The sequence below is a fragment of the Hypanus sabinus genome, chromosome 3, assembly GCF_030144855.1.
Source record: "Hypanus sabinus isolate sHypSab1 chromosome 3, sHypSab1.hap1, whole genome shotgun sequence".
In the NCBI taxonomy this organism is placed as follows: Eukaryota; Metazoa; Chordata; class Chondrichthyes; order Myliobatiformes; family Dasyatidae; genus Hypanus; species Hypanus sabinus.
In genome coordinates this window covers 1,944,205-2,520,920 of record NC_082708.1, presented here as the reverse complement: position 1 = coordinate 2,520,920, position 576,716 = coordinate 1,944,205, and the positions used below count along the sequence as shown (strand labels likewise).

The window sequence follows — 576,716 nt, the reverse complement described above, 5'->3', positions numbered from 1 at the left end:
CCCCCTGCTGACAGCTCCTGTGGCTCCTCCTACAGGCCCCTGTGGACACGCCCCCTGCTGACTGCTCCTGTGGCTCCTCCCACAGACCCCTGTGGACACGCCCCCTGCTGACTGCTCCTGTGGTTCCTCCCACAGACCCCTGTGGACACGCCCCCTGCTGACTGCTCCTGTGGCTCCTCCCACAGACCCCTGTGGACACGCCCCCTGCTGACTGCTCCTGTGGCTCCTCCCACAGACCCCTGTGGACACGCCCCCTGCTGACTGCTCCTGTGGCTCCTCCCACAGACCCCTGTGGACACGCCCCCTGCTGACTGCTCCTTTGGCTCCTCCCACAGACCCCGGTATAAAGGTGATCTGAGGCCAGACGCATTCTTCACCTGGTCCATGGCATTGGGGGTGTTACCTTGCAATGGTGGGCCTCTTGAGAGACTTATCACTGATAGCACCATCAAAGTGTCCTCTTTTTTATTCTTTCCTAACCAATTCAAATATTGCATTCCAGTGTCATTAGCTGTCAGTTATCTGATTGACCTTTAACACCTTTTATTGGTTCTGCTCCAGGCCAGCATCCATTTATTGCCCCCTTCTCAGCAAGTGACAGTCTGTAATTTATGGCTCTTTGTTCTCTTCAAGTAACCAAATCAAATCACTCCAGGCAGGCACCAACACTAACATTCAGAAACCTGTATGTTATGTTATATCAAAGAACACCTCACAAATAATGTATTAAATTATTAATTTAATAACTTATTTGGAAATTATCTCTAGTCCTGCAGACTACCTGCATTGTGTTTAAAACACAGAAAGCAAAGCAACTTCGTCTCACAAAATGGAGGGTGTAAAGCAGTTCTATAAAATGGTAGCATCCATCTCCATGGCAGGAACAAAGACAATTGCTCTGTCTTTTTTCACTGTCCTTGACCCAGCTGAGTTCAACATTTCCTTCCATATTTTAAATCTTCCCTGTTCAACAATCCAAATCAGAATCAGGTTTTATATCAAAGTTTCAAATGTCAAGTTTAATGTCAGAGAAACGTATACAATACAGTATACATCCTGAAATGCTTTTTCTTCACAAAACATCCACGGGAACAGAGAATTGGCCCAAAGAATGAACGACAGTTAAACGTGAGAACCCCAAATCCCTCCCAGCTTCCCCCTCCCACGTGTAAGCGGCAGCAAGCAACTATCCCCCCCCCCACCAGCAAAAATAAATGCGCATCAGTACTATCACTGAGCCCAAGCTGGCATATGTTGTGAACTGTGTTGTTTTGTAGCAGTAGTGACATAAAAAACTATAAATTACAATAAGAAATAAATACAAAAAGAGAGGGGAAAGAGTTTTAAAAGATAGTGAGGTAGTGTTAATGGGTTCATTGACAATTCAGAAATCTGATGTGCAGGAGAAGAAGCTGTTCCTGAAATGTTGAGCGTTTGCCCTTTCAGCTGCTGAACCTCCTCTCTGATGGTAGCAATGAGAAAAGGGTATGTCCTGGGTGATGGGGATCCTTAATGACTGATGCCAGCTTTTTGAGGTATTGCCTTTTGAAGGTGCCCTCGATAGTGGAGAGGCTAGTTCCCATGATAGAGCTGGCTGAGTTTAGAACTTTCTGAAGTTGTTTCCGATCCTGTGCTGTGGTCTATCCATTTCAAATGACAATGAGGTAGGTCAGTTAGAATGCTCCCCACCATACATCTGCAGAAATTCTGAGTCTTTGATGACACCAATTCCCCTCAAATCCTGATGAAGTATCACTGCTGTCATCGTAATTGTATCACTTTTTCGGACCCAGGATAGATCTTCCAAGATGTTGACACCCTTTCACTTCTGATCCCTCCATGAGGACTTCTGTGTTACCTTGACTTCCACTTCATGAAGTCAACGCCTACTGACGTTGAGTGCAAGGCTGTCATTGCAAACCACTCAGCCAGCTGATCTATCTCACTCCATACACCTCCTCATCACCATCTGAAATTCTGCCAACGAAAGCTGTGTCATTCGCAAATTGAGCTCTGCCTAGCTAATTAGTTGTGGGTGTAGAGAGAGTAGAGCAGTGGGATAAGCACACACCCTTGAGGTGCGCCAGTGTTGATCGTCAGTGAGAAGGAGATGTTATTTCCAATCCTTGGTGACGAGGTCAAGGATCCGGAGGGAGGTACAGAGGCCCAGGATTTGCAGCAGGTTGATGAGTACTGAGGGTATCATTGTGTTGAATGCTGCCCCCTAGACATAAAGACCATAACGCTATAAGACATAGGAGCAGAATTAGGCCATTCTGTCATGGCTGATCCCAGATCCCACTCAACCCCATACACTTACCTTCTTGCTACATCCTTTGATGTGCTGACTGATCGGGACACGATCAAATTCCACTTTAAATAATGTGACCTCCACCACAGTCTCTGGCAGAGCATTCTACAGATTCACTACACTCTGGCTAAAACAAATCCTCCTTATCTCTGTTCTAAAGAGTTGCCCCTCAATTTTGAGGCCGTGCCCTCTAGTTCTGGTCACCCCCACCATAGGAATCATCCTCTCCACATCCACCCTATCTAGTTCTTTCAACATTCAATAGGTTTCAATGAGATCCCACAACATTCTTCTAAATTCCAATTATAAGCCCAAAGCTGCTGAATGCTATTCATATATTAACCACTTCATTCCCAGAATCATCCTTGTGAACCTAGCTAATGATAGAGATCTAGAAGATTATAAGGCTAACAGGAAGGAGCTTAAGAATGAAATTAGGAGAGCCAGAAGGGGCCATGAGAAGGCTTGGCAGGCAGGATTAAGGAAAACCCCAAGGCATTCTACAAGTATGTGAAGAGCAAGAGGATAAGATGTGAGAGAATGGGACCAATCAAGTGTGACAGTGAAAAAGTGAGTATGGAACTGGAGGAGATAGCAGAGGTATTTAATGAGTACTTTACTTCAGTATTCACTACAGAAAAGGACCTTGGCATTTGCAGGGATGACTTACAGCAGACTGAAAAGCTTGAGCATGTAGATATGAAGAAAGAGGATGTGCTGGAGCTTTTGGAAAGCATCAAATTGGATAAAATCACTGGGACCAGAAGTGATGTACCCCAGGCTACTGTGGGAGGGGAGGGAAGAGATTGCTGTGACTCTGGCGATGATCTTTGCATCATCATTGGGGACGGGAGAGGTTCCAGAGGATTGGAGGGCTGCGGATGTTTTTCCATTATTCAAGAAAGGGAGTAGAGATAACCCAGGACATTATACACCAGTGAATGAGGAAGTGGAGGGATGGGTTAGTAAGTTTGCTGATGACACAAAGGTTGGGAGTGTTGTGGATAGTGTGGAGGGCTGTCAGAGGTTACAGCAGGACATTGATAGGATGCAAAACTGGGCTGACAAGTGGCAGATGGAGTTCAACCCAGATAAGTGTGAGATGGTTCATTTTGGTAAGTCAAATATGATGACAGAATATAGTATTAATGGTAAGACTCTTGGCAGTGTGGAGGGTCAGAGGGATCTTGGGGTTCGAGTCCATAGGACACTCAAAGCAGCTACACAGGTTGACTCTGTGGTTAAGAAGGCATATGGTGTGTTGGCCTTCATCAATTGTGAGATTGGATTTAGGAGCCGAGAGGTAATGTTGCAGCTATATACATGGGACCCTGGTCAGACCCCTACGAGGAATACTGTGCTCAGTTCTGGTCACCTCACTATATGAAGGATGTGAAAACCATAGTAAAGGTGCAGAGGAGATTTACAAGGATGTGATTAGGGAGCATGCCTTATGAGAATAGGTTGAGTGAACTCGGCCTTTTTTCCTTGAAGCGACAGGGGATGAGAGGTGCCCTGATAGAGGTGTATAAGATGATGAGAGGCATTGATCGTGTGGATAGTCAGAAGCTTTTTCCCAGGGCTGAAATGGCTAACACAAGAGGGCACAGTTTTAAGGTGCTTGGAAGTAGATACAGATGAGATATCAGGGGTAAGTTTTTTTATGCAGAGAGTGGTGAGTGTGTGGAATGGATTGTTGGCGATGGTGGTGGAGGTGGATACGATAGGGTCTTTTAAGAGACTCTTGGACAGGTACATGGAGCTCAGAAATATAGAGGGCTACGGGTAACCCTAGGTAATTTCTCAGGTAAGGACATGTTTGGCACAGCTTTGTGGGCCGAAGGGCTTGGATGGTGCTGCAGGATTTCTATGTTTAATAACGGACTCCAACACTTACCCACCACTGAGGTTAGGCTAACTGGCTCCATTTTCCTTTTATTTTTGCCTTCCTCCCTTCTGAAAGACAATTGCAATCTTCCAGTCCTCTGGGGACATGCCAGAATCAAGTGATTCTTGAAGATCATGACCAATGCATCTGTGATCTCTTCAGCAACCTCTCTCAGGACTCTGGGATGTAACCAACTGGTCGAGGTGAGTTATCCACCTCAAGACCTTTGAGCTCCTAGCACCTTTTCATTTGTAATCGCAATGGCACTCACAGACCTCTGGCACACTGCTAGTGTCTTCCGCAGTGAAGACAGATGCAAAATACCCATTAAGTTTATCTGCCTTTTACTCTTTAACTGAAAAAAATTTAGTATCCTGCTTTATATTATTGGCTAGTTTGCCCTCATATTTCATCTTTTCCCTTGTAGCTATTTTAGTCACCTCTTGTTGGATTTTAAAAGCTTCCCAATCATCTAACTTCCTGCTCACTTTTGCTACCTTGTAAGCCCTTTCTTTGGCTTTTATGCAATACTTTGTCAGCCACGGTTGCCTACCCCTGCCATTTGAGAACAACTTCTTCTGTGGGACATATCTATCCTGTGCCCTGTGAACTATTCCCAGAAACTACAGCCATCTCTGCTCTACCATCATCCCCTCAGTATCCTCCTCCAATCTACCTGGGCAAGCTCCTCTCACATGCCTCTATAATGACCCTTATTCCATTATGATACTGATATATGTGACATGCTTCTCCCTCTAAAATTACAGTATGAATTGAATTGTATTATGATCACTGACTCTATGCTTCTTTTCGTTAAGCCCCCTAATAAGATCTGGGTTATTACACAACACCCAATCTAAAAGACTCAAGCACAAGCTGCTCTAAAAAGTCATCTCTTAGGCATTCAACAAATTCCCTCTCTTGCAATCCGACACCCACCTGATTTTCCCAATCCCCTTGCATATTGAAGTCCCCCATTACAATTGTGTCACACCCCTATTACATGCCTTTTCCAGGTCCCTTTGCAATCTCAATCCAACATCTTTGCTATTATTTGGAGGCCTATTTCAGTATGACCTATATATAAAATGGTTTATTTTATCCTTACAATTTCATAACTCCACCCACATAGATTCAACACTCTCTGACCCCAGTTTTACCTATCGCCTGGTGATTCTCTGTCCCTTCTCCCCAGCTTTCAAAGTCCTGCTGAAGGGCTTCAGCCCTAAACATGGACTGTATTTCTTTCCATTGATGCTGAGTTCCTCCAGCATTTGGTGAGTGTTGCTCAGATTACCAGCATCGCAGATTTTCTCTTGTTTATGGGCTAAAAGAAGGCATGAAGTTGCCCTAGCAGACACGGTGAAGAATCCTAAGGGATGCTACAGATATATTAAGAGCAAAAGGAATGCAAGGGACAAATTCAGTGCTCTGGAAGATCAGAGTACTTTACTTTATTGTCACCAAACAATTGATACTAGAGCGTACAATCATCACAGCAATATTTGATTCTGCACTTCGTGCTCCCTGAAGTACAAATCAAATAAAAATTTAAATTATAAATCATAATTAGAAAATAGAAAAGAGAAAGTAAGGTAATACAAGTCAGGTCTGGATATTTGGAAGGTACGGCCCAGATCTGGGTCAGGATCCGTTCAGCAGTCTTATCACAGTTGGAAAGAAGCTGTTCCCAAATCTGGCCGTACGAATCAAGCTCCTGAACCTTCTCCCGGAGGGAAGTGGGACAAAAAGTGTGTTGGCTGGGTGGGTCGTGTCCTTGATTATCCTGGCAGCACTGCTCCGACAGCGTGCGGTGTAAAGTGAGTCCAAGGGTGGAAGATTGGTTGGCGTGATGTGCTGGGCTGTGTTCACTATCTTCTGTAGCTTCTTCCGGTCTTGGACAGGACAACTTCCATACCAGGTTGTGATGCACCCTAGAAGAATGCTTTCTATGGTGCATCTATAAAAATTAGTGAGGGTTTTAGGGGACAGGTCAAATTTCTTCAGCCTTCTCAGGAAGTAAGGGTGCTGGTGGGCCTTCTTGGCAGTGGACTCTCCTTGATTAGACCAAGTCAGGTCATTTGTGATATTCACACCAAGGAACTTAAAGCTTTTGACCTGTTCCACCTGCGCACCACCGATGTAGATGGGGGTTGTACGTTCCGCTACTCTTTCTGAAGTCAACAACCAATTCCTTCGTCTTTCTGACGTTGAGGGAGAAGTTATTGTCTTCGCACCATGCCACCAGGTTCTTAATTTCCTCTCTGTACTCAGACTCATCATTACCCACGATACGGCCTACAATTGTGGTGTCATCAGCAAACTTATGTATTGAGTTTGATGGAAACTTGGCTACACAATCATAGGTGTACTGTGAGTACAGCAGGGGGCTGAGTACACAGCCTTGTGGGGCACCGGTGCTCAGAGTGATTGTAGAGGAGAGCTTGTCCCCTATTTTTACAGCCTGAGTCCTGTCTGTGAGGAAGTTGAAGATCCAGTTGCAGATCTGAGTGCTAAGACCCAGGTTCTGGAGCTTAGGAATCAGTTTATTTGGAATCATGGTATTAAAGGCAGCGCTGTAGTCAATGAAAAGGAGCCTTACATATGTGTCTTAATTCTCCAGGTGTTCTAAGGAGGAATGTAGTGCCAAGGTTGACCGGTAGGTTATGGTTGATGTGTGACATAACCAATCGCTCAAAGCACTTCATAGCAATTGAGGTTAGAGCCACAGGTCGGTAGTCACTCAGGCATGCCACCTTGCTTTTCCTTGGCACCGGGATTATCATTGCCTTCTTAAAACATGAGGGGATCTTAGACTGAAGCAGGGAGCAGTTGAAGATGTCAGCAAACACTCCAGCTAGCTCGCTAGCTATAATTCGATAATATAGTAGTAATCTATCTGTGGAGTCAAAGGAGATGGGGGATACCGTAAATGGATTTTTTGCACCTGTGTTTACTCAGGAGTCTACAAAGAAGTGAGATTATGGACCCTATACAGATTACAGAGGTGGTGTCTGCTGTCTTGGGTAGATAAATGAAGGCCTTTGCACGATACACCTTCTTAACCAACTCGTACTCGCAACATTGAGAGGCCCCAACCACCCTTGGGGAGGTGAAACACATGATAATAGGCAGGAGTTCTGGGTTAAAATGGACAGGCCCTCGTCCCAGTGGCTGCGGTGCTGCAGTGTTTGGGAAGTGGCAAAGGAGCAGGCCCTTCAGCCCACAATATTGAGCAGAACCAATTAAATTAATAATCAAAGGGTCAATTAAATTAATTCCTTGTGACTACACAATGTCCATATCTTCCCATTTTCCTCACATTTATGTACCTATGTAACCATCCCTTAAAAGTCTCTAATGTTTCTGTCTCTACCCCCACCCCAAGCACCCACCACTGTGTAAAAATCCTTGCCTTTCACATCTCCTTTGAAATTACCCCCCTCTCTTTAAATGTATTAGAATTTCAACCCTGGGGAAAAGATACTGTCTGTCTACACTATCTATGCCTCTCATAATCTTCTAAACTCTATCAGATCTCCCCTCAGCCTCCCCTGCTCCAGAGAAAAAACCCGAGTTTGTCCAACCCTTCTTTGTAGCACATGCCGTCTAATCCAGGCAGGATCCCGGTGAACCTCTCCTGCAGCCTCTCCAAAGCCTTCACATCCTTCCTCTAATGGGGCAGCCAAAACTGCAGATGTGGCCTCACTAAAATTTTATAAAGCTGCAACGTAACTTCCTAACTTTTGAACTTAATTCTTCAACTAATAAAGGGCAAGCATGCCAGATGATTTCTTAACTACTCTGTCAAGTGTGTAGCCACGTTCAGGGAGTTATGAATTTTGACCCCAAGATCCCTCTTCTCATCAACACTGTTAAGGGTCTTGCTCTTACTGACAGTGTTGTAATACACAAATGCACAATACGATCTGGAAATCTATCCTCTTTAATGCAAAATCGCGTTATATTTTTGATAAAACAGCAGTGATACAATAAGAAATTGGAAATAAAAGTGGTTTATAAATTAGATAAATGATCAGCAAGCTCCATTTGAGGACAGCGGTGAGTTCAGAACAACGGGTAAGAGAAGTCAGAGCAAGGGACAGGGATATAGGCATGAGGTCTCCAGATCCCACTCAAGGCACAGGGGCTGTGGGGACAAACACCACAGTGATCATCAGTGGGAGGGGCAACAGTCTGGCCCCATCCAATGGAGAGAGTCGGCCCTTCACCTGGGACACCAAACTTCTCTCCTGGAACTTTGGGGTTGGGGCCAGATCAGGAGAATGACCTTCGCCCCTGGAACTCTAGGGTCAGGTCGGGAGAATGCTAGGAACTTGGAGTGGGCAAAAAAGCCAAATACCCCCCCACAAAACACTGACAGGCACCCAGTGGTGATGGGCACCAGCCAAATGTGGGGCCTGCAGTAGGCACTGAATTACACTGCCAGAGAGTGGCATGGGATACACTGCAGTGAATAGCATTAGGTGTAGCTTTGTGAGGCACTGGACAAACTGCCACTGAATAGCACTGGGTGTGGGTCTGGGGAGGCACTGGAAACACTGCCACTGAATAGCACTGGGTGTGGGTCTGGGGAGGCACTGGAAACACTGCCACTGAATAGCACTGGGTGTGGGTCTGGGGAGGCACTGGAAACACTGCCACTGAATAGCACTGGGTGTGGGTCTGGGGAGGCACTGGAAACACTGCCACTGAATAGCACTGGGTGTGGGTCTGGGGAGGCACTGGAAACACTGCCACTGAATAGCACTGGGTGTGGGTCGGGGGGGATACTGGAAACGCTGCCAGTGAATAGCACCAATATGGAGCCAATGGTAGGCACTGAATTACACTGCCAGTGAATTGCACTGGATGCGGGGACAAAGGTAGGCACTGAATGAAGGGGCAGAGGTAGGCACTGGATACTTTGCCAGTGATTAGCACTGAATGTGGGTTCCAGAGACACTGGAAACACTACAGTGAATAGCACTGGCTGTGAGGTTGGGGAGGCACTAAGTGCACTGCAGGTAAATGGTACTAGGTGTGGATTTGGGGAGCCACTGGATATATTGCCAAAGAATGGCATCAGATGTAGGGAAGGCTCTGGGTACACTGCCAGTGACACGAGCCCCTGATGGCAACGAGCTGCCCTCTCTGACTCCTGCTGAAGGGGTTGATCATTGCAAGGAAGGGCACCGAGGGCATATCTGTGCCACCACCAGCAGTGAGGCAATGGAGTAAGGCAACCATGCTCTGGTCTACTGGGCCAGTGGAATAGGACACTTGGCTGATTCTCCACCAATTCCACTCGCTGTGACCCAGGGAAGGGGTCACTGGACCAAGATGGGGAGCAGGAGCCTTGGCTGAAGCCCCCCAGGGGTCAGTGAGACTCACAGTGACCAGGCCGATGAATCTGACGGCTGGGCTGCTGACATTCAGAGTGGACTGCTCTCCGTGGGAGGTGACGTGACAGCCCTAGGGTGGGGGAAGTCAGCTGCAGTGATGGGAAGCGGGCAACACCCCCTCGGTAAACACAGAGCCTGATGGGGCAGCCACAGGGGCAGCATAAGGGTTCTGGGGCCGTAAGGAGGAGGGGAATAGAAAGGGGGGGGGGGGCTTCCTTGATGGCATCCCTTCACTACTTCTCCTGCATCTTCTCCATGATGGGTACAATCATGTCAAACTTGGGTCTCTTGGCCGGGTCCTCGTTCATACAGATCTTCATCAGCTTGCAGACATGGGGGGAGATCCCCGGCGGAATGGTGGGCCGCAGCCCTTCCAGTGCCACCTGTTGATGGCAACACAGTTACACTGGATCCACCCTACCAGCAGGGGCAGCTCTGACTAGTAACCCCCTCCCTCAATGCCACCACTCCCACAGTGTGACCCTCCCTCAGTACCACCCCTCCCAGTGTGATCCTCCCTCAGTACCACCCCTCCCACAGTGTGACCCTCCCTCAGTACCACCTCTCCCAGTGTGACCTTCCCTCAGTACCACCCCTCCCAGTGTGACCCTCCCTCAATATCACCCCTCCCACAGTGTGACCCTCCCTCAGTACCACCCCTCTCACAGTGTGACCCTCCCTCAGTACCTCCCCTCCCACGGTGTGACCCTCCCTCAGTACCACCCCTCCCAGTGTGACCCTCCCTCAGTACCTCCCCTCCCACAGTGTGACCCTCCCTCAGTACCTCCCCTCCCACAGTGTGACCCCCCTCAGTACCACCCCTCCCACAGTGTGACCCTCCCTCAGTACCACCCCTCCCACAGTGTGACCCTCCCTCAGTACCACCCCTCCCAGTGTGACCCTCCCTCAGTACCTCCCCTCCCAGTGTGACCCTCCCTCAGTACCACCCCTCCCAGTGTGACCCTCCCTCAGTACCACCCCTCCCACATGGAGTCTGCCCATGGGGTGGACGTCTCCCACACCACTGCTGCCCACTTCACCTTCATCCCAATCTCCATGTTGGAGAGATCAGCGAAGGGCACCTCACGGGTGACCAGCTCCCACAGGAGAATGGCAAAGCTCCACATGTCTGCCGACCTCCGGTTAATCTCATCTGGCTTCTTCTGAAGGGCTATGTGCGGAGAAGATAGGGTTAGGCAGCACGGGAAGTCAGGGATAGACAGGGCAGAAACAATTCTGTGTACATGACAGGAGGGCTAGGCAAGATGGAAAAGGCCGCGGATAGGAATGGGGCAGACCTACCCAATCTTCACAACACTAACGATGGGATAGAGGGACGGGGTATCTCATCTCCCGAGGCGCACGACACGCTCATCGTAGGCTACTCTAATGTTGGTTAGCACACTGCTTTACATTGCCAGCAATCCGGGCACAATTCCCACCGCCATTTGTAAGGAATTTGCACGTTGTCTGTGACTGCGTGGGTTTCCTCTGGGTGCTCCGATTTCCTCCCACATTCGAAAGATGTACCAGTTAGAGGGCTGATGGGTCATTGGGTAACTGGGCAGCGTGGGCCTGTTACTGTGTGCAACATCGAAAGGTGGAATGACCACCTCAGCAGCAACGCTGGCATCTTCTGTTTCCCCTCTGCCCAGCGCACTGGTGCAGCTCGTAGTGCCACTGTCACACAGCTTCAGAGATCCAGGTTCAACCCACAGCTTGGGCACTGTCTGTGTGGAGTTTGCACACTCTCCCTGTGAACATGTGAGCTTCCCCAGGTGCTACAGCTTTCTCCCACATCCCAACGACATGCAGCTCAGCGGCCGCTGTAAATTATCCCAGTGTGTGGTTGAGAAGTGGAATCTGGGACCAGATGTGGGGAGAAGGAAGTGGGTGCAGTGTTGATGGTCAGCATAGACTCAATTGGCCAAAGGGCCTGTTTTGACATTCACTTCTCAAGATCGTTTCCATAAGATCTGACCCCCCTCTCACAGCCTCTCCATCTCTCTGACCCTGCCTCTTCATTTCTTCCTCTCTAGTTGTGTCCTCAGCCAGATCTACAAGAGTGACGCCACAGCCCCCACACTAACCCTGTCAGACATCAACCCCCACCCTGCCCCACCCTCAATGTCTTTCCCACAACTCCCAGTCTGACAACAGGGCCTCAATCTGGGACATTAACTGTGCTTTACTCTCCTCACATGCTGCTTGACCTTGCACACATTTCATGGACTGACAGGAGTATAAATCCCATCAGTTTATTTTTTTGTAACGTGACTATGTTTACTGTATCTTACGTGTCATTTCTGCCTTGTGCTGTGTGTGACTGTTGGTACTGTGTTTTGCACCTTGGCCCTGGAGTAATGCTGTTTTATTTGGCTGAATTTCTGGGTATTCATGTATGGCTGAATGAGAACTAAACTTGAACCTGAACTCCTCAGTTGCAGCACCCTGGGGTGCCAGCCGAATCAGTCAATACATTTGTGACGAGGTAAATGCAAACAGGCTTTTTCCACTGAGGTTGGGTGAAACTAGAACTAGAGGTCATGGGTTAAAGGTGAAATGTTCAAGGGGAACATGAGAGTGGCAAAAGTGTGGAACAAGCTGTCAATGGAAGTGGTGAATGTGGATTCAGTTTCAACTTTTAAAGAGAAATTTGGACAGGTACATATATGGGAAATGAGTGGAGGCCTATTGCCCATGTGCAAGTCAATGGGACACAGCAACATAACAGTTCAGCATGGACTAACTGGGCTAAAAGTCCTGTTTAAGTGCTGTAGCATTCAATGACATTACATTCAATCACTTCCTTATCTCCAGCTGTTACTTTGATCACCACTCCACACTTGAGGTGTGGCTGTTCCCCAGCTGGACACAGCAGGAAACACTGCGGCCGATTCTCACCTTCTGGAGCAACCCACGCAGGAGCGTACATCCGGCCAGGACACTGAAAGGAGAACTTGACATCGGCCATGCTGATCCTGGCAGTCATATCCTCGTCGATCTGTGAGTGGGAAACAGAGAGTCAAACCTGTAACACAGGGCAGAGCGGGGTGGGGGAAGAGACCTGTCCCACATTCCGGGCTGCCCTCTTTCAGAGAAAGCAGCCAGGAGGGGGGAAGGCAGCCCCCAGTGATCCCATTCCTCTTTAGTTGAGCCACACAGTGAGCTCTTCAACAACATGAGCGTCCTCTCCAATTTACCAGCAGTCAAGGCACGCACCCCTGGGTCTGAGCTGTGGACATACCCCACCTGCCCCTTCCCCCAGTCCCCCTTTCACACCCATTACCTAACACTCCTGTTCCCTCGCATTCCCTACCCTATTCTCTCTGGACCCCACACCTCCCCTCCCAAAGAACCAATGGCATTGTGGGGAGGGGTGGGTGACATCATCCCCACCCACTAATACCTTTTCACCTGGCCAAGAAAGAGCCCGCGTAAACCATGGTGGGGAGTCTTCCCTTTAAAATTTATCTCCTCGCCCTCCCAGTCCCCAAGGAGCTGCTACAAACCACACCAATCCCTGTTCCCCACCCTCCCTGTCCCCACAGAGCTGATACAAACCACTCCAATCCCTGTTCCCCACCCTCCCTGTCCCCACAGAGCTGATACAAACCACTCCAATCCCTGTTCCCCACCCTCCCTGTCCCCACAGAGCTGATACAAACCACTCCAATCCCTGTTCCCCACCCTCCCTGTCCCCACAGAGCTGATACAAACCACTCCAATCCCTGTTCCCCACCCTCCCTGTCCCCACAGAGCTGCTACAAACCACTACAATCCCTGTTCCCCACCCTCCCTGTCCCCACAGAGCTGATACAAACCACTCCAATCCCTGTTCCCAACCCTCCCTGTCCCCACAGAGCTGATACAAACCACTCCAATCCCTGTTCCCCACTCTCCCAGTCCCCACAGAGCTGATACAAACCACTCCAATCCCTGTTCCCCACCCTCCCTGTCCCCACAGAGCTGATACAAACCACTCCAATCCCTGTTCCCAACCCTCCCTGTCCCCACAGAGCTGATACAAACCATCCCAACCCTCCCTGTCCCCACAGAGCTGATACAAACCACTCCAATCCCTGTTCCCCACCCTCCCTGTCCCCACAGAGCTGATACAAACCACTCCAATCCCTGTTCCCAACCCTCCCTGTCCCCACAGAGCTGATACAAACCATCCCAACCCTCCCTGTCCCCACAGAGCTGATACAAACCACTCCAATCCCTGTTCCCCACCCTCCCTGTCCCCACAGAGCTGATACAAACCACTCCAATCCCTGTTCCCCACCCTCCCAGTCCCCACAGAGCTGATACAAACCACTCCAATCCCTGTTCCCCACCCTCCCTGTCCCCACAGAGCTGATACAAACCACTCCAATCCCTGTTCCCAACCCTCCCTGTCCCCACAGAGCTGATACAAACCATCCCAACCCTCCCTGTCCCCACAGAGCTGATACAAACCACTCCAATCCCTGTTCCCCACCCTCCCTGTCCCCACAGAGCTGATACAAACCACTCCAATCCCTGTTCCCCACCCTCCCTGTCCCCACAGAGCTGATACAAACCACTCCAATCCCTGTTCCCCACCCTCCCTGTCCCCACAGAGCTGCTACAAACCACTACAATCCCTGTTCCCCACCCTCCCTGTCCCCACAGAGCTGATACAAACCACTCCAATCCCTGTTCCCAACCCTCCCTGTCCCCACAGAGCTGATACAAACCACTCCAATCCCTGTTCCCCACTCTCCCAGTCCCCACAGAGCTGATACAAACCACTCCAATCCCTGTTCCCCACCCTCCCAGTCCCCACAGAGCTGATACAAACCACTCCAATCCCTGTTCCCCACCCTCCCTGTCCCCACAGAGCTGATACAAACCACTCCAATCCCTGTTCCCCACCCTCCCTGTCCCCACAGAGCTGATACAAACCACTCCAATCCCTGTTCCCAACCCTCCCTGTCCCCACAGAGCTGATACAAACCACTCCAATCCCTGTTCCCCACCCTCCCAGTCCCCACAGAGCTGATACAAACCACTCCAATCCCTGTTCCCCACCCTCCCTGTCCCCACAGAGCTGATACAAACCACTCCAATCCCTGTTCCCAACCCTCCCTGTCCCCACAGAGCTGATACAAACCATCCCAACCCTCCCTGTCCCCACAGAGCTGATACAAACCACTCCAATCCCTGTTCCCCACCCTCCCTGTCCCCACAGAGCTGCTACAAACCACTACAATCCCTGTTCCCCACCCTCCCTGTCCCCACAGAGCTGATACAAACCACTCCAATCCCTGTTCCCCACCCTCCCAGTCCCCACAGAGCTGATACAAACCACTCCAATCCCTGTTCCCCACCCTCCCTGTCCCCACAGAGCTGATACAAACCACTCCAATCCCTGTTCCCCACCCTCCCTTTCCCCACAGAGCTGATACAAACCACTCCAATCCCTGTTCCCCACCCTCCCAGTCCCCACAGAGCTGATACAAACCACTCCAATCCCTGTTCCCCACCCTCCCTGTCCCCACAGAGCTGATACAAACCACTCCAATCCCTGTTCCCCACCCTCCCTTTCCCCACAGAGCTGATACAAACCACTCCAATCCCTGTTCCCCACCCTCCCTGTCCCCACAGAGCTGATACAAACCACTCCAATCCCTGTTCCCCACCCTCCCAGTCCCCACAGAGCAGCTACAAACCACTACAATCCCTGTTCCCCACCCTCCCTGTCCCCACAGAGCTGATACAAACCACTCCAATCCCTGTTCCCCACCCTCCCAGTCCCCACAGAGCTGATACAAACCACTCCAATCCCTGTTCCCCACCCTCCCAGTCCCCACAGAGCTGATACAAACCACTCCAATCCCTGTTCCCCACCCTCCCAGTCCCCACAGAGCTTATACAAACCACTCCAATCCCTGTTCCCCACCCTCCCAGTCCCCACAGAGCTGATACAAACCACTCCAATCCCTGTTCCCCACCCTCCCTGTCCCCACAGAGCTGATACAAGCCACTCCAATCCCTGTTCCCCACCCTCCCTGTCCCCACAGAGCTGATACAAACCATCCCAACCCTCCCTGTCCCCACAGAGCTGATACAAACCACTCCAATCCCTGTTCCCCACCCTCCCTGTCCCCACAGAGCTGATACAAACCACTCCAATCCCTGTTCCCAACCCTCCCAGTCCCCACAGAGCTGATACAAACCACTCCAATCCCTGTTCCCCACCCTCCCTGTCCCCACAGAGCTGATACAAACCACTCCAATCCCTGTTCCCCACCCTCCCTGTCCCCACAGAGCTGATACAAACCATCCCAACCCTCCCTGTCCCCACAGAGCTGATACAAACCACTCCAATCCCTGTTCCCCACCCTCCCTGTCCCCACAGAGCTGATACAAACCACTCCAATCCCTGTTCCCCACCCTCCCTGTCCCCACAGAGCTGATACAAACCACTCCAATCCCTGTTCCCCACCCTCCCTGTCCCCACAGAGCTGATACAAACCACTCCAATCCCTGTTCCCCACCCTCCCTGTCCCCACAGAGCTGATACAAACCACTCCAATCCCTGTTCCCCACCCTCCCTGTCCCCACAGAGCTGATACAAACCACTCCAATCCCTGTTCCCCACCCTCCCTGTCCCCACAGAGCTGATACAAACCACTCCAATCCCTGTTCCCCACCCTCCCTGTCCCCACAGTGCTGATACAAACCACTCCAATCCCTGTTCCCCACCCTCCCTGTCCCCACAGAGCTGATACAAACCACTACAATCCCTGTTCCTCACCCTCCCTGCCCCACAGTGCTGATTCAAACCATCCCAACCCTCCCAGTCCCCTGGTCCTGGACTCCTCCACTATAGGAAACAACTTCTCCACATCCACACTATCTAGGCCTTTCAATATTCCATAGGTTTCAGTGAGATCCATCCTCACTCTCCTAAACTCCAGCAGGTAAAGGCCCAAAGCCATCAAAGTCTCCTTATCAATTATCCCTTTCATTCCTGAAGTAATTTTGCTGAACTGCCTTTGGAGCCCTCTCCAATGCCAGCACATCGTTTCTTAGATAAGGGACCCAAAACTGCCCATGGCTGCAACTGCAATAACCAGACACTCCAGCCCCATCCAGGGGCCCATTCATTGACAGAGCAGTGGGGTCAGGAGGGGTGTCTCACCATGATGCTCTTGCTATTGACATACTGCCGTGGTATAAGGGGCTCGAGAGTGTGCAGGAAGGCCAGGCCGCGGGCAATGTCCAGGGCAAACTTCACCGCCTGGCTCTGATCCACCACAAAATCTGTAACGGGGAGAGTGAGAGTGCAGAGGAGTCAGGGGTTTCAAATTTCAAGTTTAAGTTCCATTATCATTCAACCACACATAAATATAGCAGAGTTATTCCAGGGACAAGGTGCAAAGCACATTCCCAACACGTAGCATGTAGCACAAATAGCAAATATTTTTACAATTTCAGAAAAACAATCACAAAGACAAAAATAATAATAATAATAACCTAATTTACTGATGAGAACAGAGACAACCAAATTATACTTTGTCACATCTGCTACACGTGGCAGATTTGAAATTACAAGCTCCTTCATCAGCAAAGATAACACAATTCATTCAAACAGAACTATTTTCTAAAAATATAAACAAGAACTTTGGACCGGATAAGTGCGGAATATTAAACATAAGGAAAGGTGCAATAGAGCTGGTGGAATACCCATACAAGTATCTGGGATACCAACAAACAAAGAAAACAGATCATAGTGCGATAAAGGGAAAACTTTGAACAGAATTCACTTCAAGACTTCCAAAACTCTGGCAAACAGAGCTCAACAGTGACAATATAACAAAAGCAATAAACCCTTTTGCTATACTCATATTAGTGTATTCTTTTGGCAAAATAGCTTAGTCCACAGCAAATCCGGAAAAGTTACAAACAAAAATAAGAACTGAAATGAGAAATTTTATTAGGAAACATGATGTACACTCAAACACACTTAGAGTAACACTACCTAAGGAATTACAGGCCAGAAGAAATTGACACAACAACCAGATAAATCTTCATCAACGAAAACAGGTTTACAGATGTGACTTCTTATCAGAATTGAAATACTCTCATGGAGTGCTGAATTCTAAGTGAGGGCACAACACAGAAAAATAAATAAATACACTCCTCCCTCAGTCAGGCCCAGACGAACTCACACTCCTCCCTCAGTGAGACCCAGAGGAACTCACACTCCTCCCTCAGTGAGACCCAGATGAACTCACACTCCTCTCTCAGCCAGGCCCAGACGAACACACACTCCTCCCTCAGCCAGGCCCAGACGACCTCACACTCCTCCCTCAGCCAGGCCCAGATGAACACACACTCCTCCCTCAGCCAGGCCCAGACGAACACACACTCCTCCCTCAGCCAGGCCCAGACGAACACACACTCCTCCCTCAGCCAGGCCCAGACGAACACACACTCCTCCCTCAGTGAGACCCAGATGAACACACACTCCTCCCTCAGCCAGGCCCAGACGACCTCACACTCCTCCCTCAGCCAGGCCCAGACGAACACACACTCCTCCCTCAGCCAGGCCCAGACGAACACACACTCCTCCCTCAGCCAGGCCCAGACGAACACACACTTCTCCCTCAGCCAGGCCCAGACGAACACACACTCCTCCCTCAGTGAGACCCAGATGAACACACACTCCTCCCTCAGCCAGGCCCAGACGACCTCACACTCCTCCCTCAACCAGGCCCAAACGAACACACACTCCTCCCTCAGCCAGGCCCAGACGAACACACACTCCTCCCTCAGCCAGGCCCAGACGAACACACACTCCTCCCTCAGTGAGACCCAGATGAACACACACTCCTCCCTCAGCCAGGCCCAGACGACCTCACACTCCTCCCTCAACCAGGCCCAAACGAACACACACTCCTCCCTCAGCCAGGCCCAGACGAACACACACTCCTCCCTCAGCCAGGCCCAGATGAACACACACTTCTCCCTCAGCCAGGCCCAGACGAACACATACTCCTCCCTCAGTGAGACCCAGATGAACACATACTCCTCCCTCAGTGAGACCCAGATGAACACACACTCCTCCCTCAGTGAGACCTAGATGAACGCACACACACTTCTCCCTCAGCAAGGGCAACATACTGAGGCAGTTGTGTGTGAACAGACCCTCAGATGTTAAAGAGGATCGGCATCCTCATCCCCACACCTGCACTCACTTGTTCCCTCATGCAGAACGTTGTAGAGAGATCCGTAAGGCATCCAGTGTGTGATGATAATGGGGTGGGGAGCAGGAGGCGACTGACAGGCGCCCAGCACCGGCAGCACATTAGGATGGGAGAATATTCTGTGGGTCAGAGTGAAATCAGAGATAGTTAGCAAATGATTCCACGTATGGACAGTGTGACCCAAACAGGGCTGAACGCTCTCACATACTTGCCTCACCCTCTGTCCAGCCCACACCCCCATCCACCCATTTCACCTCCCTCCGTTCCTCCCCCCTACATCTTCTGCCCTATTCTCAACAGCCCCTGTTCGAACACTAACACGTCCCAGCTCACACCCCCATCCACCCTCCCTCCACTCCTTCCCCTATGGTCCCTGCCCTATTTCAACAGCCCCCACCTGAACACTAACACCTCCCACCATCTTACCCCCCCACCACACCCTCATCTCATTCTCCCTCTGCTCCTCCACACCACACCCCCCAGCCCACACACCCATCTCCTTCCCTCTGCTCCTCCCACAGTCCCAGCCCTATGTTCAACAATCCCCACCCGAACACTACACTCCCACAATTGCCCGACTCCATCACTCTCCCAACACCCACATTCCCCTTCACCCAACTACCACCCTACTCACCCTGGCACTGCTACTACACCCACACAAACCCCCCCACTGCCGCCACCTGAGTTTGGGGTTTTCCTCGTTGAAGTCCCTGCTCTTGCGTGTGGTCCAATCTCGCACCTTCAACACCTTGACCACAATGTCATTACCTTGCCAGCGGCCCTTCCAGAGCTGGGGACACAAAGAGACCTCCTTATCAATGGACCATTCGCTGCTCACTCTGCAACGGCTCCTCATACTGGGCCTGCAGTGGACCCAGTGACACGCTGCACACACTCATCCTGCAGCCATATAACCATATAACAATTACAGCACGGAAACAGGCCATCTCTGCCCTTCTAGTCCGTGTCGAACGTTTACCCTCACCTAGTCCCACTGACCCGCATTCAACCCATAACCCTCCATTCCTTTCCTGTCCATATACCTATCTAATTTTACTTTAAATGACAATACCAAACCTGCCTCTGCTACTTCTACTGGAGGCTCATTCCACACAGAGGCCACTCTCTGAGTAAAGAAACTCCCCCTCGTGTTACCCTTAAACTTTTGCCCCCTAATTCTCAACTCATGTCCTCTTGTTTGAATCTCCCCTACTCTCAATGGAAAAAGCCTATCCACGTCAACTCTATCTTACACCTCACACTTATCAGCATTAAACTCCATCTGCCATCATTCAGCCCACTCTTCTAACTGGCCTAAATCTCTCTGCAAGCTTTGAAAACCTACTTCATTGTCTACAACACCACCTACCTTAGTATCATCTGCATACTTACTAATCCAATTTACCACCCCATCATCCAGATCATTAATGTATATGACAAACAACATTGGACCCAGTACAGATCCCTGAGGCACACCACTAGTCACCGGCCTCCAACATGACGAACAGTTATCCACCACTACTCTCTGGCATCTCCCATCCAGCCACTGTTGAATCCATTTTACTACTTCAATATTAATACCTAACGATTGAACCTTCCTAACTAACCTTCCATGCGGAACCTTGTCAAAGGCCTTACTGAAGTCCATATAGACACCATCCACTGCTTCAGCCTCATCAACTTTCCTCGTATTATAGTTGCCGCTTATAACTAATGAATTTCTCCACACACCACAGGGTATTCCATCATCCAACATTTTACCCGAGTCAACAGCAGTAGCTCTATCATCGGGGGTATTGGGGTTAACTGGAACACGAGGATATCGGGGTTGTTGGAACGTGAGGAAAGATGTTACCTCCCCTGAGTGGTTCTCGTTGAGTTTATGATTCAGGGTGAGCTGTTTGTAGTCAATGCCAGCATGTTTGTTCAGTGTTCCATTTCCTGCAAACAGTACAACAGGTACATGGTCACTGTCTTCGCTGCGGTGTCGCCGGATCAAATCACACCCCAGAGACTGACCTACACCACCAACTGACCCACTCATGTGTTGTAACCCACAGTGACACCGCCAACCAGAGCAACAAGACTTGTCCACACCCTGCAGACACTTACCACCACCCCAGTCTGACCTATGGACTGACCCACACCTGTGGTGAAACCCAGTGTAACCAGTCCGACACACACCCACCAACCAACACTCAGTGTAATCCCAGTGTACTACATCTACCCACACCGCCAACCCAGAAGTCCACCAGTGCCCGATGAACTGTTCCACACCACTAACTGATCTGACCCACTCCCTGTGAAATGAATCACACCACCAACTGACCCACAACTCGCTGACAGAACCACCCCTGGGATGTAATAAATGGACATACCTGCAAGCAGACTGATCCGCACCCCACAGATTGATCCACACCTACCATGTCATTTGCAGACCAACCCACACTCCACAGACTGACTCAACACCAAAAGACCAACCAACAGCCACTGACTAAGACCTACTGTGTAACTCACAGAATGACCCACACAAACGGGCACTCAGGGGTAGAACAGGGAGTAGAGGACTCAGCCCAATACATCATGGACACATCTGTCCCCACCATTGGTAATACCTACAGTACGTGAAGCACAGCCTCAAGAAGGCAACATCCATCATCAAAGTTCCCCACCATCTTCTCTCAGCTCCCATCGGGCAGGAGGTAGAGAAACCTGAAGTCCTACACAACCACATTCAGGAATAAATGGAGTCATAAATAAGTACAGCACAGGGAAAGGCCCTTCAGCCCATCTAGTCCATGCCAAAACCTTCCTAATGACCCGCACTGGGACCATAGCTCTCCATATCTCTACTATCCATGTACCTATCCAAACTTCTCAAAAAAATTGAAATTGAGCTCACACGGACCACTTGTTCTGGCAGCTCATTATCCACTGTCATGACTCTCTGAGTGAACAGGTTTCCCTTAAACTTTTCACCTTTCACCCTCAAGCCAGGACTTCAGGTTGTAGTCCCGCCAACCTCAGTGGGGAAAGCCTGCTTAGATTTACCCTGTCTGTACCCCTCATAATTTTGTACACCTCTGTCAAATCTCCTCAATCTTCTACGTTCTAAATAATATAATCCTAACTTATTCAATCTTTCCTTATAACTCAGGTCCCCCAGACCCAACAACATCCTTGCAAATTTTCTTTGGAGTTTTTCAACCTGGTTTACAACTTTCCTGTAAGTAGATGATCAAAGCTGCACACAGTACTCCAAATTAGACCCCACCGAAGGCTTATACATTTTCAACTTAACATCCCATTTTCTATACTCAATGCATTATGAAGGCCAATATGCCAAAAGCTTTCTTTACGACCCTATCCAACTATGATGCCACTTTCAACAAAAGATGTACCTGTATTCCCTGATCCCTTTATTCTACCACACTCCTCAGTACCTTACCATCTACCTTATCAGATCATTTCTGATACCATCAAAATTGCCTTTTGCCAATTTAGAATTTCAGCTCTTGGATCAGACCTATCTCGTTTCAAATATACTTTGAAATTAATGGGACCGTGGTCTCTATACAGTTCCCTTACACAAACTAAGGTCAACTGCCCTGACTCATTCCCTAATAGCAGATCTAATATTGCACGTTCTCTGGCTGGGACAGTACTGATGAAGGAAACCTTCCTGAATAATTTTTAACAAACTCTATCCAATCTGGTCCTTTTACAGTACAGAAATTACGGTCAAGATGTGGAAAGTTAAAATCACCTACTATAAAAACCTCATGTTTCTGCAACAGTCTGTGATTTCTTTACAATTTGGTCTCCAAATCCCTATGTCCTTCGGGTGTTCTGTAATTATAGCCCCATTAACATGGTCACACCGTCCTTATTTCTCAGTTCCACCCATAACACCTCACTAGTTGAGTTCTCCAATCTGTTCTGACAGAGTACTGCCATGATGTTTTCCCTGACTAGTAACACCACCCCTGCTCCTTTCATCCCTCCTGCTCTGTCACGGCTAACAGAACATAACCCCAGAATATTGAGCTGCCAGTCCGGCCCCTCCTGCAACCAAGTCTTACTAATAGCTACTATGTCATAATTCCAGGTGTTGATCCATACCCTGAGCTCATCTGCCTTTCCTACAATACTTCTTGCATTGAAATATATGCAGCTCAGGATACTAGTCACTCATACCATGCTCAATCTTTTGATTCCTGACTGAGATCTTATCAAAATCTGCCTCCACAACCTCTCCACTAACTGTTCTGGCACTCTGATTCCCATCCCTCTGCAACTCGAGTTTAAACCCCATCACGCAGCATTAACAAACCTTCCCATTGGCCTATTAGTCCCTCTCCAGTTCAGGCGCAAACCATTCCTTCTGTACAGGTCCCACATTCCCTGGAAGAGAGCCCAATGATACAAAAATTTTATGCCCTCCCTCCCATACCAACACCTTAACCACATGCTAAACTGTATACTCTTCCTAGCTCTGGCCTCACTAGCACATGTCCTGAGATCACAACCGTGGAGGTCCTGCCCTTTAACTTAGCATTTAACTCCCTCTGCAGAACCTCATCACTCGTCCTACCGACATGCACCATGACTTCTGGCAGTTCCAACATAAGAATGCTGAGGACTCGTATGTCCCAGGCATTGGCACCTGGGAAGCAACATGCCATATGGGAATCTTGTTCTCACCCAAGAATCCCCTGTCCATTCCCCTAACTAACAAAATTCCTATCACCACAGTATGCCTCTCCTCCCTTCCCTTGAGTAACAGAGCCAGACTCACTGCCAGAGACCCGACCACTGTGACTTTCCCCTGCTAAGTCACACCACCCCTCCCCCATAGTATCCAAAGTCATACATATATTGTTGAGGCGATGGCCACAGGGTGGCTCCTGAACCCTTTCCCCCTCCTATCACCCAGTTTGCTCTGTCCTGCAGGTTAAGTATGAACACAGGTTACTGGACACTCACTTGGTCGAGTACGAGTTGTCCCTTTCCAAAAGGTGTCCTTATAGGGAACTTTAGTTAGACTCTGGCCTAGCTTTTCTGCACGTTCTGTGGGGGAAAGAAGGGAGAGTTAGAGCTGTGTGATGGAGAGACAGAAAGAGGGAGGGCTAGAGATGTGGGGGAGGAGGAGGGGCAGACAGAGAAAGGGAGAAAAAGAGAGAGTTAGAGTTGTGAGAGAATGAGGCAGGCAAAGAGAGACAGACAGACAGACAAAGGGAGGTTTAGAGTTGAGAGGCAAAGACAGACAGAGAGACAAAGAGACCGAGACAGAGACACAGACATAGAGATTGAGCAGAGTATACTGTGAGTGGGGTTGTATAAAGACGACGAAAATTAAGGATTAGCTTTATTTGTCACATGTACATCAAAACATTCCGAGAAATGCATCATTTATGTCGAATCAAATCAGCGAGGATTATGTTGGGCAACCCACAAATGTCGGCATGCCACAGAATATCCGCAAGTTACTAACCCTAACCTGTACGTCCATGGAACATGAGGAAAAAAACGGAGCATCTGGAGGAAGCCAGCACAGTCACTGGGAGGACGAACAAACTCCTTACAGACAGTGGTGAGAACTGAACTCCGACCAGTGACTGAGGAAGGATAGGTTGGCATTGGACAGGGTTCACAGGAGGTTCATGATAGTGATCTCAGGAATGAAAAGATTAATGAAAGGGTTTATATCTTGTCTTGTATTGGCTAGAGTTCAGAAGAGAAAAGGGAAATCTGATTGAACCTATCAAAGATTGAAAGACCTAGATGGAGTGGATGTGGAGAGGGTGTTTCCTGCAGCAGAAATCCTGGATCAGAAGTTCCGTGTAAGTAGTGGAATTCTTTTGTTTCCCGCTGATAGAGATTCTGGCTCTCAGTTCACAAAGCTTGTTATCCAGGGACTGAGCATTAGCCAGGAGTATGCTAGGGAGTGGCGGGCACTGATCTTCTTCCCAGGTGGTGGTGTAGGAGACGAGTCCCCCATGGATCGTGCAAGCAGGGGTTCCCAGCGTAGGAAAAGCGGCACATAGTGGATAATTGCCATCTTTCCAATGTCCAGAAGGGTCGGTCTATTGTATCTGATGTCACTATCTGCTATTATGGGAATCATATACAGGCCTTCAAATAGTAGCCAAGATGTGGGGTTGAGATTGCAAAGGAAGCTGGAAAAGACATGTAATAAGGGTGATGTCACAATTGTAATGGACTTCTGTATGCAAGGGGATTGGGAAAATCATGTTGGTGTCGGATCACAAGAGAGGGAGTTTGTTGAGTGCCTATGAGATGGCTTTATGAGCAGCTGGTGCTTGATTCTACTAGGGGAAAGGTTATCTTAGATTGGGAGTTGTGCAATAACCCAGATCTTATTAGGGAGCTTAACGTAAAGGAACCCTTAGGAGGCAGTAGTCATATGATTGAATACATACTGCAATTTGAGTGGGAGAAGTACAAGTCACATGCATCTTTATTGCAAGGGAATAAAGGGGACCGTTGAGGCATGAGAGAGGAGCCCGCCCAGGTGGATCGGAGGAGGATACTGGTGGGGATGACAGCAGAGTAGTGATGGCTGAAGTTTCTGGGAATAGTTCACAAGGTGCAGGATAGTTATATTCCACAAAAGAAAAAGTTTTCTAATGGCAACTGTGGCTGATAAGTGAAGTTCAGGACTGCATAAAAAAGAGTATATAAGGTAGCAAAACTGAGTGGGAAGCTGGATGATTGGGAAGCTTTTAAAATCTACAAAAGGCAAATAAAAAAAACAATAAGAAGGGAAGAGATGAAATATGAGGGCAAACTAACCAATATGATAAAGCAGGATACTATAAGTTTTTTAGTTATTTAAAGAGTAAAAGGGAGGTGAGAGTTGATATGGGACCACTGGAAAATGAAGCTGGTGAGGTAGAGATGGGGACAAAGACATGAAGAAGACCTTAATGAGTACCTTGCATCTAACTTCACTGTGGAAGACTGACACTAGGATCAGCAGTGTGCCAGACGTCCTTCAATGTCAGGACTGAGTACTGTTGCTACTACAAAGGAAGTAGTGCTAGGCAAACTGAAAAGTCTGAAGGTGGGTAAGTCAACTGGACCAGATGGACTACACCCCAGAGTCCTGAGAGAGGTTGCTGAAGAGATAACAGATGCATTGGTTATAATCTTTCAAGAATCACTTGACTCTGGCATGGTCCCAGAAGACTGGAAAATTGCAAATGTCACTCCACTCTTTAAGAAATTGAGGAAGGCAAAAGAAATTATAGGTCAGTTAGTCTAACCTCAGTGGTTTGGAAAGTGTTGGAGTCTATTATTAAGAACGAGGTTTGGGGTCTTTGGTGATTAATGTTAAATTAAGTCAAAGTCAGCATGGTTTCTGTAAAGAGAAATCTTGCCTGACAAATCTGTTAGAGTTCTTTGAGGAAGTTACAAACAGGGTGGCAAAGGAGAGGCAGGTGATGTAACTTACTTGGATTTTAAGAAGGCATTTGATAAGGTGCCACACATGAGGCTGCTTAACAAGAGAAAATCCTTTGGCGTTACAGGAAAGATACCGGCATGGATAGAGAAATGGTTGACAGACAGGAGGCAGCGAGTGGGAATAAAAGGGGGCCTTTTTTTGATTGCTTGCCAGTGACAAGTGATGTTCCTCAGGGGTCAGTATCGGGACTGCTACTTTTCACCTTGTTAGTCAATGATTTACATATTGGAGTTGATGGCTTGTGGCAAAGTTTGCAGATGATACGAAGATAGGTGGAGGGGTAGGTAGTGCTGAGGAAGCAGTGCGATTGCAGTAAGACTTAGACAGATTGGAAGAATGGGCAAAAATGTGGTAGATGGAGTACAGTGTTAGAAAATGTATGATAATGCATTTGGTAAAAGGAACAATAGTGCAGAGTATTATCTAAATGGGGAGAAGATTCAAACATCAGAGATGCAGAGGGACTTAGGAGTCCTTGTGCAAGACTCCTAGTAGGTTAATTTACAGGCTGTGTCTGTCGTAAAGAAGGCAAATACAATGTTTGCATTTATTTCAAGGGAAATAGAATATAAAAGCAAGGAGATAATGCTGAGCCTTTTTAAGACACTAGTCAGGCCACACTTGGGAGTATTGTCAACAGTTTTGAATCCCATATCTCAAAAAGGACGATCCCACTTGGTGGCGCAATAATATCAGTGCTGGACTCCGGGGCGAAGGTTCCTGAGTTCGAATCCATGTCAGGTTGAGCGTCGAGCTGGCAACTCAGCCTCGTAAAAACAAGAATAGCTCGCTACGGAAACACCGTCATGACGGTGCCCCAATAACTCCACTGCTGAGTTAAGGGCCATTCTTCTTCTTCTTCTTCTCAAAAAGGATGTGTTGTCATTGGAGAGAGTCCAGAGGAGGTTCACGAGGATGATTCTGGGAATAAAGAGGTTTACATATGAGGAGCACTTGGCAGCTTTTGGCCTGTACTCACTGGAATTTAGAAGAATGCTAGAGGATTTCAATTAAATCTACTGAATGTTGAAAGGACTAGATAAGGTGGATGTGAAGAGGATGTTTCCTATGGTGGGTGTATCCAGAACTCGAGGGCACAGCCTCAAAATTGAGGAGCAACCCTTTAGAACAGAAGTTAGGAAGAATTCTTTTAGCCAGAGAGTAGTAAATCTGTGGAATGCTCTGCCACAGACTGCTGTGGAGACCAACACTACGAGTATACTTAAGTGAAAATTGACAATTTTCTGATTGGTCAGGGCATCAAAGGTTATGGCAAGAAGACAGGTGTATGGGGTTGAGTGGGGTCTGGGATCAGCCACAATGGAATGGTAGAGCAGACTAAATAAGCCAAATTGCCTAATTTTGCTCATATGTCTTATGGACGAGAATATAAAAGCACGGATATAATGTGGAGACTTTATAAAGCACTGGTGAGCAGTTTTGGGCTCCTTAGAAAGGATGTGCTGAAACTGGAGAGGGTTCAAAGGAGGTTAACGAAAATGATTCCAGGATTGTATGACTTGTCATATGAAGAGTGTTTCATGGCTCTGGGCCTGTATTTGCTGGAATTTGGATTGATGAGGGGTGAAATGATTAAAACCAATCATAGAAACATAGAAAATAGGTGCAGGAGTAGGCCATTTGGCCCTTCAAGCCTGCACCGCCATTCAGTATGATCATGGCTGATCATCCAACTCAGAACCCTGTACCTGCTTTCTCTCCATACCCCCTGATCCCTTTAGCCACAAGGGCCATACCTAACTTCCTCTTAAATATAGCCAATGAACTGGCCTCAACTGTTTCCTGCGGCAGAGAGTTCCACAGATTCACCACTCTGTGTGAAGAAGTTTTTCCTCATCTTGGTCCTAAAAGGCTTCCCTTTTATCCTTAAACTATGGCCCCTCGTTCTGGACTTCCCCAACATCGGAAACAATCTTCCTGCATCTAGCCTGTCCAATCCCTTTAGAATTTTATACGTTTCAATAAGATCCCCCCTCAATCTTCTAAATTCCAGTGAGTATAAGCCTAGTCGATCCAGTCTTTCTTCATATGAAAGTCCTGCCATCCCAGGAATCAATCTGGTGAACCTTCTCTGTACTCCCTCTATGGCAAGAATGTCTTTCCTCAGATTAGGGGACCAAAACTGCACACAATATTCTAGGTGCGGTCTCACCAAGGCCTTGTACAACTGCAGTCGAACCTCCCTGCTCCTGTACTCAAATCCTTTTGCTATGAATGCCAACATACCATTTGCCTTTTTCACTGCCTGCCGTACCTGCATGCCCACCTTCAATGACTGGTGTACAATGACACCCAGGTCTCGTTGCATCTCCCCTTTTCCTAATCGGCCACCATTCAGATAATAATCTGTTTTCCTGTTCTTGCAACCAAAGTGGATAACCTCACGTTTATCCACATTAAATTGCATCTGCCATGAATTTGCCCACTCACCTAACCTATCCAAGTCACCCTGCATCCTCTTAGCAACCTCCTCACAGCTAACACCGCCGCCCAGCTTCGTGTCATCCGCAAACTTGGAGATGCTGCATTTAATTCCCTCGTCTCAATCATTAATATATATTGTAAACAACTGGGGTCCCAGCACTGAGCCTTGCGGTACCCCACTAGTCACTGCCTGCCATTCTGAAAAGGTCCTGTTTACTCCCACTCTTTGCTTCCTGTCTGCCAACTAATTCTCTATCCACATCAATACCATACCCCCAATACCATGTGCTTTAAGTTTGCACACTAATCTCCTGTGTGGGACCTTGTCAAAAGCCTTTTGAAAATCTAAATATACCACATCCACTGGCTCTCCCCTATCCACTCTACTAGTTACATCTTCAAAAAATTCTATAAGATTCGTCAGACATGATTTTCCTTTCACAAATCCATGCTGACTTTGTCCGATGATTTCACCTCTTTCCAAATGTGCTGTTATCACATCTTTAATAACCGACTCTAGCATTTCCCCACCACCGATGTCAGACCAACCGGTCTATAATTCCCTGGTTTCTCTCTCCCTCCTTTTTTAAAAAGTGGGGTTACATTAGCCACCCTCCAATCCTCAGGAACTAATCCAGAATCTAAAGAGTTTTGAAAAATTATCACTAATGCATCCACTATTTCTTGGGCTACTTCCTTAAGCACTCTGGGATGCAGACCATCTGGCCCTGGAGATTTATCTGCCTTTAATCCCTTCAATTTACCTAACACCACTTCCCTGCTAACATGTATTTCCCTCAGTTCCTCCATCTCACTAGACCCTCGGTCCCTTATTATTTCCGGAAGATTATTTATGTCCTTCTTAGTGAAGACAGAACCAAAGTAGTTATTCAATTGTTCTGCCATGTCTTTGTTCCCTATGATCAATTCACCTGTTTCTGACTGTAAAGGACCTACATTTGTCTTGACTAATCTTTTTCTTTTCACATATCTATAAAAGCTTTTACAGTCAGTTTTTATGTTCCCTGACAGCTTTCTCTCATAATCTTTTTTCCCTTTCATAATTAAGCCCTCAGTCCTCCTCTGCTGGTCTCTGAATTTCTCCCAGTCCTCAGGTGTGCCGCTTTTTTTGTGCTAGTTTATATGTTTCTTCATTGGACTTGATACTATCCCTAATTTCCCTTGTCAGCCATGTGTGCACTACCTTCCCTGGTTTATTCTTTTGCCAAACTGGGATGAACAATGGTTGTAGTTCATCCATGTGATCTTTAAATGCTTGCCATTGCAGATCCACCGTCAACCCTTGAAGTATCATTTGCCAGTCTATCTTAGCTAATTCACGTCTCATACCTTCAAAGTTACCCTTCTTTAAGTTCAGAACCTTTGTTTCTGAAATAACTATGTCACTCTCCATCTTAATGAAGAATTCCACCATATTATGGTCACTCTTACCCAAGGGACCTCGCACGACAAGATTGCTAACTAACCCTTCCTCATTGCTCAATACACAATCTAGAATGGCCTGCTCTCCAGTTGGTTCCTCGACATGTTGGTTCAGAAAACCATCCTGCATACATTCCAAGAAATCCTCTTCCTCTGCACCCTTACCAATTTGGTTCACCCAATCTATATGTAGATTGAAGTCACCTATTATAACTACTGTTCCTTTTTTGCACGCATTTCTAATTTCCTGTTTAATGCCATCCCCAACCTCACTACTACTGTTAGGTGGCCTGTACACAACTCCCACCAACTATCGAATGGTGAAAGGCCTTGATAGAGTAGATGTGGAGAAGGTGCTTCCTTTGGTGGGAGAGTCTAAGATGGAAGACACAGCCTCAGAATAGATGTGTGTTCTTTTAGGACAGAGAAGAGGAGGAATTTCTTTCGCCAGATAGTGGTGAATCTGCTGAATTTTTTGTTACAGGCAGCTGTGGAGGCAATGCAAAGGCATGCACGCTGAGTGATACAGGTGTCCAGAATACATACATGAAAGAAAACACGTGTTATAGGAGAAACATAGGCTGTGAGTTGTTGCGACCAGCATGCACATACCCTTCAGCAGCTCACGCAGATGTGCCTTCCCCTTGTCCAGGGGCGTCTCTCCATACTTACTGCAGATGCTGACGAGAGCCCCATTGCTCACCAGGTCCTGACAAAGAGAACATTCATAATGAGTGGTGCTATGGTCACAACAGTGTCACTGGCTCACATGTCACGCCAGTCTTTTTATCCCAGTCAAAACTCATTTTCCAGGGACCAGTTCTCAGCGAAGGTTGAAAAGGACTTTATTCCCTGGAATGTAGGAGAATGGGGTGTACAGAGTGTCTTGATAAGAGTTACTGTGGATTACAGTTAATTGGAACACATGGGATCAGTACACTTGGTCCAAATAAGCAGCTGCCCCAATTAGCAGAAGTTTCATGGAAACAGTTAAAAGTGAATAATGAAGACCAACTGCCATTTAACTGAGTAACAAATTATATATTTAAATTAAATTCACCAGAGGGAGGTGATGGACAGGCAAGGAGATAAGGTGAGAGAGGGAAAAGGGGAAGGGCAATGGTGAAGAAGATGGGAGAGGCATTATCTGTCAGTGCTTGGCAAAGCAGTCTCCTGATCTACATCGGATGTCACCAATATACAGGAGGCCACCCCAGCAGCACCAGAATGCCACACCTGCCCCTACACCTTCTCCCTCACTACCATTCAGGGCCCTAAACAGCACTTCCAGGTGAGGTGACACTTCACCTGTCAGTCTGCTGGGGTCATACGAGGGGTGATTGATAAATTTGTGGCCTAAGGCAGAAGGAGGCAATTTTAGAAAACCCAGCACATTTATCTTTCAACATAGTCCCCTCCTACTTTTACCCACTTAGTCCAGCGGCCATGGAGCATACGGATCTTGGATCTCCAGAAAGTGTCCACAGCAGGGGTAGAAGGATATCTTTCCAGATGTTCCAGAGTTTGGTAGTGCTTGTACGTGCCATTGTTAGCCTTCGCCTTATTTCCTTGCTGCATTCGTTTGTGTTATTTAGTTCTGCACCAAGGTATATAAAGGAGGACACTTGTTCAATCCTGTTCGTTTCCAAGTAGATGTCAGCTTGAATTGCAGTTTTGCTTATCACCATAACTTTGGTCTTTTTGCCATTTATCAGCAATCCAAGTTCAGCAGAGACTTTTGCAGCATTGTTGAGTAGTGCTTGTAGGTCTTCTGTTGTGGCTAGCAGGGCTGTGTCATCGGCGCATCTCAAGTTACCGATGGTTCTTCCTCCTATTTCAATGCCAGTGTTGTCTGGAATTGCCAGTCTCATGATCATCTCAGTGTAGATGTTAGAAAGGGGTGGAGAAAGGATGCAGCCTTGGCAGACTCCTCTCCCACTGCAGAATGATTCAGTCTCATCAGATGTGGTCCGAAGGCTGGAGGATTGCACAGCGTACAGTGTTTCTAGAGGAACCACTAGGTGTGGTGCCACGCCCAGCTGAATCATTGTCGTCCACAGTTTTGGAGCATTGGACACAGCCAAATGCCTTTGAGTAGTCTGTGAAGCAGATGTACAGGGGGGTATTGACCTCTCTCGTTTTCTCCATTATTAGGTGCATGTTGAAGAGCTGGTCCCTGGTGCCTCGGCCATTCCTGAAGCCAGCCTGTTCGAGTGCAATTTCTCTATCTACGTAGTTCTTTAGTCTCTCCGAGATGATCATGGGTAGAACCTTGCTGGTGTGTGATATCTATACGATTGTTCTGTAATTACTGCACTGCAGGAGGTCCCCTTTCTTGGGAATTGGAATGTAGACAGATTTGCACCAGTCTGTTGGCCATTTGCCAGTCTTCCAGATGGCATAGAAATTGCGGGGCAAGATGTGGGCCATTGAGGAGCCTGTTGCTTTCAGTAGTTCAGTAGTAGTATGTTGTCTGGACCAGGTGCTTTACTCTTTTTAATCTCCTCATTTGCTCTTTCTACTTCTGACAGGAGTGGCTCAGGTTCATGTTCTAGTGTTGTCCAGTCAATGGCTTTGTCACTGTTTTCATTCTCGTGATCTTCATAGAGTTTCTTGATGTACTCACATTTCCCTCCTTTCCCTCACATCTGCATCTTCTGCCAGAATTTTTCCTTTGTCATTTTTGATTGCACCAACTCTTGGTGTGAGGGTGCTGTTAAGTTCTTTTACTGCAGCATCAAGTATCTTGCTGTGGTCTTTGTCGGCCTCATTTTCCATGTTGGAGCTGATGCGTTGTAGGTATGCCTCTTTGTCAAGCCTGCATTGTTGTTGTACTTCACGCTTCAGCTCCCTGTATTCCTTACTTGTTCCTTTCTGACCTTTCACCAATCTCTTCTTTTCTAATGCATACAGTGTTTCGTTTGTGATCCATTCTGTGCCTTTGTGCTTGCGCCACTTTGGAATGTGTTTCTCTGCTGCTCTTGTCAATGCATCTCTTGTTGCGTTCCAAAGTTCTTCTGGTTCGACCTCTTCTTGTAAGTTCAGCAGGGCTTCAAAACTGCTGCCAACCTCTATGCTGGGAGAGTTTGGTATGTCTGAGAGATCGTATCTCACTGGTGGTTAACCCTAGGTAATTTCCAAAGCAAGTACATGTCTGGCACAGCATTGTGGGGTGAAGGGCCTATATTGTGCTGTAGGTTTTCTATGTTTCTCCAGTCAGACTCTCCCTTCTCCAGCCTAGTATCTCTTTCACTAATCAACTTCCAAGCTCTTTACTGCATCTCTCCCCCTTCAGGTTTCACCCATCACCTTGTGCTTCTCTCCCCTCCCCCCACCTTTTAAATCTACTCCTCGGCAAAAGCCTCCTCAGTCCTGCTGAAGGGTCTTGGCCTGAAATGTCGACTGTACTTTTTTCTATAGACGCTGCCTGGCCTGCTGCGTTCCTCCAGCATTTTGTGTGTTGCTTGGATTTCCAGCATCTGCAGATTTTCTCTTGTTTGTGCTTGAATTGCCTTACTGCTTTTTTCTTACTAAATATCAGTGACAAAAATCAGATTTTTGAACACAAATACATGAAACTGACACTATTTAAAAACCATTTGCCTCCAAGCAAACCATAGTATCTAATGGCCACACAAGCGCAGGTGAATGATGCAAGTTAGAAACTATTCAGTAACAGTCTCCTGCCCCAGTCAAGTGGCATAGTGTCCCAAGTAAACAGAGGGAATCCTGACTATTTTCTCAATTAGTTTTTATTCTTTAAGAGTTGTCCCAAATTAACCCTAACCCACTAAAACAGAATTATGAGGGGCATCAAATGGTAAACGAAAGCAGGTTTTTTCCCACTGTTCGGCGAGACTAGAACTAGAGGTCAAGGGTGAAAGGTGAAATGTGAAATGTTTAAGGGGAACATGAGGGCGATGATATGAACTGCCAGTGGAAGAGGTGGGTGTGGGTTCAATTTCAGCATTTAAGAGAAGTTTGGATAAGTACAAGGAAGGCTATGGACTGGGTGCAGGTTGATTGGATAATATTTCGGCACAGACAAGATGTGCTGCAGGGACCGTTTCCTTGCTGTAGGACTGTATTACTGTGCCAGTTGGTCTGAGATGTCTCCACTCAGAGGACAGCCAGCAGCGGGGAGGGAGGAATGGGGCGGAGAGTGGTGTTAAGGAAGGTATGGGGTGGGGAACATAACGAGCAGAACCGTCTCTCACCTCTGCCACTTCGTCATGGCCCCAGAAGCAGGCATAGTGCAATGGTGTGTTCCCGTGTTCATTCACGGCACACACATCTGCTTTACACTGGATCAGCTGTGAACACAAACACACACGGTGAGAAACACGGTAGATTTGTGCTAAGCTCTCGATACTCTGACCCAGGAGAGGGAAGACACTGAGAACAATATGGTCTGTCCCCAGCAATGCCACCCACTCATCGTCAGCCATGCATCCAACACAAGTCTGTAGCACATTAAATGTCAGTCACATGCACGATGTCTGCAACATGTCCAACGTCAGTCGCATGCCCGATGTCTGCAGCACACCCAGTGTCAGTTGCACTCGCAATGTCTGCAGCACGCCCAACGTCAAATGCATGCCCGATGTCTGCAGCACGCCCAACGTCAGTCGCATGCCCGATGTCTGTGGCACGCCCAACGTCAGTCGCATGCCTGATGTCTGTGGCACGCCCAACGTCAGTCGCATGCCTGATGTCTGTGGCACGCCCAACGTCAGTCGCATGCCCGATGTCTGTGGCACGCCCAACGTCAGTCGCATGCCTGATGTCTGTGGCACGCCCAACGTCAGTTGTACGTTCGTCACCAGCGGCTTGTTTCGTCAGCCTGCCCACATCACACACACACAAACTTCCGTCCAACATTCCTGCAGCCTGGAGCTGACACTGTGAACAGGGAGCGGGAGTAATCGGGTGGATCTTTGCCTTTCTTTAACAAAACTGCAATTTATTCACAAACACAAAATCAGGGATTTACAAGAGTGTGAACACTTACAAGTTAAAATATGATTACTGCTCTTGAAAAAAACAATGAATTCCCTGGGGACACACAATTCCTGGAAATGACCCATTATACCCACAGAGAACATGTTTGCTCTCAAGGACACCCAAATATGAACGGAACCCCGCAAGAGTGGCAGTCGGCCCAGGCTGACCTTGCTGTACGACATGCACACCCGTCCACCCTCAATATCCACAAATCCATTACCTTGGTCCAAATAAACTCAAAGCCTCATTCTCCATGTCATCCGTCGTGGGAAACCCCAGAGATTCACCCCACCCCTGCCAGGGTTATTTTAATTATATTTTACTTATTTAGAGATACAGTGCAGGTTAGGCCCTTCTCGTCCAACAAGCTACACTGTCCAGGAACCCACCGATCTAACCGCAGCTTAATCGTAAGACAACCCTACAGGGACAAGGTCCAGCACCTGGCCACATGGTGTGCCAATAAAAACCTGGCCCTTAACACCCAGAAGACCAAGGAGATCGTTGTGGACTTCAGGCATGCTAGGAGCCACACTCACATCCCCATCAACATCAACGAAGCTGTAGTGGAGCATGTATCAAACTTCAAATTTCCTGGTGTCTACATTTCCGAGGATCTCACCTGGTCCCTGAACTCCTCCATCCTGATCAAAAAGGCACAACAGCGCCTTTATTTCCTGCGGAGCATCAAGAAAGCTCACCTCTGTCCCAGGATGCTGACGGACTTTTACCGCTGTACCAGTGAGAGCACATTCACCAACTACATCTCAGTGTAGTATGGCAATTGTCCCATATCGGACCGCAAAGCACTCCAGTGGGTGGTGAAAACTGCCCAGAGGATCATAGGCACCCAATTGCCCACCATTGAGAACATCTACCATAAACTCTGCCTGGGCAGGGTGAAAAGCATTATCAAGGATGCATCTCACCCTAACCATGGACTTTTTACTCTCCTCCCATCCGGTAGGCACTACAGGAGCCTCCGCTCCCGCACCAGCAGGCACAGGAAGAGCTTCTTCCCTGAGGCTGTGACCCTGCTGAACCTGACATCACAGCGCTAAGCAGCACTGTACCCATATTGGACTTTTATTTTTGTATGCTGTAGCACTTACTTTTTATTTGCAGTTATTGTGTAAATAATACTATTCTTTTGCACTTCTGGTTAGATGCTAATTGCATTTCATTGACTTTGTATCTGTACTCGGCACAATGACAATAAAGTTGAATCTAATCTAATCTAATGATCATTAACCTCCTAGCCAATCTGTCTTTGGGCTGTGGGAGGAAATTGGAACGTCCAGAGGAAGCTCACACATTCCACAGGGAGACTCCTTTCAGGTGATGCCGGAATTGAATTCTGAATGAGAGAACGCACTCTCAGACTGCTCATGGTTTGTTTTAAACCCACAACTTAAGTAACTGTCTGCTCTCTCCTTTCTCAGGCAGGGGGACTGGTCTGTGCACACACTCCTGGCGTGTCCTCATCAAGACCAGAAGACAATAGGACACAGGAGCACAATTAGGCCATTCAGCCCACTGTGTCTGCTCCACCATTCTATCATGTTTGATTTATTATCCCTCTCAACCCCATTCTCCTGCTTTCTCCCCATAACATTTGACACCTTGACTAATCAAGAACTTATCATCCTCCACTTTAAATATATCCAACTACTTGACCTCCACAGCCATCGGTGGCAATCAATTTCAGATTCACCACCTTCTTACTGAAGAAATTCCTCCTCATCTCTGTTCTAAATGTATGTTCTTGTAATCTGGTCCTAGACTCCACCACTATAGAAAAGTTCTCAACACATCCACTCCAGCTAAGCCTTTCAATATTTGATAGACTTTTTCCCCCTCATTCTACTAAACTCCTGAGAGTACAGGCCCAGAGCACCAGACAGGTCAAGACACCACACAGTTGCAAACCAGTTAGAAATATAGAAAACCTACAGCACAATACAGGCCCTTCAGCCCACAAGGTTGTGCTGAACACGTCCCTACCCTAGAAATTACTAGGCTTACCCATAGCCCTCTATTTTACTAACCTCCATGTACCTATCCAAAAGTCTCTTAAAAGACCCTCCACCGCCATTGCCCACAGCCCATTCCACAAACTCACCACCCTCTGAGTGAAAACTTACCCCTGATATCTCCTCTATACCTACTCCCCAGCACCTCAGACCAGTGTGTTCTTGTGGCAACCATTTCAACCCTGGGAAAAAGCCTCCGACTATCCACACGATCAATGCTTCTCATCGTCTTATACACCTCTAACAGGTCACCTCTCATCTTCTGTTGCTCCAAGGAGAAAAGGCCAAGTTCACTCAACCTATTCGCATAAGACATATTCCGCAATCCAGGCAACATCCTTGTAAATCTCCTCTGCACCTTTTCTATGGCTTCCACATCCTTCCTGTAGTGAGGCAACCAGAACTGAGCACAGTACTCCAAGTGGGGTCTGACCAGGGTCCTATATAGCTGCAACATTACCTCTCAGCTCCTAAAATTCAATTCCATGATTGATGAAGGCCAATACACCATACGCCTTCTTAACCACAGAGTCAACCTGCGCAGCTGCTTTGAGCGTCCAATGAACTCAGACCCCAAGATCCCTCTGATCTTTCACACTGTCAAGAGACTTAACATTAATACTATATTCTGCCATCATATTTGACCTTCTAAAATGAACCACCTCACACTTATCTGGGTTGAACTCCATCTGTCACTTCTCAGCCCAGTTTTGCATCCTATCAATGTCCCACTGTAACCTCTGACAGCCCTCCACACTATCCACAACACCTCCAACCTTTGTGTCATCAGCAAACTTACTAACCCATCCCTCCACTTCCTCATCCAGGTCATTTATAAAATTCACGAAGAGTAAGAGTCCCAGAACAGATCCCTGAGGCACACCACTGGTCACCGAACTCCATGCAGAATATGACCTGTCTCCAACCACTCACTGCTTTCTGTGGGCAAACCAGTTCTGGATCCACAAAGCAATGTCCCCTTGGATCCCATGCCTCCTTAATTTGTCAATAAGTCTTGCATGGGGTACCTTGTCAAATGCCTTGCTGAAATCCATATATACTACATCAACTGCTCTACCTTCATCACAGCCTTAAAAGATTCAATCAGGTTAGTAAGGCATGACCTGCCTTTGACAAGGCCATGCTGACTATTCCTAATCATGTTAATCCTCTCCAAATGTTCATAAATCCTGCCTCTCAGGATCTTCTCCAACAATTTACCAACCACTGAAGTAATACTCACTATATAATCAAATGGCAGGTGGAGTTCAATCTGGATAAGTGTGAGGTGATGCATTTTGGAAGGACAAACCAGAAGACTGAGTACAGGATTAATGGTCAATTACTTAAGAGTGTGGATGAACAAAGGGACCTTGGGGTTCAAATCCATACATCCCTCAAGGTCGCTGCACAGGTTGATAGGGTAGTTAAGAAGGCCTATGGGATGCTGGGCTTCATTAACAGGGGATTGAGTTCAAGAGTAGAGAGGTCATGTTGTAACTATAAATCTCTGGTGAGACCGCACTTAGAGTATTGTGGTCAGTTCTGGTCATCTCATTATAGGAAGGATGTGGAAGCTATGGAGAGGCTGCAGAGGAGATTTACCAGGATGTTGCCTGGATTGGAGAACAAGTCATATGAAGCAAGGTCAGCAGAGCTGGGACTTTTCTCTTTGGAGCGTAGAAGAATGAGAGGGGACTTGATAGAGGTCTACAAGATTATGAGAGGCATAGATAGGGTGAATAGTCAGTACCTGTTTCCCAGGGCACAAATAGCAAACACCAGAGGGCATATGTACAAAATTAAGGGAGGAAAGTTTAGGGGAGACATCAGGGGTAAATTTTTTTACACAGAGGGTTGTGAGTGCCTAGAATGACTTGTCAGAGATGGTGGTGGAGGCTAAAACATTAGGGGTATTTAAGAGCCTCTTGGACAGGCACATGGATGAAAGAAAAATGGAGGGTTATGTGGTAGTGTGGGTTTAGTACTTTTTTTAGGGATTATATGGGTCAGCACAACATGGAGGGCTGAAGGGCCTGTACTGTGCTGTAGTGTTCTATGGTTCTATAATATCCTGGGCTATTTCTAGTCCCTTTTTTGAATAATGGAACAACTTCTGCAATCCTCCAGTCCTCCAGAACCTCTCCCATCCCCATTGATGATGCAAAGATCATTGCCAGAGGCTCAGCAATCTCCTCCCTTGCCTCCCACAGTAGCCTGGGGTATATCTTGTACAGTCCCAGTGAGTTATCCAACTTGCCATTTTCCAAAATCTCCAGCACTTCCTCTTTCTTAATGTCTATATGCTCAAGCTTTTCAGTCTGCTGTAGTCATGCCTACAATCGCCAAGGTCCTTTTCTGTACCGAATACTGGAGCAAAGCATTCATTAAGTACCTCCACTATCTCCTCCAGTTCAATACACACTTTTCCACTGTCACACTTGATTGGTCCTATTCTCACACTTGCCCAACACCCAAAACCCTGGCTCACACCTTCTGTTTGAGACCCTGACTCATACCAGTTCTCTGAGACCCGGTGTCTGACCCTTACCTTCTGAACGATATCACGGTGGCCGTGACTGGCAGCTAGGTGCAAGGGGGTGTCATCGCCCCTGTTCATTACATTGATACGAGCTCCTCGCATGATCAACATGTCAACGACGTTGGATCGGCCTTCACGACACGCCCAGTGTAGGGGGCTGAATCCATGGTCATCCCTGCCAAATCACAAGGCTTTATTTATTACTTATTCACAGTAACACGTCTTTTCAGCCCAACGAGCCAACACCACCCCACTACACGCATGTGACCTCTAACCCGCCATCTCTGGAATGTGGGAACCTGGAGGAAACCCATGCATTCCACAGGGAGAACGTACAACTTCCTTACAGACACTGATCCAGGGTCACTGGCACTGTAACAGCTTTATACTACCAAGTCAGCTCAAAGGTGCCAGGCAGACTGATCCACCATCACACACACAAATGCACTCATTCATTCACACGCATGCACGAATGCACTCATTCATTCATTCACACACACGTATGCACACACATACGCAGGCCCTCAGATACACGCCAGACATATTTATGATGAGCCTAGGTGGATCAGAGAGATGTGTTTAAAGTGCACGGTGCTGCAGAACTCTCTGGTGGAATGACATGCATAGGGCAGGGTGTTTAATATTCATCCAGTAAGAGTATCTGTAAGACACAGGAGCAGAATTAGGCCATTCAGCCCATTGAGTGTACTCTGCCTTCATGGCTGATTTACTATCCCTCTCAACCCCATTCTTCTGCCTTCTCCTCATAACCTTTGACACACTGACTAATCAAGAACCTATCAACCTCGACTTTAAATATACCCAATGACTTGGTCTCCACAGCCGTCTGCAGCAATGAATTCCACAGATTCATCACCGTCTGGCTAAAGCATGGGGTCCTAACCTGGGGTCCATGAACCACTTGGTTAATGGTCAGGGTCCATGGCATAAAAAACGTCGGGAACCACTGGGCTAAAGAAATTCCTCCTCACCTCTGTTCTAAATGGACATCCTCTATGCTGAGGCTGTGCCCTCTAGTTCTAGATTCACCTACTATAGGAAACATTCTCTCTCTGTTCACTCTAATTTTCAGTATTTAATAGTTTCTGTGGAAAAGGGACATCAACTTCAAACACAGCAACACACAAAAATTGCTGGAGGAACTCAGCACACCAGGCAGTATCTATGGAAAAAACATAGAAACACAGAAAATAGGTGCAGGAGTAGGCCCTTCAGCCCTTCAAGCCTGCACCACCATTCAGTATGATCATGGCTGATCATCCAACTCAGAACCCTGTACCTGCTTTCTCTCCATACCCCCGATCCCTTTAGCCACAAGGGCCATACCTAACTTCCTCTTAAACATAGCCAGTGAACCGGCCTCAGCTGTTTCCTGTGGCAGAGAATTCCACAGATTCACCACTCTCTGTGTGAAGAAGTTTTTCCTCATCTCGGTCCTAAAAGGCTTCCCTTTTATCCTTAAACTGTGACCCCTCGTTCTGGACTTCCCCAACATCGGAAACAATCTTCCTGCATCCAGCCTGTCCAATCCCTTTAGAATTTTATACGTTTCAATAAGATCCCCCCTCAATCTTCTAAATTCCAGTGAGTATAAGCCTAGTCGATCCAGTCTTTCTTCATATGAAAGTCCTGCCATCCCAGGAATCAATCTGGGGAACCTTCTCTGTACTCCCTCTATGGCAAGAATGTCTTTCCTCAGATTAGGGGACCAAAACTGCACACAATGTTCTAGATGTGGTCTCACCAAGGCCTTGTACAACTGCAGTAGAACCTCCCTGCTCCTGTACTCAAATCCTTTTGCTATGAATGCCAACATACCATTTGCCTTTTTCACCCCCTGCTGTACCTGCATGCCCACCTTCAATGACTGGTGTACAATGACACCCAGGTCTCGTTGCATCTCCCCTTTTCCTAATCGGCCACCGTTCAGATAATAATGTTTTCCTGTTCTTGCAACCAAAGTGGATAACTTCACATTTATCCACATTAAATTGCATCTGCCATGAATTTGCCCACTCACCTAACCTATCCAAGTCACCCTGCATCCTCTTAGCATCCTCCTCACAGCTAACACCGCCACCCAGCTTCGTGTCATCCGCAAACTTGGAGCTGCTGCATTTAATTCCCTCATCTAAATCATTAATATATAATGTAAACAACTGGGGTCCCAGCACTGAGCCTTGCGGTACCCCACTAGTCACTGCCTGCCATTCTGAAAAGGTCCTGTTTACTCCCACTCTTTGCTTCCTGTCTGCCAACTAATTCTCTATCCACATCAATACCATACCCCCAATACCGTGTGCTTTAAGTTTGCACACTAATCTCCTGTGTGGGACCTTGTCAAAAGCCTTTTGAAAATCTAAATATACCACATCCACTGGCTCTCCCCTATCCACTCTACTAGTTACATCTTCACAAAATTCTATAAGATTCGTCAGACATGATTTTCCTTTCACAAATCCATGCTGACTTTGTCCGATGATTTCACCTCTTTCCAAATGTGCTGTTATCACATCTTTGATAACCGACTCTAGCATTTCCCCACCACCGATGTCAGACCAACCGGTCTATAATTCCCCGGTTTCTCTCTCCCTCCTTTTTAAAAAGTGGGGTTACATTAGCCACCCTCCAATCCTCAGGAACTAATCCAGAATCTAAGGAGGTTTGAAAAATTATCACTAATGCATCCACTATTTCTTGGGCTACTTCCTTAAGCACTCTGGGATGTAGACCATTTGGCCCTGGGGATTTATCTGCCTTTAATCCCTTCAATTTACCTAACACCACTTCCCTGCTAACATGTATTTCCCTCAGTTCCTCCATCTCACTAGACCCTCGGTCCCTTATTATTTCCGGAAGATTATTTATGTCCTTCTTAGTGAAGACAGAACCAAAGTAGTTATTCAATTGTTCTGCCATGTCTTTGTTCCCTATGATCAATTCACCTGTTTCTGACTGTAAAGGACCTACATTTGTCTTGACTAATCTTTTTCTTTTCACATATCTATAAAAGCTTTTACAGTCAGTTTTTATGTTCCCTGACAGCTTTCTCTCATAATCTTTTTTCCCTTTCATAATTAAGCCCTCAGTCCTCCTCTGCTGGTCTCTGAATTTCTCCCAGTCCTCAGGTGTGCCGCTTTTTTTGTGCTAGTTTATATGTTTCTTCATTGGACTTGATACTATCCCTAATTTCCCTTGTCAGCCATGTGTGCACTACCTTCCCTGGTTTATTCTTTTGCCAAACTGGGATGAACAATGGTTGTAGTTCATCCATGTGATCTTTAAATGCTTGCCATTGCAGATCCACCGTCAACCCTTGAAGTATCATTTGCCAGTCTATCTTAGCTAATTCACGTCTCATACCTTCAAAGTTACCCTTCTTTAAGTTCAGAACCTTTGTTTCTGAAATAACTATGTCACTCTCCATCTTAATGAAGAATTCCACCATATTATGGTCACTCTTACCCAAGGGACCTCGCACGACAAGATTGCTAACTAACCCTTCCTCATTGCTCAATACACAATCTAGAATGGCCTGCTCTCCAGTTGGTTCCTCGACATGTTGGTTCAGAAAACCATCCTGCATACATTCCAAGAAATCCTCTTCCTCTGCACCCTTACCAATTTGGTTCACCCAATCTATATGTAGATTGAAGTCACCTATTATAACTACTGTTCCTTTTTTGCACGCATTTCTAATTTCCTGTTTAATGCCATCCCCAACCTCACTACTACTGTTAGGTGGCCTGTACACAACTCCCACCAGCGTTTTCTGCCCCTTAGTGTTATGCAGCTCTACCCATATCAATTCCACATCCTCCAGGCTAATGTCCTTCCTTTCTATTGCATTAATCTCCTCTCTAACTAGCAATGCTACCCCACCTCCTTTTCTTTCCTGTCTATCCCTCCTGAATATTGAATATCCCTGGATGTTGAGCTCCCATCCTTGGTCACCCTGGAACCATGTCTCTGTGATCCCAACTATATCATATTCATTAATAACCATCTGCACATTCAATTCATCCACCTTGTTACGAATGCTCCTCGCATTGACACACAAAGCCTTCAGGCTTGTTTTTACAACACTCTTAGCCCTTATACAATTATGTTGAAAAGTGGCCCTTTTTGCTTTTTGCCCTGGATTTGCCTGCCTGCCACTTTTACTTTTCACCTTACTACATTTTGCTTCTACCCTCATTTTACACCCCTCTGTCTCTCTGCACTTGTTCCCATCCCCCTGCCACATTAGTTTAAAGCCTCCTGAACAGCAGTAGCAAACACTCCCCCTTAGACATGGGTTCCAGTCCAGCCCAGGTGCAGACCGTCCTGTTTATACCGATCCCACCTCCCCCAGAACTGGTTCCAATGCCCCAGAAATTTGAATCCCTCCCCCTTGCACCATTTTTCAAGCCACGTATTCATCTGAAATATCCTCCTATTTCTACTCTGACTAGCACGTGGCACTGGTAGTAATCCAGAGATTATTACCTTTGTGGTCCTACTTTTTAGTTTATCTCCCAACTCCCTAAATTCACCTTGTAGGACCTCATCCTGTTTTTTACCTATATCGTTGGTACCTATGTGCACCACGACCACTGGCTGTTCACCCTCCCATTCCAGAATGTCCTGCAGCCGCTCAGAGACATCCTTGACCCTTGCACCAGGGAGGCAACATACCATCCTGGAGTCTCGTTTGCGGCCGCAGAAACGGCTATCTGTTCCCCTTACAATCGAGTTCCCTATCACCATAGCTCTCCCACTCCTTTTCCTTCCCTCCTGTGCCGCAGAGCCACCCATGGTGCAATGGAATCAGCTGCTGCTGCCTTCCCCTGATGAGACATCTCCCCCAACAGTATCCAAAACAGTACATCTGTTTCGGAGGGAGATGACCTCAGGGGACTCCTGCACTACCTGCCTACTGCTACGCTGTCTAGTGGCCACCCCTTCCCTTTCTGCCTGTGTAGCCTTTACCTGCGGTGTGGCCAACTCACAACTTTCTCAGCATCGTGGATGCTCCAGTATGAATCCAATCACAGCTTCAGACACTCAATGCGGTCTGCCAGAAGCTGCAATTGGACACACTTCCTGCACACATAGTCGTCAGGGACACTGGAAGTATCCCTGATTTCCCACATGCTGCAGGGTGAACAAACCACGGGGCCGATCTCAGCTGCCATGAACTTCCCAATACTTGCTTCAACTTTTGAAACTTTCTCCTTTGAAAGGAACTTACCCGGCCTTACCTCACTTGGAGTGAAGCTCGTCCTCAGCCTCTCGAGTCTAAGCCTCAAATCTCCACTCCTTCACTGGCCGCTTTCCACAGGCCACTTGAGCTACCCCTCTATCTATTTGTTTGAGTGTTTCAAACTGCTTGGTTACCTGACCTCAATTGCCCAATCAGCTGCTTTCTGCTGAGTCTGAGCTATTCAAATCTTGACTGCACAGTCCAACTGCCAAAACTGCCAGAATCTCTTGAGTCAAAGCCTCAAATCTCCACTCCTTCACTGGCTGCTTTCCATAGCATATCGTATCTCAACTTTGCCCACCTCCAAAAGGAGGAGGGTTGGGCATAGGGCTAGTAACCCATCCCATAAAATCTCAGTGCTGCCAAAATGCCTGCAGAAGCTCCAAAGCCCTCATCCCTGGGAAAGGGAGGACCTTCACACAGAAGTGAAAGACTGGCCCAGGATAAGAGGACACTACCGACTTGTCTTGGCAGGGGTGATGGCATTAAGTAAGCAAGCATAATGCAGTTTCCTGACCACAGGATAAAACACGGCCCTGGCTCAGAGAGAAACTTGCAAAGTAGCAACTGTGTTCCCAAAGGCAGTGGCACATTGGAAGTCATCTTCAACATCATACTTCCCAAGGTATCCAACATCGACTGGCTCACAGAGGGGAGTATTACTAGAGGTGTCTAATGGCTTGTCAAAGTGAAGGGCTCAAAGGATCCATGACGAAGAATCTGATTCCTTACAGATACGAGCAGAATTAGGCCATTCAGTCCACGGAGTCTTGTTCTGCCCTTTGGACAATCGATATATGTCTTTACTATGTGATTAAGTACATTTAGCTTTTATTTTGAAATTAACAGTTTCAGATCTGTATTAGGTCACTTCCAGTCAGGACGTAGTAAACAGTAAAGCACGCTGGCAGGCAGTAGGTCAGAGGTGTATGTTAGGAGCTAAAGAAGTTTCCATCTGAAGCCACCCAGTTGTTTCCCCAGCAGAAGCACTGCATCTAAGTTGATGCTGTACTATTTAGAAGTTAACCTAGAGGTATCAATAAGATCTTGCCGAAAGAGAATGTTATTTTAGAGTTTATTAGACACTAACCTAGATGCTAAAGGTTTATGCATACTATTTGCCTGTAGTATTTACTTGTCAGAATCCTATAATATTTACCTGCAGGAAACTTAACTAAGTTCTCCCTGATCTATATATATTTACTTGTGTGAAAAGAGCAATGCATTAATTGCACGGCATTTTGTTTTGCTTTTAGTTTCACTCTTTATTCACTGTGTCATGCCATTGAGGCTGCAATAAACCCAAGGAGCTCAGAGGCTGCACCCTGACTCTCATGTCATTGTTGAATTTTACAACACTTTACAGCAGCGATGGCAGTACAATGAAAATGCAGAGTGCTTCAACAACCTCCTTGCATCTAAAAACTGCATTTTGGATCAGAAACAAGGTGATACAGCTTCCATATCCAGATTAGGAGCTTCCATACCTCAGACTCACTTACTTGTGCACAGCAAGAGTCCGCACCAGGGAACATGCGTTTCGTTTGCTGAGGAGGAGGCAAAGCTTGAAATGGAGAAAGTAAAACTAGAGGCCGAACAAAGTGCACTTACCCTTCACCAAAAAGCAGCTGCAACCATATTACGGGTTGAGGTTTTTGAGGTAGCCGAGGGAGCCATGAAGTCAAAAAGGACCAGCAAAGCGCAGTGTCTGGAAAGGACACTGGGGAGCGTACAGGCAAACACGTGAAAGCACAGCTTGAACTTCATGAATCACAGAACCAAACAGCTTTTCCTGTCGCATCCCTAACTTCAGTGTTTTCCAATGGCAGCATTATTACATGACCATCTCCTTCGGAAGATCAACCCAACAGAAACAGTAAGCCACTTGTTGCTGACAATGCATTTATCAATACCTTCGCACTCCCAAAAGATTCCAATACAAAGGGAGAATGAGCTGCAGACGGACGCTAAGACAGCTTGCCAACACCGCAGCTCACAACTGAATGCTACAGTCCAATTGTTTATTCCCCAATACAAGGCAGCTTCCACCAGCCCAGCACGTGCAACAGAATACCTTGTATGATATTTGGCTCCCCATGACTTAGTGAGCATAAGCCTTTACCAGTATGATGATAAACCTCAGAGCTAAAGAGCGTGGCAGTCATCATTCAACAATGCCACTACGGACCTTGGCCTTACAGCAACAGAAGTGCTGGATCTACTGACAAAGTGGCTCAGCAAAGAATCCAATGAGCATGTCAAGAGGATGCACTCAGCAGCCCTGTTACCATTCGAGAGAAGGCTGGGGAATGGCTCCAGGACTATTACACCAGCCAGAAATTATTAAGGAGACTGAATTTAAGAAATTGAGAGATCTCTGCCAAGGACCACGTCAAGTTAAGGGAAGTAGAAGACCCTCTCATGGAACTTCAATGTGCTAAGGAAGAGGGATACTGACTAAGTTTGACCTATCTGGACACTGCCCGCTTCGTCAGCTACATCATGGAGTTACTCCCCCATTGACTCCAGAAAAAGTGGATATCCATTGGCTCAAGGATCAAGAAAGTGAATCGTGGCCATTTTCCTCCATTCAGTTACTTCACCAGGTTCAACTGTCATGAAGCTCGCAAAGGAAATAATCCCAGCTGCACCATTCCGAGTAGCAGCAGCGTACCTGGGAATTAGACAGATGGAAATCTCTGCAGGTGATCTCTGTAAAAAAGGGCGATGAGCCAGAGAAGAACTGTCCCATTTATAACAAGCCGCACCCACTCAGGAAATGCACGGGCTTTAGACTCTCAATAAAAGAAAGGCTTTTCTCAACGAGAATGGAAGTTGCTTTGTGCTGAGCCTCAGTGACTCACTTGGCAAAGAAACTGCAGAGAAGTGCACTGAGGGTGACAGTACTCCACATGCAACCACGCCCGGCACCTCAACCCCTCAGGCTTTCTATATCTTCATCAGATAATGACAGGGAGGAAGAAGGAAACCCTCCTATCAAAGCTGCTGTTAACTCCCAAGGAACTGCGGTTTGTGGTCTGGAGCAGGTAGCTAGGCCTTGTTCAGAGATCTGCCTTTTTATAGCGTCTCCTCAAGACCAGTGCGAAAGAGCTGTCAGCATGTACAGCATGTCATACTCAACGACCAAAGTAATCACTCTTTTGAATCACTCAATGTTAAAGTCAGACTTTCTCTTCCGCTGCTAATTGAATGCAACAAGATAATTAATGGTCACTCTGAAATACCAACACCGGATGCACATCTGAAAAGTGCAACACACATTCCGGCACCCGACCCCAGTGCAGAGATCCTGCATAAAGTCAGGCAGCAGGTCAATAGACCGCACGACGTCCCTTGCACAGAGGCCAGATCTGGGCTGAGTGCTGGTGGGCAATGTGTGTTTGGGAAATGCACATAAGCCAAGTGTAGGCACATCTAAGACGAGTGTTCTGGAAAATGTCCATCCTTCTATCTTCACTTCCTGTAATAACTTCATGTGGCCGAGGAAGAAAGTCAGTCACAGCGAGGAATGACGCAATAGCCCGTCCAAGCTCAGCAGGGTAACAGAAGAGATACTTGGACAAACCATGTTTAACCAGACAAAGCCTGACAACAAACCTGCCCCATCCTGAAAACAGTGTACAAGGAAGTCTATAGGGATGAAACAAATTGTTTGTTGCTCCTCTCCCCTTTAGAGTTCCCCATCAATACCTGCCCAACAATCGCAAACAGGCCCTGACCCATCTCACCTCCCTACAGCAAACTCTGAAAAGAAAGACAGATGACAGAGCAGTTTCTTGGTAAGATTTTTGAGTACGACCATGCTGAGGTAGCACCAGTGCTGAGAGAGAATGAGGAATGCTGAAACCAACCAATTTTTGGAGTCAATCATTCTCAAAAGCCTGGTCAGGTCTAAGTAGTATCTGACTCCAACAGTGGCATATCTCTCAACAACGTGCTCCTTACAGGCTCAGACTTTAATAACTCCCTTCTGGGGGTTTTCATCCGTTTTTGGGAGGAACAGGTTGCTATCCTTGCAGACATAGCACAAACGTTCCATTGTCTTCTCATCCAAGATGACCACAAGAATTACCTCAGGTTTCTGTGCTACAGGGACAAAGATGTAACCAACAGTGTCATCGACTTTAGAATGAAGGTCCACGTTTTTGCAAACAGAGACTTGCCAGCTGTTGCCATCTACGGGCTAAAAAGAGCCCACTATCCTGCCTTCTCCTTATAATCTTTGATGCTCTAACTAAGAGCCTATTAACCTCTGCCTTAAATATACAAAATTACTTGACCTCCACAGCTGCCTGTGACAATGAATTCCACAAATTCATCATCCTTTGGCTAAAGAAATTCCTCTTCATCTCTGTTCTAAATGATGGCCTTTTATTGTGAGCCTGTACCTCTGGTCCTAGACTCTCCCACTATTGGAAACATCTTTTATCCACATCCACTTTTTTGAGGTCGTTCAATATTCGGTATATTTCAATGAATTCCACCCCCCCCCCCCCCCAACTCTTCTGAATTCCAGTGAATACAGGCCCACAGCCTTCTATAATAACCCTTCCAGAGATCAGCAGAGATCAGAGCCTGGAAACCAGCAGGAAACATTCCACCATCAAGGACATACAGTTGCAAGAAAAAGTTTGCGAACCCATCGTAATTACCTGGTTTTCTGCATTAATTACTCTTAAAATGTAGTCTGATCTTCATCTAAGTGGTTTCTATTACTCAGACCATATTTTATCAGTAATTAATGCAGAAAATCAAGTAACTTCAAGGGGTTCACAAACTTTTTTTGACAACTTTATATACAGAAAGGGGCCAGTAACATTATGAAGGATCCCACCCACCCTGCCCATGGACTTTGTCCCACTCCCATCATGGAAGAGGCTACCTAACATCCACGCCAAGACCACTAGCCAGTTACTTACCATCAGGAGTGCTCAAAGACAATATGTGTCTTCAATTCTTGCAGGAGAGCATCCTAAGGATTTTTGGAGATATATGAAATCCAGATGGACAGACAACACTGTTGCTTAAGGAGAACAACTGTCTGATCACTGAGGACCAGAAGCAAGCAGAAGCTCTTGCAAACCAATTTCAAAATGTCTTTACCCGGGAAGATACGGAACCTCCATCTCTTCCTGATCTACCGCCCAGTCCGTATATTGATATGCCTCCTATTGAAATTGAGGTTGAAGGTGTCAAAAAGTTACTGCTCAACATCAATATGACAAAAGCTATCGGGCCAGACCAGATCCAGAATCAAGCCCTCAACATCGCAGCTGACAAACTAGCTCCTGTTCTGCAGTTTATCTTCCAGCAGTCGCTCGACTCAGGTGATCTTCCTCTGGACTGGAGAAAGGCAAACATCACCACTCTCTTTAAAAAGGGTTCAACCACCAACCCAGCAAGTTATCGTCCTGTTTCATTAACAAGCACTTGGAGCAGTCTGATGAGGCACCTTAGCAAACATAACATTCTTGCTGACAACCAGCATGCTCTTAGGAAGCATAGATCATGTGAGTCTCAGCTTATCCTGACAACAAATGAGCTGGCTAAAAACTTTGATAACAACGTCACCACTGATTTAGTAGTGCTCGACTTCTCTAAAGCATTCGATGTCATTCCCCACCAAAGATTACTTAGGAAGCTCGACTACTATGGTGTTTGCTTTAATACTAAAAGATGGATTTCCAGTTTCTTGACAAAACGTCTTCAGCGTGTGTGCATGAATAGAAAAAGCTCTGAATGGCATCCAGTATTAAGTGGTACACCCCAGGGCACAGTGCTGGGCCACATTTGTTTTTACTTTACATTAATGACATCCACGAAAAAAATCACGAGTACCACCAGACTTTTAGCTGCTGACTGTTTGATATACCATCTAATTAAGTCAGCTGATGATGAAGATGCTCTTCAAAAAGATGTTGATAGTATGGTTGAGTGGTCACAACAATAGGGCATAGTTCAATCCTTCCGATGTGAAACCATGCATGTCACCAGGAAGAGAAAACCAGGTAAAACATCGTATAAAATCCTGGGTGTCACCCAAGTATCTTGGTCTCAAAATAATGCTATCTGAATGCTAACACTGCATTTGCCTTCCTCACCACCAACTCAACCTGCAAGTTAACCTTTAGGGTGTTCTGCACAAGGACTCCCTCGTTCCTTTGCACCTCAGATTTTTGGATTTTCTCCCCATTTAGAAAATATTCCATACATCTAGTTCTACTATCAAAGTGCATGACCATGCATTTTCCAACATTGTATTTCATTTGCCACTTCCTTGCCTATTCTCCTAATCTGTCTAAGTCCTTCTGCATCCTACCTGTTTCCTCAACACTACCTGCCCCTCCACCAATCTTCGTATCACCTGCAAACTTGGCAACAAAGTCACCTATTCCATCATCTGTATCATTTATACAGGCAGTCCCCGGGCTATGAACAAGTTCCGTTCCTGAGTCCGTCTTTAAGTCGGATTTGTACGTAAGTTGGAACAAGTACATCCGATATAATTTAGCGTCAGTTAGTCAAACGTTTGTCTTAGTATATAGTATATATTTTACCTTTCTATGCATATAAAACACTTAAGTAAAGTATGTATTCCAATAATTAAACCACTGCGTTGCTTAGTAATAATTGTAGCTTTCATCAGGGCAGGGCCTTTCACATGCTCCATTATTCTCACTTTATCCTTTAAAATTGTTCTGATCGTTGACTGACTGTAGCCTAACGCTTTTCTAATAACCGATGGCATTTCACCTCTTTCCAAATGCTTTGTTATTTCCACTATTTTCAATTGCGATCACTTCCCGTCCCGAGCTCCACCAGCTCCCGAGGTCTGCTGGGTCCTAAGGAATTCCCTGAATTCCCCAGGTCCAAAAGTCCATCACACTGAGACAGGTTAAATAGGACAAGTGGCAGCTGTGCTGGGTTTGGGTATTTGATCCTCCACAATATTCAGTGTGGGAATTTAAACTAGAGGTGGCAGTGCTTTTTTTTACGAGGTCGAGTTGCGAGCTCGACATCAACCCGGCATGGATGGTACAGGAGTCACTGGATCGACATCAACCCAGCACGGGAGCAGTCTGTCATTGGATCGAACTCGGGAACTTCCATTCTCCAGCCCGGTGCTGATCTCACTGCGCCACCAGCCGACCAGAATGGAGGGGCGGGGGTCAGGGTGAATCTTGCTAAGAAAAATTTAAGCCAAATACAAAGTTACACACTTAACACAGTGTCAACAGCAAGGACTTAAAATGGCAGATGGCGTCACGATCCGACTTAAAATGGCGGACGGCGTTCTCCTTCCTCAGTTTGTAAGTATGAGTTGTCCGTAAGTTGTACATTCGTAACTCAGGGACTACCCGTATACAGCACAAAAAGAAGTGGTCCCAACACTGACCCCTACGAAACACCACTAGTCACTGGCAGCCAACGAGACAAGGATCCTTTCATTCCCACTCGCTGCTTTTTCCAATCAGCCAATGCTCTAAGCATGTTAGTAACTTTCCTGTAATTCCATGGGCTCTTAACTTGATAAGCAGCCTCATGTGTGGCGCCTTGTCAAAGGGCTTCTGAAGTCCAAATATACAATGTCATCTATATCCCCTTATCTATCTACTTGTAATCTCCTCAAAGAATTCCAACAGGTTCGTCGGGCAGGATTTTCCCTGAAGGAAACCATGCTGACTTTGTCCTATCTTGTCCTGTGTCACCAAGTACTCCATCACCTCATCCTTAACAATTGACTCCGACATCTTCCCAACCACTGAGGTCAGGCTAACTTGTCTATAGTTTCCTTTCTGCTGCCTTCCTCCTTTCTTAAAAGAGTGGAGTGACATTTGCAATTTTCCAGTCCTCTGGGACCATGCCAGAATCTAATGATTTTTGAAAGATCATTCCTAATGCCACTACAATCTCTAACGCTATCTCTTTCAGAACCCTAGGGTGGAGTTCATCTGGTCCGGATGATTTAGCTTTTTGAGCACCTTCTCCCTTGTAATAGTAAACTGCACCCACTTCTCTTCCTTCACACATTACAACATCTGGCACATTACCAGTATCTTCCACAGTGAAGACTGATGCAAAATACTCATTTAGTTCATCTGCCATCTCTTTGTTCCCCATTATTATTTCTCCCACCTCATTTTCTTGCAGGCCTATATCCACTTTCATCTCCCTTTTATTTTTTACATATTTGAAAAAGCTTTTACTATCCACTGATATTATTTGCTAGCTTGCTTTCATATTTCATCTTTTCCCTTCTAATGATTCTTACAGTTGCTCCCTGTAGGTTTTTAAAAACTTCCCAATCCTTTATCTTCCCACTAATTTTTGCTTTTTGTAGGCCCTTTCTTTTATTTTTACATTAGGCTTGACTGCCCTTGTCAGCCATGGTGTACTATTTTACCGTTTGAGTATTTCTTCATTTCTGGAATACACATGTCCTGCACCTTCCTCATTTTTCCCTGAAACGCAGGCCATTGCTGCTCTGCTGAATTCCCTGCCAACAGCTCCTTCCAATTTACTTTGGCCAGCTCCTCTCTCATACCACTGTAATTTCCCTTACTCCACTGAAATACTGCTACATCAGACTTTACTTTCTCCTTACCAAATTTCAAGTTGAAGTCAATCATATTGTGATCACTGGCTCTTAAGGTCCTTTTACCTTAAGCTCCCTAAATGCTTCCAGTTCAGTACATAACACCCAATCCAGTATTGCTGATCCCCTAGTAGGCTCAATGACAAACTGCTCTAAGAAATTATCTCTTAGGCATTCAACAAACTCACTCTCTTGAGATCCATTAGTTAAAGTAAAAGTTAAAGTCTGTCCCGAGCCTTATAGGCTCATCAGGCCGGTGTTTATGCCAGTTTCCGTGGTGTGAAGCGGCTGAGAGTACAAGCCCCCCCCGGGAGAGGATGCCAGTCTATCACGAGGTTAGCCCCCAGCATTTCTGCTGGATGGACTGGAACAATGTGTGGTTAAGTGCTTCGCTCAAGAACACAACACACTGTCTCGTCTGGAGCTCGAACTCACGACCTTCTGATCGCTAGTCCAACGCCTTAACCACTTGGCCACGCACCACTGAGATCCATTACCGACCTGGTATTCCAAACTGATCTGCATGCTAAAATCTCCCATGACTACCGTAACATTACTCTTTTGATTCAACTTTTCTATTTCCTGTTGTAATCTGTGATCCACCTCCTAGCCACTGTTGGGAGGCCTGGATATAACTGCCATCAGGGTCCTTTTACCCTTGCAATATCTTAACTCAACCCACAAGAATTCAACATCTTCTGATTCTATGTTACATCTTTCTACTGATTTGATGCCATTCTTTACCAGCAGACCCACACCTCCCCCTCTGACTACCTTCCTGTCCCTCAGATATAATGTGTAACCTTGGACCTTCTGCTCCCAACTACAACCATCCCTTACTAGCTTTAAACTCCTCCTTCACGCTCACAGGTAGTGAATGAACGAGACGCGAGGCGAACAATGCTCAAGCGAGTAATACTTTTAATCATCCCTAGATTACAGTACTTATAATACCTAATACAATGGAAATGCTGTGTAAGTAGTTGTTACACTGTATTGTTTAGGGAATAAGGACTCTTTGGAGGAGGCTCAATAATATTAAAGTCGGGATCTGTGGAGGTTGAGGGCTGAGGACATCTTCGGCAAGCGACATGCCACTTTTCAAAAGTTCTAAGATTTCTACTTTCTCGGCGAGAGATAGCACTTTACGCTCCCCTTAGCCTTTGAGGAATTGCTTTGACCACTTAACTGCTTTTTAGGAGCCATTTTTTCACAGAAGCGAAGTAATGACCAAACGAGGCGCAAGGTGAACAATGCTCAAACAACGAGTGCTGGAGAGAGAACTTCCGGGTTTTCCTGATCCGCAGTTGGTTGAATCCACACATGCAGAACCCGTGGATGAGGAGGGCCGACTGTACTCAGCTTCTCCGCCACTTCAACTTAGCTGGCTATTGGTAGAGAGGGTGGAGTGGGTGTGTAGGCAAGGGATAAGGGAAGAGACAGGTTTTAGGGGAGGAGGGTGAGGACACCAGCATCTTTATCACAGGTGTCAGTGGCCCATATCAGAGGATATTGTTGAAGATGATTACAGGAAAGTATAGGAAGGATGTCAGAGGAAGATTTTGTTTAAACAGAGTGGTGAGTGCACGGAACACACTGCCTGGGGTGGTGGCAGAGGCAAATACATTAGAGGCATTTAAAAAACTCTTAGGGACATGAATGAAAGAAAAATGGCAGGCGATGTAGGAGGGAAGGGTTAGATCGATCTCAGAGTAGGTTAAATTGTTGGCACAACACCGTGGGCCGAAGGGGTATGCTCTTTTTATATTGTAATTAACTTTTTATGTCTTTTCACTATAATGCTGCCGCAAAACAACAGCTTTTACATCTGTTACATAAAGTGATACGGATTCATCACCCTAATCTTGTCACTCTCCCCCCTCGGAGATCACGTCACGGAAAACAGAGATCGGAGCATTCACATCGTTCACCCTAATCTCGTCACTTTCCCCGTGTCACAGAAAGGCACTCTCCCCCCTCGGAGATCACATCACTGACTCTCCCCCCTCGGAGATCACATCACTGACTCTCCCCCCTCGGAGATCACATCACTGACTCTCCCCCCTCGGAGATCACATCACTGACTCTCTCCCCTCGGAGATCACATCACTGACTCTCCCCCCCCCCTCGGAGATCACATCACTGACTCTCCCCCCCCCTCGGAGATCACATCACTGACTCTCCCCCCTCGGAGATCACATCACTGACTCTCCCCCCTCGGAGATCACATCACTGACTCTCTCCCCTCGGAGATCACATCACTGACTCTCCCCCCTCGGAGATCACATCACTGACTCTCCCCCCTCGGAGATCACATCACTGACTCTCCCCCCTCGGAGATCACGTCACTGACTCTCCCCCCTCGGAGATCACGTCACGGAAAACAGAGATCGGAGCATTCACATCGTTCACCCTAATCTCGTCACTTTCCCTGTGTCACAGGAAGGCACTCTCCCCCCTCGGAGATCACATCACTGACTCTCCCCCCTCGGAGATCACATCACTGACTCTCCCCCCCCCTCGGAGATCACATCACTGACTCTCCCCCCTCGGAGATCACATCACTGACTCTCCCCCCCCCTCGGAGATCACATCACTGACTCTCCCCCCCCCTCGGAGATCACATCACTGACTCTCCCCCCTCGGAGATCACATCACTGACTCTCCCCCCTCGGAGATCACATCACTGACTCTCCCCCCCCCCCTCGGAGATCACATCACTGACTCTCCCCCCCCCTCGGAGATCACATCACTGACTCTCCCCTCGGAGATCACATCACTGACTCTCCCCCCTCGGAGATCACATCACTGACTCTCCCCCCTCGGAGATCACATCACTGACTTTCCCCCCCCCTCGGAGATCACATCACTGACTCCCCCCCCCCCCTCGGAGATCACATCACTGACTCTCCCCCCCCCTCGGAGATCACATCACTGACTCTCTCCCCTCGGAGATCACGTCACAGAAAGGCACTCTCCCCCCTCGGAGATCACATCACTGACTCTCCCCCCTCGGAGATCACATCACTGACTCTCCCCCCTCGGAGATCACATCACTGACTCTCTCCCCTCGGAGATCACATCACTGACTCTCCCCCCTCGGAGATCACAACACTGACTCTCCCCCCTCGGAGATCACGTCACTGACTCTCCCCCCTCGGAGATCACGTCACTGACTCTCCCCCCTCGGAGATCACATCACTGACTCTCCCCCCTCGGAGATCACGTCACTGACTCTCCCCCCTCGGAGATCACGTCACTGACTCTCCCCCCTCGGAGATCACATCACTGACTCTCCCCCCTCGGAGATCACATCACTGACTCTCTCCCCTCGGAGATCACATCACTGACTCTCTCCCCTCGGAGATCACATCACTGACTCTCCCCCCTCGGAGATCACATCACTGACTCTCTCCCCTCGGAGATCACATCACTGACTCTCCCCCCTCGGAGATCGCATCACTGACTCTCCCCCCTCGGAGATCGCGTCACTGACTCTCTCCCTTCGGAGATCACATCACTGACTCTCCCCCCTCGGAGATCACGTCACGGAAAACAGAGATCGGAGCATTCACATCGTTCACCCTAATCTCGTCACTTTCCCCGTGTCACAGAAAGGCACTCTCCCCCCTCGGAGATCACATCACTGACTCTCCCCCCTCGGAGATCACATCACTGACTCTCCCCCCCCCTCAGAGATCACATCACTGACTCTCCCCCCCCCTCGGAGATCACATCACTGACTCTCCCCCCCCCTCAGAGATCACATCACTGACTCTCCACCCCCCTTGGAGATCACATCACTGACTCTCTCCCCTCGGAGATCACATCACTGACTCTCCCCCCTCGGAGATCACATCACTGACTCTCTCCCCTCGGAGATCACATCACTGACTCTCTCCCCTCGGAGATCACATCACTGACTCTCCCCCCTCGGAGATCACATCACTGACTCTCCCCCCTCGGAGATCGCGTCACTGACTCTCCACCCCCCTTGGAGATCACATCACTGACTCTCTCCCCTCGGAGATCACATCACTGACTCTCCACCCCCCTTGGAGATCACATCACTGACTCTCTCCCCTCGGAGATCACATCACTGACTCTCCCCCCTCGGAGATCACATCACTGACTCTCTCCCCTCGGAGATCACATCACTGACTCTCCCCCCTCGGAGATCACGTCACGGAAAACAGAGATCGGAGCATTCACATCGTTCACCCTAATCTCGTCACTTTCCCCGTGTCACAGAAAGGCACTCTCCCCCCTCGGAGATCACATCACTGACTCTCCCCCCTCGGAGATCACATCACTGACTCTCCCCCCTCGGAGATCACATCACTGACTCTCCCCCCTCAGAGATCACATCACTGACTCTCCCCCCTCGGAGATCACGTCACAGAAAGGCACTCTCCCCCCTCGGAGATCACATCACTGACTCTCCCCCCTCGGAGATCACATCACTGACTCTCCCCCCTCGGAGATCACATCACTGACTCTCCCCCCTCGGAGATCACATCACTGACTTTCCCCCCCCCTCGGAGATCACATCACTGACTCTCCCCCCCCCTCGGAGATCACGTCACTGACTCTCCCCCCTCGGAGATCACATCACTGACTCTCCCCCCTCGGAGATCACATCACTGACTCTCCCCCCTCGGAGATCACGTCACTGACTCTCCCCCCTCGGAGATCACATCACTGACTCTACCCCCTCGGAGATCACATCACTGACTCTCTCCTCTCGGAGATCACGTCACTGACTCTCTCCCTTCGGAGATCACATCACTGACTCTCCCCCCTCGGAGATCACATCACTGACTCTCTCCTCTCGGAGATCACGTCACTGACTCTCTCCCTTCGGAGATCACATCACTGACTCTCCCCCCTCGGAGATCACATCACAGAAAGGCACTCTCCCCCCTCGGAGATCACATCACTGACTCTCCCCCCTCGGAGATCACATCACTGACTCTCCCCCCTTGGAGATCACATCACTGACTCTCCCCCCTTGGAGATCACATCACTGACTCTCCCCCCTCAGAGATCACATCACTGACTCTCCCCCCCTCGGAGATCATGTCACAGAAAGGCACTCTCCCCCCTCGGAGATCACATCACTGACTCTCCCCCCTCGGAGATCACATCACTGACTCTCCCCCCTCGGAGATCACATCACTGACTCTCCCCCCTCGGAGATCACATCACTGACTCTCCCCCCCTCGGAGATCACATCACTGACTCTCCCCCCTTGGAGATCACATCACTGACTCTCCCCCCTCAGAGATCACATCACTGACTCTCCCCCCCTCGGAGATCATGTCACAGAAAGGCACTCTCCCCCCTCGGAGATCACATCACTGACTCTCCCCCCTCGGAGATCACATCACTGACTCTCCCCCCTCGGAGATCACATCACTGACTCTCCCCCCTCGGAGATCACATCACTGACTCTCCCCCCTCAGAGATCACATCACTGACTCTCCCCCCCTCGGAGATCATGTCACAGAAAGGCACTCTCCCCCCTCGGAGATCACATCACTGACTCTCCCCCCTCGGAGATCACGTCACTGACTCTCTCCCCTCGGAGATCACGTCACTGACTCTCCCCCCTCGGAGATCGCGTCACTGACTCTCCCCCCTCGGAGATCGCGTCACTGACTCTCCCCCCTCGGAGATCGCGTCACTGACTCTCCCCCCTCGGAGATCGCGTCACTGACTCTCCCCCCTCGGAGATCGCGTCACTGACTCTCCCCCCTCGGAGATCGCGTCACTGACTCTCCCCCCTCGGAGATCGCGTCACTGACTCTCCCCCCTCGGAGATCGCGTCACTGACTCTCCCCCCTCGGAGATCGCGTCACTGACTCTCCCCCCTCGGAGATCGCGTCACTGACTCTCTCCCTTCGGAGATCACATCACTGACTCTCCCCCCTCGGAGATCGCATCACTGACTCTCCCCCCTCGGAGATCACATCACTGACTCTCCCCCCTCGGAGATCACATCACTGACTCTCCCCCTTCAGAGATCGCGTCACTGACTCTCCCCCCTCGGAGATCACATCACAGAAAGGCACTCTCCCCCCTCGGAGATCACATCACTGACTCTCCCCCCTCGGAGATCACATCACTGACTCTCCCCCTTCAGAGATCGCATCACTGACTCTCCCCCCTCGGAGATCACATCACAGAAAGGCACTCTCCCCCCTCGGAGATCACATCACTGACTCTCCCCCCTCGGAGATCACGTCACTGACTCTCCCCCCTCGGAGATCACGTCACTGACTCTCCCCCCTCGGAGATCGCGTCACTGACTCTCCCCCCTCGGAGATCGCGTCACTGACTCTCCCCCCTCGGAGATCGCGTCACTGACTCTCCCCCCTCGGAGATCGCGTCACTGACTCTCCCCCCTCGGAGATCGCGTCACTGACTCTCCCCCCTCGGAGATCGCGTCACTGACTCTCCCCCCTCGGAGATCGCGTCACTGACTCTCCCCCCTCGGAGATCGCGTCACTGACTCTCCCCCCTCGGAGATCGCGTCACTGACTCTCCCCCCTCGGAGATCGCGTCACTGACTCTCCCCCCTCGGAGATCGCGTCACTGACTCTCCCCCCTCGGAGATCGCGTCACTGACTCTCCCCCCTCGGAGATCGCGTCACTGACTCTCCCCCCTCGGAGATCGCGTCACTGACTCTCCCCCCTCGGAGATCGCGTCACTGACTCTCCCCCCTCGGAGATCGCGTCACTGACTCTCCCCCCTCGGAGATCGCGTCACTGACTCTCCCCCCTCGGAGATCGCGTCACTGACTCTCCCCCCTCGGAGATCGCGTCACTGACTCTCCCCCCTCGGAGATCGCGTCACTGACTCTCCCCCCTCGGAGATCGCGTCACTGACTCTCCCCCCTCGGAGATCACGTCACTGACTCTCCCCCTTCAGAGATCGCGTCACTGACTCTCCCCCCTCGGAGATCACGTCACTGACTCTCCCCCCTCGGAGATCACGTCACTGACTCTCCCCCTTCAGAGATCGCATCACTGACTCTCCCCCCTCGGAGATCACGTCACTGACTCTCCCCCCTCGGAGATCACGTCACTGACTCTCCCCCCTCGGAGATCACGTCACTGAAAGACAGAGAATGGGGCACTCGGATCTATCACTCTCATTTCGTCACTTTGCCACTCGGAGATCATGTCATGGGGAGTACAGGAGTGGCTCCAGGGAGAGGCAGCCAGATACACAGAGAATTTTTTGCACTTCCAGCAAATCCAACACCAAACTCAGGCAATGGAATTTCGCAGCAGCAGTCCATCTATAGAAGGGAAAATCCCACACTCTGTCACAGAGAGAGGGGCAGGCAATGAGGAGGGTAGGGACCGAGGGGCTGATCGACTGGCTTGCCTGCAGTATACATGTGCATGATGCTATACACAGGTACCTGCACAGTCACATACCCAAAGCTGCACACAGGGATAGGTACGTACACAACACAGGCCCAAGGTCACTGGATACTGGTCACCAGAACTGTGAGATCAGAGCGTGCCAGAGTGTCTGTGCAATGGCTCCTTGTTTAGCAAGCAATATAGATAGACACCCCTTTTCCAGTACCAACTGGTCACAGCCAGAATAAGAGTCGGATATTTTTGTGCCAGTTAAGTTTAGACTTATTTTTGATGGATTTGCAATGGAGGAGAGAGACTGGCTAGGGTTTCAGTAGTGGTGTGTGGTCTCTGACTTGGAATGGAGGCATGCCTGGAGTGGAAGGGACACAGGTATTATCGAGATGAGCTCTGTTTGTCACATGTACATCAAACATACAGTGAACACAAGCGATTCTGCAGATGCCAGGAATCCAAAGCACACAAAATGCTGGAGGAACTCAGCAAGTCAGGCAGCGTCTATGGAAACAAATAAACAGATCCATAGGTTTTGGGCTGAAACTCTTCATCAGTCAACACACAGTAAAATGTTCCCATGTTACTTCACTCCTGATGAAGGGTTTTGGCCCGAAACGTCGTCACTACCTCCTCCCATAGATGCTGTCTGGCCTGCTGAGTTCTGCCAGCATTTTGTGTTTTTACACAGTAAAATGCATCATTTTGTGTCAGTGATCAACGACATGGGGGCAGCCCACAAATGTCACCACGCTTCGGGGGCCAATACAACATGCCCATAATTCACTAAACCTAACCTGTGCATCTTTGGAACATGGGAGAAAACCTGAGCACCCAGAGGAAAAACCCACACAGTCATGTGAAGAACATATTAACTCCTTACAGTCAGCTGCAGGAATTGAATCCAGATTGCCAGTGTTGCAAAGCGTTACACTGTTAGGTCAGGTGGCAGTTGCGTGCAGAAGCGTCACCATGCTTCTGGCATGAATACATCATACACATCAGTCCATAGCCAGTCCCAAGATGGACGGACGGGGCCTTAGAATGATGAACAGTTGGAAGCTACCAGTGAAGGGCAGAAAGGAAGGGCAAATTTCTGGCTGGACAGGGATCAGTGCTAAGTCTCTAATGACTTGTAAGAAAATGTAGGTGGGTGCATCAGTACATTTGTGGATGACACACAGATTTGTGGGACTATGGACAGTGTCAAGGGCTTTCAAAGAATTTAGCAGAATATAGATCAGATACTGATATGGGCGGAGAAGAGGTAGACAGGGATTAATTTAGACAAATGTGAGGTGTTTCACTTCGGGGTTTGCATACAAAATCCTGAAGCAACTCAGCAGGTCAGGCAGCATCCATGAGGGAAATAAATGTAGAGTTATAGAGTCACAGGACACTACAACCATAAACATGCCCTTTGGCCCATTAAGTCTGTACCAATCCATCAACCTGCACCATAGACCCCCCCATACTCTTACCATCTATGTACCTATCCAAACCTCTATTATATGTTGATATCGAACCTGCATCCACCACGTTCTACACTCTCACCACCCTGAATGAAGTTCCCCCCCATGTTCCCCTTAAACATTTCACCTTTCACCCTTAACCCATGACTCCTAGTTCCACCCAATCTCAATGGGAAAAAGCCTCCTTATATTTACCCTATTTTTACCCCTCATCATTTTGTATATGCTATCAAATTTCTTCTTAACCTTTCCTCAATTTATTGAATAAAGTCCTAACCTATTCAATCTTTCCCCATATCTCAGGTCCTCCAGACCCAGCAACATCCTTGTAAATTTTCTCTGTACTCCTTCAATCTTACTTACATCCTTCCTGTAGGTAGGTGACCAAAACTGCACACAATACTCCAAATTAGGCCTCACCAACATCTTACACAACTTCAACATAACATCTCATCTCCTGTACTCAATACTTTATGAAGCTGACAAAAATTCTTTTTACGACCCTGTCCGCATCTGTTGTTGTTCAGGGTCCAAGTCCATAGCTCTCTGAAAGTGACTGCGCATGTAGATAGAATGGTATAGAATGCATATCGCACACTTGCTTTAATCACTCTGGATATAGTATATGACTCAGCAAGTTATGTTGAAGCTGTACGGAACTTTTGTCAGACTGCACTTGGGAGTACTGTGTGTAGCTCTGGTTGCTCCATTACAGAAACAATGTGGAGGATTTGGAGAAGTTGCAGAAGAGGTTTACCAGGATATTGTCTGGATTAGAGGGCATGTGCTGTAACAAGAGGTTGGACAAACTTGGGTTGGTTTTCTCTGGAGCAGAAGGGGCTGAGGGGAAGTCTGATAGAAGTTTATGAGAGGCAAAGATAGAGTAGACAGGCGGTATCTTTTTCCAAGGTAGAAATGCCAAATATCAGAGTACATACAATAAAGATGAGAGGGGAAGAGTTTAAGGGGGAGGTTCTGGAGAATGTTTTTATTATTTTACAGAGAATATGGGTTCCTGTAACAGCTGCCGGGGTGCTGGTGGAAACTGATATGATGGAGACATGTAACAGTCTGACAGACACATGGATGTGCAGGGAATGGGGAGATATGGATCATGTTCAGGGAGAGGTTGAGTTTAACTTGACACTGGGTCCAACACAAGACATTGTGGGCCGAACCCCCTGTTCCTGTGCTGCACTGTTTTGTGTCTGTGGAGCTGGTCTGTGGTTACCTTTAGGAGCTGATTACTGACTTCAGGAGGAGGAAACCAGAGGTCCATGAGCCAGTCCCCATTGGACAATCAGAGATGGAGAGGATCACCAACTTTAAATTCCTCAGTGTTATTATTTCAGAGGATCTGTTAGGGACCCCACACATAATTGCCTTATCTCTTTAGAGGTTTGTGAAGATTCAACATGACATCCACAATTTGACAAACTTCTATAGATGTGTAGTGGAGAGTATATGGACTGGCTGCATCACGACCTGGTACAGAAATGCCAATGCCCTTGAATGGAAAGTCCGACAAAAAGTAGTGAATATGGCCCAGTGCGTCATGGGTAGTCCTCCCTGCCTTTGAGCACACCAACATGAAGCGCTGTCGCAGGGAAGCGGTATTCATCATCAGGGACCCCCAGCACCCCAGGGTATGCTCTCTTTTCATTGCTACCATTGGAAAGAAGGGATAGAAGCCTCAGGACCTCCACCACTAGGATAAGGAACAGTTATTACCCCTCAACCATCAGGTTCTTGAATTTCCCATAAACTATGGACTCACTTTGAAGGTCTCTTCTACTCATGCTGGCGATATTTATTACTGATTTTTTTTTATATTTGCACAGTTTGTTGTCTTTTGCACACTGATTGAATGCCCAAGTTGGTGTGATCTTCACTGATTGTATTATTGTTTATGATCCTATTCTGGACTTACTGTGAATGCCCACAAGAAGATGAATCTCAGTCTTGTATAAATTGACACATAATAAATTTACCTTGAACTTTGAGATAACCACATCAACACCCGGCGCTCTGGTTGCATCCGGTAATCAACACTCAACAAAGTCACATCACCTATATGTTGCACACCCTGACAAGGCTTTCAGAAATAGGAGCAGAATTAGACCAGTTGGCTCACTGAATCTACTCCATCATTCTGTCATGGCTGATTTATTATCATTTATGGCTGATCAAGAGCCTATCAACCTCCTCTTTAAATACACTCAGTGACTCGGCCTCCAGAGCCTTCGGGGGCAATCAATTCCACAAATTCACCACGCTCGGGCTAAAGACATTTTTCCTTGTCACTGTTCTAAATGGACATCCCTCCACTGAGTAAAGCTTCAGAAGCTAAGATCAAATGAAGCACATAAGTAGTATAAAGAAGTCAAAATAAATTAAAGAAGGAAATTAAGAAAGCGAGGAGGAGCCAAGAAAAGTCCCTGGCTAGTAGGATTAAGGTGAATCCCAAGGCATTCTATACGTACAAGAGCAAGAAGATAACTAGAAAGAAGATGGGACCACTCAAGGATAAAGTGGGGGGGGGGGGGGGGAAGAAGAACATTTGCTTGGATGCAGAGAACGTGAGTGAGGTACTTACTGAGTACTTTGCTTCAGTATTTACCAAGGAAAAGGATATGGAGGACCAGGAGATCAGTGCTGAGTGTATAAATACATTAGGGCATTTGGATATCAAGGAGGAGGAGGTGTTGGGTCTCCTAATGAGTTCTAAGGCGGGTAAGTCCCCAGGGCCTAATGGTTATTGGAGGAGACTAGAGATAAAATTGCTGGGACCTTGACCAGTATCATTGTGTTTTCTCTAGCCACAGGCGAGGTCCCGGAGGATTGGCGAGTGGCTAATGTTCTAGCTCTATTTAAGAAGGGAACAAAGGATAATCTTGGAACTGTAGACCAGTGAGTCTCATATCAGTTGCAGTGAAATTCCTGGAGAAAATTCTTAGTGATAGGATATATGAGCATTTAGAAACCCATGGGCTAATTAGGGAGAACCAGCATGGCTTTGTGCGGGGCAGGTCGTACCTTACCAACCTGATCGAGTTTTTTGACAAGGAGACAAAAGAGATTGATGAGGGGAGGGCGATGCTTGTTGTCTACATGGATTTTGGTAAGGCATTTGACAAAGTCTGTCATAGGAGGCTAATCTAGAAGATTGAGATGCATGGCATCTGCAGCAAATTGGCTGTTTGGATCCAGAATTGGCTTGCGTGTAGGCAGATGGTAGTGGTTGAAGGGACTTATTTGAGGTAGAGATCTGTAATTAGTGGAGTTCTGCAGGAATCTGTGCCGGGACCTCAGCTGTTTGTGATGTATATAAATGACCTGGATGAAAATGTAGATGGGTGGGTTAGTAAGTTTGCAGATAATTCCAAGATTGGTGGAGTTGTGGATCGTGTAGAAGACTGGCAGAGAATACTAAAGGACATAGATCAGTTGCAGATATGGTCAGAGAAATAGCAGATGGAATTTAACCCAGATAAATGTGAGGTAATACACCTTGGTAGGGCAAATGCAAGGAGGCATCACTCTGTTAAGCGCAAGGTCCTCAACAGTGTTACTGAGCAGAGAGATCTTGGGATCCAAGTTCATAGCTTCTTGAACGTGGCTACACAGGTTGATAAGGTGGTTGAGAAGGCTTAAGGAATGCTTGTTTTTATTAGTTGAGGCACTGAGTTCAAAAGTAAAGAGGTTATATTGCAACGTTATAAAACTCTGGTTAGACTACATCTGGAGTATTGCGTACAGTTTTGATCACCCCATTCTAGAAAGAATGTTGAGGCTTTGGAGAGGGTGCAGAAGAGGTTTACCAGGATCCTGCCTGGTTTTGAGGGCACGTATTATCATGAGTGGCTGGATAAACATGGGTTGTTTTCTCTGGACTATTGGAAGCTGAGGAAAAATCGGATAGAGGTTGACAAGATTATGAGAGGCAGAGACAGAGTGGACAGAAAGTACCTGTTGAAATATCTAATACCAGAAGGCATGCATTGAAGGTGAGAAGGGGTAGGTTCAAAGGGGATGTGAGGGTAAGTATTTAACTCAGGGTTGTGGATGCCTGGTATGGTGGCAGAGGCAAAGACATTAGAGGCTTTTAACAGATGTTTCGATAAGCACGTGAATATAAGGAAGATGGAGGGATATGGACATGGACGGTGGGTTCAGTGTTTGGATGTTTTTGATTTGCTTTTTAGCCGGTTCAGCAGAACATTGTGGGCTGAATGGCCTGTTCCTGTGTTGTACATTTCTATCTTCTATTCTGAGGCTATGCCCTCTGGTCCTAGACTCCCCCACTATAGGAAACATCCTCTCCACATCCACTCTATCTGTGTCCTCTGGTCCTAGACTCCCCCACTATAGGAAACATCCTCTCCACATCCACTCTATCTGTGCCCTCTGGTCCTAGACTCCCCCACTATCGGAAACATCCTTTCCACATCCACTCTATCTGTGCCCTCTGGTCCTAGACTCCCCCACTACAGGAAACATCCTCTCCACATCCACTCTATCTGTGTCCTCTGGTCCTAGACTCCCCCACTATAGGAAACATCCTCTCCACATCCACTCTATCTGTGTCCTCTGGTCCTAGACTCCCCCACTATAGGAAACATCCTCTCCACATCCACTCTATCTGTGTCCTCTGGTCCTAGACTCCCCCACTATAGGAAACATCCTCTCCACATCCACTCTATGTTCAATATTCAAACAAGAGTGAATCTGCAGATGCTGGAATCCAAGCAACACACAAAATGCTGGAGGAACCCAGCAGGCCAGGCAGCCTCTATTGAAAAAAGTACAGTCAATTTTTCAGGCAGAGACCCTTCAGCAGGAATATTCAATATTCAATAGGATTCAATGAGATCTCCCTTCTTTCTTCTAAACTTCAGCAAGTACAGGGCCAGGGCCATCAAAGCTTCTCATACATCAACCCTTTCATTCCCAGAATAATTTTTGTGAACCTCCTTTGAACCCTCTCCAATGCCAGCACATCCTTTCTTAGATAAGGAGCCCAAAACTACTCCAATACTCAATGCAGTCTGACCAATGCCTTATAAAGCCTCAGCATTACATCCTTGTTTTTATATTCTAGTCCTCTCGACATGAATGCTAACAATGCAATTGCCTTTCTCACCATAGACTCAATCTGCAAGTTAACCTTTAGGGAATCCTCTACCAAGAATCCCAAGTCCCTTTACACTGGGAGGTTTAAACTAGATTTGCAGGGTGAGGGGAACCAGACTGTTAGAGCAAATGGTGAAGTGGAGGAGAATAAAGGTCAAGCAAGAACTGCTTGTGTGGACAGAAATCAAAAGTTTGTATGTGATAGAAATGCTCTCAGGTGCCAAACTGAAGAGACTGGGGAAGAGGCATCTGGCTGTCAAATAGAGAAAGATAGGAGACAGAGCGTGAGGGAGGACAGGCAGGTGATAGGGAAGGGACGCACTCAGACCGAAGGTTTGAGATGTATCTATTTTAATGCAAGGTGTGTGGTGAACAAAGTGGATGAGCTTAGAGCGTGGATCAGTACTTGGAGCTATGACATGGTGGCCATTACAGAGACCTGGATGGCTCAGGGACAGGAATGGTTACTTCAAGTGCCGGGTTTTAGATGTTTCAGAAAGGACAGGGAGGGAGGCAAAAGAGATGGGGGTGTGGCACTGCTGATCAGAGATAGTGTCATGACTGCAGTAAAGGTGAACATCATGGAGGGATTGTCTACGGAGTCTCTGTGGGTGGAGGAATTACAGAAGAAATATGGCAAATGTTCAGGAGATATTTGTGTGGAATTCTGCATAGGTATGTTCCAATGAGACAGGGAAGTTATGGTAGGGTGCAGGAACTGTGGTGTACAAAAGGCTGTAATAAATCTGGTCAAGAAGAAAAGAAAAGCTTACAAAAGGTTCAGAGAGCTAGGTAATGTTAGAGATCCAGAAGATTATAAGGCTAACAGGAAGGAGCTTAAGAAGGAAATTATGAGAGCCAGAAGGTGCCATGCGAGGGCCTTAGTGGGCAGTATTAAAGAAAACCCCAAGGCATTCTACAACTATGTGAAGAGCAGGAGGATAAGACGTGAATGAATAGGACCTATCAAATGTGACAGTGGGAAAGTGTGTATGGAACCAGAGGAAATAGCAGAAGTACTTAGTGAATACTTCAGTATTCACTATGGAAAAGGATCTTGGTGATAATAGTGATGACTTGCAGCAGACTGAAAAGTCTGAGCATGTAGATATTAAGATAGAGGATGTGCTGGAGCTTTTGGAAAGCATCAAGTTGGATAAGTCACGGGGACTGGATGAGATGTACCCCAGGCTACTGTGGGAGGAGATTGCTGAGCCTCTGATAATGATCTTTGCATCATCAATGAGGACAGGAGGACTGGAGGGTTGTGAATGTTGTTCCCTTATTCAAGAAAGGGAGTAGAGGCAGACCAGGAAATTATAGGCCAGTGAGTCTTATCTGTGCAGATTGATGGCCAGCTAAGGACTCGACAGATATTGAAAATTCAGCCCTGTGGTCAATGGGTGTTGACCTTTGCTGAGGTGAGGTGGGATGGGTCAGGGAGTGTGAGGTGCAGATAGGGGCAGAGGGAAGGGAGAAGGGCTGCTCGTTCTCTACAGTGCATTACATTCCTGCAGGACAGATGTTTTTCCTGCTCAGCACCTCTCTCAGTGCATGGCCCACAGTTAACTCAGGCAGTCAGTTCTCCAAACATCCTTAAATGGCAAAGATCGTGGACGGTCGATGGAGAATTAGCAGGAAACTAGCCAAAAGCTTTCTCCCAGAGTAAATAGTGTAACTGCACGAACACTGTAATCTGCACATCTCACTGAAATTAACAAGCAGTTTCAAAGATTGATGACACATCCTCCCACCATTGACAGGACAGAACACAGTATTCAGTTAGATTGACACAGCACACTGAGGGCACATCAGCAGCAATGGGAATAGGAGTAGCATGTTTGGCCCATCTAGTCTGTTCTACCAAAAGCACAACTCCTGCTCTTCACTATCAATTCCTTAAAGCTTTTTTGGCCAGTGGATCCTTTTCTACCTTTTCCACTGCCCCCATCTCCCCGCCTACTTCCTTGGCAAGGACTCTCCAGCCCACGCCGATAACCCCCTCCCATCTTCAACCCTTCCCTTTGCCCTGGACACCCCACTCTGGACTTCTGCCTGCTCTGGATCTTTTCCTTTCTAACCACCACTGAATGAGACATCAGCCGTCTCAACTTTACTACTCCTCTCTCCAATTCAAACTTCACTCCTTCCAAACGCATTACTCTACACTCTCTCTGCACTAATCCTATCCTTGTCCTCATCTATCACCCCAGTGGCCTTTGCGCCCAACACATAATTTTCTGTAACTTCTGCCGTCTCCAATGGGATCCCACTACCAAGCACATCTTTCCCTCCCCCCACTCTCTGTAGGGATCACTCCCTACCAGACTCCCTTTTCCATTCATCCCTCCCCATTGATCTCCCTCCTAGTACTTGCCCTTCTCGTACTCCAACCTGATGGCATGAACATTGATTTCTCAATCTTCCAGTAATGCCCCCCCCACCCTCCTTCACCATACCCCATCTCCTTTTCTCTCTTTCACCTTATCTCCCCATCACCTCCCTCAGGTGCTCCATTACCTTCCCTTTCTTCCATAGTCTTCTACCCTCTCTGATCAGATTCCCAGCTCTGTACTTCACCCCTACCGCTTTAACCCATCACCTCCCACCCTGTACTTCTTCCTCCCCTCCCCAACCTTGCTCTAACTTCTCATTTTTCCCCACACATCGACTATATTCTTTTCCATAGATGCTGGCCTGGCTTGCTGAGTTCCTCCAGCATTTTGTGTGTGTTTCCAGAAGACATAGGAGCACAATAAGGCCATTCAGCCCATCAGGTCTGCTTCAACTTTCAATCATGGCTGTTTTATTATACCTCTCAATCTATTCTCCTGCCTTCTCCCTGTCTTGCTGCCTTGACTAACCAAGGACCGATCAACCTCCACTATATACGAGAAAACAATTTTCACCCAAATACCAAAATATACAAACCCACCACCTCTACCACCAGAAAGGACACGAGCCACAAAAAAAAATGAGGAACACCACCATCTTGAAATTATCTAAGCCACACATCATCCTGAGTCGGAAATATAGAACATTAAACGGTACAGGCCCTTCGGCCCACAAACCGTTAAACCTGCTCTAAAAATAACCCAACCCTTCCCTCCCACATAGCTCTCCAATTTTCTTTCAACCATGTATCTATCTAAGAGTTTCTTAAATGTTCCTGATGTATCTGCCTCTACCAACACCCCTGACAGTGTGTTCCACATACCCACCACTCTGTGTAAAAAAAACCTACCTCTGACATTCCCTCCAGTCACCTTAAAATAATACCCCTGATATTAACCATTTTCCATCCTGGGAGAAAGTCTCTGGGTGTTCCTTCATCATTGCTCGGACAAAGCCCTGGCACTCCATTCCTACAGCACTGTGGGTATTCCCACACCTCAGGGACTGTAGCAATTCATAAAAGCAGCTCACCCCCACCAAGGGCAACTAGGGAGGGGCATAAAAACTGGCTCAGCCTATTAAGTCCACATCCTTGAATGAATAAAGAAAAAAAAACCTCAATTCTTTGAACATTCAGAAACATACTACTGAAATGAATTCAACAACACTCTACTCAGGCCTGCAGGGCACTGATTCTAAAGATTCACCACCTCGATTGAAGAGATTTCTGCTCAAGCTGACACAGCACAGATTCTAGGCTCTTCAGCCCAATGGAACATCCACTGAGTTAGTTATGTCATACTTAAAACTAATTTCAAACTATTTAAAAAGCTAATCCATCATGAGCATTGCAATTGTAGTGTTCTGGTATGCTGCAGATTTTTTTTAAGAAACTGAAAGCTAATTTTCCAATACCATCTTTCAAAAAAAAGGCATTATTAGACAGAAATTATGGCATTACTGTTCAACCCCAGCAGTCAAGAAGCAACTCCTGGTCTTCTCCACTCCACAGAATGGAAGTTCAATCTCTCTGATGCAGCAAGTCCACCATCTCATGAACCTTCACCACACTCCCTCGATGGGAAGGATACTCTGCTCTAACTCAGGAGACCAGATCTGTCCAAGGCTTCCCAGATGTGGCCTCACGAGAGGAGATCTCATTGAAACCTATCGAATATTGAAAGGCCTAAATGGAGTTCGGGGTAGAGATATGTCTCTACCTCAAGAGGTGGAAGGCACTCCTCACCTCCGCTAGCCTGCAGGTCACACTTGGGCAAAGTGCAGCACCTGCTCATCCCTGATTAGGGTTACATGAAGTCATGGGAACAGGTCATATGAGATGGTGGATTTCACAAGTCCTAGTTATGTGACCACTGTCGCCAGGCTGACAATCTCTGAAGAGAGCATTAATAATAGGTAGGGTCACCTGTCTTGTAAAGACTCTGCCCAGAAGAAGGCAATGGCAAACCACTTCTGTGGAAAAATTTGCAAGAACATGGTTATGTGAAGACCATGATCACTTACGTCAATGATGATGATGAGATGTAGTGGATGTGGAAAGGATATTTCCTACAGACAATAGACATTAGGTGCAGGAGTAGGCCATTCGGCCCTTCAAGCCAGCACCGCCATTCACTGTGATCATGGCTGATCATACACAATCAGTAACCCATTCCTGACCTCTCCCCATATCCCTTGACCCCACTATCTATAAGAGCTCTATCTAACTCTCTCTTGAAAGCATCCAGAGACTTGGCCTCCACTGCCTTCTGGGGCAGAGCATTCCACATATCCACCACGCTCTGGGTGAAAAAGTTTTTCCGCATCTCTGTTCTGAACGGCCTACCCCTTATTCTTAAACTGTGGCCTCTAGTTCTGGACTCACCCATCATCTGGAACATGTTTCCTGCCTCCAGCATGTCCAATCCCTTAATAATCTATAGTGGGGGAGTCTAGGACCAGAGGGCACTGACTCAGAATAGAGGGACATCCATTTAGAACAGAGATGAGGAGGAATTTCTTTAGCCAGAGGGTGACAAATCTGTGGAATTCACAGCCACAGACAGCTGTGGAGGCCAAATCATTGGGTACATTTAAAGCAGAGGTTGACTGGTTCTTGATTAGTCAGGGTGTTTAAAGACCAACTGCACAGGCTGATGGCGGTATGGTAGCATAGTGATTAGAGCATCACTTTAGAGCACCAACTGTAAGACGGGAGTTCAATTCCCACAAATTGCTGTCTGTGAGGAGTTTGCATGTTCTTCCCTGTGACTATGTGTCCTAAAGACTTACAGGACACTATGTGTCCCCTCCAGTGCCCCCAAAGACTTACAGATCAGGTCATTAAGTCGTAGGGTGACAATCTTACCAACACCCAAACAGAGCAGAGTGAGTTACCAGAATGACGATCACCCATTGCCACTCACATCTACTATGATGAAGTGATTTGAGAGGTTGCTCATGGCCAGAATCTACTCCTGCCTAAGCAAGGACCTGACCAGCTGTAATTTGCCTATCGCCACAATAGATCTAGTGGATACGATTTTACTGGCTCTCCAGTTGACCTTGGATCCCCTGGATGGTTCTAATACCTACATCTGGCTGTTGTATTTTGACTACAACTCAGCTTTCAAGAATATCATACCCTCAGGATTAATCAAACCCTTGTCTTCCGTATCCCCCTCTGCAACTGGATTCCTGACTTCCTCACTGGGAAATGACTGTCTGTGTGGATCAGAAATAAGACCTCCGCCTTGCTGCCAATCAACACCAGTGCACTTCAGGATGTGTACTTAGCCCACTGCTCTATTCTCTCTACACCATGACTGTATAGCTAGGCACAATGCAAATGCCATCTATAAATTTGTCCATGGCACAATTACTGCTAGCAGAATTTCAGAAGGTGATGAGGAGGTGTGTAGAAGAGAGATTGATCAGCTGGTTGAGTGGTGTTGCAACAACAACATTGCACTCATAGTTAATAAGACCAAGGAATTAATTATGGATTTCAGGAAGGGGAGGTTAAGGAAACATACAACATCCTCATCAAAGGGCCAGCAGTGGAAAGGGTGAACAGTTTCAAGTTCCCGGGTGGCAACATCTCTGAGGATCTACCCTGGGCCCAACATTTTGATGCAATTAGAAATAAAGCACAACAGTGGCTATAATTCATTTGGAATTTAAGGAGGCTTGTTATGTCATCAAGACTCGCAAATTTCTACAAATGTACCGTGGTATGCATTGTGACTGGTTGCATCACTGTCTGGTATTGGGGGGGACACTGTACAGAATCAGAAAAAGCTGCAGAAAGTGGCAAACTCAGTCAGCTCCATCATGGACACTGGCCTCCTCAGCATCAAGGACATCTTCAAAAGATGGTGCATCAAAAAGGCAGCACCCATCATTAAGGACCCCATCACATGTCCTCTTCTCTTTGCTACTAGCAAGGAGGAAGTACAGGAGTCTCAGCATTTCAGCAATAGCTTCCTCCTCTGGGCCACAAGATTTCGGAATGGACAACGAACATGAACTCACTGTGCTGCTGCCGGTGACGTGCCAGTGATATTAAGCTGGGTAATTCTGACACTGGCACAGAAGCACAGCAACACTTGCGGGCTGCCCCCAGCACATCTTTGGTCTCTATTGGTCACATTTCACTGTATGTTTCGATGTTTCACTGTGTACGTGACAAATAAAGCTGATTACAATCTCTACTTTGAGACTCTTCCTGGGATACTGTGGATCTGAAATCCCTACAGGAGACCAGAAAAACTCATAATGATGGGAGTGTGCCCAAGGCTCAGCAGAGTGAATTCTGGAAGGGTTAACTGCCCAGTTAAGAAGAACGAGAGATGATGTTACTGTACAATGTTCATGCAGGAACTGTAGGGGGGAGATGCAGAGATGGCCTTTTTCCTGTCCGGATGCTGGAGGGGAGGGTATCCAAAATAACCGAGGTGGCCAATTAGGACAGAGGGGGAAAAATTTCTCCATCCCTGGCACCTTTGGGATTCTCTCTCCAGAGTTGTGAGAAAGACTCAAAGATACTTTGATACAGGATTAGTGCAGGAAATTATCACTGAGGTGGACCAACCACAATCTTATTGAAAGGTAGAGCAGAAACAAGGGGCCAAATGGCCTCCTCTGCTCCTGTTTCTTATAACCTGAGGCTCTCCCAGTGCTGGGACCACTTATTTTCACATTAGTCGTCAATGATACAGATAACAGAATTGATGGCTTTGCGGCCGATATGAAGGCAGGTGGAGAAGCAGGTAGTGTTGAGGAAGCGGGGAGTACATAGATGGTCTTAGACAGATGAGGAGAATGGCCAAAGAGGTGACAGATGGAGTACAGTGTCAGGAAGTGTATGCTCATGTACTTAGGTAGAAGAAATAAAGACATAAGCTATTTTTTAAATAGACAGAAAATTCAAAACTCTGAGGTGCAAAGAGACTTGGGAGTCTTCATGCAGGAGTCCTAAAAGGTTAAAGTCATTGATAAGGAAGGCAAATGCAATATTAGCATTCACTTTGAGAGGACTAGAATATAAATACAAGGATGTAATGCTGAAGCTTTATAAGGCAATGGTCAGACTGCAGTTGGGAGTACTGTGAGCAGTTTTGGGCCCCTTATTTAAGATGTGCTGACATTGAAGAAGATTCAAAGGACGTTCACTGGAATATTTTTGGGAATGAAAGGGTTAACGTATGAGGAGCGTTTGATGGCTTTGGGCTTATACTCAATGGAGTTTAGAAGAATGAGAGGTGGATTTCATTGAAACCCACCAAATACTAAAAGGGTTTAAATAGTGTTCATGTAGAGGATGTTCTCCATCGTGGGCGAGTCTAGGACCAGAGGGCAGAATGGAGGGACGCCCATTTAGAACAGAAATGAGAAGGATTTTCTTTAGCAGAGGGGGTGAATCTGTGGAATTTATTGCTGTGGACAGCTGTAGGAGACAAGTCATTGAGTAAATTTAAAGTGGAGGTTGACGTTTAGTCAGTGCGTCTAAGTTTATGGGGAGAAGGCAGCAGAATGGGGCTGACAGTGATAATAAGTCAGCCATGACGGAATGGGAGAACAGAACTCGATGGGCCAGATGGTCTAATTCTGCTCCTATGTCTTATAGTTTTATGCAAAGTACAGTCGGGGCAGAGTTTAGAGCGAAGGTTGCTCCGTACTGCTTCATCTCTAATTCTGGGGGTGGCTCAAGGGCTCTCCACATTTAAAAGTAATTAAGTACACTTTGAATGCTAGAGTCTGTGAAAAGGAAGTTAATTGTCCTGTGAATTAAATTGTGTGCCTTGAGACCCAGCAAATATAAAGTCCTTTTCCCTCAAAGCCAGTCTAACAGTCGAACAGATCCCAAGTGTACGCCACAGGAAGCTGATCGCAGGAATGCAGGCAGGAACTCTACAGCAACTGGCAGAACGCCAAATTCTAAATGTTAAACAAAATGACAGACTGCCTGAAGTATGCAGAACCGAGTCTGAGGGAGTTCGATGTAAATTCAGAACAAGTGCAGAGTGAATTTAGAGCCAGTCCAATAGAGAGAGCAGAGAATTCTGAGTGAGTCTGAGAGAGAACGGAGTAAATATGGAGTGAATCTGAGACCAAGCAGAGTGAACGTAGAACACAGAAATCTACAGCACATTGCAGGCCCTTCTGCCCACAATATTGTGCCAACCATGTAATCTGCTCTAGAAACTGCCTGGAATTTCCCTTCTGCATAGCTCTATTTTTCTAAACTCCATGTACCTATCTAAGAGTCTCTTAAAAGACCCTATTGTATCTGCCTCCACCATCATCACTGGCAGTGCACCCACCACTCACTGTGTGAAAAACTTACCCTGACATCTCCTCTGTACCTACTTCAGAGAGAGCACCTTAAAACTGTACCTTCTCATGTTAGCCATTTCAGCCCTGGGAAAAAGCCTCTGGCTATCCACACGATCAATGCCTCTCAGCATCTTAAACACTTCGATCAGGTCACCTCTCATCCTCCGTCGCTCCAAGGAGAAAAGGTCAAGTTCACTCAACCTATTCTCATTAGGTACGCCCTCCAATCCAGGCAACATCCTTGTAAATCTCCTCTACACTCTTTCTACAGTGTCCATATCCTTCCTGTAGTGAGGTGACCAGACTGAACATAGTACTCTAGTGGGGTCTAAAAACGAACCACCTCACACTTATCTGGGTTGAACTCCATCTGCCACTTCTCAGCCCAATTCTGCATCCTATCGAATGTCCTGCTGTAACCTCTGACAGCCCTCCACACTATCCCTAACTTTTGTGTCAACAGCAAACTTACTAACCCACCCCTCTACTTCCTCATCCAGGTCATTTATAAAAATCACAAAGGAGAAGGGTTCCAGAACAGATCCTTGCAGAACACCACTGGCCACTGACCCTCCATGTAGAATACAAACCACCTTAAACCACCCTTTGCCTTCTGTGGTCAAGCCAATTCTGGATCCACAAAGCAAGAATGAGCCTTGCATGGGGAACCTTTTCAGATGCCTTACTGAAATCCATATACACTACATCCACTACTCTACCTTCATCAACGCGTTTTTGTTACATCCTCAGAGTTCCATCAGGCTCGCTTATGTACATATAGGGTCAGGAAGCATTCCTGGACACACCTAACAAACTCCATACCATCTAAATCCCTTGCTTTAAGGAGATGCCAGTCCATATTAGGAAAGTTAAAATCACCCATCACAACGTCCCTATTATTACTGCACTGTAATCTGCCTCCTTATCTGCTGCTCGATGTCTGTTACTATTGGGGGGCGGGGTCTATAAAAAACACCCAGTAGTTATTACCTCCTTCCTGTTTCTGACTTCCACCCACATGGACTCAGTAGACAATCCCTCATGACTTCTTCCTTTTCTGCAGCCGTGATACTATCCCTGATTAACAATGCCACTCTCCCACCTCTTTGGCCTCCCTCCCTGTCCTTTCTGAAACACCTAAAGCCCAGCATATTCAGCAGCCATTCCTGCCCCTGGGACGTCCAAGTCTCTGGAATGGCCTCACCGTCATAGTTCCACGTATTGATTCACACACTAAGTTCATCTGCCTTGTTTATGATATGCCTTGCATTAAAATAGACACATCTCAAACCATCAGGCTGAGTGAATCTTTAACATCTGCCAACCCTTCCTCACAAACTCTCTACAAGCTATCTCTACTTGTACACCAACTACCCCATCCTCTGCCTCTTCACTTCAGTTCCCACCCTCTGCAAATCTCATTTAAACCCTCCCAATCAGCATTACCGAACTTCCCTCCCAGGATACTGATTCCCCCCCAGTTGAGGTGCAACCCATCCCAATTGTACAGGTCACCACCTCCCCAGAAAAGGTTCCACTGATCCAAGAACTTGAAACCCTGCCCCCTGCACCATCTGCTCAGTCACTCATTCACCTGCACTGTCTTCCTGCTCGTGGCACCAGAGTAATCCGGAGATTACCACCTTGGAGGTCCTGCTCTTCAGCCTCCTTCCCAACTCCCTGAACCTCACGCGCAGCACATCTACCCCTCTCCTGCCTATGTCATGTACCACGACCTCGGGCTGCTCACCCTCCCCTTCAACAATGTTCTGCAACCACTCAGAGACATCCTGGACCCTGGCACCCGGGAGGCTTCACGCTATCCTGGCGTCTCTTTTACAGCCACAGAATTTCCTGTCTGTCCCCCTAACTATCGAGTCCCCCATGACTATTGCTCCGCCTGACTTCACCCGACCCTTCTGAGGCTCAGAGCCCACCACAGTGCTACGGGTCTGGCTGCTGCTGCCTTGTCCAGATAGGTCACCCCCTCAGCAATAGCCAAAGGAGATACCTGTTGCTGAGGGGAATGGCCACAGGGGGCGCTGCACTGACTTCTTTCATGGAAATGGAGCAGGGAGGTCACAGGACAAAAGACATTAGCCGAGTCTCAGGCAGAACCCTCAGCACAGCTCCAGTGAGCACACTCTAGGATGGATGTGACAGCATGTGGAGGGTGCAGAGGAGAAGACAATTGCAAGTGGCAGAAGTGCTACACCTGCCATTCAATTTCTCCCTCACCTCCATTTAAAGCCCCAAACAGGTGAGGCAACACTTCACCTATAGATCTGTTGGAATTGTCTACTGTATCCGGTGCCTCCACTACATTGGCGAGACGTCGCAATTTGGGGCCCTCTTCATCAAGCACCACTGCCCGATCCACAAAAATAAATTAATTAATAGATCAGGATTTTCCAATGGCCAATCATTTTAATTCCAATCCCCATTCTCATTCTGGTGTCGGTCCATGGCCTCCTCTTCTGCCATGATATTCTGTCTGGATCGCCTCCAATTTGATGGCATGAACATCAATTTCTCTAACTTCTGGTAATTCCCCCTTTCCCTCTTCTTCAATTCCCCGCACCAGCTCCCTTCTTACCTCTTCTCCTCACCTGCCTATCATCTCCCCCTGTCCTTCCTCCTTCCCTTTCTCCCATGGTCCACTCACCTATCAGATTCCTTCTTCTCCAGCTCTTTACCTTTTTCACTTATCTCCTCCCAGCTTCTTACTTCATCCCCTTTCCCCATCCACCTATCACCCGGCCAGCTGGTGGCATAATGGCATCAGTGCTGGACTCCGGAGCGAAGGCTCCCGAGTTCGAAACCAAGTCGGGCCAGCCCCAAGCATGCTTTCCATCCGTGCAGGGTTGAGTGTCGAGCTAGCCCTTCAGCCTCGTAAAAAATACAAGGATCAAGTCAGGAACGTTCATATCGTGACCCAGTTAATCCGAAAGGAGACCAATCCTGACATCATGCGCCAGACAAGAATGGCTGACTATCTGGTGTGACAAGCTAAAAAAAACCTATCACCTTCTAACTTGTTCTCCTTCACTCTCCCTGCCTTCTTATTCTGGCTTCTTCCCCTTCCTTTCCAGTCCCAATGTAGGATCTCGGCCTGAAATGTCGACTGTTCATTCCTCTCCATAAATACTGCCTGACCTGCTGAGTCCTTCAACATTTTGTAAGTCTGGATTTCCAGCATCTGCAGAATCTTGTGTTCAACAGGACAATGCCCGAGTTAGAAGATTTCAGTTACAAAGAGAGACTGACACAGATAGTTAAAATGAGGGGTGAAGACAATGAGAACTGTTTCCTCTTGGCAAGTGTTTATAATCAGAGGACATAGGTTTCAGGTGCCATGGTGACACAACTCTACCACAGACAAGTCCCAGGTCTGGCTACAAGAGAAAGGTTGAGCATGGGGTTAGCAATACCATCAAGTAAAACCCTAGCAATACAGAAACTCCAAAGACTTCATCCCTGGGAAATAAAAGATTTTCATCTAGAAGACTTATAAAGTCATGTGGTAAAAGCTAATCAATCTTCAGCCCAGGACAGAGGGCCTCTGCCCCGTACAGATGCTGGCTTTTAGAAGTAATAGTAGGAGGGCACAGAGGTGTTTATGATCTGAAGTCACAGGGGGATAGAGAGAATTGAGGGCTGGTGGAGGCAAATACACTTACAATAATAATAACACACTTCCAGAGCACATTTCATACAGATGATGTAGTTCAAAGTGCTTTACAATGGGAGACACATAAAAATAAAAAGATGTCAGTTAAAAGTATTGTTAAATAAATAGGTTTTGAGCTGGTGTTTAAAAATGTCAACTGAGTCTTTCAAAAAAGCTGACCTGACAATTATCTTTTGAGGGAGATTGCTTAAATTTAAGAGACCAGTGGAAGACAACCTGAGAGCTCAGGCAGGATTTTAAAACAAAGTCCCAGACCACTGAGAGCTTTAAACACAAGTAAGTGAACTTTAAAATCAATTCTAAAAGACATAGGAAGCCAATGCAGAGTGGCTAGGACTGGAGTGATACCCTCATCCTGGTTTTAGTTGAAAGTCTAGCAGCAGGATTCTGAATGAGGTGAAGTTTGTCAATAGATTGCTTCAGAAGGCCAGTAGAAAATGCATTTCAGTAATCTGGTCCATTTGATAAACAGATATTTAAATATCTTGATGAAGAATATCAATGCATTGCAGTAATCTGGTCTACATGATACAAAGGTATTCAAATACCTTGGCGAAAAAGCCCTAGAGTCAAACAGCACAAAAACAGGCCCATCAGCCCAAGTTGCCCATGCTGAGCAAAACCCCTGGCAAAGACAGCCCCATGTGGCTGTAAACCCTTCCTATCCACAGATCTGTCCAAATGTCTTTTAAACACCATAATTGTGGCTGCTATTTATTCAAAGTCCAACTGCACGTTTATCACTCCTGCTAACAGAATGCCCAGCATTTGATGGAATCACCAATCACTGTCAAATTACATAACCTCCAGCTGCGATCTATACTCAGCCGCGCTTCAGTACAACATGCCACAGTAAGGGATCATTCAGGAGCTGCAACACAGAAATATTTGGCCCCAAGGCCCATAATGTGCTTTGTTGTACACACCCTACTGCTCCCATCACCACACCCATCGCACACGCTCTCACACATACTTCCCAGTAAATGGATCAAGTCTATTCATCCAATAAGACATTGTAATAGAACTAGGCCATTTGGCCCATCAAAATAGCTCTGCAATTCCATCATGGCTGATTTATTATCTCTCTCAACTCCATTCTCCTGCCTTCAACCCATAACCTTTGACACCCCAATTTATCAAGAACCTATCAAGCTTCACATATACCCAATGACTTGGCCTCCACAGCACCTGTGGCAATGAATTCAAAATATTGGGCATTGGGCAAAATATAAGGGCATTGAGGAATGCAGAGGAACAGAGAGATCTAGGAATAACTGTGCATAGTTCCCTGAAAGTGGAGTCTCATGTAGATAGGGTGGTGAAGAGGGCTTTTGGAACGCTGGCCTTTATAAATCAAAGCATTGAGTACAGAAGTTGGGATGTAATGCTAAAGTTGTACAAGGCATTGGTAAGGCCAAATTTGGAATATTGTGTGCAGTTCTGGTCACCGAATTATAGGAAAGATATCAATAAATTAGAGAGAGTGCAGAGACGATTTACTAGGATGTTACCTGGGTTTCAGCAATTAAGTTACAGAGAAAGGTTGAACAAGTTAGGTCTCTATTCATTGGAGCGTAGAAGGTTGAGGGGGGATTTGATCGAGGTATTTAAAATTTTGAGAGGGATAGATAGAGTTGACGTGAACAGGCTGTTTCCATTGAGAGTAGGGGAGATTCAAACTAGAGGACATGATTTGAGAGTTAGGGGGCAGAAGTTTAAGGGAAACACGAGGGGGTATTTCTTTACTCAAAGAGTGATAGCTGTGTGGAATGAGCTTCCTGTAGAAGTAGTAGAGGCCAGTTCAGTTGTGTCATTTAAGGTAAAATTGGATAGGTATATGGACAGGAAAGGAGTGGAGGGTTATGGGCTGAGTGCGGGTAGGTGGGACTAGGTGAGATTAAGGGTTCGGCACGGACTAGGAGGGCCAAGATGGCCTGTTTCTGTGCTGTGATTGTTATATGGTTATATTAAAATAAAAACAAAATATGACCTTAAGTTAATAAAATATAATTTGAAATGCAGATAGTAGACAGCACAGGATATGGGATGGTTGGGAATCTGACCCCAGCACCAGGACTGATGGTGTCCCCATTGCTGAGGGAGAGGGGTGGGAAGATCCCCCACAGTGTTGAGGGAGAGGCATGGGAATTCCTGCCCCCAGCTGTTGAGGGAGACGGGTGGGATACGTCCCCCAGGAGTAGAAAACCCCTAAGTGCAGAAGAAGAGGGGTGGGAAGGCCCCCCACCCTCAGTGTTGAGGGAGAGGCATGGGAATTCCTGCCCCCAGCTGTTGAGGGAGACGGGTGGGATACGGCCTCCAGGAGTAGAAAACCCCTAAGTGCTGAAGAAGAGGGGTGGAAGGCCCCCCCACCCCCGGCACTTACCCCTGATTCAGGTCATTCTCTGTGTTGTCCAGCCACAGACGGACAGCAACCGCGTTGCCTTCCCGACACTGGGTGAAGATGTCATCCATCCCAATCTCTCGTCCCAGCCAATCCTGTTAACACAAAGAGTCGCGGGCAGTAAGATACTTTAATCTGGAGCAAATACGATGCTGGTTAATCTGGAGCGGATCTGAACTCGTTATTCTAGAGCAGATTGACACCCACCTCCCAAGCACAACCTGAAAGGAAGCCAGAGGTTGCCAGTCTTGCACTGAAAGTCTGCCCATGCTCACGGTCTGAGCCCTCCAAACCTGATCACCTGCCTTCCTCCCCTTTCACCCCATTTGTACAGGAGACAGATACCACCGTCTTCTGTCTTCCATCAAGCAGCACACAAAAAAAACCCTTCCCTAACCACCCACCCTCGCCGTGCCTCCCCGCCCTGAATCATCCACAACCTCAGCCCAACACTTGAGTACACAAACTAACATTCAGAAATATCCTGGGAGAAGCACCTCGGTTCGACCAAGATCTGCATTGTTCTAGGAACATGGGAGCATTTTATTCAGTTTTGGTCACTACGTTATAGGAAGGATGAGGAAGCTTTAGAGAGAATGAGCACAGGAGATTACCAGGATGTTGCCTGGATTAGACAGCATGCCGTGAGTATAGATTGAGCAAGCTGGGGCTTTTCTCTTTGGAGTGAAGGAAGATGAGTGGTGACTTGATAGAGCTGTACAAGATGATAAGAGGCATAGATAGAGTGGACAGCCAGAGACTTTTTTCCAGGGTGGAAATGGCTAATACAAGGGGGCATACTTTTAGGGTGATTGAAGGAAAGTATAGGGGGATGTCAGAGATAGGCTTTTTACACAGAGAGTGGGGGGGGCATGGAAAACGTTATCAGGGGTGGTTGTAGGTCGATATATTAGGGACATTTAAGAGACTCTTAGATCGCCCTATAGATGACAGAAAAATAGGGAACTCTGTGGGAAGGAAGTGTTAGATTGATGTTAGAGTAAATCAGCATATAGGAGGGAGATTGAAAATCTAGCTGAGAGCTGCCACAACAACCTCTCACTCAATGTCAGCAAAACCAGGAAGCTGATTATTGACTTCGAGAGGAGGAAACCAGAAGTCCATCAGTCAGTCCTCATTATGGGGTGGAAATTAGACATCAGGAACTTTAAATAGCTTGGTGTTATCATTTCAGAGAACCTGTCCTGGGTTCATCACATAAGTGCATTTACAAAGAAAACACAGCAGCCCCTCTACTTCCTGAGCAGTTTGTAAAGATTCAGCATGACATTGAAAACTTATGTAAATATGTGGTGGAGAGTATATTGACTGGCTTCACCACAGCTTCATATGGAATCACCTAAGGAAAATCCTACAAAAAGTAGTGGATATGGCCCAGTCCATCACGGGTAAAGTCCTCCCCACTATTGAGCACATCGACAAGGGGCACTGACGCAGGAAAGCAGCAACCATCCAGGACGTGCTCTCTTCTCACTGCTGCCATCAGGAAGAAAGTACAGGCAGACACACACCACCAGATTCAGGAACAGTTATTACCCCTCAATCATCAGGCTCTTGAACCACAAGCATTGGCTCACTTTCAAGGGTTCTTCATCTCATGTTCTTGATACTTACTGCTTTTTATTTTTTTGGCATTTGCAAGTTTGCTGTCTTTAGTGCACTATTTGAACACCCACACTGACTCTATTATTGTTTATATTTTATCAGGGAGTTATTGAGTAGGCCCATAAGAAAACCTACCTCAGGGTTGTATATGGTGACATATATGTATTTTGATAATAAATTTACTTTGAACTTTGTAATGTGCGGCACATCACAGGCTGAAGGACCTGTACTGTGTGGTAATGTTCTGTGTTCAGTGAAATGAATGAGGGGTTGGAAATGGCACCTTGCTCCTGACTTTCAATTAGATCATGGCTGCTCTTCTACCTGACTCCACGTTCCTGTACCAACCCTGTTCCTCCAATCCCCAAATTCTATTGTAGAAAAACACAACGTTTTGTCGCTTGGTCACATGAGCCTCAGAACACAAATCGTTCAATTCACACTCCTACAATGTCACCATATTTCAAAAGAAATTAGTACTTAAAATCTTACATCATCTCACAACGTGAGGGAGTCAAATTCTCTGCGTTATGACTCTATCACAACACGTGAATTTAAAAGTCTAATGGCTTGTACAAAGAAGCTGTCCCGTAGCCTGTTGGCCCTGGCTTTTATGCTACAGTTCAGCTTGCCAGACAGAAGCAGCTGGAACAGTTTCTGGTTGGGGTGACTGGTGTCCCCGATGATCTTCCAGCCCTTCTTTCTGCACCTACTGCTGTAAATGTCCTCAATGGAGAGGAGATCACTTCCCTTCCAGAACATTTCCGAAAAAATTTACCTCAAGGTGTAGAAATTAATCTGAATCTGATGATAGGAGGCAAAGATCAAGAGAATTTTTCCTAGGCCAAAAATGACTAATGCCAGGGCACATCATTTTCAGGAGACTGAGGAAAGTACTGGGGAAATGTCAGAGGTAGATTTTTAAAAAGAGTGGATCACACCAACACATTGTCATGAGTGGTGACAGATGGCACAGTACAGGAGCTTCAGTTCCTGAGGTTGTGTCGAACTTTTAACCTACCCTAACACCTCCCTCCCACATAGCCCTGAATTTTTATGCTAGCGTGGGGTGGGGAGTTGAAACAGGAAAGAATTCCATTGGGAAGAGGGCACAGTTCATGCAGGGTGCCTCTGAATTCACAGTGTATATTAGCCAGCCAGTGTATTAGTGCTGCCAGCCGAAGTTCAAAACAAACCTGAATTTCACGTTTAAGAGGGGGGCAGTGAACTTACTCTGGTCCTTAAGCATGCTCTCCCATTCAACAGGAGCATGCCTGACCTCAAGTAGGAGCATTCCTCCATCCCTCATCCTCCTTCCGACATCCTATATCAGTTTCAGAAGGGGCACACAAGGGTATACACTGTAAATACAACAACAGAGGACTGTGGCATCTCCCAGACGCGGGGGTACCACGGGTATAAGCCAGCCTACATTGTCCTACCGCTGGAAGCCACGGGAGAGCTTTATACAGCTGACCTTTGACAGATCCGGCGCAGTACCAGGACACGACCCCTTGACAGCAGGCCTGGGACTGGACCCGAGGGAGGCAGCAGCTGTACGGCCGCTCAGCCCATCCTTGGTCGAGTACACAGCAAGATCCCACTGAACCCAGATAGTGAACAGAAAGATCCCACGAAGCAGTCGCCGGGATGGAGGGGGGCTCCGTACCCGACCACCAGCCCGGTAATCGACGGGGACCCGGGGGCGGCCCGGCGCCGGCTTCCGCGGCCGCTCCCGTGCCGGATCCCGGATTAGTCCCGGACCCCAAGGCCCCTCCAGCGAACCGGCAGCGCCCGCTCCGGGTCCCACCTCCACAGACCCGGCTTCCCTTTCCCCGGTCCCCGCTCTCACCCGCTCGGCTCCGGCTCGGCTCCGGCTCCGGCTCCGGCCCGACTCTCAGCGCCGCGTCCACACCCTCCGCTCCGGCCGCTGCCTCTGCTGCACATGCGCAGACACTCCGCCAGACAGGGCGCAGACAGACGGTGGAAGTGAGCAGACACACCCAGACACAGGATCAATCACAGCCAGACAGAGTCAGGGAGCACACTGCTCGGACAGAACAGACAGACGGTGGAAGTGAGCAGACACACCCAGACACAGGATCAATCACAGCCAGACAGAGTCAGGGAGCACACTGCTCGGACAGAACAGACAGACGGTGGAAGTGAGCAGACACACCCAGACACAGGATCAATCACAGCCAGACAGAGTCAGGGAGCACACTGCTCGGACAGAACAGACAGACGGTGGCAGATACACCCAGACACAGGATCAATCACAGCCAGACAGAGTCAGGGAGCACACTGCTCGGACAGAACAGACAGACGGTGGCAGATACACCCAGACACAGGATCAATCACAGCCAGACAGAGTCAGGGAGCACACTGCTCGGACAGAACAGACAGACGGTGGCAGATACACCCAGACACAGGATCAATCACAGCCAGACAGAGTCAGGGAGCACACTGCTCGGACAGGGCGCAGACAGACGGTGGAAGTGAGCAGATACACCCAGACACAGGATCAATCACAGAACAGACAGACGGTGGAAGTGAGCAGATACACCCAGACACAGGATCAATCACAGCCAGACAGAGCAGGACGAGCACACTGCTCGGACAGAACAGACAGACGGTGGAAGTGAGCAGATACACCCAGACACAGGATCAATCACAGCCAGACAGAGTCAGGGAGCACACTGCTCGGACAGAACAGACAGACGGTGGCAGATACACCCAGACACAGGATCAATCACAGCCAGACAGAGTCAGGGAGCACACTGCTCGGACAGAACAGACAGACGGTGGAAGTGAGCAGACACACCAAGACACAGGATCAATCACAGCCAGACAGAGTCAGGGAGCACACTGCTCGGACAGGGCGCAGACAGACGGTGGAAGTGAGCAGACACACCCAGACACAGGATCAATCACAGCCAGACAGAGTCAGGGAGCACACTGCTCGGACAGGGCGCAGACAGACGGTGGAAGTGAGCAGACACACCCAGACACAGGATCAATCACAGCCAGACAGAGTCAGGGAGCACACTGCTCGGACAGGGCGCAGACAGACGGTGGAAGTGAGCAGATACACCCAGACACAGGATCAATCACAGCCAGACAGAGTCAGGGAGCACACTGCTCGGACAGAACAGACAGACGGTGGAAGTGAGCAGATACACCCAGACACAGGATCAATCACAGCCAGACAGAGTCAGGGAGCACACTGCTCGGACAGAACAGACAGACGGTGGAAGTGAGCAGATACACCCAGACACAGGATCAATCACAGCCAGACAGAGTCAGGGAGCACACTGCTCGGACAGAACAGACAGACGGTGGCAGATACACCCAGACACAGGATCAATCACAGCCAGACAGAGTCAGGGAGCACACTGCTCGGACAGAACAGACAGACGGTGGCAGATACACCCAGACACAGGATCAATCACAGCCAGACAGAGTCAGGGAGCACACTGCTCGGACAGGGCGCAGACAGACGGTGGAAGTGAGCAGATACACCCAGACACAGGATCAATCACAGAACAGACAGACGGTGGAAGTGAGCAGATACACCCAGACACAGGATCAATCACAGCCAGACAGAGTCAGGGAGCACACTGCTCGGACAGAACAGACAGACGGTGGAAGTGAGCAGACACACCCAGACACAGGATCAATCACAGCCAGACAGAGTCAGGGAGCACACTGCTCGGACAGAACAGACAGACGGTGGAAGTGAGCAGACACACCCAGACACAGGATCAATCACAGCCAGACAGAGTCAGGGAGCACACTGCTCGGACAGAACAGACAGACGGTGGCAGATACACCCAGACACAGGATCAATCACAGCCAGACAGAGTCAGGGAGCACACTGCTCGGACAGAACAGACAGACGGTGGCAGATACACCCAGACACAGGATCAATCACAGCCAGACAGAGTCAGGGAGCACACTGCTCGGACAGAACAGACAGACGGTGGCAGATACACCCAGACACAGGATCAATCACAGCCAGACAGAGTCAGGGAGCACACTGCTCGGACAGGGCGCAGACAGACGGTGGAAGTGAGCAGATACACCCAGACACAGGATCAATCACAGCCAGACAGAGTCAGGGAGCACACTGCTCGGACAGGGCGCAGACAGACGGTGGAAGTGAGCAGATACACCCAGACACAGGATCAATCACAGCCAGACAGAGTCAGGGAGCACACTGCTCGGACAGAACAGACAGACGGTGGAAGTGAGCAGATACACCCAGACACAGGATCAATCACAGCCAGACAGAGTCAGGGAGCACACTGCTCGGACAGAACAGACAGACGGTGGAAGTGAGCAGATACACCCAGACACAGGATCAATCACAGCCAGACAGAGTCAGGGAGCACACTGCTCGGACAGAACAGACAGACGGTGGCAGATACACCCAGACACAGGATCAATCACAGCCAGACAGAGTCAGGGAGCACACTGCTCGGACAGAACAGACAGACGGTGGCAGATACACCCAGACACAGGATCAATCACAGCCAGACAGAGTCAGGGAGCACACTGCTCGGACAGAACAGACAGACGGTGGAAGTGAGCAGATACACCCAGACACAGGATCAATCACAGCCAGACAGAGTCAGGGAGCACACTGCTCGGACAGAACACTCAGACGGTGGAAGTGAGCAGATACACCCAGACACAGGATCAATCACAGCCAGACAGAGTCAGGGAGCACACTGCTCGGACAGGGCGCAGACAGACGGTGGAAGTGAGCAGACACACCCAGACACAGGATCAATCACAGCCAGACAGAGTCAGGGAGCACACTGCTCGGACAGAACAGACAGACGGTGGAAGTGAGCAGACACACCCAGACACAGGATCAATCACAGCCAGACAGAGTCAGGGAGCGCACTGCTCGGACAGAACAGACAGACGGTGGAAGTGAGCAGATACACCCAGACACAGGATCAATCACAGCCAGACAGAGTCAGGGAGCACACTGCTCGGACAGAACAGACAGATGGTGGAAGTGAGCAGATACACCCAGACACAGGATCAATCACAGCCAGACAGAGTCAGGGAGCACACTGCTCGGACAGAACAGACAGATGGTGGAAGTGAGCAGATACACCCAGACACAGGATCAATCTCAGCCAGACAGAGTCAGGGAGCACACTGCTCGGACAGAACAGACAGATGGTGGAAGTGAGCAGATACACCCAGACACAGGATCAATCACAGCCAGAGAGAGTCAGGGAGCACACTGCTCGGACAGAACAGACAGACGGTGGCAGATACACCCAGACACAGGATCAATCACAGCCAGACAGAGTCAGGGAGCACACTGCTCGGACAGAACAGACAGACGGTGGCAGATACACCCAGACACAGGATCAATCACAGCCAGACAGAGTCAGGGAGCACACTGCTCGGACAGAACAGACAGACGGTGGAAGTGAGCAGATACACCCAGACACAGGATCAATCACAGCCAGACAGAGTCAGGGAGCACACTGCTCGGACAGAACAGACAGACGGTGGAAGTGAGCAGATACACCCAGACACAGGATCAATCACAGCCAGACAGAGTCAGGGAGCACACTGCTCGGACAGAACACTCAGACGGTGGAAGTGAGCAGATACACCCAGACACAGGATCAATCACAGCCAGACAGAGTCAGGGAGCACACTGCTTGGACAGAACAGACAGACGGTGGAAGTGAGCAGATACACCCAGACACAGGATCAATCACAGCCAGACAGAGTCAGGGAGCACACTGCTTGGACAGAACAGACAGACCCTGTGTTCTGTGTCTATTCAGAGTGGCGAGGGGACTGTGAGCCCTGCGTCTGTGGTAGGTTGCTGAGTCAGAGTGAACACATGGAAGGAGGGGAGTTGGCATTCATCAACAGTGAGACTGAATTCAAGAGCTGTGAAGTAATGCTACAGCTAGAGAGGACCCTGGGCAGACCCCACTTGGAGTACTGTGCTCAGTTCTGGTTGCCTCACTACAGGAAGGATGTGGAAACCATAGTAAGGGTGCAGAGGATATTTACAAGGATGTTGCCTGGATTGGGGAGCATGCCTTATGAGAATAGGTTAAGTGAACTTGGCCTTACCTCGATGATATCCTGAAGTGGGAAGATGAACAGTCAGAAGTTGTGGTACATATTGGTACCAATGACAGAGATAGGAAAAGGGAGGAGGTCCTGAAAACAGACTACAGGGAGTTAGGAAAACTGAGAAGCAGGACCTCAAAGATAGTAATCTCAGGATTACTGACTGTGCCACATGACAGTGGGTATAGGAGTAGAGTGAGGTGGAGGATAAATGTGTGGCTGAGGGATTGGAGCAGAAGTCAGAGATTCAGATTTCTGGATCATTGGGACCTCTCCTGGGGGCAGGAGTGACCTGTACAAAAAGGACAGGTTGCACTTGAATCCAAGAGGAACCAATATCCTGGCAGGGAGGTTTGATTAGGCTACTGGGGAGAGTTTAAACCAGAATTGCTGGGGGGGGGGGGGGGTGCGAACCGAACTGAAGTGACAGAGGAGAGGGAGGTTGGCTCACAAATAAGTCAAGTCAAGTCACTTTTATTGTCATTTCGACCATAACTGCTGGTACAGTGCATAGTAAAAATGAGACTTTTTCAGGACCATGGTGTTACATGACACAGTACAAAAAAACTAGACTGAACTACGTAAAAAAAAAACAAAACAGAGAAAGCTACACGAGACTACAGACCTACACAGGACTGCATAAAGTGCACAAAAACAGTGCAGGCATTACAATAAACAATAAACAGGACAGTAGGGCAAGGAGTCAGTCCAGGCTACGGGTATTGATGAGTCTGATGACTTGGGGGAAGAAACTGTTACATAGTCTGGTCGTGAGAGCCCGAATGCTTCGGAGTCTTTTCCCAGATGACAGGAGGGAAAGGAGTTTGTATGAGGGGTTCATGGGGTCCTTCATAATGCTGTTTCCTTTGCAGATGCAGCGTGTAGTGTAAATGTCCGTGACGGCGGGAAGAGAGACCCCGATGATCTTCTCAGCTGACCTCACTATCCGCTGCAAGGTCTTGCGATCCGAGATGGCGCAATTTCCGAACCAGGCAGTGATGCAGCTGCTCAGGATGCTCTCAATACAACCCCTGTAGAATGTGATGAGGATGGGGAGTGGGAGATGGACTTTCCTCAGCCTTCGCAGAAAGTAGAGACGCTGCTGGGCTTTCTTTGCTATGGAGCTGGTGTAGAGGGACCAGGTGAGACTCTCTGCCAGGTGAACACCAAGAAATTTGGTGCTCTTAACGATCTCTACCGAGGAGCCATTGATGTTCAGTGGAGAGTGGTCGCTCCGTGCTCTCCTGAAGTCAACAACCATCTCTTTTGTTTTGTCCACATTCAGAGGCAGGTTGTCGGCTCTGCACCAGTCCGTTAGCCGCTGCACCTCCTCTCTGTATGCTGACTCATCGTTCTTGCTGATGAGTCCCACCACGGTCGTGTCATCGGCGAACTTGATGATGTGGTTCAAGCTGTGTGTTGCAGCACAGTCGTGGGTCAGCAGAGTGAACAGCAGTGGACTGAGCACACAACCCTGGGGGGCCCCTGTGCTCAGTGTGATGGTGTTGGAGATGCTGCTCCCGATCCGGACTGACTGAGGTCTCCCAGTCAGGAAGTCTAGGATCCAGTTGCAGAGGGAGGTGTTCAGGCCCAGTAGGCTCAGCTTTCCAATCAGTTTCTGAGGAATGATTGTGTTGAATGCTGAACTGAAGTCTATGAACAGCATTCGAACGTATGTGTCTTTTTTGTCCAGGTGGGTTAGGACCAGGTGGAGGGTGGTGGCAATGGCGTCATCTGTTGAGCGGTTGGGACGGTACGCAAACTGCAGGGGATCCAGTGAGGGGGCAGCAGGGTCTTGATATGCCTCATGACGAGCCTCTCAAAACACTTCATGATGATGGATGTAAGTGCAACAGGACGGTAGTCATTTAAGCAGGACACCGAAGACTTCTTCGGCATGGGGATGATGGTTGCAGCCTTGAAGCACGTTGGAACGGTGGCGCTGCTCAGGGAGATGTTGAAGATGTCAGTGAGAACATCTGCTAGCTGGTCTGCACATCCTCTGAGCACTCTACCAGGGATGTTGTCTGGTCCAGCAGCCTTCCGTGGGTTGACCCTGCACTGGGGTCTTCTCACGTCGGCCACGGTGAGACACAGCACCTGGTCATTTGTAGGAGGGGTGGACTTCCTCGCCACCACGTCATTTTCCGCCTCAAGCAGGGTGTAGAAGTTGTTCAGCACATCTGAGAGGGAGGCATCACCTGCACAGTCAGATGATGTTGTCCTGTAGTTGGTGATGTCCTGGATGCCCTTAAAAATACAGAATAGAGAAAGCTTGGAGACAGTGTAAGAGGGAGAATAGGCAGGTGATAGAGAAGGGATACAATCAAACTGATAGTTTGAGATGTGTCAATTTTAATGAAAGAAGCATCATGAACAAAACGGATGAGCTTTGAATGTAGATCAGCACTTAAAGCTGTGATGTTGTGGCCATTGCAGACACCTGAATGGCTCAGGGGCAGGAATGGTTACTTAGAGTGCCAGGCTTTAGATGTTTCAGGAAGGACAGGGAGGGAGGTAAAAAAAGTGGGGGCATGGCACTGTTGATCAGAGATAGTGTCACAGCTGCAGAAAAGGAGGAAGTCTACGGAGTCTCTGTGGGTGGAAGTTAGGAACAGGAAGGGGTCAATAACTCTACTGGGTGTATTTAATAGACCACCCAATAGTAACAGGGACATTGAGGAGCAGATAGGGAGACAGATTCTGGAACGGTGTAATAACAGGGTTGTTGAGATGGGAGATTATAATTTCCCAAATATTGATTGGCATCCCCCAAGAGCATGGGGTTTAGATGAGGTGGAGTTTGTTAGCTGTGTTCAGGAAAGTTACTTGACACAAATATGTAGATAAGCCAACAAGAGGAGAGGCTGTATTTGATCTGGTATTGAGAAATGAACCAGATCAGGTGTCAGGTCTCTCATTTGGAGAGCATTTTGGAAATAGTGATCACAATTCTGTCTCCTTTACCATAGTATTGGAGAGAGATAGAAACAGGCAAGATAGAAAAGCATTTAATTGGAGTAAGGGGAAATATGAGGCTATCAGGCAGGAACTTGGAAGCTTAAATTGCGAACAGATGTTCACAGGGAAATGACAAATGTTCATAGAAACATGGAAAGCCTACAGCACACCACAGGCCCTTCGGCCCACAAAGCTGTGCCAAACATGTACTTACTTGAGAAATTAGCTAGGCTTACCCATAGCCCTCTATTTTTCTAAGCTCCATGTACTTATCCAGGAGTCTCTTAAAAGACCCTATAGTATCTGCCTCCACCACTGTCGCTGGCAGCCCATTCCACGCACTCACCACTCTCTGCATAAAAACTTACCCCTGACATCTCCTCTGTACCTACTTCCAAGCACCTTAAGACTGTGTCCTCTCATGTTAGTCATTTCAGCCCCAGGAAAAAGCCTCTGACTATCCACACGATCAATGCCTCTCATCATCTTATACACCTCTAACAGGTCACCTCTCATCTTCTGTCTCTCCAAGGGAAAAAGGCCGAGTTCACTCAACCTGCTCTCCAATCCAGGCAACATCCTTGTAAATCTCCTCTGCACCCTTTCTATGGTTTCCACATCCTTCCTGTAGTGAGGTGACCAGAATTGAGCACAGTTCTCCAAGTGGGGTCCGATAAAGCTGTAACATTACCTCTTGGTTCGTAAACTCAATCCCATGGTTCATCAAGGCCATGGTATATATGGTGTGTTAGTCTTCATCAACTGTGGAATTGAATTCAAGAGCCATGAGGTAATGTTAAAGTTGTATAGGACCCTGGTCAGACCCCACTTGAAGTACTGTGTTCATTCTGATGGCCTCACTACAGGAAGGCTGTGGATGCTAGAGAGAGAGTGCAGAGGAGATTTACAAAGATGTTACCTGGATTGGGGAGCATGCCTTATGAGAATAGGTTGAGTGAACTCGGCCTTTTCTCCTTGGAGAGACAGAGGATGAGAGGTGACCTGATAGAGGTGTATAAGATGATGAGAGGCATTGATTGTGTGGATAGTCAGAGGCTTTTTCCCAGGGCTGAAATGGTTGCCACAAGAGGGGACAAGCTTAAGGTGCTGGGGAGTAGGTACAAAGGAGAGGTCAGGGGTAAGTTTTTTACTCAGAGAGTGGTGAGTGCATGGAATGGGCTGCCGGCAACGGTGGTGGAGGCGGATATGATAGGGTCTTTTTAGAGACCCTTGGATAGGTACATGGTGCTTAGAAAAATAGAGGGCTATGCGATAGGGAAATTCTAGGCAGTCTCCAGAATAGGTTATGTGGTGGGAACAACATTGTGGGCTGAAGGATTTGTAATGTGCTGTCCATTTTCTATGTTCTCTGTAAACCTGACATGTCCAAGTACTTGGATTTTAAGTGTTGCTAATAATACCATAAGACAAGATATAGGATCGGAGGTAGGCCATTCAGCCCATCGAGTCTGCTTTGCCATTCGATCATAGGCTGATCCATTTCTTCCTGTTATCCCCAGTCCACAGGGGGCAGTGTTGGGACCTCTGCTTTTTAAATGTATTTCAATGATTTAGACTGGGATTAATGGATTTGTGGCTAAATTTGCGAATGATACAAAGGTAGGTGGAGGAACGGGTAGTGTTGAGGAAACAGAGAACCTGCAGAGAGACTTAGATAGTTTAGAGGAATGATCAAAGAAGCAGCAAATGAAATACAATGTTGGAAAGTGTATGGTCATGCACTATGATGGAAGAAATAAACAGGCAGACTATTATTTGATAGGGAGAGAATTCAAAATGCAGAGATGCAAAGGGACTTGGGAGTCCTTGTGCAAGGTACCCTAAAGGTTAACCTCCAGGTTGAGTCAGTTGTGAAGAAGGCAAATGTAATGTTGGCATTTATTTCTAGAGGTATAGGAGGGATGTGATGTTGAGGCTCTGTAAGGCACTCGTGAGACCATACATGGAGTATTGTGTGCAGTTTTGGTCTCCTTATTTTAGAAAGGATATACTGACATTGGAGAGGGTTCAAAGAAGATTCACAAGAATGATTCCAGGAATGAAAGGGTTACCATTGAGGAACATCTGGCAGCTCTTGGGCTGTATTCCCTGGGGTTCAGGAGAATGAGGGGGGGTCTCATAGTAACATTCCAAATGTTAAATGGTATGTTTCAATCAGATCCCCTCTCATTCTTCTAAATTCCAGTGTATACAAAACCAGTCGCTCCAATCTTTCAACATATGACAGTCCCACCATCCCAGGAATTAACCTCGTGAACCTACGCTGCACTCTCTCAATAGCAAGAATGTCCTTCCTCAAATTTGGATACCAAAACTGAACACAATACTCCAGGTGTGGTCTCACCAGGGCCCTGTACAACTGCAGAAGGACCTCTTTGCTCCTGTACTCAACTCCCCTTGTTACGAAGGCCAACATGCCATTAGCTTTCTTCACTGCCTGCTGTACCTGCATGCTTACTTTCAGTGACTGATGAACAAGGACACCTAGATCTCGTTGTACTTCCCCTTTTCCTAACTTGACTCCATTTAGATAGTAATCTGCCTTCCTGTTCTTGCCACCAAAGTAGATAACCTCACATTTACCCACATTAAACTGCATCTGCCATACATCTGCCCACTCACCCAACCTGTCCAAGTCACCCTGCATTCTCTTAACATCCTCCTCATATTTCACACTGCCACCCAGCTTTGTGTCATCTGCAAATTTGCTAATGTTACTTTTAATCCCTTCATCTAAATCAGTGGTTCCCAACATGGGGCGTACGCCCCACAGGGGGGTAATTTGATTTTTAAGGGGGGCAATTCGAGATTGAGTTATTAACAGTGAATTTTTTTCTAGTCTGTGTGAGTATGAGTGTGTGTGCGAGTTAACACATATGTGTATGTATAGTATGCATACATAAAAATACTTGTATGTACATGTGTAAGTGCGTATGTACTGTATATATCGTGTATCACCATCATTACAACCATCAAATGGCTTTCATAATTAAATTAATGAATTGACTGATGTAGGAAGGAACGAATGAACAAGTCCAAACGCTTAAGAAACTCGTACGAGGTCATGCCAATGCTGCTTTTTGCAGTAGCTTTCAGTTCTTGGTGGTGTGAAGGTGTGTATATTGCGTCATCTCTTTTAAGCGGTGTATCTGTCTTTGTATGCTGTAGAAACGAATCGGCATTGTTTTATTTATTTTTTATTATTATTATTTTAATATCACTTAATGTTCTTTTTTTTACAGTTTCTTAGTAATTTCTTCCTCAGAACTTTAACAGTCCTTTGGTTCTTTTATTTTTCTCTTTCATGAATGCCATGTTCTTTGGAAGCTTGTTTAAACCAAGTTAATGGTCTTTTAGGCTTCCTCCAGGAGAATAGGAGTTCACTTTTTGAATAATAAGAATTATATATCACCACAGGGGGCATCAGGATTTTAGAGGTGATTAGGTGGGGCATGGCCAAAAAAAGGTTGGGAACCACTGATCTAAATCATTAATGTATATTGTAAATAGTTGCGGTCCCAGCACCGAGCCTTGCAGTACCCCACTGGTCACAGCCTGCCATTCTGAAAGGGACCCGTTAATCTCTACTCTCTGTTTCCTGTCTGCCAACCAATCTTCTATCCTTGTTAGTACCCTACCCCCAATACCATGTGCTCTAATTTTGCCCATTAATCTCCTATGTGGGACCTTATCAATGGCTTTCTGAAAGTCCAGGTACACTACATCCACCGGCTCTCCCTTGTCCATTTTCATAGTTATATCCTCAAAAAATTCCAGAAGATTAGTCAAACATGATTTCCCCTTCGTAAATCCATGCTGACTCGGACTGATCCTGTTACTGCTATCCAAATGTGCCGCTATTTCATCTTTTATAATTGACTCCAGCATCTTCCCCACCACTGATGTCAGGCTAACTGGTCTATAATTCTGTTTTCTCTCTCCCTCCTTTCTTAAAAAGTGGGATAACATTAGCTACCCTCCTATCCACAGGAACTGATCCTGAGTCTATAGAACATTGGAAAATGATTACCAATGCGTCCATGATTTCTTGAGCCACCTCCTTAAGTACCCTGGGATGCAGACCATCAGGCTCTGGGGATTTATCAGCCTTCAGTCCCATCAGTCTACACAACACCATTTTCTGCCTAATGTGAATTTCCTTCAGTTCCTTTGTTACCCTAGGTCCTCTGGCCACTATTACATCTGTAGGGGGCAGGGCTTCAGGGGCCTGAATCATTGGGGTATGAGCTGTACAAAACGGACAGGTTACACCTGAACCCAAAGGGGTCCAATATCCTAGCAAGCAGGTTTGATAGAGCTGTTAGGGAGGGTTTAAACTAATTTGGAAGGGGATGGGGACCGGAGTGATAAGGCTGAGTAAGGGGAAAACAGAAATAAATCAAATATTGTGTGCAATAGAGATGATAGAAAGGACAGGCAGGAGATGAGGCAAAATTACAGCCATTGGGATGAGTTACAGGGCAATTGAGGCATGGTGCAATTAAAACAGAAAGCAACAAATACTGGACTGAGAGTGTTGAATTTGAATCCATGCAGCATAAGGAATAAAACGGACAATCTTGAAATTCAGCAACAGATTGGCAAGTCTGACATTGTGGCCATCTCTGAAACTTGGCTACAGGATGACTGCCATTGGGAGCTGGATGTCCAAGGATATACGGTGTATCAGAAAGATTGGTTAACAGGCAGAGGGGCTGGTGTGGCCCTGTGTATGAGAAGTAATATTAAATCATGAGAAAGGGATGACATTGGATCGGAAGGTGTTGAGTCTCTCTGGGTTGAGTTAAGAAATGGCAAGGGTAAAAGGACCCTAATGGCAGTTGTACACAGGCCTTCAAACAGCAGCTGGGATGTGGATTACAAATTACAGCAGGAGATAGAAAAGGCGTGACAGAAGGGCAATGTCATGATAATCGTTGGGGATTTTAACATGAAAGTGGATTGGGAAAACCAGGCCAGTACCAGACCTCGAGAGAGAGAATCTGTAGAATGTCTAAAGGATGGCTTTTTAGATGTGCTCTTCTCAACCAATACTTATGGCAGCTCGTTCCAAATATGCACTACCCTTTGTGTGAAGAAACGGCCCCTGATGTCCTTTTTAAATCTCTGACCTCCGTTCTTAAAGCCTCTTGTTTTAACACACCCTTCCTTAGAAAAGACTGCATGCATTCACCCTGCCTATGCCTCTTATGATCTTGCATACCTCGATCAGGTCACCCCTCAATCTTTGACATTCCAGAGTCCTGGTTTACACAGCTTCTCCTTGTAACTCAGACTCCCAAATCCAGACGACATCCTAGTAAATCTTTTCTGCACTCTCTCTAGTTTAACAACATCTTTCCTATAATGCCAAGGCTTTCTAAAGCATTGGTCAGACCTCACTTGGAGCATTGTGAGTAGTTTTGCCCCAAACCTAAGAAGGAACATGTCGGCATTGGAGAGGGTCCAGACTAGGTTCAGAGAAGATTCACGAGAATGATTCCAGAAATGAAAGGGTTACTGTATGAGGAACATCAGGCAGCTCTTGGGCTGTATTCCCTGGAGTTCAGGAGAATGAGGGGGGATCTCATTGAAATATTCCAAATGTTAAAATGCCTGAACAGATTAGATATGGCAAAGTTAATTCCCATGGTAGGGGAGTCTACGACAAGAGGGCACGACTTCAGGATTGAAGGACGTCCACTTAGAACAGAGATGTGGAGAAATTACTTCAGTCAGAGGGTGGTAAATCTGTGGAATTTGTTGCCACGAGCAGCTGTGGAGGCCAAGTCATTGGGTGTATTTAAGGCAGAGATAGATAGGTTCTTGATTAGCCAGGGCATCAAAGGGTATGGGGAGAAGGCAGGGGAGTGGGGATGACTGGAAGAGTTGGATCAGCCCATGATTGAATGGTGGAGCTACTCAATGGGCCGAATGGCCTACTTCTCATCCTATATGTTATGGTCTTATAGTTATCAGGTCAACATTCGGATCGAATATCGAAACAGCATAGAATGACTGAAACGATGATGACTAAGGAAGGAAACATTGCAACACGATAAAGCTTACAAAAATATATATCCAGGCAGGAAGAGCTTCTGTGAATTATTTTAAATGTTTACAGAGTGAATAATGATTAGACAGCGAACAGTTCCAGGGCATTACTAATAGAAAACTAGGAAATGTTGGATAAATTGGATGAAAATTTTGCATCAGTCTTAACCACAGCTGAAATGTAACATCCCTGTAACAGGGAGGGAGGGAGGCATTCGAGAAAATGACAGTCAGTAGGGCCGAGGGATTGGGCAAGTGTTGGAACTGTGTGGCCCGGAGCATCCCAGCAAAATTCACCCCAGTGCCCGGTGGATCCCAGCGAAATTCACCCCAGTGCCCAGTGGATCCCAGCGAAATTCACCCCAGTGAAACTCCCCCCAGTTCCTGGTGGATCCCAGCGAAATTCACCCCAGTGCCTGGTGGATCCCAGTGAAACTCACCCCAGTGCCTGGTGGATCCCAGTGAAACTCACCCCAGTGCCTGGTGGATCCCAGTGAAACTTACCCCAGTGCCTGGTGGATCCCAGTGAAACTTACCCCAGTGCCTGGTGGATCCCAGCGAAACTCACCCCAGTGCCTGGCGGATCCCAGTGAAACTCACCCCAGTGCCTGGTGGATCCCAGTGAAATTCACCCCAGTGCCTGGTGGATCCCAGTGAAATTCACCCCAGTGCCTGGTGGATCCAGGAGCTTATTCATGCTATGGGAATCCCTGCACCAGTTCATCCTGCCTGCATTAATATCATATCCCTCTGTGCCACGCTCTTTTAGATTCAGATCCAGATCCAGATTCACATTCAAGTTCAGAACCAGATCCAGATTCAGATCCAGATTCACATTCAGATCCAGATTCACATTCAGATTCAGATCCAGATTCACATTCAGATCCAGATTCACATTCAAGTTCACATTCACCCGCAGCGTTTTCAGCAGCGCCCGTTTACTCCTCCGGCTCTGGCTGCTCTACAAACAGAGACGGTTGGTGAGGTGTTGGAGCAGAAAGATATCAATAACGTCCTTAGTCTGCTGAAGCTGGCGTCACAGGTAGACAGGGTCATAAAGAAAGCTTTTGGCACATTGACTTTCATAAATTAACGTATTGAGTACAAGAGTTGGGATGTTAAGTTGAGATTGTAGAAGACATTGGTGAGACGTAATTTGGAGTCACCTACCTGCAGGAAAGTTATCAATAAGATTGAAGCAGTGCAGAGAGAATTTGCAAAGATGTTGCCAAGACTTGAGGACCCGAGTTATAGGGAAGGTTTGAATAGGTTAGGTCTTTATTCCCTGGAGCATATGAGAATGAGGGGAGATTTGATAGAGGATAACAATATGATGAGGGGTATAGTTAGGGTAGATGCCAATAAACTTTTTCCACTGCATTTGGGTAAGACAAGAATGAGCAATCAGGGGTTAGGTGTGAAAGGTGAAATGTTGAAGGGGAACATGAGGGGGAACTTCATCACTCAGAGGGTGGTGAGAGAGTGGAATGAGCTGCCAGTGGAAGTATGTATGTGGGTTCGATTTCAGCATTTAAGAGAAATTTGGACAGGTACATGGATGGAAGTGGTATGGTGGGCGGTTGATGGGACAAGACAGATTAATAATTTGGCATGGACTAGATGGGCTAAAGGGCCTGTGTCTGTGCTGTGGTGTTCTATGAGTCTCTGATGTTGAGATCACATTGAACACACATCCATCACCACATATCACGTTCTGAGCCCTGATGGGGGAAAGAGGCTGTCAGGAAAATATTTTAAAATGTGCTTTGGGCTTCCTTGAAAAACTGGAATCCACCAAGAATGGCTGGGAACCTCTGAACCAACAATGGCCAATGGAGAAAGATCAATTGAGGTAACATAGAGACTGAGACAGACAGAAGACGGGTGTGACTGAGGTGACAGAGAGACTGTGACAGACAGAAGATGGGTGTGACTGAGGTGACACAGAGACTGTGACAGACAGAAGACGGGTGTAATTGAGGTGACACAGAGACTGAGACAGACAGAAGACGGGTGTAATTGAGGTGACACAGAGACTGAGACAGACAGAAGACGGGTGTGACTGAGGTGACACAGAGACTGTGACAGACAGAAGACGGATGTAACTGAGGTGACACAGAGACTGTGACAGACAGAAGACGGGTGTAACTGAGGTGACACAGAGACTGTGACAGACAGAAGATGGGTGTAATTGAGGTGACAGAGAGACTGTAACAGACAGAAGATGGGTGTAACTGAGGTGACACAGAGACTGTGACAGACAGAAGATGGGTGTAACTGAGGTGACACAGAGACTGTGACAGACAGAAGACGGGTGTAACTGAGGTGACACAGAGACTGTGACAGACAGAAGACGGCTGTGACTGAGGTGACACAGAGACTGTGACAGACAGAAGACGGGTGTGACTGAGGTGACAGAGAGACTGAGACAGACAGAAGACGGGTGTAACTGAGGTGCCAGAGACTGTGACAGACAGAAGACGGGTGTGACTGAGGTGACACAGAGACTGTGACAGACAGAAGACGGATGTAACTGAGGTGACACAGAGACTGTGACAGACAGAAGACGGGTGTAACTGAGGTGACACAGAGACTGTGACAGACAGAAGATGGGTGTAATTGAGGTGACAGAGAGACTGTAACAGACAGAAGATGGGTGTAACTGAGGTGACACAGAGACTGTGACAGACAGAAGATGGGTGTAACTGAGGTGACACAGAGACTGTGACAGACAGAAGACGGGTGTAACTGAGGTGACACAGAGACTGTGACAGACAGAAGACGGCTGTGACTGAGGTGACACAGAGACTGTGACAGACAGAAGACGGGTGTGACTGAGGTGACAGAGAGACTGAGACAGACAGAAGACGGGTGTAACTGAGGTGCCAGAGACTGTGACAGACAGAAGACGGGTGTAACTGAGGTGACACAGAGACTGTGACAGACAGAAGACGGGTGTAACTGAGGTGACAGAGAGACTGTGACAGACAGAAGACGGGTGTGACTGAGGTGACAGAGAGACTGAGACAGACAGAAGACGGGTGTAACTGAGGTGACAGAGAGACTGTGACAGACAGAAGACGGGTGTAACTGAGGTGACACAGAGACTGTGACAGACAGAAGATGGGTGTAATTGAGGTGACACAGAGACTGTGACAGACAGAAGACGGGTGTAACTGAGGTGACACAGAGACTGTGACAGACAGAAGATGGGTGTGACTGAGGTGACACAGAGACTGTGACAGACAGAAGACGGGTGTAACTGAGGTGACACAGAGACTGAGACAGACAGAAGACGGGTGTAATTGAGGTGACACAGAGACTGAGACAGACAGAAGACGGGTGTAACTGAGGTGACACAGAGACTGTGACAGACAGAAGACGGGTGTAATTGAGGTGACACAGAGACTGTGACAGACAGAAGACGGGTGTAACTGAGGTGACACAGAGACTGTGACAGACAGAAGATGGGTGTGACTGAGGTGACACAGAGACTGTGACAGACAGAAGATGGGTGTAACTGAGGTGACACAGAGACTGTGACAGACAGAAGATGGGTGTAACTGAGGTGACACAGAGACTGTGACAGACAGAAGATGGGTGTGACTGAGGTGACACAGAGACTGAGACAGACAGAAGACGGGTGTAACTGAGGTGACAGAGAGACTGTGACAGACAGAAGATGGGTGTAACTGTGGTGCCAGAGACTGTGACAGACAGAAGACGGGTGTAACTGAGGTGCCAGAGACTGTGACAGACAGAAGACGGGTGTAACTGAGGTGACACAGAGACTGTGACAGACAGAAGACGGGTGTAACTGAGGTGACAGAGAGACTGTGACAGACAGAAGACGGGTGTGACTGAGGTGACAGAGAGACTGAGACAGACAGAAGACGGGTGTAACTGAGGTGACAGAGAGACTGTGACAGACAGAAGACGGGTGTAACTGAGGTGACACAGAGACTGTGACAGACAGAAGATGGGTGTAATTGAGGTGACACAGAGACTGTGACAGACAGAAGACGGGTGTAACTGAGGTGACACAGAGACCGTGACAGACAGAAGACGGGTGTGACTGAGGTGACACAGAGACTGTGACAGACAGAAGATGGGTGTAACTGAGGTGACACAGAGACTGTGACAGACAGAAGATGGGTGTGACTGAGGTGACACAGAGACTGTGACAGACAGAAGACGGGTGTGACTGAGGTGACACAGAGACTGTGACAGACAGAAGATGGGTGTAACTGAGGTGACAGAGAGACTGTGACAGACAAAAGATGGGTGTGACTGATGTGACACAGAGACTGTGACAGACAGAAGATGGGTGTAACTGAGGTGACACAGAGACTGTGACAGACAAAAGATGGGTGTGACTGATGTGACACAGAGACTGTGACAGACAGAAGATGGGTGTAACTGAGGTGACACAGAGACTGTGACAGACAGAAGATGGGTGTGACTGAGGTGACACAGAGACTGTGACAGACAGAAGATGGGTGTAACTGAGGTGACACAGAGACTGTGACAGACAGAAGATGGGTGTGACTGAGGTGACACAGAGACTGTGACAGACAGAAGATGGGTGTAACTGAGGTGACACAGAGACTGTGACAGACAGAAGACGGGTGTAACTGAGGTGACAGAGAGACTGAGACAGAAAGAAGATGGGTGTAATTGAGGTGACACAGAGACTGAGACAGACAGAAGACGGGTATAACTGAGGTGACACAGAGACTGTGACAGACAGAAGACGGGTGTGACTGAGGTGACAGAGAGACTGTGACAGACAGAAGATGGGTGTAATTGAGGTGACACAGAGACTGAGACAGACAGAAGATGGGTGTAACTGAGGTGACACAGAGACTGTGACAGACAGAAGATGGGTGTAATTGAGGTGACACAGAGACTGAGACAGACAGAAGACGGGTGTAACTGAGGTGACAGAGAGACTGAGACAGACAGAAGACGGGTGTGACTGAGGTGACACAGAGACTGAGACAGACAGAAGATGGGTGTAATTGAGGTGACACAGAGACTGTGACAGACAGAAGACGGGTGTGACTGAGGTGACACAGAGACTGTGACAGACAGAAGATGGGTGTGACTGAGGTGACACAGAGACTGTGACAGACAGAAGACGGGTGTAATTGAGGTGACACAGAGACTGAGACAGACAGAAGACGGGTGTGACTGAGGTGACACAGAGACTGTGACAGACAGAAGACAGGTGTAATTGAGGTGACACAGAGACTGTGACAGACAGAAGACGGGTGTGACTGAGGTGACAGAGAGACTGAGACAGACAGAAGACGGGTGTAACTGAGGTGCCAGAGACTGTGACAGACAGAAGACGGGTGTAACTGAGGTGACACAGAGACTGTGACAGACAGAAGACGGGTGTAACTGAGGTGACAGAGAGACTGTGACAGACAGAAGACGGGTGTAATTGAGGTGACACAGAGACTGAGACAGACAGAAGATGGGTGTAACTGAGGTGACAGAGAGACTGTGACAGACAGAAGACGGGTGTGACTGAGGTGACACAGAGACTGTGACAGACAGAAGACGGGTGTAATTGAGGTGACACAGAGACTGTGACAGACAGAAGACGGGTATAACTGAGGTGACACAGAGACTGAGACAGACAGAAGACGGGTGTGACTGAGGTGACACAGAGACTGTGACAGACAGAAGACGGGTGTGACTGAGGTGACACAGAGACTGTGACAGACAGAAGACGGGTGTGACTGAGGTGACAGAGAGACTGTGACAGACAGAAGACGGGTGTCATTGAGGTGACACAGAGACTGTGACAGACAGAAGATGGGTGTGACTGAGGTGACACAGAGACTGTGACAGACAGAAGATGGGTGTAACTGAGGTGACACAGAGACTGTGACAGACAGAAGACGGGTGTAACTGAGGTGACACAGAGACTGTGACAGACAGAAGATGGGTGTAACTGAGGTGACACAGAGACTGTGACAGACAGAAGTCGGGTGTAACTGAGGTGACAGACAGAAGATGGGTGTGACTGAGGTGACACAGAGACTGTGACAGACAGAAGATGGGTGTAACTGAGGTGACACAGAGACTGTGACAGACAGAAGATGGGTGTAACTGAGGTGACACAGAGACTGTGACAGACAGAAGATGGGTGTGACTGAGGTGACACAGAGACTGTGACAGACAGAAGACGGGTGTGACTGAGGTGACAGAGAGACTGAGACAGACAGAAGACGGGTGTAACTGAGGTAACAGAGAGACTGAGACAGACAGAAGACGGGTGTAACTGAGGTGACACAGAGACTGTGACAGACAGAAGATGGGTGTGACTGAGGTAACAGAGAGACTGAGACAGACAGAAGACGGGTGTAACTGAGGTGACACAGAGACTGTGACAGACAGAAGATGGGTGTGACTGAGGTGACACAGAGACTGTGACAGACAGAAGACGGGTGTAACTGAGGTGACAGAGGGACTGTGACAGACAGAAGACGGGTGTAACTGAGGTGACAGAGAGACTGTGACAGACAGAAGACGGGTGTAATTGAGGTGACACAGAGACTGTGACAGACAGAAGACGGGTGTAATTGAGGTGACACAGAGACTGTGACAGACAGAAGACGGGTGTAACTGAGGTGACACAGAGACTGTGACAGACAGAAGATGGGTGTGACTGAGGTAACAGAGAGACTGAGACAGACAGAAGACGGGTGTAACTGAGGTGACACAGAGACTGTGACAGACAGAAGATGGGTGTGACTGAGGTGACACAGAGACTGTGACAGACAGAAGACGGGTGTAACTGAGGTGACAGAGGGACTGTGACAGACAGAAGACGGGTGTAACTGAGGTGACAGAGAGACTGTGACAGACAGAAGACGGGTGTAATTGACGTGACACAGAGACTGTGACAGACAGAAGACGGGTGTAATTGAGGTGACACAGAGACTGTGACAGACAGAAGACGGGTGTAACTGAGGTGACACAGAGACTGAGACAGACAGAAGACGGGTGTAACTGAGGTGACACAGAGACTGAGACAGACAGAAGACGGGTGTAACTGAGGTGACAGAGAGACTGAGACAGACAGAAGACGGGTGTGACTGAGGTGACAGAGAGACTCAGACAGACAGAAGACGGGTGTAACTGAGGTGACAGAGACTGTGACAGACAGAAGATGGGTGTAACTGAGGTGCCAGAGACTGTGACAGACAGAAGACGGGTGTAACTGAGGTGACACAGAGACTGTGACAGACAGAAGACGGGTGTGACTGAGGTGACACAGAGACTGTGACAGACAGAAGATGGGTGTAACTGAGGTGACACAGAGACTGTGACAGACAGAAGACGGGTGTAACTGAGGTGACACAGAGACTGTGACAGACAGAAGATGGGAGTAATTGAGGTGACACAGAGACTGTGACAGACAGAAGATGGGTGTGACTGAGGTAACACAGAGACTGAGACAGACAGAAGACGGGTGTAACTGAGGTGCCAGAGACTGTGACAGACAGAAGACGGGTGTAACTGAGGTGACACAGAGACTGTGACAGACAGAAGACGGGTGTGACTGAGGTGACACAGAGACTGTGACAGACAGACGATGGGTGTAACTGAGGTGACACAGAGACTGTGACAGACAGAAGACGGGTGTAATTGAGGTGACACAGAGACTGTGACAGACAGAAGCTGGGTGTAACTGAGGTGACACAGAGACTGTGACAGACAGAAGATGGGTGTAATTGAGGTGACACAGAGACTGTGACAGACAGAAGTTGGGTGTGACTGAGGTAACACAGAGACTGAGACAGACAGAAGACGGGTGTAACTGAGGTGCCAGAGACTGTGACAGACAGAAGACGGGTGTAACTGAGGTGACACAGAGACTGTGACAGACAGAAGACGGGTGTGACTGAGGTGACACAGAGACTGTGACAGACAGAAGATGGGTGTAACTGAGGTGACACAGAGACTGTGACAGACAGAAGACGGGTGTAATTGAGGTGACACAGAGACTGTGACAGACAGAAGCTGGGTGTAACTGAGGTGACAGAGAGACTGCGACAGACAGAAGATGGGTGTAACTGAGGTGTAGCAGAGACTGTGACAGACAGAAGATGGGTGTGACTGAGGTAACAGAGAGACTGAGACAGACAGAAGACGGGTGTAACTGAGGTGCCAGAGACTGTGACAGACAGAAGACGGGTGTGACTGAGGTGACACAGAGACTGTGACAGACAGAAGACGGGTGTAACTGAGGTGACACAGAGACTGAGACAGACAGAAGACGGGTGTAATTGAGGTGACACAGAGACTGAGACAGACAGAAGACGGGTGTAACTGAGGTGTAGCAGAGACTGTGACAGACAGAAGATGGGTGTAACTGAGGTGACAGAGAGACTGAGACAGACAGAAGACGGGTGTAACTGAGGTGCCAGAGAGACTGAGACAGACAGAAGACGGGTGTAACTGAGGTGCCAGAGACTGAGACAGACAGAAGATGGGTGTAACTGAGGTGACAGAGAGACTGTGACAGACAGAAGACGGGTGTAATTGAGGTGACACAGAGACTGAGACAGACAGAAGACGGGTGTAACTGAGGTGACACAGAGACTGTGACAGATAGAAGATGGGTGTAACTGAGGTGACAGAGACTGTGACAGACAGAAGACGGGTGTAACTGAGGTGACAGAGAGACTGAGACAGACAGAAGCCGGGTGTAACTGAGGTGACACAGAGACTGAGACAGACAGAAGACGGGTGTAACGGAGGTGACAGAGAGACTGTGACAGACAAAAGATGGGTGTAATTGAGGTGACACAGAGACTGAGACAGACAGAAGACGGGTGTAACTGAGGTGACACAGAGACTGTGACAGACAGAAGACGGGTGTAACTGAGGTGCCAGAGAGACTGAGACAGACAGAAGACGGGTGTAACTGAGGTGACAGAGACTGTGACAGACAGAAGATGGGTGTAACTGAGGTGCCAGAGACTGTGACAGACAGAAGACGGGTGTAACTGAGGTGACAGAGACTGAGACAGACAGAAGACGGGTGTAACTGAGGTGCCAGAGAGACTGAGACAGACAGAAGACGGGTGTAACTGAGGTGACAGAGAGACTGAGACAGACAGAAGACGGGTGTAACTGAGGTGACAGAGAGACTGAGACAGACAGAAGACGGTTGTAACTGAGGTGACAGAGAGACTGAGACAGACAGAAGACGGTTGTAACTGAGGTGACAGAGACTGTGACAGACAGAAGACGGGTGTATCTGAGGTGCCAGAGAGACTGAGACAGACAGAAGCCGGGTGTAACTGAGGTGACACAGAGACTGAGACAGACAGAAGACGGGTGTAACGGAGGTGACAGAGAGACTGTGACAGACAAAAGATGGGTGTAATTGAGGTGACACAGAGACTGAGACAGACAGAAGACGGGTGTAACTGAGGTGACACAGAGACTGTGACAGACAGAAGATGGGTGTAACTGAGGTGCCAGAGAGACTGAGACAGACAGAAGACGGGTGTAACTGAGGTGACAGAGACTGTGACAGACAGAAGATGGGTGTAACTGAGGTGCCAGAGACTGTGACAGACAGAAGACGGGTGTAACTGAGGTGACAGAGACTGAGACAGGCAGAAGACGGGTGTAACTGAGGTGCCAGAGAGACTGAGACAGACAGAAGACGGGTGTAACTGAGGTGACAGAGAGACTGAGACAGACAGAAGACGGGTGTAACTGAGGTGACAGAGAGACTGAGACAGACAGAAGACGGTTGTAACTGAGGTGACAGAGAGACTGAGACAGACAGAAGACGGTTGTAACTGAGGTGACAGAGACTGTGACAGACAGAAGACGGGTGTATCTGAGGTGCCAGAGAGACTGAGACAGACAGAAGACGGGTGTAACTGAGATACCAGAGAGACTGTGACAGACAGAAGACGGGTGTAACTGAGGTGCCAGAGACTGTGACAGACAGAAGACGGGTGTAATTGAGGTGACACAGAGACTGAGACAGACAGAAGACGGGTGTAACTGAGATGACAGAGACTGTGACCGACAGAAGACGGGTGTAACTGAGGTGCCAGAGAGACTGTGACAGACAGAAGATGGGTGTAACTGAGGTGCCAGAGACTGTGACAGACAGAAGACGGGTGTAACTGAGGTGCCAGAGACTGTGACAGACAGAAGACGGGTGTAATTGAGGTGACACAGAGACTGAGACAGACAGAAGACGGGTGTAACTGAGGTGCCAGAGACTGTGACAGACAGAAGACGGGTGTAACTGAGGTGCCAGAGACTGTGACAGACAGAAGACGGGTGTAATTGAGGTGACACAGAAACTGAGACAGACAGAAGACGGGTGTAATTGAGGTGACAGAGAGACTGAGACAGACAGAAGACGGGTGTAACTGAGATGCCAGAGAGACTGTGACAGACAGAAGACGGGTGTAACTGAGGTGCCAGAGACTGTGACAGACAGAAGACGGGTGTAATTGAGGTGACACAGAAACTGAGACAGACAGAAGACGGGTGTAACTGAGGTGCCAGAGAGACTGAGACAGACAGAAGACGGGTGTAACTGAGGTGCCAGAGACTGAGACAGACAGAAGATGGGTGTAACTGAGGTGACAGAGAGACTGTGACAGACAGAAGACGGGTGTAATTGAGGTGACACAGAGACTGAGACAGACAGAAGACGGGTGTAACTGAGGTGACACAGAGACTGTGACAGACAGAAGACGGGTGTAACTGTGGTGACAGAGACTGTGACAGACAGAAGACGGGTGTAACTGAGGTGACAGAGAGACTGAGACAGACAGAAGACGGGTGTAACTGAGGTGACACAGAGACTGAGACAGACAGAAGACGGGTGTAACGGAGGTGACAGAGAGATTGTGACAGACAAAAGATGGGTGTAATTGAGGTGACACAGAGACTGAGGCAGACAGAAGATGGGTGTAACTGAGGTGCCAGAGAGACTGAGACAGACAGAAGACGGGTGTAACTGAGGTGACAGAGACTGTGACAGACAGAAGACGGGTGTAACTGAGGTGCCAGAGAGACTGAGACAGCCAGAAGACGGGTGTAACTGAGGTGACAGAGAAACTGAGACAGACAGAAGACGGGTGTAACTGAGGTGACAGAGGGACTGAGACAGACAGAAGACGGTTGTAACTGAGGTGACAGAGACTGTGATAGACAGAAGACGGGTGTAATTGGCTCCTTTCTTTTTTCTTTCTTTCTTTTTAAATCTTTTTACTAGTTTTAAACAAACATAAATGAAACATGAATACAAAATGTTTGAGAGTACATAATTAATAGTTTAAATAGGCATTCAGATATATAATAATAAAAATATATAACCTCTCAAACTCAGAACATTAATGAACAAAGAAAAGAAAAAAAAAAGGAAAAAAAAACCCCAAAAAAAGAGAGAAAAAAAACACACTAACCAACACGGGCCATTGAATAATATTAAGTACATATACAGTCGTGCCAATAACTCCGAACCTCCATCCAATCGATTAAGGATAATGTAAGTAAGGTTTAGGAAAAGACAATTCAACTCATGTGAAAATGTTGAATAAAAGGTCTCCAAGTTTCTTCAAATTTAACTGAAGGTTCAAAAACCACACTTCTAATCTTTTCTAAACTCAAACAAGAAATAGTTTGAGAAAACCACTGAAATACAGTTGGAGGATTAATTTCTTTCCAATTCAATAAAATAGATCTTCTAGCCATTAATGTAACAAATGCAATCATTCGTTGAGATGAAGCAGATAAACGATTATTATCCGTCATTGGTAAACCAAAAATTGCAGTAAGAGGATGTGGTTGAAAATTAATTTTTAAGACTTTTGAAATAATACTGAAGATATCTTTCCAATAATTTTGTAAACAAGGACAAGACCAGAACATATGAGTCAATGAAGCAACATCAGAATGACATCTATCACAGGTTGAGTTAAGATGAGAGTAAAATCGAGCCAGTTTATCCTTAGACATATGAGCCCTATGTACAACCTTAAATTGTATTAGGGCATGTTTAGCACAAATAGAGGGTGAATTTACCAATAATAAAATTTTTTCCCATTGCTCAGTAGATATAAGACAATGCAACTCTTCTTGCCATTCCTTCTTAATTTTTTCTGATACATCTAACTGTAAATTCATGATCATCTTATAAATGATGGCTACTAAACCCTTTTGATAAGGATTAAGGGCTAAAATTCTATCTGTAATGTCCAATGGACATTCTTCCGAAAAAGAGTGTAACTCAAATTTCTAACTTGCAAATATCTAAAAAAATGGGTTTTAGGTAAATTATATTTATTAGATAGCTGTTCAAAGGACATAATGTTATCATCCAGAAACAGATCACGAAAACATGTTATACCTTTTGTTTTCCATAAAAGAAAAGCTTGATCCATAGATGAAGGCCGGAAAAAATAATTAGATATTATAGGACATGATAAAATAAATTTATTCAAACCAAAAAATACACGAAATTGAAACCAAATTCGTAATGTATATCTGACTATAGGATTAGTTATCTGTTTATTCAATTTGAATAAAGAAAAAGGAAGTGAAGATCCTAAGATTGAAATCAATGAAAAATCTTGCACAGATTTACATTCCAAATTTACCCATTGTGGGCAAGTAGCTATAGTCCATTCTTGTGTCCAGAATATTAAATACCGTATATTGACTGCCCAATAGTAAAATCTTAAGTTTGGTAAAGCCAAGCCGCCCTCCTTCTTAGGCTTCTGTAAATATTTTTTACCCAATCTAGGGTTTTTGTTCTGCCACAAGTAAGAAAATATTTTAGAGTCAATAGTATCAAAAAAAGCTTTAGGAATAAAAATTGGTAATGCTTGAAATAATCATCTTAATAGCATTAACTCTGCCAACCAATGACAAAGATAGTGGAGACCACCTAATAGCAAGTTGCTTAATTTGATCAATTAAAGGTAATAAGTTAACCTTAAATAAATCTTTATGTTTTTTAGTAATTTTAATACCTAGGTAAGTAAAATAATCTGTAACAATTTTATATGGTAAATGTTTATAAATTGGAACTTGCATATTTAATGGAAATAGTTCACTCTTGTTAAAATTCAATTTATAACCAGAAAAATTACTAAATTGAGCAAGCAAAGATGAAATAGCAGGGATAGATTTTTCAGGGTCAGATATATATAATAACAAATCATCAGCATACAATGATACTTTATACGTCCTCTCCCCATGGGTAATACCCAGAATATTAGCTGATTCACGAATAGCTATAGCCAACCGTTCTAAAGCAATGTCAAATAGTAAAGGACTTAAAGGGCAACCTTGCCTCGTACCACGAAATAACTGAAAAAAGGGGATCTTTGATTATTGGTAAAAACCAAAGCTAAAGGTTTATGGTATATTAATTTAATCCACGATATAAATTTTGAACTAAAATTAAATTGTTGCATTGTAGTAAATAAATATGGCCATTCAACTCTGTCAAATGCTTTTTCAGCATCTAAAGAAATAACACGTTCTGGTATTTTAGATGAAGAAGTATAAATAATATTAATTAATTTTCTAATGTTAAAAGATGAATAGTGATTTTTAATAAATCCAGTCTGATCTTCAGAAATAATTCAAGGTAATATATTTTCTAATCTAATAGCCAAAATTTTACTGAAAATCTTAAAATCCGTATTTAATAAGGATATAGGCTGATAGGATGCACATTCAGTAGGGTCTTTATCTTTTTTAAGAATTAAAGAAATAGAAGCTTCATTAGAAATTGTGGTAATTTACCTACAATTAATACATCTTCAAAAATTTTTCAAAGCCAAGGAGAAAGTATAGAAGAAAAAGATTTAAAAAATTCTACAGGAAAACCGTCTGGACCAGAAGCTTTACCAGAATTCATTAAAGAAATAGCCTTTTCTATTTCAGATTCCATAATAGGTGTATCTAAAATTACATTATCCTCAACAGTTATTTTTGGAATATTCAATTTCCTTAAAAATTTGTTTATTATAGAAGAGTCCTTAGTGAATTCTGATTGATATAAGGAGTTAGAAAAATCTTGAAGGCTCTATTTATCTCTTTGTGATCGATCGTCAGAGTACCATCTTGTTTACAAATCCTAGTAATCTGTCGTTTATCCGAAACAATTTTCAATTGGTTAGCCAATAATTTACCAGACTTATCTCCATGCATATAGAATTGAGCTTTTGATTTAATTAACTGACTTTCAATCGAAGAGGATAATAATAAACTATGTTCCATTTGAAGTTCCACTCTTTCTTTATAAAGTTCTTTACTAGGGGTCATTGAATAAATTTTATCAATTGCTTTGATTTTATCAACTAATGTTAATATTTTAGAATTAGTTTGTTTCCTAACTCCAACAGAGTATGAAATAATCTGTCCACGAATATATGCTTTAAAAGTATCCCACAAAATTCCACTAGAGATCTCTACTGTAGAATTTGTTGCGAAAATTAATTCGTTGTTTAATAAAGTTAACAAAATCTAAATCCTGCAATAAAATAGGATTAAACCTCCAAAATTTAGTATTGACACATGAATCCGTTATTTTAATAGATAACTTCAGAGGTGCATGGTCAGATATGGTAATACAGCATATTTACAATCAGTAACATCTGTGAGTAAATGGTCAATGAAAAAGTAATCAATTCTTGAGTAATTATGATAAACATGGGAAAACTCTTTGTCATTAGGGTGAAGAAAACGCCAAATTTCACAAATAGCTGAATCAATCATAAAAGAGTTAATAAGAGAAGCCGATTTATTCGGAAGAGTTTGGGTGGGCTTGGATCTATCCATCACAGGGTTTAAACAACAGTTAAAATCCCCACCCATTATCAGTCTATATTGATTCAGATTAGGAAAAGATGTAAATAAGCATTTAAAAAATTCAGGACAATCAGTATTTGGAGCATAAACGTTAACTAGAACAACTTTTTGATTGAAAAGTAGACCAGTAATAAGCAAAAATCTAACTTGTGGATCTGAAATTGTTTCATGATGTATAAAAGAAGTTGATGAGTCTATAAAAATAGAAACACCTCTTACTTTGGCTTGAGAGTTCGAGTGATACTGTTGGCCCTTCCAAAACCTAAAAAAACATTGACTATCCACCTTCCTTACATGAGTCTCCTGCACAAAATTAACATTAGCATTCATTCTATGGAATACTTTGAATATTTTTTTCCGTTTGATCGGATGATTTAAACCATTAGTATTCCAAGGAACAAAATTAATAATCCTATCCATATTGACAATATTTATTACAGTTAACACATAAGTTTAAAAAAAAGTGAACTCATGAACCCGGAAGAAGGAAGTGAGCTCAAGGAGAAACCATAAGTCACGGCACTGCAACCATTTTTGTAGTTTCATATAGGCCCATGAAATAAAACTATGCAAAAAGCAAGCAAAAAGAAAAAAAAGAAAAAGAAAAATCCCCCTCCCTCCACCCTCGAAACCCCAGGAAAAAAGCCAAAAAGTGGCAAGCAGGCAATCTAATACTAAAATTACCCCCGTGTCTCAGGACAGCAACTCAGACAAAAAAAATTGAAAAAAATACGAACAACCCATATTATAAGAAAGGATTAATATAACAAAAGTTAAAATATAAAATTAGTATTATATATATATATAAAACAAAAGGGTTAAAAAAATTAAATTGATAAAACCCATAAATAAATAACACTAAATTAGCATTTTAAATGAGAGTTTAAAACTTTCAAACTCATCAAAACGGATATGACGTTCCAAGCACTAAAGTCTGTCGGGAAGAAGAAACGCCATTTTATTATTATTTTTTTTTAAATCTTAATATTTAAATGTTAAAAATATAAAAAAAGCTTATACAAACTTAAAAAAGCAACCCTAATCGGTTATTTTCAAGTTTAATAGATTAGTAAAATATAAAAAAATAATAAAATCAGAATAGACCAAAAAAAAGAGAACTTTTACAATATATAAAAAATACATGTCAGCCATACCTAAAAAAAACCCATCATTCTGTAAGAGATCAATATTTATAGACTAATTATTACATTAGTCAATGCAATAGAGTGTCATTGTTCCAAAAAACTTTGAGCGTCCGCTGGAGATTTAAACAGCCGAACAGTTCCGTCTTCAGAAGTAACTCTCAGATGTGCTGGAAATAACAGCGCTTGCTTGTTTCACCTTCCTGGTGAAATTTAGACATAACCGGTCTAAAAGCCATTCTTGCCCTTAAAACTTCAGGGCTATAATCTTCCAAAATACGAAATTTGAATTCTTGTAAGTTAATCATACCCTTTTTCCGAGCGGCTCGAATCAGACGCTCTTTGATATGAGGGTAATGGATCCGGAGAATTACATGCCATGGTTTGTCTGAATCAGAATGATAGCGAGAGATACGGTGAGCACGATCGATTATTGGAGGAGAGTCCAGAACTTCTGAACCGAAGACATCCATTAGAAGTTTAGAAAAGAAAACGGTAAGATCACCGCTCTCAAACTTTTCCGGAATCCCAATTAGCCGAAGATTTTGCCTTCGAGAGCGATTTTCAAGATCAATAATTTTAGATTTATAACGATCCATCTGTTGAGAAGTCGAAGCTTGCTCTTGTTTCAAAGTTTCGATAATATGTTCTTTCTTGCGAGCGGCTTCTTCAAGTACCAAAACACTTGCTTGTTGTTTTTGTAACTCCAGTGTAAGTGTTTTAAGTTCTCCTTCGAATGATTTTAAACGCTCATCAAACGCAAAAAGCTGTTCGGTAATTTTTCTCTCCAGACCCGCAAATTTATCTTCTATAAGCTTTACAATAGTTTCTAAAGTTATTGGCTCTTTCGTCTGTTTCGATTCTTTTGCTTTAGACATTTCAGCGAGTTGAAAATAGATTGAATAGTTGAAAAGAAAAATTCTATATATTTAAACCCCTTTAGAATAAGTGAAAAAAGATCATTTAAGGGGTGTTTGTAGGTTAAAAAGATGTAAAAGGTTTGGAGCAAAGCCAAAAGCAGTTTACTCCATAAGCGCCATCTTGAGACCTCCATGGCTCCTTATCATTGGGTCTGCACAACCCACCCAGCATCCCCTCCTATCCGAACTGCTGGAGGAGTGACCCATGGAACCACAATACTGGGACGCAAACGATTCATCCCTCATCCCAGAGACCAGACACTGCCTGAACTGAGTAGTGCTGCTTCTCCAGTGAAGGAGGCCATTGGGCCCATTGATTCTGCCAGCTAGCACAGACGATAAGAACATAATATATGGAAGCAGAATTAGGCTATTTATCCCATCGGGTCTCTCCACTGCTTCGTCATAGCTGATCCAATCTCCTGCCTTCTCCCGGTATCCCTTCTTGTCCTGACCAATAGTGATTCTATCAATCACCACCTTAAATAAGCAGACAGCCTCCACCGCAGTCTGTGGCAAAGAATTTCACAGATTCACCACTCTCTGGCTAAAGAAATTCCTTCTCATCTCTGTTCCAAAAGGATACCTCTCTATTCTGAGGCTGTGTCCTCTGGTCTTGGACTCTCCCACCAGAGCAAACATCCTCTCTATCAAGGCCTTTTACCATTCGAAGGGCTTCAATTAGGTCACCCCTCATTCTGAATTCTAGTGAATACAGGCCCAGAGCCATCAAACACTCTTCATATGAGAAGCCGTTCAATCCTGGAATCATTTTTGTGAACCTCCTTTGAACCCTCTCCAGTTTCAGCACATCCTTTCTGATACAAGGGGCCCAAACCTGCTCATATACTCAATGAGGCCTCACCAGTGCTTCATAAAGTCTCAACATTACATCCTTGCTTTTATATTCTAGTCCTCTTGAAATGGATGCTAACATAGCATTTGTCTTCCTGACCACAGATTCAATCTGCAAATAACCTTCAGAGAATCCTGCAAGAGGACTCCCAAGTCCCTTTGCACCTCAGTTTTTGTATTTTCCCTCCATTTAGAAAATAGTCAACCCTTAGACCTCTTTTACTAAAGTGCATGACCATACCCCTCCTGAGGTCTGTATTCTATCTGCCACTTTCCTGCCCATTCTCCTAATCTGTCTAGGTCCTTCGAAAGCCTCTCTACTTCCTCACAACTACCTGCCCCTCCACAGATCACAATAGAATTGTGATCACAATTCTATCTCCATTACCATAGCATTGGAAAGGGATAGGGACAGAGAAGTTAGGAAAGTGTTTAATTGGAGTAAGGGGAAATATGAAACTATCAGGCAGGAACTTGGAAGCTTAAATTGGAAACAGATATTCATAGGGAAATGTACAGAAGAAATGTGGCAAAATTTCAAGGGAATATTTGTGTGGAGTTCTGCATAGGTATGTTCCAATGAGACAGGGAAAGGATGGTAGGGTACAGGAACCGTGGTGTATAAAGACTGTTGTAACTCTAGTCAAGAAGAAAAGAAGAGCTTACAAAAGGTTCAAAAAAACTAGGTAATGACAGAGACCCAGAAGAATGTAAGGCTAGCAGGAAGGAGTTTAAGAATGAAATTAGGAGAGCCAGAAGGGGCCATGAGAAGGCTTGGCAGACAGGATTAAGGAAAACCCCAAGGCATTCTACAGGTAGGTCAAGAACAAAAGGATAAGATGTGAGAGAATAGGACCAATCAAATGTGACAGTGGAAAAGTGTGTTTGGAACCGCAGGAGATAGCAGAGGTACTTAATGAATACTTAGCTTCAGTATCCACTACAAAAAAGGATCTTGGCGATTGTAGAGATGACTTACAGCGGACTGAAAAGTTTGAGCATATATATATTAAGAAAAAGGATGTGTTGGAGCTTTTGGAAAGCATCAAGTTGGATAAGTCACTGAGACCAGAAGAGATGTACCCCAGGCTACTGTGGGAGGGGAGGGAAAGATTGCTGAGACTCTGGCGATGATCTTTGCATCATCAATGGGAACGGGAGAGATTCCGGAGAATTGGAGGGCTGCAGATGTTATTCCTTTATTCAAGAAGGGGAGTAGAGATAGCCCAGGAAATTACCTCAGTGGTTGGTAAGTTGATGGAGAAGATCCTGAGAGGCAGGATTTATGAACATTTGGAGAGGCATAAATTGATTAGGAATAGTCAACATGGCTTTGTTAAGGGCAGATCCTGCCTTACAAGCCTGATTTTGATAAAGGTAGAGCAGTAGAAGTAGGGTGTATGGATTTCAGCAAGGCATTTGATATGGTACCCCATGCAAGGCTTATTGAGAAAGTAAGGAGGCATGGGATTCAAGGGGACATTGCTTTGTGGATCCAGAACTGGCTTGCCCACAGAAGGCAAAGAGTGGTTGTAGACGGGTCATATTCTGCATGGAGGTCAGTGACCAGTGGTGTGCCTCAGGGATCTGTTCTGGGACTCTCACTCTTCGTGGTTTTTATAAATGACCTGGATGAGGAGAGATGTTTTTAGAACATTATCAAACATCATAGGTTTGGACCTACAACCCAATTCATTTATGGAGATCTTTGGGATTATTCCAAAGGAAGCAGGAAATGTTCCTGCTTCCACTCAATGCATGACAGCTTTTTCAACTTTATTGGCTAGGAGAGTTAATTCCTGGGATGTCCGGACTGTCTTACGCAGAGAGGTTAGAGAGACCAGCTTGTACACGCTGGAATTAAGGAGATTGACAGGGGATCTGATTGCACCATATAAGATTATTAAGGGATTGGACAAGATAGAGGCAGGAAATATGTTCCAGATGCTGGGAGAGTCCAGTACCAGAGGGCATGGTTTGAGAACAAGGGGTAGGTCATTTAGGACAGAGTTAAGGAAAAACTTCTTCTTCCAGAGAGTTGTGGGGGTCTGGAATGCACTGCCTCAGAAGGCAGTGGCGGCCAATTCTCTAGATGCTTTCAAGAAGGAGCTAGATAGGTATCTTACGGATAGGGGAATCAAGGGATATGGGGACAAGGCAGGAACCGGGTATTGATAGTAGATGATCAGCCATGATCTCAGAATGGCGGTGCAGGCTCGAAGGGCCGAATGGTCTACTTCTGCACCTATTGTCTATTGTCTATTCTGTTGTATTGGACGGATCCCAATCCCCCAACTGGTTTTCTGGCTTTCCTCCTCTTTAAGTTTGGAGAAAATTAGGAGTCGGACGTTTGATACATCTTTTGAATTTGAGCAAACTTGGCGACCTTTTATTCAATATTTTAATATGATCTAATTCTTTTTACTTTTTCAGTCAATCTTTATTTTCTTCTCCGCAAAGTTTTAGATTTGACCAGAAGGATTTTTCCTTTTTTTTTAAATTGTGTCCTCAAAATGGACTGCCCAGCCCCCTTTTTTTCAGTTTTAGGTTAGTTTAGTGGGTTTTTTCTCTCAATAACAGAAAATTTTGAGTCTTTTTTTTCTATGAATTGTTAAGAGGAGATGTTGTTTTTTCCTTCATATTAGCTTAATACTATATATGATTTTGACAGTGTAGATTCCCTACCTTGTTTATAATATTATTGAAATATTTATTTGAGATAACTTCTTCTCTGACTTGTATTTATCCTTATTCTTTTAAATCAATAAAAAAAGATTGAAAAAAAGGACACTCAAAGCTGCTAAACAGGTTTACTCTATGGTTAAGAAGGCATATGGTGCTTGGCCTTCATCAACAGTGGGATTGAGTTCAAGAGCCAAGAGGTAATGTTGCAGCTATATAGGACCCTGGTCAGACCTCACTTGGAGTACTGTGCTCAGTTCTGGTCGCCTCACTACAGGAAGGATGTGGAAACCATAGAAAGGGTGCAGAGGAGATTTACCAAGGATGTTGCCTGGATTGGGGAGCATGCCTTATAAGAATAGGTTGAGTGAACTCAGCCTTTTCTCCTTGGAGCGACGGAGGCTGAGAGGTGACCTGATAGAGGTGTACAAGATGATGAGAGGCATAGATTGTGTGGATAGTCAGAGGCTTTTTTTCCCAGGGCTGAAATGGCTAGCATGAGAGGACACAGGTTTAAGGTGCTTGGAAGTAGGTACAGAGGAGATGTCAGAGGTAAGTTTTTTTAACACAGAGGGTGGTTAGTGCGTGGAATGGGCCGGTGACAGTGGTGGAGGCGGAAATAATAGGGTCTTTTAAGAGACTCCTGGACAGGCACATGGAGCTTCAAAAAAATAGAGGGCTATGGGTAACCCTAGCTAATTTCTAAGGTAAGGACATGTTCAGCACAGCAATGTGGGCCGAAGGGCCTGTATTGTGCTGCAGGTTTTCCATTCTATTCTATTGCATCTACCCTCATATCGTTTGCCAACTTTGGAACAAAGCCATTAATTTCAACACCCAAATCATTGACACATAACGTAAAAAGCATTGGTGGCACACAGACCTCAGTAGAACACCACTTGTCAGCACTAATGAGACTATTGTGGCGACCCACTTACTAGCACACTCGAACCGGCTCACAATTAGCCAGCGTGCAGGCACAAAGGCCAGGTCCGCAACAAAGGGAGAAAGCCTGAGGGGGTGTCAGTACGTGTCTCTTGGAGCATCCGCGCGGGGGAGGGCGGATTGAGGGAGGCTTTAAAAGCAAGGTTTTGAAGTTCGAATAAACTTAACTTTGACTGCAGTTTACCTACTCCGTGTCGTTATTTTAGCGCTACGTGTAGCACACCGCTACAATTGGTGACCCCGATGGTCCAAACGAATTTTGGACTGGAGATGAACGGCGCCACATCTGTTCATGCGGTTTCGTTGAAACTGCCGGGCTTCTGGACACTGCGACCTCACCTACGGTTCCAGCAAGCAGAAGCCCAATTCCACGTTCGGCAGATAACCTCAGAGGACACCCGTTACTACTACGTGGTGAGCTCCCTCGACCAGGAAACAGGGGCCCAGGTCGCGGAGTTCGTATGGTCTCCCCCAGCGGACGGCAAATACACGGAATTCAAAACCCTGCTCCTAAGGACTTCCGGACTCTCACGGCGCGAACGAGCACCTGGATGGTTTGGGAGACAGACCTTGTAACGTTCTCCTTCGGGTGTAACGAAACGCCGAATTTAACGTCCGGATAAACCACAGCCAATGCAAACCAGATCGCAGTAAGATTAACCATTTACTGTTCACTCTTCACATTAACATATGGTGAAAACTGTTGATAAAACAATACAAGATTGATACAGTATTTGTTCCTTCCTTAATATCACATTTCAAGTGCAAATACTTGCAAAGGTGACTATAACTACATTACACTAAGGTGCAGTATACAGGGAGAGTTTACCTGCTCCATTGACTACTTTAAATACACTTCCATGCAAACTATCCGCGACTCTTTAACTAACGAAAGCATAAACATTATCTACCGTCGTTGCCTCTAACAGGATCAGCATTAACATCTTAGTTCAATATATCGATTATCTATTAACTTACAGCGTTGCTCTCACTGTGATTTCTCATGCCTGCAAAACTGCTTGTGCTCAGGTGAGCCTCGTGGTGAGCCCCCACCCTCGCGCTAATTTCAAACCGGTGTTTTCCCACAAGACGCGGCAAAACCGGATGTGACGTCATCGCATGCCGATATATTTTACATGCAATGAATACACTTTAAACACTTCTAATTCTAACTAGAAAATACTATTGAATGAATTACTAAGCGAAAATATTATAAACTAAATAACTGTCGTAAAGACAGCACACTCCCCGCTTGACCTTCGTAAGGTCACAATGAGCAGAGTACAAAACTTAGTCTCTTAATCAGTCATTGGGTAGAAGTAGAATAACTTCTGTAACTGGCCTTTGGTAAATTTTCACATCGCCTTGGTCGGTAGTCTTCAATTCGATCTTCCTGACATGTCCATCCTCGCTAGGGAATGTAGCAGTGATTCTGGCCGTTGGCCAGATTCCTGTGGGGTCCTGTCCACTTTTGTCTCTGTTGCAACGAGTGTAGATATTTCTGTCTCCAGCGGGACCAAAACTGATTTGCCAGAGCCTGGACTTGTCTCCATTGCTTTGTGTACAAATCCTTGTCTGAGAAGTCTCCTGGTGGAGGAGGTGCTCCTGCCTTCTGCGTAAGGAGCGTTGATGGCGAAAGTATAAAGGGGTTTTCTGGGTCAGAAGACACAGGTAGGAATGATTGTGCGTTTATAATGGCTGTGACCTCTGCCATTAGGGTGCACAGTACCTCGTGGGCCAATCGGGTGCGTTGCTGCATCTCGGGTTTCCTTTTCCGGGTTTTCCGTAAGGACGTGAACCGTTTGACTGCCTGCTCTTTGTTATCTGGTGAGCGCTGGCGTGGTTCTCTGATTGGCAATGGGGCAACCCCATTATTTGCTTCATCTCTGAAGACCTTGGTGTCTTTGGTTTTTAAAGAAATGGTATCTTGAGCTGATTGTGCAAGTTTGTTGTCATACTTCGTTTGAGCGAAGACTGACTGGCCCAGCGACTCGTCGCTTGCCTCGCGCTTGTTAACGCCTTGTTGTGCTTCCTTGATGCACGGGACACTCGGGCAGGGTTGAAAGATTGAATGGCGGCCACTCTCTAGCACATTGGTCTTGAGTGTGTTAACCATCGGTTTGTGTACGTCACCGAGACACACCTCTCCTATCACCACCCAGCCCAGATCCAGACGTTGCGCGAAGGGGGCGTTGAGTGGTCCATTGATCTGCTGCCTAACCTTGTGTACCTGGATAACATCTCTTCCTAATAGCAGGAGTATTTCCGCTTTCGGATCCAGTTCTGGGATGTGTTTGGCGATGTGGTGGAGATGCGGCTGGTGTAGCACCGCACTTGGTGTCGGGATCCCAGCGCGGTTATTCATGATTTCATTGCACTCTAAGAGCGGAGGGAGACAGATGACGACTTTACCATCCAGGGACTCGATCTGGATGCCTTCTGCCTTCCTTCCTTGGGTTTCCATGTTGCCTGAGCAAGTTTTGAGGTAGTATGGGAACCGCTCACTCTCAATGTTGAACAATTTAAAGAACTCTGGACTGACTAGTGAACGATTGCTCTGATCGTCCAGAATCACATAGGCTTTGATGGCCTTGTCTTTGGCTCCTTTAGGGTACACCTTAGTGAGGCAGATCTTGGAACAAGAACGACTTGACTGAGCTTGACCGCAAACTTCTGTACAGTTCGTGCTGACAGCTATTGACCTAGAGTGAGCCTCTCCCTCCCCGCCGTCCTGTTGTGGGGGTGAAGGAGCGCTCTCGGTTTGTGGTGACAGGTCGGGATGCATGGCCTTGACGTGATCTGGGCTGCCACATTCCGGACACTTCACGGCGATCGTACACTCTCTGGCGAGGTGAGAGGTTGAGGAACAGCATCTAAAACATATTCTTTTCTCCTTGAGAAGAGCCGTCCTCTCTTCAAGGGGTTTTTCCCTAAACATTCTGCATGCTTTCAGGGGGTGAGGTTTGTTATGCAATGGACAATACTTGCCAGGGTCGTTGTTAGTCGTAAGGGCTTCGGTCTTGAGCACTGACACGGGTTTATCAATGTTGAAAACATTCGAAACGGATCTGCCTGGCTTGGTGTAAATCGAACTGCTTCCTGGACCTACAAGGCTAGGGTCGTTTCGCCTCTTCGCCTCCTTGCACACAAACCTAGTGAGGTGCTTAAAGGGAGGAAATCGACCATCGTGGTCTTCCTTGTACTCTGAGGCAACAGTCAGCCACTTGTCCTGCAGCCCAAATGGAAGTTTGTCCACAATTGGTCTAATCCCGGATGGAGTATCTAGGAATACTAGACCAGCTGAATAGCCATCTTCTTTGGCGCCTTGGATCTCCATGAGTAAATCTCCGAATTCTCTTAACTTAAAGTGATCTTTGGCTGACACCTTAGGAAAGTTTTCCAGACGTCGATATAGCGCCGCTTCAATAATGTCGGGGGCCCCATATCTCTCCCAAAGTCTCTCCCACGCTTCGCTTAAGGCTAGCTCAGGTTTGTTGATGTACACTGAACGCATGCGTCTCACCTGGTCGCGTGATTCTTTCCCCAGCCATTTCGCCATAAGGTCCAACCTTTGGGTTGCACTGAGCTGGACCCCGTCAATCACGTTGGTGAATGTGGAGAGCCAAGCGCGGTAATTTTCGGGTTTATCGTCAAACTGGTACAGTCCCGAAGTGACGAGATCCCGTCGTGCTAAATACTGCAGCGTGGGATCTGCTGCAAGCGGCATGCGGGCTGGAGAAGTACGTTGGCGCCCATATGACTGAGAACGCACGTTTCTCATGGAATTTGCCATCCTGGATTCAACCTCCGCGTCTCTTCGCATCGAACTTTGTAACTTTGGTGTCAAAGTATATCGGTTGTCAGCTCTTTCATTCTTGACTTCATCGCGGGGCCGCGAGGGTAAATTCTCTTCCTCGTAGCTGGGGAAGTTATCGAATAGGTATGGAGAGGGGAGACAAGCCTGCCTGTCTGCTTGATATTGTACATAGTCGCTCGTGCGTTCCAGTCTGGTCCTTTCTAAAGCAGAACTTGTTTCGGTCAGATCACGCGACCCTTCAGCTTCTTCTATGTACTCTGCTTCCACCATGGCAGCTTCTCCTTCTCCTTCCAGCTGCAGCACTTGCAACTCTGTCGATATTTTTGCCATTTCCAACTGGGTTTCGGCTTCTCTGGCGGCCTTTTCGGCTTCTTTGGTGGCCAGTTTCATTTTCAAAACTGCTTCTTGTTTGGCGTAATGCAGTCGCACCTTGGCGGCTTCTGCCTTGGCTCTTGCCTGTGTGGACTTACTTGATGTCGTTCTACTGCCCTTGTCGCTGGGCGCCATCGACTTGATCCCGGATCGAGCTGACATTGCAGCACTTGGAACACCTGATAACGCCCGGGTGGGCTTACTTGATGTCAGTTTACTGCCCTTGTCGCTGGGCGGCGTCGACTTGATGCTGGATTGAGCTGACATTGCAGCACTTGAAACACCTGATAATGCCGCTTTTTCACTGTAACGTTCTCCTTCGGGTGTAACGAAACGCCGAATTTAACGTCCGGATAAACCACTGCCAATGCAAACCAGATCGCAGTAAGATTAGCCATTTACTGTTCACTCTTCACATTAACATATGGTGAAAACTGTTGATAAAACAATACAAGATTGATACAGTATTTGTTCCTTCCTTAATATCACATTTCAAGTGCAAATACTTGCAAAGGTGACTATAACTACATTACACTAAGGTGCAGTATACAGGGAGAGTTTACCTGCTCCATTGACTACTTTAAATACACTTCCATGCAAACTATCCGCGACTCTTTAACTAACGAAAGCATAAACATTATCTACCGTCGTTGCCTCTAACAGGATCAGCATTAACATCTTAGTTCAATATATCGATTATCTATTAACTTACAGCGTTGCTCTCACTGTGATTTCTCATGCCTGCAAAACTGCTTGTGCTCAGGTGAGCCTCGTGGAAAGCCCCCACCCTCGCGCTAATTTCAAACCGGTGTTTTCCCACAAGACGCGGCGAAACCGGATGTGACGTCATCGCATGCCGATATATTTTACATGCAATGAATACACTTTAAACACTTCTAATTCTAACTAGAAAATACTATTGAATGAATTACTAAGCGAAAATATTATAAACTAAATAACTGTCGTAAAGACAGCACAGACCTCCATCAGCTTTAATGAATGAGATGTTGTCTCTGGCCAACGGACACACACCCTGCCTCATGTTTGAGCAGGCATTCCTAGAGCAGCTGCCCGAGGACATACGCCTGCTGCTGTCCGACGCGGATTTCAGTGACCCCCGGAGTGGTAGCCCGGGCGGACTTGCTGTGGAACGCCAAGAAGATGATTGGGGCGTCCATCTCACTGATCACCAGGCCACGCTCCCAGCAGCAAACCAGACCAGGCCCGGCTGCAGAGCCCGCTAACCCCAGAGGCAAGGGTGGGGAGCCCAACGAACAATGGTGTTTCTACCACCAGCGATGGGGCGCAGAAGCCCGCCATTGTCGCCCGCCCTGCCAGTTCCCGGGAAACGCCAGGGCCAGCCGCTACTGATGGCTATGGCAGCTGGCCAGTGGGATAGCCTCCTGTATGTCTGGGACAAGTGGTCGGGACGCCACTTTTTGGTTGACACCAGAGCCGAGATCAGCGTTTTACCTCTGACGAGTTACGACACCTGCAACAGAGCATTGGGTCCCACCCTGAGGGCCGCGAATGGCAGCACAGTAAGGACCTATGGCACCTGTCAGGTGCAGCTACAGTTCGGCTCCAGCCAGTTCACGTGGGACTTCACTCTGGCAGCCGTAGCCCAACCACTTCTGGGTGCGGATTTTTTGCGGTCTCACAGCCTACTGGTCGACCTGCCCAGGAAGAGACTGGTACACGCCGAGACCTTTCGGACGTTCTCCCTGCGTGCAGCCCAGTTGCCAACCCCTCATCTTGGCTCCATCAAGCTGTCTGACAACGACTTCACCAGGGTTCTGGCGGATTTTCCTTCGGTTCTGGCACCGCAGTTCACAGCAGCCATGCCCCGACACGGCGTACAGCACCACATCCCGACCCAGGGACCACCCCTCCACGCCCGCGCTTGGCGGCTTCCCCCGGACAAGCTCCGACTGGCGAAGGAGGAGTTCAAGAGGATGGAGGAATTGGGGATCATCCGGCGGTCCGACAGCCCATGGGCCTCCCCCCTGCACATGGTGCCCAAAGTGACAGGGGGCTGGAGACCGTGCGGCGACTACCGCAGGGTGAACGAGGCTACAACACCGGACCGCTACCCTGTGCCGCACATTCAGGACTTTGCAGCAAACCTGCACGGTGCACGGATCTTCTCCAAGGTAGATCTCGTCCGGGGATACCATCAAATCCCGATGCATCCGGATGACATCCCCAAAACGGCTCTCATCACCCCGTTTGGCCTTTTCGAGTTCCTCCGCATGCCGTTCGGCCTGAAGAATGCCGCACAGACGTTCCAGCGGTTGATGGACGCGGTGGGACGCAACCTGGACTTCGCATTCATCTATTTGGACGTCATCCTCATAGCCAGCAGCAGTCGTCAGGAGCATCTGTCCCACCTCCATCAACTCTGTGCCTGGCTGAGTGACTATGGTCTAACAATCAACCCGGCCAAATGCTAGTTCAGGCTCGACACCATTGACTTCCTAGGCCACAGGATTACCACAGAAGGGGCAACCCCTCTGCCCGCTAAGGTAGATGCGGTCTGCCATTTCCCCCGACCCACCACGATCAAAGGCCTTCAGGAATTCGTAGGTATGGTCAATTTCTACCACTGCTTCCTCCCTTCAGCTACCCGGATCATGCGCCCCCTGTTCGCCCTGCTGTCCGGTCCGGGCAAGGACATTACCTGGGATGAGGAGTCCGCCGCCGCTTTCATTCAAATGAAGGAAGCTTTGGTGAACGCCGCGATGCTAGTACATCCCAGAATGGACGTCCCTACCGCCCTCACAGTGGACGCATCTAACACAGCAGTCGGTGGGGTACTGGAGCAGCTCATTGCGGGTCGCTGGCAACCCCTGGTGTTTTTCAGCAATCACCTGCGACCACCCGAGCTCAAATACAGTGCTTTCGATTGGGAACTGTTGGCGCTATACCTGGCAATCCGGCATTTCAGGTACTTCCTAGAAGGTCGGCCCTTCACCGCGTTCACGGACCACAAACCGCTTATCTTTACGTTCACAAAGGTGTCCGATCCCTGGTTGTCCCACCAGCAGCGCCATCTGTCTTACATCTCTGAATACACGACGGACGTCCGGCAAGTCTTGGGAAAGGACAATGTCGTGGCGGATGCGCTCTCTCGCCCTGACATTCACGCCCTTTCCCAAGGGGTAGACTTTGAGGTGCTGGCAGAGGCGCAGCAGGCAGACGAGGAGATCCCGAGTTACAGGACCGCAGTCTCCGGTTTGCAGCTCCAGGATCTCCCCGTAGGCCCAGGTGAGAGGACCCTACTCTGTGACGTCACCACCAGCCAACCCCGTCCTGTTGTCCCGGCAACCTGGCGGCGACGCGTTTTCGACTCCATTCATAACTTGGCGCACCCCTCCATCCGGACAACCGTCTGGATGGTCTCCAGCAGGTTTGTTTGGCACGGTCTCCGCAAGCAGGTCAGTGAATGGGCCAGAACGTGCATGCACTGCCAAACGGCCAAGGTGCAGCGGCAGTTCCACGCCACCCACCGGTGTTTCGACCACATTCATGTGGATATCGTGGGCCCCCTGCCAGTGTCGCGCGGCCAAGGTGCAGCGGCAACTCCTGACTATCGTGGACCGGTTCACAAGATGGCCAGAGGCGGTCCCGCTCACCGACACCACCTCCGAATCTTGCGCCCAGGCACTGCTCGCCACCTGGATGTCCTGCTTTGGTGTACCTGCCCACATTACATCTGACAGAGGCGCCCAGTTCACCTCCGGCCTGTGGTCAGTATGGCCAGCCTGTTGGGGACTCAGCTGCACCACACCACTGCCTACCACCCACAGTCGAACGGGCTGGTGGAGCGTTTCCACCGTCACCTGAAGTCGGCCCTCATGGCCCGCCTGCGAGGAGCCAACTGGGCGGACGAGCTTCCCTGGGTCCTACTTGGCATCCGCACGGCGCCCAAAGACGACCTGCACGCCTCGTCGGCCAAGTTGGTGTACGGCGCACCCCTGGTCGTCCCCGGGGAGTTCATACCAGCCCCAAGGGGGCAAGAGGAAGAACCTGCAGCAGTCCTGGGCAGACTACGCAAGAGGCTCGGCAACCTGGCCCCCATACCCACTTCGCAGCATGGGCAGAGCCCGACCTGCATACCCAAAGACCTGCAGAACTGTAAGTTTGTGTATGTACGAAGGGGCGGGCATCGGCCACCGCTGCAGCGGCCATACGAGGGGCCGTTTACAGTGCTCCGGAACAACGGGTCCACGTTCGTGCTGGACGTTGGGGGGAGAGAGGAGGTTTTCACGGTGGACCGACTCAAACTGGCCCATGTGGACCTGGCGCAACCGGCCGAGTTTCCGGCACCGCGGCGCAGAGGCCAACCTCCCAAACAGGGTCTGGCCCAGACTGTGGACATTGGGGGGGGGGGGGGGGGTTTGTGGCGACCCACTTCCTAGCACACTCGAACCGGCTCACAGTTAGCCAGCGTGCAGGCACAAAGGCCAGGTCTGCAACAAAGGGTTTGTGAGCACGTGTCTCTTGGAGCGTCCGCGCCCAGGGAGGGCGGGATGAGGGAGGCTTTAAAAGCAAGGCTGTGAAGTTCGAATGAACTTAACTTTGACTGCAGTTTACCGACTCCGTGTCGTTATTTTAGCGCTGCGTGTAGCACACCGCTACAATATTAACAGTTCCCTCGTTTCTCACGTCTCAGGCGTTTTCTGTAAGTTGGTGCTGTTGGCGGAGCAGTGGGACCTCCCGTGCTGAGGCGGCGCTGTTGGCGGAGCAGTGGGACCTCCCGTGCTTGAGGCGGCGCTGTTGGCGGAGCAGTGGGACCTCCCGTGCTTGAGGCGGCGCTGTAGGTGGAGCAGTGGGACCTCCCGTGCTTGAGGCGGCGCTGTTGGCGGAGCAGTGGGACCTCCCGTGCTGAGGCGGCGCTGTGAGGAGGACTCTGGCCTCTGGACCACGCTGCCTCGGATTTGTGGATTGCCGATTTCCGAATCATTCGGTTGGAGCGAGAGGGTGAGGGTTCGTGATGCGGGGGAGAGGGAGAGGGTCGAGGGGAGGGACTGTGAGACGGAGGGGGTGACGGTGAGGGTCTGTGAGATGGAGGGGGTGAGGGACTGTGGGACGGAGGGGGTGACGGTGAGGGTCTGTGGGACGGAGGGGGTGACGGTGAGGGACTGTGAGATGGAGGGGGTGACGGTGAGGGACTGTGAGACGGAGGGGGTGACGGTGAGGGACTGTGAGACGGAGGGGGTGACGGTGAGGGTCTGTGAGACGGAGGGGGTGACGGTGAGGGACTGTGAGACGGAGGGGGTGACGGTGAGGGACTGTGAGACAGGGAGGGGGTGACGGTGAGGGACTGTGAGACGGAGGGGGTGACGGTGAGGGACTGTGAGACGGAGGGGGTGACGGTGAGGGACTGTGGGACGGAGGGGGTGACGGTGAGGGACTGTGAGACGGGGAGGGGGTGACGGTGAGGGACTGTGAGACGGGGAGGGGGTGACGGTGAGGGACTGTGGGACGGAGGGGGTGACGGTGAGGGACTGTGGGACGGAGGGGGTGACGGTGAGGGACTGTGAGACGGAGGGGGTGACGGTGAGGGACTGAGACGGGGAGGGGGTGACGGTGAGGGACTGTCAGACGGAGGGGGTGACGGTGAGGGACTGTGAGATGGAGGGGGTGAAGGTGAGGGACTGTGGGACGGAGGGGGTGACGGTGAGGGACTGTCAGACGGAGGGGGTGACGGTGAGGGACTGTGAGACGGAGGGGGTGACGGTGAGGGTCTGTGAGACGGAGGGGGTGACGGTGAGGGACTGTGAGACGGAGGGGGTGACGGTGAGGGACTGTGAGACGGAGGGGGTGACGGTGAGGGACTGTGAGACGGAGGGGGTGACGGTGAGGGACTGTGAGACAGGGAGGGGGTGACGGTGAGGGACTGTGGGACGGAGGGGGTGACGGTGAGGGTCTGTGGGACGGAGGGGGTGACGGTGAGGGACTGTGGGACGGAGGGGGTGACGGTGAGGGACTGTGAGATGGAGGGGGTGACGGTGAGGGACTGTGAGACGGAGGGGGTGACGGTGAGGGACTGTGAGACGGAGGGGGTGACGGTGAGGGACTGTGGGACGGAGGGGGTGACGGTGAGGGACTGTGAGATGGAGGGGGGTGACGGTGAGGGACTGTGGGACGAAGGGGGTGACGGTGAGGGACTGTGGGACGGAGGGGGTGACGGTGAGGGACTGTGAGACGGAGGGGGTGACGGTGAGGGACTGTGGGACGGAGTGGGTGACGGTGAGGGACTGTGAGATGGAGGGGGTGACGGTGAGGGACTGTGAGACGGAGGGGGTGACGGTGAGGGACTGTGGGACGGAGGGGGTGACGGTGAGGGACTGTGAGACGGAGGGGGTGACGGTGAGGGACTGTGGGACGGAGGGGGTGACGGTGAGGGACTGTGAGATGGAGGGGGTGACGGTGAGGGACTGTGAGACGGAGGGGGTGACGGTGAGGGACTGTCAGACGGAGGGGGTGACGGTGAGGGACTGTGAGATGGAGGGGGTGACGGTGAGGGACTGTGAGACGGAGGGGGTGACGGTGAGGGACTGTCAGACGGAGGGGGTGACGGTGAGGGACTGTGGGACGGAGGGGGTGACGGTGAGGGACTGTGAGACGGAGGGGGTGACGGTGAGGGACTGTGAGACGGAGGGGGTGACGGTGAGGGACTGTGGGACGGGGAGGGGGTGACGGTGAGGGACTGTGAGACGGAGGGGGTGACGGTGAGGGTCTGTGGGACGGAGGGGGTGACGGTGAGGGACTGTCAGACGGAGGGGGTGACGGTGAGGGTCTGTGAGATGGAGGGGGTGACGGTGAGGGTCTGTGAGATGGAGGGGGTGACGGTGAGGGTCTGTGGGACGGAGTGGGTGACGGTGAGGGACTGTGAGACGGAGGGGGTGACGGTGAGGGACTGTCAGACGGAGGGGGTGACGGTGAGGGACTGTGAGACGGAGGGGGTGACGGTGAGGGACTGTGAGACGGAGGGGGGTGACGGTGAGGGACTGTGAGACGGAGGGGGTGACGGTGAGGGTCTGTGAGACGGAGGGGGTGACGGTGAGGGTCTGTGAGACGGAGTGGGTGACGGTGAGGGACTGTGAGACGGAGGGGGTGACGGTGAGGGACTGTGAGACGGGGAGGGGGTGACGGTGAGGGTCTGTGAGATGGAGGGGGTGACGGTGAGGGACTGTGAGACGGAGGGGGTGACGGTGAGGGACTGTGAGACGGGGAGGGGGTGACGGTGAGGGTCTGTGAGACGGAGGGGGTGACGGTGAGGGACTGTGAGACGGAGGGGGTGACGGTGAGGGACTGTGGGACGGAGTGGGTGACGGTGAGGGTCTGTGAGACAGGGAGGGGGTGACGGTGAGGGACTGTGAGACGGAGGGGGTGACGGTGAGGGACTGTGGGACGGAGGGGGTGACGGTGAGGGTCTGTGAGACGGAGGGGGTGACGGTGAGGGTCTGTGAGATGGAGGGGGTGACGGTGAGGGTCTGTGAGATGGAGGGGGGTGACGGTGAGGGTCTGTGAGATGGAGGGGGTGACGGTGAGGGACTGTGGGACGGAGGGGGTGACGGTGAGGGACTGTGAGACGGAGGGGGTGACGGTGAGGGACTGTGAGACGGAGGGGGTGACGGTGAGGGACTGTGAGACGGGGAGGGGGGTGACGGTGAGGGACTGTGAGACGGAGGGGGTGACGGTGAGGGACTGTGAGACAGGGAGGGGGTGACGGTGAGGGACTGTCAGACGGAGGGGGTGACGGTGAGGGACTGTGGGACGGAGGGGGTGACGGTGAGGGACTGTGAGACGGAGGGGGTGACGGTGAGGGACTGTGGGACGGGGAGGGGGTGACGGTGAGGGACTGTGAGACGGAGGGGGTGACGGTGAGGGTCTGTGGGACGGAGGGGGTGACGGTGAGGGACTGTCAGACGGAGGGGGTGACGGTGAGGGTCTGTGAGATGGAGGGGGTGACGGTGAGGGTCTGTGAGATGGAGGGGGTGACGGTGAGGGTCTGTGGGACGGAGTGGGTGACGGTGAGGGACTGTGAGACGGAGGGGGTGACGGTGAGGGACTGTCAGACGGAGGGGGTGACGGTGAGGGACTGTGAGACGGAGGGGGTGACGGTGAGGGACTGTGAGACGGAGGGGGTGACGGTGAGGGTCTGTGAGACGGAGGGGGTGACGGTGAGGGTCTGTGAGACGGAGTGGGTGACGGTGAGGGACTGTGAGACGGAGGGGGTGACGGTGAGGGACTGTGAGACGGAGGGGGTGACGGTGAGGGACTGTGAGACGGGGAGGGGGTGACGGTGAGGGACTGTGAGACGGGGAGGGGGTGACGGTGAGGGACTGTGAGACGGAGGGGGTGACGGTGAGGGACTGTGAGACGGGGAGGGGGGTGACGGTGAGGGACTGTGAGACGGGGAGGGGGTGACGGTGAGGGACTGTGAGACGGAGGGGGTGACGGTGAGGGACTGTGAGACGGAGGGGGTGACGGTGAGGGACTGTGAGACGGAGGGGGTGACGGTGAGGGACTGTGGGACGGAGGGGGTGACGGTGAGGGTCTGTGAGACGGAGGGGGTGACGGTGAGGGACTGTGAGACGGAGGGGGTGACGGTGAGGGACTGTGAGACGGAGGGGGTGACGGTGAGGGACTGTGAGACGGAGGGGGTGACGGTGAGGGACTGTGAGACGGAGGGGGTGACGGTGAGGGTCGAGGGGAGGAGGGGGTGACGATGAGGGACTGTGAGACGGGGAGGGGGTGACGGTGAGGGTCGAGGGGAGGAGGGGGTGACGATGAGGGACTGTGAGACAGGGAGGGGGAGACGGTGAGGGACTGTGAGACGGAGGGGGTGACGGTGAGGGACTGTGAGACGGAGGGGGTGACGGTGAGGGACTGTGAGACGGAGGGGGTGACGGTGAGGGACTGTGAGACGGAGAGGGTGACGGTGAGGGACTGTGAGACGGGGAGGGGGTGACGGTGAGGGACTGTGAGACGGAGGGGGTGACGGTGAGGGTCTGTGAGACGGAGGGGGTGACGGTGAGGGACTGTGAGACGGAGGGGGTGACGGTGAGGGACTGTGGGACGGAGGGGGTGACGGTGAGGGACTGTGGGACGGAGGGGGTGACGGTGAGGGTCGAGGGGAGGAGGGGGTGACGGTGAGGGACTGTGAGACGGAGGGGGTGACGGTGAGGGACTGTGGGACGGAGGGGGTGACGGTGAGGGTCTGTGAGACGGAGGGGGTGACGGTGAGGGACTGTGGGACGGAGGGGGTGACGGTGAGGGACTGTGAGACCGAGGGGGTGACGGTGAGGGACTGTGGGACGGAGGGGGTGACGGTGAGGGACTGTGAGACGGAGTGGGTGACGGTGAGGGACTGTGAGACGGGGAGGGGGTGACGGTGAGGGACTGTGAGACGGAGGGGGTGACGGTGAGGGTCTGTGAGACGGAGTGGGTGACGGTGAGGGACTGTGAGACGGAGGGGGTGACGGTGAGGGACTGTGAGACGGAGGGGGTGACGGTGAGGGACTGTGAGACAGGGAGGGGGTGACGGTGAGGGACTGTGAGACGGAGGGGGTGACGGTGAGGGACTGTGAGACGGAGGGGGTGACGGTGAGGGACTGTGAGACGGAGGGGGTGACGGTGAGGGACTGTGGGACGGAGGGGGTGACGGTGAGGGACTGTGAGACGGAGGGGGTGACGGTGAGGGCCTGTGAGACGGAGGGGGTGACGGTGAGGGTCTGTGAGACGGGGAGGGGGTGACGGTGAGGGACTGTGAGACGGAGTGGGTGACGGTGAGGGACTGTGAGACGGGGAGGGGGGTGACGGTGAGGGACTGTGGGACGGAGGGGGTGACGGTGAGGGACTGTCAGACGGAGGGGGTGACGGTGAGGGTCTGTGAGATGGAGTGGGTGACGGTGAGGGACTGTGGGACGGAGGGGGTGACGGTGAGGGACTGTCAGACGGAGGGGGTGACGGTGAGGGACTGTGAGACGGAGGGGGTGACGGTGAGGGACTGTGAGACGGAGGGGGTGACGGTGAGGGACTGTGAGACGGGGAGGGGGTGACGGTGAGGGACTGTCAGACGGAGGGGGTGACGGTGAGGGACTGTCAGACGGAGGGGGTGACGGTGAGGGACTGTGAGACGGAGGGGGTGACGGTGAGGGACTGTGAGACGGAGGGGGTGACGGTGAGGGACTGTCAGACGGAGGGGGTGACGGTGAGGGACTGTCAGACGGAGGGGGTGACGGTGAGGGACTGTCAGACGGAGGGGGTGACGGTGAGGGACTGTGAGACGGAGGGGGTGACGGTGAGGGACTGTGATACGGGGAGGGGGTGACGGTGAGGGTCGAGGGGAGGAGGGGGTGACGGTGAGGGTCTGTGAGACGGAGGGGGTGACGGTGAGGGACTGTGAGACGGAGGGGGTGACGGTGAGGGACTGTGAGACGGAGGGGGTGACGGTGAGGGACTGTGGGACGGAGGGGGTGACGGTGAGGGTCGAGGGGAGGAGGGGGTGACGGTGAGGGACTGTGAGACGGAGGGGGTGACGGTGAGGGACTGTGAGACGGGGAGGGGGGTGACGGTGAGGGACTGTGAGACGGAGGGGGTGACGGTGAGGGACTGTGAGACAGGGAGGGGGTGACGGTGAGGGACTGTCAGACGGAGGGGGTGACGGTGAGGGACTGTGGGACGGAGGGGGTGACGGTGAGGGACTGTGAGACGGAGGGGGTGACGGTGAGGGACTGTGGGACGGGGAGGGGGTGACGGTGAGGGACTGTGAGACGGAGGGGGTGACGGTGAGGGTCTGTGGGACGGAGGGGGTGACGGTGAGGGACTGTCAGACGGAGGGGGTGACGGTGAGGGTCTGTGAGATGGAGGGGGTGACGGTGAGGGTCTGTGAGATGGAGGGGGTGACGGTGAGGGTCTGTGGGACGGAGTGGGTGACGGTGAGGGACTGTGAGACGGAGGGGGTGACGGTGAGGGACTGTCAGACGGAGGGGGTGACGGTGAGGGACTGTGAGACGGAGGGGGTGACGGTGAGGGACTGTGAGACGGAGGGGGTGACGGTGAGGGACTGTGAGACGGAGGGGGTGACGGTGAGGGTCTGTGAGACGGAGGGGGTGACGGTGAGGGTCTGTGAGACGGAGTGGGTGACGGTGAGGGACTGTGAGACGGAGGGGGTGACGGTGAGGGACTGTGAGACGGAGGGGGTGACGGTGAGGGACTGTGAGACGGGGAGGGGGTGACGGTGAGGGACTGTGAGACGGGGAGGGGGTGACGGTGAGGGACTGTGAGACGGAGGGGGTGACGGTGAGGGACTGTGAGACGGGGAGGGGGTGACGGTGAGGGACTGTGAGACGGGGAGGGGGTGACGGTGAGGGACTGTGAGACGGAGGGGGTGACGGTGAGGGACTGTGAGACGGAGGGGGTGACGGTGAGGGACTGTGAGACGGAGGGGGTGACGGTGAGGGACTGTGGGACGGAGGGGGTGACGGTGAGGGTCTGTGAGACGGAGGGGGTGACGGTGAGGGACTGTGAGACGGAGGGGGTGACGGTGAGGGACTGTGAGACGGAGGGGGTGACGGTGAGGGACTGTGAGACGGAGGGGGTGACGGTGAGGGACTGTCAGACGGAGGGGGTGACGGTGAGGGACTGTGAGACGGAGGGGGTGACGGTGAGGGTCGAGGGGAGGAGGGGGTGACGATGAGGGACTGTGAGACGGGGAGGGGGTGACGGTGAGGGTCGAGGGGAGGAGGGGGTGACGATGAGGGACTGTGAGACAGGGAGGGGGAGACGGTGAGGGACTGTGAGACGGAGGGGGTGACGGTGAGGGACTGTGAGACAGGGAGGGGGTGACGGTGAGGGACTGTGAGACGGAGGGGGTGACGGTGAGGGACTGTGAGACGGAGGGGGTGACGGTGAGGGACTGTGAGACGGAGGGGGTGACGGTGAGGGACTGTGGGACGGAGGGGGTGACGGTGAGGGACTGTGAGACGGAGGGGGTGACGGTGAGGGCCTGTGAGACGGAGGGGGTGACGGTGAGGGTCTGTGAGACGGGGAGGGGGTGACGGTGAGGGACTGTGAGACGGAGTGGGTGACGGTGAGGGACTGTGAGACGGGGAGGGGGTGACGGTGAGGGACTGTGGGACGGAGGGGGTGACGGTGAGGGACTGTCAGACGGAGGGGGTGACGGTGAGGGTCTGTGAGATGGAGTGGGTGACGGTGAGGGACTGTGGGACGGAGGGGGTGACGGTGAGGGACTGTCAGACGGAGGGGGTGACGGTGAGGGACTGTGAGACGGAGGGGGTGACGGTGAGGGACTGTGAGACGGAGGGGGTGACGGTGAGGGACTGTGAGACGGGGAGGGGGTGACGGTGAGGGACTGTCAGACGGAGGGGGTGACGGTGAGGGACTGTCAGACGGAGGGGGTGACGGTGAGGGACTGTGAGACGGAGGGGGTGACGGTGAGGGACTGTGAGACGGAGGGGGTGACGGTGAGGGACTGTCAGACGGAGGGGGTGACGGTGAGGGACTGTCAGACGGAGGGGGTGACGGTGAGGGACTGTCAGACGGAGGGGGTGACGGTGAGGGACTGTGAGACGGAGGGGGTGACGGTGAGGGACTGTGATACGGGGAGGGGGTGACGGTGAGGGTCGAGGGGAGGAGGGGGTGACGGTGAGGGTCTGTGAGACGGAGGGGGTGACGGTGAGGGACTGTGAGACGGAGGGGGTGACGGTGAGGGACTGTGAGACGGAGGGGGTGACGGTGAGGGACTGTGGGACGGAGGGGGTGACGGTGAGGGTCGAGGGGAGGAGGGGGTGACGGTGAGGGACTGTGAGACGGAGGGGGTGACGGTGAGGGACTGTGAGACGGGGAGGGGGTGACGGTGAGGGACTGTGAGACGGAGGGGGTGACGGTGAGGGACTGTGAGACAGGGAGGGGGTGACGGTGAGGGACTGTCAGACGGAGGGGGTGACGGTGAGGGACTGTGGGACGGAGGGGGTGACGGTGAGGGACTGTGAGACGGAGGGGGTGACGGTGAGGGACTGTGGGACGGGGAGGGGGTGACGGTGAGGGACTGTGAGACGGAGGGGGTGACGGTGAGGGTCTGTGGGACGGAGGGGGTGACGGTGAGGGTCTGTGGGACGGAGGGGGTGACGGTGAGGGACTGTCGGACGGAGGGGGTGACGGTGAGGGTCTGTGAGATGGAGGGGGTGACGGTGAGGGTCTGTGAGATGGAGGGGGTGACGGTGAGGGTCTGTGGGACGGAGTGGGTGACGGTGAGGGACTGTGAGACGGAGGGGGTGACGGTGAGGGACTGTGAGACGGAGGGGGTGACGGTGAGGGACTGTGAGACGGAGGGGGTGACGGTGAGGGTCTGTGAGACGGAGGGGGTGACGGTGAGGGTCTGTGAGACGGAGTGGGTGACGGTGAGGGACTGTGAGACGGAGGGGGTGACGGTGAGGGACTGTGAGACGGAGGGGGTGACGGTGAGGGACTGTGAGACGGGGAGGGGGTGACGGTGAGGGACTGTGAGACGGGGAGGGGGTGACGGTGAGGGACTGTGAGACGGAGGGGGTGACGGTGAGGGACTGTGAGACGGGGAGGGGGTGACGGTGAGGGACTGTGAGACGGGGAGGGGGTGACGGTGAGGGACTGTGAGACGGAGGGGGTGACGGTGAGGGACTGTGAGACGGAGGGGGTGACGGTGAGGGACTGTGAGACGGAGGGGGTGACGGTGAGGGACTGTGGGACGGAGGGGGTGACGGTGAGGGTCTGTGAGACGGAGGGGGTGACGGTGAGGGACTGTGAGACGGAGGGGGTGACGGTGAGGGACTGTGAGACGGAGGGGGTGACGGTGAGGGACTGTGAGACGGAGGGGGTGACGGTGAGGGACTGTCAGACGGAGGGGGTGACGGTGAGGGACTGTGAGACGGAGGGGGTGACGGTGAGGGTCGAGGGGAGGAGGGGGTGACGATGAGGGACTGTGAGACGGGGAGGGGGTGACGGTGAGGGTCGAGGGGAGGAGGGGGTGACGATGAGGGACTGTGAGACAGGGAGGGGGAGACGGTGAGGGACTGTGAGACGGAGGGGGTGACGGTGAGGGACTGTGAGACGGAGGGGGTGACGGTGAGGGACTGTGAGACGGAGGGGGTGACGGTGAGGGACTGTGAGACGGAGAGGGTGACGGTGAGGGACTGTGAGACGGGGAGGGGGTGACGGTGAGGGACTGTGAGACGGAGGGGGTGACGGTGAGGGTCTGTGAGACGGAGGGGGTGACGGTGAGGGACTGTGAGACGGAGGGGGTGACGGTGAGGGACTGTGGGACGGAGGGGGTGACGGTGAGGGACTGTGGGACGGAGGGGGTGACGGTGAGGGTCGAGGGGAGGAGGGGGTGACGGTGAGGGACTGTGAGACGGAGGGGGTGACGGTGAGGGACTGTGGGACGGAGGGGGTGACGGTGAGGGTCTGTGAGACGGAGGGGGTGACGGTGAGGGACTGTGGGACGGAGGGGGTGACGGTGAGGGACTGTGAGACCGAGGGGGTGACGGTGAGGGACTGTGGGACGGAGGGGGTGACGGTGAGGGACTGTGAGACGGAGTGGGTGACGGTGAGGGACTGTGAGACGGGGAGGGGGTGACGGTGAGGGACTGTGAGACGGAGGGGGTGACGGTGAGGGTCTGTGAGACGGAGTGGGTGACGGTGAGGGACTGTGAGACGGAGGGGGTGACGGTGAGGGACTGTGAGACGGAGGGGGTGACGGTGAGGGACTGTGAGACAGGGAGGGGGTGACGGTGAGGGACTGTGAGACGGAGGGGGTGACGGTGAGGGACTGTGAGACGGAGGGGGTGACGGTGAGGGACTGTGAGACGGAGGGGGTGACGGTGAGGGACTGTGGGACGGAGGGGGTGACGGTGAGGGCCTGTGAGACGGAGGGGGTGACGGTGAGGGCCTGTGAGACGGAGGGGGTGACGGTGAGGGGGTGACGGTGAGGGACTGTGAGACGGAGTGGGTGACGGTGAGGGACTGTGAGACGGGGAGGGGGGTGACGGTGAGGGACTGTGGGACGGAGGGGGTGACGGTGAGGGACTGTGAGACGGAGGGGGTGACGGTGAGGGACTGTGAGACGGAGGGGGTGACGGTGAGGGACTGTGGGACGGAGGGGGTGACGGTGAGGGACTGTGAGACAGGGAGGGGTGACGGTGAGGGACTGTCAGACGGAGGGGGTGACGGTGAGGGACTGTGAGACGGAGGGGGTGACGGTGAGGGTCTGTGAGATGGAGGGGGTGACGGTGAGGGTCTGTGAGATGGAGTGGGTGACGGTGAGGGACTGTGGGACGGAGGGGGTGACGGTGAGGGACTGTCAGACGGAGGGGGTGACGGTGAGGGACTGTGAGACGGAGGGGGTGACGGTGAGGGACTGTGAGACGGAGGGGGTGACGGTGAGGGACTGTGAGACGGGGAGGGGGTGACGGTGAGGGTCTGAGATGGAGGGGGTGACGGTGAGGGACTGTGAGACGGAGGGGGTGACGGTGAGGGACTGTCAGACGGAGGGGGTGACGGTGAGGGACTGTCAGACGGAGGGGGTGACGGTGAGGGACTGTGAGACGGAGGGGGTGACGGTGAGGGACTGTGAGACGGGGAGGGGGTGACGGTGAGGGTCGAGGGGAGGAGGGGGTGACGGTGAGGGTCTGTGAGACGGAGGGGGTGACGGTGAGGGACTGTGAGACGGAGGGGGTGACGGTGAGGGACTGTGAGACGGAGGGGGTGACGGTGTGGGACTGTGGGACGGAGGGGGTGACGGTGAGGGTCGAGGGGAGTAGGGGGTGACGGTGAGGGACTGTGAGACGGAGGGGGTGACGGTGAGGGACTGTGAGACGGGGAGGGGGTGACGGTGAGGGACTGTGAGACGGAGGGGGTGACGGTGAGGGACTGTGAGACGGGGAGGGGGTGACGGTGAGGGACTGTCAGACGGAGGGGGTGACGGTGAGGGACTGTGAGATGGAGGGGGTGACGGTGAGGGACTGTGAGACGGAGGGGGTGACGGTGAGGGACTGTGAGATGGAGGGGGTGACGGTGAGGGACTGTGGGACGGAGGGGGTGACGGTGAGGGACTGTGAGACGGAGTGGGTGACGGTGAGGGACTGTGAGACGGAGGGGGTGACGGTGAGGGACTGTGAGACGGAGGGGGTGACGGTGAGGGACTGAGACGGGGAGGGGGTGACGGTGAGGGACTGTCAGACGGAGGGGGTGACGGTGAGGGACTGTGAGATGGAGGGGGTGAAGGTGAGGGACTGTGGGACGGAGGGGGTGACGGTGAGGGACTGTGAGACGGAGGGGGTGACGGTGAGGGTCTGTCAGACGGAGGGGGTGACGGTGAGGGTCTGTGAGACGGAGGGGGTGACGGTGAGGGACTGTCAGACGGAGGGGGTGACGGTGAGGGACTGAGAGACGGAGGGGGTGACGGTGAGGGTCTGTGAGATGGAGGGGGTGACGGTGAGGGTCTGTGAGATGGAGGGGGTGACGGTGAGGGACTGTGAGACGGAGGGGGTGACGGTGAGGGACTGTCAGACGGAGGGGGTGACGGTGAGGGACTGTGAGACGGAGGGGGTGACGGTGAGGGACTGTGAGACGGAGGGGGTGACGGTGAGGGTCTGTCAGACGGAGGGGGTGACGGTGAGGGTCTGTGAGACGGAGGGGGTGACGGTGAGGGACTGTCAGACGGAGGGGGTGACGGTGAGGGACTGAGAGACGGAGGGGGTGACGGTGAGGGTCTGTGAGATGGAGGGGGTGACGGTGAGGGTCTGTGAGACGGAGGGGGTGACGGTGAGGGACTGTGAGACGGAGGGGGTGACGGTGAGGGACTGTCAGACGGAGGGGGTGACGGTGAGGGACTGTGAGACGGGGAGGGGGTGACGGTGAGGGACTGTGAGACGGAGGGGGTGACGGTGAGGGACTGTGGGACGGAGGGGGTGACGGTGAGGGTCTGTGAGACGGAGGGGGTGACGGTGAGGGACTGTGGGACGGAGGGGGTGACGGTGAGGGACTGTGAGACCGAGGGGGTGACGGTGAGGGACTGTGGGACGGAGGGGGTGACGGTGAGGGACTGTGAGACGGAGTGGGTGACGGTGAGGGACTGTGAGACGGGGAGGGGGTGACGGTGAGGGACTGTGAGACGGAGGGGGTGACGGTGAGGGTCTGTGAGACGGAGTGGGTGACGGTGAGGGACTGTGAGACGGAGGGGGTGACGGTGAGGGACTGTGAGACGGAGGGGGTGACGGTGAGGGACTGTGAGACAGGGAGGGGGTGACGGTGAGGGACTGTGAGACGGAGGGGGTGACGGTGAGGGACTGTGAGACGGAGGGGGTGACGGTGAGGGACTGTGAGACGGAGGGGGTGACGGTGAGGGACTGTGGGACGGAGGGGGTGACGGTGAGGGACTGTGAGACGGAGGGGGTGACGGTGAGGGCCTGTGAGACGGAGGGGGTGACGGTGAGGGTCTGTGAGACGGGGAGGGGGTGACGGTGAGGGACTGTGAGACGGAGTGGGTGACGGTGAGGGACTGTGAGACGGGGAGGGGGTGACGGTGAGGGACTGTGGGACGGAGGGGGTGACGGTGAGGGACTGTCAGACGGAGGGGGTGACGGTGAGGGACTGTGAGACGGAGGGGGTGACGGTGAGGGACTGTGGGACGGAGGGGGTGACGGTGAGGGACTGTGAGACGGAGGGGGGTGACGGTGAGGGACTGTGAGACAGGGAGGGGTGACGGTGAGGGACTGTCAGACGGAGGGGGTGACGGTGAGGGACTGTGAGACGGAGGGGGTGACGGTGAGGGTCTGTGAGATGGAGGGGGTGACGGTGAGGGTCTGTGAGATGGAGTGGGTGACGGTGAGGGACTGTGGGACGGAGGGGGTGACGGTGAGGGACTGTCAGACGGAGGGGGTGACGGTGAGGGACTGTGAGACGGAGGGGGTGACGGTGAGGGACTGTGAGACGGAGGGGGTGACGGTGAGGGACTGTGAGACGGGGAGGGGGTGACGGTGAGGGTCTGAGATGGAGGGGGTGACGGTGAGGGACTGTGAGACGGAGGGGGTGACGGTGAGGGACTGTCAGACGGAGGGGGTGACGGTGAGGGACTGTCAGACGGAGGGGGTGACGGTGAGGGACTGTGAGACGGAGGGGGTGACGGTGAGGGACTGTGAGACGGGGAGGGGGTGACGGTGAGGGTCGAGGGGAGGAGGGGGTGACGGTGAGGGTCTGTGAGACGGAGGGGGTGACGGTGAGGGACTGTGAGACGGAGGGGGTGACGGTGAGGGACTGTGAGACGGAGGGGGTGACGGTGTGGGACTGTGGGACGGAGGGGGTGACGGTGAGGGTCGAGGGGAGGAGGGGGTGACGGTGAGGGACTGTGAGACGGAGGGGGTGACGGTGAGGGACTGTGAGACGGGGAGGGGGTGACGGTGAGGGACTGTGAGACGGAGGGGGTGACGGTGAGGGACTGTGAGACGGGGAGGGGGTGACGGTGAGGGACTGTCAGACGGAGGGGGTGACGGTGAGGGACTGTGAGATGGAGGGGGTGACGGTGAGGGACTGTGAGACGGAGGGGGTGACGGTGAGGGACTGTGAGATGGAGGGGGTGACGGTGAGGGACTGTGGGACGGAGGGGGTGACGGTGAGGGACTGTGAGACGGAGTGGGTGACGGTGAGGGACTGTGAGACGGAGGGGGTGACGGTGAGGGACTGTGAGACGGAGGGGGTGACGGTGAGGGACTGAGACGGGGAGGGGGTGACGGTGAGGGACTGTCAGACGGAGGGGGTGACGGTGAGGGACTGTGAGATGGAGGGGGTGAAGGTGAGGGACTGTGGGACGGAGGGGGTGACGGTGAGGGACTGTGAGACGGAGGGGGTGACGGTGAGGGTCTGTCAGACGGAGGGGGTGACGGTGAGGGTCTGTGAGACGGAGGGGGTGACGGTGAGGGACTGTCAGACGGAGGGGGTGACGGTGAGGGACTGAGAGACGGAGGGGGTGACGGTGAGGGTCTGTGAGATGGAGGGGGTGACGGTGAGGGTCTGTGAGATGGAGGGGGTGACGGTGAGGGACTGTGAGACGGAGGGGGTGACGGTGAGGGACTGTCAGACGGAGGGGGTGACGGTGAGGGACTGTGAGACGGGGAGGGGGTGACGGTGAGGGACTGTGAGACGGGGAGGGGGTGACGGTGAGGGTCTGTGAGATGGAGGGGGTGACGGTGAGGGACTGTCAGACGGAGGGGGTGACGGTGAGGGTCTGTGAGATGGAGGGCGTGACGGTGAGGGACTGTGGGACGGAGGGGGGTGACGGTGAGGGTCGAGGGGAGGAGGGGGTGACGGTGAGGGACTGTGGGACGGGGAGGGGGTGACGGTGAGGGACTGTGGGACGGAGGGGGTGACGGTGAGGGACTGTGGGACGGGGAGGGGGTGACGGTGAGGGACTGTGGGACGGAGGGGGTGACGGTGAGGGTCGAGGGGAGGAGGGGGTGACAGTGAGGGACTGTGAGACGGGGAGGGGGTGACGGTGAGGGTCTGTGAGATGGAGGGGGTGACGGTGAGGGACTGTCAGACGGAGGGGGTGACGGTGAGGGTCTGTGAGATGGAGGGGGTGACGGTGAGGGACTGTGGGACGGAGGGGGTGACGGTGAGGGACTGTCGGACGGAGGGGGTGACGGTGAGGGTCTGTGAGATGGAGGGGGTGACGGTGAGGGACTGTGAGACGGAGGGGGTGATGGTGAGGGACTGTCAGACGGAGGGGGTGACGGTGAGGGACTGTGAGACGGGGAGGGGGTGACGGTGAGGGTCTGTGAGACGGAGGGGGTGACGGTGAGGGACTGTGAGACGGAGGGGGTGACGGTGAGGGACTGTCAGACGGAGGGGGTGACGGTGAGGGACTGTGAGACGGAGGGGGTGACGGTGAGGGTCTGTGAGATGGAGGGGGTGACGGTGAGGGACTGTCAGACGGAGGGGGTGACGGTGAGGGTCTGTGAGATGGAGGGGGTGACGGTGAGGGACTGTCAGACGGAGGGGGTGACGGTGAGGGACTGTGAGACGGAGGGGGTGACGGTGAGGGTCTGTGAGATGGAGGGGGTGACGGTGAGGGACTGTGAGACGGAGGGGGTGACGGTGAGGGACTGTCAGACGGAGGGGGTGACGGTGAGGGACTGTCAGACGGAGGGGGTGACGGTGAGGGACTGTGAGACGGGGAGGGGGTGACGGTGAGGGTCTGTGAGACGGAGGGGGTGACGGTGAGGGACTGTGAGACGGAGGGGGTGACGGTGAGGGACTGTCAGACGGAGGGCGTGACGGTGAGGGTCTGTGAGATGGAGGGGGTGACGGTGAGGGACTGTGGGACGGGGAGGGGGTGACGGTGAGGGACTGTGGGACGGAGGGGGTGACGGTGAGGGACTGTGGGACGGAGGGGGTGACGGTGAGGGACTGTCAGACGGAGGGGGTGACGGTGAGGGACTGTGAGACGGAGGGGGTGACGGTGAGGGACTGTGGGACGGAGGGGGTGACGGTGAGGGACTGTGGGACGGAGTGGGTGACGGTGAGGGACTGTGAGACGGAGGGGGTGACGGTGAGGGACTGTGAGACGGAGGGGGTGACGGTGAGGGACTGTGAGACGGGGAGGGGGTGACGGTGAGGGACTGTGAGACGGAGGGGGTGACGGTGAGGGACTGTGAGACGGAGGGGGTGACGGTGTGGGACTGTGAGACGGGGAGGGGGTGACGGTGAGGGACTGTGAGACGGGGAGGGGGTGACGGTGAGGGACTGTGGGACGGAGGGGGTGACGGTGAGGGACTGTCGGACGGAGGGGGTGACGGTGAGGGACTGTGAGACGGAGGGGGTGACGGTGAGGGTCTGTGAGACGGAGGGGGTGACGGTGAGGGACTGTGAGACGGAGGGGGTGACGGTGAGGGTCTGTGAGACGGGGAGGGGGTGACGGTGAGGGTCGAGGGGAGGAGGGGGTGACGGTGAGGGACTGTGGGACGGAGGGGGTGACGGTGAGGGACTGTGGGACGGAGTGGGTGACGGTGAGGGACTGTGAGACGGAGGGGGTGACGGTGAGGGACTGTGAGACGGAGGGGGTGACGGTGAGGGACTGTGGGAAGGAGTGGGTGACGGTGAGGGACTGTGAGACGGGGAGGGGGTGACGGTGAGGGACTGTGAGACGGAGGGGGTGACGGTGAGGGACTGTGAGACGGAGGGGGTGACGGTGAGGGACTGTGGGACGGGGAGGGGGTGACGGTGAGGGACTGTGGGACGGAGGGGGTGACGGTGAGGGACTGTGAGACGGAGGGGGTGACGGTGAGGGACTGTGGGACAGAGGGGGTGACGGTGAGGGACTGTGAGACGGGGAGGAGGTGACGGTGAGGGACTGTGAGACGGAGGGGGTGACGGTGAGGGACTGTGGGACGGGGAGGGGGTGACGGTGAGGGACTGTGGGACGGGGAGGGGGTGACGGTGAGGGACTGTGGGACGGAGGGGGTGACGGTGAGGGACTGTGAGACGGAGGGGGTGACGGTGAGGGACTGTGGGACGGAGGGGGTGACGGTGAGGGACTGTGAGACGGAGGGGGTGACGGTGAGGGACTGTGAGACGGGGAGGGGGTGACGGTGAGGGACTGTGAGACGGAGGGGGTGACGGTGAGGGACTGTGAGACAGGGAGGGGGTGACGGTGAGGGACTGTGGGACGGAGGGGGTGACGGTGAGGGACTGTGAGACGGAGGGGGTGACGGTGAGGGACTGTGAGACGGAGGGGGTGACGGTGAGGGACTGTGAGACGGAGGGGGTGACGGTGAGGGACTGTGAGACGGGGAGGGGGTGACGGTGAGGGACTGTGAGACAGGGAGGGGGTGACGGTGAGGGACTGTGGGACGGAGGGGGTGACGGTGAGGGACTGTGAGACGGAGGGGGTGACGGTGAGGGACTGTGAGACGGGGAGGGGGTGACGGTGAGGGACTGTGAGACGGGGAGGGGGTGACGGTGAGGGACTGTGAGACGGGGAGTGGGTGACGGTGAGAGGGTGAGGAGATTGAGAGAAGATGCAAAGTGTGGTGGAGTGGTGAGGGTGATGTTTAATGTGTATGGGAATGTGGTTCAAAACTAACTTTATTTTCAAAGTAGATAAATTTCACCATTTACAACCCTGAGATTCATTTTCTTCTGGCATTCTCAGTGAAACTGCAATAGAAAAATAATCAGAATAGAGTCAGCAGAAGACTGCACCAACTTGAGCGATCATTCAGTGTGCAAAAGCCAGTAAACTTTCAAGTACAAAAAAAAGCAATAAATATCAAGAACATGAGGTGAACAGTCTTTGAAAATGAGTCCATAGCTTCTGGAAACATTCCAATGATGGGGTGAATGAAGTTGAAAGAACTCTTTGGTTCAGGAGCCTGATGGCTGAGGGGTAATAACTGTTACTGAACCCGGTGGTGGGGTCCTGAGGCTCCTGTACCTTTCTGATTGCAGCAGTGAGAAAAGAGCATATCTTGGATGGTGGGGGTTCCTGATGGTGAATGCTGCTTTCCTGCAATAACATTTAATGATTGGGTTATCTGGTGGGTGGGGAAGAGATGGGGGAGGTCTGCACTGTGCTTTGTTGTGGGGGGGGGGGGGGGGGGTTGCGCTGACTGATGACATGGTGACCTGCTGAGGGATGTATACCTGGGAAATAGGAGGTGCTTCAGACCCAGTGACAGAGTCACAGAAACAGGCCCTTTGGCCCAACAGATCCCTACCCTTCACAGCAACCTTCCTGCCAGTCCTAGTTGCCTGTGTTTTGCCCATACCGTTCTCCATGTACATTTTCAAATGCTTAAAGTGTACTCTTCTGACAGCTCATTCAGGTTCAAGTTTAATTTCATTCAACTATACATGAATTCAGCCAAATAAAACAGCATTACTCCAGGGCCAAGATGCAAAACAGTACCAACAGTCACACATAGCACGTACAAAAACAGACCCATGAAAATAAATAATCCAAGACTCCAGGTAACCCTACCCACCCCTCTGTGTAAAGAAACCTCATTTAAATCTCTTCACTCTTGTATCTGTGCTCCTGGTTTTAGACTCCCCAACCCTGGGGGAAAGATGATGACTGTCCATCTTATCTATACTCCTCATGATTTTATAAACAGCTGTGTGGTCATCCCTCATTCCCCTAACGTGGTGGCAGGGCGTTCATTGGTCTCAGCCTGAGGGAAGAAACTTACCCAGTCTGACTCCTGGTGCTGCTGTGCCTCCTTCCTGGTGGTAAGAGCTCAGAGATATCCATCCAACAGGTAATTGGAACTACAAACCCCATCTCCAGAAAGGTTGGGATATTTTCCAAAATGCAATAAAAACAAATCTGATATGTTAATTCACGTGAACCTTTATTTAACTGACAAAAGTACAAAGAAAAGTCTTTCAATAGTTTTACTGACCAACTTAATTGTATTTTGTAAATATACACAAATTTAGAATTTGATGGCTGCAACACACAACAAAAGTTGGGACAGACGCATGTTTACCATTGTGTTACATCAGCTTTCCTTTGAATAACACTTTTTAATCATTTTGGAACTGAGGATACTAATTGTAGTAGATTTGCAATAGGAAATTTTGTCCATTCTTGCTTGATAGAAGACTTCAGCTGCTTAACAGTCCGTGACAGATCTGGACTGGCAGGAGGTCAGTCAAGCACACGCACTCTGTGTCTACAAAGCCACGCTGTTGTAGCCCGTGCAGAATGTGGTCTGGCATTGTCCTGCTGAAATAAGCATGGACGTCCCGGGAAGAGACATCGCCTTGATGGCAACATATGTCTCTCTAAATTCCTAATATATGCCTCAGAGTCAATGGTACCTTCACATGCATGCAACTCACCCATGCTGTGGGCACTGATGCACCCCCATAGCATCACAGATGTTGGCTTTTGCACCTTTCGCTGATAACAATCAGGATGGTTGTTTTCATCTTTGGCACGGAGAACTCGACGCCCGTTTTTTTCGAAAACTAGCTGAAATGTGGATTCATCTGACCACAGCACACGGTTCCACAGTCTTTCGGTCCATCTGAGATGAGCTCGGACCCAGAGAACTCACCGGCGTTTCTGCATAGAGTTGATGTATGGCTTCCTCCTTGCGTAATACAGTTTCAAGTTGCATTTCTGGATGCAGGGACGGACTGTGTTAAGTGACAATGGTTTTCCGAAGTACTCCCGAGCCCAGGTGGCTATAATTGTCACAGTAGCATGACGGTCTCCTAGGCAGTGCCGCCTGAGGGCTCAAAGATCACGCACATTCAACAGTGGTTTCCGTCCTTACCCTTTACGCACTGAGATGTCTCTGAATTTTCACAATATTATGTACTGTAGATGTTGAAAGACCTAAATTCTCTGCAATCTTGCGTTGGGAAATGTTCCTTTTGAACTAACAATTCTCTCACAAAATTTGGCACAAAGGGGTGAGCCACGACCCATCCTAGCTTGCAAAGACTGAGTCTTTGATGGACGCTACTTTTATACCCAGTCATGATACCTCACCTGCTACCAATTAGCCTGCTTAATATGGAGTCTTCCAAACCGGTGTTACTTGAATATTCTGTGCACTTTTCAATCTTATTTTAACTCTGTCCCAACTTTTGTTGAGTGTGTTGCAGCCATCAAATTCTAAATTTGTCTATATTTACAAAATACAATTAAGTTGGTCAGTAAAACTATTGAAAATCTTTTTGTACTTTTGTCAGTTAATTAACATATCACAGATTCTTGTTTTTATTGCATTTTGGAAAATATCCCAACTTTTCTGAAAATGGGGTTTGTAGTTTAGTATGTTCCTTGGCCAGCACAGTATGGTTGGGTCAAGGGCCTGTACCTGTGCTGTGTCACTGTGTGATAAGTATCTTGAACGGCTGAGGTAGAAAGATTCTGGGCCAAGAGAATGTAGCTATGGATATTACTGGCCAGTTACTGTGACCTCAGTGGTTGGGAAGATGTTGGAATTGATTGTTAAGGGTGAGGTTTTGGGGTACTTGGAGGCACGTGGTAAATAGGCTGTAGTCAGCATGGTTCTCTTAAGGGAAAATCTTTTGAAATTCTTTGGAGAAATGACAAGCAGGATAGAAAAAGGAAATCAGTGGATGTTGTGTACTTAGATTTTCAGAGGCTTGGAACAAGGTGACACTCTTGTTTAAGTTAAGAGCCCATGGTATTGTAGGAAAGATTCTAGCAGTGTCTGATTGGCAGGAGGCAAAGAGTGGGAATAAAGGGAGCCTTTTCTGGCTGGCTGCTGGTAACACGGGTCTGTGCTGGGAGAGATTTAAAAAAAATTAATTTGGATGAAGGAATCGATGGCTTTGTGGCCAAGTTTGCAGAGAACAGGTGGAGGAACAGGTAGTGTGGAGGAAGCAGAGAGGTTACATATTAGGAGAATGGGCAAAGAAGTGGCAGATGGAATACAGTATCAGAAAGTGTATGGTCATATACTTTGGTAGAAGAATTAAAAGCGTAGGCTATTTTCTAATTGGAGAGAAAATTCAAATATCCAAGCTGCAAAGGGACTTGTGAGTCCTTGTGCAGGATTCCAGAAGGTTAATTTCCAGGTTGAGTCTGTGGTGAGGAAGGCAAATGCAATGTTAGCACTTGTTTCAAGAGGACTGGAATATAAGAACAAGGATGTAATGTTGAGGCTTTATTAAACACTGGTGAGGCCTCAGTGAAAGTGTTGTCAGCAGTTTTGGGCCCCTAGTGTAAGAAAGGATGTGCTGACATTGGAGAGGGTTTAAAGGAGGTTCACAAAATTATTCTGGGTTTGGAAGGCTTGTCATATGAGGAGTGTTTGATAACTCTAGACTTGTACTCACGAGAATTCAGCAGGCTGAGAAGTGACCTCATTGAAACCTATCAAATGCTGAAAGGCCTCAATAGAGTGGATTTGGAGAGGATGTTTCCTGTGATAGCAGAGTCTAGGATCCAAGGACACAGCCTCAGAATACAGTGACGTCCGTTTAGATCAGAGATGAGGAAGTTCTTTAGCCAGAGAGGTAAATCTGTGAAATTTGTTGCGACAGGTGACTGTGGAGGCCAAGTCATTGGGTAGAGGTTGATAGATTCTTGATTGGTCAGGGAATGAAGAGTAATGGGGAGACTGGGGCTGAGAGGAAAATGAATCAGTCATGATGAAATGGCGGAGCAGACAAATGGGCCGAATGGCCTAGATGTGCTCCTATATCTAATAGAGAAAAAACACAGAAAACCTGCAGCACAATACAGGCCCTTTGGCCCACAAAGTCGTGCCAAACATGTCCCTAGGTTTACCCATTGCCCTCTATTTTACTAAGCTCCGTGTACCTATCTTAAATCCTCTTAAAAGACCCTATGGTATCCACCTCCACAACCATGGCTGGCAGCCCATTCCACACACTCACCACTCTCTGTGTAAAAAAAATTTACTCCTGACATCTCCTCTGTACCTACTCCCCAGCACCTTAAACCTGTGTCCTCTTGTGGCAACCATTTCAGCCCTGGGAAAAAGCCTCTGACTATCCACATGATCAATGCCTCTCATCATCTTATTCACCTCTCAGGTCACCTCTCATCCTCCGTTGCTTCAAGGGGAAAAGGCCGAGTTCACTCAACCTATTCTTATAAGGCATGCTCCCCGATCCAGGTAACATCCTCGTAAATCTCCTCTGCACCCTTTCTATGCTTTCCACATCTTTCCTGTAGTGAGGAGACCTGAACTGTGCACATCACTCTAAGTGGGGTCTGACCAGGGTCCTTTATCGCTGCAACATCACCTCTTGTCTCCTAAATTCAATTCCACGATTGATGAAGGCTAAGACACCATACACCTTCTTAACCACTGAGTCAACCTGCGCAGCTACTTTGAGTGTCCTATAGACTCGGACCCCAAGATTCCTACCATTAATACTACATTCTGCCATCATATTTGACCTACCAAAATGAACCATTTCATACTTACCTGGGTTGAACTCCATCTGCCACTTCTCAGTCCATTTTTGCATCCTATAAGTGTCCAGCTGTAACCTCTGACAGCCCTCCTCACTATCCACAACACCTCCACCTCAGCAAACCAACTAACCTATGTCTCCACTTCCTCATCCAGGTCATTTATAAAAATCACGAAGAGTAAAGGTCCCAGAACTGATCCCTGAGGCACTCCTTTGGTGACTGACCTCCATGCAGAATATGACCAGTCTACAGCCACTCTTTCCCTGCTGTGGGCGAGCCAGTTCTGGATCCACAAAGCAATGTCCCCTTGGATCCCATGCCTCCTTACTTTCTCAATAAGCCTTGCATGGGGTACCTTATCAAATGCCTTGCTGAAATCCATATACACTACATCTACTGCTCTTCCTTCATCAACGTGTTTAGTCACATCCTCAAAATATTTAATCAGACTCGTAAGGCACGACCTGCCTGTGACAAAGCCATGCTGACTATTCCTAATTATATTATACCTCTCCAAATGTTCATAAGTCCTGCCTCTCAGGATCTTCTCCTTTAACTTACCAACCACTGAGGTAAGACTCACTGATCTATAATTTCCTGGGCTATCTCTACTCCCTTTCTTGAATAAAGGAACAACATCCGCAACCCTCCAATGCACGGGAATTTCTCCCGTCCCCAATGATGATGCATAGATCATCGCTAGAGTCTCAGCAATCTCCTCCCTCACCTCCCACAGTAGCCTGGGGTACATCTCATCCGATCCTGGCGATTTAACCAACTTGATGCTTTCCAAAAGCTCCAGCACATCCTCTTTCTTAATATCAACATGCTCAAGCTTTTCAGTCTGCTGCAAGTCATCACTACAATCACCAAGATCCTTTTCCATAGTGAATACTGAAGCAAAGTATTCACTAAGTATCTCTGCTATTTCCTCTGGTTCCACACATACTTTCCTATTGTCACACTTGATAGGTCCTATTCTTTCATGTGTTATCCTCCTTCACATACTTGTAGAATGCCTTGGGGTTTTCCTTAATCATGCCCGCCAAGGCCTTCTCATGGCCCCTTCTGGCTCTCCTAATTTCCTCCTTCAGCTCCTTCCTGTTAGCCTTATAATCTTCCAGATCGCTAACATTACCTCGCTCTCTGAACCTTTTGTAAGCTTTTCTTCTTGACTAGATTTATTACAGCCTTTGTACACCACGGTTCCTGTACCCTACCATAACTTCCCTGTCTCATTGGAACATACCTATGCAGAGCTTCACACAAATATCCCTTGAACATTTGCCACATTTCTTCTGTACTTTTCCATAAGAACATCTATTTCCAATTTAAGCTTCATAATTCCCTTTACTCCAATTAAATGCTTTTCTAACTTGTCTGTTCCTATCGCTCTCCAATGCTATTGTAAAGGAGATAGAATTCTGATCACCATCTCCAAAATGCTCTCCCGCTGAGAGATCTGACAACTGACCAGGTTCATTTCCCAATACCAAATCAAGTACAGCCTCTTCTCTCGTAGGGTTATCTACATATTGTGTCAATAAACCTTCTTGCACACACCTATCAAACTCCACCCCATCCAAACCCCTTGTTCTAGGGAGATGCCAATTGTTATTTTGGAAATTAAAATCTCTCATCACAACAACTCTGTTATTATTACACTTTTCCAGGATCTGTTGCCCCTATCTGCTCCTCGATATCCCTGTTACTATTGGGCGGCCTATAAAAAACACCCAGTAAAGTTATTGACCCCTTCCTGTTCCTAATCTCCACCTACAGAGACTCCGTAGACAATCCCTCCATGACGTCCACCTTTTCTGCAGCCGTGACACTATCTCTGATCAACAGTGCCATGCCCCCACCTCTTTTTGCCTCCCTCCCTGTCCTTCCTGAAACATCTAAAACCCTGCACCTGCACTTGAAGTAACCATTCCCTGTCTCTGAGCCAGTTAGGTCTCTGTAATGGCCACATCATATCTCCAAGTACTGATCCATGCTCTAAGCTCATCTGCTTTGTTCACAACACTCCTTGTGTTAAAAGAGACACATCTCAAGCCTTCGGTCTGAGCACGTCCCTTCTCTATCACCTGCCTATACTCCCTCTCACACTGTCTCCAAGCTTTCTCTTTTTGTGAGCCAGCCGCCTCTTCCCCAGTCTCTTCAGTTTGATTTCCTCCTCCCTAACAATTCTAGTTTAAATAAAGACGTACAAAAAAGCTGGATGAACTCAGCAGGTCGGGCAACATCCGTTGAAAGGAGCAGTCAACGGATGCCACTCAACCTGCTGAGTTCATCCAGCTTTTTTGTATGACTTGATTTGACCTCAGCATCTGCAGTGTACTTTGTGTTTACGATTTTAGTTTAAACTCTCCCCAATAGCCTTAGCAAACCTCCCTGCCAGGATATTGGTCCCCTTGGAATTCAAGTGCAACCTGTCCTTTTTGTACAGGTCACACCTGCCCCAAAAGAGGTCCCAACGATCCAGAAATCTGAATCCCTGCTCCCTGCTCCATACCCTCAGCCACACATTTATCCTTTACCTCATTCTATTCCTATTCTCACTGTTGCGTGACACAGGCAGTTATGTTGAGATTACTACCTTTGTAGTTCTGCTTCTTAACTTCCTTCCTAACTCCCTGTAGTCTTTTTTCAGGTTTTTGGTACCAATATGTACCACAACCTCTGGCTGTTCTCCCTCCCACCGCAGGATATCTTGGACGTGATTCCAAACCCAGGCACTGGGGAGGCAAACTACCATTGGAGTTTCTTCCTGCATCCCCAGAATCGCTTGTCTGATCCCTTATTAATAGAGTCCCCTATCACTACTGCCTTCCTCTTCCTTTCCCTACCCTACTGAGCCACAGGGCCAGACTGTGTGCCAGAGGCACGGTCACAGCCACTTCCTCCAGGTAGGCTGTCCCCCCCAACAGTACTCAAACAGGAGTACTCTCTAGTACCTGACTCTTCCCCTTCCTCCGCCTGACTGTGACCCCGGTGTGACCACCTGCCTGCAGCTACTTTCCATCACCTCCTCGCTCTCCCTGACCAGGCGAAGGTCATTGAGCTGCATCTCCAGTTTCCTAACTCGGTCCCTCAGGAGCTGCAGCTCGACACACCAGGTGCAAATATGGCCGTCCGGGAGGCTGGGAGACTCCAGGACCTCCCAAATCCTACACCAAGCACAGAAAACTGGTCTCACACGCATACTTCCTCCTTTCCACAATTAACACAGGTAAACCTACCTTGCCTTGTCCTGTTACCACCTAAGCCCGTTGAGCCAATGCCCTATCACTCTGCTGCCCGCTGGATATGGCGGTCTTTTTAAATCTTTCCCGCTCTACTGACTGACATCATGTGCCTGCGCAGTCTTGTCTCTCTTTTACCCTGTGTAGTAAAAACTGCCTTCACTCCTGAAATCAGCTGTTCACTCGCAGCCTTCTTGCTCCGAATCTTATGGCTTTACAGGTGCCCCCCGCTTTACGTCACTTCACTTTCACAAAAGACCTGTTTTCGCATTGCAAAGAGGATTTTCCCTTTTACGAAAATTTTCCCCATATAAATGAATGGTTCTTCGCTTTACGTCGTTTCGGCTTAAGAAGGGTTTCGTAGGAGCGCTCTACCTTTGTAAGGTGGGGTGGGGGGGGGACACCTGTGTAGGGTGAAAGCTGTGGGGAAAGATTGTGGAGGTCACACTTCGGCAGAGTGGAGACGAAACTTGTAGAGTTCTGAGGTGTTCGTGGGGAGATGCTGGGCAGAGCTTAATCAGAATCAGCTTGATTGTCACTGACAATTGTGAAATGTGTTGTTTTGTTGTAACAGTATAGTTACAAAGACAAAAATTATAAATCCTAGAATTAAGTAATGTAATAGAGGAAGAGTGAGCTGGTGTTCACAGGTTGATGGACCGTTCGGAAATCGAACGGCAGAGGGGAAGAAACTGTTCCTAAACCATCGAGTGTGGATCATCAGGCTCCTGAACCTCCTCCCTGCGAGTGTACCCACTCCATCAGGGAAGAGGCTATGCAGCATCCACACTTGGGTCACTAAACTCATGAGCAGTTACTTCCCTAAGCTGTCATGCTGACCCACCCCACCACCACCACTTTGTCATTTCCTGTCAGAGTCCCCTTATGTACAGACACTCCTGTGCCTACGGTCACTTTATGTATGCACATAAAGTTCAAGATTGTTTAACATCATTTTCTGACCAATACGCAATATCTAATATCCCAACAGAAAAAGGCCAGTAACACCATGAAGGATTCCTCCCACCCTGCTCACAGACTGTTTGTCCCACCCCCATCAGGGAGGAGGCTACATAGCAGCCACATCAAGGTAACCAGGCTCAAAAGCAGTTGCTTTCCCCAAGCAATAAGGCTGACCAATCTTTTTTTTGAGGCATTGCCTTTTGAAGATGCTGGGGAGGCCAGTGTCCATGATGGAGCTGGCTGGGTTTACAACTTCCTGCAGTTTTTTCTGATCCCGTGCAGTGGCCACTCCATTCCAGATAGTGATGAAACCAGTTGGAATGCTGTCCCCTGGTTGAGGAGATCTGAACCAGTCACAGTGTCAGTGTGAGGCTGGGCAGAGGGGGATGAGTTCTTTGAGTTTCCTGACCGGGATGGTGGGGAAGCCGAGACCCAGATTCTGTGGACAGGTTTTTGGACATGCAAAGGATATTCAAGTTCAAGTGCAGCTTATTGCCATTCCACCACGTGTACTGCCAAATGAGACCGAGGTGCGCAACGCAGTATGTAGAACTCAGACGTATAATGCATAAAGCAATATTACCACAAATAAATTAACAAGTAATGAGCTGAATACACAATGCAAGATCAAAAGTAAACAGTATAACACTACTGGTACTTCATACGTGATGAGACCTGGGCGGTGGCAAGGAGTCCAGAAGTCTCACGGCCCGGGGGAAGAAGCTGTTTCCCATCCGAACAGTTCTCGTTCTAGTGCAATGGTACCTCCTGCCCGATGGTAGGGGGTCAAAGAGGTCTTTGCACAGACGGGAGGGATGCTTGATGATGCTAAGGGCCCTGTGTACACAGCGATCGTAATAGATATCTCCAATGGATGGAAGAGAGATCCTGATGATCCCCTCAGCAGTCCTCACAGTCCTTTGTCGTGTCTTATGTCAGACACCTTGCAATTCCCATTTCAGACAATGATGCAGTTGGTCAGGGCACTCCCGATGGTGCTCCTGTAAAAATTGTTAAATTGGAGGGGTGGGGGTGGATTGGAGCCCCATTCACCTCAGGGAGGGGAGGTGCTGCTCTTCTTTCTTCAGTGAAGAGATGCTGTTGAATAACGGGGTGAGATTGTCTGTTGTGGACACTCCCAGAAACTTGGTGCTCCTGGCTCTCTCCATGAAGGAGGGAGGGATGTGGGGATAGCGCTGAGACTTCGGCAGAGAATGACCCTCCCTGGGCACGTTCGAGGAGAGTGACTGGAATGATGATACAGAGGCCAGGGCTCTGACTGAGGCTATCTTCCACAGGCAGGCACCCTCCTGCTGTGTTAGTAAACAGGTAAGAGACGGTGGCAGAGAATGACCCTCCCTTGTTTTTGTCTGTTGAAGGTATGGGCATGTTCGAGGAGAGTGACTGGAATGATGATACAGAGGCCAGGGCTCTGACTGAGGCTATCTTCCACAGGCAGGCACCCTCCTGTGTTAGTAAACAGGTAAGAGACGGTGGCAGAGGGAGGTGGGCTGTATTGGGCTGTACCCGGAGCTATTTGGCCCATCGAGTCCCATCAGTTCTCTCTCTCACTGCCCCCAACTTCACATTCTACCCCTCAGCCACACACTGGGACCGAGTTACAGCAGCTCATTAACCCCCTGACCCATACGTTGTTGGTGTGTGGAAGGGAACGGAAAGCCACATGCAAACTCCGCACAGAGAGAGCCAGAGGCTGGGATCGAACCCGGGTCTCTGGGGTAGTGAGGCAGCGGTTTGACCTTCTGCACCACACCACAGTCAGTGTGGGCACGTAACAGAGTGTACACAGGAACAGAGAAATTGCTGGGAATGTCATGAGAGAGTCATAGAACATGACAGCATAGAAAGAGGCCCTTTGGCCCATCTAGTCCATGCCAAACTGTTATTCTGCCTTGTCCCATCAACCTGCACTTGCACCATATTTCTCTATTCCCCTTCCATTTGTGTACCTATCCAAATTTCTGTTAAATATTGAAATTGAACCTGCCTTATTTGCACTGGCTTTTGTTCCACACTCTCACCAACCTCTGAGTGATGAAGTTCCCCCTCATGTTCCCTTTAAATATTGTACCTTTCACCCTTAACCCATGACCGACTGTCTAGTCTCACCCAATTTCAGTGGAAAAAGCCTGTTTGCATTTACCCTGTCTATAATTCTCAATTTTGTACACCTCTATCAAATCTCCCCTCATTCTCCTATGCTCCAGGGAATAAAGACCTAACCTATTCAAACCTTCCCAATAACTTGGGTCCTCAAGTCTTGGCAACATCTTTGCAAATTCTCTCTGCACTGCTTCAATCTTATTGATAACTTTCCTGCAGGTAGGTGACTCCAAATTACGTCTCACCAATGTCTTCTACAATCTCAACTTAACATCCCAACTCTTGTACTTAATACGTTAATTTATGAAAGTCAATGTGCCAAAAGCTTTCTTTATGACCCTGTCTACCTGTGACGCCAGCTTCAGCAGACTAAGGACGTTATTGATATCTTTCTGCTCCAACACCTCACCAACCGTCTCTGTTTGTAGAGCAGCCAGAGCCGGAGGAGTAAACGGGCGCTGCTGAAAACGCTGCGGGTGCTGAGAGCCGCAGGTACGGCCGAGGAGAGCGGAGCAGCACAGCCTGAGCTGGAGTGTGGCCCCTCTGGGGAGGCCAGGCTCAGCAAGAGGAAGCACCGGAGTCCAGGAGTGCAGGAGGCGGCTGCAAAGGCCCGCCGTGAGGGGCTGGGAACGGAAGCCGCAGCCGAGCTGCGGGTCGGGAGGGAGGAGTCGGGCCAGGAAGCAGGAGGGGATGGGTCTAACAGCGTCCAGGGGATGAGGGCAGGAACGCTCACCCGAAAACAGTGGAGGAATTGGAAGAAGAATCAGCGCAGGAGCAAGAACAAGTTCCGGCCACTGGGAGCAGGGAACACGGAGCAAGTGAGCGTCGCTGCCAGTCCTGGACCTGAGGGAGTGAGGTGTCAGGTCCCTACGGGGAAGGTGAAAGGACAGAGAGGGGAGGGTGGGAGTGACACTACTGCCCCCCAAAGCCAAGAGATGGAGGTTAATGGTGGGGCAGGGGGAGCAGTACCATGGCCTCCTCCTGGGAAGGCGCCAGGAGGAGAGGCTCTGGAGGGGGACCAGTTACAAGGGACCTTGCCCCGGGACCGCTCCAGCACCCTGAGGGATCGGATGCAGCGACGGCTGAAGGCTGCCCGCTTCCGACTCCTCAACCAGCAGCTGTACACGACGAGCAGCGCAGATGCCCAACAGCTCTTCGCACAGGACCCCAGTGCCTTCCACCTCTACCACCATGGCTTCACCGCCCAACTCGAGCGGTGGCCCGAAAATCCAGTGCAGCGCATCATCCATTACATCAAACGCAGGTACGGGGAAGGAGAGAGAAAGGGCATGTTGTTGGGGAGGGGGTAGTGTGGAGGGAGGGGGAAGTCAGAATCCATTACATCAAACACAGAAACATAGAAAACCTACAGCACAACACAGGCCTTTCAACCCACAAAGTTGTGTCGAACACGTCTCTACCTTAGAAATTACCTGGGGTTACCCATAGCCCTCTATTTTTCTAAGCTCCATGTACCTATTCAAAAGTCTTTTAAAAGACCCTATTACATCCCCTTCACCACCGTTGCCAGCAGCCCATTCCACGCAGTCACCACTCTCTGAGTAAAAAACTTACCCCTGACATCTCCTCTGTACCTACTCCAAAGCACCTTAAACCCCTGCCCTCTTGTGGCAGCCATTTCAGCCCTGGGAAAAAAGCCTCTGACTATCCACACAATCAATGCCTCTCATCATCTTGTACACCTCTTATCAGGTCACCTCTCATCCTCCGTTGCTCCAAGGAGAAAAGGCCGAGTTCACTCAACCTATTCTCATAAGGCATGTTCCCCAATCCAGGCAACATCCTTGTAAATCTCCTCTGTACCCTTTCTATAGTTTCCACATCCTTCCTGTAGTGAGGTGACCAGAACTGAACACAGTACTCCAAGTGGGGTCTGACCAGGGTCCTATATAGCTGCAACATTACCTCTTGGCTCCTAAATTCAATTCCATGATTCATGAAGGCCAATACACTGTACGCCTTCTTAACCACAGAGTCAACCTGTGCAGCTGCTTTGAGCGTCCTATGGACTCGGACCCCAAGATCCCTCTGATCCTCCACACTGTCAAGAATCTTACCATTAATGCTATATTCTGCAATCATATTTGACCTACCAAAATGAACCACCTCACACTTATCTGGGTTGAACTCCATTTGCCACTTCTCAGCCCAGTTTTGCATCCTATCAATGTCCCGCTGTAACCTCTGACAGCCCTCCACACTATCCACAACACCCCCTACCTTTGTGTCATCAGCAAAGTTACTAATCCATTCCTCCACTTCCTCATCCAGGTCATTTATAAAAATCACGAAGAGTAAGGGTACTAGAACAGATCCCTGAGGCACACCACTGGTCACCGACCTCCATGCAGAATATGACCCCTCTACAACCACTCTTTGCCTTCTGTGGGCAAGCCAGTTCTGGATCCACAAAGCAATGTCCCCTTGGATCCCATGCCTCCTTACTTTCTCAATAAGCCTTGCATGGGGTACCTTATCAAATGCCTTGCTGAAATCCCTGTACACTACATCTACTGCTCTTCCTTCATCAGTGTGTTTAGTCGCATCCTCAAAAACTTCAATAAGGCTCATAAGGTACGACCTGCCCTTGACAAAGCCATGCTGATTATTCCTAATCATATTATACTTCTCCAAATGTTAATAAATCCTGCCTCTCAGGATCTTCTCCATCAACTTACCGACCACTGAACTAAGACTCACTGGTCTATAATTTCCTGGGCTATCCCTGCTCCCTTTCTTGCATAAGGGAACAACATCCACAATACCCCAATCGTCCAGAACCTCTCCCGTCCCCACTGATGATGCAAAGATCATTGCCAGAGGCTCAGCAATCTCCTCCCTTGCCTCCCACAGTAGCCTGGGGTACATCTCATCCAGTCCCGGTGACTTATCCAACTTGATGGTTTCCAAAAGCTCCAGCACATCCTCTTTCTTAATATCTACATGCTCAAGCTTTTCAGTCTGCTACAAGTCATCACTACAATCACTAAGATCCTTTTCCAAAGTGAATACTGAAGTAAAGTACTCATTAAGCACTTCTGCTATTTCCTCCGGTTCCATGCACACTTTCCCACTGTCACACTTGATAGGTCCTATTCATTCACGTCTTATCCTCTTGCTCTTCACATACTTGTAGAATGCCTTGGGGTTTTCCTTAATCCTGCCTGCCAAGGCATTCTCAGGGCCCCTTCTGGCTCTCCTAATTTCCTTCTTAAGCTCCTTTCTAGTAGCCTTACAATCTTATAGAGCTCTAACATTACCTAGCTCTCTGAACCTTTCATAAGCTTTTCTTTTCTTCTTGACTAGATTTACTACAGCCTTTGTACATGACAGTTCCTCTACCCTACCATCACTTCCCTGTCTCATTGGAACGTACCTGTGCAGAACTCCACACAAATATCCCCTGAACATTTGCCACATTTCTTCCATAGCTTTCCCTGAGAACATTTGTTCCCAATTTAAGCTTCCAAGTTGCTGCCTGATAGCCTCATAATTCCCCTTACTCCAATTAAACACTTTTATAATTTGCCTGTTCCCATCCCTCTCCAATGCTATTGTAAAGGAGATAGAATTATGACCACTATCTCCAAAATGCTCTCCCACTGAGAGACCTGACACTTGACCAGGTTCATTTTTCCCAATACCAGATCAAGTACAGTCTCTCCTCTTGTAGGGTTATCTACATATTGTGTCAAGAAATCTTCCGGAACACACCGAACAAACTCCACCCCATCTAAACCCCTTGCTCTAGGGAGAAAACCAATCAATATTTGGGAAATTAAAATCTCTCACCACAACAACTATTATTATTACAACTTTCCAGGATCCGTTTCCCTATGTGCTCCTCGATGTCCCTGTTACTATTGGGCAGCCTATAAAAAGCACCCAGTAGAGTTATTGACCCCTTCCTGTTCCTAATCTCCACCCACAGAGACTCCGTAGACAATCTCTCCATCGCGTCCACCTTTTCTGCAGCCGTGACACTATCTCTGATCAGCAGTGCCACACCCCCACTTCTTTTGCCTCGCTCCCTGTCCTTCCCGAAACATCTAAAACCCGGCACTTGAAGTAGCCATTCCTGTCCCTGGCTACTGGGAAGGAAGGGAGAAAGGGAATGTTGTTGGGGAGGGGGGAGTGTGGAGGGAGGGGGAGGTTGGCATCCATTACATCAAACACAGGTACTGGGAAGGAAGGGAGAAGGGGAATGTTGTTGGGGAGGGTGAGGGTGGAATTGTGGGAAGGGGAGATTAGCAGGAAGGAGATGGAGTGATGTGGGCAAGCTTGGGGAGGGCTGTTACAGGGCAGTTGGGAGGGGTTGGACCCCCAGGTCAGTGACAGGTGAGCAGACAGTCAGCACTGAAGTCCCATCCAATACCAGAGGGTAAGTGTGGCAACAGGTCACTGTCCCATGGGATGGGGCAGCCAGGCCTGAGACGACCGTCTGTGGGATGTGTGGGTGCGCAGCAGTCACTGATAGGAGGTTCTCTTTGATGTCCGCCACAGGCCACGCTCTGCCATTGTAGCTGACTTTGGCTGTGGAGACTGTAAGATCGCCCGGAGTGTGGGCAACAGGGTGTACTCATTCGACCTGGTGGCGCTCAACGACCTTGTGACTGTCTGTGACATGGCGAAGGTGGGTACAGTCTGTGTACGACCCAGGTACAGCATTGTCACCGGCTCAAATTCCCTCTCACACTGCGATCGCACTGTGCCAAGTCCTCATCTCCTTCCCTGTGGGATACAGGTGTTCCTGGAGCCTGACCACCAACTCCCTGCTGTTCAGGCATTGTTCTGCAATACCCCTTGTTGAATTCTGATAATTTTGATCCAAGGTTCTTCCGGAAGTCAAAAAGAAGCACAAAACATGTCACTTGACAATGGTTTTATTAAGCGGCAATACAAGCAAGATGCTGGTCGGTGTTGTCGTGGCTTCAGCACTAGACTTCGAGGCAAATGACCCTGTTTGAATCTGGCTTGCTCCTTCCATGCTTTCCATCTATGCTGGGTTGTGCGTCGAGCTATCAACATGGTCTCATTAACAAAAAGATATGATGGAAATGGCAAAAATGTCACCTGCATTGGAATGTGGAGCAGCAAAAGTCCAATGGGTAAAAGCACAGAAGAGAAAGGACGAAAGCTGTCAGGGCAATGTGTTCAGGTCTTCACATTCCCCACAGATTGGAAACATTCCATTCAAATTTGGAGATAAGAGTTAACCAATCAGATAGTCCCTATTCAAACAACGTAATAGCAAGAAGCTTCCAGAAAAAGAGAACTGCAGCAGCTCAGAGACACACTGACAATTGTATATTCAGACTGTGACCGTGAGCAAAAGGTTTACTCCGAGCTGTTGTCTGCTCCCTGCCAGCCTATGTTCCTCACCCTCCACATACTTTACCTGGCTTTCACATAAAATACAACCAGGCATAAATTGTTAAACTACAAAGGAAATAACAAACAGTCCAATCCAACAGCCAGGATGTACAGTACATGATCTCTCTCCATGTGGGCTACAGCCACACCCTTTGCCTGACCACAACACTCTCTTTGTCAGCAAGTCTATGTCAAGTCTAAACCCCCTCCCCAGTGTACAGGCATACCTTTGCTGAGCATCAACTCCCTGGTGTACAGGCATACCCTGGCCCTGAACCCTACCTCCCTGGTGTATGCGTGTCCTGGCCCTGAACCCTACCTCCCTGGTGTACAGGCATACCCTGGCCCTGAACCCTACCTCCCTGGTGTACGTGCCCTGGCCCTGAACCTACCTCCCTGGTGTACGTGCCCTGGCCCTGAACCTACCTCCCTGGTGTACGTGCCCTGGCCCTGAACCCTACCTCCCTGGTGTACAGGCATACCCTGGCCCTGAACCCTACCTCCCTGGTGTACGTGCCCTGGCCCTGAACCCTACCTCCCTGGTGTACAGGCATACCCTGGCCCTGAACCTACCTCCCTGGTGTACGTGCCCTGGCCCTGAACCTACCTCCCTGGTGTACGTGCCCTGGCCCTGAACCTACCTCCCTGGTGTACGTGCCCTGGCCCTGAACCCTACCTCCCTGGTGTACGTGCCCTGGCCCTGAACCCTACCTCCCTGGTGTACAGGCATACCCTGGCCCTGAACCCTACCTCCCTGGTGTACGTGCCCTGGCCCTGAACCTACCTCCCTGGTGTATGCGTGTCCTGGCCCTGAACCCTACCTCCCTGGTGTACAGGCATACCCTGGCCCTGAACCCTACCTCCCTGGTGTACGTGTCCTGGCCCTGAACCCTACCTCCCTGGTGTATGCGTGTCCTGGCCCTGGAATCCCAGCCGATTGTCACTGTCTACCCTCCTGCCCGCTCCCTGGGGGGTCGACGTGGAATCTCAGCAGATTGTCACTGTGTACCCTCCTGCCCGCTCCCTGGGGGGGTCGATGTGGATTCCCAGCGGATTGTCACTGTCTACCCTCCTGCCCGCTCCCTGGGGGGTCGATGTGGATTCCCAGCGGATTGTCACTGTCTACCCTCCTGCCCGCTCCCTGGGGGGTCGATGTGGATTCCCAGCGGATTGTCACTGTCTACCCTCCTGCCCGCTCCCTGGGGGGTCGATGTGGATTCCCAGCGGATTGTCACTGTCTACCCTCCTGCCCGCTCCCTGGGGGGTCGACGTGGAATCCCAGCTGATTGTCACTGTCTACCCTCCTGCCCGCTCCCTGGGGGGTCGATGTGGATTCCCAGCAGATTGTCACTGTCTACCCTCCTGCCCGCTCCCTGGGGGGGGGGGGTCGACATGGAATCTCAGCGGATTGTCACTGTCTACCCTCCTGCCCGCTCCCTGGGGGGGTCGACGTGGAATCCCAGCCGATTGTCACTGTCTACCCTCCTCCCTGCCCGCTCCCTGGGGGGTCGACGTGGATTCCCAGCGGATTGTCACTGTCTACCCTCCTGCCCGCTCCCTGGGGGGGTCGACGTGGAATCCCAGCGGATTGTCACTGTCTACCCTCCTGCCCGCTCCCTGGGGGGTCGACGTGGAATCCCAGCCGATTGTCACTGTCTACCCTCCTGCCCGCTCCCTGGGGGGTCGACGTGGAATCCCAGCCGATTGTCACTGTCTACCCTCCTGCCCGCTCCCTGGGGGGTCGACGTGGAATCCCAGCGGATTGTCACTGTCTACCCTCCTGCCCGCTCCCTGGGGGGGTCGACGTGGAATCCCAGCGGATTGTCACTGTCTACCCTCCTGCCCGCTCCCTGGGGGGGGGGGGTCGACATGGAATCTCAGCGGATTGTCACTGTCTACCCTCCTGCCCGCTCCCTGGGGGGTCGACGTGGATTCCCAGCGGATTGTCACTGTCTACCCTCCTGCCCGCTCCCTGGGGGGGGGGGGTCGACATGGAATCCCAGCGGATTGTCACTGTCTACCCTCCTCCCCGCTCCCTGGGGGGTCGACGTGGAATCCCAGCCGATTGTCACTGTCTACCCTCCTGCCCGCTCCCTGGGGGGGGGGGGGTCGACATGGAATCCCAGCGGATTGTCACTGTCTACCCTCCTCCCCGCTCCCTGGGGGGTCGACGTGGAATCCCAGCCGATTGTCACTGTCTACCCTCCTGCCCGCTCCCTGGGGGGTCGACGTGGAATCCCAGCCGATTGTCACTGTCTACCCTCCTGCCCGCTCCCTGGGGGGTCGACGTGGATTCCCAGCGGATTGTCACTGTCTACCCTCCTGCCCGCTCCCTGGGGGGTCGATGTGGATTCCCAGCGGATTGTCACTGTCTACCCTCCTGCCCGCTCCCTGGGGGGTCGACGTGGAATCCCAGCCGATTGTCACTGTCTACCCTCCTGCCCGCTCCCTGGGGGGTCGACGTGGAATCCCAGCGGATTGTCACTGTCTACCCTCCTGCCCGCTCCCTGGGGGGGGGGGGTCGACATGGAATCTCAGCGGATTGTCACTGTCTACCCTCCTGCCCGCTCCCTGGGGGGTCGACGTGGATTCCCAGCGGATTGTCACTGTCTACCCTCCTGCCCGCTCCCTGGGGGGTCGACGTGGATTCCCAGCGGATTGTCACTGTCTACCCTCCTGCCCGCTCCCTGGGGGGGGGGGGGGTCGACATGGAATCCCAGCGGATTGTCACTGTCTACCCTCCTCCCCGCTCCCTGGGGGGTCGACGTGGAATCCCAGCCGATTGTCACTGTCTACCCTCCTGCCCGCTCCCTGGGGGGGGGGGGGTCGACATGGAATCCCAGCGGATTGTCACTGTCTACCCTCCTCCCCGCTCCCTGGGGGGTCGACGTGGAATCCCAGCCGATTGTCACTGTCTACCCTCCTCCCTGCTCCCTGGGGGGTCGACGTGGAATCCCAGCGGATTGTCACTGTCTACCCTCCTGCCCGCTCCCTGGGGGTTCGACGTGGAATCTCAGCGGATTGTCACTGTCTACCCTCCTGCCCGCTCCCTGGGGGGTCGACGTGGTATCCCTGCCTGTCCCTTACCTTTGACTGAGGTTTGCAGGATCATGTTGCTCCTCTTCTGGCCTCTCTAGGTTCCCCTGTCCGATGCATCAGTGGACATCGTGGTCTTCTGCCTCTCCCTGATGGGCACCAACCTGCTGGATTTTCTGATGGAAGCCAACCGTGTTCTGCGAGTGGGGTGAGAGGTGTTTGTTGCTCTGGTCCTGTATGGGCTGGGTGTAATGGGGCTTGGCTGCATGGGGAGAGTACTGCTCGGTGACCTTAGCAGTGGCAACGCCTCTTGTCTTTTGGTGTTTTCCAGTGGAATTCTGAAGATCGCAGAAGTGGCCAGCAGATTTGAAGATATTCGGAATTTTGTCAATGTTCTGGCACGTCTCGGCTTTAAGCTGCTTTCAAAGGTAGAGTGAATCAGGTTTAACATCACTGGCATAGGTAGTCAAATATGTTGTTTATGGCAGCAGTGCAATGCAATAAATCATAATGAAAAGCAACAAATTATAATAATGAATGAATATAAAATAAAATTAATTAACTCCGCAAAAAGAGAAACGAAAGTAGTAAGGTAGCGTTCATGGGATCACCGACCATTCAGGAATCTGATGGCAGAGGGGATGAATCTGTTGCTGAAACTTTTGAGTGCAGGTCTCTAGGCTTCTGTACCTCTTCCTTAATGGTAGAAATGTCATGGGTGACGTTGGAGAGAACTACTGCACAGAAATAGGCCCTTCAGCCCATCTACTCTGTGTCAATTTGTTATTCTGCTGGGTCCCATCGATACAACTTGTCAATCATGTTACCACCTATCAAACTGTCAATCCAGGTAGCAAGCGGCAGAGAAGGAAAGGAAAGCTAGGGTTGTGTGCTTTTCAGAGGGTGGCCTGGTCAGACTACAGTTGGAATATTCTGAGCAGTTTTGAGCCCCTTTTCTAAGAAAAGATGTGCTGGCATTGGAGAGGGTTCAGAGGAGGTTCTCAAGAATGGTTCCAGGAATGAAAGGGTTAAATACAAAGAGCATTTGATGACTCTGAGCCTGTACTTGCTGAAGTTTAGAAGAACGAGAAGGAATCAGATTGAAATCTCTTGAATATTGAAAGACCTCAATCGAGTGGATGTAGAGAGGATGTTTCCTATCATGGAGCAAATTAGGACCAGAGAGCACAGCCTCAGAATAGAGGAACGTGCATTTAGAACAGAGATGAGGAGGAATTTCTTCAGCTAGAGAGTGGTGAATCTGTGGAATTCATTGGCGCAGACAACTGTGGAGGTCAAGTTATTGCATACTTTTGAAAAGAGTCTCAAAGCTCAATGCTTCTTTTTGGATTCCAGACCTAACCAATTCCCCTCTACCACCACTCTCCTCCGTCTAGCCAAATTAGTTCTTGCTCTCAATAATTTCTCCTTTAGCTCCTCAAACCAAGGGTGTATCCATGGGCACCTGCATGGGTCCCAATTATGCCTACCTTTTTGTTGGCTTTGTGGAACAGTCCATGTTCCAAGTCTATACGGGTATCTGTCCCCCTCTTTTCCTCCGCTACATCAACGACTGCATTGGCACTGCCTCCTGCACGCATGCTGAGCTCGTCGACTTCATTAACTTTGACTTCAACTTTCACCCTGCCCTCAAATTTCCCTGGACACCTCCCTCCCTCCCCTTCCTTGATCTTTCTGTCTCCATCTCTGGAGACGGCCTATCTACTGATATCTACTATAAGCCTACAGACTCTCACAGCTACCTGAGCTATTCCTCTTCCCATCCCGTCTCTTGCAAAAATGCTATCCCCTTCTCACAATTCCTCCGTCTCTGCCACATCTGCTCTCAGGATGAGGCTATTCATTCCAGGACGAAGGAGATGTCTCCCTTTTTTAAACAAAGGGGCTTCCCTTCTTCCACCATCAACTCTGCTCTCAAATGCATCTCTCCCATTTCTCGCACATCTGCCCACACCCCATCCGCCCACCACTCCACTCGAGATAGGGTTCCCCTTGTCCTCACCTACCACCCCACCAGCCTCCGGATCCAACGTATAATTCTCCGTAACTTCTGCCACCTCCAACGGGATCCCACTACCAAACACATCTTTCCCTCCCCACCTTCCTGCTTTCTGCAGGGATCGCTCCCTACGCGACTCCCTTGTCCACTCGTCCCCCCCAATCGCTTCCCACCGATCTCCCTCCTGGCACTTATCCTTGCAAGCGGAATAAGTGCTACACCTGCCCTTACACTTCCTCCCTCACCACCATTCAGGGCCCCAGACAGTCCTTCCAGGTGAGTCGACACTTCACCTGTGAGTCGGCTGGTGTGGTATACTGCGTCTGGGGCTCCCGGTGTGGCCTTTTATATATTGGTGAGACCCGATGCAGACTGGGAGACCGTTTCGCTGAACACCTACGTTCTATCCGCCGGAGAAAGCAGTATCTCCCAGTGGCCACACATTTTAATTCCACGTCCCATTCCCATTCTGATATGTCTATCCATGGCCTCCTCTACTGTCAAGATGAAGCTACACTGAGGTTGGAGGAACAACACCTTATATACCGGCTGGGTAGCCTCCAACCTGATGGCATGAACATTGACTTCTCTAACTTCCATTAATGCCCCTCCTCCCCTTCTTACCCCATCCCTGACATATTTAGTTGTTTTTTCTCTCTCTGCCCATCACTCTGCTGTTCTCCATCTCCCTCTGCTGCTCCCCCACCCCCTTCTTTCTTTCTCCTGAGGCCTCCCGTCCCATGATCCTTTCCCTTCTCTAGCTCTGTATCCCTTTTGCCAATCACCTGTCTGGCTCAGTTTCACCCCACCCCCTCTGGTCTTCTCCTATCATTTTGCATTTTCCCCTCCCCCTCCTACTTTCAAATCTCTTACTATCTTTCCTTTCAGTTAGTCCTGACGAATGGTCTCAGCCCGAAATGTCAACAGCGCTTCTCCCTATAGATGCTGCCTGGCCTGCTGTGTCCCACCAGCATTTTGTGTGTGTTGCCTACATTTGAAGTAGAGGTTGAAAAGTTCTTGATTTGTCAGGGTGTCGAAGTCTATGAAGAAAAGCAGGAGAATAGGGTTGAGGGGGAAAGTAAATCAGCCATGATGGAATGGCGGTGCAGGCTTGATGGGCCAAATGGCTTAATTCTGCTCCTATTCTGATAGTCTTCTGGGTTGAGGGCTGCTTCTCAATGTGATGTGCGATCATGTATACAACCCCCTCTCTCCACAGGACACAGAGAACCGCTACTTTTACATGTTTGACTTCAAGAAGAGCCGGTCGCCCAGTGAGGGAAGTACACTCCCTCAGCTCCAACTCAAGCCCTGCCTCTACAAGAAGCGCTGAGGCATGTCAAAGGGCCAGCGACCGTCAGAGGTGACTAGCCAGGCTGGCGCAACAGGATAGGGACTCGGGTCATACAGAAACCAGACTGCGGCAAAAGGAATCTCATCTGAAATATGTAGAGCCTTACGTGCTGCCTGTGGCCCAGGGGTGCCTTACACAAACCCTGCAGTCCGCGGTTCTGAATGAGTTAAGCACTTTGTGTGAATCTGAATCAGGTCCTTAACCCGTGCATCTGGTGTTCAAACCACCTTCCCCCCTTCCTTCCTCCTTCCCTCTATCCCCGTCTCCCCCCTCATTCCCCTTCCTCTCCCCCTTCTCTCCACCCCCTCTCTCTCCTCCACTCTCGTCCCCCTCACACCCCCATCTCTCCCTCCCTCCCCCTCACTCTCCTCTCCCCCCTTGCTCTCCCCTTCTCTACCCTCTCTCTGTCTCTGCCCCTTCTCTACCCCTCTCTCTCCCCACCCTCTCTCTGTCTCCCTCTCTCTCAACCTTCTCTCTCCTCCCTCTTTCTCCCCCTCCCCTTTCCCTCCCGCTCTCTCTCTCACCCTCACACTCTCTGCCCTCAGCCCTCACTCTTGCTCTCTCAGATATACACACGGATAGCAAATGTAGGAGATACAGGAGGAAATTGGTTCTCAGACGGCCAGTGAAGCCCAGGGAAGGGATTTTGGGGGCAGGTTTCGTGTCCCCTGTTTCAGGAGAGGAGATGAGATGAGATAGAGAGGAAGGAGGGTTGCCTTGTGTTTTGGGATCTGGGCATCACTGACAGCTAACATTATCCATCATTTCTGGATTTCCCTGCAGTCCATGTGGCAGAGGTGTTCCTCACAGGTCCCTGTTGAATCCAGAACACAGTGATGCAGCCTTCTGGGGAGTGTGCCCCACAGTGCTGTTGGCAGAGAGTTCTAGGGTTTCGACCTGGTGATGGTGAAGCAGTGTACAGACTGCTCTGTGTAATGGGAGCACAGGGGTTGTATTTCCGGAGTCACAGTCCTCCAGAAAGCAGTCAACAAACACAAATTAAAAACTGAATCACTGGGAGATGAGATAACAGATGCCACAACCTGGAGCAATGCAGGAGCTGCTGGATGAAGTCAGTGGGTTTGGCAGCGTCTGGGGGGCAAGGTGGGAAGAATTGGGCTTTGGGTTGTGAGGCAGGGACTCAACGCAAGCGCCATGGGGGCGGTTCCATGGTCGCTTGAGGTTAGCATGATACTAACACTGATTGGGGCGGAGTTGGGAGTTCAATTCTGGCACCGACTGAGGAGTTTGTACGTCCTCCTTGCCGAGTGCTGCAGTTTATCCCGCAGTCGAACGATGCACCAGTTATTTGGTGCTTGTAAATTGTCCTGTGATTACGTGGGGGTTTAATTGCTGGGTCGCTGGTTGCTGTGGCTCATTGTGCCGGAAGGGACTGTTCTGCACTGTATCTCTAAATACATTTTCAAAGAACGTGAGCTGAGTTTTCTCCACAGATACTGCTGAACGGCTCAATTCCTCCAGCAGCTCACTTCGCACAGCTTTAAAAAATAAATTCTGCGTGCATTTATTTTCCAAGAGAGTGAATTTTGTTCTGTATTGGAGACATTTCATGGTGTTTTGTCAGGGTGAATTTATGTAACATGAGTGGCTGTAATGTGAGACTGGTGTGTGTGTGTGTGTCAGTGTGAGTGTGAATGTCTGTGAGTGTGCGTGTGTCGGTCAGTGTGGGTGTGTATGTGTGACTGTGTCAGTCAGGGTGTGTGTGAATGTAAGTGTGTGAGTGACGTGCAGGGGTGGGGGGCCTCAGTGACTGCTCTCTGACACTGCTCAGAAGAGAAGAGGACTGCAGTGATAGGGGATTCCATAGCCAGAGGAGTAGACAGGAGAATCCCTGGACGCGATGGAGACCCCCGGGGGTAATGCTGCCTCCCGCGTGCCAGGGTCAGGGAAGCCTCGGAGCGGGTCCACATCATTCCAAAGGGGGAGGGTGAACAGCCAGAAGTCTTGGTACATATTGGCACCAATGACATAGGAAAGGTGAGGAGGTCATAAAGAGATAATTTAGGGAGTTGGGAATGAATGACTTCCTACAAAGTGAAACCTAATAGCATGAATAGCAGCAATGCTTCTCTACCAGAGGAGGTCAACGCCTTTTATGCCTGCTTTGAAAAGGAGAATATAACTACAGCTGTGAAGATCCCTGCTGCACCCAGTGACCCTGTGATCTCTGTCTCAGAAGTCGATGTTGGGCTGTCTTTCAGGAGGGTGAACGCCTGTAAGGTTTGCGGGCACTGATGGAGTACCTGGCAAGGCTCTGAAAACTTGTGCCAACCAGCTGGTGGGTGTATTCAAGGACACTTTCAACATCTCACTGCTGTGGTTGGAAGTTCCCACCTGCTTCAAAAAGGCAACAATTATACCGGTGTGATCTGCCTGAATGACTACCGCCAGGCAGCTCTCACACCTACAGTGATGAAATGCTGTAGGAGAGGTTGGTCATGGCTAGAATCAAGTCCTGCCTCAGCAATGACTTGGACTCTCTGTAATTTGCCTATCGCCACAACCGGTCTACAGTGGACACAACCTCAATGGCTCTTCACACTGCCTTGGATCACCTGAACATTACCAATACCCATCAGGATGCTGTTCATCGACTATAGCTCAGTGTTTAACACCGTCAATCCTACAGACCTGATTGAAAACCTTCCTCTGCAATTAGATCCTTGACTTCCTAATCAGAAGATCATAATGTGTGTGGATTGGAATTAATAACAGCACCTCACTGACGCACCTCAGAGATGTGCGCTTAGCCAACTGCCCTAGAACCTCTATACTAGTTATATAAAGGGTAAAAGGGAGGTGAGAGTTGATATTGGACCACTGGAGGGTAAGTCACCTGCACCAGATGGACTGCATCCACAAAATCCTGAGAGAGGTTGCTGAAGAGATAACAGATGCATCGGTCATGATCTTTCAAGAATCACTTGATGCGGTCATGGTCCCGGAGGACCAGGTCACTCAACTCTTTAAGAAAGGACAAAGGCAAAAGAAAAAATTATACGCTAGATACCCTAACCTCAGTGGTTGGGAAAGTGTTGGAATCTATTATTAAGGATGAGGTTTCAGTATACTTGGAGACTAATGATAAAATAAGCATGGTAAAGTCAGCATGGTTTCTGTGAAGGGAAATCTTGCCTGACTAATAGAGTTCTTTGAGGAAGTAGCAAGCAGGGTGGACAAAGGAGAGGCAGTGGATGTCACTCGCTTAGATTTTCAGAAAACATTTTATATGGTGTCACTCATGAGCCTGTTTAACAAGATAAAACCCTATGGTGTTACAGGAAAGATACTGGCATGGATAGTGGAATGGTTGACAGGCAGGAGGCAGTGAGTGGGAATAAAAGGGGGCTTTTCTGGTTGGTTTCTGGTGACTAGTGATGTTCTTCAGGGGTCAGTATTTGGATCACTGCTTTTCACATTGTCAATGATTTGGATAATGGATTTGATGGCTTTGTGGCAAAGTTTGTGGATGATATGAAGATAGGTGGAGGGTAGGTAATGCTGAGGAAGCAGTGTGATTGCAGCAGGACTTAGACAAATTGGAAGAACGGGCAAAAAGTTGGCAGATGGAATAGTGTCGAGAAATGTATGATAATGCATTTGGTAAAAGGAACAATAGTGCAGATTATTATCTAAATGGTGAGAAAATTCAAATATCAGAGGTGCAGAAGGACTTAGGAATCCTCATATAAGACTCCCAAAGGGTTAATTTTCGGGTTGATTCTGTGGTAAAGAAGGCAAAAGGAATGTCGGCACTTAGTTCAAGGGGAATAAAACATAATAGCAAGGAGATAATGCTGAGCCTTTATAAGACTCTAGTCAGGCCACACTTGAATTTACTTTATTTCTTACATCCATCATATACATAAGGAGTAAAAATCATTACGTTATGTCTCCGTCTAAATGTGCAATGTGCAATTTATAGTACTTTATAATAAATAGTATTTTGTACAATAAAACAGTCAATATAACATAAAATACAGTTGTGTCAGCATGAGTTAATCAGTCTAATGGCCTGGTGGAAGAAGCTGTCCCAGAGCCTGTTGGCCTGGCTTTTATGCTGCGGTACCATTTCCTGGATGGTAGCTGTTGGAGCAGATTGTGGTTGGGGTGACTCGGGTCCCCAATGATCCTTCGGGCCCTTTTTACACACCTGTCACTGTAAAAGTGCTGTATCATGGGTAGTTCACACCACTCTGCAGAGTCCTGCGATTAAAGGAGGTACAGTTCCCATACCAGGCAGTGATGCAGACAGTCAGGATGCTCTCAATTGTGCCCCTGTAGAAAGTTCTTAGGACTTGGGGGCTCGTACCAAATTTTCTGAACCATATGTTGTGCCTTTTTCACCTCACAGCTGGTGTGTACAGACCACGTGAGGTCCTCGGTGATGTGGATGCCGAGGAACTTGAAGCTGTTCATCCTCTCAACCCAGATCCATTGATATCAATAGGGGTTAGCCTGTCTCCATTCCTCCTGTAATCCACAACCAGCTCCTTTGTTTTTGTGACTTTGAGGGAGAGGTTTTCTTGACACCACTGTGTCAGGGTGATGTCTACTCTGTAGGCTGCCTCGTTATTATATGAGATTAGGCCAATCAGTGTGGTATCGTCAGCAAATTTACTTAGCAAATTAGAGCTGCGGGTGGCAATAGTCATGGTTATACAAGGAGTAAAGGAGGGGGTTTAGTATACAGCCCTGTGGGGCACCTGTGTTGAGGATCAGAGTGGTGAAGGTGAGGGAGCCCACTCTTAACCACCTGTCGGCAATCTGACAGGAAGTCCGGGATCCAGCTACACAAGGCAGGGTCAAGGCCGAGGTCTCTGAGCTTCTTGCTGAGCCTGGATGGAATTATGGTGTTGAATGCTGAACTGTAGTCCAAGAACAACATTCTCACATAAGTATCCTTCCTCTCTAGATGTGTAAGGACAGACTGTAGACCTGTGGCTATTATGCCATCTGTTGATTGGTTGTGTCAGTAGGCATATTGTGGGTGGTAGCAAGCTGCAGGTGTAATCCTTGACCAGCCTCTCAAAGCATTTGCTTATTATTGAGGAGAGTGCGACAGGACATCTGTCAGACACGTTACCTTGGTCTTCTTAGGTACAGGAACAATGGTGGATGTTTTGAAGCAAGAGTATTGACAACAGTTTTGGTACGCATGTTTCAGAAAGGATGTGTTGTCATTGGAGAGAGTCCAGAGGAGGTTCACGAGGATGATTCTGGGAATGAAGGGGTTAACATAACTCACTGGAATTTAGAAGAAGGCAGGGGAATCTCATTGGAACCTACCGAACGTTGAAAGGACTAGGTAAGGTAGATGTGGAGAGGATGTTTCCTATGGTGGGGTATCCAGAACTAGAGGGCACGGCTTCTAAGTTGAAACAGAAATCAGGAGGGATTTTTTTAACCAGAGTATAGTAAATCTGTGGAATGCTCTACCACAGCCTGCGGTGCAAGCCAAGTCTGTGGGTGTATTTAAAGCCGAAGTTGATAGATTGCTGATTGGTCGGGGCATCAAGGGATGTAGTGAGAGGGCAGGTGTATGGGGTTGAATGGGATCCAGGATCCTTCCGCTCACGGACATGTAAGACATAGTTTCCATCTGTCCGCCTTTAATCGCTCCCTTTTCTGACTTAAACTTTGAAATTTCAACTTTATTCGGTCGGATCTGTAGAATAATTATGGCCATTCTAAGAAGCAGCAAAAGGAAGCCGGACCCAGGCAAGGGAGAGCCTGAAAAAGCTGGCGAGTGCTCGGAGGGACCCCCTTGGGTGAAGAGATCAGCAGTATCGACACTGAAATAACTCCACTAAAAGAGAAATTTGAAGAAAAATTGACTCTCTGAGCCTCGATCTTAAAGAAGTTAGTGAAATGTGGCTGACCTTTCTCCTCGTTTGGAAAAGGCTCAAGAATGAATCGTCGATCTGGAAGCTCGGTCGCGCCGGAATAATATTCGAATTGTTGGATTAAAAGAGAAATCAGTATCTGCTGACACACTGGATTATTTCGCTAAAATGTTTCAGTCTTTATTTCCGGAGGTTTGTTCGCAACCCCCGGAGCTTGAAATGGCTCACAGAACCGATGCTTCAAAACTTCTGGACCAAGGTAAAAACAGGCATATTGTTGTGCGTTTTCTCTGTGTTAGAGACAAGGACCGCGTTATTAAGCTTGCAAGAAAACAAAGATTGTTTCAATTTCAAGGTTCGGAGATTCGCTTTTTTGAAGATCTTCCACGCGAAATTGTTAAGAAGCGTGCTGGATTTGCTTCGACCATGAGATTAGTTTACCAAAAAAGTTCATTGCATCGCTCCAATATCCAGCTAAATTAAGGCTATTTGTCAAAAATTCTGGGGCTTGTACTTTTGATGATCCAGCCGAAGCAGTGCGTTGTTATTAACTCTTTGCCTGACGAGTCTAAAGACTGAAGTTTGAATGATTTACAACGGTTTGATTGTCTCGCAGCGTAAAGAGTGATTAAATTGGAAGATCTGATCGTTAGAGCAAGTCTTTACCTTAAAATGTATTTTTATCTCTGAAAAAGACTGGTTTGGATGGTTTTAACCTCAGAAGACGTAGCGGGAAAATTGTTGAAAGACTGTAGATAATTTTGAACCATCTAGATTTTTCGCTCTGCAGCACTTAAATGAACATGTTTTTTTGTTTCGTATGCTTTTGTAAAGATCTTTTAAGTAATTATTTGGATTTCCTTACGTTTTAAAGATAGATTCGGTAATTTAAAGATTGCGATTGTTTTTCTTTTGTGCAAATATTTCAAGAATTGTTTCGGATGTGTTTTTCTTCCCTTATCTAATATTATGAAGGTTACTTTCAAAATTGAAGGTCGTTTTGTTTTACAAAAAAAAACACTGTTCCTTCCAATTTAATTATATTGAGATACAAGTCGACTGTAATGAGTTTTATGCTCGGTAGAGGGAGATAGAGATTGCTTTTTTTCATATTTTATTTAGGTAGGTGGAGTATATAATTGCTTTCTATGTTTTTTGGGGCTTGCGTCGATCGATATCGACTTATTTCTGGGCTTTGTAGTTTGGGTGGGTTTTTTTCTTTTTTTATCCCATTATGGAATCCCGAAGCATACACAAATTATTATTATTGTTGTTCATCTCCGCCATTTTCGACTACTTTATCCTGACTTGCGTCTAACTACTCTTTTTAGATACAAAGTCTCATGACAATATCTAAACAGTTAAATGTTTTAACTTGGAATGTCTGTGGCGTAAGAAAACATTTAAAATTATTAACCGATTCCAACCTGATATAATCTTTGCTCAAGAGACGCATATCAGGTTATGTGATAAAATCGATTTTTTAAATCTTGAAAGGGCACCCAGTTTCATACCATCTCTCAGAGTAAAGTTAGAGACGTTTCTATTTTTATTGATTCCAATATCCCTTTTAATCAGGAGGATATAATAGCCAATATTAATGGTAGATTTTTGATTGTTAAAGGAATAATTTATAATAGGAAAACAGTTTTGGTTAATATTTATGGACCAAATGTTGATGATCCCTCATTTTTTAAAGCTGTCTTTGCTCTATTACCTGATTTTAATGAATATATGTTATTAATGGGTGGTGATTTTTATACTTGTTTAATTCCTTTAACGGATAAGTCATCACCCAAACATCAACTCCCCAATCATTCTGCATCACTTATTAATTCCTTTTTAATTCATTATGGTTTAATTGAAATTTGGAGGCATATGCATCCTAGTGATAGAGAATACTCTTTTTTTCTCACATGTTCATAATAAATATTGGAGAATCAACTATTTGATGGTCGACCCTCAACTTTTATTTACTGTTCAGAAATGTGAGTATGATGCAATTGTTATCTCTGATCATGCTCTTTAAAATCTGATATTTGAACTGAAAGATGTCGCTACTACCAGACCATTTTGGCGTTTTCCAGAACACTTGTTACAAAGTTCAGAATTTGTTGAGTTTATTGAAACTCAGATAAAAGAGTTTTTTCTCTTTAATAATACAGGAAACGTCTCAAAGTTAGTAATTTGGGATACATTAAAAGCCTATTAATGTGGTCAGATTATTTTGTATTTAGCTAAACTGAAGAAACAAACAGGAATGGAATTAGATAAAATCTCTAAACAAATTAAAGAATTAGATAACATCAATGCAATCTCTCCAAATGTTGTTTTTAAAGAAAGATAAAGACCCTACTGAATGTTCATCATATAGACCTAATTTGCTGTTAAATGTGGATGCAAAAAATTATCTCTAAGATAATGGCTAACCGCTTGGAAAATATTGTAACTAAAATCATATCTATGGTTCAAACGGGCTTTATTAAAGGCCATTACTCTTTCTCTAATGTTCGGAGATTGATGAACATTATATATTTACCATTATCTAAGCAACATCAATGTGTTATCTCTCTCGATGCAGAAAAGGCATTTGATAGAATTGAGTGGCCATATTTGTTTAAAGTATTAGAAAAATTTGGTTTTGGTAATAATTTTAATAGGTGGATTCAAATGATTTATAAGAATCCTATTGCCACGGTTATTACTAACAATTTCAGGTCCTCTTTTTTTCACTATCTCGTGGTACTAGACAGGGATGTCCATTAAGCTCTTTATTATTTAATCTTGCATTGAAGCCTTTGGCCATAACACTACGTGAAGCTGAAAATATTCATGGTATCTCTATGAATGGAATCATACATAAGATTTCTTTTTATGCAGATGATCTTTTGGTTTTTATTTCGAATCCTGAGGAATCAATTCCTAATCTTTTGGAAACACTAAAAGATTTTGGTAAATTTTCAGGATATAAACTTAACTTGAATAAAAGTGAATTGTTTCCATTAAATGCCCCTGTATTTAGATATAATAATATTCCTTTTAGAATTGTTAATACTTTAAAATATTTAGGTATTATAATTACTAAAAATATAAAGATCTTTATAAAGCTAATATAGTTCCTTTAATGGACTCCATGAAACAACAATTTTCTAGATGGAATCCACTTACTCTCTCTTTAACAGGTTGTATCCATGCTGTGAAAATGATGATTTGACCTAGATTTTTATATAATTTCCAGAATATACCTATCTTTTTAACTAAAATTTTTTCGATCAGATTTACTCTCTTATTTCTTCCTTTATTTGGAACAATAAGAGACCAAGAATTAACAAGTATCATTTACAAAAATCCAAAAAAGATGGTGGACTTGCACTTCCTAATTTAAGACTGTATTGTTGGGCTGTGAATATCAGACAATTATGTTTTTGGCTATATTGGCTTGACAAGAGCCAAAGATCACTATGGGTTGATTTGGAATTAAAAACTGTTAAACAATTGCTTTCTTTTCTTTTCCAATCTTTTTATTATTATTATTAATATCAACATAGTAAGATTAATATATAGATAATGGGATTACAAACATACAAATTTAAACTGAAAGGCTAACTTTGAGGGGATGCGAAGGGATTTAGAGAGAGTGGATTGGGTCAAGTTGTTTTATGGGAAGGATGTAATAGAGAAATGGAGGTCACTTAAGGGTGAAATTATGAGGGTACAGAATCTTTATGTTCCTGTTAGGGTGAAAGGAAAGGTTAAAGGTTTGAGAGCACCATGGTTTTCAAGGGATATTAGAAATTTGGTTCAGAAAAAGAGGGATGTCTACAATAGATATAGGCAGCATGGAGTAAAGGAATTGCTCGAGGAATATAAAGAATGTAAAAGGAATCTTAAGAAAGAGATTAGAAAAGCTAAAAGAAGATATGAGGTTGGTTTGGCAAATAAGGTGAAAGTAAATCCGAAAGGTTTCTACAGTTATATTAAAAGCAAGAGGATAGTGAGGGATAAAATTGGCCCCTTAGAGAATCAGAGTGGTCAGCTATGTGTGGAACCGAAGGAGATGGGAGAGATTTTGAATGATTTCTTCTCTTCGGTATTCACTAAGGAGAAGGATATTGAATTGTCTAAGGTGTGGGAAACAAGTAAGGAAGTTATGGAACCTATGACAATTAAAGAGGTGGAGGTACTGGCGCTTTTAAGAAATTTAAAAGTGGATAAATCTCCGGGTCCTGACAGGATATTCCCCAGGACCTTGAGGGAAGTTTGTGTAGAAATAGCAGGAGCTCTGACGGAGATCTTTAAGATGTCATTAGAAACGGGGATTGTGCCGGAGGATTGGCGTATTGCTCATGTGGTTCCATTGTTTAAAAAGGGTTCTAGAAGGAAGCCTAGCAATTATATACCTGTCAGTTTGACATCAGTGGTGGGTAAATTAATGGAAAGTATTCTTAGAGATAGTATTTATAATTATCTGGATAAACGGGATCTGATTAGAAGTAGCCAGCATGGATTTGTGCATGGAAGGTCATGTTTGACAAACCTTATTGAATTTTTTGAAGAAGCTATGAGGAATGTTGACGAGGATAAGGCAGTGGATGTAGTCTATATGGACTTCAGCAAAGCCTTTGACAAAGTTCCACATGGAAGGTTAGTTAAGAAGGTTCATTCGTTAGGTATTATTGCTGGAGTAATAAAATGGATTCAACAGTGGCTAGATGGGAGATGCCAGAGAGTATTGGTGGATAATTGTTTATCGGGATGGAGACCGGTGACTAGCGGGGTGCCTCAGGGATCTGTTTTGGGCCCAATGTTGTTTGTAATATACATAAATGATCTGGATGATGGGCTGGTAAATTGGATCAGTAAGTATGCCGATGATACTAAGGTAGGAGGTGTTGTGGATAATGAGGTGGATTTTCAAAGCTTGCAGGGAGATTTATGCCGGTTAGAAGAATGGGCTGAACGTTGGCAGATGGAGTTTAATGCTGAGAAGTGTGAGGTTCTACATTTTGGCAGGAATAATCCAAATAGAACATACAGGGTAAATGGTAGGGCATTGAGGAATGCAGAGGAACAGAGAGATCTAGGAATAACTGTGCATAGTTCCCTGAAAGTGGAGTCTCATGTAGATAGGGTGGTGAAGAAGGCTTTTGGAACGCTGGCCTTTATAAATCAAAGCATTGAGTACAGAAGTTGGGATGTAATGCTAAAGTTGTACAAGGCATTGGTAAGGCCAAATTTGGAATATTGTGTGCAGTTCTGGTCACCGAATTATAGGAAAGATATCAATAAATTAGAGAGAGTGCAGAGACGATTTACTAGGATGTTATCTGGGTTTCAGCAATTAAGTTACAGAGAAAGGTTGAACAAGTTAGGTCTCTATTCATTGGAGCGTAGAAGGTTGAGGGGGGATTTGATCGAGGTATTTAAAATTTTGAGAGGGATAGATAGAGTTGACGTGAACAGACTGTTTCCATTGAGAGTAGGGGAGATTCAAACTAGAGGACATGATTTGAGAGTTGGGGGCAGAAGTTTAAGGGAAACACGAGGGGGTATTTCTTTACTCAAAGAGTGATAGCTGTGTGGAATGAGCTTCCTGTAGAAGTAGTAGAGGCCAGTTCAGTTGTGTCATTTAAGGTAAAATTGGATAGGTATATGGACAGGAAAGGAGTGGAGAGTTATGGGCTGAGTGCGGCTAGGTGGGACTAGGTGAGATTAAGGGTTCGGCACGGACTAGGAGGGCCAAGATGGCCTGTTTCCGTGCTGTGATTGTTATATGGTTATATGGTTATATGAATATGAAAGGATACATAAGCAATAGTTACAATATAAATGAGTCTTCCCAAATCATGAACGATACAAGTAACATATAAACAAAGCAAAACTAGGTGTATCATAACATATATTAAAAAAACAAAAAAGAGAAAAAGAAAAAAAAATATGCTAGAAAAACTAATCTAACAACCTAATAACTAATAAAGGGAAAAAAAAGAAAAAAAAGGAAAAAAAATGATGAAATAAATGGGCTGTTTATAATATCTAACAAAAATACAAAATCATCAGTGTCGTCAACTCCGATCCTCTCAACATATGTAAAATCAAAACTGGAAAAACAAATAGGTTTGGAACAGGGTCTCATTACATCATATGAAAATATTGAATAAATGGTCTCCATATCTTTTCAAATTTAATAGAGGGTCAAATACAACACTTCTAATTTTCTCTAAATTTAGGCATAACATAGTTTGAGAAAACCAATGAAATACAGTAGGAGGATTAATTTCTTTCCAATTCAACAAAATAGATCTTCTAGCCATTAATGTAAGAAATGCAATCATTCGACAAGTGGAAGAGGATAAATGGAGTGAGTCTAACATTGGTAAACCAAAGATTGCAGTAGTAGGATGAGGTTGTAAATCAATGTTCAATACCGTGGAAATAATATCAAAAATGTCTTTCCAATATTTTTTCAAAAGCAGACAAGACCAAAACATATGAGTTAAAGACGCTATCTCAGAATGCCATCTGTCACAAATAGGATTTATATAGGAATAAAAATGAGCCAATTTATCCTTGGACATATGAGCCCTATGCACAACTTTAAACTGTATTAATGAATGTTTAGCACATATAGATGATAAATTGACTAATTGAAGAATTTTATCCCAATTCTCAATAGGGATAGTAAGGTTAAGTTCTCTTTCCCAATCATTTTTAATCTTATAGAAGGGCTCTGGTCGTATCTTCATAATTATATTGTAGAGTTTTGATATTACCCCTTTCTGAGTAGGATTTAGTTCTAGCAAATTCTCCAAAATATCCGAAAACTCAAGATTTGGAAAGGTAGCAAGTACAGTATTTAAGAAATTCCTAATCTGTAAATATTTAAAAAAATGAAATCTAGGCAAATTATATTTATTAGATAATTGTTCAAAAGACATAAAACAATTATCCAAAAATAAATCAGAAAATCATAGTAATCCTTTAGTCTTCCAAGCTGAATAAGCTTGGTCTATAATAGAAGGATAAAAAAAAGAAATTAGATACGATAGGAATATTTAAAACAAACTGATTCAGCAAAAAAAATTTCCGAAATTGAAACCATATACATAAAGTATGTTTAACTATCGGATTGTCAATTCATTTCTGCAATTTAGAAAGAGCAAAGGGAAGAGAAGACCCTAAAATAGAACCCAATGAAAATCCTTGTACAGATTTAATTTCCAGGTTCACCCAATGAGGGCTAAAAGATATATCCCAGAACAATTCCATTTAACTTCAATATTAGGAGCTCCACTACCTTTACAGCTCTCTAAAATTCCAAATTTAAATCTTTACCCGGTTATTAAACAAACTTTATGGATTTGGTTTCAGTTTCGCAATTTTTAAAATTTTAAACAACTTAAGTTGTCTAGTTTTTTATATGGAAACTTTTTATTTAAACTTTCAATAACCAATCCCATTTTTCTGCTATGGAGAAATAAAGGGATCCGTTCTTTTACAGATTTATTTTGTGATGGTCAATTGATGACTTTTGAAGAGTTAATTAACAAATATTCTCTCCCTCATACACATTTTCTGCAGTATCTTCAGGTTAGACATTTTTTACAACAATATTTATCTATGTTTCCATATTTGCAAGAATTTGAGTTGTTGGATACCATTTTGAAGTTGAATCCCTCAGTGAGAGGTACCATTAGTAGAATTTATAATTTATTTTTGTTATAAAAAGAGAACCTCTCACTAAAGATTAAACAAGATTGGGAGAGAGAACTTAATATGACCTTTGTTAATGAAGATTGGCTGCGAGTTTTGAAAAATTTAATTTCTTCTTCTGTATGTGCCAATCACTGTTTAATTCAGTTTAAAATTGTTCACCGTTATTATTTAACAAAGGAGAGACTATCTAAAATATTTCCTAGTATAGGCAACTATTGCAATAGGTGTAAAACTGAAGTAGCTACTTTGTCACATATGTTCTGGTCATGTTCTTCATTAAAATAGTTTTGGAAATCTTTATTTTCTACAATTTCTAAAGCTCTGAATATTAATTTACAACCTAATACATTGACTGTTCTATTTGGAATAGTTACCATCATAGTCAGGGTATCTCATCTACAGATCAACATGTAATTGCATTTGTTACATTATTGGCAAGAAGGGCTATTTTATTAAAATGGAAAGATACCTCTGTCCCTACATTAATGGAATGGTTTCTTCAAGTAATGTTATGTCTCAGTTTGGAAAAAATTAGTAGAACTTTTGATCCCCAATTCGATTTTGAGAGAAGATAGGGCTCTTTTGCCAAATATTATCATTTAATTTGACTTATTTTATATGGTTCCCTTCCAATCTTATTCTATATAAACATGAATTGGCAGTTGATGATTCTTTTTCTTTATATATATAGATGATGGCAAGACGTATTGCTCCGGGGGTTGATTCCAAATGGTTTTGTTCCCCTTTTTTTTGTAGTCAGGGGGTTTTTTTTCTTAGTTAGGTGGGGTTCTTTTTTTTCCTTTTCCTTTCATATAAATTCTTTTCTTTCATTTTTATATTTTATGATCTGCTTTTTTCTTAAGCTTTATTAATTGTATACATATTCATTTGTTGAAGTTTTGTCTAATTCTATAGCTGTAGAAGATTATGTACCGATAAAAAGATTCTAAAATGAAGGATCCGGGGTCAGCCATGATCGAATGGCAGAGTGGACTCGGTGGGCTGAATGGCCTACCTCCGATCCTATCTCTTATGGTCTTATTATGGACTTCAGAAAGAGTAGGATGAAGAATCACGAACCAATCGTCATCGAGGGATCAGAGGGGAGAGAGAGAGCAGCTTCAAGTGCCTGGTTGTCAAGATCTCTGAGAACCTAACCTGGTGGCAATATATTGTTTCAACTATAAAGAAGGCAAGACAGCGGCTATATTTCATTTGGAGTTAGAGGGGATTTGGTTTGTCACCTAAGACACTGAAAAACGTACCGTGGAGAGCATTCTGACAGGCTGCATCACTCTGGTATGGAGGGGTGGTGTGGATTGGCTACTGCACAGGGTAGAAAGAAGCTACAGAGAATTGTAAAATGATTCAGCTGCATCTTGTGTACTAGCCACCAGACTATCCAAAACATCTTCAAGGAGTGGTGTTTCAGACCCCATCACCCAGAACACGCCCTCTACTCACTGTTACTGCCAGGAAGGAGGTACAAAAGCCTGAAGGCACACACTGAGTGATTGAGGAACAGCTTCTGCCCCTCTGCCATTCGATTCCTAAATGGACATTGAACCTATGAACACTACCTCACTTTTATTATTTCTGTTTTTGCACTATTTTTAATTTAAATATTTAATACACAGATATATACTTACTATAGTTGATTTACTTATTTATTTTTCTCTATCTTTTATCATACATTGAACTGCTGCCATGAAGTTAACAAATCTCATAACATATATTGGTGATGTTAAACCTGATTCTGAAAAAGCAGGACCCCCAGGGTAGTGATCTCTGGATTGCTGCCTGTGCCGTGCACTTGTAGGGGTAAGAATGGGATGATCTGGCAGATGAATGTGTGGCTGAAAAAGTGGTACATTGAGCAGGGTTTCAGATTTCTGGATCATTGGGATTTCTTCTGGTGAAGTATAACTGTACAAAAGGGACGGGTTACATCTGAACCCCAGGGAGACCAATAATCTTGTGGGCTGGTTTGCTGGAGCTTCTGGGGAGGGTTTAAACTAATTCGGCAGAGCTTGGGAACCGGAGTGGTAGGGCTGAGGATAGGGCAGTTGGTGTATGACCAGAGGCAGCATGCACTGAGACTGTCATGGAGAGGCTGATGATAGGGCAAAATTGCAGTCAGTGGGATGAGCTGCTATGTAACATAGAAACAAAATTGAAAAGGAGGATGAATACAGGACAGGTGTTTGAATGCATGCATTATTGGAGTAAGGTTGATGATCTTGTTAGCACAGTTAGAGATTGGCAGTTTTGATGTTCTGGGTATCACTGAGTTGTGGCTGAGGGAAGATTATAGTTGGGAGCTTAACATACAAGGATACACTTTGTATGGAAAGGACAGATATGTTCAAAGTGATCTTATGGACATGCAGGTAGGCAGAGGGGCAGCAAATGACATAGGATCAGAAAGTTTAGAATCATTGTGGTAGAACTAAGAAACTACAAGGATAAAAAGACGCTGATATAAGTTATGTACAGACCACCAAACAGTACCCAGGATGAAGGGTACAGATAACAATGGGAAATAGAAAAGGGTAATGGTACAGCAGTCATGGAGGATTTCAATATGCTGGTAGATTGGCACTGGATCCCAAGAGAGGGAATTTATAGAATGTCAACAAGATGGCTTTTTAGAGCAGCTTGTGGTTGAGCCCTCTAGTGGAAAGGTTATTCTTGATTGGGTGCTGTGTAATGAACCAGTTTTCATTAGGGAGCTTAAGGTAATTGCTTGATGTTATTATTTTGAGGGACTATCCTGGGCCCAGCACACAAGTACAATTACAAAGGAAACAGAGCAGTGCCTCTACTTTTTTAGGAGATTGTAAGGATTCGGTATGACATCTAAAACATTGACAAACTTCTCTGGATGTGGAGATTATATTGACTGGCTGCATCACAGCCTGGTATGGAAAATCCTACAAACAGGAGTGGATATTGTACGGTCTATCACGGGTAAAACCTTCTGCCTTTGAGCACATCTACATGAAACGTTTCACAGGAAAGCAGCATCCAACACCCCACCCCCCCACCTCCCAGGGCATGCTCTCTTCTCACTGATGCTGTCAGGAAGAAGGTACAGGAGCCTCAGACCCCACACCACCAGTTTCAGGAACAGATATTACTCCTCAACCATCAGGCCCTTGAATCGAAGGGGATAACTTCACTTTTCCCATCACTGAAATGTTCCCACAACCTATGAACTCACTTTCAAGGACTCTTCATCTCTTGGTCTCCATATTTGTTGCTCATTTATTTATTATTATTTCTTCCTTTTTGTATTTGCACAGTTTGTTGTCTTTTGCACTTGAACACGCAAGTCTTTTATTGATTCTATTATGGATTTATTGAGTATGATCACAGGAAAATTGATGTCAGGGTTGTATATGGTGACATATATGTACTTTCATAATAAAATTTACTTTGAGCTTTGAACCCTTACAAGGTCACAAATCATAAAATGATGGATTTCTCCCTGTAATTTGAAAGGGAAAAGCTAAAGTCAGATGTATCAGTATTACAGTGGAGTACAGGGAATTACAGAGGCATGAAAGAGGGGCTGGCCAAAGTTGATTGGAAGGAAACACTAGCAAGGATGATGACAGAACAACAATGGCTGGAGTTTCTGGGAGCAATTCAGAAGGCACAGGATAGATACATTAAAAAATAGTATTTTAAAGACTGGTTGATACAGTCATGGCCGATAGGGTAAATCAAAGCCGACATAACAGCCAAAGAGAGGGCACATAACAGAGCAAGAATTAGTCAGAAGTTAGAGGATTGGGAAGCTTTTAAAAACTAACAGAAGGCAACTAAAAATGTCATTCAGAGGAAAAATGGAAATATGAACAATAATATTAAAGAGAATAGCAAAAGTTTTTTCAGATACATAGACTGTAAAAGAGGCGAGAGTGGATATGGACCGCTGGAAAATGTTACTAGGGATGTAATAATGGGGGACAAGGAAATGGCAATGAACTGCATAATCATTTTGCATCAGTCTTCACTGTGGAAGACACAGCAGTGTGCCAAAAGTTTGAAAGTGTCAGGGGCAGAGGTGAGTGCAGTTGCTTTTATTAGGGAGATGGTGCTTGGGGAAACTAGAAGATCTGAAAGTAGATAAGTCACCTGGACCAGAAGGACTATACCCCAAGGTTCTGAAAGAGGCAGCTGAAGTGATTGTGGAGTATTAGTAATGATCTTACAAGAATCAGTAGATTCTGGAATGGTTCTAGAAGAATGGAAAATTGCAAATGTCACTCCACACTTCAGAAAGGGAATGAGGCGGAAGAAAAGAAGCTATTGGTCAGATAGTCTGAACTGAGTGGTTGGGAAGATGTTGGAGTCGATTGTTAAGGACGTGGTTTTTGGGTACTTGGAGGCAGATGGTAAAATAGGGTAAAGTCAGGATGGTTTCCTCATGGGTAAAACTGGCCTGACACATCTGTTGGAATTCTTTGAAGAAATAACAAGCAGGATAGACAAGGGAGAATTGCTTTATGTTGTGTACTTGGAGTTTCAGAAGGCCTTTGACAAGGTGCTACATGCTAAGGTGTATAACAGGTTATGAGCCCATGTTATTACAGGAAAGATACTAGCACGATAGAACATTGGTGGATTGGCAGGAGGCACAGGTTGGGTATAAAGGGAACCTTTTCTGGTTGGCTGCCAGTGACCAGAGGTGTTCCACAGGGGTCTGTGTTGGGACTGATGATTTGGATGATGGAATTGATGGTTTTATGGCCAAGTTTGCGGATGAAACAAAGATAGATGGAGGGGCAGGTAGTGTTGAGGAAGCAGAGAGGCTACTGAAGGACTTAGACAGATTAAAAAAAAATAGAAAAAGAAGTGCTAGGTGGAATACAGTGTAGGGAAGTATATGGTCATTGTGGTGAACTGCATGTACCTGTCTGGACACCCCCCCTGCTGACTGCTCCTGTGGCTCCTCCCACAGGCCCCTGTGGACACGCCCCCTGCTGACTGATCCTGTGGCTCCTCCCACAGACCCCGTGTGGTAAACTACATATACCTGTCTGGACACCCCCCCTGCTGACTGCTCCTGTGGCTCCTCCCACAGGCCCCTGTGGACACGCCCCCTGCTGACTGCTCCTGTGGCTCCTCCCACAGACCCCTGTGGACACCCCCCCTGCTGACTGCTCCTGTGGCTCCTCCCACAGACCCCGTGTGGTAAACTACATATACCTGTCTGGACACCCCCCCTGCTGACTGCTCCTGTGGCTCCTCCCACAGACCCCGTGTGGTGAACTACATATACCTGTCTGGACACGCCCCCTGCTGACTGCTCCTGTGGCTCCTCCCACAGGCCCCTGTGGACACGCCCCCTGCTGACTGATCCTGTGGCTCCTCCCACAGGCCCCTGTGGACACGCCCCCTGCTGACTGCTCCTGTGGCTCCTCCCACAGACCCCTGTGGACACGCCCCCTGCTGACTGCTCCTGTGGCTCCTCCCACAGACCCCTGTGGACACGCCCCCTGCTGACTGCTCCTGTGGCTCCTCCCACAGACCCCTGTGGACACCCCCCCTGCTGACTGCTCCTGTGGCTCCTCCCACAGACCCCTGTGGACACGCCCCCTGCTGACTGCTCCTGTGGCTCCTCCCACAGACCCCTGTGGACACCCCCCCTGCTGACTGCTCCTGTGGCTCCTCCCACAGACCCCTGTGGACACGCCCCCTGCTGACAGCTCCTGTGGCTCCTCCCACAGACCCCTGTGGACATGCCCCCTGCTCCTGTGGCTCCTCCCACAGACCCCTGTGGACACGCCCCCTGCTGACAGCTCCTGTGGCTCCTCCCACAGACCCCTGTGGACATGCCCCCTGCTGACTGCTCCTGTGGCTCCTCCCACAGGCCCCTGTGGACACGCCCCCTGCTGACTGTTCCTGTGGCTCCTCCCACAGGCCCCTGTGGACACGCCCCCTGCTGACTGCTCCTGTGGCTCCTCCCACAGGCCCCTGTGGACACGCCCCCTGCTGACTGCTCCTGTGGCTCCTCCCACAGGCCCCTGTGGACACGCCCCCTGCTGACTGCTCCTGTGGCTCCTCCCACAGACCCCTGTGGACACGCCCCCTGCTGACTGCTCCTGTGGCTCCTCCCACAGACCCCTGTGGACATGCCCCCTGCTGACTGCTCCTGTGGCTCCTCCCACAGACCCCTGTGGACACGCCCCCTGCTGACTGCTCCTGTGGCTCCTCCCACAGACCCCTGTGGACACGCCCCCTGCTGACTGCTCCTGTGGCTCCTCCCACAGACCCCTGTGGACACGCCCCCTGCTGACAGCTCCTGTGGCTCCTCCCACAGACCCCTGTGGACACGCCCCCTGCTGACTGCTCCTGTGGCTCCTCCCACAGACCCCTGTGGACACGCCCCCTGCTGACTGCTCCTGTGGCTCCTCCCACAGACCCCTGTATAAAGGCGATTGAGGCCTGAGCCCGGCCTCTCAGTCCCCAGGATGTAGTATGGTGGTCAATTGCTGCTTGTTCTTTCTTCCAGTCAATAAAAGCCGATATTTCGCCTCACGTCTCAGACTGAGTTATTGATGGTGCATCAATCATGCACTTTGGTAGAAGGAATAAAAGTGTGGAATATTTTCCAAATGGAGAAAAATTCAAAAATCAGAGGTGCAAAGGGACTTGGCAGTCCTTGTGCAGGATTCCCTGATGGTTAATTTGCAGGTTGGGTCAGTGGTGAGAAAGGCAAATGCAATGTTATTCACTTTGAGAGCATTGGAGTATAAAAGCAAAGGTGTAATGTTGTATAAAACACCGGTGAGGCCTCACTTGGAGTGTAGTCAGCAGTTTTGTTCCCCTTAGAAAGGATGTGCTGACTTTGGAGAGGGTTCAAAGGAGGTTCACAAAAAAGATTCTGGGATTGAAGGGTTATCATATTGATGCACCATCAATAACTCTAGGAGACTGGAAGTGAACGATAGGCTTTTATTAGCAGCAAAAAGGGAGCACGACATCTCGGAGACAGAGGGAGGAGCAGTGCCCCGATCACCTTTATACAGGGGCCTGTGGGAGGAGCCACAGGAGCTGTCAGCAGGGGGCGTGTCCACAGGGGTCTGTGGGAGGAGCCACAGGAGCAGTCAGCAGGGGGCGTGTCCACACGGGGCCTGTGGGAGGAGCCACAGGAGCAGTCAGCAGGGGGCGTGTCCACAGGGGTCCGTGGGAGGAGCCACAGGAGCAGTCAGCAGGGGGCGTGTCCACGGGGGTCAGTGGGAGGAGCCACAGGAGCAGTCAGCAGGGGGCGTGTCCACAGGGGTCAGTGGGAGGAGCCACAGGAGCAGTCAGCAGGGGGCGTGTCCACAGGGGTCTGTGGGAAGAGCCACAGGAGCAGTCAGCAGGGGGCGTGTCCACAGGGGTCAGTGGGAGGAGCCAAAGGAGCAGTCAGCAGGGGGCGTGTCCACAGGGGTCAGTGGGAGGAGCCAAAGGAGCAGTCAGCAGGGGGCGTGTCCACAGGGGTCAGTGGGAGGAGCCAAAGGAGCAGTCAGCAGGGGGCGTGTCCACAGGGGTCAGTGGGAGGAGCCACAGGAGCAGTCAGCAAGGGGCGTGTCCACAGGGGTCAGTGGGAGGAGCCAAAGGAGCAGTCAGCAGGGGGCGTGTCCACAGGGGTCTGTGGGAGGAGCCACAGGAGCAGTCAGCAGGGGGGTGTCCAGACAGGTATATGTAGTTCACCACACAGATGAGGAGTGGTTTATGGCTCTGGGCCTCTACTCACTGGAATTTAGAAGAATGAGGGGATTCTCATTGAAACATGTCAAATGTTGAAAAGTTTTGATAGAGTAGATGTGGAGAGGTTGTTTCCTTTGGTGGGGGAAACCAAAGACCAGAAGATTCAGCCTCAGAATAATGGAGGTGAGAAGGAATTTCCTTAGCCAGAGAGAGGTGAGTCTGTGGAATCTGTCATCAAAGGCAGCTGAGGAGGCCATGTCTTTATGTATATTTAAGGCAGAGGTTGACAGATTCTTGATGGGTCAGGCATGAAGGGATATGGGAAGAAGGCAGGAGACTGAGGCTGAGAGAATTGGATGAACTATGACGGAATGGCGGAGCAGACTCAGTGGGCCAAATGGCCAAGTTCTGGTTCTATTTCTTATGGTCTTACAAGGTCACCGCCTCAGCCCCCTTTACTCCAGGGAGACAACCCTGAGACTACATAAGGCACTGGAGATTTATTCAAATCTATGTGCCTCAAGTGAGCAGACAGCTCCTTCGTAATGAGGCAATGTTGATATGTTTCAGCTAGAATAACGAACAGTAAAGGCCCTTCAGCCCACAGTGCTGTGCCAATGTCAATCTAACCCTTCCCTCCCACATAGCCCTCCATTTTTCTTTCATCCATCTGTCTATCTAAGATTCTCTTCAATGTCCCTAATGTATCTGCCTCCACCGCCACCCCTGACAGTGTATTCCACACACCCACCACCCTCTGTGTAAAAAAAACTACCCCTGACATTCACCCCCCGTACTCTCCTCCAGTCACACTAAAACTATGGCCCCTCGTGTTAACCACTTCTGCACTGAGAAAAAGACTGTCCATGCATCTTATTATCTTGTACACCTCTATCAAGTCACCTCTCATCCTCCTCCTTTCCAAAGAGGACAGGCTCTCACTCAACCTATCCTCATAAGACATGCTCTCCAATCCAGGCTGCATCCTTTGCAAACCCTCTACAGATTCCACGTCCTTCCTCTAATGAGGGGCACACAGTATTCTGAGTGTGGTCTATCCAGTATTCTGAGTGTGGTCTAACCAGTATTCTGAGTGTGGTCTATCCAGTATTCTGAGTGTGGTCTATCCAGTATTCTGAGTGTGGTCTAACCAGTATTCTGAGTGTGGTCTAACCAGTATTCTGAGTGTGGTCTAACCAGTATTCTGAGTGTGGTCTATCCAGTATTCTGAGTGTGGTCTATCCAGTATTCTGAGTGTGGTCTATCCAGTATTCTGAGTGTGGTCTATCCAGTACACTGAGTGTGGTCTATCCGGTATTCTGAGTGTGGTCTATCCGGTATTCTGAGTGTGGTCTATCCAGTATTCTGAGTGTGGTCTATCCAGTATTCTGAGTGTGGTCTAACCAGTTTTCTGAGTGTGGTCTATCCAGTATTCTGAGTGTGGTCTATCCGGTATTCTGAGTGTGGTCTATCCAGTATTCTGAGTGTGGTCTATCCAGTGTTCTGAGTGTGGTCTATCCAGTATTCTGAGTGTGGTCTAACCAGTATTCTGAGTGTGGTCTATCCAGTATTCTGAGTGTGGTCTAACCAGTATTCTGAGTGTGGTCTAACCAGTATTCTGAGTGTGGTCTATCCAGTATTCTGAGTGTGGTCTATCCAGTATTCTGAGTGTGGTCTATCCAGTATCCTGAGTGTGGTCTATCCAGTGCTCTGAGTGTGGTCTAACCAGTATTCTGAGTGTGGTCTATCCAGTATTCTGAGTGTGGTCTATCCAGTATTCTGAGTGTGGTCTATCCAGTATTCTGAGTGTGGTCTATCCAGTATTCTGAGTGTGGTCTAACCAGTATTCTGAGTGTGGTCTAACCAGTATTCTGAGCGTGGTCTATCCAGTATTCTGAGCGTGGTCTATCCAGTATTCTGAGTGTGGTCTAACCAGTATTCTGAGTGTGGTCTATCCAGTATTCTGAGTGTGTTCTATCCAGTATTCTGAGTGTGGTCTAACGAGTATTCTGAGTGTGGTCTAACCAGTATTCTGAGTGTGGTCTATCCAGTATTCTGAGTGTGGTCTAACCAGTATTCTGAGTGTGGTCTAACCAGTATTCTGAGTGTGGTCTATCCAGTATTCTGAGTGTGGTCTATCCAGTATTCTGAGTGTGGTCTAACCAGTATTCTGAGTGTGGTCTATCCAGTATTCTGAGTGTGGTCTAACCAGTATTCTGAGTGTGGTCTATCCAGTATTCTGAGTGTGGTCTAACCAGTATTCTGAGTGTGGTCTATCCAGTATTCTGAGTGTGGTCTATCCAGTATTCTGAGTGTGGTCTATCCAGTATTCTGAGTGTGGTCTATCCAGTATTCTGAGTGTGGTCTAACCAGTATTCTGAGTGTGGTCTAACCAGTATTCTGAGTGTGGTCTATCCAGTATTCTGAGTGTGGTCTATCCAGTATTCTGAGTGTGGTCTAACCAGTATTCTGATTGTGGTCTAACCAGTATTCTCAGTGTGGTCTAACCAGTATTCTGAGTGTGGTCTATCCAGTGTGGTCTATCCAGTATTCTGAGTGTGGTCTATCCAGTATTCTGAGTGTGGTCTATCCAGTATTCTGAGTGTGGTCTAACCAGTATTCTGAGTGTGGTCTAACCAGTATTCTGAGTGTGGTCTATCCAGTATTCTGAGTGTGGTCTAACCTGTATTCTGAGTGTGGTCTATCCAGTATTCTGAGTGTGGTCTAACCTGTATTCTGAGTGTGGTCTAACCAGTATTCTGAGTGTGGTCTATCCAGTATTCTGAGTGTGGTCTATCCAGTATTCTGAGTGTGGTCTATCCAGTATTCTGAGTGTGGTCAAACCAGTATTCTGAGTGTGGTCTAACCAGTATTCTGAGTGTGGTCTATCCAGTATTCTGAGTGTGGTCTAACCTGTATTCTGAGTGTGGTCTAACCAGTATTCTGAGTGTGGTCTATCCAGTATTCTGAGTGTGGTCTATCCAGTATTCTGAGTGTGGTCTATCCAGTATTCTGAGTGTGGTCTATCCAGTATTCTGAGTGTGGTCAAACCCGTATTCTGAGTGTGGCCTAACCAGTATTCTGAGTGTGGTCTATCCAGTATTCTGAGTGTGGTCTATCCAGTATTCTGAGTGTGGTCTATCCAGTATTCTGAGTGTGGTCTATCCAGTATTCTGAGTGTGGTCTAACCAGTATTCTGTGTGTGGTCTAACCAGTATTCTGAGTGTGGTCTATCCAGTGCTCTGAGTGTGGTCTAACCAGTATTCTGAGTGTGGTCTAACCAGTATTCTGAGTGTGGTCTATCCAGTATTCTGAGTGTGGTCTATCCAGTATTCTGAGTGTGGTCTATCCAGTGCTCTGAGTGTGGTCTATCCAGAATTCTGAGTGTGGTCTAACCAGTATTCTGAGTGTGGTCTATCCAGTATTCTGAGTGTGGTCTATCCAGTATTCTGAGTGTGGTCTATCCAGTATTCTGAGTGTGGTCTAACCAGTATTCTGAGTGTGGTCTATCCCATATTCTGAGTGTGGTCTATCCAGTATTCTGAGTGTGGTCTATCCAGTGCTCTGAGTGTGGTCTATCCAGTATTCTGAGTGTGGTCTAACCAGTATTCTGAGTGTGGTCTAACCAGTATTCTGAGTGTGGTCTAACCAGTATTCTGAGTGTGGTCTATCCAGTATTCTGAGTGTGGTCTATCCAGTATTCGGAGAGTGGTCTAACCAGTATTCTGAGTGTGGTCTAACCAGTGTTCTGAGTGTGGTCTAACCAGTATTCTGAGTGTGGTCTAACCAGTATTCTGAGTGTGGTCTATCCAGTATTCTGAGTGTGGTCTAACCAGTATTCTGAGTGTGGTCTATCCAGTATTCTGAGTGTGGTCTATCCAGTATTCTGAGTGTGGTCTAACCAGCATTCTGCGTGTGGTCTATCCAGTATTCTGCGTGTGGTCTAACCAGTATTCTGAGTGTGGTCTATCCAGTATTCTGAGTGTGGTCTATCCAGTATTCTGAGTGTGGTCTAACCAGTATTCTGAGTGTGGTCTAACCAGTATTCTGAGTGTGGTCTAACCAGTATTCTGAGTGTGGTCTAACCAGTATTCTGAGTGTGGTCTATCCCATATTCTGAGTGTGGTCTATCCAGTATTCTGAGTGTGGTCTATCCAGTGCTCTGAGTGTGGTCTATCCAGTATTCTGAGTGTGGTCTATCCAGTATTCTGAGTGTGGTCTAACCAGTATTCTGAGTGTGGTCTAACCAGTATTCTGAGTGTGGTCTAACCAGTATTCTGAGTGTGGTCTAACCAGTATTCTGAGTGTGGTCTATCCAGTATTCTGAGTGTGGTCTATCCAGTATTCGGAGTGTGGTCTAACCAGTATTATGAGTGTGGTCTATCCAGTATTCTGAGTGTGGTCTAACCAGTGTTCTGAGTGTGGTCTAACCAGTATTCTGAGTGTGGTCTAACCAGTATTCTGAGTGTGGTCTATCCAGTATTCTGAGTGTGGTTTAACCAGTATTCTGAGTGTGGTCTATCCAGTATTCTGAGTGTGGTCTAACCAGTATTCTGAGTGTGGTCTATCCAGTATTCTGAGTGTGGTCTAACCAGTATTCTGAGTGTGGTCTATCCAGTATTCTGAGTGTGGTCTATCCAGTATTCTGAGTGTGGTCTATCCAGTATTCTGAGTGTGGTCTAACCAGTATTCTGAGTGTGGTCTAACCAGTATTCTGAGTGTGGTCTAACCAGTATTCTGAGTGTGGTCTAACCAGTATTCTGAGTGTGGTCTATCCAGTATTCTGAGTGTGGTCTATCCAGTATTCTGAGTGTGGTCTAACCAGTATTCTGAGTGTGGTCTAACCAGTATTCTGAGTGTGGTCTATCCAGTGTGGTATAACCAGTATTTTGAGTGTGGTCTATCCAGTATTCTGAGTGTGGTCTATCCAGTATTCTGAGTGTGGTCTATCCAGTATTCTGAGTGTGGTCTAACCAGTATTCTGAGTGTGGTCTATCCAGTGTTCTGAGTGTGGTCTAACCAGTGTGGTCTAACCAGTATTCTGAGTGTGGTCTAACAAGTATTCTGAGTGTGGTCTATCCAGTATTCTGAGTGTGGTCTAACTAGTATTCTGAGTGTGGTCTAACCAGTATTCTGTGTGTGGTCTAACCAGTATTCTGAGTGTGGTCTAACCAGTATTCTGAGTGTGGTCTATCCAGTATTCTGAGTGTGGTCTAACCAGTATTCTGAGTGTGGTCTATCCAGTATTCTGAGTGTGGTCTAACCAGTATTCTGAGTGTGGTCTATCCAGTATTCTGAGTGTGGTCTATCCAGTATTCTGAGTGTGGTCTAACCAGTATTCTGAGTGTGGTCTAACCAGTATTCTGAGTGTGGTCTAACCAGTGTTCTGAGTGTGGTCTAACCAGTGTTCTGAGTGTGGTCTAACCAGTATTCTGAGTGTGGTCTACCCAGTATTCTGAGTGTGGTCTACCCAGTATTCTGAGTGTGGTCTACCCAGTATTCTGAGTGTGGTCTACCCAGTGTGGGGTAACCAGTATTCTGAGTGTGGTCTATCCAGTATTCTGAGTGTGGTCTAACCAGTATTCTGAGTGTGGTCTAACCAGTATTCTGAGTGTGGTCTAACCAGTATTCTGAGTGTGGTCTAACCAGTATTCTGAGTGTGGTCTATCCAGTATTCTGAGTGTGGTCTAACCAGTATTCTGAGTGTGGACTATCCAGTATTCTGAGTGTGGTCTATCCAGTGCTCTGAGTGTGGTCTAACCAGTATTCTGAGTGTGGTCTATCCAGTATTCTGAGTGTGGTCTATCCAGTATTCTGAGTGTGGTCTATCCAGTATTCTGAGTGTGGTCTATCCAGTATTCTGAGTGTGGTCTATCCAGTATTCTGAGTGTGGTCTAACCAGTATTCTGAGTGTGGTCTAACCACTATTCTGAGTGTGGTCTAACCAGTATTCTGAGTGTGGTCTATCCAGTATTCTGAGTGTGGTCTAACCACTATTCTGAGTGTGGTCTAACCAGTATTCTGAGTGTGGTCTATCCAGTATTCTGAGTGTGGTCTATCCAGTATTCTGAGTGTGGTCTATCCAGTATTCTGAGTGTGGTCTAACCAGTATTCTGAGTGTGGTCTAACCAGTATTCTGAGTGTGGTCTATCCAGTATTCTGAGTGTGGTCTATCCAGTATTCTGAGTGTGGTCTATCCAGTATTCTGAGTGTGGTCTATCCAGTGTGGTCTAACCAGTATTCTGAGTGTGGTCTATCCAGTGTGGTCTATCCAGTATTCTGAGTGTGGACTATCCAGTATTCTGAGTGTGGTCTATCCAGTATTCTGAGTGTGGTCTATCCAGTATTCTGAGTGTTGTCTAACCAGTATTCTGAGTGTGGTCTATCTAGTATTCTGAGTGTGGTCTATCCAGTATTCTGAGTGTGGTCTAACCAGTATTCTGAGTGTGGTCTATCCAGTATTCTGAGTGTGGTCTAACCAGTTTTCTGAGTGTGGTCTAACCAGTATTCTGAGTGTGGTCTATCCAGTACTCTGAGTGTGGTTTAACCAGTATTCTGAGTGTGGTCTATCCAGTATTCTGAGTGTGGTCTAACCAGTATTCTGAGTGTGGTCTATCCAGTATTCTGAGTGTGGTCTATCCAGTGCTCTGAGTGTGGTCTATCCAGTGCTCTGAGTGTGGTCTAACCAGTATTCTGAGTGTGGTCTAACCAGTATTCTGAGTGTGGTCTATCCAGTATTCTGAGTGTGGTCTATCCAGTATTCTGAGTGTGGTCTAACCAGTATTCTGAGTGTGGTCTAACCAGTATTCTGTGTGTGGTCTAACCAGTATTCTGAGTGTGGTCTAACCAGTATTCTGAGTGTGGTCTATCCAGTATTCTGAGTGTGGTCTAACCAGTATTCTGAGTGTGGTCTATCCGGTATTCTGAGTGTGGTCTATCCAGTATTCTGAGTGTGGTCTAACCAGTATTCTGAGTGTGGTCTATCCGGTATTCTGAGTGTGGTCTATCCGGTATTCTGAGTGTGGTCTATCCGGTATTCTGAGTGTGGTCTATCCAGTATTCTGAGTGTGGTCTAACCAGTACTCTGAGTGTGGTCTATCCAGTATTCTGAGTGTGGTCTATCCAGTATTCTGAGTGTGGTCTAACCAGTATTCTGAGTGTGGTCTATCCGGTATTCTGAGTGTGGTCTATCCGGTATTCTGAGTGTGGTCTATCCGGTATTCTGAGTGTGGTCTAACCAGTATTTTGAGTGTGGTCTATCCGGTATTCTGAGTGTGGTCTATCCGGTATTCTGAGTGTGGTCTATCCAGTATTCTGAGTGTGGTCTATCCAGTATTCTGAGTGTGGTCTATCCAATATTCTGAGTGTGGTCTATCCAGTATTCTGAGTGTGGTCTATCCAGTATTCTGAGTGTGGTCTAACCAGTACACTGAGCGTGGTCTATCCGGTACTCTGAGTGTGGTCTATCCGGTATTCTGAGTGTGGTCTATCCGGTATTCTGAGTGTGGTCTATCCGGTATTCTGAGTGTGGTCTATCCAGTATTCTGAGTGTGGTCTATCCAGTATTCTGAGTGTGGTCTATCCAGTATTCTGAGTGTGGTCTAACCAGTTTTCTGAGTGTGGTCTAACCAGTATTCTGAGTGTGGTCTATCCAGTATTCAGAGTGTGGTCTATCCAGTATTCAGAGTGTGGTCTATCCAGTGTTCTGAGTGTGGTCTATCCAGTGTTCTGAGTGTGGTCTAACCAGTATTCTGAGTGTGGTCTATCCAGTATTCTGAGTGTGGTCTAACCAGTATTCTGAGTGTGGTCTAACCAGTATTCTGAGTGTGGTCTAACCAGTATTCTGAGTGTGGTCTATCCAGTATTCTGAGTGTGGTCTAACCAGTATCCTGAGTGTGGTCTATCCAGTATCCTGAGTGTGGTCTATCCAGTATTCTGAGTGTGGTCTATCCAGTATTCTGAGTGTGGTCTATCCAGTATTCTGAGTGTGGTCTATCCAGTATTCTGAGTGTGGTCTAACCAGTATTCTGTGTGTGGTCTAACCAGTATTCTGAGTGTGGTCTAACCAGTATTCTGAGTGTGGTCTATCCAGTATTCTGAGTGTGGTCTAACCAGTATTCTGAGTGTGGTCTATCCGGTATTCTGAGTGTGGTCTAACCAGTATTCTGAGTGTGGTCTATCCGGTATTCTGAGTGTGGTCTATCCAGTATTCTGAGTGTGGTCTAACCGGTATTCTGAGTGTGGTCTATCCGGTATTCTGAGTGTGGTCTATCCAGTATTCTGAGTGTGGTCTATCCAGTATTCTGAGTGTGGTCTATCCAGTATTCTGAGTGTGGTCTATCCAGTATTCTGAGTGTGGTCTATCCGGTATTCTGAGTGTGGTCTATCCGGTATTCTGAGTGTGGTCTATCCGGTACTCTGAGTGTGGTCTATCCGGTATTCTGAGTGTGGTCTATCCAGTATTCTGAGTGTGGTCTATCCAGTATTCTGAGTGTGGTCTATCCAGTATTCTGAGTGTGGTCTATCCAGTATTCTGAGTGTGGTCTATCCAGTATTCTGAGTGTGGTCTATCCAGTATTCAGAGTGTGGTCTAACCAGTATTCTGAGTGTGGTCTATCCAGTGTTCTGAGTGTGGTCTATCCAGTGTTCTGAGTGTGGTCTAACCAGTATTCTGAGTGTGGTCTATCCAGTATTCTGAGTGTGGTCTAACCAGTATTCTGAGTGTGGTCTATCCGGTATTCTGAGTGTGGTCTATCCAGTATTCTGAGTGTGGTCTAACCAGTATTCTGAGTGTGGTCTATCCGGTATTCTGAGTGTGGTCTATCCGGTATTCTGAGTGTGGTCTATCCGGTATTCTGAGTGTGGTCTATCCAGTATTCTGAGTGTGGTCTAACCAGTACTCTGAGTGTGGTCTATCCAGTATTCTGAGTGTGGTCTATCCAGTATTCTGAGTGTGGTCTAACCAGTATTCTGAGTGTGGTCTATCCGGTATTCTGAGTGTGGTCTATCCGGTATTCTGAGTGTGGTCTATCCGGTATTCTGAGTGTGGTCTAACCAGTATTTTGAGTGTGGTCTATCCGGTATTCTGAGTGTGGTCTATCCGGTATTCTGAGTGTGGTCTATCCGGTATTCTGAGTGTGGTCTATCCGGTATTCTGAGTGTGGTCTATCCGGTATTCTGAGTGTGGTCTATCCAGTATTCTGAGTGTGGTCTAACCAGTACTCTGAGTGTGGTCTATCCAGTATTCTGAGTGTGGTCTATCCAGTATTCTGAGTGTGGTCTAACCGGTATTCTGAGTGTGGTCTATCCGGTATTCTGAGTGTGGTCTATCCGGTATTCTGAGTGTGGTCTATCCGGTATTCTGAGTGTGGTCTAACCGGTATTTTGAGTGTGGTCTATCCGGTATTCTGAGTGTGGTCTATCCGGTATTCTGAGTGTGGTCTATCCAGTATTCTGAGTGTGGTCTATCCAGTATTCTGAGTGTGGTCTATCCAATATTCTGAGTGTGGTCTATCCAGTATTCTGAGTGTGGTCTATCCAGTATTCTGAGTGTGGTCTAACCAGTACACTGAGCGTGGTCTATCCGGTACTCTGAGTGTGGTCTATCCGGTATTCTGAGTGTGGTCTATCCGGTATTCTGAGTGTGGTCTATCCGGTATTCTGAGTGTGGTCTATCCAGTATTCTGAGTGTGGTCTATCCAGTATTCTGAGTGTGGTCTATCAAGTATTCTGAGTGTGGTCTAACCAGTTTTCTGAGTGTGGTCTAACCAGTATTCTGAGTGTGGTCTATCCAGTATTCAGAGTGTGGTCTATCCAGTATTCAGAGTGTGGTCTATCCAGTGTTCTGAGTGTGGTCTATCCAGTGTTCTGAGTGTGGTCTAACCAGTATTCTGAGTGTGGTCTATCCAGTATTCTGAGTGTGGTCTAACCAGTATTCTGAGTGTGGTCTAACCAGTATTCTGAGTGTGGTCTAACCAGTATTCTGAGTGTGGTCTATCCAGTATTCTGAGTGTGGTCTAACCAGTATCCTGAGTGTGGTCTATCCAGTATCCTGAGTGTGGTCTATCCAGTATTCTGAGTGTGGTCTATCCAGTATTCTGAGTGTGGTCTATCCAGTATTCTGAGTGTGGTCTATCCAGTATTCTGAGTGTGGTCTAACCAGTATTCTGTGTGTGGTCTAACCAGTATTCTGAGTGTGGTCTAACCAGTATTCTGAGTGTGGTCTATCCAGTATTCTGAGTGTGGTCTAACCAGTATTCTGAGTGTGGTCTATCCAGTATTCTGAGTGTGGTCTAACCAGTATTCTGAGTGTGGTCTATCCGGTATTCTGAGTGTGGTCTATCCAGTATTCTGAGTGTGGTCTAACCGGTATTCTGAGTGTGGTCTATCCGGTATTCTGAGTGTGCTCTATCCGGTATTCTGAGTGTGGTCTATCCAGTATTCTGAGTGTGGTCTATCCAGTATTCTGAGTGTGGTCTATCCAGTATTCTGAGTGTGGTCTATCCAGTATTCTGAGTGTGGTCTATCCGGTATTCTGAGTGTGGTCTATCCGGTATTCTGAGTGTGGTCTATCCGGTACTCTGAGTGTGGTCTATCCGGTATTCTGAGTGTGGTCTATCCGGTATTCTGAGTGTGGTCTATCCAGTATTCTGAGTGTGGTCTATCCAGTATTCTGAGTGTGGTCTATCCAGTATTCTGAGTGTGGTCTATCCAGTATTCTGAGTGTGGTCTATCCAGTATTCAGAGTGTGGTCTAACCAGTATTCTGAGTGTGGTCTATCCAGTGTTCTGAGTGTGGTCTATCCAGTGTTCTGAGTGTGGTCTAACCAGTATTCTGAGTGTGGACTATCCAGTATTCTGAGTGTGGTCTATCCAGTGCTCTGAGTGTGGTCTAACCAGTATTCTGAGTGTGGTCTATCCAGTATTCTGAGTGTGGTCTATCCAGTATTCTGAGTGTGGTCTATCCAGTATTCTGAGTGTGGTCTATCCAGTATTCTGAGTGTGGTCTATCCAGTATTCTGAGTGTGGTCTATCCAGTATTCTGAGTGTGGTCTAACCAGTATTCTGAGTGTGGTCTAACCAGTATTCTGAGTGTGGTCTATCCAGTATTCTGAGTGTGGTCTATCCAGTATTCTGAGTGTGGTCTATCCAGTATTCTGAGTGTGGTCTATCCAGTATTCTGAGTGTGGTCTATCCAGTATTCTGAGTGTGGTCTAACCAGTATTCTGAGTGTGGTCTAACCAGTATTCTGAGTGTGGTCTATCCAGTATTCTGAGTGTGGTCTATCCAGTATTCTGAGTGTGGTCTATCCAGTATTCTGAGTGTGGTCTATCCAGTATTCTGAGTGTGGTCTATCCAGTATTCTGAGTGTGGTCTATCCAGTATTCTGAGTGTGGTCTATCCAGTGTGGTCTAACCAGTATTCTGAGTGTGGTCTATCCAGTGTGGTCTATCCAGTATTCTGAGTGTGGTCTATCCAGTATTCTGAGTGTGGTCTATCCAGTAATCTGAGTGTGGTCTATCCAGTATTCTGAGTGTGGTCTAACCAGTATTCTGAGTGTGGTCTATCCAGTATTCTGAGTGTGGTCTATCCAGTATTCTGAGTGTGGTCTATCCAGTATTCTGAGTGTGGTCTATCCAGTATTCTGAGTGTGGTCTATCCAGTATTCTGAGTGTGGTCTAACCAGTTTTCTGAGTGTGGTCTAACCAGTATTCTGAGTGTGGTCTATCCAGTACTCTGAGTGTGGTTTAACCAGTATTCTGAGTGTGGTCTATCCAGTATTCTGAGTGTGGTCTAACCAGTATTCTGAGTGTGGTCTATCCAGTATTCTGAGTGTGGTCTATCCAGTGCTCTGAGTGTGGTCTATCCAGTGCTCTGAGTGTGGTCTAACCAGTATTCTGAGTGTGGTCTAACCAGTATTCTGAGTGTGGTCTATCCAGTATTCTGAGTGTGGTCTATCCAGTATTCTGAGTGTGGTCTAACCAGTATTCTGAGTGTGGTCTAACCAGTATTCTGTGTGTGGTCTAACCAGTATTCTGAGTGTGGTCTAACCAGTATTCTGAGTGTGGTCTATCCAGTATTCTGAGTGTGGTCTAACCAGTATTCTGAGTGTGGTCTATCCAGTATTCTGAGTGTGGTCTAACCAGTATTCTGAGTGTGGTCTATCCGGTATTCTGAGTGTGGTCTATCCAGTATTCTGAGTGTGGTCTATCCAGTATTCTGAGTGTGGTCTAACCGGTATTCTGAGTGTGGTCTATCCGGTATTCTGAGTGTGGTCTATCCGGTATTCTGAGTGTGGTCTATCCGGTATTCTGAGTGTGGTCTATCCGGTATTCTGAGTGTGGTCTATCCAGTATTCTGAGTGTGGTCTATCCAGTATTCTGAGTGTGGTCTATCCAGTATTCTGAGTGTAGTCTATCCAGTATTCTGAGTGTGGTCTAACCAGTACACTGAGTGTGGTCTATCCAGTATTCTGAGTGTGGTCTATCCAGTATTCTGAGTGTGGTCTAACCAGTTTTCTGAGTGTGGTCTATCCAGTATTCTGAGTGTGGTCTATCCGGTATTCTGAGTGTGGTCTATCCGGTATTCTGAGTGTGGTCTATCCAGTGTTCTGAGTGTGGTCTATCCAGTATTCTGAGTGTGGACTATCCAGTATTCTGAGTGTGGTCTATCCAGTATCCTGAGTGTGGTCTATCCAGTATCCTGAGTGTGGTCTATCCAGTGCTCTGAGTGTGGTCTAACCAGTATTCTGAGTGTGGTCTATCCAGTATTCTGAGTGTGTTCTATCCAGTATTCTGAGTGTGGTCTAACGAGTATTCTGAGTGTGGTCTAACCAGTATTCTGAGTGTGGTCTATCCAGTATTCTGAGTGTGGTCTAACCAGTATTCTGAGTGTGGTCTAACCAGTATTCTGAGTGTGGTCTATCCAGTATTCTGAGTGTGGTCTATCCAGTATTCTGAGTGTGGTCTAACCAGTATTCTGAGTGTGGTCTATCCAGTATTCTGAGTGTGGTCTAACCAGTATTCTGAGTGTGGTCTATCCAGTATTCTGAGTGTGGTCTATCCAGTATTCTGAGTGTGGTCTAACCAGTATTCTGAGTGTGGTCTATCCAGTATTCTGAGTGTGGTCTATCCAGTATTCTGAGTGTGGTCTATCCAGTATTCTGAGTGTGGTCTATCCAGTATTCTGAGTGTGGTCTAACCAGTATTCTGAGTGTGGTCTAACCAGTATTCTGAGTGTGGTCTATCCAGTATTCTGAGTGTGGTCTATCCAGTATTCTGAGTGTGGTCTAACCAGTATTCTGATTGTGGTCTAACCAGTATTCTGAGTGTGGTCTAACCAGTATTCTGAGTGTGGTCTAACCAGTATTCTGAGTGTGGTCTATCCAGTGTGGTCTATCCAGTATTCTGAGTGTGGTCTATCCAGTATTCTGAGTGTGGTCTAACCAGTATTCTGAGTGTGGTCTATCCAGTATTCTGAGTGTGGTCTAACCAGTATTCTGAGTGTGGTCTAACCAGTATTCTGAGTGTGGTCTATCCAGTATTCTGAGTGTGGTCTAACCTGTATTCTGAGTGTGGTCTATCCAGTATTCTGAGTGTGGTCTAACCAGTATTCTGAGTGTGGTCTAACCAGTATTCTGAGTGTGGTCTATCCAGTATTCTGAGTGTGGTCTATCCAGTATTCTGACTGTGGTCTATCCAGTATTCTGAGTGTGGTCTAACCAGTATTCTGAGTGTGGTCTAACCAGTATTCTGAGTGTGGTCTATCCAGTATTCTGAGTGTGGTCTATCCAGTATTCTGAGTGTGGTCTAACGAGTATTCTGATTGTGGTCTAACCAGTATTCTGAGTGTGGTCTAACCAGTATTCTGAGTGTGGTCTAACCAGTATTCTGAGTGTGGTCTATCCAGTGTGGTCTATCCAGTATTCTGAGTGTGGTCAAACCCGTATTCTGAGTGTGGCCTAACCAGTATTCTGAGTGTGGTCTATCCAGTATTCTGAGTGTGGTCTATCCAGTATTCTGAGTGTGGTCTATCCAGTATTCTGAGTGTGGTCTAACCAGTATTCTGTGTGTGGTCTAACCAGTATTCTGAGTGTGGTCTATCCAGTGCTCTGAGTGTGGTCTATCCAGTATTCTGAGTGTGGTCTATCCAGTATTCTGAGTGTGGTCTATCCAGTGCTCTGAGTGTGGTCTATCCAGTATTCTGAGTGTGGTCTATCCAGTATTCTGAGTGTGGTCTAACCAGTATTCTGAGTGTGGTCTAACCAGTATTCTGAGTGTGGTCTATCCAGTATTCTGAGTGTGGTCTATCCAGTATTCTGAGTGTGGTCTATCCAGTATTCTGAGTGTGGTCTAACCAGTATTCTGAGTGTGGTCTATCCCATATTCTGAGTGTGGTCTATCCAGTATTCTGAGTGTGGTCTATCCAGTGCTCTGAGTGTGGTCTATCCAGTATTCTGAGTGTGGTCTGACCAGTATTCTGAGTGTGGTCTAACCAGTATTCTGAGTGTGGTCTAACCAGTATTCTGAGTGTGGTCTATCCAGTATGCTGAGTGTGGTCTATCCAGTATTCGGAGTGTGGTCTAACCAGTATTCTGAGTGTGGTCTAACCAGTGTTCTGAGTGTGGTCTAACCAGTATTCTGAGTGTGGTCTAACCAGTATTCTGAGTGTGGTCTATCCAGTATTCTGAGTGTGGTCTATCCAGTATTCTGAGTGTGGTCTATCCAGTATTCTGAGTGTGGTCTATCCAGTATTCTGAGTGTGGTCTAACCAGTATTCTGTGTGTGGTCTAACCAGTATTCTGAGTGTGGTCTATCCAGTGCTCTGAGTGTGGTCTATCCAGTATTCTGAGTGTGGTCTATCCAGTATTCTGAGTGTGGTCTATCCAGTGCTCTGAGTGTGGTCTATCCAGTATTCTGAGTGTGGTCTAACCAGTATTCTGAGTGTGGTCTAACCAGTATTCTGAGTGTGGTCTAACCAGTATTCTGAGTGTGGTCTATCCAGTATTCTGAGTGTGGTCTATCCAGTATTCTGAGTGTGGTCTATCCAGTATTCTGAGTGTGGTCTAACCAGTATTCTGAGTGTGGTTTATCCCATATTCTGAGTGTGGTCTATCCAGTATTCTGAGTGTGGTCTATCCAGTGTTCTGAGTGTGGTCTATCCAGTATTCTGAGTGTGGTCTGACCAGTATTCTGAGTGTGGTCTAACCAGTATTCTGAGTGTGGTCTAACCAGTATTCTGAGTGTGGTCTATCCAGTATGCTGAGTGTGGTCTATCCAGTATTCGGAGTGTGGTCTAACCAGTATTCTGAGTGTGGTCTAACCAGTGTTCTGAGTGTGGTCTAACCAGTATTCTGAGTGTGGTCTAACCAGTATTCTGAGTGTGGTCTATCCAGTATTCTGAGTGTGGTCTAACCAGTATTCTGAGTGTGGTCTATCCAGTATTCTGAGTGTGGTCTATCCAGTATTCTGAGTGTGGTCTAACCAGCATTCTGCGTGTGGTCTATCCAGTATTCTGAGTGTGGTCTAACCAGTATTCTGAGTGTGGTCTATCCAGTATTCTGAGTGTGGTCTATCCAGTATTCTGAGTGCGGTCTAACCAGTATTCTGAGTGTGGTCTAACCAGTATTCTGAGTGTGGTCTAACCAGTATTCTGAGTGTGGTCTAACCAGTATTCTGAGTGTGGTCTATCCCATATTCTGAGTGTGGTCTATCCAGTATTCTGAGTGTGGTCTATCCAGTGCTCTGAGTGTGGTCTATCCAGTATTCTGAGTGTGGTCTATCCAGTATTCTGAGTGTGGTCTAACCAGTATTCTGAGTGTGGTCTAACCAGTATTCTGAGTGTGGTCTAACCAGTATTCTGAGTGTGGTCTATCCAGTATTCTGAGTGTGGTCTATCCAGTATTCGGAGTGTGGTCTAACCAGTATTCTGAGTGTGGTCTATCCAGTATTCTGAGTGTGGTCTAACCAGTGTTCTGAGTGTGGTCTAACCAGTATTCTGAGTGTGGTCTAACCAGTATTCTGAGTGTGGTCTATCCAGTATTCTGAGTGTGGTTTAACCAGTATTCTGAGTGTGGTCTATCCAGTATTCTGAGTGTGGTCTAACCAGTATTCTGAGTGTGGTCTATCCAGTATTCTGAGTGTGGTCTAACCAGTATTCTGAGTGTGGTCTATCCAGTATTCTGAGTGTGGTCTATCCAGTATTCTGAGTGTGGTCTATCCAGTATTCTGAGTGTGGTCTAACCAGTATTCTGAGTGTGGTCTAACCAGTATTCTGAGTGTGGTCTAACCAGTATTCTGAGTGTGGTCTATCCAGTATTCTGAGTGTGGTCTATCCAGTATTCTGAGTGTGGTCTATCCAGTATTCTGAGTGTGGTCTATCCAGTATTCTGAGTGTGGTCTAACCAGTATTCTGAGTGTGGTCTAACCAGTATTCTGAGTGTGGTCTATCCAGTGTGGTATAACCAGTATTTTGAGTGTGGTCTATCCAGTATTCTGAGTGTGGTCTATCCAGTATTCTGAGTGTGGTCTAACCAGTATTCTGAGTGTGGTCTATCCAGTGTTCTGAGTGTGGTCTAACCAGTGTGGTCTAACCAGTATTCTGAGTGTGGTCTAACAAGTATTCTGAGTGTGGTCTATCCAGTATTCTGAGTGTGGTCTAACTAGTATTCTGAGTGTGGTCTAACCAGTATTCTGTGTGTGATCTAACCAGTATTCTGAGTGTGGTCTAACCAGTATTCTGAGTGTGGTCTATCCAGTATTCTGAGTGTGGTCTAACCAGTATTCTGAGTGTGGTCTATCCAGTATTCTGAGTGTGGTCTAACCAGTATTCTGAGTGTGGTCTATCCAGTATTCTGAGTGTGGTCTATCCAGTATTCTGAGTGTGGTCTAACCAGTATTCTGAGTGTGGTCTAACCAGTATTCTGAGTGTGGTCTAACCAGTATTCTGAGTGTGGTCTAACCAGTGTTCTGAGTGTGGTCTAACCAGGATTCTGAGTGTGGTCTACCCAGTATTCTGAGTGTGGTCTACCCAGTATTCTGAGTGTGGTCTACCCAGTATTCTGAGTGTGTTCTATCCAGTATTCTGAGTGTGGTCTAACCAGTATTCTGAGTGTGGTCTATCCAGTATTCTGAGTGTGGTCTATCCAGTGTGGGGTAACCAGTATTCTGAGTGTGGTCTATCCAGTATTCTGAGTGTGGTCTAACCAGTATTCTGAGTGTGGACTATCCAGTATTCTGAGTGTGGTCTATCCAGTATTCTGAGTGTGGTCTAACCAGTATTCTGAGTGTGGTCTATCCAGTATTCTGAGTGTGGTCTGTCCAGTATTCGGAGTGTGGTCTATCCAGTATTCTGAGTGTGGTCTATCCAGTATTCTGAGTGTGGTCTATCCAGTATTCTGAGTGTGGTCTAACCAGTATTCTGAGTGTGGTCTAACCAGTATTCTGAGTGTGGTCTATCCAGCATTCTGAGTGTGGTCTATCCAGTATTCTGAGTGTGGTCTAACCACTATTCTGAGTGTGGTCTAACCAGTATTCTGAGTGTGGTCTATCCAGTATTCTGAGTGTGGTCTAACCACTATTCTGAGTGTGGTCTAACCAGTATTCTGAGTGTGGTCTATCCAGTATTCTGAGTGTGGTCTATCCAGTATTCTGAGTGTGGTCTATCCAGTATTCTGAGTGTGGTCTATCCAGTATTCTGAGTGTGGTCTAACCAGTATTCTGAGTGTGGTCTAACCAGTATTCTGAGTGTGGTCTATCCAGTATTCTGAGTGTGGTCTATCCAGTATTCTGAGTGTGGTCTATCCAGTATTCTGAGTGTGGTCTATCCAGTATTCTGAGTGTGGTCTATCCAGTATTCTGAGTGTGGTCTATCCAGTGTGGTCTAACCAGTATTCTGAGTGTGGTCTATCCAGTGTGGTCTATCCAGTATTCTGAGTGTGGTCTATCCAGTATTCTTAGTGTGGTCTATCCAGTATTCTGAGTGTGGTCTATCCAGTATTCTGAGTGTTGTCTAACCAGTATTCTCAGTGTGGTCTATCTAGTATTCTGAGTGTGGTCTATCCAGTATTCTGAGTGTGGTCTAACCAGTATTCTGAGTGTGGTCTATCCAGTATTCTGAGTGTGGTCTAACCAGTTTTCTGAGTGTGGTCTAACCAGTATTCTGAGTGTGGTCTATCCAGTACTCTGAGTGTGGTTTAACCAGTATTCTGAGTGTGGTCTATCCAGTATTCTGAGTGTGGTCTAACCAGTATTCTGAGTGTGGTCTATCCAGTATTCTGAGTGTGGTCTATCCAGTGCTCTGAGTGTGGTCTATCCAGTGCTCTGAGTGTGGTCTATCCAGTATTCTGAGTGTGGTCTAACCAGTATTCTGAGTGTGGTCTATCCAGTGCTCTGAGTGTGGTCTATCCAGTGCTCTGAGTGTGGTCTATGCAGTATTCTGAGTGTGGTCTAACCAGTATTCTGAGTGTGGTCTAACCAGTATTCTGAGTGTGGTCTATCCAGTATTCTGAGTGTGGTGTATCCCATATTCTGAGTGTGGTCTATCCAGTATTCTGAGTGTGGTCTATCCGGTATTCTGAGTGTGGTCTATCCGGTATTCTGAGTGTGGTCTATCCGGTATTCTGAGTGTGGTCTATCCGGTATTCTGAGTGTGGTCTATCCGGTATTCTGAGTGTGGTCTATCCAGTATTCTGAGTGTGGTCTATCCAGTATTCTGAGTGTGGTCTATCCAGTATTCTGAGTGTGGTCTATCCAGTATTCTGAGTGTGGTCTATCCAGTTTTCTGAGTGTGGTCTATCCAGTATTCAGAGTGTGGTCTATCCAGTATTCAGAGTGTGGTCTATCCAGTGGTCTATCCAGTGTTCTGAGTGTGGTCTAACCAGTGTTCTGAGTGTGGTCTAACCAGTATTCTGAGTGTGGTCTATCCAGTATTCTGAGTGTGGTCTAACCAGTATTCTGAGTGTGGTCTAACCAGTATTCTGAGTGTGGTCTATCCAGTATTCTGAGTGTGGTCTATCCAGTATTCTGAGTGTGGTCTATCCGGTATTCTGAGTGTGGTCTATCCGGTATTCTGAGTGTGGTCTATCCGGTATTCTGAGTGTGGTCTATCCGGTACTCTGAGTGTGGTCTATCCGGTACTCTGAGTGTGGTCTATCCGGTATTCTGAGTGTGGTCTATCCAGTATTCTGAGTGTGGTCTATCCAGTATTCTGAGTGTGGTCTATCCAGTATTCTGAGTGTGGTCTATCCAGTATTCTGAGTGTGGTCTATCCAGTATTCAGAGTGTGGTCTATCCAGTATTCAGAGTGTGGTCTATCCAGTATTCTGAGTGTGGTCTATCCAGTGTTCTGAGTGTGGTCTAACCAGTATTCTGAGTGTGGTCTATCCAGTATTCTGAGTGTGGTCTAACCAGTATTCTGAGTGTGGTCTAACCAGTATTCTGAGTGTGGTCTATCCAGTATTCTGAGTGTGGTCTATCCAGTATTCTGAGTGTGGTCTATCCGGTATTCTGAGTGTGGTCTATCCAGTATTCTGAGTGTGGTCTATCCAGTATTCTGAGTGTGGTCTATCCAGTATTCTGAGTGTGGTCTATCCAGTATTCTGAGTGTGGTCTAACCAGTACACTGAGTGTGGTCTAACCAGTACACTGAGTGTGGTCTATCCGGTATTCTGAGTGTGGTCTATCCGGTATTCTGAGTGTGGTCTATCCGGTGTTCTGAGTGTGGTCTATCCAGTATCCTGAGTGTGGTCTATCCAGTATCCTGAGTGTGGTCTATCCAGTGCTCTGAGTGTGGTCTAACCAGTATTCTGAGTGTGGTCTATCCAGTATTCTGAGTGTGGTCTATCCAGTATTCTGAGTGTGGTCTATCCAGTATTCTGAGTGTGGTCTATCCAGTATTCTGAGCGTGGTCTAACCAGTATTCTGAGCGTGGTCTAACCAGTATTCTGAGCGTGGTCTATCCAGTATTCTGAGCGTGGTCTATTCAGTATTCTGAGTGTGGTCTAACCAGTATTCTGAGTGTGGTCTATCCAGTATTCTGAGTGTGTTCTATCCAGTATTCTGAGTGTGGTCTATCCAGTATTCTGAGTGTGGTCTAACCAGTATTCTGAGTGTGGTCTATCCAGTATTCTGAGTGTGGTCTAACCAGTATTCTGAGTGTGGTCTAACCAGTATTCTGAGTGTGGTCTAACCAGTATTCTGAGTGTGGTCTATCCAGTATTCTGAGTGTGGTCTAACCAGTATTCTGAGTGTGGTCTATCCAGTATTCTGAGTGTGGTCTAACCAGTATTCTGAGTGTGGTCTATCCAGTATTCTGAGTGTGGTCTATCCAGTATTCTGAGTGTGGTCTATCCAGTATTCTGAGTGTGGTCTATCCAGTATTCTGAGTGTGGTCTATCCAGTATTCTGAGTGTGGTCTAACCAGTATTCTGAGTGTGGTCTAACCAGTATTGTGAGTGTGGTCTATCCAGTATTCTGAGTGTGGTCTATCCAGTATTCTGAGTGTGGTCTAACCAGTATTCTGATTGTGGTCTAACCAGTATTCTGAGTGTGGTCTAACCAGTATTCTGAGTGTTGTCTAACCAGTATTCTGAGTGTGGTCTAACCAGTATTCTGAGTGTGGTCTATCCAGTATTCTGAGTGTGGTCTATCCAGTATTCTGAGTGTGGTCTATCCAGTATTCTGAGTGTGGTCTATCCAGTATTCTGAGTGTGGTCTAACCAGTATTCTGAGTGTGGTCTAACCAGTATTCTGAGTGTGGTCTATCCAGTGTGGTATAACCAGTATTTTGAGTGTGGTCTATCCAGTATTCTGAGTGTGGTCTATCCAGTATTCTGAGTGTGGTCTAACCAGTATTCTGAGTGTGGTCTATCCAGTGTTCTGAGTGTGGTCTAACCAGTGTGGTCTAACCAGTATTCTGAGTGTGGTCTAACAAGTATTCTGTGTGTGGTCTAACCAGTATTCTGAGTGTGGTCTAACCAGTATTCTGAGTGTGGTCTATCCAGTATTCTGAGTGTGGTCTATCCAGTATTCTGAGTGTGGTCTAACCAGTATTCTGAGTGTGGTCTAACCAGTATTCTGAGTGTGGTCTAACCAGTATTCTGAGTGTGGTCTATCCAGTATTCTGAGTGTGGTCTATCCAGTATTCTGAGTGTGGTCTAACCAGTATTCTGAGTGTGGTCTACCCAGTATTCTGAGTGTGGTCTACCCAGTATTCTGAGTGTGGTCTAACCAGTATTCTGAGTGTGGTCTAACCAGTATTCTGAGTGTGGTCTAACCAGTATTCTGAGTGTGGTCTACCCAGTATTCTGAGTGTGGTCTACCCAGTATTCTGAGTGTGTTCTATCCAGTATTCTGAGTGTGGTCTAACCAGTATTCTGAGTGTGGTCTATCCAGTATTCTGAGTGTGGTCTAACCAGTATTCTGAGTGTGGTCTAACCAGTATTCTGAGTGTGGTCTAACCAGTATTCTGAGTGTGGTCTAACCAGTATTCTGAGTGTGGTCTAACCAGTATTCTGAGTGTGGTCTAACCAGTATTCTGAGTGTGGTCTAACCAGTATTCTGAGTGTGGTCTAACCAGTATTCTGAGTGTGGTCTAACCAGTATTCTGAGTGTGGTCTACCCAGTATTCTGAGTGTGGTCTACCCAGTATTCTGAGTGTGGTCTAACCAGTATTCTGAGTGTGGTCTACCCAGTATTCTGAGTGTGTTCTACCCAGTATTCTGAGTGTGGTCTAACCAGTATTCTGAGTGTGGTCTATCCAGTATTCTGAGTGTGGTCTAACCAGTATTCTGAGTGTGGTCTAACCAGTATTCTGAGTGTGGTCTAACCAGTATTCTGAGTGTGGTCTAACCAGTATTCTGAGTGTGGTCTAACCAGTATTCTGAGTGTGGTCTATCCAGTATTCCGAGTGTGGTCTATCCAGTGTGGGGTAACCAGTATTCTGAGTGTGGTCTATCCAGTATTCTGAGTGTGGTCTAACCAGTATTCTGAGTGTGGTATAACCAGTATTCTGAGTGTGGTCTAACCAGTATTCTGAGTGTGGTCTAACCAGTATTCTGAGTGTGGTCTAACCAGTATTCTGAGTGTGGTCTATCCAGTATTCTGAGTGTGGTCTATCAAGTATTCTGAGTCTGGTCTAACCAGTATTCTGAGTGTGGTCTATCCAGTGTGGGGTAACCAGTATTCTGAGTGTGGTGTATCCAGTATTCTGAGTGTGGTGTATCCAGTATTCTGAGTGTGGTCTATCCAGTATTCTGAGTGTGGTCTAACCAGTATTCTGAGTGTGGTCTATGCAGTGTTCTGAGTGTGGTCTAACCAGTGTGGTCTAACCAGTGTTCCGAGTGTGGTCTAACCAGTATTCTGAGTGTGGTCTAACCAGTATTCTGAGTGTGGTCTATCCAGTATTCTGAGTGTGGTCTATCCAGTATTCTGAGTGTGGTCTAACCAGTATTCTGAGTGTGGTCTAACCAGTATTCTGAGTGTGGTCTAACCAGTATTCTGTGTGTGGTCTAACCAGTATTCTGAGTGGGGTCTAACCAGTATTCTGAGTGTGGTCTAACCAGTATTCTGAGTGTGGTCTATCCAGTATTCTGAGTGTGGTCTATCAAGTATTCTGAGTCTGGTCTAACCAGTATTCTGAGTGTGGTCTATCCAGTGTGGGGTAACCAGTATTCTGAGTGTGGTCTATCCAGTATTCTGAGAGTGGTCTATCCAGTATTCTGAGTGTGGTCTAACCAGTATTCTGAGTGTGGTCTATGCAGTGTTCTGAGTGTGGTCTAACCAGTGTGGTCTAACCAGTATTCTGAGTGTGGTCTAACCAGTATTCTGAGTGTCGTCTAACCAGTATTCTGAGTGTGGTCTATCCAGTATTCTGAGTGTGGTCTAACCAGTATTCTGAGTGTGGTCTATCAAGTATTCTGAGTGTGGTCTATCAAGTATTCTGAGTGTGGTCTATCCAGTATTCTGAGTGTGGTCTAACCAGTATTCTGAGTGTGATCTAACCAGTATTCTGAGTGTGGTCTATCCAGTATTCTGAGTGTCGTCTAACCAGTATTCTGAGTGTGGTCTATCAAGTATTCTGAGTGTGGTCTATCCAGTATTCTGAGTGTGGTCTATCCAGTATTCTGAGTGTGGTCTAACCAGTATTCTGAGTGTGGTCTAACCAGTAGTCTGAGTGTGGTCTAACCAGCATTCTGAGTGTGGTCTAACCAGTATTCTGAGTGTGGTCTAACCAGTATTCTGAGTGTTGTCTACCCAGTATTCTGAGTGTGGTCTAACCAGTATTCTGAGTGTGGTCTAACCAGTATTCTGAGTGTGGTCTATCCAGTATTCTGAGTGTGGTCTATCCAGTATTCTGAGTGTGGTCTAACCAGTATTCTGAGTGTGGTCTATCCAGTATTCTGAGTGTGGTCTAACCAGTATTCTGAGTGTGGTCTAACCAGTATTCTGAGTGTGGTCTATCCAGTATTCTGAGTGTGGTCTATCCAGTATTCTGAGTGTGGTCTAACCAGTATTCTGAGTGTGGTCTAACCAGTATTCTGAGTGTGGTCTAATCAGTATTCTGAGTGTGGTCTAATCAGTATTCTGAGTGCGGTCTATCCAGTGTGGTATAACCAGTATTCTGAGTGTGGTCTATCCATTATTCTGAGTGTGGTCTAACCAGTATTCTGAGTGTGGTCTATCCAGTATTCTGAGTGTGGTCTATCCAGTATTCTGAGTGTGGTCTATCCAGTATTCTGAGTGTGGTCTATCCAGTATTCTGAGTGTGGTCTATCCAGTATTCTGAGTGTGGTCTATCCAGTATTCTGAGTGTGGTCTATCCAGTATTCTGAGTGTGGTCTATTCAGTATTCTGAGTGTGGTCTAACCAGTATTCTGAGTGTGGTCTATCAAGTATTCTGAGTCTGGTCTAACCAGTGTTCTGTGTGTGGTCTAACCCGTATTCTGAGTGTGGTCTATCCAGTATTCTGAGTGTGGTCTAACCAGTATTCTGAGTGTGGTCTAAACAGTATTCTGAGTGTGGTCTAACCAGTATTCTGAGTGCGGTCTATCCAGTGTGGTATAACCAGTATTCTGAGTGTGGTCTATCCATTATTCTGAGTGTGGTCTAACCAGTATTCTGAGTGTGGTCTATCCAGTATTCTGAGTGTGGTCTAACCAGTATTCTGAGTGTGGTCTAACCAGTATTCTGAGTGTGGTCTATCCAGTATTCTGAGTGTGGTCTATCCAGTATTCTGAGTGTGGTCTATCCGGTATTCTGAGTGTGGTCTATCCGGTATTCTGAGTGTGGTCTATCCGGTGTTCTGAGTGTGGTCTAACCAGTGTGGTCTAACCAGTATTCTGAGTGTGGTCTAACCAGTATTCTGAGTGTGGACTATCCAGTATTCTGAGTGTGGTCTATCCAGTATTCTGAGTGTGGTCTAACCAGTATTCTGAGTGTGGTCTAACCAGTATTCTGAGTGTGGTCTAACCAGTATTCTGAGTGTGGTCTAACCAGTATTCTGAGTGTGGTCTATCCAGTATTCTGAGTGTGGTCTAACCAGTATTCTGAGTGTGGTCTAACCAGTATTCTGAGTGTGGTCTAACCAGTATTCTGAGTGTGGTCTAACCAGTATTCTGAGTGTGGTCTAACCAGTATTCTGAGTGTGGTCTATCCAGTATTCTGAGTGTGGTCTATCAAGTATTCTGAGTCTGGTCTAACCAGTATTCTGAGTGTGGTCTATCCAGTATTCTGAGTGTGGTCTAACCAGTATTCTGAGTGTGGTCTATGCAGTGTTCTGAGTGTGGTCTAACCAGTGTGGTCTAACCAGTGTTCTGAGTGTGGTCTAACCAGTGTTCTGAGTGTGGTCTAACCAGTATTCTGAGTGTGGTCTATCCAGTATTCTGTGTGTGGTCTAACTAGTGTGGTCTATCCAGTATTCTGAGTGTGGTCTAACCAGTATTCTGAGTGTGGTCTATGCAGTGTTCTGAGTGTGGTCTAACCATTGTGGTCTAACCAGTATTCTGAGTGTGGTCTATCGAGTATTCTGAGTGTGGTCTATCAAGTATTCTGAGTGTGGTCTATCCAGTATTCTGAGTGTGGTCTATCCAGTATTCTGAGTGTCGTCTAACCAGTATTCTGAGTGTGGTCTATCAAGTATTCTGAGTGTGGTCTATCCAGTATTCTGAGTGTGGTCTATCCAGTATTCTGAGTGTGGTCTATCCAGTATTCTGAGTGTGGTCTATCCAGTATTCTGAGTGTGGTCTAACCAGTATTCTGAGTGTGGTCTAACCAGTATTCTGAGTGTGGTCTAACCAGTGTTCTGAGTGTGGTCTAACCAGTATTCTGAGTGTGGTCTACCCAGTATTCTGAGTGTTGTCTACCCAGTATTCTGAGTGTGGTCTAACCAGTATTCTGAGTGTGGTCTATCCAGTATTCTGAGTGTGGTCTAACCAGTATTCTGAGTGTGGTCTATCCAGTATTCTGAGTGTGGTCTAACCAGTATTCTGAGTGTGGTCTAACCAGTATTCTGAGTGTGGTCTAACTAGTACTCTGAGTGTGGTCTATCCAGTATTCTGAGTGTGGTCTAACCAGTATTCGGAGTGTGGTCTATCAAGTATTCTGAGTCTGGTCTAACCAGTGTTCTGTGTGTGGTCTAACCCGTATTCTGAGTGTGGTCTAACCAGTATTCTGAGTGTGGTCTAATCAGTATTCTGAGTGTGGTCTAACCAGTATTCTGAGTGCGGTCTATCCAGTGTGGTATAACCAGTATTCTGAGTGTGGTCTATCCATTATTCTGAGTGTGGTCTAACCAGTATTCTGAGTGTGGTCTATCCAGTATTCTGAGTGTGGTCTAACCAGTATTCTGAGTGTGGTCTAACCAGTATTCTGAGTCTGGTCTAACCAGTATTCTGAGTGTGGTCTATCCAGTATTCTGAGTGTGGTCTAACCAGTATTCTGAGTCTGGTCTAACCAGTATTCTGGGTGTGGTCTAACCAGTATTCTGAGTGTGGTCTATCCAGTGTGGGGTAACCAGTATTCTGAGTGTGGTCTATCTAGTATTCTGAGAGTGGTCTATCCAGTATTCTGAGTGTGGTCTAACCAGTATTCTGAGTGTGGTCTATGCAGTGTTCTGAGTGTGGTCTAACCAGTGTGGTCTAACCAGTATTCTGAGTGTGGTCTAACCAGTATTCTGAGTGTCGTCTAACCAGTATTCTGAGTGTGGTCTATCCAGTATTCTGAGTGTGGTCTAACCAGTATTCTGAGTGTGGTCTATCAAGTATTCTGAGTGTGGTCTATCAAGTATTCTGAGTGTGGTCTATCCAGTATTCTGAGTGTGGTCTAACCAGTATTCTGAGTGTGGTCTAACCAGTATTCTGAGTGTGGTCTATCCAGTATTCTGAGTGTCGTCTAACCAGTATTCTGAGTGTGGTCTATCAAGTATTCTGAGTGTGGTCTATCCAGTATTCTGAGTGTGGTCTATCCAGTATTCTGAGTGTGGTCTAACCAGTATTCTGAGTGTGGTCTAACCAGTATTCTGAGTGTGGTCTAACCAGTATTCTGAGTGTGGTCTAACCAGTATTCTGAGTGTGGTCTAACCAGTATTCTGAGTGTTGTCTACCCAGTATTCTGAGTGTGGTCTAACCAGTATTCTGAGTGTGGTCTACCCAGTATTCTGAGTGTGGTCTATCCAGTATTCTGAGTGTGGTCTAACCAGTATTCTGAGTGTGGTCTATCCAGTATTCTGAGTGTGGTCTAACCAGTATTCTGAGTGTGGTCTAACCAGTATTCTGAGTGTGGTCTATCCAGTATTCTGAGTGTGGTCTATCCAGTATACTGAGTGTGGTCTAACCAGTATTCTGAGTGTGGTCTATCCAGTATTCTGAGTGTGGTCTATCCAGTATTCTGAGTGTGGTCTATCCGGTATTCTGAGTGTGGTCTATCCGGTACTCTGAGTGTGGTCTATCCGGTACTCTGAGTGTGGTCTATCCAGTATTCTGAGTGTGGTCTATCCAGTGTGGGGTAACCAGTATTCTGAGTGTGGTCTATCCAGTATTCTGAGAGTGGTCTATCCAGTATTCTGAGTGTGGTCTAACCAGTATTCTGAGTGTGGTCTATGCAGTGTTCTGAGTGTGGTCTAACCAGTGTGGTCTAACCAGTATTCTGAGTGTGGTCTAACCAGTATTCTGAGTGTCGTCTAACCAGTATTCTGAGTGTGGTCTATCCAGTATTCTGAGTGTGGTCTAACCAGTATTCTGAGTGTGGTCTATCAAGTATTCTGAGTGTGGTCTATCAAGTATTCTGAGTGTGGTCTATCCAGTATTCTGAGTGTGGTCTAACCAGTATTCTGAGTGTGGTCTAACCAGTATTCTGAGTGTGGTCTATCCAGTATTCTGAGTGTCGTCTAACCAGTATTCTGAGTGTGGTCTATCAAGTATTCTGAGTGAGTTCTATCCAGTATTCTGAGTGTGGTCTATCCAGTATTCTGAGTGTGGTCTAACCAGTATTCTGAGTGTGGTCTATCCAGTATTCTGAGTGTGGTCTAACCAGCATTCTGAGTGTGGTCTAACCAGTATTCTGAGTGTGGTCTAACCAGTATTCTGAGTGTTGTCTACCCAGTATTCTGAGTGTGGTCTAACCAGTATTCTGAGTGTGGTCTAACCAGTATTCTGAGTGTGGTCTATCCAGTATTCTGAGTGTGGTCTAACCAGTATTCTGAGTGTGGTCTATCCAGTATTCTGAGTGTGGTCTAACCAGTATTCTGAGTGTGGTCTAACCAGTATTCTGAGTGTGGTCTATCCAGTATTCTGAGTGTGGTCTATCCAGTATTCTGAGTGTGGTCTAACCAGTATTCTGAGTGTGGTCTAACCAGTATTCTGAGTGTGGTCTAATCAGTATTCTGAGTGTGGTCTAATCAGTATTCTGAGTGCGGTCTATCCAGTGTGGTATAACCAGTATTCTGAGTGTGGTCTATCCATTATTCTGAGTGTGGTCTAACCAGTATTCTGAGTGTGGTCTATCCAGTATTCTGAGTGTGGTCTATCCAGTATTCTGAGTGTGGTCTATCCAGTATTCTGAGTGTGGTCTATCCAGTATTCTGAGTGTGGTCTATCCAGTATTCTGAGTGTGGTCTATCCAGTATTCTGAGTGTGGTCTATTCAGTATTCTGAGTGTGGTCTAACCAGTATTCTGAGTGTGGTCTATCAAGTATTCTGAGTCTGGTCTAACCAGTGTTCTGTGTGTGGTCTAACCCGTATTCTGAGTGTGGTCTATCCAGTATTCTGAGTGTGGTCTAACCAGTATTCTGAGTGTGGTCTAAACAGTATTCTGAGTGTGGTCTAACCAGTATTCTGAGTGCGGTCTATCCAGTGTGGTATAACCAGTATTCTGAGTGTGGTCTATCCATTATTCTGAGTGTGGTCTAACCAGTATTCTGAGTGTGGTCTATCCAGTATTCTGAGTGTGGTCTAACCAGTATTCTGAGTGTGGTCTAACCAGTATTCTGAGTGTGGTCTATCCAGTATTCTGAGTGTGGTCTATCCAGTATTCTGAGTGTGGTCTATCCGGTATTCTGAGTGTGGTCTATCCGGTATTCTGAGTGTGGTCTATCCAGTGTTCTGAGTGTGGTCTAACCAGTGTGGTCTAACCAGTATTCTGAGTGTGGTCTAACCAGTATTCTGAGTGTGGACTATCCAGTATTCTGAGTGTGGTCTATCCAGTATTCTGAGTGTGGTCTAACCAGTATTCTGAGTGTGGTCTAACCAGTATTCTGAGTGTGGTCTAACCAGTATTCTGAGTGTGGTCTAACCAGTATTCTGAGTGTGGTCTATCCAGTATTCTGAGTGTGGTCTAACCAGTATTCTGAGTGTGGTCTAACCAGTATTCTGAGTGTGGTCTATCCAGTATTCTGAGTGTGGTCTAACCAGTATTCTGAGTGTGGTCTATCCAGTATTCTGAGTGTGGTCTATCAAGTATTCTGCGTCTGGTCTAACCAGTATTCTGAGTGTGGTCTATCCAGTATTCTGAGTGTGGTCTAACCAGTATTCTGAGTGTGGTCTATGCAGTGTTCTGAGTGTGGTCTAACCAGTGTGGTCTAACCAGTGTTCTGAGTGTGGTCTAACCAGTGTTCTGAGTGTGGTCTAACCAGTATTCTGAGTGTGGTCTATCCAGTATTCTGTGTGTGGTCTAACTAGTGTGGTCTATCCAGTATTCTGAGTGTGGTCTAACCAGTATTCTGAGTGTGGTCTATGCAGTGTTCTGAGTGTGGTCTAACCATTGTGGTCTAACCAGTATTCTGAGTGTGGTCTATCAAGTATTCTGAGTGTGGTCTATCAAGTATTCTGAGTGTGGTCTATCCAGTATTCTGAGTGTGGTCTATCCAGTATTCTGAGTGTCGTCTAACCAGTATTCTGAGTGTGGTCTATCAAGTATTCTGAGTGTGGTCTATCCAGTATTCTGAGTGTGGTCTATCCAGTATTCTGAGTGTGGTCTATCCAGTATTCTGAGTGTGGTCTATCCAGTATTCTGAGTGTGGTCTAACCAGTATTCTGAGTGTGGTCTAACCAGTATTCTGAGTGTGGTCTAACCAGTGTTCTGAGTGTGGTCTAACCAGTATTCTGAGTGTGGTCTACCCAGTATTCTGAGTGTTGTCTACCCAGTATTCTGAGTGTGGTCTAACCAGTATTCTGAGTGTGGTCTATCCAGTATTCTGAGTGTGGTCTAACCAGTATTCTGAGTGTGGTCTATCCAGTATTCTGAGTGTGGTCTAACCAGTATTCTGAGTGTGGTCTAACCAGTATTCTGAGTGTGGTCTAACCAGTACTCTGAGTGTGGTCTATCCAGTATTCTGAGTGTGGTCTAACCAGTATTCGGAGTGTGGTCTATCAAGTATTCTGAGTCTGGTCTAACCAGTGTTCTGTGTGTGGTCTAACCCGTATTCTGAGTGTGGTCTAACCAGTATTCTGAGTGTGGTCTAATCAGTATTCTGAGTGTGGTCTAACCAGTATTCTGAGTGCGGTCTATCCAGTGTGGTATAACCAGTATTCTGAGTGTGGTCTATCCATTATTCTGAGTGTGGTCTAACCAGTATTCTGAGTGTGGTCTATCCAGTATTCTGAGTGTGGTCTAACCAGTATTCTGAGTGTGGTCTAACCAGTATTCTGAGTGTGGTCTATCCAGTATTCTGAGTGTGGTCTAACCAGTATTCTGAGTCTGGTCTAACCAGTATTCTGGGTGTGGTCTAACCAGTATTCTGAGTGTGGTCTATCCAGTGTGGGGTAACCAGTATTCTGAGTGTGGTCTATCCAGTATTCTGAGAGTGGTCTATCCAGTATTCTGAGTGTGGTCTAACCAGTATTCTGAGTGTGGTCTATGCAGTGTTCTGAGTGTGGTCTAACCAGTGTGGTCTAACCAGTATTCTGAGTGTGGTCTAACCAGTATTCTGAGTGTCGTCTAACCAGTATTCTGAGTGTGGTCTATCCAGTATTCTGAGTGTGGTCTAACCAGTATTCTGAGTGTGGTCTATCAAGTATTCTGAGTGTGGTCTATCAAGTATTCTGAGTGTGGTCTATCCAGTATTCTGAGTGTGGTCTAACCAGTATTCTGAGTGTGGTCTAACCAGTATTCTGAGTGTGGTCTATCCAGTATTCTGAGTGTCGTCTAACCAGTATTCTGAGTGTGGTCTATCAAGTATTCTGAGTGTGGTCTATCCAGTATTCTGAGTGTGGTCTATCCAGTATTCTGAGTGTGGTCTAACCAGTATTCTGAGTGTGGTCTAACCAGTATTCTGAGTGTGGTCTAACCAGTATTCTGAGTGTGGTCTAACCAGTATTCTGAGTGTGGTCTAACCAGTATTCTGAGTGTGGTCTAACCAGTATTCTGAGTGTTGTCTACCCAGTATTCTGAGTGTGGTCTAACCAGTATTCTGAGTGTGGTCTAACCAGTATTCTGAGTGTGGTCTATCCAGTATTCTGAGTGTGGTCTAACCAGTATTCTGAGTGTGGTCTATCCAGTATTCTGAGTGTGGTCTAACCAGTATTCTGAGTGTGGTCTAACCAGTATTCTGAGTGTGGTCTATCCAGTATTCTGAGTGTGGTCTATCCAGTATTCTGAGTGTGGTCTAACCAGTATTCTGAGTGTGGTCTAACCAGTATTCTGAGTGTGGTCTAACCAGTATTCTGAGTGTGGTCTAATCAGTATTCTGAGTGTGGTCTAATCAGTATTCTGAGTGCGGTCTATCCAGTGTGGTATAACCAGTATTCTGAGTGTGGTCTATCCATTATTCTGAGTGTGGTCTAACCAGTATTCTGAGTGTAGTCTATCCAGTATTCTGAGTGTGGTCTATCCAGTATTCTGAGTGTGGTCTATCCAGTATTCTGAGTGTGGTCTATCCAGTATTCTGAGTGTGGTCTATTCAGTATTCTGAGTGTGGTCTAACCAGTATTCTGAGTGTGGTCTATCAAGTATTCTGAGTCTGGTCTAACCAGTGTTCTGTGTGTGGTCTAACCCGTATTCTGAGTGTGGTCTATCCAGTATTCTGAGTGTGGTCTAACCAGTATTCTGAGTGTGGTCTAAACAGTATTCTGAGTGTGGTCTAACCAGTATTCTGAGTGCGTTCTATCCAGTGTGGTATAACCAGTATTCTGAGTGTGGTCTATCCATTATTCTGAGTGTGGTCTAACCAGTATTCTGAGTGTGGTCTATCCAGTATTCTGAGTGTGGTCTAACCAGTATTCTGAGTGTGGTCTAACCAGTATTCTGAGTGTGGTCTATCCAGTATTCTGAGTGTGGTCTATCCAGTATTCTGAGTGTGGTCTATCCGGTATTCTGAGTGTGGTCTATCCGGTATTCTGAGTGTGGTCTATCCAGTGTTCTGAGTGTGGTCTAACCAGTGTGGTCTAACCAGTATTCTGAGTGTGGTCTAACCAGTATTCTGAGTGTGGACTATCCAGTATTCTGAGTGTGGTCTATCCAGTATTCTGAGTGTGGTCTAACCAGTATTCTGAGTGTGGTCTAACCAGTATTCTGAGTGTGGTCTAACCAGTATTCTGAGTGTGGTCTATCCAGTATTCTGAGTGTGGTCTAACCAGTATTCTGAGTGTGGTCTAACCAGTATTCTGAGTGTGGTCTAACCAGTATTCTGAGTGTGGTCTATCCAGTATTCTGAGTGTGGTCTAACCAGTATTCTGAGTGTGGTCTAACCAGTATTCTGAGTGTGGTCTATCCAGTATTCTGAGTGTGGTCTATCCAGTATTCTGAGTCTGGTCTATCAAGTATTCTGAGTCTGGTCTAACCAGTATTCTGAGTGTGGTCTATCCAGTATTCTGAGTGTGGTCTATGCAGTGTTCTGAGTGTGGTCTACCCAGTATTCTGAGTGTGGTCTAACCAGTGTTCTGAGTGTGGTCTAACCAGTGTTCTGAGTGTGGTCTAACCAGTGTTCTGAGTGTGGTCTAACCAGTATTCTGAGTGTGGTCTATCCAGTATTCTGTGTGTGGTCTAACTAGTGTGGTCTATCCAGTATTCTGAGTGTGGTCTAACCAGTATTCTGAGTGTGGTCTAACCATTGTGGTCTAACCAGTATTCTGAGTGTGGTCTATCAAGTATTCCGAGTGTGGTCTATCAAGTATTCTGAGTGTGGTCTATCCAGTATTCTGAGTGTGGTCTAACCAGTATTCTGAGTGTGGTCTAACCAGTATTCTGAGTGTGGTCTATCCAGTATTCTGAGTGTGGTCTATCCAGTATTCTGAGTGTGGTCTAACCAGTATTCTGAGTGTGGTCTAACCAGTATTCTGAGTGTGGTCTAACCAGTACTCTGAGTGTGGTCTAACCAGTATTCTGAGTGTGGTCTAACCAGTATTCTGAGTGTGGTCTAACCAGTATTCTGAGTGTGGTCTACCCAGTATTCTGAGTGTTGTCTACCCAGTATTCTGAGTGTGGTCTAACCAGTATTCTGAGTGTGGTCTATCCAGTATTCTGAGTGTGGTCTAACCAGTATTCTGAGTGTGGTCTATCCTGTATTCTGAGTGTGGTCTAACCAGTATTCTGAGTGTGGTCTAACCAGTATTCTGAGTGTGGTCTAACCAGTACTCTGAGTGTGGTCTATCCAGTATTCTGAGTGTGGTCTAACCAGTATTCTGAGTGTGGTCTAACCAGTATTCGGAGTGTGGTCTATCAAGTATTCTGAGTCTGGTCTAACCAGTGTTCTGTGTGTGGTCTAACCCGTATTCTGAGTGTGGTCTAACCAGTATTCTGAGTGTGGTCTAATCAGTATTCTGAGTGTGGTCTAACCAGTATTCTGAGTGCGGTCTATCCAGTGTGGTATAACCAGTATTCTGAGTGTGGTCTATCCATTATTCTGAGTGTGGTCTAACCAGTATTCTGAGTGTGGTCTATCCAGTATTCTGAGTGTGGTCTAACCAGTATTCTGAGTGTGGTCTAACCAGTATTCTGAGTGTGGTCTATCCAGTATTCTGAGTGTGGTCTAACCAGTATTCTGAGTCTGGTCTAACCAGTATTCTGGGTGTGGTCTAACCAGTATTCTGAGTGTGGTCTAACCAGTATTCTGAGTGTGGTCTAACCAGTATTCTGAGTCTGGTCTAACCAGTATTCTGAGTGTGGTCTAACCAGTATTCTGTGTGTGGTCTAACCAGTATTCTGAGTGTGGTCTAACCAGTATTCTGAGTGTCGTCTAACCAGTATTCTCAGTGCGGTCTATCCAGTATTCTGAGTGTGGTCTAACCAGTATTCTGAGTGTGGTCTAACCAGTATTCTGAGTGTAGTCTATCCAGTGTGGTCTAACCAGTATTCTGAGTGTGGTCTATCAAGTATTCTGAGTGTGGTCTATCCAGTATTCCGAGTGTGGTCTATCCAGTATTCTGAGTGTGGACTATCCAGTATTCTGAGTGTGGTCTATCAAGTTTTCTGTGTGTGGTCTATCCAGTATTCTGAGTGTGGTCTATCCAGTATTCTGAGTGTGGTCTAACCAGTAATCTGAGTGTGGTCTATCCAGTGTTCTGAGTGTGGTCTATCCAGTATTCTGAGTCTGGTCTAACCAGTATTCTGAGTGTGGTCTAACCAGTATTCTGAGTGTGGTCTATCCAGTATTCTGAGTCTGGTCTAACCAGTATTCTGAGTGTGGTCTAACCAGTATTCTGAGTGTGGTCTATCTAGTATTCTGAGTGTGGTCTAACCAGTATTCTGAGTGTGGTCTATCCAGTGTTCTGAGTGTGGTCTAACCAGTGTGGTCTAACCAGTATTCTGAGTGTGGTCTATCCAGTGTGGTCTAACCAGTATTCTGAGTGTGGTCTAACCAGTATTCTGAGTGTGGTCTAACCAGTATTCTGAGTGTGGTCTAACCAGTATTCTGAGTGTGGTCTATCCAGTGTGGTATAACCAGTATTTTGAGTGTGGTCTATCCAGTATTCTGAGTATGGTCTATCCAGTATTCTGAGTGTGGTCTAACCAGTATTCTGAGTGTGGTCTATCCAGTGTTCTGAGTGTGGTCTAACCAGTGTGGTCTAACCAGTATTCTGAGTGTGGTCTAACCAGTGTGGTCTAACCAGTGTGGTCTAACCAGTGTTCTGAGTGTGGTCTAACCAGTATTCTGAGTGTGGTCTATCCAGTATTCTGTGTGTGATCTAACTAGTGTGGTCTAACCAGTATTCTGAGTGTGGTCTAACCAGTATTCTGAGTGTGGTCTATCAAGTATTCTGAGTGTGGTCTATCCCGTATTCTGAGTGTGGTCTATCCAGTATTCTGAGTGTGGTCTAACCAGTATTCTGAGTGTGGTCTAACCAGTATTCTGAGTGTGGTCTAACCAGTATTCTGAGTGTGGTCTAACCAGTATTCTGAGTGTGGTCTAACCAGTATTCTGAGTGTGGTCTAACCAGTATTCTGAGTGTGGTCTATCCAGTATTCTGAGTGTGGTCTATCCAGTATTCTGAGTGTGGTCTATCCAGTATTCTGAGTGTGGTCTAACCAGTATTCTGAGTGTGGTCTATCCAGTATTCTGAGTGTGGTCTAACCAGTATTCTGAGTGTGGTCTATCAAGTATTCTGAGTGTGGTCTATCCAGTATTCTGAGTGTGGTCTATCAAGTTTTCTGAGTGTGGTCTATCCAGTATTCTGAGTGTGGTCTATCCAGTATTCTGAGTGTGGTCTATCCAGTATTCTGAGTGTGGTCTATCCAGTATTCTGAGTGTGGTCTATCCAGTGCTCTGAGTGTGGTCTAACCAGTATTCTGAGTGTGGTCTAACCAGTATTCTGAGTGTGGTCTAACCAGTGTTCTGAGTGTGGTCTAACCAGTGTGGTCTAACCAGTATTCTGAGTGTGGTCTAACCAGTATTCTGAGTGTGGACTATCCAGTATTCTGAGTGTGGTCTAACCAGTATTCTGAGTGTGGTCTATCCAGTATTCTGAGTGTGGTCTAACCAGTATTCTGAGTGTGGTCTAACCAGTATTCTGAGTGTGGTCTAACCAGTATTCTGAGTGTGGTCTAACCAGTATTCTGAGTGTGGTCTAACCAGTATTCTGAGTGTGGTCTATCCAGTATTCTGAGTGTGGTCGAACCAGTAATTCTGAGTGTGGTCTATCCAGTATTCTGAGTGTGGTCTAACCAGTATTCTGAGTGTGGTCTATCCAGTATTCTGAGTGTGGTCGAACCAGTATTCTGAGTGTGGTCTATCCAGTATTCTGAGTGTGGTCTAACCAGTATTCTGAGTGTGGTCTATCCAGTATTCTGAGTGTGGTCTAACCAGTATTCTGAGTGTGGTCTATCAAGTATTCTGAGTCTGGTCTAACCAGTATTCTTAGTGTGGTCTTTCCAGTGTGGGGTAACCAGTATTCTGAGTGTGGTCTATCCAGTATTCTGAGTGTGGTCTAACCAGTATTCTGAGTGTGGTCTATGCAGTGTTCTGAGTGTGGTCTAACCAGTGTGGTCTAACCAGTGTTCTGAGTGTGGTCTAACCAGTATTCTGAGTGTGGTCTATCCAGTATTCTGTGTGTGATCTAACTAGTGTGGTCTAACCAGTATTCTGAGTGTGGTCTAACCAGTATTCTGAGTGTGGTCTATCAAGTATTCTGAGTGTGGTCTATCCCGTATTCTGAGTGTGGTCTATCCAGTATTCTGAGTGTGGTCTAACCAGTATTCTGAGTGTGGTCTAACCAGTATTCTGAGTGTGGTTTAACCAGTATTCTGAGTGTGGTCTATCCAGTATTCTGAGTGTGGTCTAACCAGTATTCTGAGTGTGGTCTAACCAGTATTCTGAGTGTGGTCTATCCAGTATTCTGAGTGTGGTCTATCCAGTATTCTGAGTGTGGTCTATCCAGTATTCTGAGTGTGGTCTAACCAGTATTCTGAGTGTGGTCTATCCAGTATTCTGAGTGTGGTCTAACCAGTATTCTGAGTGTGGTCTATCAAGTATTCTGAGTGTGGTCTATCCAGTATTCTGAGTGTGGTCTATCAAGTTTTCTGAGTGTGGTCTATCCAGTATTCTGAGTGTGGTCTAACCAGTATTCTGCGTGTGGTCTAACCAGTATTCTGAGTGTTGTCTATCCAGTATTCTGAGTGTGGTCTAACCAGTATTCTGAGTGTGGTCTAACCAGTATTCTGAGTGTGGTCTAACCAGTGTTCTGAGTGTGGTCTAACCAGTATTCTGAGTGTGGTCTACCCAGTATTCTGAGTGTGGTCTACCCAGTATTCTGAGTGTGGTCTACCCAGTATTCTGAGTGTGGTCTACCCAGTATTCTGAGTGTGGTCTACCCAGTACTCTGAGTGTGGTCTATCCAGTATTCTGAGTGTGGTCTAACCAGTATTCTGAGTGTGGTCTATCCAGTGTTCTGAGTGTGGTCTATCCAGTATTTGAGTGTGGTCTAACCAGTATTCTGAGTGTGGTCTATCCAGTATTCTGAGTCTGGTCTAACCAGTATTCTGAGTCTGGTCTAACCAGTATTCTGAGTGTGGTCTATCCAGTATTCTGTGTGTGGTCTAACCAGTATTCTGAGTGTGGTCTATCCAGTGTTCTGAGTGTGGTCTAACCAGTGTGGTCTATCCAGTATTCTGAGTGTGGTCTATCCAGTATTCTGAGTCTGGTCTAACCAGTATTCTGAGTCTGGTCTAACCAGTATTCTGAGTGTGGTCTATCCAGTATTCTGAGTGTGGTCTAACCAGTATTCTGAGTGTGGTCTAACCAGTATTCTGAGTGTGGTCTAACCAGTGTTCTGAGTGTGGTCTACCCAGTATTCTGAGTGTGGTCTACCCAGTATTCTGAGTGTGGTCTAACCAGTATTCTGAGTGTGGTCTAACCAGTGTTCTGAGTGTGGTCTACCCAGTATTCTGAGTGTGGTCTATCCAGTATTCTGAGTGTGGTCTAACCAGTATTCTGAGTGTGGTCTAACCAGTATTCTGAGTCTGGTCTAACCAGTATTCTGAGTGTGGTCTACCCAGTGTTCTGAGTGTGGTCTACCCAGTATTCTGAGTGTGGTCTATCCAGTATTCTGAGTGTGGTCTAACCAGTATTCTGAGTGTGGTCTAACCAGTATTCTGAGTGTGGTCTAACCAGTGTTCTGAGTGCGGTCTACCCAGTATTCTGAGTGTGGTCTATCCAGTATTCTGAGTGTGGTCTAACCAGTATTCTGAGTGTGGTCTAACCAGTATTCTGAGTGTGGTCTACCCAGTATTCTGAGTGTGGTCCACCCAGTATTCTGAGTGTGGTCTACCCAGTATTCTGAGTGTGGTCTATCCAGTATTCTGAGTGTGGTCTAACCAGTATTCTGAGTGTGGTCTATCCAGTGTTCTGAGTGTGGTCTATCCAGTGTTCTGAGTGTGGTCTATCCAGTGTTCTGAGTGTGGTCTAACCAGTATTCTGAGTGTGGTCTATCCAGTATTCTGAGTGTGGTCTAACCAGTATTCTGAGTCTGGTCTAACCAGTATTCTGAGTGTGGTCTATCCAGTATTCTGAGTGTGGTCTAACCAGTATTCTGAGTGTGGTCTATCCAGTGTTCTGAGTGTGGTCTAACCAGTGTGGTCTAACCAGTATTCTGAGTGTGGTCTAACCAGTATTCTGAGTGTGGTCTAACCAGTATTCTGAGTGTGGTCTATCCAGTATTCTGAGTGTGGTCTAACCAGTGTTCTGAGTGTGGTCTATCCAGTATTCTGAGTGTGGTCTAACCAGTATTCTGAGTGTGGTCTAACCAGTATTCTGAGTGTGGTCTAACCAGTATTCTGAGTGTGGTCTAACCAGTATTCTGAGTGTGGTCTAACCAGTATTCTGAGTGTGGTCTATCCAGTATTCTGAGTGTGGTCTATCCAGTATTCTGAGTGTGGTCTATCCCGTATTCTGAGTGTGGTCTAACCAGTGTTCTGAGTGTGGTCTAACCAGTATTCTGAGTGTGGTCTATCCAGTATTCTGAGTGTGGTCTATCCAGTATTCTGAGTGTGGTCTAACCAGTGTTCTGAGTGTGGTCTAACCAGTGTGGTCTAACCAGTATTCTGAGTGTGGTCTAACCAGTATTCTGAGTGTGGTCTAACCAGTATTCTGAGTGTGGTCTAACCAGTGTTCTGAGTGTGGTCTATCCAGTATTCTGAGTGTGGTCTAACCAGTATTCTGAGTGTGGTCTATCCAGTATTCTGAGTGTGGTCTAACCAGTATTCTGAGTGTGGTCTAACCAGTGTTCTGAGTGTGGTCTAACCAGTGTGGTCTAACCAGTATTCTGAGTGTGGTCTATCCAGTATTCTGAGTGTGGTCTAACCAGTATTCTGAGTGTGGTCTAACCAGTATTCTGAGTGTGGCCTAACCAGTATTCTGAGTGTGGTCTATCCAGTATTCTGAGTGTGGTCTATCCAGTATTCTGAGTGTGGTCTATCCAGTATTCTGAGTGTGGTCTATCCAGTATTCTGAGTGTGGTCTAACCAGTATTCTGAGTGTGGTCTATCCAGTATTCTGAGTGTGGTCTAACCAGTGTTCTGAGTGTGGTCTAACCAGTGTGGTCTAACCAGTATTCTGAGTGTGGTCTAACCAGTATTCTGAGTGTGGTCTAACCAGTATTCTGAGTGTGGTCTAACCAGTATTCTGAGTGTGGTCTATCCAGTATTCTGAGTGTGGTCTAACCAGTATTCTGAGTGTGGTCTATCCAGTATTCTGAGTGTGGTCTATCCAGTATTCTGAGTGTGGTCTATCCAGTATTCTGAGTGTGGTCTAACCAGTATTCTGAGTGTGGTCTAACCAGTATTCTGAGTGTGGTCTATCCAGTGTTACTCCCCTCTGGAGGCACCTCACTTTTCTGAACTGACTGGCTTCTATCTTGTCTCCATGACAAATATATTCAAAAAGTATTCATTTAAGGCTATGTTTGTGGTTATGCTAATTATTCCCCAAGGGGACCTACTCTCTCTTTATTTACGCTTTTCATCTCTAAATACTTAATGAATCCCTTCAGATTATCCTTTTCTGCATTTGTTGAGGAAATCTCACATCCCCCCCCCCCCTTTCCTTATTTCCTTCTAAACCGTACGACACCCATTTGATTCTTCAGGGGACTGGTTTGATCCCAGTAGCCTGAACCTGACAGAAGTTTCAGATCTATTGATCATGTCTATATTGAAATATATGTAAATGACCAACACAATCCAACAATGTGCTGGGGCAGCCCACAAGCCCATAGTACATCCATGGTGCCCAACAGAGAACAGGACATAGAAAGAAAAAACAACAGCAAATCATCCCTTGAACTCTCCTATACACACACACATTCCTCCAACCACAGGACAGGCTGCCCCCAGGCCTCCAGAGGACCTAAGAATTGGATATCAGTCTCACACACCCAGGCCTCTGAATTCCCCAGTGGATATCAGTCTCTCAGACCCAGGCCTGTGAATTCCCCAGTGGATATCAGTCTCACACACCCAGGCCTCTGAATTCCCCAGTGGATATCAGTCTCACACACCCAGGCCTCTGAATTTCCCAGTGGATATCAGTCTCTCAGACCCAGGCCTCTGAATTCCCAGCGGATATCAGTCTCTCAGACCCAGGCCTCTGAATTCCCCAGTGGATATCAGTCTCTCAGACCCAGGCCTGTGAATTCCCCAGTGGATATCAGTCTCACACACCCAGGCCTCTGAATTCCCCAGTGGATATCAGTCTCTCAGACCCAGGCCTCTGAATTTCCCAGTGGATATCAGTCTCTCAGACCCAGGCCTCTGAATTCCCCAGTGGATATCAGTCTCTCAGACCCAGGCCTCTGAATTCCTCAGTGGATATCAGTCTCACGCACCCAGGCCTCTGAATTTCCCAGTGGATATCAGTCTCACACACCCAGGCCTCTGAATTCCCCAGTGGATATCAGTCTCTCAGACCTAGGCCTGTGAATTCCCCAGTGGATATCAGTCTCTCAGACCCAGGCCTCTGAATTCCCCAGTGGATATCAGTCTCTCAGACCCAGGCCTCTGAATTCCCCAGTGGATATCAGTCTCACGCACCCAGGCCTCTGAATTTCCCAGTGGATATCAGTCTCACACACCCAGGCGTCTGAATTCCCCAGTGGATATCAGTCTCACACAGCCAGGCCTGTGAATTCCCCAGTGGATATCAGTCTCTGAGACCCAGGCCTGTGAATTTCCCAGTGGATATCAGTCTTACACACCCAGGCCTCTGAATTCCCCAGTGGATATCAGTCTCACGCACCCAGGCCTCTGAATTCCCCAGTGGATATCAGTCTCATGCACCCAGGCCTCTGAATTCCCCAGTGGATAACAGTCTCACGCACCCAGGCCTCTGAATTCCCCAGTGGATATCAGTCTCACAGACCCAGGCCTGTGAATTCCCCAGTGGATATCAGTCTTACACACCCAGGCCTCTGAATTCCCCAGTGGATATCAGTCTCTCAGACCCAGGCCTCTGAATTCCCCAGTGGATATCAGTCTCACACACCCAGGCCTCTGAATTCCCCAGTGGATAACAGTCTCACGCACCCAGGCCTCTGAATTCCCCAGTGGATATCAGTCTCACAGACCCAGGCCTCTGAATTCCCCAGTGGATATCAGTCTCACACACCCAGGCCTCTGAATTCCCCAGTGGATATCAGTCTCACACACCCAGGCCTGTGAATTCCCCAGTGGATATCAGTCTCACACACCCAGGCCTCTGAATTCCCCAGTGGATAACAGTCTCACGCACCCAGGCCTCTGAATTCCCCAGTGGATATCAGTCTCTCAGACCCAGGCCTCTGAATTCCCAGTGGATATCAGTCTCTGAGACCCAGGCCTCTGAATTCCCCAGTAGATATCAGTCTCACACACCCAGGCCTGTGAATTCCCCAGTGGTTATCAGTCTCACTCACCTAGGCCTGTGAATTCCCCAGTGGATATCAGTCTCACAGACCCAGGCCTGTGAATTCCCCAGTGGATATCAGTCTCACACACCCAGGCCTGTGAATTCCCCAGTGGATATCAGTCTCACGCACCCAGGCCTGTGAATTCCCCAGTGGATATCAGTCTCACACACCCAGGCCTCTGAATTCCCAGTGGATATCAGTCTCTGAGACCCAGGCCTGTGAATTCCCCAGTGGATATCAGTCTCACACACCCAGGCCTGTGAATTCCCCAGTGGATATCAGTCTCTGAGACCCAGGCCTCTGAATTCCCCAGTGGATATCAGTCTCACACACCCAGGCCTCTGAATTCCCAGTGGATATCAGTCTCACACACCCAGGCCTCTGAATTCCCAGTGGATATCAGTCTCACACACCCAGTCCTCTGAATTCCCCAGTGGATATCAGTCTCACAGACCCAGGCCTCTGAATTCCCCAGTGGATATCAGTCTCCACACCCAGGCCTGTGAATTCCCCAGTGGTTATCAGTCTCACACACCCAGGCCTGTGAATTCCCCAGTGGATATCAGTCTCACAGACCCAGGCCTGTGAATTCCCCAGTGGATATCAGTCTCACACACCCAGGCCTCTGAATTCCCCAGTGGATATCAGTCTCACAGACCCAGGCCTCTGAATTCCCCAGTGGATGTCAGTCTCACACACCCAGGCCTGTGAATTCCCCAGTGGATATCAGTCTCACACACCCAGGCCTCTGAATTCCCCAGTGGATATCAGTCTCACAGACCCAGGGCTCTGAATTCCCCAGTGGATGTCAGTCTCACACACCCAGGCCTGTGAATTCCCCAGTGGATATCAGTCTCACACACCCAGGCCTCTGAATTCCCCAGTGGATATCAGTCTCTCAGACCCAGGCCTCTGAATTCCCAGTGGATATCAGTCTCACGCACCCAGGCCTCTGAATTCCCCAGTGGATATCAGTCTCACGCACCCAGGCCTGTGAATTCCCCAGTGGATATCAGTCTCTCAGACCCAGGCCTGTGAATTCCCCAGTGGATATCAGTCTCACGCACCCAGGCCTCTGAATTCCCCAGTGGATATCAGTCTCACGCACCCAGGCCTGTGAATTCCCCAGTGGATATCAGTCTCTCAGACCCAGGCCTGTGAATTCCCCAGTGGATATCAGTCTCACGCACCCAGGCCTCTGAATTCCCCAGTAGATATCAGTCTCACACACCCAGGCCTGTGAATTCCCCAGTGGATATCAGTCTCATGCACCTAGGACTCTGAATTCCCCAGTGGATATCAGTCTCACACACCCAGGCCTGTGAATTCCCCAGTGGATATCAGTCTCACACACCCAGGCCTCTGAATTTCCCAGTGGATATCAGTCTCACGCACCCAGGCCTGTGAATTCCCCAGTGGATATCAGTCTCTCAGACCCAGGCCTGTGAATTCCCCAGTGGATATCAGTCTCACACACCCAGGCCTGTGAATTCCCCAGTGGATATCAGTCTCACACACCCAGGCCTCTGAATTCCCAGTGGATATCAGTCTCACAGACCCAGGCCTGTGAATTCCCCAGTGGATATCAGTCTGACAGACCCAGGCCTGTGAATTCCCCAGTGGATATCAGTCTCATGCACCCAGGCCTCTGAATTCCCCAGTGGATATCAGTCTCACAGACCCAGGCCTCTGAATTCCCCAGTGGATATCAGTCTCACACACCCAGGCCTCTGAATTCCCCAGTGGTTATCAGTCTCACTCACCTAGGCCTGTGAATTCCCCAGTGGATATCAGTCTCTGAGACCCAGGCCTGTGAATTTCCCAGTGGATATCAGTCTCACACACCCAGGCCTGTGAATTCCCCAGTGGATATCAGTCTCACTCACCCAGGCCTGTGAATTCCCCAGTGGATATCAGTCTCACACACCCAGGCCTCTGAATTCCCCAGTGGATATCAGTCTCACAGACCCAGGCCTCTGAATTCCCAGTGGATATCAGTCTCTCAGACCCAGGGCATTCCTGACTTCCAATCTTGGGCAAACATACCTTATCTTGGGTCAGCACAGTTTTGACATTTTAGCAGGATAAACTTAGCCTAATTTATCCTGAGCAGCTTCTCAAGATGTTTGCAGAAAGCTGCTGGCCCTGAGCTCCTTATCTCTCTTGCCAGAGGTCTCTTCACTTGCTGACTCTCTCAGTCAAGCTTTGCAAGTTCCAGTATAGCATCATAAGAATTAGTCTTAATCAAATTTAGGACTTGAACTTGTGGACCAAATATATCTCTTTCCATGACAATTTGAAAACGAACCGAATTGCAGTCACTGGCCACAGAGTGCTCCTTCTCAACATTTCAGCCAGTTGCCCTGCTTTGTTCCCTGACAGCAGACCGTTACCCATTTGTCGTATGGACACCGACACGTCAAAGTCCCAGTACATTCATTATCAATCTACGTCACCAGCTACTATCTCACGTTTCAATGTTTTGCAGGCATTCACAGAAAAATAAAGAAATACAGTATAATGTATGAAAATCTATACAAACAGTCTGACAACTAACCAACGTGCAAAAGAAGACAAATTGTGCAAATAAAAATGAATAACACTGAGACCACGAGTTGTAGAGTCACTGAAAGTGAGTCTGTGGGTCGTGGAATCAGTTCATGTTTGAGGTGAGTGAAGTTATTCATGATGATTAAGAGGCCTGATGGTTGAGGAGTCCTGGTAACTCGGCCTGTCCTCTTTGGAGGAGGATGAGAGGTGACTTGATAGAGGTGTACAAGTTAATAAGAGGCATAGATCAGGTGGACAGTCAGAGATTTTTTCTCAGGGCAGTCCAATGCTGTGAGTCCTGAGCCTCCTGTTCCTTTGTCCCGACAGGAGCAGAGAGAAGAGAGCATGACCTGGGTGGTGGGTGATGGGTGCCTCTGACGGTGATGCTTCTTTCCTGCGACAGCGCTCAGCGTAGACGTGCTCAGTGGTGGCGAGGCTTTACCCGTGATGGATTGGGCCATTTTGTCGGCTTTTCTGTTCCCCAGCTTTGGTGTTTCCATGCAACACTCTCCACCGCACATCTACAGAAGATTGTCAAAGTTTTAGATGACATGCCAAATCTATGGAAGCTTGTAAGGAAGTACAGGCGCTGCTGTGCCTACTTTGTAATGGCAGTTAGATGCTGGTCCCAGGATAACGCCAAGGCTAGAGAATACATTCCTAGACACCCTGATGTTTTTGCTCTGTCATATCGCTGAGCACCATGGCAACCTAGTCATCATTAGAGAAGTTAGAACAATCTCCTATGGTGCTTCAGCTATCTGCACTCTCTGAGCATCTCACATAAGAAATTCTTCTGAATTCAATTTCCGGAATCTTTTGTCATTCATTAAATATATTTGGTTCAAAATGCTGGAGTGTTACGGAGAAAGTGGGAATGTTTTGCTGAAATGAAGATTATAGAACATAGAATAGTACAGCACATTACAGGCCCTCCGGCCCACAACGTTGTGCCAACCCTCAAACCCTGCCTCCCATATAACCCACCACCTTAAATTCCTCCATATACCTAGTAGTCTCTTAAACTTCACTAGTGTATCTGCCTCCACCACTGACTCAGGCAGTGCATTCCATGCACCAACCACTCTCTGAGTGAAAAACCTTCCTCTAATATCCCCCTTGAACTTCCTACCCCTTACCTTAGAGCCATGTCCTCTTGTACTGAGCAGTGGTGCCCTGGGGAAGAGGTGCTGGCTAACCACTCTGTCTATTCCTCTTAATATCTTGTACACCTCTATCATGTCTCCTCTCATCCTCCTTCTCTCCAAAGAGTAAAGCCCTAGCTCCCTTAATCTCTGATCATAATCCATACTCTCTAAACCAGGCAGCATCCTGGTAAATCTCCTCTGAACCCTTTCCAATGCTTCCACATCCTTCCTATAGTGAGGCGACCAGAACTGGACACAGTTGTGGTGAACTGCGTGTACCTGTCTGGACACGCCCCCTGCTGACAGCTCCTGTGGCTCCTCCCACAGACCCCTGTGGCTCCTCCCACAGACCCCTGTGGACACGCCCCCTGCTGACTGTTCCTGTGGCTCCTCCCACAGACCCCTGTGGACATGCCCCCTGCTGACTGCTCCTGTGGCTCCTCCCACAGACCCCTGTGGACACGCCCCCTGCTGACTGCTCCTGTGGTTCCTCCCACAGACCCCTGTGGACACGCCCCCTGCTGACTGCTCCTGTGGCTCCTCCCACAGACCCCATGTGGTGAACTACATATACCTGTCTGGACACGCCCCCTGCTGACAGCTCCTGTGGCTCCTCCCACAGACCCCTGTGGACACGCCCCCTGCTCCTGTGGCTCCTCCCACAGACCCCTGTGGACACGCCCCCTGCTGACAGCTCCTGTGGCTCCTCCCACAGACCCCTGTGGACACGCCCCCTGCTGACTGCTCCTGTGGCTCCTCCCACAGACCCCTGTATAAAGGCAATTGAGGCCTGAGCCCGGCCTCTCAGTCTCCAGGACGTAGTATGGTGGTCACTCACTGCTGGTTCCTTCTTCCAGTCAATAAAAGCCGATATCTCACCTTTACGTCTCAGAGTGAGTTATTGATAGTGCATCAACAGTACTCCAAGTGTGGCCTAACCAGAGTTTTATAGAGCTGCATCATTACATCGCGTCTCTTAAACTCTATCCCTCGACTTATGAAAGCTAACACCCCATAAGCTTTCTTAACTACCCTATCTACCTGAGAGACAATAGACAATAGGTGCAGAAGTAGACCATTCGGCCCTTCGAGCCTGCACTGCCATTCTGAGAGCATGGCTGATCATCTACTATCAATACCCGGTTCCTGCCTTGTCCCCATATCCCTTGATTCCCCTATCCATAAGATACCTATCTAGCGCCTTCTTGAAAGCATCCAGAGAATTGGCCTCCACTACCTTCTGAGGCAGTGCATTCCACACCCCCACAACTCTCTGGGAGAAGTTTTTCCTTACCTCTGTCCTAAATGACCTACCCCTTATTCTCAAACCATGCCCTCTGATACTGGACTCTCCCAGCATCTGGAACATATGTCCTGCCTCTATCTTGTCCAATTCCTTAATAATCTTATATGTTGCAATCAGATCCCCTGTCAATCTCCTTAATTCCAACGTGTACAAGCCCAGTCTCTCTAACCTTTCTGCGTAAGACAGTCCGGACATCCCAGGAATTAACCTGGTGAATCTACGCTGCACTTCCTCTACAGCCAGGATGTTCTTCCTTAACCCTGGAGACCAAAACTGTACACAATACTCCAGGTGTGGTCTCACCAGGGCCCTGTACAAATGCAAAAGAATTTCCTTGCTCTTGTACTCAATTCCCTTTGTAATAAAGGCCAACATTCCATTAGCCTTCTTCATTGCCTGCTGCACTTGCTCATTCACCTTCAGTGACTGATGAACAAGGACTCCTAGATCTCTTTGCATTTCTCCCTTACCTAACTCTGCACCGTTCAGATAATAATCTGCCTTCCTGTTCTTACTCCCAAAGTGGATAACCTCACACTTATTCACATTAAACGTCATCTGCCAAGTATCTGCCCACTCACCCAGCCTATCCAAGTCACCCTGAATTCTCCTAACATCCTCATCACATGTCACACTGCCACCCAGCTTAGTATCATCAGCAAACTTGCTGATTAACGTTATTCTCAATGCCTTCATCTAAATTGTTTATGTAAATCATAAACAGCTGTGGTCCCAATACCGAGCCCTGTGGCGCCCCACTAGTCACCACCCGTCATTCCGAGAAACACCCATTCACCACTACCCTTTGCTTTCTATCTGCCAACCAGTTTTCTATCCGTGTCAATATCTTCCCCCCAATGCCATGAGCTCTGATTTTACCCACCAATCTCCTATGTGGGACCTTATCAAATGCCTTCTGAAAATTGAGGTACACTCTATCCACTGGATCTCCCTTGTCTAACTTCCTAGTTACATCCTCGAAATGGATTAGTCAAGCATGATTTGCCCTTGGTAAATCCACGCTGGCTCAGCCCAATCCTATCACTGCTATCTAGATATGCCACTATTTCATCTTTAATAATGGACTCTAGCATCTTCCCCACTACTGATGTTAGGCAGACAGGACAATAGTTCTCTGTTTTCTCCCTCCCTCCTTTCTTAAAAAGTGGTATAACATTAGCCATTCTCCAATCCTCAGGAACTGATCCTGAATCTAAGGAACATTGGAAAATGATTACCAATGCATCTGCAATTTCCAGGGCCACCTCCTTTAGTACCCTAGGATGCAGACCATCTGGACCTGGGGATTTGTCAGCCTTCAGACCCATCAGTCTACTCATCACTGTTTCCTTCCTAATGTCAATCTGTTTCATTTCCTCTGTTACCCTATGTCCTTGGCCCATCCATACATCTGGAAGATTGCTTGTGTCTTCCCTAGTGAAGACAGATCTAAAGTACTTATTAAATTCTTCTGCCATTTCTCTGTTTCTCATAACAATTTCACCCAATTCATTCTTCAAGGGCCCAACATTGTTCTTAACTATCTTCTTTCCCTTCACATAACTAAAAAAGCTTTTGCTATCCTCCTTTATATTCCTGGCTAGCTTGTATTCGTACCTCATTTTTTTCTCCCCATATTGCCTTTTTAGTTAAGTTCTGTTGTTCCTTAAAAATTTCCCAATCATTTGTCCTCCCACTCACCTTAGATCTGTCATACTTGTTTTTTAATGCTATGCAATCTCTGACTTCCTTTGTTAACCACTGTGGCCCCTTTCTCCTCTTTGAATCCTTCCTTCTCTGGGGGATGAACTGATTTTGCACCTTGTGCATTATTCCCAAGAATACCTGCCATTGCTGTTCCACTGTCTTTTCTGCTGGGATATCCATCCAGTTAACTTTGCCCAGCTCCTCCCTCATGGCTCCATAGTTTCCCCTGGTCAACTGCAACACTGACACCTCCGATCTGCCCTTATCCTTCTCAAATTGCAGATAAAAACTTAACATATTATGGTCACCACCTCCTAATGGCTCCTTTACTTCAAGATCACTTATCAAATCCTGTTCACTACACAACACTAAATCCAGAATAGCCTTGTCCCTGGTTGGCTCTCATAAAAGCTGTTCCATGAATGCATCCCCTATGCACTCTACAAACTCCCTATCCTGGGGTCCAGCACCAACCTGATTCTCCCAGTTCACCTGCATGTTGAAATCCCCCATAACTACTGCGACATTACCTTTGCCACATACCAATGTTAACTCCCTATTCAACTTGCACCCAATATCCATGCTACTGTTTGGTGGCCTGTAGACAACACCCCTTAGGGTCTTTTTGCCCTTACTGTTCCTCAGTTCTATCCACACAGACTCTACTTCTCCTGATCCTATGTCCCCCCTTGCAAAGGACTGAATCTCATCCTCACCTACAGGGCCACCCCACCCCCTGCCCACATTTCTGTCCCTACGATAGCACGTATACCCTTGTACATTCATTTCCCAGGTCTGATCTCCCTGCAGCCATGTCTCCGTTATCCCAACAACAACATAGTTACTCATTCGCACCTGAGCTTCAAGCTCATCCGCCTTATTTCTGACACTTCGTGCATTCAGATATAGAATTTTTAGCCCATTTCTCCTCTCTCTGTTTAAATTGCTGCCTATTGTGCTTAACCCAGCTCCCCGAACTCCCATTGGGCTATATGCCCCTTGAATTTTGTTGTCCTTCCTAAATTTACTTATTCTTTCTGCACATTCTACTCCATGTTCCATCAGACCATCCCTCTGTACATGTGTCCTCCTTATCACTTGTTCCACCTCACCTTTCTCTACTACACACTTAATATTCCGGAACCGTGTAGTCCCCACCTGTCCTTTATTCTTCATCTCGCTATCCTCTCTCACATTCTGGATCCCTGCCCCCTGCAAATTTAGTTTTAACCCCCCCCCCCCCGAAGCACTTGCGAACTTTCCTTCAAGAATGTTAGTACCGCTCCAGTTCAGGTGTAAACCGTCCCGTCGGAACAGATCCCACCTTCCCTGGAACAAAGCCCAATTATCTAAAAACCTGAAGCCCTCCCTCCTGCGCCATCCTCTCAGCCACGTATTAATCTGTATAATCCTTGCCTCACTCGCACGTGGCACAGGTAGCAATCCTGAGATTGTTACAACTTTCAGGGATCTGTGGACATGTACCCCCAGATCCCTCTGCTGATATATTTATATCAGCAATTGCAGTAATTCAGAGGGCCGAGTGGTCTTTTAAGGGCGTGCATGTGTTCTGACAATACAAACAGCCAACGGCAGGGGGCGCTGCGAGCGCCGGGCAGCGTGTGCGCCTGCGCTGTGCTGTAATCTCCGAAATTGGCCCACCCTGGTTACGTACCTACGTTAATACGTTATTTGTCTCGTGATCCATTGACGAGACTCCGGGCGATTGACAGGTTTTTCCACCAATGAACAGTGGGTAGGGTCAGCCATGGTGTCGGGTTGGCAGCTCGGCACAGTGGTTCCTCGAGGTCGAAGTCGTTGGGCGAAGAAATATCAACACGTGTTGAGTCAACAAGATCCTTTGGCCCCTTTACAACAGAGTTTACTTCTAATTGTTCCTCACCTATAACCCCGTTAACTTTTTGATGAAGAAATCCAAAGAAAATGAAATCATGTGACAGCCCCACCCATCTTGGCGTAGGCGGGATGTATTATTGGCAGTCGGGAGCGTGGAGAATTGTTTGCCCACTGTCCGCAAATGATCCGTCACTGTCCGATTGATCGACGGCTCAATTGGCCACTGATCGTGTGCAGCAAATCTGACAGATTTCCCTGTGCACCAACCGGATTTACCGTATTTGGCACCGCGCGCGCTGATGGGTCAATAAGTTTAGGCGTCGTTGTAACAATAAGCCAATCAACATAATGAATTCATTGAGTGACCTTTATTTGAACCAATGAACAGGGTGGAGTGATAGATTGACAGTACTTTTGGCCAATTGAACTGTGCTCAAGGTGAGCGGTCCCACGGGCGGTGAGCGGAAGTGGCGGGTTGTCCGATTGTTTTTCTGCCGGTTTCTGCCGCGGGTTTTTCTGAGGAAACTTTTAGTCTGAGGCCTCCTGGTGAACATTGTCTTTGGCCGCCGCTTGGAACTATTGTCTCAGCGCCGCAAGGCCCTTCCTTTTCCCCACACCTATCCACGCCAACTCAGTTCGCGGCGCGGCCCAGCGTGTTGAGTAGCGGAAAGGCCGAGGCCTCTCGGCCTGGGCCATGGAATCGCCCGAGAAAGTCGACGTGAACCGGGCGAGCGCCGAAGAGTTGGCCACGGTGCTGTTCGGGGTCGGTAGGAAGAGGGCGAGAGCCATCGTCAGGCGGAGAGAGGTGAGGGATGGCGGATCAGGGGCCTGGTGGGAGGAGGGAGAGACGAGCAGGCCGAGAAGGAAGGTGGTGGACGAGGATACCGGAGGAGGGGAGGACATGGAGGACGTGGAGGGTGATGGATGAGGGCCCCGTAGAAGGGGAGGCCGAGGAGGGTGATGGTGGGGCAATGATACCAGAGAGATGAGGACGACGGGGGTCGGGGTACAGGAGGAGGGGAGGATATGAGAGTACCGGAGGAAGGAGGAGAGCGAGGCTTCCGGAGGGATGAGGTGGGGGTGTGACAAGGATACCAGAGAGATGAGGCAGAGGAGGAGGGTGAGGGTGCCAGAGGGATGAAGCGGAGGTCGAAGCAGTGAGTGACCTGGAGAAGGTGGGGGAACGAGGGTACAGGAGGATGAGGTGGGGATGAGGGTGCCAGAGGGATGAAGCGGAGGTCGAAGCAGTGAGTGACCTGGAGGAGGTGGGGGAACGAGGGTACAGGAGGATGAGGTGGGGATGAGGGTGCCAGAGGGATGAAGCGGAGGTCGAAGCAGTGAGTGACCTGGAGAAGGTGGGGGAACGAGGGTACAGGAGGATGAGGTGGGGATGAGGGTGCCAGAGGGATGAAGCGGAGGTCGAAGCAGTGAGTGACTTGGAGGAGGTGGGGGAACGAGGGTACAGGAGGATGGGGTGGGGATGAGGGTGCCAGAGGGATGAAGCGGAGGTCGAAGCAGTGAGTGACCTGGAGGAGGTGGGGGAACGAGGGTACAGGAGGATGGGGTGGGGATGAGGGTGCCAGAGGGATGAAGCGGAGGTCGAAGCAGTGAGTGACCTGGAGGAGGTGGGGGAACGAGGGTACAGGAGGATGGGGTGGGGATGAGGGTGCCAGAGGGATGAAGCGGAGGTCGAAGCAGTGAGTGACCTGGAGGAGGTGGGGGAACGAGGGTACAGGAGGATGGGGTGGGGATGAGGGTGCCAGAGGGATGAAGCGGAGGTCGAAGCAGTGAGTGACCTGGAGGAGGTGGGGGAACAAGGGTACAGGAGGATGGGGTGGGGATGAGGGTGCCAGAGGGATGAAGCGGAGGTCGAAGCAGTGAGTGACTTGGAGGAGGTGGGGGAACGAGGGTACAGGAGGATGGGGTGGGGATGAGGGTGCCAGAGGGATGAAGCGGAGGTCGAAGCAGTGAGTGACTTGGAGGAGGTGGGGGAACGAGGGTACAGGAGGATGGGGTGGGGATGAGGGTGCCAGAGGGATGAAGCGGAGGTCGAAGCAGTGAGTGACCTGGAGGAGGTGGGGGAACGAGGGTACAGGAGGATGAGGTGGGGATGAGGGTGCCAGAGGGATGAAGCGGAGGTCGAAGCAGTGAGTGACCTGGAGAAGGTGGGGGAACGAGGGCACAGGAGGATGAGGTGGGGATGAGGGTGCCAGAGGGATGAAGCGGAGGTCGAAGCAGTGAGTGACTTGGAGGAGGTGGGGGAACGAGGGTACAGGAGGATGGGGTGGGGATGAGGGTGCCAGAGGGATGAAGCGGAGGTCGAAGCAGTGAGTGACCTGGAGGAGGTGGGGGAACGAGGGTACAGGAGGATGGGGTGGGGATGAGGGTGCCAGAGGGATGAAGCGGAGGTCGAAGCAGTGAGTGACCTGGAGGAGGTGGGGGAACGAGGGTACAGGAGGATGGGGTGGGGATGAGGGTGCCAGAGGGATGAAGCGGAGGTCGAAGCAGTGAGTGACCTGGAGGAGGTGGGGGAACGAGGGTACAGGAGGATGGGGTGGGGATGAGGGTGCCAGAGGGATGAAGCGGAGGTCGAAGCAGTGAGTGACCTGGAGGAGGTGGGGGAACAAGGGTACAGGAGGATGGGGTGGGGATGAGGGTGCCAGAGGGATGAAGCGGAGGTCGAAGCAGTGAGTGACCTGGAGGAGGTGGGGGAACGAGGGTACAGGAGGATGGGGTGGGGATGAGGGTGCCAGAGGGATGAAGCGGAGGTCGAAGCAGTGAGTGACTTGGAGGAGGTGGGGGAACGAGGGTACAGGAGGATGGGGTGGGGATGAGGGTGCCAGAGGGATGAAGCGGAGGTCGAAGCAGTGAGTGACTTGGAGGAGGTGGGGGAACGAGGGTACAGGAGGATGGGGTGGGGATGAGGGTGCCAGAGGGATGAAGCGGAGGTCGAAGCAGTGAGTGACCTGGAGAAGGTGGGGGAACGAGGGTACAGGAGGATGGGGTGGGGATGAGGGTGCCAGAGGGATGAAGCGGAGGTCGAAGCAGTGAGTGACCTGGAGGAGGTGGGGGAACGAGGGTACAGGAGGATGGGGTGGGGATGAGGGTGCCAGAGGGATGAAGCGGAGGTCGAAGCAGTGAGTGACTTGGAGGAGGTGGGGGAACGAGGGTACAGGAGGATGAGGTGGGGATGAGGGTGCCAGAGGGATGAAGCGGAGGTCGAAGCAGTGAGTGACCTGGAGGAGGTGGGGGAACGAGGGTACAGGAGGATGGGGTGGGGATGAGGGTGCCAGAGGGATGAAGCGGAGGTCGAAGCAGTGAGTGACTTGGAGGAGGTGGGGGAACGAGGGTACAGGAGGATGAGGTGGGGATGAGGGTGCCAGAGGGATGAAGCGGAGGTCGAAGCAGTGAGTGACCTGGAGGAGGTGGGGGAACGAGGGTACAGGAGGATGGGGTGGGGATGAGGGTGCCAGAGGGATGATGCGGAGGTCGAAGCAGTGAGTGACCTGGAGGAGGTGGGGGAACAAGGGTACAGGAGGATGGGGTGGGGATGAGGGTGCCAGAGGGATGAAGCAGAGTTTGGAGCAGTGAGTGACCAGGATGAGGAGGAAGAGTGCGAGGGTGCGGGCATGGGTGACGTGGTTGCGGAGGGGTACGAGGGTGCCGAGGAGGTGGAGGGATGTAATGAGGGTGCTGGGGGGAGGCGGGGGGAGTGAGAGAGGAGGAGGAGGAGACCTGTGTAAGCCCAATCTCTCACACAGTGTTGAATGCTTGAGAGCCTGATTTCAAGTACTCATGACAGAGTGGATTTGGAGAGGGTGTTTCCTCTGGTGGGAGAGTCAGAGGACACAGCCTCAGAATGGAGGGACGTCCTTATAGAACAGAGATGAGGAGGAATTTCTTTAATCAGAGAGTAGTGAATCTGTGGAATTCTTTACCACAGGCAGCTGTGAAAACCAAGTCTTTATGTGTATTTAAGGCAGAGGTTGGTAGATTCTTGATTGGTCAGGACGTGAAGGGAGGAGATTGGAGCTGAGAGGAAAATTGGATCAGCCATGATGAAATGGTGGAGCAGATATGATGGGCTAAAAGGCCTAATTTTGCTCCTATACCTTATGATCTTATTGTCTAGTTTTGGTTACCTATCTACAGGAAATATGTAAATAAGATTGAACAAAATGCAGAGAAATTTTACAAGGGTCTTGCTGGGATTTGAAGACCTGAGTTATATGGAAAGGTTGAATAGGTTAGGACTTTACTCCCTAAACTGTAGGAGAATGAGTGGAGATTTGATGATTTTGAAGTTAAATATGATAAATTCATGCAGGCTTTTTCCCCTGAGGATATGGGTGAAAGGTCTCAGAGGATGATGATGAGAATATGGAGCGAGTTGCCGCCACAAGTGTATTTAATTTCAGTATTTAAGTGATGAATGGGAGGTGTATGGAGAGCAATGGTTTAGGTGAGGGTTGATGGGAGTAGGCAGATTAATAGTTCAGCGTGGACCAGATATTTCAAAATGTCTTTCTGTGATGCAGGCAAGTAACATGTTGGGCGTCAAAACAGGAGGATTTGGGTAGAAGAGAAATGTTCTACAGTCTTGGTAGACTTATAGAGTCCTTTGAAATGACACTTTGTGTACTGTGTGCCCACTGAAGAAGGGACAGTCTTGTTGTGAGTTCTTTGAAGGTTTGCTCGGTTGACTCCTGGGATGGTGAGGCATGACCTCTAAATGAGGTGGCATTGTGTTTGTATTCACTGGAATTTTCAAAAAACAAGATGTTGCAAAACTGACAGGGCAAGACGGGCCAGATGTGAGGAGAATGCTTCTCCAAGAATGTAATGTCTTGAATGGGTTACAAGACACGTGATTAAAGATGGTGGTGAAGAGATATTTTTTGACTTGGAGGCTGAACTGGGGAATTTTTTTCCCACAAAGATTTGAGGGGCCCAGCTGCTAATTTTGTGAAGTAGGATGTTAAGATGAATATGAATGTGGAGTTGAGGCTGAGGATCAGCCGTGATCATATTTAGCAGTGAGCATGCTTGGAAGGGCCAACAGCCAGCTCTTTTTATTTCACCTCTGCATACGGTGGCTTTTTTAAACTTGTTTCTGTGACACAGGGGTGTGGTCAAGCTTGTCAACACAAGGTATGGGTATTTGTATAAATACTGGCATCAGAATTGTCTTCATTAGTACTGACGTAAGTCGTGAAATGTGTTGTTTTATGGCAGCAGTACAGTGCAGTGAAAAAATATAATAAATTACAATAATGTATAAAATTAAGTAAGCAGTAGGTAATGTTTTTGAGTTAATTATTAGAGAGATCTCCGTCAGTCAGAGTTGATCATGGGTGTTGCATCCTAGCTGTCTCGATGAGCAAGCCAAGGCAGTACAATGTGGAGAGCAAGCTGTTGTCTCCATCTCTATGCATGCCTTGCCTTGCCTTGCCTTGCACCCTTAGCTCCTGGTGGAGTCGTCAGGGCGCCGTTGTGACAAGCTTTGCACCAGTCTGTTCCATCTGTCGCGGTTATGTGCCAGAGCCTGGGTCACCGCAAACTTTTTCCCTGTCCACTCTTTAATGTTGTCTGTCCATCCTTTCCTCTGTCTGCCTCTCCTTTTCCCCTCCACAGTTCCTTGTAGAGAGGGAGGATAGGTGAAAGAGAAGGGACGAGCTCAGATCGAAGGTTTGAGATGTATCTATTTTAACGCAAGGAGTGTTGTGAACAAAGCAGGTGAGCTTAGAGCATGGATCAATACTTGGAGATATGATGTGGTGGCTATTACAGAGACTTGGATGGCTCAGGGACAGGATTGGTTACTTCAAGTGATAGGTTTTAGATGTTTCAGAAAGGACAGGAAGGGAGGAAAAAGAGGTGGGGGCGTAACACTGTTGATCAGAGATAGTGTTACAGCTGCAGAAAAGGTGGACACCATGGAGGGATTGTCTATGGAGTCTTTGTGGGTGGAGGTTAGGAACAGGAACGGGTCAATAACTTTACTGAGTGTTTTTTATAGGCCGGCTAATAGTAACAGGGATATCGAGGAGCAGATAGGGGCAACAGATCCTGGGAAGGTGTAATAATAACAAAGTTGTTGTGATGGGAGATTTTAATTTCCCAAATATTGATTGGCATCTCCCTAGAGCAAGGGTTTTAGATGTGGTGGAGTTTGTTAGGTGTGTTCAGGAAGGTTTCTTGACACAATATGTAGATAAGACTTCAAGAGGAGAGGCAGTACTTTATTTGGTATTGGGAAATGAACCTGGTCAGTTGTCGGGTCTCTCAGTGGGAGAGCATTTTGGAGATGGTGATCAGAATTCTATCTCCTTTACAATAGCATTGGAGAGCGATAGGAACAGACAAGTTAGAAAAGTGTTTAATTGGATTAAGGGGAAATATGAGGCTATCAGGCAGGAAATTGGAAGCTTAAATTGGAAACAGATGTTCTCTGGGAAAAGTACAGAAGAAATGTGGCAAATATTCAGGGGATATTTGTGTAGAGATCTGTACAGGTATGTTCCAATGAGACAGGGAAGTTATGGTAGGGTACAGGAACTGTGGTGTACAAAGACTGTAATAAATCTAGTCAAGAAGAAAAGAAAAGGTTACAAAAGGTTCAGAGCTAGGTAATGTTAGAGGTCTAGAAGATGAGGCTAACAGGAAGGAGCTTAAGAAGGAAATTGGGAGAGCCAGAAGGGGCCATGAGAAGGCCTTGGTGGGCAGAATTAAGGAAAACCCCAAGGCATTCAAAAAGTATATGAAGAACAAGTGGATAAGACATGAAAGAATCGGACCTATTAAATGTGACATTGGGCAAGTGTGTATGGAACCGGAGGAAATAACAGAGGTACTTAATGAATACTTCAGTATTCACTATGGAAAAGGAACTTAGTGATTGTAGTGATGACTTGTAGCAGACTGAAAAGCTGGAACATGTAGATATTAAGAAAGAGGATGTGCTGGAGCTTTTGGAAAGCATCCAGTTGGATAAGTTGCCAGGACTGGACAAAATGTACCCCAGGCTACTGTGGGAGACGAGGGAGGAAATTGCTGACCCTCTGGCGATGATCTTTGCATCATCAATGGGGAAAGGAGAGGTTCCAGAGGACTGGAGGGTTGTGAACGTTGTTCCTTTATTTAAAAAAGGGAGGTAGAGATAGACCTGGAAATTATAAACCAGTGAGTCTTACCTCAGTGGTTGGTAAGTTGATGGAGAAGATCCTGAGAGGCAGCATTTTTGAACATTTGGAGAGGTGTAATATGATTAGGAGTAGTCAGCATGGTTTTATCAAGGGCAGGTTGTGTCTTACTAGCCTGATTGAATTTTTTGAGGATGTGGCTGAACACATTGATGAAGGGAGAGCAGTAGATGTAGTGTATATGGAGTTCATCAAGGCATTTGATAAGGTACCTCATGCAAGGCTTATTGAGAAAGTAAGGAGGCATGGGATCCAAGGGGACATTGCTTTGTGGATCCAGAACTAGCTTTCCCACAGAAGGCAAAGAGTGGTTGTGGACAGATCATATTCCGCATGGAGGTCAGTCACCAGTGGAGTGCCTCAGGGATCTGTTCTGGGACCCTTAATCTTGATTTTTATAAATGACCTGGATGAGGAAGTTTAGGGATGGGTTAGTAAGTTTGCTGATGACACAAAGGTTGGAGGTGTTGTGGATAGTGTGGAGGGCTGTCAGAGGTTACAGTGGGACATTAACCGGATGCAAAACTGGGCTGAGAAGAGGCAGCTGTAGTTCAACCCAGATAAGTGAAGTGGTTCATTTTGGTAGATCAAATATAATGGCAGAATATAATAATTGTAAGACTCTTGGCAGTGTGAAAGATCAGAGGGATCTTGGGGTCTGAGTCCATATGATGCTCAAAGCAGCTGCACAGGTTGACTCTGTGGTTAAGAAGGCGTATGGTGTATTGGCCTTCATCAGTCATGGAATTGAATTTAGGAGCCGAGAGGTAATGTTGCTGCTAAATAGGACCCTGGTCAAACCCCACTTGAAGTACTGTGGTCAGTTCTGGTCGCCTCACTACAGGAAGGATGTGGAAACCATAGAAAGGGTGCAGAGGAGATTTACGAGGATGTTGCCTGGATTGGGGAGCATGCCTTATAAAAATAGGTTGAGTGAACTCAACCTTTTCTCCTTGGAGCGAAGGAGGATGAGAGGTGACCTGATAGAGGTGTACAAGATGATGGGAGGCATTGATCATGTAGATAGTCAGATGCTTTTTCCCAGGGCTGAAATGGTTGCCACAAGAAGACACAGGTATAAGGTGCTGGGGCGTAGGTACAGAGAAGATGTCAGGGGTAAATTTTTTACTCAGTGGTGAGTGCGTGGAATGGGCTGCTGGCAGTGGAGGTGGATAGAGTCTTTTAAGAGGCTTTTAGATAGGTACATGGAGCTTAGTAAAATAGAGGGCTATGGGTAAGCCTAGTAATTTCTAAGGTAGGGACGTGTTCAGCACAATTTTGTGGACTGAAAGACCTGTATTGTGCTGTAGGTTTTCTATGTTTCTGTGTTTTAACGGTCTTTGCAAGGCCACTGGATTTTGCTATGTGGCCGTACCATCTCAGCTTCACTGTTGTGAAAAGGTCTTCATGAGGGTCAACGTGGTGCTGGATGGTCTTGTGGACCTGCTCGTTTGTGATGTGGTTCAATGCCTGTATCTTCCTCTGTAGCTCTGTTGTAAGGGTCCATGTTTCACATGTGTACTGGAAGATTGAGAATACCACTGCACTGATTTTGTACTTCATGGTGATGTTGCTGTCCCTCCATATTGTCTTGAGTTTGGATAGTGCAGTCATTTTCTGTGCAGTTCTTGTCAGGACTTCTGGTCTTGATCCTTCATCACTGATGATTGCTCCCAAGTATTTGAGCTGCTGCACTGTCTCACGTTTCTGACCATCTACTGAGATGTCTGTTGTGATGGCACCATTGGCATTTGCCATGAGTTGGTTTTCTCAGACTTTCCAGACTTTGTGCAGGCTCTGTCAAGATGGCTGACCAGGTTGGTTCATCCTCTTTTCCTGCAAGTCCATCATTGTCAGCAAATCTTAGGTTTGTGATGTTCCTCCCTCTGAGGCTGACTGTGCCCACATGATCTTCAAGGGCATCACTTATGATCTGTTCCAGGAAGATGTTAAAGAGAATGGGGGAGAGGAGGCAGCTCTGATGTACTCCTACGGAGGTATGGAACCACTCCCCAGTGGTGCCTTGAGCGAGTACTGCACTGGCTGCCTTGGTGTAAAGCTGATGGATTGTATGAATAATCTTCTGCCCCATGTTGAATTTCTTCATGGTGGCCCATAAGGCATCATGCCAGACTCTGTCAGATGCCTTCTTGAACCCTATGAAGACATGGTAGAACACTCACTGCTGCTGAAGGTGTTTTTCACAGAGGGTGCAGAGGTTGAAAATCTGCTCAGTAGTGATTCTGCCCTTACAGAAGCCTGCTTGTTCCTCAGCAATGGTGTCTTCTTCCTGAGGTCTCAATCTGTTCAGGATGATTCTGAGCATTACCTTGCTTTCATGGCTGATCAAACCTATGGTACGGTAATTCTGGCAAAGTTGGGGATTGCCTTTCTTGGGAAGCACAATGATCAGCTATTCACCTGTCTGCCAGATCTTATTGCAGATGGTGGTATGCATGTCTATCATGGCCTCTCCTCCATGCTTCTGCAGTTCAGCGGGGATATTGTCAACTCCTGCTGACTTTCCGCATTTCAGTGATCGTATTGCAGCTTCAGCTTCTTCACGCATGATTGGATAGTCATCCTCATTGGAAGATTCCTGTACATTCAGCATGCTTGGATCCCCTTTGCTCTGGTAGTTGTACAGTTCTGAACAGTACTCTGTCCACCTTTCCATTATTTTTTTTTCTTCTGTGAGACTTACGCCATTTTTGTCTTGGATGATGTTCACTTTGGCTTGTTTTTCTTTGGTAAGATCTTACACCAGTTGGAATGCCTTCTTTGTGTTGTTGGAGAGGGTGTCGTCAATGTCCGCATATTGTTCGGCTATCCATCTTTGCTTTTCTTCCTTCATTTCCCTCCTGATTTCCTTGTTGATTTTCCTGTATTCTGTTCTTCCCTCTGCTGTGTTTTTATCTTTCTTTAATTCTCTTCTTGTGTCACACATGTCCAGTATCTTGTTAGTGACCCATGGTTTAGACTTGCGACGGCTTTTCCCCAGAATCTTGCTTGCTGTTTCCGTCATCGCTGTGTTAAAGTTATTTGTGGTGGTCTCCAGGTCTTCATCAAGGAGGAGTATTGGTGCAAACTTCCTCTCAATTGCTTCCTGAAATTCTTCAGAGGTGGCAGGGTCTTTCAGCTTTTTAAGGTCGAATCTCAGCCGGCTGTTTTTTGGCCTGTTGATTCTCCTCAAGCGCACTCTGATGTTCATCATGACATGGTCATGGTCACTGCCCAGGTCTGCTCCTGGGAATGTTCTGGTCTTCAGTCTGTTCACACCAAATTTGTGCTGTCTTTGCACCAAGATGTAGTCAGTCTGGTGATGTTGACCATTGGGGGCATGCCAGGTCCATCTTTGGGATGCTTTGTGCTCCCCAAATGAACTGGCAAATTCCAGCAGACGTAGTCCCCTCCCATTGGAGGTGTAAGATAGGGCTGATAAGACTCCCCTCCATCATCTTGTGCGTTTCTGCCCACCTTGGCATTCCAGTCAGCCTGAATGATCAAAGTATATTTTTTTTGTCCACCTTGTCGATGACATCTTGTAGTTTCTTACTGAAGTCTTCAATGTGTTCATTGTCATAGTCTGTTGTTGGGGCGTAGACTTGTGCCACTGTGATGTTGAATAGCTTTACTCGCAGGCGGATGGTCATGAGCCCGCTTGACACTGTCTGACATCCTTGGACAGCGTTCTTAATGGATTTGTTGACTAGGAACCCTATGCCATTTTCATGTATGTTCTCTTCTCCGTTGTAATAGTGTACATGTCCTTCCTCAGTATGCACTTCTCCAGTGTTTTCCGTCTGGCTTCACAGAGCCCGAGGAGGTGCCAGTTGTATCTTTCCATCTTGTGTGAGTTCCTTGAGTTTCCTTGCTTAGTTCAGTGTTCTTACATTCCATGTGGTGATTGTGATGTTCTCTCTGCCATAGATCTTCTGTATCGAATCACCAGTAGCACATTTATTGCATCTGCCCTCGTGTGAGAGGTAACCCGAGCTGTGACCGATCCAGTGCGAAGTTGCTTTTTGGTGATTGCTCATCATGCGGCATGTCTCTCCATCCCTCTCCAGGTTTGACCACGGCCGATTTCCTCCAACTAGGTGGTTTGCTTTGGTCGTGAACACGTAGCCGTTATAATTCACCTAAGAACCATTCAGCCCCGGCTGGTGACTTCATCATGGAAGTCATTGGCCAGTGGTGCCGTGTTAACACCACCCCCTCACGTGGTTTAGACTACCAGCTGAAGCAGTTTACTGGGGTATGGCGCTTGGAGTCAACACGTGAGAGATTTAGGAGATGGATGAGGACCGGTGATGCCCGTCCACCCTGTCTGGTAGGGAGCAGCATGCCAGACATCAAAGGTACTACCTTTATCCAGAGCCTGACAAAGGGTCTCGTTGACTGCTTGTTTCCACAGATGCTGCCCAACCTGCTGAGTTCCTCCAGTGTGTTGTGCATGTTGCTTTGACCCTAGCATCTGCAGTGTATTTTGTGCCCCTATACACCCCTTGCATCTGATACACCAAAAGAAACAGCAGAGAGTTGCCAAGAGGTATTGAACTCAATGTAGGACTGACTTAGGGACTCCAGCTCTGGATATTTTCCTTGGGGTGTACTCCCAAATCCTTCCCCATGAGGAGTATAGCCACAAGGCGGCGGAGGCTTGAGATCAGTTTTCCGACTGGATGAGTTTGCTAAGCATGGCTGACCAGGCTTAGTGGCTTAGTCACACATGAAAGTCAGGAGCTGGACATGGTTGTCTGAGGCTATTTGAGGCGCACACCATTGGGAGCATTGAATAGGTAGTGGAAGCTTTCCCCATTACCACCTCTGGTTATAACAACCTTACAGAACCTATGGATTCATAGTCTGTTCAGAATTCTGAATGGAGAAGGGCAGAAGCTGTTCCTAAAATATTGAATGTGTTTCTTCAGGCCCCTGTACCTTCTCACTGATGAGGGGCTTTCACTAATGATAATGAGAAGGGCTTATGTCCGGAGTTATGACAATGAGAAGAGAGCATGTCCTGGGTGCTGAGGGTCCTTCACTGATAATGTGAAGAGAACATGTCCTGGGTGGTAAGGATCCTTCATCAGGGAAACAAGATTAGGCATGAAATATCACTGACCACACTCAGACTTGCTTTATTTTCTTCCTCCAAATTTTTAACCATCCTCCCTCCTACCTCTGCACCCATCCTCTCTCCCACCCTTATCCTCCTCCCCTCCCCCCAAAAAAACCCCCACAGGAATTGAAAGGTTTCTCGTCGCTGGATGATCTTCTGGACATCAAAGGCATCACGTGCCACTTTCTGGAGAGGAATGGCAACCTGCTGTTCTGCCAGAAGAATAAAGAGAGCACAGAGACCAGCATGGAAGGCCTGTTGAGCAGCTCCAACAGTGTAAGTCAATGCACTACTGTACATGGAAATGGAAAAAAGATAATTTGATCAAGTGCTTGTTCTGTATGGGAACCAGGAACTATGGGCAACAATAGCCTGCTTTATTATAAATCTTTACCATTTGTACACTGTAGTGATAATTATTATTAAAATGCTTGGTTGCTTTGTCAGTTTTGAGTGTCTTTTGGGCTAAAATTAATGACATTTCTCTCTCCTTACTCCATTGACCTATTAATTCTACCACTGCTTTATTATTTCTTGTCAGTCGTTTTGTGTACAGCCTAGTGTCAATTTATGGGTGTACAATCCAGTTATTTATATTTGCTTTTACATTATTGTGTTGGTTATCTTTTGTTGTTATGCTGCATTGGATCCAGAGTACAGTTATTTCATTCTCCTGTACACTTGTGTACAGGAAATGACTTTAATCAATCTTGACTTGGTAACTTCCTCAATTTCTATAATTGTTCCTGTTATCTACAGCCTGAATTTTAGTCTCTGAAGGTCTTTAAGGTCGTAAAGTCCTTGACTCCAGACTAAGTTCATTCAATCTTTTCTTGAACTTACTTGGCTTTCTCTCTAACAAGAGCCTGTACTGTGCTAAGTCTCCTGACTTAGTGTTGATTTTGCTTGATTTGATCTGGTACATTAATTGCAAAAGTTGTTGTTGCTGAAAGCACCTGGGCATCAGGAGTGAAGCTTGAGTAGGGGGGAATGCCCCTAGCTTGTGCTGGCTGCACTCAGAGGCCACTCCTGTACCTAATAAAGTAACCACTGCGTTCATGTCTGTGATCCTCTGCAGCTGTAGCCCATCAGAGATGCTCTTCTGCGCACCGCTGTTGTAATGCGTGGTAATTTGAGTTACTGTTGCTTTCTTGTCAGCTTGAACCACTTTGGCCTTTCTCCTCTGACCTCTGTTATTAACAAGGTGTTTTTGTCCACAGAACTGGATGTGTTTCTGTTTTTTTGCCTTTGGCTCTGTTCTCTGTAAACTAGACATTGTTGTATTTGAAAACGCCAGGAGATCAGCAGTTTCTGAGATAAGCAAACATCCCCATCTGGCACCAGCAATTATTCTGCTGTCAAAATCAACTAGATCATGGCTCTCCCCCATTCTGACATATGGTTTGAACAACAACTTCATGCATTGAGTTGCTGCCACATGGTTGGCTGATTAGGTATTTGCATTAATGAGTAGGAGTACCAAATAAACAGGGCGTTGAGTGAATGTGTGCACTTGATGGTTCCATTCCACTGCTCAATCCAGAAACTTAAAAATAAGAATGACTAAGCTGTGGGGCAAATTGATATACACTGGCTTGTGGTTAATTGGGCCATCAGTAAATTAGGGCAACCATTTATTTGGGAAAACACTTGAAGATCAAAAACTAATCAAAAGTAAATGGAATTACCTTTGTTTCATTAATTTGGGGCTCTGTTGCTTAATTGGGACAAGAGACTTACTGAACTGTTTCTAACTAGCATCAGTTTTGTGCACATCATGTGGCCATTAACAGTGCAATATGCTTAGTGTGAACAGTTCTAAGTACTGTCAGTTGGGTGTATTTGTGTTCAAAAAGCAGTCATTTTTGTCACTAATAGTTGGCAAAATATAAGCAGGAAGTCAATTCAGAAGTGTTCTACTCACTGCCGTTTCAAGCATTCAGGCTTAGGAACTCTGAAGAATTTGAAGGTATTGACAATCTTGAATGTGAAAATGAAGATTAGAGGATGCAGTTGTCAGAAACATTGTATGAAGACAATCCATTATCTACATTAGGCACTGATTTAATTCATTTACAGTCAATCAAAATAAAACAGTTCTGTACACTGGATGAGTTGTTCTGACTGTTAGGAACCAATAGTTTTGCAGTACTGTAGTAGTATTTGTGTTCCATTTTATATATTTCATTTATATACATGCTTTGCATTCATGGATTCTGTTAATAAGTTTGAGAATGGTTTATTATACTGTTACACTTTTGCTCATTTTCGTACCTACTGTAAATTAGGAAGATAGATAGTTTGTCCATAAGATCTCCAAAAATGCCAATTGTATAACCATATTAAACTGATGCTAAGAGATTCCTGGGATGTATGAAGAGTGGTGGAGTTGGTTTAGCTTCTATTTAAAAGACTGCGAAGCCATCTCATGAAACACACACAAAATGCTGGTGGAAGGCAGCAGGCCAGGCAGCATAGGAAGAAGTACAGTTGACGTTTTGGGCCGAGACCCTTCGTCAGGACTAACTGAAAGAAGAGATAATAAGAGATAACCATCTCATGAAGTCTCTCAAATTTCAGAGTTGTCAAGGATGGAAATAGGTCCTTTGACCCAACCAAGGTGTCTTCTGAACTAGTCCCATCTAACTACATTCGGCCTGTTCTAAACACTTCCTGGTGAACTAACCTCCTTTTACCTACATTTGACCGTTTGTTCTAAACCTTCTGAGTGAGTCCCATCCAACTACATTTGGTTCATTGGAATTTTTTTGAGGATGTAACTATGAAAGCGGACAAGGGAAAGCCAGTGGATGCAGTGTACCTGGACTTTCAGAAAGCCTTTGATAATGTCCCACGTAGGAGATTAGTGGGCAAAATTAGAGCACAAGTATTGTGGTTAGGGTGCTAACATGGATAGAAAATTGGTTGGCAGACAGGAAACCGAGTAGGGACTAACGGGTCCCTTTCAGAATGGCAGGCAGTGACTAGTGGAGTACCGCAAGGCTCAGTGCTGGGACCGCAGCTATTTACAGTATACATTAATGATTTAGATGAAGAGTTTAAAAGTAACATTAGCAAATTTGCAGATGACAGAAAGTTGGGTGGCAGTGTGAAATATGAGGAGGATGTTAGGAGAATGCAGGGTGACTTGGACAGGTTGGGTGAATGGGCAGATGCAGTTTAATGTGGATAAATGTGAAGTTATCCACTTTGGTGGCAAGAACAGGAAGGCAGATTACTATCTGAATGGTGTCAAGTCAGGAAAAGGGGAAGTATAACAAGATCTAGGTGTTCTTGTACATCAGTCACTGAAAGTAAGTATACAGGTACAGCAGGCAGTGAAGAAAGCTAACGGCATGTTGGCCTTCATAACAAGGGGAGTTGAGAATAGGAGGAAAGAGGTCCTTCTGCAGTTGTACAGGGCCCTGGTGAGACCACACCTGGTATATTGTGTTCAGTTTTGGTCTCCAGATTTGAGGAAGGACATTCTTGCTATTGAGGGACTGCAGTGCAGTTTTACGAGGTTAATTCCTGGGATGGCAGGACTGTCATATGTTGAAAGATTGGAGCGACTGGTCTTGTATACACTGGAATTTAGAAGGATGAGAGGGGATCTGATTGAAACATACAAGGGATTGGACATGCTGGAGGCAGGAAACATGTTCTCGATGTTGGGGGAGCCCAGAACCAGAGGCCACAGTTTAAGAATAAGGGGTAGGCCATTTAGAACGGAGTTGAGGCAGAACTCTTTTAGTTGTGGATCTATGGAATGTTCTGCCTCAGAAGGCAGTGGAGGCCAATTCTCTGGATGCTTTCGAGAAAGAGTTAGATAGAGCTCTTAAAAATAGTGGAGTCAAGGGATATGGGGAGAGGGCAGGAACGGGGTACTGATTGTGGATGATCAGCCATGATCACATTGAATGGTGGTGCTGGCTTGAAGGGCCGAATGGCCTACTCCTGCACCTATTGTCTATTGTTCTAAACCTTCTGAGCTAGTCCCATCTAACTGCAGTTGGTCCATATTGTTTCCTGTCCATTCTAATGGGACATGATGGACTTGCTACAGGAAGGTTGTTTCTGATAACTGGGGAGGAAAATGCTTGGGGGTGGGGGAATGGTTGTGTGTGGTGGTCAAGTCTGAGGAAAAGCCATTTAAGACTGAGGTAAGGAGGGTTTCATTCTCCCAGGTGGTGAACCCATTGAATTCTCTACCACAATAAATACAGACAGACATACTTTATTGATCCCAAGGGAAATTGGGTTTCATTACAGCTGCACCAACCAATCATAGTGAAGAAATATAGCAATATAAAACCATAAATAATTAAATAAAAATAAGTTAATCATGCCAAGTGGAAATAAGTTCAGGACCAGCCTATTGGCTCAGGGTGTCTGACACTCCGAGGGAGGAGTTGTAAAGTTTGATGGCCACAGGTAGGAATGACTTCCTATGACGTTCAGTGTTACATCTCGGTGGAATGAATCTCTGGCTGAATGTACTCCTGTGCCTAACCAGTACATTATGGAGTGGATGGGAGTCATTGTCCAAGATGGCATGCAACTTGGACAGCATCCTCTTTTCAGACACCACCGTCAGAGAGTCCAGTTCCACCCCCACAACATCACTGGCCTTATGAATGAATTTGTTCATTCTTTTGGTGTCTGCTACCCTCAGTCTACTGCCCCAGCACACAACAGCAAACGTGATAGCACTGGCCACCACAGACTCGTAGAACATCCTCAGCATCGTCCGGCAGATATTAAAGGACCTCAGTCTCCTCAGGAAATAATTGAGAGGTCAAATAGTATACTACAATTACGTATTGTAGTTCACGGGTAGGCACGGTGGTGAAGGAATTTGGCACATTGGCCTTTAATCAGGGTATTAAGTGTAGCAGTTAGAACAGGGGTGAGCAAACTTTTTGACTTGTGGGCCGCAAAGGGTTCTAAAATTTGACAGGGGGGCCGGACCAGGAGCAGATGGACGGAGTGTTTTGGTAATGCATCTCATAAGAGAAAATAAAATATCATGGGATATGTAGAAAACATGTGCTTTAATTTCAATTGAAAATGAACAAATGCATTACAACAAAATATCTGTCTTTGAAGTCCCATGGTATTTAGCTATTTATTGAAATGACTTTTAAAACACTGAAAATTAAATGAATAAAATACAGCTTTTTTTAATAGTAACAGTTATTATTTTAAAGCACTGAAAATTCTGTTATCCTTCAAGATATTATTATCATCATCACTCTCCTCCTGCCTGTCTTTATTTCAAAAACGGTAGGAGATGCAGGTCTGCTTGTCCTGCTCCTTCTTATTCAATTGTCCCCTGTGCCAAAACTCAACAACGACCAGCAAAAGGAGAACAGTGAGAGCGCGCCAGTATGCGGAGCGCGTTATTTGATCTGGAGCGCATTTTTTATTTTGAGAACGTACGTGCACCTGCGCACTACTCATGTCCATCACTTAACAGAAATGACATGTAACATGTAAGGCTTATTGAAAAAAATATTTTCAAATGCATTTTTTACATAACACAACGAAGAAACTTAATTTTAATTTCAGTGGGAACAGTGTTGTTGGTCTCCCTTTTTAGCCAGCGCATCAAAGTCTGGATTTAGTTTTGTTGTGGCGATTCTCAGGATGGATCTGAGGTGTTGGTCAGTTAACTTGGATCTGTGACTGGCTTTGTTGATGTTCATGACGCTGAACGCCTGTTCACACAAATAGGTCGAGCCGAACAAAGAGTAAAGAGCAAATGTGGAGTAATACGCTGCACCTCAACGAAGGTCAATGTGTAGCGGTGTGCTACATGCAGCGCTAAAATTATGACACGGAGTCGGTAACTGCAGTCGAAGAAAAAAACTTTATTCGAAATCCCCAGCCTCACTTTTAAGCCTCCCTCAACCTGCCCCCCGTGGCGCAGAGGCTCCAAAGCTCTGTGCTCGCAAATCCCCCGAAGGCTAGCTCCCTTAGCCGGAACGCTGGCTAATTGTGAGCCGGTTCGGATGTGCCAGGAAATGGGTCGCCACAAATGTATATAGAGTGCGTCATCTATTGGGCAAACGCCAGAATTGCGGGGAGAAAACGTTAACAAGGTTTATTAATATAATTTCATCAAGTTCTGCGGGCCGGATTAAAAAGCTTAACGGGCCACATATGGCCCGCAGGCCGTGGTTTGCCCATGCCTGAGTTAGAACATTGTATAGCACAATGGTGTGTTCACATCTGGAGTACTGTGCAGTTTTGGTACCCTGTTATAGGAAGGATGTTGCTGGGGCATCAGAAACTGATCAGGAAAGGTTAAATAATTAAACTTTAATCCCTGGAGCACAGGAGAATGAGGGGAGATCTTGTAGAGCTATTCACATTTGAGGAGTGTAGATTGAATGAGTGCTTGCAGGCTTTTTCCCCTTGGGTTGGGTGAGACCGGGGTGAAAGGTGAAATGTTTAAGGGGAATCTGAGGGGGTGCTTCATTCAGGATGGTGTGAGTGTGGAATGAGCTGCCAGCAGGAATGGGAGATGTGAATTCAGTTTTTACATTTCAAAGGAGTTTGGTAAGGTACAGGGATGAAAGTTTCGGAGGGCTGTGGTTGGTTGCAGATAGATTGGACGAGGCAGAAGGTGGGGCTGGCATGGACTAGATGGGCTAAGGGTCTCTTCCTGTGCTGTAGTGCTCTGTGACTGCATAAGTGTAAGGGGTTTCTTCTTTGTTACTGTGTATGTTAATTAAAATGGCTGTTAAAAGTAAGAATGCTGCTTTGTTATGGTAACTGGTGAGAGAATGCTTTCTCTCGCAGCTTGTTTGGGTTATAATTACTGATCACTAGAATTGTATTCATTTGTTAACCAATTGGGATAGATGTTATTCTTTCTTGTGGATCTGTAAGCTAGTGTTGCGCGGGCTTTTGGGGAGTTGGAGGGGAGATTGTGAGGAAGGAGGCCGTGCTGGATGCGCTCTGGTGGACCACCAAGGTTGGTCTCAGGTGGCGGGTTGAGGAGGTTGGAGAAGATCAAATAGTGGACTGAAGACTTTGATAGTTGAGCTCCAACAGTTGTGCATGAATTGACTGAACCCTGATAAGCTTGGTGCCTTTTCTTTCTTTCATATATATTGTATCGCTATTAATGACCTAGTTCTAGTAAGATTTATAAAGTGTATTCTGTAACCGTACACGGTGTGTGGTCTGATATTTTGTGCGAGTTGGTACCAGTGTGCATTTCACAGCATCCACGCATACCGGGAAACATGGTTTGGCAGGTGGACGGATTATCCCCTAGACATGCATCAGCCGACAGTGTGAGTGTTACATAGGGTAATGTAATTGGGAGAAATATACATAATTTCCAACCACCTACACTGAGTTTGGATTTCACTTTAAGAGGCTGGTTTGATGTGAAGTGTTTACATAACTGGTTTAGCACGTTTTTGTGTTTAGGTTGTGGAGTTCAATGAAGTGTTACAGGTTTGGTTAAACATAAAATGTTTCACTTTGTTTTATTTGCGCAAACCTACATTTGTGACCCTGATGCACTAGGATTATTCAGGAGTTATTGAATATGCTGGTGTCATGTACGTGCAACCCTGTAAAAGTATTGGCAACAATAGAACACACCTGGAGTCTGGTTTTGCTGTGAACAAAACGCCATTTTGTTAGTAGCTACGTAATATAGTAAATTAAACCAGGTAAATCAAGAGATAACGGTGTTATGTATATATAGGTGTAAATAAAGTTCCCAAACTTACTCAAGCTCAAATGGCAAGAGTTAGTCTTATGTAAGAAAAGTTCAGTTCAGATGTACAGGTTAATTAATGGGAATTGTTTGTAATCCAAAGGTGAATGTTGTGAGAAGGCAATTACGTCGATATTCCACGACAGCAATATAAAATAACAATAGCAGTCGATTTTATCTCCAAAGTTGTTCCTCTCCACACATGATGTATCACTGACAGTGATCTTCAATGAATATCTTTTCAGCACAAGTGGTACCGCACCCGAATTCAGCTACGGGACATCTCAAAGTGGTGGCCACAGGATACTCAAACAGAATCCACGTATGGATTATCACCAACAGTAGCTTATCAGAAAGGGAACCTCCACCGAGGCAAGGGTTGACACATCGGTAGATTCCACAAGGTTACCCCAATCACACACACCATGTTAGCCACCTATGCAGTTCCATGACATACAAAATAACTCCAAGAGTGATTTGCCAGAGGGGTGAACTACCACACCCAGACATAAGGGTAAACGCGTGGTATTCACAAAGGTTTTCCCCTCACCAGAGAACCCACTCCTGTGGATTAACTCAGTGACAAACAAACTTTCGTATTCAAATGAAAGCAAACTCACCCTCATGAGCTACTTAGAGAGTCCAAACAGTGATCTCTTTGTTACTAGGTTTCTTCTGTTTCAAAACCTTCCTCTCCTCTCTGCAAACTTTCTCTGGTTGCAGAAACTTGTGAGAGTCATTTATCAATACTCTGGATCGATCTCGACTCACATAAAATACTGATCTCTTTTAAAAGCTTACCTTTTACACACCATCAGAGTCTGAGTGCACCAAACAATTGCTCTCCTGATTGGGTCTCAGTGATGGTAAGCCTTTGGAGCTAATGGACCACATGCTGTCTCCTGGGAAATCACCATCCTTTCTTTAATTTTAAAGAACTCTTCATGCAGCAAATGCCTGAGCAAGTTTGCATAGACCTCACTAATGCACCCATGATGGACAATACTGAGCTTGTCAAAATGGTTGACAGTCTACACTCAGCCAAGTGGTGCATCATTCCTCCTCCTCTCTATACCTCAATAAGCTCAGTCAGCAAGGCCCCCGACATAAGGACACCAGTGGCTGCGAAAAAGACAACAACAGTCCTGGGACTTTAGTATGTTCACTTTGGCATGAATGCTAGGAAGTGCTGGCCACCTTGCAGCTTTGACAGCGCCACCGCATTGAGACATCAGAGGTCTGAACACCATGGGTTCCAGCTGCCAGGGTTGTCTTCATTTCATTATGGACACCCTTTCAGGGTGATGTTTCCTGTGTGTGTTCTGGCAACATCACCTATTGATGAGAAGGCAAAGAGCAACAAAACTGCCACAAACAGAGCAAGATCCAGTCTTGTGGGACAAGATGGGTGAAGCAATACTTCATTTGGTGACATTACACATGGGACTTGGTCGGGCTAAAGTGGCTAGACCTCTGCTTGGTGTAGGTTTCCTGTTAGTCGATCTTAAGAACTGCCAGCTTATGAATGTCAAGAATTTTGGGTTGTTAGCTTGCTAACCCATTAAGTTTCCCGCAGTGACTTTGTCAAGTATATGCACCACTGCATGTGAGTTTACTCGATTGCTGGGTGATTTCCAGATCTCACCAAGCCTACATTTTCCACTACAGTTATAAAATATGGGGTTGATCACCATGTTCCCACAACTGGCCAGCCAGTCCGTGTTTGCATATGTAGACTGGACCCAGAAAAGCAGGCAACTGTGAAGGTAGAGTTTGCCAGCATGGAATTCTGAATTGTACGCTGGTTGAAGCGCCTGGGTTTCACCCCTCCATCTGGTTCCTAAGTGCATTAGTGGTTGCCGTCCATGTGGTGATTACTGGCGCCTTAATGACGTCACCATCCCTGATCGTTATCTGGTCCCATACATTCAAGATTTTTCAGCATGTTTAGCTGGAAAGTGAACTTTTTCTAAAATCAGTCTAGTTGGGGGTTGCCATCAGGTGCCTGTGTCATCGGAGGTTATTCCCAAAACAGCTGTGAAAGCTCATTTGGCCTTTTTGAGTTTCTGTGCATATTGTTTGGACTGAAAAATGCAGCAGACTTTCCAACAGCTGAAGGACTCTGTATTAAAAGACTTAAATTTTCTTTTTGTTTACATGGATACATATTGCTAGTGAATCTAAACCTGAATACATCTCATTTCTGCACACTTCAAGTGCTTAAGCCAACCCAGGTTGATTATTAACCCCACTAAATGACATTGGAGTTGTCAACCGTTGGCTTTCTTGGCCATCGCATCTCCGTAGAAGGTGCAGGCTCCTTCCCATCAAAGGATTTCCCACCGTCCCGGAGTTTTTAAAGGCATGGTGGGTTTCTATCGCTGCTTCATTCTGCGAGCTGCTGAACTTAGTGATGCTCTCGGGGACACCCACTCCCAGGGAGAGTAGCAACAGCACTGACTGGAAAACTACAAATCTTACTCTGCTATTTAAGAAGAGTGGGTGACAGCAGAAAGGAAACTATAGACCTGTTAGACTGACATCAGTGGTTGGGAAGTTGTTGGAATCAATTGTTAGGGATGAGATTACAGAGTAACTGGAGGCACATGACAAGATAGACCAATGCCAGCATGGTTTCCTGAAAGGAAAATCCTGCTTGACTAACCTACTGCAATTCTTTGAGGAAATTACAAAGGAGATGTGGTAGATATGGTGTACTTGGATATTCAGAAGGCCTTTGACAAGGTGCCGCACATGAGGCTGCTTAGCAAGATAAGATCTCATGGAATTACAGGGAAGTTACAAGCGTGGGTGGAGCATTGGCTGATCACCAGAAACCAGAGAGTGGGAATAAAGGGATCTTACTCTGGCTGGCTGCAGGTTACCAGTGGAGTTCCACAGGGGTCAGTGTTGGGACTGCAGCTTTTTAATGATGTATGCCAGTGATTTGGACTGTGGTATTAATGGATTTGTGGTTAAATTTGCTGATGATACAAAGATAAGCAGAGGAGCAGGTAGTTGAGGAAACAGAGAGCCTGCAGAAAGTCTTAGATAGTTTAGGGGAATGGGCAAAGAAGAGACAAATGAAATACCATGTTGGAAAGTGTATGGTCATGTACTTTGGTGGAAGAAGTAAATAGGCAGACTATTCTTTAGATGGGGAGAGAATTCAAAATGCAGAGATACAAAGGTACTTGGGAGTCCTTGTGCAGGATACCCTAAAGGTTAACCCTCCAGATTGAGCTGGAGGTGAAGAAGGCAAATGCAATGCTGGCATTCATTTCTAGAGGTATAGAACATAAGAGCAAAGATGTGATGTTCCGGCTCCTTAAGGCACTAGTGAGACTTGGAGTAATGTGTGCAGTTTTGGTCTCCTTATTTTAGAAAGGATATACTGACATTGGAGAGAGTTTAGAGAAGATTCACGAGAATGATTCTAGGAATGAAAGGGTTACCGTATGAGGAACATCTGGCAGCTCTTGGGCTGTATTCCCTGGAGTTCAGGAGAATGAGGGAGGATCTTGTAGAAAATTTCAGAATGTTAAGAGGCCTGAACAGATTGGATATGGCAAAGTTATTTCCCGTGGTAGGGGAGACCACACCAAGAGGTCACAACTTCAGGATTGAAGGACATCCATTTAGAACAGAGATGCAGAGAAATTACTTTAGTCAGGGTGGTAAATCTGTGGAATTTGTTGCCATGAGCGTCTGTGGAGGCCAAGTCAGTGGGTACATTTAAGGCAGGATAGGTAGGTTCTTGATTAGCCAGGGCATCAAAGGGTATTGGGAGAAGGTAGGGGAGTGGGGATGACTTGAAGAATTGGATCAGCTCATGATAGAATGGCGGAGCAGACTCAATGGGCCGAATGGCCTACTTCTGCTATATCTTATGACCTTATAGTACTGACTTCCCACCATTTGTAGACAATTTCTCTTTGGACTGATAAACATTCAGGTCTCTAGGCACTCAGGTCTTTCCATGACAGGAAAAAAGCAAGCCCTAGCAGGCCAGCTCTCCCGTCCATTCTGCTCTCCAATGGACATTAAATTGGACTACATCTGTGGCAACGAAATACTCGGCGGGAGTACAGAAACGGACAGAATCCCAGACGCTGCCATTCAGCTGTTTACTTATGTAACAGATTTTCCCCCGAGCCATCGGACTACCAACCTACTGCCCTCTGCTGTGCCTATTGTTTATTATTTATTGTAATACCTGCACTGTTCTGTGTACTTTATGCAGTCCTAGGTAGGTCTGCAGTCTAGTGTAGTTTTTGTGTTGTTTTACGTAGTTCAGTGTAGTTTTTGTATTGTTCATGTAGCACCATGGTCCTGAAAAATGTCTCATTTTTACTGTGTACTGTACTAGCAGTTATGGTTGAAATGACAATAAAAAGTGACTTGACTTAATTAAAAACACAAAATGCTGGCAGAACTCAGCAGGCCAGACAGCATCTATGGGAGGATTTCCATAGATTTATTTCCAATATTTGCAGATTCACTCTTGCTGACTTGACTTAAAATGCTTTTGTAGCCTTTTCCAGCTTCATCCATCTCTAGCATTCTTCTAAGGTACTCTGAAAGTTATTTTGATCAAGGTATGGTGCACATAAACAGATCTTTCTCAAGAAGAGCAGGTTCTGTCAGTAACTTGACTTTGCGTGTCTTTTTTTTTATATAGGGCAGGGCACCTCCAATTGCATCTCATTGATTGGAACACCTCACTCTAGCTCTTGTAGAAGGTTTTGCCTCAGAGGTTCACATTTTTTTCCAACAAGTACATGTAATGGATCATTTTTCTCAATAAAAAATTGAACAAGTATAAATTTTTTTATTTACCTGTGTTTGCTCTATCTAGTTTCAGGATTTGTGTGAAGATCTGTTCACATTTTAGGTCATATTTATGTAGAAAAATAGAAAATTCTACAGGGTTCACAAACTTTCTAGCACCACTGTGTATTTCCCCTGTATTGTGCACTTAAAGGCAGTACCTTTAAGTACCTTTAAAGGCAGTACCCCTAATCAAGTGCTTGACTGCTCAACTGACATGACCAGGGCATTTTGATTAGACAAGGTCTTTCTGATGTCTCTCTACTGGCACACCTGCTCCCCACACACTCATAGCCATTACAACTGGTGCCTCAGACTTTGCTGTGGGTGCTGTGCATGAACAGCTGGTCAGGAGGCCTGTGGCAGCTGCTCACTTTCAGTTGGCAGTACAGTTTCCATCCCCCCCCCCCCCCAAAAAAAACCCAAAAGTACAGCATGTTTGACTATGAGCTTCTTGGTCTCTATCTGGCTGTTCACCATTTTTGTTTTCCTCTAGAGGGACCATTTCACAACGGTCATTGACCACAAACTTGCATGAGATGGCTAAAATATCAGACCCTTGGTCTGCATGGCAGCAGTGCCACCTGGCCTACATATACATGTTCACAATGGATATGCAACATATCAAGGGGAAAGATAATTCTGTGGCTGATTGCCTCTTGTTATCAGCTGTTGAAGCTGTACACATTGGGTTGATTAAGCTAGCATGGCAGCTGAACATGTTATTGACCAAGAGGTCCAGGCTTACTGAGCAGCAGTCACAGGCCTGTAGTTGCCTGACATTAAGTTCAGGGAAGCTGGGGTTTCTCTCCTGTATGATGTCTCAACTGGCTGCCCTTGCCCCATTGTACCCTCAAACTGGAGACTGACTGCATAAATGGTGTCTGGCATCAGAGCTGGAAGGCCTCACAGAAACTAGTTGCACTAAAGTTTGTTTGGCACAGCCTTAGAAAGTACTTTGATGATTGGACTGCAGCTTGTGTGGAGTGCCAGCAGGCACAAATTAACTGACACATTCAGGCACCATTGGCACCATTTGAGGTCTTTGAGTGACCATTTTGACCTTTTTAATATAGACCTTGTTAGTCTGCGCTCTCCCTCCTCTTCCTCTCGATAGTTTCATGCACCTTACCATGGTGGACTATCTTTCTAGCATTGGCCACAGACATGGTTTAGGCTTTCATCAGCACGGTTTGGGTGCCTCAGTTTGGCACCCTATCTGATATTTCCTCTTTCTGTAGTCCTCAATTCATTTCAGACTTCTGCATGTGATGGTCCAGAACCTCAGTGTTAATTAGGATACATGGCATATCACCTGTTGTAGTCCAGTGGCCTATGTGAATGGTTTCAGTGTTCCTTAAAGGGTGATCTGAGGGCTCCCTTTATGATTGGCTCCCATGAGTTCTGCTAGGGCTCAGAACTGCTCCAAAAGAGGACCTGTAGTTGTCTGTGGCAGAGTGGGCAGCCATTATGAGTGCCAGTTGATTTCATTTCTGATGCCATGAACCCCTGGTTGACCACACAACAGCGTTGCACCTTCCTCAGTAAATTCAATTTCGTTTTACCTATTTCTTACCTTCCATACAACACTCTTGGGTTCCTGTTGACCTCCATTCCATCTTGTTTTTGTCTGCTGTGAAACACACCAACATTCCCTTATGCCCCCTTACAACAGCCTGTTCTGCATTTTGGAATGAGGAGAAAAACACTTTTATCAGAGATAAGAGGGGTAAACCTGAATGTATTTTGGTAGATCCGACCCACCAAGATTTGGAGTATTCTGCTGCATTGACCCTGGTGTCACAACATGACCATGAGCATGTCAACACTCCTCCAGACAAGTCAAATGCCCCTGTGGTTCCTTCATCCATGGATTGCAGGCCCCAAGCCTTGTGGCAAGTCTGAGCTTCAGAAAAGCTCACAATGCAGGTTTTAGTGAATTCTTTGCGGGGGGGGGGGGGGTCTCTAGGGTAACGTACATTTGCAAGAAGTAGTCTGGGAACCCTTTGCAGTTGCTTGATTTTCTGCATTAATTACTCAATCTGGTTTGATCTTCCTCTTAATCATAATTATTGACCAGCCAATCTGCCTAAACAAATAATACAAACTACTTCTGGTCAATACTATGTACACCATTTGAACAATCTCATTCGAGGTTCAAAGTAAGTAGGTGAACCTTCTGCTAAAGCTTTTTGGTGTCATATGTTCCAATCAATGAGATGTGATTGGAACTGTGGGTTGTGGAGGTACCCTGCCTTACAGAAACAAAAATCCACAAAGTCAGGTTACTGACAGAGCCTGCTCTTCTCAAGAAAGATCTATTTATGTGCACCATGTCTTGATCAAACCAACATTCAGAGGACCTTAGAAGAATGATAGAGATAAATGAAGTTGGAAATATTTAGAGCATTGGCTGATTGGTAGGAGACAGCGAGTGGGAATAAATGGATCAGATTTTGGTTGGATGCTGGAAACTAGAGGTGTTCCGCAGGGGTCGGTATTGGGGCGATTTCTTTTTATGCTGTATATTAGTGGTCGCCAACCCGTCGATTGCAATCGACTGATTGATCTTTGAGACTTCCCCAGTAGATCCTGAAAAAAAAGAAAAAAAATACACAAATACAGTTGAGAGATTGTTTCCGGATTGCGGGGTTTTAGTTCCGTTCTTTCTGCCTAGTGCACATGCATGTAGCTCTCCCGCACTACACAGTGTAATTCAGTGGTCCCCAACCACTGGGCTGCGAGGAACCAATATGAGTCAGCTGCACCTTTCCTCATTCCCTGTCACGCCCATTTTTGAACTTGAACTTGCATGCGAGGTCACCAGTCGCCTAAATACAGTGACACCCTCGTGCCAGGGATCACTGGTTGGCCTTGGGGAACCGGCCAGCGGGAAGTGCCATCGCTACTGGCCTGGAGCACGGACAGATGGGCACAACCTTGAACCTGTTCAACACACTGAATGTTCGTAGGGAACCCGGTGCTAAAATATCTGCAGACGACCTAATTTGGGCTCAGGGTTTCGTAAGTAGCAGAGCAGCTACCTCGCTGCGATCTACTGAGACAAACTTTTGTCGATTGATAGATCCTACAAGGGGGGAAGGCGTGCACCCTGTCGCACTTCTTGCTTGGTTGGTCGCTGTCTCTGGACTGCGACCGCTGCAGCCCTGGCATGGGAATCTCCTGCTCTGACCTTGTCCTCTCACCTCACCCATGCCCAGCCGCACCTGGCAAAGGTGTCTGTTGGCAGGCAGGCAGGAGGCTGCAGTTTGGGCCCAGAGGCTGTCTAATGAGGCAATGAAGCCCTCAAAACTGCTTTGGTATCCTGAGTCCAAACACCCTGCACTTAAAGGTAAACCCGTTGAGTTTTGTGAGTGGAAAAAAAACGTGAGCAGCGTGGGACAGAAGCTAATGGCCGAGAGCCGCGAAAACTAAATTACGGAATAGACTGGACATAAGGAACCTGCTTCGAGTATCGCTGTATTCCCGTCGTGTTTAACACCCCCCACCTCCGTCATCTGCTGGTCTGCAAGAATATTGTCAATATTAAACCGGTCCATGGTGCAAAAAAAGATGGGGTACCCCTGGTGTTTATACATTATTTCTACTTCTGGTTTGTGGGGTTTTACTTCCGGTCTTTTCTGTCCCAGTGCACATGCTTGTAACTAATCGCTCTGTGGTCGATCTCGCCTTTCACTAAGGCCAAGGTAAGGGATCCTGGGATTAAAAAGGTTGGTGACCACTACAGTGGGTGTCACTGTATATAAATGATTTAGATGATGGTATAACTGGCTTTGTTGCCAAGTTTGCAGATGATACAAAGATTGGTGGAGGGCCATTATTGTTGAGGAAACAGGTAGGATGCTGAAGAGCAAGAAATGGGCAAATGAAATACAATGTTAGAAAATACATGGTCATGCACTTTGGTGGTAGAAATAAATGTGCGGCCTATTTTCTAAATGGGGAGAAGGCCCAGGAATTTGAGATGTAGAGGGACTTGGGAGTCCTTGTGTAGAACACCCAAAAGGTTAACTTGCAGGTAGAATTGTTGGTGAGGAAGGCAAATGCCACGTTAGCATTCATTTCATATGTCCACTATAAGAAAAACATTGCACAAGAATGAGTTCATGGAAGGACACCATGGATGAAACCACTGCTTTCCAAAAAAAATAACAACTTTGCTGTATGTCTCAAGTTTGCAAAAGACCACCTGGATGTTCCACAACGCTTCTAGGACAAATGTTCTGGGGACAGATGAGACAAAATCCACACAGAGGTGGATATGCAATGGCAAGCATTTAAAGATCATATGGGTGAACTACAACAATTGTTCATCCCAGTTTGGCAAAAAAATAAACCAGGGAAGGTAGTGCACCCGTGGCTGACAAGGGAAATTAGGGATAGTATCAAGTTCAAAGAAGAAACATACAAGTTAGCCAGAAAAAGCTGCACACCTGAGGACTGGGAGAAGAGTCCAGCAGAGGAGGACAAAGGGCTTAATTAGGAAAGGGAAAAACGATTATGAGAGAAAGCTGGCAGGGAACATAAAAACTGACTGTAAAAGCTTTTATAGATATGTGAAAAAAAGATTGGTTAAGACAAATGTAGGTCCCTTACAGTCAGAAACAGGTGAATCAATTGAATAACTACTTTGGTTCTGTCCTTACTAAGGAGGACATAAATAATCTTCCGGAAATAGTAGGGGACCGAGGGTCTAGTGAGATGGAGGAATTGAGGAAAATACATGTTAGTAGGGAAGTGGTGTTAGGTGAATTGAAGGGATTAAAGGCAGATAAATCCCCAGGGCCAGATGGTCTGCATCCCAGAGCGCTTAAGGAAGTAGCCCAAGAAATAGTGGATGCATTAGTGATAATTTTTCAAAATTCCTTAGATTCTGGATTAGTTCCTGAGGATTGGAGGGTGGCTAATGTAACCCCACTTTTTAAAAAAGGAGGGAGAGAGAAACTGGGGAATTACAGACTGGTTAGTCTGACATCGGTGGTGGGAAAAATGCTGGAGTCTGTTATAAAAGATGTGATAACAGCACATTTGGAAAGCGGTGAAATCATCGGATAAAGTCAGCATGGATTTGTGAAAGGAAAATCATGTCTGACGAATCTTATAGAATTTTTTGAAGACGTAACTAGTAGAGTGGATAGGGGAGAGCCAGTGGATGTGGTATATTTGGATTTTCAAAAGGCTTTTGACAAGGTTCCACACAGGAGATTAGTGTGCAAACTTAAAGCACACGGTATTGGGGGTATGGTATTGATGTGGATAGAGAATTGGTTGGCAGACAGGAAGCAAAGAGTGGGAGTAAATGGGACCTTTTCAGAATGGCAGGCAGTGACTAGTGGGGTACAGCAAGGCTCAGTGCTGGGACCCCAGTTGTTTACAATATATATTAATGATTTAGACGAGGGAATTAAATGCAGTATCTCCAAGTTTGCGGATGACACGAAGCTGGGTGGCAGTGTTAGCTGTGAGGAGGATGCAGGGTGACTTGGATAGGTTAGGTGAGCGGGCAAATTCATGGCAGATGCAATTTAATGTGGATAAACGTGAGGTTATCCACTTTGGTGGCAAGAACAGGAAAACATTATTATCTGAATGGTGGCTGATTAGGAAAGGGGGAGATGCAACCAGACCTGGGTGTCATTGTACACCAGTCATTGAAGGTGGGCATGCAGGTACGGCAGGCAGTGAAAAAGGCAAATGGTATGTTGGTATTCATAGCAAGAGGATTTGAGTACAGGAGCAGGGAGGTTCTACTGCAGTTGTACAAGGCCTTGGTGAGACCGCACCTAGAATATTGTGTGCAGTTTTGGTCCCCTAATCTGAGGAAAGATATTCTTGCAATAGAGGGAGTACAGAGAAGGTTCACCAGATTGATTCCTGGGATGGCAGGACTTTCATACGAAGAAAGACTGGATAGACTGGACTTATACTCACTGGAATTTAGAAGATTGAGGGGGGATCTTATTGAAATGTATAAAATTCTAAAGGGATTGGACAGGCTAGATGCAGGAAGATTGTTCCTGATGTTGGGGAAGTCCAGAATGAGGGGTCACAGTTTAAGGATAAAGAGGAAGCCTTTTAGGACCGAGATGAGGAGAAACTTCTTCACACAGAGAGTGGTAAATCTGGAATTCTCTGCCACAGGAAACAGTTGAGGCAAGTTCATTGGTTATATTTAAGAGGGAGTTAGATATGGCCCTTGTGGCTAAAGGGATCGGGGGTATGGAGAGAAGGCAGTTACAGGGTTCTGAGTTGGATGATCAGCCATGATCATACTGAATGGCGGTGCAGGCTCAAAAGGCCGAATGGCCTACTCCCGCATCTATTTTCTATGTTTCTGAAAGTTGTATTTTTTGTGTCAAATGCAGACTGCAGTGTTTGGAGGTAAAAGGGCACTACACACCAACACCAAAACCTCATTCCAACTATGAAGCATGGGGAAGAAGAATCATGGCTTGCGGCTGCTTTGTGGCCTCAGGGCCTGGACAACTTGCAATTGTTGAGGAAACTATGAATTCAAAATTGTATCAAGACATTTTACAAGTGAATTTCAGGGCATTAGTCTGTCAGCTGAAGTTTAATAGAAGTTGGATGATGCAACAGGACAATAATCCAAAACATGAGAGCAAATCAACAACAGAATGATTTTAAAAAGAAGAAAATTCATGTTTTGGAATGGCCAAGTCAGAATCTGGATCGGAATCCAATTGAGATGTTGTGGCATGACCTTATGAGGGCTGTTCATGTGAGGTATCCCAGAAATACTGAACTGAAAGTTTTGTATGGAGGAATGGTCTAAAATTCCTTCTTGCCGTTGAGCAAGTCTGATCAGCTACATGAAACGTTTGGTGGAGGTTATTGCTGTCAAAGGAGGTTGTACCAGTTATTAAATTGAAGAGTTTGCATACTTAGTCCAGCCTGATTGTGAATGATTAAACAGTGTGTTCAATAATGACACAAAATGCTTGCGTGTTAATTGTTTAGGCAGATAGTGTTTGTCTATTTAAACCACTTTTTTTTACTGGAAGTCTCAGGAGATGCAGCTTGTTAACCCCTCACTAATAGCCACCGGACCGAGCAGTGAAAGAACAGCCTTTCCTGGACTCTACTTCGAGCATAGACATGACTTGAGTCCCTCCAAACCTATGAGGTTGGGATGTCTCACCCACCCAAACCCTAATTTGTGTGAAAACTGTGTAACTCCCATACAATTGCCTGGGACCCTCTCCCCCCTCTCTGGAAAAGATGTCAGCCCACCTCAGTGTCTGTCTCAAAACCTCTTTTCCCCAGTGTTCTGTAGAACCTGATTGAATGACACAATACTCCTCCGTATCCTTTTCTTTAATGGTAACCCAAGTACTACCAGCAGAATACACAGCTCGACAGCAAACCATTACACTTAGCAGTAAAATCTTTACCAGGGTGTTGTGTTGTCTCCCCCCCCCCCCCCCAAAATATTCATGCCATCATGACCTTAATTTATCAACTTGTCTTTAATAACAGTTTTAAAAGAAATTTCTTGGATGTCAAGACCTCCAACCTATTTGTAATTGTAGTGACATATCTCACTAGGGGGTTAGGCGCAGCACTCGGTTCCCCTGGTGCGTCATAGGCCAGCCTATCTAGAACTTTCCTGTCTCTGAGACTTCCTTATCCCATCATCCTCTTCAGTCTCAAGATAGTCGTGATCTTTCCTGTCTACTTTGAGAGACCTTGGATAGTGGGGTGGCTGACAGGCAGGAGGCAGCGTGTGGGAATAAAAGGGGCTTTTTCTGGTTGTTTGCCAGTGACCAGTGGTGTTCCTCAGGGATCAGTATTGGGACCACTACTTTTCACATTATTTGTCAAAGATTTGGATTTTGCATTTGATGGTTTTGTGGTAAAGTTTGTGGATGATTTGAAGAAAAGGTTGAGGGGTAGGTGGTGCTGAGGAAGCAATGCGATTGCAGCAGGACTTAGACAAATAGGAAGAATGGGCAAAAAAAAGTGGCAGATGGAATACAGTGTTAGGAAATGTATGATATGTTTTGGTAAAAAGAACAATAGTGTGTGTTATTATCTAATTGGGGAGAAGGTTCAAACATCAGAGGTGCAGCAGGACTTGGAAGTCCTCATGCAAAACTCCAAGAAGGTTAATTTATAGCTTGAGTCTGTGGTAAAGGACGCAAATGGAATGTTGGCATTTATTTAGACCATAAGATATAGGAGCAGAAGTAGGCCATTTGGCCCATCGTGTCTGCTCCGCCATTCAGTCATGGGCTGATCCATTTCTTCCAGTCATCCCCACTCCCCTGCCTTCTCCCCATACCCTTTGATGCCCTGGCTAATCAAGAACCTATCTATCTCTGCCTTAAATGTACCCAATAACTTGGCTTCCACAGCTGCTCGTGTCAACAAATTCCACAGATTTACTATGCACTGACTAAAGTAATTTCTTTGCATGTCATTTCTAAAAGAACATCCTTCAATCCTGAAGTCATGCCCTCTTGTCCCAGGTCTCCTACCATGGGAAATAACTTTGCCATATATTTGTTCAGGCCTTTTAACATTTGGAATGTTTCTATGAGATCACCCCCCCCCCCCCCCCCCATTCTCCTAAACTCCAGGGAATACAGCCCTGAGCAGCCAGACATTCCTCAAATGGTAACTGTTTCATTCCTGGAATCATTCTTGTAAATCTCCTCTGAACCCTCTCCAATGTCAGTATATCCTTTCTAAAATAAGAAGCCCAAAACTGCACACAGTACCCAAGTGTGGTCTCAGGAATGTCTTATAGTCTCAACATCACTTCCCTGCTCTTTTATTCTTTACCTCTAGAAATGAATGCCAACATTGCATTTGCCCTTCATTTGCCATTTCTTTCCACCTTCCCCTAAACTATCTAAGTCTCTCTGCAGGCTCTCTGTTTCCTCAACACTACCTGCTCCTCCACCTATCTTTGTATCATCAGTAAATTTACCCACAAATCCATTAATACCGTAGTCCAAATCATGGACATCGTAAAAAGCAGCTTTCCCAACACCGACCCCTGTGGAACTCCACTGGTAACTGGCTGCCAGCCAGAATAGGATCCCTATATTCCTACTCTCTGTTTTCTGCCGACCAGCCAATACTCCACCCAAGCTAGTAATTTCCCTGTAATTCCATGGGCTCTTATGTTGCTAAGCAGCCTCATGTGAGGCACCTTGTCAAAGGCCTTCTAAAAATCCAAGTATACCACGTCTACTGCATCTCCTTTGTCTACCGTGCTTGTAATTTCCTCAAAGAATTGCAGTAGGTTAGTCAGACCGGATTTTCCTTTCAGGAAACCATGCTGGCTTTGGCCTATCTTGTCATGTGCCACCAAGTACTCTGTAATCTCATCCCTAACAATCGATTCCAACAACTTCCCAACCACTGAGGTCAGGCTAACAGGCCTATAGTTTCCTTTCTGCTTCCTCCCACCTTACTTAAATAGCGGAGTAGTATTTGCAATTTTCCAGTCATCCGGTACATTGCCAGAATTTATCTATTCTTGAAAGATCGTCGTTAATGTCTCCACAATCTCTCCAGCTACTTCCTTCAGAATCCCAGGGTGCATTCCATCATGTCCAGGAGATTTATCCACCCTCAGACCATTAAGCTTCCTGAGCACCTTCTCAGTCGTTACTTTCACTCCACATACTTCACCTCCCTGACACTCTTGTAAGGCCTATTTATTGCAGATGTCTTCCACTGTGAAGACTGATGCAAAATACATATTCAGTTCCTCTGCCACCTCTGCATCTCTCATTACCATATCTCTAGCACCATCTTGTACTGGTCCTATATCTACCCTCGACTCTCTTTTACCCTTTACTTAAGACAGCATTTACTATCTACTTTGATATTAGTCGCCAGCTTCCTCTCATAATTCATCTTTTCCTTCTGAATGACCTTCTTAGTTTCCTTCTGCAATTTTTTAAAAGCTCCCCAATTATCTGTCTTCCCACTGGCTCTGGCTTCCTTGTATGCCCTCTCTTTTGCTTTTACTTTGGCTCTGACTTCACTTGTCAGTCACAGTAGTGTCCTTCTTCCCTTATTCCTTTTTATTTGGAATACATCTGTCTTGCTCTTCCTTCATTTTTTGTAGAAACTCCAGCCATTGCTGCTGTGCTGTCCTTTTTGCAGATGTCCATTTCCAGTCAACTTCGGCCAGTTCCCCTCTCATACTGTTGTAATTTCCTTTAATCCACTGAAATACCGACGCATTGGATTTTATTTTTTCCCTCTCAAGTTTCAGTGTAAACTCGATCATATTGTGATCACTGTTACCTAAGGGTTCCTTAACTTTAAGCTCTCCTATCACCTCCAGATCATTGCACAACACTCAATCCAGCACAGCTGATCCCCTAGTGAAACATCAAGCTGTTTCAAAAAGCCATCCCTTAGACATTCTACAAATTCTCTCTCTCTCTCTCTCTCTCTCTCTCTCTCTCTCTCGGTCCATTACTGACCTGCTTTTCCCAATCCACTTTCATGTTAAAAATCCCTAACGATTATCATGACATTGCCTTTCTAACATGATTTTTCTATCTCCTGCTGTAATTTGTAATCCACAATCTGGCTTCTGTTTGGAGGCCTGTATACAGCTGCCATTAGGGTCTTTTTACCCTTGCCATTTCCTAACTCAACCCATAGAGACTACACCTTCCAATCCTATGTCATCTCTTTCCTATGATTTAATATTATTTTTTATACTCAGAGCCACACCACCCCCTCTACCTACTAACTGATCTTTCCAATATCCTGTTTATTCATGGACGTTAAGCTCCCAACGGTAGCCATCCGTTAGCCAAGTTTCAGAGATGGCCACAATGTCATACAGGTGGCCCCCGCATTTGTTGTCATTGAAGAGTCCAGAGGAGGTTCACAAGGATGACTCTGAGAATGAAGGGGTTAACATGTGAGGAGTGTTTGGTAGTTTTGGGCCCGTACTCACTGGAATTTAGAAGAATGCAGGTGAATCTCATTGAAACCCACTGAATGTTGAAAAGACTAGATGAGTGGATGTGGAGAGGATATTTCCTATGGTGGGTGTATCCAGAACTAGAGGGCACAGCCTTAAAATTGAGGGGTGACCTTTTAGAACAGAGGTAAGGAAGAATTTTTTTTAGCATAGTAATGAATCTAGAATGTTCTATCACACACTGCAGTAGAGGCAAAGTCCATGGGTATATTTAAGGTGGAAGTTGATAATTTCCTGATTGTTAGGGCATCAAAGGATATAGCGAGAAAGCAGGTGTATGGGTTTGAATGGTGTCTGGGATCAACCTTGATGGAATAACGGAGCAGACTTGATGGGCTGAATGGCCTAATTTTGCTCCTATGTCGTATGGTCCCCCTGTCACTTGACTGATGTCAGCTTCATCTCCAGTCATTTTAGAGCCCAGTTTCCCTTCATTGTCCAGCCTCAAGCCTGCCTGGCTACTGCTGGTTCCCTCTGCTACATCTGCATCAGCATGGGGAGGTTTGGAACCCTCTTAATTATTGGGGAGTCTGCATAAGGTAACATATACCACACCCCCATTTCCTCATCCTCTGAGTCCATGCAGTTTTGGTCCCCTTCTCGTCTCTGCATTGATCGTCTTTCTGTTCTCCCACTTTGCTGCAGAGTCCTCCTACTAGGTGTAGGATTCATGTCAGGCTCTGGGTCAACACCTAGAGATAAAAGGTGATTCCAATTTTGACATGCCCATTCCCGTCTTCTGGCTTCACCTGAAAAATCAGCACATTTAGCAACTGACTTTCCATCACATAAGGTGTAGCTACCCAGCTGTCAGCCAACTTGTGCTTCCTTGGTAGCCTCAAGTTCCTTATGAGAACTCTACCTTCAGGCATCAAGTTGGGAGAACCTTATCTTTTGATCATATCTCCTCGTGATTCCTCGATTTTGTTTGGTAGCAGAGACCTCAGCTAGTTCATTTGCCTTTTGCAATTCCCTCATGTCAGACGCATATTTAAGTTAGGTCTCTGTGGCACGTCTTTCCCACCAGTCCCAAAACAGAGGTGTATAGGGAATCTTGCTATGCACCCAAACATCAACTAATATTGCGGGTATCCAGTAGCTTCATTCTGTGTACAGTTGTAGTAGTGGACTAGATGCCCAATATGCTGACTCCATTTGCTCTTGCTGATATCCAGGGCTCCAAGTATGTCTAACAATGTTCTGTCGAGGATCACCTTGAGGGACTTCTTGGCTCCAAGCATGCCCAGAATGTCGTGTATAAGCCTACTCTCAAAATCCCTTTCCCGATTGTTGTGTATCAATTTGGGAAGGCCACAATGAACAAAATGCTTTGGCCATGTGATCATCACCTCTTTGATGGATCCGTAGCTACTCTATCCAATGTGACTATGTGCTCAACGTAGTTGACAGACGTCTTGCAGAACTGGCTTATCCAGTGACAGTTTTTAACCCTTCAGCTTTCTGGCGACCTAATGCCTTCAATAGCTTTGTCTCGTGCTCTTACCCAAACACTATGAGATCAACCAGTTACACAAGTATCTCAAGCAAGTTCACATCTCCAACAATCTTCTCAGTGACATATTGGAAAGTCGCTGGTGCTCCTGATGTACCCTGGGGCATCTTTTCAGACTGAATGAATCCATGTGGACGTATGAATGCCATTTTCCCTTTGTCAGGTTCTGTTCCCACAAGAATTGAAGCTTCAGCCTTCTCGACCGGGTCTGGCCAGACCAACACCTCAGCTGCTCCTACATCTGCCTCTGTAAACTCCGGCTTCAATGACAAGTAACCATCATACAGGTAGTCGTCAGTACTAAGGCCCCAGAGCTCCAGGGCACTGAGTGGTGTCAATGGTAGATGTGTCAAATACTGGTTGTGTGAGGATCTGTTCAGCAGAGTAACTTGGAAAACTGTGAAGTATGGCTATAGCATAAATACCCTTGATCCATAGGAATATTTTGGAGCTTGGGCCCACTAAAACTTCAGAAATAGGGTTTTGCATTTTAGTGTTTTCTGTGATACATTGATTGAAATGTCTTCCCCCAAGATGCTAGTCTGTTCCCTCACTGGGTCTCTCTGAGGTTTCCCAACTTCCCCCTTCTATTTAAGTAACTGTTCATTTACTTTCTGAAGGTTTTCCTGTCCTTCACACTCCTGCCTGAAATGTCCCTCCTCACCACAGTTGTAACAGACAATATTGGTCCCTCCCCTTTTCAAGGGATCCTGTTCAACAGCAGCCCTCTGCTTAGTACATCCCATCTGTGGATCCAGCTCACTGTCGGCTTTGTCATCCTTGGTGGCAACACCAGCCAATATCAACCAAGATGCCTCGGCTCTCAATTCATGAAATCCTGTAAAACCCCCACCTGTGGGATATTAGGGGTTGTTAAGGCAACAGAGCTACTACCAAAGACTGTGTCCTGCTGATAGAGAGCTCCAGCTCCTCCATCGCATTTTCCTCTCTGATCAGCTCAACAAACAAAGGAGGGGGAACTGTCTATTGAAACGTTTGGAGGCTTAAAGCAATCACATCAAGTGACTGTGTGCCCTTCACCACTTGGTCCAGCCTTAATTGATTCACATCAGCCAGTTGAATGGCCCCTTTATGCCACAAATAAATTAGCTGTCTCTCCAGCTGAAAAATGTAGGGAGAATTCTCCTGGAACATGTGCTAAACCCCATCTTAAGTTCCATTGGGCTTCCTGTCGTGCTAAAAACACTCTCTAGCACTTGCATGTGGCCCACAGAAGTGGCAAATCCATTCTCTGCCTTCAAGGACCTCACCACCTCAGCAGCTGGACCTGCTAGACCCTCTACTGGTCGCTTTCTTTTCGCATTATCAGAGCACTGCCACTCATCCACCCATGTCTCATATCACTGGAGAGTATGCTTCCGCTGAGAGCGCTTGCGTGAGTTTTTCGCTACGCTTGACAGCGCTGCAATGATTGCAGTCAAGTATTTCTACTTTATATAGGCTGTGTATTTATCATATCATTCCTGCTTTTACTATACGTTAGTGTTATTTTAGGTTTTGTGTGTTATTTGGTATGATTTGGTAGGTTATTTTTCGGGTCTGGAACGCTCATAAATTTTTCCATACGTCTAGGCTAGATATGACTTGGGTCCGGCCAAACCAGTGAAGTTGGGATGTCTTCACTGGTGCACTTTGCTATTTATCCACCAGGGGCATAATTGCTGATACCAACTCAGAATTTTCATCCCTCAACAGAAGGACTCTTTAGCCCTTTACATCAGACAACTCCATCCCCTCTCTCAGCAGGAACGAGAGCAACCTGCCCTCAGCTATGGGAGACTCTACTGTTAATTCGGCACCCTTGCCTACACTCCTCTCTTTTGTGAAAGTATGGACAACCCATGGCCCTGCCTGTCCCGGGACCCCAGTGGTACCAGGGAGATCCACTACCATCACGTCATTGCTAGTCTGAACTAAAACAACATCTTTGCCCACATTTTGATCAAACTGCCATTCCCTGATCATAACTTTCCCTAATACTAATACAGTACTTAAAACCCTAATCAACAATTCACTTGGGATGCAAATATCCATCCCGCTCAGAACGCGAGCATTAATTACAGGTAATCTCTTTGAATCACACCAGTGCTTAATCCCTGCGGCACCCATAATCACGTATCTTACCAATCACTTTCCTGGACAATAGTTCAACGAATTAATCAATTCTTAGAGCAATTACACAGCATTCACCGAATTCAATCTGGGCCAATAGCCCCCATAATGAAACCCCTTTTATTGGGCATCTCTAGAGATGTGGCTTGTTGGCCCCTCACTAACAGCCAGTAGACTCAGTGGTGAGAAAAGCACATTTCCCAGACTCCATACGTCTAGGCTAGATATGATTTGGGTCCGGCCAAACCAGTGAAGTTGGGATGTCTTACCCACCCGAACCCCAATTTGTGTGAATGTTATGTTAAGTTACTGTTTCCATGCTGTGTTACTCTGACACTAAAGAGGAGTTTTGGCAGAGGTTGGAGGCAAGTGGGTTTAAGGGTTATGGGAGAAAGCTGGAAAAGGCTACTGAATTTGGATGATATATCATTTTGTGTAAAAATTGACGTGTATATAATTAGCACAAATTCTGTTTTATTGTTCCCGGCATTGCAGACTGATTAATGGTAACTAGAATGTGTTAGAAAAGAAAAGCCAGAGCAAGGAAATTGTAAAGACAAAAGTGGAGGATCCTTGTCTGAATGCACATTGGTTTTGTTATGAGATGGATGAATTACAAACCCCATTTCCAGAAAGGTTGGGATATTTTCCAAAATGCAATAAAAACAAAAATCTGTGATATGTTAATTTACGTGAACCTTCATTTATCTGACAAAAGTACGAAGAAAAGATTTTCAATAGTTTTATTGACCAACTTAATTGTATTTTGTAAACATACACAAATTTAGAATTTGATGGCTGCAACACACTCAACAAAAGTTGGGACAGAGTTAAAATAAGATTGAAAAGTGCACAGAATATTCAAGTAACACCGGTTTGGAAGACTCCATATTAAGCAGGCTAATTGGTAGCAGGTGAGGTATCATGACTGGGTATAAAAGTAGCGTCCATCAAAGACTCAGTCTTTGCAAGCTAGGATGGGTCGTGGCTCACCCCTTTGTGCCAAATTTTGTGAGAGAATTGTTAGTTCAAAAGGAACATTTCCCAACGCAAGATTGCAGAGAATTTAGGTCTTTCAACATCTACAGTACATAATATTGTGAAAATTCAGAGACATCTCAGTGCGTAAAGGGTAAGGACGGAAACCACTGTTGAATGTGCGTGATCTTTGAGCCCTCAGGCGGCACTGCCTAGGAGACCGTCATGCTACTGTGACAATTATAGCCACCTGGGCTCGGGAGTACTTTGGAAAACCATTGTCACTTAACACAGTCCGTCCCTGCATCCAGAAATGCAACTTGAAACTGTATTACGCAAGGAGGAAGCCATACATCAACTCTATGCAGAAACGCCGGCGAGTTCTCTGGGTCCGAGCTCATCTCAGATGGACCGAAAGACTGTGGAACCGTGTGCTGTGGTCAGATGAGTCCACATTTCAGCTAGTTTTCGGAAAAAACGGGTGTCGAGTTCTCCGTGCCAAAGATGAAAATGACCATCCTGATTGTTATCAGCGAAAGGTGCAAAAGCCAACATCTGTGATGCTATGGGGGTGCATCAGTGCCCATGGCAATAGGTGAGTTGCATGTATGTGAAGGTACCATTGACTCTGAGGCGTATATTAGGATTTTAGAGAGACATATGTTGCCATCAAGGCGATGTCTCTTCCTGGGACGTCCATGCTTATTTCAGCAGGACAATGCCAGACCACATTCTGCACGGGCTACAACAGCGTGGCTTTGTAGACACAGAGTGCGTGTGCTTGACTGGCCTACTGCCAGTCCAGATCTATCTCCTATTGAAAATGTATGGCGCATCATGAAGAGGAGAATCAGACAACGGAGACCACAGACTGTTAAGCAGCTGAAGTCTTATATCAAGCCAGAATGGATAAAATTTCCACTTGCAAATCTATTACAATTAGTATCCTCAGTTCCAAAACGATTAAGAAGTGTTATTAAAAGGAAAGGTGATGTAACACAATGGTAAACATGCCTCTGTCCCAACTTTTGTTGAGTGTGTTGCAGCCATCAAATTCTAAATTTGTGTATATTTACAAAATACAATTAGGTTGGTCAGTAAAACTATTGAAAATCTTTTCTTTGTACTTTTGTCAGTTAAATAAAGGTTCACGTGAATTAACATATCACAGATTTTTGTTTTTATTGCATTTTGGAAAATATCCCAACTTTTCTGGAAATGGGGTTTGTAATTGCACACCTGGAAATACATATTAACCTTAGAATAATTACAGTATGGAAATTGGCCATTTGGCCCTTTTCACTGTTACTGTACCAAACAGCTATTTTTTCCCTAATTACTTCCTGGCCTTTCTCAGTCTTGCCAACTTTATCCAGTTCCTCCCTGAAAGTCACCCCTAATTTCCTCCCCTTGATTTTGTACCTTTGACTTGATCCTGATTTCTCCATTAGTTGGAACAGTTTCCCAGTTTCCACTCTGTCCCTCATTTTATATATTAAATGTTCTCTATTTTTAAAGGTAAGTTATCAAACTTTCTGTTCTTGTAACTAGATAGTATTTCTCATCATAGGACTTTTTCTGCAATTTTTCTGGCGTCTTTACCTAATGTTGTGATGAGAATTGAACAGAATACTCCAATTTGGAGGCCAGACATGTGGTTTATAGAGTGGGAGTACAATCCCCCATGCTGTATCACTATTGATAAAGCCCAGAATTGTGTACGTCTCCACCTGCCCTGCTGCTTTTAATGACTCGTGTACCTGTACCCCAGGTCCATCCGTCCCAGTATCCTGCACCCCAAGTCCTTCTGCCCCTGCACTCTTTAGGACTGTACTCTTTATCCTATATCTTCTTTCCCTTGCTACTGAATAAACATTTGCCACATTTAATTTCATCTGTCATACATCTTCCCTGGGATGTCTTCCGCAGAGAGATTGGAGAGATTGGGCTTGTACACACTGGAATTGAGGAGATTGAGAGGGGATCTGATTGAAACATTTAAGATAATTAAAGGATTTGATAGGATTGAGGCAGGAAATATGTTCCAGATGTTGGGAGAGTCCAGTACCAGAGGGCATGGATTGAGAATAAGAGGTCAGTTATTTAAAACAGAGTTGAGGAAGAGCTTCTTCTCCCGGAGAGTTGTGGAGGTGTGGAATGCACTGCCTCGGAAGACGGTGGAGGCCAATTCTCTGGATGCTTTCAAGAAGGAGCTGGATAGATATCTGATGGATAGGGGAATCAAGGGATATGGGGACAAGGCAGGGACTGGGTATTGATAGTGAATGATCAGCCATGATCTCAGAATGGCGGTGCAGACCCGAGGGGCCGAATGGTCTACTTCTGCACCTATTGTCTATTGTCACCAGTCTGTTAATATCCTGCTGTACTTTCTCTTTGCATTTCATCATGGAGCCACGTTTTGTCATTTAAAATTGTCGCTCAAGTTCCTCCAGTCAAAGTCTATAATGTGAACGAAAAACATCGATAATACTGATCCCTGGGGAATGGGGCTTTTGGCTTTTCAGTCTGAAGAATAGCAATGCACTATAATCCTTTGTTACTGAGATAGTTGGGGATTCATGCTCTCTGGCTTCTATATTAATTTTAACTTTTTTAGACATCTGTTATTGCTAATCCCAGCATACAGACCGCTCGTCAGGTGCTCCAGACCAGTTCAGAAGCAGGTGAAAACCTGGCCAGCAGGAGCCATCTCTGCTCTTCAAGGCTGCTTTGAGCACACTGACTGGACTGCTTTGACCACACTGACTGACACATGTTCAGGGAGGCTGCAACCGATGGTGACTCTACCAACTCAGTGACCAGCTACATCAGCAAGTGCATTGATGATGTTACTCTGTCCAGGACCATCTCTATGCGCGCTAACCAGAAACCATGGATGATTGCAGAGGTGCGTGTGCTACTGAGGTCCTGCAACTCCGCCTTCAGAGCAGGTGCCAAGGCAGCTCTAACAACAGCAAAGGCCAAACTGTCCCGAGCCATCAGAGGGGCAAAGCGTGCACACACCCAGCTAATCCACAGCCACTTCCAGGACAGTGGTGACATGTGGTGCATGTGGAAGGGCATCCAGGACATCACCAATTACAGGACAACATCACCTGACTGTGCAGGCGACGCCTCCCTCCCAGATGCGTTGAATAACTTATACGCTCGGTTTGAGGCGGAAAATGACGTGGCGGCGAGGAAGTCCACCCCTCCTTCAAATGACCAGGTGCTGTGTCTCACTGTGGCTGACGTGAGAAGAACCCCGTGCAGGGTCAACCCACGGAAGGCTGCTGGACCAGACAACATCCCTAGTAGAGTGCTTAGAGGATGTGCAGACCAGCTAGCAGATGTTCTCACTGACATCTTCAACATCTCCCTGAGCAGCGTCACTGTTCCAATGTGCTTCAAGGCCGCCACCATCGTGCAGAAGAAGTCTTCAGTATCCTGCCTAAATGACTATTGTCCCGTTGCACTTACATCCATCATCATGAAGTGTTTCGAGAAGCTCGTCATGAGGCATATCAAGACCCTGCTGCCCTCCTCACTGGACCCCCTGCAGTTTGCGTACTGTCCCAACCGCTCAACAGATGACGCCATTGCCACCACCCTCCACCTGGCCCTAACCCACCTGGACAAAAAAGACACATATGTTTGGATGCTTCAGTTCAGCATTCAACAAAATCATCCCTCAGAAACTGATTGGAAAGCTGAGCCTACTGGGCCTGAACACCTCCCTCTGCAACTGGATCCTAGACTTCCTGACTGGGAGACCTCAAGTCAGTCCGGATCGGGAGCAGCATCTCCAACACCATCACACTGAGCACAGGGGCTCCCCAGGGCTGTGTGCTCAGTCCGTTGCTGTTCATTCTGCTGACCCATGACTGTACTGCAACACACAGCTCGAACCACATCATCAGGTTCGCTGACGACACGATCGTGGTGGGTCTTATCAGCAAGAACGATGAGTCAGCTTACAGAGAGGAGGTGCAGTGGCTAACGGACTGGTGCAGAGCCAACAACCTGTCTCCTAATGTGAACAAAAGAGATGGTTGTTGACTTCAGGAGGGCATGGAGTGACCACCCCCCGCTGAACATCGACGGCTCCTCGGTAGAGATCGTAAAGAGCACCAAATTTCTTGGTGTTCACCTGGCGGAGAATCTCACCTGGTCCCTCAACACCAGTTCCATAGCAAAGAAAGCCCAGCAGTGTCTGTACTTTCTGTGAAGGCTGAGGAAAGTCCATCTCCCACCCCCCCCCCCCCCCCCATCCTCATCACATTCTACAGGGGTTGTACTGAGAGCATCCTGAGCAGCTGCATTACTGCCTGGTTCAGAAGTTGTACCATCTCAGATCGCAAGACCCTGCAGCGGATAGTGAGGTCAGCTGAGAAGATCATCGGGGTCTCTCTTCCTGCCATTACGGACATTTAACTACACTCTGCATCTGCAAAGTAAACAGCATTATGAAGGACCCCATGCACCCCTCATACAAACTTTTCTCCCTCCTGCCATCTGGGAAAAGGCTCCGAAGCATTCGGGCTCTCACGTCCAGACTGTGTAACAGTTTCTTCCCCCAAGCTATCAGACTTCTCAATAGCCAGAGCCTGGGCTGACGCATTACTGCCCTATTGTCCTGTTTATTATTTATTGTAATGCCTGCACTGTCCTTGTGCACTTTACGCAGTCCTGTGTAGGTCTATAGTCTAGTGTAGCTTTCTCTGTTGTTTTTTTTTTACGTAGTTCAGTCTAGTTTTTGTACTGTGTCATGTAACACCACGGTCCTGAAAAATGTCTCATTTTTACTGTGTACTGTACCAGCAGTTATGGTTGAAATGACAATAAAAAGTGACTTAATTTGACATTTATCATTGTAATTCATAGCTTTTTTTATTGTTGGGCGTTGCACTGTATTGTTGCTGCAAAACATATTTCACAATGTTAGTGACATTAAACCTGATTCTGGTAACATCTCCTTTAACAATACTTTTATAATTCTTACTTTGACTATATGGTTAGTAAAGAAACAAAAAAAAAGGCCCCAATCTTCTTAAGCAGTCTGTTGTGAGTGTTGGAGCTCACTGATAAGCCGATCATCCACTGTTGACCTCCGATCGTCGCTGCCCTTCGAACCCTCACTCCAAGTCCACCCCCGTGTGGTAGTCTACCAACTCTCTCCATTTGTGTCTTTTCTCCTCATCTCTTCCTGGCAAAAGGCCGCAAAAATCTCTCTTCCAGCTCTCTAGGAAGAACACCAGCATTCCAGACCCCGTTATCTCTAGTCATAACCCAAACATTGCTGCTACAGAGAAACCATTACATTATCAGTGAAACCTTCCAGTATGTTGCACAGCAGTGAAAGCCTGCAGCATGACTTGGTGAATTTCAGGATGTACAACGGAATCCATGCTGCATCAGGTGTTTGCACGTGGAACAGTGCTGTGTTTCATAAATCAGCTAATTGTCAACCGTCTCATAGGGATGTCCAGTGATCACATATTGGACAATTTCAACCAACATTTGTTTTCTAAAATTTGAATCTGTCTTTGATTTCCCTTGGTGAAAATTGGCTGGATTTAAAGTTGCAGATGAGTAGATGGGGATGAAGGGAAGGAAAGCTGGATGGTAAAAAAACCCGAGATCCTGAGCTTTGCAAAAGTAATGTATTTCTGATTCTGTGAAATGTAAATAAAAATAATATTTGGTAAGTCAGGCAGCATCTGTAAAGAGGGAGGTGGTAAATCTTTTGGATTAGTGATCTTTAGTGGCTATGCTTTGTTTATTACATTGTTGAAGCCAGGTATTTAAAGAGAACCATGAAGGTAAGCTTGTATTTATACAGTTAAGTAACTACGTGTCAACACTGCACTGATATCTTTACTTGGCTGAGGCTTACACATTAATGATTTTTAGCATAGACTTCTCCAAGAAAGTGCATTGCTGTTGCTGCATATGGTTGTGAAGAATGGAGAGAAATTGGTTAAGAATGGTTGTTTAATCTGTTTGTTCATACCATTAATATCTCTCTCTCTCTCTCTCTCTCTCTCTCTCTTTTCCAAGTGTTTCAGACCTTGATTAGTCTGCTTTCTTAGAGGTTTTCACAGATTCAGCATGTGATTTGAAACTTTGGCAAACTTCTATAGATGTGCATTGGCGAGTATATTGGCCGGTTGCATCACAGCCTGGTATGGAAACACGAATGTCCTTGAATGGAAAGGCCTACAAAAAAAAATAGTGGACACAGCCTTCCCCACCATTGAGCACGTCTATATAGAGTGCTGTCACAGGAAAGCAGCAACCATCATCAAGGACCCCCACCATCTTGGCCATGCTCTATAGGTTCAGAGGTTAATTTTGTTGTCGAAAGTAAGCTTGCACAATACAACTCCGATATTTGTCTACTCCGGGTAGCCATTAAATACAGAAAAACTATGGGTGTTCATGAAAGAAAAAATATTAACTCCCCACCACCCCCAGCACCGAAAAGAAACAAAACTCACAGACCCTAACCCACTCCCTCCCCTGCAGGAAAAGCAGCCACAGTAACAATTCCAGCCTCCTCACTTGCAGAAAAGAATAGTGCCAGGAACATCAAGCCCCCAAGTCCCCACTCCTGGTACACAAAAATGAACAGATAGTTCACAAGAAACATAGAAGACCTACAGCACAATACAGGCCCTTCAGCCCACAAAGTTGTGCCAAACGTGTAGAAATTACTAAGGTTACCCTGAGCCCTGTTTTTCTGAGCTCCATATACCTATCCAGAAGCCTCTCAAAAGATCCTATCATATCTGCCTCCACCACCGTTAACGGCAGCCTATTCCACGCACTCAATCCTCTCTGCGTTTTTAAAAAAAACCCCAAAAAAACTTACCCATGACATCTTCTCTGTACCTGCTCCCAAGCACCTTAAACCTGTGCTGTCTTGTGGCAGCCATTTCAGCCCTGTGAAAAAGCCTCTGACTATCCACATGATCACTGCCTCTCATCTTATACACCTCTTTCAGGTCACTTCTCATCCTCCATCGCTCCAAGGAGAAAAGGCTGACTTCACTCAACCTGTCTTCATACGACATGCTCCCTAATGCAGGCAACATCCTTGTAAATCTCCCTGCACTCTGCCTATAGTATCCACATCCCTCCTGTAGTGAGGTGACCAGAACTGAACACAGTACTCAAGTGGGGTCTGACCAAGGTCTTGTATAGCTGTAACATTATCTCAGGGCTCTTAAACTCAATTTCATGGTTGATGAATGCCAACACACCATACTCCTTCTTGACCTTATAGTCAACCTGCGCAGCAGCTTCGAGTGTCCTATGGACTCGGAATCCAAGACCCCTCTGATCCTCTGCACTGCCAAGAGTCTTACCATTAATACTATATTCTGTCTTCAAATTTGACCTACCAAAATGAACCACTTCATACTTATCTGGGTTAAACTCCATCTGCCACTTTTCAGCCCAGTTCTGCATCCTGTTGATATCCCATTGTAACCTCTTCTCAACCCTCCAGACTATCCACAGCACCCCCAATTTTTGTGTCATCAGCAAACTTACAAACCCACCCTTTTTCTTCATCCTGGTTATATGTAAAAAATCACAAAGAGGAGGGGTCCCAGAGCTGAGCCTTGCGGAATACCACTGGTCCCCATCTTCCATGAAGAATACAAATAATCTACAGCCACCCTTTGCCTGGGCAAACCAATTCTGGATCCACAAAGCAAGGTCTTCTTGGATCCCGTATCTCCTTACCTTCTGAATGAGTCTTGCATGGGAAACTCTATCAAATGCCTTGCTGAAATCCATATACACAACACCCACTCCTCTACCTTTATTAATGTGCTTTGTTACATCTTCTAAGAATTCAATCAGGCTTGTAAGGCATGAATTGTCCTTGACAGAGCCATGCTGACTATCCCTAATTGGACTATGTCTCTCCAAATGCTCATAAATCCTGTCGCTCAGGCTCTTCTCCAACAACTTGCCCACCTCTGAAGTAAGACTAACTCGTCTATAATTTCCTGGGTTATCTTTACTCCCGTTCTTGAACAAGGGAACAGCATTTGCAACACTCCAATCCTCTGGTACTTCTCCCGCCCCCACTAATGATGCAAAGATCATCCCTAGAGGCTCAGCAGTCTCCTCCCTCACTTCCCACAGTAGTCTGGGGTATATCTCATCCGGACCTGGTGATTTATCTAACTTAATGCTTTTCAAAAAAATCCAGCGCATCCTCTTACTTTATGTCTATATGCTCAAGAATTGAGTATTGCGCGGCCATATGGGAACCTCATCAAACTAACAATAAGAAGCCCATCAAAAAAATCCAACGACGTGCTGCTCACTTTATGCTAAAACATTACAGCAGGAAATCCAGTGTCACCAACATGCTCTCTAACCTTCAATGGAACCACTTAAAAAAACCAACATACTAAACTACGGTTAATCTCCATTTTCAAAGAAGTTCACAACATCACTCCATCAAACATCCAAATTCGTCACAGGGTCAGTTCAACTCGACAGCAAACTGGACCTTAAATACTGGAAACCCCTTCATTCAACAAGATTTACTACCAGTACTCTCTCTACCCAAGATCAACAAGAGAGTGGAATCTTCAGCTGCCAGACCTGCACAGTATTTCTGACATTAATATTTTAAAAGATAGATTCAATCAAATCAATTTCAGGGATCTAGTCAAAAAAGCTCACTTTACAATTTAACTCTCACGCTGTTCACACCGACTGTGCGTTATGACAGCCGCCCGGCAGTGTTTGCGCAGTACCAAGCAGAAGCGTTTCAGTCTGCTGGAAGTCATCCCCACAATTGCCAAGGTCTTTTTCCCTGGTGAATACTGAAGCAAAGTAATTACTAAGTACCTCTGCTACCTCCTCCAACTCCATGCAATGTTTCCTGTATCACACCTGATTAGTCCAATTCTCACACAGCTCATCCTCTTGCTTTTCACATACTTGTAGAATGCCTTGGGGTTTTCCTTAATCCTGCTCACCAAGGCCCTCTCATGGCCCCTCCTAGCTTTCTAATTTCATTCTTAAGCCCTTCACCAAAAGGTAAAGGATATGACAAAACTAAGGAGGACCATGCCATGCAAATGGTATGTTGGCATTCATAGCAAAAGGATTTGAGTACAGGAGCAGGGAGGTTCTACTGCAGTTGTACAAAGCCTTGGTGAGACCGCACCTAGAATGTTGTGTGCAGTTTTGGTCCCCTAATCTGAGGAAAGACATTCTTGCCATAGAGGGAGTACAGAGAAGGTTCACCAGATTGATTCCTGGGATGACAGGACTTTCATATGAAGAAAGACTGGATTGACTGGGCTTATACTCACTGGAATTTAGAAGATTGAGGGGGAATCTTATTGAAACATATAAAATTCTAAAGGGATTGGACAGGCTAGATGCAGGAAGATTGTTTCCGATGTTGGGGAAATCCAGAACGTGGGGTCACATTTTAAGGATAAAGGGGAAGCCTTTTAGGACCGAGATGAGGAAAAACTTCTTCACACAGAGTGGTGAATCTGTGGAATTCTCTGCCACAGGAAACAGTTGAGGCCAGTTCATTGGCTATATTTAAGAGGAAGTTAGATATGGCCCTTGTGGCTAAAGGGATCGGGGGTATGGAGAGAAAGCAGGTACAGGGTTCTGAGTTGGATGATCAGCCATGATCATATTGAATGGTGGTGCAGGCTCGAAGGGCCGAATGGCCTACTCTTGCACCTATTTTCTATGTTTCTAAATCCATATAAACTACATCTACGGCTCTACCTTCATCAATGTGTTTAGTCACACCCTCAAAAAAAATTCAAAAGTACATCTTGGAATTATTTGAAGATAGCAGGATTGAAGATTTACCAGAATTAAATCAAATGACTAATCAACCTAAAATATTGATGTCAGAGATGGAAACTGTGATTCGGAGTCTAAAGGACAGAAAGGTTGCCGGTGAAGATAAGATTTCCACTGAAATTTTGAAATCACTTGGTCCGAAGGGAAAAACGAACCTTTTAGCGATATTAAGCGCCATTTATATGACAGGAAGTCTTCCGGAGGAATTTCTCAAATCAGTATTTATCACCTTACCAAAAAAGCTAAGGACAGTAAAATGTAACGAACACAGGATGATAAGCATAATGTCTCACTACGTCAAGCTATTGTTGAACATAATATTCGGCAGAACGAAAGGTACAATCAGCGATGAAATTGGAGAAACGCAGTTTGGTTTTTGTAAAGGCTCTGGAACAAGGGAAGGAATATTTGCGATAACATCATGGAGGGATGCATTGAGGCACAAAAGACCATCTTATGCTTTATTGACTATGAAAAGGCTTTTGATAAAGTAAGACACAAGAAAGTGATAGAGGTGCTGAACAAGTATGATCTGGGATGGGAGAATGTGCACATAATAAGGAACTTGTATTGGAATCAGTCAGGGTAGAAAATGAGCTATCACTATGGACATTTAAATGAGGCATAAGGCAAGGCTGTGTTGGCTTGCCAGATTTGTTCAACCTCTACGGAGAATGGATTGTTCAGGAATGTGACCATCAGGAGACAGGTATTCCAATTGGAGGCATGAAGGTGGATTACAGCAGGTATGGGGACGACACTGCATTGTTAGCTGACAGCAAAAGTGAACTGCAAATTATGCTGAATAAAGAGAATGAGAAAAGCCTTGACTACGAATTTAAAGTCATCCCTAAGAAATCAAAATCGATTGTGGTAAGCAAAACAAACACTGAAGACTCATTCATGATGGTATTATTACAAGTGAATGGAGAAGGCATTGAACTGGTGTGAAAGTTTGAACGTCTTGGCAGTTGTCTGACAGATGGCGGGTGATGTGAAGTGTTGATCAGAAGGAAAATAGGTATGGCTAAGACCCAGTTCATAAAGCTAAAAGATCTACAATGCAATGGGAAGGTAGATATCCAAAGTAGAATCCATTTCCTCGAGTGTTATGTATGATCACTGATGAGGTATGGATCAGAAACATGGACCCTGAAGAAGGATGACATGAAATGAAGCAATGCTTTTGAAATGTGGTACTATCGAAGAATGTTGAAGATTAGCTGGGCAGAAAAGGTTTCAAAGGAGAGGGTTTTGTCCGAAGTTGATAGACTGTGGACATTGCTGGAGAAGATTATGAAGTTAAAAGTTGCTTATTGTGGACACGTTACGCGGAGAGATAACATCTTGTCGGATAACATTGGACAACATGGCTGGATAACATCAAGGATTGGACCAAGCTGGACAAGACTAGGGATGTTGTGGACAAGTGTCAGGACAGAGTGGCGTGGAGGGAAATCGTCCGCCACCTGGAAATTCCAGATGCAACCTAACGATGAAGCCCTTCCTGGCAACCTTGTAACTAGTTTCTTGAAACTTTTGCAAGCTTTTCTTCTTAACTAGATTTTCCACACCATGGTTCTTTTACCCTATCATCCTTTCCTGCTTCAATGGAGCATACCTATGCAGAACGCTATGCAAATGTTTCCTGAACATTGCCTCATTTTTGGCATGCATTTCCCTGAGAACATCTGCTCCCAGTTTATGCTCCCAAGTTCCTACCTAATAGCATCATATTTCCCCCTACCCCAATTAAATGTTTTCCCAAATTGTCCTCTTCTATCCCTCTCCAGCGTTAAGGTAAAGGAGATAGGGTTGTGATCCCTACCTCAAAAATGCTCTCCCTCCAAGAGATCTGACACCTGACCATGTTCATTTCCCAAAATCAGATCAAGTACAGCCTCCCTCTAGTTGGCTTATCTACATATTGCATCAGGAAACCTTCCTGAACGCACCTAATAAACTCCATGCCATCTAAACCCATTGCTCTAACGAGATGCCAGTCAATATTAGGAAAGTTAAAGTCTCCTACCTCCACTACAGAATCTCCCTCCCTGTCTGCTCCTCGATGTCCCTGTTACTATGGGGGGGGGGGGGCAATTTAAAAAAAAGTAGAGTTATTGCCCTTTCCAGTTTCTGACTTCTAACCACACTGATTCAGTAAATAATCCCTCCATGACTTCCTCCTTTTCCGCAGCTGTGATACACAAGACCATAAGACATAGGAGCAGAGTTAGGTCATCTGGTCATCATTAGAGTTTTCTCCGCCATTCAATCATGGCCGATCCTTTTTTCTTCTCCTCCACAGTCCCAGTTCCCCGGCCTTCTGCCCATAACCTTTGATGCCATGTCCAATCAAGAACCTACAAATCTCCTCCTTAAATATATTCAACGACCTGGCCTCCATAGTTGCATGTGGCCCCCCTTCGGCTAAAGAAATTTCTCTGCAGCCCTGTTTTAAAAGGGTGCTCCTCTTTCCTCACCTGGTTTAGCCGGCCTGTCGAAGTCATTGCCCGGGGTGTGGCTGCTGTCGCATGCAAACAGCTACAAGGAGCCACAGGTGAGAGCTGGGCATTCGTAGGGACCAATAGGTGACGAGCCACTCCAAGGAGTGCAACAGGCCACCCATCTGGAGGTGTTATCCCTCCCATGCACCCCCTTTGGGTAGCCAAGGGGTCTGAAACCCTTGGTGAGATAGGAATTTGCTCATCCCAGCATGCGAAGACTGCTTCGGTGGATCAGACAGAGGAAACCCCGGGGGTTCAACGGCTGAGAAAGCGTTGCAGAAGTGCATTGCGTAGGGTGCAGCATAGCACTTAAGAAAATGCAGCCAAGGAAGTTGCCAGACGTAACGAGTTTTCATGCCACTGCATCCTGACTTCTGAGGCCGAGAGAGTGGGATTGTCTCTGTGCAAGGCTTTTCCACTTTAATATCTTTCATGCACTGGTTACATTGTGCAACATTCATCTCCCAGCTTTCAATTCCTACCAGTCTTCTACAAGTCCTACGGCGATGCGGGAGTGGTGAATCAACAGGTGGAGGTGACCACAGCGAGTTGTAGTCACAAACCCGCACGTAGGCGGCCTTTGGACAAGTGGTCGTCCTTCTCTGTACCCAGGGCAGCAGAGGAGACCGGCAGCATCAATAGTGACTGAGCAGCCCTTTTCAGCACAGCATTGTTCATGACAGGAGAAGGGTTCTCAGGTAGTTGCATCTCAAATGGCGTGAAGCAAGGGTGCATTCCAGCACCAGTGCTCTTCAACCTCTTCTTCACCTGAATGCTGAAGCATGCTGTTAAAGACCTAGATCTGGGTATTTACATAAGATATCACCTAGACCAGGGGTCGGCAACCCGCGGCTCCTTGATCTCTGTGCTGCGGCTTCCCGTGGTTTGTTAGTTTTTGAAATGTAATTCGAAATTTGAAGATTATGGTGATCTTGTACAATCTAAAAACGTTGTGGAGACCCCATTTCCTGGCACATCTGAACCGGCTCACAATTAGCCACCGTTCCGACTAAGGGAGATAGCCTACGGGGGTTTGTGAGTACGTGTCTTTTGGAGCATCCGCGCCCATGGGGGCGGGTTGAGGGAGGCTTAAATCAAGGCTGTTTAGTTCGAATAAAGTTACCTTTGACTGCAGTGTCTTTATTTTAGCGCTGCGTGTAGCGCTATACCACTACAACGTGTTTTTTATCGCTATTAATATACATCACCACTGCCAATGCCTGACACCCGCCAGTGCGCGCTTTCTTTTAATTCTTCGATCCAAGGTAGGCTAACTATGGAGTAACCTTCAACCCAATGTCTTTTCTTCGGAGTTCAAAATGTTTTTGTTGCATGCAGAAATGTAATTTCGTTTTCTCTGCAGGAGTTCATCAATTTCATAAATGCAACACATTATAGTTTGTTTATACATAGCATAAAGCAAAAAAAAAACCATCGTATGCAGTGTTATTTCATTTTAAATGTCAAACGGGTTTTGTGGCTCCCAGTGTTTTCTCTTCTTTGGGAAATGGGTCCATATTGGCTCTTTCAGTGGTAAATGTTGCCGACACCTGACCTAGACGGATCAATCTTTGACCTAAGATGCTTTGCTGCAAAGACCAAAATGTTGAGGACGCTCATCACTGAAGCCCTGTTTGCTGATGACTGTGCCCTCATGGCCCACCAGGAAAACCATCTGCAGACGTTTGTCGACAAGTTCTCTGCCGCCTCAAAGCTGTTCGGCCTGACAATCAGCCTTGGTAAGACAGAAGTTCTCCTACAACCTGCACCAAACAGTTACCCTCCTCAGCCATGCATCACCATCGATGGCACTGTCCTGAAGAATATGGAGAGCTTCAAGTATCCCCAGTGATGGATCCCTTTGACAAAGGGATCATAACAAGGATCCAGAAAGCCAACCAGGCACTCGGGAAACTCTGTGTCAAAGCTCTGGAGCACAAGGACATTCAACTTTCAACCAAGCTCAAGGTGTACAAGGCTGTGGTCCTCACCTCTCTCCTGTGTAGCTGCGAAACCTGGACCCTGTACTGCAGGCACATAAAACAGCTGGAACAGTTTCACATATGCTCTCTGTGGTCGATCATGAGGATTCGATAGCAGGATCGAATCACCAACCAGGAAGTCCTTGACAGAGCCAACAGCAAAGCATTGAGGCAAGGATCCTCCTTCCAGCCACTCTTGGGAGGCCTGTATATAACTGCCATCAACGTCCTTTTATCCTTACAGTTTTTTTTGTAGTTTATTTTTTATTGAAGTTCATCATCAAACAAATATTTCCATAAGATGTATTTCAGATATTGTAGATATGTATCATGTAGTCCTACATACCGCAAATCTCCACATAATATTTATCTGAGGTATACACTCAGAGAAAAGAAAGGAAAGAAAGAACAATTAAAAGGAGAAAACTATGTACAAGTAGGGAGTGATCTTTTTTTTAACAACATATTCATTGATTTGTGGGGATAAAATCAGGCCTATAAGGTGTTATGTAGTTAAACCATTTTTCCCAGTGTGAATCAAATTGTTCCAACTTATGATTAATAGATGCTGTTATCTTCTCCATTTTGTAAATGTTCATTGTAATGTCCAAACATGCATTAAAGGTTGGGCTCTCCTGTGATAACCATTTCCTAGTAAGAGTCATTTTACTAGCCACCAGCAGTATATTCATTTAATATTTATCTCTTTTCAACCATTCTTGAGGTATATACCCAAAATATATGGTCTTACTTTCTAAGGGTATTTCACATTTAAAGATGTTGTAGGGCATTGTGTATCCCACTCCAATAGTCTTTGATAACGGGGCATTCCCAGAAAATATGATAACGGTTTGCTTTTTGATTTCCACAATTTCTCCAGCAAACAGGGAGGTTACTATCATAATGGGATTTCTGAGAGGGTGTAATAAAATATCTTATCAAGTCTTTCCATCCAAACTCCCTCCTTTTCTGTGAACTGTTACTCTTCCATTGATATCTCCGTATTATTGTCCATTCTTCTTCAGATATAATTATCCCTCCTTCCTTCTCCCATTTTGTTTTAATGTATGAAGTTGAATGTGTTTTAAGATTTGATAAGCCCTTATACACGCTTGAAATGATTCTACTACCGTTATCTGAATTATATTCTTTTCTAAATAACTCTATCAAACATGTACTTGCCTTGGTTATATTTTTAACCATCCTGTTAACATATTGTTGCATCTGTAAATACCGATAAAAGTCTTGTTTTTCTAATGTGTTTCTCTTTAAGTATTTCAGAACTGAATAGTGTTCCTTTTATTATATTGCAAAGAACTATTATTCCTTTAGCTGTCCAGTCCTTAAAGCTAGCATCCAGTTTATTCGGTATAAAATCCGAGTCATATGCACACTATTTAAGAATTGCAATATCTCCCTCTAGTTTATATTCTTTTTATAATAGTTTTCCATATTTTAAGAGTCCATTTCACCCATGGGTTATCAATAGTATTTATGTACCTTTGTAGGTTGCTATCATCCAAAATTGCCTGTATGAGGATGGGAAGTACCCGCTCCTCAATGTTTTTCCATTGAGTGCCATATGATGGGTTGCACCAAGACATCACAGCTCTCAACTGTGCTGCAAAATAATAATCTCTAAGAGAAGGTAGGCCCCATCCCCCCCTTTTCCTTGTCGAATTGCGAAGTTTTGAGACGAACTCTAGGCCTTTTACCCTGCCTGTTATCTTGATAACATCTTGTTCCATTCATTGAATTGATTTTGATTAATCTCTATTGGTAGGGTCTGAAAGAGATATAACAGTCTGGGCAGTATATTCATCTTAATAGAATCAATCCTTGAATGAAAACTAAAAAAAGGAATTAGGTTCCATCTTGATACACCTTTCTTAATTTTTTTTATATAAAAACTGATAATTGCATTCTGATAATTTTGCCAAATTCTTTGGCATAATAATGCCCAAATATTTGGGCATTATTTGCCATGCCCAGGGATATCTACTTTCAATTTCTCTTGGTGGGCTATAGTTATGTGAAAGTAATTGGGTTTTATATGTGTTGATCTTGTATCCTGATAGTTGACCGTATTGTTAAAAGGATTGCATCAATTTAGGTAAAGAGTATGTTGGTTGCTCCAGATAGATCAAAATGTCATCTGCATAACAGGCCAATTTATGCTCTGTCCCTTTAATAGTAACTCCCCTGATATCTTCATTTTGTCTGCTGTATTGAGCTAATGGTTCCAGATATAATGCGGAGAGTAGCGGTCACCATTCACAATCCTGTCTCGTGCCCCTTTCTAGGGTAAGACTATTTGATAAATATCTATTGATTTTAATCCCAGCAGCAGGGTTGTCATACAGTGCCTGTATAGTTTTAATAATTGTGTCTTGGAAACCAAATCTATGTAAAACCCTGTAAAGAAAATTCCAATTAACCGAATCAAATGCCTTTTTAGCGTCCACGCTTAACACTATTGCTTCAATTTTATTTTTTTGTATATGATCCATAACGTGAAGTGTCCTTCATATATTGTCTTGTGTTTGGCGTTGTTGTATAAAACCTGTCTGATCGTTACGTATCAGTATGGGTAGAAATTCTTCTAATTGTTTGGCCATGATGGAGGTAATTAATCTATAATCTGCATTAAGAATGGATACTGGTCTAAATGACCCACATTCCATTTTATCCTTGCCTTCTTTCGGTATAGCTGAGATTATCGCTTCCTTCCAGCTGGGTGGCATTTGTGCCTTTTTTTTTAGAGCCCAGTTCAGTGTGGGGAGTAAAACAGGAATTAACTCACTTATAAATTCTTTGTACCACTCTGCCATATACCCATCTGATCCTGGTGACTTGCTTAATTTAAGCCTCTAATTGCAGCTTTTAATTCAATTATGTCAGCAGTCATCGTTCTATTTTGTTCTTGGCTTAAAGTGGGTAACTCTAGAGAATTCAGGAAGGTGTCAATTTGGGTTATGCTTCCCCCGGAACTTTGGAATATAGAGTTTTGTTAAACACTTCAAAAGCTTCTTGAATTTCACTTAGCTTTTTTTTAAATGATTTTTGTTCTTGGATTCCTAATTCTATGAACTGTATTTTCTGCTATCTTTTTTTCAGTTTCCACGCCAGTATTTTCATAGACAGATCCACTTTCATAATGTCTCTGTTTCAGAAACAATAAATTTTTCCTGATTTCTTGCATAGCCAAACTATTAATTTCATTCCTAATTTTTAAATTTCCTCTAATGTATCCTGTGCCAAATTCAATTTGTTTTTTTTTCTAGTTCCTTTAGCTTATTTTGTAATTCCTCTGTTTTATTCCTTATTATTTTTCTTATATGAAGATATCGCTATAATTTTCCCTCTTAAAACAGCCTTCAGAGTATCCCATAGAATGAGAGGAGAAACCTCTCCATTATCATTAAATTCTAAGTAAAGACCAATTTCTTTTTTAATTTGTTCCTTAAAGTAGGGATCATTGAGTAGACTTGAATTTAGTTTCCAAATAGTATTCTTTGGCTGTAGGTCAAAATCAAAAGATAAATATATAGGTTCATGGTCACTTACATCTATTGTCCCAATTCCACAGATGTTTATTTTGTCTTTTTTTTTCCATATGTTATGAAATAGTCTATTCTTGTATGTACAGAATGGGGGTGGGCAGAATAATGAGTGTAATCCCTTCTTTTGGGGAAAAGGTCCCTCCATCTATCAATTAGACCAACATCCTCAAAAAGTGTATTAACTTTCTTATGTAAGGATTTCAGTTCATAGGTTTTTCTTTTAGAAGAGTCTAACTTTGGTTGTAATTGTAAATTTAATTCTCCTCCACATATCAGGAGGCCTTCTGTTTCCGTTACCATAATATCAGTAAGTTTCTGAAAGAAACCAATATCACTTCCTGGGGTGCGTATATATTCAATAGAGTAACTGAATTTCCTTCTATATTTCCCCTTACCAGAATATATCTGCCCTCCTTATCTCCCATTTCAAATACTTCTCCAAAATTTAGCTTGTTTGAGATAAGAATAGCAACTCCTCTCCTATGTCCTAATTTATATGAGGAGAAAAACAAATTAGTGAAGCCCATTCTCTTTAGTTTTCCATGCTCATTATCACTTAAGTGAGTTTCCTGTAAGTATACTACATGGGCTTATTCTTTTTTCATTTTGGATAGAATTCTACTACGTTTGATTGGACTTAACAGCCCATTGACATTAAAAGAATTGAATTTTATCTTGTCCTTGACCATGTGTATTTATCTGTCAATATATCATTGAAATTAGCAGAATAAAGCTTAATCGATCTACTCCCTGAACAATTAAGAACCAAGAAACGCAAAAAAAGGCAACAAAGGTGTTTTTCCAAGGCTGAGGTCTCTAGTAGATGACCCTGGGTTGAGCTAGAGGAATATTCTCATTTAGGTGGGGAAAAGGAGTGAATGAATGAATAAAAAAGAATAATTGAGTAATATAAATCCACATTATAATAAATATTTCTCGAGACAGGTATATCACAGTCTATTTTTGCTATTGACTTAAGCTGCCATTCTGGACGATGACGTCACTAGAACCCCATCCTTACAGTTTCTTAACTCAGCTCACAAGAATTCAACATCTTCCGATCCTATGTCACTGATATAATGCCATTCTTTCCCAGTAGAGCCACACCACCCCCTCTCCTATCTTCCTATCTCTATGTAACCTTGGATATTCAGCTTCCAACTTCAACCATCCTTCAGCCACGATTCAGTGAAGGCCACAATGTCATACCTAGCAATATGTAATATTGCAACTATTATATTGATACTATCCCTGAATAACAATGCCACGCCTCCATCTCTTTTGCTTCCCTCCCTGTCCTTTTTCAAACATCTAAAGACTGGCACACAGCAGCCATTCCTGCCCGAGACATCAGAGTCTCTATAATGGCCACAATATCCCATGATTCCGTGAAACAAAGGACACATGCGGTCCTAATATCCCTCTGATTCAGCACGCTAGCTCTGAGATCATCAGTTTTATTCACCAGAGACTGCATGTTAGCCAGCAAGGTAGTTGGTATTGGGAGTTTAAAACCCCGTTTCCTTAAACATACTTGTATCTCTGATCTGCAGCCTGATGTACATCCACAATAAGTATTGTTTCTATTAGTTTTAAGCAGCAATAGTTTGTTTAAATGTATTAAGACATCTTTGTTAACTGCAGTATGAATTCAGTCATATTGTGATCTCGGTCTCCTAAGGGTTCCTTGACATTAAACTCTCTGATAAGATCTGGGTTATTATACAACACCCAATCTTAGATAGCCTTTCCCTAAGTAGGCTTTGAGCTTTGAAGATTGGGGGTTGCAGTGAACAACAAGAAAGGCTGTCAAAGTTTGTGGGATTTGGATCAGCTGGAAAAATGGGCTGAGAAATGGCAGATGGAATTTAATGTGGAGAAGTGTGAGTGAGGTGTTGCACTTTGGGAGGACCAACCAGGATAGGATTTGTGCAGTGAACGACAGGACATGTTTGCTGCGGGTTTGTGTGTCTGTGTGTGCACATTTGTTTGTTTGGGACTGTGTACACACTGGTGTATGTGCGTGTCTTGCATGTGCTTGCTTGTATATCGGTGCGCTTGTGCTGTTTTCCTTGCACGTTGATCTGGATTGTGCAGTAATTCTTATGCTTCCTAATTTGGACAAATGCCTTGAAGGCCTGCAGTTGGGCTGAAAGTGGCACCATGCCCCCACCTGCTGGCCTGTCCCAGGTACAGCAGCATTTCCAGCTGCATTCCGGCTCCTTTGTTACTCTGCAGTGGAATTAATTAAAACCAGCCTTTGTTCAGTAATCTCATAACACAGTAACTGTTTTGTGATTATGGATTCAGTCTGAGTACAGCATGAACTGCATCAAGGCAACCTCCTGGATGTCTTTAGGAGTGAGGAGGGAATTGACAAAATTGATTCAGGTAATTTCTTCTGTTGCAAATGCCATACATAGATCGGAGTGGGAGGCTCAAGTTAAAAACGAGTAACTTGTAAGTGAAGTGCTAGGTGAGCAGGCCTAAACTTTTCCATTTAACTGCCCCAAATCTGGGGCAAAGTACCATGATAGCATGGTATGAATTCGAGCAAAAGATGGTAGTCCCTTGACAGGGGACCTGTTTATTTAGAGATACAATGCAGAGTAGGCCCTTCTGGTCCTTCAAACCATGCAGCTCCACGACCCCAACTAACCCTAATCTAATCGGGGGACATTTTAAAATGACCAATTTAACATTTTTGGACTGTGGTGGGAAACCAGAGCACCCAAGAAAAGCCCAGGCATTCCATGGGGAGGATGTACAGACTCCTTACTGGGATTGTACTTCGAACTCCAGAATGCTCTGAGCTTATAATAGCATCGGGCTAACTGCTGTGCTACCATGGACCCCCTGCACAGACAGGTTGGCTGGCAGCGTTTATAATACACTGTCTAATTGAATTATTGCCTGCAGGTTGCATGGTGATAGGGAGGGTGTCGTTGGTGGCTCTTATTAAAACTAAATGGTGAAGAAGAAAGTGTGAGTTCGAGGAGTGACAGTGCAGCTGCAACTGGAGTGATATCAGCAAATGTGGTCACACTATTGATCTGCATTGGGTTCAGAAGGATCTTGGAGCTGTTTTCTTCCCACCATCCCCACCTGAGGACTAATGTTGGTGTACATTTTAGCATATGTCCTTTGAACTCAGTTTCATAACAGACTGCATCAGCAATGGCTCCTTGTGAAACCACTCTCTTTTCTTCTGCCTCTTCCAGTTATCTTCACCTTCAGGTGCTTTGAAAATCATTAATGTATTGACCCAACCAACTGACTTTAGCTGCCCTGGAATAGTGGAAGAAACTTGATCTCTTTTGTGGCAGATAAATAAATCTGGGTGTAGATGAATTGGCGGGATGAATGGTCCCTTTCTCATTAGACACTAAATTAGATGCTAAATGTTATTCCCCTTTTTGTTTGTCTTGCTTGATTCTGTGACTTTGTTGCTATTTACTGTTGCCAAGATTGCAATCGGGATTTCTGTTACTTAAAGGTGGATAGTCACCTGTAGTCAGTACAGCTAGCCGTGGGCATCTCCAAGCTGCCATTAACTGTCAGCACAGAAGGATTTCAATTTCACTGATTGTGATACATACCTTTTGTATGAAAAAGAATAAAGATTAGCTTTATTTGTCACACATACATTGAAATATACAGTGAAATGTGTTTGTGTCAAGTCAAGAGGATTGTGCTGCACAATCCGCAACTGTCACTATCCCTCTGATGCCACCATAGTATTACATAACTGTACAGAATGTTGAAGGAAACTGGAACATCTTGAAGAACTCCACACCGTCATGTGGAGAACGTACAAACTCCTTACAGACAGTGATGGGGAATGAACCTCAATCTTCCAGCAGGCTAACCACTATTCTACTGTGTCTACAATACATACATTGTAGAGGAACTATCTACTCTATTCCACCAATTGATCTGTTCTGTGGCAAAGATGAAGTTATATTGACTTCAGTTATTGCTCTCTCTGACTTTTTGTTTACGTGTGTGGTTGATGTTTTTGAGGAAACTTACAGGGAGAATATATATATTAGCTGTTGGTTCAATGTGTATTTAAAGTTTGTTAGTTGGTATAGTTTCTCTTCCCCCCCCCCGCCCCTCCCCCCCCCACCCCCAACCCGGATATGTTCCTGTAGGCTCCTTGTAACCCAAATGGTTCTCAAGTCAAGAATGTGGCTGTAAACAAACTTGCCACACTGAAGATGCCTCCAGCTGCCAGGAAGTTCACATTCACCATTCTTCCAAATGCTACTTTGGATGTATGGATTGACCATGTCAGTTATTCAAAAGCTGGGGAGGACCTGCATTAATCTTTTGGGTGATTCTGTGAAGATGTTAATCAAGTTGCTTTCCATTAGGTATTCTCTTACAAGTGCATTGCGTGGCTTCACTCACCCTGAACACTGAACCTATGGACTGATTTTCAAGGACAAAACACATTTTCAGTATTATTTGTCATTTATTACTTTGTTTTTATTTTTGTATTTGCACAATATGTCATCTTTTCACATAAGCTGTTTATTCATCTTTGTTGTGTGTAGTTTTTCATTTTGCTGTGTTTCTTTGTACTTATTTTGTGAATCTCGGGGTAGTATATGGTGACATAATAGTTTGATAATAAATTTACTTTCTTGAACTTTGAACCAGCTTGCAAAACTGGTCAGTTGTCACTTGTACTTCATAACCAATGGCTGAATTTGTAGTAGGCTTTAATTGCGGCAACACTAATAACTCTTTTTGTTTGACTTGGTCAGAGCTTCTCTGATGGAGGTGCAGTGGAAGAGGAGAGTGGAGTTGATGGTGGCTGGCAAGAAGGAGAGAATGAAGAAATCGACGAGAGACAAGGTGACCTAAGTGACACAGCAGAAGGCATTGAAGACGACTGTGGAGAGTCGTATTATTATTTTGTTGCGGATTTTGTTCAGGAAGCAGAAGGCAAAGGCCTGGTTCGGCGTGTGAAGCCCAAGGTAAGAGGAAGTAAGCACAAGGTGGCAGCCTGAGGACCTCTTGTGAATTGATATTGAAATTTGGTGATTATTGACAGCTTTCTGTGATATTTTGAACTTTTGTTTTCCGAACTGAAATGTGCGCTTGGTTTTCTGGTCCAGGACAAAATGGTGACCACTGGTCTCACAGCAGGTGTGTATTCTGTCAACATACAGTGGCATGGAAAAGTTTGGGCACCCCTGGCCAAAATTCCTGTTACTGTGAATAGCTAAACAAGTAAAAGATGACCTAATTTTCAAAAGGCATAAAGTTAAAAGATGACACATTTCTGTAATATTTTAAGCAAGATTACTTTTTTATTTCCATCTTTTACAGTTTCAAAATAACAAAAAAGGAAAAGGGCCCGAAGCAAAAGTTTGGGCACCCTGCTTGGTCAGTACTTAGTAATACCCCCTTTGGCAAGTATCACAGCCTGTAAACACTTTTAGTAGCCAGTTAAGAGCCTTTCAGTTCTTGTTTGGGGGATTTTTGCCCATTCTTTCTTGCAAAAGGCTTCTCGGTCTGTGAGATTCTTGAGCCTTCTTACATACGCTGCTCTTTTGAGGTCTATCCACAGATTTTCGATGATGTTTAGGTCGGAGGACTGTGAGGGCCATGGCAAAACCTTCAGCTTGCGCCTCTTGAGGTGTGCTTAGGATCATTATCCTGTTGCAGAAGCCATCCTCTTTTCATCTTCAGCTTTTTTACAGACTGTGTGATGTTTGCTTCCAGAATTTGCTATTATTTAATTGAATTCATTCTTCCCTCTACCAGTGAAATGTTCCCTGTGCCACTGGCTGCAACACAAGCCCAAAGAATGATCTGTCCACCCCTGTGCTTAACAGTTGGAGAGGTATTCTCTTCATGAAATTCTGCACTCTTTTTTTCTCCAAACATACCTTTGCTCATTGCAGCCAAAAAGTTCTATTCAAAAGGTTCAAAGGAGCATCTAAACAAGCCTGATGCATTTTGGAAACAAGTCCTGTGGACTGATGAAGTTAAGATAGAACTTTTTCTGATAATATTGAGTAATTGTGGCCCCATATTTGGTCAAAGCTATTGGTATTTAAGGAACAGGAGAGAAAATTCATTCAGTGTTGTCCTGGTTTTGAATGAGATGAGTTAATCCTGGCCCAAGCTATTTCTGTTTATCTACCTACCCAGCACAATTTTCCATCTGATATTGGTCAGACATGGAACTGGAGAAACTGCTGGATAATTACAATGCCCTTCACATCTCCGAAAGTGTGCTGGAGACTTTATTTAGTGAAAAAAAAATGTATTAACCAGGAATGGAAGTGAGAAGTAAGGATGGGTATTAAATAGAAATGTGTTCATTGTTATGGAGATGGTGCAGAAGATAGTTTCTGATATGAGGAAGTTTGGATCCATCGTCGAATAATTCTATAAATGTATGACTGGATTTGTCAACCTCTGGGAGAAAAGCAAATGCAGGGGTAGAGTGAAATATTAGCTTTAAGTTCTTTGGCATACACATCACAGAGGATCACACGTGGTCTATACGTTCCAGCTGTGTGGTGAAAAAGGCACAACAGTGCCTCTTTCACCTCAGGTGGTTGAAGAAGTTTAGTATGGGCCCTCAAATCCTAAGGACTTTCTACAGGGGCACAATTGAGAGCATCCTGACTGGCTGCATCACTGCCTGGTATGGGAATTGTACTTCCCTCAATCGCAGGACTCTGCAGAGAGTGGTGCGGACAGCCCAGCGCATCCGTAGATGTGAACTTCCCATTATTCAGGACATTTACAGAGATGGGTGTGTAAAAAGGGCCCGAAGGATCATTGGGGACCAAGTCACCCCAACCACAAACTATTCCAGCTGCCACCATCCGGGAAGCGGTATTGTAGCATAAAAGCCAGGGCCAACAGGCTCTGGGACAGCTTCTTCCACCAGGTCAACAGACTGATTAATTCATGCTGACACAACTGTATTTTATGTTATATTGTCTGTCCTGTTGTACATACTATTTATTTATAAATTACTATAAATTGCACATGGCACATTTAGACGGAGACGTAAAGTAATGATATTTACACTTCATTTTTATGAAGAATGTAAGTAATAAAGTCAATTCAATTCAACTTCAGAGAAACTGAGGATAGTGAATAGTATTGAGGTACCACATAAATGATACTACTTTATCCACTACTGCTATTAGGTGACCTGTTAGCAGTAGCAAGATACTTGTAATTCAAAATTAAATCTTTGCACTACAGCCAGTTTTTTTGTGAACAGAGCAATCCTTGAGTAGTCAGATTTCACTATATGTTTATATGCCTCAGTTGGATCATTTATATTCAAGAAAAAAGTCAAGTGCATGTTTCAGAAGCTGATTTACGAGTTGTTTACATCAGGGATTAGAGGAAGTGTAATATCTTTTATCTAGTTTGAACAGTGTTTGGTTTCAGGGTGAATTAGTGGAATCCCTATATATTTCTAGCAACTGGATGAAAAAGCCTTTTGCCAGATGCTGGAGAATTACTGAATATTAGTATAGTTCGTTTGTAACTGCTTTTTCCCTTTTCCACTAATTCTAAGGTCTGATTTTGTTTTTATTCTGCCTGCAACAGATTTATTTTCCATTTTACTGTCCTGAAGTTGTTGTAGGTACCTGCCATTGGAAAATAAATAAGGCCATTGCATATGTTATGATTTAAGCAGCTAGACTTTGTGTTTGAGTGTTGGATCATGGATATTTCCTATAGTGAGCAAGGTTAAGACCAGAGGACACAACTTCAGAATAGAAGGATGTCCTTCTAGAAGAGATAAATAATTTCTTTAGCCTTAGGATGGTGAATCTTTGGAATTCTTTGCTGCAGTTGGCTGTTTATTTAAAGCAGAGGTTGATAGGTTTTTGATTAGTAGGGGCATCGAAGATTATGGGAAGGCAGGAAAATGGGATTGAGATCAATAATAAATCAACCATGATGGGATGACCAAGCAGGTTGAATGGCCTATTTCTGCACCTGTTTCTTATAGATGGTATATGTGTTGTGTAGATCAGTAGCACAGAACCAAAGCAGTCTTCTGAGTCTGGGCTAGCTGATCTTAGATCTAATCAAAATGAAGTAGCTCTTTTTCCATTATTACTGCTGGCTTATGCACTATTCCTTGAACTATTATGGTTTTCTCTAATTTGGCTAAATTCTAGTCTTTAGATTGAAGCAGCCAATAGATGGTCTGTTTTATTGTCCAGGGTGGAGACACTCTTCCAGCTTGTGGTGACCATGTGGTGGAAGTCACAAAGGCATCTCTCCTACCAGTTGCATGGAACCCACTGTAACCTGTGCCTGTGAATGGCCAGTCTGGGAATTCAGTGACAGAGAATTTTGCTGATGCCTCACAATTTGCAATGTTGACATTAACACTGAAGCAACATTTTAAAGTAACATATTCACAAAGTTTACACTACATCCTGTTGAACAAGAGAAAGGATTCATAGTATAACTGGAAGACAGATTTATAAGGGAAGATTGGACAATCTTAGATTGTTTCCTCTGGAAGCTGGATTGGTTCTGGGAACTAAAGGGTTAATGCAGGAGTGGTGTTTGGCTTTGGGCCTGTACTTGCTGGAATTTAGAAGAATGAAGGAATCTCATTGACACCTTAGGACTAGATAGAGTACATGTGGAGAGGTTGTTTCCTATAGTGGGGTACTTTATGACCAGAGAATAGAGCTTCAGAATAGAGGAACATTCATTTAGAGCAGAGATGAGGAATTTCTATAGCCATATTCTTTAGGTGAATCTGTGAAATTTATTGTCACAGATTACTTTGGAGGCCAAGTCATTGAGTATATTTAAAGAAGAGGTTGATAGGTTCTTGATTAGTCAGGGTGTCAGAGGTTATGGGGAGAAAGCTGGAGAATGAGGTTGAGAGGGATAGTGAATGGTGGAGCAGGCTCAAATTTAGAAGGATGAGAGGGGATCTGATTGGAACATATAAGATTATTAAGGGTTTGGACACACTAGAGGCAGGAAGCATGTTCCCGCTGATGGGCGAATCCAGAACTAGAGGCCACAGTTTAAGAATAAGGAGTAGGCCATTTAGAATAGAGATGTGGAAAAACTTTTTCACCCAGAGAGTGGTGGATATGTGGAATGCTCTGCCCCAGAAGGCAGTGGAGGCCAAGTCTCTGGATGCATTCAAGAGAGAGTTAGGTAGAGCTCTTATAGATAGTGGGGTCAAGGGATATGGGGAGAGGGCAGGAACGGGGTACTGATTGTGGATGATCAGCCATGATCACAGTGATTGGTGGTGCTGGCTAGAAGGGCCAAATGGCCTACTCCTGCACCTATTGTCTATTGACGGGTTACACTTGAATCCGAGGGAGACCAATATCCTGGCGGGAAGGTTTAATAGAGCTGTTAGGGAGAGTTTAAACTAATTTGGCAGGGGGATGGGAACCGGAATGATGGAGCGGAGGAGAGGGAAAACAGAAATAGATCTAAGGTAGTGAGCAGTAAGGATGTCAGGAAGATCAGGCAGGTAATGGAGCAAATTTGCAGCCACTGGGATGAGTTGCAGTGCAATCAATGCAAAAAGTACTAAATACTCGACTTAAGGTGTTATACTCAAATGCACGCAGCATTAGGAATAAGGTGGATGATCTTGTTGTACAGTTACAGATTAGCAGGTATGATGTGGCCATCACTGAGACGTGGCTGAAGGTTGCATGTCTCTGGGAGCTGAACATCCAAGGATACACGGTGTATCGGAAGGATAGGCAGGTAGGTAGAGAGGGTGGTGTGGCTTTAATGGTAAGAAATGATATTAAATCATTAGAAAGAGTTGACATAAGAAATCACAGGGGTAAAAGGACCCTGATGGCAGTTTATCTACAGGCCTCCAAACAGCTGCAGTGATGTGGACTACAAATTACAACAGGAAATAGAAAAGGCTTGCCAGAAGGGCAGTGTTATGATAATTGTGGGGGATTTTAACATGCGAGTGGATTGGGAAAATCAGGTTGGCACTGGATCTCAAGAGAGAGAATTTGTAGAATGTCTACGAGATGGCTTTTTAGAACAGCTTGTTGTTGAGCCCACTAAGGGATCGGCTGTACTGGATTGGGTATTGTGTAATGACCCAGAGGTGATTAGAGAGATTAAGGTGAAGGAACCCTGAGGAGGCAGTGATCATAACATGATTGAGTTCACTGTGAAATTTGAGAAAGAGAAGCCGAAATCCGATGTGTCGGTATTTCAGTGGAGTAAAGGAAATTACAGTGGCATGAGAGAGCAACTGGCCAAGGTTAACTGGAAAGGGATACTAGTGGGAAGAACGGCGGAGCGGCAGTGGCTGGAGTTTAAGCGAGAAGTGAGGAAGGTGCAAGACAGATATATTCCAAAGAAGAAGAAAGTTTTGAATGGAAAAAGGATGCACAAATGCACAAAAAAATGGAAAAACATGGCTGATGAGAAGTCAAAGCCAAAGTAAAAGCAAAGCAGAGCGCATACAAAGAAGCAAAAATTAGTGTAAAGACAGAGGATTGGGAAGTTTTTAAAAGCTTACTAAAGGAAACTAAGAAGGTCATTAAGAGGGAAAAGGTGAACTATGAAAGGAAGCTAGCAAATAATATCAAAGAGGATACTAAAAGCTTTTTTGAGTACATAAAGAGTAAAAGACAGGTGAGAGTAGATATAGGACTGATAGAAAATGATGCTGGAGAAATTGTAATGGGAGATAAGGAGATGGCGGAGGAACTGAATGAGTATTTTGCATCAGTCTTCACTGAGGAAGACATCAGCAATATACTGGACGCTCAAGGGTGTCAGGGAAGAGAAATATGCGCAGTCACAATTACGACAGAGAAAGTACTCAGGAAGCTGAATAGTCTGAGGGTAGATAAATTTGGACCAGATGGAATGCACCCTCGTGTTCTGAAGGAAGTAGCAATGCAGATTGTGGAGGCATTAGCAATGATCTTTCAAAAGTCGATAGATTCTGGCCTGGTTCCGGAGGACTGGAAGATTGCAAATGTCACTCCGCTATTTAAGAAGGGGGCAAGGGGGGGACGTCATGTGATGACGTAGGATCGAGACATGGAAAAAACCAGTAAGATAATGTTTAAGTGAGAAAAAGTTAGTAAATACTTTTTAAAAATTACTTATAAACTACTCAGGATTGTCTTAAGATATGTCTCCTAAACAGAAGCAGAAGAAAACTACTACTTTGAAGACAACACAAGTTGGAAAAGAATCAAGGCCGGCTGCCATGAAAGAGCCTCAGGCTCAAGTGCATTTTACCTCCGGCGATACAGAACAGGAAACTGCGGCAACGTCAACCGTTTCCAAAAAAAAAGAGCAATAGGAATTGTGCATGCGTGAAGGAAGGGGCATGCGCAAACACGAGCAACCCAAACTACAAATCCCAGCTATGATTGGAACTGAAAGTGAAAGTGAATATGAGGTGGAATCAGATTCTCTGGATAAATCAGATGAAGATGAAGAGACAAAGAAGAGCAACAGGAAGAGGTTGGAGGTGATATTGGAGACATAAAAAAATCTTTGGTGCAAATAATGCATGAATTAAAAGCATTAAAAATAATAAAAAAGATATTAAAAATATGAAGATTATGTTTGATAAAATGATGAAAAGACAGGACAAAATGGACAAGAAAATTAAAAACTTGGAAGAAACAACGGGAGACACCATTGATAGAGTGAATAAAATGGAAGATAATATTTCTGCCTGGACATCAGAAAGAAAACAGTTGTTGGAAAAAGTGGATGTACTTGAAAATTTTAACAGACGAAATAATATTAAGATTGTTGGACTTAAAGAAGGTATAGAGGGAGAGGAACCAATAAATTTTTTTCAAAAATGGATTCTGGAAATTTTGGAAATGGAAGAAGGAACCCAGTTAATTGAAATTGAAAGGGCTCACGGAGCCTTAAGATCAAGACCTCAAGTTGATCAAAACCCACGATCAATCTTGATAAAATGCTTAAGATATCAAGATAAAGAAAAGATCCTGAAGGCAGCTGCCCAATGTGCCAGAAAGAGAAACGGGCCATTGATGATAGAAGGGAAAACAGTTCTTTTCTGTCTTGATATAAGTTATGACCTTTGGAAGAGAAAGAAGGAATTTAACCCAGCAAAAGAAGTTTTATGGGAAAAGGGTTATAAATTTATATTGCACCACCCAGCAACCCTGATAATTTTTTTGGATGATGGAAAAAGATCTTTTAATGATTATCGGGATGCGGAAGAATTTGCACAAGAACTCCCAAATATTCGCTAACCACAGCCAAAGATTTAAAAGTGAAACGGATTAAAGATGAAGACAGGGACAGTGAATGGAGTTGATGGATATTTAAGGACAGAAGAATATTTAAATATATTCTTAATTATATGATACAAGGGGAGAAAGGTAAAAATTTGAGAAATATTAGTTGAGAGTAGTGATATTTTTTCTTCTCTTATATATACACTTTTTTATGTTACAGGGGAGCTGGGGGAACTTCAGATCGATTGCTACGGGACTCACGTGTGTAATCATGGCGATTGCCATGACCCGCACAACGGAGGGGGGTAATGTTGTGTTTTTTCTTTATTCACAACATTAGTGGGGGGTATTTTGTTTTTTTTCTTATAATCTATTTTTCTTTAATCTTTCTTTCTTTGCCTGGACAATCGGGGGGGGGGGGGGAGACACATAGCAACACGGAGAATTTTAAAAAGATTCCCCGAGATACTATGAAAGTTGAAAAGTTAGGTGGTACTATAAACTGGAGTAACCCTGTTAAAAATAATGACTAATTTACTGAATTTTTAAAGTTTTAATGTTAATGGGCTTAATGGAGCAGTGAAAAGAAAAAGAATTTTAACATACATTAAGAAAATGAAAATAGATATAGCTTTTAGCTGCTTTCCATTTGAAAAAATTATTTATAATTTAAGAGATAAATACGAAATATTTCTGAAAATTTGGTGCCCTTATTTACAAAAGATAAGATTAAATATATAGGTGCTCCGAAGATAAAATTATTGGCTATTTGAGGAAAGAAATAAATATATATACTAAAGCTATTATGAACTCCATGGAGCATGTGGGGATCTCCCGATATCCAGGCCTTCTTTCTTTTTCTCTTTTCTCTTACTACAGGGATATGTTAGGGGGGAGGGGGGAAAGGGTTGATAATTTTTTTCCCTTCTGTAACCATTTGAAAATTCAATTTAAAAAAAGAGGTGGCAAGGAAGCAAAAATGGAAATTATAGACCTGTTAGCTTGACATCGGTGGTTGGGAAGTTGTTGGAGTTAATTGTCAAGGATGAGGTTATGGAGCACCTGGAGGCATATGACAGGATAGGCAGAACTCAGCATGGTTTCCTTAAAGGAAAATCCTGCCTGACAAACCTGGTGCAATTTTTTTGAGGAAATTACAAGTAGGCTAGACAGGGGAGATGCAGTGGATGTTGTGTATTTGGATTTTGACAAGGTGCCGCACATGAGGCTGTCAAACAAGATAAGAGCCCATGGAATTATGGGAAAGTTACATACGTGGATAGTGGTGGTTGATTGGCAGGAAACAGAGTGGGAATAAAGGGATCCCATTCTGGTTGGCTGCCGGTTACCAGTGCTGTTGCGCAGGGGTCCGTGTTGGGGCCGCTTCTTTTTACGTTGTATATCAATGATTTGGATTATGGAATAGATGGCTTTGTGGCTAAATTTGCTGATGATACAAAGATAGGTGGAGGGGCCGGTAATGCTGAGGAAACAGAGTCTGCAGAGAGAGTTGGATAGACTGGGGAACTAGGCAAAGAAGTGGCAAATGAATTACAATGTCAGAAAGTGTATGGTCATGCACTTTGGTAAAAGAAATAAACGGGCAAGACTATTATTTAAATAGGGAGAGAATTCAAAGTTCTGAGATGCAATGGGACTTGGGAGTCCTCGTGCAGGATACCCTTAACGTTAACCTCCAGGTTGAGTCGGTGGTGAAGAAGGTGAATGCAATGTTGGCATTCATTTCGAGAGAAATAGAGTATAGGAGCAGGGATGTGATGTTGAAGCTGTATAAGGCACTGGTAAGACCTCACTTGGAATGCTGTGTGCAGTTTTGGGCTCCTTATTTAAGACAGGATGTGCTGACATTGGAGAGGGTTCAGAGAAGATTCACTAGAATGATTCCGGGAATGAGAGGGTTAACATATGAGGAATGTTTGACCGCTCTTAGGCTGTACTCCTTGGAGTTTAGAAGAATGAGGGGGGACCTCATAGAAACATTTTGAATGTTGAAAGGCATGGACAGAGTGGATGTGGCAAAGTTGTTTCCCATGGTGGGGGAGTCTAGTATGAGAGGACATGACTTGAGGATTGCAGGACGCCCATTCAGAACAGAGATGTGAAAAATTTTTTTTAGCCAGATGTTGGTGAATCTATGGAATTTGTTGCCACGGGCAGCAGTGGAGGCCAAGTCATTGGGTGTATTTAAGGCAGAGATTGATAGGTATCTGAGTAGTCAGGGCATCAAAGATTATGGTGAGAAGGCGGGGGAATGGGACTAAAAGGGAGATTGGATCAGCTCATGATGAAATGGTGCAGACTCGATGGGCCGAATGGCCGACTTCTGCTCTTTTGTCTTATGGTCCAAAGGTGTATTAGGTTACAAGAGATTGGGATAGGGTTGACAGTGGGGGGAGTCCTATTCCCTGTTTCTTTCCCTGTGTTCCTGTGGTTTTCTATCTATCTTCCTTTTTCAGAAATAACAATTAAGTTTGCATCTAATGATGCTGCTGGGTGGTGAATTCCAGTGTATGCCACCACCTGTAGTTCTGACGATCACTCTAACCTACCAATAGAAAGCACTTTTCACTTTTTATTTCTTGGTCAAATCACCTCATCAGATTCAACTGCTTTATTTATCACTTGTACTTTGAAACACACTAAGTTAACAGTCAGTACAACCAAAGTATGTGCTAGGGGCAGCCCAGAAGTGTCACCACACATTATGGTGCCAATGTACATTGAAATATACATGTTCAACAGAACAAGCCCAGGTGGCTTTGACCATCAGGCTTAAACTTTTGAACTCGCTAACTTCAGTCTTCAATCTTTGGTTTGACCCCAAGAATCACTGACCATAAGACTTGGAACTCCAGCCCACAAACTAGGATTCTCATCGGCTTCCAGTCCTGGGACTCTCTAACCTTGGGGGAGTGAGGGTCACTGGCCCTTGTGCCTCCTGACCACATGACCTCTGATAAGAGAGTAACCAGCCCTTATCTATGGGGCATGCCAACCTCAGTTATTGACCACTGGAATCAATGGTCTTCACCCTGATTGCCTGCCAACCTGATATCTGTCCACAGGATTTGCTGGCCTTCTGCACTGCCACCTGCCCCTAGCTCTTCTCTGACTTTTAACACCCACTCTTCCCTGTCTCTGAACAGTAACCTGTCCCGAAGCTATTGTTATGAACCTCATAGACAGCTAAGTTTAAATTATGACCTCCAAGGACATCACAGTTCAGTAAAGAAACCCACTTTCCCTAGACTACCCCTATGGAACATAGAATAATGGAGGCCCTTTAGCCCACAATATTTTGCCAACCTTATAATCTATCCATGGCCATCCATTTTTCTTTCATCCATGTTCTTTTCTAAGTTTCTTAGCTGTCCCTGATGTATCTGCTGCTAACACCACTCCTGGCAGCATGCTCCAAACACCCACCAGTTGTATAAAACTAAAAACAGCTTCTGACAACCCCCTATACTTTGTTCCAATCACCTTAAAGTTATGTTCTCTCATATTCACCATTTACAGCCTAGGAAGCAGATGCTGGCTGTCCATTCTTTCTGTGCCTCTTCTCATTGAAAATTTTTTAGGAGTCAGTGAGGCCCTCAATTAATATTTTTGTATTTTTACTGTGAAGAAAGACATGAGGACTTTAGTCCTTGAGATTAATGGGGAGGTATTGGGGATTGTTCATATTGGTGTTGTAGAACAGAGGGACCTAGAGGTACAAGTAAATGGTTTCTGAAGGCAGCATTGCAGATAGGAAGGGTGGTGAAGAATGGTGTTGACACCCTGGCTTCCTTCACCCAGAGGAGTTGTACAAGTACAGAAGTTGGGTTGTTTTGTTGCAGTTGTACAAGATATTGGTGATGCTGCATTTGGAATATTGTGTTCACTTTTCGTCACCCAGCTATAGGAAAGATGCCATTGAATTGGTAAGAATGCAGAGGAGATTTGAGGATTTTGCTGGAACAATCAAGGGTCTGAGTTATGAGAGAGATGTTGAGCAGGTTGGAATTTCTTCCTTTGGAGTGTAGCAGACTGAGGGGTGACCTTTCAAAGAAGATCATGAGGAGCACCGATAGGGTGAATGAGGGACGAGAGGGCACAGGTTTAAGGTGAAGGGACAGATATTTAATAGGAACCTGAGAGGCAGCTTTTTCACTTTTTCATTCATTAGTACATGGAATGAGTTAACAGGAGGTAATTGAGACAGATACATTAACAATATTTAAAAGATTGAGGAATATGAGCTGTATACAGGAAAAGGGGATTTACTTAAATAATAGGCACTTGGTTGGCACGGGCCAGTTAGCTGAAAGGCTTGCTTCAGTGCTGTGGGATTCTATAAATATAGTGGAATGCAAAGGTTTGGGCACCCCTGGCCAAAATTTCTGTTGCTGTGAATAGTTAAGTGAGTAGAAGATGAACTGATCTCCAAAAGTCATAAAGTTAAAGCTGAAACATTCTTGTCAACATTTTCAGCAAGATTAGTTTATTATTTTTGTTTTGTACAATTTTAGAGTGTAAAAAGGAAAGGAGCACCGTGCAAGAGTTTGGGCACCCCAAGAGATTTGAGCTCTCAGATAACTCTTACCAAGGCCTTAGACCTTAATTATCTTGTCGGGCTATAGCTTGTTGACAGTTGTTGTTAGGAAAGGCCAGGTGATGCAAATTTCAAAGCTTTATAAATACCATGGCTCCAATAAGCAGCTGCCTAGCACTCTGAAAATTAAAATAAGTGATGCCCACAAAGCAGGAGAAGAATATAAGAAGATAGCAAAGTGTTTTCAGGTAGCTGTTTCCTTAGTTCGTAATGTAATTAAGAAATGGCAGTTAACAGGAATGGTGGAGGTCAAGTTGAGGTCTGGAAGACCAAGAAAACTTTCCGAGAGAACTGCTCAGAGGATTGCGAAAAAGGCAAATCAAAACCCCCGTTTGACTGCAAAAGACCTTCAGGAAGATTTAGCAGACTCTGGAGTGGTGGTGCACTGTTCTACTGTGCAGCGACACCTGCACAAATATGACCTTCATAGAAGAGTCATCAGAAGAAAACCTTTCCTGCGTCCTCACCACAAAATTCAGTATCAGAAGTTTGCAAAGGAATGTCTAAACAAACCTGATGCATTTTTGAAACAATTCCTGTGGACTAATGAAGTTAAAATAGAACTTTTTGGCCGCAATGAGCAAAGGTGTGTTTGGAGAAAAAAAAGGGTGCATGAAAAGAACACCTCTCCAACTGTTTAGCATGGGGGTGGATCGATCATGCTTTGGGCTTGTGTTGCAGCCAGTGGCATGGGGAACATTTCACTGGTAGAGGGAAGAATGAATTCAATTAAATGCCAGAAAATTATGGAAGCAAACATCACACCATCTGTGAAAAAAAAACTGAAGGTGAAAAGAGGATGGCTTCTACAACAGGATAATGATCCTAAACACACCTCAAAATCCCCAATGGACTACCTCAAGAGGCGCAAGCTGAAGGTTTTGCCATGGCCCTCACAGTCCCCCAACCTAAACAGCATCAAAGATCTGTGGATAGACTTCAAAAGAGCAGTGCATGCAAGACGGCCCAAGAATCTCACGGAACGAGAAGCCTTTTGTAAGGAAGAATGGGGGAAATCCCCCAAACAAGAATTGAAAGACTTTTAGCTGGTTACAGAAAGTGTTTACAAGCTGTGATACTTGATAGTTTTGTGTTGTTTCATGTAGCACCATGGTCCTGGAGGAACGTTGTTTCTTTTTTACTGTGTACTGTACCAACAGTTATGGTTGAGATGACAATAAAAGCGATTTGACTTGACAAAGGGGGTGTTAAGTACTGACCATGCAGGGTGCCCAAACTTTTGCTTTGGGCCCTTTTCCTTTTTTGTTATTTTGAAACTGTAAAAGATAGAAATAAAAAAGTAATCTTACTTTAAAATATTAAAGAAATGTGTCATTAACTTTATGCCTTTTGGAAATCAGGTAATCTTTTACTCACTTAGCTATTCATAGTAAGCGAAATTTTGACCAGGGGTTCCCAAACTTTTGCATACCACTGTATTGACCAAAATTCTCAGAAATAATGCTGTGGATTGATCTGCATTCAGATGACAGATGAGGATCCTGTTAGTTGTCTTACTGAAGTTACTGATGTCCTTTTTATAAGGGCTAGGGTATGTGATTCCAGGTACCCCATCTCCGCCGTCCCCAACACAGGTGCTTTATTCTTGAAGTCATATGCTAAATCCACTGCTAGCTGTGTCAGATGATGGGTCTCTGCTTTCTAGTAAGTGGCATTTGTCTGTATTTTCAACCAAAGCTGGTTTCATCAAAACAAGTTGGACTGACTATAGCCTTGCAGCAGTGCTCACCTTTTGAGAAAAAAAAATCAGAGGATTGTTCTTTTTTGTTAAATTTATAATTTCTCCAAAATTGGTATATCTAATACACTATGTATTTTGTGTGTTTAAAATCTTTTAATATAAGTTTGCTCACATAGGGCATTGATACTCAGCCAAAGATCTTGGTGGAAGACTTGGTAGACAAGGCGGGTGTAGTATTTTCCTTCTCAAGTAAAATTTATATAATATAACATCGTGGAACAGAAATGCAGCATTACAATTTGAATCTCCAATTTGGAGGTGTCCTTTTGTTGCTGAACAATATCAGATATAATCAGTTTCTTAGTTCCCAGATTGAGCCTGTTAGTGTTTTAATGACAATATGATGCATGCTGTTTTTTTTCTGGGTGCTCGTGTTAAATTGATTTTGATAACTCATCTTGGTAGAAGCTGAACGGGATCTCCAGATTAGTGACTCAGTGCAATATCACAATGCAAAGTGAAGAGAATCAGTGTGCACACACCTTTAGGCTCTGTTACTTCTTTGCTTTCTCTGGTACGGAGGGAACAAACTGTCGATGTTGCCTTCTGGAAGGGAGGTTATTTTCTGAACTCCCATGGTTTAAATGCGTCAATGTGGATGGAACTGAGAGCTGCAGACTGTCTCCATGGAAACTGGAATTATGATGCTATTGCACTCAAACATTGGTGCATAAAATATAATACATTTTAAGGCTTTGAACAGAAATTGATCCTATTTTTGTAAGCAATGACTGTCAATGTTTGGAAAGACTGGACTCTCAATTCCGACAGAATATTTGAAATACTGAGTGTTGTCAGATGACAGTATTCCACTTTGTTTCTGGGATATAGCTATTTTACATATTCTCCATTTTGTTATTTCTGCAACTGGTTGTATATGGTTTTATACTACTGTAGTAGTATTGATAATATTCTAATTTGTTTTGTATATAATTTACATAATTTGTTACTGAGTTAAGTGATAGTTTGCCTTTTTTTATACCTTTTTAAATATTTGCATGAAACTTTGGGTAATTGGGGAAACCTGCTTGATTGGGCCAAAATGCACTGATCCCATCTGTCCCAATTAACCAGAATTCACTGTACTTGCCGTTTTCTCTGCGTATTCTTTCATTTTTTTTCATTGTTTTTGTAGCAACATTAGGATGTCCCAGAATAATGCGCAGCCAACTGATTATCTTTTGAATTATGGAAATACAGCAACCATTTTATTGTGTGCAGTAGACGCAGACTGCAATTACTGGAATCTTGGAGAGAAAAAAAACAAACTGCTGAAGGAACTCAGTATGTCAGGCAACATCTGGAGGCAGAAGAACAGTCGACATTTTGGGCTGTGAGCAGGAATCTGTAGGTAGAAAAATGCTATGTGGAACTTGATGTTTGGTGGATGGAACCAGTTGGGGAAGGGAATAAACCTGGTGATGGGTTGTGAGAGGCTTGAAGAACAAGGGCAGAAAAAGCACCATGGAGTTGGAAGTTTCAGTCTTCATAGCACTGGGATTGCAGACTTTAAGCAGAATGTGAAGTACTGTTCTCAGTTATGTTTGGCCTCACCCTGGCAGGGGAGAAGGCTGAGGACAGTGTGAAGAGGAAGGTGAGTAGGGTGGGTGTGGTGGAAGGTGTAATTTGTTCAGTTTCTCTGGTACTGGGTGACAAAGAAACCTTGTCTCAGATGTGGCCTACTTGCCAAAAAAAAAGTAAACATTCCAACATACTATCTAAAAGAGCACCATTATAATGCCATTACTGTAAGATAGAGCTTATACCGTGAGGTGCCACAGTAGCGCAGCAGTTAGCAGAACACTATTTCAGCTTGGGGCATTGGAGTCATTTCTAACTTCATCAGCGTGTCCTTCCTGTGGAATGTATGTTTTCTCCATCCTCTGGTTTCTTCCAAAGGCATACCAGTTGTAGGCTAGGGTTTTGTCAGTGGTTGCTGGACGGTGCAGCTTGAAGGGATGGAAGGGCCTATTCTGTGCTATATCTTTAAACATAGAAAACCTACAGCACAATACAGGGCCTTCAGCCCACCCTAGAACTACCTAGGCTTAGCCACAGCCCTCTATTTTTCTAAGCTCTATGTACCTATCCAGGAGTCTCTTAAAAGACTATCGTTACCACCTCCACCACCGCTATTAGCAACCCATTCCACGCACTCACCACTCCCTGCGTAAAAAAAAACTTAACCCTGACATCTCCCCTGTACCTACTTCGAAGCACCTTAAAACTGTGCCTTCTCATGCTAGCCATTTCAGCCCTGGGAAAAAGCCTCTGACTATCCACACAATCAATGCCTCTCATTATCTTGTACACCTCTATTTGGTCACCTCTCATCTTCCATCTCTCCAAGGAGAAAAGGCTGAGTTCACTCCACCTATTCAATCCAGACAACATCCTTGTAACTCTCCTCTGCACCCTTTCTATGGTTTCCACGTCCTTAATGTAGTGAGAATTGAACACAGTACTCTAGTCGGGCCTATATAGCTGCAACATTATCTCTTGGCATTTAAACTCAATCCTACAGTTGATGAAGGCCAGTGCACTGTATGCCTTCTTAACCACTGAGTCAACCTGCGTATCAGCTTTGAGTGTCCTATAGACTCGAACCTCAAGATCCCTCTGATCCTCCACACTGCCAAGAGTCTTACCATTAATTCTATATTCTGCCATCATATTTGACCTACCAAAATGAACCACCTCACACTTATCTGTGTTGAACGCCATCTGCCACTTCTCAGCCCAGTTTTGCAAACTATCAATGTCCCACTGTAACCTCTGACAGCCCTCCACATGATGCACAATACCCCCAACCTTTGTGTCATCAGCAAATTTACTAAACCATCCCTCCACTTTCTCATCCAGGTCATTTATTAAAAAACCCACAAATAGTAGGGGTCCCAGGACAGATCCCTGAGGCACACCACTGGTCACTGACCTCCATGCAGAATATGACCCATCTACAATTACTCTTTGCCTTCCGTGGGCAAGCCAGTTCTGGATCCACAAAGCAAGGTCCCCTTGGATCCCATGCCTCCTTACTTTCTCAGTAAGCCTTGCATAGGGTACCTTATCAAATGCCTTGCTGAAATCCTAAACAGATGTACTGTTTTGGATACTGTTGGGGGAGATGTCTCATCAGGGGAAGGCATCAGCAGCCGAGTTCATTGCACCACGGGTGGCTCTGTGGCACAGGAGGGAAGGAAAAGGAGTGGGAGAGCTATAGTGATAGGGGATTCGATTGTAAGGGGAATAGATAGGCTTTTCTGCGGCCTCAAACGAGACTCCAGGATGGTATGTTGCCTCCCTGGTGCAAGGGTCAAGGATGTCTCTGAGCGGCTGCAGGACATTCTGGAATGGGAGGGTGAACAGCAGTGGTCGTGGTGCACATAGGTACCAACGATATAGGTAAAAAAACGGGATGAGGTCCTATGAGGTGAATTTAGGGGGTTAGGAGATAAACTAAAAAGTAGGACCACAAAGGTAATAATCTCTGGATTACTACCAGTGCCACGTGCTAGTCAGAGTAGAAATAGGAGGATGTTTCAGATGAATACGTGGCTTGAAAAATGGCGCTGGGGGAGGGATTCAAATTTCTGGGGCATTGGAACCAGTTCTGGGGGAGGTGGGACTGGTATAAACAGGACAGTCTGCACCTGGGCTGGACTGGAACCAATGTCCTAGGGGGAGTGTTTGCTACTGCTGTTCAGGAGGCTTTAAACTAATGTGGCAGGGGGATGGGAACAAGTGCAGAGAGACAGAGGGGTGTAAAATGAGGGTAGAAGCAAAAAGTAGTAAGGTGAAAAGTAAAAGTGGCAGGCAGGCAAATCCAGGGCAAAAAGCAAAAAGAGCCACTTTTCAACATAATTGTATAAGGGCTAAGAGTGTTGTAAAAACAAGCCTGAAGGTTTTGTGTGTCAATGCAAGGAGCATTCGTAACAAGGTGGATGAATTGAATGTGCAGATAGTTATTAATGAATATGATATAGTTGGGATCACAGAGACATGGCTCCAGGGTGACCAAGGATGGGAGCTCAACATCCAGGGATATTCAATATTCAGGAGGGATAGACAGGAAAGAAAAGGAGGTGGGGTAGCATTGCTGGTTAGAGAGGAGATTAATGCAATAGAAAGGAAGGACATTAGCCTGGAGGATGTGGAATCGATATGGGTAGAGCTGCATAACACTAAGGGGCAGAAAACGCTGGTGGGAGTTGTGTGCAGGCCACCTAACAGTAGTAGTGAGGTTGGGGATGGCATTAAACAGGAAATTAGAAATGCGTGCAATAAAGGAACAGTAGTTATAATGGGTGACTTCAATCTACATGTTCATTGGGTGAACCAAATTGGTAAGGGTGCTGAGGAAGAGGATTTCTTGGAATGTATGCAGGATGGTTTTCTGAACCAACATGTCAAGGAACCAACTAGAGAGCAGGCCATTCTAGATTGGGTATTGAGCAATGAGGAAGGGTTAGTTAGCAATCTTGTTGTGCGAGGCCCCTTGGGTAAGAGTGACCATAATATGGTGGAATTCTTCATTAAGATGGAGAGTGACATAGTTAGTTCAGAAACAAAGGTTCTGAACTTAAAGAAGGGTAACTTTGAAGGTATGAGACATGAATTAGCTAAGATAGACTGGTAAATGATACTTAAAGGGTTGATGGTGGATATGCAATGGCAAGCATTTAAAGATCACATGGATGAACTACAACAATTGTTCATCCCAGATTGGCAAAAGAATAAACCAGGGAAGGTAGTGCACCATTGGCTGACATGGGAAATTAGGGATAATATCAAGTCCAATGATGAAACATAAATTAGCAAAAAAAAAGCGGCACGCCTGAGGACTGGGAGAAATTCAGAGACCAGCCAGCAGAGGAGGACAAAGGGCTTAATTATGAAAGGGAAAAAAGATTGAGAGAAAGCTGGTAGGGAACATAAAAACTGACTGTAAAAGCTTTTATAGATATGTGAAAAGAAAAAGGTTGGTCAAGACAAATGTAGGTCCTTTACAGTCAGAAACGGGTGAATTGATCATAGGGAACAAAGACATGGCAGACCAATTGAATAACTACTTTGGTTCTGTCTTCACTAAGGAGGACATAAATAATCTTCCGGAAGTAGTAAGGGACCGAGGGTCTAGTGAGATGGAGGAACTGAGGGAAATACATGTTAGTAGGGAAGTGGTGTTAGGTAAATTGATGGAATTAAAGGCAGATAAATCTCCAGGGCCAGATGGTCTGCATCCCAGAGTGCTTAAGGAAGTAACCCAAGAAATAGTGGATGCATTAGTGATAATTTTTCAAAACTCCTTAGATTCTGGATTAGTTCCTGAGGATTGGAGGGTGGCTAATGTAACCCCACTTTTTAAAAAAGGAGGGGGAGAGAAACCGGGGAATTATAGACCGGTTAGTCTGACATCAGTGGTGGGGAAAATGCTAGAGTCGGTTATCAAAGATGTGATAACAGCACATTTGGAAAGAGGTGAAATCATCAGACAAAATCAGCATGGATTTGTGAAAGGAAAATCATGTCTGACGAATCTTATAGAATTTTTTGAAGATGTAACTAGTAAGAGTGGATGTGGTATATTTAGACTTTCAAAAGGCTTTTGACAAGGTCCCACACAGGAGATTAGTGTGCAAACTTAAAGCACACGGTATTGGGGGTATGGCATTGATGTGGATAGAGAATTGGTTGGCAGACAGGAAGAGTGGGAGTAAATGAGACCTTTTCAGAATGGCAGGCAGTGACTAGTGGGGTACCACAAGGCTCAGTGCTGGGACCCCAGTTGTTTACAATATACATTAATGATTTAGACAAGGGAATTAAATGCAGCATCTCCAAGTTTGCAGATGACACGAAGCTGGGTGGCGGTGTTAGCTGTGAGGAGGATGCTAAGAGGATGCAGGGTGACTTGGATAGGTTAGGTGAGTGGGCAAATTCATGACAGATACAATTTAATGTGGATAAATGTGAGGTTATCCACTCTGGTTGCAAGAACAGAAAAATAGATTATTTTCTGAATGGTGGCCGATTAGGAAAAGGGGAGGTGCAATGAGACCTGGGTGTCATTGTACACCAGTCATTAAAAGTGGGCATGCAGGTACGGCAGGCGGTGAAAAAGGCAAATGGTATGTTGGTATTCATAGCAAGAGGATTTGAGTACAGGAGCAGGGAGGTTCTACTGCAGTTGTACAAGGCCTTGGTGAGACCGCACCTAGAATATTGTGTGCAGTTTTGGTCCCCTAATCTGAGGAAAGACATTCATGCCATAGAGGGAGTACAGAGAAGGTTCACCAGATTGATTTCTGGGATGGCAGGACTTTCATATGAAGAAAGACTGGATTGACTGGGCTTATACTCACTGCAATTTAGAAGATTGAGGGGGGAATCTTATTGAAACATATAAAATTCTAAAGGGATTGGACAGGCTAGATGCAGGAAGATTGTTTCCGATGTTGGGGAAGTCCAGAACGTGGGGTCACATTTTAAGGATAAAGGGGAAGCCTTTTAGGACCGAGATGAGGAAAAACTTCTTTACACAGAGAGTGGTGAATCTGTGGAATTCTCTGCCACAGGAAACAGTTGAGGCCGGTTCATTGGCTATATTCAAGAGGGTTAGATATGGCCCTTGTGGCTAAAGGGATCAGGGGGTACGGAGAGAAAGCAGGTACAGGGTTCTGAGTTGGATGATCAGCCATGATCATATTGAATGGTGGTGCAGGCTCGAAGGGCCGAATGGCCTACTCCTGCACCTATTTTCTATGTTTCTAAATCCATATAAACTACATCTACAGCTCTACCTTCATCAATGTGTTTAGTCACATCCTCAAAAAAATTCAATCAGGCTTGTAAGGCATGACCTGCCTTTCACAAAGCCATGCTGAATATTCCTAATCTTTGAATAAGTAGTACATTTCCCCAGTGCACCTTTAAACAGTTAGGATAAGTATTCTGCTTTGGTCTGTGACTGAAGTTGAAATCATCTGTTATGAGTGTGCAACCTCCATCCAAGTTCCCCAGAAACTCTGCTGCTGAAGCCATCTTCAATATCTGCAAGGTTCAGTGCCTGCACACTGAGCAATACAGAAGTTAAGTCAATGTCAAGGTTAAAGGATGCAGGTGAAAAGATGGTGTGCCACTTCTCCAGTTTGTTTTGCATTTCTTTTAACAAAGGCAAAGAGGAAGGTGTGGGTTAGAGCATTGAAATGTGACATTATCTTACGCTTGGTCAGAATTGGACGCCTAATTTGAGTTTTCTAATGTGGAGAGAGGTATTGCTTTTTATGACTGAATGTAATTAGGTGATGTGGTAACTTGTTAACCCTGTCAATTAATTTCTGAATACATCTGGATTCCCTTCAATTTGTGTTCTTTTAATTTAAGTAGAACCGTAGAACACTACAACACAGAAAACAGGCCATTCGGCCCTTATAGTCTGTGCCAAAACTTTATTCAGCTAGTTCCATTGACCTGCACCCAGTCCATAACCCTCCAGACTTCTCCCATCCATGTATCTATTCAACTTATTCTTAAAACTTGAGAGTGAACCTGCATTTACCATGTCAGATGGCAGCTCGTTCCATACTCCCCCCCACTCTGAGTGAAGAAGATCCCCCTAAACCTTTCTCCTTTCACCCTAAAGCCATGTCCTCTCATATTTATCTCAAAAAGTCCAAGTGGAAAGAACCTACTCGCATTTACTCTGTCTATACCCCTCAATTTTGTAAACCTCTATCAAATCCCCCCCTCATTCTTCTACGCTCCAAGGAATAAAGTCCTAACCTGTTCAATCTTTCTCTGTAACTCAACTCCTGAAGTCCCAGCAACATCCTGGTAAATCTTCTTTCTACTCTTTGAAATCTTACTGATATCCTTCCTATAGTTAGGTGACCAGAACTGCACACAATACTCCAAATTTGGCCTCACCAATGTCTTTTACAACCTCACCATAACATCCCAACTCTTATACTCAGTACTTTGATTTATGAATGCCAGGATGCCAAAAGCCTTCTTTACAACCCTGTTTATCTGCGAAACCACTTTCAGGGAATTATGTATCTGAACTCCCAGATCCCTTTGTTCCTCCACACTCCGCAATGCCCTACCATTTGTTGTGTATGTCCTACTTTGATTTGTCCTTCCAAAATGCAACACCTCACACTTGTCTGCATTAAATTTCATCTGCCATTTTCTGGCCCATTTTTCCAGTTGGTCCAGATCCCTCTGCAAGCTTTGAAAACCTTCCTCACTGTCCTCAACCCCTCCAATCTTAGTGTCATCAGCAAACTTGCTGATCCAATTTACCACATTATCATCTAGATCAGAGGTTGGCAACCTGTGGCTCCGGAGCCACATGTGGCTCTTTCATCTCTGTGATGCGGCTCCCCGTGGTTTGTTAGCTTTTGAAATGTGATTCGAAATTTGAAGATTATGGTGATCTTGTACAATCTAAAAACTTTGTGGAGACCCCATTTCCTGGCACATCCGAACTGGCTCACAATTAGCCACCGTTCCGGCTAAGGGAGATAGCCTACAGGGGTTTGTGAGTACGAGTCTTTTGGAGCATCGGCGCCCACGGGGACGGGTTGAGGGAGGCTTTAAATCAAGGCTGTTTAGTTCGAATAAAGTTACCTTTGACTGCAGTGTCTTTATTTTAGCACTGCGTGTAGCACACCGCTACAACGTGTTTTTTATCGCTATTAATATACATCACCACTGCCAATGCCTGACACCCGCCAGTGCGCGCTTTCTTTTAATTCTTCGATCCAAGGTAGGCTACCTATGGAGTAACCTTCAACCCAACGTCTTTTCTTCGGAGTTCAAAATGTTTTTGTTGCATGCAGAAATGTAATTTCATTTTCTCTGCAGGAGTTCATCAATTTCATAAATGCAACACATTATAGTTTGTTTATACATAGCATAAAGGCAAAAACTGTTGTATGCAGTGTTATTTCATTTTAAATGTCAAACAGGTTTGGTGGCTCCCAGTGTTTTCTTTTCTGTGGGAAATGGGTCCATATTGGCTCTTTCAGTGGTAAACGTTGCCGACCCCTGATCTAGATCATTGATATAGACAACAAACAATGGTCCCAGCACAGATCCCCGAGGCACACCACTAGTCACAGTCCTCCAGTCTGAGAAGCAATCATCCACTACCACTGTCTTCTCCCACACAGCCAATTTCAAATCCAGTTTACAACATGGATACCTAGTGTCTGAACTTTCGGAACTAACCACCCATGTGGGACCTTGTCAAGGGCCTTACTAAAGTCCATGTAGACAACATCCACAGCCTTCATCTACTTTTCTTGGTAACCTCCTCAAAAAACTCTACAAGATTCGTTCAACATCTACCACGCACAAAGCTATGCTGACTATCCTTAATGAGCCCTTGGCTGTCCAAATACTTGTATATCTGATCTTTCAGAACACCTTGAAATAATTTACCTATGACTGATGTCAGGCTCACTGGCCTGTAATTACCTGGTTTACTTTTGGAGCCTTTTTTAAACAACGGGACAATATAAGCTACTCTCCAATCCTCCGGCACCACACCCATGGCTAAGGAGATTTTAAATATTTCTGCCAGGGCCCCTGCAATTTCTACACTAGTCTCTCAAGGTTCGAGGAAATATCATGTCAGGCTCGGGGGATTTATCTACCTTTATTCGCAGTAAGGCAGCAAACACCTCCTCCTCTTGAATCTCTATATGTTCCATGACACTGCTGCTCATTTCCCTACCTTCCATATATGCTATGCCAGTTTCCTGAGTAAATGCTGATGCAAAAAACTGTTTAAAATATCCCCCATTTCATGAGGCTCCACATATAGACGACCACTCTGATCTTCTAGGGGACCAATTTTGTCTCTTACTATCCTTTAACTCTTAATATACTTGTAGAAACCCTTTGGGTTTACCTTCATGTTATCTGCCAAAGCAAACTCATGTCTTTTTGCCTTGCTGATTTTCTTCTTTAGTATTTTCTTACATTTTATATACTCTACAAGTACCTCATTTTTTCCTTGTTGCCTATATACCTCTTTTTCTTAACCAGATCGCCAATATCCCTTGAAAACCAAGATTCCCTATGCCTGTTAAGTTTGCCTTTAATCCTGGCTGGAACATACAAACTCTGCACTCTCAATTTTGCCTTTTAAGGCCTTCCACTTACTGAACACATCCCTGCCAGAAAACAACTTATCCCAATCCACTCTATTTAGATCCTTTCTTATTTCCACAAAATTGGCCCTTCTCCAATTTAGAACCTCAACTCGAGGACCAGACCATCGAGACCTTATCCATAATTAATTTGAAACTAATGACATTATGGTCTCTGGACCCAAAATGTTTGCCTACACATACTTCGGTCACCGGACCTGTCTGGCTCCCTAATAGGAGGTCAAGTATTGCATCCTGTCTTGTAGGTACCTCTATATATTGATGAAGAAAACTTTCCTGATCACATTTGACAAACTCCAAGCCATCTAGCCCTTTCACAGTGTGGGAGTCCCAGTCAATATGTGGAAAGTTAAATCTATTTCTTACATTGGTCTGCTATCTCTGCAGATTTGCGCCTCCAATTCTCTTTGACTATTGGGCTGTCTATAATACAACCCTATTAATATGGTCACACCTTTCCCATTCCTCAGCTCCACCCATATAGCCTCTATAGACAAGCCCTCCGGGCTGTCCTGTCTACACACAGCTGTGATACTTTCCCTGACTAGTAATGCCACTCCTCCCCCTTTCATCCCTCCCCTTCTATCACGTCTGAAACAACTGAACCCCGGAACATTAAGCTGCCAGTCCTGCCCCTCCTGCAACCAAGTCTCACTAATAGCAATAATGTTGTAATCCCACATGCCAATCCATGCCCCAAGCTCATCTGCCTTACCTACAATACTCCTTACATTGAAATAGATGCACCTAAGAATATTTCTATCATGTATAAACCTTTGATTTCTGTCTATACATGAAGTCCTCACATGGCCTTTATCCTCCTCCACCTCATTATCTGCTCTAACACTCTGGTTCCCCTCCCCCTGCAAATCCAGTTTAAACCCCCTGGAACAGCACTAGCAAATCTACCCGCAAGGATGTTAGTCCCCCTCCAGGTCAGGTGCAAACAATCCCGTCAGAACAGGTCCCACCTTCCCTGGAACAAAGCCCAATTGTCCAGAAACATGAAGCTCTCCCTCCTGCACCATCTCCTGTGCCACATATTTAGCTGCATTATCTTCCTATTTCCAGCCCCATTAGCATGTGGCATGGGTAGCAATCCTGAGATTGCGACCCTGGGGGTTCTGTCCTTCAACTTTGCACCTAACTCCCTAGCTCTCTTTGCAGGACCTCCTCCTCCTCCTTCCTATCCATGTCATTAGTCCCTACATGGACCTCGACATCTGGCTGCTTACCCTCACTCCTGAGAATACCAAGAACTCGATCCGAGATATTGCAGACCCTGGCACCAGGGAGGCAACAGACCATCCAGAATTCTCGATCTCTCCCACAGAACTTCTTATCTGTCCTCCTAACTATCAAATCCCCTATCACTACTGCTCTCCTCTTTTCCCTCCTTCCTTTCTCAGCTGAGGGTCCAGTCTCAGTGCCAGAGACACAACCACTAGAACTTGTCCCTGGTAGGTCATTCCCTGCTCTGTTCTTTCTGTCTATTCCCCTTCCCTCTCCTGACAGTTACCCCAGCTACCTGCCTCCTGTCTTTTAGGGGTGACTGTCTCCCTGAAACCCTGTCTTTCTGCCTCTGCCTCCTGAATGATCTGAAGTTCATCCAGCTCCAGCCGCAGTCCCCCAACTCGGTTTGTCAGGAGCTGCAGCTGGATGTACCTTTTACAGATGTCATCATCAGGGGCAATTGTGCTGTCTCTGACTTCCCACATACTGCATACAGAGCACTCAGCTGTCCTAACTGCTGCCTCCATTACCTGCTCTTAAGTTAATTAAATTAATTAAAGGAACTTACCTGGCCTTACCTCACTGGGAGCAAGCTCACCGAAGCCTCTCAACTCAAAGCTCCTCTCCTACCCTGAGCTACTCACACACTAGCCACTCCGCTTCAGTTTCCTCTCCTTTTATTTGTCCCTGCCAATTATCTTAAGTATTCACTCCCTCTAATCAACTAATCAACACTCTGTTTAATCCTTCAGTTGCCCTCCACACTCCTTTTAAAGCACACTCACCTCAGCGCTCTCCCGAACCCCTTGCTCCTCCCCCAACTGCGACTGTGTAGCAAAGTAGTTTTGCTTTATTTTTGTCATCTGAATTTGGAAATACTTCTGGGATCTGGTGAACTTCCTTTGAGTGATACTGAGTCCTTTCATTTTCTCACACTAAACTTTAAATTGGAATTGTGTTCAGGATCTCTGATTGCTTTAAAGATATGTGAACTGGTGTTGCAAGATCTGTTTGATCTGCCGGTGCAATCTGAATTTTACTTTTATACCTTCATTTGTTCAATGTATATTAGATTTTTTTTGTGAGGAATTGCCACTTGACAGTGTAGATTCTGAATCTGCACTTATATGTTATGTATTCCTGTCTTCTGGCTAATCCCACTTTCACCTCTCTGAGGTGAGGCACACCACTGGCAATAAAGTCAAAATTCAAAGTACATTTATTATCAAAGTATATATAAAACCTGGAGATTCATCTTCTTGCAGGTAGCCACAAAACAAAGAAACTACTTCCTACTTCTGTGGCGCCAAATTAAAGGCGACTTGAAGCAGCAGCTCCAATGGAATTGATTAAATATTCCTATTTCAGCCTGCCACAGCTGAGAACCACGGCTGCATCTAAGGTCTATACAGTTAGTAATGATGTTTTAATGCAATGAAACAATCTATCGCTGCTCAAAACCAGTAGAAATGGATCTGCCTGTGGCCAGGAGACTGCCCCTTTAAGCCTAGGTTGTTGCACTGGTTTAATAGTGCACTTTTTTAAAAAAAAAGAGGTTTTCAACTCCCAATACAGGCTATTTTGCTGGCAAATGTACATTCTCTGGTAAATAAAAAAATTTAAGATCTCAGAGCTGGGGTACTGTATCAGTGAGATATTAGGACCACTTGTATTTTTTGTTTCATGGAATTTTGGTTAATCCCTTCTGTTCTGGATGCAGCAAATTAGATTGACAGGTTCAGAATACACCACCAAGATAGGAGTGCTGAGACTTTTAAAGCCAAAAGGGGTGGGGGGGTGGTGGTTTGCTTCATGATCCTTGTGGTGTGGTGTACAAAGTGGTGGTGTTCTCCCAATCACGTTCACTAGATCTAGGACATCCCAATCAAGTGCCATCCATTTTACCTGTCGTGGGAGATTTCAGCAATCATTTTGATACCATTGTACATCCCGCCACAGGCCAATGTCAGACAGTCTCTGGACGAACTGAGTGATGTGAAGAATAGGCATGAAACAGCACATCCTGATGCCTTCCTTATCTTTCTGGGGTATTTTAATCAGGCTTGAAAAACTCTTGAAGTAATTATCAACAAATCACTTGCAGCACCAGAGGAACCAATACAGGTTTCCCCCACTATCCGAAGGTAGAGCGTTCCTATGAAACCATTTGTAAGCCAAAATGTTGTAAAGTGAAGAAGCAATTACCATTAACTTATATGGGAAAAATTGTTGAACGTTCCCAGACTCAAAAAATAACCTACCTAATCATACCAAATAACACATAAACCTAAAATAGCACTAATATATAGTAAAAGCAGGAATTATATGATAAATATACAGCCTATATAAAGTAGAAATATTGTATGTACGATGTAGTTTCACTTAACAAAATCGGGAAGACAGTGAGCCAAAATCGATTTGGAGAAAAAAATTTGGCACGTTCACGCATGTGCACACAACTGCATGCACTAGGCTTCACGGTCATTGTAATCTTTCTTGGGGTAAACATACGTATAAAGCAGGTGTCTTTTTTTCGTAAAAGTGAAAATCCTCTTTGGTTAGCGAAAACAGGTGCTAATGTAGGTCTTTCGTAACAGCGAACATTTGGAAAAACGGGGGCCACCTGTACACTGGATCACCGTTACACAACCTTCAACAGTGTTTACCATGCTTTTCCACACCCACACTTTGGAAATTCTGGCTGTGCTTCTACTCCCTGAGTATAGGCAGAGACAGAAGACTGTGGCACCAGTAGTGAGGACCAAAAAGGTATAGACAAGTCCATAGTGGGGGTATTCCCTTCTGCTGCCGGCGTGGGATGACAAGTCTTTCGGGACCATAAATATAAAACCATAAATAATTAAATAATGTCAATCATGCCAAGTGGAAATAAGTCCAGGACTAGCCTATTGGCTCAGGGTGTCTGACATTCCGAGGGAGGAGTTGTAAAGTTTGATGGCCACAGGCAGGAATGACTTCCTATGACGCTCAGTGTTACATCTCAGTGGAATGAGTCTCTGGCTGAATGTACTCCTGTGCCTAACCAGTACATTATGGAGTGGATGGGAGTCATTGTCCAAGATGGCATGCAAATTGGACAGCATCCTCTTTTCAGACACCACCGTCAGAGAGTCCAGTTCCACCCCCACAACATCACTGGCCTTACGAATGAGTTTGTTGATTCTGTTGGTGTCTGCTACACTCAGCCTGCTGCCGCAGCACACAGCAGCAAACATGATAGCACTGGCCACCACAGACTCGTAGAACATCCTCAGCATCGTCCGGCAGATGTTAAAGGACCTCAGTCTCCTCAGGAAATAGAGACGGCACCGACCCTTCTTGTAGACAGCCTCAGTGTTCTTTGACCCGTCCAATTTATTGTCTATTTGTAATCCTCCACTATGTCCACACTGACCCCTTGGATGGAAACAGGGGTCACCGGTGCCTTTTAGTCTTTTTCACTTTAAGCTGCAGATGATTCTGCTCGCACCATGTGACAAAGTTTCCCACTGTAGCCCTGTACTCAGCCTCATCTCTCTTGCTGATGCATCCAAGTATGGCAGACTCATCAAGATGGCAAGACTCTGTGTTGCAGTTGGAAGCCTGAGGTGTAGATGGTGAGAAGAAAGGGAGACAGGACAGTCCCCTGTGGAGCCCCAGTGCTATTAGGGTATCGTGCACAAGAACTCCCAAGTGCCTTTGCATCTCTGCATATTGAAGTCTCTCCCATCTAAATAATAGTCTGCCCATTCACTTATTCCACTGAACTGCATGACCATGCACTTTCCAACATTGTATTTAATTTGCCACTTCTTTGCCCATTCCACTAAACTATCTAAATCTCTCTGCAGGCTCTTTTTTTCCTCAACACTACCTGCTCCTCCACCTATCTTTGTATCATTGGCAAATTTAGCCACAAATCCATTAATCCCATAGTCCAAATCATTGACATACACTTTAAAAAGCAGCAATCTCTGTTTTCTGCAGATCAGCCATTGCTCCACCCACGCTAGTAACTTCCCTGTAATTCCATGGGCTCTTTCCTTGCTAAGCAGCCTCATGTGTGGCACCTTGTCAAAGGCCTTCTGAAAACCCAAGTGCACCACATCTACTCCATCTCCTTTGTCTACCCTGTTTGTAATTTCCTCAAAAAATTGCAGTAGGTTTGTCAGGCAGGATTTTCCTTTCAGGAAACCATGCTGGCTTTGGCCTATCTTGTCATGTGCCTCTAGGTCAGGGGTCAGCAACCTTTACCACTGAAAGAGCCATTTGGACCCGTTTTCCACAGAAAAGAAAACACTGGGAGCCACAAAACCCGTTTGACATTTAAAATGAAATAACACTGCATACAACGTTTTTTTTGCCTTTATGCTATGTATAAACAAACTATAATGTGTTGCATTTATGAAATCGATGAACTCCTGCAGAGAAAACGAAATTACATTTCTGCACGCAACAAAAACATTTTGAACTCCGAAAAAAAGACGTTGGGTTCAAGGTTACTTTTAAGTAAAATACTCAATGTCTATTTGAGTCCTTCTTGTATTTATGAAAAACACCGAACTTAAATTTTCTGCCAGCAGCAAACCAAAAATAACATCTGCCAGCTGTCAACCTGAAAAATAAAAGGACTATTTCACTGAACAATGAAAAAATATGAATATACGTAAAATAATAGGCAATTAAAATATTTATCATACTTGGTTAATGGGATTTCTGCTCCTGGACCTCAGCGCACAGCGTCTGCACATCAGGGCTGTATGACGTCACCTTCATCTTTACACAGGATCGCAAGCTGTCATCTGTGAGGCGTGCGCGATGTTTGTTTTTAATAAAGTTCATGTTGGAGAACACCTGCTCGCTTACATATGTGGACCCAAAGATCGACAGGACTCCAAGTGCATACTTTTTAATGCTTACATAAATGTCGGGGATAGCATTCCATGTTTCGAACACAAGTTTGTCTGGTTTTAGGAGGTTTTCAATATCACTCCATTTGTGATTCTGAGCAAGAACGGCCTTCTGACGGGCAACATCTTCAAGGTCTGCTGTCAAGCGATTAAACTTGGACACCCATATGTCTTTGTCGGCTATGTCGGCCAGTTCCATCTCAAGATCAGGTTGACTCACACCTGCCAATGCAGTCGTATTCAGTAGGGATGGATCGATGCTTAGGGGAGTGACCGGGAAGGATAATGTGTTTTTTACCTCTCTGAACTCACAGAAGCGTTTCCCAAATGATGTTTGCATTGCGATGATTGCAGAATGTAAATACTCCGAATTTATCATGTCGTGACCTTGTTTGAACTCTTTCAAATTGGGGAAGTGAGACAATGTGCCTTTCTGTAAATCTCTGGCAAGCACTGTCAACTTGCGCTCGAATGCCAAAACATCCTCCAACATGTGTAGGGTTGGACGTCCTTTCCCCTGAAGAGCTGTGTTCAGCGTGTTCAGGTGCGCTGTCATGTCTACCATGAAGTGTAGCTTTTCCAGCCACTCTGGCTGTTCCAGCTCAGGAAAGGTGAGCCCTTTGCTGCCCAGGAAAGTTTTCACTTCTTCCAGACACGCGACAAAGCGTTTCAGCACCTCCCCTCTGGACAGCCACCGGACTTTGTTGTGCAGCAGGAGATCAGAATATGCGCTTTCCAGCTCGTCCAGTAACAAATGGAATTGACGGTGATTTAAACTTTTTGCCATTATTTTATTGACAATCTGAATGACAACATCCATTACTTCTGTGCATTCTGGAGGAAATGTTTGAGCGCACAGTGCCTCTTGGTGCAAGATGCAGTGAAAAGTCAGCAGCTTTCTGTCCAGCGACTTCTGCAGTAAAGCCACAAATCCCTTGTGCGCTCCTGTCATACCCATCAGTAGCTCCTGACACCAGGTGGGTGGTCTTTATTCCTTTGGCTCTTAAACAATTCAGGACAGCCTCACAGATGTCCTCCCCCCGTGTTTGGTCTTTTAGAGGTATCAACTCAATCAGTTCTTCCTGTGGCCCGGCAGAGTTTACATACCGGCAGAACAGCGCTATTTGTTCAATATCACCTTTGTCTTTAGACTCGTCACAGGCAATCGAGTAGGCCACAGCTGAATTGATGTCTTTAATTTGCTGTCTTGTGATGTCTTCTGCCATTTTTATGGTTCTGTCTTTGACAGTCTTTGCAGAGGGGCATATCCCTGATTTTCTGCACAATTTCACTCTTGTTTTTAAAGTCCGTGAATAGATGTTCTGAAATCTTAATGAAAGATTCTTTTATATATTCACCATCTGTAAACTGCTTCCCGTGCCTGACTATTTCCTGAGCGGCAACATAACTAGCGTATGTAGTTGATTTTCCAGACTTCATCCACTTCTTGAAATGATTTTTGCTCAGATCAACCTTCCGCATCAGTTCCGAAACGGCTTTTTTTCTCTCATCTCCATCCGGATATTATTGAGCAAAGGCTGCGTGTTTATTCTGGAAATGTCTTGCGACTTGTGACTTTTTGTTGTTTGCTATACTAAGCATACCGGTAAACCAGTCTCGTCAACAGTGAAAGCAAATGAATCTGTCCACGTATCATTAAACGTTCTGTTTTCTTCATTCACTTTTCTTTTTTTAGAATTCTCCATAGTTAGCCTACCTTGGATTGAAAAATTAAAGAAATTGCGCACTGGCGGGTGTCAGACATTGGCAGTGGTGACGTATATTAATAGCGATAAAAACACGTTGTAGCGGTGTGCTACACGCAGTCAGTAAACTGCAGTCAAAGATAACTTTATTCGAACTAAACAGCCTTGCTTTTAAGCCTCCCTCAACCCGCCCCCCCATAGGCGCGGATGCTCCAAAAGACACGTACTCACAAACCCCCGTAGGCTATCTCCCTTAGCCTGAACACTGGCTAATTGTGAGCTGGTTCGGATGTGCCAGGAAATGGGTCGCCACAACGTTTTATTTAGATTGTACAAGATCACCATAATCTTCAAATTTAGAATTACATTTCAAAAACTAACAAACTAACATAAAATACATTTTAATTAAATACTCACCATTTATTTTCCAAAGCCACAGGGAGCCGCAGCACAGAGATGAAAGAGCCGCATGCGGCTCCGGAGCTGGGGGTTGCCGACCCCCGCTCTAGGTACTCCATAATCTCATCCCTAACAATCGATTCTAACAACTTCAGGTTAACAGGTCTAGAGTTTCTGCTGCCTCCCACCTTTCTTAAATAGCAGAATAACATTTGCAATTTTCCAGTCATCTGGTACAATGGCAGAATCTATCGATTCTTGAAAGAACATTGTTAATGCCTCTGCAGTCTCTCCAGTTACTTCCTTCAGAACCCGAGGGTGCATTCCATCATGTCCAGGAGATTTATCCACCCTCAGATCATTAAGCTTCCTGAGCACCTTCTCAGTCGTAATTTTCACTGCACATACTTCACTTCCCTGACACTCTTAAATGTCCGGTATACTGCAGATGTCTTCCACTGTGAAGACTGATGCAAAATATGCATTCAGTTCTTCTGTCATCTCTGCGTCTCTCATTACAATATCTCCAGCCATTGCTGCTCTGCTGTCTTTCCTGCTAGTGTCCCTTTCCAGTCAACTTTGGCCAGTTTCCCAGTCTTGTCATTGTAATTTCCTTTATTTCACTGAAATACCGACACATTGGATTTTAGTTTCTCCTTCTCAAATTTCAAAGTGAACTCAATCATATTGTGATCACTGTTTCCTAAGGATTCCTTAACCTTAAGCTCTCTTAATCACCTCTGGATCATTGCACTACATCCATTCTGGCACAGCTGATCCCTTATTGGGCCCAGCAACAAGCTGTTCTAAAAAGCCATCCCTTAGACATTCTACAAATTCTCTCTCTTGAAGTCTAATACTAGACCTGGTTTTCCTAATCCACTTTCATGTTAAAATCCCGAACAATTATCATGACATTCTTCAAAGATCATCTTGAAGAACGGTGCCACTCATATGTGCGTACATGCACAAACACACACATAAATATATAGCGCAAAGTTAACAAATCTCATGACATATGCCAGTGATATTAATTCTAATTCTGAAAACACAATAAAATGTATGCTGCCCCACAAAGACCAGCAAACATCCAATGTGCAAAAAAAGAACAAATGGTGTGAGCAACAAACTAAAGAAAACAAATAGTACACAGAACGTGAACCACAGTCACAGAAGGTGAGCCACGGAGCACTGAGGTGAGTGCCAAATATCTACAGGCCACAGCTGCAGAGTCAGTTCAGTGCTGAGGTGAGTAAAGCCTCATGGAGCAGTAGACTGAACACGGTTCATCCTTTGCCCTTAGCCTCAACACCTTAATCTTTTGAATCTGGTGTGGTGCTTAAAACAGAATCACTTTATCACTAGTATGTGAAACAAGCCAGAATTGATTATGGTTTGATGCCAAGCATAAAACACAGGACAGTACTATAACAGACAACATAATAGCAACCAACAATTTACCAGACAATAGTGCAGACAGCCATGAGCAATCCACAATTAGCACAAATGCCAATAATCAAAATTAATATGAATAAACTAAGAACAGAACAAGGAGAGCAGAAAAAACCATTTAACAGATGTTGCAGTGAGAGTTGAGATATTACACCTGAATGAGTTGTTTTGTTGAGAAGCTGGATAGCTACAGGTAAGAAGCTTTGGAGATGAGATGTAGTCTGGTGGTGATAGACTTGTCACATCTCCTGATGACATTTGATGGATAAGTGACTACAGAGTGGGTGAAGTTAACAGCAATTGGCTGAACATCAGTTTGTTTTTCACTGTCGGACTGGGGCTCAACTGCTTCAGTCGGGCTCAAAGTCTGCTCCTGCAATGGCTGCTGCACCTTACCTGCTTTCTGGAGATGCCAGTTTTCCAAGATCAACAGTGCTTCAGTTACTCATGGATCTCTGCTTAAAAGCACTTTACCCTTCTGTAATGAGAGACTGCTGGAAATATTTAAGCGGTATTCCGCCGGAAAGTAAGTTTCTGTGTTATGTAGTCTGTTTGCTGAATAATTGATGATGTTCAGCTGCTCAGATGTGTGGTGGATTCACCAAAACTCTCATTATGTTGCATCAAATTAACCCTGAATAAACTTGATAAAATTGTTGAATCAGTCTACTCTCAATTGGTAATCTTCTCAAAACGCTTTGGTTGTAGAAACAAAAGTCTGAAGAGTTGGTTGCAGTGTGAACGCTATGTTGAAGGGGTTGAGATGCCGCAGTAGTCACCGCGGACACTGTTTTTAAATGGGCTGCTGAGTGTAACTGGTCTGCAAATGAGCTCGAACAGCTGCACTGACATCAACATCATATCTAATTGTCAGATCACTGGTAATGGCCGCACTACTGCTCTCCTTGTGTGTCTAATCACGACTGCAAAAATGTGTGAAATGTTCTGTGGGGCACGAGTCATCTTGGTGCAAGAAGCAGGGTTTCAGATTTCTGGATCATTGGGATTTTTGGGAAGGTATGACCTGTACAAAAAGGACAGATTACACTTGAATGCGAGGGGGACCAATATCTTTGCGAGCATGAGCTAGAGCTGTTTGGATAGGTTTAAACTAATTTGACAAGGGGGATGGGAACAGAGTGACAGGGCTGAGGATGGGGTAATTGGCTTACAGAGGCAAAGACTACTAGCAAGCAGAGTCTGATGATAGGGCAAAATTGCAGTCAACAGGATGAGTTGCAGTGTAAGAGGTGGACAGATCAAAAAGGTTGAATGCAAGACTGAAGGTGTTATATTTGAATGTACACAGTTTACAGAATAAGGTAGATTAACTTGTAAAAGTTACAGATTGGCACGTATAACTCTGTGGGCATCACTGAATCTTGGCTAAAATAAGATTATAGCTGTGAGCTTAACATCCAAGGATACACGTTGTATCACAATCAAGAGAAAATCTGCAGATGCTGGAAATCCGAGCAACACACACAAAATGCTGGGGGAATTCGGCAGGCCAGGTTGCATGTATGGAAAAAAGTAGAGTCAACATATTGGGCCGAACCTCTTTGGCAGGATGATACACATTGCATCGAAAGGAATGGCAGTCAGGCAGAGGGTTTGGAGTGGCTGTGTTGGTAAAAAATGAAATCAAATCATTTGAAAGAGATGACATAAGGTGTTGAATTGATGTGGGGCTATGTAAGGAATTGCAAGGGTAAAAGCCCTTTATTGGGAATTATATACAGACCCCGGAATAGTAGTAAGAATGTGGTCTACAATTTACAATGGTGATAGAAAATGCATGCCAAAAGGGCAGTGTTACAGTAGTCAGGTAGATTGGGAAAATCAGGATGGTGCTGGATTCCACAAGGGGGAATTTCTAGAATGCCTACGTGATGGCTTTTAGAGCAGCTTGTGGTTGAGCTCACTAAGGGATCTGCTATTCTGCATTGGGTGTTGTGCAATGAACCAGAATTGATTAGAGGGCTTAAGGTAAAGAACCCCTTTGGAGGCAGTGATCATAACATGATTGAATTCACCCTGCAATTTGAGAAGGAGAAGCTAAAGTCAGATAGTATCAGTATTACAGTGGAGTAAAGGGGATTATAGAGGCATGAGTGAGGAGATGGCCCAAAATTGAATGGAAGGGAACATTAGCAGGGATGATGGCAGAGCAACAATGGCTGGAATTTCTGGGGACAGTTGGAAGGTAGATACATCCAAAGAAGTATCCTAAAGGCAGGTAATGCAACCGTGGCTGACGAGAAGTTAAAGTCAACATAAAAGCCAAAGAGAAGGCATACCTCCTGTTAGATTGTTTGAGGTAACTTAATTTTTGCTTTTCTTCTCTTTTAATATTTGTATGTCTGTGCACTTGTAATACTACTGTGATACTGTAATTTCCTTTGGGTTCAATAACGTATCCATCTAGCTATATAATAGAGCAAAAATTTCGGGGCAGTTAGAGGATGGGAAAGCTTTTAAAGACCAACAGAAGGCAACTAAAAAGACATAGAGAAGGAAAAGCTGGAATATGAAGGTAAGCTAGCCAATAATATTAAAGAGGATAACATAAGTTTCTTTAGATATGTAAAGTATAATAGAGAGTTGAGAGTAGATATTGAAGCATTGAAAAATGATGCTGCGGCGGTAGTAATAAGGACATGGAAATGGCAGATGACTGAGTAAGTTTTGCTTCAGTCGTCATTGAGGAAGACAATTTTTGGGAACCTCTTTTGGGACAGGCCCTGTACATTAAGGATGAGTTGCACTTGAATCCAAGGGCGACTAATATTCTGGCAGGGAGGTTTAATAAGGCTGTTGGGAAGCGTTTAAACTAGAATTGCTGGGGTGTGGGAACCAAATTGAAGAGATGGAGGAAGGGGCGGTCGGCTGACAAATAGAGAAAGCTTGTAGGCAGTGTGAGAGGGAGGATAGGCAGCTGATAGAGAAGGGATGCTTTCAGACTAATAGTTTGAGATGTCTATTTTAATGCAAGGAGTATCATGAACAAAGTGGATGAGCTTAGAGCATGGATCAGTACTTGGAGCTATGATGTTGTGGCTATTACAGAGACTTGGATGGCTCAGGGGCAGGAATGGTTACTTCGAGTGCCAGGCTTTAAATGTTTCAGAAAGGGAAGGGAGGGAGGCAAAAGGGTGGGGGTGTGGTACTGCTGATCAGAGGTAGCATCACAGCTGCAGAAAAGGAGGAAGTCATGGAGGGATTGTCTACTGAGTTTCTGTGGGTGAAAGTTAGAAACAGGAAGGGGTCAATAACTCTACTGGGTGTGAGGACTGAGCTGCCAGCAGAAGTGGTCCATGTGAGCTTGATTTCAATGTTTGACAAGTGTGGATAGGTACATGGTTAGTAGGGATTTAGTGGACTCTAGTCCTGGTACAAGTTGATGGGAATAGGCAGTTTAAATGTTTTCGCCATGGACTTGATGGCCAAAAGGCCTGTTTCTGTGTTGTACTACTCTATGACCCCATGAATTCCACAGGTGTCTGTATTGGGACTGCTTTTTATATTGTATGTCTGTTACGTACCCGTGGGTATCTTGTACTTGTCACGTGACAGTGGGGTTGAAGAGATGCTGGACCTAAGGTAGTGGTCTTGTGATGGTGGAGTGACTTCATTTTCCCGCCAGTAGAGGTCATGTGACAGTTTTTTTAACAGGGTATAAAAGGAGGACCGCTCCCTGTGAAGAGGGACAGTTCGTGGCTGGATTTGTCATTTTGACTTCATGCCACTGCGTGGTCCAATATTATGACGCAGTTTGGTTGAAAGGTGGAGTTTTATTTAATGCCTAAAGTTTAAAAAGTCATTTCCGGCAGTTTCTTTATAATACTGCCAGTTAAAAATCAGTGGAGAGTGAAGATCGGAGTTCGAGAGCTAAAAGATTGAGGAAAGTCGATTTCGACGGTGAAACAGGTTCGACCTTGTTTGATCCTCATTCGGAAGGAATTCGTTGGCTGTGCCTGTGTTAACCCCTGCAAATAATAGCAGAAAGGATTGGATACAGTTTTGTAAAGGAAAGGTCAGTGCCTTTTTTTATTAGTTTTTTTATACATTTTCTACATCGCTACAGATAAAAAAAAACCCCAGATCAAAATGAAGAACATTGATACAGTGCAAAAATAAACATACAATAATAATATAATACAAAAAAAGATAATTGAGAAAGCACCCAAATTGAAGACGTGTAAAGTTAGTATCCTCCCCAAGCCCCGCAACAAAAAAAGAACTCCAGACCAATCACAACACAATATAGAGAATATAAATCAGGACGTTCAAACCCCCAAGACTGTAAATACACTTAGCAACAGAAGATATTAATGCCTACTACCAAAAAAAAAGGAGCTGAAAGCAAGGGACCGAAAAAAAAAACCTCAGTCAAGAGGAAGGTTATGAAAGTACTCAATAAAAGGTCCCCAGACCTTATGGAACTTTATATCCAAATTAAGAACTGAGTAATGAATTTTTTCAAGGTCTAAGCAGGACATAATATCATTAAACCATTGAGCATGCGTTGGCGGGGCAACATCTCTCCATCTAAGGAGGATTATACATCTAGCCAGGAGAGAGGCAAAAGATAATATTCGACACTTAGTCAAACTTAGATGTAAATCTGTCTCACCCAAAAAAACCGAACAAAGCAATTAAAGGGTTAGGTTCTAGGTGGTGATTCAGAATATACGATAACGTTATGAAGACATCTTTCCAAAATTTCTCCAAGCTAGGACAAAACCAGTACATATGAATGAGAGAGGCCTCGCCCCTTTTGCATCTATCACAAAGAGGACTAATATTAGGGTAAAATCGAGCTAGTTTAGATTTAGATATATGGGCTCTATGAACAATCTTAAACTGTAAAAGGCAATGGCAAAGAGAGGTTGAATTAGCCGATTTGAGAATCGAGTCCCAAGTTTCATCAGATAGGGAGATATTTAAATCATGCTCCCAAGCCATTCTAATTTTATCCACAGGGGTACGTCGTAAGGATGCTAATTTATCACGAATAAATGATATTAAACCTTTACCTAGTGGATTATTAGAAAGAAATAAATCCATAACATTTTTCTCAGGCATTTCAGGGAAGTTAGGAATTAAAGGACTAATAAAGTGTCTAATTTGGAGATATCTAAAAAAATGAGCATTGGGCAAATTGAACTTAGCAGAGAGCTGTTGAAAAGATGCAAAGTGATTATCAATAAAAAGATCTTCAAAATGTCTAATGCCCTTCCTATACCAATCATGGAATGCTGAATCATACGTAGTAGGTAAAAAAAAAGGTGATTATGTAAGATAGGGCTAGAAAAGGAAAAACCATGGAAACCATAAAATTTCCTAAACTGAGCCCATATACGCAAAGTGTGTCTAGCAAGAGGGTTTACAATTAATCTGGACAAACTACCAGGGAGTACAGAGCCAATAAGTGCAGAAATAGGTAAGTCTTTAGTGGAACTCAACTCCATTGCCACCCAATTAGGGCACTCGGGTTGGCCATGGAAAAAAGACCAAAAGGTAGCACAACGTATATTGGCTGCCCAATAATATAAACGAAAGTTAGGTAAAGCCATGCCACCCTCTTTTTTAGATTTTTGGAGATAAACTTTATTAATTCTAGCGCGCTTATTCTTCCACAGATATGACAAAATAATAGAGTCTAAGGAATCAAAAAAAGATTTAGGAATAAAAATTGGGATTGATTGAAATAAATATAAAAGTTTAGGGAGAACATACATTTTAACAACATTAATACAACCTACCAAAGACATAGATAGAGGTGACCATTGTAACAGACTCTTGGAAACACGAGGGGGTATTTCTTTACTCAAAGAGTGATAGCTGTGTGGAATGAGCTTCCTGTAGAAGTAGTAGAGGCCAGTTCAGTTGTGTCATTGGATAGGTATATGGACAGGAAAGGAGTGGAGGGTTATGGGCTGAGTGCGGGTAGGTGGGACTAGGTGAGATTAAGGGTTTGGCACGGACTAGGAGGGCCAAGATGGCCTGTTTCCGTGCTGTGATTGTTATATGGTTATATGTTATACGGTTATATGGTTATAGTATATGAAAGATTGGCAAAATTTTCACGAAAAAGATCTTTAAACTTCCTTGTGACTGTAATCCCAAGATAAGTAAATTGATTATGATCTACTTTAAAAGGGAGATCACGGAATGTTAATTCTTGTGCTTCTTTATTAATTGGGAAAAGTTCACTCTTATGTAAATTAAGTTTATAGCCAGAGAACTGGCTAAACTGATCAAGAAGTGAAAACATTGGAGGTAAGGATATAGACGGATTTGAAAGAAAAAGTAATAAGTCATCAGCATAAAGAGAAACTTTATGCTCAACACCTCCTCTCCAAATCCCGGTCAATTCAGGACAGTTTCGAAATACTATCGCCAAAGGTTCTACAGCCAAATCAAAGAGAAAGGGACTTAAAGGGCATCCCTGACGGGTGCCATGTTTGAGGTTAAATAACTGGGATTTCTGAAAATTAGTCAAAACAGAGGCAGTAGGACACAGATATAGCAATTTGATCCAAGAGATAAAACTTTGACCGAAGTCAAATTTTCCTAAAACTGCAAAAGGTAGTTCCACTCTATACGATCAAATGCTTTCTCCGCATCGAGGGAAATAACACATTCAGGAATCCCAGTTGGAGGTGAATATAAAATGTTAAATAAACGCCGAATGTTAAAAAAAGGAAGACGGTTTTAAAAACAACCAGTTTGATCATCAGAAATAATAGAGGGAATAACAGTTTTTAATCTATAAGCCAAAACTTTGGCCAAGATTTTAACATCAACATTAAGCGAAGAAATCGGCCTATACGAGGAACACTCTGTTGGGTCTTTACCCTTTTTTAATAAAAGAATTATAGATGCCTCATTAAAAGAGGGTGGCAATTTGCCACAATTAAATGAGTCAGATAATACTGAGAATAACTGAGGAGAAAGAAGTGAAGAGAATGATTTATAAAATTCTATGGGGAACCCATCAGGTCCCGGAGATTTCCCTGAGGACAATGCAGAAATTGCAAAAGATATTTCTTCTAATGACATAGGCGCATTAAGTTTAGCTTTAAAATCAGATGAAAGCGAAGGAATATTCAGATTATTTAAAAAATGATCAACAGAGATATTCTCATTCAGAGATGCAGAGGAATAAAGTTGAGAATAAAAATTTTAAAATGCGTCATTGATTTCTAAGTGATCCGATGTAAAGTTTCCATTCTCCTTCCGGATCTTTGTAATATGTTGTTTGGCTTTGGAACGCCTCAGCTGATTGGCTAGAAGTTTACCAGATTTGTCACCATGAATATAGAAGCGACTCTTACTTTCAAGAAGTTGGCGTTCGACAGGTTGAGTAGACAGAAGATTAAATTTAGTTTGAAGTTTTACACACTTCTTGTATAATAATTCAGGATTCTTAGTGTGAGCATACAGTTGATCCAATTCTTTAATCTGATTAATGAGATCTAATTGATCTGCACAGGACTTTCTATTAAGATTTGCTGTATAGGAGATTATTTGACCCTCACATATGCTTTCATGGCATCCCAGACAATCTGGGATGACATTTCAGATGATGTATTGGAGTTAAAACAAAAAGGTTATCTGGTCCTTAATAAATTTTAGAAAATCATCATCCGATAATAAAGTCGAGTCAAAACGCCAGTGTTTGTTCCTCTGAGGGAGACCAGGAAAATTTAAAGACAAAGTAATTGGGGCACGGTCAGAAATCGGTATACTCTGATAATCACAAGAATAGACAAATGGTATGAGTTGATTATCGAGTAAAAAGTAGTCAGTTCTAGTAAAGGTATGGTGAACATGTGGAAAAAAAAGACTAATCTCTCTCAGTAGGATGAAGGAAATGCCATATATCAGAGATACTGTGGCGGCTCATTTCCTAGCGTATGCGAACCGACTCACAATTAGATAGCCTACGGGGGTTTGCGAGCACAGAGCTTTGGAGCCTCTTCGCCATGGGGGGCCGGTTGACAGAGGCTTAAAAGTGAGGCTGAAGTTTTCGAATAAAGTTTTTCCTTCGACTGCAGTTACCGACTCCGTGTCGTAATTTTAGCGCTGTTTGTAGCACACCGCTACAATACCATAATTACAGAGAAAAGAGTGAATAGCTAAGGCAGATTTAGTAGGTAGTCTAGTAACAGAGGACGATCGATCCAAATTAGGATCTAACCAACAATTCAAATCGCCACCCAGCATAAGAGAGTATGAGTTTAAATCTGGTAGTGAGGAGAAAAAACGTTCAAAAAAATTAACATCATCAAAATTGGGAGCATACAGGTTTGCTAGTACAACTTTAGTATTATATAATTTACCAGAAACAATAATAAAACGGCCATTTGTATCAAAATATCTTATTATGGAGTTCAAAAGGAATATTTGAATTGATAAGGATGGAGACCGCCCCCTAGCTTTGGCGACAAAGGATGAATGAAAATGCTGACTCGCCTACTTTGACAAAAGCCGAGAATTATCAAAACTACGAATATGAGTTTCTTGAAGGAAAGCAATGTCAGCTTTGAGTTGTTTAATATGTGAGAAGACCTTCCTTCTTTTAACAGGATGATTCAATCCCTTTACATTCCAGTTCACAAATTTAAGTGTATTAACCATTATCAATTGTTAGTGAATAGAAGGTAGCAGGCATATAAAAAATCAAGCAGTACAATAACAGTCTGGGAGCAAAAATGTAAACATAGATCCGTAGAATCAAAACAGAGACATGTCCTGAGTAACAAAGGAAAACAAAAGAAACAGTGAGTAGTGTTGGAACTGGAGAACCCACCCCATCCTCGCAACCCACAACTAGACAGCTACCTAAAAAAGCAGCTAGCTCTACCAAAAAAATTCTGTGTCGTTAACAAAAGTTCCGTATAAATAATATAGCAAATGGTAGCTAATTTATGCACTAGAAAACAGAATTACAAATAGGAACAACTTCAACAGAAGTATAAAACTTAATACAAAGAAAATCAGAAGAAAACTAAAACTAACCTACCCGCGAAAAGTTATGAAAGATTGAAAGAAGTAAAAAAAAAGGAGGGAGAAAAGGGGGAAATTATAAATTCAAAGAGAGTACTTATCAACCATTTACAGAAAAAAAACAAAACTGAAACTATGAATCAACAGGGAGGCCTTCAATAAAAACTCCAAACCTCCAAAACAAGTTAAAGTCAATTGTAGATCTCTATATATAGTTATACAAAAATAAAATAGATTACACAAGTAACATCTAAAAGTCCACAGGGAAACATTAAACTTAGATTATCTATTTAGAAAAAACGCACCAAGTCCAGGGAGAGATTGTCTATAGCCCTTAGAGTTTCAATAGATAATGTCTGAATTATTCAAGTAAAGTCTGAGTTCGGAAAAAAATAGTTTTACTTCGAGAAGTACTTATCAACCATTTTTGAAGGTCAGGCCGGTTCCGAAGAAGACGAGGTGGCCGGAAGACTTCCTACAAACACCTCAGCCTCCTTCACTGACTTAAACCACTTATAATCTCCAGTAGTAAGTGTAATTCGAAGATCAGCTGGATTTCGGAGAGAGGGTCTGAATCCGCGATCAAAAAGCACTTTCATTACACCTTTAAACTCAGCACGCATCTTCAGAACCTGGGGGGCATAATCCTCCACAAAACGAATGACCGTGTTTTGAAAAGCATAAGTACCTCTGCGGCGTGCCTCCATAATCAAATGGTTTTTCACCCGGTATTGATGAAAGCATAAAATGACTGGCCATGGACGGGAACCCAGAGTTGCACGGGGAATGTACATCCTGTGAGCCCTTTCAAGCTCAGGTGGAGTCGGAAGAAATTCTTTCCTAAAAATCTCAGAGAAAATCAGAAAAAAACTCAATGGGAGAGCCCTTTTCGGTGGCCTCTGGCAAACCAAGAATTCGTAGATTGCAATGTCTGCTCCGATTTTCAAGATCCACCATTTTGGAAGAAAGTTTACTGTTCTTCTCCTCTAGGTTGGAGCAGAGAGTTTCAAGATATTGAACATGGCGTTGTAAATCTTCAGAAGTTAAGTCAATGCGAGATAAATGTTCAGCATGTTCAACTACTCTAGCATTGATCTGATCCAATTTTAAATCCAGCTGGTTGAAAGAAGTTCTAAATTCAGTTCTAAAATCCATTAAAGTATCTTGTCGATGTTGTTCCAAAACAGCGAGAATGTCAGCCGGCAAAGCCGTAGAAGTTTCCTTTTTCCCGGTTTTAGTACTTTTGGTAGCCATTATAAGATAGATGTGTTTGCAGGCAGGTAAAAGAGAACTAATAAAATACCTAACTAAGGTTTAAGAAGGGAGACATATAGTGCAAAGATAGGAAGAATAACGGAGCAAAAGTTTGGAGCGACTAAACAATCGCCATCTTACCAGAAGCCCGCCGGTCAGTGCCTTTAAGTCATTTCATTTTCATCTTCGTAAATTCTCCGGGAAAAGTATAGTTCGAATGAGAACCGCAGCAACACGATGTGAAAGAGAACTTAAATCGTCTAAAAAGTCTCTCCTTTGATGGACTGTAAACATTTTGAACTTTTGCAGTACTACTTTGAAGAACTATTTTTGCAACATCGCTTTAAGAACTGTTTTTGCTTTATTCCTTTAAGAACTGTTTAAGCTGCCGCACAGCAGCTGATTTCCGGTTACGCTAGTTGTTTGTTTACTTTTGGGGGTTTGTTTTTCAGTGTTTAATAAATGTTTTATTTGTAATAAAAAACCCTGCCTCACTTATATATTTATTGTTGCTGAATCCGTAACACGTCAAAGATATGGATGATGGAATTGATGACTTGGGAAAAATTTGTGGTCCATACAAAGGTAGGTAGAGGTGCAGGTAATTTTAGACCATAAGACCATAAGATATGGGAGGAGAAGTAGGCCATTTGGCGTGTCGAGTCTCCTCTGCCATTCAATCATGGGCTGATCAAATTCTTACAGTCATCTCCATTCCCCTGCCTTTTCCCATACCCTTTGATGCCCTGGCTAATCAAGAACCTATCTATCTCAAATTTAAATGCACCCAATGACTTGGCCTCCACAACCAATTGTGGCAACAAATTCCACAGATTTACCACCCACTGACTAAAGTAATTTTTCAGCATTTTAAAAGAATGTTTCTATGAGATCTCCCCTCATTCTCCTGAATTCCAGGGAATACAGCCCAAGAGCTACCAGACGTTACTTATACAGTAACCCTTTCATTCCTGGCATCATTCTTGTGAATCTTCTTTGAACCCTTTCCAATGTCAGTATATTCTTTCTAAAATATGGAGCCCAAAACTGCACACAATACTCCAAGTGTGGTCTCACAAGTACCTTACAGAGCCTCAATATCACATCCCTGCTCTTATATTCTTTACCTCTAGAAATGAATGCCGACATTGCATTCACCTTCTTCACCATTGACTCAACCTGGAAGTTAACCTTTAGGGTATCTTGCACAAGGACTCCCAAGTCCCTTTGCATATCTACATTTTGGATTCTCTCCCCATCTAAATAATAGTCTGCCTGTTTATTTCTTCCATGAAAGCGCATGACCATACATTTTCCAATATTATATTTCATTTGCCACTTCTTTGCCCATTCCCTTGAAATATCTGTCTCTCTGCAGGCTCTCGGTTTCCTCAACATTATCCGCTCTTCCACCTATCTTTGTATCATTGGCAAATTTAGCCACAAATCCATTAATACCATAGTTCAAATCATTGACATACATAATAAAAAGCAGCTATTCCAACACCGACCCCTGTGGAACTCTACTGGTAACCAGCAGCCAGCCAGAATAAGATCCCTTTATTCCCACTCTCTGTTTTCTGCTGACAAGCCAATGCTCCACCCATGCTAGTAACTTCCCGGTAATTCTTTTGCTAAGCAGCCTCACGTGCGGCACCTTGTCAAAGGCCTTCTGAAAATCCAAGAACTCCATGCCTACTGGAACTCCTTTGTCTACCCTGCTTGTAATTTCTTGAAAGAATTGCAGGAGGTTTGTCAGGCAGGATTTTCCTTTCAGAAAACTGTGCTGGCTTTGGCCTATCTTGTCATGAGCCTCCAAGGACTCCATAATCTCATCCCTAACAATCAATTCCAACAACTTCCCAACCACTGATGTCAGGCTAACAGGTCTACAGTGTCCTTTCTGCTGCCACCCACCCTTCTTAAATAGAGTAACATTTGCAATTTTCCAGTCATCTGGTACAATGCCAGAATCTAGTGATTCTTGAAAGATCATCATTAATGCCTCCACAGCGTCTCCAGCTACTTCCTTCAGAACCTGAGGGTGCATTCCACCACGCCCAGGAGATTTATCCACCCTCAGACTATTAAGCTTCCTGAGCACCTTCTCAGTCATAATTTTCACTGCACGAACTGCATTTCCCTGATACTCTTGAATGTCCAGTCTCTTCCACTATGAAGACTGATGCAAAATACGCATTCAGTTCTTCTGCCATCTCTGCATCTCTCATTACAATATTTTGAGGAAGCAGAAAGGCTCCAAAATTTAAAAAAAATCAAGAAACACAGGATAAGATGTTAATATCTTATTAAGATGTTAAGATGTGCCATTGGGTTGTGAGCACTTGCTTGAGACTGCCTTGATGTTGGTAGTGGCACATAGCTGACACAGAGATTTTCAAGTGAGCACTCTCTTTCCTTGAAGTTTCATCATTTAGCCCACTACATCTCCAGTTGCTCTACAATGACTTCTAGCGTCCCAGAGTCACCCCCGTTGTGTCCTCCCACTCTCTTGATGCTATCTTGGAGCCAGGGAGAGGTCTTTTCGCTTGATCCAAAGCCATTGACTGCTTCTTTCCGCCAGTGGTTCCAGTGGTTTGCTGTAGAGTCTGACTATGGATCTCAAGCATCTTCAGCAGTTGATGGTGGATGTGGCTATAAATCCTCTACAACCCACTTTCACTGGATAAACTTTGGTTTTCCAGACGCATTATTGAGCTTCAGCTGCTAGATCTGCATAGCATAGCCTCTTGTGCTCATATGCTTCAGCCACTGAATCTTCCCATGGGATTGTGTGTTTCAAGATGTAGACAATCTGTAATGAACTGGACCAGAGAACCAAGTCTGGTCTAAGATTGGTGGTAGCAATTTCCATTGGAAAGTTGTTGTTTATTGACATCCACTGGTATTTTCCAATCACAGGCCATGTTCATCTGTCCTGTTTCTGGCTTAGGAGGGAGATTAATTGATCTTTTCCCTCCCTCTGGTAGTGTCAGAGCATTAGTCGTTCTAGGGGGCAAGAATTTGGTTGTTATTCTCTTGGTCTCGATTGCCACTGCCAGACTCTAAAACACCTGCTTGCGATGCCACGTGTATCTGCCTTGTGTGAGGCTAGTTTTGCCAGGGGTTGAGGGTTGCTGGAATTGGGCACAGGACACAAGTTGGGTCCCCGCCGAATCACTGGTGGAGGTTTTTTTTTGAGGGAAGTACATCGTATGTATCTCTGATGAGAAAGCTAAGTCTGTTTGCTTCAATCTCCCATTTGTCCTTCCAGCTGATTTTCTTCCTCTGTGTTTTCCCATCGCATCTAATGCCCTTTCTGAGCCAGAGATTCAGCCTTTGAACTTTTGTCTGACTCTTCATGTTACTATACTTCCTCGACAACCATCTTTCTTTGTTCTGGAATTGTAGCCTTGCGCCAGGTGGCCCCATTTGCTGCTAGATCAAAGCCTTCCTTGCCTTGTTGGACTTACCCCACAATGTCTGTGCTTAAGGGATGCACTGCATCAGCTGGGGTCCATTTCCACCCTGTGATAAGGTATATGCAGCGTTACTGATGGTCTTGTCGTGAGAGTCTATGACATCAGTAGATTAACTTTAGAACTCTTGAATTCCTCTGCAAAGCCAGCGAAAGGTAGTTCAAGTACTCTTACCATGGAGACTGATGTTACTGATACACCTTGGGACCCAAGCCACTTCTTTACAAATGACATGGTTTGCTTGGGCTTCTTTACAACTGTTAGTGGGACCTCATAGAGAGCGAGTGGCTGCATCACCTGGGGTAGGAGTCCAAACTGTAAGCACCAGAGCTTCAGTTTTCTAGTTAGCATTGTCTTACTGATGTTGTCCAGGCCATTGGCGATATGTTGCTTTTGTTGCTGCATCTGTTCTTTGTCCGTGAGGCTAGCATTTTACTATCTAGCCAGGCTTTTGACAGGCTTTGTTGTAACTGGGTCATCACTGATGAAACACTTTGTCTTTCAGCATTCCCTTTGGAGATGCTTTGTGACTTGCTGGGATTGATTTTCATTCTGGCTCACTTGAGGTTTTCCTGCGGCTTTCCAGGTAGTCGCTTGGTGCATGCTGCAGTAGTGGTCAGTGTTGTTATAAAGGGAAGACAAAGTCTAGCATTTGTTCATTCACTGCCTACCACCCATCTTGAAGCCCTGATACTTGCCTCCATGGCCATTATGAAGGCCAAGGATGATATTATGCAACCTGTCATAATGTCTACAGCCAGCTTCTGCCACGCTGTGGTAAAATCTGTTGTTGATAGGGTAAATGCAAGCAAGCTTTTGCCACTGAGTTTGGGTGGGACTACAACCAGAGATCATGGGTTAAGGGTGAAAGATGAGAAGTTTAAGGGGAACATGAGGTGAAATGTCTTCACTCAGAGGGTTGTGAGAGTGGGGAATAAGCTGCCAGCACAGTTAGTCCATGTGAACTCAATTTCAATGTTTGACAAGTTTGGATAGGTACTTGGATATGGGGGCTCTGGTCCTGGTGCAATCAAAGGGATTAAGCAGTTTAAATGTTTTCAGCATGGACTAAGGCTGAAGGGCCTGTTTCTTTGCTGTAATACTCTATGACGTGGTATTCCACAGGGATCTGTGCTGGGACTGCTTTTTATGTTATACATCAGTAATTTGGATGATGGAATTGATAGCTTCGTGGCCAAATTTGCGGATGGTACGAAGATAGATTGAGGGGCAGGTAGTTTTGAGGAAGCAGAGAGGCAAATTCAGAGAAAGGGGAAAGTGGCAGATGGAAAACAGTGTTAGGAAATGTATGGGCATGTGCTTTGGTAGAAGAACTGAAAGGGTGGACTATTTTCTACATGGTGAGAAAATTGAAAAATCTGAGGTGCAAGTGGACTTGGGAGTTCTTAAAGGTTAATTTGCAGATTGTGTCAGTGGTGAGGAAGGCAAATCCAATGTTGGCATTCATTTCAAGAGGACTAGAATATAAAAGCAAGGATGTAACGTTGAGACTTTATAAAGCACTGGTGAGGCCTCATTTGGAGTATTGTGAGCAATTTTGGGCCCCTTAACTAAGAAAAGAGATGCTGACATTAGAGAGGTTTGCAAAAATGATTCTGGGATTGAAAGGCTTGTCCTATGAGGAGCATTTAACGGCTCTGGGCCTCGATAGAGTGGATTGGAGAGGATGTTTCCTATGATGGGGGGAGTCCAATATGAGAAGACACAGCCTCAGAGTAGAGGGGCATCCTTTTAGAACAGAGATTAGGAGAAATTTCTTTAGCCAGGGAGTGGTGAGTCTTTGGAGTTTATAGGCAGCTGTGGAGGCAAGTCTTTCAGTGTATTTAAGGCAGAGGTTGATAGATTCTTGATTAGTCAGGGCATGAAGTGGTATGGCAAGAAGGCAAGAGATTGGTGCTGAGTGTGGAAAATGGATTAGCCACGATGGAATGGCGGAGCAGACCTGATGGGTCTAATATCCTAATTCTGCTCCTATATCTAATGTCCTTACAGCTTTTAACAGTAACATCATGAAGGATCCTGCCCACCCTGCTCATGGACTTTTTATCCCGTTTGCATCAGGAAGGAAGTGATGCAGCATCCGTGCCAGGACCACCAGACTCACAAAACAGTTACATTCCCCAAGCAGAAAGGCTGATGAACATTTCCACCTACCAACCTACTCTCCACACCCCCAACCACCACTACTTTAACATTTCATTTCAGAGACACCTTATCTACAGACAGTCCTGTGCCTCGTGTCACATTATGGACATACAGTTAATTTATATATATTAGGTATTTACATTTAAATTTTTATTGTCTTTATTTTGTTTTTTTGTGTTGCATTGGGTCTGGAGTAACCATTATTTTGTTCTCCTTTACACTTCGTACTGAAAATGACATTAAATAATCTTGAATCTTGAGGTTTTGCTTCCTTTAGGGAGTTAACTGAATTGTTGTTTAGGGTTGATTTCTGGAGCTTCCTGGTTTGAGATGTCTGGCCTAAGTGTAGAGTGAGTGAATAGAAAGCCATGCTATTGATAGGTAACAGGAGCTCATGCAATCTGAGTCCAGTTCTGCCATTGGTGTTGATATGGCGACATCCAAGGGGGACCAGTATTCTTGCAGGCAGGTTTACTAGAGCTGTTGGGAGTGGTTTAAATGAATTGGACAGGGGGATGGGAACCAGTGTGATAGAGCTGAGGATGAGCCAGTGGGTTTGCAAGTAGATGATGAGTGTAACATGAATGTAAGGAAGGACAAGCCAATGGGTATTAATGCAGACAGAGCAAAGAGTTAAACTGTATCACTGATTTCAAAAGGGTGAAGAATGCAGGACAGAAGGTACTGTATTTAAATGCGTGTAGCATTCAGAATAAGGTGGATGAACTTGTGGCGCAATTAGAGATTGGTCAGTTTGATGTTAAGGGCATCACTGAGTCGTGGCTGAAAGAAGCCCATAGTTAGGAGCTTAAAGGATATAGTATCGAAAGGGCAGGCAGGAAGGCATAGGGTGTGATGTAGCTGTATTGGTACGAGGTGGAATTACATCTTAAGAAAGAGGTGACATAGGGTCAGAGAATGTTGAATCTATGTGGGTGGAGTTGAGAAATTGCAATAATTTAAAAAAAACATTATGGGAATCATATGTAGACCTCTAAATACTAGCCAAGAAGTGGAGTGGAGATTGCAAAGGGAGCTGGAAAAGGCTTATAATATGGGTAATGGCCCAACTGTAATGGGGGGACTTCAATATGCAAGAGAATCTGGAAAGTCAGGGTGGTGTTCGATCGCAAGAGAGGGAATTTCTTGAATGGCTATATAAAAGCTTGTGCTTGAGCCAACTAGGGGAAATACTATCCTAGATTGGGTATTGTATAATAACCCAGATCTTATTAGGGAGCTTAATGTAAAGAAACATAGGAGGCAGTGATCATAATATGATTGAATCCATACTGCAGTTTGAGAGGGAGAAGCATAAGTCACATGTATCATTATCACAATGGAATAAAGGGAATTACAGAGGCGTGAGAGAGGAGCCCGCCCATTTGGATTGGAGGAGTATTCTGGCGGAGATGATGGCAGAACAGAGATGGCTGAAGTTTCTGCAAATAGTTCACAAGGCGCAGGATAGATATGACCAACAGAAGTAGTAGTTCTCAGACGGCAGGGTAGGCAACTGTGGCTGACAAGGGAAGTTAAGTACTGCATAAAATCCAATGTAAGGGCATATAAAGTATCAAAAGTGAATGGGAAGTTTTTAAAATCCAACAAAAGGCAGCTAAGAAAGCTATAAGAAGGGGAAGTCTAACCCTAACCCCAACCCCACAAACCCTAGGCACATTCCGATTAACCCTGGCTACACCCCCACAAACCCTAGGCCTACTCGATTAACCCTGTGTCAGGAGGGGCAAGATCCAGGAAAGGCAAGTGTTGGACCTGGTTAATGAAGGCGTGGGCCAGATCAAAGTGGCAGGGTTGTGTGACACTGAATCTCAAGTGACGAGATCAAAAAGCACAAGAGAGCTGATTCGCCGGTGACTAATGGTATTCCTCAGGGGTCAGTATTAGAATCGCTACTTTTCATGTTGTTTGTCAATGATTTTTGGATAATGGAATTGATGACTTTCTAGCAAAATTTGAGGATAATTTGAAGATAGGTCGAGAGGTAGGTAGTGCCGAGGAAGCAATGCAATTGTAACAGGACTTAGACAAATTGGAAGAATGGGCAAAAAAGCTGCAGATGGAATACAGTATTGGGAAATGTGTGATAATGCATTTTGATAAAAGGAACTATAGTGCAGACTATTGTCTAAATGGGAGAAAATTCAAACATCAGAAGTGCAAAGGGACTTGGAATCCTCATGCAGGACTCCCAGAAGGTTATTAATTTGCAGTTTGATTCTGTGATAAAGAAGGCAAGTGCAATGTTGCCATTTATTTCAAGGGGAATAGAATATAAAAGCAAGGAGATAATGCTGAGCCTTTATCAGACACTAGACAGGCCACACTTGGAGTATTGTTAACAGTTTTGAGCCCCATATCTCAGAAAGGATGTCTTGTCACTGGAGAGAGTCCAGAGGAGGTTCACAGGATGATTCTGGGAATGAAGGGATTAACCTGTGAGACGCATTTGTCAGCTCCGAGTCTGTATTCACTGGAATTTAGAAGAAATCTACCGAATGTTGCAAGGGTTTGATAGGGTGGATGTGGAGAGGATGTTTGCTATGGTGGGGGTATCCAGAACTAGAGGGCAAAGCCTCAAAATTGAGGGGTGACCTTTTAGAACAGAGATAAGGAGATTTTTTTAAAACCAGAGTGTAGTGAATCTGTGGAATCTTCTACAGACTGCAGCGGAGGCCAAGTCTGTGGGTATATTTAAAGCAGAAGTTGATTGTTTCCTGATTAGTCAGGGCATTAAAGGATATGGCAAGAAGGCAGGTGTATGGGGTTGAGTGGGGTCTGGGATCAGCCATGATGAAATGGCAGAACAGACTCAATAGGCAGAATGGCCTAATTCTGCTCCTATGTCTTATGGTCTTGACACAGGAGTTCAGGCAGTATCGAAATGGGATCATAAGGTATTGCGACAGAATTTGGCCATTAGGCCCATCAAGTCTGCTCTGCTGTTTCATCATGGCTGATCCAGTTTTCTTCTCAGTCCCAGTCTCCTGCCTTCTCCCCATATCCCTTCATTACCTGACCAATCAAGAATCTATCATTCTCTGCCTTAAATATGCATAAAGACTTGGGCTCATCAGCTGCCTGTGGCAAAGCATTCCATAGCTTTGGCACTCTGGCTAAAGAAATTTTTCCTCTTCTCCAGTCTAAAAGGACACCACTCTATTCTTCGCTGACATGCGAAGAGGATGTTAGGAGAATACAGGGAGACTTGGATAGGCTGGGTGAGTGGGCAGATACTTGGCAGATGTCATTCAATGTGAATAAATGTGAAGTTATTCACTTTGGAAGCAGGAACAAGAGTGTAGAGTTAGGTAAGGGAGAAATGCAAGGAGACCTAGGAGTCCTAGTTCATCAGTCAATGAAGGTGAATGAGCAAGTGCAACAGGCAGTGAAGAGGGCAAATGGAATGTTGGCCTTTATTACAGGGGGAATTGAGTACAAGAGCAAGGATGTCCTTTTGCATTTGTACAGGGCCCTGGTGAGACCACACCTGGAATATTGTGTACAGTTTTGGTCTCCAGGTTTAAGGAAGGACATTCTGGCAATTGAGGAAGTGCAGCGTAGATTCACTAGGTTGATTCCTGGGATGGCAGGGCTGTCTTACGCAGAGAGATTGGAGAGATTGGGCTTGTACACACTGGAATTGAGGAGATTGAGAGGGGATCTGATTGAAACGTTTAAGATAATTAAAGGATTTGATAGGATTGAGGCAGGAAATATGTTCCAGATGTTGGGAGAGTCCAGTACCAGAGGGCATGGATTGAGAATAAGAGGTCAGTTATTTAAAACAGAGTTGAGGAAGAGCTTCTTCTCCCAGAGAGTTGTGGAGGTGTGGAATGCACTGCCTCGGAAGACGGTGGAGGCCAATTCTCTGGATGCTTTCAAGAAGGAGCTGGATAGATATCTGATGGATAGGGGAGTCAAGGGATATGGGGACAAGGCAGGGACTGGGTATTGATAGTGAATGATCAGCCATGATCTCAGAATGGCGGTGCAGACTCGAGGGGCCGAATGGTCTACTTCTGCACCTATTGTCTATTGTCTATTCTGAAACTGTATCGTCTGGTCTTAGACTCTCCTACCATAGGAGTCATCCTATCCACGTCCACTCTATCAAGGCCTTTCACCATTCGATGGGTTTCATTGAGCTCACCCCTAATTCTTTTGGATTCCAGTGAATACAGGCCCAGAGCCATCAAATGCTGCTCATGATAAACCATTCACTCCTGGAGTTATTTTCATGAATCTCCTTTGAACCTTTTCCCGTTTCAGCACATTCTAAGATAAGGGGCCGAAAATTGTTCATAATACTCTTAGTGAGGCCTCACCCATGCTTTATGAAGTCTCAACATTGCATCCTTGCTTTTATATTCTAGTCCTCTTATAATGGATTGTAGTTGCCTTCCTCAAGGGAGTGACATGGTGGGGTATTGTGGTGATATGGGAGTTCAGGTGGGGTATTGATGTGATATGACCATATAACAATTACAGCACGGAAACAGGCCATCTCAGCCCTTCTAGTCCATGCCGAATGCTTATCCTCGCCTTGTCCCACTGACCCGCACTCAGCCTATAACCCTCCATTCCTTTCTTGTCCATATACCTATCCAATTTTACTTTAAATGACAATACCGAACCTGCCTCTACCACTTCTACTGGAAGCTCATTCCACACAGCTACCACTCTCTGAGTAAAGAAATTCCCCCTCGTGTTACCCTTAAACTTTTGCCCCAACTCTCAACTCATGTCCTCTTGTTTGAATCTCCCCTACTCTCAATGGAAAAAGCCTATCCATGTCAACTCTATCTATCCCCCCTCATAATTTTAAATACCTCTATCAAGTCCCCCCTCAACCTTCTATGGTCCAAAGAATAAAGACCTAACTTGTTCAATCTTTCCCTGTAACTTAGGTGCTGAAACCCAGATAACATTCTAGTAAATCTTCTCTGTAGTCTCTCTATTTTGTTGACATCTTTCCAATAATTTGGTGACTAGAACTGTACACAATACTCCAAATTTGGCCCTACCAATGCCTTGTACAGTTTTAACATTACATCCCACCTCCTATACTCAATGCTCTGATTTATAAAGGCCAACTTCCTTCACCACCCTCTCCACATGAGATTCCACCTTCAGGGAACTATGCACCATTATTCCTAGATCACTCTGTTCTACTGCATTCTTCAATGCCCTGCCATTTACCATGTATGTCCTATTTGGATTATTCCTACCAAAATGTAGCACCTCACACTTACCAGCATTAAACTCCATCTGCCATCGTTCAGCCCACTCTTCTAACTGGCCTAAATCTCTCTGCAGACTTTGAAAACTTACTTCATTATCCATAACGCCACCTACCTTAGTATCATCTGCATACTTACTAATCCAATTTACCACCCAATATGGGAGTTCAGGTGGGGTATTGATGTGATTATACAGGAGTTTACGAGGGATATTGATGTGACACAAGTTCAGGAAGAGTATTGATGTGATGATACAAGAGTTCAAGTCAAGTCACTTTTTATTGTCATATAGACTATAACTGCTGGTACAGTACACAGTAAAAACAAGACAACGTTTTTCAGGACCATGGTGCTACATGAAACGGTACAAAAACTACACTGAACTACATATAAACAACACAGAAAAAAACTATGTTAGTTCAGGTGGGGTATTGATGTGGTGATACAGGAGTTCAGGTGGGGTATTGATGCGATACAGGATTTCCAGTAGTCTTGAGTGCTACTAAACAAGATACAAAGATCAGAAATTGGACAATGGCAGCAGAACTCCATGCACAAAATTTTGTATATTGAGCTCATCATTTCTCAAACTGAATATTTGGAATAGCATGTAAGTAGTTTCCTCTCGGTATCAGTGCCCAGCAGCCTTTTGCTTGCTGGCACTGCTTTTTGACACTTGGATCTGACTGGAATAAGAAATTACAAGAGCTTGTAGTTTAATGCGAAGACATTTCCAAGGACTTGCTAAATGTGAAACTTTGCTGCATTGCTTTATAACATTCTGGCTGAAATCTTAGGTATATACGGATCTATCAACTTCACAAACTGATACTGAGAAGCTCAACATGAGGAAATCTGCAGATGCTGGAAATTCAAGCAACACACACAAAATGCTGGTGGAATGCAGCAGGCCAGGCAGCATCTATAGGGAGAAGCGCTGTCGACATTTCGGGCCGAGACCCTTCGTCAGGACTAACTGAAAGGAAAGATAGTAAGAGATTTGAAAGTAGGAGGGGGAGGGGAAATGCGAAATGATAGGAGAAGACCGGAGGGGGTGGGGTGAAGCTGAGAGCCAGACAGGTGATTGGCAAAAGGGATACAGAGCTGGAGAAGGGAAAGGATCATGGGACGGGAGGCCTAGGGAGAAAGAAAGGGGGAGGGGAGCACCAGAGGGAGATGGAGAAGAGGCAGAGTGATGGACAGAGAGAAAAAAAAACCTAAATATATCAGGGATGGGGTAAGAAAGGGAGGGGCATTAACAGAAGTTAGAGAAGTCAATGTTCATGCCATCAGGTTGGAGGCTAACCAGCCGGTATATAAGGTGTTGTTCCTCCTACCTGAGTGTGGCTTCATCTTGACAGTAGAGGAGGCCATGGATAGACATATCAGAATGGGAATGGGACGTGGAATTAAAATGTGTGGCTACTGGGGGATCCTGCTTTCTCCGGTGGACAGAGTGTAGGTGTTCAGCGAAACGGTCTCCCAGTCTGCGTCGGGTCTCACCAATATATGAAAGGCCACACCGGGAGCACCGGACACAGTATACCACACCAGTTAATGGTCAGCTCATTAACTTACCATTCTTCAATGCTCAGTCTTGTTCTGGGGTTTAGAAATACACTCAGTGGTCTCTGAACTGCTCTTCTCAGCATGCAACTTTGTTATTACATTATTGCTGAAATTGCAAGAATAGCCCTCTGTGTAGGGTTTGACATCAGCTGACTCCCTCATTTCCTCCTCCTGTAGTTTGTTATGGCTCCCAACTGAGTTCTGAGTCCTGAGTCTTGTGAGTCAGGAGCATATTCCACCAATGAGACAGAGTTAGCAAGCAATATTGGCATCTATTAATAAAATTTCCAGAGGTGTTTAGCACAATGTCACCTTCGGACAGCATGGGCCAGCACTACCACAATGTTTCCCGCTAATAGTACATTTCCAGCTTGCTTCACATGAAGCAGCTTGGTTACATTAGCCCTTATGTAACGAGACTTTATACAGAAATTGTGATTAGCAAGGATGGGAAGCAACACTCTTGACTACAATTATTTTAAGTTGAAAGGAGACCTATTCCAGTATGAGATGCAGAATGCTGATGCTGTTGGTGTCTGTGTGGAATTGTGCTGCAGCGTTTTGATGCTGCCTTGACACCAACACTGAACCATCTTGCTAAGCTAGACTCGAATGTGAATTTTTTTTATTGAGCATAGGGATGTAAAACCTGAAGAACCTGTTTCTCAGTGCTGATTGTCTTCTATTTGGCCAATCAGTCTGCAGTACCTTTGGGAACAATCTGTTAAAACAGTCTCACTTTGGATAAAGTATCATCATTGTATGGATCAAAATAATTTCTTCATAAACACCTTACTTTGACTCTTCTTGCTAAATCATTGTTTTATTTCCTTTATTTACCCTGGGACAACAAGAGCTTCAGCTAAGACGTTCTCACATGTGTTGGATCCTGAAGAGTGGTGTTTACAAAAAAAGACACAATTTTTTGCATCACCAGGGATTGTAGTCAGCAGTTTTCCTTGCTGTTTTGCGTACATGGTTTCAATAACCTGTTGCCATGGTGACAAGAGTTGGGATAAGCAGGGATTGCCTGTGTGTTGTCATAAGGAATGAAATGAGTTGCAATAGATCGGCCGGCTGCAGAGAAACTTCCTGCAGTTATTTCATTTCATTGCTGTCGTCTCCCTGAGAGCTCCCTGCCAAGAGCAATGATGGAATTCCTTCTGACGTTCCTGCGAAATAAGCATCTGGTAAGGTGGGAGTGAAATTATGATTTGGTAAATCATGGTGCAGTTTCACATTCACTGACATTTGTTAATAGTAGTTCTTATTTAAAATTTTGGAGACTTCCCTGGAGTAAATGATGCTGTGAATTTCAGCCCTTTATTTAGTAATCTGTGGTATCTGTAATATCTGTGACATATTAACATCTATTGGAACAGTATTTTTGGTATTTGTGTTAATTTTTAAAGTACTCTAGGTTTTTGCATTTTCAATGCTGTTCCATTCTTGATACTTGCTTTTAGCAGTGGGTTTGTATTATATTGTACCAAATTTGTTGAAATTTGAAGGGGCTCTATATGTCGTAGGATGGCAGAGACACAAATGAAAGGTATATTTTCAGGTCAGCTCTCAGATAGTGGTACAGGCAGATAGATTAGGGATATTAAAGTGACTCTTAGATAGGCACATGGATGAAAGAAAAATGGAGGGTTATATGGGAGGGAAGAGTTAGATCGATCTTAGAGTAGGTTAAGAGGTTGAAGGCCTGTACTGTGCTGTACTTTTCCATGTGCTTGTTGAGGCCAAGATAATCAATGATCTTGGGCAGAAGGAAAATTAAAAGCAATTCTAGTCCTGTTCATTTTTCTGCAAAGTACTAGTTCTTAATTGAGTTGCCCATTTACCAGGTTGTCCCAGAGATGGCTTGTTAATTTTCTAACAAAAGTAAACTGCATTCTTTTCTTAAAAAAAATGGTTGCAGGTGCAAGTAGGCAAATCATAAGACCATAAGATATAGGAGCAGAAGTAGGCCATTTGGCCCATCAAATCTGCTCCACCATTCAATCATGGGCTGATCCAATTCTTCCAGTCATCCCCACTTCCCTGCCTTCTCCCCATACCCTTTGATGCCCTGGCTAATCAAGAACCTATCTATCTCTGCCTTAAATACACCCAGTGACTTGGCCTCCACAGCTGCTCGTGACAACAAATTCCGCAGATTTACCACCTTCTGACTAAAGTAATTTCTCTGCATCTCTGTTCTAAATGGACGTCCTTCAATCCTGAAGTCGTGCCTTCTTGTCCTAGACGCCTTTACCATGGGAAATAACTTTGCCGTATCTAATCTGTTCAGGCCTTTTAAAATTCAGAATGTTTCTATGAAAGATCTGTTTTTAGCATAGATGTGGGCCACTTGGCCCAATTTGTGTGGGTTAACCCTTCTGTATTAATTCTATTGCCCAGTACTTAGGCAGAGTGAGGGCTATGGACCATCTCTGTTATCATTTAGTTAGTTCTGCAATAGGCAGAGTTTTAATTAGGACAAGTGATTTCCCCTGTTGCTTTCCTACTGATGTGCTGAGTTTGCCAAATGAACTAGCTCACGGAAATCAGATAGTTTTGAAGACATTTTGTTTGATGCTTCACGAAGGGTACCACGATAGCGTAACAGTTATTGCAACACAGTTACAGCTTGGGGCATCAGAGTTCAATTCCGGTATCCTCTGGAAGCAAGTTTGTACGTTCCTTCCTGTGTATGAGTGGGTTTCCTCCCATTGTTCAAAGACTTATTGGTTAGTAGGTTAATTGGTCATTGTAAATTGTCGTGTAATTAGGCTTAGGTTAAATAGTAGGTTGTTGGGCCAGAGCAGCCTGTTCTGTGCTGTCCCTCCTAAATAAACAAACAAACAAACAAATAGAGCAAGGCATTTTATTGAATGGGCGTCCAGTGGCAGTTGGTGAGTGAGAGTAAAACAAGAGCATGAATGCTCCTCAAATAATGCAGCTTTTTAAACTGTGGTGGGGTAGACACATTCAAACAACCATGAGCTTTCTGTTCTCCCTTCTGTTGTAGCTTACCTGGACTCATCTAGTGAGCTTCTGGTTCTGTGCTCATGCTCAAAAAATAACCAAGGACATCTGCTCTCGTGTTCAGTGTTTTATAATCCAGATTTGTTTTCAACAGATGTTGTATTCTTTGAGCCAGTGCTGCAAGAATTCTCCCCATAGAGCCAGGGAATGGTGGAAATATACTGTCTGCCTATTGGCTACGCATGATGATGCCTTTGACGTTGTGTTTTGTATTGTTGAATTTATCTTATCTCCCTTTATTAAAGGCAAAAATTAAAGTTAAAGTATGTCCTGTGCTTATCAGGCTGTTGCTTATGCTGGTTTCCATGGCTTGGAGCGACTGAGAGTACGAGAGTCCCCCCCCCCCCCCCCCCACCGGATCCTGGATAGGATGCCAGTCTGTCGCGAGGCTAACCCACAGCATTTTGCTGGTACCCATTTTCTGCTTGGTGGACTGGAGCAATGTGTGGTTAAGTGCCTTGCTCAAGGACACAACACATTGCCTTGGCTGGGGCTCGAACTCACGACCTTCAGATCACTAGTCCAATCCCTTAACCATTTAGCCACACACCACACTTTATTAAAGGCAAAGCTCTAGAATAAGTAAGGAAGCTTACAGAGTGGGGTTTGAGTCCTCAATGTACACATCCATGTGGATCGTATGTTCAACAGTACTGTTTGTTGAAGCATATAAGGATGTGGGTCTTGTTTCAAATATAAAAAAAAGGCACAGGCCCTGTGTCAGCCACCGCCCAACTGACCATTTATCCAGCCCTGAAACGTTGACCATATTGCCCCCCTGAAAATGTTGACCACTTTCCTTTCCTTGGTAGCAATGGACATTGACTCAGAGATCAACCACTGTCTGAGTCATGTTAGTGGAGCTCATGCAAGATTAATGAAAAGAATCTTTAAAGACCTCGACCTTCAAGTCCAAACAAAACATTTTGTCTGTAGAGCGGTTGGCCTTCCCTCATTACTGTATGGAGCTGAATCCTGGACCACCTCCGGTAGACATCTGAAAGGTCTGGAACAATACCTGGCAGTTTTAAAGTGGTTGATACCAATTCCATATCTCATTGACCTCTTGAAGGTCATCCCCAGTCTCTCGTCTTAGTTTCTCTAGGAAGAAAATAATTATTTCGACCCAAATTTGACTATTCTGTTTTCACCACAGAGGCTGTTTGAGGCTTCCTGAGTTCCTCCAGTAAATTGTTGTTCCAGATTCCAGCATCTGCACTCTTTTGTCTCTAGTTTTAGTTGGATGATGCTTTTTCTTAGAATCTTGCTGTTTTTCGTCTGTTACAAATCAGCAACAATGAATATATGATTTGAGACAGGTGTTTTTAATAACAGATAAAACATTTATTAAACACTGTAATAAACAAAACCCAAAAGTAAACACACGATTAACTTAACTGGAAGCCAGCAGCTCAAACAGTTCTTAAAGCGAGAATGCGAAAACAGTTCCTACAAGTAGTAATGCGAAAGTCCAAATGCTTACACAGTCTTTTAAAGGAGAGTCTTCTTGAAATGATTTAAATCCTCTATCCTGGAGTTACTGCTGATCCCAGCCGAAGTATGTTACTCCTTGGAGGATTTACGATCAAAGGAAATAAAACGGCTTAAAGGCACTGACCTTTCTTTGACGAAACTTTATATCCAACCCTCTGTTCTTCTTTTGGCAAAGCAGGAGTTATCATGGATACTCGTTACTAATTCCTCGTGTGAAGATTAAACAAAGATCGAATCTGTTTCACCGTCGACATTAACTTTCCCAATCCTTCGGATTTCCGAACTCCTTTAAAATCTTCAGTCTCCATGGACTAAACTGGCAGTATTATAGCGAAACTGCCGGCAATAACCTTTGACTTAAAACAGGAAGTACAACTCCACTTTTAAATGAAACTGCGTCATAATATTGGAATACGCAGCAGCATGGAGTCAGTGGTGAATTCAGCCACGAACTGCCCATGTCACAGAGGGGGTTCTCCTTTTATACCCTGTTGGAAAAAAAAACTCACGTGACCTCACTGGTGGGAAAATGACATCACTCCACCATCATAAGACCATTACCTCATGTCCAGTATAGCCTCAATTACATCACGGTCACGTGACAGGTACAAGATACCCATGGGTATATAACACTTCATATTTGCTTGCTTTAGCCCATCATTCCACCTCTGCACATATGTAAGCATGCATATGAAGCTCAAGTTGTTACATTATAATTATGTAATCATGGCCTAACATTTTAACATTGTAAATCTTGATACACTAGATAACATTAATTATGCAGTTATGAATGTGATTGAAGTCAACAGAGAGATATTGTAGCTGTGATATAAAATCTTTATTCATCATGAGAAGCAAGCATTCTTTTGGAGAACCTCTCAGTTGAGTCTCTCAAACTCAAAAGTACATTTAAATACCCATCAGATAAAAGGTTGCAGCAGGTGATTCAGTAGTTACAATGATGTTGCTTTCTTCAATATTTTGGGTTGACAAAGCCTTCCTTTGAATTGCATATCTACAGTGAGAGACACCTCTGAATGTTCAAGTACTTTTGCTGGGACAAATTAATTGACACAATGTCTAAGAGCTTCTAAAGACAGTGAGCCAGATGGCCAAGATTAGAGTTCATGCACTCATATATTTGTACACAAATATCCCAACCTAATTGTTTCCCATACCTGTCACCATGTTTGATATGCTAAGTAACAAACGCCTGACAGTCTCCCTCAACTTGTTTACATTGGTGCATATTACCAGTAGTTGCCTGGAGCAATGCAGGTCCATTAACAAAATTCTGAACGTTTGGCCAATGCAGATATAAATGTCCAATAGTCACTATTTTGCAAACCATATCTCTTAATCTGTGAGCCAGTGTGTGCTTTTACCTTCAGTTTACTGCATGCAAGTTACAGTTTACTTGAAATGCTGGTTCTTGTTTGAATTAATAACTGCTATATTCACAACACTTCAGAATGCTCCCTAACAATACTATAGTTTATCAATTCTGTCCCTTTCCTTAGAGGATGATAATCACTCAATGTAGAAGTTTCCTCAAACCAGAAAAAATCTACAAATGCTGGAAATCCAAGCAACACACACAAAATGTTGGAGGAACTCAGCAGGTCAAGCAGCATCTATGGATAAGAGTAAACTCTTGACATTTACTGGCAAACGGTCTTGGCCCGAAACATTGACTGTTTACTCTTTTCCATAGATGCTGCCTGAATTGTTGAGTTCTTATGGCATTTTGTGTATGTTAATTGGTTTCTGATCTCAATTTGGTTTCATGTAGTTATTATGATCAGGTTCAACATATGGTATTGATGAAGACATCCTAAAAGACTGTATCTTTTCTAACGGGTTTAGGAGCACGAGAGGATCCTTAACTGCCCATTCTAAATAAGGAAAGTGAAGTATTTCGCTGGAATTGGCAATGTTTTGACCAAGTATGAAGGTGACTTGAGACTTAAGTCGAAGTGCCAAATCCCAGTTGGTTAAGCACTGATCTTTCACCTTGGGCTTCAGTGTGGGCCCCTTGTTCCCTGTCTTGTGGTTGTATAGCAGTACTGGTGGATTGTCTATGTCTTTAGAACCTCTCCATTTATGATCAAAAGCTGCTAGAGGAGGAACAGGACTTTACTAAGTATGCTGATCTATATAATGACCAACTGTTTCACTTAGTTGAAATTGAATTGCTTTGGCTGCTTTCATTCTCAAACTAACATACACTTTATCTATTGGTAAATTTTGGATCTGTTCAATCACACATTTGTATGTATCCTGCTGCAATACCCCTCTCCCTTTTTTACATTCTGAGTGAGACTAGTGAGAGCAATGTCACAAGCACCAAAACTGGTATCAGCTTGATTGTTGTGCAGGTAATGAGTGTATCCAATGCTGGGGAAAATTTGGCTTTTTACTGAAAGTGTCTGTCTAATTTTGTGGTTGGTACAATTTTATTTGGAAAAGATTGTTAGTCCACTCTTAGAGTCGTAGCATAAGAACAGACCCTTTGGCCCATCTAATTTATGCCTGCCTAGCCTTCCTATGAACTTCTCGGTTGCATATTCCACCCTGCCTTTTCAGTTCAAGTATTTATGATTTTATGTGTGTGGGGAGTACTTGCAGCATCATACTTGAATACTCTGCTTCAAGTTTTAAGGATATGATCCACTTATTTTGGACTCCCACCCCACCCCCACCCCACCAGAGGGGGATAACTCCTATATAGTCCATTGAAAGTTACTGGGCTTAAAAGATGTTTAAATCAAATACTTTTAAGCTACAGGAGCAGAGGGAGTAATTATGCTGAGAATAAGTGGACTGCTTAATCCTAAGGTTTAGTTTGGCAATTTATAATTATAGACTGTTGTCTTGATCATTAATACAGTTTAGACCATTTTAGTGCAAAATGGTCAGCACTGCTAAACTCTCAAAATACTGGAGAAACTCAGCAGTGCAGGCATCATCTATAAATGGTTTTGTTTATTCCAATATAAATACTGCCTGACCTGCTGAGTTCCTCCAGAATGTTGTGTGTGTTGTTCTGGATTTCCAGCAGCTGCAGAACCTTTTGTGTTTATGATGATGCTGCTAAACTGCCATGATTGGGTCCTGCTGAAAGGTCTCAGCCTAAAACGTTGACTGTACTTTTTTCCCATAGATGCTGCCTGGCCTGCTGAGTTCCTCCAGCATTTTGCATGTCTTGCTTGGATTTTCAGCACCTGCAGATTTTCTCTTGTTTGTGCTGGTTGATTCAGGAACCAAATGGTAGAAGGGAAGTGATTGATTTTGAACCTGGTGGTGTGAGACTTGAAGCTTCTGAACCTCCTGCCTGATTGTAGCTGCAAAAAGTGATGGGCAAAAGGTTTAAAAAGCAGAGCCTCAAGGATTGTAATCTAAAGATTATTTCTTGTGCCACATACGAGTGAGGGCTGGAGCAGGGATAAGAGGTAAATGAGGGCTCGTGCAGATGGAGGGCTTCAGCTACTTGCACCATTGGGATTTCTTCTGGGTTAAAGGGTGATCTGTACAAGGCAGACAGGTTGCATCTGAACTGGAGGGGGAGCAGTATCCTGTAGGAAGGTTTATTGGTGCTGTTTAGTAGGATTTAAACTAGTTTGGCACAAGTTGGGGTGCAAAGTAGTAGTTTATCAGATAAGAAATTGTGGCAAGTAAGTTCATAGGCTGGACAGGATTAAGATTGTGCAAGGTCTTGTAGTCAAAATTGCATTAAATTTAGTGCAAGAAGCCTCATAGATATGAACCTGGGGTGTGAATCATAATATAATATTATATTAGAATCTATAATATTAGAACTGTCAAGGGAACATGGTACATGGAAGGAGATACAGTAGCCTCAAATCCTACACCGTTAATTGAGGAACAGTTATTACCATACACATGTCAGGGTCTAGAACAAGTGAGGATAATTTCACTCACTTCAGCACCTAACTGATTCCACAACCTAAGGACTCTGTAACTCATGTTCTCTACTTACAGTTTCTTATTTATTGTTAGTACTTTCTTCTCGTTTCTCTGACTAATCAATAATCTATCAACCTCTGCCATAAACATACATACAGATTTTGCTTGTACAGCTGTCTGTGGCAAAGAATTCCGCAGATTCACCACTCTCTGGTGAAATTCCTCCTCATCTGAGTGCTAAAAGGACACCCTTCTATTCTGAGGCTGTTGCCCATGTAGCAAGCTCCCTCTCTCCACACATCTGATGAACCCAAAGGAACGGCAGAGATGGATCCAGTTTGGTACCAGCAGCGTTGCAGGAGTTGCTAGTTACCATTGAACTCAATGTAGGTCTACCTTAGGGACTCCAGCTCTGGATTTTTCCCTCAGGGTTTACACTTGAAGCCTTCCCCATGAATGGGTATAGTGTCAGCCTGTGGAGGTTTGAGATCAGAGTTTTGCTTCTAGATGAGCTGCCAACCACGGTTGATGAGTCCCAACTGCCTGAAGCAACTTGTTTTAAGGTGCCTGTAACCCACCTTTACCTCTTCTTCTGTCAGTAGAAACGGTTCCACTGGGCTTAGTACCTAAGCCACGTGAAGGCCAGGAGCTGAACTTGGTTGTCAGAAGCTATTTGAGGCGCATGCCATTGGGAACATTTAATCGGAGCTTGTCCCATTACCACCCTTGACTATATTTCCTTACTTTATTGTCACCAAACAATTGATACTAGAGCATACAATTATCACAGCGATATTTGATTCTGCACTTCACACTCCCTGGAGTACAAATCGATAGTAAATATAATAAAAATTTTAAAATTTAAGTTATAAATCATAATCATAGAAATGGGAAAGTAAGGTAGTGCAAAAAGAAACCTAGAGACTATAACAACCTTAAGGAACTCTTCCACTGTGAAGACTGATACAAAATACTTATTCAGTTCGCCTGCCATTTCTTTGTCTCCCACTACTACCTCTCCAGCATCATTTTCCAGTGGTTCGATACCTACTCTTGCCTCCTTTTACTCGTTGTTTCCCAAAAAACTTTTGGTATCCTCTTCAGTATTATTGACTAGCTTACCTTCCTTTTTCATCTTTTCCCTCCTTAAGGCTTTTTTAGTTGCCTTTGTTAGTTTTTAAATCCTCTTAACTTCTAACTTCCCACTAACTTTTGCTCTATTGTATGCTCTCTCTTTGGATTTTACGTTGGCTTTGACTTCCCTTGTCAGCCATGGTTGTGTCATCCTGCCTTTAGAATATTTAGAATGTATCCTGCATCTTCCAATCAATTTTGGCTTACTCCTCTTTCATGCCTCTGTAATTCCCTTTGCATCACTGTAATACTGTTACGTTTGACTTCCCCTAGTGGAGTCAACCAGAAGCTGCTCTTAAAAAGCCATCTCATAGATATTCTATAAATTCCCTCTCTTGGGATCCAGCACCTACCTGATCTTCCTGCATATTTAAATCTCCCATGACTATCGTAACACTGTCCTTTTGCAATGCTTTTTCTATCTCCCATTGTAATTTGTAGCCCACTTCCTGGTTACAGTTCGGAGACATGTATATAACTTCCATCAGGGTATTCTTGCATTTGCAGTTTCTTAACTCTATCCATGTGGATTCCAAGTCTTGTGATCCTATGTCACCTCTTTCAAAGTATTTGATTTTGATTTTTTTTAAGCAGCTGAGCTACCTCACCTCTGTCGACCTACCTGACCTTTCAATACAATGTATTGAAAGGTCCCAGCTGTGATCTTCTTTCACCAATGACTTTTTGATGCCCACAACATCATATCTACCAATCTCGACAAGATCATTTTTCTTATCCCATATACCGCGTGCTCCAGCGGATGTATTCATCTGAATATTTCCATGTCCTCTCAGAGAACAGCATAGCAACATAATACAGGTGCAAACAGTTTGCATCTTGTTGTCCTTGGGCCTATTTGGAAGTTAGTTTTAGCCATGTGCTTGTTTTTAGGTTTCATGATGCTTCATACAGAGCAAGTTGAAGGCTTCGAGCTGTCGTCATGTGCCTTCCTTAATATTGAACAACAAGAGGCAGATAGTTGTCAAGCACATGCCAGATGTTTGTGATATCTTCCATAGTAACATCATTGATCAGCATCAGGGAAGTGAGATTTAACTGTGTAAGCTACTATTGTATGGCTCTTCATCAGCAGTGTTCCATTTTGATGCATGTGAGACCAGTGTTTCTAGCCATCTGAAGGAAAGGGTGCTAGGTTAAGAAGAACCGATTCTTCGTGTCTGTCTGGAGCAATGTGGTGAAACTAATTTTTGCAAATGATTATGGTCATCTTTCCCTCTGTCATCAAATTTCTGAAGGGTCTGTGACTGTTACCTCAAGGTTTCTTTGCATTATTTATAATTTATAGTAATTATGTTTTTGCACTGTATTGGTGCTGCATAGCAACAAAATTTACACCATATAAAACAGTGATAATTCTAATTCAAAGCACGGTGATCAGATTCTCCATATAAAAGTGCTTTCTCATTTAGCATCAGGAGCTTTCTGTACATCTTTTGGTGTTACAGTAGGATTGTTACCATGTGTAACTCCCAGGGAGTAACTCCCTGGGTCGCCTCAGGCTCGCTCAGCTCGTTCTTGTCTAGGGGGAGCAGCCTTCGGCCCCGCCAAACTGGGTAATCAGCTGGTGTGGATGCTGTGTGATGTCCCCGCCTCGCCCAAAACCAGACAGTACACCATATGCGATTAAATGAGTACAATTTATAAAGGTTACTATAACTAAGTGATTAATAACGATACAGTATATATGAAGAGAAAATTAAAGAAAAGGCGCCAAACTTATCAAAGTCCAAACCACTTCGTGCACAACCGTTGGAGCTCAATTACTGAAGTCTTCTGGCCACCATTCGATCCCCTCCGAACTCCTCGACTCGCAGCTCAGGACCCTCCAAACTCCTCGACTCTCCAAACAGCTCAGGACCCTCCGAGTGGTCAACCAAGCACATCTAGCTTCATCCCCCCCCACTCCTCGGAGAATCTCCCGGCCTCGGACCCCCCTTTGGGGTCCGATCCTCGCCCAGCTTAGAGCATTGCGTCCTCTCTCTCGACCCCCTCGCGCCGATCTGCCCAAAAGCCCGTCAACAAAAGCTTACAGACTCAGAAGAAAGAACATTAATCCCCATTTGGTTTACAAAGGAATACCATTCTCGTTATCAGTAAATTAGCATTCCTGCTAGTTAACAAAAAGAAGAAACCCTCTTTACACTTGCATCTGATTTTAAAAAGACATAAGGCTCAATTTATAATGCTGGATCATAATGGTATTTAGTAGGTGAATTCCATAATTGCATCAAGTTTCTATAAACATCAATTTACAGAAAGTTTCATCCCTACACCTAAAGCATTCAGTATTGGATAAGCAATACACTCTTGTCAAAGTTCAAAGTAAATTTATTACCGGAGTACAGTATGTGTATGTCACCATATACAACTCTGACATTCATTGTCTTGCAGGCATACATAGTAGATAGAAAAGAATACAGTCAATGAAAAACTACAAAGATAGGCAAGCAACAAAAATAAACTAATAATAAATAAGTAATAAATAATATTGAAAACATAAGTTGCAGAGTCTTTGAAAGTGAATCTGCAAGCTGTGGAATCTGTTCAGAGTTGAGTTGAGTGATGTTATCCACTCTGGTTCAAGACTCTGATGGCTGAGGGGTCATAACTGTTCCTGAACCTGATGACATGAGTCCTGTGACTCCTGTACTTTATTCCTGATAGCAGCAGCGAGAAGAGCACATGGTCTGGATGGTGGAGGGTCCCTGATGATGGATGCTGCTTTCTCGTGGCAGGACTCACTTGTAGATGTGGACAAACTTTTAAGAAAGTAGCGTCACTTTATCCTCAGTAAGTCACTGTTTCTGTGAGCATGACGTGGAGTAGGAGAGCAAGCTGAAACCCACACAGTCATAAAGCAAAGAAACAACCAGACAGACAGACATACTTTATTGATCCCGAGGGAAATTGGGTTTAGTTACAGTCGCACCAACCAAGAAAAGTGTAGAAATATAGCAATATAAAGCCATAAATAATTAAATAATAATAATTCAATTATTCCACGTGGAAATAAATCCAGGACCGGCCTATTGGCTCAGGGTGTCTGACATTCCGAGGGAGGAATTGTAAAGTTTGATGGCCACAAGCAGGAATGACTACCTGTGACGCTCAGTGTTGCATCTCAGTGGAATGAGTCTCTGGCTGAATGTACTCCTGTGCCTAACCAGTACATTATGGAGTGGATGGGAGACGTTGTCCAAGATGGCATGCAACTTGGACGGCATCCTCTTTTCAGACACCGCCGTCAGAGAGTCCTGTTCCACCCCCACAACATCACTAGCCTTACGAATGAGTTTGTTGATTCTGTTGGTGTCTGCTACACTCAGCCTGCTGCCCCAGCACACAACAGCAAACATGATAGCACTGGCCACCACAGACTCCTAGAACATCCTCAGCATCGTCCAGCAGATGTTAAAGGACCTCCGTCTCCTCAGGAAGTAGAGATGGCTCTGACCCTTCTTGTAGACAGCCTCAGTGTTCTTTGACCAGTCCAGTTTATTGTCAATTCGTATCCCCGGGTATTTGTAATCCTTCACCATGTCCACACTGACCCCTTGGATGGAAACAGGGGTCACCGGTGCCTTTTAGTCTTTAGATGACGGCATCCTCAACTCCTAGTCAGGGCTGGTAGACGAACTGGAGGGGGTCTAAGTGTGGCCTAACCATAGGCTGGAGCTGCTCTAGAACAAGTCTCTCCAGGGTCTTCATGAGGTGGGAGGTCAGTGCCACCAGTCTGTAGTCATTGGAGCCACTGGGGCGCGGTGTCTGCAGTACAGGGACGAGGCAGGACATCTTCCACAGCACAGGAACCCTCTGGAGACTCAGGCTCAGGTTGAAGACATGGTGAAGTACTCCACATAGCTGGAGGGCACAGGCTTTGAGCACCCTGGGGCTGACACCATCCAGCCCTGCAGCCTTGCTTGGGTGGAGACGTTTCAGCTGTCTTCTCACCTGTTCAGCTGTGAGGAGGGGTAGGAGGTGAGAGTGGAGTATGTGTTGGTTGGGGGCCGACAACAGATGAATCATGTGGGGGATGGGCAGGGGCCAGTGTCAAATCTGTTGAAGAACAGGTTAAGTTCATTGGCCCTATCCACACTGCCTTCAGCTCCTCTGTTGCTAGTTTGCCGGAACCTAGTGATCGTCCTCATTCCACTCCAGGCCACTCTCATGTTGTTCTGCTGGAGTTTCCACTCAAGCTTCCTCCTATACTTGTCTTTAGCCTCCCTGATATTGGCTTTCAGGTCCCTCTGTATTGTTCCTCAGCTCCTCCCTATTTCCATCTCTAAACGCCCTCTTTTTAGCGTTCAGGATGTCCATAATGTCCTTTGTTACCCATGGCTTGTTATTTGAATAACAAAGGACGGTTCTTGCCGGAACATTGCAGTCCACACAGAAGTTGATGTAACCAGTGATGCACTCTGTGAGCCCATCAATGTCCTCTCCATGTGGTTGACAGAGTGCCTGCCAGTCTGTCCCCTCAAAACAACCCTACAGCCCCCTGCTGCATACTGACCACAATTCTGCTTGGGCTTGTCCTTTTTGACTACATTTGGCCTATATCCTTCTGAAGCTTTCTTACCCATTACCTTTTTAAATGTTGTTAATGTGGTTACCTGAGCTATTTCCTCTGGCAGCTTATTTCACATCAGGACAAACCTCTGGTGGGAAAAGGAGAGAAAAGTCCCTTCAGTTCCAGTTAAGTCTCTTCCCCTCTCACTTTTAAACCAATTCCCCCTAGTTCTTGATTTCACCAGTCATGGAGAAAAGACCTGTGTACATTCGCCCTATCTAAAGCCCCTCATGATTTTGTACATCTCTAAGATCACTGATTCCTTCAAATCCTGGCAACATCATCTTAAGTCTCCTCTGCACTTCTTCCAGCTTAATGGATTTTTTTCCTACAGCAAGTTGACCAAATAAACACAATGTTTGAAATGTGACCTCGCCACCATCCTGTACAACTGCAACATATTACGTATCCCAACCTCTACATCCTGACTGATGAAAGACTGTGTGCCAGAAGCTTTCACCCTTTTACCAGTGACACCATTTGCCTGGAGCCATAGACTTCTGTTACTAGATCCCTCTATTCTACAAAACGCCTCAGCATCCATAACACAACCAATGGTAGTATAATAGAGCAACGCTGTTATAGGTCTAGGTGTCAGAGCTGAGAGTTCAATCCAGCATCTTGTGTAAGAAGTCAATAGACAATAGGTGCAGAAGTAGACCATTCGGCCCCTCGAGTCTGCACCGCCATTCTGAGATCATGGCTGATCATTCACTATCAATACCCAGTCCCTGCCTTGTCCCCATATCCCTTGATTCCCCTATCCATCAGATATCTATCTAGCTCCTTCTTGAAAGCATCCAGAGAATTGGCCTCCACCGTCTTCCGAGGCAGTGCATTCCACACCTGCACAACTCTCTGGGAGAAGAAGCTCTTCCTCAACTCTGTTTTAAATAACTGACCTCTTATTCTCAATCCGTGCCCTCTGGTACTGGACTCTCCCAACATCTGGAACATATTTCCTGCCTCAATCCTATCAAATCCTTTAATTATCAATCAGATCCCCTCTCAATCTCCTCAATTCCAGCGTGTACAAGCCCAATCTCTCCAATCTCTCTGTGTAAGACAGCCCTGCCATCCCAGGAATCAACCTAGTGAATCTACGCTGCGCTTCCTCAATTGCCAGAATGTCCTTCCTTAAACCTGGAGACCAAAACTGTACACAATATTCCAGGTGGGGTCTCACCAGGACCCTGTACAAATGCAAAAGGACATCCTTGCTCTTGTACTCAATTCCCCTTGTAACAAAGGCCAACATTCCATTTGCCCTCTTCACTGCCTGTTGCACTTGCTCATTCACCTTCATTGACTGGTGAACTAGGACTCCTAGGTCTCTTTGCATTTCTCCCTTACCTAACTCTACACCTTTCAGACAATACTCTGCCCTCTTGTTCCTGCTTCCAAAGTGGATAACTTCACATTTATTCACATTGAATGACATCTGCCAAGTATCTGCCCACTCACCCAGCCTATCCAAGTCTCCCTGTATTCTCCTAACGTCCTCTTCGCATGTCACACTGCCACCCAGTTTAGTATAGTCAGCAAACTTGCTGATATAGTTTTCAATGCCCTCATCTAAATCATTGACATAAATCGTAAAGAGCTGTGGTCCCAAAACGGAGCCCTGTGGTACCCCACTAGTCACCTCCAGCCAGTCCGAGAAACACCCATTCACTGCTACCCTTTGCTTTCTATCTGCCAACCAGTTTTCTATCCATGTTGAAACCCTGCCCCCAATGCCATGAGCTCTGATTTTACTCACCAATCTCCTATGTGGCACCTTATCGAATGCCTTCTGAAAATCTAGGTACATAATATCCACTGGCTTACCCTCATCTAACATCCTTGTTACACCCTCAAAAAACTCCAACAGATTAGTCAAGCATGATTTGCCCTTGGTAAATCCATGCTGGCTCAGCCTAATCCTATTTCTGCCATCAAGATGTGCCACTATTTCGTCCTTAATAATGGACTCAAGCATCTTCCCCACGACTGACGTTAGGCTAACAAGGCGATAGTTCTCCGTTTTCTCCTTCCCTCCCTTCTTGAAAAGTGGGATAACATTAGCCACTCTCCAATCTTCAGGAACTGATCCTGAATCTAAGGAACATTGGAAAATGATTACCAATGCATCCGCAATTTCCTGAGCCACCTCTTTTAAAACCCTCGGATGCAGACCATCTGGACCCGGGGATTTATTAGCCTTCAGTCCTACCAGTCTACTCATCACAGTTTCTTTCCTAATGTCAATCTGTCTCAATTCCTCTGATATCTTATGACCCTGGCCCATCCATACATCTGGGAGATTGCTTGTGTCCTCCCTGGTGAAGACAGATCTAAAGTATGCATTAAATTCTGTTGCCATTTCCCTGTTTCCCATAACAATTTCTCCCAATTCATTCTTCAAGGGGCCAACATTGTTCTTAACTATCTTCTTTCTCTTCACATAGCTAAAAAAGCTTTTGCTATCCCCTTTTATGTTCCTGGCTAGACTGAGCTCATACCTGACTTTTCTCTCCGTATTGCTTTTTTAGTTAAGATCTGCTGTTCCTTAAAACTTTTCCCAATCATCTGTATTCCCACTCATCTGTATTCCCACTCATCTTAGCCCTGTCATACTTCTTTTTCTTTAATGCTATACAATCTCTGACTTCCTTTGTCAGCCACTGTGGCCCCTTCCCCCTCTTTGAATCCTTCCTTCTCATTGGAATGAACTGCTTTTGCATCTTTTGTATTATGCCCAAGAATATCTGCCACTGCTGATCCGCTGTCTTTCCTGCCAGGGCATCCGCCCATTTAACTTTGGCCAGCTCTTCCCTCATGGCTCCGTAGTCTCCTTTATTTAATTGCAACACTGACACCTCTGATCTGCCCTTATCCCTCTCAAATTGTAGATAAAAACTTATCATGTTATGATCACTACTTCCTAATGGCTCCTTTACTTCAAGATCACATCAATTCCTGTTCATTACACATCACCAAGTCCAAAATAGCCTCGTTCCTGGTTGGCTCAAGCACAAGCTGTTCCAAAAATACATCCCTTAGACACTCCACAAACTCCCTATCCTGGGGTCCAGCACCTACCTGATTCTCCCAGTTCACCTGCATGTTGAAATCTCCCATAATGACTGCATTACCTTTAGCACATGCCAATGTTAACTCCCTAATCAACTTGTACCCAATATCCACGCTACTGTTTGGGGGCCTGTACACAACACCCATTAGGGTCTTTTTACCCTTACTGTTCCTCAGCTCAATCCACATAGACTCTACTTCCCCTGTTCCCAAGTCACCTCTTGCTAAGGACTGAATCTCATTCCTCATCAACAGGGCCACCCCACCCCCTCTTCCCATATTTCTGTCTCTACGATAGCACGTATACCCTGGTACACTCAATTCCCAGGCCTGATCCCCTTGCAGCCATGTCTCCGTTATCCCAACAATATCGTAGTTCCCCATTTTCATCTGAGCTTCAAGCTCATCTGTCTTATTTCTGACACTACGCGCATTCAAGTATAGAATTCTTAGCCCATTCCTCCTCTCTTTGCTTAAAACACTGTCTACTGTACCTAACCCAGCTCCTTGAACTTCCATCGGGCTAATTGCACCCTGAATTTTGATGGCCTTCTCAAGATCACCCAAACCTTCTACACATTTAACCCCATGCTCCTTCTGACCAACCCTCTGGATCTGGATCCCTGCCCCCTGCACATCTAGTTTAAACCCCCCCGAGCAGCACTGGCAAACACTCCTGCAAGAATGTTAGTACCCCTCCGGTTCAGATGTAGACCGTCCCTTCGAAACAGATCCCAATGTCCCTGGAACAAAGACCAATTATCCAAAAACCTGAACCCTTCCTTCCTGCACCATGCTCTCAGCCTCGTATTAATGTGCATAATCATACTATTCTTCGCCTCACTCGCACGTGGCACAGGTAGCAATCTCGAGATTGTCACCCTGGAGGTCCTGCCTTTCAGCTTCACTCCTAACTCCCTGAACTCTCTAAGCAGGACCCCCTCACTCACCTTACCTACATCGTTGGTCCCTACATGGACCACTACATCTGGGTTCATGCCCTCATTCTCAAGAATAGCCTGCACCTAATCTGAGATGTCCCGGACCCTGGCACCAGGGAGGCAACATACCATCCGAGACTCCCGATCTGACCCACAAAATCTCCTATCTGCCCCCCTAACTATAGAATCCCCTAAAACTATCGCTCTCTTCTCTTCCCTCCTCCCCTTTCTAGTTGAGGGTTCAACCTCTGTGCCAGAGTCAGGACCACTACAACTCATTCCTGGTAGGTCATCCCCATCAACAGTATCCAGTACGGTATACTTATTGTTAATGGGAATGGCCGCAGGGGTGCTCTGCCTGCTCCCCCTGCCTCTCTGGACCGTCACCCATCTGCCTAAGTCTTTGTGTATATATAAGACTAAAAGACCTAGGAGCAGAATTAGGCCACTCGGCCCATTGAGACTGCTCTGCCATTCCATCATGGCTGATCCTGATTCACTCTCAACACCATACACCTGCCTTCTTGCCATATCTTTGATACCCTGACCGATCAGGAAACGATCAACTTCCACTTTAAATACACCCATGGACTTGGCCTCCACCACAGTCTGTAGCAGAGCATTCCACTTGTGCACTACTCTCTGTCTAAAAAAGTTCCTCCTTACCTCTGTTTGAAAAAGTTGCCACTCAGTTTTCAGGCTGTGCTCTCTCGTTCTGGATACCCCACCATAGGGAACATCTTCACTACATGCACCTTTTCCCATCTTTTCAAAATTAGATAGGTTTCAATGAGATCCCCTCACATTCTTCTAAATTCCAGTGTGTACAGGCCCAAAGCTGCCAGACGTTCCTCATATGTTAACCCCTTCATTTCTGAAATCATCCTCGTGAACCACCTCCTGGACTCTCTCCAATGACAACACATCCCTTCTGAGAAATGGCGCCCCAAACTGTTAACTGTACTCCATGCAGCTTGACGAGTGTCTTATAAAGCCCCTGTATTATTTCCTTACTTTTATATTTTATTCCCCTTGAAATAAATGCCAACATTGCATTTGCCTTCTTTACCACAGACTCAACCTGTAAATTAACCTTCTGGGGTCTTGCACTGGACTCATAAGTCCCTCTGCACTTCTGATGTTTGAATTTTCTCCCCATTTAGATAATAGTCCACAGTATTGTTCCTTTTACCGAATACATTATCATACATTTCCTAACACTGTATTCCATCTGCCACTAATTTGCCCATTCTTCCAATTTGTCTTAAGTCCTGCTGCAATTGCATTGCTTCCTCAACACTGTAAAACTTGCAATAGGAGATGATGCATGTGAGTGAGTTGAAATTGAACATGATCCTGAGGTGTACTTTTCAAGTTGCTTTGGAGAGTATGTTTCCTCCTATGGAGAAAAATCTAGATCTAGGGATCACTACTTAAAACACAGACTGTCCATGAAGGCGGAGATGAGGGAAAATATTTTTGGGAGTTGGTGTTCAGAACTCTTCTGAAAGCATAGTGCCTCAGTCTTGAGTGTTTTTAAAGGGAAAAGTAAATGATAATCAAAAGGGTGAAAGTTTACCTCAGGAATGCAGAATTCAACATTGTTTAATGTTATTTCCAGTACACAAGTGTAAAGGAGAATGAAATAATTGTTACTCTGGATCTGATGCAGCACAATAAAACATTAAGATAAAGAACACAATAGTAATAAAAAAGTAAAAGAAATATAAATTAATTACATAGCTTATGTACATTGATTGCATGTCCATAGAGTGACGCTAGGCATAGGAATGTCTGTATGTAAGGTGACTGACTGGAAATGATAAAGTAATGGTGGAGGTGTCAATCAACTGTACTGCTTGGGGAAAGCAACCATTTTTGAGTCTGGTTGTCCTGAAGTGGGTGCTATGTAGCCTCCTTCCTGATGGTGTGGGACAAACAGTCCATGAACAGGGTGGTCGGATCTTTCATGATGTAACTGGCTCTTTTCCAGCCTCTTTCTATATATATGTCCTTGAAGGCAGGTAGGCTGGTGATATGTTGGGCAGATTTAACTATCCATTATAGAGCCTTCCTGTTTGCTGCAGTGCAGTTTCCAAACCAAGCATGAGCTGTCTGCTTTCAGTTTAATTTTGTATGACTGTATTTTTGAATTCATACTAGTGAATGTGCCTTGATTTTGGGGGAAGAGTAAAATTAATGGACTGTTATTGATGTGAATGGAGTCTGATGTCCAGGTTAGCTCAGATACGGTGCTTTCTCGCTTCTAGTCTATTTAATAATGGAACTTGAATAAACACCACATTATCCTGAGGGGTCATCAAGCTAAAGGAGGAGAAATTTGAGCAATTTACTTGTGATTAAATCTTCTGTAGCATTAGCAGGTGGGTGGAGGCTTTATTAGAGTTGAGCTTTGAGGAGGGTCATGAAAGTGGGGGTGGTGAGGAGTGAAAGATGATGAATATATTGTGAAAATAAATTCCAGAAAGGGCCTTGACAGTGAAAACAAGATAGTGATAGTTGACAGCATCTTCCAAATATTTAATTTAGAATTATGCAACTCAGGTCATGTAGCGTGGAAACGAGCTCTTTGGCCCAACTGATATTTAGGTAGCTAAATAAGCTACATGAACTAGACCCATTTGCCTGAATTCCTAATCAAGCATCTGTCGAGGGACAAGACTACAACCTCCCTCAAAGGCAATGCAACAAGACCTAGTCATTGCCTTCACGAAACAGAACAGAGTACATGCCCCACACAAAGTCAGTTTTGCTGAGGTGATTAGAAGAGACTTGTATTCTTGGTTACTACCCAGTACCTTTCCATTCCTGATGAAGTGTCTCAGCCTGCAACATCAACTGTTTTTTCATTTCCATGGATGCTGTTAAAACTGCTGAATTTTGTGTGTGTTGTGCTGAGATGAATATGGTTGAGGCCTTCACAGTTTAGGTGTAAATATCACCTGTCTTGGTCCAGCCATGTGAATGCTGTTACACTAATACCTTTACTTTCTCAGCACCTTTCCTTAAGGTTGAGTTCACTGCTGACTGGTGGCTCCTGCGATGCTGCTGGTAGTAAACTGTATCGGTCTCTGCCATTTCTTTAGGTTCATCAGATGCATGGAGAGGGGGAGCTTGCGACATTGGCAACAGCTTGCTCTCCATTTCGTACTGCCCAGGCTGCCTAGATAGCTAGGACACAATATCCAGAGTCAACTCTGACCAACGGAGGCTCTCACCACTCAGAAAGCTGAGGACGCATCTGGTTGCATCACTGTCTGGTATGGAGGGGCTACTGCACAGGATTGGAAAAAGCTGCAGAAAGTTGTAAACTCAGCCAGTTCCTTAATGGGCATTATCCTCCCCAGCAATAAGGACACCTCAGAAAGGTGGTATCCATCATTAAGGACCATTGAAAAGCAGCAGGAATGGCAGTGAGTTGTTATTGTAATCTAGTCTGTCATGGAAAGCAGGCTGTCTTAGAAAAGCAACCTGCATAATCTAGGACCCCATACCTTAAGAACTCTTGTGAACATACCCTTAGTCATGTCCATAGATGCTGCCTGACCTGTCGGGTTCCCTCCAGTATTTTGTGTATTCAGGTATTCCGGTATCCTGACAAAGAGTTTCGACCCAAAACATTGACTGCTTCTTTCAATGGATGCTGCCCGACCTGATGAGTTCATCCAGCTTTTTTGTATGTCTTGATTCCAGTATTCAAGTTATCTCTGAATCAACCTCACCATGGTCTTTGAACTTACAAACCCCATTTCCAGAAAAGTTGAGATATTTTCCAAAATGCAATAAAACAAAAATCTGTGATATGTTAATTCGCGTGAACCTTTATTTAACTGACAAAAGTACAAAGAAAAGATTTTCAGTAGTTTTGCTGACCAACTTAATTGTATTTTGTAAATATACACAAATTTAGAATTTGAAGGCTGCAACATACTTAACAAAAGTTGGGACAGAGTTAAAATAAGATTGAAAAGTGCACAGAATATTCAAGTAACACCGGTTTGGAAGACTCCATATTAAGCAGGCTAATTGGTAGCAGGTGAGGTATCATGACTGGGTATAAAAGTAGCGTCCATCAAAGGCTCAGTTTTTGCAAGCAAGGATGGATTGTGGCTCACCCCTTTATGCCAAAATTTGTGAGAGAATTGTTAATCAGTTCAAAAGGAACATTTCCCAACGTAAGATAGCAGAGAATTTAGGTCTTTCAACATCTACAGTACATAATATTGTGACAAGATTCAGAGAATTCAGAGACATCTCAGTGCGTAAAGGGCAAGGTCGGAAACCACTGTTGAATGCATGTGATCTTCAAGCCCTCAGGCGGCACGGCCTAAGAAACCGTCATGCTACTGTGACAATTATAGCCACCTGGGCTCGGGAGTACTTCAGAAAACCATTGTCACTTAACACAGTCCGTCGCTGCATCCAGAAATGCAACTTGAAACTGTATTATGCAAGGAGGAAGCCATACATCAACTCTATGCAGAAACGCCGGCGAGTTCTCTGGGTCTGAGCTCAGCTCAGATGGACCGAAAGACTGTGGAACCGTGTGCTGTGGTCAGATGAGTCCACATTTCAGCTAGTTTTCGGAAGAACGGGTGTCAAGTTCTCCATGCCAAAGATGAAAATGACCATCCTGATTGTTATCAGCGAAAGGTGCAAAAGCCAACATCTGTGATGCTATGGGGGTGCATCAGTGCCCATGGCAATAGGTGAGTTGCATGTATGTGAAGGTACCATTGACTCTGAGGCGTATATTAGGATTTTAGAGAGACATATGTTGCCATCAAGGCGATGTCTCTTCCCAGGACGTCCATGCTTATTTCAGCAGGACAATGCCAGACCACATTCTGCACGGGCTACAACAGCGTGGCTTTGTAGACACAGAGTCCATGTGCTTGACTGGCATGCTGTCAGTCCAGATCTATCTCCTACTGAAAATGTATGGCGCATCATGAAGAGGAAAATCAGACAGTGGAGACCACGGACTGTTGAGCAGCTGAAGTCTTATATCAAGCAAGAATGGACAAAATTTCCAATTGCAAATCTACTACAATTAGTATCCTCAGTTCCAAAACGATTAAAAAGTGTTATTAAAAGGAAAGGTGATGTAACACAATGGTAAACATGCCTCTGTGCCAACTTTTGTTGAGTGTGTTGCAGCCGTCAAATTCTAAACTTGTGTATATTTACAAAATACAATTAAGTTGGTCAGTAAAACTATTGAAAATCTTTTTGTACTTTTGTCAGTTAAATAAGGGTTCATGTGAATTAACATATCACAGATTTTTGTTTTTATTGCATTTTGGAAAATATCCCAACTTTTCTGGAAATGGGGTTTGTATTTGTCTGACCTACTTTCTGTGTTACTGCATTTTCTTCTTTACTACTGTCAATGTACTTATGTACAGAATAATCTGTATGCCATGGTTTTTCACTGCATTGCTGTGGCAATAATAAACCAATGTGTGTTGGTTGTCCATCGTTTCCGATGATATATGTCCATGCAGCTCAACAATTGTGTGTTCTGAGGTGGCTCTGCAGTCTGATTCTAGAGAGGCATGAGCGTTGACAGTAGGGCAAGTGAACTGTCTGGCTGCTGTTGGATCTACTGATGTTGCAATTTTTCTCCTCTCTTGAGCAGCGACCAGATCTGCACAGCGACTATTCTTGAAGTTGTTGGAGGCTCGTCTCATCAGGGCACGTCGTCCAGTCCGGTCCTGAGCACTCTGCTCAGGCGCAATGTCAGCATGCACGAAGTTGGCTTTACTTGAACCTGTAAGAGGTCCTTAAACCTCTTATGAGGTCACCACCTGTCTCTTCTTCTTTGCAATAGCTGTCCGTAGAGAAATTGTTTGAGTACTCTGGAATCCTCCATGTGTATAAAATGCCCTGTCCAGCAAAGCTGGGCTTGCAGGATCATTGCTTCTATGCTTGAGCTCTCTGCTCTTTCGAAGACTTTTGGAGACATGGTTCTTCCAACCGATGCCCAGGATTGATCTCGGGCTATGTATATAGAAGGCTTCCAGCATTTTAAGTTGTCTCTGTGTATGGTCCAGGTTTCTCAGCCATATAATAGACTGCTAAGGACAGCTGCTTTGTTCACCTTGTTTCATGATTTTTGGAATGTTATGGTGGCTCGGTACACATAAAGAAATGAACACTTGTTTAAAAGACTTTTGGATTGGAAATGTTCGAGTGATATGGACCAAATGCAGGAAATGGGACCAGACTTCAATAGGCACTTTAGTCAGCATGGATGAATTGGGTTGAAAGGCTTCTTTGCACGCTGTGTAAACCTGACTTGATAGGGTAAAGAGAACTACCTTCTAGTAGCTGAGACATGTGATTTCAGGAGCCTGACGAACTTTTCACTGTTTAGAACAACTGCATCCACTTTTACTGCACTGTTGATATGATTTTACACTTGATGTGATGCGAACACCACAGCACATGAAGAAGCCATTCAGCTCAATAGTGCTGTGCTAAACTAATTAAACCAGCAATTAAGTGCCTAACTAAACTAATCCCATCTGCCTACGTGAGGTTCATATTTCTCTATTCTCTGCACATTCATGTTCAAAGTTCAAAGTAAATTTATTATCAAAGTACAAATGTACATACAGTTGCAAGAAAGATTGTGAACTCTTTGCAATTACCTGGTTTTAGAACATAGAACATAGAAAGCATACAGCACAATACAGGCCCTTCAGCCCACAAAGCTGTGCCAAACATGTACTTACTTTAGGTTTTCTGTATTAATTATTCATAAAATTTGGTCATCTTCACTAAGTCACAATAATAAATAAACACTATCTGTCTAAACTAATAACACAAACAATTGTACTTTTCATGTCTTTATTGAACGCATTGTTTAATCATTCACAGTCCAAGCTGGAAAAAATATGTGAACCCTTGTATTTAATAAGTGGTAGAACCTCCTCTAGCAGCAATAACCTCCACCAAATGTTTCCTGTAGCTGCTGATCAGACTTGCACAATGTCAAGGAGGAATTCTAGACTATTCCTCCATACAAAACTGTTTTATTCATCAATATTTCTAGGATGCCTTGCATGAACACTTCTCTTCAGGGCATGCCATGGCATCTCATTTGGGTCAAGGTCTGGACTCTGACTTGGACATTTCAAAAATATTTTTTTTCTTTTTAAATCATTCTGTTGTTGTTTTACTCTTGTGTTTCAAGTCATTGTCTTGTTGAATCATCCAACTTCTATGAAGCTTCAGGTGATGGACCACTGCCCTGAGATACTCTGCAAGCTGTCTGGGCCTGGAGTCAGTAAAGCAGCCCCAAACCATGATGCTCTTTCTACCAGGATGACGTTTTGGTGTTGGTGTGCAGTGCCCCTTTTCCTCCAAATATAATGGTGTGCATTACTGTCAAAAGGTTTAACTTTTGTCTCATCTGTCACAGAACATTGTCCTGAAAGCGTTGTGGAACATCCATGTGATCTTTTGCAAGCTTGAGACGTACATCAATCTTTTTTTGGAGAGCAGTGGTTTCCTCCATGGTGTCCTTCCATGAACACCATTCTTGTTCAGTGTTTTTTGTATAATGGCCACATGAACAGAGACTTCAGCAAGTTCTAAAGATTTCTGCAGGTCTTTTGCTGTTACACAGAAACATAGAAAACCTACAGCACAATACAGGCCCTTCGGCCCACAAAGCTGTGCCAAACATGTCCTTACCTTAGAAATTACCTAGGGTTACCCATACCTCTCTATTTTTCTGAGATCCATGTACCTGTCCAGGAGTCTCTTAAAAGACCCTATCATATCCACCTCCACCACCATTTCCAGCAACCCATTCCACTTACTCACCACTCTCTGCATAAAAAAACTTACCCCTGATATCTCCTCTGTACCTACTTCCAAGCACCTTAAAACTGTGCCCTCTCATGTAAGGCATTTCAGCACTGGAGAAAAAACCTGACTATCCACACGATCAATGCCTCTCATCATATACAATTCTTATCAGGTCACCTCTCATCCTCTGTAACTCCAAGGAAAAAAGGCCAAATTAACTCAACCTATTCCCCAATCCGGGCAACATCCTTGTAAATCTCCTCTGCACCTTTTCTATGGTTTCCACATCCTTCCTATCGTGAGGTGACCAGAACTGAGCACAGCACTCCAAGTGGGATCTGGCCAGGGTCCTACTTAGCTGCAACATTACATCTTGGCTGCTAAGCTCAATCCCACAATTGACGAAGGCCAATGTACCGTATGCTTTCTTAACCACACAGTCAACCTGCGCAGCAGCTTTGAGTGTCCTATGGACTCAGAATCCAAGATCCCTCTGATCCTCCACACTGCCAAGAGTCTTACCATTAATACTATATTTTGCCATCATATTTGACCTACCAAAATGAACCACTTAACACTTATCTGGGTTGGACTCCATCTGCCACTTCTCAGCCCAGTTTTGCATCCTGACAATGTCCTGCTGTAACCTCTGACAGCCCTCCACGCTATCCACGACACCCCCAACTTTTGTGTCATCAGGTCTCTGAGCTTCTTGTTGAGCCTGGAGTGAACAATGATGTTGAATGCTGAACTGTAGTCCAAGAGCATCATTCTCACATAAGCATCCCCCTTCTCCAAATTGTGTGAGGACGGTGTGTAGGATTGTGGCTATTGCATCATCTGTTGATCAGTTGTGTCAGTAGGCATATTATAAGTTGTCCAGTGTGGGTAGTAGCATGCTGAAGATGTAGTCCTTGGCCAACCTCTCAAAGGTGAGTGTGACAGGACGTCAGTCATTCAGACATGTTACCTTGGTCTTTTTAGGTACAGAGACGATGGTGGATGTTTTGAAGCAGGAGGGCACTGTACACTGGGGGTGGGGGGGAGAGAGAGAGATTAAAAATGTCTGTAAACACACCTGACAGTTGTGCCGCGCACATAAGGAGTATCCACCCTGGGATGCCGTCCGGTCCCACAGCCTTGCGACGGTGTACTCATTGGAAACACCTGCGTACTTCAGTCTCCGAGGTGACCAAGGTGAGGTCGCTTCAGCTGCTGTCCTTGGGGGCTCAGTGTTGGCGATATTGAACCGAGTGTGTAAAAAAAAAACTTAGCTCATCTGGGAGAGAGGCAGTGATGTTGGCAGCACCACTTCACTTCGCTTTGAAGTCTGTGATGGTGTGCAGACCTTGCCATAAGCTGTGTGTGTTGTTGGTGGAGAATTGTGTCTGGATCTTGTCTGTGTATTGTCATTTTACAGCCTTGATGCCTGCGTAAATCTTAGCTGCATTTTTTGAGTTCCAGTTGGTTACTGGCAATGTAAACTTTGTGTGTTAAATGCTGTTCACATGGAACTGTTGATCCAGGGTTTTTAGATTGGATTGACCCTGACCGATTTCTGGGGACAACATCCTCGATGCACTTCCAGTTGAAGCTCATGACCCCTTCTGTGAACTTGGAGACATCCTTATCATGAAAGCCATTCCAGTTGACGTCATCAAAGCAGTCCTGTAGCGTGGAGACCAGCAGTGCATGGTTTTAACTGTAGCTGCCTCTTGTTTCACCTTCTGCCTGTACAATGGCAGAAGCAAGATGGAGGAGTGATCCGACTTTCCAAACAGCAGGCGGAGGAACGCTTTGTAAGTGTTGTGGAAAGGAGAGTTGTAGTGGTCGAGTATGCTATCCCCCGTGGGCTCATCTGGATGTGTTGACAAATCTTTGGACGTTCTAAAGTCACCAGCAACGATGAAAGCAGCCTCTGGGTGTGCAGTCTCCAGGGTGCTGATAGTCTCATACAGTTCGTTGAGAACTTGCTGATCGGACAGACTTACGGTACTTTTAAGTTCTTAATGTCTGGCTGGGTTTTGCTAGTGTAAAAAATGTTACAACAATACCAAGCTTTATTGACCTTGTAGAAACCGCTGCGCTCAAGTGCACCACCATTCTACCGGAACAGATGTGGAGAGTACGTTTCCTTTGGTGGAGGAGTCTTAAGACCCAAGGAGACAGCCCTGGAATAGAGAGATGTCTTTGGCTAGAGAACAGTGAATCTGTGGAATTTGTTACCACTGACAGCTGTGGAGGCCAGCTCATTGGGTATATTTAAGTCAAGGTTGATAGATTTTTAATTAGGGTATGTTGAGATACTAGGAGAAGGCAGGTGATAGGGGCTGAGAGGACAGTAGATCAGCCTGATGGAATGCTGGAGCAGACATGATGGGCGAAATGGCCTAATTCTGCTCCTGTATTTTATGGTCTAAAACAGGACCTTGAATTCCTGTTTTACAAATTTTTCTGTCCATAGTCCAGCTTGGAATTTAAATATTTAATCAAACATAATTAGTGGAAGAGCTGCTGGCTGCACGGATTATTCTAAAATGAAAGTCATGTTTGCTGCTGATTTGTATTGCTGGAGTACACCCACATCCTGTGGTGGTTATAAATGTTGTGAAGGTGTCTGAGAAGAAAAGGAAGTCTCAGATACAGGCCTTCTAGAGTGAAAGTGATGCAGTCTGTTAGCAGAATCATTTTGTTTCTCTTGTCCTTTACAAAGTTTTAAAAGTTTCAGTTAATTTGTATACCTAAATAAGATAACTGAATTCTAGTGGGCATTCTGTCCAGTCATGACTCTGCAGTTCACAAGCTTTTAGCTCTGGGTCTGTGCCTGGAGCATGCATACATTGAGTGTACATGCTGATCTGCATTGACTTAGTACCTTCAAATTAACATGCTGTTCGGGAGCTAATGTTATGCTTAGCTGAATTAAACTCTATCTTCCCATGGTGAAACGTGCTGTTACAGTTTCTCTGAATCTTGGGGAGCACAATACAGGACATTACATCGCATATTTGACTGCAGCAAATCTTTCAGCTGAACCATTCCAAATGAATATTCATGTTTTGTGGGCAATATTTCCTTATCTGTATCATGTGAGACATACCTCACTTTTAATCTTGTGCTTCTGCCTCTTCTGAAGCACACTGTATTGTTTGCCTTCAACTTGAAACCCTTTGCTTTCAATTTCCATGTTTTCTCTGCACTTTTTGGGTAGAGGTTCCCAATTCTTTTTGGATTGCTTGATGATGACCTCATATAGATGGCCACTTGTTCTGCTCTTCTCCACAAGCATCCATGCAACCTCATAAGTGTTCATGTCCTTCATTCATTGAGGTAATACTCCTGTATTCAGAACATTTAACTAAATGTTTCCCCTTTGTTTTAAATATTTTATCTTCAATTTCTATACTCTTACTCCAGACTATTAACTTTGTCTTCTTTATTTTTCTCTATTATCATAAAGCATTGTCTATTATTAGTCTATTATCTTCACTGTTGCCAAGATGCTTTCTTGATGCCTTATTGCCAGCTTGTCTGATTTGTTCCTCGTAACCAGATCTGAGAATGAATCCTCTATCAGGACTTGTGGTGAAAAATGTCCATTTGCTAGTGAGTTAGAATTATCATGAGGGATTTCAGTTATTTTTCTTTACTCATTTCTTAATTTGTTGGCATATTTCTTTCCATCTGCTATTAATACTCTCATCTCTGCACTTATTGTTCAGGTAGTTACATAACTAAGAACAGCACAGTGTAGTACTGGCCCTTTGGCCCTTAATGCTGAGCCAATCTCAAATTTACTCCAAGATTTATCAAACACTTCTTTCCCACATAGTGCTCCATTTTTCTTTATCCATGTGTCTATCTAAGAGTCTTTTAAATATCCCTAATGTATCTGCCTTTACCAATACCCCAGCGGCGTGTTACATGCACCCACCACTTAGTGTAAAAAACAAACTACCTCTGACATCCCCAAGTACTTCCCTAAAATCGCCTTAAAATTATGCCCCCTTGTATCAGCCATTTCCACCCTGGGAAAAAGTCTCTGACTGCTCACTCTCTCTATAAAGTTATCTTGGATCCTTCTTCATTTCTAAGAGAAAAACGCTTGCTTACTTAACCTTTCCAATCCAGGCAGTTTCCATGTTAATCTCCTCTGCACCCTCTCTAAGTCGTCCATATCCTGTCTATAATGAGGCAACCAGAAACGTACACAATACTCCAAGTGTGGTCCAACAAGCAATGTGGACAAAGGAGAGACGTTGTATGTCATTTGCTTGGGTATTCAGAAGGCATTTGATAAGGTGCCACAGATAAGGCTGCTTAACAATATAAAATCCTATGATGTAACAGGAAAGATTTTGGCTTGGATAGCAGAATGGCTGACAGGCATGAGGCAGCAAGTGGGAATAAAAGGGGCCTTTTCTGGTTGGCTGTGGTGATTAGTGTGTTCCTCAGGGGTCAGTATGGACTGCTACTTTTCACATTGTTATTCAGTGATTTAGATAATGGAATTTGTGGCTTTGTGGCAAAGTCTGCAGATGATACAAAGATAGGTGGAGGGGTAGGTAGTGTTGAGGAAACAATGTGATTGCAGCAGGATTTAGACAAATTGGAAGAATGGACAAAAATGTGACAGATGGAATGCAGTGTTGGGAAATGTATGATAATGCATTTTGGTAAAAAGAATAGTGCAGGCTATTATCTAAATGGGGAGAAGCTAAAACATCAGAGGGACTTAACGGCTAATTTATACTTGTGTGTCGCATCTATGCTATAGGTACCCCGTAGCCTACACTGTAGGGTGACGTGCACCTCCCCAAAAAAGTAACTTGCTCATCGTGACGACGCAGACTGCAACAACTGTGATTGGTCCGTTTGGTAGCATCGCATTTCCTCCTACCCATCTCCGATTGCTTCTTCTCCGCCATGTTTGTACACCGAAGCGAGATAGACAAACCAAATCGTCAAATCCATCTAATCAGGCCTATGGCATAGGCTACGGCATAGCCCATACACACAAGTATAAATCAGCTTTTAGGAGTCCTCGTGCAAAACTCCCAGAAGGTTAATTTACAGGCTGAATCTGTGGTAAAGAAGGCAAATGGAATCTTGGCATTTATTTCAAAGGGATTAGAATATAAAAGGAAGAAGATCATTCTGAGCCTTTACAAGACACTAGTCAGGCCGCACTTGGGGTATTGTCAACAGTTTTGGTTCCAATATGTCAGAAAGAATGTGCGTCATTGGAGAGAGTCCAGAGGAGGTTCAAAAGGATGATCTGGAAATGAAGGGGTTAATATGAGGAGCATTCGGCAACTTTGGGCCTGTACTCACTGGAATTTAGAAGAATGCAGGGACATCTTATTGAAATCTACCGCATGTTGCAAGGACTAGATAGGGTGGATGCAGAGAGGATATTTCCTGAGGTGGGGGTATCCAGAACTAGAGGGTGCAGCCTTCAACTTGAGAGGCGACCCTTTAGAATAAGGGTAGGAGGTATTTTTTAAGCCATAGAGAGTAGAGATGACTTGCAGCGGACTGAAAAGCTTGAGCATGTAGATATTAAGAAAGAGGATGTGCTGGAGCTTTTGGAAAGCATCAAGTTGGATAAGTTGCGGCGACCAGATGAGATGTACCCCAGGCTTCTGTGAAGGAGATTGCTGAGCCTCTGGTGATGATTTTTGCATCATCAATGAGGATGGGAAGATTGGAGGGTTGCGGATGTTGTTTCCTTATTCAAGAAAGGGAGTAGAGATAGCCCAGGAAATTATAGACCAGTGAGTCTTTCTTACTTCAGTGCTTGATAAGTTGACAGAGAGATCCTGAGAGGCAGGATTTATGAACATTTGGAGAGTTATAATATGATTAGGAATAGTCAGCATTGCTTTGTCAAGGGCAGGTCGTGCCTTACGAGCCTGATTGAATTTTTTGAGGATGTGACTAAACAGATTGATGAGGGAAGAGCAGTAGATGTAGTGTGTATGGATTTCAGCAAGGCATTTGATAAGGTACCCCATGCAAGGTTTATTGAGAAAGTAAGGAGGCATGGGATCCAAGGGGACATTGCTTTGTGGATCCAGAACTGGCTTGCCCACAGAAGGCAAAGAGTGGGTCACATTCTGCATGGAGGTCGGTGACCAGTGTTGTGCCTCAGGGATCTGTTCTGGGACCCTTACTCCTTGTGATTTTTATAAACGACCTGGATGAGGAAGTGGAGGGATAGGTTAGTAAGTTTGCTGATGACAGAAAGGTTGGGCGTGTTGTGGATAGTGTGGAGGGCTGTCAGAGGTTATAGCGGGACATTGATAGGATGCAGAACTGGGTTGAGAAGTGGCAGATGGAGTTCAACCCAGATAAGTGTGAAGTGGTTTATTTTGGTAGGTCGAATATGATGACAGAATATAGTATTAATGGTAAGACTCTTGGCAGTGTGGAGGATCAGAGGGATCTTGGGGTCCAAGTCCATAGGACGCTCAAAGCAGCTGTGCAAGTTGACTCTGTGGTTAAGAAAGCATACAGTGCATTGGCCTTCATCAATCGCGGAATTGAATTTAGGAGCCGAGAGGTAATGTTGCAGTTATATAGGACCCTGGTCAAATCCCACTTGGAGTACTGTGCTCAGTTCTGGTTGCCTCACTACAGGAAGGATGTGGAAAAGATAGAAAGGATGCAGAGGAGATTTACAAGGATGTTGCCTGGATTGGGGAGCATGCCTTATGAAAACAGATTGAGTGAATTCAGCCTCTTCTCGGAGTGACAGAGGGTGAGAGGTGACCTGGTTGAGGTATATAAGATGATGAGAGGCATTGATTGTGTGGATAGTCAGGCTTTTTCCCAGGGCTGAAATGGCTGCCACAAGAGGGCAGGGGTTTAAGGTGCTTTGGAGTAGGTACAGAGGAGATGTCAGGGGTAAGTTTTTTACTCAGAGAGTGGTGAGTGCGTGGAATGGGCTGCTGGCAATAATGATGGAGGCGGAAACGATCAAGTCTTTTAAGAGACTTTTGGATAGGTCAATGGAACTTAGAAAAATAGTGGGCTATTGGTAACCCTGGTAGTTTCTAAGGTAGGGACATGTTCGGCACAACTTTGTGGGCCGAAGGGCCTGTGTTGTCCTGTAGGTTTTCTATGTTTCTATTTAAATAATAATCTGATCTTCCATTTTTCCTTCCAAAATGATGACCTCAGATTTACCAAAATTGTACTCCATCTGCCGGACCCTTGCCTACTCACTTAATTTATTTATATCTGTGCAGATTGTCCAGTTCTTCTGCACAATCTGATTTTTCTACTTAATTTAGTTTCATCAGCAAACATAGATACACTACACTTGTTCCCTTCTTCCAGATTGTTAATGAACATTGTGGAACAGTTGTGGGCCCAGCACTGACCCCTGTGGCACACCACTCACCACTGATTGCCCAAGAAACGCCAACAATTTATCCCAACTCTCTATTTTCTACTGGTTAACCAATTTTCTATCCATGGTGATGTATCACCCCCAACTCAATGCATTCTTATCTTATGGATATAACTTTTATTTGGCACCTTATCAAATGCCTTCTACAAATGTCTATTTGTCCCCCTCTATCAAATGTGCTTGTTATATCCTCAAAAAAACTCCAGTAAGTTTGTCATATACACTTGTCTTTGCTGAATCCATGCTGTATCTGCCTGATGGATCCATTTCTTTCCTAATGCATTGCTATTTCTTTTTTAATAATAGTTTCAAGCATTTTTCCAACTACAGATATTAAATTAACTGGCCTTATACAGTTGGCCCTCCTTATCCATGAAGGATTGGTTCCGGGACCCCTCATGGATACCAAAAAATGCGGATGCTCAAGTCCCTTATTCAACCTGTCTCAGTGCTGTGGACCTTAGTACCCAGCGGAACACCAAACCCTATTTAACCTGTCTCAGTGCAGTGGACATTAGGACCCGGCAGCGGAGCTCTTAATCCGCAGTGTTTCTGTTCACGAAAATAATCATGATCACGATTGAAAATAAAGCGGAAATAAGAAAGTGATCGGACAGAGGTGAAACACCATCGGTCATTGGAAAAGCGTCAGGCGGGTTCCAGTGACGTCATTGTCGAGAATGGCAGCTTAAGTCACTAGCTCCTCCGGAAAAGCGCATATTAAGCCCCGTTATTCCATCAAATATAATATTTTTCGAAAAATATTTGAACTGAAAAGAGGGGCAAGAATGGGGAAAAGGAACGGAAATAAAAAAAAGTAACACTGCGGAGCCTGGGTCCAAGAGGAGTGCAGCGAGCGGCTCTCCTACCCGACTGCATGCTAGTGAGGCGGCTGCTGGGCCTTGCTCAGTCGAAGCCGCGAATATGTTCGAAATCCTGAAAGAGATATGGAGGTCCAGAAAGAAATAAAGCAGCAGCTCGGGGATATTAAGGCAAAGCTCGCCAGCATTAATCAAAAAATAGCGGTGGCAGAGACTCGAATCGAGAAGGTGGAAGATCATGTTCAAAACGTGGAACGGATACTGAGCAAGACAATAAAAATAATACACTGGAGGGAAGATCATGGCAGAAAAATTTCAGAATCTACAACATTCCCGAAGGAGCGGAGGGCTCGTCTATGACGGAGTTTGTCGAAAAGTTACTGCGGGACGCACTGGATCTTACCTCAACTATGGAGCTGGAAATCGAGAGGATGCACTGCGCGCTGGTTCCGAAACCTACCCAGGACAGAAAGCCACGCTCTATTAAATTCCTTCGGTACAGCACCAAGACGCAGATTCTACAAAGGGCCTGGGGTAAGAAGAGAGTGTTTTTTGACGATAAATTAATATATTTCGACCAAGATTACCCCCCCCCCCACCGCGGTCCTGCAGAAACGCAAAGAATACTCTGAAGTGAAGCGAGTACTAAAGCAAAATACGATTAGATTTCAAACTCCGTACCCTGCTAAACTTTGAGTGTTTAATGACAATGGGACGCAGTTGTACCAGACGGTGGGAGAGTCGACTACGGACATGAAGGCCAGAGGTTTGCCCGTCAGTGTCACCAAAATGAGGGAAAGCCTGACTGAGGAACTGTCCCGCTCCGCTTGGGAAATAGTGCGAGAATCGAGAAGGCAGGAGACTGGAGGAGGCTGAGAGAAATGTATCAGGAAGAGACTGGGAGTTTCTCAAAGACAGTCCTCACCCCCTTCAGAAGAGCCATAAGGTTTGGCTAACTTTTAAAATGTTGAGAAGCTAAATGAAAGCAAAAGTACACGGTGATATACCTATCTCGAGAAATACTTATTATAATGTGGATTTTATATTACTTAGTTGTTATTCTTTATTCGCTCACTTACTCCTTTTTCCCCACCAAAATGAGAAAATATATATATATACATATGTAATGTGTGTGTGTGGGTGTGTATATAAAGTTTTATTCTAATTTCAATGGTACTGTGGCGACTCATTTCCTAGCGTATCCGAACCGACTGACAATTAGATAGCCTACGGGGGTTTGCGAGCACAGAGCTTTGGAGCCTCTTCGCCATGGGGGGCCGGTTGACAGAGGCTTAAAAGTGAGGCTGAAGTTTTCGAAAAAAGTTTTTCCTTCGACTGCAGTTACCGACTCCGTGTCGTAATTTTAGCGCTGCGTGTAGCACACCGCTACAATTGGTGACCCCGACGGTCCAAACGATTTTTGGACCAGAAATGACCGACGCCGCCTCTGTTCATGCGGTTTCGTTGAAACTGCCGGGTTTCTGGACACAGCGCCCGGACCTATGGTTCCAGCAAGCCGAAGCCCAATTCCACGTTCGCCAGATCACCTCAGAAGACACCCGCTACTACTACGTGGTGGGCTCCCTCGACCAGGACACAGCGGCCCAGGTCGCGGAGTTCGTACAGTCGCCCCCGGCAGACGGCAAGTACACGGAATTCAAAGCCCTGCTCCTCAGGACTTTCGGACTCTCACGGCGCGAGCGGGCTGCCCGTTTACTGCACCTGGCTGGCTTGGGAGACAGACCTCCATCGGCTTTAATGAATGAGATGTTGTCTCTGGCCGACGGACACACATGCCTCATGTTTGAGCAGGCATTCCTGGAGCAGCTGCCCGAGGACATACGCCTGCTGCTGTCCGACGCGGATTTCAGTGACCCCCGGAAGGTGGCAGCCCGGGCGGACTTGCTGTGGAACGCCAAAAAGGTGAGCGGGGCGTCCATCGCCCAGATCTCCCAGCCACGCTCCCAGCAGCAAACCAGTCCTGGCCCGGCCGCAGAGCCCGCCAACCCCCGGCCCAATGAACACTGGTGCTTCTACCACCAGCGGTGGGGCGCAGAAGCCCGCCGTTGCCGCCCGCCCTGCAAGTTCCCGGGAAACGCCAGGGCCAGCCGCCGCTGATGGCTACGGCGGCTGGCCATCGGGATAGCCTCCTGTATGTGTGGGATAGAAGGTCGGGACGCCGGTTTTTGGTCGATACTGGGGCTGAGATCAGCGTTTTACCTCCGACGAGTTACGACACCCGCAGCAGGGCACCGGGTAACCCCCCTGAGGGCCGTAAATGGCAGCACAGTAAGGACCTATGGCACCCGTCAGGTGCAGCTACTGTTCGGCCCCAGCCAGTTCACGTGGGACTTCACACTGGCCGCCGTAGCCCAACCGCTTCTGGGTGCGGATTTTTTGCGAGCTCACAGCCTGCTGGTTGACCTGCCCAGGAAGAGACTGGTACACGCCGAGACCTTTCAGACGTTCTCCCTGCGCGCGGCCCAGTTGCCAGCCCCTCACCTCGGCTCCATCACGCTGTCCGACAACGACTTCACCAGGGTCCTGGCGGAGTTCCCATCGGTTCTGGCACCGCAGTTCACAGCAGCCATGCCCAGGCACGGCGTACAGCACCACATCCCGACACAGGGACCACCTCTCCATGCCCCTGCTCGGCGGCTTCCCCCGGACAAGCTCCGACTGGCGAAGGAGGAGTTCCAGAGAATGGAGGAATTGGGGATCGTCCGGCGGTCCGACAGCCCCTGGGCTTCCCCCCTGCACATGGTGCCCAAAGCGACGGGGGGCTGGAGACCGTGCGGCGACTACCGCAGGCTGAACGAGGCTACCACACCGGACCGCTACCCTGTGCCGCACATTCAAGACTTTGCGGCAAACCTGCACGGCGCCCGGATCTTCTCCAAGGTCGACCTTGTCCGAGGGTACCATCAAATCCCGATGCATCCTGACGACGTCCCCAAAACGGCTCTCATCACCCCGTTTGGCCTTTTCGAGTTCCTCCGCATGCCGTTCGGCCTGAAGAATGCCGCATAGACGTTCCAGCGGTTAATGGACGCGGTGGGACGGGACCTGGACTTCGCGTTCATCTATTTGGATGACATCCTCATAGCCAGCGGCAGTCGTCAGGAGCATCTGTCCCACCTCTGTCAACTCTGCGCCCGACTGAGTGAGTACGGTCTTACAATCAACCCCGCCAAATGCCAGTTCGGACTCGATACCATTGACTTCCTGGGCCACAGGATTACTAAAGACGGGGCAACCCCTCTGCCCGCTAAGGTAGATGCGGTCCGCCACTTCCCCCGACCCACCACGATCAAAGGCCTTCAGGAATTCGTAGGTATGGTCAATTTCTACCGCCGCTTCCTCCCTTCAGCTGCCCGGATCATGCGCCCCCTGTTCGCCCTGATGTCGGGTCCGCGCAAGGACCTTACCTGGGACGAGGAGTCCGCCGCCGCTTTCGTTCAAACGAAGGAAGCTTTGGCTGACGCCGCAATGCTAGTACATCCCAGAATGGACACCCCTACCGCCCTCACAGTGGACGCATCAAACACGGCAGTCGGTGGGGTGCTGGAGCAGCTCATCGCAGGTCACTGGCAACCCCTGGCGTTTTTCAGCAAACACCTGCGGCCACCCGAGCTCAAGTACTGTGCTTTTGACCGGGAACTGTTGGCGCTCTACCTGGCAATCCGGCATTTCAGGTACTTCCTAGAAGGTCGGCCCTTCACCGCGTTCACGGACCACAAACCGCTTACCTTTGCGTTTACGAAAGCATCCGACCCCTGGTCATCCCGCCAGCAACGCCACCTGTCCTACATCTCTGAATACACAACGGATGTCCGGCACGTCTCGGGTAAGGACAATGTCGTGGCGGATGCGCTCTCTCGCCCTACCGTTCATGCCCTTTCCCAAGGGGTAGACTTTGAGGCACTGGCAGAGGCACAGCAGGTAGATGAGGAGATTCCGAGTTACAGGACTGCAGTCTCCGGTTTGCAGCTCCAGGACCTCCCCGTGGGCCCAGGTGAGAGGACCCTACTCTGTGACGTCGCCACCGGCCAGCCCCGTCCGGTCGTCCCCACAGCCTGGCGGCGACGTGTTTTCGACTCCATTCATAACTTGGCGCATCCCTCCATCCGGACAACTGTCCGGATGGTTTCCAGCAGGTTCGTTTGGCACGGACTCCGCAAACAGGTCAGTGAATGGGCCAGAACGTGCATGCACTGCCAGATGGCCAAGGTGCAGCGGCACACCAAAGCCCCACCGCAGCAGTTCCATCCCGCCCACCGGCGTTTCGACCACATTCATGTGGATATCGTGGGCCCCCTGCCAGTGTCGCGCGGAGCGCGTTACCTCCTGACTATCGTGGACCGGTTCACAAGATGGCCAGAGGCGGTCCCGCTCACCGACACCACCTCCGAATCTTGCGCCCGAGCCCTGATCGCCACCTGGATATCCCGCTTTGGTGTACCAGCCCACATTACCTCCGACAGAGGCGCCCAGTTCACCTCCAGCCTGTGGTCAGCTATGGCCAGCCTTTTGGGGACTCAGCTGCACCACACCACTGCCTACCACCCACAGTCGAACGGGCTAGTGGAGCGTTTCCACCGTCACCTGAAGTCGGCCCTCATGGCCCGCCTGCGAGGAGCCAACTGGGCGGACGAGCTTCCCTGGGTCCTACTCGGCATCCGCACAGCACCCAAGGACGACCTGCACGCCTCGTCGGCCGAGTTGGTATACGGCGCGCCCCTGGCCGTCCCCGGGGAGTTCCTACCAGCCCCGAGGGGGCAAGAGGAAGAACCCGCTGCAGTCCTGGGCAGACTTCGCGAGAAGCTCGGTAACCTGGCCCCCATACCCACTTCACAGCATGGGCGGCACCCGACCTGCGTACCCAAAGACCTACAGAACTGTAAGTTTGTGTTTGTACGAAGGGGCGGGCATCGGCCACCGCTGCAGCGGCCATACGAGGGGCCGTTTACGGTGCTCCGGAACAACGGGTCCACGTTCGTGCTGGACGTTGGGGGGAAGGAGGAGGTTTTCACGGTGGACCGCCTCAAGCCGGCCCATGTGGACCTGGCGCAACCGGCCGAGTTTCCGGCGCCTCGGCGCAGAGGCCGACCTCCCAAGCAGGTTCTGGCCCAGACTGTGGACATTGGGGGGTGTATCGCCGGTTCTGGGGGGGGGTTATGTGGCGACTCATTTCCTAGCGTATCCGAACTGACTGACAATTAGATAGCCTACGGGGGTTTGCGAGCACAGAGCTTTGGAGCCTCTTCGCCATGGGGGGCCGGTTGACAGAGGCTTAAAAGTGAGGCTGAAGTTTTCGAATAAAGTTTTTCCTTCGACTGCAGTTACCGACTCTGTGTCGTAATTTTAGCGCTGCGTGTAGCACACCGCTACAGTACATTGACAGATAAATACAGATGGCTAAGGACAAGGTAAAAATTAATTTCTTTTAATGTCAATGGGCTATTAAATCCAATCAAACGTAAGAGAATTTTATCCAATTTGGAACAATTTGATTCATACTGGGAAAAATGGTTTAACTAAATAATGCCTCATAGGCATGACTTTATTCTCACAAATCAATGAATCTGTTGTAAAAACAAAAGATCACTCCCTACTTGTACTAGTTCTTCCCTTTTGCTTGTTTTTTCTCTCCACTCTTTTCTATAAGTGTGTACCTCAGCTAAATACTTTGTGGAAATTTGTGATATATATGATATATAGGAAACACATCTTATGGAAATGTTTGTTTGATGATGAACTTCAATAAAAAAATAAATTACAAAAAAAAAGGAAAAGCGTTAGGCTACAGTCGGTCAACGATCGGAACAATTTTAAATGATAAAATGAGAAAGGCCCTGTCCCAATGAAAGCTACAATTATTACTAAGCAACGCAGTGGTTTAATTATTGGGTTTTGGGTTTTTGATCCTCCACATCAACCCAGCATGGATGGAGGGCGCCCCCGGGAGTGATCTGTCACTGGATCGAACTCGGGAACTCCCGTTCCCAAACCCGGCGCCGAATCATACGTTCTTAAGTGTTTTAAATGCATAGAAAAGTAAAATATATACTATATACTAAGACAAACGTTTGACTAACTGATGCTAAATAATACCAGATGTACCTGTTCAGACTTACTTAGTAAGAGAACTTACGAATATTTTTTGGATCCCAATCCAAGATTACCTACACACTCTAGATTACTTATAATACCTAATAGAATGTATTTGCTATGTAAAATAGTTATTATACTGCATTGTTTAGGGAATAATGACAAGAAAAAAAGTTTGTACATGCTTGAACAAGTGCTGGAAGAGCACTTCCAGGTTTTCTCAAATCGCGGTTGGTTGAATTCACACATGTGGAACTTGCGGATAAGGAGGGCCGACTGTTAGTTACTTGCATTTTGACTACATCCTTTTCTGAAGGATGTGACAAGTGGTGTGACATTTGCCGCCTTCCAATCTGCTGGGACCTGTCCAGAGTCCAGAGAATTTTGGTAAATTATTACCAAAGCCTCAACTATAACCTCTGCCATTTATTTCAGTACCCTGGGATACATTCCATCAGGACCAAGGGGCTTGTCTGTCTTCAGCTCACAGGTTTGCTCAGCATTACCTCTAGTGATAGCTATCGTATCGAAGTCCTCACTTCCCATCGTAAGTCTGTGGGATGCTCTGCCACAAATTGTGGTGGAGGCCAAGTTTGTACGTTTATTTAAGATGGAAATTGATTATTTCCTGATCAGGCAGGGCATCGAAGGATATGGTGAGAAGGCAGGTGTATGGGGTTGAGAGGGATCTGGGATCAGCCATGATGGAATGGCAGAGCAGACTCAAAGGGCTGAATGACCTGGTCTAATTTTGCTCCTATGTCTAATGATCTTATGGTCTATCCAGAGTTTTATAGAGCTGCAGCTTTACCTCACAGCTTTTGAATTCAATCCCCCTACTAATGAAGGCCAGCGCACCATATGCCGCCATAACTACCCTGTTAACGTGTGGCATGTGAGTAAGCCAGTCAGTATAACCTTTGGTGTTTTGTACTGGAAAAGCAAGGTTGTTGTAATGAATCACTCCTATGTGGGGCAGTGGTAGGTAAGTGCTGGTGTTATTGTTTTGAGTGTTTATGTTGTATGGCTCTGAAAGGAGTCTGTAACTAGAACACAAATTGCAGGCAATTAATCTGTGAACCACAAAAGGTTCACTTTTTACACTTATGACCTGGAAGTCGAACAGCTGCAGCTTTGACAGTGGATTTATTTCAGTACCATAAGGGGAGGACATTGCAGAGAAGAAATTAAAGAGTAGGGATTTTGGGTTGCATTGTTTTCATGTTTATGATCCTAAATCTGTCACTATTAAGTGTTTGGGATCTGTATAGTGGATTGAAAAAGAACAGGTATTGAATCTCTTGAGAATTTATAGGAAGGTGTTACAGACCTGAAGGAATTTGCCTTTGCCCTCATTTTGTCCCACTGAAGCAGTTTGGAATATATTTTTAAAATTGGAGGTGATGTGTAACAGTTTACTCTGCATTGTTAGAAAGAAGTTTAATGGAGTTCCCCTTGAGAGTACAACTTAATCCTGACCTCAGATTGCTTGAAATTGAAAAAGATCCTTTTATTTTGGCTCTCTGATTAAATCCCTAAGCAGTTGTGTCTCTGATTGGTTCAAATTCCCAAGATGGAGAGTTCTACCCCTTGCATGACATCAACAGTGGCAGAAATTCATGAAAAATATTATTTATGTCATAAAGTAGAATAAGAAGCTAATACGAGGAAATCTGCAGTTGCTGGAAATTCAGGCAACACACACAAAATGCTGGAGGAACACAGCAGGCCAGGCAGCATCTATAGGGAGAAGCGCTGTCAACGTTTCAGGCCGAGACCCTCCATCAGGACTAACTGAAAGGAAAGATAGTAAGAGATTTGAAAGTAGGAGGGAGAGGGGGAAATTTGAAATGATAGGCGAAGACCGGAGGGGGTGGGGTGAAGCTGAGAGCCAGAAAGGTGATTGGCAAAAGGGATACAGAGCTAGAGAAGGGAAAGGGTCATGGGATGGGAGGCCTAGGGAGAAAGAAAGGGGGAGGGAAGCATCAGAGGGAGATGGAGAACAGGCAGAGTGATGGGCAGAGAGAGAAAGGAAAAAAGGGAGGGGATAAAATTAAATATATCAGGGATGGGGTAAGAAGGGGAGGAGGGACATTAACGGAAGTTAGAGAAGTCAATGTTCATGCCATCAGGTTGGAGGTTACCCAGCCGCTATATAAGGTGTTGTTCCTCCAACCTGAGTGTGGCTTCATCTTGACAGTAGAGGAGGCCATGGATAGACATATCAGAATGGGAATGGGACGTGGAATTAAAATGTGTGGCCACGGGGAGATCCTGCTTTCTCTGGTGGACAGAGCGTAGGTGTTCAGTGAAACGGACTCCCAGTCTGTGTCAGGTCTCACAGGTGACACTTCACCTGTGAGTCGGCTGGTGTGGTATACTGCATCCGGCGGTGCTCCCGGTGTGGCCTTTTATATATTGGTGAGACCTGACTCTACCTGGCTGAGGCACAGCGACAACTCTCTGACACCTCCTCTTATTTACCCTTTGATCATGACCCCACTAAGGAGCACCAGGCCGTTGTCTCCCATACCATCACCAACCTTATTAGCTCTGGGGATCTCCCATCTATTGCCACCAACCTCATAGTTTCCACACCCCGCACTTCCCGTTTCTACCTCCTACCCAAGATCCACAAACCTGCCTGTCCAGGTTGACCTATTGTCTCAGCTTGAGGAGTGCCCCAAAGAATGGATGGCAGTTAAACTTTAGAACCCCAAAGACCTTCCCCCCCCCCCAGCTCCCCCCTCCCTCTCATACACAGCAGCAAGACAGCGACCACCAGCAAAAAGCATCGGCACCCCCACGGAGCACTCGAGTGTGCAGCAAAGCATCAATAAAGACACAGACTTGCAGTACCCCAGTCAGTAGTACCAGCCTTGTATCAGCCCGTCCCCAGAGCCACGAAAACCCAGCACCCTGAAGGTGCGCTGGTCTTCCAGGCCGCATTCTTGGGATATCAAAAGACGGCCGGTTATGAGGCCCTCAGAGCGAGTGCCATTCCCGCAAAGAACAGAATCAGAGTGTAACTCCAGGTCAGGGTCTTCAAAAGGGGAAAAAAGAGATACCGGAGATAGAGATAGAGCTGTTTCCGAAGATGCAAGCAGAGGAGTCGCGGTTTAGCGCCATCATCACTTAGCTCCACCCCTCAAAGGTACAGAAGAGATGTCAGGAGTAAGTTTTTTATACCGAGAGTGGGCTATGGGTAAGATGCAAGCAGAGGAGTCGCCGTTTAGCGCCATCATCACTTAGCTCCACCCATCAAAGGTACAGAAGAGATGTCAGGAGTAAGTTTTTTATACCGAGAGTGGGCTATGGGTAAGATGCAAGCAGAGGAGTCGCCGTTTAGCGCCATCATCACTTAGCTCCACCCATCAAAGGTACAGAAGAGATGTCAGGAGTAAGTTTTTTATACCGAGAGTGGGCTATGGGTAAGATGCAAGCAGAGGAGTCGCGGTTTAGCGCCATCATCACTTAGCTCCACCCATCAAAGGTACAGAAGAGATGTCAGGAGTAAGTTTTTTATACCGAGAGTGGGCTATGGGTAAGATGCAAGCAGAGGAGTCGCGGTTTAGCGCCATCATTACTTAGCTCCACCCATCAAAGGTACAGAAGAGATGTCAGGAGTAAGTTTTTTATACCGAGAGTGGTGAGTGCACGGAATGGGGTGGCGGTGGAGGCTGAAACGATAGGGTCTTTTAAGAGACTCCTGGATGGATGCATGGAACTTAGAAAAATAGAGGGCTATGGGTAAGTCTAGGTAGTTCTAAGGTAAGGACATGTTCGGCACAGCTTTGTGGGCCAAAGGACCTGTAGGTTTTCTATGTTTCTATCAAGATTTCGAATAGTGCAACAGTAACATAAGGGGTAACACAGATGGGGTTTTGGTCACCTACCTACAAGAAAGATATCAATAAAATTGAAAGAGTACAGAGAAATATTACAAGGATGTTTCCAGGACTTGATGACCAGAGTTCCAGGGAAAGATTGAATAAATTAGGACTTTATTCCTTGGAGTGTAGAAGCATGAAAAGATTTGATAGAGGTAGAGAAAATTGAGAGTTATAGATAGGATAAATACTTGAAGGTTTTCCCACTTGGTTAAGACTGGAATTAGAGGTCATAGGTTAAAGGTGAAGCATTTAAGGGGAGCCTGAGGGAGAGCTTCACTAACAGGATGATGCAGGTGTAGAACTAGCTGCCTGTAGAAGTGGAGGATGCAAGTTCATTTGTAACATTTAAGAGAAGTGTGCATAGGTGCATGGATAAGAGAGAGGTATGGAGGAAAATGGTCTGGGGATGGGTAGGTAGGACCAAGCAGAAGACCAGGCTGGCACAGACCAGATGGGGTGTAGTACTCGAACTCTGTGAGACAACAGATGCTGTAAATCTGGAGCAATTTACAAAGTGTTGGAGGAACTCAGATCAGGCAGCAGCTGTGGAAAGGAAATGAAGAATTAACATTTTGGCCTGCAACCCTTATAGCTGGATTCAAAGTGGCTAAATCACTTGGTCCACGAAGATACATCCCAGATTTTCGAAGAAAGTAAATGCTGGTGTCCAGCTCTTATCCCTGGATTAGGGAATATTGCTTGAATACTGGAAAATTGCAAATGTAACATCTTTGTTCAGAAGTGTGCATTGACAAATGCGGCAACTGCAGACCAATGGAGTTAATTTCAGCAAGGCAAAGTTCCAAAAACCAGAAGGGAATTATTTCAACAGACATAAAATGCTGGAGGAACTCAGCAGGTCAGGCAGCATCTGTGGGAAAGAGTAAACAATCGACATTGCAGGCCAAGACCCTTCATCAGAACTCTAGCATTTTGTGTGTCTTGTTTGGATTTCCATCATCTGCAGATTTTCTGTTGTTTGTTTATTTATTTACGGATACATGTACGGTACATGCCCTTCTGGCCCACTGAGCCTCACCACCTTTCAACCCATAGATTTAACCTTAGCCCAATCACAGGACAATGACCAATTAACTTACAAACTTGTGTGTTCTTGGATTACAATCCAAGGCAGCCTAAATTGAATAAAGGCGAATTGTATTGAACTTTCGGTGAAGTAATACATTGATAGTTGGGGTGACTCGGGTCCCCAATGATCCTACAGGCCCTCTTTACACACCTGTCTCTGTAAATGTCCTGAATTATGGGAAGTTCACAACTACAGATGCGCTGAGCTGTCAGCACCACTCTCTACAGAGTCCTGCGATTAAAGGAGGTTCAGTTCCCATATCAGGCAGTGATGCAGCCAGTCAGGATGCTCTCAGTTGTGCCCTTGTAGAAATTTCTTAGAATCTGGGACCCCATACCAAGCTTCCTCAACTGTCTGAGGTGAAAGGTGCTGTTGTGCCTTTTTCACCACACAGCTGGTGTGTACAGACCATGTGAGATCCTTACTATCTTTGTCGTCGAAATTGAAGTCTGAATATAAAATTGGCTAAATAACATAAAACACTAGTAATGTTCGATAGTTTTCTCGATTGTGGAGAAGTCCACAGTCAAGTTGTTCTAGGACTACCACAGTATTGTGTAGGGGTGTATGGGCACAGTTCTTACACAGCTTGAGAGTGCAATCACCTGTGAAGAAGGTGGTAATAGCAACCAGTTATAACTATTAATTACTTTGCAAGCCTCAATTACACAGCCTTAGATTACAAGGATGTCCATTTAAAACACAGGTGGAGAATTTCTTTAGCTAAAGAGTGGTGAATCTGTGGAATTCATTGCCACAGTTGGCTGTGGAGGTCGTTATTGGGTATTTTAAAGCAGCAGTTCTTAGCTTCTTAATTAGTCAGGGCATCAAAGTTACAGGGGAAGGCAGAGAATGAGGTTGAGTGATAATAAATCAGCCATGATTGAATGCTGGAGCAGATTTGAGTGGCCGAATGGCTTAATTCTGCTCAAGTATTGTATGATTTTTATAACATGAGCAGCTGCCCATTTAGTGTTCTTGCAGCACAATCCCATAAATGCCATCAACAATACCTTCATTCCAAATAAACTGATTCCTAAGTTCTGGAACCTGGGTCTTAAGAAACCTTAACCTGGGTCTATAAGAAGGGTCAGAGCTGTCTCTATTTCCTGACAAGGCCGAGGTCCTTTAACATCTGCCGGACGATGCTGAGGATGTTCTACGAGTCTGGTGGCCATTGCTATCATGTTTGCTGTTGTGTGCTGGGGCAGCAGGCTGAGGGTAGCAGACACCAACAGAATGAACAAACTCATTCATAAGGCCAGTGATGTCATGGGGGTGGAACTGGACTCTCTGACGGTGGTGTCTGAAAAGAGGATGCTGTCCAAGTTGCATGCCATCTTGGACAATGACTCCCATCCACTCCATAATGTACTGGTTAGGCACAGGAGTACATTCAGCCAGAGACTCATTCCACTGAGATGTAACACTGAGCGTCATAGGAAGTCATTCCTACCTGTGGCCATCAAACTTTACAACTCCTCCCTTGGAGTGTCTGACACCCTGAGCCAATAGGCTGGTCCTGGACTTGTATCCACTTGGCATGATTAACTTATTATTATTTATGGTTTTATATAGCTGTATTTCTTCACTATTCTTGATGCGGCTGTAATGAAACCCAATTTCCCTTGGGATCAATAAAGTATGTCTGTCTGTCTTAGCACTCAGATCTGCAGCTGGATCTTCAACTTCCTCACAGACAGGACCCAGACTGTAAAAAAAAAATAGGGGACAAGCTCTCCTCTACAAACACTCTGAGCACTGGTGCCCCACAAGGCTGTTTACTTGGCCCCCTGCTGTACTTACTGTACAGCCATGATTGTGTAGCCAAGTTTCCATCGAGCTCAATATATAAATTTGCTGATGACACCACAATTGTAGGCTGTATCTTGGGTTGGAGTCGGAGTACAGAGAGGAAATTAAGAACCTAGTGGCATGGTGTGAAGACAATAACCTATCCCTCAACGTCAGCAAGATGAAGGAATTGGTTGTTGACTTCAGAAGGAGTAGTGGACTGCACGACCCCCATCTACATCGGTGGTGCGCAGGTGAAACAGGTCAAAAGCTTTAAGTTCCTCGGTGTGAATATCACAAATGACCTGACTTGGCCTCACCAAGCAGAGTCCACTGCCAAGAAGGCCCACCAGCGCCTTTACTTCCTGAGAAGGCTGAAGAAATTTGGCCTGTCCCCTAAAACCCCTCACTAATTTTTATAGATGCACCGTAGAAAGCATTCTCCTAGGGTGCATCACAACCTGGTATGGAAGTTGTCCTGTCCAAGACCGGAAGAAGTTCCACATGGAAGGTTAGTTAAGAAGGTTCAGTCGTTAGGTATTAATGCTGGAGTAATAAAATGGATTCAACAGTGGCTAGATGGGAGATGCCAGAGAGTAGTGGTGGATAATTGTTTATCGGGATGGAGGCCGGTGACTAGCGGGGTGCCTCAGGGATCTGTTTTGGGCCCAATGTTGTTTGTAATATACATAAATGAACTGGATGATGGGGTGGTAAATTGGATTAGTAAGTATGCCGATGATACTAAGGTAGGAGGTGTTGTGGATAATGAGGTGGGTTTTCAAAGCTTGCAGGGAGATTTATGCTGGTTAGAAGAATGGGCTGAACGTTGGCAGATGGAGTTTAATGCTGAGAAGTATGAGATTCTACATTTTGGCAGGAATAATCCAAATAGAACATACAGAGTAAATGATAGGGCATTGAGGAATGCAGAGGAACAGAGAGATCTAGGAATAACTGTGCATAGTTCCCTGAAAGTGGAGTCTCATGTAGATAGGGTGGTGAAGAGGGCTTTTGGAACAGTGGCCTTTATAAATCAAAGCATTGAGTACAGAAGTTGGGATGTAATGCTAAAGTTGTACAAGGCATTGGTAAGGCCAAATTTGGAATATTGTGTGCAGTTCTGGTCACCGAATTATAGGAAAGATATCAATAAATTAGAGAGAGTGCAGAGACGATTTACTAGGATGTTATCTGGGTTTCAGCACTTAAGTTACAGAGAAAGGTTGAACAAGTTAGGTCTCTATTCATTGGAGCGTAGAAGGTTGAGGGGGGATTTGATCGAGGTATTTAAAATTTTGAGAGGGATAGATAGAGTTGACGTGAATAGGCTGTTTCCATTGAGAGTAGGGGAGATTCAAACGAGAGGACATGATTTGAGAGTTAGGGGGCAGAAGTTTAAGGGAAACACGAGGGGGTATTTCTTTACTCAGAGAGTGATAGCTGTGTGGAATGAGCTTCCTGTAGAAGTAGTAGAGGCCAGTTCAGTTGTGTCATTTAAGGTAAAATTGGATAGGTATATGGACAGGAAAGGAGTGGAGGGTTATGGGCTGAGTGCGGGTAGGTGGGACTAGGTGAGATTAAGAGTTCGGCACAGACTAGGAGGGCCGAGATGGCCTGTTTCCGTGCTGTGATTGTTATTTGGTTATATGGTTGTAAGAAGCTGCAGAAGATCGTGAACATAGCCCAGCATATCACACAAACCAATCTTCCATCCTTGGACTCACTTTACACCGCACGCTGTGGAGCAGTGCTGCCAGGATAATCAAGGACACGACCCACCCAGCCAACACACTTTTTGTCCCACTTCCCTCCAGGAGAAGGTTCAGGAGCTTGTCGGATATGGCCAGATTTGGGAATAGCTTCTACCTTCCAAATACCCTGACCTGACTTGCACTACTTTACTTTCACTTTTCTGTTTTCTAATTATGATTTATATTTTAAATTTTTATTATATTTACTTCGATTTGTACTCGAGCACGAAGCGCAGAATCAAATATTGTAGTGATGATTGTACGCTCTAGTATCAATTGTTTGGTGACAATAAAGTAAAGTAAAAGTAAAATAAATGTGATTAATTGAAAAAAAAGACATTGTTTTTTTAAGGGAATTGTCAATAATTTCACCAGCTGCACTGCACTCCCAGTTATGTTAAATCTGCTGAGTTCCTTCAGCAGGTTGTTTTACTCCAGAAAGACTTATATATCTCTGCAGTACCATTCTAGCTGATCACAAAGTCTAAGAAGTTTTACTGTTGTTTGAAAAAGATGTTTGAAAAATACCCTGACAAGGTATTCCCTCGGACCTTGAAGGAGACTAGTTTTTCCTATAGGTCCTGATAAAAATTTACTGGACGATCTTTTAAATTTAAAACCTTTTGTTAATGGTTCTATTACCAGTATCTATAACTTGTTGATTGAATCTAGACAATACTTTTTAGATAAAATAAAAAAAGCTTGGGAGGATGACCTAAATTGTCAGATTTCTGATGTTAGATGGAATAAAATTCTTATACAAGTTAATAAATCATCTTTCTGTGCTCGTCATTCTCTTCTACAATTTAAAGTGGTTCATAGAGCTTGCATTTCTAAACAGAATCTGAATGTTTCTCCACTTTGTAATAAATGTAACTCTGCTGATGCCTCTTTAATTCATATGTTTTGGTTTTGCCCTAAAATAGAAAAGTTCTGGCGGGAAGTATTCCATACCTTCTCACAACTTTTTAGGGTCCAGTTTGACCCAAATCCCCTTACTGCCTTGTTTGGTATTATTGCAAATGAAGATATAACTTTAAATACTTCTAACCTACAGGTTTTAGTTTTTACCTCTCTTTTAGCAAGGAGAGCAATCTTGCTTAAATGGAAGGAGTCTACCCCTCCTACACATCTTCAATGGCTACGTGATATTATGTCATATTTAAATTTAGAAAAGATCCGCTGCTCAGTCTTAAATTCGAAACAATCTTTTTATGATATCTGGGGACCTTTCCTAAATCACTTTTCCGATTTATAAAGTTTAACAGTGCGCAGACTTTTATGTATATTTTTATCTTCTCTTCTTAAGCAAATATGTTTTCTTTTCTAATTTATCCATTATCATCCATTAGCTTTTTTCTTTGGTAGTTGGTAGGGGGTTGACTTTTTTTATATAATGTATGACCTGTCTTTAAATTTTTGATTACAGAGTGGTATACCTTTGTGTTATGCTATAACATTTTGATCAATTTTATCACAATATATGAATGTACACAAGTTATGTTGAGATGTATCTATGTGTTGCACTCTGTAAATCTTGTTTTTTTTCTCTGAATAAAAATATTGTAAAAAGAAAAGAAAGAAGGAGACTAGTGTTGAAATTGCAGGGGCCCTGGCAGATATATTTAAAATGTCAGTATTTATGGTAGGCTCTGAAAGTAATCCAGGAAATTACAGGCTGGTAAGTTTGACATTGGTAGTAGGTAAATTATTGGAAGGAGTACTAAGAGATAGGATCTACAAGTATTTAGATAGACAGGGACTTATTAGGGAGAGTCAACACGGCTTTGTGCGTGGTAGGTCATGTTTAACAAATCTATTAGAGTGTTTTGAGGAGGTTACAAGGAAAGTGGGTGAAGGGAAGGCAGTGGATGTTGTGTACATGGACTTCAGTAAGGCCTTTGACAAGTTCCCGCATGGGAGGTTAGTTAGGAAGATTCAGTCGCTAGGTATACATGGAGAGGTAGTAAATTGGATTAGATTGGCTCAATCGGAAAAGTCAGAGAGTGGTAGTGGAGGATTGCTTCTCTGAGTGGAGGCCTGTGACTAGTGGTGCGCCACAGGGATCAGTGCTGGGTCCATTGTTATTTGTCATCTATATCAATGATCTGGGTGATAATGTGGTAAATTGGATCAGCAAAGTTTCTCATGATACAAAGATTGGAGGTGTAGTGGACAGTGAGGAAGGTTTTCAAAGCTTGCAGAGGGATTTGGACCAGCTGGAAAAATGGGCTGAAAAATGGCAGATGGAGTTTAATACAGACAAGTGTGAGGACTTTGGAAGGAAAAACCAAGGTAGAACATACAAGGTAAATGGTAGGACACTGAGGAATTCAGTAGAACAGAGGGATCTGGGAATACAGATACAGAATTCCCTATAAGTGGTGTCACAGGTAGATAGAGTAGTAAGAGAACTTTTGGTACATTGGTCTTTATAAATCAAGGTATTGAGTATAAGAGTTGGAATGTTATGGTGAGGTTGTATAAGGCCGAATTTGGAGTATTGTGTGCAGTTTTGGTCACCAAATTACAGGAAGGATATTAATAAGGTTGAAAGAGTGCAGAGAAGGTTTACAAGGGACTTGCTGGGACTTGAGAAACTGAGTTACAGAGAAAGATTGAATAGGTTAGGACTTTATTCCTTGGAGCGTAAAAGAATGAGGGGAGATTTGATAGAGGTATATAAAATTATGATGGGTATAGATAGAGTGAATGTAAGCAGGCTTTTTCCACAGAGGCTGGGGGAGAAAAAAACCAGAGGACATGGGTTAAGGGTGAAGGGGGAAAAGTTTAAAGGGTACATTAAGGGGGGGGGGGCTTCTTCACACAAAGAGTGGAGGGAGTGTGGAAATGAGCTGCCGGATGAAGTGCTAAATGTGGGCTCACTTTTAACATTTAAGAAAAACTTGGACAGATACATGGATGAGAGGTGTATGGAGGGATATGGGCCAGGTGCAGGTCAGTGGGACTAGGCAGAAAAATGGTTCAGCACAGCCAAGAGGGGCCAAAAGGCCTGTTTCTGTACTTTAACATTCTGTGGTTCTATGACATCTATTTAATAGGAAACAAAGATGAATTGTTTCCACTAACAGGAACAATAACTACATACCACACATAACAAAGTTGATGTTCCTTTACACAGGACTGTGCTCTGGAGCATGGCTGGAGAATGTGAAATTGCAACCTTTAGAAGAGAAGGGTGAATTTGTATTATTTAAAAGGGACAATCTTCTAGGGCTGTAGGGAGAGTAATTTTGGAGTGGGGCAGGTTGTTTTTGTGTCACACAAATGGGATTTAATCGAAAAGGGAAAAAATGAGAGCATTGTACACACCGTCATTCTGGGCTGTTTGAGGTTGAGATAGAGAAAGCAATTTGCCCTTAGTGATGGCAAGTTAAGGTAGATGGGTGAATGTGTAGTAATGTTGCTACGGTTTTACTGATTGATGTGGATAGATGAATGTCAAAAGGAAAGTATATTGCATATTCACCAACTGCATCTCAGTGTGCTATGGCAATTGTCCTGTATCAGACCGCAAAGCACTCCAGCAGGTGGTGAAAACTGCCCAGCGGATTATCGGCACCCAATTGCCCACTATTGAGAACATTTACCATAAATGCTGCCTGGGCAGGGCAAGAAGCATTATCAAGGATGTATCTCACCCTAACCATGGACTTTTTACTTTCTTCCCATCCGGTAGGCACTACAGGAGCCTCTGCTCCCACACCAGCAGGCTCAAGAAGTCAAGTCAAGTCAAGTCAACTTTTATTGTCATTTCGACCATAACTGCTGGTACAGTGCAGAGTAAAAATGAGAAAATGTTTTTCAGGACCGTGGTGTTACATGACACAGTACAAAAAACTAGACTGAACTACGTAATAAAAAAAAACACAGAGAAAGCTCCACTAGACTACAGACCTACACTGGACTGCATAAAGTGCACAAGAACAGTACTGGCATTACAATAAATAATAAACAGAAAGGTAGGGCAAGGTGTCAGTCCAGGCTTTGGGTATTGAGGAGTCTGATAGCTTGGGGGAAGAAACTGTTATATAGTCTGGTCTTCGGAGCCTTTTCCCAGATGGCAGGAGGGAGAAGAGATTGTATGAGGGGTGCATGAGGAAGAGCTTCTCCCCTGAGGCTGTGACCCTGCTGAATCTCACACCACAGCGCTAAGCTTATACTGTAAATATTACTATTCTTTTGCACTTCTGGGTAGATACTAATCACATATCATTGGCTTTATATCTGTACTCGGCACAATGATGATAAAGTTGAATCTAATCTAAATTTATGAAGTTATAGTTAGTCCACGTCTGTAATATTACATTCCACTGAAGTATTTAAGAGGTTCTTAGCTAGGCACATAAATATAACCATATTACAATTACAGCACTGAAACAGGCCATCTTGGCCCTTCTAGTCCGTGCCGAATGCTTACTCTCGTCTAGTCCCACTGACCTGCACTCAGCCCATAACCCTCCATTCCTTTCCTCTCCTTATACCTATCCAATTTTACTTTAAATGACAGTATTGAACCTGCCTCTACCACTTCTACTGTAAGCTCTTTCCACTCAGCTACCATTCTCTTGAGTAAAGAAGTTCCCCCTCGTGTTACCGTTAAACTTTTGCCCCCTAATCCTCAACTCATGCCCTCTTGTTTGAATCTCCCCTACTCTCAATGGAAAAAGCCTATCCACGTCAACTCTATCTATCCCCCTCATAATTTTAAATACTTCTATCAAGTCCCCCCTCAACCTTGTATGCTCCAAAATATAAAGACCTATGTCTTTTATGTATTTACAATGAATAAATGCGCAGAGAATGGACAGATATGTACTTGTGTAAGCAGGGTGGATGAATTTAATTAGTTTTGCACAACATCATGGGCTGAAGAGCTTGATCTTGTATTCTTTTGTTCTATAAGATTTTTCATTTTGGTTGAAATTCACATCTATACATTTGTGGAGTTAGCTGCACTCAAAATGGTGCATGTGGGAACATGATGGCATGTTGGGTTTCGTAGTCGATGCTTTGATCTGGGTGTGAATGTCGTGCAGGTGAGTATGACATTGTTTTCTTGCAGGTTCTGAAAATAATGTTGGAGTTATAATTGCAGATGAGCGAGGCAACGTACCTTCATTTTACTTGTTGGTGCAGTCAGAATATCAGACTTCTCTGCCAGCAATGGTAAATATAAAATTCAACATGGTACTATGTTGTGGTAGAAGTTCTCTGTTAATAGCTTATTGCAGTCAGAGGTGAAGTGTAGCTCTTTTGGAAATTAAATGGCCAAAGTTGTGTTGACCATTTCACCTGTGAAATCTGCTGATGTGGCTGACGTAGAGGGAGACATTCTGCTTCGGGAAATCTGTTCAAGGTCACTCCTTGACCATCCCCAGAGCACAGATGTTGACAGTCAAATCTAGTTGGAACCTTAGTCATTGACAGCAATAATTGCTTCGTTTGTTTCAGGTCATGGTTGTCTTTCTGGTCAGGTTATAAGACCAGACTTTTCGCCTTGTCAATAATCTCAGGCACGTGCTCAAGTGATGCAATGTATTGAACCTTGCCTTTGGAATTTAAACCCATCACCAGACTTCTAAATAATTCAAAAATCAACCCAGGATAAGATCATGTATGTGAAAGTATTACTGAGATTATGTGCAAATATTTGTTTGGTCCTAAGGGAAGAAGTCAACCATGTTATCAAGCTTTTAATGTACCTCTGCAGACTTGAAGTGCTAGTTATTGAATAAATACATATAAAGTGGTGTGGTACTAGTTAGACATCAATTATCTTGTGGATAAAACATTGAAAAGACGTATTTATATAACATCGTTCATGAAGCTTCTAGGCAGTTCAAAGCAGTGCTATTTGGGTGATCTCTGTAATGTATGAAATGTGGTAGTCAAATTGCATAGACCAACTGTGATAAACTAGTGTGGGTCATGAGCAGGGGGACTTTCTGATCTAACTGTGCATTGCTATGTGGAATAGTAGGAATATGTACAGTGATGCTAGTTTACAAACACTAGAATTTTTTCTATTTCTGCTTACAGTAAATATCACCTAAGTTGTGATTAGATCTTCACTAAAACTAAATCTAATACTAAAGCTAAATAAAGAGAACCCAATTAAATAAATAACACGAAACATTATACTTGTTCATTTATTTATTTATTGAGAAAACTGATCCAATATTAAATGTATTTGTTGGAAAGAGTATGTGAGCCTTTGCTTTCAGTAACTGGTGTGAACCCCTTGTGCAGCAATAAATTCAACCAAATATTTCTGGTAACTGTTAATCAATCCTGCATATTGACTTGGAAGAATGTTAAGCCATTCCTTCTTACAAAACTGCTTTAACTCTGGGATGTGAGTTAACTTCTTTGCATGAACTGCTCACTTCAGGTCCCTCCAAAACATTTCAATGGGATTAAGGTCAGGACTTTGACTCACCAATTCCAAAATGCAAAATTCTGCTTTTTAAATCATTCTGATTTGGTTTACTCTTGTCTTCAGATCATTGTCTTGTTGCATTATTCAACTTCTATTAAGCTTCAGGTGACAGACTGCTACCCTGACATTGTAAAGTGTTTTAATATACTTTTGAATTCATTGTTCCCTCAACAATTGCAAGCTGTCCAGGCCCCGAGGCAGCAAAGCAGCCCCAAACCATGATGCTCCTTCCACCATGCTTCACAGTTGGGATGAGGTTTTGGTGTTGGTGTGCTGTGCCCTTTTCCCTCCAAACATAGCAATGTGCATTTCTGCCAAAAAAGTACAACTTTTGTTCCATCTGTCCACACGACATTGTCTCAGAAGCATTGTAGAACATTCAGGTGGTCTTTTGCAAACTTGAAACAAGCTACAATGTTTTTTCTTTAAGAGATTTTACCATGGTGTCCTTCCATGAACACATTCTTGTTCTGTGTTTTTCTTAAAAGTGGACACATGAACAGAGACTTCTTCTGCTGTTACCCTTGGGTTGTTTTTCACCTCCTTCTGCAATGCACATTGTGCTCTTGGTGTGATATTTGCAGGATGCCCACTCCTAAGGAGAGTAGCAACAGTATTGAATTTCCTCCATTTGTAGACAGTTTCTCTTAAAGTGGACCGATGAACACTCAGGTCTTTAGAAATGCTTTTGTAGCCTTTTCTAGCTTCATGCATCTCTACAGTTCTTCTAAATGTGGTTCATGCTATCAGGTTGTATATCAGTGAGACCCGACGTAGATTGGGAGACTGCTTCACCAAGCATCTACACCCTGTCTGCCAGAAGAAGCGGGATTCCCAGTGGCCACTCATTTTAATTCCACTTCCCATTCCTATTCTGATATGTCCATCCATGGTCGCCTCCACTGCTGGGATAAGGCCACACTTAGATTGGAGGAACAGCACCTTATATTTCATTTGGGTAGCCTCCAACCCCACCCCCCCCCCCCCCCACCATTTCCCATCCCCTTGTCTCTCTCGTGTTAGCTCCTTGCCTGCCTATCATCTCCCTCTGTTGCTCCAGCCTACTTCCCCGCTTTCTTCTTTCTTCCATGTCCTTCTGTCTCTTTCACCAATCAACTTCCTAGCACTTTGTCCCATCCCTCCCCCTCCAAGTTTCACCTATCGCCTGGCATTTTTCTCTGCCCTCCACCCTCTTTTCAAATTACACCTCAGATTTTTTTCTCCAGTCCTGCCAAAAGGTTTTGGCCCGAAACATTGACTGTATTTTTTTCCATAGATGCTGCCTGGCCAGCATTTTGTGTGTGTTGCGTGTAATATTGGATCATTTTTCTCAATAAATAAATGAACAAGTATAAGGTTTTTGTGCTATTTATTTAGTTGGGTTCTTTTTATCTAGATTAAGAACTTGTGTGAAGATCTGATTACAGTTTTGGTTATATTTGTGCAGAAGTAGAGAAAATTCTACAGAGTTCACAGACTTTCAATCACCACTGTACGGTTTAGCATGAGACATTTAGGCCCTTGCATCTGTACTACTTGTCAAAGAGCCATTTATCTTTATCCCACCTTCCCATATGCAATCCATATACCTGTAGGTCTATGTAGCGCTCCACACAAGCCAGGGCAATAGGATATGGAGAGCTAACTGCTGCCCATGCAGCTGATGAATTGAAAGCAATAGCAGAGACTGATAGTTTGGCACCAGCAGTATCACAGGAGTTGCTAGTCAGTGTTGAACTCAATGTAGGACCTCCCTCGAAGCTTCTACTGCTATACAGTCGGCCTTCCTTATCCGCGAGTTCCGCATGCGTGAATTCAACCAACCGCAAATCGAGAAAACCCAGAAGTGCTCTTCCAGCATTTGTTGTTTGAGCACGTACAAACTTTTTCTTGTCAATTTCCCTAAACAATGCAGTATAACAACTATTTTACATTGCATTTACATTGTATTAGGTATTATAAGTAACCTGGAGATGATTTAAAGTATATGGGAGGATATACGTGGGTTATTGTAGATCAGGATCGAAAAAAATCGGAGCTTCTCTTACTAAGTAAGTTGGGACAGGTACATCCGGTATTATTTAGCATCAGTTAGTCAAATGTTTGTTTTAGTATATAGTATACGTTTTACCTTTCTATGCATTTGAAACACTTAAGAATGTATGGTTCAGTGCCGGGCTCAAGAACAGATGTTCCCGAGTTCGATCCAGTGACAGATCACTCTCGGGCGCGCGCTCCATCCGTGCCTGGTTGATGTGGAGGATCAAAAACCCAAAACCCAATAATTAAACCACTGTGTAGCTTAGTAATAATTGTAGCTTTCATCGGGGCAGGGTCTTTCTCACTTTATCCTTTAAAATTGTTCCCATCGTTGACCAACGTAGCCTAACCCTTTTCCAATGGCATTTCACCTCTTTCCGATCGCTTTATTATTTCCACTTTATTTTCAAATGTGATTGTTATTATTTTCATGAACAGAAACACCGTGAATTCAGATCAGAGCTCTGCCACCGGGTCCTAATATCCACCGCACTAAGGTTAAATAAGGTCTGGGGTCTTGCTGGGTCCTAAGGTCCACAGCATTGAGACAGGTTGAATAAGTGACTTGAACATCCGCGTTTTTTGGTATCCGTGAGGGTTCCTGGAACCAATCCCTCATGGATAAGGAGGGCCGACTTTACTGTTCACAATGGTTTGAACCAACCAAGCAGATTATGAGTTCTAATCAATATGCATTCGGACTCTGGAGGAGTATATAAGCCGGCATTCTGAGGAGGCAACATTCTCAACTGCACACTGACGGTGGCTTCTCAATTGGAGCTGAAATGTCCGCAAGCATTTTGCCAAGCTTGGCGATCAACCAAACTTCCAAGTGAGATCTTATTCTCACTACCTTCCCCCACCCTGGCTATGACTTCTAATATACATCCAAGTTCTCACACACTTCTGATGAGGGTTTCTGACTCAGCACCTTTCAGCCAGAGATTCAGGGTTCCACCACCCTTTGGGTAATAAGACACTTCTGCACTTCTCTTGCCCCCGTCAATCATTTCTCATCATTGCCCTTTGGCTCTTGACCCATCGGCAAAGGGAAATAGTTCTTTGAACTCAAAATTTTGATACTCCACTGTTAAATATCCACACAACTGCTTCTATTTTAAGGAAAATAATCTCTACCTTTCTTTCCAATTAGCTGTAATTTTCCAGTCTCTTCAACAACTTTATCAGCCTCCTTGAATACCCTGCCCAGTACAGTCACAACTTTTTTGTGATACCATTGTAACATCATGTTTGGCAGAGGCAGGGTGGGCTGAAAGGGACCATTTCTGTGCTGATGGTTCTGAGCAATGGTGCACTACGTGCCATAGTTTTGGTGTGATTTTCAGACTTGTATGCAGAGCCTGGCCTGATGAGAAAATCATCCACTGAGCCTTTTCAACCATTTATTCGTCTGTCCTTTCAGAATAAACACAAAAATGAACATGGAAGAGCTCAGTCAAGGAGAATTTATGAATGAAGGAGGTGTAAAATGACATTTTCATAAGACCAAAAGGCATGGGAGCAGAATTAGGCCATTTGGTTAATTGAGTCTGCTTTGCCTTTGCATCATGGCTGATTTATTATCCCTCTCAACTCCATTCTCCTGTCTTGTCCTTATAACCTTTAATGCCCTGACCAACCAAAACCCACCAACCTTTGCTTTAAATATACTCAATGACTTGGCCTCCACAGCAGTATATGGCAATGAATTCCACAGATTCATCAGCCTCTGGCTAAAGAGATTCTTCCTCATCTTTTGTTCTACATCAACATCCTCCTATTCTAAGGCTGTGCCCTCTTGTCCTAGACTTACCCACTGTAAGAAATATCCTCTTCACATTCACTCTATCTAAGCCTTGCAATATTTGATAGATTTCAATAGAGTACAGGCCCAGAGCCATCAAATGTTCCTCATATGTTGATCTTTTTTTTCCCCAGAATCATCCTTATGAATTTCACCAATGCCACCACATCTTTCCTTAGGTAAGGGACCTAAAACTGCCTGCAATAATGAAAGTGCAGACTGACCAAGGCCTTATAAAGTCTCAGCATCACATCCTTGCTCTTGTATTCTAGTCCTGTCGGAAAGAGTGCTAACATTTTCTTCCCATTTAGAAAATAGTCTATGACTTTATTCTTTCTCCCAAAGTGCATGCCCATACATTTCCCTATACTATAGTCCATCTGCCACTTCTTTGCCTATTCTCCCAATCTGTCTAAGTCCTTCTGCAGACTACTCAAACTACCTGCGTCTCAATATCACCAAGACCAAGGAGATGGTGGTGGACTTTAGGAGATCTAGGCCTCATATGGAGCCAGTGATCATTAATGGAGAATGTGTGGAGCAGGTTAAGACCTACAAGTATCTGGGAGTGCAGTTAAGACGAGAAGCTAGACTGGACTGCCAACATAGATGCCCTGTGCAGGAAACCACAGAGTCGTCTGTACTTCCTCAGAAGGCTGGCGTCATTCAATGTTTGTAGTGAGATGCTGAAGATGTTCTATCGGTCAGTTGTGGAGAGCGCCCTTTTCTTTGTGGTGGCGTGCTGGGGAGGCAGCATTAAGAAGAGGGACGCCTCATGTCTTAATAAGCTGGTAAGGAAGGCGGGCTCTGTCGTGGGCACAGAACTGGAGAGTATGACGTCAGTGGCAGAGCGGAGGGCGCTGAGTAGGCTACGGTCAATCATGGAAAACCCTGAACATCCTCTGCACAGCACCATCCAGAGAAGCAGCTTCAGCGGCAGGTTGCTGTCAATGCAATGCTCCTCAGACAGGATGAAGAGATCATTACTCCCCAAAGCCAATCGGCTCTACAATTCAACCACCAGGGGCAAGACATGTTAAAGTGCCGGGGTTAGGACTGAGCTTAAGTTACCACTCAGTGCACTTTAGTAAACTATTTAAGAACTTTTTAAAAGCTATTTATTAATGCTTTTTGGGAGGGTGATTTTAGATGCATATCATATTTATACTGAGTTAAATACTGTATGTAATTAGTTTTGCTACAATAAGTGTATGGGACACTGGAAAAATGTTGAATTTCCCCTTGGGGATGAATAAAGTATCTATCTATCTATCAACACTGCCTTCCACTCCATCTAAATTTGTATCATCTGCAAACCTGGCTCACACCCATCAATTCCATCACTTACGTCTTTGACATATAATGTGAAAAGATGCATTCCCAATACTGACCCCCTGCGGAACACCCACCACTGGTCACTGGCAGCCAACTAGAATAGGCCCCATTTATTCTGACTCTGCTTCCTGCAAGTCAGCCAATCTTCTATCCACGCTAGTATTTTTCTTGTAATACCATGGGCTTTTGTTAAGCAGCCTTATGTGCTGCACATTGTGAAAGACTTTCTGAAAATCCAAGTACACAACATCTGCTGATTCTCTTTTGTTCATCCTGCCTGTTATTTCCTCTGAAAATTCCAACAGAGTTGTCAGGCAAGATTTTCCCAAAATGAAACCATGCTGTCTTTGGTCTTCTTTATCGTGCACCTCCATGTACCCCAAAACCTCTTTCTTAATAATGTATGTTTGGATTGCATTAGAATGAATACTTAGAGAGTTTTTCACGTCCACAGAATCTCCTGTCTGTTAAATCCCCTATTAACTCTGCTCTTTTCTTCTTCTCCCCCCACCCCCACTTCCCTTCTGAGCCACAGAGCCGAACTCAGTGCTGGAGACATGTTTCCTTGGTATGTCAATCCAATCTCTCCCTCTCATTTTCACTCTCTCTCTTTCACACCCTCACTTGCTTCTTTGTTCCTTCTCTTCCTCTCTCTTGGCAGGGGGTGGTTAGAACAGACTGTTTGGTGGGGACTGGGGAGAAAGTTGAAATTCCAAGTTCAGGAAGGTAGTTGCAGAGTGCATGTGCTCTACAAGTCACCTAACCTTGTGACTGGTTTCACTAGTTCAGAGGAGGGCTCATTGTGAATACTGGATGCTGTCAATCAGGTTGGAAGGAGTGCAGGTGCAGGTGCAGGTGAAGCTCTGCCTCAACGGAAAGGGCTGGTTAGGTCCAATGTTGGTAGAGAGGAATATTGTACTGTGCAACAAGAAGGGGAATTGAAAAATAAAAAATTGTTGGAATTGCTGGGGGCAAGGAGAGTTTGGTGGGAAGGAATGAGCAGACATGAGTCAAAATCGTAAACCCCCCCCCCCCATATTTGGTTTCAACTGCTCATCATTCCCTCCCCCTCTGGTTTCACCTATCACCTGCTAGTATCTATCTCACCTGCTGCTTACTTGTACACTTAACTTTCTTGGTCCTGTGCAAGATTTTGGCCCAAAACTTTGCATTACACTTTTTGCTTCCACAGATGCTGCTAGTTGGCTGAGCGCTAAAGGCATGTTGTTTGTTCCAGAATGCAGACTTGCCACCCCTTATGTATTCCTACCTTTTAATATTGTGTGGACATAACTCCAGGGTCCTTTTTATTGTGGATACATAGGATCAGTTGAAGGCTATTGGGGCCTTAGGACTTACTCCAGCATTTAACACAAACACAGCAGATCATCGGCTTCAGGGCTCAATTCTTAGTTTCACAACCTGTTATATGCTTGTGGGTTTGTTTTCTCAGTATTTTGCAAAAGCAGCTTTTGCTTTGTGCTTTCACCCTGTATAGGATGTTTGCATTGAACCCTTGAATCTTAACTGTTTCTTACTGTTGATCCAAATGACTTCCCTCGGTTAGTCTTTACAGCCCACTGCTTAAGTCATTTCAGTAGAGTAAAATGGTTCTTACAAGAATTTGCAATGATTACTCTTATCTTTTCCTTGTCCTTGTTAAAGCTGCTAAATCTAGTGAAATTAAAGTTCAAAGTAAATTTATTATTAGAGTACTAATGTCACCTGAGATTCATTTACTTGTGGGCATTCACAGTAAATACAAAGAAACACAATAGAATCAATGAAAGGCCACACACAAGACGAACAACCAACCAGTGTGCAAAAGACAACAAACTATGTGGATACAAAATAATAAGCAATAAGTATTGAGATGAGATGAAGAGTCCTTGAAATTGAGTCCATAGCTTGTGGAAATAGTTGATGGGGTGAGTGAAGTTATTCCCACTGATTCAAGAGCCTGATGGTTAAGGGTTAATAACTGTTTCCGGACCTGATGGTGTGGGACCTAAGGCTCCTGTACTCCATTCCTATAGGCAGCAGCGAGAAAAGAACATGCCCTGCATGGTGGGGGTCTTGATGATGGAAGCTGATTTCCTGTAATAAGGCTGCATGTAGATGTGCTCAATGGTGGGGAGGGCTTTCTCTGTGATAGACTTGCCTGCATCCACTACTTTTCGCAGGCTTTTCCGTTCAGAAGCATTGGTACCCCAAAATTGCATTTCCATCTTCCAAGCTTCATTCCCTAAAATTAAATCAGAATTGCACCATTCTCCCCAACTGGGGTCAAATATAAAATAAACTACAGCAACTACAGTCCAGAGCCAAGATGACACTAACCTATCAAACTACAGAACACTGAGGTTCAAGTTTATACGGAGGTGGAGTTCCAAGCTACTTTTAACATCTCAGAACTTGGCAAAACTAGACACTGAAGAAATGTATAACAGTTTTGATTGCCTTGCTGAAAAAAAAGATATACTTCATGTAGAAGAACGGGATTCACCATACCGGTTTCTGTGAAGTCTAAGAGAAATTGAATAAGCTAAACTCACATTGAATTCAAGAACAAATGAGGTCATAAAGCATACAAAAAGTAGTGGATAACACCCAGTCTTTCATGTGTAAAGCCCTCCCCACCATTGAACACATCTACATGAAACGTTGTCACAGGAAAGCAGCATTCATCATCATATCCAACATCCTGGATCCATGCCATCCAGATCATGCTCTCTTCTCACTGCTGCCATCAGGAAGAAGGTACAGGCCTAACACCACCCAGTTCAGGAACGGTTAATACCCCTCAACTATCAGGCTCTTGAAGCAGCGGGGATAACGTCTCTCAACTTCATTCACCCCAGTACTGAACTGTTCCCACAACCAATTGACTCACTTACAAGGACTCTTCCTCTCATGTTCTTGATAGTTATTCCTTATTTAGTTTGTTTATTTTTGTTTGTTATTTTTTATTGTTTTACATTTGCAGTTTGTTGTCTTTTGCACGTTGATAGATGTGTGTCCTGTTGGATTTGATCTTTCATTGATTCTATTGTGTCTCTTTTGTTTGCTGTGATTGCCCACTAGAAAAGGAATCTGAGCATTTTATGGGGTTGCACTTGGAATATTCATGATGAAGTCATTCTGTCAAGATGAAGCCACACTCAGGTTGGAGGAACAACACCTTATATTCCGCCTAGGTAGCCTCCAACCTGATGGCATGAACATTGATTTCTCTAACATCCTTTAATGCCCCCCTCCCCTTCTTACCCCATCCTTTATTTATTTCCCCCTTCTTTTCTCTCTTTTTTCTCTCTCTGTCCCTCTCACAATCACTCCTTGCCTGCTCTCCATCTCCCTCTGGTGCTCTCCTCCCCCTTTCTTTTTCCCTAGGCCTCCCATCCCATGATCCTCTCCCTTCTCTAGCATTGTATCCCTTTTGCCAATCAACTTTACAGCTCTTAGCTTCATCCCACCCCCTCCGGTCTTCTCCTATCATTTTGGATTTCCCTCTCCTCCTCCCACTTTCAAATCTCTTACTATCTCTTCTTTCAGTTAGTCCTGACAAAGGGTCTCAGCCCGAAACGTCGACTGTACGCTTCCTATAGATGTTGCCTGGCCTGTGTTCCACTAGCATTTGTGAGTGTTGCTTGAATTTCCAGCATCTGCAGATTTCCTCATGTTTGCGTTCAGAAACCTTGGGCACTTTTATCCCCAGGATAGGTATGAATTATGAGTTCAGAAACTGATGATTGCTGGCAGTTAATAAATATTTGAAAATTGGTTTCCCTTTAAGTTAAAGTTTGCAACTAGCAGTGTTGGAAATGAGCGATGTGGATATGATCTTAAAAGGGCAGGTACTGAATGAGAAAGAATTTGTGGCATGATTTCACTGTGAAGTTATCCACTGTACTGATAGTACAAATTTGCCACCTTGTCACACCACTGATGGGATAGGTGTCTGTCATTGTAACTTGGGTACCTGCTGGTGGGGATAGGAATGTAGCTGCTTTTTTGGTTAGTGCTGTATATAGGTATAATGTTGGGGCTCAGTACTAATAGGAACAGATACTACAGAACAATACTGTGATTTTTCCATATTTCTTCACCTCTTCCCACCATCCAAAGCACCAAAGCTTAAGTTCAAAGTAAACTTTGAAATGTACATGCACAACATATGCCTGTTGAGCTGGAAGCATGGGATACCTGCCGAAGGTTATGTCCATCCTGATTCAGTAATCGGGTACTTAACAATACGCATTGATGGCCAGATATCAAACTGTGAAAACATTGATGAACAGAATTTATCAGTGACTGATTTGGAGAACATTACTCTGGCTCTGCCTTTCGAACATTCAGCATGCATCAGCGATCATAGTCTCAATGGGCTGACATAGCTGGGTTGCTAAACCCTTTCTCTGACATACAGTTCTACTTGATCTAAATTGGGAAAGGATTGCAGTAATCATTGAGTTTCTTTCCTTTCATTGTTTTAGATGCAGCTTTTCCTGATGCAGCATCACAGCTAGGAGGAGTGTGCCTGCACTTGGAGATGGGGGTATCTGACTTCATTACTGCCTTTCAATTCAAAGGGATTTTAAAGCCATCTTATTCAGCAGTATTCAGCCTAACCTGGGGATAGTGTGTTTTAGAGAATGTGATAGTTGTGAAGGGTCAGTTCTTCTTGTCTGCTGATATTGTTAGAATATTTCAAAAGTAAGTGAGCCCATTCCCTCTAGTGCAATGGTATAGCTCAGTGCATGCCTCCTGCAAGCTGTCACACCCAGCTCAGCTCAGTCCTGTGTGCCGATGGTTGAGGGAGCACTTTTTATCATCAGCACTGTGTGAAGTTTATATGAAATGTTTTATGTTGAAACAAGTAGATAGGGTATTCTGTGTGAGTCTAAGCAAAGCTGCCAACATGGGATTCTACAGCACCTTCAAGCTATTTCTAGTTAAAGTAAGTCTGCTTCTAAACACTGCAAATGATTCTTTAACGATAGAGTTAACTACAGCTATTCTTAATGCTGAGAAATCTATCTTTAGATAGTCATGCCAGGCTCTCTAATAACTGAACTTCGGACTCACCATTTCAAACTCCTTTCAGATTTAACACACACAAAAAGCTGGAGAAACTGAGAAGGTCAGGCAACATCCATAGAAATGGAACAAAGTACTGATGAAGTGTCTCTGCCTGAAACGTTGACTGTTTATTCAGTTCCATGGACACTGCATAAAGTGTTAAGTGTTCCTTCAGCATTTTGTGTGAGTTACGCTGGACATTCAACATCTGCAGAATCTCTTGTGTTTCACTTTGTCTTAAACCTGAATTTCAGGTGCCTAAATTGGTCATGGTGTTGTAAACATTGGCGGAATAGCTGCAGCATCAGACATTTCATCTTGCTACTTGAAAGAGCATTTATGTCCCCTCATGATAACAATTCATTTAAACAATGCTTATAATAACAGCTGAAATAAAGCATGCATCCCCTTATACTTTGTCCCTAATATATTTCAGGTGTCGAGTGTATTTAGTTTATTTAAGATGTACATAGGTTTGTTTAAGTTAGGAACTAGTTAAACAATATCACCACCACTACCACCACTCGGAATCCATGGCTAACTCTCACACGTTCACATAACTCCACTTCCCTGTCAAGTTTTGCGATTTTTCAGGTAATGGGTTACTGATTTCACTGGGTTTTGGTGTGCTGCGTGAAGGCCTGTGAAATGAAAAATAAGGAGCTCTGAGCATCACAGCGTGTGTATGGACTTTATTGACCATAAACCATTATGAATAAACTCTTCTCAGACTTCCAGCCAGGTACTGGTACCAAATATAACTGATGTTTCAATGATAAACATCGCCATCTTCATTAGGGATGATGCCCAGGTATCATTCCTGAGAAGATGGCAGAATTTGTCATAAAAACGTCGGTTATAATCGATAACCTGTACCTGGCTGGAAGCCCAAGAAGACTTTACTCGTCATATATGCTGAGAAAGCACTAGATTATTTTTCATAAACCATTACTTTAGATGGGAAATCAGACAGAGTGTCTGGGTGTCAACAAGTTGCAAACTTGAATCATTCAACAGGATCTAACTATACATGAAAACATTTACGTTTTGGTAGCACATAGGTTAGAGTACTGGGTTGGGGGTTAGCCTCTCCTGTCAGTGCTGTGCTCCAGTGTCTGCTCGGTGGAAGACAAGTTGGACTAGGAAAAGATTCCATGTACTGTACCATCAATCTGCAGGCCATGCTAGTCAGGGACTTGGACTGTATTATTTGTGATAGTATGCTTTTCTGCTATCGTAATTATCTGAGCTGTGTGCTGTTGGTACTGTGTTTTATACATTTTTTGAATTACTTTCAAAATCTTTGATTTGCTATTAAGCACAGATGTTGGCTAATAATATGTTTTGCTATATTTTAAGGATTTTTCCCCTTTTTAACCAAACAGCTTTTTTTTTCTGGTAGTGGGTTTAGATTTTTTATATAATAAAATAATTTCTTCTCAATTTTAATTTTAATCTATATGGATTTGGGGTAATTACACTTCATCTGTGATTTCAATATATTGTAATTGGTATATATTATATATCTTACTAGTGTACCCTGTATTCTTTTATATAAGAAATTAATAAAAATATTGAAAAAGAAAAGAACCTACCAGCCAATTTTCTTATAAAACTGCATAGTAGTGTACCTAAGGGAATTGATGCAGTTTTGAAGGCAAAGGGTGGTCATACAAAATAATAGATTTGATTTAGTTTTTTTTTACTCTTTACGCTTTATAGTAAATAGTTTGATATTTAAAATCTTTTCATTTCATTTCATTAATTTTTGAAAGCATCTTCACTTTACAGATTTTTTTTACATGTGCCCCAGACCTTTGCACAGTACTTACCTATCCAAATTTCTCTTAAATGTTAAAATTGAACCTGCATACATCACGTGCTGGCAACCACTGTATATACTGTATAACATGATTTGATGGCAAAAAGCTTCAATTTTGCCTTAAGTTTCCAGTTTATTTAGCCTTTGAAAGTGACTGATGAACACTTAATGAAGGGAAGTGAAAATATGTATTTCCCTCTGAACTGGTCCAAGTCCTGTCCCTCAGTCTGAATCTTATTCAACAAAAGGGATAGATGTTGAAGTTGGTGAGACCTAATTTGGAGTATTCTGTGCAGTTTTGGTCACTGACTGACAGTAAAGATGTCAATAAAATTCAAAGAGTACAGAGAAAGTTTACAAGGATGTTGCTGGTACTTGAAGACCTCAGTTATAGGAAAGGTTGAATAGGTTAGGACTTTATTCCCTTGAATGTTGAAGATTGAGAGTGAGATTTGATAGAGATATGCAATGTTTTTGAGGAATATAGATAGGGTAAATGCAAGCAGGCTTTTTTCCACTGAAGTGGGTGACACTACAACTAGAGGTTATGAGTTCAGGCGTGGGTTGATGGGTCTAGGCAGAGTAGTAGTTTGGCATGGACTAGATGGGCCAAGGGGCTTGTTTCTGTGCTTTAGTGTTCTATGGCTATATGACTCTATAAGGTGTTTAGATCTTGAAGGTGAGGGCATACAAACATTTTCTTTGTTGTTTTTAAGGTAACCCTTTAAATTGAATTATAGAGAATCTACCTTGTAGCCTTTTCAAGACCAGCATACATAACTCGAGGCTGAGCACCCTGTGTCTGCAGATAAAGCTTTTTCACTGCCTTCTAGATAGCTGAAGCATCATTCTGCTTTTTGCAGCCTCTTTGATGAATGCTATCATTCTAATAGGCACTTTTGACAATATGTGCTTCCCTTACCAGTCCCTGTTCATGTGCGCCTTAAACTCCTTAGTTATTTTATAGCGTTTATTGTCTCCATTTAGAAAGTTATTTTTCTGATCCACTAGATTACTTTCCTCAAGTAGTAAGGCTAATCAATACCTCTGCCCACCACACCCCAAACACCACTATATTTTCTGTCAATCATGTTATGTACAGACACTCCTGTGCCTAGTGTCAATTTATGGACATACAATCTATATGTATAGAAGCTATCTTTTTTTATATTTATTGTGTTTTTATACTTATTGTGTTCTTTATCTTATTTGAGTTTTTGTGCTGCATTGGATCCGGAGTAACAACTATTTTGTTCTTCTATACAACTGTGTACTGGAAATGACAGTGAACAATCTTGAGTTCTGCACCTGGAACCAGTCTGATTTGTTTTCTCTCATATTGTGCGATTGTGACCCCTGGCAACCTTTGACCTTCTAACTTTGTTATTACAAACTTGAAAGTGAAATCTAATCAGAATCAGGATCAGGTTTAAGATCACCAGCACATATCATGAAATTTGTTGTCTATGCACAACAGTACAACGCAATACATAATAATAGAGGGGGAGAAAACTGACTTACAGTAAGTATGTATCTCATCAATTAAAGCGCCAAGGTAGATTGAAATCGAAATGGGTGCAGAGGGCCAGCAAGTGTTCAGCGCTACCTATTAGTTTCTCGCTAGCTATAGTCGGACGAAGGTGTCTCATGGTGGTCTCTTTCTCCCTCTCGTTCACTGCTCTCGAGAGAACGTCCTTGTGTTCAAATGGCCCCTCTCTCACTCAATGCTATTGGACGACAGACAGACAGACATACTTTATTGATCCCGAGGGACATTGGGTTTCATTACAGCTGCACCAACCAAGAATAGTGTAGAAATATAGCAATATAAAACCATAAATAATTAAATAATAAGTTAATCATGCCAAGTGGAAATAAGTCCAGGACCATCCTATTGGCTCAGGATGTCTGACACTCCGACGGAGGAGTTGTAAAGTTTGATGGCCACAGGTAGGAATGACTTCCAATGATGCTCAGTGTTACATCTCGGTGGAATGAGTCTCTGGCTGAATGTACTCCTGTGCCTAACCAGTACATTATGGAATGGATGGGAGTCATTGTCCAAGATGGCATGCAACTTGGACAGCATCCTCTTTTCAGACACCACCGTCAGAGAGTCCAGTTCCAATAGTGCTGGAGCAAAGTTTAATCGACATAGTTTCTGGATTGTGGACTGTAATTGACGTATGATGTGTTTCTCATTTTTCTGGTGGCTTCTACTTTTGTTGCTAGTTTGGGTGATGTGTTATATTTTTGTGCGAGGGAGGGAGGGTTTGACATCTTTTTTTTCTTTGAACAGGTTCCATGGCTCTTTGTATTCTGGCTGTCTGTGGGGAAGATGAATCTCAGAGTTGTATACTGCATACATTGATAATAAATGTATTTTGAATTCTTTGAATATGATATTTTAAATTAAATAAGTAGTGCAAAAAGAGAACAAATAAAGAACATAAAATAGTGAAGTAGTGTAATTGGTTCTTGGTCCATTCAGAAATCTGATGGCGGTGGAGAAGAAGCTGTTACTGAATTGTTGACTGGGGTCTTCAGGCTCCTGCATCTCCTTGGTGGTAGCAATGAGAAGAAGGCATGTCTGAGTGGTGGGGGTCCTTTGTGATGGATATTGATTTTTTGAGGCATTGCTTTTTGAAGGAGCCTTCGTTGCTGTGGAGGCTAGTGCCCATGATGGAACTGGCTGAGTTTACAACTTAGCAGTATTTACTGCTGCATTGTCTAAAGTCAGGTTTGCAAGTAATACCACAAGGTAAGCACATTGACAGTGTGTGAAAGTATCATGTCAGCAATGTGACCAATGTACATTGATCATCTCTGGAAGCTCTTTTATACTTGAATATTTACAGGAAGGTAGGCCAGCCCTTCCTGCTTAGGGGCTATTAAACTTCATTCATCAGCTCCTGTAAAGAGTTTGGAAAATGGCTAATGTTTCTAATTTGACATTACATTTGTTTTGGGAATACTTTCCCAGCATAGAAACAGTTCTTAATGGAGTCCATCGATCAGTTAAAAGATTCTGTTTCTCATTTAAATTCTTCGTACATTAGAGATAAGTTGTATCTTTTCCTCTTTGAAAGTACAGACCTTTCAATAGCTTGTATATCAAGCCAGATCTAAAACAAAATATCAGATATTTGCTATCAGGAGCATGTTAAAATGTATAGAATGTGTCTGGCTCACATGAAAAACTGCTGAGCACTGAATAATTATAGGTGGGTAACTGAACTAGCTGAGAGGAGGTTTGTTCAATGTAATCAAAGATTTTTTAAGATGGTAAAACCATAAGATGTAGGAGCAAAATTGGGCATTCAGCCCATCGTCTGTTCTGCCAGTCCATCATGCCTGATTCTGGAGCAGACTCGATGGGCTGAATGGCCTGATTCTGCTCCTATTTCTTATAGAAACATGTAAACATAGAAAATCTGCAGCTCATTACAGGCCCTTCAGCCCACAATGTTGTGCCGACCATGTAGCTTACTCTAAAGCTGCCTAGAATTTCCCTACCACATAGCACTCTAAGCTCCATGTACCATCTTATGGTCTTACCATCTTAAAAGATCTTAGATGGTAGTAGTGGATGAAGCTAGACATGAGCCACTAATCTTAATCTGTTAACTCTGTTCACCTACTCAATTTAAAAAAAAATATATTTGGCCATTGTTTACAAAAATATAATCCACTGTTACTTCTTAAATGCCTTGAAGATGTTGGTGAAAATGCTCCCAAATTACCGTTAAAAAGGACATTCAACCACTTAGCCCCTTGGCGGATTTACACTCTTGTATAAAAATGGAATCTGGTGCGGTCTTTTGATGGTAGCCCATCCATTTCAAGGTTCAATGATTCAGACATGCTCTTCTGCACACTACGTTATAATGCATGGTTATTTGAGTTACTCTGACCTTCCCGTCAACTTGAATCAGTCTGGCCATTCTCCTCAAACAACACACACAAAATGCTGGTGGAACACAGCAGGCTAAGCAGCATCTATAAGGAGAAGCATCTTGACGAAGTGTGTGTTGTTTGAATTTCCAGCATCTGCAGATTTCCTTGTGTTGGCCATTCTCCTCGACCTGTCGCATTAACAAAGCATTTTCGTCCACAGAACTGCCACTCACTAGATGTTTTGTTTTTTACACCATTCTCTGTAAACTCAACTGTTGTGTGTGAAAGTCCTAGGAGATCACTTTCTGAGATACTCAAACCACCCCATCTGGTACTAACAATTCCATGGTCATAGTCACTTGGATCATATTTGTTCCCCATTCTGATGTTTGGTCTGAACAGCCACCAAACCTCTTGACCCTGGCTGCATGCTTTTATCATTTGAGTTGCTGCCACATGTTTGGCTGATCAGATATTTACATTAACAAGCAGGTGCAAAGTGTACCTAATAAATTGAGTGTATTTCCAGTTGACAATGACATGCAGCTTGAAAAGAACCTGCAGGTGGTGGTGTTTCAGTGTATCTCCTGTCCTTTAGTGTTAGAAATCATAGGTATAGGAGATGTTGGAGTAGCTAATTGCAAATATCTGCAGGCTACATTACCGTAGGGGGCCAGTGAGTTTTTTTGGTAGTTAGCACATGTGGAATTGATGGGTTTTTTTTGGCAATTTTATTGCCATTGAATATAAAGAGTAGGTGGTGATTGACCTTGTTGAATATCATTGCTGGCACTTCAGTGGTGTAATGTTACTGCCTGTTATCAGCCATTATTGAATGTTACCTGAGTCTTGCCTCATGCGGCTCTGGGCTGAGTCATTTTGTTGAGGAGCAGTAGGTGGAATTGGGCACTGTTCTTCCAGCAGCAAAGTCTGTATTTCTGACCAAATGATGGAAGAAAGGTCATTGATAGGCAGATCAAAATGGTTGGTTTATAGTCAATGCCCTGAGGAGAATGGGCTGGAATGATTGACTGCCTGTAATTGGTCTAATATTGTGATAATGTATAATGTACTGGGGCTTCCTGGAGAAATTGTAAACTAGGTAGTAGTAAGCAGGATATTGGTGAGGAAGGACAGCTTGAAAGGCACTGTTGTCAAAACCTCCTGTCTTTTCTCTGAGGGGTCCAATACCATAGATGCATTTCTTCTGCTTTTTATGATCAAGGCTTTATTAGGAAATTTTCTGGATTGGGTAGTTGACTGTTTGCAACAGACGCAACAGCTAAAGCTTCAGCTTTTTCTGAAGTACCTTTCCTCAGTACTTTCCTGAGGGTTATGTCTCCAGTTACGATTTGGATAAAAATGTAGATGGGCTGCAGAGTGTGGATAATGAGGAAGGTTGCCAAAGGATTTGGCAGAATATAGAGCAATTGGAAATGTGGTAGAGAAGTAGCAGATGGAGTTTAATCCAGAAAGTGTCAGGCAGCAAGTCTGTGTACTGGTTAGTGTAACACTTTATAGTGCCTCCAATTGATTCCCATCACTGTCTATAAGGAGTTTGTACATTCTCCCCGTGTTTGGTTCAGTTTCCTCCAGGTGCTCAATTTCCGTCCACATTCTAAAGACATACAGGTTAACCTTTAAACCACATTTTTTGGGGTCACCATGGTAGCATTGCAGTTAGTGCAACACTAGTAATGCTCAGGGCGCTTGGAAGTTCAATCTCGGTGCTGTCTAGAAGGAGTTTGTACGTTTTCTCGTGTCTGCGTGGATATAAAGCGTGAGTTGTGAACTAGTGTGGAAGATCAGATATAAGGGGCAAGTAGACAGTAAATGGCAGGAACTTTGAGAACACTGATGAAACCTGATCTTGGGGTACACGAGTGGATAAGGTGATAGAGAAGGTGTACAGCATACTTCATCTGTTTAGGGTGTTGAGTATAAATTTTGGCAAGTCTTGTTGCAGCTATATAAAACTTCGGGCCACATTTGGAGTATTGTGTGTAGTTCTGGTTGCCACACTATAGGAAGGATGTAAAAGCTTTGGAGAGGTTGCAGAAGTCAGTTTCTCCCTAAGTCACAAAGGTCCATTTTTTATAGTATTATCACTCTACACCTATGTGCTCTAATAATAATAATTGCCTAACATCAAAGTGGTGGTGACGAATCAGCATATAGGAGGGAGTTTGAAAATCTAGCTGAGTAGCGCCACAACAACAGCCTCTCACTCCCATGTCAGAAAGACCATGAAGCTGATTATTGACTTCAGGAGGTGGAAACCAGAGATCCATGAGCCAGTTCTCATTGGGGGTTCAGAGGTGGAGAGAGTAAGCAACTTCACATTCCTCAGTGTTAAAATTTCAGTGGATCTGTCCTGGGCCCAGTATGTAAGTGCAATGACAAAGAAAACACGGCAGCATCACTACTTCTTTAGGAATTTGTGAAGATTTGGTATGACATCTAAAACTTTGACTAACTTCTATGGATATGAGAGTTGTCACAGGAAAGCAGCATCCATTATCAGGGACCCCCACCACCCAGGACATGGTTTCTTCTTACTGTTGCCATCAAAATATAGTACAGGAGCCTGAGGGATCACTCCACCAAGTTCAGGAACAGTTACTATCCCTCGACCATCAGGCTCTTGAACCAAAGGGGATAAATTCACTCAACTTCACTCACCTCATCATTGAAATGTTCCCACATCCTATCAGCTCACTTTTAAGGACTCTCCGTCTCACGATCTCCATATTTGTTGCTTATTTATTTATTATTATTATTATTATTATTTTTCTTTTATATTTGCAGAGTTTATTGTCTTTTGCATATTGGTTGCTTGTGCATTCTGTTGGGCGTGGTCTTTCATTAATTCTATTGTGTTTCTTCGATTTATTGTGTATACCTGCAAGGAAATGAATCTCAGGGTTATATATGGCAACTTATATGTACTTTGATATTAAATTTACTTTTAACTTTGGATTTATGAATGAATGTTGCTTATGGAACCACTTTTCCATCTTGGATATTGTGCTTCATTTGTTCAGTTAATTTTGTTTAGCAAGATCCACTGGAAAAACTGCTCAGTAATTTAAATTTAGAAATGGTAATTGAAGTATATGGCTAGCTTTTGAACCCATCGGTTGTCATTTTATATTAGGGCTCTAATCAGAAAGCAGTTTAGTTTCAAGATTTGTGATCTACGTATTCTCACATACCACACATTTGGGTCATCTGCCAATAATTGTCAGCAAATGCAGCAGTAAACACAATTGTCAAAGGACACCACAGCACAGAAACAGGCCCTTTGGCCCATCTAGTCTGTGCAGAACTGTTCCATCAACATGCACCTGGATCATCGCCCTCCATATCCCTCCCATCAATGTACTTATCCAAATTTTTAAAAGCTTGTGTCCTTGTGTGTAATGGTTAATTTCTTTTCCACTCTCCCTGTGTGCTTCCAGCTTCTCTCCAGGCAAACAATGGTTGCAATGTTGAAATCCATTTTCATCTTTAAATAAAAGATACTGTGGTTAAGTGAAGTATCTCACTGCTCCAGCAACCTGACTTCTGATATTAGCTGTATTAGGTACAGTCTCCCTGAGTTTCCTTAGAGCGTTCAGATTCCCTTTTGCATTTCCAAGACTTCATAGGCAGAAAAAGGAAATTGTAGGCCAGTTAGCCTGACTTCAGTGGTTGGGAAGATGTTCCAGCCTGTTATTAAAGATGACATTTCAGGGTACTTGGAAGCACGTGATAAAGTATGCCAAAGTCAGCATGGATTGGAATTCTTTGAGGAAATAACCGGCAGGATAGAAAAGGCGAATCAGTGGATGCTGTTTACATGGATTTTCATAAGGCCTTTGACAAGGTGTTACACACAAGGCTGCTTAACAAGATAAGAGCCATTGTATTACAGGAAAGATATGAGCGTAGATAGAAGATTGGCTGACTGGCAGGAAGCAAGGAGGATGAATAAAGGGAGCCTATTCTGTTGTGTGACGGTGACAAGTGGTGTTCTGCAGGAATCAATGTTCGGACCACTTTTAAATAACATGTCAATGATTTGGATGATGGAATTGATGGCCTTGTGCCCAAGTTTCCAGGCAATATGAAGATAGGTGGAGGGACAAGTAGTGTTGAGGAAGAAGGTAGTGTGAAGAAGGACTTGGATTGGGACAGTGGGCAAGGAAGTGACATATGGAATATAGTGTAGGGAAGTGTATGGTCATGCACTTTGGTGGAAGGAATAAAGACAAACTATTTTCTGAATGGAGAAAATTCAAAACTTAGAGGTCCTTGTGCAGGATTCCCTTAAAGATTATCTTGTGTCAGAGGTAAGATGCAACGTTAGCACTCTTTTCAAGAGAGGACAAGAATATAGAGCAAGAACGTGAGATGCTGAGGCTTCACAAGACCCTGTTCAGTCTGCACTTGGAGCACTGTGAAGAAATTTAGCTCCCTTATCTATGAAAAGATGTGCTGGCATTGATGAGGGTCCAGAGGAGGTTCATGGGAATCATTCTTTGAATGAAAGAGTTAACATTATGAGCATTTGAAGGCTCTGAGGCTGTAATCGCTGGAGTTTAGAACAATGGGAGGAGGTCTCTTTGAAACCTATCAAATATTGAAAAGCCTAAATAGGTTCAATGTGGAGAGGATGTTTTCTTTGATGGGGGAGTCTAGGACCGGAGGGTGCAGTCTTAGAATAGAGGGACATCCATTTAGAACAGGTGAATCAATGGAACTCATTGCAGGTTAAGTCATTGAGTACATTTAAAGTGGAGATTGATAAGTTCTTGGTTTGTCAGGGTGTCAGAAGTTACAAGGAGAAGACAAGAATGTGGTTGAGAGGGATGATAAATCAGTCATGATGGTGGAGCAGGCTTGATGGACCAAATGGCTGAATTCTGTTCCTTGGTTTCATTGTCTTAATAGCTTAACTGGCACCTGTAAATTGCCCCTTCTGTTGCTGGGTGGAAGAAGAATTAGTGGGGTGAGTGGTTGAGATATAACAGAATAGGTTTGTGAAGAAAAAGAATTTCAGAATCAGGTTCATTATCACCAGCATGTGACGTGAAATTTGTTAACTTGGCAGCAACAGTTCGATGCAATACATAATCTAGCAGAGAAAAATAAAATAATAATAATAAAAATAAACAAGTAAATCAATTAAATATTTTGAATAGATTTTTTTAAAACTGTGCAAAAACAGAAATACTATATATTAAAAAAAAAAGTGAGGTAATGTCCAAAGATTCAATCTCCATTTAGGAATTGGACGGCAGAGGGGGAAGAAGCTGTTCTTGAATCGTACCTCCTACCTGATGGCATGAGAAAAGGGCGTGCCCTGGGTGCTGAAGGTCCTTAATGGATGCTGCCTTTCTGAGACACCGCTCCCTGAAGATGTCCTGGGTACTTTGTAGGCGAGTACCCAAGATGGAGCTGACTAGATTTACAACCCTCTCCAGCTTCTTTCGGTTCTGTGCAGTGGCCCCTCCATACCCGACAGTGATGCAGCCTATCACAATGCTCTCCACGGTACAACTACAGTTTTTGAGTGTATTTGTTGACATTACCAAATCTCTTCAAACTCCTAATAAAGTCTAGCTGCTGTCTTGCCTTCTTTTATACTACAATGATATGTTGGGACCAGATTAGATCCTCAGAGATCTTGACACTCAGGATCTTGAAGCTGCTCACTCTCTACTTCTGATCCCTCTATGAATTTCAGGATGTATATTGTATACATTTCTCTGACATTAACTGTACTTATTGAAACCTATTGAGAATAGGTTAGAGGGAAATAGGTATGGGAATAAGATTGCTGGATTGTTCTGAGAGCATAGATATGATGGGCTGAATGACCTTTTACACCATAAGGAAATAAATGGGAAATTTGATATAAACAGTGCAGTGTTTTTATAGCAGGTGAGCATCAAATTGTAGGTTTGTAACCTGCATGGGGAGCACATTTTGACATATCAGTGCAGTGGTTTCAGATCAGAATGAAAAAGTTTAGCCTGTTCTCAGTGATGCCTTCAACCATAAGATATAGGAGCACATGAGGCTTCTTAGCAAGTTAAGAGCCCATGGTATTACAGGAAAGTTACTAACATGGTTAGAGCATTGGCTGATTGGTAGGAAGCAGCAAGTGGGAATAAAAGGATCCTTTTCTGGTTGGCTGCCAGTGACTAGTGGGGTTCCACAGGGTTTGGCATTGGGACTGCTTTTTATGCTGTATATCAATCATTTAGATGATGGAATAGATAGCTTTGATGCCAAGTTTGCAGTTGATACGAAGATTGGTAGAGGGGCAGGTAGAGTTGAGGAAACTGGTAGGCTGTAGAAAGACTTAGACCGATTAGGAGAATGGACAAGAAAGCGGCAAATGAAGTACAATGTTGGAAAATGCATGATCATGCAGTTTGTTAATAGAAATAAATGTTCAGACTGTTTTCTAAACGGGGAAAAGGTCCAAAAATCTGCAATGCAAATGGACGTGGGGATCCTTGTGCAGAACACCCTAAAGGTTAGCTTGCAGGTAGAGTTGGTGGTGAGGAAGACAAATCCAATGTTAGCATTCATTTCAAGAGGTCTTGAATACAAGTGCTGGGATGTAATGCTAAGGCTTTATAGGCACTAGTAAGGCCTCGCCTTGAGTATTGTGAACAGTTTTAGGTTCCTCACCTAAGAAAATATGTGCTGGCAATGGAGAAGGTCCAGAGGCAGTTCACAAGGATGATTCCAGGAAAGAAAAGTTTATCATATGAGGAACGTTTGATGGCTCTGGGTCTGTACTCGTTAGAATTTAGAAGGATTTTTCTTTGTCTTATAAGGGGGGAATCTCATTGAAACCTGTGAAATGTTGAAAGGTCTAGACAGAGTAGATGTGGAAAGACTGTTTCCCATGGAGGGGGAGTCTAGGACAAGAGGGTACCGCCTCAGGATAGACGGGCTTACATTTAAAACAGAGATGCAGGAAAATTTCTTTAGCCAGAGGGGGGTGAATTTGTGGAATTTGTTGCTACATGCAGCTGTGGATGCTTGGTCGTTGTGTGTATTTAAGACAAGATTGATAGAATCTTGATTGGACACAGCATCAAAGGTTACAGGGAGCAGGCTGGGATATGAGGTTGAGGAGGGGTAAAAGGGATGAACCATAATTAAATGACAGAATGGATTTAATGCGCCAAATAGCCTAAATCTGTTCCTATGACGTGGTCTATATATACATAAAGGCTAAAGAAATTCCTTCTCCATTCCGTTCTAAAAGGACACCCTTCTATTCTGAGGCTGGTCTTAGACTCTCCCACCACGTTCTCTCCACATTTACTCTTTAGAGGCCTTTCACCTTTCGATAGGCTTCAGTGACTTGCTTGCCATCATGCTTAACTCCTCTGAATTGTTTGGTTCCCTTTGTTTCCAATACTGTTGATTTTGAGAAAATGTATATATGCAGAACAAGACAGAAACTGCCAGGTGAGTGTGAGGATTGTGGTCAAATTGTGCCAAGTTTCTAATTTTCACATTAACATCCATCTCAACAGAGAATTATGTGCTAAATGCAGAGGCTTGTGGGGTGGTAGGTGAGGACAAGAGGAACCCTATCCCTGGTGTGGTGGCGGGAGATTGGTGTGAGGGCAGATGTGCGTGAAATGAATGAGAAGCAAGTGAGGGCAGCATTGATGGTGGAGGAGGGAAAGCCCCTTTGAAGGAGGAGGACATCTCAGTTGTTCTAGAATGAAACGCCTATTCCTGAGATGCAGCGGAGCCGGAGGAATTGAGAAAAGAGAATGGCATTTTTACAAGTAAAAGGATTGGAAGAGGTATACTCAAGATACCTTTGAGAGTCAGTAGGTTTATAAAAGATGTCAGTAGATATACTGTCGCCAGATATGGAGACAGAGAGAACGAAATGGACCAAGTAAACTTGAGGGCACGCTGGAAGTTGGAGGCAAAGTTGATGAAATTGATGAGCTCATCATGGGTGCAGGAAGCAGCACCAATGCAGTCATCAGTGTAACGTAGGAAGAGTTGTGGAACGATGCCAGTATAGGTTTGGAACATAGACTGTTCCACATATCTGACAAAAAGGCAGGCATAGTTAGGACCCATGCAACACCTTGGACCCAAAGCTACACCTTGGGTTTGAAAGAAGTGGGATAGGCTGAAGGAGAAATTGTTGGTGGGGGGGGGGAGGGGGAACCAATTCTGCCAGACAAAGGAGAGTGGTAGGGGAGGAGAACTGGTTGGGTCTGTTGTCCAGAAAGAAGTAGACCGCTTTAAGACCCTCCTGATGGAGATATACAGTGGTGCTAGAAAGTTTGTGAACCCTGTAGAATTTTTTCTATTTCTGTGTAAATATGAGATTGTAGCGGTGTGCTACACGCAGCGCTAAAATTACGACACGGAGTCGGTAACTGCAGTCGAAGGAAAAAACTTTATTCAAAAACTTCAGCCTTACTTTTAAGCCTGTGTCAACCGACCCCCCATGGCGCAGAGGCTCCAAAGCTCTGTGCTCGCAAACCCCCGTAGGCTATCTAATTGTGAGTCGGTTCGGATACGCTAGGAAATGGGTCGCCACATAACCCCCCCCCCCCCAGAACCGGCGATACACCCCCCAATGTCCACAGTCTGGGCCAGAACCTGCTTGGGAGGTCGGCCTCTGCGCCGAGGTGCCGGAAACTCGGCCGGTTGCGCCAGGTCCACATGGGCCGGTTTGAGGCGGTCCACCGTGAAAACCTCCTCTTTCCCCCCAACGTCCAGCACGAACGTGGACCCGTTGTTCCGGAGCACCGTAAACGGCCCCTCGTATGGCCGCTGCAGCGGTGGCCGATGCCCGCCCCTTCGTACAAACACAAACTTACAGTTCTGTAGGTCTTTGGGTACGCAGGTCGGGTGCTGCCCGTGCTGTGAAGTGGGTATGGGGGCCAGGTTACCGAGCTTCTCGCGTAGTCTGCCCAGGACTGCTGCGGGATCTTCCTCTTGCCCCCTTGGGGCTGGTAGGAACTCCCCGGGGACGACCAGGGGCGCGCCGTATACCAACTCGGCCGACGAGGCGTGCAGGTCGTCCTTGGGCGCTGTGCGGATGCCGAGTAGGACCCAGGGAAGCTCGTCCGCCCAGTTGGCTCCTCGCAGGCGGGCCATGAGGGCCGACTTCAGGTGACGGTGGAAACGCTCCACTAGCCCGTTCGACTGTGGGTGGTAGGCAGTTGTGTGGTGCAGCTGAGTCCCCAAAAGGCTGGCCATAGCTGACCACAGGCTGGAGGTGAACTGGGCGCCTCTGTCGGAGGTAATGTGGGCCGGGACACCAAAGCGAGATATCCAGGTGGCGATCAGGGCTCGGGCGCAAGATTCGGAGGTGGTGTCGGTGAGCGGGACCGCCTCTGGCCATCTTGTGAAACGGTCCACGATAGTCAGGAGGTAACGCGCTCCGCGCGACACTGGCAGGGGGCCCACGATATCCACATGAATGTGGTCGAAACGCCGGTGGGCGGGATGGAACTGCTGCGGTGGGGCTTTGGTGTGCTGCTGCACCTTGGCCGTCTGGCAGTGCATGCACGTTCTGGCCCATTCACTGACCTGTTTGCGGAGTCCGTGCCAAACGAACCTGCTGGAAACCATCCGGACAGTTGTCCGGATGGAGGGATGCACCAAGTTATGAATGGAGTCGAAAACGCGGCGCCGCCATGCTGTCGGGACGACTGGACGGGGCTGGCCGGTCGCGACGTCACAGAGTAGGGTCCTCTCACCTGGGCCCACGGGGAGGTCCTGGAGCTGCAGACCGGAGACTGCGGTTCTGTAACTCGGAATCTCCTCATCCGCCTGCTGCGCCTCTGCCAGTGCCTCAAAGTCTACCCCTTGGGAAAGGGCATGAACGGTAGGGTGAGAGAGCGCATCCGCCACGACATTGTCCTTACCCGAGACGTGCCGGACATCCGTCGTGTATTCGGAGATGTAGGACAGGTGGCGTTGCTGGCGGGACGACCAGGGGTCGGATGCTTTCGTAAGCGCAAAGGTAAGCGGTTTGTGGTCCGTGAACGCGGTGAAGGGCCGACCTTCTAGGAAGTACCTGAAATGCCAGATTGCCAGGTAGAGCGCCAACAGTTCCCGGTCGAGAGCACTGTACTTAAGCTCGGGTGGTTGCAGGTGTTTGCTGAAAAACGCCAGGGGTTGCCAGCGACCTGCGATGAGCTGCTCCAGCACCCCACCGACTGCCGTGTTTGATGCGTCCACTGTGAGGGCGGTAGGGGTGTCCATTCTGGGATGTACTAGCATTGCGGCGTCCGCCAAAGCTTCCTTCGTTTGAACGAAAGCGGCGGCGGACTCCTCGTCCCAGGTAATGTCCTTGCTCGGACCCGACATCAGGGCGAACAGGGGGCGCATGATCTGGGCAGCTGAAGGGAGGAAGCGGCGATAGAAATTGACCATACCTACGAATTCCTGAAGGCCTTTGATCGTGGTGGGTCGGGGGAAGTGGCGGACCGCATCTACCTTAGCGGGCAGAGGGGTTGCCCCGTCTTTAGTAATCCTGTGGCCCAGGAAGTCAATGGTATCGAGTCCGAACTGGCATTTGGCGGGGTTGATTGTAAGACCGTACTCACTCAGTCGGGCGCAGAGTTGACAGAGGTGGGACAGATGCTCCTGACGACTGCCGCTGGCTATGAGGATGTCATCCAAATAGATGAACGCGAAGTCCAGGTCCCGTCCCACCGCGTCCATTAACCGCTGGAACGTCTATGCGGCATTCTTCAGGCCGAACGGCATGCGGAGGAACTCGAAAAGGCCGAAAGGGGTGATGAGAGCCGTTTTGGGGACGTCGTCAGGATGCATCGGGATTTGATGGTATCCCCGGACGAGATCTACCTTGGAGAAGATCCGTGCGCCGTTCAGGTTTGCTGCAAAGTCCTGAATGTGCAGCACAGGGTAGCGGTCCGGTGTGGTAGCCTCGTTCAGCCTGCGGTAGTCGCCGCACGGTCTCCAGCCCCCCGTCGCTTTGGGCACCATGTGCAGGGGGGAGGCCCATGGGCTGTCGGACCACCGGATGATCCCCAATTCCTCCATCCTCTGGAACTCCTCCTTCGCCAGTCGGAGCTTGTCCGGGGGAAGCCGCCGAGCACGGGCATGGAGGGGTGGTCCCTGGGTCGGGATGTGGTGCTGTACGCCGTGCCTGGGCATGGCCGCTGTGAACTGCGGTGCCAGAACCGATGGGAACTCCGCCAGGACCCTGGTGAAGTCGTTGTCGGACAGCGTGATGGAGCCGAGGTGAGGGGCTGGCAACTGGGCTGCACCCAGGGAGAACGTCTGAAAGGTCTCGGCGTGTATCAGTCTCTTCCTGGGCAGGTCGACCAGCAGGCTGTGAGCCCGCAAAAAATCCGCACCCAGAAGCGGTTGGGCTACGGCGGCCAGTGTGAAGTCCCACGTGAACTGGCTGGAGCCGAACTGTAGCTGCACCATACGGGTGCCATAGGTCCTTACGGTGCTGCCATTCACGGCCCTCGGGGGGGACCCGGTGCCCTGCTGCGGGTGTCGTAACTCGTCTGAGGTAAAACGCTGATCTCAGCCCCAGTATCGACCAAAAACCGGCATCCCGACCTTCTATCCCACACATACAGGAGGCTATCCCGATGGCCAACCGCCGTAGCCATCAGCGGCGGCTGGCCCTGGCGTTTCCCGGGAACTTGCAGGGCGGGCGACAACGGCGGGCTGCTGCGCCCCACCGCTGGTGGTAGAAGCACCAGTGTTCATTGGGCCGGGGGTTGGCGGGCTCTGTGGCCGGGCCTGGACTGGTTTGCTGCCGGGACCGTGGCTGGGTGATCTGTGCGGTGGACGCCCCGCTCACCTTTTTGGCGTTCCACAGCAAGTCCGCCCGGGCTGCCACCTTCCGGGGGTCACTGAAATCCGCATCGGACAGCAACAGGCGTATGTCCTCGGGCAGCTGCTCCAGGAATGCCTGCTCAAACATGAGGCAGGGTGTGTGTTCGTCGGCGAGAGACAACATCTCATTCATTAAAGCCGATGGAGGTCTGTCGCCCAAGCCATCCAGGTGCAGTAAACGGGCAGCCCGCTCGCGCCGAGAGAGTCCGAAAGTCCTGAGGAGCAGGGCTTTGAATTCCGTGTACTTGCCGTCTGCCGGGGGCGACTGTACGAACTCCGCGACCTGGGCCGCTGTGTCCTGGTCGAGGGAGCTCACCACGTAGTAGTAGCGGGTGTCGTCTGAGGTGATCTGGCGAACGTGGAATTGGGCTTCGGCTTGCTGGAACCATAGGTCCGGGCGCTGTGTCCAGAAACCTGGCAGGTTCAACGAAACCGCATGAACAGAGGCGGCGTCGGTCATTTCTGGTCCAAAAATCGTTTGGACCGTCGGGGTCACCAATTGTAGCGGTGTGCTACACGCAGCGCTAAAATTACGACACGGAGTCGGTAACTGCAGTCGAAGGAAAAAACTTTATTCGAAAACTTCAGCCTCACTTTTAAGCCTCTGTCAACCGGCCCCCCATGGCGCAGAGGCTCCAAAGCTCTGTGCTCGCAAACCCCCGTAGGCTATCTAATTGTGAGTCGGTTCGGATACGCAAGGAAATGGGTCGCCACAAGATCAAGTCTTCACAAAAGTCCTGAAACTAGATAAAGAGAACCCAATTAAATAAATAACACAAAATACATTTGGATAGGTACATGAATGGGAGAGGAATGGAGGGCTGTTGTTTGGGTGCAGACTGACGGGACTAGGCAGATTAATAGTCTGACTTGGACAAGATGGGCTGAAGGGCCTGTTTCTATGCTGTAGTCATCCATGACTCTTAAGTTGATGTCTTCATCAAGATATGCAGCATAAAAATGTGCTCTTTGGTCCTGATGAAGGGCTTTGACCCAAAATATCGACTCTTTATTTCCCTTCATAGCTGGTGCCTAATGTGCTGAAATGTCAATTCTTTATTTCCCTCTTAATTCATAATATAATTAGGCAGGCTCAATTCATTTTTGTGAAAGAGAAATCATATTTAACTAATCTCAAACAAGAGAAAATCCGCAGATGCCAGAAATCCAAGCAACACGCAAAATGCTTGAGGAACTCAGCTGGCCAGGCAGCATCTATGGAAAAGAGTAAACAGCAGGACTGGAGAGAAAAGGATGAGTAGTTTTGGGGGAGGGGTGAAGTAAAGAGCTGGGAAGTTAATTGGTGAAAGAGATACAGGACTGGAGAAGGAGGAATCTAATAGGAGAGGGCAGAAGGCCATGGAAGAAAGAAAAAGGGGGAGGAACACCAGAGGGAGGACATGGGCAGTCAAGGAAATAAGATGAGAGAGGGAAAAGGGGATGCGGACTGGTGGGGATGGGTGGTGTGATATTACCGGAAGCTCGAGAAATCGATGATCATGCCTGCAGGTTGGAGGCTACCCAGGTGGAATATAAGGTGCTGTTCCTCCAACCTAATGTGGCCTCATTACGACAGTAGAGAAGGCCATGGATTGACATATCGGAATGGGAATGGGTGGCTGCTAGGAAATCCCACTTCTTCTGGTGGACAGAGCATAGGTGCTTGGCAAAGCTGTTTCCCAATCAAGAGGCTATACCAGAAGTACCAGACACAGTATGTGACTCCAACAGACTCACAGCTGCAGTGTCGCCTCACCTGGAAGGACTGTTTGGGGCCCTAAATGGTAGTGAGGGAGGAGGTGTAGGGGCAGGAGTAGCAGTTATTCTGCTTTCAAGGATAAGTGTCAGGAGGGAGATCAATGGGGGAGGGACGAATGGACAAGGGAATCACATAAGGAGCGATCCCTGCGGAAAGCCAAAAGTTGGGGGGAAGAGGAGGAGGGAAGGATGTGTTTGGTGGTGGGATCCCATTGAAGATGGCAGAATGTCTGGAGAATTATGTTCTGGACCTGAAGGCTGGTTGGGTGGTAGGTGAGGAAAAGAGGAACCCTATCCCTGGTAGGGTGACAGGATTATTAACTAATCTAATAGTTTTTGCAAAAGTACCTGATAAGTAGATGAGAGAAGAATTCAGAAATGATGTAAGCCAGGATTTTGAGAAAAGCTCTTGGTAATAGATCTTGCAAAATGTTTTTCTGTAAAGATTCACAGGGTTGGGGTAATGGACCCTGTGAAGTAGGAGCAGAATTAGGTCATTTGGTCCATCGAGTCCCCTCCACAAAACTAATATTTGGTAGAAGCCCTAACAGGAATATTCTGGTTTCCAGAATTTTTGTTTCCACAGTTGTGAGTTGGTACAGTCAGGACTATAGTTTCTGCAGAGTAAATAAGAAAAATGAAAACGGAAGTGAGTTGATCCAGCTGTGTTTCTCAGTGAAATCTGATTATCACAGCACTATTGATTATTTCCTCTGGTCAGTGCAAGTGCTGGTACATTCATCTGCATTCATTCACTTTGTATAATAAATCATGATTCCAATGTTCAAACAAAAGCACACTGCTTCTGATTATCATTCCACTTAAATTACATTAAACTTTAGAAACATTTCCTGGGCTATTTTTAAACTTATCAGAAATGAATTTTTGGACTCATCCAAGTGAGGCACTGCCATAGACTATGTTGGACTATTTTTGTTCAATAGATATTACCAGCAAAATGATAATTTTCTTGAGATCGCAAGACCCTGTTGGGCATTGGTAATGTCAAATACTGTTCATTAGTTGATTGTAAAGACCGTTGGCGGGGGTGCTGCGTGGCCTTGGTTGTTGTGCTTAAATAGCTGAAGCATGGATGAAGTATCCTCCATACTGCTCCATCAACCTTTCCCATGCATATTAAGATGAGTTACTAAAATTAAAATTAAGTTCATGTCCAACTTGATTCCTGTGATAAAAGTCGACGCTGATTCCAAGCATTTATAGCGCTGCCCACTCCACCACTGTTCAATGATGTTATTAAAGAGATTTATTTTTGTTCAATAGATATAAGCAGCAAAATGATAATTTTCTTGAGATCGCAAGACCCTGTTGGGCATTGGTAATGTCAAATATTGTTCATTAGTTGATTGTAAAGACCGTCGGCGGGGGTGCTGCGTGGCCTTGGTTGTTGTGCGGACTAGGCCCTCATGCTGCAGGGTCACCTGTTGCAGCCGTTCAGGGAAGGAGACGCCGGAGCTGGTGTAGGAGAGAGCTGGAATCAGTGCTAGGTTAGGGGTTGGCTCTTCCAGTGTTTGCTTGGTGGAAGTTGAATTGGACTGTGTTTATCTGCAGCTACACTAGCATGTGATGAGAAACTGCTGCACCATCAGTCTGCAAGCTATGACACTCAGGGACTTGGACTACATATATGTTTTTTGGTTTTTTGTGACTTCTTCTGCTATTGTAATTATGTGTTATATGTGCTGTATGTGACCGTTGGGTACAGTGTTCTGTTTGGCTGTTTGCAATGTTTGGTTGAATGACAATTAAACTTGAACTAAATTGTGTCAGTGACTAGAAGGGTCATGCACTGAGGAAGTAGATAAGGGTCGAGAAGTTTTAAATAAATGGAGTTGTCTTGTAGGGAGACTAGGTAAGGGTGGGAGATGACCACCTACGGAGATGTGTTCTTTGACAGTCTGGTAACTTCATAAATACAGATAGTAATTTGTTTAATATTACTGATTTTTTCTTTGATTTTCAAATTCCCTGACTCATTTGCACTTTGAACATTGCATTGTGTTATGAATACTCTGCAATTGTCTTTACAAAATAAGACACCCTAATGTATTTAAGGACAAAGTGTGTGAAACAATGAACGGATGCTAACGAAGGAACTTTCATCAGCAGGCCTAGATGAAGTATATCCTGGGATATTAAAAGAAGCAGGGGAGAAAACGGCAAATTAATAAGCGTTTTAAAATTATTTTTGGTTACAAGAGTGATATAGTACTGCCATATAGAAAGGGTGGGGGGGGGGGGGAGGGGAAGGTTGGTCGAGAAGGTTCAGTCGCTCTGCATTCAGGATGAGGTATAAATTGGGTTCGACATTGGCTTCACAGGAGAAGCCAGAGAGTAGTAGTAGATGGTTGCCTCTCTGACTTGAGGCCTTTGACTAGTGGAGTACCGCTGCAATTGGTGCTGGGTCCATTGTTGTTTGCCATCTATATTAACAATCTGGATGATAATGTAGTAAACTGATCTGCAAATTTGCTGATCCATTCGGCTACATTATCATTGAGATAGTTAATCTGGATGAAGAAAGCTATCAAGGCTCGCAACAAGATTTGGACCAACTGGCAAAATGAGTTGAAAAATGGCAGATCGGATTTAATGCAGTTAAGTGTGAAGTGTTGCACATTGGGTAGACTGACCAGGATAGGACTTGCATGGTGAGCACCAGGGAATGCATTTGGTAGAGCAGAGGGATCTGGGAATTATAGACCCAAAATTCCTTGAAAGTGGTGTAACTGGTAGATAGGATCATAAAGAAAGCTTTTGGCATATATGATAGTAAGACATAATTTGGAATATTGTGTGCAGTTTTGGTCACCAACCTACAGTAAAGATGCCAATATGATTGGAAAAAGTGCAGGGAAAATTTACGAGGATGTTGCCAGGACTTGAGGACCTGAGTTATAGGGAAAGGTTAAATAGGCTAGGATTTTATTCCCTGCAGTGTAGGAGAATGAGGGAAAATTTTATAGAGGTATGCTAAATTAAGGTTATAGATAGGATAAATGCAAGCAGGCTTTTACCATGAGGCTGAGTGAGACTAAAATTAGAAGTCATTGTTTGAGGACAAAAGGCGAAATGTTTGAAGGGAACCTGAGGGTGTGTGTGAAAAGAGCTGCTGGCGGAAATGATGGCTGCGGGTTCAATTTCAGCATTTAAGCGAACATGGATGGAAGGGACATGGAGGGTTATAATCCAGGTGCCTGTTGATAGAACTAGGCAGAATAACAGTTGAGCATGCACTAGATGGGCCAAAGGGCCTGTTTCTGTGATGTAGTGTTCTTTGACTATTTACAGTGTAATTACAAGCCATAGGTACATGCCAAAGAGGATGGATGCGGGTAATCTACATAAATTTCAGCAAGTCTTTTTACATGGTCCCACTTTGCCAACAAAATTTCTGCAGGATCCAAGTAAGATTCATATTTAAATCCACAATTTGTTCTGTAGCAGGAAGAGAAGACTGTGAATGGAGTGAAATTCCAACCAAAGTTCAATGCTTGTAGAAGAAAAATAACATAAATGATTTGAGATTAGATGTTATTACATATAAAAACATTTGCAGAAGTTATTACGATTGCCTTGTGGTTGATTAGAGGGAGGAGAAAAATGTTCAGTTTCAGTAAAGTAAAAGTACTGGAACATCTGGACAGTGAATATGCATACATTAGGATACTCTTTATCAGCTGCAGTTATGCTTTCAGTACCACCTTCCCCTAAACACTTATCAATAAACTCCCAAAACCTAGGCCTCAATACCCTCATTCTAGAGTCAGTCATTAACCTTGTTAAGTTCTGTTATGGAAACAGAGACTTCAACCCAACTCATCCACGCTGACCAAGGTACCCACCATTTGCTTGCATTGGTGAATATCCCTCCAAGCCATTCCTATCCAGATGCCTGTCTGAATGTCCATGAAATGTTGTGGTTGTGTCCATCTGCTTCCACTATATCTCGTTCCATTTGCCCACCACCATCTGTGGAAAAGCCTGCTTCTCAGGCCCCCCTTAAGGCTTTCTATTCTCATCTTAAGAAAGACAGACAGTGACAGGACCTTCTCCCTCCATCCTCATGGTATCACACAATCTAAAATGAAAATCATCTCAATCAACAGAATCTGTACAAGAGAAGTTCCTGTCACTTGACCATGAGCACCAGTTGTCAGAATAAACACAGTATAGAAATGGCTTTTCAGCCTTCAACATGCATGCTGACCTATCTGTCCCTCTACACTATTGCCATTGCCTATATTGATCCTTGGTCCTTCTATGCCTTGCCTGTGTAAGTGACTATCTCTTAGGGCAGCACGGAAGCATAGTAGTTAGTGCAGTGCTTTATAGTGCCAGATGTAAGTTTGTGTTTCAATCCTTTCCACTGTCTAAAATGAGTTTGGTACAATCTCCCTGTGACCGGGTGGGTTTCCTCCAGGTATACTAGTTTCTTCCCACTTTCCAAAGGTTAGGGTTAGTTAGTTGTGGGTAGCATGGTGGGACTTATGGGTTGTCCAGCACAAGCCTTGCTGATCTGAGTTGACACAAATGACACATTTTACTGTATGGTTTCAATGTACATGTGACAAGTAAAGCTAATCTATCAGAGAGATTGTATCTGATTTCACCACCAACTCTGGGATTACATTCTGAATATCAGCCACTCTGTAATTTAAAAAAAGGTTTCCCCTCAGATCCACTTTTAAACTTGCTTTACTTACAGCTGCAAGGGGTGAGATGAATGGATGAGTTCAAATAACTGAAGCTTGAGTATTTGTTCCAATTGAGCAATTTAGTATTGCTTAAGAAACAATGTGGACGTGTTGCTGGTTGCTGCTTAAGCTGTTGCAGTTGAAACACAGCACATCCCACAACAACGTCAGTGCACTGACACGTTTTTCTTTGCATGTCTATAAATAACATGGTAAGCCATGGGACCTTATCTGAGGTGCAAGTCTGGTTCTTGTCTTTTTGATAACAGTATTTTAGGAGTCATGGATCTCCAACAGTAAGTGAAAGGATTTCTTCAAATGTGAACAAACTCCTGATAGTTGACACAGTCCTTGAATCCACAGATGTTTTTGTTTCTTGTGGGGAACTCTGTAATTGCTATAGTTGCTGTGTATGGGTGTTTATGTTGATGCATAAAATTACATATGATGCGAAACTGGTATGATAAAGTTTGGTTGATACTGCCAGATTTCTGGACTGCAAAGTTAAATGGCCAGGAGTAAATCGAAAAAGAAGATAAAACATATAGTAGAATAACAGAACACAGTACAGGTTCGTTGGCCCATGATGTTGTGCTGATCTTTCAACCTACTCTAAGATTAAGGTCAAGGATTACATCTGCAGCTTGCTGCCACCCAAACTGGACCCCTTACAATTCACTTAATGACATAACCAGTTGATAGATGACGCAATAGCCACTGCTCTACATAACATCCTTATGTGAGAATGCTGTTCTTGGAATACAGTTCAGCATTCCACACTGTAGTTCCATACAGGCTCGACAAGAAGCTCAGAGACCTTGGCCTTGACCCTGCCTTGTGTGGCTGGATCCTGGACTTCATGTCAGATCACCAGCATGTGGTAAGAATGGGCTCCCTCATCACCACCCCTCTGACTCTCAATATAGGAGCCCCTCATGGCTATGTACTGAGTCCCCTCCTTTACTCCCTGTACAAGACTGCTGCCACCCACAGGTCTAATCTGCTAATTAAATTTGCCAACTTCGCCTTAAAAGTCGCAAAAACAAAGGAGCTGGTTGTGGATTACAGGCGGAATGGAGATGGGCTAACCCCTATTGACATCAATGGATTGAGAGGGTCAACAGCTTTAAGTTCCTTGGCATCCACATCACTGAGGATCTCACGTGGTCTGTGCAAACCAGCTGTGTGGTGAAAAAGGCACAATATCGCCTCTTTCACCTCAGACAGTTGAGGAAGTTTGGTATGGGCCCCCAAATCCTAAGAACTTTATACAAGGGCACATTTGAGAGCATCCTGACTGGCTACATCACTGCCTGGTATGGGAACTGTACCTCCCTTAATCACAGGACTGTGCAGAGAGTGATGCAGACAGCCCAGTGCTTCTGTAGTTGTGAACTTCCCATGATTCAGGACATTTACAAGGACAGGTGTGTAGAAAGGGACCGTAGGATCATTGGGGACCCGAGTAACCCCAAACACATTCTATTCCAGCTGCTACCATCTGGGAAACGGTACCGCAGCATAAAAGCCAGGACCAACAGGTTCCGGGACAGCTTCTTCCACCAGGCCATCAGACTGATGAACTCAGCTGATTTGAGTGTACTCTATATTACATTGACTGTTCTATTTATTATAAATTACTATGGTTACACATTGCACATTTAGATGGAGATGTAACATGAAGATTTTTATTCCTCATGTACGTGAAGGATGTGAGAAATAAATTCAATTCAATTCAGTTCAATTAATCTGGCCCTTCCCTCCCACATAGGCCTCTAGTTTTCTATCTAAGGGCCTTTACCTATTGTATCTGCTTTTTATCTGAGTTCCAACAGTTTTCATGAGTAGGAAGAATGAGACTTTTTGTTAGAAGCAAAAGGGTAGCTGGGGCAAGGCATGGTCCACTCAAGGAAAGAGAACTTAAATGAGTCTAAATGAGTACTTTTCATCATTATTCACCAAGAAGGACGTGGATGATGTTGATATCAGGGAGGGATATATTGATAAGCTACTCCATCATGGGCATTAGCCTCACTGACATCAAAGGCACATTCAGAAGCGACCCTGATCACCGGAGGCATGCCCTCTTCTCATTGCTACCAGAGCCTGAAGACACACTCAACATTTCAAGAACAGCTTCCACTCTGCCATCAGAAATCTGCTTGGATAATGAACCTATGAACACTACCTCACTATTTTTTCTGTTTTTTCACTGTCTATTTAATTTAAATTTTTAGGACTTCCGAACGTTCACTTCCAAGGAATTATGGGTCTGTATTCCCAGATCCCACTGTTCTACTGCACTCCTCAGTCCCCGACTGCTTACCCTGCAAGTCCTATCCTGGTTGGTCCTCCCAAAGTGCAACACTTCACACTTATCTGTATTAAATTCCATCTGCCATTTTTCAACCCATTTCCAAACATTCATTTTCCAAAAAAATAAATGTTACAGAGAAGTTTTTGTATTTCATTAAAGAAAGCTACATATAAGTAATAGACCACTTTTCAAATAAAAATGTGATATCTTTGTAGGTATACAACCTGGTGCATGATTAAACAAAGACAGCAAACAGGAAGCTAATGACATAATGAGCTGAATGAACTAAACTGTAGAAGGAATCAAACTGGACAAAGGACAACCAAACTAAAATGTGAGGGTGTGGGAGGTGTGACAGTTTAACCTTCAAATCAACAATTTTTACACCATGGCAAGAGTGAGCTTAGCAACAAGGCACAAGGTCATACTGCATCAACAAGTATGTAAAGAGCAAAAGGACAAGACATGAAAGAATAGGACCTATCAATTGTGGCAGTGGGAAAGTGTGTGTGGAACCAGAGGAAATAACAGAGGTACTTAATGAATTCTTTACTTCAGTATTCACTATGGAAAAGGATATTGGTGATTGTAGTGATGACTTGCAGCAGACTGAAAAGATTGAGCATGTAGATATTAAGAAAGAGGATGTGCTGGAGCTTTTGGAAAGTATCAAAATGGATAAGTTGTCAGAATCGAATGAGATGTACCCCAGGCTACTGTGGGAGGTGAGGGAGGAGATTGCTGAGCCTCTGGTGATGATCTTTGCATCATCGATGGGGATGGAAGAGGTTCTGGAGGATTGGAGGGTTGCAGGTGTTGTTCCTTTATTCAAGAAAAGGAGTAGAGATAGCCCAGGAAATTATAGACCAGTGAGTCTTACCTCAGTGGTTGGTAAGTTGATGGAGAAGATCCTGAGAGGCAGGATGAACATCCTAACACTTGGATGAACACTTGGAGAGGCATAATATGATTAGTAATAGTCAGCATGGCTTTGTCAAGGGCAGGTCATGCCTTACGAGCCTGATTGAAGTTTTTGAGGATGTGACTAAACACATTGATGAGGGAAGAGCAGTAGATGTAGTGTGCATGGAGTTCAGCAAGGCATTTGATAAGGTACCCCATGCAAGGCTTATTGAGGAAGTAAGGAGGCCTGGGATCCAAGGGGACATTGTGGATCCAAAACTGGCTTGCCCACAGAAGGCAAAGAGAGGTTGTAGAGGGGTCATATTCTGCATGGAGGTCGGTGACCAGTGATGTGCCTCAGGGATCTGTTCTGGGACCCTTACTCTTCGTGAGTTTTATAAATGACCTGGATGAAGAAGTGGAGGGATGGGTTACCAAGTTTGCTGATGACACAAAGGTTGGAAGTGTTGTGGATAGTGTGGAGGGCTGTCAGAGGTTACAGCGGGACATTGATAGGATGCAAAACTAAGCTGAGAAGAGGCAGTTGGAGTTCAACCCAGATAAGTATGAAGTGGTTCATTTTGGTAGGTCAAATATGATGGCAGAATATAGTATTAATGGCAAGACTCTTGGCAGTGTGGAGGATCAGAGGGATCTTGGGGTTCGAGTCCATAGGACACTCAAAGTAGCTGTGCGGGTTGACTCAGTGGTTAAGAAGGCATACCGTATATTGACCTTCATCAATCGTGGAATTGAATTTAGGAGCCGAGAGGTAATGTTGCAGCTATATAGGACCCTGTGCAGACCCCATTTGGAGTACTGTGTTCAGTTCTGGTCACCTCATTACAGGAAGGATGTGGAAGCCGTAGAAAGGGTGCCGAGGAGATTTACAAGGATGTTGCCTGGACTGGGGAGCATTCCTTATGAGAATAGGTTGAGTGAACTTGGCCTTTTCTACTTGGAGCGATGGAGGATGAGGCGTGACCTGATAGAGGTGTATAAGATGATGAGAGGCATTGATCAGAGGCTTTTCCCCAGGGCTGAAATCGTTACCACATGAGGACACAGGTTTAAGGTGCTGGGGAGCAGGTACAGAGGAGATGTCAGGGGTAAGTTTTTTTACTCAGAGAGCGGTGAGTGCATGGAATGGGTTGTCAGCAACAGTGGTGAAGGTGGATACGATAGGGTCTTTTAAGAGGCTTTTGGATAGGTACATGGACCTTGGAAAAATATAGGACTATGGGTAAGGCTAGTAATCTCTAAGGTTGGGACACATTCGGCACAACTTTGTGGGCTGAAGCCCCTGTATTGTGCTGTAGGTTTTCTATGTTTCTAACAAGGTCTCTGCCAAGCAGAAATTTTACAGCAGACAGGAATTTCGAATTGTGCTGTCCAAGCTCTTCTGAAGAAGCACAAGCAAACAGGCAAGGTTGAAGAGCAGGAGTCAGCTACAGAAACCGAGTGCTGAAAGGTGCACGAAACTGATGTTCCTTCTACGTTGGAAGAAATGCAGCATTACTATTAGCTCTGAAAATGATAGAAGCCAGTGAAACACAAGTACATTCCTCTATGGTCTGGAAAGGTCTTGAGAGAAGTGGTCTTCATGGAAGAGTTACTGCCAAAAAGCCATTCCTCCGAAGTGGAATTAAAACCAAGAGACTTACACATGAAAACACAAGGGCTGGGGTGCTGAACAATAGGAGCAAGTGCTCTGAACTGACAAGTCAAAATTTGAAATTTTTGGCTCAAACAGGAGGAAGTTTGTCCATAGAAGAGCTGGAGAGCACTACATGGATGAGTGTCTGCAGTCAACAGTGAAGCACTGCGGTGGTTGTCTGGTGATTTGGTCAGAATTAATGGAATCGTCAATGCTGAGAAGTACAAGTAGGTTCTCATCCATCACACAGTACTATCAGGGAGACATCTGATTATTTCCAACTTCATCCTGCAGCAGCACCATGACATCAAACACACAGCCAAGGTCACAAAGGACTAACTTCTGTAATAAGAAGGACGGGTTCTGCAACTTGTGGTATGGCCTCCTAGAGCCCCGATCTCAACGTTATCGAAGCTGTCTGGGATTACCTGGAGAGGCATAAGGAAGTTAGATAGCCAACGCCTGCAGAACTGTGGCAAGTCTTCCAAGATGCTTGGAGCAACCTACTGGCTGATTTTCTTATAAACCTGCATGACAGTGTGCCTAAGAGAATTGATGAAGTCTTGAAGGCAAAGGGTGATCACACTGAATGTTGATTTCATTTAGCTTTTCTTTTACTGTTTACTGCCCTTTATAATAATTTTTTGATGTTTAGAAACTATTATTTTTGAAAACATCTTCACTTTACAGATTGTGTTTGTGTGTCTAAGAATTTTGAACAGTATTGTTTTTCTTGCAATTTATATTTTTTATTAATATGTATTGCAATGTACTGCTTCCTCAAAACAGCAAAATTCTCGACATATGTCAGTGATATAAAACCATAAGACTATAAGATATAGGAGCAGAATAGGCCATTTGGCACATTGAATCTGCTCCACCAATTCATCTTGGCTGATTTAATTTTCCTGTCAGCTCCAGTCTCCTGCCTTCTCCTCATATCCTTTCATGTCTTGACCAGTGAAGATTCTCTGCCTTAAAAATACATAAATACTTGGCCTCCACAGCTGCCTGTGGCAAAGAATTCCACGGATTCACCACTCTCTGGCTAAAGAAATTCCTCCTCATTTCTATTTAAAAAGGATGCCCTATATTCTGAGGCTGTGTCCTCTGGTCTTAGACTCTCCCACCACAGGAAACATCCTCTCCACATCCACTCTATCAAGGCCTTTCACCATGCGTTAAGTTCAATGAGGTCACCTCTCATTCCTCTGAATTTTAGTGAATACAGGCCCAGAGCCACTAAGTGCTCTTCATATGACAAAACCATTCAATAATGTTATCATTTTTGTGAACCTCCTTTGAATTCTCTCAAGTTTCAGCACATCCATTCTAAGATATGGAACCCAAACCTGCTCACAGTACTCCACGTGAGGCCCCACCAGTGCTTTATGAAGTTTAAACATTACACCCTTGCTTTTATATTCTAGTCCTCTTGAAATGAATGCTAACTTTGCATTTGCCTTCCTCTTCACAGACCCAACCTGCAAATTAACCTTTAGGGAATCCTGCACAAGAACTCTCAAGTCCCTTTGCATCTCAGTTTTTTGTATTTTCTCTCCATTTGGAAAATAATAATTTTTTTCTACCCAAGTACATGACCATACACATCCTGATACTGTATTCCATCTGTCATTTCTTTGCCCATTCTCCTAATCCAAGTCCTTCTGTAGCTTCTCTGCTTCCTTAAAATTACCTCTCCTTCCACCTGTTTTCATATTGTCTGCAAACTTCGCAACAAGGCCATTAAAAGAATCGGTCTCTGCGGCAGCCAGTCAGAATTTAGTGATTCTTGAAAAAACATTACTAATGCCATAATGATCTCTTCAGTCACCTCTGTGAGAAATCTGGAGTGTACACCATCTGGTCCAGGTGACTAATCTACCTTCAGATCTGTCAGTTTCCCAAGAACCTTCTCCCTAGTTATAGTAGCTTCACATATTTAATGCCTGCTGACACCTGGAACTTTGACCATGCTGCGAAGTGTCTTCCACAGTGAAGATTGATGGAAAATACTTATTCCGTTCATCTGCCATTTTGTTGTAACCTCTATTACCACCTCTCCAGCAACATTTTCTGGCAGTCCGATATCCACTTAAGCCTCTCTTTTACACTTTGTATTTGAAGAAACTTTTGGTATCCTGTTTAATATTATTTTCTAGCTTACTTTTGTAATCCATCTTTAAACCTGATTCTGATATTCTAGGGTGTGTTGATATTGAGGAGATGTTGAAAACATTAGGGTGGATAAGACCCAGAGCCAGATGGAATCTATACCACATCTTACAAACTTGAGTTTTTTGAGGAGGTGATGAAGATGCTTGAGGATAGTGCAGTGAGTATTTACAGTGGCATGCAAAAGTTTGGGCACCTCGGTCAAAATTTCTGTTACTGTGAATAGCTAAGCAAGTGGAAGATGACCTGATTTCCAAAAGGCATAAAGTTAAACATAACACATTTCTTTAATATTTTAAGCAAGTTTACTTTTTTTTCCCCATCTTTTACAGTTTCAAAATAACAAAAAAGGAAAAGGGCCCAAAGCAAAGGTTTGGGCACCCTGCATGGTCAGTATTTAGTAACACCCCCTTTGACAAGTATCACAGCTTGTAAACGCTTTCTGTAACCAGCTAAGAGTTTTTCAATTCTTGTTTGGGAGATTTTCGCCCATTCTTTCTTGCAAAAGGCTTCTAGTTCTGTGAGACTCCTGGGCCGCCTTGCATGCACTGCTCTTTTGAAGTCTATCCACAGATTTTCGATGATGTTTAGGTCGGAGAACTGTGAGGGCCATGGCAAAACCTTCAGCTTTCGCCTCTTGAGGTAGTCCATTGTGGATTTTGAGGTGTGTTTAGGATCATTATCCTGTTGTAGAAGCCATCCTCTTTTCATCTTCAGCTTCTTTACAGACAGTGTGATGTTTGCTTCCAGAATTTGCTGGTATTTAATTTAATTCATTCTTCCCTCTACCAGTGAAATGTTCCCCGTGCCACTGGCTGCAATACAAGCCCAAAGCATGATCGATCCACCCCCGTGCTTAACAGTTGGAGAGATGTTCTTTTCATGAAATTCTGCACCCTTTTTTCTCCAAACATACCTTTGCTCATTGTGGCCAAAAATTCTACTTTAACTTCATCAGTCCACAGGACTTGTTTCCAAAATGCATTAGGCTTGTTTGGATGTTCTTTTGCAAACTTCTGACGCTGAATTTTGTAGCGAGGACGCAGGAAAGGTTTTCTGCTGATGACTCTTCCATGAAGGTCATGTTTGTGCAGGTGTCGCTGCACAGTAGAACAGTGCACCACCACTCCAGAGTCTGCTAAATCTTCCTGAAGGTCTTTTGCAGTCAAACAGGGGTTTTGATTTGACTTTCTAGCAATCCTATGAGCAGTTCTCTTGGAAAGTTTTCTTGGTCTTCCAGACCTCAACTTGACCTCCACCGTTCCTGTTAGCTGCTATTTCTTAATTACATTACGAACTGGGGAAACAGCTACCTGAAAGCACTTTGCTATCTTCTTATATTCTTCTCCTGCTTTGTGGGCATCATTTATTTTAATTTTCAGAGTGCTGGGCAGCTGCTTAGAGGAGCCCGTGGCTGCCGATTGTTGGGACAAAGTTTGAGGAGTCAGGATATTTATAAAGCTTTGAAAGTTGCATCAGCTGGCCCTTCCTAACAATGACTGTCAGCAAGTCATAACCCCAACAAGCTTATTAAGGTCTGAGAACTTGGTAAGAGTTATCTGAGAGTTCAAATCTCTTGGGGTCCCCAAACTTTTGCATGGTGTTCCTTTCCTTTTTTGCACTCTAAAATTGTACAAAACAGAAATAATACACTAATCTTGCTTAAAATGTTGAAAAGAATGTTTCATCTTTAACTTTATGACTTTTGGAGATCAGTTTGTCTTCTACTCACTTAACAATTCACAGTAACAGAAATTTTATCCGGGGTGCCCAAACTTTTGCATATCATTGTATTTACATGGACTTTAGTAAGACATTGATGAGGTCCTCCATGGTGGACTGGTTCTGAAGATTAGGTCTGTTATTGAGTTGGGTATAAAATTAGGTTGGTCATAGAAGGCAGGGGCTAATGGAGGAGGGTGGTTCACTGTCTTGCTGAATTGGGGTTTGGGTTTGTTGGATTATTTGGTCCTTCTATTTCTTAATTACTTTTACTTATGTTTGAGTTCACTCGTGTTCTTCCACTCTGTTGAATCCAAGAAAGAATTTGCAACTTCATACCTTGGCTTTGAATTTTCACAATACTCCACAGACAGATTTTAAAGTTGGTCATTGTTAGGTGGAGAAATATGTTCGTGATGTGGATTTTCTACATGTAACTCCCTGGGTCACCTTAGGCTCGCTCAGCTCGTTCTTGTCTAGGGGGAGCAGCCTTCAGCCCCGCCAAACTGGGTAATCAGCTGGTGTGGATGCTGTGTGATGTCCCCGCCTCGCCCAAAACCAGACAGTACACCATATGCGATTAAATGAGTACAATTTATAAAGGTTACTATAACTAAGTGATTAATAACGATACAGTATATATGAAGAGAAAATTAAAGAAAAGGCGCCAAACTTATCAAAGTCCAAACCACTTCGTGCACAGCCGTTGGAGCTCAATTACTGAAGTCTTCTGGCCACCATTCGATCCCCTCCGAACTCCTCGGACTCGCAGCTCAGGACCCTCCGAACTCCTCGACTCTCCAAACAGCTCAGGACCCTCCGAGTGGTCAACCAAGCACATCTAGCTTCATCCCCCCCACCCCTCGGAGAATCTCCCAGCCTCGGACCCCCCCTTTGGGGTCCGATCCTCGCCCAGCTTAGAGCATTGCGTCCTCTCTCTCGACCCACTCGCGCCGATCTGCCCAAAAGCCCGTCAACAAAAGCTTACAGACTCAGAAGAAAGAACATTAATCCCCATTTGGTTTACAAAGGAATACCATTCTCGTTATCAGTAAATTAGCATTCCTGCTAGTTAACAAAAGGAAACCCTTTCCCAACAGTAACAAAGAAAAAAAGAAACCCCCTTTACAAACAATATATCAATAATGTTTAAAGTGTAAATGTTAGTGGAAACTGACAACTTTGCATAAATGCGCAAGAATCTTGAGTGGGGAGTTATAAAGGAGCAGGGTGTTCTTTTAATGGGTGCTTCCTTTACACTACACAAAACCCAAATGTTTGTCTTCTGGAGACCAATGTGAAAAATGCAGTTTGATTTGGTGTGATTAGTAGCAACTAATGTTTAATAAAGGAACTGTTACCATGCTGAATCTCTAAATAAGTACATAACTGGGCCATTCTAATACTCTGTAGTATTGAGCTTAAGTAACTGAGGGCTTTGAAAATTTGGATTGGGAGTAGAGTATGTCAAACAGCAAAGCTGGGTGTTCAATATTATGTATTTGTGGTCATTTTAATTTTGTACATCAAATTGCTTCTGTTCAAATGACAGACCTATATATAGCAGGCATTATCTCCTCAGACTGTTCAGGTACAATATGACTCCTGAGAAATGAAGCTTATACTGCTGGATGTTTTTTTCAGCTTATGCTCATTGGTGGGCTTGAGAGCACTAAGTGGGAATGCTGCTGTGCTCTGGAGCTGCTTACTTCAGGCTCTATGTATCGGGTATACCATCTTAACTAACTTTGGATGAATCAGTGCAGGCAGTACTATACCTGGTATTAAACCATGTGAATGTTAGCTGTATTTATACATGTATTCCATTACGCTATTGGCAAATTTGAGGTGCAGTCTAATCAAAAGAGACAGGATGGCTCCTTGCCTCTTAAATTGAAGCCAGGTGTTAAGTATGTCAAGGTGCCAAGAGGTGCAAAGCTGGAGGCTGTGGATTGGTGGAGAGGGACTAGCTGGATTACTCTGTAATGTAGGCAGAATCCACTTGATGGGCTGATGGCTTCCTTGTAAAAATGTGGAAACCTTTTTTTATCTTTAATAATGTCATTTAACTTACCTACAAGCAATGTGGTTTTGTAGATGATAATACAGAAATGAGCCGATTCAGGAGGTTGAGCAGACAAGCACTCTTGTATATATGAAGGATGGCCTGCAAGTACCAAAATGTCTGCTCCCAAATGGCTGTCATAAATTTTAGTGCTGTTCTTGGCCATAACTTTGTTTTGCTTTGTACCATTGAATTACTGGTTGGTTATTGTTTCGAACAATTAAGTCTGGATGGATTGTTATTGGAGTATCTGTCTGATTGATGGACGATATTGATTCTTCATGCTGCCTTTGTTTATTAAACTATTGGTTCTTTACAAAATAGTTTTGTGTCTAGCCAGAGTCCAGTTATTATCCCAGCAAGCCAGAGCTGAATATACTGCATCAACATAACATTCTCTTCTCTCTTCACAGATGAAGCGAAAATCAGAGAATGGCCTTGACGTGCGATCATTGTCACCAGGAAAGAAATTGTGCAAAGGATCTGAATACTCCAGGTATTGACTTAGAGGTTGTATCAAACTTTCTGAATGGGTTACCCTTACAGTTAATCAAGTTCTTGCTGCTTCATTCACTCTCTCAGACTTACAACTCAAAGAACAATTTGTTTTCATAATCCTCTCAATTGCAGCTGCATTCTGAGTCTGCAATGGCATCATAAATTATTAATGTATCTGAGCAGTACATCAGATATAATTTCTTATTTAATATTAATGTTTCATACAGTACATCCTGCCAATGTATATTTCCAGACTTTAAGTACCTGACTTTATGAGCTTGAATATGACATTGTCTCAACATTTCATATGATCAATTACTTTTAAGGAATTAGATTCAGGTATGTGTTATTGTGTAGCCACACAGTACGGTCATATTACTTTGTGATAAACTTAAATGGATTTGCACATGCCCAGCTTTGCTGGTGCTGCACTCTGCTGTTTGATAGTTAGCAACAGCATCATGGCTTTTCAAGTGCTTTTGCTACATGTACAAAAAATGGAATTTCCCAGTAGCCAACCATTTTAATTCCTATTTCCCAGTCCTATTCTGATGTGTCTACTGCCATGATGTGGTTAGAGGAGCAACACCTCATATTCTGTCTAGATAGTCCCCGACCTAATGGCATGAGCATTGACTTTTCCCAACTTCTGTTGATATTTTTCCCCTCCTCCTTCGCTTTTCTCAATTCCCCACTCTGGCCTCCTACCTTTTCTCCACTGGTCCACTCTCCTCTCGCATCAGATTTCTCCTTCAGCCCTTTACATTTTCCATCTATCACTTTCTAGCTTGCTCTCCTTCCCTCCCCCCACCTTCTTATTCTGGCATCTTCCTCCTTCCAGTCCTGATGAAGGGTCTCAGCCAAAACATTGACTGTTTACTCCTCTCTGTAAATGTTGCCTGACCTGCTTCCTCCAGCATTTTGTGTGTGTTGCTTTGGCTTTTGGAAATTTATTTTGATATATGTTCAGATTTGGAAAGGCAGGATCTACACTTGAGCAGTTTTTGCAGTAAGGGCACTTAGCTAACCATACATCAAGTTTTAATGAAATCGGTATGCTTGTCACAAGTGCTGCTTCAGTGAGGATGTGGTTACTAATGGAAATGAGCAATGGATCTTGAGGTTGTGGGGGGGGGGGGGAGAGGTTTGGTCAAGATGTAGGTGAAAAGATTTAGTTTGAGGCATCAGTGGGTTAAGGCAAACTTCATGCTGCACTGTAAAGCAAATCATATATACAGTTAGGCAAATAAAGTTGCACAAGAGAAAGTTGGGAGAGGACTAGCACAGTACTTCTGACAATGAGACATGGTCATTTGTTTTCCTGTGTTTTATATAGTCATAGAGCAGTATAGCACAGAAACAGGCCCTTTGGCCCATCTAATCCCATTGATCTCCTCCTGGATCATAGCCCTTCATAATATTCCCATCCACATACCTGTCCAAGTTACTCTTCAATGTTGTAATTGAACCCATATCTACCATATCTGCTGGCAGCTCGTTCCACACTCTCACCATTCTCTGAGTGAAGAAGCTTTTCCTGATGTTCCCCTTAAACATTTCATCTTTACCCTTAATCTATGACCTTTAATCCTAGTCTCATCCAACCTCAAAGGAAAAAAGCCCACTTGCATCTACTGTACAGTTTCTATACCCCTCAGTTTTGTATGCATAATTTTGTTTCTAAGTGATCAAGTCATCTCAAAATCTTGACAGAACATAATGCTGAGCGGTAGGTTCCTCTACCTAGGGTGTGTTGTACTGGGGATTCTTTATTTTACTGTTAAATGTTCTAAATTATCTGCACTTTTTGGCTTCTAGTGATACAACAAGAAGCTGAGTTTAGGTAACAGTAAACATGAGGTTCTGTAGATGCTGGAAATCCAGAGCAAGACACACAAGATACTGAAGGAACTCAGTAGGTTAGACAGCATCAATGGAGAGGAAGGGCCAAGAGCCTTCATCAGGACTGGTAAGGAAGAGGAAGGATGCCTGAATGTTGGGGAGAGGGGAAGGAGTACAAGCTGGCAGATGACAATTGAGACAATTGAAGGAGAAGCTGGATCAGTGAGTGAGGGAAGGGAGGAAATATATGAATGAATCTGATAGGAGAGGACAGTGGACAATGGAGAAAAGGGAAGGTGGAGGGTAACTAGGGGGAGGTGATGGGCAGGTGAAGAGAAGGGGTGAAGAGGTGCCAGAATGGGAAATGGAAAGATTATTGATACAATGACTTTATGGTAAGTGAACTGTGATCTGGAGGTCGTAAAGAATTGTCCTAGTTTGTGCCATTCTTCCTAGTCCTATGTGGGGTGAGTCTCAGCATTCCTGTGCTGCGAGAGGAAAATCTGCACATTTCTGCACTGGTTGTCAAAAATATTGGTTAAGTGGGATGCGCAGGATGAACATTGTTCTGGTCCATCACTCATGCATTTACAAGGGCAAGACAAAGTTCAAAGTAAATTTATTATCGAAATACGTTTATGTCACTATATACAACCCTGAGATTCCATTTATTTTGGGCATATTCAATAAGTCTTTAATAACCATATCAGGATCAATGTAAGCTTGCCCAACTAGTGCATTCAGCCAGGGTGCAGAAGGCAACAAACTGTGCAAATAGAAAAAGGAATAAATAAATAGTTCGATAGTTCCATTTAATATCAGAGAATGTTTATAATATACATGAAAATCTTACTGCCCATAGACATTCTCGAAACAGAAGAAAATAAAAACCCAAAGAATGAATGACAAAGCCCTTTGCTCCCCTCATGCGCAAGCAACATCAACCCTCCCCCTCATTTATTCTAGCAAAAAGCATCAGCATTCCCACCACCCACCGTACCAGTGACAGCAAAGCCCCCAAAGTGAGACCATGGTCTATAGTACATCAAAAACTAACTGTTCACTCAAACATTTTTGACATCCCATACTCTCTCTAACGCACTAACAAGGGAGAGACATATGTTGCTCCTTCCACAGTGACAGGGGAGACAACAGTCGCTATTTCAATTTTACAGTCAGTCTGAAGCATTGCTTTTTACTTTGAGTTCTCCAAATCGAGAATCAGCAAATCAGTAACAGAGTGTAGAGCTCTCCAATTGCCACTCTTGCTGTCTTTGATGTTCCGGTTCCTGCTATGCTTCAGTACACGACGCTGGCGAGAATTTGTGTCAACAGGGCTGTGCAGGCTCCAAAGTTGCCCGACTTCAGGCTGAAACTGGACATACCGAAATTAAGTCGATCGGCATGTTCCAAGAATGGGAACGTGCCATTGTGCAGAATCACAGTTTTTGAGTGTTGCTATGATCAAGGTTCCTGATAGGACCCCAACCACTCTGAAAAGGAAAATAGAGATTAGAATAGGAAGAATTTAACCATTTCACTGATGAGCTGGGAGAAGTTGCCCACTGGCGCCGTCTTTAGCTCCATCGATAGGCAATAACTATCGAGGATACAGGCAGGTGTGGAGGCCATATCATTGAGTGTATTTAAGGCAGAGCTTGATAGGTTCTTCATTGAGCACAGCATCAAGGTCACTGGGAGAAGGCCAGGGAGTGGAGCTGAGGAGGGGAAAAAAAGGATTAGCCGTTGAGTGAATGGTGGAGTAGACTTGATGGCCCAAATGGCCTAATTCTGCTCCTACATCTTATGGTCATGTGGACATGAGATGAAGAGTCCTTGAAAGTGAGTCCATATGTATGGGAATAATTCAGTGATGGGACAAGTGAAGTTATCCTCACTGGTTCATGAGCCAGATAGTTGGTGGGTAATAACTATTCCTAAACCTGATGTGATGTGAGTCCTGATGCTAGTGAGAGCATTAAATCTATAAAAAGATCTAAACTGAGCAAGCTAAATTCAAGTTTTGAGGAACACCATTTTGCTTGGCTATTTCCATGGATATTCATGAATGGTTGAATGATAATTGAACTTGAAGTTGATGTGTTAGAATTCTTTGAGGAACTAACAAGCAGGGTGGACAAAGGAGAGGCGGTGGATGTCAATTACATAGATTTTCAGAAAACATTTGATAAGGTGCCTCACATGAGGGTGTTCAACAAAATAAAATCCTAAACTATTACAAGAAAGATACTGGCATGGATGGAAGAATGGCTGACAGGCAGGGGGCATCGAGTGGGAATAAAAGGGGCCTTTGCTGGTTGGCTGACAGTGACTAATGTTCCTCAGGAGTCAGTATTCTGACCGCTGCCTTTCACATTATTTGTCATATGATTTGGATAGTGGAATTGATGGCTTGTGGCAAAGTTTGCAGGTGAAACAAAGATAGATGGAGGTGTAGATAGTGCTGAGGAAGCAACGTGATTGCAGCAGGACTTGGAAGAATGGGCAAAAAAGTAGTAAGCGGAATACAGTGTTGGGAAATGTGTGGTAATGCATTTTAGTAAAAGAAATAATAGTGCAGCCTATTACCTAAATGGGGAGAAAATTCAAACATCAGATGTACAAAGGGACTTGGGAGTCCTTGTGCAAGACTCCTAGAAGGTTAATTTACAGGTTGAGTGTGTGGTAAAGAAGGCAAATGCAATGTTGCCATTTATTTCAAGGGGAATAGAATATAAAAGCAAGGAGATAATGCTGAAACTTTTTAAGACACTAGCTAGGCCACACTTGGTATTGTTAACAGTTTTGGGCCCCATATCTGCGAAAGGACGTGTTGTCGTTTCAGAGAGTCCAGAGGAGGTTCATGAGGATGGCTCCAGGATGGAAGGGGTTAACATATAAGGAGCATTTGTCAGCTTTGGGCCTGTACTCTCTGGAATTTAGAAGAATGTGTGGGTGGTTTTCATTGAAATCTACTGAATTTTGGAAGGCCTAGTGCTGGATGTGGAGAGGATGTTTCCTCTGGTGGGGATATCCAGAACTAGTGGGCACAGCCTCAAAATTGAGGGGCAACCTTTTAGAACAAAAGTAAAGAGGATCTTTTTTGGTCAAAGAGTGTTGAATCTGTGGAATGCTCTGCCACTGACTGTAGTGGAGGCCAAGTCCTTGGGTACATTCAAAGCAGAAGTTGATAGTTTACTGATTGGTCGGGGCACCGGGGATATGGTGAGAGGATGGGTGTATGGGGTTGAATGGAATCCAGGATCAGCCAGGATGAAATGGTGGAGTGGAATTGATGGGCTGAATGGCTTAATTTTGCTCTTATGTCTTATGGTCTTATATAAACCACATTTCTCAGACTCTGTTGTGATGGAAAATAACTGGTTCTTTGAGTCTCAACAGTAGAGGCCTGGACACACACAGTTTTAATAATAAGGAATTTATTTACAAGGGGAAGTCGGGTCAACACAAGCAACTACAATACACAGGAAGCGGTGTGGGGACAGGGTACAGTTACACAAACAAAGAACAAGGGAAAAGCACTACGACAGCTATCCCCCTTGACCTTGGATAGCTGCGGCTCCCTTACCAGGACAAGCGATAGACCTTCCCAAACATAAATCAATGCACTTACCTTCAATGTGATGGTCTGTAAGAGAAGGCGAGCCAAGGCCAAGTCTCACCTTTTAAAGCATGGGGCTGGGCGCGATAATCCAATTAAGGTGACCAATAATTTAGGTGTGCATTAATTAGTTGGGAGGGACCAAATGTTGATTGGCATGTGCTGTGTCCTCTGACCAGCCAGGTGGCAGTGCGTCTGTCACGTAGCCGGTAACTCTGGATACAGACTCCCATGTAAAAGACATGCTGCTCCTGGGCCCTTTATATTCCCACAATGTGTTTGCACTTACTGTCTGAGTCACCAATGATATAACCTCTTAATGAAACACAGCTTAGGAGTAGGCCCTTTGACCCACCGTGACTGTACTGAATATTATCCAATTTAAACTGCATGTCTTCCTGAATATAGTTTTTCCCTTCAATTCTTTCTTCTTTGTGTGTCTATCTAACAGCCTCTGAAACATTGCTAATGCATCTGTTCCACCACTTCCCCTGTGGCAGTTCATTCCAGAGACACACCACAGTTACGCTGTATAAAAAAACATCTTGCCATATAAATCTTCTTGAAACTTCTCCCTCTCACTTTAAAGCTATACCTACCAGTGTTTGCCATTTCCACTCTGGGGACAAAGACTTTATCTACCTTGAACTCAGGTAGAGTTCAGGTTGCTCCTCATCCTGTGCTGCAGAGAAATGTGTCCAGGAGAGTGCAATGTGTCCTTGTAGTTAATACTGTCTAATCCAGGCCATATTCTGATAATCCTTGCACCCTCTCCAAATCATAGAACACGAAACTGTAGAACACAGGAAGAGGCCCTTCAGCACCTAAATAAATACATTACTATATATAATGTATATTAAATAAATTTAAAAATAGTGCAAATACAGAAATAATTTTAAAAAGTGAGGTAATGTTCATGGGTTCAATATCCAAATAGTAATCAGATTGCAGAGGGGAAGAAGCTGTTCCTGAATCGCTGAGTTTGTGCCTTCAGGCTTCCGTATCTCTTTCTTCATGGTAACGATGAGAAGACATGTCCTGGATGATGGGGTCCTTAATAATGGATGTCACCTTTCTGGGGCACCACTCATTGAAAATATCTTGTGGACTCTACAGAGGCGAGTAACCAAGATGGTGTTGATTAATCTAACAACTTTCTGCAGTAGCCCCTTTACATGATCCACATTGCTCTATCCCCTGCATATTAATGTGCCTGGTTAACAGCATTTGAAACACCACTATCTAAATTGCTTCTGACACTCCTCCCAGCAGCCTTTTCAGTCTCCTGCTCCATATATCTTTTAAACATATCCCTCACACCTGGAATGCATGACCTCTAGTATTTGACATTTCTGGACTAAAGATTGTAACAAATTGTACCCTTTTGATGCCTTGCAATCTTCTAAACTTCTATCAGATCTTCCTTCAGCCTCTAATGTTTCAGGGGAAACAACTCAAGTTTGTACATCCTCTCCTCTAATCCAGGCGCGGTATCCCAGTGAACCACTAATGCATAGTTTCTGTCCTACCTGTAAACTGGCCTACCCAATGATTTATGTCGCCTTAATGTGACATCTCTACATTTGTACTCATCACTCGACCAATGAGGGGAAGCATGCTGTTCACTGCCTTCACCACCCTTTCTGTCTGAGAAGGGGACAGATTCTTTCTAAGTGGATCATTTTTTACACAAATTCCCATTTGAATGTTTTGGGAAGGTTAGCATATGCTCACCATGTATCAAATTAAGTGATGTTAGTAGCTCTGATACTGATTCCAGCTTTTACGTGGGTGATAGGATGTGGAAGAAGTAACTGTTCAGCTCTCATCTGCTGTCTTTTTTTATTTTCTCTAAAATTTAATGAATGGTTGTGTGTTAGCTGCATATTAATCACCATCTGCTGCCTTTCTGATCCAACTTGGAGCAGTGTATGATACAGGCTGAAAGGTTTTATTAACCAGGACAACATTTAAAATTTTGGGATAAATATGCATTGATAATTTTTGCAACAGTTTTTTTCTATTTCGAGTTCCAGATCTCATTTTCATCATGATGAATTTATTTGGGTATCCTTTGCCATTGCCCCTGAATTGAAACAGTCATGTATGGGGTTTCTGCAAAGTTAAAACTCAATTCTACTTGAGCCAGCAAGAAAATTAACCCTCTCTTTTGGATCCATACTTCATGATTCATTGGTGGGACCCTGTGGGGAAAAAGCCCTGCTCATCCATTATGAAGCAAGCATAGTAAGCAGTTGTCTCTATTCACTGCAGTGCTCATTCCACTGAACCCATGAGGGCCTGATCAGTGCCTTTTCCTGTGCTGTTAGCTTCTGTGTTTTATGCCTTGGACAGGGTGCAAGAGGATTACCAGAATGTGGTTTGGATTAGATAGTGACCATGTCACTGTTTATATAAAACAGTGTAACACAGGAATTAACCCTTTGGCCCAGCAGGCTATGCTAACCATGATATCAAGTTAAACCTGCACATGATCTATATCCCTGCATGTTCATGTGCTTGTCTAAATATCTTTTAAATATCACTATCATGTCTGTTTACAACCCTTCTTCTGGCAGCGTTCCACACACTGTGTGTATAAAAAATAATTCTGCGGCACACTTATTTTATGCTCCCCCTATTCCACCTCAGCATGTCTTCTAGTATTTGTAAAAGAGTCGCAACTGAAAACCTCACCTATTTAAGAGAAGTTTGAATATGGATAGTAGGGTAATGGAGAACTATAGTCTGGTTGCAGGTTGATGGGAATAGGTACAATAATACTTCAGTGCAATCTAGATGGGCTGAAGGGCCCATTTCTATGCTATAGTGTTCTGATGGCAGGAGGCAGAAGAGTTTGTATGAGGGGAGCATGGTGTCCTTCATAATGCTGTTTGCTTTGTAGTTAAATGTCCGTAATGGCGGGAAGAGAGACCCCGATGATCTTCTCAGCTGACCTCACTATCTGCTGCAGGGTCTTGTGATCTAGATGGTGCAATTTCCAAACCAGGCAGTGATGCAGCTGCTCAGGATGCTCTCAGTACAACCCCTGTAGAATGTGATGAGGATGGGGAGTGGGAGATGGACTTTCCTCAGCCTTCGCAGAAAGTAGAGACGCTGCTGGGATTTCTTTGCTATGGAGCTGGTGTTGAGGGATCAGGTGAGATTCTCCGCCAGGTGAACACCAAGAAATTTGGTGCTCTTAACGATCTCTACCGAGGAGCCATTGATGTTCAGCAGGGAGTGGTCACTCCGTGCCCTCTTGAAGTCAACAACCATCTCTTTTGTTCACATTAAGAGACAGGTTGTTGGCTCTGCAGCAGTCCATTAGCCGTTGCACCTCCTCTCTGTAAGCTGACTCGTCGTTCTTGCTGATGAGACCCACCACGGTGGTGTCATCGGCGAACCTGATGATGTGGTTCGAGCTGTGTGTTGCAGCACAGTCATGGGTCAGCAGAATGAACAGCAGTGGACTGAGCACGCAACCCTGGGGAGCCCCTGTGCTCAGTGTGATGGTGTTGGAGACGCTGCTCCTGATCCGGACTGACTGAGGTCTCCCAGTCAGGAAGTCTAGGACCCAGTTGCAGAGGGAGGTGTTCAGGCCCAGTAGGCTCAGCTTTCCAATCAGTTTCTGAGGGATGATTGTGTTGAATGCTGAACTGAAGTCTATGAACAGCATCCGAACGTACGTGTCTTTTTTATCCAGGTGGGTTAGGACCAGGTGGAGGGTGGTGGCAATGGCGTCGTCTGTTGAGCGGTTGGGACGGTACGCAAACTGCAGGGGGTCCAGTGAGGGGGGCAGCAGGGTCTTGATATGCCTCATGACGAGCCTCTCAAAACACTTCATGATGATGGATATGAGTGCAACGGGACGATAGTCATTGAGGCAGGACACTGAAGACTTCTTCAGCACGGGGGCGATGGTGGCGGCCTTGAAGCACGTTGGAACAGTGGCGCTGCTCAGGGAGATGTTGAAGATGTCAGTGAGAACATCTGCTAGCTGGTCTGCACATCCTTTAAGCACTCTATCAGGAATATTGTTTGGTCCAGCAGCCTTCCATGGGTTGACACAGCACCTGGTCATTTGGAGGAAGGGTGGACTTCCTCGTTGCCACGTCATTTTCCGCCTCAAAATGAGCATAGAAGTTATTCGGCGCATCTAGGAGGGAGGCATCACCCACACAAGTCAAGTGATGTTGTCCTGTAGTTGGTGATATCCCGAATGCCCTTCCACATGCGCCACGTGTTGCTGCTGTCCTGGAAGTGGCTGTGGATTCGCTGGGGATGTGCACACTTTGGCTCTCTGATGGTCTGGGAGAGTTTGGCCCTTGCTGTTGCTAGGGCTGCCTTGTCGCCTGCTCTGAAGGCGGAGTCACGGGTCCTCAGCAGCACACACACCTCCGCTGTCATCCATGGCTTCTGGTTAGTGTGTGTAGTGATGGTCTTGGACACAGTGACATCATCGATGCACTTGCTGATGATGTAGCTAATCACTGATGCCATGTACTCCTCTAAGTTTGTAGAGTCACCATCGGTTGCAGCCTCCGTGAACACGTGCCAGTCAGTGTGCTCAAAGCAGTCTTGAAGAGCAGAGATGGCTCCTGCTGGCCAGGTTTTCACCTGCTTCTGAACTGGTCTGGAGAGCCTGACGAGTGGTCTGTATGCAGGGATTAGCATAACAGAGATGTAGTCATCCTTTAACTATAGAAATTCCTCCTCAGATTTGTTCTAAATGGACATCCCTAAGTTCTGAGGCTGTCCACATCCTCTCCACATCTACTCTATCTTAGTCTTTCAGTACTTAACCTAATCAATCAACTCACCGCTGATCCTATCTTCATGTTCTGGATCAATCTACAATGAGGGATTCTGTCAGGTGAATTACAAAATCTGAATTTTGTAGATGCTGGAGATCTGAAACTAAATTGCAATAATACAAACTATATTCAATGGACTGGGAAGAATTTGATGGAATTGGAGTTAATGTTTTTGGTTGGTCATTTCATCAGAGTTGGGGTGTGGGTTTGAGAGAAAGTTTTAAACTGTTAAGAAAAGGTGAGAACATGAGTGATCTGCAGTGTGAGATGAAATGAAGGATAGTGTAAGGGCCAAGGAAACGAAACAAAGATATTTCTACAGGAAATATTTAGCATAGCAGTGTAAGTTCAGAAGGTTGTCATGTGCCTGGTCCAAAGACATGCTTTTCTCGGAGCTTACCGCAGATTAATTTGAAACCACGTAGGAGCTACAGGCAACGGCAAGGGTGTGGTGGGTAATTGCAGTGACAAGCAACTGGAAACTTGAGGTTACATTTCAGGAATAGCCTTGACTAAGTTGAGATGACCAAAAACAGTTTTGATACTAGTTATAAAAATGGTATTGATCCATTTCCCTCACCATAAATGGTGACCATAGTATTTCAGTGTTTAATTGCACCCTTTTACCTTATTTTTTAAATATAGTTCCCTCTCACCATGCATAAATACTGCCACAACATTTGGAGATATAAGGAATGGCAACATCCCAGGTCAACATCGTCGGCGTATTACATCTGTAACACCTCCAACAGATCTTCAGGAGTGGCTTGGCATGTTCCAGGTGAGTGCTTCAGGTAGACATTCCAAACAGTTTGTATTTAATTATGGAATTGGATGAGAGCAACAGTGGTGATCTCCCATTGTACAAAGAATTGATTCCTCATGTACAGGCAGTTCAATGAAAAATTAATAAGGAAAACAAAGGTAGAAGCTGACAACCTTTCACAGAGCTGGTATCTTGTCCCTTCTTGGACTTCATTTGAATGCACTTGTGAATGGGAATGTATCATGTATTGTTATGGTTATTTAGATGTATCTGAAGTGTCAGTGCCATTTACAGCCACCCCATGCTGTTTCTGACCACCTTGCCCCCCCCCCCGTGCCGTTTGTGACCTCCAACCACAACCCCCGCCCCAGTGCTGTTTGTAACCACCCTGTAATGAAGGTAGGAACATTCTCACCTGCGCTTACTGTTCACAGAAATGGAGTGGCCCCGAGAAGCTTCTGGCACTGGATGAACTTATTGATCGCTGTGAGACTTCTCAGATAAAGTACATGATGCAGGTCATTGAACCGCAGTTCCAGCGGGACTTCATCTCCCTCCTGCCTAAGGAGGTATGTGTATGGAAGTGTAGAGTGCTCGTGTGTAGTCTGGTTTAGCTGTGACGTTTTGATTGGTTATGCAAGTGTAAAGAAAATGGGAACAGTTTAACTCAGTGGGGGATGGGGTTACTCCCTAACCAGTTCTTTCTCTGTAAAAATTGTACCTGAAGGTCATTTCCTTTACCTGCTTCACTATTTTCAAACTGATCCTGGGGTTTAGTGTTCCAAATGTCAGCTTTTCTGGATCATCTGCAATGGAGTACTCTCTATACTCTATTACTCTGTAATTGGTAACCCTAATCAAATCCGGTTCATTACACAACACCCAGTCCAGAATTGCCTTTCCCCTAGTGGGCTCAACCACAAGCTGCTCTTAAATACTATCTTATAGGCATTCTACAAATTCCCTGTCTTGGGATCTAACACCAACTTGATTCTCCCAATCTACTGCATATTGAAATCCCCCCTCACTATCATAATATTGCCCTTAATACGTGCCTTTTTTATCTTGCGTTGTAATTTGTTGAGAACATCCTGGTTACTGTTCAGAAACCTGCAAACTTCCATCAGGGTCTTTTTATCCTTTCAGAACTCTACGCACAATGATTCCACATCTTGAGGTCCTTTGTTACCTCTTGTCAAATCTAAGGATTTGATTTCATGTTCATATCAGCAGGGTTTGTAAGTTTTTAGCATACTATGTTGGTGCTGGAAGCTGGTGACGCTCAGGGGCTGCCCACAGCAGCTCTGGATTGTTTTGGTTGTTCTCTGTATGTTTTGATGTACACATGACAAGTGAAGCTAATTAGTAATGTTCTAGAAGATATTGCCCACAGTCTGAAAGTGTCTGAATTATCTTTGGACATTGATACAACTTGGATTCCGCTGTAATACTTTTTCCAACATGGAGGCCATTCCACCTTTCGGATTTGGACTATGCAATTAATGGGTTTGTGGATAAATTTGCCGATGATACAAAGGTAGGTAGGTGGAGGAGCGGGTAGTGTTGCGGAAACAGAGAGCCTGCAGAGAGATTTAGATAGTTTAGGGGGATGGGCAAAGAAGTGGCAAGTGAAATAAAATGTTGGAAAATGTATGGTCATGCACTTTGGTGGAAGAAATAAATGGGCAGACTATTATTTAGATTGGGGGGGGGGAGAATTCAAAATGCAGAGATGCAAAGGGACTTGGGAGTCCTTGTGCAAGAAACCCTAAAGGTTAACCTCCAGGTTGAGTTGGTGGTGAAGAAGGCAAATGCAATGTTGGCATTCGTTTCTAGAGGTACAGGATATAAGAGCAGGGATGTGATGTTGAGGATCTGTAAGGCACTCGTGAAACCACACTTGGAGTATTTATTGTGTGCAGTTTTGGGCTCCTTTTTTACTGAAAGGATATAGTGACATTGGAGAGGGTTCAGAGAAGATTCATGAGAATGATTCCAGAAATGAAAGGGTTACCATATGAGGAACATCTTGCAGCTCTTAGGCTGTATTCCCTGGAGTTCAAGAGAATGAGGAGGGATCTCATAGAAGCACCATGGTTTTCAAGGGATATTAGAAATTTGGTTCGGAAAAAGAGGGATGTCTACAATAGATATAGGCAGCATGGAGTAAAGGAATTGCTCGAGGAATATAAAGAATGTAAAAGGAATCTTAAGAAAGAGATTAGAAAAGCTAAAAGAAGATACGAGGTTGGTTTGGCAAATAAGGTGAAAGTAAATCCGAAAGGTTTCTACAGTTATATTAAAAGCAAGAGGATAGTGAGGGATAAAATTGGCCCCTTAGAGAATCAGAGTGGTCGGCTATGTGTGGAGCCGAGGGAGATGGGAGAGATTTTGAACGATTTCTTCTCTTTGGTATTCACTAAGGAGAAGGATATTGAATTGTGTAAGGTGTGGGAAACAAGTAAGGAAGTTATGGAACCTATGACAATTAAAGAGGTGGAAGTACTGGCGTTTTTAAGAAATTTAAAAGTGGATAAATCTCCGGATCCTGACAGGATATTCCCCAGGACCTTGAGGGAAGTTTGTGTAGAAATAGCAGGAGTTCTGACGGAGATCTTTAAGATGTCATTAGAAACGGGGATTGTGCCGGAGGATTGGCGTATTGCTCATGTGGTTCCATTGTTTAAAAAGGGTTCTAGAAGTAAGCCTAGCAATTATAGACCTGTCAGTTTGACATCAGTGGTGGGTAAATTAATGGAAAGTATTCTTAGAGATAGTATTTATAATTATCTGGATAGACAGGATCTGATTAGGAGTAGCCATCATGGATTTGTGCGTGGAAGGTCATGTTTGACAAACCTTATTGAATTTTTTGAAGAAGTTACGAGGAATGTTGACGAGGGTAAGGCAGTGGATGTAGTCTATATGGACTTCAGCAAAGCCTTTGACAAAGTTCCACATGGAAGGTTAGTTAAGAAGGTTCAGTTGTTAGGTATTAATGCTGGAGTAATAAAATGGATTCAACAGTGGCTAGATGGAAGATGCCAGAGAGTAGTGGTGGATAATTGTTTATCGGGATGGAGGCCGGTGACTAGCAGGGTGCCTCAGGGATCTGTTTTGGGCCCAATGTTGTTTGTAATATACATAAATGATCTGGATGATGGGGTGGTAAATTGGATTAGTAAGTATGCCGATGATACTAAGGTAGGAGGTGTTGTGGATAATGAGGTGGGTTTTCAAAGCTTGCAGAGAGATTTATGCCGGTTAGAAGAATGGGCTGAACGTTGGCAGATGGAGTTTAATGCTGAGAAGTGTGAGGTTCTACATTTTGGCAGGAATAATCCAAATAGAACATACAGGGTAAATGGTAGGGCATTGAGGAATGCAGAGGAACAGAGAGATCTAGGAATAACAGTGCATAGTTCCCTGAAGGTGGAGTCTCATGTAGATAGGGTGGTGAAGAAGGCTTTTGGAACACTGGCCTTTATAAATCAAAGCATTGAGTACAGAAGTTGGGATGTAATGTTAAAATTGTACAAGGCATTGGTAAGGCCAAATTTGGAATATTGTGTGCAGTTCTGGTCACCGAATTATAGGAAAGATATCAATAAATTAGAGAGAGTGCAGAGACGATTTACTAGGATGTTACCTGGGTTTCAGCACTTAAGTTACAGAGAAAGGTTGAACAAGTTAGGTCTCTATTCATTGGAGCGTAGAAGGTTGAGGGGGGATTTGATCGAGGTATTTAAAATTTTGAGAGGGATAGATAGAGTTGACATGAATAGGCTGTTTCCATTGAGAGTAGGGGAGATTCAAACGAGAGGACATGATTTGAGAGTTAGGGGGCAGAAGTTTAAGGGAAACACGAGGGGGTATTTCTTTACTCAGAGAGTGATAGCTGTGTGGAATGAGCTTCCTGTAGAAGTAGTAGAGGCCAATTCAGTTGTGTCATTTAAGGTAAAATTGGATAGGTATACGGACAGGAAAGGAGTGGAGGGTTATGGGCTGAGTGCGGGTAGGTGGGACTAGGTGAGATTAAGAGTTCGGCACGGACTAGGAGGGCCGAGATGGCCTGTTTCCGTGCTGTGATTGTTATATAGTTATATGGTTATAAGCATTCCGAATGTTAAAATGCCTGAACAGATTAGATATAGCAAGGTTATTTCCTGTGGTAGGGGAGTCTAGGACAGGAGGGCTTGACTTCAGGATTGAAGGATGTCTATTTAGAACTGAGATGTGGAGAAATTACTTTAGTCAGAGGGTGGTAAATCTGTGGAATTTGTTACCACAAGCAGTTGTGGAGGCCAAGTCATTGGGTATTTTTAAGGCAGAGATAGATAGATTCTTGATTAACCCAGGCATCAAACGCTATGGGGAGAAGGTAGGGGAGTGGGGATGACTGGAAGAATTGTATCAGCCCACAATTGAATGGCAGAACAGACTTGATGGGCCGAATGGCCTACTTCTACTTCTATATCTTATGGTCTTATTACACAGCACCCAATGCTGAACTTCTTTTTCCCTGGTGGGCTCAACCACCAGCTACTCTAAAAAGCCATCTTCTAGGCATACCACCCCTCTCTTGGGATCCAGCAATGTACCTGTATATTGAAATCTCCCATGACTATCACAACATTGGCTTTTTTACATGACTTTTCTATCTCTCATTGTAATTTGTAGCCCACATCCAAACTACTTTTTGAAGTCCTGTATATAATTCCTTTCAGGGTATTTTTAGCCTTGCGGTTTCTTAACTCTACCCATAAGGATTCTACATCTTTAATTTCTGGATTTTTTTTTTAAATGGTTGACCCATTCTACCTTGATTTCCCCCAGTTGGTTGTATTTCAGAGTGTCTGTATTTCTTGATTCTAGTTAGCACTGTACGTCCTGTCATTTCTGGAGCCAAGGGACCTGCTGCGGGCAGCACAGACTTGTCGATATTGGCGCATCCTGGCTGAGGATAATCTGCTCTGGAGAGAAAAGTGCAGAGAGGAAGGTGAGTGTTGGGGGAAAGGAACTGGCATCCTTTTTGCTCAAAGTGTCCATCAGAATTTGTCTGAATCTTATCACTGGAGTAACATTTGAGTGGTGTCAGTCTGTACGTATCTGCCAGTCTATGGATTTGCAGTGCTCTGCCAAAATACAGATTGAAGGGCAGCAGATACCTGATAAGAGAATTCAGCGCTTTCCCCTTACATTTCAGACTTGCTTGAATCAAAACACATAGTGAAATGCATCATTTACATTAACAATCAACACACCCAAGGATTGTGCTGTGGGCAGCCCGCAAGTGTTGGCACATATACTGGCACTGACATATGCCCACCATTTTCATCAGAACAACACAAGCAGCAGCATTGACAACAACAAAACCAGTCCATTCCCCACCCACTCGTACACACGGGCAGGCCACCTCCGGTTCTCCAGTCCTGGGCCCCGGTGGACATCAGGTGTCTGATCTCCAGACAAGCCACCCCATAGGCTTTGACTTTTGAGGCACATGGTATGAGGTTTGCTGGCTAGTGATTAGGTCTGTCACGTGCAAAGTCTACCTCCCCACTGCCCCAGAAAGCAGCATTCATGGTCAAAGATCCCCACCATCCAGGCCATGCTCACTTCTTGCTATTACCATTAGACAAGAGATAAAAAGGCGCAAGGTCCACACCAGCAGGTTCAGGAACTGTTATTACCATCTGGCTCCTGAATCAGCATGGATAACTTCAGTCATCTCAACACAATTGACCTATAGACATCACTTTTGAGGACTCTGCCATTCATGTTCTCAATATTTTTTTTACACAGTTTTAATCTTTTGCACACCAGATGCTTGTTAGTCTTTATAGATTTTTGTAAAATTCTATTGTATTTCTTTATTTTCCTGTAAATACCTGCTAGAAAATGTATCTCAGTAGTATATGATTACATATATACTTTGATAATAAAGTTACTTTGAACTTTGCTTCTTTCCTATAGTCACTGTACTGACTGTCTCTATACAACTTAAAGATCAAATTGTTAATCATGTTTCGCGCAGCTGAAGGAATTTTCTTTTGTTTTACTGGCCCCGGAATTTTCCTCGACCTCTCTTTTCCACTCATCATTCAATGCTGAATTTCTTCTTGTGTGTCTGTCAGAACATTATTGAAGTGGAAAATGGCCTGTTTCTTCATGTTCCCCTGAGACAAGCCTCAGTCACTTCAACCATGCATGAAATGCCATTGATATTGTTTCAATAACAGTTTAGATCAAAGTGTTTCCAATCAATTTCCAGTGAAAATTTAAAATGTTGTCACTTGCTTTGACACACCAATGTACTTGACATCTTTTTGAAATGAGTACTTTGAAGCAATCAGATGTGAAATCTTACTGAATTTAGAAGGGCTTACTATTAGTCTGAATTTTTATATTTGGATGAATGATGGGTGGCAGATATGAGCATGTGAGGAAGGTCGGCAGAGATGTGGACCAGGGTCCCTCTCGCCACAAGATCGGACATGAAGTTAACTGACCGACTTCTCTGGAACTAAACAATCAAGCTGGCTTTGATACAGGATAAAGTTCGAATGGGTTAGGACTATATGCCTTGGAATGTGGGAGAATAAGGGGAGATTTGATTGCGGTCTTCAAAATTATGAAGGGTATACACAGGGAAAAATACAGGCAGGCTTTTTCCACTGAGGTTGGGTGAGACTAGAACTAGAGGTTAAGGGTGTAAGATGAAACGTTTAAGGGGAACATGAGAGGGAACTTCTTCACTTGCTGGAGCAAATGTGGAACAAGCTGCCACTGGAAGTAGTTAATGCGAGTTTGATTTCAATATTTAAGAGAAATTTAGATAGATACTTGGACGGGTGGGGTATGGAAACATTTGATTTAGGTGCATGTCGAAGGGACTAAGCAGAATAGCAGTTTAGCATAGACTAGATGGGCCAAAGGACCTGTTTCTGTGTTGTAGTGCTCTATGACTTAATTAGAGATGCGTCATTGATAGGACTTGGTTGCTACTGATCACCATGGTGGAAATGACATCAAGTTGCCTCTGGTGGTGAGGAGGGAAAGGAAACATACTGCTCAGAAAAAGGCAGTCTGGTTACATCTCCAGTGTAGAAGATCAGGGAGGCTTGCTCTGATAAACAAGGCTGTTTGATTAAAAATTTTGGCATCAATTGCTTGAACTGAATTGTTAGTATTGTAAGAAGAAGGAGAAGGAATTGCAGGGAACCTAGCAGAGATTTTTGTAACTTGCTTAGCTGTGGGTGAGGTACCAAAAGACAGAAGAGGTTTTTTATTTGTGGATTAAATTAAAACATTTAAGAGAGGTTTGGTTAAGTACATGGCTGGGAGGGGTATGAAGGGTTATGGTCCAGGTGTATATCAATGGGAAAGACAGGGAATTACACACCAGTGAGCCTAACATCAGAGGTGAGGAAACTCCAGGAGAAGATTCTGAGGGATGGGATTTATGTGCTTTTAGAAAAGTAAGGGCTGATTAAAGATAATCAGTGTAACTTTATGTGTGTGAAATTGTATCTCATTATTTTGGTAGAGGAAGTGACCAAGAGGATTGATAAGTGTTGACATTCTTTTTGTGGACTTTGGTAAACCTTTGACAAAGCATTGCATGGTCTGGAAGGTTAGTTCAGGGTGAAGGTGAGCTACCCAATTTGATACACTATTGACTTGGAGAAGTCAGAGGGTGAGTAGTAGAGGATTATTTTCCAAGCGAGAGCCTATGACCAGTCAGGATTGGTTCACTGATGTTATGTATTTCTGTTGAGAACACAGGTGGACAATATAGCGGTCTGCAGTCTACAGCAGGATCCAGATCAACTGGGAAAATGGGCCAGGCATGGGAGATAGAATTTGAATAGGTGGATCCCTTTTGGAAAGTTAAATCATAGCAGGGCTTGCACAGTGAATGGCAGGACCCTGGTGAGTGTTGTAGAACAGAGGTACCTAGGGTTGCAGGTACAGAGTTCCTGAAAGTGGTGACACATGTGGTAGACAAGGCAGTCAAGAGTGCTTATGACATACTTACCTACATCGGATGGGGCATTGAGTACAAGATTGGGATGCCATGTTACAGCTGTAGAACATCTTGGTAAGACTGCACCTGGAGAAATTGCATAGTTCTAGACATCATTATTTTGGAAGAATATGAATGCGCTACAGTCTTGGGACATTACAGCACAGAAACAGGCACATCTACTCTCTGGTGAACCATTAATCTGCCTAGTCCCATCGACCTGCTCCCGGACCATAGCCATTCATGCCCCTCCCATTCATGTACTTAAATTCAAATTTCTCTTAATTGTAGAAATCAAACTCACATCCACCACTTCCCTTGGCAGCTTGTTCTATGCTTTCACCACCTGCTGAGTGAAGAAACTTTCCCCTCTGATTCACTTTAAATATTTCACCTTTCATCCTTAACCTATGAGCTCTAGATGTAGCCTCACCCAACCCTAGTGGAAACCAACTGCTTGCATTTATCCTACCTATATCCCTCATAATTTTATGTACCTCTATCAAATCTCCCTCAATCTTCTACATTCTAGGTGAACCCCCTTTTTACCAGACGTCTCTAGAAACCCAGCTTGTTAGCACCTTGCTAACAGCCACTGGACTCAGCGGTGAGAAACCCACCTTTCACAAACTCTATATGTCCGGGGTCAGTATGACTTGGGTCCCACCAAACTGGGACGTTGGGATGTTTTGACTACCCAAACTCCATTCTGAGCAACTACTGTATAAATACTGCCCCACATGCAATTATGCATCAGCAAGAAATAACAGATCGTACGCCTCATACATTTATAAAGAAGATGTATTTATGAATGTCAACATAATCAAAGGGTTATTAAAGTAGAAAGAAAAAAAAATAAAAGGGCCCATTATAATTAAACCGGTCAAACTTGCACAAAGTTGGAGCTCATATCTTCCTAAAGCTGGATGTGTCTCTTACTCAACGTACCAATTCCTATTCACCAGTCACCGGTAGAACTTCCCATCTTGGACTCCATCAGATTGCACATTCCAGTTAGGTCAAATCCTACAGCTGGTTCTCTTTATCTCCTTCTTTCTCCATCTGCTACCAAAAAGACCTTGACCCCCACCAGTGTCTGTCACAAACCTCTCCGCCCAACATTATCTAGAACCTTCTCCCAATTCCACCATCCTGATTTGCTGACCCTACATTCCCAAGGTGAACATCACAATCCCTTATCTTTAACTGAAACCCAAACACTATCAGCAGAACACACTGTTTCTACGGAAAACTATTAAATGAAATACCCTATAACATTAGCAGTAAAATCTTAACCAGGGCATTACACAGGGAATGAAGTCCTAACTTTAATATCACTGACATATGTTGTGAAACTTGTTGCTTTGCAGCAGCAGTACATATAAGACCATGAGACAGAACAGTTGAATTAGGTTGTTAGGCCCATTGAGTCTGCTCCACCATTCAGTCACAGCTGATCCTTTGTTCCCATCCTCAGCCCCGCTCCCCCAGCCTTCTACCCGCAACCTTTCATGCTGTGGCCAATCAAGAACCTATCAAACTGCATTAAACACACCCAGCAACCTGGCCTCCATAGTTGCCTGTCATAACAAATTTCACAAATTCACCATCCTCTGGCTAAAGAAATTCCTCTGCATCTCTGTTTTAAATGAACACCCCTCTATCCTGAGGCTATGCTGTCTTGTCCCAGGCTCTTCCACCATGGGAAACATCCTTTCCACATCTACGCTGTCAAGTCCTTTCAATATTTGAAATGTTTCAGTGACATTGCCACCACCACCACCACCCAATTCTTCTAAATTCCAGTATAGGCCCAGAGCCAACAAACGTTCCTCAAATGATAACCCTTTCATTCCCAGAATCGTCCTTGTGAACCTCCTCTGAACCCTCTCCAATGCCAGCACATCTTTTCTTAAGTAAGGAGCCCCAAACTGTTCACAATACTCATGGTGAGGCCTCACCAGTGTGTTATAAAGCCTCAGCATCACGTCCCTGCTCTTATATTCTAGACCTCTTGAAATGAATGCTAACATTGTATTTGCCTTCCTCACCACCAACACAACTTGCAAGTTAACCTTCAGGGTGTTCTACACAAGAACTTCCAAGTACCTTTGCATCTCAGATTTTGGATTTTGGATTTTCTCCCCGTTTAGAAAATAGTCCGCACATTTATTTCTACCACCAAAGTGCATGACCATACGTTTTCCAACATTGTATATCATTTGCCACCCCTTTGCCCATTCTCCCAGTCTAAGTCCTTCGCATTCTACTTGTTTTCTCAACACTACCTGCCATTCCACCAATCTTCATATCATTGCAAACTTGGTCATAAAGCCATCTATTCCATCACCTAAGCCATTGATACAGCATAAAAAAAGATCCAACACTGACCCCTGCAGAACACCACTAGTCACTGGCAGCCAACCAAACACTGCTTCCCGCTCACTGCTTCCTACCAATCAGCAATGCTCTAACCATGCTAGTAACTTTCCTGTAATACCATGGGTTCTTAACTTGGTAAGCAGCCTCATGTGTGGCATCTTGTTAAAGGCCTTCCAAAAATCCAAATATGCAACATCCACTCCATTCCCTTTTCCTATCCGATAGCCAGCAGGTGGTAAGTTTGGGCTCCCTCATCTTCACCCTTCTGACTCTCTACAGGAGCCCCTCAGGGCTGTGTACTAAGTCCCATCCTTTACTGCCTGTATACCCATGACTGTGTTGCCACCCACAGCTGTAATCTGCTAATTAAATTTGCCAACGACGCTACATTGATTGGTCTAATCTCAAACAATAATAAGGAGGCTTACAGGGAAGGAGTCATCTCTCTGACACAGTGGTGTCAAGAAAACAACCACTCCCTCAATGTCGCAAAAACAGAGGAGCTGGTTGTGGATTACAGAAGGAATGGAGATGGGCTAACCCCTATTGGTGGATCCGGGGTTGAGAGGGAAACAGCTTTAAGTTCCCTGGCATCCACATCACCGAGGACTTAACATATTCTGTACACAGCAGCTGTATGAAGAAAAAGGCACCTTTTTCACCTCAGATGATTGAGGAAGTTTGGCATGGACCCCCATATCCTAAGAACTTTCTACAAGTGCACTTCTACAAGAGAATCCTGACTAGCTGCATCGCTACCTGGTATAGGAACTGTACCTTCCTTAATTGCAGGACTTTGCAGGGAGTGGGGCGGACAACCCAGCGCATCTGTAGTTGTGAATTTCTCGTGATTCAGGACATTTACAAAGACAGCTGTGAGAAAAGGGCCCAAAGGATCATTGGGGACCCAAGTCACCCCAAACACTTATCTATTCCAGCTGCTACCATCCAGGAAATGGTACCGCAACATAAAAGCCAGGACCAACAGACTCCAGGACACTTCTTCCACCAGGCCATCAGACTGATTTGAGTGTATTTCTATGTTACATTGGCTGTTCTATTTATTAAGTTATTATAAATTATTATGATTGCACATTGCACATTTAGACAGAGACATAACATAAAGATTTTTACTCAGGTATGTGAAGGATGTAAGAAATAAAGTCAATTCAATTCAATCTATCCTACTTGTCCTCAAAGAATTCCAATAGGTTCATCAGGAAAGATTTTCCCTTCCGGAAACCATGCTATTGCAGTACATAATAAAAAATGAGTTACAGTGAGTGTATGTGTATATGCAGTTGCAAGGAAAAGTTTCTGAACAATTGTGTAATTACCTGGTTTTCTGCATGAATCACTCCTAAAACGTGGTCTGATCTTCATCTAAGTCATAATAACAGAGAAGTGCAATCTGCCTAAGCTAATAACACACAAACAATTGTACTTCTCATGTCCTTATTGAACACATTGTTTAATCATGCACAGTCCAGGCTAGAAAAAAGTATGTGTACCCTTGTATTTAATAACTGGTAGAACCTCCTCTAGCAGCAATAACTTCCACCAAATGTTTCCTGTAGCTGCTGATCAGACTTGCACAATGGCAAGGAGGAATTTTAGACTTTTCCTCCATACAAAACTTTCATTCATCAATATCTTTGGGTTACCTTGCATGAACAGCCCTCATCAGGTCATGCCACAGCTTCTCAATTGGGTTAAGGTCTGGACTCTGACTTGGCTATTCCAAAACATGAACTTTCTTCTTTTTAAACCATTCAGAATCAGAATCAGGTTTATTATCACTGGCATGTGACGTGTAATTTGTTAACTTAGCAGCAGCAGTTCAATGCAATACATAATATAGCAGAGAGAAAAAAAAGTTAATAATAATAAAATAAAACAAAATGATAAATAAACAAGTAAATCAATTATGTATATTGAATCAATTTTAAAAATCATGCAAAAACAGAAATACTGTATATTAAAAAAAAGTGAGGTAGTTTCCAAAGCTTCAAAATCAATTTAGGAACCGGATGGCAGAGGAGAAGAAGCTGTTCCTGAATCGCTGAGTGTGTACCTTCAGGCTTCTGTACCTCCTACTTGATGGTAACAGAGAGAAAGGGGCATGCCCTGGGTGTTGGAGGTCCTTAATAATGGACGCTGCCTTTCTGAGACACCGCTCCCTAAAGATGTCCTGGGTATCTTGCAGGCTAGTGCCCAAGATGGAGCTGACTAGATTTACAATCTTGACGAAGGGTCTCAGCCCGAAACGTTGACTATACTTCTTCCTATAGATACTGCCTGGCCTGCTGCGTTCCACCAGCAGCTTGTGTGTGTTGCTTGAATTTCCAGCATCTGCAGATTTCCTCGTGTTTGCGTTTACAATCTTCTGCAGCTTCTTTTGATCCTGTGCAGTAGTTCCTCCATACCAGACAGTCTGTCAGAATGCTCTCCACAGTACAACTATTGGAAGTTTTTGAGAGTATTTGTTGACATGCCAAATCTCTTCAAACTCCTAATAAAGTATAACCGCTGACTTGCCTTCTTTATAACTACATTGATATGTTGGGACCGGGTTAGATCCTCAGAGATCTTGACACTCAGGAATTTGAAGCTGCTCACTCTCTCCATTCTGATCCCTCTATGAGGATTGGTATGTGTTCCTTCGTCTTACCCTTTCTAGCATGTGTTATTTATTAATTTGAGGCAAAACATAACTAGATGTACTTAAATGGATAATTCCCATATTTCAAGTTTCTTATGGCATTTATCTGGCCCACCGTCCGCTCATTAATACACAATCCGGCCCACAGAGGCAAAAAAGTTGCCAACCCCTTGTTTAAATGGTTTACTCAGTATTGATGAGAAGAAGTACAATTGTTTGTGTGTTATTAGTTTAGGCAGATTATGTTTGTCAATTATTGTGACTTATTGTGAAAATCAGATTACATTTTATGAGTAATTAATGAAGAAAACCAGGTAATTGCAAAGGGTTCACAAACCTTTTCTTGCAGCTGTGTTTATATGATAAATAAGTAGTGCAAAGAAAAGTAGCGAGGTAATGTTCATGGGTTCAGTATCCATTCAGAAATGTGATGGCAAGGGGAAGAAGCTGTTCCTGAATCGATGAGTGTCTGTCTTCAGTCTCCTGTACCTCCTCATTGATGGTAGCAATGAGAAGAGGGCACAAACTGGGTAATGGTGGTCCTGAATAATGGATACTGCTTTTTTGAGGCATCGCTCCTTGAAGATGTTCTGGCTGTGGGGAGGCCATGGTGTAGCTGATTGAGTTTACAACTTTTGCAGCTAATGTCAATCCTGTGCTGTGCCCCCCGATTATCAGACAGATGGTGATGCAGCCAGTTAGAATGCTTTCCACGGTACATCTGTAGAAATTTACAAGTGTCTTTGGCGACATACCAAGTCTCCTCAAACTCCATATGAAATGTCATGCCTTCTTTGTTACTGCATCAATATGTTGGGCCCAGGATAGATCCACAGAGATGTTGACACCCAGGAACTTGATACTGTTCACTCTTTCTACTTCTGATTCCTCAATGAGGGCCTTCCCTATATCTCTTGAAGTCCTAGCAACATCCTGGTAAATTTTCTCTGCACTCTCTCAATCTTATTTACATCTTTCCTGTAGGCAGGTGACCAAAGCACACAATACTCCAAATTAGGTCTCACCTACATGTAGAGGGAGCTAGAGAGGGTGCAGAAAAGATTCACATGATACATAAGAACATAAGAGATAGGAGCAGGAGTAGGCCAATCGGCCCCTCAAGCCTGCTCCGCCATTCAACAAGATCATAGCTGATCCAATCTTAACTCTAGTTTTCACTGAATCCCACAAGGCAACAGTGCCAACCAACAGGGCACCATGCCGCCCATTTTATTTTATTATTCATCCCGCCCAAACCCATGTGATCACCCGGGGGGAAAAAACCCAATTTGCCAATTGAGGAGAAAAAATCTGGAAAATTCCTCTCCGACCCATCCAGGCTATCGAAAACTGGTCCAGGAGATCACATGGCTGATCTAAACCTAGCCTCATGTCCACTTACCTGCTCGCTCACCGTATCCCCTAATGCCATTTTTATCCAGGAAAATGTCTATCTCCGTTTTGAATTTATTGAGTGTAGTAGCTTCCTCAGCTCTCTGGGGCAGTAAATTCCACAGCCCCACTACCCTCTGAGTGAAGAAATTTCTCCTCATCTCAGTCCTGGAACGGCATCCCCTTATTTTAAGATTATGCCCCCTAGTCCTAGTTTCACCCATCATTGGGAACATTCTCCCCGCATCCACCCGATCAAGCCCCTTCACAATCTTATATGTTTCAATAAGATCGCCTCTCATTCTTCAGAACTCCAATGAGAAGAGTCCCAATCTACTCAACCTCTCATCATACATCAACCCACCCATCCCTGGAATTAACCTAGTGAACCTTCTCTGCACTGCCTCGAGAGCCAGTATGTCCTTTCTTAAATATGGACACCAGAACTGCACGCAGTACTCCAGGTGTGGTCTCACCAATACCCAGTACAACTGCAGTAAGACCTCCCTGTTCTTATACTCCATCCCCCTAGCAATAAAAGCCAGCACTCCATTGGCCTTCTTGACCACCTGCTGCACTTGCATACTAACTTTTTGTGTTTCCTGCACCAGGACCCCCAGATCCCTTTGCACAGAAGCACTTTCCAGTTTCTCCCCATTTAGATAATAACTTGCTCTATTATTTTTCCTGCCAAAGTGCAAGACCTCACACTTGTCAGTATTATATTTCATCTGCCAAATGTCTGCCCAATCACTCAGCCTATCTATGTCCCCCTGCAGGGTTTCAATGTCCTCCGCACTCATTACACTCCCTCCCATCTTTGTATCATCAGCAAACTTCGATATGTTGCAATTAGTCCCTTTCTCCAAATCATTAATATAGATTGTAAAGAGTTGGGGTCTCAACACCAACCCCTGCGGAACACCACTAGTCACCAACTGCCAGTCTGAGAATAAACCATTTATCCCAACTCTCTGTTTTCTGTTAGAAAGCCAATCCTTCACTCATGCCAGAATATTATCCCCAATCCCATGATTTTTTTACTTTAAGTAATAATCTTTGGTGTGGCACCTTGTCAAATGCCTTTTGGAAGTCCAAATACACCACATCCACTGGTTCCTCTTTATCTACCCTATATGTTATGTCCTCAAAGAACTCCAACAAATTTGTCAAACATGACTTCCCTTTTGTAAAGCCATGCTGACTTTGTCCTATTAAACTATGTTTATCCAAATGCCCTGTTACTGTTTCCTTAATTATCGATTCCAACATTTTGCCAACCACAGATGTTAGGCTAACTGGCCTATAATTCCCAGCCTTCTGTCTATTGCCCTTTTTAAATAAAGGAGTTACATTAGCATTTTTCCAATCTGCCGGGACCATTGCTAAGTCCAACGAGTTTTGAAAAATTATCACTAATGCATCCACAATCCCGACCGCCACATCCCTTAAGACCCTAGGATGCAAGCCATCCGGTCCAGGGGATTTATCCACCTTCAGTCCCATTAATTTATCAAGTACCATTTCCTTGGTGATTTGAATCGTAGTTAGCTTCTCTCCCCCTAGAGCCCCCTGTTTATCCAATGTTGGGATATTTTGAGTGTCCTCTACTGTAAAAACTGATACAAAATATGTTCAGTGTTTCTGCCATCTCCATGTCCCATACCATTAATTTCCCGGTCTCATCATCTAGGGGACCAACATTTACTTTAGCCACCCTTTTTCTTTTTATGTAACTATAAAAACTCTTACTATCTGCTTTTATGTTTTTCGCCAATTTACTTTCATAATCTAGCTTCCCCTTCTTAATCAATCTTTTTGTTATTTGCTGCTGATCTTTAAAAGCTTCTCGATCTTCAATCTTTCCACTAGATTTAGCTACCTTATATAACTTTCTTTTTAGTTGTATACTTTGCTTTATTTCTTTACTTAGCCATGGATAACTATTTTTTCCTTTACTCCCTTTTTTCTTCAGTGGAATATATTTTTCTTGATAATTGTAAAATAACTCCTTAAATATACACCACTGATCAAGTACCGATCTACCCTTTAATCTATTTTCCCAATCCATCTTAAGCAATTCCGCTCTCATACCATCATAGTCTGCTTTATTTAAGCTCAGTACGCTTGTTTGAGATCCAACCCTCTCATCCTCTAATTGAATATGGAATTCGACCATGTTATGGTCACTCATTCCAAGGGGATCCTTTACTAGGACATTTTTTTATTAGTCCTGTCTCATTACACAGGACCAGATCTAAGACTGCTTGCCCCCTTGTCGGCTCAGTAACGTATTGTTCAAGGAACCCATCCCGAATACACTCAATAAACTCTTCTTCAAGGCTGCCGTGTCCGACTTGCTTAGTCCAGTCAATATGAAAGTTAAAATCCCCCATAATTATAGCTGTTCCCTTATTACAAGCCCCAACTATTTCCTGATTTATGCTCCGACCAACTGAGTTACAGCTGTTTGGAGGCCTATAGACTACTCCCACCACTGCTTTTTTCCCTTTACTATTTCTATTTCTACCCAAATTGTTTCGTTATCCTGATCCTTTGAGCCAATATCATTTCACTTTATTAACATAGCCACCCTACCTCCTTTTCCTTCTTGCCTGTCTCTCCTAATTGTCGAATACCCTTGTATGTTTAATTCCCAGTCCTGGTCACCCTGCAGCGATGTTTCCGTAATTGCCACAATATCATAACCATATGTAATTATTTGTACCGTCAACTCATCAATTTTATTCCTAATACTACGTGCATTCAAATAAAGGACTTTCAAATATGTTTGACACTTATTTCCTACCTTTTCCTTTTGTACAACTTTACGCTTATCTCCATACATTCTTTCCCCTCCTGACACACTCTGTCTTTTTATTCCTCCACTTTTACCTACATCCATTACCTTCTCCATTGTCTTTTTAATTATTTGCTCTCTAGAATCCTCCCCCCCACTAGTTAGTTTAAAGACCTCTCTGCAGCCCTAGTTATATGATTCGCCAGGACACTAACCCCAGCCCGGTTCAGGTGAAGCCCATCCCTCCTGTTCTCTCCTGTCCCAGTACTGGTGCCAGTGTCCCAAAAAGCAAAACCCACTTCTCCCACACCAGTCTTTGAGCCACGCGTTTAACTCCCTAATTTTATTTAACCAAGCCAAATTTTCTCGTGGCTCAGGTAATAGTCCAGAGATTATTACCCTTGAGGTTCTGTTTTTTAATTTGACCCCTAGCTGCTCATATTCCTGTAACAGAACCTTCTTCCTTGTCCTATCTATGTCATTAGTACCGACGTGTACTAAGACAACTGGATCCTTGCCCTCCCACTGCAAGTTTCTCTCCAGCCCAGAAGAGATGTCCTTAACCCTGGCACCAGGCAGGCAACATAGCCTTCGGGACTCTCGCTCTCGGTTGCAGAGAACTCTATCTATCCCCCTGACGATACTGTCCCCTATTACTACAACATTTCTATTGACTCCGCCCTCTGGAATGGCCCCCCACTCCACGGTGCTATGGGCAGGTTGCTCATCCTTCCCACAGTCCCCGCTACTGCCCTCACAGGGAGTTAAAGCCTCGAATCTGTTGGACAAGAGCAAGGCCTGCATCTCCTCCAGCCCTACCTCCTGGATTCCCCTACTTTCCTCACTCAGAGCCACACCATCCTGTGCTTGACTGCAATCTACATTAGTTAATCTATTAGGTGTGGCTATCTCCTGGTACACAGAGTCCAGGTAGCTCTCCCCCTCCCTGATGTGTTGCAGTGTCTGAAGCTCGGACTGCAGCTCATCAATATGAAGCTGGAGTTCCTCGAGCAACAAATACTTGCTGCAAATGTAGTCGCCGTGTCCCTCAATGGGGTCTACCGGTTCCCACATCTCGCAGCAGTAACACATCACCTGCTCCATGCTATATAGTTAATTTAATGTACTAGTATTAGTTATGCAAGAACCCTTTGCCCCAATACAGCTAACTATCACACTAACAATACTTTTAAAGTTATAAGTGTAGAAGGAAGCAGGACTACTTACCAATACTTACCAAGCAACTAGCTGTGAGAGCTCTGCAGCTCCGGTCTTCCTCGCCTCACTCGGTTCCGCCGAAGCCCATTGAGCCAAAGCCCTTAGGTCTCCACTCTACTCCCGGCTCACTCCACTGCCCGCCACGATGCTACCTGCTATATCGAGCTGTGTTCCTTTTAAGTCTCCCGCACTTCACTGCCCGACGTCACACGCCTGCACAGTCCCGCCTCTCTCAACTCAGATGAAAACTGGTAAAATTCAAAATGGCTTCCGCCTCACTCTTGCTCCGATTCTCAGAAGTCCTTCTCCGAAAATGATGTGGTCAGAACTGGAGGACTTAAGTTATAATGAGAAAATGTGTAGGCTTGGATCTTTTTCCCTGTTTAGTAGGAAGTTGCAAGATGAAAGAGGTTTATAAAATTATAATATAGTAGCTAAGGTCTTTTTTTGGGGTAAACAGGTCTAAAACTAGAGGGCATTGATTTAAGTTGCGATGATAAAGGTTTAAAGGGGACCTGAAAGATAAGATTTTCCTAAAGAGGGAGGTGGTTATAGAGAATGAGTTGCCGGAGTAAGTTGAAGAGGTGGGGACAATTACAATGTTGAAAGGATTTTTGACAGGTACATGAATAGAAAGGTTTATGGGCCAAATGAAGGTAACTGAGACTATTTCCGGTTGACACCTTGTTTGGCACAGATAAGTTGCGCTCTGCCTTTACAACTCCATGCACACTGACAGAAGTTGAGCTTAATAATTGTATGACTTATGCAGGGCTAGCAGTGGCATCAACAGAGCTCTATCAAGAGGTGCTTCTTGCAGGTTGGCAGCAATTATTTAAAAAGACAGCTTTGTGGGCGGTTGTCCATTGTACAGGGCCATCAGCGGTGTCAACAGAGCTCTGCAAACTAAAAAGTACAGAAGGGATAAGCGGAGCGGGCATTGTCAGGAGTAGGCCAGAGACGAGAGTAGAAGCGACAGGGCTTTGGATCAAAAGAGGCTTCGGCTCGGAAGAGGCATCAGCTCTGTGTAAAGCGTCTGCTAAGGTTTCCTTTTTTTTCTTTCTCTTACTGTACCATTTAAATGGCTGTGGTGTGTTCTTTGTGCCAAATGTTGGAGAACTGGGAGACTCAGAGTCTCCCGGGGAACTACATCTGCGTGAAGTGCATCCGGCTGCAGCTCCTTGAAAACGGTGTTAAGGATCTGGAGCAGCAACTAGATGACCTTCGGTTTGTACGGGACAGTGAGGAGATAATTGATTAGAGTTACAGGGAAGTAGTCACCCTGAAGTTGCAGGAGGCGAGCAGCTGGGTGACTGTCAGGAGAAATGGAAAAAAGCAGTTAGAGCAGAGCACCCCGTGGCCATTCCCTGCTTTGGATACTTTTTCAGGGGATGACCTCCCAGGAGAATGCCACAGTGACCGGGTTACAGGCACTGAGCATGGGTCCGTGGTGCAGAAGGGAAAGAGAGAGAAGAAGAGTGCGAAAGTGACAGGGGACTCGATAGTCAGGTGAGCAGACAGGAGATTCTGTGGACGTGAACAGAATACTTGGATGGGATGTTGCCTTCTAGGTGCCATGGCCAGGGACATCTCAGTTTGCGTACACAGCATTTTGGAGAGGGAGGGAAAGCTGGCAAATTGGTACCAATGACATAGGAAGGAAAACCAAAGAGGGGCCTGAAAAGAGATTTTAGAGAGCTCTGTAGAAAGCTGAGAAGCAGGACCTCCTAGTTAGTAATTTCTGGATTGCTGCCTGTGCCACGCGCCAATGAGGGTAGAAACAGGATGATTTGGCAGATAAATGTGTGGCTGAGAAGCTGTTGTAAGGAGCAGGGCTTCAGATTCCTAGATCATTGGGATCTCTTCTGGGGGAGGTATGACCTGTTCAAAAGTGACAGGTTGCATCTGAACCCAAGAGGGACTAATATTCTTGCGGGCAGGTTTGTTAGGGCTGTTGGGGAGGGTTTAAACTAATTTGGCAGGGGTGTGGGAACTGGAGTGAAGAGACTCAGGATCGGACAAATGGTAAAAAAGTAAAGATAGTGTGCAGTCAGATTGTCAGGAAGGGCAGGCAGGTGATGGGATTTATTTGCAGCCAACAGGCATCAAATCGGTAGACATAGGATCCAAAGATGTTATGGGTTGAGTTAAGAAACTGCAAGGGTAAAAGGACATTGTTGGCAGTTATATACAGGCCTCACAAAAGTGGCTGGGAGGTGGACCACAGATTACAAAAGAAATAGAAAAGGCATGTCAAAAGGGCAATGTTACGGTAGTCAGGGGAGATATTAACATGCGGGTCGATTGGGGAAAATCAGGTTGGTAATGGATCTCAAAAGAGTCTAAGAGATGGCTTATTAGAGCAGTTTGTTGTTGAGCTTACTAGGGGATCAGCTACACTGGATTTGGATTGGGTGTTATGTAATGAACCAGAGGCAATTAGAGAGCTTAAGGTAAAAGAACCCCTGCGAACCAGTGATCGCGATATGATTGTGTTCAACTTGAAATTTGATGGGGAGAAATTAAAATCTGATCTAGCAGTATTTCAGTGGAGTAAGGGAAATTACAGTGGTTTGAGAGAGGAGTTGGCCAAAGTAAATTGAAAGGAGCTGCTGGCAGGGATGTCAACAGAGCAGCAATGGCCTGCGTTTCCGGGAAAAATGATCAAGGTGCAGGACATGTGTATTCCAAAAATGAAGAAATACTCAAATGGTAAAATAGTATAACCGTGGCTGACGAGGGAAGTCAAAGCTATTGTAAAAACAAAAGAAAGAGGCTATAACAAAGCCAAAATTAGTGGGTGAATAGAGGATTGGGATGTTTTTAAAAACTTACAGAGAGCAACTAAAGTAAACATTAGAAGGAAAAAGATAAATTATGAAAGCAAGCTAGCAAGTAATATCAAAGTAGATAGTAAAAGTTTTTTCAAGTATGTTAAAAGTAAAAGTGAAATGACTGGATATAGGACCACTAAAAAATGAGGCAGGAGAAATAATGGGGGGGGGGTGCAAGGAGATGGCTGATGAACTAAATGAGTATTTTGCATCAGTCTTCACTGTGGAAGACACTAGCAGAATGACTGATGTTGTAATGTCTAAAAGTAAAGAAGTGGGTGCAGTTACTATTACGAGAAGGTGCTCAAAAAGTTGGAAGACCTATGGGTACACAAAGTCACTCGGACCAGAGGAACTGCACCCTAGTGTTCTGAAAGTAAATTTGCTGATGACACAAAGGTTGGGGTGTTGTGGATAGTGTGGAGGGCTGTCAGAGGTTACAGTGGGACATTAATAGGATGCAAAACTGGGCTGAGAAGTGGCAGATGGCATTCAACCCAAATAAGTGTGAGGTAGTTCATTTTGGTAGGTCAAATATGATGACAGTGTATAGTATTTATGGTAAGACTCTTGGGAGTATGGAGGATCAGAGGGATCTTGGGGTCCAAGTCCATAGGACACTCAAAGCTGCTGCGCAGGTTGACTGTGTGGTTAAGAAGGCATACGGTACATTGGCCTTCATCAACCATGGGATTGAATTTAGGAGCCGAGAGGTAATATTACAGCTATATAGGATCCTGTTCAGACCCTACTTGGAATACTGTGCTTAGTTCTGGTCACCTCAGTACAGGAAGGATGTGGAAACTATTGAAAGGGTGCAGAGGAGATTTTCCGGGATGTTGCCTGGATTGGGGAGCATGCTGTATGAGTCAAGTCCAGTCACTTTTTATTGTCATTTTGACCATAACTGCTGGTACAGTACACAGTGAAAATGAGACATTTTTCAGGACCATGGTGCTAAATAAAACAGTACAAAAACTACACTGAACTAAGTGAAAACAACACAGAAAAAAAACTACACTAGACTACAGACCTACCCAGGACTACATAAAGTGCACAAAACAGTGCAGGCATTACAATAAATAATAAGACAGTAGGCACAGTAGAGGGCAGTAAGTTGGTGTCAGTCCAAGCTCTGGGTATCGAGGAGTCTGATAGCTTGGGGGAAGAAACTTACATATTCTGGTCATGAGAGCCCAAATACTCTGGTGCCTTTTCCCAGATGGCAAAAGGAGAAGAGTTTGTATGAGGGGTGAGCAGGGTCCTTCATAATGCTGTTTGCCTTGCAGATGTAGTGTGTAGCGTAAATGTTCATAATGGCGGGAAGGGAGACCCCGATGGTCTTCTCAGCTGACCTCACTCTTCACTGCAGGGTCTTGCGATCCCAGTTGGTGCAATTTCCAAACCAGGCAGTGATCCAGCTGCTCAGGATGCTCTCAATACAACCCCTGTAGAATGTGATGAGGATGGGGAGTGGGAGATGGACTTTCCTCAGCCTTCGCAGAAAGTAGAGACACTGCTGGGCTTTCTTTGCTATGGAGTTGGTGTTGAAGGACCAGGTGAACACCAAGAAATTTGGTGCTCTTTACAATCTCTACCGAGGAGATGTTCAGCGGGGAGTGGTTGCTCCATGCGTTCCTGATGCGTTCCATCTTTTTTGTTTTGTTCACATTCAGAGACAGGTTGTTTGCTTTGCACCAGTCTGTTAGCTGCTGCACCTCCTCTCTGTAAGCTGACTCATCGTTCTTGCTGATGAGACCCACCACAGTCGTGTCATCGGCGAACTTGATGATGTGGTTCGAGCTGTGTGTTGCAGCACAGTCATGGGTCAGCAGAGTGAACAGCAGTAGACTGAGCACGCAGCCCTGGGGGAACCCGTGCTCAGTGTGATGGTGTTGGAGATGCTGCTCCCGATCCGGACTGACTGAGTAGGTGAATAGGTGGAGTGAACTTGGCCTTTTCTCCTTGGAGCAACAGAGGATGAGAGATGACCTGTTAGAGGTGTATAAGATGATGAGAGGCATTGATCGTGTGGCTAGTCAGAGGCTATTTCCCAACGCTGAAATGGCTAACACGAGAGGGCACAGATTTAAAATGCTTGGAAGTAGGTAAGGAGGAGATGTCGGGTACGTTTTTACGCAGAGAGTGGTGAGTGGTGGAGGCGGATGCAATAGGGTCTTTAAAGAAACTCTTGGATAGGTACACGGAGTGTAGAAAAATAGAGGGCTATGTGTAACCCCAGGTAATTTCTAAACTAAGTACATGTTCAGCACAGCATTGTGAGCCGAAGGGCCTGTATTGTGCTGTAGGTTTTTAATGTTTTTATGAATTGATGCATGCACATGGGCTCCAATAACATGAGCTCTCATCTGGTGCACTGGCCTCTTGTCAAATACCATTTGAAAAACTAAATACATCAATAGGCTCTTCTCTCAATTCCGCTCCTGTGTCCTCGAACAACTCACATTTGCTAAGTATGATTTTCCCATATATTGCCCTGCAGCTTTCTCAATGTCATTTCTATTTTGTAATATTGAGTATTATTTTTAAGATGCAAATCTAATGATCTTCCACATTCTGTCTTCATGGTAAAGGGAGCCACAATGTGATGCTGAAGTTTTATAAAGGACTTGTGAGGCCTCAGCTTGAATATTTTGAAGTTTTGGGCTCCTGATCTGGGAAAACATGTACTGGCATTAGAGCAGGTCCAGAGGAGGTTCACAAGGATGATTCCAGGAATGAGAGGGTTATCATATGAGGAATGTTTGATGTCTCTGGGCCTGTATTTGCTGGAACTTAGAAGGATGATGGGGGGATCTTAATGAAACCTTTCGAATGTTGAAACGCCTAGATAGAGTAGATGTGGAAAGGATGTTTCCTATGGTGGGAGAGTCTGGAACAAGAGGTCACAGCCTCGGAATTGAGGGGGGAAGCCTTTTCAAAACAGATGTGGAGAAACTTCTTTAGCCATAGGGTGGTGAATTTGTGGAATTTGTTGCTGCATGCAGCTGTGGAGGTCAGGTCGTTTAGTCTACTTAAGGCAGAAATTGATAGGTTCTTGATTGGACATGGCATCAAAGGTTATGGGGAGAACGCCAGGAACTGTGGTTGAGGAAAAGATAAAAGGATCAGCCATGATTGATGGCCCAGATGGCCTAATACTGCTCTTATGTCCTTTGGTCTTATGGTATTGTAGTGGCCTAGGTACTCAATCACAGTTGTCAATATTGAAGTTGTGAGTCTTTTTTTATTCTTGTCTTGAAAATGATATCATTTGCTAATGTTTGGAATAATTTCTTAGTGTCAGTTATAAGCAGCTATGTAAATACTGTATAAATTGTTAGTTATTGAGACACATCATGTCAAGTACATTTTGGCACAATTAAGCAGCTGACCTATTTAATTGAAATTTCATGGAAGTAGTTAAAAAGATCTGAAGACAAACTACCATTTAATGTGAGTAACAAATGATGTATTGAACTGAAATACAACACAAATTATAACACTATTATTACTACTGTTTGTTGTCCATCAGATGTGACGGTGAGAGGAAACCTGTGCAGAACAGCTTTTAAGGTGGAAAAGTTGTAGCACTGGGTCAGTTCTGCTCTCTCAACCTTGGAAGTCTGAGTCTGGTGGGACGACTAATGTCACAATTTGGGGTCTCCTTTGGTTGCAGTGGACAACCATGATTTATTCTGTGCCTTGTCATGCCCCTTGCTGTCTGTGTAGCATTACAGAACTGTCTTCCCAGCTGCTGGATCTCATCCGCCCATTCTGACTTTGCATGCTAGGACAGACACAGCCCTTTCTCACTGGGGTATGAGAGCCACCCATTACCCTCACCTGGTTTAACCTGCCTGTAACGTTCTCCTTCGCGTGTAACTGATAATGCCGAATTCAACGTCGAGATAAACCAGTCAATGAGACCAGATCACAGTAAGATTAACCATTTACTGTTCACTCTTCACATTAACATATGGTGAAAACTGTTGATAAAACAATACAAGATTGATACAGTATTTGTTCCTTCCTTAATATCACATTTCAAGTGTAAATACTTGCAAAGGTGACTATAACTACATTACACTAAGGTGCAGTATACAGGGAGAGTTTACCTGCTCCATTGACTACTTTAAATACACTTCCATGCAAACTATCCGCGACTCTTTAACTAACGAAAGCATAAACATTATCTACCGTCGTTACTTCTAACAGGATCGGCATTAACATCTTAGTTCAATATATCGATTATCTATTAACTTACAGCATTGCTCTCACTGTGATTTCTCATGCCTGCAAAACAACTTCTGCTCAGGTGAGCCTCGTGGTAAGCCCCCACCCTCGCGCTAATTTCAAACCGGTATTTTCCCACAAGACGCAGCGAAACCGGATGTGACGTCATCGCATGCCGATATATTTTACATGCAATGAATATACTTTAAACACTTCTAATTCTAACTAGAAAATACTATCGAATGAATTACTAAGCGAAAATATTATAAACTAAATAACTGTCGTAAAGACAGCACACTGCCTGTCAAAATGGTGTACCAGGGTGTGGCTGCTGTCACATGCAAACAGCTGCTTGGAGCCAAAGGTGAGACCTAAGTGTCTGGTGGGGACCAGAGGTAACATTCAAAATGACTGTCAATACCTTCAAGTTTTTCATAGTTCCTAACTTAATGAAGTAGTGAAGTGGTTTCATTTTCACTCCCAGCTGTTTCTGGCATCTCCAAGTCTGAATGCTTGAAACCATAGTGAGCAAAATCATTCTACTTATTTTTTGCAAACTATCAGGGAGAAAAATCACTGCTTTTGAACAAAAACATGTGCAGCTAATGCTATTTAAAAGCTTTTCACTGAAAGTCAATGTAATGGCCACTGAGTGCATGTGAGTGGTGCTAGTTAGAAACTGTCTGATCTCCTGCCCCAATTAAATGGTGTAGTGTCCCAGATAAAACAAAGGGAATCCCGGCTCTTTTCTCGATTAGTTTTTTGTTTTTAAGGGTTGTCCCAAATAGGTGGCTATCCTGATTAACCAAAGGCCCAATTAACTGTAATCCACTATGCTTCCTTTAACCTTGGTGCACTTAGTGAGTTTATAACTGTGTTTGTGCAGCGCTCAATCGCTTAGTGAGATTAACTGTAAAAAGCCTGAACACTGTCACCTGCAGAACTGCACTTGAGCCCTCACTGATCTTTGTTTAATGTGCATAGTACCTAGGGACTTAAAAAAAAGCAAACTATGGGAAATTTAAATTTGTTCCACTTTATTTTATTTCAGCTGAATGAGCCATTGACCAGTAGACTACAGAATCAGACCCAGTGAGTCCACACTGATCCATCAGCCTCCCATTTACACTCCATTAATCCCATTTTCCTTGTTCTCTGAACAATCTCTTCAATTCCCCCCAAATTCTGGGCTTGAGTCATATGGACTTCCCTTGGCTGTTCATAATACACAATAAGCCAGAGGAGGTGGGGCAATGAGCTCAATGTCAATCAATAAAGAGGTGGTGTAGTATTTTACTCTAAAATGAATTTGCTGAGACCCTAGCCATGACCATTAATGTTCTGCTGGTCACTGTCTCCTTCCCAGTGATTGAGGAGCCCCTGTACTTGCGGCGGCGTCGAATGCTCAGTACAGGTTTCATGTACAGTCCGTGGAAATCGGCCTTCATGCGGCAGCACAAAATCGACACCAACTGGCGGTCCGGAGAGATCAAACCTCCAAAGGTAAGCTGGTACAATACTACTACAGGTAATGATTGGAGGTTTTCATAGGAAGCTGCCTGAATACACAAGGAAAGTCTTTTTAAACTAGCTTACTGTTCAGTTCAAAGCTGTTGAGAAAATTCCTCAGTGCGTATTGAGTCCAGTGACTCACAGGATATCTTGGTGCAGTATGGCACAGTTTGAATGGAGGAGATTGGGCTTCCAAATTACCCCAAGTGGGTTACCCAAGTAGAAAACATGCTAGCTAGACAGGAATCTGATTGTGGAGTTAATTTCTATCAGTATTGAAATACAAGTTTCTCTATTGATAAGTAAATTGGATTTCTAAAGTCAGTGTCTGAGGTTGATGGTAATTCCCGCCGGAGCCAATTTCTAGGATTATTTTTTAATATAAGGAAGTGGTTAACATTATCTTCTCCCAAAAATGTTTTTCCCGTCTACAGGTTACAGTATAGTATACTTAACATTATAACTCTATAGGGGGGTGAAGTAGAGCAAGGAGGGAAAAAAGAGAGAGAGAGATATGAAGGACAGTAGCATCCTGCTCCCTACAGTATTCAGACAGGAATCTACAGGTGGAAGAAATGTTGCTTAAAATTGGAATATGGGTACATTTTATGGGTGAGGTTTTTTTCTTCAGGAATTGTAAATGGATCAGGTGTAGGAGACCAATATGAAATTAGGAGGGTTACAAATCAATAATTCCTGCTGATTTACTGTTCCTGTGTTTGGTGAATAGACGTTTATCATCAACAGTATCCCTGTTTTTTTTCAGGTGTTGAAAGGTCATGATGACCATGTCATCACCTGTCTGCAGTTCTCAGGAAATCGTATTCTGAGCGGCTCAGATGACAACACACTTAAAGTATGGTCTGCATTAACAGGCGAGGTATGTGTAATATTGTCTTGTTGTCTGTAGGATTCTTTCTCACTGATGCTTGGCCTCATAGTTGAAACCGTTACACTCATCTCCTCTTCCTACTCACCCGATTTCATTCAGATACATTGGTGTGCTGGAGTGGAGCAGGTGGTTATCGAGACCAAGTGTTAATCAATTTTCTGGGAACTGCAAACTCATTCCAGTAGTGTACACTAATATTGTGACATTTAATGCAGTCCTTTCCTTCTGTTTAAGGCTGACCTTCAATGTTCAGGCCAGTAGGCAGCCATCCGAACTCTTGTTCCCAGTGGCCACCCATTTTAATCCCACTTCCCATTCCCATTCTGATATGTTCATCCATGGCCTCCTCCACTGTTGGGATAAGGCCACACTTAGGTTGGAGGAGCAACATCTTATATTCTGTTTGGGTAGCCTCTAACCTGATAGCATGAACATCGATTTCTCAAATTTCCAGTAATGCCTCCCCCCACCACACTTTCTTCCATGGCCTTCAGTCCCTTTCACCAATTAACTTCCTAGCTCTTTGCTTCATCCCTCCTCCTCCAAGTTTCACCTAATGTTTATCTCTCCCGTCCCCCCACCTTTCAGATCTACTCAGTTTTTTTCTCCAGTCCTACGAAGGGTTTCAGCCCAAAACGGTGACTGTACTTTTTTCTGCCTGGGTTGCTGAGTTCCTCCAGCATTGTGTGTGTTCCTAAAGCATTGATTGTGTGTAGAGGAAGAAAACAGAATAAGAAGGTGGGGGGAGGAAGGATTGCAGACTTAAATCAAAAGTACAAGCTTGAAAATAGGTGGGGGGGTGATTAGTGGTGGGGGAAGGAGGGGATGAAGTGAAAAGCTGGGTGGTGATGGTTGGAAGAGGTAAAAAGGTTGAAGAAGATGCAGTCTGATTGGAGAGAGTGAACCATGGGAGAAAGGGAAGAAGGTGACAGGCAGGTGATGTTTCATTATACCACAACTCATAATTACTTTTTGTTTAAAAATTCTAATTCACTTTTTTTTTTGCCATGTTAGTATGGAAGTTGTCTATTTATTACCTTACAGTGTGTGCAGACTCTGGTTGGACACACGGGTGGAGTTTGGTCATCGCAGATGAGGGGGAGCATCGTCATTAGTGGTTCAACAGACCGCACCCTGAAAGTGTGGAATGCAGAAACGGGCGAGTGTATACACACGCTTTATGGCCATGCCTCCACTGTCCGGTGCATGCACCTCCACGGCAACAAGTAAGGCGTGTGTGTGTGTGTGTGTGTGTGTGTGTGTGTGTGTATAAAGCAGTAATTTCAAGCCTGCAGGTGGGTTAAGGGACAATATCAGCTCCCAAACTGAATCTTAAACCCTTTTGTCCTGTCTTTATTTTTCAGTGGTCCAATGTCCACTCTTTCATCTTTTGCTCTATATTTGAAAAAAAAACTTCTGGTAACCTGTCATCTGCTTGGATTTTAGCAAGGCATTTGACAAGGTCTCGCATGGGAGTTAGTCAAGAAGGTTCAGTCACTCAGCATTCAGAATTAGGTAGTAAATTGGATTTGTGGGAGAAGCCAGAGAGTGGTAGTAGAGGGTTGCCTCTCTGACTGGAGGCCTGTGACCAGTGGAGCACATCAGGAATCAGTGCTGGGTCCTTTGTTATTGTCATCTGTTTCAGTGATCTGTATGATAATGTGGATCAGCAAATTTGTGGATGATACCAGTATTGGAGTGGACAGTGAAGAAGGCTATCAGAGCTTGCAGAGGGATCTGCATGAGCTGAAAAAATGGGCTGAAATATGGCAGATAGAATTCAATGCAGACAAGTGTGAGGTTTTGCACTTCGGTAGGACCAACCAGGGTAGGTCTTACACAGTGAATGGTAGGGCACTGAGGAGTGTGGTAGAACTGAGAGATCTGGGAATGTATTGAAAATGTTGTGAGGCTGTAAAGAAAACTTTTGGCACATTGTCCTTCATAGATCAAAGTACTGATCACAGGAGATAGGATGTTATGTTGAAGTGTATAAGACATTGGTGAGGCCTAATCAGGAGTATTGTGTGCAGTTTTGGTCACCTGCCTACAGGAAATATGTAAGAAAGATTGAAAGAGTACAGAGAAAATTTAGAAGGATGTTGCCAGGTCTGGTGGACCTGAGTTATAAGGAAGGATTGGATTTGTTAAGACTTTATTCCTTGGAACGTGTAAGATTGAGAAATTTGATAGAGGTATTCAAAATTATGAGGGTTATAGATAGGGTAAATCTCAGCAGGCTTTTTCCACTGAGGTTGGGTAGGACTACAACTAGAGGCTATAGATTAAGGGGAACATGAGGGAAAACATCTTCACTCAAGGCAATCGTGAGAGTGTGGAACAAGCTGCTAGTCCAAGTGATGCATGCGAGCTTGATTTCAGCTTCTAAGAGAAGTTTGAATAGGCAATAGATGGTAGGGTTATGGAGGACTATGGTTCTGGTGGAGGTCCATGGGATTTAAATTTAACCTCTCTGTGCCTTGTGGCGCATTGGGTGGCAATCTTGCTATTTCTTTAGCATTTGTCTGTTTTTTACAAGGCTGAGTTGCTTGCTGGACACTCAACTCAGCACGGATGGAAAACCTGCAAGGAGCTGGCCAGATTCGACCCAGGACCACTCACCTCGAAGTCCAATGTAAATGCCACAACACCAGGTCGATGGGAGTAGGCAGTTTAAATGGCTTGACGTGGACAAGATTGGCTGAAGGGCATGTTTCTGTGCTGTACTTTTCTCTGACTGTGTGACTTTTTTATACTATTAGCTAGCTTATCATATTTCATCTTTTCTCCCCTTATTGCTTTTTTCATTTGCTTTCTATTGTTTTTAAAAGCTTCCTAATCCTCTGGCTTCCCCTAATTCCTGCAGTATAGTATGCCCTTTCATTTGTTTTTATACTGATCTTGACTTACCTTGTCCCTTCCTCCCTTTCAAATGCTGTTTCTTTGGAATGAAACAATCCCATGTCTTTTGGATTACTTTTAACAAATCCTGCTTTTGCTGCTCACCCTTGCTAGTGGCCCCTTCTAATCCCTTTGGCCAACTCCTCTCTCATGCCTCCGTAATTCGGTAATACTTTAGCTTCTCTCTCTCAAACCTCGGTGAATTATATATTACTTTGATCACTCCCTCCTAAGGGTTCCTTTATATTGAGCTCTCTACAGAAATGAGAAGCAATTTCTTTAATCAGTGGTTGGGAAGGCCAACATACTAGGTATTGTAGTTGCGCGCAATGCGCTACTAAAGAAACACATGGAGGCAGAGAGACCTGAACTCAGAATGCCTTTACTGATTCAAAATCGCGCGCTTAAAACTCCCCTCCCATCGACCCCTGCGACCCGCGGGGTGGACATGACGTCAGACTGTCCCCGGAAGGTCTGCCCTGAGCAGGTAGTTCCAAACACGCCAGCACGTGTGTGCCCATGGCTCCCGATGGCAGTTTGAGTCCCGCATGTGCGGGCCGCCCCCCCCCCCCCCAGAAATGTCCATCGGGGGAGTGGCTTGCCTGGATGGACGAACTCACCAGCGCGGTGCGGGTACCCTCAATGTCCAAGTGCACCGGTTTGAGGCAGTCCACTGTAAAAGTCTCTTCCCGGCCACCCACCTCCATGACACACGTGGTTCCGTCGTGCTGGATCACCTTGAAGGGTCTCTCGTACAGCTGCTGTAGAGGTGACCTGTGCATGCCCCTGCGAATAAAAACATACTCACAGTCTCGGAGGTCTTTAGGGGTGAAGGATGACATGGGACCATGCCTGGAGGTCGGGACCAGTGGCAGGGTCCCTGCCTTGTTCCGCAACCTCGTTAGCACCGCTGCTGGAGTTTCTTCTGAACCTCGGCCTCTGGTACGAACTTGCCTGGGACTGTCGGGGGGTGCCGTAGACCAATTCCACAAAGGGGTCCAGGTCTTCCTTGGGGGCTGTGCGGATGCCCAGTAGGACCCAGGGAAGCTCATCTGTCCAGTTGGGGCCCCTGAGGCACGCCATCAGGGTCAGCTTGAGATGCCGGTGGAATTGCTCCATCAAACCGTTGGACTGGGGATTGTGGTGTGATGCAGCTGGGTGCCCAGGAGCTGCGCCAGTGCTGTCCACAAACCAGGCGTGAACTGCAGCCCTCAGTCAGAGGTGATGTCCGTTGGGAGGCCGAACCTGATGATCCAGTTTGCAATGAGCATCCTGGCGCAGGACTCAGTGGACGTGTCTGCCAGTGGTACGGCTTCCAGTCATCTGGTGAACCTGTCTACCATGGTAAAGATATACCTGGTGCCCCGGGAGACTGGCAGGGGGCCGATGATGTACCCGTGGATGTGTTGGAATCTCCTGTGCGTCAGCTGGAACTGCTAGAGGGGAGCCTTCACGTGCTGCTGGACTTTAGCAGTCTGGCAGTGTATGCAGGTCCTGGCCCAGTGTCCGACCTGTTCGCACAAACCATGCCAGACGAATCTGTCCGCTACCAGCTTGATGGACGCCCAGATGGATGGGTGGGCCAGGCCGTGCAGCATATCGAACATCTGGTGCCTCCATGCTGCTGGTACCATGGGTCGGGGTTTGCCAGTAGACAAGATCGCACAGGAATTGATCTGATGAAGACGTCCTCCAACTGGAGCCCCGAAACGGCAGTGCGGTAAGCCGGGGTCTTGGTATCTGACCGTTGTGCTTCCACCAGTGCTGTGTAGTCTATTCCTGAGGACACTATGCCTACTGAGTGGAGGCAGGGGCGAGACAGTGTGTCGGCAACAATGTTGTTCTTCCCTGCGATGTGGCGGATGTCCGTGGTGAATTCTGAAATAAAGGACAGGTGCCTCTGCTGCCGAACCGACCATGGGTCCGATACTGTATACACGGTGAACGCCCTTCCCTCGAGGAAGTACCGGAAATGATGGACAGCCAGGTAGAGCACGAGCAACTCTCTGTCGAAAGTGCTGAACTTCACCTCTGGTGGCCGTAGGTGCTGGCTGAAGAAAGCAAGTGGTCGCCACTGGTCCTCGACGAGCTGCTCCAGGACTCCGCCAACTGCCGTGTCGGAAGCGTCGACTGTGAGTGCCGTGGGTACATTGACTCTCGGGTGCACTAGGAGGGCCGCCTTTACCAGCGCCTCCTTGGCCTGCTCGAACACCTCCGTGGACTCCGCGTCTCATGCTGCTTCTTTGGCCTTGCTGGCCATCAGGCTGAACAAGGGTCTCATGCGTGCTGCCGCCGGCACAAACCGATGATAAAAGTTGACCGTCCGTACGAACTCCTGCAGGCCCTTGACCATGCTGGGCTTGGGGAACTGGTGGATGGCCTGGACCTTGTCCGGTAGGGGAACTGCGCCATGTCGATTGACTCTGTGGCCCAAGAAGTTGATTGCCAGTCTGTGGTCGCTCAGGCATAGGCAGAGCTGGCGCAAATGTGCCACGTGTTCTTGGTGCGAACTGCTGGCCACCAGGATATTGTCCAAGTAAATGAAAACAAAATCCAGGCCGCATTCCAGAGTCCATGAGCCTTTGGAAAGTTCAGGCTGCATTCTTGAGACCGAAAGGCATCCTCAGGAATTCGAACAAGCCGAACAGGGTGATGAGGGCTGTCTTGGGCACATCGTCGAGGTGCACTGGGATCTGATGGTATCCCCTGACCAGGTTGATTTTCAAGAAGATGGCCGCACCGTGCAGGTTTGCCATGAAGTCCTGAATGTGGGGTACCAGGTATCTGTCGGCGGTAGTGGCGTCATTGAGCCTTCTGTAGTCTCTCCAGGGCCTCCATCCTCCTGCGGACTTGCGCACCACGTACAGCGGGGATGCCCACGGGCTGTCTGAACAGTGTACGATTCCCATCTCTTCCATCTTACAGAACTCCTCCTTGGTGAGGTGGAGCTTGGCGGATGGGAGCTTGCAAGCTTGAGCGTGCAGCGGTGGTCCTTGCATGGGGATGTGCTGCTGCACGCTGTGCTTGGGGTCGGCCATAGAGAAATGCGGGGTGACTATGGAGGGGAATTCTGCCAACACCCTGGTGAATTAATTATCTGAGAGGGTCACGGAATCCAGGTGGAAAGCCAGTATCTTGGCTTCTCCAAGCTGGAAAGTCTGGAACATCTCGGCATGAACCAAACGCAGGCCTTTTAGGTCAACCAGGAGGCAGTTGGCTCGTAGGAAATTTGCCCCTAGTAGTGGCTGTGACACCGTTGCCAACATGAAAGTCCAAGTGAAACGGCTGGACCCGAAATGCAGTGAGATAGTTCGCGGGCCGTACGTCCGAATACTGGTGCCATTTGCAGCAGTGAGTTTGGGGCCTGGGACCGCGTTACGAGCATCCATGTTCGAGGGGTGGAGTATGCTGACTTCAGCCCTGGTGTCTACCAGGAAGCGCCGCCCGGACTGTTGGTCCCAAAGGTACAGGAGGCTGTCTCAGTGGCCAGCCGTCATAGCCATTAGCAACGGCTGGTCCAGGCATTTCCTGGAAGAGCACATGGTGGACGGCAGCGGCGCGCGCCTGAGCCCCATCTTTGGTGATAGAAACACCATTGTTCCAAACTTTTGTCTTTTTCCCCTGGGGGTTTCAACGGCTTTGGTTGCGGGGCCTGGGCTTTGGGGCGCGTGATCGTGGCTAGGCCAGTGGAGGCTGCTCCATGTTGCTTGCTCTGCCAAAGGACGCCTGCTTTAGCCGCTACTCTGCATGAATCGCTGAAATCCTCACTTGCGAGGAGGAGGCGAATATCCTCTGGCATTTGCTCCAGGAACAACTGTTCAAATAGAAGGCACGGCTTATGGCCATCCATGAGCCCCAGCATATCATTCATGAGCTCGGATGGCGTGCAGTCGCCCAGGATCCGTCCATGTGTAGGAGCCACGTGACCCGTTCGTGGTGGGAGAATCCAAAGGTGCGGATCAGGAGCGCCTTAAGCTTAGTGTACCTGTCCTCCGTTGGTGGCTGGCGTAGGAAGTCGATGATCTGGCCTGCCGTCTTCTGGTTGAGCGTGCTGACCACGTAATACCGCGTGGCGTTGGCTGTAATGTCTCTGATATTGAACTGGGCCTCAGCTGCTCGAACCAAACGTGAGGCTGAGTGGCCCAGAAAATCGGGAGCTTCAGAGAGACCACGCTGTGCGAGTTGCTCAAACTCATGGCTGGTTCAGAAAGTTGGGAGCTTCAGAGAGACCGCGCTGTGCGAGTTGCTCGAACTCTTGGCTGGTCGCTGAGTCGCTGGCTCCAGATGCCGTCTGGAACATTGGGGTCACCGATGTAGTCGTGCACGGCATGCTACTAAATAATCACAGGGAGGCAGAGAGAGCTGAACTCAGAATGTCTTTACTGATAAAAAATTGTGTGCTTACTGATACAAAATCGCCCCTCCCATGTGCTCCTGCGACCTGCAGGGCAGACGTGGCATCAGACTGTCCCCGGGAGATCCGCCCCGAGCAGGTAGTTCTAAACGCGCTACTGCGTGTCTGCCCACGGCTCCTGATGGTGGTTCGAGTCCTGCATGTGCGGGCCGCCACAGTATACTTAAAACTGTGATAGGTAAGTTCTTAGTAAGGGTATGAAAGGTTATGGGAAGAAGACAGGAGAATGGGGTTGGGAGGGATAATAAATCAACATTGAATAGTGGGGCAGACTTGGTATGAATGACCTAATTCTGCTCCTGTGTTATATGGTCTAATCCTTGTTCCATTCTTTCTTTAAACTAATATTTCAGACTCCCACTTGGGATTTGTGTGAAAACATCTCCTGTGAGTTTGTCCAACCTTCTTTATCCTTTTGGTTGTTGCCTTGTGGCTCACTATGCAGCCCACCCTTGCACACAAGCCACCTGTATCTCATCTACCAGTGCAGGATGGATGGGCAGGGAACGTGACGCACTGTCCAATCTGTTGACCTCTTGTGTATCTGTCACTCTACTCCCTCTCCTAAATCCAAATGGATTCTACCAAACATCTCCCCCTCTTTCTCCTCCTGTGTTTTCTTCTCCCCCCACCCAAAGAAAAACATGTACCCTGTTACTATTCCAGTTCTTACCAAAAAATTTCCAGCCAACTGGTTTTATAGTTTCCTGTTCAGTCATTGAGCAATGGGGTTACAATTTGCTACCTTTGAATTTATGGAAACAGTTCCCAAATTTGTGGAATTCTGGAAAAAGGCAACTATTGTCATTATCTCCATTGCTGTTTCCTTCAAAATGCAACACATTTGATCAGTCCTGGGATGTGTTACTCTCTATCAGTTTCAGTGTGCAAACCCTGGCTGCATTACAGCCCTCGAGATTTAGTCAAAAATGCCTAAACATTTAAAAATACATGAATACAGGTATCTGAAGTAAAGAACTTTGTGAATAACTGTGTTTTAAGAACTACAACTGGAGGCCTTGGGTAAGGGTGAAAGATGAAATGCTTAAGGGGAACTTCTTCACTCAGGTTGGTGAGAGTGTGGAGTGAACTACCAGTGCAAGTGTTGGGCACAGATTTGATTTCAACATTTTAGAGAAATTTGGATAGGGACATGGATGGGAGGAGTGTGGACGAGATCAGTGGTCCAGGTGCAGGTCAATGGGACTAGGCAGGATAATAGTTCAACACAGACTAGATGGGCCAAAAGTCCTGTTTCTGTGCTGTATGACTCTAACTTCTATATACGGAGAGGATAAGACCTTAAGACATAGGAGCAGAATTAGGTCACTTGGCTCATCGAGTCTGCTCTACCACTCCATCATGGCTGATCTATTATTCCTTTCAACTCCTTTCTCCCTACAACATTTGACGCCCTGACTAACCAAGAAGCTATCAACCTCCACTTCAAAAAACTCACTGACATGGCCTCCATAGCCATCTGTGGCAATGAATTCCAGGGATTCACCACCTTCTGGCTAAAGAAATTCCTTCTCATCTCTGTTCTAAATGGACGTCCTTCTATTCTGAGGCTGTTCCCTCTGGTCCTAGACTCTTCCACTGTAGGAAACATCCTCTCCACATGCATGCTGTCTAGGCCTTTCAATATTCGATTAGTTTCGATAAGAATCCCCCTCAGTTTTCTAAACTTTGTATAGACACAAAGCCATCAAACGCACCTTTCATTCACAGCATAATTCTCATGAACCACTTCTTGTTCCTCTCTAATGCCAGCACATCTTTTCTTAGATAAGGGCTCAAATCGGCTCTCTATACTCCCAGTACAGTCTGAACAATGCCTAATACAGTCTCTTACAGTCTAATACAGTCTAATTCTTGCTCTTACATTCAAATCCATTTGAAATGAATGCTAACATTGTGTTTGCCTTCCTTACCACAGACTAAACCTGCATATTAACCTTTATGGAATCCTGCATGAGGATTCTCAAGTCCCTTTGCACCTCTGATTTTTAAATTTTCCCCCGTTTAGAAAATAATCTGGGCCTTTATTCCTTCTACCAAAGTGAGTGACTATACATGTCCCTACACTATTTTCCATCTGCCACTTCTTTGCCTATTCTCCAAATTTGTCGAAGCCCTCTTCAGTCTCCCTGCTTCCTCAATACTATCTGTTCCTTCACCTATCTTTGTATTGTCTGCAAACTTGGCCGCAAAGCCATCAATTTTGTTGTCCAAGTCATTGACATATAACTTGAAAAGAAGTGGCCCCAGTAACGAGCCCTGCGAAACACCACTGGTCACTGACAGCCAACCAGAATAGACTCCCTTTATTCTGATCTGCCTCCTGCCAGTCAGTCAATCTTCTATCCGTGCTAGCATTTTTCCTGTTGTACCATGGGCTGTTATTTTGTTAGGCAACCTCATGTGTGGCGCCTTGTCAAAGACCAAGTACACAAAATCCACTGGCTCTCCTTTGTCCATCCTGCCTGATATTTCCTCAAAAGAGTCCCAACAGGTTTGTCAGGCAAAATTTCCCCTCAAGGAAATCATGCTGACTTTGGCCTACTTTATTATGCACCTCCAACTACCCCAAAACCTCATCCTTAGTAATGGACTCCAACATCTTCCAACCACTGAAGTCAGACCAACTAGCTTATAATTTCCTTTCTTTTGCCTCTCTCCTTTCTTAAAGAGTGGAGTGACATTTGTAAATTTCCAGTCCTCAGGAACCATTTCAGAATCTAGTGATTCTTGAGAGATCATTACTAATGCCACCACAGTCTTGTCATCTACCTCTTTCTGAACTCTGAGGTCTAGTCCACCTGATCCAGGTGACTTAGCTACCTTCAGACCTTTCAGTTTTCCTAGCACTTTTGCCTTAGTAAAACCCTGAACATCCTCTGCACAGCACCATCCAGAGACAGAGAAGCAGCTTCAGCGGCAGGTTGCTGTCAATGCAATGCTCCTCAGACAGGATGAAGAGATCATTACTCCCCAACGCCATTCGGCTCTACAATTCAACCACCAGGGGCAAGACATGTTAAAGTGCCGGGGTTAGGACTGAGCTTAAGTTACCACTCAATGCACTTTAGTAAACTATTTAAGAACTTTTTAAAAGCTATTTATTAATGCTTTTTGGGAGGGTGATTTTAGATGCATATCATATTTATACTGAGTTAAATACTGTATGTAATTAGTTTTGCTACAATAAGTGTATGGGACACTGGAAAAATGTTGAATTTCCCCTTGGGGATGAATAAAGTATCTATCTATCTATCTATCTATCTATCTAACAACTTTACTCACTCTGCTCCCTGATACTCTTGAATTTCTGGCATACTGCTGGCATTGTCCAGCAGGATGTTTGCATCTGTTGAAGCATTTATAATCTGTGGTAGGGGGAGGGAGGAGGCACTCTGCCTCGAAAGAAGGACTTGCCAGAGAGGAGGTGAATTTTTTTTTCATAGAAAATTGAGAGTCTTTTGAATGCTTTTTCTCAAAACAAGTTTTTGGAGCAATTTCTTAATAAGGAATGGATGAAATGTTTCTGTTGATGGAAAGAATGTAGAAGAAAGAACAGTCCAGCAAAGGAACAGACCCTTAGACTCACAATGTTGTGCCAAACCAATTAAATTCGTAATCAAATGCCCAACTAATCTCTTTTCTCCCTCTCCCTCTGGTGCTCCCCTCCCCCTTTCTTTCTCCCTAGGCCTCCTGTCCCATGATCCTTTCCCTTCTCCAGCTCTGTATCCCTTTTGCCAATCACCTTTCTGGCTCTCAGCTTCACCCCACCCCGATCCGGTCTTCTCCTATCATTTTGCATTTTCCCCTCCCCCTCCTACTTTCAAATCTTTTACTATCTTTCCTTTCAGTTAGTCCTGACGAAGGGTCTCGGCCCGAAACGTCGGCATCGCTTCTCCCTATAGATGCTGCCTGGCCTGCTGCGTTCTACCAGTATTTTGTGTGTGTTGCTCAATTAATCTCTTCTGTCTACACTATTTCCTCACATTAATGTGCCTATCTAAACATCTCTAAGTTTGCTGCTTGTGTCCCATATGCGTTCTTAACCACACTATCAACCTGTGTAACCACTTGGACCCTAAATGGCTCATCAACACTGTTAAGGATCTTGCGTTAATGGTCTTCACATTTCAATATGTAGAGATGATTTTGTTAACTGGCAGAGCGGGCTGGAGGAGCTGGTTTGATGAATGGTGGGTTGAGAATAACCTTTGAAATGCATCTAGGCTGTTGATCATGTTGTAGCACTGATGGACAATGTGACTTAGAGAAACAGTGAGCTGAACCTAAAGTCAAGGAATGTTAATGTTGTTTCTGCCTGTTCGCAGGGTAGTAAGTGGATCAAGAGACGCTACTCTCAGAGTGTGGGACATTGACACAGGGCGATGTTTACACACGTTACTAGGACACGTGGCTGCTGTCCGCTGTGTACAGTATGACGGGAAAAGGGTCGTGAGTGGTGCTTATGACTACACTGTAAAAGTGTGGGATCCAGTGACTGAGACCTGTGTGCACACTCTTCAGGGACATACAAACAGAGTCTACTCGCTTCAGGTAAGGTGTGTGTATGTGCACTTGTACAGTGGTTTGGTTTTAAGCTGAGCAAATTGTGGTATTCTGTTGAAAAGAAAACATTGGGAATCTGGGCTTAGGAAAACTGCTACCGAAAAGAAATCAGGCAAGTGGGCAGAGGTTTTCAAGTAATCAGTCACAGGATTAGAGGGTGATACAGCTTTGAAATTCGCTTTATCTGTCTATTTATTTATTTATATTTAGGAATACAGTGTGGAACAGGCCCTTCTGACCCAATGAGCCGTTCCACCAGCCCACCTATTTAACTGTAGCTTAATCAGAGGACAATTGACAATGACCAATTAACCTACGAGATATACAGGTCTGTCCCATATATCGGTGAGACCTGCTGTAGACTGGGAGACCGCTTCGCTGAGTATCTACACTCTGTCTACCAGAACAAGCAGGATTTCCCAGTGGCTGCCCATTTTAATTCCACTTCCTATTCCCATTCTGATACGTCCATCCATGGCCTCCTCCACTGTTGAGAAAAGGCCACACTTGGGTCGGAGAAATAACACCTTCCATTCCATTATATTCCATTTGTGTAGCCTCTAATCTGATGGTATGAACAATGATTTCTCTAACTTCCAGTAATGCCTCAACCCCCCCCACCATTTTTCATCCCCTTTTCCCTCTCTCATGTTATGTCCTTGCCCACCCATTGCCTCCCTCTGCTGCATCTACACCTCCTCCCCCCCCCCCCACCTTTTTTCTTTCTTCCATGGCCTTCTGTCTCTTTCACCAATTTACTTCCTAGCTCATCTTCATCCTAGCAAACTAAGTTTCCTAGCAAACTTCATCCCTCCCCCTCCAAGTTTCACCTATTGCTTGGTGTTTCTCTCTCCTGTCCCCCACCTTTCAAATCTACTCCTCAGCTTTTTTCTCCCCCTCTAGTCCCGCCGAAGGATTTCAGCCTGAAACGTCAACTGTTTTTTTACATAGCCTGGCCTACTGAGTTCCTCCAGCATTTTGTATGTGTTGCTCAGATTTCCAACATCTGCAGCCTTTCTCTTGTTTGTTATTTTCTTACAAAGGATAGCGGAATTGAACTCCAAGCTCTGCCACCTGAGTTGCAATAGTGTAGTTCTAAACGCTATGCTACCGTGGTGCCCTACAGTTGGATATGCTGTTGAAGGGTGGTATCCTGTGGGTCTATAGATCAGATGCCAGAGCTGAGATTGGACCAGGAAACTTCTCTCACTGGCACAGATGTGCCAGACGAAGTCCGTACCTCCTGTGTGGAGTTTGTTTGAAAAGTCTGTGATGGCAACGGGAGAATGATTGCAAATAGCCTGTTAGATCAGCCTTGACCTGCCTTGCTGTGGACACAAGAGGTTCTGCAGTTGTTGGAATTCCAGAGCAACACACACAAAATACTGAAGGAACTTGCCTGATCTTGAGTTCCTCTAACATTTTTGTGTGTTGCTCGGACCTGCTATGAGGCTCAGTGGTGTGGTTAGTAGAACTGCTGCCCCACAGCTCCAGCAATTGGGTTTATGCCAATTGGTGTTTTCTGTGGAATTTGCATGTAGCTGCTCCAGTCTCCTCACTTATTCCAAACATACAGCTTGCTGGGTTCATTATAAATCCCCCCCCCCCCCCCCATTAAGCTTCTGCTTAAACCCATCACCCTTTCTGGGGCATAGGCTGCCAATAGCAGCTTGCCAGAGACCTGTCCTGGGCCATCCTTTCGAATTCTAGCCCATTAAAGGTATTCTCTCCCAGGGATGAGGTCTTTGGAGCTTCTTTTGGGGTTGCTTGCTCCATGCCCAACCTTCCTCCTTTTGCACTCGGGCTTGAGACCGTCCATAACAGAATTTTCATTTGTGATAGAATCTGGGGAGAATTGATGCGGATATGGGATTGGTGTCATTCGTATTTGGATGGGCTGAAGACCTTTATGCTGCTGACTTTGAATGCTCTAGGTGTTTTTTCTCTACTCTCTCCCGTGTGTTGTCAAACTGCCGTCTTTTTCAATGTCCTAGAAGACTGGCTGACTGGCAGGAAGCAAAGAGTTGGAATAAAGAGGATGTTTTCTAGTTGGCTGCCGGTGACTAATGGCATGCAGGGTCGGTGTCAGGACCGCTTCTTTTCACTTTATATGTCAATGATTTGGATGACAAAACTGATAGCTTTGTGGCCAAGTTTGTGGACAATACAAGTTAGTGTTGAGGAAGCAAGGAGTCTGCAGAAGGACTTGAAAAGAGCAAAGAAAAAGGGCAAAGAAGTGGCAAATGGAATTTCTTTAGCCAGAGTGAGGTGAATTTATGGGATTCATTGCCACAGGTAGCTGTGCCAAGTCATTGGGCATATTTAAAGCAGAGGTTGATGGGTTCTTGATTAGTAAGGGTGTAAAAGGTTATGGGAAGAAGGCAGGAGAATGGGATTGAGAGGGATAATAAATCAGCCAAGATGGAATGGTAGAGCAGAATCGATGGGCTAAATAGTCTAATTCTGCTCCTATATCTTTTTTTTAAATTAGTTTTTTTTATACATTTTCTACATAACTACAGATAAAAAAAACCCCAGATCGAAATGAAGGACATTGATACGGTGCAAAAATAAACTTACAATAACAATCTGATACAGAGAGAGATAATTGAAAAAGCACCCAAATTGAAGACAAGTAAAATTAGTGTCCTCCCCAAGCCCCACAACACAAAACAAAAAAAGGAAACTCCAGACCACCCACAACACAATATAGAGAATATAAATCAGGACAATCAAACCCCCAAACTGTGAATACACTTAGCAACAGAAGATATTAATGCCTGCTACCAAAAGAAAAAGGAGCTGAAAGCAAGGGACCGAAGAAAAAAAAACCTTAGTTAGGAGGAAGGTTATGAAAGTGCTCAATAAAAGGTCCCCAGACTTTATGGAACTTTAAGTCCGAATTAAGAATTGAATAATGAATTTTTTCAAGGTCCAAGCAGGCCATAATATCATTAAGCCATTGAGCATGCGTGGGCGGGGCAACATCTCTCCATCTAAGAAGGATTAAACGTCTAGCCAGGAGAGAGGCAAATGATAATATTCGACACTTAGACGAACTCAGATGTAAATCTGTCTCACCCCAGAAACCGAACAGAGCAATTAAAGGGTTTGGTTCTAGGTGGTGATTCAGAATATACGATAACGTTATAAAGACATCTTTCCAAAATTTCTCCAAGCTAGGACAAAACCAGTACATATGAATGAGAGAGGCCTCGCCCCTTTTGCATTTATCACAAAGCGGACTGATGTTAGGGTAAAATCGAGATAGTTTAGATTTAGACATATGGGCTCTATGAACAATCTTAAACTGTAAGAGGCAATGGCGAGCACAAAGAGAGGTTGTATTAACCGATTTGAGAATCGAGTCCCAAGTCTCATCAGATAAGGAGGTATTTAAATCCTGCTCCCATGCCATTTTAATTTTATCCACAGGGGCACGTTGTAAGGCTGCTAATTTATCTTGAATACTTGATATTAAACCTTTATCTAGTGGATTAATGGAAAGAAAAAAGTCCATAACATTTTTCTCAGGCATTTCAGGGAAGTTAGGAATTAAAGGAACAATAAAGTGTCTAATTTGGAGATATCTAAAAAAATGAGCATTGGGCAGATTGAACTTAGCAGAGAGCTGTTGGAAAGAAGCGAAGCGATTATCAATAAAAAGATCTTCAAAATGTCTAATGCCCTTCCTGTACCAATCATGGAATGCTGAGGCATACGTAGTGGGTAGAAAAAGGTGATTATGTACGACAGGGCTGGAAACAGAAAAACCATGGAAACCATAAAATTTCCTAAACTGAGCCCAAATACGCAAAGTGTGTCTAACAAGACGATTAACTATTAATCTGGACAAACTACTAGGGAGTACAGAGCCAAGAAGTGCAGAGATAGATAGTTCTTTAGTGGAGTTCAACTCCATTGCCACCCAATTAGGGCACTCGGGTTGGCCATGGAAAAAAGACCAAAAGGTAGCACAACGTATATTGGCTGCCCAGTAATATAAACGAAAGTTAGGTGAAGCCATGCCACCCTCATTTTTAGGTTTTTGGAGATAGTCTTTATTAATTCTAGAGCGCTTATTCTTCCACAGATATGACAAAATAATAGAGTCAAAGGAATCGAAAAAAGATTTAGGAATAAAAATTGGGATTGATTGGAATAAGTATAAAAGTTTAGGGAGAACATACATTTTAACAACATTATTACGACCTACCAAAGACATAGATAGAGGTGACCATTGTACCAGACTCTGTTTTATATTATATGCAAGATTGGCAAAATTTTCACGAAAGAGATCTTTAAACTTCCTTGTGACTGTAATCCCAAGATAGGTAAATTGATTATGGACTACTTTAAAAGGGAGATCACGAAATGTTAATTCTTGTGCTTCATTATTAATTGGGAAAAGTTCGCTCTTATGTAAATTAAGTTTATAGCCAGAGAACTGGCTAAACTGGTCAAGAAGTGAAAACATTGGAGGTAAGGATGTAGACGGATTTGAAAGAAAAAGTAATAAGTCATCAGCATAAAGAGAAACTTTATGCTCAACACCCCCTCTCCAAATCCCATTCAGTTCAGGACAATTTCGAAATGCGATCGCCAAAGGTTCTATAGCCAAATCAAAGAGAAAGGGACCTAAAGGGCATCCCTGACGGGTGCCATGTTTGAGGTTAAATAACTGGGATTTCTGAAAATTAGTTAAAACAGTGGCAGTAGGACACAAATACCGCAATTTAATCCAAGAGATAAAACTTTGACCGAAGTCAAGTTTTTCTAAAACTGCAAAAAGGTAGTTCCACTCTATACGATCAAATGCTTTCTCCGCATTGAGGGAAATAACACATTCAGGAATCCCAGTTGGAGGTGAATATAGAATATTGAATAGGCGCCGAATGTTAAAAAAAGGGAGACGGTTTTTAATAAAACCAGTTTGGTATTCAGAGATAATAAAGGGAATAACAGTTTCTAATCTATAAGCGAAAACTTTAGCCAAGATTTTGGCATCAACATTAAGCAAAGAGATCAGCCTATACGAGGAACACTCTGTTGGGTCTTTACCCTTTTTTAATAAAAGAATAATAGATGCCTCATTAAAAGAGGGTGGCAATTTGCCGCAATTAAATGAGTCAGATAATACTGAGAATAACTGAGGAGAAAGAAGTGAAAAGAATGATTTATAAAATTCTACGGGGAACCTGTCAGGTCCCGGAGATTTCCCTGAGGACAATGCAGAAATTGCAAAAGATATTTCTTCTGATGATACAGGCGCATTAAGTTTGGCTTTAAAATCAGATGAAAGCGAAGGAATATTCAGATTATTTAAAAATTGATCAACAGAGATATTGTCATTCAAAGATTCAGAGGAATAAAGTTGAGAATAGAAATTTTTGAATGCATCATTAATTTCTAAATGATCCGATATAAAGTCTCCGTTCTCCTTCCAGATCTTTGTAATATGTTGTTTGGCTTTGGAACGCCTCAGCTGATTGGCTAGAAATTTACCAGATTTGTCACCATGAATGTAAAAGCAACTCTTATTTTCGAGAAGTTGACATTCGACAGGTTGAGTAGACAAAAGATTGAATTTAGCTTGAAGTTCTACACGCTTCTTGTATAGTTCAGGATTCTTAGTTTGAGCATACAGTTGATCCAATTGTTTAATCTGGTTAATGAGGTCTAATTGATCTGCACAGGACTTTCTATTAAGATTTGCTGTATAGGAGATTATTTGACCCCTCAGATATGCTTTCATGGCATCCCAGACCAGGTGATGTATTAGTGTTAAAATAAAAGGTTATCTGATCCTTGATAAATTTTAGAAAATCATCATCCGATAATAAAGTCGAATCAAACCGCCAGTGTTTATTCCTCTGGGGGAGACCAGGAAAGTTTAAAGAGAGAGTAATTGGGACATGGTCAGAAATCAGTATTCTCTGATAATCACAAGAATGGACAAATGGAATGAGTTGGTTATCGAGTAAGAAGTAGTCAATTCTAGTAAAGGTATGGTGAACATGTGGAAAAAAAAGAATAATCTCTCTCAGTAGGATGAAGAAAATGCCATATATCAGAGATACCATAATTAGAGAGAAATGATTGGATAGCTAAGGCAGATTTAGTAGGTGGTCTAGTAACAGAGAACGATCGATCCAAATTAGGATCTAACCAACAATTTAAGTCGCCACCCAGTATAAGAGAGTATGAGTTTAAGTCTGGTAGTGAGGAAAAAAAAGTTAAAAAAAATTAACATCATCAAAATTGGGGGCATACAGGTTTGCTAGTACAACTTTAGTATTATATAGTTTACTAGAAACAATAATAAAACGGCCATTTGTATCAGCTATCTTATTATGGAGTTCAAAAGGAATATTTGAGTTAATAAGGATGGAGACCCCCCCCCCCCCACCTTTAGCGGCAAAGGATGAATGAAAATGCTGACCCGCCCACTTTGACAAAAGCCGGGAGTTATCAGAACAACGAATATGAGTTTCTTGAAGGAAAGCAATGTCAGCTTTGAGTTGTTTAATATGTGAGAGTACCTTCCTTCTTTTAACAGGATGATTCAATCCCTTTACATTCCAGCTCACAAATTTAAGTGTACTAGCCATTATCAATTGTTAATGCATAAAAGGCAGCAGGCATACAAAAAGTCAAGCAATACAATATCAGTCTGGGAGCAGAAATGTAAACATAGATTCGTAGAATCAAAACATAAACATGTCCTGAGTAACAAAGAAAAGCAATAGAAACAGTGAGTGATGTTAAAACTGGAAAATCCACCCCACCCTCGCAACCCACAACTAGATGGCTACCAAAAAAAGCAGCTAGCTCTACCAAAAAAATTAACCCAAGTATGACTTCCAGATCTGTGTCATTAACAACAGTTCCGTATAAATAATATAGCAAATGGTAGCTAATTTATGCACTGGAAAACATAATTACAGATAGGAACAACTTCTGCAGAAGTATAAAACTTAGGGAGGGAGAAAAAGGGGGAAATTCTAGGTTCAATTATCAACCATTTACAGAAAAAAAAGGCAGCAAAACTTAACCTGTAAATCAACCAACAGGGAGGCCTTCAATAAAAAACACTAAACCTCCAAAGCAAGTTAGAGTCAATTGTAGAACTCTGTAGATAAAGTTATACAAGAATAAAATAGAATACATAAGTACAATCTAAACGTCCGCAGGGAAGCATTAAGCACAGAATATCTATTCAGAAAAAACGCACCAAGTCCAGGGAGAGATTGTCTACATCCCTTAGAGTTTCAATAGATAGTGTCTGAGTTATTCAAGTAAAGTCTGAGTCCGGAAAAAAAAGACTTTTACTACAAGAGGTACTTATCCACCATTTTAGAAGGTCCGACCGGGTTCCGAAGAAGACTGGATAGCCGGAAGACTTCCAACAAATGCCTCAGCCTCCTTCACTGACTTAAACCACTTATATTCTCCATTAGCAAGCGTAATTCGATCAGCAGGATTGCGAAGTGAGGGTCTAAATCCACGATCGAAAAGCACCTTCATCACACCTTTAAGCTCAGCACGCATCTTCAAAACCTGAGGGGCATAATCATCCACAAAACGAATGGTTGAATTTCGAAAAGCAAAAGTACCTCTGCGGCGCACCTCCATAATCAAACGGTTTTTCACCTGGTATTGATGAAAGCACAAAATTACCGGTCGTGGGCGTGAGCCCAACATTGCGTGGGGGACGTAGACCCTGTGTGCCCTTTCAAGCTCAGGTGGAGTCGGAAAAAATTCTTTCCCAAAAATCTCACAAAGAAAATCGGAAAAAAACTTTACGAGGGAACCCTGTTCAGTGGCCTCTGGCAAACCAAGAATTCGTAAATTGCAACGTCTGCTCCAGTTTTCAAGATCCACCATTTTGGAAAAAAGTTTACTATTTTTATTCTCTAGGCTGGAACAAAGGGTCTCGAGGTATTCGATGCGGCGTTTTAAATCATCAGAGGTCGAATCGATGCGAGATAAATGTACGGCATGTTCGTCCACTCTAGCGCTGATCCCATCCAATTTGGCATCCAGCTGGTTGAAAGAAGTTCTAAATTCCTTTAAAATATTTTCTCAGTGTTGTTCCAGAGCAGCGATAATCTCAGTCGGCGGAGCCTTAACTTCCTTTTTCCCGGATTTAGAGCTTCTGATAGACATTATAAGATAGATGAGTTCGCAGGCAAGCAAAAGAGACCTAATAAAATTCCTAACTAAGGTTTAAGAATGTAGACATATAGTGCAAAGATAGGGAAAATAACGGAGCAAAAGTTCGAAGCAGCTAAGCAGTTGCCATCTTACCCGAAGTCCTCCTGCTCCTATATCTTGCAGTCTTATAGTTTTGACATTCGGAAGTGAATGAAGGGACTGAAGGATAGTGAATAGCAACACTTAGCCCTGAACATGGCCTGTTGGTATGCAGCTGTAAGGCAATAAACAAAACAGCAATTTGTATGCTGTCACCACATTAAGGTAATAAATGCAGACAAACTATCCATCCACTGCACACTTGTACTCTCTCTGTTGTAAGGTGCTGTGTTCACCAACTGCCCTTCTCTGCTGAAGTGTCTTGATAGCTGCTGTGAATTCTGTGGGATGTGTTACTATGCCAAAGGTCTGGGACCAGAGGCAGTCTGTCCTGGGCTTGGAGGCTTGTCTGGATAAGTGGGAAGGAACAAGGCTTGTTCTGTTTTGTTGCTGCTTGTGTGTGTTGTTCTGCCAAACATTGTAAACATCCTATGTTGGTGCTGGAATGTGTGGCAACACACGTGGGCTACACCCAGAACATCCTTGGGTGCAAGGTCGTTAACAAATGACGCATTTCAATATACATCTGAAATGGAAGTTATTATGTTGACAACAATATTGGTGTGCCACAGTAGCATAGCAATTAGCAAGATGCTGTTACAGCTCGGGCATTGGATTTCAGAGTTCAATTCCAGCATCTTCTGTAGGAACAGTTTTACATTCTTCCCATGAATGTGTGGGATCCTTCTGGGTGCTCGGTTTCCTCTCACATTTCAAAGATGTGCTGTTTAGTAGGTTAACTGGTCACTGGAATTGAATGATCTTTATTTTCATTATACATAGGTACAATGAAACTCTGTTTAGCTACCTCTCAGGCAATTAAATAAAACGGTAGATAAAAACAAGACAGTAATATAAAAAAACAGCATTAAATAGATAAGTAGCAGAAAATAAGTTGCAGCAGCACCAGAATATAACAGTAATGCACAAGGTGCTGTTAGTGCAAGAATTTGAGTCCTTGTGTGTGCATGTGTGTGCTCACAGTTTCAGTCATTGTTCTGTGGGAGTGGTGTGTTGGAGGCCATGGCTCTGGGGTAGAAGCTGTTCCTCAGTCTATTTTTTCTGGCTTTTAGTGTCCTGAACCTTTTGCCTGACGGCAGTGGGTCAGACAGGGAGTGGTCAGGGTGAGTGGTGTCTCTGGTTATGCTGATTGCTTTCCTCCTGAGTCTGCTGGAATAGATGGTGTCCAGTCCTGGGAGCTCCATCCTGACAATTCGCTGGGCCACCTTCACCACGTGATGCAGGTCTTGTCACTCAGCGGCTGTGCAGCTGGCATACCACACCATGGCGCTGTTGGTCAGGATGGTTTCAATTGTGCTTCTGTAGAAGTTAAGCAACAGCTTTTGTGGGAGTTTGGCCTGTTTCAGCTTTCTGAGGAAGAAGAGTCTTTGTTGTGCCTTTTTTGCAAGCAGCGAGGTGTTGGTGGTCCATGTCAGCGAGGTGTTAATGGTCCATGTCAGCGAGGTGTTGGTGGTCCATGTCAGCGAGGTGTTGGTGGTCCATGTCAGCGAGGTGTTGGTGGTCCATGTCAGCGAGGTGTTGGTGGTCCATGTCAGCGAGGTGTTGGTGGTCCATGTCAGCGAGGTGTTGGTGGTCCATGTCAGCGAGGTGTTGGTGGTCCATGTCAGCGAGGTGTTGGTGGTCCATGTCAGCGAGGTGTTGATGGTCCATGTCAGCGAGGTGTTGGTGGTCCATGTCAGCGAGGTGTTGGTGGTCCATGTCAGCGAGGTGTTGGTGGTCCATGTCAGCGAGGTGTTGATGGTCCATGTCAGCGAGGTGTCGGTGGTCCATGTCAGTGAGGTGTCGGTGGTCCATGTCAGCGAGGTGTTGGTGGTCCATGTCAGCGAGGTGTTGGTGGTCCATGTCAGCGAGGTGTCGGTGATCCATGTCAGCGAGGTGTTAATGGTCCATGTCAGCGAGGTGTTGGTGGTCCATGTCAGCGAGGTGTTGGTGGTCCATGTCAGCGAGGTGTTGGTGGTCCATGTCAGCGAGGTGTTGGTGGTCCATGTCAGCGAGGTGTTGGTGGTCCATGTCAGCGAGGTGTTGGTGGTCCATGTCAGCGAGGTGTTGGTGATCCATGTCAGCGAGGTGTTGGTGGTCCATGTCAGCGAGGTGTTGGTGGTCCATGTCAGTGAGGTGTCGGTGGTCCATGTCAGCGAGGTGTTGGTGGTCCATGTCAGCGAGGTGTTGGTGGTCCATGTCAGCGAGGTGTCGGTGATCCATGTCAGCGAGGTGTTAATGGTCCATGTCAGCGAGGTGTTGGTGGTCCATGTCAGCGAGGTGTTGATGGTCCATGTCAGTGAGGTGTTGGTGATCCATGTCAGCGAGGTGTTAATGGTCCATGTCAGCGAGGTGTTGGTGGTCCATGTCAGCGAGGTGTTGGTGGTCCATGTCAGCGAGGTGTTGGTGGTCCATGTCAGCGAGGTGTTAATGGTCCATGTCAGCAAGGTGTTGGTGGTCCATGTCAGCGAGGTGTTGGTGGTCCATGTCAGCGAGGTGTCGGTGATCCATGTCAGCGAGGTGTTAATGGTCCATGTCAGCGAGGTGTTGGTGGTCCATGTCAGCGAGGTGTTGGTGGTCCATGTCAGCGAGGTGTCGGTGGTCCATGTCAGCGAGGTGTTGGTGGTCCATGTCAGCGAGGTGTTGGTGGTCCATGTCAGCGAGCTGTTGGTGGTCCATATCAGTGAGGGGTTGGTGGTCCATGTCAGCAAGGTGTTGGTGGTCCATGTCAGCGAGGTGTTAATGGTCCATGTCAGCGAGGTGTTGGTGGTCCATGTCAGCGAGGTGATGGTGGTCCATGTCAGCGAGGTGTTGATGGTCCATGTCAGCGAGGTGTTGGTGGTCCATGTCAGCGAGGTGTTGGTGGTCCATGTCAGCGAGGTGTTGGTGGTCCATGTCAGCGAGGTGTTGGTGGTCCATGTCAGCGAGGTGTTGATGGTCCATGTCAGCGAGGTGTTGGTGGTCCATGTCAGCGAGGTGTTGGTGGTCTATGTCAGCGAGGTGTTAATGGTCCATGTCAGCGAGGTGTTGGTGGTCCATGTCAGCGAGGTGTTGATGGTCCATGTCAGCGAGGTGTTGATGGTCCATGTCAGCGAGGTGTTGGTGGTCCATGTCAGCGAGGTGTTAATGGTCCATGTCAGCGAGGTGTTGATGGTCCATGTCAGCGAGGTGATGGTGGTCCATGTCAGCGAGGAGTTGGTGGTCCATGTCAGCGAGGTGTTGGTGGTCCATGTCAGCGAGGTGTTGGTGGTCCATGTCAGCGAGGTGATGGTGGTCCGTGTCAGCGAGGTGTTGGTGGTCCGTGTCAGCGAGGTGTTGGTGGTCCGTGTCAGCGAGGTGTTGGTGGTCCATGTCAGCGAGGTGTTGGTGGTCCATGTCAGTGAGGTGTTGGTGGTCCATGTCAGCGAGGTGTTGGTGGTCCATGTCAGCGAGGTGTTGGGGGTCCATGTCAGCGAGGTGTTGGTGGTCCATGTCAGCGAGGTGTTGATGGTCCATGTCAGCGAGGTGTTGGTGGTCCATGTCAGCGAGGTGTTGGTGGTCCATGTCAGCGAGGTGTTGGTGGTCCATGTCAGCGAGGTGTTGATGGTCCATGTCAGCGAGGTGATGGTGGTCCATGTCAGCGAGGTGTTGGTGGTCCATGTCAGCGAGGTGTTGGTGGTCCATGTCAGCGAGGTGTCGGTGGTCCATGTCAGCGAGGTGATGGTGGTCCATGTCAGCGAGGTGTTGATGGTCCATGTCAGCGAGGTGATGGTGGTCCATGTCAGCGAGGTGTTGATGGTCCATGTCAGCGAGGTGTTGATGGTCCATGTCAGCGAGGTGTTGGTGGTCCATGTCAGCGAGGTGTTGGTGATCCATGTCAGCGAGGTGTTGGTGATCCATGTCAGCGAGGTGTTGGTGATCCATGTCAGCGAGGTGTTGGTGATCCATGTCAGCGAGGTGTTGGGGGTCCATGTCAGCGAGGTGTTGGTGGTCCATGTCAGCGAGGTGTTGGTGGTCCATGTCAGCGAGGTGTTGGTGGTCCATGTCAGCTGCTTTGACAACATGGCTCCAAGGAACTTTAGGTTTTCCACACTTTCCATGTACCTCTCCATGTACATGGAGGGGGGGTGTATTCTGTCCTTTGATCTCCTGAAGTCAAATATCATCTCTTTTGTTTTAGAAGTGTTAAGGACCAGGTCGTTGTCCTTACACCACTCCGTCAGATCCACCTCGAGTCTGTAGCCTGTTTTATCCTTGTCCGAGATCAGGCCAACCGCTGTGGTATTGTCCGCAAATTTAATTATGGAGTTGGAGGTGTAGATGGGGGTGCAGCCATGTTTGAAGAGTGTGTAGAGCGTAGGGCTCAGCACACAGCCCTGACGGGTGCCTGTTTTTAAGATGTGGGTGGTGGAGGGGTGCTTACCAACTCTGACTTGCTGTGGTCGGTCTGTGAGAACGTCCATGACCTATGAGCACAGGGAGGAACCAAGGCCAAGAGTTTTCAGTTTGCTGACCAGTTTATGGGGGATGACTGTGTTAAATGCAGAACTGAAATCCACAAATAACATCTTCACATAGATGTTCGGTTCCTCTAAGTGAGTCAGAGCAATATGGAGGGCTGTTGTGATTGCATCCTCTGTGGAGCGGTTTGCCTGGTAGGCAAGCTGGTGTTTATCCAGATCAGGTGGGTAAATTGTCCTGTGATTAGACCATGGTTAAAGTGATGGGTTGCTGGGCAGTGCAGCTCATTGGGCTGAAAGGGCCTGTTCTTTGCTGTATCTCTAAAATTTAAAAAAAAATGTCAAAGGTCCAGTGACAAGGACTGGAGGCGAGGAGGTGGCCTTTCCTGGGGTTGCAGAGCTGTTGGTATAAGTGCATGGTGAAAGGGCTGGACGTTGTGGGCATCACTGAGTCGTGGCTGAAAGAAGATTGTAGTTGGGAATTTAACATCCAATTAATGTCAGAGAAATGTATACAATGTACATCCTGAAATGCTTTTTCTTTGCAAACATTCACAAAAACAGAGAATGAACGACAGGTAAACATAAGAAGCCTAAAGTCCTTCCCAGCTCCCCTGCCTCCTGCTTGGAAGCGGCAGTGAGCAACAATTTCAGGATATTTGGAGGCATATGATAAAATAGGAAATAGTCAGCATGGCTTCCTCAAGGGAAAATCTTGCTTGACAAATCTATTGGAATTCTTTGAAGAATTAACAAGCAGGGTAGACAAAGGAGAATTGGTTGATGTTGTGTGATTGGATTTTCAGAAGGCCTTTAACAAGGTGCCACACCTGAGGCTGCTTAACAAGCTATGAACCCATGGTATTACAGGAACGATACCAGCATGGATAAACCCATGACTGATTGGCAGGAGGCAAAGAGTAGGAATAAAGGGTGCCTCTTCTTCTTGGCTGCCGGTGACTAGTAGTGTTACACAGGGGTCTGATGGTACCAATTCTTTTTACTTTATAAGTCAATGACTTGGCTAATGGAATTGATGGCTTTGTTTCAAAGTTTGCGGATGATACAAAAATAGTTAGAGGGGCAGGTAGTTTTGAGGAAGTAGAGAGGCTGCAGAAGGACATAGGAGAATGGGAAAAGAAGTAGCAAGTGGAATACAGTGTTGGGAAGTGTATTGTCATGCATTTTGGTAGAATAAATAAAAAGGTAGAGTATTTTCTGATTGGAGAAAAAATTCTAAAAAAAAATGAGGTGCAAGGTCCTTGTGAATCCATATACAAGATTCCCTAAAGATTAATTTGCAGGTTGAATCTGTGGTGAGGAAGACAAATGCAATGTTCACGTTCATTTCAAGAAGACTAGAATATAAAAGCAAAGATGTAATGTTGAGACTTTATAAAGCACTGGTGAGACCTCTCTCAGTATTGTGAGCAGTTTTGAGCCCCTTATCTTAGAAAGGATATGCTGACATTGGAGAGGGTTCAGAGGAGGTTCACAGAAATGATTCCAGAATTGAACAGCTTGTCATATGCTTTTGATGGCTCTGGGCCTGTATCCAGTAGAATTCAGAAGAATGAGGGGTGACCTAATTTAAACCTATTGAAAGGTAAAAGGTCCTTATAGAGTTGATGTGGAGAGGATGTTTCCTATGGCGGGAAAGTCAAAGACCAGAGGACAGAGCTTCAGAATAAAGAGGCATCCTTTTAGAACAGAGATAAGGAGGAATTTCTTAAGCTAGTGATGAACCTGAGAAATTTGTTGTCACAGGCAGCTGTGGAGGCCAAGTTTTTATGAATATTTAAGGCAGAGGTTGACAGATTCTTGATTGGTCAAGGCATGAAGAGATATGGGGAGAAGGCAGGAGATTGGGGCTGGGAGGAAAAATGCATTAGACATGATAAAATGGTGGACCAAATAGCCAAATTCTGCTGCTTTTTCTTATAGTCTTCTGGTCTAGGATATGAAAGTAGATTAATCACCTGGACCAGATGGACTACACCCCAGGGTTCTGAAATAGGTAGCTGAAGAGATTATGGAGTTATTAGTAATGATCTTTTAAGAATCAATAGATTTTGGTGTGGTTCCGGAGAACTGAAAAATTGCAAATGTCATTCCACTCTTCAAGAAGGGAGGGCAGCTGAAGAAAGGAAATTATATGCCAGTTAGTCTGACCTCAGTGGTTGGGGAAATGTTGGAGTCAGTTGTTAAGGATATGTTTTCTGGGTACTTGGAGGTACTTGGAAACACATGATAAAATGGGTCAAAGTCAGCATGGTTTCCTTAAGGGGAAACCTTGCCTGGCAAATCTTTTGGAACTCTTTGAGGAAATAACAAGCAGGACAAACAAAGGGGAAACAGTGGATGTTGTGTACTTGTATTTGCAGAAGGCCTTTCACCAGGTGCTGTACATGAGGCTGATTAACAAGATAAGAGCCCATGGTATCACAGGAAATATACCAGCATGGATAGAAGATTGGCTGATAGGCAGGAAGCAAAGAGTGGGAATAAAGGGAGCATTTTCTGATTGGCTGTTGGTGACTAGTGGTGTTCCACGGGGGTTGGTGTTGGTACCACTTCTCTTTACATTGTATGTCAATGATTTGGATGATGGAATTGATGGAGGGGCATATAGTGTTGAGGATGCAGGAGGATGCCTCACAGAGTATTGTGAGCAGTCTTGGGGCTTCTAATCTAAGAAATTATGTGCTGACTTTGGAGAAGGCTCATAGCAGTGACTGAAAGGGTTATCATTTCAGGAGTGCTTGATGGTTCTGCGTCAGTACTCGCTGGAATTTAGAAGAATGAGGGGGACTGAAACCTATTAAATAATGAAAGACTTGGGTAGAGTGGATGTGGAGAGGATGTTTCCTATAATGGGTGAGCCCTGGACCAGAAGGCACAACCTCAGAATAGTGGGGCATCCGCTTAAAATGGAGATGAGGAATTTCTTCAGCCAGATGGTGGTAAGTCTGTGTAATTCATTGCCACAGATGGCTGTGGAGGCCAAGTAATTGGGTGTATTTAAGGCAGAGTTTGAAAGATTCTTGATCAGTCAGGGCATGAAAGGTTGTGGGGAGAAAGCAGGAGAATTGGGTTGAGAGGGAAATGGATCAGCCATGATCAAATGGTGGAACAGATTTGATGGTCAAATGGCCTAATTCTGCCCCTATATCTTGTGATTTTATTAAAGGATGCTTGTTGTGCTTTTGTTGTCATGTTTTGTTGCTGCTGCTTGTGTTGTTCTACTGAACACTGTGAGGTTGCTAAGTTGGTGCTGGAATCTGCAGCAACACTTGCGGGCTGCCCCAGGTTCATCCTTGAGTGTGTTGGCTGTTCGCACAAACATCACATTTCACTGTATGTTTCGAAGTACGTGATCAATGAATCTGTATCTGAAATGGAGATTATTGTGATGCCAGCTGATTTGCTTGTTTCTGTTTTTTCCCCTCGCCTTTGCTCAGTACGATGGCGTACATATTGTCAGCGGATCCCTTGACACTTCGATACGGGTGTGGGACGCAGAGAATGGCAACTGTTTACACACGTTAATGGGGCACCAGTCATTAACCAGTGGTATGGAGCTGAAGGACAACATCCTGGTGTCTGGAAATGCTGATTCCACTGTGAAAATCTGGGATATCAAGACAGGACAGTGTCTACAGACGTTACAAGGTGAGTTTGAGACGGTTGTAGTAGAGACCATTCACTCACATGGCAGGGGCTGAGGTTAAGAGCTGAGGCCAATATCAATTTCCCTTGAAGAGCTTCCCTGGTAATGGGACTTCCCTGAGGGTCTGCCACAAGGTTTAATCCAGAGAATTAGGCCACTCAGTGCATCAAGTCTGTTCCGCTATTCCATCATGGCTGCTTGATTCTCCCTCTCAACTGCATTCTCCTGCCTTCTCTGTAGCCTCTGACTAGCCAAGGACCTATCAACCTCTGCTTTAAATATACTCAATGACTTAACCTTCTCAGCCATCTGTGGTAATGAATTCCACAGATGCACCTCCCTCCAGCTAAAAAAATTCCTCCTTATCTTTGTTTCAAATGGGCATCCCTCTATTTTGAGGCTGTGTCCTCTGGTCCTAGGCTCACTCACTATAGGAAACATCCACATCCACTCTAGTCCTTTCAAAATTCAATAGGTCTCAATGAGATCCCCCTCATTGTTCTAAACTCCAGTGAGTACAGATCCAGAGCCATCAAACGCCTTTCATATGTAAACCCTTTCTTTCCTGGTATTATTCTCATGATTGATGAGGTGAACGTGGAAGTGAAGATTGAGGCAAATGTGGAGGTGAAGAGATTTTAAACCTCCATAGAGGTTTGTTTTTGCATGTCCATCCTGTATATTGAATTCTGAAACCATACCTCCTGTACCAGCCCCTCAGCTACATATTCATCTGCCAGATCATCCTATTCTTATCCTCACTGGTGTGAGGCATAGGCAGCAACCCAAAATTTGCTAACCTGGAGGTCCTGCTTTTCAGCTTTTTATGTAACTCCCTGTATTATCTCTTCAAGACCTCATCTCTTTTCCTACCCACAGTCCGTCATAGTACATATTGGTACCAATAACTTCTGGATGTTCACCCTCCTCCTTTAGAATTACGTTTAATCTCCCGGTGGCACACATAGTGGGAGGAGCTCAGCAGGTCAGCAACATCTAGGGAAAGAAATGGACTGTCAAGGTTGTGAGCTGATTCCCTTCATCTAGATTGGTCTTGGTAGCTGGGACAATCCCCATCTCCATTCCCAAGCACTGGTGTCCAGTGTCTATTAAAGAAGGTGCCTTTTCACACCTAGAACTGAATGGCACTCACCAGTCTCCCCACAGAGCTGTGGTCAGGCACTCACAGGGACTGAGCTATATCACAGCTAGTGATCACACTGTAATGGCTGCAGTCTGTGGACTGATGCTTCACCATTGCTGCCATATGAGAGCCTGCAGAATGTTGGGGGAGGGTTCTGTGGAAAGGATAAACAGGAGAGGCGGAGACTGGGGAGAGTTCTGAGTGAGGTTTATAAGATTTAGAGGCATTGATAGAGTAGGCAGAGTACCACAAACATTAGAAAATCTGCAGGTGCTGGTAATCCAAGCAAAACACACAAAATGCTGGAGTAACTCAGTAGGCCAGGCAGCATCTATGGAAAAGAGTAAACAGTTGAAGTTTCAGGCTGAAACGCTTCATCAGGACTGGGGAAATAAAAGATGAAAAGTCAGGGTGGGGGGAGGGGAGGAAGAGTACAAAGTGTTTGGTGATAGATAAAACTGGGAAATGGGGAGAAGTGAGGTGAAGAGCTGGGAGGTTCATTGGCGAAAGAGATAAAGAGCTGGAGAAGGGGGAATCTGATAAGAGACGGTAGAAGTCCATGGAAGAAAGAGACAGTGGAGCACTTAAGGGAGGTGATGGGCATGTAAGGAGATAAGGTGAGAGAGGGAAACAGGAATGGTGAAGTGGGGGGCAATTACCGGGTGTTCAAGAAATCAATGTTCGTGCCATCAGGTTGGAGGCTACCCAGAAGGAATATAAGGTATTGATGCTCCAACCTGACTGTGGTCTAATTGCAGCAGTAGAAAGGCCATGGACTGACATTACAGAATGGGAAGTAGTTTTGAAATGGGTGAGTTTTTCTGGCAGATAGAACAAAGGTGTTCAGCGAAATGGTCTCCCAATCTACATTGGATCTCATCAATATACAGGAGGCCACACCAAGGTGAAGTGTTCCTCATCTGGAAGGACTGCTTGGGGCCCTGAATGGTAGCTGGGAAGGAGGTGTAGGGGCAGGTGGGAGATCAGTTCAGTGGGAGGGATGAAGAGACAAGGGATTCGTATAGGGAGTGACCCTTGCAGAAAGCAGGAAGTTGGGGGAGGGAAAGATGTACTCAATGGTGGGATCCTGTTGAAGCTGGCAGAAGTTACTGAGAGTTATGTGGTGGATGCAGAGGCTAGTGGGGTGGTAGGTGAGGACAAGAGGAACCCTATCCCTGGTGGGGTGACAGGAGGATGGGGTGAGGGTAGCATTGATGGAGGAAGGAAAGCTTTCTTTGAAGGAGAAGGACATCTCATTTGTTCTGGAATTAAAAGCCTCATTCTGAGAGCAGGTGCAATGGAGACCGAGGAACTGGGATAAGGGGATGGTAGTTTTACAGTCCTACTTCCAATTCCTGTTCCGGCATGTCAGTCCATGGCCTCCTCTACTGCCACAATGAGGCCACACTCAGGTTGGAGAAACAGCACCTTATACTCTGCCTGGGTAGCCTCCAAACTGATGGTATGAACATTGATTTCTCAAACTTCTGTTAATTTCACCCCCACCACCACCATTCCTCATTCCTGTTTGCCCCTCTCAACTCATCTCCTTACCTACCTCCCTCGTGCTCCTCCCCTTTCCGTTTCTTGCATGGTCTCCTACAGTTTCCTTTTGGATCCCCCTTCTCCAGCTCTTTACTTCACCTCTCCCCCTCTCCCAGTTTCACCTATCACCTACAGCCATGTACTTCTTCCTCCCCTCCCCCACCTTCTTACTTTGACCTCATCTTTCTTTCCAGTCCTGATAAGACCATAACATAGGAGCGCAATTAGGCCATTCAGCCCATCAGTCCACTCCGCCCTTTTGGCTGTTTCCGGATCCCACTCAACCCTATGCACCTGCTTCTCACCATATCCTTTGATGCCCTGACCAATCAGGACTCCTATTAACTTCCGCTTTAAGTATACCCATGGCTTCCACTGCAGAGCATTCCAGAGATTCACTACTCTCAGGTTAAAAAAAAAATCCTCCTGTTCTAAAAGGTTGCCCCTCAATTTTGAGGCTGTGCCCTTTAGCTCTGTATACACCCACCAGAGGAAATATCCTCTCCACATCTACCCTACCTAGTCCTTTCAACATTCAGTAGGTTTCAATGATATCACTCCACGTTCTTCTAAATTCCAGTGAGTACAGGCCCATAGCTGCCAGACACTCCTCATATGTTTGCCCCTTCATTCCCAGAATCATCCTCATAATCCACCTCTGGACTCTCTCCAATGACAACATATCCTTTTTGAGATATGGGGTCCAAAACTGTTGACTACTCCAAGTGTGGCTGACTAGAGTCTTATAAAGCTTCAGCATTATCTCCTTGCTTTTATATTCTATTGTCCTTGAAATAAATGGCAACATTGCATGTGCCTTCTTTATCAAAAACTCAACTTGTAAATTAACCTAAGGGAGTTTTGCACGAGGACTCCCAAGTTCCTCTCCACCTCTGATGTTTAAACCTTCTCCCCCTTTAGATAATAGTCTGCACTATTCCTCCTTTTACCAAAATACATTATCATACATTTCCCAGCACTGTATTCCATCTGCCACCTTCTTGCCCATTCTTCCAATTTGTCTAATTCCTGCTGCAATCACATTGCAGCACTACCTATCCCTCCACGCAGCTTCGAATCATCTGCAAACTTTGCCACAAAGCCATCAATTCTATTATCTAAGTCAATGACAAACAATGTGAAAAGTAGCAGACCCTATACTGACCCTTGAGAACACCACTAGTCACTAGCAGCCAACCAGAAAAGGCCCCTTTATTCACCATTGAGTGGTCTCAGCCCAAAACGTAGACTGTTTACTCTCTTTCATAGCGAGCCTGGTCTGTGAATTCCTCCAGCATTTTATGTACATAGAGTATAAAGGTAGAGCAGTAGATGTAGTGTAAATGGATTTCAGCAAGGCATTTGATAAGGTACCCCATGCAAGGCTTATTGAGAAAGTAAGGAGTTATGGGGTCCAAGTGGACCGTGCTTTGTGGATCCAGAACTGGCTTGCCCACAGAAGGCAAAGAGTGATTGTAGACGGGTCATATCCTGCACGGAGGTTGGTGACCAGTCGTGTTCCTCAGGGAGCTGTTCTGGAACCCCTTCTCTTCATGATTTTTATAGATGACCTGGATGAGGAAGTGGAGGGATGGGTTGGTAAATTTGTGGATGACACAAATGTTGGAGGTGTTGTGGATAGTGTGGAGGGCTGTTTGAGGTTACAGCGGGACATCGATAGGATGCAAAACTGGGCTGAGAAGTGGCAGATGGAGTTCAAACCAGATAAGTGTGAGCTGGTTCATTTTGGTAGGTCAAATATGATGGCAGAATGGCAAGACTCTTGACGGTGTGGAGGATCAGAGGGACCTTAGGGTCTGACTCTGTTGGACACTCAAAGCAGCTGCGCAGGTTGACTCTGTGGTTAAGAAGGTGTACAGTGCATTGGCCTTCATCAATCGTGGAACTGAATTTAGGAGCCAAGAGGTAATGTTGCAGCTATATAGAACCCTGGTCAGACCTCACTTGGAGTACTGCGCTCATTTCTGGTCACCTCGCTACAGGACAGATGTGGGAACTGTAGAAAGAGTTTCAGAGGAGATTTACAAGGATGTTGCCTGGATTGGGAATCAGAATCAGGTTTATTATCACTGGCATGTGACGTGAAATTTGTTAATTTAGTAGCAGCAGTTCAATGTAATACATAATCTAGCAGAGAGAAAAAATAAATAAATAAACAAGTAAAACAATTAGATATATTGAATAGATTTTTTAAAACGTGCATAAACAGAAATACTGTATTTTTTTAAAAAGTGAGATAGTGTCCAAAGATTCAATGTTCATTTGGGAATTGATGGCAGAGGGAAAGAAGCTGTTCCTGAATTGCTGAGTGTGTGCCTTCAGGCTTCTGTACCTCCTACCTGATGGTAACAGTGAGAGAAGAGCATGTCCTGGGTGTTGGAGGTCCTTAATAATGGATGCTGCCTTTCTGAGACACCACTCCCTAAAGATTTTCTTGGTACTTTGTAGGCTAGTACCAAAGATGAAGCTGTCTAGATTTGCAACCTTCTGCAGCTTCTTTCAGTCCTGTGCAGTAGCCTTTCCATACCAGAGAGTGACGCAACCTGTCAGAATGCTCTCCACAGTACAATTATAGAAGTTTTTGAGTGTATTTGTTGACATGCCAAATCTCTTCAAACTCCTAATAAAGTATAGTTGCTGTCTTGCCTTCATGCTCCTAAGGAGAATGCCTTATGAGAATAGGTTGGGTGAACTCAGCTTTTTCCCCCTGGAATGGCAGAGGATGAGATGTGACCTGATAGAGGTGTATAAGATGTTGAGAGACGTTGATCGTGTGGATAGTCAGAGGCTTTTTCCCAGGGCTGAAATGGTTGCCACAAGAGGACACAGGTTTAAGGTGCTGGGGAGTGGGTACAGAGGAGATATCAGGGGTAAGTTTTTTACACAGAGAAGAGTGGTGAGTGTGTGGAATGGGCTGCTGGCAACAGTGGTGGAGGTGGATACGATCGGGTCTTTTAAAAGACTCCTGGACAAGTATATGGCGCTCAGAAAAATAGAGGGCTATGGGTAACCCTAGGTAATTACTAAAGTAAGTACATGTTTGGCACAGCATTGTGGGCCGAAGGGCCTGTATTGTGCTGTAAGTTTTCCGTGTTTCTATCTTTTTCCCAAGCTTGAAAGGACTAAAGTGAGAGAGCATCTATTTGACATTAGAGGTGGTCATTTTAAAAGAGATGTATAACCATATAACAATCACAGCACGGAAACAGGCCATCTCGGCCCTTCTAGTCCGTGCCGAACTCTTAGTCTCACCTAGTCCCACCTACCCGCACTCAGCCCATAACCCTCCACTCCTTTCCTTTCCATATACCTATACAATTTTACCTTAAATGACACAACTGAACTGGCCTCTACTACTTCTACAGGAAGCTCATTCCACACAGTTATCACTCTCTGAGTAAAGAAATACCCCCTCGTGTTTCCCTTAAACTTCTGCCCCCTAACTCTCAAATCATGTCCTCTCGTTTGAATCTCCCCTACTCTCAATGGAAACAGCCTATTCATGTCAACTCTATCTATCCCTCTCAAAATTTTAAATACCTCGATCAAATCCCCCCTCAACCTTCTACGCTCCAATGAATAGAGACCTAACTTGTTCAACCTTTCTCTGTAACTTAAGTGCTGAAACCCAGGTAACATCCTAGTAAATCGTCTCTGCACTCTCTCTAATTTATTGATATCTTTCCTATAATTCGGTGACCAGAACTGTACACAATATTCCAAATTTGGCCTTACCAATGCCTTGTACAATTTTAACATTACATCCCAACTTCTGTACTCAATGCTCTGATTTATAAAGGCCAGCGTTCCAAAAGCCTTCTTCACCACCCTATCTACATGAGACTCCACCTTCAGGGAACTATGCACTGTTATTCCTAGTTCTCTCTGTTCCACTGCATTCCTCAATGCCCTACCATTTACCCTGTATGTTCTATTTGGATTATTCCTGCCAAAATGTAGAATCTCACACTTCTCAGCATTAAACTCCATCTGCCAACGTTCAGCCCATTCTTCTAACTGGCATAAATCTCCCTGCAAGCTTTGAAAACCCACCTCATTATCCACAACACCTCCTACCTTAGTATCATTGGCATACTTACTAATCCAATTTACCACCCCATCATCCAGATCATTTATGTATATTACAAACAACATTGCGCCCAAAACAGATCCCTGAGGCACCCCGCCAGTCACCGGCCTCCATCCCGATAAACAATTACTCTCTGGTATCTCCCATCTAGCCACTATTGAATCCATTTTATTACTCCAGCATTAATACCTAACAACTGAACCTTCTTAACTAACCTTCCATGTGGAACTTTGTCAAAGGCCTTGCTGAAGCCCATATAGACTACATCTACTGCCTTACCCTCGTCAACATTCCTCGTAACTTCTTCAAAAAATTCAATAAGGTTTGTCAAACATGATCTTCCACGCACAAATCCATGCTGGCTACTCCTAATCAGATCCTGTCTATCCAGATAATTATTAATACTATCTCTAAGAATACTTTCCATTAATTTACCCACCACTGATGTCAAACTGACAGGTCTATAATTACTAGGCTTACTTCCAGAATCCTTTTTAAACAATGGAACCACCTGAGCAATACACCAATCCTCCGGCACAATCCCCGTTTCTAATGACATCTTAAAGATCTCCGTCAGAACTCCTGCTATTTCTACACAAACTTCCCTCAAGGTCCTGGGGAATATCCTGTCAGGATCCGGAGATTTATCCACTTTTAAATTTCTCAAAAGCGCCAGTACTTCCACCTCTTTAATTGTCATAGGTTCCATAACTTCCTTACTTGTTTCCCACACTTTACACAATTCAATATCCTTCTCCTTAGTGAATACCAAAGAGAAGAAATCGTTCAAAATCTCTCCCATCTCCCTCGGCTCCACATATAGCTGACCAACCTGATTCTCTAAGGGACCAATTTTATCCCTCACTATCCTCTTGCTTTTAATATAACTGTAGAAACCTTTCGGATTTACTTTCACCTTATTTGCCAAACCAACCTCGTATCTTCTTTTAGCTTTTCTAATCTCTTTCTTAAGATTCCTTTTACATTCTTTATGTTCCTCAAGCAATTCCTTTACTCCATGCTGCCTATATCTATTGTAGACATCCCTCTTTTTCTGAATCAAGTTTCTAATATCCCTTGAAAACCATGGTGCTTTCAAACCTTTAACCTTTCCTTTCAACCTAACAGGAACATAAAGATTCTGTACCCTCATAATTTCACCCTTAAATGACCTCCATTTCTCTATTACATCCTTCCCATAAAACAACTTGACCCAATCCACTCTCTCTAAATCCCTTCGCATCTCCTCAAAGATAGCCTTTCTCCAATCAAAAATCTCAACTCTAGGTCCAGTCCTGTCCTTCTCCATAATTATATTGAAGCTAATGCTATTGTGATCACTGGACCCGAAGTGCTCCCCAACACATACATCTGTCAGCTGACCTATCGCATTCCCTAACAGGAGATCCAACACTGCCCCATCTCTAGTCGGTACTTCTATGTATTTGTAACCCCCTGGGTCGCCTCAGGCTCGCTCAGCTCGTTTCGTCTAGGGGGAGCAGCCTTCGGCCCCGCCAAACTGGGTAATCAGCTGGTGTGGATGCTGTGTGATGAACCTGCCTCGCCCAAAAACAGACAGTACACCATATGCGATTAAATGAGTACAATTTATAAAGGTTACTATAACTAAGTGATTAATAACGATACAGTATATATGAAGAGAAAAAATAAAGAAAAGGCGCCAAACTTATCAAAGTCCAAACCACTTCGTGCACAACCGTTGGAGCTCAATTACTGAAGTCTTCCGGCCACCATTCGATCCCCTCCGAACTCCTCGACTCGCAGCTCAGGACCCTCTGAGTGGTCAACCAAGCACATCTAGCTTCATCCCCCCTCCTCGGAGTACCTCCCGGTCTCAGACCCCCGCTTGGGGTCCGATCCTCGCTCAGCTTACAGCATTGTGCCCTCTCTCTCGACCCCCTTGCGCCAATCTCCCAAAAGCCCGTCAACAAAAGCTTACAGACTCAGAGGAAAGAACATTAATCCCCAGTTGGTTTACAAAGGAATACCATTCTCGTTATCAGTAAATTAGCATTCCTGCTAGTTAACAAAACAAAGAAACCCTTTCCCAACAGTAACAAAGAAAAAAGAAGAAACCCCCTTTACATATTGTTGCAAAAAACTATCCTGCACACATTTCACAAACTCTAAACCATCCAGCCCTTTTACAGAATGAGCTTCCCAATCTACGTTTGGAAAATTAAAATCTCCCACAATCACCACCTTGTGATTACTACAAATATCTGCTATCTCCTTACACATTTGCTCTTCCAACTCACGCTCCCCATTAGGTGGCCTATAATACACTCCTATCAGTGTTACTACACCTTTCCCATTCCTCAATTCCACCCAAATAGTCTCCCTAGAGGAGCTCTCTAATCTATCCTTCCAAAGCACCGCCATAAGATTTTCTCGGCCAAGCAATGCAACACCTCCTCCTTTGGCCCCTCCTACTCTATCACACCTGAAGCAACTAAATCCAGGAATATTTAGTTGCCAATCACACCCTTCCATATAACAAATAATCATATAAAAATCACAGCGTGGAAACAGGCCATCACGGCCCTCCTAGTCCGTGCCGAACTCTTAATCTCACCTAGTCCCACCTACCCGCACTCAGCCCATAACCCTCCACTCCTTTCCTTTCCATATACCTATACAATTTTACCTTAAATGCCACAACTGAACTGGCCTCTACTACTTCTACAGGAAGCTCATTCCACACAGTTATCACTCTCTGAGTAAAGAAATACCCCCTCGTGTTTCCCTTAAACTTCTGCCCCCTAACTCTCAAATCATGTCCTCTCGTTTGAATCTCCCCTACTCTCAATGGAAACAGCCTATTCATGTCAACTCTATCTATCCCTCTCAAAATTTTAAATACCTCGATCAAATCCCCCCTCAACCTTCTACGCTCCAATGAATAGAGACCTAACTTGTTCAACCTTTCTCTGTAACTTAAGTGCTGAAACCCAGGTAACATCCTAGTAAATCGTCTCTGCACTCTCTCTAATTTATTGATATCTTTCCTATAATTCGGTGACCAGAACTGTACACAATATTCCAAATTTGGCCTTACCAATGCCTTGTACAATTTTAACATTACATCCCAACTTCTGTACTCAATGCTCTGATTTATAAAGGCCAGCGTTCCAAAAGCCTTCTTCACCACCCTATCTACATGAGACTCCACCTTCAGGGAACTATGCACTGTTATTCCTAGTTCTCTCTGTTCCACTGCATTCCTCAATGCCCTACCATTTACCCTGTATGTTCTATTTGGATTATTCCTGCCAAAATGTAGAATCTCACACTTCTCAGCATTAAACTCCATCTGCCAACGTTCAGCCCATTCTTCTAACTGGCATAAATCTCCCTGCAAGCTTTGAAAACCCACCTCATTATCCACAACACCTCCTACCTTAGTATCATTGGCATACTTACTAATCCAATTTACCACCCCATCATCCAGATCATTTATGTATATTACAAACAACATTGCGCCCAAAACAGATCCCTGAGGCACCCCGCCAGTCACCGGCCTCCATCCCGATAAACAATTACTCTCTGGTATCTCCCATCTAGCCACTATTGAATCCATTTTATTACTCCAGCATTAATACCTAACAACTGAACCTTCTTAACTAACCTTCCATGTGGAACTTTGTCAAAGGCCTTGCTGAAGCCCATATAGACTACATCTACTGCCTTACCCTCGTCAACATTCCTCGTAACTTCTTCAAAAAATTCAATAAGGTTTGTCAAACATGATCTTCCACGCACAAATCCATGCTGGCTACTCCTAATCAGATCCTGTCTATCCAGATAATTATTAATACTATCTCTAAGAATACTTTCCATTAATTTACCCACCACTGATGTCAAACTGACAGGTCTATAATTACTAGGCTTACTTCCAGAATCCTTTTTAAACAATGGAACCACCTGAGCAATACACCAATCCTCCGGCACAATCCCCGTTTCTAATGACATCTTAAAGATCTCCGTCAGAACTCCTGCTATTTCTACACAAACTTCCCTCAAGGTCCTGGGGAATATCCTGTCAGGATCCGGAGATTTATCCACTTTTAAATTTCTCAAAAGCGCCAGTACTTCCACCTCTTTAATTGTCATAGGTTCCATAACTTCCTTACTTGTTTCCCACACTTTACACAATTCAATATCCTTCTCCTTAGTGAATACCAAAGAGAAGAAATCGTTCAAAATCTCTCCCATCTCCCTCGGCTCCACATATAGCTGACCAACCTGATTCTCTAAGGGACCAATTTTATCCCTCACTATCCTCTTGCTTTTAATATAACTGTAGAAACCTTTCGGATTTACTTTCACCTTATTTGCCAAACCAACCTCGTATCTTCTTTTAGCTTTTCTAATCTCTTTCTTAAGATTCCTTTTACATTCTTTATGTTCCTCAAGCAATTCCTTTACTCCATGCTGCCTATATCTATTGTAGACATCCCTCTTTTTCTGAATCAAGTTTCTAATATCCCTTGAAAACCATGGTGCTTTCAAACCTTTAACCTTTCCTTTCAACCTAACAGGAACATAAAGATTCTGTACCCTCATAATTTCACCCTTAAATGACCTCCATTTCTCTATTACATCCTTCCCATAAAACAACTTGACCCAATCCACTCTCTCTAAATCCCTTCGCATCTCCTCAAAGATAGCCTTTCTCCAATCAAAAATCTCAACTCTAGGTCCAGTCCTGTCCTTCTCCATAATTATATTGAAGCTAATGCTATTGTGATCACTGGACCCGAAGTGCTCCCCAACACATACATCTGTCAGCTGACCTATCGCATTCCCTAACAGGAGATCCAACACTGCCCCATCTCTAGTCGGTACTTCTATGTATTTGTAACCCCCTGGGTCGCCTCAGGCTCGCTCAGCTCGTTTCGTCTAGGGGGAGCAGCCTTCGGCCCCGCCAAACTGGGTAATCAGCTGGTGTGGATGCTGTGTGATGAACCTGCCTCGCCCAAAAACAGACAGTACACCATATGCGATTAAATGAGTACAATTTATAAAGGTTACTATAACTAAGTGATTAATAACGATACAGTATATATGAAGAGAAAAAATAAAGAAAAGGCGCCAAACTTATCAAAGTCCAAACCACTTCGTGCACAACCGTTGGAGCTCAATTACTGAAGTCTTCCGGCCACCATTCGATCCCCTCCGAACTCCTCGACTCGCAGCTCAGGACCCTCTGAGTGGTCAACCAAGCACATCTAGCTTCATCCCCCCTCCTCGGAGTACCTCCCGGTCTCAGACCCCCGCTTGGGGTCCGATCCTCGCTCAGCTTACAGCATTGTGCCCTCTCTCTCGACCCCCTTGCGCCAATCTCCCAAAAGCCCGTCAACAAAAGCTTACAGACTCAGAGGAAAGAACATTAATCCCCAGTTGGTTTACAAAGGAATACCATTCTCGTTATCAGTAAATTAGCATTCCTGCTAGTTAACAAAACAAAGAAACCCTTTCCCAACAGTAACAAAGAAAAAAGAAGAAACCCCCTTTACATATTGTTGCAAAAAACTATCCTGCACACATTTCACAAACTCTAAACCATCCAGCCCTTTTACAGAATGAGCTTCCCAATCTACGTTTGGAAAATTAAAATCTCCCACAATCACCACCTTGTGATTACTACAAATATCTGCTATCTCCTTACACATTTGCTCTTCCAACTCACGCTCCCCATTAGGTGGCCTATAATACACTCCTATCAGTGTTACTACACCTTTCCCATTCCTCAATTCCACCCAAATAGTCTCCCTAGAGGAGCTCTCTAATCTATCCTTCCAAAGCACCGCCATAAGATTTTCTCGGCCAAGCAATGCAACACCTCCTCCTTTGGCCCCTCCTACTCTATCACACCTGAAGCAACTAAATCCAGGAATATTTAGTTGCCAATCACACCCTTCCATATAACAAATAATCATATAAAAATCACAGCGTGGAAACAGGCCATCACGGCCCTCCTAGTCCGTGCCGAACTCTTAATCTCACCTAGTCCCACCTACCCGCACTCAGCCCATAACCCTCCACTCCTTTCCTTTCCATATACCTATACAATTTTACCTTAAATGCCACAACTGAACTGGCCTCTACTACTTCTACAGGAAGCTTATTCCACACAGCTATCACTCTCTTGAGTAAAGAAATACCCCCTTGTGTTTCCCTTAAACTTCTGCCCCCTAACTCTCAAATCATGTCCTCTCATTTGAATCTCCCCTACCCTCAATGGAAACAGCCTTTTCACGTCAACTCTATCTATCCCTCTCAAATTTTTAAATACCTCGATCAAATCCCCCCTCAATCTTCTACGCTCCAATGAATAGAGACCTAACTTGTTCAACCTTTCTCTGTAACTTAAGTGCTGAAACCCAGGTAACATCCTAGTAAATCGTCTCTGCACTCTCTCTAATTTATTGATATCTTTCCTATAATTCGGTGACCAGAACTGCACACAATATTCCAAATTTGGCCTTACCAATGCCTTGTACAATTTTAACATTACATCCCAACTTCTGTACTCAATGCTCTGATTTATAAAGGCCAGCGTTCCAAAAGCCTTCTTCACCACCCTATCTGCATGAGAATCCACCTTCAGGGAACAATGCACTGTTATTCCTAGATCTCTCTGTTCCACTGCATTCCTCAATGCCCTACCATTTACCCTGTATGTTCTATTTGGATTATTCCTGCCAAAATGTAGAACCTCACACTTCTCAGCATTAAACTCCATCTGCCAACGTTCAGCCCATTCTTCTAACTGGCATAAATCTCCCTGCAAGCTTTGAAAACCCACCTCATTATTCACAACACCTCCTACCTTAGTATCATTGGCATACTTACTAATCCAATTTACCACCCCATCATCCAGATCATTTATGTATATTACAAACAACATTGCGCCCAAAACAGATCCCTGAGGCACCCCGCTAGTCACTGGCCTCCATCCCGATAAACAATTATCCACCACTACTCTCTGGCATCTCCCATCTAGCCACTGTTGAATCCATTTTATTACTCCAGCATTAATACCTAACGACTGAACCTTCTTAACTAACCTTCCATGTGGAACTTTGTCAAAGGCTTTGCTGAAGTCCATATAGACTACATCCACTGCCTTACCCTCGTCAACATTCCTCGTAACTTCTTCAAAAAATTCAATAAGGTTTGTCAAACATGATCTTCCACGCACAAATCCATGCTGGCTACTCCTAATCAGATCCTGTCTATCCAGATAATTATTAATACTATCTCTAAGAATACTTTCCATTAATTTACCCACCACTGATGTCAAACTGACAGGTCTATAATTGCTAGGCTTACTTCTAGAACCCTTTTTAAACAATGGAACCACATGAGCAATACACCAATCCTCCGGCACAATCCCCGTTTCTAATGACATCTTAAAGATCTCCGTCAGAGCTCCTGCTATTTCTACACAAACTTCCCTCAAGGTCCTGGGGAATATCCTGTCAGGACCCGGAGATTTATCCACTTTTAAATTTCTTAAAAGCGCCAGTACTTCCACCTCTTTAATTGTCATAGGTTCCATAACTTCCTTACTTGTTTCCCACACTTTACACAATTCAATATCCTTCTCCTTAGTGAATACCAAAGAGAAGAAATCGTTCAAAATCTCTCCCATCTCCCTCGGCTCCACATATAGCTGACCAACCTGATTCTCTAAGGGACCAATTTTATCCCTCACTATCCTCTTGCTTTTAATATAACTGTAGAAACCTTTCGGATTTACTTTCACCTTATTTGCCAAACCAACCTCGTATCTTCTTTTAGCTTTTCTAATCTCTTTCTTAAGATTCCTTTTACATTCTTTATGTTCCTCAAGCAATTCCTTTACTCCATGCTGCCTATATCTATTGTAGACATCCCTCTTTTTCTGAATCAAGTTTCTAATATCCCTTGAAAACCATGGTGCTTTCAAACCTTTAACCTTTCCTTTCAACCTAACAGGAACATAAAGATTCTGTACCCTCATAATTTCACCCTTAAATGACCTCCATTTCTCTATTACATCCTTCCCATAAAACAACTTGACCCAATCCACTCTCTCTAAATCCCTTCACATCCCCTCAAAGTTAGCCTTTCTCCAATCAAAAATCTCAACTCTAGGTCCTGTCCTGTCCTTCTCCATAATTATATTGAAGCTAATGCTATTGTGGTCACTGGACCCGAAGTGCTCCCCAACACATACATCTGTCAGCTGACCTATCGCATTCCCTAACAGGGGATCCAACACTGCCCCATCTCTAGTCTGTACTTCTATGTATTGTTGCAAAAAACTATCCTGCACACATTTCACAAACTCTAAACCATCCAGCCCTTTTACAGAATGAGCTTCCCAGTCTACGTGTGGAAAATTAAAATCTCCCACAATCACCACCTTGTGTTTACTACAAATATCTGCCATCTCCTTACACATTTGCTCTTCCAACTCACGCTCCCCATTAGGTGGCCTATAATACACTCCTATCAGTGTTACTACACCTTTCCCATTCCTCAATTCCACCCAAATAGCCTCCCTAGAGGAGCTCTCTAATCTATCCTTCCAAAGCACCGCCATAAGATTTTCTCGGCCAAGCAATGCAACACCTCCTCCTCTGGCCCCTCCTACTCTATCACACCTGAAGCAACTAAATCCAGGAATATTTAGTTGCCAATCACACCCTTCCTGCAACCATGTTTCACTAATAGCTACAACATCATAATTTCAGGTATCAATCCACGCTTTAAGCTCATCCACCTCTCTTACAATGCTCCTAGCATTAAAATAGATACATTTAAGATACTCTCCACCCCCTCCTCTCTTTTCATCCCTAACAATGCATTCAAATTTATTATCCTTTTCTTTCTTCTCCCCTACATCTTCGGGCTGAGCGCATCCCTTCTCCATCACCTGCCTTTCCTCCCTCACACACTGTCTATTTACTTGCTCTGCTGGTGAACTAACCTCCTCTCCCATGGTTTCCTCAAATTGATTCCTGCCCCCACCATCTTACTAGTTTAAAGTCTGCCCTGTAGCCCTAGCAAACCTCCCCGCTAGGATATTGGTCCCCCCAGGATTCAAGTGTAACCCGTCCTTCTTGAACAGGTCACGCCTGCCCCAGAAGAGGTCCCAATGATCCAGAAACTTGAATCCCTGCCCCCTGCTCCAATCCCACAGCCACGCATTCATCCTCCACCTAATTCCATTCCTACTCTCACTGTCGCTTGGCACAGGCAGTAATCCCGAGATTACTACCTTTGCGGTCCTTCTTCTTAACTGCCTTCCTAACTCCCTATACTCTCGTTTCAGGACCTCTTCCCCTTTCCTACCTATGTCATTGGTACCTACATGTACCAATGTAGGTACCAATGTAATGTGAGGGGCAAGTTTTTTTAAACAGAGTGCTGAGTGCCTGGAAGAGGGTGCTTAGGGTGCTGGTGGAGGTAATACATTAGGGCCTTTTAAGAGCCATTTAGGTAGACCCACGAATGTGAGGAAACTGGAAGTATATGGAGGCAGAAGAAATTAGTCTAGTTGGCTATCTGTTTACTAATTTAATTGGTTCAGCACAACATTGGAGGCTGAAAAGTCTGCTCCTGTGCTCTACTGTTCTACATTCTATGACTACCTCTTCGTTGCCACAGGCGGCTGTGGAGGCCAGGACATTGGGTGTATTTAAGGTGGAGATTGATAGATTCTTGATTAGTCAAGGTGTGAAGATTACAATGAGAAGACAGGAGAATGGGGTTGGGAGGGAAATGGATCAGCCATGCTGAAATGGCAGAGCAGACTTGATGGGCCAAGTGGCCTAATTCTGCTCCTGTGTCTTAAGGTCTTTACTCATAGCCAGAATTGTTTGGACTCTTGCTAATAGGGCTGTGACCTGCTGTTTTTGGGCATCAGTGTTGGAGTTCACTCCCATGCCTTGCTCAAGTATTGACTGGTGTGGGGAGGTTGGGACAATATCAATGCTAGATAATGGTTCAGGCTTGAGTGAAATTCAGCTTCTCAATGCACACCCATTCTGTTCCCATCACAGGTCCGAACAAACATCAGAGTGCAGTTACCTGCCTGCAGTTCATCCAGAAGTTTGTTGTCACCAGCTCGGACGATGGGACAGTTAAATTATGGGACCTCAAAACTGGCGAATTCATTCGCAATCTGGTGGCACTTGAGAGTGGTGGCAGTGGCGGAGTTGTGTGGCGGCTCCGAGCTTCTAAGACAAAGCTAATTTGTGCAGTGGGCAGTCGGAATGGTACAGAGGAGACGAAGCTGCTGGTGCTGGACTTCGATGTGGACATGAAATGAGGGTACTTTGTGAGCTGGTGTGCTGCTGCGCACTCCTGACCCCTGACCACAAGCAGCAAGCTGCATCGACCTCCCTGCTGTCCATTCCAGTTTGCCAAAGAAGACTTGACCTTGTGGATCTGCAGCAACCCCATAAGGGGTAGTGGTACCCCTCTGGAGCGGGACCAGCTGGTCTGCCGTTGCAAGCCTATAGCACTCGTGCGGGGAGCAATTTGGAAAATACTTAAAGCACCTTAGAACTGAGCCATCACAGGATATCCATCTGTCTTGAAGAGGAGACACTTGGAGACACCTTAGAGACTTGCCAAAATTGTTAGTAACAGAAACTTGTACATAAAATGGTTCTATCTGTATATTATATAAAAGTGTATCTATGTGACAATGATGTAAAGCGTCCTTAACTATGTCCGTATAGTGAAATTGTGTAGCAGTGTGTGGAAACTTGTGTGAGAGAGAGGATGATGGTAAGCATGTGTGTGAGCATATATGAGGTTTTCACTATCACAAAGAGATGTCCCCTGCCTTCCCACCTTCCCCACTCATCTTGCATAAACCTTTGGGATTTAAGCAACAGCATTAAGCTATAAATGCTGTGCTTTATTGAAAAGAGATGGGGAAAAAACTTTGAAATATAGATTGGTTGGTGCTGCCTCTTTTGGTAAGATGGCATCACACATGATCACAACGTCCTCTTGGGGTCCAAACAAAGGTGTAATTGTTCATCCTTTAAGCCTGTTTTACAATTGCAAGACATTACTGGATATTAAGAACATCAAGTGTTGCAGGTATACCCCAATAGCGAGTTGCTCAATAGTGATGGAGTTGTGTACCATGTTGATGTCCGAACTAATTGCTTACCTTTGTTGTGTAGAGGCAGTGCATGGTTCCCACAACTGTGCAAGTGATTGTCTTAGGTGCTTTTCTTGTGATCACAAGAATACCTCAAATCCAGTTCACTGGTTCATTGGCAAGACCGATGCTGCGTTGCCTCTATTGTTTTGCAGACCAGACCCTCATGCTGTGGTGCCACCTGTTGCAGACACCCTGAAGAACAGACACTGAGCAGAGTGGGAGAGGGGAGAGAGCTGAGGCCTCAGTGGGCATGCTGGAATCATACTGAATTAGGGATATTGCCCTCCAGCGTTTGCTTGGTGGAAGATGAGCTAGATCCTTGACCCTGGAGAAACACTGTTTCATTTGGCTGTATTCATGTATGGTCAAATGACAATGAAGCTTGAATTGGAAACTAATCCATGTCCCCGGTGCAGACAGCCAGTGGCTCAGATGTTTCAGACCTTTGCTACAGTCACAGAGATACAGCAGGATTCCACCCCCCCCACCCCACGCCACCCACCCCCAAAGCTGCTTTTAAGGAGTTTGTACTATATGTTCTCCCTGTGGTTGTGTGGGTTTTTTCCAGGTGCTCCAGTTTCCTCCCACAATCCAAAGATCCACAGCTGGTTTGGTAATTGGTCACATCAGTGTAATTGGATTGTGGGTGCTCATTGGGCTGGAAAGGCCTGTTACCGTGCTTTATCTTTAAATTAAAAAAAAAAGCCAGGAAGCACATCTCGTCACTAATAATACCCTGACTCTTTGTATTCTTGCTACATTTTCATCATTCACCGCAGATTCTACCACTCATTTACACTAAGATAATTTACAGCTGCCAATTCACCTGCTAGCCTATGTGTTTTTGAGACCTGGGGGGAGAAATGGTACACCTAAAAGATATCCACACAGGCACACGGTGTGTAAACGCCACACAGGTCAGAGTCTTGTGTGGTTGTTGTGTAGCAGGTGCACCACTGTGCTGGCAGCTCCAAAAAGACAGACAGCACATTGTCTGGTCGCTGGTATGCTTATGGAGGTCAGTGAACAAAGTGCTACTGCCTTTGCAGACTGAGCCAAAGCTCGGACTGTTTGCTGTGTAGTATTCCCTGAGGTAGACTAGCTCCTATTGGACCTTAGCACAGCAGAATGAAATGGGACAGAACGCTGGAGTGAATCATAAGGGGTGGCCTGGATTGGATTCTAAAGTCCCAAATCCACTTAATCTCAAGTTATGGATTAAACAATTCTCTGTGGAGAATTGTTCCATTATGACTTTGAGTTGAGTAAAGCATTGATAAAGGATTTGTAAAGTGGTGCATAGGAAACAGGGTATGTTGCAAGATTCAAATTCAAATGCTGTCCAGTTGTTGGAAACAGTCACTGTATAGAACAAGATAATATTTTATCAATGATTGGATTAGTGTTGGTGATGCTAGTTGAGGGATAAACACTGAAAGATACCCTGCTGAAAATAGTTCAGTGGGATATACACCCAGTATCTTCTTTATTAGATAAAGGAGTGCAACCCAGTGTGGTCTTTTGCTGCTGTAGCTCTTCCATTTCAAGGTTCAAAGTATTGTGCTTTTAGAGGTGCTCTTCTGCACCCCACTGTTGTAATCAGTGATTATTTGGGTTAATGTCGGTTTCCTGTCAACCAATCTGGCCATTCTCCTCTAGCTTTCCTCATTAACATGGCATTTTCACCCATTGAACTGCCACTCATTGGATATTTTTCTTTTTTATGCCATTTTCTGTAAACTCTAGAGATTGTTGTATGTGAAAATCCCAGGAGATCAGTTTCTAAGATATTCAAACCACCACGAATAGCACTAACAATCATCCCATAGTCAAAGTCACTTCCCCATTTTGGGGTTGTTCTGAATGACAACTGAACCTCTTGACCACGTCTGCATGCTTTTATGCATCGAGTTGCTGCCATGTGATTGATTAGATATTTGCATTAATAAGCAGGTGTACCTAATAAAGTGGCCACTGAGTGTGCATCTTCACAGATAGGCAATGTTTTGATAAACCATGATGGTTTGAAAACAGTCCCTCTGAATTATAGATCCTTAGTGACAGTGTCAGGCAATGTCATGATAAAAGATTTGAGTTCCAGTGGATTATAAGAATGCATACTGATGTACTGCAGAAGAAAGTTGTGTGAAGAGTTCCACGGGGAAGAAGAGATAACGGTAGTCAAAGATACTAAATGGGAACATGGGGTATGTGATTTTGCAAGGGCTAGTGGTATATGCAGAGGACCGAGCATTTTTAAGTGAGCAACAAAAAACGAAAAGCAGAAAATTGCTCTTGCAAGAGAACTTTCATTGTCCAAATGAACATGAAATTTCAATGGATAAAAAAAATAAGATAGGTTGAGGAAGTTAGTTTTTTTTTGTTTGTTTGTTTGTTTTTTTTTACACACACTGCCAGAGAGTCATTTAAGATAGATAGGCACTTGAGTGGTGAAAAAAATGCAGGGATACACAGGAGAGAAGGGTTAGATTGATCTCAGAGTAGGTTATAAGGTTGACACAACTTTGTAAGTTGAAGGGCCTGTACTGTACTGTTCTATGAAGTTTCTATGGATGTATAGAAAGACCATAGGAGCAGATGGACCATCTCTGCCATTCAATCATGGTTGAAGCTTTTTTCCCCTTCTCAGCCCCACTCCCTGGCCTTTTCCCCATAAACTTTGATGTTGTGTCCAATCAGGAACCTATCAAGCTCTGCATTAAATACACCCAACGAACGGGCCTCCACAGTTGCCCATGGCAATAAATTACATAAATTCACCACCCTCTGGCAAAAGGAATTTCTCCCCATCTCTGTTTTAAATGGACACCCCTCCATCCTGAGGTTGTGCCCTCTGTCCCAGACTTCCCCACCATGGCAAACATCCTTTCCACATCTACTTTGTCTAGGCTTTCAACATACAAAAGTCTTCAATGAGATCCCCCCCATCCTTCTAAATTCCAGCAAGTACAGGCCCAGAGCTATTCAAAATTCCTCATATGATAATCCTTTCATTCCCGGAATCATCCTTGTGAACCTCTTCTGAACCCTCTTCAATGCCAGCACATATTTTCTTAGATGAGGAACCCAACACTGTTCAAAATATTCAAGGTGAGGCCTCACCAGTACCTTATAAAGCCTCAGCATCACATCCCTGCTCTTGAATTCCAGAGTTCTTGGAAGTTGACCTTTAGGGTGTGCTGTTCAAGGACTCCCAAGTCCCTTTGCACCTCTGCACTTTGAATTTTCTCCCCATCTAAAATGCCTGTTTATTTCTTCCACCAAAGTGCATGACCATACACTTTCCAACATTGTATTTCATTTGCTACTGCTTTGCCCATTCTCCTAAACTATCAAAGTCTTTCTGCAGGCTCTTCATTTCCTCAACACTACCCGCTCCTCCACTTACCTTTGAATCATCAGCAAATTTAGCCACAAATCCATTAATCCCATGTGCCAAGTCATTGACATACATTGTAAAAAGCAGCGGTCCCAACACCGACCCCTGCCAGAATAGGATCCCTTTATTCCCACTCTGGTTTCTGCCGATCAACCAATGCTGCTGGTAATTCCCCTGTAATTCCATGGGATCTTTACTTGCTAAGCAGCCTCATGTGCAGCACCTTATCAAAGGCCTTCTGAAAATCCAAGTACCACATCTGCTGCATCTCCTTTGTCTACCCTGCTTGTAATTTCCTCAAAAAATTGCAGTAGGTTAGTTAGGCAGGATTTTCATTTCAGGAAACTATGTTGACTTTGGTCTATCTTGTCATGTGCCTCTGACTACTCCGTAATCTCATCCATAACAATCGATTCCAAAAACTTCCCAACCACTGATATCAGGCTAACAGGTCTGTAGTTCTCTTTCTGCTGCCTCCCACCCTTCTTGAATAGCAGAGTAACATTTGCAATTTTCCAGTCATCCGGTACTTGCCAGAATCTATTGATTCTTGAAAGATCATCGTTAATGCTCCCGCAATCTCTCCAGCTACTTCCTTGGGAACCCGAAAGTGAATTCCATTGGGTCCGGAAGATTTATCCACCCTCAGACTATTAAGCTTCCTGAGCACCTTCTCAGTCATAATTTTCACTGCACAAACTTCACTTCCCTGGCACTCTTGAATGTCGACTATACTGCAGATGTCTTCCACTGTGAAGATTGATGCAAAATACCCATTCAGTTGCTTTGCCATCTCTGTGTCTCTCATTACAATATCTCCAGTGTCATTTTCTATTGGTCCTAAAGCTACCCTCAACTCTATTTTATCCTTTATATACTTAAAAAAAGTTTTTAGTATCTTCTTTGATATTAGTCACCAGCATCTTTTCATAATTCATCCTTTCCTTCCTAATGATCTGCTTCCTTCTGCAAGTTTTTAAAAGCTTCCTAATCCTCTATTTTCCCACTAGCTTTCACTTTCTGTTTTCCCATTCCTCAGCCCTATCACTCTGGTTCTCAGGAGTGGTGACCTTTTGATGAAAGATCTCAACCCAGAATCTTCTCCATAGATGCTACCTGATCTGCTGATTTCCTCCAGCATTTTGTATGTGTTGCTTAGGATTTCCAGTATCTGCAGAATTTCTTCTTTGCAGTTATCTAATTCGAGGAGCTGCAAATGGGTGAAGTAGATTCCTTGAAAGTTACATGTAGATAGGATCATAAAAGCTTTTGGCACATTGGCCTTCATAATTCAGAGTATTGATTACAGGAGTTGGGATGTTGAAGTTGTGTAAGATCTCAGCGAGGCCTAATTTAGAGTATTGTGTAGAGTTATGTTCAATCTACCTATAGGAAAGATATCAAGAAGATTGAAAGAGAGAAAATTTACAAAGGTGTTGCTGAGACTTGAGGACCTGAGTTATGGGGAAAGGTTGGATAGGGTAGAACTTTATTCCCTGGAGTGTAGGAGAATGAGGGGAGATTTGACAGAGGGGTATAAAATTATGAGGGTAGAAGAAAGGGTTTTTTTCTTCTGAGGTTGTGTGAGACGAGAACCTAAAGGTCATGAGTTAAGTACGAAAAGTGAAGTGTTTAAGTGGAAAATGTGGAGGATCTTTTTTACTCAGAGGCCGGTAAGAGTATGGGACAAGTTGCCAGCATAAGTAGTAGATGTGGGTTCAATTTCAATATTTAATAGAAATTTGGTAAGTACATAGATGGGAGGTGTATGGTCCAGGCGCAGGTTAATGGAACTGAGCAGAATAATAGTTCATATAGACTAGATGGGCCAAAGGGCCTGTTTCTGTCCTATTGTGTTCAATGACTGTGATGTAGACCATAAGACCTAGGAGCAGAATTAGGCCATCTGGCCCATCGAGTCTGCTCCATCATTCCATCATGGCTGACCCTTTCCTTTTATCTCCCTAACCCTAGTTTCCAGCTTTCTTCCTGTAACCTTTGTTGCTGTGTCCAATCAAGAACCTATCAATCTCTGCCTTAAGTACACCCAATGACCTCCACAGATGCATGTGGCAACAATTCCACAAATTCACCACCTTTTGGCTAAAGAAATTTCTCCCATCTCTCTTTTAAAGGGTGCCTCTCTATCCTGAGGCTGTGCCCTCTTGTCCTAGACTGTCCCGCCATGGGAAACGTCCTTTCCACATCTACTCTGTTGAGGCCTTTCAACATTCAAAAGGTTTCAATGAGATCACCCCTCATCGTTCTGAATTCCAGTGAGTACAGACCCACAGCCATCAAACATTTCTCATATGATTACCCTTTCATTCCTGGAATCATCCTTGTGAACCTCCTCTGGATCCTCTCGAATGCCAGCACATCTTTTCTAAGATGAGGAGCCCAAAACTGTTCATACTACTCAAGGTGAGACCTCACCAGTGTCTTTTAAAGCCTCAGCATCACATCCCTGCTCTTGTATTTGAGAGTTTTTGAAATGATTGCTAACATGGCATTTGCCTTCCTCACCACCAACACAACCTGCAAGTTAACCTTTAGTTGTTCTGCACAAGGACTCCCAAGTCCCTTTGCATCTCAGATTCCTGGATTTTCTCCCCGTTTAGAAAATAGTCCGCACATTTATTTCTACTACCAAAGTGCATGACCATGCGTTTTCCAACATTGTATTTCATTTTCCACATTCTAGCCCATTCTGCTAATCTGTCTATCCTTCTGCATCTGTGTTTCCTCAACACTACCTGCCCCTCCACCAATCTTCATATCATCTGCAAACTTAGCAACAAACCCATCTATTCCATCATCTAAATTATTTACATACAGCAAAAAAAGTCATGGTCCCAACACTGACCCCTGCAGAACACCACCAATCACTGGCAGCCAACCAGACAAGGATCCTTTTATTCCCACTTGCTGCCTCCTACCAATCAGCCAATGCTCTAACCATGTTAGTAACTTTCCTGTAGTACCATGGGCTCTTAACTTAAGTCAGCAGCCTCATGTGTGGCACCTTGTCAAAGGCCTTCTGAAAGTCCAAATATACAACATCCACTGCATCCCCTTTATCTGTCCTACTTGTAATCTCCCCAAAGTATTCCAACAGGTTTATCAGGCAGAATTTTCCCTGAAGAAAACCATGCTGACTTTGTACTATCTTGTCCTGTGCCATGAAGTACTCCATCACCTCATCCTTAACAATTGACTTTAACATCTTCCCAACCACTGAAGTCAGGCTAACTGGTCTATAATTTCCTTTCTGCTGCCTTCCTCCTTTCTTAAAGAGTGGAGTGATTTTTGTAGTTTTCCAGTCCTCTGGCACCATGCCAGAGTTCAATGATTTTTGAGAGATCATTTCTAATGCCACCACACAATCTGTAGCACTACCTCTTTCAGGTGTTCCTCTGGTCCAGGTGACTTAGAAACATAGAAAACCTACAACACAATACAGACCCTTTGGCCCACAAAGTTGTGCTGAGCATGTCCCTACCTTAGAAATGACTAGGGTTACCCATAGCCCTCTATTTTTCTAAGCTTCATTTACCTATCCAGAAGTCTCTTAAAAGACCCTATCATATCCGTCTCCACCACCGTTGTCAGCAGCTCATTCCATGCACTCACCACTCTCTGCGTAAAAAAGCTTACCCATGACATCTCTGTACCTACACCCCAGCACCTGAAACCTGTGCCCTCTTGTGGTGGCCATTGCAGCCCCAGGAAAAAGCCTCTGATCAATGCCTCTCATCATCTTATACACCTCTATCAGGTCACGCCTCATCCTCCATCGCTCCCAGGAGAAAATGCTGAGTTCACTCAACCTGTTTTCATAAGGCATGCTCCCCAATCCAGGCAACATCCTTGTAAATCTCCTTTGCACCCTTTCTAGGGTTTCCACATCCTTCCTGTAGTGAGGCAACCAGAACTGAGCTCAGTACTCCAAGTGGGGTCTGACCAGGGTCCTATATACCTGCAACATTACCTCTTGGCTCCTAATTCAATTCCACGATTGTTGAAGACCAATACACAGTATGCCTTCTTAACCACAGAGTCAATCTGCGCAGCTGCTTTGAGCATCCTATGGATTCGGACAAGATCCCTCTGATCCTCTACACTGCCAAGAGTCTTACCATTAATACTATATTCTGCCATCATGTTTGATCTACCAAAATGAAACACTTCACACTTATCTGGGTGGAACTCCATCTGCCACTTCTCAGCCCAGTTTTGCATCCTATCAATGTCTCGCTGTAACCTCTGACAGATCCTCTACACTATCCACAACACCCCCAACCTTTGTGTCATCAGAAAACTTACTAACCCATCCCTCCACTTCCTCATACAGGTCATTTATAAAAATCACGAAGAGTAAGGGTCCCAGAACAGATCCCTGAGGCACACCACTGGTCACCGACCTCCATGCAGAATATGACCCATCTGCAACCACTCTTTGCCTTCTGTGGGCAAGCCAGTTCTGGATCCACAAAGCAATGTCCCCTTGGATCCCATGCCTCCTTACTTTCTCAATAAACCTTGCATGGGGTACCTTATCAAATGCCTTTCTGAAATCTATATACACTATATCTTCTGCTCTTCCTTCGTCAATGTGTTTAGTCACATCCTCAAAAAATTCAATCAGGTTTGTAAGGCAGGACCTGCCCTTGACAAAGCCATGCTGACTATCCCTAATCATATTATACCTCTCCAAATGTTCATGAATGCTGCCTCTCAGGATCTTCTCCAACAACTTACCAACCACTGAAGTAAGACTCACTGGTCTATAATTTCCTGGGCTATCTCTACTCCCTTTCTTGAATAAGGGAACAACATCTGCAAACCTTCAATCCTCTAGAAACTCTCCCATCCCCACTGACGATGCAAAGATCATTGCCAGAGGCTCAGCAATCTCCTCCCACGCTTCAAAAACCTCCAGCATGTCCTCTTTCTTGATATCTATATGCTCAAGCTTTTCTGTCTGCTGCAAGTCATCACTACAATCACTAAGTTCCTTTTCCATAGTGAATACTGAATTAAAGTATTCATTAAGTACCTCTGCTCTTTCCTCCGGTTCCATACATACTTTCCCACTGTCACACTTGATAGGTCCTATTCTGTCACGTCTTATCCTCTTGCTCTTCACATACTTGTAGAATGCCTTGGGGTTTTCCTTAATCCTGCCTGCTAAGGCCTTCTCATGGCCCCTTCTGGCTCTCCTAATTTCCTTCTTAAGCTCCTTCCTGTTAGCCTTCTTCTAGATCTCCAACATTACCTAGCTCTCTAAACTTTTTGTAAGCTTTTCTTTTCTTCTTGACTAAATTTATTACAGCCTTTGTGCACCACGGTTCCTGCACCCTACCAATAACTTCCCTGTCTCATTGAACGTACCTATGCAGAACTCCACACAAATATCCCCTGAACATTTGCCACATTTATTTCATATCTTTCCCTGAGAACATCTGTTTCCATTTAAGCCTCCAATTTCCTGCCTGATAGCCTCATAATTCCCCTTTCTCCAATTAAATGCTTCTCTAACTTGTCTGTTCCTATCTCTCCAATGCTGTGGTAAAGGGGATAGAATTATGATCACTACCTCCAAAATGCTCTTCCACTGAGAGATCTGACACCTGACCAGGTTCATTTCCCAATACCAGATCAAGTACAGCCTCTCCTCTTGTAGCCTTATCTACATAATGTGTCAAGAAACCTTCCTGAACACACCTAGCAAACTCCACCCCATCTAAACCCCTTGCTCTAGGGAGAAGCCAATCGATATTTGGGAAATTAAAATCTCCCACCATGACAACTCTGTTATTATTACACTGTAGCGGTGTGCTACACGCAGCGCTAAAATAATGACACGGAGTCGGTAAACTGCAGTCAAAGATAATTTTATTCGAACTTCACAGCCTTGCTTTAAAGCCTCCCTCATCCCGCCCTCCCCAGGCGCGGATGCTCCAAGAGACACGTACTCACAAACCCTTTGTTGCAGACCTGGCCTTTGTGCCTGCACGCTGGCTAATTGTGAGCCGGTTCAAGTGTGCTAGGAAGTGGGTCGCCACATAACCCCCCCCCAGAACCGTGGATAGGGATGGCAACATTCTGGTGTAATGTCTATTGTCTATTTGTAGTGCAGTAATTGTGTTTGCCACTGTTTTGTATATATTGTATAGCACCGATATTTGTAATAAAGGATTTTGTAATAATTTTTTAAAAATGTCCACAGTCTGGGCCAGACCCTGTTTGGGAGGTCGGCCTCTGCGCCGCGGTGCCGGAAACTCGACCGGTTGCACCAGGTCCACGTGGGCCGGTTTGAGTCGGTCCACCGTGAAAACCTCCTCTCTCCCCCCAACGTCCAGCACGAACGTGGACCCGTTGTTCCGGAGCACTGTAAATGGCCCCTCGTAGGGCCGTTGCCCGCCCCTTCGTACAAACACAAACTTACAGTTCTGCAGGTCTTTGGGTATGCAGGTCGGGCTCTGCCCGTGCTGCGAAGTGGGTATGGGGGCCAGATTGCCGAGCCTCTTGCGTAGTCTGCCCAGGACTGCTGCAGGTTCTTCCTCTTGCCCCCTTGGGGCTGGTCTGAACTCTCCTGGGACGACCAGGGGTGCGCCGTACACCAACTCGGCCGACGAAGTGTGCAGATCTTCTTTGGGTGACATGTGGATTCCGAGCAGGACCCAGGGGAGTTCGTCCACCCAGTTAGGCCCTTTGAGGCGGGCCATGAGAGCCGACTTCAGGTGACGGTGGAAATGCTCCACCAGGCCGTTCAACTGTGGGTGGTAGGCAGTGGTGTGGTGCAGCTGTGTCCCCAAAAGGCTGGCCATAGCTGACCACAGGCTGGAGGTGAACTGGGCGCCTCTGTCGGAGGTAATGTGGGCTGGTACACCAAAGCGGGACACCCAGGTGGTGATCAGTGCTCGGGCGCAAGATTCGGAGGTGGTGTCGGTGAGTGGGATCGCCTCTGGCCATCTTGTGAACCGGTCCACGATAGTCAGGAGGTGCCGCGCTCCGCACGACACTGGCAGGGGGCCCACGATATCCACATGAATGTGGTCAAAATGCCGGTGGGTGGGGTGGAACTGCCGCTGCACCTTGGCCGTTTGGCAGTGCATGCACGTTCTGGCCCATTCACTGACCTGCTTGCGGAGTCCGTGCCAAACAAACCTGCTGGAGACCATCCAGACGGTTGTCCTGATGGAGGGGTGCGCCAAGTTATGAATGGAGTCGAAAACGCGTCGCCGCCAGGTTGCCGGGACAACAGGACGGGGTTGGCCGGTGGTGACGTCACAGAGTAGGGTCCTCTCACCTGGGCCTACGGGAGGTCCTGGAGCTGCAAACCGGAGACTGTGGTTCTGTAACTAGGGATCTCCTCGTCTGCCTGCTGCGCCTCTGCCAGCGCCTCAAAGTCTACCCCTTGGGAAAGGGCATGAATGTCAGGGCGAGAGAGCGCATCCGCCACGACATTGTCCTTTCCCGAGACTTGCCGGACGTCCGTCGTGTATTCAGAGATGTAGGACAGATGGCGCTGCTGGCGGGACGACCAGGGATCGGACACCTTCGTGAACATAAAGGTAAGCGGTTTGTGGTCCGTGAATGCAGAGAAGGGCCTACCTTCTAAGAAGTACCTGAAATGCCGGATTGCCAGGTATAGCGCCAACAGTTCCCGGTCGAAAGCACTGTATTTGAGCTCGGGTGGTCGCAGGTGTTTGCTGAAAAACACCAGGGGTTGCCAGCGACCCGCAATGAGCTGCTCCAGTACCCCACCGACTGCTGTGTTAGATGCGTCCACTGTGAGGGCGGTAGGGATGTCCATTCTGGGGTGTACTAGCAACACGGCGTTCGCCAAGGCGTCCTTCGTTTGAATGAAAGTGGCGGCGACTCCTCGTCCCAGGTAATGTCCTTGCCCGGACCGGACAGCAGGGCGAACAGGGGGCGCATGATCCGGGCAGCTGAAGAGAGGAAGCGGTGGTAGAAATTGACCATACCTACGAATTCCTGAAGGCCTTTGATCGTGGTGGGTCGGGGAAAATGGCGGACCGCATCCACCTTAGCGGGCAGAGGGGTAATCTTTAGTAATCCTGTGACCCAGGAAGTCAATGGTGTCGAGCCTGAACTAGCATTTGGCTGGGTTGATTGTGAGACCGTAGTCACTCAGCCAGGCACAGAGTTGATGGAGGTGGGACAGATGCTCCTGACGACTGCTGCTGGCTATGAGGATGTCGTCCAAATAGATGAATACGAAGTCCAGGTCGCGTCCCACCGCATCCATTAACCGCTGAAACGTCCGTGCGCGGCATGCGGAAGAACTCGAAAAGGCCGAACGGGGTGATGAGAGCTGTTTTGGGGACGTCGCCCGGATGCATCGGGATTTGATGGTATCCCCGGACGAGATCTACCTTGGAGAAGATCCGTGCGCCGTGCAGGTTTGCTGCAAAGTCCTGAATGTGCGGCACAGAGTAGCGGTCCGGTGGGGTAGCCTCGTTCAGCCTGCGGTAGTCGCCGCACGGTCTCCAGCCCCCCGTCGCTTTGGGCACCATGTGCAGGGGGGAGGCCTATGGGCTGTGGGACCACCGGATGATACCCAATTCCTCCATCCTCTTGAACTCCTCCTTCGCCAGTCGGAGCTTGTCCGGGGGGAAGCCGCCGAGCACGGGCGTGGAGGGGTGGTCCCTGGGTCGGGGTGTGGTGCTGTACACCGTGTCTGGGCATGGCTGCCGTGAACTGCTGTGCCAGAACCGATGGGAAATCCGCCAGGACCCTGGTGAAGTCGTTGTCAGACAGCGTGATGGAGTTGAGGTGAGGGGCTGGCAACTGGGCTGCACCCAGGGAGAACGTCTGAAAGGTCTCGGCGTGGACCAGTCTCTTCCCGGGCAGGTCAACCAGTAGGCTGTGAGACCGCAAAATATCCGCACCCAGAAGCGGTTGGGCTACGGCGGCCAGTGTGAAGTCCCACGTGAACTGGCTGGAGCCGAACCGTAGCTGCACCGGACGGGTGCCATAGGTCCTTACTGTGCTGCCATTCATGGCCCTCAAGGGGAGGACCCGGTGCCCTGCTGCAGGTGTCGTAACTCGTCGGAGGTAAGACGCTGATCTCGGCTCTGGTGTCAACCAAAAAGTGGCGTCCCGACCACTTGTCCCAGACATACAGGAGGCTATCCCACTGGCCAGCTGCCGTAGCCATCAGTGGCGACTGGCCCTGGCGTTTCCCGGGAACTTGCAGGACGGGCTACAGCGGCGGGCTTCTGCGCCCCACCGCTGGTGGTAGAAGCACCATTGTTCATTGGTCTCCTCACCCCTCCCTCTGGGGCTAGTGGGCTCTGCAGCCGGGCCTGGTCTGGTTTGCTGCTGGGAGCGCGGCTGGGTGATCTGTGCGATGGATGCCCCACTCTCCTTCTTGGCATTCCACAGCAAGTCCGCCTGGGCTGCCACCTTCCGGGGGTCACTGAAATCCGCGTCGGACAGCAGCAGGCGTATGTCCTCGGGCAGCTGCTCTAAGAATGCCTGCTCAAACATGAGGCAGGGTGTGTGTCCGTTGGCCAGAGACAACATCTCATTCAGTAAAGCCGATGGAGGTCTGTCGCCCAAGCCATCCAGGTGCAGTAAACGGGCAGCCCGCTCGCGCCGTGAGAGTCCGAAAGTCCTTATGAACAGGGCTTTGAATTCCATCTACTTGCCGTCCGCCGGGGGAGACCGTACGAACTCCGCAACCTGGGCCGCTGTGTCCTGGTCGAGGGAGCTCACCACGTAGTAGTAACGGGTGTCCTCTGAGGTTATCTGCCAAAAGTGGAATTGGGCTTCTGCTTGCTGGAACCAGAGGTGAAACCGCATGAACAGATGTGGCGTCGGTCATCTCCGGTCCAAAAATCGTTTGGACCGTCGGGGTCACCAATTGTAGCGGTGTGCCACACGCAGCACTAAAATAACGACACAGAGTCGGTAAACTGCAGTCAAAGATAATTTTTATTCGAACTTCACAGCCTTGCTTTAAAGCCTCCCTCATCCCGCCCTCCCTAGGCACGGACGCTCCGAGAGACACGTGCTCACAAACCCCCGCAGGCTTTCACCGTTTGTTGCAGACCTGGCCTTTGTGCCTGCACGCTGGCTAATTGTGAGCCGGTTCGAGTGTGCTAGGAAGTGGGTCGCCACAGCACCTTCTCAGGATCTGTTTCCCTATCTGCTCCTTGATATCCCTATTACTATTGGGTGGCCTATACAAAACACCCTGTAGAGTTATTGACCCTTTTCTGTTCCTAACCTCCACCCACAGAGACTCCGTAGACAGTCCCTCCATGGTGTCCACCTTTTCTGCAGCTGTAACACTATCTCTGATCAACCTCTTTTACCTCCCTCCCTGTCCTTTCTGAAACATCTAAAACCCTGCACTTGAAGTAACCATTCCTGTTCCTGAGCCATCCAGGTCTCTGTAATGGCCACCACATCATATCTCCATGTACTGATCCACGCTCTAAGCTCATCCGCTTTGTTCACAACACTCCTGGCGTTAAAATAGACACATCTCAAGCCATCGGTCTGAGCGCGTCTCTTCTCTATCACCTGCCTATCCTCCCTCTCACACTGTCTACAAGCTTTTTCTATTTGTGAGCCAATTGCCTCTTCCCCAGTCTCTTCAGTTCAGTTCCCACCCCTCAACAATTCTAGTTTAAACCCTCCTCTGTAGCCTTAGCAAACCTCTCCACTGGGATATTGGTCCCCCTGGGATTCAGGTGTAACCCATCCTTTTTGTACAGGTCACCAATGATCTGTACCCAAAAGAGGTCCCAATGATCCAGAAATCTGAATCCCTGCCCCCACTCCAATCTTTCAGCCATGCATTTATCCTCCACCTCATTCTATTGCTATACACACTGTCATGTGGCATAGGCAGTAATCCCAAGATCACTATCTTTGTGGTCCTGCTTCTCAACTTCCTTCCTAACTCCCTGCAGTCTGTTTTCAGGACCTCTTCCTTTTTCCTACCTATGTTATTGGTACCAATAAGTACCACAATCTCTGGCTGTTCTGCTTCGTGTGCAGGATATCGTGGACGCGATCTGAAACATCCCAGACCCTGGCACCTGAGAGACAGATGTACCTTTAGGTCTTACAGTTTTTTGAGCACCTTGTCTCCTGTAATAGTAACTGCACCCACTTGACTTCCTTCACACAACATCAGGCATACTGCTAGTGTCTTCCACAGTGAAGACTGACACAAAATTTAGTTCATCAGCCATCTCCTTGTCCCCCATTATTATTTCTCCTGCCTCATTTTCTAACAATCCTATGTCTACTCTCATTTCTCTTTTATTTTTAACATACTTGAGAAAACCTTTACTGTCCACTTTGATATGATTTGCTAGCTTGCTTTCATATTTCATCTTTTCCCTTCTAATGACTTTTTAAGTTGCGCTCTGATGGTTTTTAAAATCTTCCCAATCCTCCCACTAATTTTTACTTTGTTGTATGCCCTTTGTATGCCCTGTCTTTTGTTTTTACATTAGCTTTGACTTCCCTTCTCAGCCATGTTGTACTATTTTACCATTTGAGTATTTCTTCATTTGTGAAATACACATGTCCTGCACCTTCCTCATTTTTCCAGAAACGCAGGCCATTGCTGCTCTGCTGACATTCCTGCCAGCAGCTCCTTCCAATTTACTTTGGCCAGCTCCTCTCTCATACCACTGTAATTTCCCTTTCTCCACTGAAATACTGCTAGATCAGACTTTCCTTTCTCCGTATGAAATTTCAATTGAACTCAATCATATTGTGATCACTAGTTCCGAAGGGTTCTTTTACCTAAGATCCTTAATCACCTCCAGTTCATTACATAACACCCAATCCAGTATAGCTGATCCTCTAGTAGGCTCAACGACAAACTGCTCTAAAAAGCAAACATGAGGAAATCTGCAGATGCTGGAAATTCAAACAACACACACAAAATGCTGGTGGAACACAGCAGGCCAGGCAGCATCTATAAGGAGAAGTACAGTCAACGTTTCAGGCTGAGATCCTTCGTCGGGACTAACTGAAAGAAAATTTTAGTAAGAGATTTGAAAGTAGGAGGAGGAAATCTGAAATGATAGAAGACAGGAAGGGGAGGGGTGAAGCTAAGAGCTGGAAAGGTGATTGGCAAAAGGGATACAGAGCTGAAGAAGGGAAAGGATCATGGGATGGGAGGCCTAGGGAGAAAGAAAGGGGGAGGAGAGCAACAGTGGGAGATGGAAATGGAGAACAGGCAAGGAGTGATTGTGAGAGGGGCAGATCTTCCTATAGATGCTGCCTGGCCTGCTGCGTTCCACCAGCATTTTGTGTGTGTTGCTCTAAAAAGCTATCTCTTAGGCATTCAACAAACTCACTCTCTTGAGATCCATTACCAACCTGATTTTCCCAATTGACCTGCATGTTAAAATCTCCCACGACTACCATAATATTGCCCTTTTGACTCGCATTTTCTATTTCCTGTTTGTAACCTGTGGTCCACCTCCCAGCCACTGTTGGGAGGCCTGTATATAACTGCCATCAACGTCCTTTTACCCTTGCAGTTTCTTAACTCAACCCACAAGGATTCAACATCTTCTGATCCTATGTCATACCTTTCTATTAATTTGATGCCCGCACTGCCTTCCTTCTTACCCTTCCAATATAATGTGTAACATTGGACATTCAGCTCCCAAGTACAACCATCCTTCAGCCACAATTTAAAGGCAAAGTGAATAAGAATAAGGAACCTTCTCAGGTTCTCAGGGGATATCGGAACTCTGATAAAGAAAAAGAGAGAGATGTATGACACGTATAGGAAACAGGGAGCAAATAAGGTGCTTGAGGAGTATAAAAAGTGCAAAAAAATACTTAAGAAATCAGGAGGTCTAAAAGAAGACATGAGATTGATTTAGCAGTCAAGGTGAAGGATAATCCAAAGAGCTTCTACAGGTATATATAGAGCAAAAGGATAGTAAGGGATAAAATTGGTCCTCTTGAAGATCAGAGTGGTCGGCTATGTATGGAACCAAAAGAAATGGGGGAGATATTAAATGATATTTTTGCATCTGTATTTACAAAGGAAACTAACATGGAGTTGATGGAAATAAGGCAAACAAGTAGTGAGGTCATGGAACCAATACAGATTGAAGAGGAGGAGGTGCTTGCTATCTTAGGGCAAATCAGAGTAGATAAATCCCCAGGACCAGACAGGGTATTCCCTCGGACCTTGAAGGAAACTAGTGTTGAAATTGCAGGGGCCCTGGCAGATAATATTTAAAATGTCTTTATCTACGGGTGAGGAGGATTGGAGGATAGTTCATGTTGTTCCGTTGTTTAAATAAGGCTCTAAAGTAATCCGGAATATTATAGGCTGGTAAGTTTGACATCAGTAGTAGGTAAATTATTGGAAGGAGTACTAAGAGATAGGATCCATAAGTATTTGAATAGACAGGGACTTATTAGGGAGAGTCAACATGGCTTTGTGCGTGGTAGGTCATGTTTAACCAATCTATTAGAGTTTTTCGAGGAGGTTACCAGGAATGTGGATGATGTCTACGTGGACTCAAGTAAGGCCTTTGACAAGGTCCTGCATGGGAGGTTAGGTAGGAAGATTCAGTTGCTAGGTATACATGATGAGGTAGTAAATTGGATTAGACATTGGCTCAATGGGAGAAGTCAGAGGGTGGTAGTGGAGGATTGCTTCTCTGAGTGGAGGCCTGTGACCAATGGTGTGCCACAGGGATCAGTGCTGTTATTTGTCATCTACATCAATGATCTGGATGATAAATGTGGTAAATTGGATCAGCAAATTTGCTGATGTAACAAAGATTGGAGGTGTAGTGGACAGTGTGGAGAATCAGAGGGATCTTGAGGTCCAAGTCCATAGGACGCTTAAAGCAGCTGTGCAGGTTGACTCTGTGGTTAAGAAGGCGTATGGTGTATTGGCCTTCATCAATCGTGGAATTGAATTTAGGAGCTGAGAGCTAATGTTGCAGCTATATAGGACCCTGGTCAGACCCCACTTGGAGAACTGTGCTCAGTTCTGGTCGCCTCACTACAGGAAGGATGTGGAAGCCATAGAAAGGGTGCAGAGGGGATTTACAAGGATGTTGCCTGGATTGGGGAGCATGCCTTATGAGAATAGCTTGAGTGAACTCAGCCTTTTCTCCTTGGAGCGATGAATGATGAGAGGTGACCTGATAGAGGTGTACAAGATGATGAGAGGCATTGATTTTCTGGATAGTCAGAGGCTTTTTCCCAGGGCTGAAATGGTTGCCACAAGACAACACAGGTTTAAGGTGCTGGGGAATAGGTACAGAGGAGATGTCAGGGGTAAGTTTTTTAGTCAAAGAGCGGTGAGTGCGTGGAATGGGCTGCCGGCAACGGTGGTGGAGGTGGATATGATAGGGACTTTTAAGAGGCTTTTAGATAGGTACATGGAGCTTAGTAAAATAGAGGGCTATAGATAAGCCTAGTAATTTCTATGGTAGGGACGTGTTCGACACAACTTTGTGGGCCAAAGGGCCTGTATTGTGCTGTAGGTTTTCTATGTTTCTATGTGAGGAAGGCTTTCAAAGCTTGCAGAGGGATTTGGACCAGTTGGAGGAATGGGTTGAAAAATGGCAGATGGAGTTTAATGCGGACAAGTGTGAGGTATTGCACTTTGGAAGGACAAAACCAAGGTAGAACATACAAGGTAAACGGTAGGACACTGAGGAGTGCAGTAGAACAGAGGAATCTGGGAATACGGATACAATATTCCGTAAAAGTGGTGTCACAGGTAGATAGGGTCGTAAAGAGAGCTTTTGGTACATTGGCCTTTATAAATCAAAGTATTGAGTATAAGAGTTGGAATGTTATGGTGAGGTTGTATAAGACATTGGTGAGGCCGAATTTGGAGTACTGTGTGCAGTTTTGGTCACCAAATTACAGGAAGGATATTAATAAGGTTGAAAGAGTGCAGAGAAGGTTTACAAGGATGTTGCCAGGACTTGAGAAACTAAGTTACAGAGAAAAATTGAATAGGTTAGGACTTTATTCCCTGGACCGTAGAAGAATGAGGGGAGATATGATAGAGGTATATAAAATTATGTTGGGTATAGTTAGAGTATAGATAGCAAGTGGGCTTTTTCCACTGAGACTAGGGGGAAAAAAAAGAGGACATGAGTTAAGAGTGAAGGAGGAAAAGTTTAATGGGAACATTGGGAGGGGGCTTCTTCACATGGAGAGTGGTGGGCGTGTGGAATGAGCTGCCAGATGAAGTGGTAAATGCGGGCTCATTTTTAACATTTAAGAAAAACCTGGACAGTTACATGGACGAAAGGTGTATGGAGGGATATGGGCCAGGTGCAGGTCAGTGGAAATAGGCAGAAAAATGGTTTGGCACAGCCAGGAAGGGCCAAAAGGCCTATTTCTGTGCCGTAATGTTCTATGATTCAGAGATGGCCACAACATCATACCTGGCAATCTGTAACATTGCAACAAGATCATCCACCTTATTTCTTATACTACGCACATTTAGATACAACACCCTGAATACCGTATTTGCTGTCCTTTCTGACTCTGCATCCCTAATGATTTGATACTCAGCCTGTTGGCTGCATGCTATCTTTACTTTTTTACCATTTGTCATATCCTGCGTCCCTTCACTCAGGTTCCCACCACCCAACCCCATACCCCAGCCAAGTTAGTTTAAACCCTCCTCAACAGCTCTAACAACTCTGCCCGTGAGAATATTGGTTCCCCTAGGGTTCAGGTGTAACCTGTCACTTTTGAACATTTCATATCTCCCCCAGAAAAGATCCCAATTATCCAAGAACCTGAAGCCCTACCCCCTGCACCAGCTTCTCAGCCATGCATTTATCTGCCAAATCATCCTGTTTCTACCCTCACTGGCGAGTGGCACAGGCAGCAATCCAGAAATTACTTCCCGGGAAGTCCTGCTCCTCAGCTTTCTACCTGGCTCTCTAAATTCTCTTTGCAGGACCTCATTGCTTTTCCTTCCTACATCATTGGTACCAATATGTACCAAGACATCTGGCTGCTGATCTTCCCTCTCCAAAATGTTGTGGATGTGATCTGAGACATCCCTGTCCTTGGCACCAGGGAGGCAGCATACCATCTGGCTGTCCCTTTCACCTCAACAAAATCTCCTGTCTGTTCCCCTCACTATTGAGTCCCCTAACACTATTGCTCTCTTCATCTCTCTCTTTCCCTTCTGCACCACAGTCCCAAGCTCTGTGCCTGTAAACTGGTTGCCATGGCATTCTCCTGGGTAGTCATCCCCAACAAAGTATCCAAAACGGTATACTTGTTTTCAAGGGGAATGGCCACGGGGTGCTCTGCTCTAACTGCCTATTCACACTTCCATTTCTCCTGACAGTCATGCAGGTACTCGCCTCCTGCAACTTCAGGGTGACTACTTCCCTGTAATTGGATCGATGGTCTCCTCACTCTCCCGTACAGGCCAGTCATCCAGTTGCTGCTCCAGATCCCTTCAAGGAGCTGCAGCCAGATGCACTTCACGCAGATGTAGTTCCCCAGTGACTTTGGGTCTCCCAATTCTCCAACATCTGGCACCAAGAACACACCACAGCTATTTACATGCTACAGTAAGAGAAGAAAAAAAGCAAAAAGGAAACCTTAACAGACGCTTTACACAGAGCTGACGCCTCTTCCTAGCTGAAGCTACCTTTGAGCCAAAGCCTGTCACTAATGCAGGAGAATGGGAATCCTGTAGACAGCATGGACTCTTTTTATTCAGGGGAAGGTTGGCTCTCTGAATGTGTTGAATCTTTATGATGTAAGCAATGAACTGATGATTCGGGGTGGGTGATACCATTCTTTAATTGTCACATTACCTAACATGTCCACACCAGTCAAATAACTTCTGTATAAATATATCTTTATTACTTATTCAAAGTTTTATTTTGATGAGCTGTTGGCACCGAGCAACTGGTCTTCAGAGAAGGCTGACAATGTGAACCCGCCTCTGGGCACACACCAGGGGGTCCATCTTCGATCCAAGGCAGAGGTAAGTGATGAGGTTGTTGTCTGTCAGGTCCACTGCCTCGCTTTCTACTCCCAGGTAAACAGGGCACTCATACTGTGGGTGAGGTGAAGGGCTGCCTGATGTCTCTGTTGCTATTTCAGCTGTGAACAACACCATTGGCATGCTGCACGGTTTGTCAGAGAACGTGTCTTGCAGTAGACCCAACCTGTTATCCCACAGGGCTCCGTGCAACTGGAGCCCAGTTATGTAGACGCCATTCCCTGGAGGACTGGTGGGAGGGAGGAAGATGCTCAGCACCTGGAAGATAGAAAAAATTGGTTTAAATGTTCAATTCCTAGCTTAGGAGCTATGGGGAGGAATTGGAAGGAACCCTATCTGCACAGTAATATAGCAGTTAACATGACGTTATTACAGCTTGGGTTGGCGACACAAATAGAGAAAGCTTGTAGACAGTGCATAAGGGAGGATAGGCAGGTGACAGAGAAGGGACGCAATCAGACCGAAGGTTTGAGATATGTCTATTTTAACGCAAGTGAGTGTTGTGAACAAAGCGGAGCGGATGAGCTCAGAGTGTGGATCAGTACTTGGAGCTATGATGCGGTGGCCATTACAGAGACTTGGATGGCTCAGGGACAGGATTGGTTACTTCAAGTGCCGGGTTTTAGATGTTTCAGGAAGGACAGGGAGGGAGGCAAAAGAGGTGAGGGCGTGGCACTGTTGATCAGAGATAGTGTCACAGCTGCAGAAAAGGTGAACGCCATGGAGAGATTGTCTACGGAGTCTCTGTGGGTGGAGTTTAGGAACAGGAAGGGGTCAATAACTTTACTGGGTGTTTTTTATAGGCTGCCCAATAGTAACAGGGATATTGAGAAGCAGATAAGGAAACAGATCCTGGAAAGGTGTACTAATAAGAGTTGTCATGATGGGAGATTTTAATTTCCCAAATATCAATTGGCATCTCCCTAGAGCAAGGGGTTTAGATGGGGTGGAGTTTATTTGGTGTGTTCAGGAAGGTTTCTTGACACAATATGTCGATAAGCCTACAAGAGGAGAGGCTGTACTTGATCTGGTATTGGGAAATGAACCTGGTCAGGTGTCAGGTCTCTCAGTGGGAGAACATTTTGGAGATAATGATCATAATTCTATCACCTTTATAACAGCATTGGAGAGCGATAGGAACAAGCAAGTTAGAAAAGCATTTAATTGGAGTAAGGGGAACTATCAGGCAGGAAATTGGAAGCTTAAATTGAAAACAGATGTTCTCAGGGAAAAGTACGGAAGAAACGTAGCAAATGTTCAGGGGATATTTGTGTGGAGTTCTGCACAGGTATGTTCCAATGAGACAGGGAAGTTATGGTAGGGTACAGGAACTGTGGTGTACAAAGGCTGTAATAAATCTAGTCAAGAAGAAAAGAAAAGCTTCCAAAAGGTTCAGAAAACTAGGTAATGTTAGAGATCTAGAAGATTATAAGGCTAACAGGAAGGAGCTTAAGAGGGACATTAGAAGAGGCCATGAGAAGGCCTTGGCGGGCAGGATTAAGGAAAACCCCAAGGCATTCTACAAGTATGTGAAGAGCAAGAGGATAACACGTGCAAGAATAGGACCTATCAAGTGTGACAGTGGAAAACTGTGTATGGAACTGGAGGAAATAGCAGAGGTACTTAATGAATACTTTATTTCAGTATTCACTATGGAAAAGGATCTTAGTGATTGTAGTGATGACTCGCAACGGACTGAAAAGCTTGAGCATGTAGATATTAAGAAAGAGGATGTGCTGGAGCTTTTGGAATGCATCAAAATGGATAAGTCGCCGGGACCAGATGAGACGTACCCCAGGCTACTGTGGGAGGCAAGGGAGGAGATTGCTGAGCCTCTGGTGATGATCTTTGCATCATCAATGGGGATGGGAGAGGTTCTGGAGGATTGGAGGATTGCGGATGTTGTTCCTTTATTTAAGAAAGGGAGTAGAGATAGACCTGGAAATTATAGACCAGTGAGTCTTACCTCAGTGGCTGGTAAGTTGATGGAGAAGATCCTGAGAGGCAGGATTTGTGAACATTTGGAGAAGCATAATATGATTAGGAATAGTCAGCATGGCTTTGTCAAAGGCAGGTCGTGCCTTATGAGCCTGATTGAATTTTTTGAGGATGTGACTAAACACATTGATGAAGGTACAGCAGTAGATATAGTGTACATGGATTTTAGCAAGGCATTTGACAAGGTACCCCATGCAAGGCTTATTGCGAAAGTAAGGAGGCATGGGATCCAAGGGGACATTGCTTTGTGGATCCAGAACTGGCTTGCCCACAGAAGGCAAAGAGTGGTTGTAGATGGGTCATATTCTGCACGGAGGTCGGTCACCAGTGGAGTGCCTCAGGGATCTGTTCTGGGACCCTTACTCTTTGTGATTTTTATAAATGACCTGGATGAGGAAGTGGAGGGATGGGTTAGTAATGTGCTGATAACACCAAGGGTGGAAGTGTTGTGGATAGTGTGGGGGGCTGTCAGAGGTTACAGCGGGACATTGATAGGATGCAAAACTGGGCTGAGAAGTGGCAGATGGAGTTCCACCCAGATAAGTGTGAGGTGGTTCATGTTGGTAGGTCAAATATGATGGCAGAATATAGTATTAATGGTAAGATTCTTGACAGTGTGGAGGATCAGAGGGATCTTGGGGTCCAAGTCCATAGGACGCTCAAAGCAGCTGTACAGGTTGACTCTGTGGTTAAGAAGGTGTATGGTGTATTGGCCTTCATCAATCGTGGAATTGAATTTAGGAGCCGAGAGGTAATGTTGCAGCTATATAGGACCCTGGTCAGACCCCACTTGGAGTACTGTGTTCAGTTCTGGTCGCCTCATGACAGGAAGGATGTAGAAGCCATAGAAAGGGTGCAGAGGAGATTTACAAGGATGTTGCCTGGATTGGGAAGCATGCCTTATGAGAATAGGTTGAGTGAACTCAGCTTTTTCTGCTTGAAGTGACGGAGGATGAGAGGTGACCTGATAGAGGTGTATAAGATGATGAGAGGTATTGATTGTGTGGATAGTCAGAGGCTTTTTCCCAGGGCTGAAATGGTTGCCACAAGAGGACACAGGTTTAAGGTGCTGGGAAGTAGGTACAGAGGAGATGTCTCTGTAGATGTCTCACTCAGAGAGTGGTGAGTGTGTGGACTGGGCTGCCGGCAATGGTGGTGGAGGTGGATACGATAGGGTCTTTCAAGAGACGTTTGGATGGGTACATGGAGCTTAGAAAAATAGAGGGCTATGGGAAAGCCTAGTAATTTCTAAGGTAGGGACATGTTCGGCACAACTTTTTGGGCCGAAGGGCCTGTATTGTACTGTAGGCTTTCTATGTTTCCATAAGGCCAGAATTAGGCCATTTGGCCCATCGAGTCTGCGCCACCATTCCATTATTATGCCTCTCAAGCCCAATCTGCTTTCCCACCATAACCTTTGATGTCCTGACAAATCAAGCTCTGCTTTAAATATGCCCAAAGATTTGACCTCCACAGCTGTCTGTGGCAGTGAATTCTACAAATTCACCTCTCTTTGACTGAAGGAAATTCCTTCTCATTTGTGTTCGAAGGCTGAGTAATAGTCAGATAAAGCAAGATCAATTACTTTTCACTGGAGGGTGGTGGCAGTCAAGAGAGTTGTCTGGTGCTCCTGGAGGATGTGGGAGACCAGGGAAACTGCTCACGTCTCTGGTGACTGCACCTGTGTCCAGGTGCAACTCCTCACTGACCACAGGAACTAAAGATGTACCCAGCCATGAACACTGGCAATTTAAGAGATGATTAGAGAGGCAAATGAATGTAAGTTTCAGAATACAGACTTCATATAGGAAGAAGGGATTAGTTTAGTTGACTATCTGATTACTTATTTATTTGGATCGGCAAACATGAAGGGACGAATGGCCTGTTGTGCTGTTTTATATCCCATTTTCTGTCTGTGTTTTGAGTCTCCTGTGAATGCAGCTCTGAACCCCATCCTTCCCTGCTGTGCACAGAGCTGCCTGCTGCTGCTCTCCTCTGCCAGGCTATACTGCACGAATCCAGAACAAAATCCTTGTGCATAGGAACAGAATTAGGGCTATTTTGATGATCGAGTCTTACCATATAACCATATAACAACTACAGCATGGAAACAGGCCATCTCAGCCCTTCTAGTCTGTGCTGACGCTTACACTCACCTATTCCCACTGACCCGCACTCAGCCCATAACCCTCCATTCCTTTCCTGTCCATATACCCATCCAATTTTACTTTAAATGACAATACCGAACCTACCTCGACCACTTCTACTGGAAGCTCATTCCACAGCTATCACTCTCCAAGTAAAGAAATTCCCAATCGTGTTACCCTTAAACTTTTGCCCCCTAACTCTCAACTCATGTCCTCTTGTTTGAATCTCCCCTTCTCTCAATGGAAGAAGCCTATCCATGTCAACTCTATCTATCCCCCTCATAATTTTAAATACCTCTATCAAGTCCCCCCTCAACCTTCTACGCTCCAAAGAATAAAGACCTAACTTGTTCAACCTTTCCCTGTAACTTAGGTGCTGAAACCCAGGTAACATTCTAGTAAATCTTCTCTGTACTCTATTTTGTTGACATCTTTCCTATAATTCAGTGACCAGAACTGCACTCAATACTCCAAATTCGGCCTTACCAATGCCTTGTACAATTTTAACATTACATCCCAATTCCTATACTCAATGCTTTGATTTATAAAGGCCAGCATACCAAAAGTTTTCTTCACCACCCTATCCTCATGAGATTCCATCTTCAGGGAACTATGCACTATTATTCCTAGATCACTCTGTTCTACTGCATTCTTCAATGCCCTACCATTTACCATGTATGTCCTATTTGGATTATTCCTACCAAAATAACCATATAACCATATAACAATCACAGCACGGAAACAGGCCATCTTGGCCCTCCTAGTCCGTGCCGAACCCTTAATCTCACTTAGTCCCACCTACCCGCACTCAGCCCATAACCCTCCACTCCTTTCCTGTCCATATACCTATCCAATTTTACCTTAAATGACACAACTGAACTGGCCTCTACTACTTCTACAGGAAGCTCATTCCACACAGCTATCACTCTTTGAGTAAAGAAATACCCCCTCGTGTTTCCCTTAAACTTCTGCCCCCTAACTCTCAAATCATGTCCTCTAGTTTGAATCTCCCCTACTCTCAATGGAAACAGCCTGTTCACGTCAACTCTATCTATCCCTCTCAAAATTTTAAATACCTCGATCAAATCCCCCCTCAACCTTCTACGCTCCAATGAATAGAGACCTAACTTGTTCAACCTTTCTCTGTAACTTAATTGCTGAAACCCAGGTAACATCCTAGTAAATCGTCTCTGCACTCTCTCTAATTTATTGATATCTTTCCTATAATTCGGTGACCAGAACTGCACACAATATTCCAAATTTGGTCTTACCAATGCCTTGTACAACTTTAGCATTACAAAATGTAGCACCTCACACTTATCAGCATTAAACTCCATCTGCCATCGTTCAGCCCACTCTTCTAACTGGCCTAAATCTCTCTGCAAACTTTGAAAACCTACTTCATTATCCACAACGCCACCTATCTTAGTATCATCTACTAAGATAGATATATTATTAATGATAGTAATTAGTATCATTACTAATCCAATTTACCACCCCATCATCCAGATCATTAATGTATATGACAAACAACATTGGACCCAGTACAGATCCCTGAGGCACACCACTAGTCACCGGCCTCCAACCTGACAAACAGTTATCCACCACTACTCTCTGGCATCTCCCATCTAGCCACTGTTGAATCCATTTTACTACTTCAATATTAATACCTAACGACTGAACCTTCCTAACTAACCTTCTGTGCAGAACCTTGTCAAAGGCCTTACTGAAGTCCATATAGACAACATCCACTGCTTTATCCTCGTAACCTCTTCAAAAAATTCAATAAGGTTTGTCAAACATGACCTTCCACACACAAATCTATTCCTAATCAGACCCTGTCTATCGAGATAATTATATATACCATCTCTAAGAATACTTTCCATTAATTTACCCACCACTGACATCATACTGACAGGCCTATAGTTGCTAGATTTACTCTTAGAACCCTTTTTAAACAATGGAACAACGTGAGCAATACGCCAATCTTCCGGCACCATCCCCGTTTCTAATGACAATTGAAATATTTCTCTCAGAACCCCTGCTATTGCTACACTAACCCCCCTCAAGGTCCTAGGGCATATCCTGTCAGGACCTGGAGATTCCTTAAAAGTGCCAGTACTTCCTCCTCTTTAATTGTCATAGTTTCCATAACTTCCCTACTTGTTTCCCTTACCTTACACAATTCAATATCCTTCTCCTTAGTGAATACTGAAGAAAAGAAATTGTTCAAAATATTTCCCCATTTCTTTCGGCTCCACACATAGCTGTCCACTCTGATTCTCTAAGGGTCCAATTTTATCCCTCACTATCGTTTTGCTATCAATGTAACTGTAGAAACCCTTCGGATTTATTTTCACCTTACTTGCCAAAGCAACCTCGTATCTTCATTTAGCTTTTCTAATTTCTTTCTTAAGATTCTTCTTACATTCTTTATATTCCTTGAGCACCCATTTACTCCATGCTGCCTATATCTATTGTAGACATCCCTCTTTTTCTGAACCAAGTTTCTAATATCCCTTGAAAACCATGGCTCTCTCAAACTTTTAACCTTTCCTTTCAACCTAACAGGAACATAAAGATTCTGTACCCTCAAAATTTCCCCTTTAAATGACCTCCATTTCTCCATTACATCCTTCCCATAAAACAAATTGTCCCAATCCACTCCTAAGTCCTTTCGCATCTCCTCAAAGTTAGCCTTTCTCCAATCAAAAATCTCAACCCTGGGTCCAGTCCTATCCTTCTCCATAATTATATTGAAACTAATGGTATTGTGATCACTGGACCCGAAGTGCTCCCCAACACATACCTCCGTCACCTGAGCTATTTCATTCCCTAACAGAAGATCCAACACTGCCCCTTCTCTAGTTGGTTCCTCTATGTATTGCTGCAGAAAAACTATCCTGCACACATTTTACAAACTCCAAACCATCCATCCCTTTTACAGAATGGGCTTCTCAGTCTATGTGTGGAAAATTAAAATCTCCCACAATCACAACCTTGTGCTTACTACAAATATCTGCTATCTCCTTACAAATTTGCTCCTCCAATTCTCACTCCCCATTAGGTGGTCTACAATACTCTGCTATAAGTGTTACTACACCTTTCCCATTCCTCAATTCCACCCAAATAGTCTCCCTAAATGAGCCCTCTAATCTATCCTGCCAAAATACTTCTGTAATATTTTCTCGGACAAGCAATGCAACACCACCTCCTCTGGCCCCTCCGATTCTATCACACCTGAAGCAATGAAATCCAGGAATATTTAGTTGCCAATCACACCCGTCCTGCAACCATGTTTCACTAATAGCTACAACATCATATTTCCAGGTATCAATCCATGCTCTAAGCTCATCCACCTTTCTTACAATGCTCCTAGCATTAAAATAGATGCATTTAAGAAACTTTCCACCTCTTCCTCTCTGTTTATCCCTAACGATGCGATCAACTTTATTGTCTTTTTCTTCCTTCTCCCCTACATCTTCAGTCTGAGCGCTCCCCTTCTCTATCACCTGCCTATCCTCCCTCACACACTGTCTACTAGCTTTCTCTATTTGTGAACTAACCTCCTCTCTCCTAGTCTCTTCAATTTGATTCCCACCCCCCAAACATTCAAGTTTAAAGTCTCCCCAGCAGCCTTCGCAAATCTCCCCGCCGGGATACTGGTCCCCCTAGGATTCAAGTGTAACCCATCCTTTTTGTACAGGTCACACCTGCCCCAAAAGAGGTCCCAATGATCCAGAAACTTGAATCCCTGCCCCCTGCTCCAATCCCACAGCCACGCATTCATCCTCCACCTAATTCTATTCCTACTCTCACTGTCACGTGGCACAGGCAGTAATCCTGAGATTATTACCTTTGCGGTCCTTCTTCTCAACTCCCTTCCTAACTCCCTATATTCTCCTTTCAGGACCTCTTCCCTTTTCCTACCTATGTCATTAGTACCCACATGTACCACAACCTCTGGCTCCTCACCCTCCCACTTCAGGATATCTTGGACGCGATCAGAAACATCCTGAACCCTGGCACCAGGGAGGCAAACTACCATCCGGGTCTCCTGATCACTTCCACAGAATCGCCTATCTGACCCCCTAACTATCGAGTCCCCTATTACTACTGCCTTCCTCTTCCTTTCCCTACCCTTCTGAGCCACAGAGCCAGACTCTGTGCCAGAGGCACAGCCACTGTCGCTTCCCCCAGGTAGGCTGTCCCCCCCAACAGTACTCAAACAGGAGTACTTATTGTCAAGGGGTACAGCCACTGGGGTACTCTCTAGTACCTGACTCTTCCCCTTCCCCTTCCTGACCGTGACCCACCTGTCTGCCTCCCGTGGCCCTGGTGTGACCACCTGCCTGTAACTCCTCTCTATCAACTCCTCACTCTCCCTGACCAGACGAAGGTCATCGAGCTGCAACCCCAGTTCCCTAACATGGTCCCTTATGAACTGCAGCTCCACACACCTTCCGGGAGGCTAGGAGACTCCAGGACCTCCCACATCCGACACCGAGAACAACAAGCTGCCCTCACACTCACACTTCCCCTTTCCTCAAATAACAGGAAAAACTGAAACCTAAACCTACCTTGCCTCGCCCGCTTCTGCCTAAGCCCGATGAGCCCAAGCCTTCACTCCGCTGCCCGCTGTTTAAGACCTTTTGAAATCTTCCCCGCTTCACTGCCTGCGCAGTTCCGCCTCTCTTAACTCCGATGAGAATAAGAAAGATTCTGGATGACTCCTGTTCTGATCCTCCGACTTCCTTCTCCAAATGAAAAATCTTCTCTGCCATTCTATCATTGGGTACACTTAAAGCAAAGATTGATATGTTCTTGAATAATCAATCAAGGT

At 45.5% G+C, this 576,716-nt stretch overlaps 5 protein-coding genes across 8 annotated transcripts in view; 3 read left to right on the top strand and 2 right to left on the bottom strand.

Annotated features, from left to right (window-relative positions):
- Positions 1–8,127: 8,127 nt before the first annotated feature.
- Positions 8,128–86,079, bottom strand: ilk (integrin-linked kinase). 2 transcript variants are annotated; one of them, XM_059963524.1, is made up of 13 exons: positions 85,980–86,079; positions 82,484–82,596; positions 39,809–39,974; positions 34,438–34,533; positions 30,833–30,929; positions 23,830–23,913; positions 20,699–20,784; positions 19,524–19,633; positions 18,835–18,962; positions 16,776–16,897; positions 12,509–12,608; positions 10,645–10,775; positions 8,128–9,987 (listed from the first exon to the last, which is right to left on the bottom strand). In XM_059963524.1, the coding sequence occupies exons 2-13, from the start codon at positions 82,570–82,572 to the stop codon at positions 9,838–9,840; spliced, it is 1,359 nt and encodes a 452-aa protein (XP_059819507.1). In that variant the 5' UTR covers positions 82,573–82,596; positions 85,980–86,079; the 3' UTR covers positions 8,128–9,837. The 2 variants fall into 2 exon arrangements, with proteins under 2 accessions (XP_059819507.1, XP_059819506.1); XM_059963523.1 differs by lacking the exon at positions 85,980–86,079 and adding an exon at positions 85,361–85,382.
- A 43,687-nt stretch (positions 86,080–129,766) lies between these two features.
- Positions 129,767–171,567, top strand: rrp8 (ribosomal RNA processing 8). Of its 3 annotated transcripts, XM_059963519.1 has the most exons (8): positions 129,853–129,885; positions 151,513–151,595; positions 157,491–157,594; positions 158,664–159,499; positions 162,760–162,889; positions 166,767–166,873; positions 166,997–167,093; positions 169,905–171,567. In XM_059963519.1, exons 2-8 carry the CDS (start codon positions 151,580–151,582, stop codon positions 170,016–170,018), a joined length of 1,404 nt encoding a protein of 467 aa, XP_059819502.1. In that variant the 5' UTR covers positions 129,853–129,885; positions 151,513–151,579; the 3' UTR covers positions 170,019–171,567. The 3 variants fall into 3 exon arrangements, with proteins under 3 accessions (XP_059819504.1, XP_059819502.1, XP_059819505.1); XM_059963521.1 differs by lacking the exon at positions 151,513–151,595 and having other exon boundaries at positions 129,767–129,885; XM_059963522.1 differs by lacking the exon at positions 151,513–151,595 and having other exon boundaries at positions 129,868–129,891.
- A 70,068-nt stretch (positions 171,568–241,635) lies between these two features.
- LOC132390970 (F-box/WD repeat-containing protein 7-like) lies at positions 241,636–547,904 on the top strand. Its single transcript, XM_059963517.1, has 13 exons — positions 241,636–242,000; positions 253,646–253,798; positions 304,414–304,626; positions 461,875–461,957; positions 472,886–473,021; positions 473,441–473,575; positions 477,882–478,005; positions 499,926–500,062; positions 500,838–500,951; positions 502,008–502,189; positions 512,628–512,853; positions 529,082–529,292; positions 546,170–547,904. Exons 1-13 carry the CDS (start codon positions 241,890–241,892, stop codon positions 546,436–546,438), a joined length of 2,094 nt encoding a protein of 697 aa, XP_059819500.1. The 5' UTR covers positions 241,636–241,889; the 3' UTR covers positions 546,439–547,904.
- On the top strand, positions 305,269–327,118 carry LOC132390971 (uncharacterized). The gene is made up of 2 exons (XM_059963518.1): positions 305,269–309,397; positions 319,414–327,118. The coding sequence occupies exon 2, from the start codon at positions 322,000–322,002 to the stop codon at positions 322,915–322,917; it is 918 nt and encodes a 305-aa protein (XP_059819501.1). The 5' UTR covers positions 305,269–309,397; positions 319,414–321,999; the 3' UTR covers positions 322,918–327,118.
- Positions 547,905–566,877: 18,973 nt separating the features above from the next.
- LOC132390968 (dynein heavy chain domain-containing protein 1) overlaps positions 566,878–576,716 on the bottom strand; it is a 10,782-nt gene continuing 943 nt past the window's right edge. The window contains exon 2 of the mRNA XM_059963516.1: positions 566,878–567,986. Within this exon, the coding sequence (XP_059819499.1) occupies positions 567,639–567,986 (348 nt within the window). The 3' untranslated portion in view covers positions 566,878–567,638. The remainder of the gene's footprint in view (positions 567,987–576,716) is intronic.

Bases quoted from the DNA above. Each gene is read 5' to 3' on its own strand.
- ilk (XM_059963524.1), bottom strand. From the start codon at position 82,572: ATGGATGACATCTTCACCCAGTGTCGGGAAGGCAACGCGGTTGCTGTC. The intron at 12,609-16,775 runs GTGAGACACCCC...TCCCACTCACAG, and splicing joins TCAATAGCAAGAGCATCATG to ATCGACGAGGATATGACTGC. The intron at 10,776-12,508 runs GTGAGAATCGGC...CTCCGCACATAG, and splicing joins TGCGTGGGTTGCTCCAGAAG to CCCTTCAGAAGAAGCCAGAT.
- rrp8 (XM_059963519.1), top strand. The intron at 166,874-166,996 runs GTGAGAGGTGTT...GGTGTTTTCCAG, and splicing joins AACCGTGTTCTGCGAGTGGG to TGGAATTCTGAAGATCGCAG. The intron at 167,094-169,904 runs GTAGAGTGAATC...CTCTCTCCACAG, and splicing joins GCTTTAAGCTGCTTTCAAAG to GACACAGAGAACCGCTACTT.
- LOC132390970 (XM_059963517.1), top strand. From the start codon at position 241,890: ATGGAATCGCCCGAGAAAGTCGACGTGAACCGGGCGAGCGCCGAAGAG. The intron at 500,063-500,837 runs GTAAGCTGGTAC...GTTTTTTTTCAG, and splicing joins GAGAGATCAAACCTCCAAAG to GTGTTGAAAGGTCATGATGA. The intron at 500,952-502,007 runs GTATGTGTAATA...ATTACCTTACAG, and splicing joins GGTCTGCATTAACAGGCGAG to TGTGTGCAGACTCTGGTTGG.
- LOC132390971 (XM_059963518.1), top strand. From the start codon at position 322,000: ATGTGGCAGGGGGATGGGAACAAGTGCAGAGAGACAGAGGGGTGTAAA.